General features: G+C 40.1%; 2 protein-coding genes across 5 annotated transcripts; one reads left to right on the top strand and one right to left on the bottom strand.

Moving 5' to 3' along the window:
* Positions 1–122,482: 122,482 nt before the first annotated feature.
* Positions 122,483–123,142, bottom strand: LOC149225624 (uncharacterized). The gene has a single exon (XM_089379971.1). The coding sequence runs from the start codon at positions 123,140–123,142 to the stop codon at positions 122,483–122,485; it is 660 nt and encodes a 219-aa protein (XP_089236097.1).
* Positions 123,143–128,791: 5,649 nt separating this feature from the next.
* Positions 128,792–554,463, top strand: ABA3 (molybdenum cofactor sulfurase (LOS5) (ABA3)). Of its 4 annotated transcripts, XM_089377211.1 has the most exons (22): positions 128,792–129,427; positions 130,657–130,755; positions 146,120–146,178; positions 173,746–173,906; positions 174,906–175,072; positions 175,210–175,339; positions 219,450–219,552; positions 219,725–219,770; positions 264,169–264,207; positions 264,338–264,494; positions 273,281–273,383; positions 304,258–304,383; positions 354,914–354,991; positions 355,186–355,287; positions 381,003–381,102; positions 411,315–411,428; positions 454,874–454,938; positions 508,583–508,728; positions 552,804–553,057; positions 553,275–553,429; positions 553,897–554,004; positions 554,113–554,463. In XM_089377211.1, the coding sequence occupies exons 1-22, from the start codon at positions 129,097–129,099 to the stop codon at positions 554,269–554,271; spliced, it is 2,802 nt and encodes a 933-aa protein (XP_089233337.1). In that variant the 5' UTR covers positions 128,792–129,096; the 3' UTR covers positions 554,272–554,463. The 4 variants fall into 4 exon arrangements, with proteins under 4 accessions (XP_089233337.1, XP_089233336.1, XP_089233335.1 ...); XM_089377210.1 differs by lacking the exons at positions 128,792–129,427; positions 130,657–130,755; positions 146,120–146,178 and adding an exon at positions 174,108–174,183 and having other exon boundaries at positions 173,771–173,906; XM_089377209.1 differs by lacking the exons at positions 128,792–129,427; positions 130,657–130,755; positions 146,120–146,178; positions 173,746–173,906 and adding an exon at positions 174,037–174,183 and having other exon boundaries at positions 273,281–273,350.
* The last annotated feature ends 22,253 nt before the right edge of the window (positions 554,464–576,716 follow it).

Genomic DNA, 576,716 nt, shown 5'->3' with positions numbered 1-576,716 from the left:
GTGGTCTCACTTGACCTTTGCTTCAACTCGGCCAACTCATTGGACAAAGAATTGATGGTACAGATCAAGCTTTCAATATCGTTTGATTATTTGTCTTTGGCCTTACTTGTGGAGGCCCAAGACATTTTTCCCATGTCTTTGGAGTCCTTTGATGGTTCATCGTCTATGATGACTCCAATTGCGTGCAAGTATTTCTCAACTGCAATAGCTTCTTCATAATTTTTTGCAAGAGTCGCTTTTGTAGTTCCCTTCACGAACTACACAATGCTTATCGGTAAGGCAGAAGTATAATAATCAATAGTGACGGATTCGCGAGGTTTGGTATCTATAGGAAATATGTTCAATATACGATTGAACCTATGATTAAAATCTTTAACCTCTTATTTCTACTTCATCTTTAGTTTGGCCAACTCTTTCAATAACATGACAAGGGTTTTGTCATCAGATATTTTTCCAAAAAACAACTTCTTAAATCCCTTCCAATTCTGGATTGAGTTCAGAGGGAGACTATGATACCACATAGTTTCTCTGCCATCTAAGGTACAAGGGAAAATTCTACATGCAACATCATCGTAATGTACCTTAAGCATTTGTAGATGCAGGTAGAAGTTGTCCAAATGGTCCTCCTCTTTCACTGCTTTGTCAACGTCATACTTTGTTAACAACTTTTCCGTGTGCCTCAACATCTTGTGTAAAACACCTGACAGAGCAAGTGAGCCCTGAGTCATCCAATCCAGATCTTGATCTGTCATATCTTCATCTTTGTGCTCCTCCTCTTCATCAGAATTTGATGGATCTTCCTCTTCTTCTCTGGAATTTGATGGATCTTCTTCCTCTTCTTCTTCACCACCTATATTGGGTCCCTATAATACTAGTGATTACCCCATTAATATTGTAGTTGCACCCCCTTATTATATTGTTGTACCCATGTAGTCCCCATATTGTATTATTGTGCCCCATAGAAGCCCACTATTTTTTTTTTATTTTTTTTTATTTTTTTTTATTTTTTATTTTTTATTTTTTATTTTTTTTTTTCTGAATATGACTAATTCTATTATCGTACAAAACATAGATACAAAATAAAGTACAAAGGGAAAGGCTAAGAAAATTTGCCTGTCAGCCCTTGCCTTGCCCTGTTATCAGTTCCAAATTTGAAAAGATTCAAAATTGGAATTGTTGCTTAACCATTGCCGACACAGTTACATAACATAAATTGACTGAACAGACACCAAGACACCAGGGCCATGGACTGACCCGGACAAAGACAAACATACATCTGGACAAAGATGATTGACACCTGAACCATTACAGTTGACACCTGAACATTACAGCCGACACATTGACAGAGATAATGCCGCCACTTAGCCGAGATACACATCGAGATCCCAACAAAAATAACAGAGATTACTGGGGCGAGTTCAATCATCATCAGTAGTATGGGGCGCCTCTGCAATTCGGCCCCCAAAACGGAGCGTGTCCTCTGAATCTGAAAGCTGGATGACCGCGTCTGGGCTTCCCTCTCGGGCTGGCCTGCTCGGACCAGCAAGTGAATAATCAGCATGCGTAGAAGGGCCAGCATCCAGGTCATAATTGGTAGCAGGGCGCTCAAGATCCGGCCCATGTTCACGTCCAGGCGCCAACCAACCCGGCCCAGGTTCACGTCCAGGTGCCAACCAACCCGTTCCAGCTCCAACCGGAAGGCACGCAATAGGGGAATTCTCTCTGCTGGAGCGCTGCCCTTCCGGCAGAGGCTCGACCTCCACGTTCTGAGTGACTCCAGGCTCGACCGTTATAGAAACAACCAAAGTGGAATTGACTTGAGGGAAGGGGAGCCGATACCTGAGCATGGGGAGCTCCCTCTGCCCTTCTTCAGAATTTGGGCTTCTTCCATTATGCCCACCCTCCTCCTCATTGCTGCCCTGAAATCTCTGAGGCAGCGAAGTTACCTCGAGGGAGGAAGAGGGTGAATAGTAATCGTTCTGCGGGAGGGCCCTGCCCTGAATTCCCCCTCTTCGGCTGCCCATTCGCGGCCTTGCCCGCGGCATTACTGCGCTCCTTCCAACACAGGCACTCTGAGCTCCAACAGCGACAAGAACTAACACCAGCGCCAAGAACCAACACCAGCGCCAAGAACCGACACCAGCGCCAAGAACCAACACCAGCGGCAAGAACCAACGCCAGCGCCAAGAATCAACACCAGGCTCGCAAACCGGCGGAACACCCCTCAGATCCTCATTCCCATTTCCGTCTGAGCGGAGCAGGGTCTCATTGCTATGCTCACACATATCCTTCTCCCGAGCCAGCTTGCTCAGTTTAAAACGCATCACAGCAACGAAGTCCAGCTTCCTCCCTCGAGCCGAGTAGACAGGCATTAATGCCTTCATTCTCCTGCATTCAAGCGGGTTAATACCCCGCTGCGCGTGGTACTGCCTGACGCCGTAGGCATGCCACCTGCCCACGTGATGGCGCGTGCCATTACCATATCCCCTATGCACCCGCATCCGGGATAGAAGCCCACTATTGTTATTATTATGCCCTTAAATTATTATTGTTATGTCGGCTCTGATTATAATATGACCCCTTAGACTCCTATATATAGAAAGGAGGTATTTTCATTTGTATCATCCAAGAATTGTTCATTTATGTAATGTAAAGGAGGTTGCCCCCTCCAAGAGGCTGAATTCTAAGACGTTGATCTATCTTTTCCATATTTTCTTGAGCTGGTTTCATAACATTTGGTATCAGAGCTTTGGATTCTAGGGTTTCGCTACTCCCGCAACATGGATATTACAGATGGAGCAATTTTTCGATCTCAATAATGTGCAAAACACACAAAAGGTACGTATTGCAACTTTATATTTGGAACCAAATCAGTTTGTATGTTATCAATGGCTTTGCTCTCGTAAACAAATTATCACTTGGGCAATTTTTATGGAAGAATTGACAGCACATTATGAGGATACAAAAAGCAACACTTTAAAGGATAATATCCAACATGATGTTTGCCTTTGGGAACCTGATTCATTAGAGAAGGCATTCAGGTTAGCAAGAAAAATGGAAAGCAAAATTATGGCAACCAAGAAGCATACCACTCACAACTATAAAGATGGAAGTGTTGTTGCTCCTAGTCTTCCACAACCTATAAGGTTGGCACCACAACAATTGGAAGAAAAAATAGCAAAAGGGCTTTGTTATAGTTGTAATAGCAAATATACTAAAGGTCATAAGTGTACTGAGAAGAAATTATTCTACATAGATTGCGAAGAGGAAGAAGAAAAGGAGCAAGAAAGGTCAAAAGAAGAGGATATACTCCAGGAACAAAGCCCAGATAAAGAAGAAATGAATCCGACCATATCTTGTAATGCATTGGCTGGAATTACCACTCCTCAAACCATCAAGATAGAAGGACAAATCAAGAAGAAAAAGGTAATAATGTTGATTGATTCAGGAAGTACCCACAATTTTATTGATTGTAAGGTAGTAAAAGAATTGAATTGCTTCTTATATCCAGCACCAGAGTGTCAAGTGATGGTTGCAAATGGAGGAACAATAAATTTCTCTAGAAAGTGCCATAATATTAGGCTATCGATGGGAGAATATGTATTGACTAGCCCAATGCTTTCCATTCCAATGGGAGGTGTTGATGTTGTACTAGGAGTCCAATGGCTACAATAGCTTTTAATTTTCAAGAACTTTTCATGAAATTTTCTGTGGAAGGAAAGGAAGTTGAATTAAGGGGTATTACAGGGAAACCAGGAAAGATAATCAGCTCTAACGGTATGACAAAACTTATAAAAAAGGAACAAAGGGGTGTAATTGCACAATTATGTTTGCTAGATGTTTCCACAATGGAATCATCTATTTCTCCAGATCTTCAAAAAGTCTTGAAAAATCATTCCAAGGTATTTGAGACTCCCAAAGGTCTCCCACCTATTCGTGATCATGATCATGCTATTCATCTGATTCCAGGAAGTGTTCCTCCAAACATCAGGCCGTACAGATATCCCTATGCCCAAAAGAGTGAAATTGAAAGTATGGTTGCAGAAATGCTAGAGGCTGGTATAATTCAACCGAGTCAAAGTTCTTTCTCTGCTCCAGTAGTATTAGTGCACAAGAAGGATGGATCATGGCGCATGTGTCCGGATTATAGGGAGCTCAACAAGTTCACTATTAAAGATAAGTTTCCCATTCTTGTCATTGATGAATTACTGGGTGAATTGCATGGATCAATTTACTTCACCAAGTTGGATCTTCGTTCAGGATATCATCAAATCAGAATGAAGACTGAAGACATTCCAAAAACAACATTTAGAACTCATGAGGGTCATTATGAATTTTTGGTCATGCCTTTTGGCCTTACCAATGCACCTTCAACATTTCAAGGTTTGATAAATTCCATTTTCAAACCATTCCTTAGAAAATTTGTGTTAGTATTTTTTGATGATATACTAATCTACAGCAAGTCTTGGAAGGATCATGCTGAACATGTTGACAGGGTGCTACAACTATTGGAGGAGAAACAATTATATGCAAAAAGATTGAAATGTTTCTTTGGAGTACAAGAGGTGGAATATCTGGGTCATATTGTATCTCATGAAGAAGTTAAGGTAGACCCTAGCAAAATTAAAGCCATTAAGGAATGGAAAATCCCCACATCCATAAAGCATCTGCGAGGATTTCTCGGGTTGACAACGTATTATCGCAAGTTTGTTAAGAATTATGGGAGAATAGCAGCACCTATAACAACATTATTTAAGAAAGATGCATTTTCATGGACTCTAGAAGCAACAAAGGCCTTCAAACATGTTAAAGAGGGAATGTGCCAAGCACCAGTCTTAGCTACACCAGACTTCACAAAAACCTTTATTGTGCAACGCGATGCTTCAGGAAATGGAATTGGTGTTGTTTTAATGCAAGATGAAAGACCCATTGCTTTTGAAAGTCGTCCAATCAAGGGAAAGTTTTTACACAAAGCTATTTATGAGAAGGAGATGTTGGAAATACTCCATGCACTTAAGAAATGGCGACCCTACCTAATGGGAAGACACTTCAAGGTAAAAACAGATCATGATAGCCTTAAATACTTTTTAGAACAAAGATTATCATCTGAAGAGCAACAAAAGTGGGTCACAAAGATGTTGGGTTATGACTTTGAAATCATCCAAAAAAAGGGAAGCAAAATGTGGTGGCAGATGCACTCTCAAGAAAGGATGAGGACGTGGAAGCATTGTTGTGTGCCATTTCTATTATCCAACCAGATTGGATAAACGAAGCAAGGGAGGAATGGAAGAATGACAAATAAGTGTGGGCACTTATTCGAAAGTTACAACAAGATTCCAGTACGTCTGATACATTTAGCTGGAAAAATGATTCTTTATGGTACAAAGATTGCTTATACCTCTGTAAGAATTCCCAACTAAAACAAAATATTCTTATGGAATTGCACACTTCTCCCTTAGGAGGGCACTCAGGATTTTTAAAAACTTACCACAGGGTTAAGAAGGAATTTTTTGGGATGGCCTTAAATCGGATATTCAAAAGTTTGTGGCAGAATGTTTGTTTTGCCAAAAAAACAAAGTTGAAACAATTAAGACCCTGGGACTATTACAACCTTTATCGATTCCAAGCCAACATTGGGAGGAGGTTTCAATGGATTTTATGACAGGTTTACCCAAGTCTGAGGGAAAGAGTGTCATCATGGTGGTAGTTGACAGACTTACCAAGTATGCACACTTTTGTGCATTATTACATCCATTCAAAGCCAGTACAGTATCTACTGCATTTATGGAAACAATTCAAAAGCTACATGGAAACCCAAAGATTATTGTAAGTGACAGAGATCCCATTTTCACTGGAAATTTTTGGACAGAATTATTTTCTTGTCTTGGTACTCAGTTAGCTCATAGCTCATCTTATCATCCTCAATCTGATGGGCAGACTGAGATAGTAAACAAATGTTTGGAAGGATATCTTCGTTGCTTTGTATCTGATAAACAAACACAATGGGTCAAATGGTTTCCTCTGGCTGAATGGTGGTATAACACTTCCTTCCATACAACAATAAAAATGACCCCATTTATGGCACTTTAGGGATATCAGCCACCATCCATCACATCATATTTAAGAGAAAATTCTAAGGTTCAAGCAGTGGAACATCACATCGAACATCAACAACAAGTCCTCCAACTCTTAAAGGATAACCTCGTGTTGGCACAGAATAGAATGAAACAACAGGCAGATCAACATCGCAACGAAAGAAGTTTTGATGTAGCTGATTGGGTATTCCTACGGCTACAACCATATAAGCAAATGTCCCTCAAGCAACCTAAGAAGGATAATAAATTACCACCAAAGTATTATGGTCCGTACAAGGTGTTGCAAAAGATTGGTACTATGGAATACAAATTGGAGCTTCCTGCAGCTTCTCGATTGCACCCAGTTTTCCATGTTTCATGTTTAATGTTTAAAGAAGGTTATAGGCGACAAGCTCCCAGTTCAAACAATATTGCCAGAACTTGACGAGGAAGGAAAAATTATATTGGAACAAAAAGCAGTCACAGAAAAAAAAAACTCGACAGCTACGAAATCGATCAATTTCGGAGTATCTTATCAAGTGGAAGAACTTATCCACTGAAGATTCCACATGGGAGGATGAGAATTTTATACAGAAGCATCCAGAACTACTCAAGCGTTGAGGACAACACTTTTTTGAAGGAGAGGGGCAAGTTGGGTCCCTATAATATTAGTGATTACCCCATTAATATTGTAGTTGCACCCCCTTATTATATTGTTGTACCCATGTAGTCCCCATATTGTATTATTGTGCCCCATAGAAGCCCACTATTGTTATTATTATGCCCTTACATTATTATTGTTATGTCGACTCTGATTATATTATGACCCCTTAGACTCCTATATATAGAAAGGAGGTATTTTCATTTGTATCATCCAATAATTGTTCATTTATGTAATGTAAAGGAGGTTGCCCCCTCGAAGAGGCTGAATTCTAAGACGTTGATCTATCTTTTCTTGATCTGGTTTCATAACAACCTAACCCATGGAAAGTATCGTCTGAGAGTACAACATTTTCTACATCACCTCCACTAAAATATGGAGGCTGCTTCGGTTTCTCTACACATTCTACAATCTCTTTTATCTCTTCAAGGGAGGCGAGAACCAGATCTTCGAATTTCGAAACCACTATCCCGGTAGGAGTGGTTGCGTCCTTCTTTGGGAAATAAGGAAGATCGTGTACTCTAGGGATCAATCCAATAGATTTTCCAAACTCACGGGTTTTTTCAAGACCTCACACCATTTGGGATAGGAGCCCCATCGGAATACGACCCGTTTACCTTTTTATTAAAGATTTTCCTTGGCTCTAACTGTCAGCATCATTGTAATAGGCATCATATAAATGCATCTAAAAAACCATTTTTTAAGCTAGATGTAAAGTTTGATTTGCCTACATATAATGGAGAATGTAATGCAGAGAAGTTAAACATATGGATTAGACAGGTCAAGTTCTATTGCCGAATTTAGGAGATCAAGGAAGATGAGGCCAAGATCCAATTAGCATCTCTTCGATTGAGTGGCACCACTTCGTTTAGTGGGAGCACAAGTTGTAGAAAGGTAGCAAAAAGTTGGGTAATCTCCTTTCTTATTGGTCCAATTTTGTTTCTACATTTAAATATCAATTCTATCCTTTTGGTTATCGACAAAATGCTTTAATGGAATGGAAATATTTGAGACCAGGAAAGGGTCAAAATGTATAAAGCTTCACCGAAGAGTTTATAAAACAAGCTTTGAATTTGGGCATTTCACTTGATTCACCATAAAATATAACAAAGTATATTGGTGCTTTACATACTTACATCAGGCATTCTTTGTTGTTATTTGAGACTACTACTATTGATGTGTCTAGTGTGAAGGGTATTCACCTTGAAAGCAAGGTCAAGAATGACAAAGAAGATCAATCCAAGAAATCATCTTTCAAACCTCATAATGGAAAGTTCAAAGGAAAATCCAAGAAGGTAGCTACAACCAAGAAAGAAGAAGGAGAAAAGCCATCTTGGAAACATTGCAAGAAGGAAGGCCATGATGATGGACATTGTTGGAAGTTGCATCTAGAGTTGAAACCAAAGAGATTTGGTAGAAAGGGGAAGCAAAAAATGGTGGCAACTGTGCAGTAGGACCTTGGATCCGACTCGAGTGACGAGACACAGATCACAACAGTGGGCATACAAGGTAACCTTTCTCTTCATGCTAATGAAAATTCTGAATTGCATGCAAGTACAAGCTCTTCAAATGATTCTTTTGTTGATGAGAGAAAAGATGATTGAATTGTTCCACATTAGAGTTGTGATGAAACATACTAAAGTGGAAACCTTGTTTGATCCAGGCTCACAAGTAAACTTGATTTCAAAATCCTTGGTTGAGAAATTAGGATTGGAGACCAAGCCTTATCTAAAACCTACCCTCTTGGTTTGGTGTGTGACAAAGCCAAATTACATGTAACCAAGTTGCGTAGGGCTAGATTTGTGATTGCATTGAAACTAGTAAATAAGGTTGAACTTGATGTTGTACCTTTGGATATCTGTGGCATTGTATTGGGGAGTCCATATTTGTATGACAGGAAAGCAGTTTTCTTTCACCATGAAAACAAGTATCATCTCATGAAAAATGAGGTGGAATACATTGTTAGAGCTGATCGTGCCAAGATCAGTGCCAGTATTGTAAGTGCAGGTCATATGAAGAGATTGGTCAATTCTAGCAAAAGGTGCATGCTCATGGTTGTGAGAGAAAAATCTACGGAGATATCTGAACCTTTCCAAGGTTGTGATCCCACTTATAGACAACAATTTATGAAATTGTTTCTAACTATAATGGTATTTTTCAAGAACCAAGTGGGTTGCCTCCAAAGCGTGAGATAAAGCATGAAATTCTCTTGTAGCAGCACTCTCCATTACCAAATATTTGTATGTATAGGTTATCAACCATTAAGATGGAGGAGATAAAGAAACAAGTGCAAGAATTTTTGAACGAAGGGGTCATAAGGCCAAGTTCTTCTCCATGCAACTCACCCATTGTGTTGGTGCCAAAGAAGGATGACACATGGAGGATGTGCATAGGCCACAAGGACCTCAACAAAATAATGATGAAGAATATGTACCATCTCCCTCACAATGATGATTTATTAGACCAATTGAAAAATGTTATCCATTTCACAAAACTGGAATTGCGCAGTGGCTACCATCAAGTCAGGATTTCATAACAGGATGTATGGAAGACTGCATTCATGACAAAATATTGGGTGTTTGAATGGTTGGTGATGCCATTTGGCTTGTGCAATGCTTTGATCACATTGATGAGGGTGATGAATGATATTTCTAAACCTTTTATTGGTGATTTTGTACATGTTTATCTTGATGACATTCTTTTTTTTTCAGTAGAACATGGGGAGATCATGTGAGTCATGTTAAAAAGGTGCTTGATGTTTTGCAAAAATAAAAATTGTATGTCAAAATTTCTAAGTGTGAATTTGGTAAGACCTCTTTGGTTTACTTGGGTCACATTGTTGGAGGTGGACAATTAAAAATAGATCCTTCTAAAGTTGATGTGATTGTGAAATGGCCTAAACCCACCAATGTTACAAAGGTTCATAGCTTTTTGGGTGCAGTACAATACTGGAGAAGATTCATTGCCAACTTCTCTGTCATTGCATCCCCCTTTCATGCATTGATGGGTGTGAAGCAGGCCTTTCAGTGAGGAGGAAAGCAGCATAAAACCTTTGATACTTTGAAAGAGAAGATCAATACTACATCAGTTTTGGCCTTACCTGACCTCTAGTAGCCTTTTGAGATCGGGACAGATGCCAGTGGGTACACCATGGGCGCTGTTTTAATGCAGCAGAGGAAACTTGTATGTTACCATTCAGAGACATTCTCCCAAGTCATCGTGGACTATCCCACCTATGACAAGGAGTTGTATGCCTTGGTCCAAAGCGTGAAGAAGTGGAATCACTATTTGATTGGCAAGGATGCGATTATTCACACCGATCAACAACCCTTGTAGTACCTCGAATCGCAAACAAGGCTTCAACAGGATTTTAGGTGGATGGGGTTCCTTCAGTACTTTCACTTGGTAATAAACTACAAGGGAACTAGCAACAAAGTGGCATATATGCTTTCTCGCCCTCCTATTTTTGCATCTATTGTTTTGCAAAATGCCTCTTAATCTTTTGAAAGTTATGTTGAACAATATGTTGATGATGAATATTTTAAGGAGATTTATACAAAGATGACTCATGGATTGTAGGTAGACAATTACCATTTGCAGGGAAAATTGTTGTACCATCTTGGTAAATTGTGTATCCCCACCAATGAAAGAATACATGTAACCAAAGAGGCACATACCTCTCTTGTGCCAGGTCATTTTGGTGTAGGGAAAAAATTGTGTCATTTGCAAAGTTTTTTTTATTAGCCTCGCATGAAAAACATCGTAACAATATATGTAAAGGGATGTGTGTTGTATTTAGTTTGCAAGCCCACTAATAGAAAATTGGGGTCTACACACCACTCACTGTTCCGGGTCATCCATGGGAAAGTGTGTCAATGGATTTTGCTGGTGGTTTGTCTTTGTCTAGGAAAGGTCATGACTATTTATATGTCGTCGTGGATCGATTTAGTGAAATGTGTGTCCTAATGCCTTGTAAAAAGCATATCACTGCAGAGCAGATTGCTCATCTCTTCTTCCAATTTGTATGGATCCACTTTGGGTTTCCCACATCCATAGTGTCTAATCAAGACTATTCTTTCCTTTGAGAGTTATGGAGAGTTTGTGGAGAATTATGGACTCCAAGCTGAAGAGGAGTACGACATTTCATCTGCAAACCGATGAGAAAACAGAGGTTGTGAACCACACAATGATACATCTACTCCAAGGCTATTGTGGCAAGCATCCCAAGTAGGGGGACTAGCAGCTTCATTATGTAAGCCAAGTAAGAGATGATTATTCAAGTAAGCCAAATGGCAGGGACAACGCGCAAAGGTTCATTCAACAAATTCAGATGATTCACCAGGCAATGTAGGAGCAATTAGAGAAAAGTCAAGCTCAATACAAGGGTCGACATGACAGGAACCGGGTTGATCACCAATTCCAAGTTGGAGACAGGGTGTGGCTCCACATCAATAAAGACAAAATGAAATGGGAAGGAAAGAAATTGAGACCAATCTAATATGGCCCATTCAACATATTAGAGAATATTGGAGGAAATGATTTTCATCTCAATTTGTCAGAATACATGCAGATGTACTCAGTGGTGAATGTTGACAAATTGAAGATTTATGAGCCTCCTTTGATCATGGGTACCGAAGAGGTTGGAAAAGTTCCTACAGTGGATGATTTTTCACGTGAATACTTGGAAAAGCTACCTAAAGAAATCATTCTTGATAGGAGAACTAGGACTTCACAATGGGGAGAGGTGGAGTACCTTCCTGTTGGCTTCAAGGGAATGCATCCAAGTAAGCCTCGTTAGAAGGAAAAGGATAAAGTGAGGGATCAATTCCCTCACTTTCCAATTGACTGATAAAGCTTTTGGCGGTCCAAAAGCTCATTGGTGGGGAGGAATAATCCAGGAGGATCCTAAAAGGCCAAATTTTAAACGTCCTCACAATGTAGCAAAACTAGTCTCAAATCAAAGAACTCGTCATTTTGAATCTAATGGTGCAAAAGACACCTCAATCTTACATCGTATGAAGAAGTTATGATCCGTTGAAGTTTTTTGGAAATAACTAAATTTCTTGGAGGCAAGACCCACAGGGACACTTGGCATGCTGACGTCAACAATACAAATGTTGATGTCAACTGTATAGATGATGATGTCAACAGGTGACATGGTCATATAGACAAAGGAGAGCCAATTAGAGAATGACACGTGGGTTTCCCACTTCCATATTGTTTGATCGAGACTCTTCTTTCCTTGGAGAGTTATGGAGAGTTTGTGGAGGATTATCGACACCAAGATGAATATGGGTCCACTTTGGGTTTCCCACATCCATAGTGTTTGATTGAGACTCTTCTTTCCTTGGAGAGTTATGGAGAGTTTGTGGAGAACTATGGACACCAAGTAGAAGAGGAGTACAACATTTCATATGCAAACTGACGAGAAAACAGAGGTTGTGAACCCCACAATGATACATCTACTCCAAATCTATTGTGGCAAGCCTCCCAAGTAGGGGGACTAGTAGCTTCCTTATGTACAACATACATACACTAGGGTTGTGCATTCATCCACTCAAAGCTCACCTTTCGAGACAGGCCTTGGATATTTGCCAAAGGACCCCTTAAACATGGTCTTTGGGAGAGATGAATATTCAAGGGAGCCAAATGTAAGGGACAAGGCACAGAGGTTCATTCAACAAATTCAAATGATTTACCAGGCAGTGCAGGAGAAATTGGAGAAAATTCAAGCTCAATACAAGGGTCGACATGACAAGAACCAGGTTTATCAACAATTCCAGGTTGGAGATAAGGTGTGGCTCCAAGTAAGCCCCATTAGAAGGAAAAGGATAAAGTGAGGGATCAATTCCCTCACTTTCCAATTGACTGATAAAGGTTTTTGCGGTCCAAAAGCTCATTAGTGGGGAGGAATAATCTAGGAGGATCCTAAAAGGCCAAATTTTAAAGGCCCTCAAAATGTAGAAAAACTAGTCTCAAATTGAAGAACTCGTCTTTCTGAATCCAATGGTGCGAACGACACCTCAATCTTACATCGTATGAAGAAGTTATGGACCGCTGAAGTTTTTTGGAAACAACTAAATTTCTTGCAGGCAAGACCCACAGGGACACTTGGCATGCTGACGTGAGCAATACGGATGTTGACGTCAGCCGTACAGACGATGATGTCAGTAGGTGACATGGCCGTATAGACAATGAGAGCCATCCAGAGAATGACACGTGGGTTTCCCACATCCATAGTGTCTGATTGAGACTCTTCTTTCCTTGGAGAGTTATGGAGAGTTTGTGGAGAATTATGGACACCAAGCTGAATATGGTCCACTTTGGGTTTCCCACATCCATAGTGTCTGATCGAGACTCTTCTTTCCTTGGAGAGTTTGTGGAGAATTATGGACACCAAGCTAAAGAGCAGTACGTCATTTCATCTCCAAACAGACGAGAAAACAAAGGTTGTGAACCGCACAATGATACATCTACTCCAAGGCTATTATGGCAATCATCCCAAGTAGGGGGACTAGAAGCTTCCTTATGTACAACATGCATACACCAAGGTTGTGCATTCATCCACTCAGACCTCAGCGTTCGAGACATGCCTTGGATATTTTCCAAAGGACCCCTTAAACATGGTCTTTGTGAGAGATGAATATTCAAGTGAGCCAAATGGCAGCAAGAAGGCGCAAAGGTTCATTCAAAAAATTCAGATGATTTACTAGGCAGTGCAGGAGAAATTGGAGAAAATTCAAGCTCAATACAAGAGTCGACATGACAAGAACCAGATTGATTACCAATTCTAGGTTGGAGATAGGGTGTGGATCCACATCAACAAAGAAAAAATGAAATGGGAAGGAAATATGTTGAGACCAATCCGATATGGCCCATTCAACATATTAGGTAAGATTGGAGGCAATGATTTTCATCTCAATTTGTCAGCATACATGCAAATGTACTTAGTGGTGAATGTTGACAACTTGAATATTTATGAGCCTCCTTTGATCATGGGTACTGAAGAGGTTGGACAAGTTCTTACGGTGGACAATTTTGCACGTGAATACTTGGAAAAGCTACCTAAAGAAATCATTCTTCATAGGAGAACTAGGACTTCATGATGGGGAGAGGTGGAGTACCTTCGTGTTGGCTTCAAGGGAATGCATCAAGTAAACCCGGTTAGAAGGAAAAGGATAAAGTGATGGATCAATTCCCTCACTCTCCAATTGACTGATAAAGCTTTTGGCGGTCCAAAATCTCATTAGTGGGGAGGAATAATCTAGGAGGATCCTAAAAGGCCAAATTTTAAACGTCCTCAAAATGTAGCAAAACTAGTCTCAAAGCGAAGAATTCATTGTTCTAAATCCAATGGTGTGAATGACACCTCAATATTACATTGTATGAAGAAGTTATGGCCCGGTGAATTTTTTTGGAAACAACTAAATTTCTTGGAGGCAACACCCACAGGGACACTTGGCATGCTGACGTCAACAATACAGATGTTGACGTTAGTCGTACAAATGATGATGTGAGCAGGTGACGTGGCCATATAGAAGAAGGAGATCCAACCAGAGAATGACACATGGCAGCGGACATTAGTATGACATCAGGAGCCCAGTCTGTCATACGGAACAATGACACATGGAAGCCTAGTTAACATCGTCAGATTCTGCTAAGGAGGTGACAAATTGAATTGTTTTGACCATCGAAGGTGACCAAATTGTCACATGTTTAAAATTCCTGGTATCCTCCAAAATCGTTGGTGGGAAAAAGGATCGTTATGGTCAGATTGAATTAAAATTAATAAAAAATACAGTCGTCGGTCGACGGGTGGTCAAACCCCATTGTTTGGGCTGGTGATGATTCCACAATATTTAAACAATGGTTATTTATATATAGCATCATACAGATAGGGGAATACCTCTGGCGGTCAAGGCCATAATGACTTTGTTGTCACATAAAAAATAAATGTCAGTTGGTGGGCTGGTCCACAGTTGAACCCGCGACCCCTGGCTCACGGTTGAACCCACGACCCCTGGCTCACGAGCGACCTATTTCGGCTGAATTGATTTCTGCGTATGATGACCCTGTTTTAAAAACTCCGCCCTTGACATACATTTAAATCGAGCCCAATGCATGGTGTAGGAAGAGAGCATAATTTGGTCGATGGTGGAATGTGTGCCTATGGAACCTAGAGTTGGAACCGCACTCCCCTAGGCGTGTTTTTTGAGACATATTCCCCTGGAATCTTGAAGGAATATTCTGCAAAAATCTTATAAGGAATCTAAAATATTCCCAAGAGTTTCAGCGGTCACTTGACAATAAAAGGGTCAACTTTACAGTCATTTTTCATGTTTTTTCGCAAGGAATCCAACTGTGTAGTTTTCTTCTCCAGCAGAGGTTTACATCTTCAGGACATCCAAGAAAGGTGGAGGTATAAGTTGTCATTTTGTAATTGCTTGTAATTTTATTTCGCTGCCAATTAATGAAAGAGGCCTCCCCACATTAAGTAGGACCTGGAGACGTAGCCTATTAGGGTCCTATAATTTATAAGATCAATTGATGATTATTTGTTGATTTTCTCATAAGAGATATTGTAAATAATGATTTCATTTTGCAAGTGATTTTCAAAAAGTTCAAAAGAAGAAAAAGAAAAGTGAAAATATATGGAAAAATAAAATAAAAAAAATAAAATAGGGGATATATAAAAAATCATTTATATGTGAAAAAAAAGAAATGAAAAATCAGAAGAATAAAAAAAAAATAAGCCCCAATAATTGAGCTAGCTAAAACGCCACTTTAATTCCTAAAAATGTAATTTTTTATAAGGTTTAAAACCTTAGTATATATGTTTTTTTCTTTCTTTCTTTTTTTATGTATTTGATAAAACATAATACGACAAAAGTCGTTTTGTCATGTTGCAAATAAAAGTCATGTTGGAACCAACAAGGGAGATTTACTCCGCCTAGATATATGGCGGCGATTGGGGGGGGGGCACCGCAGGGGGGCCCAAAAAGTTGTTTCTGCTGAAACCCCCTGGGCTAACGTGGCAACGTCTGGAGCATTTTGGGGGGTCCCCTCCCTATTTTGCTTATCACCTACACCCATCTTCAAATACCACCTCCGCTCTCTCGCTAACTGCTCATCCATCCGTCGCTCGCATCCCGCCACATAACCTTTGCTCCCGCGCCACTCCGCTTCTGCCACCTGTCTCGCGACGTTACTCCCTGTCCACATCATTTCCCATTCAACATTCCAAAATTGCCACAAATTTCTAATTGAAAGTTATGTTATTAAATTCTCACACCCTAGCCATCTTTTACCAATAAAACCCCTCTGCTCCATAGTCGTTAATGAAGCCATTATGAAACCAATTCCATCACCCGATGCAATGAGTGCTAAGTGAACTATTCAAAAATCATGAGAAATTAGTCAGTTACGACTACCTCTCATGGAAATGGTCATACGTGAATGATCTTACTTAACGCAGTTGAATCCCAAAATGATATCTAATATAATGCACTGCGTAAAACCCCCATACTTAAATTCAAAAAGAGTCAAGGGATCTCTACTTGAATGGTTCATGAGGCACAATACTTGCTAAGGTTTTGCAAATGGGGTAGCAAGCTAAGTGGGCTTGATTGTGGGGAAAAACTCCACAGTTAAGCGCGCTTGAGCCAGAGGAGTTCTGGGATCGGTGACCCCCTGGGAAGTCCTGGTTACCGGTGCAAGCCCCGGAAGTGATGATTGATGCTATGTGATTCGTTCTCCACATTTCACTAGTTTCAATCCCACTTCTTCACCCCTGTGAGCATCACCCGATGCAATGAGTGCTAAGTGAACTATTCAAAAATCATGAGAAATTAGTCAGTTACGACTACCTCTCATGGAAATGGTCATACGTGAATGATCTTACTTAACGCAGTTGAATCCCAAAATGATATCTAATATAATGCACTGCGTAAAACCCCCATACTTAAATTCAAAAAGAGTCAAGGGATCTCTACTTGAATGGTTCATGAGGCACAATACTTGCTAAGATGGAAAATTGATGAGATCTAATGTAAGGCTGAAGGTATAAGAAATGATAACTAAATCCTACTCTTGTAAACTGATCAAATGTTGGCCTAAGTACAGAAAACCCTAAATTCCATGAGAAACTAGAATTCTGTCTTTTTGGGGCTGCATAGGAGTTCTTTCCTCAAACCATGATCCCTGAAGGAAGGAGTGAGGCCAAAACCACCTATTGATAGCTTTTTGATGTTCCTTTATCTCTTCTAAACTACTGCTGAAGTAAAGCACAAATGGAAGCAAACTAATCAAATATACACTAGTTGCAGTGAAATAATTCTAAAAATAATTCAACCAGTAATCTGTGAATTCAATCTAAGCATACAAATACAAGAAGAGGAGACTTTGTTGCTAGGGTTGGGCCCTAACCCAAGATCTTCAACTCTCTGAGTTAACCCAGTGCCGGATCAAGGAATTGCTAATTCTCATTATCAAAACAGAAAATTACATAACAATGTCTTCCACAAGTCTTGAACTCGAAATTAACTAGTGTTTTTACAACAAAAATTCGAATCCTAATGAGGCTCTAGGCCTCTTTATCTATACAAATGAAGTTCCCAACGACTTCCTTAAATCTAGGGAGGCTCGGCTCCCAAACTCGAGATAAACTAGCTCTTTAATTGTCACTTGCTCGGTTGCCTCTTGATCTCCATGACATGGCTGCTTGTACTCCAAGCTAGTGTGATTAATGGAGGAATATTCGAAGGAGGGAGGAGTAAATGAGAAGGATCTACCTCCTACAATCTCTCCTCCTTGTCTCATTTGAGTTTCAGCCTTTAATTAGCCAAAATTCCATGATTTTCTCTCACAAACCTGCAATCAATGCACATTAGTCCACTAGGCATAATATCTCACTTTGACTCATCTCATTAAACAAAATATAATCAAAATATGTAATAAATTGTGAGAAGAGTTGATTTGACTAAGCTAGGAGGTGGATTAAGGTCCATATAGTTACCCAATGATGAGGCTCATCATCACCCCCCTACTGAAAGTGTTTCTCATCCTCTGAGCAACTCAATCAATATCCATGTCTTTCATTGCTCTAGTGGCCTCCCTGACATCCCATGCTTCTGCTGTAGTTTCCTCTTCCTGTGCATAGAATCCTGCCTTCCTTTCTATTTCCTCCCACTGCTTTCTTTCTTCCTCTTCCTTCCTTCCTTCTAACATTCCTAAGAGCAGTGGTGGACTGAGTCTCAAGCCAATCCAATTGAATTTGAGTCTTTGGAGAGCTTTCTTGTACATGGGTGTTCTGTTCAGTGCTTCTCTCATTCTTTGAGGAGAATGGTACTCTCTGATTTTCAAACTGTAGCGCAAATTATTCCATTTCCTTTGAAAAGCTTGCATGCTGTCATCCCCTAACAACCTGAACATATCCTCAAGTTGTGTAATTGCTTGCTCTTGGGCAGCAAGGTATCTGGGTGCAAGTTGAGGGTCATTTGCAATCAAGTTATGTGTGTTGATGACAACCATTGGATTAGAATACTCATCTCTTATCATGAGAGGCTTTGTTTCTTCCCTTGCCATTATTTTCTTCATTTCAGCAGCCCTTGCTTCCTCATGGTTCATCCATGATGCCAAAGCCATCAACTGTAAGTCCCCTAGTTTTGAATTAGGGTCCCACACATTCATATCTGTCAAGGCTAAGTTATGTAGGTAGAACTCAGACATCTTATCCCTATCCTCCAATGTGCTTTGATCACAAAGATCAATGAACTGTCTATAATCCTGGAATGGCATAGTGCCTCTCTGTGCTAGAGTCTTGATTTGGAACTGCAACCACTATTCCTTAAGGTATAATGCATAGGACTTAGCTGGCATCCTGCACTAGATTGCCTCTAAGAATAGACTAGCCATGGATGCTAATTGATTCTCTCTTTCTTGTAGTTGTCCTTTTAACCATGCATTTTCTGCCTCCAACTGAGCTTTCATTATTGCTTCTTTGTCCCTCAGGCTTCTCAGTTCTCTGCCCATCTCTTTAACTTTTTCCTCCATGTGACCTATGTCCTCCACCCCTTTGGATTTGGAAATCTGCATCCATCTATGTGTTCTTGCCCTTTCTTTCTCAAGCTCAAAGAATAATGGGATGAAATTTTTTTGTGGAATGACCCTACCCCCTTCAATAAACTTGTAGTAGGAGTTGAGGTTAGGTTGAGGACTAGGTTCCCTTAGCTCTGGATCCTCCTTCTTTGTTTCTTGTTACATACTCCCTTCTTTATCCAATTTATGAGTTTCTTGTAGGTTTAGCAAAGTTTCCTGTAGGATTGCCTCTACTTCCTATAGGTCCTTCTATGTATCCTGTAGGATGCCTTTTCCTTTGGATGAGGCAGATCTAGTGACAGACCTTCTAACATAAGTGATAGGAGACTTGGGGGAGGCTTTTCCTGATGATCCTTCTCCTTGAGTTTTCATAAGAGGAGCCATCTTCTCCTGCTGTTTGGGTGAGTCTTCAATAAAAATAGGAACCTTGGTGGGAGTTTGAGGTTTTCCCTGCCTTATTCTTGTACTTTTTCTTGTCCTAAAGTACAATGGAGTTTGTCTCTGTCTTTTCCCTTTTTGTTTGATAGGGGTACTAAGGGCAGTGAGGGCAGCTGCTGCCTCTTTCTCAGTGGGTTTTGGAGATACCCTGGGTGATTCCTCCTTGTCTTCTGCCTCCTCTTTTCCATTCCCCCTCTCATCTTTGTCTTTCTCCTCTTCTTCTCCCTCTAGTTCCTCACTCTGTTCATTAGTTTCCTCCTTTGCATCTTCTTTTGTCTCTTCACCACTTTCCTTCTCTTTTTCTTCCTCTTCTTCCTCATCTATTTCCTCTTCATCCCTCTCTGTTTCTTCTTCCTCTTTTTCAGTTTCTTCTTCATCCTCCTATATTTCTTCTTCATCCCTTTCACTGGGGCTCTTGCCATATTGAAGGGCTTTTATATCTCCCTCTGTCTGCATGTCTTTGAAAATTGCCCATGTGGTAGGGATTCTGAGGTTTTGGAGGGCATATTCTATGATAAGTCTAATTAACCCATGATGGCTTAGTTGTTGATGGTTTCCTTCCTGCACCTTCATGTTCATATCTATCACTGATTGAAGAAGGAAGTAAGGGATGAAGAGTTTGTTTTGAGGAGGTGTGTCTGCTCAATTCTTGAAGAAGCCTAAAGTGGTATCCATATACCACATTGTACCTACATTCACATGAGATATACTTTATAAGGTGGTAGCTAATTTCATTCCAAGGATAGGGTAGGCTTGCTCTTCTCACTCCATTTTTGTCTTCCATGGCCTCCTCTCCTTCTAAAAAGAATTTCTTCTTTGCAGTTTGCCTATTTCCCTTATCCTCCTTTCTCCAAGGCACTCCTAAGGGAAGTGTGGTAATTCTGCCTATGATTTTAGGGGTGAGCTCTAGGGAGAGAGAAAAATCTCTAGCTACTTCATCATCATACCCCCTTAATTTCTCAAAGAAACCCATCTAATTGTGCCTTGTGAATATCTCTAGCACAGGAGGGTGTTGATGAATCCTCACTGTGTTGATGGGCTCCCTTTTATTAAATCCCCCTGTCATTTTCTCTGATGGATGGAGGGTTGTATAGGTCTGCTACCAAATTTAATGAATGAGGAAATTTAAATGAAAATTATGTGTATGCAATTCCCTTATGCTGCAATTACTTTCAACAAACTAGAATATTTTTTTATGTTCCTTTCACTTGGAAAAATGTGGGGAAATGTAGAGCCTACCTCCTTATCACTGCTTGATGAAGCCAACCCTTATTTTTATCCCTCTGAAACTGCTCATTGCCAATCCTATAGGTGTTGGATTGTATCCTGTAGGATCTTGTAGGTGGTCCTGCGTAGGAAAAAATGAAATTTTCCTTTCCTGTAGACTGCTTGAGGGCCGAGAGAGACTTTTCTAGTGTGGAGCCTCGAGAATGTGAATGCTTCTATGCATGGGGATCAATGTTTATTTCCTCATATGGGTGATTTGAGTGAGGTGGTGTGCTGGCATCCGAGGTACGAATATCTATTTTTGGATCGTTGGTCCCACTACCACATCATCATTCTCCTCACCTCGTAATAAACTCCCACTTCGGGCATCTGTAGCTTAACTACTTTTGACCTCATCCTTCTTTTCCTTGACTTGACTACTGCCACGTGTGTAAGGACTAACTACTTTCTCCTTGTTGACTGAACGAAGGTGGCCAAGTTAACTAGCCACCTTTTGCTTATAAACCAACTCTTTCACAAATTTTACATGTTTTGATCACATTATGCTAACAAGAGAGTGGAAGCGAGATACTTACATGTGGTAATGATGCCTTGATGTTGTTTGTTGAAGAATGAATTCTTTGTTGTGTGTTGGCTGCATGTGCTTTTCTACTCTCTTTTTTAATTTTCCTTTGATGATCTTCTTTGATGTGCAGGTACTTGGTGTTGATGATGATGATCTTGATGCTGCTGCTAGGCTCTGGAGGAGCTTCTTCTACCTTTGGATCTTCCATGCTTGAAGCTGACTGCAACCTGTGATTTTTGTTTTGTGGGATAGGCTGGTACAATATTTCCTACAGGATGTCCTGTAGCTGCTTCTCCCTCAAAATTATTAATCATTTTCTATTGTTGGAGCCTGAGGATGGTTGGAATGGGCAGAGAAGGGGTCTAGGGATTTTTGAATGAGGAAAATATCCTTCAGGTGTTGTCCCCTTGCTCTCTATTGTTAGAAAATTATATATTACGGAGCAATGGAACACATAAAATATTGCAGAAATATAAACACAGAAAACTCACAAAACAAGAGAGACACAGATATACGTGGTTCACCCAGTTTGGGCTATGTCCACCCCGAACAGCCAGTCCTTCCTTTCTATTATCCAGCAAAATGAAGAGACACAACCTACAGCAAATCCGCTGTAATATCCTCTGTTTTCTCTCACAGTCTCACCTCTATATTTCTCGCTCACAAAATACACATCTATATCTCAGCCTCCAATACAATGCCCTCATACAAAGAGAGGGGTTGCCTTCTAGGGAAAAAAACCCTAAACTAAACATAAGTTCTACTGTCAGATCATCTACCTAATGAACGGCCCAGATTGACTAGAAATTACTATACTTTTACAAGGCAATTTTACATGTCCCCCCCGCACCCCCCTACGTGGAGGGGTGTACAAACTTCCTGGGGTATACATCCGGCTGAAACAAAGACCTCTTTACAGTCATGCTCCACACACAACAATCTCCCACTTGGAGAATGATTTTAGAAACTCCACCGCTGCTTCATTTGCTGGACAATGACTCCTCTTTGGACCTAGTTGTTTCTCATCTTCATCGTCATCCTTGAAGACCAATTGAAACTGAGCATATTCTCAGTTTCTCCCTGGTTACAACTTTTGTTAGCATATCTGCAGGATTCTGGCTAGTGTGTATCTTTTCCAGCTTCAACTCTCCATCTTCCAACACTGATCGTATGAAATGGTACTTGAGCTGTATGTGTTTAGTCCTAGAATGAAATGTTGAGTTCTTTGCAAGATGAATGGCACTTTGGCTATCACTGTATAACATGCCCATATCATGCTCCTTACCCAATTCACCCATAAACCTTTGTAACCAAATCATTTCTTTACTAGCCTCTGTAGCAGCAACATACTCTGCTTCTGTTGTTGAAAGTGCAACAACACTTTGGATTTTTGAAACCCAACTGACAGCTGTTTCACCAACAGTAAATACATATCCTGCAGTGCTCCTCCTGTTATCTCTGTCACCTGCCATATCTGCATCAACATATCCTTGTAGGGAGATGTTTGAACCAGCAAAGCATAATGCTTGATTTGTGGTACCTTTCAAATATCTGAGAATCCATTTCACTGCCATCCAATGTTCCTTTCCTGGATTTTTCATGTACCTGCTTACAACTCCCACTGCATGTGCAATATCAGGCCTTGTGCAGACCATTGCATACATTAAGCTTCCAATTGCTGATGCATATGGAACTTTAGACATATAATCCATGTCTTCTTGGGTCTTTGGGCACATTTCCTTGCTAAGTTTGAAATGGCTAGCAAAAGGTGTACTAACTGGTTTTGCATTGTGCATGTTAAATCTTTTCAACACCTTTTGTATGTACTCATTCTGAGACAATGTTAATTTACGATTTTTCCTGTCTCTAGTTATTCTCATACCAAGGATTTGTTTTGCAGCTCCCAAATCCTTCATTGCAAATGAATTTGCCAATTTTCTTTTGAGCACATTTATTTCCTGCATGTTAGATCCTGCAACAAGCATGTCATCTACATACAATAACAATATAATATAGCTTCCATCATTTTGCTTTTTCAAATAAACACAATGATCAGAGTGACATCTAGTATAACCTTGTTCAGACATAAACTTGACAAAATTTTAGATACCACTGCCTTGGAGCCTGTTTTAAGCCATACAAGCTCTTCTTCAACCTGCACACTAGTTTCTCCTTCCCTTTCACCTCATATCCTTGTGGCTGCTGCTTATATATCTCTTCCTCCAAATCCCCATGGAGAAAGGTTGTCTTTACATCTAACTACTCAAGATGCAAATCTTCAACTGCTACAAGACTTAAAATAGTTCTGATTGAAGTCATTTTAACAATAGGAGAAAATATTTCATCAAAATCAATACCTTTCTTCTGTGCAAACCCCTCCACTACAAGTCTAGCTTTGTACCGCTGTTTTCCTCCATCTTCTTCCTTCAGCTTGTAAACCCATTTATTCTTCAATGTAGTTTTTCTTGCAGGCAACCTGACTAAATCCCAAGTCTGGTTATGCATTAAGGAGTCCATCTCTTCTTCCATGGCTACCTCCCACTTCTTCCTGCTTTCAACCTGCATTGCTTCTTCATAACATTCGGGTTCACCGGAATTAGTCAACAATAAATAATATAATGAAGGAGAAGATCGTTCAGGGGGTCTACTTATCCTGGTAGATCTTCTAATGCCACTTTCAGGTGTTTGGGGTGCCTGTTGTTGCTGTGGTGGTTGTTGTTGTTGTGGTTGTTGATTATTATTATTTTCAGGCACCTTTACTTTTTCAGTGATTTCATCAAGAACTACGTATTCCTTGTTTTCGTTTTCTTTCTTCTTTTCCTGCAATTGATTCTTATACAAGACCTTTTCATTGAATATTACATCTCTGCTCCTAATGATTTTGTGATTTTCATAATCATATAAGCGATAACCAAAATCATTAACACCATATCCAATAAAGGTACATTTCTTTGACTTTGCCTCAAGCTTTGTTCTATTTTCTTTATCAATATGGACAAAGGCCTCACAACCAAAAGGCTTTAAAAAGGAGTAGTTTACCTTTTTACCTGTCCATGCTTCCTCTGGAACACCACCATCCAAGGAACTTGAAGGCCCTCTGTTTATTAGATAAAGAACAGTATCTACAGCATCTACCCAAAACTGTAAAGGCAATCCTGCATGCAATCTCATGCATCTTGCACGCTCCATGATTGTTCTGTTCATCCTTTCTGACACACCATTTTCTTGTGGTGTTCTTGGAACTGTCTTCTCTCTGCGAATTCCATGCTCTGAATAGTACCTATCAAACTCTTTGCTGCAATATTCACCTCCATTGTCTGATCTAAGACACTTCAATTTCTTTCATGTCTCAATCTCAACCAAAGCTTTCCATTTCTTGAAAGTATCAAATACATCAGATTTATTCTTAATGCAATAAATCCAAGTTTTTCTAGTTGCATCATCAATAAAAGTAACATAATAACGAGAGCCACCGAGAGTGATACTTGAGCAGGTCCCCATACATCTGTATGCACAAGCTCTAATTTTTCATTCTTCTTTTCTTTCCCAACTCTGAGAAATCTGACTCTCTTCTGTTTTCCATAAATGCAGTTCTCACAGAAGTCCAAATCAACATTCTTCAAACCCGGCAACAAATTCCTTGAGTGAAGAATCTTCATCCCCTTTTCACTCATGTGTCTGAGCCTATGATGCCATAATGCTGCATCTGCTCCTTTGGAAGTTAAATCATTAACATAGTTAGAAATACCATTGCATAGATACAATGTACCAACCTTTTCGCCTTTTCTATTACCAGGGCTCCTTTGGTGACCTTCCAAGCTTTATCTGTGAAAGTTGTCACACAACCTTCACCGCCTAACTGCCCTGTTGAAATCAGATTTTTCTTTAGATCTGGAGCATGCCTTACCTCCTTTAATAGCCATTAATTTCCATTCTGCTGTTTTACAAGAACCCTACCCATTCCAACGATTTTACAGGGTTTATCATCACCCAGACGAACTTGTCCAAAATCTCCTTGAACATAGTCATGAAAGTATTTCTTATCAGGTGTGGCATGGAATGAAGCCCCTGAATCTACCACACAGGAATCAGTAATATTTTCGAAAGAAAGAATCAAAACATCTTGTAACACCTCACCTGTCACGTTTGCTTCATAATTGTTTTCTTGCTGTGCATCTCCTTCTTTTCCCTTCCGAGATCTAAAATCTTTCTTTAGGTGTCCTTTCTTTCCACATTTCCAGCACACTATCCCCAATCTAGACTTGGATCTGCCTTTCCTTGATTTACTGTGATATCCTGAGCTCTTTCCTCTTTCCATTTTTCTTCCTCTAGACTCTGCACTCAAAGCATTTCCCGATGTCTCACCAGATATTTTCCATTGCATTTCCTCGCTAAGGATAGCACCGACAACATCATCAAACTTTAAAGTACTAGATCCAAAAACGGAGTTACTAATGGCCATTACCAAACCATTCCAACTTTCTGGTAATGAGCGCAAGAATAACAGAGCTCTAACTTCATCATCAAATTTTACCCCTACAGAACTTAACTGACTTGTAACTATATTAAAATCATTTAAATGGTCTGCAACAGATCCACCTTCTGACATCTTCATATTAAATAACCGTTTCATAAGAAATACCTTGTTTGAGGCCGAGGGTTTTTCATATAGTTTCGACAACGTTTGCATCAAACCCTCTGTCATGGTTTCCTTTGAAATGTTGAAGGCGACTGATGCAGCAAGGCACAACCGTATTGTTCCGAGTGACTTTCTATCGAGAAGGTTCCATTCTTCGTCTTTCATACCCATCGGCATCTTTGTTTTTCCACCCAATGGTAGGTATATATCTTTCTGATACAGATAATCTTCCATCTGCATCTTCCATAGCCAGAAGTTTTGGCCATTAAATTTCTCGACCCTAAACTTACCATCTTCCGCCATTGCTCCCACTCGAACCAGGAACCCTTCTTTCCTGCGAGTTTATCAGCCAAATAGACCTTCGGCTCTGATACCAGTTGTTAGAAAATTATATATTATGGAGCAATGGAACACATAAAATATTGCAGAAATATAAACACAGAAAACTCACAAAACAAGAGAGACACAGATATACGTGGTTCACCCAGTCTGTGCTACGTCCACCCCGAACAACCAGTCCTTCCTTTCTATTATCCAGCAAAATGAAGAGACACAACCTACAACAAATCTGCTGTAATATCCTCTGTTTTCTCTCACAGTCTCACCTCGATATTTCTCGCTCACAGATTACACATCTATATCTCAGTCTCCAATACAATGCCCTCATACAAAGAGAGGGGTTGCCTTCTAGGGAAAAAAACCCTAAACTAAACATAAGTTCTACCGTCAGATCATCTGCCTAATGAACGACCCAGATTGACTAGAAATTACTATACTTTTACAAGGCAATTTTACATTTGTTTTTAGCTTCGGGGGCGCTACCCCCGAGCCCTCGCCGGGGGACCGCTGGCCCCCGGACCCCCCAGCCGGGGGGGATCAGCCCCTCCGGACCCCCGCAAGGGGGACAAGTCCCCCCCCGCGTGGAGGGGTGTACAAACTTCCTGGGGTATACATCTTGCTGAAACAAAGACCTTTGAACAATCATGCTCCACACACAACATCTATCTTCGTCCTCTTTTCTCTGTGTTTTTTCTTTGAAAACTGATTTTTTTTTAACTGACTTTTTTGATGAATGCAGGGGTGATCATGGTGAAGAGAGGTATGGTGATGAGATGGTGAAGTAGGAATTTAGTTTTTTGACATGGTAAGGTCATCCTCTTGCTATAGGGTTAGTTCCTTTAGGATTCCCAAGCCACTGTAATTCCTACAGGATCATCCTGTAGGTTTTCAGGGAATCCTGTAGGTTTACAAGGAATCCTGTAGAAAACATAGAACCCTTGCAAAATGAGGTAAATGAGTGGAAAAATGGAGGGAATGATGTAATGATGAAGGATAATGACTGGAGAAATAAAAACATGAGCTGGATAGGTCCCTTTTGATTTTCTTTTGTTGCTCTCATTGTCCTTCTGCTGACCTGCAAACAATATTTTCATAATTTTCCTTTTCTCTTTTTTTTTGAAAGCAATTAGTCTGCCTCCAAGAGGTTTTCATCCTAGCTTCTTGCCTTGGCCGCCTCAAGAGAGGTTTTCACCCAAAGATATTTTTATTTCTCTCTTTTCTTTTTTTTGACACCATTGGGCTGCCTCAAGAGGTTTTCAACCCAACAGTGGGACTTAGGTGCCTCATGGAGGTTTTCACCTGAGTCTCCTTATTTTTCTCTTCTTTTTTTTTTTTTTCTTTTTTCTCAGTGACTTGATGAGGTAGGAGCTGAGACTTGCTCCACCACCATCACTGTTTTGCTGATACCATCAATGAACTCTTTCTTTGACAATGGCCTCTTGTAAACCTTCAATTTATGCCCATTAACAAGTAAAGGAATGACCTTTGCATCTATGGTTCTAATCTGCACTGAACCATTATCATGACATTTCTCTATGACATAAGGCCCTAACCATCTAGTCCTTAACTTGCCCTTAAAGTCTTTATATCTGGAATCATATAACAAAGCCCAATCACCTTCTTGAAATTGCTTGTCCTTGATGTTCTTGTCATGCCAGATATTCCTCTGAATTTGAGTCACCTTTGTGTGTAGGAGGGCCTGCATTCTAAACACATCCAACCCATTCATTTGGAGCAATCTCTCTTTTTGTGCACTGCTGAGATCTAGATCTAGTTGGGTTGCCAACCTCAATGTAGTGTACTCAAATTGAATGGACAGCAGGGCCTTCTTCCCATATACCAGCTCATAGGGTGTGAATCCAGTGGTGGTTTTCCAGGTGATATTGTAGGCCCAGGTGGCCGTAACTAATCTATCTGCCCAATCTTTTCTGCTGTTGCTAACCACTTTGGTCAGAATGCCCTCCAACACTCTGTTGGTCACCTCCACTTGCCCATTAGCTTGTGGGTGATAGGGATTAGAGGTTCTATGCTTGATCTTGTGCTGGATTAACAAGTCTTCAATCATTTTGAATGTAAACTGGTTGCCTTGATTAGTGACCAGTTCTCTAGCATACCCAAACTTGTAAAATACATTTTCCCTTAAAAACTCCGCCACCTTCTCCTCTGTTGCTGCCTTGATTGCCTTGGTTTCAACCCACCTGGTCAAATAGTTAGTGCACACAATGATGTACTGCTTTTGCTTAGAAGGAGGGTCAATAGGTCTAATGAAATCCATGCCCCACTTGTCAAATGGCTTGAAAGTCACATGAGGTTACATAGGCATTTCATCCCTTGGAGTAGGCTTTCCCATCCTTTGACACTAATCACACTGACTAGTATATCTTCTCACATCCTGATGAAGAGTGGGCCAATAATAACCAGTGTGTAACACCTTGAATGTTGTCCTCTTGGCTACAAAGTGACCTCCACAAGGCTCATCATGACAGGTCAAAAGGATGTCAAATAATTCCTCCTCCCTGACACATGTTCTCAGAATTTGATCCAGGCCTAGTTTGAAGAGGTTGCCCCTAATCCAAGTGAATGGGGCTTTTGTCTTCACAATCTTGCTTTTCTCTCTAGAGGAAAAATTCGGTGGGAACTGAGCAGACACTAAATAGTTTTCTATGTCAACAAACCATGGAGAGAGAATTGAAATGGCGAATAAGTGTTCATCCGGTACCTAATCATCAACCATTCCTTCCTCCCCTACAGGCAAAGTTAATCTGGACAAAAAATCTGCAACAACATTTTCCTTGCCAGGCTTATCAACAATAGTTAGATCAAACTATTGTAATAAAAGTAACCATCTAATAATCTGGGAATTCACATCAGGTTTATTCATTAAATATTTAATTGCAGCATGGTCAGTATGTACAAATGTTTGATAACTTGTAATGAAATGCCTAAATTTTTTCAATCAATGCACAACAACCAGGAGCTTATTTTCGATCACTGTGTAGTTCAGTTCGACCTTTGACAAATTCTTTCTGATAAAGTAAATGGCATAAGGCAATTTATCATCTATCTGGCCTAGAGCTGTTGCTTTGTGTGAGGCATCATCATGAATATGAAAAGGAAGGGCCCAATTTGGGCCTCGGAGAATAGATGCAATGGTCAACTTGTCCTTCGGGGTGTCTAGGGCCTCTTGACAGCTTTTTGAGCATACAAACTCATAGTCTTTGGCCAACAACCCAAATAAAGGAGAAGCTAACTTGCTGAAGTCTTTTATAAACCTCCGATAGTATCCAACTAAACCTAGAAAACTTCTGACATCTCTCTGCTTTTGTGGAGGTGGGACCCTTTGGATGATGGCTATTTTGTTTGGGTCCACTTGCAGTCCTTGTTGGGATATTTAATGACCTAGAACAGTCCCTTCAGTCATCAAGAACTCACATTTTTTGGGACTAAGGGACATGTTCATTTCAATGCATTTGTTCATCACCTTACCTAAGTTGGACAAAGACTCTTGGAAGTCACACCCATAGGGTGTAAAATCATCCATATAAATCTTTATTGCATCATGGACTAGCTCGGCAAGGATACTCAGGACTGTTGTCTGGAAAGTGGCAGGGGCATTGAATAGGCCAAAAGGAAGGACCCTATAGGTGAAAGTACCCCAAGAACAAGTGAAGGTGGTTTTATCTTGGTCTTCCGGGCTGATCTGGATTTGATTGTACTCATTGAACCCATCTAGGAAAGAGAAAAACTTTTTCCCTACCAGGCCATCTAGCACTTGGTCGATGAAAGGTAGAGGGAAATGGTCCTTCTTTGTGGCTTTGTTTAATTCTCTATAATCGAAACAAATCCTCCACTTCCCATTTTTCTTTGGAACCAACACCAAAGGAGAGACCCACTCACTGTCTGAGATAGGGTAAATGAATCCTGCATCTAGCAGATTTTATAGTTCTTCTTTAACTATATCCTTGAGAGCTGGATTCATTCCCCTTTGGGGTTGTCGGACTAGTTTGCAACCTTCTTTGATATAAATGTGGTGAGTACACACCGAGGGGTGCACTCCCTTCATTTCTCTGTAACTCCAAGCAAAGGCATCCAGATGTTCCTTTAGCATGTTACACAACTTTTCTTCTTGGTGTACAGAAAGAGATGGGTTGATTTTCAAAGTTCTCTCAGGGCCGAATTCTATGGTTTTGACATGGGTAGGGTTTGAATAATCTAAGCATAGATCAATTTGATGGTTGTTCTAGGTTTCCTTTACTACTTCCTCCAAGAACAAAGTGTTGGGAGTTGGACTTTGGAGTATGTGTTCAATCAAATCATCTTCATCAGGTTTTCCTCCTCCCATGGCTATTTCTAAGGTATATAGTTGGGTTGAATAAACTTCATCTTATTCCTCCTCCTTCAGCCATAAAGGTAAGTCATGTTCTAGATATGGCTGGGCAGGAGGGTACATGACCAACTGCTTGGACATATGCCCATTTTTTATAGTCATATTTCCAACCCTACAGCTAATGTAGGCATCGAAAGTGTCTAACTAGGGCCTCCCAAGGATGAGAGGGTAACTCGTAAGATTGGACTTAGGTTGGAGAACTAGGAAATCTGCAGGGTACTCCCAAGAGTCAATGGAGACCATCACATCCTCCACAATCCCCTTAGGGGTCACTATGGAACGGTCTGCAAGTTGCAGGACTGTTGTGGTATTTCTTAATGAACCCTGGAGGTTGAGCTTGAGCATGGTGTCCTTGATCATCACATTAATGGCAGCCCCAAGATCAATCAAAGTGTGTGGGACAATGGTGCCATTGATGTGCACATCTACTACAGGGCTTCCAGGGTCCAAATACTTTTGACGAATTATCTGCCCCAATATTAAGTCGGACAACCGTCCAATGACATTAATGGTAGGGGCATCTCTTTTTAGCCTCCCTGGATGTTTGAAGCACTTCTCCTTAACCAAATTGTTGTAAATAGGTACATATTTTATAGCTTGGAGAAGTGGAATTTTGACATAGAGACTTTTCAATTCTCCCAGAAGTTCAGTCTCTTCCGGGGTAGGCTAGATTAGTTGAGTTAATCTCTTAGGAAAGGGTGGTGGATTTACTTTAGGCATGCTTTCATGTCTTTCTCCCTCATTCTCCCTAGGTGGAGGTAGAGGTTGGTTGTCTGGGAGTACTCTCCCAGATCTCAGGTTGATTTCCTGAATCTCCACAGCATAAGCAGGATAGGATGTTTCTCCATTGTATACTTGTTGTGCCTGTCTATTGTTCGGGTTCATATTTTGTTGGGCAGGCATTTGAGATTGTTTAGGTGGAGTAGGGCGTAAAATCTGTGGTTGAGCAGGTGGTGGAGGCAATAAAGCTGGAGCATTGTTGAATGGGGACCTCCACCCCTGGGGCGGTGCATTCCACTGAGGCTGTGGCGAAGCATATGGTTGAAGTGACTGGCTGGTCGGCTGGGAATGATACTGAGGTGCAAAGGACCAAGGAGAAGGTGCAGACTAGGAAGGATGAGTAGGGCCCTCCCAAGAGGAAATGGATGTGGTCTGGTTGGAATTGTAATATGCATGGGATGACCCTTGCATGACTCAAGGTCAAGTGTGCACCTGACCCTTTTGTAGCTAAGATGGAATCTTTCTTCATAATCCTATAGGGATTCATCATGCCCTAAGGTCATCCTAAAAATTTCCTCTTTAGTGTCTTTAGACCTACAGTAGTCTCGATACTTGTTGTTGAAGGCTTGCTGCATCTGATCCCAAGTTGTGATGCTATCCCCAGGTAAACCCATGAACTAGCGCAAAGCTATATCCTTGAGAGTGGATGGGAATAGTTTCAACTTCTGCTCATCATTGGTGTAATCATAGGTTCTGAATATGAAAGCAAACTCAAACAAGAAAGTGTCTGGATCTTCTGAGGTTAAGCCATGGAAATGAGGAATGGAAAAGGGGCTTATATTCTTCATCTTGGTATCCCCATTGGTTTCCTTGATGGGGAAGGCACCCTCAACTCTTTCTCTATTTCCTCTGTCATTTCTATTTTCAGCCATTGGGTCAGTTGGAATGGGTTCTTCTTCTTCTTCTCCCCCTATAGGCTCTTCAAATATCTTTGGTTTTTCACCTAAGGGTTCCTCCAATTCATAGCCACCGAAGAAGAGGGAAGGTTCGTTGTTTGAAGCAGTGGGGGTATTTGGCAAAAATTTCCCTAAGTTATCCCTATTCCTACGAGGAATGAAAGAAGTGTTTTTTTTCAAGCTTTGAAAATAATTGCAGACTGAATGAAAACTAACTGCTTGAATGAAATCTTACTTGCAGAATGGAAAGGAAAGCAAGAATGCAGAATGGAAAAGAAAGCAAACTAAGTTACTTTTGGATTTCAGAGATCTGTGGTTTGAGCTTTTTGTATTTTTGACCGGAGAATCCACAGTTGAAGAATTTATACACCAACGTTTCGAATCCCAAATGGGATCCATCATCAGGGAATAGAGAAAGATGATAAAAAGAAGAGCCAGATGAAGGAATAAATACTCATGAGGGATGAATGTTCAAGGAACAGCACAGGTCGGCCAAAGAGATTTAAAAATGAAACCTAATTTTTATTTTTAATTTAATATCATTTAATTAATATTTATAAAATAAAACTTTAAACTAAAATCTAAGTTAATATTAATATTAAAAACTAATATATATATTAATATTAAAACCTAAAATCTAAAATGATACTTAAAACTAAAAAATAAGTTGATATTGATAACAAACCCTAATATATAATAGCAGAAATGGAACTAATAGCAGAATATCAGAGACAAGAAATGTGAGAAAGAAAGCAGTAATCACATATTACTCAAACCCCTCCCCAACAATGGCGCCAAAAAGTGATGAGCACCAGTATTGCAGCAAAAATGTTGCAACTCCTCGGGCTACCAACTTTACTTTATCAACCCGAGGTTCGTACAAACTTGGAGGTGACAGTGTTGTATACACAAATAAATGTGATGGGTATGCTCGTTGTCACTGCTAAGCTAGCGATAGACCACTAAGGTTTTTCAAACCAGACTTCTATGGATTCAGAAGAAGCTTGGTGAGAAATCTACTCTAAGAGAAAGCTTCTCTACTACAGTAAGGGAAAAGATTGAAATCAAATGCTAAAACACACCATTTTATAACTAACTGCTAAGAGGCTATGCTTCAAAATAATGCTAAGTTAACATGTATGCAATTCTACTATCCTAAGCATGCAAATTCAAAGCATCAAACATTCTCTTGTTGTGCATGTAAATGAATAAAATAATTTTTTTCTTTTTGTTTTGTTTTGTTTTTGTTTTTGTTTTTTTTTTTTCGTTTTTTGCTTCTTTTTTTTGTTTTTTGCTTCTTTTTTTTGTTTTTTGTTTTTTTTGTCTTTTTGTTTTGTTTTGTTTTGTTTTGTTTTGTTTTGTTTTTTTTTTGTGTTTTTGTTTTTTTTGTTTTTATTTATTTATTTATTATATATATATATATATATATTTTTATGTGAAAGTGTGAAAGCTAATCTCTTTTGGTGATGTGGCAGGTGGCTTAGGGATGATGGTGAATGGCTAGAAGGTTGGGGAGACCAGTAGGGGACCTTTTCTAGCTTCCTAGAGGCTTTTTCCTCAATTTGGCCTCAAAACAGGCCACTACAGGAAAACCTACAGGATGTCCTAATGCGTTCTATAGGATGTCCTGAAAACCTACAGGATCCCCTGTATTTCTACAGGATACAACCGAGAGAAAAAGGATGGGTGTTGAAGGTGATGGAAGGCTTAGGGAAGGTGGTTGGTGGATGGAATGAGGCAAGGGAGTGCCTAGGACCACTTCAGAACTCAAAACCAAGGTTGGGAGATGGTTGGATTTGCTCAACAAGCTTGGAGAAGTTTCCTTGTGAAATGATGAAATTGGTGAGGGTTTTAGTGAAAGAAAAGAATGATCATGGATGGATGAAGTTGGAATGAGGTTGCTGACTATGAAATCTCTCTGTACTTCTGAAACACCTATATTGCATCAAACATTGACATTTACCCAAAAATCATGTAAACAAGAAGAATTTCAATTATCTAAGGAAAAAAAAATTTCATGAGCTAACTACCTACTTTATGCATGAGGAGAACTTGGAGAATAAGATGGAACATTGATGATATCTAATGTAAGAATGAAGGTAGAAGAAATGATAACTAAATCCTACTCTTGCAAACTGATCAAATGCTGGCCTAAGTACAGAAAACCCTAAATTCCATGAGAAACTAGAATTCTGTCTTTTTGGGGCTGCATAGGAGTTCTTTCCTCAAACCATGATCCCTGAAGGAAGGATTGAGGCCAAAACCACATATTGACAGCTTTTTAATGTTCCTTTATGTCTTCTAAACTACTGCTGAAGTTGTTATCACCTGGATTGAACCTCAGGCTGAAGGGAGGCAAGCCAGGGTAACCACAAACCACGCTTAGCGAAGTATCTAGCCTTACTAGGCCGGGAGAGGGCTCTCTCGATAAGGATCTCAGCCAAAATGACTGGATTGGGTAAAGGATATTAGGCTAGGTATAGTAGCACGAAAGTTTTGAGTGGATTTTGAAGGGGTTTTGCCGAATCTGGAGGAGTTGGACAGTTTAGGTCTAGGGAACTAGGTCAGAATTGTACGGTGTTCAATGGGGAAAGGTAGGCATAGATTTTAGCACTCAAGAGCTTGATGGGGTGAGATGTTTTAGATTGGTGAGAAGCTAATAAGGGCATGTGAAAACCATGAATCCTTCCTAGACTGCAGAAAACATGAAGTGGTGAATGGTTTCCCAAGGCAGAGCACTGATGCAATGAATTCTACCTATCAAACTTGAAAACATTCAACTAGAAGCAATGGAATGATTGAAGGAATACATAAAACATATACACATATAATCGTAGAAGATTAAACTATACTAAAACTCCATACCATAAGGATCCCATAAAAAATAGTTGCAATTCTTATTAATCTCCTGCCAAACTGCTTACAAAGGTGTATAATCAAGGTTTGTGCATCTAACTGAGTCCAACCCTTTACCATGAGAAAGAATAAGAAGATATAGACATGATTTCAACATCCTCCCATCCTTAGGGGTTGAAACCCTAAGATGAGGAGCTAATCTAACTAATATTGAACAAGAAACAAGAATATAGGAATCATCAACAACTTACCTCTAAAAGTGAAAAACTGATTCATTTGACCTCAAACTAACTTCTAAAGCAATGAATCTACCCTCTATCACTATTTGTCTATCATAATTACAAACCAAGTCATAATTTACAATACTAAATCATCCAACATGAGAGAGAATCCATGATTACAATAAAAAAACTGGAAAAATAGCAACCCTGAGCAAAACTGCCAAAGCCGCAACTGGTCAAAAGCGCAATGCCACTTTAAGGTCCCTTTTGGAGGCCTTCCTGGAATCCAAATTGATCCCATGATATCTCATTGGAAATGTCTTCAAGTATACTTTCCAAAACACCTTGAATTCCTGCATTTGAAGCTCATTTGACCCCTCAAAACTTGATTCTCCCAAGACTGCTTCTGTGTGTCCAAAAAGTAGCAGAAAGGTCATTTTTAGGGTGTATTTTGACCTTTTGGTGGACCAGTTCTACCCCAAAAACTTTTAAACTTGCTAGTGTGCATGTCCTCATTGCTCTGAATCAAAAAATGTAAAACATTTCTTCATTGGATGCCCTTAGAAACCGGCGTTGCGCTTTTGGGAAATTTTCCTGTGTATTGAAATAGAAAATTTGCAAATGACAAAATTTGCTCAAAAATTGCCCAAAATTAGTGATAAGTACCATCATCATGTGCTCTGATGAGCCAAGGAAGCTTCAACCAACATCCTAAGTCTATCCTCCTCCTTTTTGCCTTTCAAGGCCCCCCTTAGCCTAGTTTTCATTCTCTTGACCCTCATATTGCAAATCTTGTTTCGGGTCCTATAATGATATGCCATGTGTCTAATCATCTGATTATCTCTGTTAGCCTTCCGTAGCAGCTTCTCAAGGTGTAGGTTGACTCTTTCAAGCCAAGTCTCCCTATCATCTTCAATCTCCTACTCAATAGGAGTCAAAGTGACTTGTGCTTCTTTGCCACTTTGTCGTTTCAACTTGAGCATTTCTAGCTCCATGAGGACTTGTTTGTCACTCAATTATTTGTTTTCTTGCTCCAAGTATGTAATGACATATTTGGCCCTCTCCAAATTGTCCACCAAAGCTTGCACTTGAGCTTCCCTTTCCCATATGATGATGTCTTTGATGGTTTCTTCGTCCTGAGCCTCTAAGTCAATGATTTCAACCCCATGACGAGTATAACGCTGCTCTGGCTCATCATGCTCAGTCAAGTCAAAGTCCCTTTCCTCCTCATCATCAAGACTCTGCTCTGGCATCTTTTCCTTGCCTTTGTGCAGCTGTTGCACCTGTACCTGTTGTGTCGATGAAGAAGGCAAAGCCCCTTCCACATCTTGTGGAGCTAGCATTTGCCTATGAGCTGATGAAGAAGGCAAGGCCCCTTCCACATCCCGTGGAGAAAACACTTGCCTATCTGCTGCAAATAATCTCCTAGTGCCCCTTTGATATGTCATGTAAAATGGGCACCCCAGTAGTTCTTGTCTCCTTGGCCTCCTCATCTGTTTTTACTTGGCTAGAAGGTCCTCCTGCTTCTTGAGACACTGGCGGAGGAATTTGATGACTCCTAAAGATCCCATGAGAAATAAAGGTCTCCCAAGAGATGTTAAGGAGACTGAGATGATGTAGCACAATGACCTTGATCAGGGAGTAATGATAAAGACTACTCATGTGTTGAGGGTATGGATTCCATTGGACAATATAAGCCATCTTCTTAATATTCCTGAACAAGTAGTAAGGGAGGTTTAACATCCTCACCCTGGTAAAATGCATGAGGAGCATGATGTGATAAGTGTACAACTTGGAGAATCTGCCCTCACAAGTGAAATACTTCATGATGATTTTCATCAAGGGTATATACTTGTTCTCAAGAAATCTGAAAGGAAATAGTCTCTTCACCTCATTTCTGTATTGGGGTTTGATATGAGGTTCATAATAGTACTCATCCAGATCCTGGCACTTGAACCACTTCTCCCCTACATTAGGAATCCTGGTGGCATCTGAAATGATGGAAGATGAAATGGTGAAAGTTACCCCAGCAAGAGTCACCCTGTTGTCCTGAAGATGGGCTGCAAAAAGTCTAGTGAGCTCCGAGTGATATTGAACTCTCTCTACCTGTTCACAGAATTCATAGCAGCCAAGGTATCTGAAACATGTGACAGCCAACTCAGAGGCCTGCAATTCCCTAAGGTTTGATGGCTCTTCTTTCATAATCCCACCTCCCTTGAGTGGTTTTCTCGGTTGCAAGGATCTATCTACTAAAGTGTCACTGCCTGTGTTCTCCTCCTCATAGTCTCGGTCTTCCAAGTCCATGTTTGCAAGGTTGAGGTGTATGGAAATGAGGAATGAGGGGATAGAAGATGAGCTTGTGGCTAGGAAATGAATGGAGTGGTAAATGAGAGGGAGGGTTTTGTTTGCTTGAGATTTTCTCTTGGGGAAGAGGGACAAAGGGGAATGTGAATGATATGGAATAGTGGTAAAGGGGAAAAAGGGATAGGGGAATTTTAGGACTGTAGGGTTGGGTGCTAGGATGAATAGTAAGGATTTAGGGTTTAAGCATCATTAGGGAGATTTTAGGGTTTGAGATTAAACATGGCAAATGATGCTTATAACTTAGATTTTCAAATCAAAACCAAGGTGAGGGATATCTACTTACCTGTGATGATGAAGAGGAAGAGCAATTTTGAAGTTTGCTTGAGAGTTTGGAGGTTTTTGGGCTCTCCTGTTAAAAGTGCATTGCCAATGCTCAAAAGCGCAGCACCAGGACAAAAGCACAACGCCTGTGTTAATTTGCACTGGAAAAATTGGGCAAAAGCGTAGTGCCAAGTGAAAAGCACAACGTCGGTCTCCAAAAGCGCAGCGCCCGGCTTTCTTCACTCTGACTCACTCAAGCTTGTCTTCTTTTCTCAACTTTTCACTCCTTGTTTGGCAAATGAAGATAATGAATTTGAAAATGAAATGTGAGGGTTTAAATAGGAGTGAATTTTGATTTTTCACTTGAAAAACCCACTTTTCTAATGTTTCTTGTTCTTCTTTAAAACTCTGTTTTAATGCCTTTTTCTTCTATGTGTCTTTGCATGTGGATAAATGCTCAATTTGACTTGATTTTTGCAGTGTTCTTTGTCTTGCAGCAAGGAGAAATGCTCTGGTGCAGCTGAGATCAATTATTACATATAGGGACTTAAAATTACATATGAAATACAAATAAACTTAAAATACTCTGTTTTCACCTCAAAAACATGTTTTTGAGGTGAAAATTACATTAGGTTAAAAGATAATAACTCAGTAGCTATGACTTACAAACCATCATGCTTGATTTATCAATCATCCTCATACCCTTGCTAACCTTTATTTACACTTTAAAATCAAACTTTTGACCTTGGTGGTGAAACCCTAAGACCTAATGAAATCATGCCCTATGACCTAATGAAATGATGACTGCAGATTGATCATGAAACCATAACTGAAGACAACCTGAAGAAGGATCAACAAGTATACTCTATGAGGGAAAAATTTAGATTTTCTGAAGAGAGGACAACCATCAGTGCATCAGTATGTCATGAACTAATGGAATGATGCAAAATTTTCAATATGGGACCCCTAAAATGAAAATACGAAGAGCGAATTTTGATCCCTGATGGAAGTATGCAGATACTGACACTAACAGAAGTAAAGCACAAATGGAAGCAAACTAATAAAATCTACACTACTTGCAGTGAAATAATTCTAAATACAATTCAACCATTAATCTATGAATTCAATCTAAGCATACAAATACAAGAAGAGGAGCCTTTGCTGCTAGGGTTGGGCCTTAACCCAAGATCTTCAGCCCTCTGAGTTAACTCAGTGCTAGATTAAGGAATTGCTCATTCTCATTATCAAAACAAAAAATTACATAACAATGTCTTCCACAAGTCTTGAACTCGAAATTGACTAGTGTTTTTACAACAAAAATTTGAATCCTAATGAGGCTCTAGGCCTCTTTATTTATACAACTAAAGTCCCCAATGACTTCCTTAAATCTAGGGAGGCTCGGCTCCCAAACTTGAGATAAACTAGCTCTTTAACTGTCACTTGCTCAGTTGCCTTTTGATCTCCATGACTTGGCTGCTTGTACTCCGAGCTAGTGTGATTGATGTAGGAATATTAGAATGAGGGACGAGTAAATGAGGAGGATATACCTCCTACAATCTCTCCTCCTTGTCTCATTCGAGTTTCAGCCTTTAATTAGCCAAAATTCCATGATTTTCTCTCACAAACCTGCAATCAATGCACATTAGTCCACTAGGCATAATATCTCACTTTGACTAATCTCATTAAACAAAATATAATCAAAATATGTAATAAATTATGAGAATAGTTGATTTGACTAAGCTAGGACGTGGATTAATGTCCATATAGTTACCCAATGATGAGGCTCATCAAATACAAAGGTAGATTTGGAGCACAGACCATAGGAAGCACAAAATATTATCAAGCTGCTAAATTCCAAAACCAAGGAGGAACTAGAAGACATGAATATTCCAGACATAACAACAACAATCATGGAGGTCAAGAGGATTTTTAAAAAGAGGAATTTGATGATACAGTTGGAAAATAAATGTAAATATCTTGAGTTGCAGGTTAGAAGGTTCAACATGAAATTTACATTGCTGCAGGAAAAAGGCTTGCCTACTCTGAGGAATTCTAATGGCAAATTGATCCCATTATAAAACTACCAAGAACAATTGTGCAACATAGGTGTTGATGCTTCCAAGTTTACAAAATCTAAAGGAGTTATCAGTGGAGAAGCATTCATATATGGGGTCCAGTTTGATTTGAATATTCATCATGAGATCCACCACCTTTTTGTAAATAAACCCACTTTTGACACTTACACCGAAGTGGATGAAAGATTCAGAAATATGGTTAGTTTTTCTATTCCAAGTGAAGAAAGGTGGGACCAGCTACTAGAATTGATCGAGTGAAGTGTAACCAAAGCCACAAAATTTTCAGCATAATAGGAACAACCTTTGCAGGGAAGTAGCAATAGTCATCAACAAACTCCTAGATAGCCTCAACAACGCAACAAGTTTTCAACATATTTTCCTATTTTCTCTTCTTCTATGTCTAAAAATATTTGTACCTCAAACATATATTATTGTAAATATATTTTATTTTTGAAATCCGATCTGAGATGTAATAGTTTCATATAAATATTTAGAAATAAGACTTAGAAAAGGTTGGAAATTGTATGAAGAAAGCATATCTTTGATGTAAGTTGTGCATGTACTAAAGTGATCAATTTCATTAATATAGAAAGTTTGTTCCATGATTCATGTGTCAGGCAATTGGTGATTTCTCCTGTCATGTGAATTTGTTATTTTCCTAGTTTTTTTTTTTTGTCTCTATTATTTAAAGAATATTAAGGGACGAATTTGTTTAAATACACTTTTCTCTGGCTTATCAACAATATTTATGTTTTCACTCTGATATTAAGTATAAAATTCATCCTAGCATGATCTATATTTAATTGAATGTAGATATTTTCATCCCATTAGCTCCACAAAAGCTCTAAAGATCCAAAAGTTTGCCTACCTTGCCTTGTTACATCTGTTCTGCCATTTCTGTATTTGATCACCCAAGACTCGTTGACTCCATGCCCAATGGACTTTCTCTTCCTTTTTCAACCAAATCTTTGAAAAAATCAAACTCAGAACTCAATAACTAGCATAATATCTTAAAACAACAAATCTAAATCAAATAGAGAGATATCTGAAGTTGGGACTAGATCCCAGTGTCCAAAGTAGTTTTTCGGTTACCTCTCAGTTTCCCTCATAGCCTTGGGAAATTATGGAGTGTTAACATTATGACGACCATACTAGGGACTCGAACAAATCTTATATATATTGTGTTTTTTACTGGTAAATTTTTCTTTCAAAGCTCAAAGCCATTTCCAGTGTGTGGTTGTTAAATAGATGTTATTAAGGCTAGTTTTTCCATCCAAATTGAGTACATATTTCTATCTGTAAATAATATATTGAAGATATGGATCCTAAAAATATCTACACTAGAGACCATCCAGATCCTAAACCACCTAAAATAGTAGATAATCCTGAGAAACTTGTGAGAAAAAAGAGCTTAATTGAGAGTCAAGCAAGCAATAAACCACTACCTAGAGTTAATTCTCTCCCTGAAGTTTCGTTACTGTAGAGGATATTGAATTTGATTTACCTTTTGAGCAATGTTTGTTGTACCAAATCAGAAAGCTTTGTTCCTGAGATAACTTTTGATGAAAATATTTTAAAACCTTATATCCCAAAACATCAACCTTTCAATCTAGATTCACATGAAGATGTTATAAAACAGTTTAACAAGCTTGAAGTTTTGGTGACTAAATTAAACCAGGTTGTGCAGAAAACATTTACTAATCAATCAACTAAATCTTCTTCTTCTTCTGCCTCATCTCCAACCCCTCTAGTGGTTTCTTCTATTATTACAACCCCTCCAGTAGTTTCTCTCAATACCACTACCCCTATTTCACCTACCATCCCTACTACTACTACACCAACTCAACAAAGTATAATCCCACCTCCTTTAATACCCTCAATATCCACATCTATTGTAGTTTCATCTTCTTCCCATTCCCATTTACCAATCATGGCAGCTCGTTATGCCCCCCTTGTCTTGCCTGGACAAATTAATGCCATGCCACAGGAGTAGAGATCTGAATCCCTCAATTTGATGGAACAGGGCCAATCACAACACAACACACATTGACACAATGAATGGTTATTCATATTTGCAAGAAGTTGATGAAGATGATGTGAAAATGAGACTATTTGAACAAATTTTGATAGGATAAGTTAAGAAATTATTCAGGGCATTGCCAACAACTAGTATACTAGATCTCACACAATTTCACCAAATTTTCCTCACACGATGGGAAGTAAAGAAGAATCCTCTCCAAATCTTTGCTAAATATGAGAGTATAAAATGAGCCCCTGCTGAAACAGTCCAAGACTATTGCCCTAGATTCAATAATATTTGCAGTTCTTTTCTGACTGCAATACAACCCCCACCAGAACTAGCTCTGATAAAATTTCTAGATGGTTTTGATCCAAATTTGTCTTACCAACTAAGGGAGAGAAATCCTGATACCCTAGAGGAAATGTAGAGAAATGCAGTCTGTGTGGAAGCCAATTTATTGGCAAAAAGAGCTAGGTTAAAGGTTGAGAGAAGAGTTACTATTAAAGAAGAACTTGCTTCTTCTTCATCGGATGCTAAGTTGGATACCTTAGTCAAAACCATGGAAATAATGATGGATATGATAAGTATATTTGACATGGATCCTCTAAGGGAAAATCAAGGGGGTTCTCAAATTATAAATTGTTATGAAACCAGCTCACAAAAAGATAGAAAAGATAGATCAACGCCTTAGAATTCAACCTCAAATGAAAAAACCTCCTTTCTATATATAGAGTCTAAGGGGTCACAATATAACCAAGCCAACCTAACAATAATAATATAAGGGCACAAAAATAACAATAGAGGGATTCTATGGGGCACAATCATAACAATATGGGGACAATAGGGGCACAACAATATTAATAAGGGATACAACTACAATATTAATGGGGACATCACTAGTATTATATGGATCTAACATGCCCCTCTCCTTAAAAAAAGTGTTGTCCTCAACGCTTGAGTAGTTCTGGATGCTTTTGTATAAAATTCTCATCCTCCCATGTGGAATCTTCAGCGGATAAGTTCTTCCACTTAATCAGATACTCTGAAATGGATCGATTTCGTAGTTGTCGAGTTCTTGTTTCTATGACTACTTCCGGTTCCAATATAAATTTTCCTTCCTCGTCAAGTTCTGGCAATATTGTTTGAACTAGGAGCTTGTCACCTATAACCTTCTTTAAACATGAAACATCGAAAACTGGGTGCACTCGAGAAGCTGCAGGAAGCTCCAATTTGTATGCCATAGTACCAATCTTTTGCAACACTTTGTACGGACCGTAATACTTTGGTGACAATTTGATATCCTTCTTAGCTTGCTTGAGGGACATTTGTTTATATGGTTGTAGACGTAGGAATACCCAATCACCTACATCAAAACTTCTTTCACTGTGATGTTGATCTGCCTGTTGTTTCATTCTATTCTGCGCCAACACGAGGTTATCCTTTAAGAGTTGGAGAACATGTTGTTGATGCTCGATGTCATGTTACACTGCTTGAACCTTTCTCTTAAAGATGATGTGATGGATGGTGGCTGATATCCATAAAGTGCCATAAATGGGGTCATTTTTGTTGCAGTATGGAAGGAAGTGTTATACCACCATTCAGCGAGAGGCAACCATTTGACCCATTGTGTCTGTTTATCAGATACAAAGCAATGAAGATATCCTTCCAAACATTTGTTTACTATCTCCATTTTCCCATCAGATTGAGGATGATAAGATGAGCTATGAGCTAACTGAGTACCAACACAAGAAAATAATTTTGTCCAAAAATTTCCTGTAAAAATGGGATCTCTGTCACTTACAACAATTTTTGGGTTTCCATGTAGCTTTTGAATTGTTTCCATAAATGCCGTAGAAACTGTACTGGCTTTAAATGGATGTGATAATGCACAAAAGTGTGCATACTTGGTAAGTCTGTCAACTACCACCATGATGACACTATTTTCCTCAGACTTGGGTAAACCTGTGATAAAATCCATTGAAACCTCCTCCCAAAGTTGGCTTGGAATGGATAAAGGTTGTAATAGACCTGGTGTCTTAATTGCTTCAGCTTTATTTTGTTGACATACCAAACATTCCGCCACAAACTTTTGAATATACGATTTAAGGCCATCCCAAAAAAATTCCTTCTTAACCCTGTGGTAAGTTTTTAAAAATCCTGAGTGCCCTCCTAAGGGAGAAGCGTGCAATTCCAGAAGAATATTTTGTTTGAGTTGGGAATTCTTATAGAGGTATAAGCGATCTTTGTACCATAACGAATCGTTTTTCCAGCTAAATGTATCAGATGTACTGGAATCTTGTTGTAACTTTCGAATAAGTTCCCACACTTCTTCATCATTCTTCCATTCCTCCCTTGCTTCGTTTATCCAATCTGGTTGGATAATAGAAATGACGCACAACAATGCTTCCACATCCTCATCCTTTCTTGAGAGTGCATCTGCCACAACATTTTGCTTCCCTTTTTTGTATATGATTTCAAAGTCATAACCCAACATCTTTGTGACCCATTTTTGTTGTTCTTCAGAGGATAATCTTTGTTCTAAAAATTATTTAAGGCTGTCATGAACCGTTTTTACCTTGAAGTGTCTTCCCATTAGGTAGGGTCACCATTTCTTAAGTGCATGTAGTATTGCCAACATTTCCTTCTCGTAAATAGCTTTGTGTAAATACTTTCCCTTGATTGGACGATTTTCTAAAGCAATGGGTCTTTCATCTTGCATTAAAACAACACCAATTCCATTTGCAGAAGCATCACATTCCACAATAAAGGTTTTTGTGAAGTCTGGTGTAGTTAAGACTGGTGCTTGGCACATTGCCTCTTTAAGATCTTCGAAGGCCTTTGTTGCTTCCGGAGTCCATGAAAATGCATCTTTCTTCAACAATGTTGTTAGAGGTGCTGCTATTTTCCCATAATTCTCAAAAAACTTGCGATAATACCCTGTCAACCTGAGAAATCCTCGCAAATTCTCTATGGATGTGGGGATTTCCCATTCCTTAATGGCTTTAATTTTGCTAGGGTCTACTTGAACTCCTTCATGAGATACAATATGGCCCATATATTCCACCTCTTGTACTCCAAAGAAACATTTGGATCTTTTTTCATATAATTGTTTCTCCTCCAATAGTTGTAGCACCCTGTCAATGTGTTCAACATGATCCTTCCAAGACTTGCTGTAGATTAGTATATCGTCAAAAAATACTAACACAAGTTCTCTAAGGAAGGGTTTGAAAATGGAATCCATCAAACCTTGAAATGTAGAAGGTGCATTGGTAAGGCCAAAAGGCATGACCAAAAACTCATAGTGACCCTCATGAGTTCTAAATGTTGTTTTCAGAATGTCTTGAGTCTTCATTCTGATTTGATGATATCCTGAACGAAGATCTAACTTGGTGAAGTAAATTGATCCATGCAATTCATCCAATAATTCATCAATGACAGGAATGGGAAACTTATCTTTAATAGTGAGCTTTTTGAGCTCCCTATAATCCGGACACATGCGCCATGATCCATCCTTCTTGTGCACCAATACTAGTGGAGCAGAGAAAGAACTTTGGCTAGGTTGAATTATACCAGCCTCAAGCTTTTCTGCAAACATACGTTCAATTTCACTCTTTTGGGCATAGGGATATCTGTACGGCTTGATGTTTGGAGTAGCACTTCCTAGAATCAAATGAATAGCATGATCATGATCACGAATGGGCGGGAGACCTTTGGGAGTCTCAAATACCTTGGAATGATTGTCCAAGACTTTTTCTAGATCTAGAGCAATAGATGAATTCGATGTGGAAACATCTATCGAACATAATTGTGAAATTACACCTCGTTGTTGCTTTTTTAGAAGATTTGTCATACCATTAGAGCTTATTATCTTTCCCAGATTCCCTGCAATACCCCTTAATTCAACTTCCTTTCCTTCTACATAAAATTTCATGAAAAGTTCTTGAAAGTTCAAAGATATTGTACCCAAGGATTGTAGCCATTGGACTCCTAGTACAACATCAACACCTCCCATTGGAATGGAAAGCATTATGCTTTTCAAAACATATTCTCCCATGGATAGCTTGATATTATGGCACTTTCCAGAGCAATTTTTCCTCTATTTGCAACCATCACTTGACACTCTGGTGCTGGATATAGGAAGCAATTAAATTCTTTTGCTATCTTACAATGAATAAAATTGTGGGTACTTCTGGAATCAATCAACACTATTACCTTTTTCTTCTTGATTTGTCCTTCCATCTTGATGGTTTGAGGAGTGGTAATTCCAGCTAATGCATTACAAGATATGGTCGGATTCATTTCTTCTTTATCTAGGCTTTGTTCCTAGAGTATATCCTCTTCTTTTGACCTTTCTTGCTCCTTTTCTTCTTCCTCTTCACAATCTATGTAGAATAATTTCTTCTCAGCACACTTATGACCTTTAGTGTATTTGCTATCTCAACTGTAACAAAGCCCTTTTGCTCTTTTTTCTACCAATTGTTGTGGCGTCAACCTTATAGGTTGTGGAAGGCGAGGGGCAACAACACTTCCATCTTTATAGTTGTGAGTGGTATGCTTCCTGGTTGCCATAATTTTTCTTTCCATTTTCCTTGCTAACCTGAATGCCTTCTCTAATGAATCAGGATCCCAAAGGTGAACATCATGTTGGATATTATCCTTTAAAGTCCCTATGAACACATCAATCCTATGCTCCTCTGGAATATTTTTTACCCTTATGTTCAATTTTTGGAACTCCTCAATGTGCTCCATTATTGAACCCTTTTGTTTGAGACTTATCAATTGGCTAAAAAAAGTGTTGCTTTTTGTATCCTCATAATGTGTTGTCAATTCTTCCGCAAAAATTGCCCAAGTGATAATTTGTTTACGAGAGCAAAGCCATTGATACCATACAAACTGATTTGGTTCCAAATATAAAGTTGGAATACGTACCTTTTGTGTGTTTTTCACATTATTGAGATCGAAAAATTGCTCCATTTGTAATATCCATGTTGCGGGATCCTTGCCATCAAACTTCCTCATATCGATTTTTGGAATATGGTGGGTCTTCGATCCAAAATTAGAGTCTATGGAATCATGATTAATATTTCTTTTGTTTTCATCATGAGTTTCCTTTACTACCCTTTCACCATTAGTGACCATTTCTTGTAGCAACTTATTCATATTTATCTTCAATTCTTCCATCTTATCATCCATCCCATCTATTTTAGCGTCCATGTCATTCATCTTAGCTTCCATGCCATCCATATTAGCTTCTACACCTTTCTTTAAACAATCCATCTTAACTTCTACATCTTTCTTTAAACCATCCATCTTAACTTCTACATCTTTCTTTAAACCATCCATCTTAGATTCTGTTGCTTTTTGTGGAAGTGACACTTGTTGCAGTTGGTCTCATAATTTTGATATATCATGTTGCATTTCTTCCTCTTCTTCACGAGTCATGCTAGAGCTTTCAGGTTGCTTACTAGTTGTTTGCATTTTCTTTCCTCAGGGCATCAATTACCGATAATAATGCTTTACCATGCCCTTTGAATTCCTTCAAACTAATTTTTCAAACCAAGCTTATGCAAAAATTAAAAAAACTACACACCTTTTTCCACCTTGTAGGAGCTTGATATTGAATCTAATGTATCTCTGTAATTTCGAATCATCCAGTTTTGAAATTGCGACCTGTAGTAGCCCTCTACGTCCTCTTTCCAATGCCACCAGTCTGATCCAAATTGGAATCTCCAAGGAAGAGTTATGCACAATCTCCCAAGATGACCTGATTATAGACCTTTCCAGAAGAGCGATCTTGTATGAAGTGCTACGTGTCACTATTTCGACCTTTGGATCTGAAAAATATATACAAGAAACTATAGTCTGTCCTCTTTCTGTACCTTCTTACAAAATTTCAATCCGATGCTTAGAGAGAAAGTTATGACGATTTTCCCAGGTCACCTGTTTGGAATGTAATTCAGGAGTTTGCAAAAAGACCAACTTCCTTAGATCATATCTCCGCAAATATAGGGCTAAAATATCTAAAATTCTGACCCGAGGTTCAGTGTGATTTCGTCTCAAATGGGTTTTTTTTTTCGGTTCTGTCTCAGAAAAAAAAAAATTATAGCGAAAATTCCACGATGACCTATTTGGAGCAGCGAAACCCTAGAATCCAAAGCTCTGATACCAAATGTTATGAAACCAGCTCACAAAAAGATAGAAAATATAGATCAACACCTTAGAATTCAGCCTCTTTGAGGGGGCAACCTCCTTTATATTACATAAATGAACAATTCTTGGATGATTCAAATGACAAAACCTCCTTTCTATATATAGGAGTCTAAGGGGTCACAATATAACCAAGCCGACCTAACTATAATAATATAAGGGCACAAAAATAACAATAGAGGGATTCTATGGGGCACAATAATAACAATATGGGGACAATAGGGGCACAACAATATTAATAAGGGACACAACTATAATATTAATGGGGGCATCACTAGTATTATAGGGACCTAACATAAATCCTAATTTTATGAGAAACACACCCCAAATCAAACAGAGAGAATAAAGAGGCCCAACTGATCAGCCATAGATTAGACCTCCATTCCAAGAATATTATGTAAATGATGAAGCTGAGTTACCATAGGATCCTAAAGAAAATAAAATACACTTATTTGGGGAAGAGGAAATTGACAATATTTTCTTAACTAAGGAGGAGTAGAATCTATTTTTGTTATCATAACCAGAAGTCATCCCTACAAAGACAGATGATTATAGAAACCAAAATGCTATCATGGAGGTGCATAAGTAGTACAACTTGAGAAGTAAAAAGACTGCTGGAAATCCTCCCAAGAATATTCATAGTAACAACCCTTATACCAGTGAAGCTAAGGATGGTTCTCAAAAGGAGACTTCTCCAAAACATGATGTAAGTGTCAAATAAATAGATAAACCTGAAACATCTTTTAGTATTGAAAATGAATTAGCCAAGGAAAGAATTTCTATTCCTCTGACAAAATTGATTAATAAGAATCCATATAGATCTCAAGTTATGAAGGCTTTGAAGATAGGATAAGGAACAAATATAATAAACATGACTAATGACCAACCTGAATTATTATTTGGACCTGAAGTCAAAGGGAAGTCTCAGGATGGCAGTGTGCCAGCCTTCTATATCAGTTTGAACATTCATGACAAAATTTTTCACAATGTTATGCTTGATTCTGGCACCTCGCACAATCTTATGCCTAGAGCCATCATGGAAAATTTAGGATTAGACATAACAAGACCCTACAAAGATTTATATTCTTTTGATTCTCGTAAAGTAACAAGTTTAGGTCTTGTTAGCGCTTGAAATTTCACCTCAGGCTGAAAAAGGTAAACTCCAAGGTAACATCAAACCACTTAGCCTCGTAGCTAGCCCTACGGGGCAGGAGATGGCTCTCTCCGGTTTATCTCAGTAAAGATCTTCAATGGGTGAGATGACCAATAGGAAAACATTGATTTTAAGCTAGTAAACTGATCAAGAGGTTTAATTTGGGATTTTTAGGTTTTTGGTGGAAAATTGGGGAATGGCAATTTTGGGTGCGGGGATTGGACACAGTTTTCGCAGGGAGTTCTTTGGGGCGAGGTAGGAAACAGTATTGATGCCTTTGATTGAGATGGATGGATTGAGAATGACTGGTGAGGAGTTAAGGAGAGCAAGCAATAACCTTGAATTCCCCTTAAACAGTTGAAAACATTGATATTAAGCAAACTTAAAAGCAGAGCATGACAGTCATGAATTCTACTTTAACACTTCATTTGCCTAATTTACAGAAGGAAAAGTAAGGAAATTATTCACATAACACACTTAAAAGTACAAAGAGAAACACACCATCAATACATGTGACCACAAGAATCCCAAAAAGGACTGCAAAACCCTAGTCTTCCTTTGACAAAAATTGCAGAGATACAATGAATAATACAATAAGAGCTTCTCTCTCAAGAGTCCAACCTTCCAACCCTTGAAAATGACTAAGAAAATACATAATATAGGCAAGCTAACACCTTTCCTTGCCTCTAGGGGTCGAGCTCACTATCCTAGGAGCTGTTTCAACCAATTCTAAACTGAGCACTAAAATCTAGGCAGTCAAAACAACTTGCCTCTATAAGCTAGGAAACCAATTCATTCATTTAATTTTCACCTATCTCATGAATGAATCTTCAAGAAGAGATACATAAGTGTAAAAGTGTCATAAATTTACATCATTTACAACAAGAAGGATAAAAATCAACTCCAAAAAGTCAAACACAGTCAAAACTGCGTTTTGCTGAGCTGTAGGCTGAAATCCTGAGCAACTTGCCTGACGGGTCGTGCCCCTTTGAGAGCACTTTTGGGGCACTTTTAGGTGTCCAAATGAGGCAAGAGTAGGCTTGTTGGAAAGTTCGGTGAGTCTACTTTCCAACCCAACTGGAGTTTCTAAATTTGGTTGTCATTTGCCCCTCCAAAATTGCAATCTCCCAAGACTGCTTTCTGTGTGTCACAAATGTGGCAGAAAGTCATTTTTTGCTTGTTTTTTGACTTTCAGGAGGCCCAAAACTTCATAAAATCTCTTGTAAATGGGTGAGCATGTGTAAATTTTCATGCCAAATCCAGAAATGCTGAGTTTTTTGAAAATAGAGCTGCCAAGTGAAAGGGTCGCGCGGGGGGTGAGACCCATCAAGCGGAAAAACCTGTTTTTTGCCTTAAAAACCAAAAATCACCCAAAATGCTCAAAATTTCTTGGAATTTGTGCTGGGGCTGAGCTATTTAGTGCCATTCTTAGTCAAATAGGCTTTGGCCAAAATTTGGAGTGGATCGGGCCTTTTCCGTCGTTTTAGTGCCTTGGCCAACCTCCTTGGATCTGGCGATTGCAATTTTGACATTTATCTAAAACCATGACACCTGAGCAAAAAGTGAAGGAGGTTTTTATTCTTTGGCATGTTATGGACAAAAATCTCTCTCATTTTTCCAAAATTCATCTTTTATTTCTCTGGAACATCATTTGAGTGCGACTTGTCCCGATGTGTGAAACAAGGAATTTTCTCGAAATGAAGGGGATAGGGGGCTTCTAAATTCTTGGAGAAATTTTTGGGAGTGGGGAGGGATGTTAGGAAGCAGGGGAAAGTGGAATCTCAGAGATTGAGCGAGGGGAAGGGGTCCAAAAGGGAAAAACACTGGCCAAACCTAGAAAATTGCCAGGTTGTAGCTAGAAACTAGGGTTTGTGAAAAAATGAGGAATTTGGGGGATCTCAGTGATGGGAAGCATTTGATAAGGTACATGAAGGATATGGGAAGGTGTATGAACATCTGGATACAAGTTTTTCCAATGATTTGACCGTCCAAGAGAAATTGCCTTCAAAACCCTAGGAGAGGGAAATGACCTTACCTAGGCGCAACTGAAGCATGGACAAGGTGTAAAAAGACTCATTAGACACTGAGATGATAATGAAAACCCTATGAATGATGATATACTCAGCAGAATAGTGACATATATTGGCATTTGGGCAACTTTGAAAAGAGTGAAAGCAAACCCTAGACCTAATGCCTAGTGACCAAATTTTGCTTGAAAACTCTTTGAAATGACAAAATTTGACCTTGACACTCTGAGACCACTTTGTAAGAGCATATTTGATCACTGGAGGAAGGCTGGAAAGACTGACACTAACAGGTCTCATCAAAGATCTATGTGTTACTCTTGCCCAAATCCCAACAAAAAGTGTGATAATGGACATTGTAGTGGCAGACATACCTCCCAAGTATGGAATGTTGCTATCAAGACCATGGGGAGCAAAGTTACAGGGTACTTTGCAGATGGACATGACATATGACACCATTTATGTTTTTGGTCAGTAGAGGAGGTTATACAGGGAAACATTAATGAAGTATATGGTTAGTAGCCAAGACAAACCAAATAATTACCCCATGTATTTTGTGCATTCAGATATGGATTCCTTCATCCTGTATAATGACATATGTGAAGAAAGAGAGGTATCAAACCTAGACACTGAATTGAGCAAAACAAAGGAGATAAAATTAGATGTTGGGAAACAAGATGAAGAGGGTGAAGCCCTTTCGAATATGGATTTTTATGGGGAAGTGAGTGAGGAAGGAGCAGAGGCAATTATTTGGATTTTAAACTCACAAACAAGTGTAGCAAAGGGACATTCTTACAAGCTAAATTTCCAATGTACAAATAATATAGTTGAATATGAAGCACTGATTTTAGGACTACAACTTTTGAAGAGGTTGGGAGCTAAAAGGATTTCTGTACATGGTGATTCTGAACTCATCATTAACCAAATTAAAGGTGAGTACTCAGCTAAACACCCTAGATTGAGGGCCTATAGAAATGTAGTCTTATATTTTCTGCAGTGTTTCCCATAATATCAATTGTCTCTGATTTCCAGAGCTCAAAACATTTTCGTTGATGCATTGGATTCTTCAGCCAATACTTGTAAGATGTCTTTCCATCCCAATAGAATATATGAGTTTGAAGTGAAACACTGGCTAGATGTCCCATATAGTGTTAGATATTGGTAGGTTTTTGGTAATGATGAGCAGATAGAAAGTCTTTTGTAGTTAAGAGAAGATTTTGAGAATGTAGTTATTGATGCAGATAACTATGTAGATGATGATATAAATGAAATAGTGTTAAATGAGATTGATGGCATTCTAGAAGAACTTTGGGTTCTATTATTGAAAGACAATGTGTTACAAAGAGCTTTGGTTCCATTAGAAGAGTTGTTTGATTTTAATGATGTATCCAAAAAGCCAAAGATAGAACCTGTAGGAGCTGAGTTTGAAGACTACAATATAGGTACTGAGGAAAATCCTAAGATTGTAAAGTTGTCCAAGTCCTTGCCTCCCAAAGAAAAACAAAAGTACATAGATCTATTAAAATAATTTTCTGATGTGTTTGCTTGGAATTATGAAGATCTAAAAGCATATGATACAAGTATAATACAACATACCATCCCCATCAAAGAGGACCAAAAACCCTTCAAGCAGAAATTAAGGAGGGTAAATACAATTCTATTACCTTTGATAGAAAAAGAAGTTAAAAAGCTTTTTGATGCCAAAATCATTGTGCCTTTAATATTTTCAAAATGGGTGTCAAATATAGTGCCAACTAGAAAGAAGACAGGAGAAATAAGGCTCTGTGTGGATTTTAGGAATATGAACAAAGTTTCTCTCAAGGATAACTACCCTCTACCTAAAATGGATCATATTTTACAGAAAGTAGTTGGTTCCAGCATAATTTCTTTGTTGGATGGTTTTAAGGATATAACCAAATTCTGGTACATCTTGGTGTTCAACATAAAACAAATTTCACAACACCTTGGGGTACATTTATGTATGTCAAGATGCCATTTGACTTTATGAATGCAGGTGCCACTTTCCAGAGAGCAATGGATATTGCTTTCGATGATGAGAAGGATAGATTTATCATGATTTATTTGGATGACATTACTGTATTTTCTAAAACAGATGAAGATCACCTGTTGCAATTAAAGAAGGTTTTTGAAAAATGCAGGAAATATGGTATTTCCTTGAACCCCAAAAAATCTCTTTTTCGTTTAGAAGAAGGAAAGCTACTTGGTCACATTATTTCAAAGGATGGTATCAAAATAGATCCCAGCAGAGTTGAATCCATAATGAAGATTGATCCTCCCATGAACAAAAAATAAATTCAGTCTTTCATTGGTAGGATAAATTTCCTAAGAAGATTCATTCCAAACCTGGCTAAGATTTTGAGAGCAATCACAAACATGCTGAAGAAAGATACTGAGATAAAATGGAATAGTGAGGCTAAAAAATATTTTAGTGAAGTAAAGGTAGCTTTGACATGTGCTCATGTTTTAATTAGCCCTGATTTTACTAAAGATTTCATGATTTTCTCTTTTGCATCAAAACACACTATTGCAGCAGTTTTGTTGCAGAAATACAAGCTTTGACATGTGCTCATGTTTTAATTAGCCCTGATTTTACTAAAGATTTCATGATTTTCTCTTTTGCATCAAAACACACTATTGCAGCAGTTTTGTTGCAGAAAAACAAGGAGGGACATGAACAACCTATAGCATTCTTCAGTAGAGCTTTAAGATATGCCTCCTTAAAGTACAATATCATGGAAAAGCAAGCCTTTTCTTTAGTAAAGGCACTGAAAGACTTCATAGTGTACATTCTACATTCCCACATAATTGCATTTATTCCAAATGATGTAGTGAAAGGTACCCTCACTTAGTCTAATCCAGATGGGAAAGAGGCAAATGGATTGCAGTAATTTTAGAATATGGCATTGAGATAAGGCCTACTAAACTCATCAAAGGTCAGGGATTGGCTAAGCTAATGGCTGAGTCAAATTTCCATGCACTGGACATAAATTTTATAGCTGCACTTGATGAACAGGAAGAGTTGGCGACTCCACAGGTATCAGAAGTATTTGCTACCTCTCCTTGGTATGCATATATTGTCTATGTTTTACAAAATTTACAAGCTCCTCCTAGTTTGACAAAGACCAAAGCTAGATTCCTCAAGTTAAAAGTTGTGAAATTTTGCATTTTAGATCAAGCTATGTATTGGAAAGATATTGGAGGTATTTTGCTAAATTGTTTATTAAAAGATGAAGCAAACAAAGTCATGGAAGACTTCCATCAAGGGGATTGTGGAGGACATTTATATTGGAAAGCCACAACCAACAAAATCCTGAGGGCTGGTTTCTACTGGCCTACCTTGTTTGCAGATGTTCATAAGAGAGTTTCAACCTGCCATCAATGCCAAATCTTTGAAGGAAAGAGAAAAATTTTTCCCTTACCTTTAAAGCCCATTTCAGTGGAGGTTCCTTTCCAACAATGGGGTTTATATTTTATTGGAGAAATCCATCCAAGCTCTTCAACTCAACATATATGGATCCTCACTGCTAGTGACTACTTCATCAAATGGATTGAAGCCATTCCAACTAGACAAGTGTTGTGGCCACCAACAACCCCCTTCCTTATTTTGTATTAGCAATAACACTAGGTAAGTGGGGACCCTTAGTAAAAAATTCAAAAAAAAAAAAAATCAATTAAGGCTCATGTATTTTACTCCTTAAAGAAACATCGCATTGCGCAAAGAAGGATAGGGCATTTCCTTATGAGTAAAAATGATAAACTGCGAGATTGCGACACGAACCCCATCGCATCGCATGCATTAATAAACACTCACATTGGAAAACCTTAAAAATCACCGATATGCGATATCGCATATCGCAAAATTGCAGGAAAGACACATAACGATTATAACAATACTGCGACCCGCGATATTGTGATACTGCAATCCGCGACCTTGCGATAGCGCGATAAAGCAACCTTGCGATAGCACAACACGATGAAATTGCGGTAATGCGATAACAGCGAAATGCGATACTGCGATACAGATCGCAGAAACATTCCATCGCAAATTTTCCTGGCTCAATATTCAAGAAAAGTTTTCCATAAACCAAGAACTGGATACGCGCTTTAATGATAATTAATGAATTATACGACAGTTGTTAATGAAAGATGGTTTTGTGTTTTTCAAAGAGTCAGTTCACGTCAGGTGGCGCGTTTTTGCATATCCGTAGCATTTAAAGCTTTCCTGTCGATTTTTATTATCATTACTCTCTCCTCATGTGTGAACCGCAGGAACGAAAAAACAAAAGATACACGAAGCAATGTGCAGGAAGCTATGAGGAAAAAGGGTAAAACTCCAATGTTCAAAGATAGAGAAAAGACGCCCGCATGCAACAGAGCCGCAGATTCACAGAACGCTGCTGAGCCATCCATTACAGATCTTTCATTTACAACCATGGTTGAATGAGTATTGAATGATGCTGATATCAACAGGCAGTTTAATGACTCAAGGTCAAGAGCTCACGAAAGCATTATTTTTGCAAATTTTGAAGCTTTATACCCGGTGAAGAAAAAGGCGCTAAAGGCGAAAAACGCATCAGAGAAGCCCGGATCAAAGAACAAAGGCAGTTTCTGATGCACGATTAGCGCCTAGCGCTAATCACGCATCGCTGAGAAAATTGCTCAAAAAGCAAAGCCTCTAACTGCTCAGTCATTTGTAAGCCCGAAAAATGCAAGAAAACAATGGTAAAGAACAAACTGGAAACAGAAAGCTAAAGAAAAAGGCAGAAGCAATTCAAGGGTTAACCAAGTTGAACTTGGATTATTACTGGGCATACGCAGTAAATCCACATAGTCAGAGGATGACTCTCGAGTATATCATCGATTTTGCCGAGAAGGTGGTGCCAGCTCTTACCATTTCTGTTTGCTTAGCTCAACCAAAGGCGGAAGACAGTCAGTCGACTCTACCCAGGTAAATACTGAATGCTTGCAACATTAAGGAGCAAATGCAGAAATAGTTAGATATTAGATTTAATTTTTAGAAATAATTTTGCTTAGAAAAAGGGTGGTCATTTAAACCGTATCCTGAATCTGTGTAATTAAGTTATTTAGTTAGTAGTATTTAAACCCTTCTCATGCATTTAGAGAAGGGTCCAGAAATTTATCAAAAACTTGTCCTCAGAACATGCACTTTTGCACCCTCAGAGGAGGTTTTGGTGAATGAATGGATCAAGATTTGTTGATGTTTGCATTTGATATCTGCTACTGATGTTGCACTTCTGTACTCCCAGTGGATGTTAGAGCAAGGAGAGATAAATCATTGTTGCTTGAAGCTTATGAGTAGGACTAGTCATAAATGGTACTTTTATCTCTTGACCATTTCTGCTTATATGTTAAAGTGATATACAGTTTTTAGTTGTTTATGTATTATTGCATGAATGCCTGAGTTATAATTTGGAACTTTTGTACGGTGATAGCTATTTATTTATGCTTAATGTATGAATAGCTCATTATGCGATATGTTTTTCACAACTGTTTCGTATAACTTTTTATGCGAAGTGGTTCATCTTTATTGATTTCCTTTCTTATAATCGTTGAATGATCTTTATTACCAGTTGTTATTTGAAATCTCTTTAGATCGCACAATAGAAGAATTACATCCTGGGTTAGTATAGACTTAGATGTTACTGCTTATTAGATTACAATAGCATAGAATTAGATTAAAGATAGAATTAGAATATCTTAAATAGGAACTGTTAGATCAACAACATCAAATTATACACACACACACTCATAGATTGGGAAACTAGTCCCATTATCCCCAGTTGGACCCGCTATACCAAATGGATAAGGAGCTGCCAACCAAGGTCCGAACCGGGCGGGTATCCCCCTTGTTGTCGACCCGATTTTCGGGGCTTCAACAATAAGCTACAAATTCTGTCACAATTCAGTTCTTAGAAGGTAGTATTCTATCCATATTTGAATGTCCAAATAAAATCATTACTGAATGCAACTTCTTTTAAATCAAAGAAAACGATTGTTTTTTGTCACAAGTATCACATAAATTTACGACATTCTACTGCTTATTATCCTCAAGGGAAATGATTAGCTGAATCTTCTAATAAGAGTTTAGTCAACATTATAAATAAATTGTTACAGGAAAATAAGAAATACTGGCATAAGAAGTTGATTAATGCTCTATGGGCTGACATAATTAGCACCAAGAAATCTATTGGAATGTCCCCTTTCCAATTAGTATATGGAGTGGATGTAATTTTTCCCACTTTGCTCGGAATTCCAGTGCTAAAATTACTGAGGAATCACAAGTGGAGCCAAGTGATGTACAAAGAAGGTTAAATCAAATGATTCAGTTAGAGAAAATCAGGGAGGAGGTCTACAACAAAACTCAGACTATTCAGGACAAAATCAAGAATATTCATGACAGAAGGACCAAAGCAGATGATCTTGTTCTAAGATGGGATTCCATAAATGAAGAGAAAGGTAAGCATGGAAAACTTGACAATCTATGGAAAGGACCCTATAAAATTGAAGTTTTGGGAGGTAAAAATGCATTCTTACTGAAAGACTTGATTGGAGAAGGATTGTCAGGAAGACTTGTTAATGGCAGACTACTCAAGCACTATTTCACTGAAGGATAGATACGTTTTTCATACATGTCATTGTAAATACAAGTTCATCATTCTACTACAAGCGAGGCTAGTTAACATCAGGAATTGAAGTCCGCAGAGAAGGCCCTGAGCTTTTGATGAAATTCTACCAATATCTATAATAACAACAATTAATCAATTCAATTACAGAATAAGAACATAGTACCCAATGAACAAAGGCTACTGATCTGCAGTGTTCTTGACACCTCACAAGGAGGATGCCATAGCCATTGGAGCCATTGTTAAGGTCCTATAATTTATAGGATCAATTGATGATTATTTGTTGATTTTCTCATAAGAGATACTCTAAATAATGATTTCATTATGCAAACTATTTTCAAAAAGTTCAAAAGAAGAAAAAGAAAAGTGAAAATATATGATAAAGAAAAATAGAAAACAAAAATGAGAAAAGAAGAAAAATAAAACAGGGGATATATAAAAAATCATATATATGTGAAAAAAAATAAAACAAAAGAAATGAAAAATTAGAGGAATAAAAAATAAAATTAAGCTCCAATAAGTGGGCTAGCTAAAATGCCACTTTAATTCCCAAAAATGTGAATTTTTAAAAGGTTTAACAGCATAGTATATATGCTTTATTCATATTTTATTTTTTTAATTATGTATTTGATAAAACATAATACAACAAAAGTCATTTTGTCATTTTGCAAATAAAAGTCGCGCTAGAACCAACGACGGCGGGGTGTCCCCCCCCGAACTCCTGACTGTTAACAGTAGGGGAGGGGGCAGGGGGAGTTGTTTCTGCCGAAATCCACTAGGCTAATGTCACAACATCTGGGGTATTTTGGGGGGTCCCCTCCCTATTCTGCTTACCGCCTACATTCCCCCCCTCGCCTCTCAAAAATACCACCCCCGCTCTCCTGCCAATGACTCATCTATCCGTCGCTCGCATCCCACCACATAACCTTTGCCCCCCCACGCCACTCTGCTTCTGCCACCTGTCTCGCCACGTCACTCCCCATCCACGTCATTGCCCGTTCAAGATTCAAAACTGCCGCCAATTACTAATTGAACGTTATGTTATTAAATTCCCATGCCCTACCCGTTTTACCAATAAATCCTCTCTGCTCCATAGTTGTTAATGAAGCTATTATGAAACCAATTCCACCATTATAAAAGATCCTTTGGGGCTAGTACTTCATTTCATTTTTCTTTTCATTGATCCTGTGAGATGAAGGATGAAACTGCTACCAACTGCCAACTTTCAACAACCAATTCCTTACCCACAGTCAACAATTTTTAAGGGTAACCCTGTCCTCCAAGATTTCTTCTATCCAACTTTCTTTTATCTAGTATTGTCCTTTTGTTCCCTATTTTTCATTTTCCAAAATATTGAATCGCAAAGGAAAAGGGAAGATCACAGAGTCAAATACCCTTATTCCCCTAGTCCCAGATTTTGATAAACCCCCCTTAATAGACACCCTGTATAAAATTGTTGAAACCTAGTTAGAGTTTGATCTCTATGAGCTCCATAACTAGGCAAAGCAAAAACACTTGGATAAATGTCATGAATTAAGTATCTGGGAATCCTTTCTCCCACAATTTGTTTTCCCCCAGACTCACTTCTTTCCTGAGTTCTTTGTCTATTGCCACCTTAGATATTTGTCGAGTCAAAGGGTAGTCATTTCCCATGACAATGAAGTCATTTTTCTATATTTCTCCTTAAAGCATTTGCCAAGCCTTGCAAGTTGACTATCAAACTTCTCACCATCCTTTTTTTGTTGGTATTTCAATGGAATTATATATAAAAATAACTTTCGCTGAGAGAACCTGGATTTGAGTTTTTTCTTAGAGAAAACATTGAGGACCTTTCCTCTTGTTATCACCAAAATAAGACCCTAATAGGCTGCTCATCAAGTCAATCTCAGTGTAACTATTTCAAACCAATCTTTTAGCTGAGGCTTAGCCTCCTCAGCCCAAGAGGGCTCTCTCAAGGGTTAATGATATTGATTAAAGATATAGATAGATGGCTAACTCTATGGTTTGTGATTTATACGTTTATAGGTTGAAAGGTGGAGACTTGCTACCATTGGTTTATGGAGTCAATGACAGAGATAAAGATAACAAATAGCTCTTCTTGTAAAACTGAGGCTTGTATATACTTCAATGAAAGAGTAACACATTCAGGAAAGTCTCAATATCTTAAAGTTCATAGAACTCAGAACATGTTGACATGAATTCTGAGTAATGATACATCAAGGTATTCAAAAGGAAAGTATTAAAAGTGATTCATCAAATTTTAATACTTAAAGGAAGTCAGAGCATGAACAACCATGGATTCTCAGTAATAAGTATTAAAACATTGAAGAAAAACATCTGAAGATAGGACCCAAGAACTCAATTCACCATAGTTTAACACTTAAAGGAAGTCAGAGCATGTTCCTCCATGAATTCTAAGTAATAAGAATTAAGACTATGGAAGTAAAACATATCAAAGATAAAAGATAAAGATCACTAAAGTACACTAAGAATCTCAGCTTCAGAAAAGTTAAACTGCCTCTATATATATCAGTCCCTTCCTAGCATTTACATAAAAATGGACAAAAATGTATAACTGGTTGAATTACAGATTAGCAAACATCTATTGGGCCATGGAGTCAAAGTAATCTTCAACAAAACATCATAATCAGCTAAACATGGAAGTCAAGGCACTTGGCGTTTAGGTTTATAAGTGAAACAGTAACTCAGTGAATAAACACAGTCTACAATCATGCGAAGGAAGTTAGAGCATTTTTCAATGAATTCTAAGTAACACATGCTCATACCACTGTAAATAAGTAATTGAAAATGCCATAGAAACATTTAACACATAAACCCCTTGTGAATCTTGAGTAGTAAAACTGATCTCTGTATTAAGTTGAAAAACACACAGTGTGCTCCCATAACACAGGTTCTTTTGCTAATACCAATGCCAACCATGAGAAATTCGACCTTATGCCTCATATAAAGTCTTTACAACCTTGGATTCTATGATCCATCCTTAGGAGAGTTCAAATTTCTAAAATTGACACCTATCTACTCATAAAACAAACTTTTAATTACAAACTGACAGCTAACTGTATTTCAGGAGTCTTAATACAAATAGGAGTGAAACTCCTAAAACATGTTTCAAAAACCTTATCTAAGACTTAAATACATTCTTTGACAACTGATAATCCATGTATTCGAACTTTATGATGCCTCCAACATTGTTACCAACCTTGCTGATCCATGACCTAACTGTCCATAAACTGTCTTTGAACAACATGTGTAAAACTGGAAAATTCTGATTTCTAAAATTATGGCTTCAAAGAAAGCCTTGTTTCTCTCAACTGGTAACACTTTGAGGAAAGTGAGAGAGGTTATTGTAGCTGGGGATTTTATGAAAAGAAACTTCTTTCAGAATTCTAAAATACTTTTGCATTTGGCCAGAAACTAATCATGAAGTGAACTACTAAAACCAGAAAACAAAATTTTTCTCTTAATGAATTTCAGTAGTTTTATAGCGCACGTTGGGTCATCGATTTCTCCCACCTCATAATGAATTTAAAGAAATTTAGAGAGGTTTTTGTAGCTAAGTATGTTAGGAAGAAAAACCGCTTTTAGTGTTCAAAAATGAGTTTTCAATTGCTCAGGAACCCCCTTGGAAGTTGATTACTAAAAACAAAAAAGAGAGCATACATAGCAGTTTCGTAGCGCAAATCACCTTTTTTGAATTAGCTGCGCTACGAAACTGCAAATTCCTGTATGATTGCAAAAAATTAACACTAAACTTAATGGAATTACTTATAAATGGAAAATGTGACCTATTTGACCATGAAGTGAACCTAAAGGACTTTATTTGGAAATGAAAGATGACATTTTAAGACTTCAAACCCTATCATTTACCCTTTTATCAAGACTAAAATGAATTTTAGACCTCCTTGAAATCATGATCAAAAGCAGAGTTGACACAATGATGTTTTTAGAATTTTTGGGTGATAACACCTCCATACCCAGTTTCAATGTTTCCTAAAATGTCCAAACAAGTCATCTCCATGGTAACCCGACTGCTTGGGCACTGTAATGACTAGTGGGCAGATGAGATAGTGTTAGGATTTTTTTCTCTCTTTTTTTTTTTAATCTATTTTTGCAGTTGGAAAAAACCATCCATCCTTTTCAATTACAGTCAGTTTTTCGCCAACTCTATCCATAACCAGTTTGTCAATTTCAAAGGAGAAGGTGTCTTTAAGTATCAATCAATCCTATTTTACCTTATGCTATTTTACCAGTTAGACAAATTTAATTTCCCTTTACATAAAACAAATAGCGAAGGTAACCCCTAGTCAGTGATTCACTGGACTTCTCCGGTTAGAAATAACTCAGAGGAGTATTCTTATACTGATTATGTTGATAATTTTTTGTATACCTCACTATGTTTGCTGAGAAGTGGTGTGATCCCAAGGATTTCACCAGAAATAAAGAATTTTTTGCATTTATCAGATCAAGCTAAAGTGGGAGACTGGTATTTATACAATAACTACACTGAGATAAGAGTTTATGGATCAGAATTGTCTCGTTACAGATTTCCAGCTTTTTGTGCCTGTTAGGATCTTTGCAATAGGATAAACAAGGCAAATGAGTTGCATTTTGTCTCCTACAAGAAGAAAGCACAGTTTAAGTTGAAAGCTCACATAAGGCCCTACATCATCAACGCATCATTTCAAAACTCAGATTAGAACAGAAGAGTACCTCTTATGCACACACACCAAGGCCTGAAATTGAAAAATATGCAAATCAGGAGGAATGGACAGAGGGTACTCTATAGGAAGCTGAAGAACAACTTGTCAGTCAATCATCTATGCAAAAACCAATTCCTAAAGAAAAGGAGGGAAAAAGGGAAAGGGAAGCCATGTCCCCTACTGATTCTGACAACCCAGATGCAAAATTTATTGTTTTTAAAAGAAAGAATAAGGACCCAAATACTACTCAGAAATCAGATTCTCCAATTAATCCTCTGTTTACGGCTCAAATAATTACTATTCTATATGAAACTCTCGAGGAAGGGGACACACAACAACCAACCACAGTGATTTTATCAGGGATTTCTATCACTCCTACTACTCAAGTAGAAGAAACAGTACAATCACCTACTGTAGAAGCAACAGTCCAGTCTCCAGTATCATCTAGCTCACAGATTTCAACTCAGCAGAGTATCTTCTCAAGATACAGGGAGATAAAATTAAAGAATGAAGCTTTGAAGGCTTCCACCTACTCTGAATTTTGGAAGCAGACCACTAAGACACAACACATATTACTTTCTACATTTGATTCAGAGAAAGGACAATTCCAGATGGCCTTCATGGAACCTCTAATGCCAACTCCCAAGAGTGTTGAAGACTATAAATCCTCCATTTTCTCAATAGATACCAGGAAAATACATGAAATCAATCAAATCGATTTACATAAGCAGACAGGGGAGCTAATTTTTTCAACCCTCACTAGTTCAACAATGACTGCTTCAAAACTACAATCATCTTTAAACAACATGAATTCTCAGTTAAAGATTGAGAAGATGTCATCTTTTGCTAAGGACAACAGGATCAAATCTTTGGAAGACTTGATCATAAATCTAGGACATGATCCTAAGGATATTAAAGCAACAAAAGAGCTCATCAAGAACAAGGAAGTAGACATTCAAGCATTGAGGAAACAATTGAAGCTGCCCTCCACAGAACATCCTCAAGTTAAAGAGGTTGCCAATATAGTTATGGAGAAAGAAAAACTATTTACTTTATTGATTGAGGAAAATGCATAGATATAGAAGATGGAGCAGGGCATGGAAGCACTGTTGAAAGAAAAAGAACAGTGGAAAGCAGCATGAGAATTTATATTAGGCACAGGTACAATTGTTTTCAACAAAAACCACCGTTTCAGAATCTACAAAAGAGTTTACTAGAGCTCTGGATGAATTATCAACAGTTTAGGTTGAGAAAGATAGATTGTTAGTAGCATTGGCCAAGATGGAGGAGAGTAAGCTTAAAACTGACAATGCATATTTGTCAAAACTCCAGAAAAACTACAAACTCATCTAGCAGATACAAAAATATGAAGACCAGTCCTTTGTCATTCAGATGCTAGGAGAGGCTAAGAACAACATTTGGCAGAATATAAATGCCAACATAACATATATGTGGCCTCCAATCTGGATTACATTTGAGAAAGAAGAATGTGCAGACAGAGTCAAGACAACAATTGAAAATAAAAAAGTAGATTTGGAGCATAGACCAGAGGAAGCACAAAATATTATCAAGTTGCTAAATTATAAAACCAAGGAGGAAATAGAAGACATGAATATTCCAGACAGAACAACAACAATCATGGAGGTCAAGAGGATTTTGACAATGAGGAATTTGATGATAGTTGGAAAATAAATGTAAATATCTTGAGTTAGAGGTTAGAAGGTTCAACAAGAAATTTACATTGCGACAGGAAAAAGGCTTGCCTACTCTTAGGAATTAACATGGCAAATTGATCGCATTAGAAAATTACCAAGAACAATTGTGCAACATAGGTGCTGACGCTTCTAAGTTTGCAAAAGCTAAAGGACTTATCAGTGGAGAAGCATTCTTACATGGGGTCTAGTTTGATTTGAATATTTAGCATGAGATCCACCACCTTTTTGTAAATAAACCCACTTTTGACACTTACACCGAAGTGGATGAAAGATTCAAAAATATGGTTAGTTTTTCTATTCCAAGTGAAGAAAGGTGGGACCAACTGCTAGAGTTGATCGAGTGAAGTGTAAGCAAAGGCACAAAACTTTCAAGATAATATTAACAACCTTTCGAGGGAAGTAGCAATAGTCATCAACAAACTCCTAGATAACCTCAACAACATAGCCAATTTTCAACATATTTTCCTATTTTCTCTTCCTCTATGTCTAAAAATATTTGTACCTCAAACATATATTATTGTAAATATATTTTATTTTTGAAATCCGATATGAGATGTAATAGTTTTCTATAAATATTTAGATATAAGACTTAAAAGATTGGAACTTGTATGAATAAAGCAGATCTTTGATGTAAGATGTGCATGTATTGAAGTGATCAATTTCATTAATACAGAAAGTTTGCTCCAGCATTCATGTGTGAAGCAATTGGTGATGTCTCCTCTCATGTGAACTTGTTATTTTCCCTGTTTTTCATATGTTTTTCCTATCTCTATTGTTTAAAGAATATTAAGGACTGAATTAGTTTAAATACACTCTGCTCTGGCTTATAAACAATATTTATGTTTTCACACTCATATTAAGTATATAATTCATCCTAACATGCTCTATATTTAATTGAATCTAAATCTTTTCATCCCATTCACTCCACAAATGTCCTAAATATCTAAGTGCTTGCCTACCTTTCCCTGTTACATCCATTCTGCCATTTTTGTATTTGATCACCCAAGACTCATTGACTCCATACCAAATGGACTTTCCCAGCAATTTTCAACTAAATCTTTGAAAAAACCAAACTCATAACTCATTAACTAGCCTAATATCTTTAAAAAACAAATCTAAATCATATATAGTGATCCCTCTTTGAAGCTAGAAGGGCTAGATACCATCTTCCAAAGTGGTTTTGTGGTTAACACTGGGTTTCTCTCATAGCCTTGGGAAATTACAGAGTGCTAACATAGCCCACACTAGGTGAACTTTGTTATGAAGTTGTTTGTGTTCCTTTAATCTAATGGTTTCATTTGATTTCTGCTTCTTTTACGTGTATGTTTCACTTAGTTACATTCTCTTTTAAAATGCAATTTTGTATGCATCCTTGAAGTAAAAAAAATGGGTCAAGTTTGGTGTAAGAGCAAGTCTTCTTGATGCGAGTTACATGAGTGAATGCTAACCAGGAACAAGCTCCAAAAATGTGATGGAAAGCTCAAATCCTTTGATCCTGAAGTGGGGCGTGCAACACAAAGGTGGAAAATGGTGGTTGAGGAAGCTGGAATGGAGGAAGAGTGAAATTATTGCAATATATTCTTCACTATGGTAGCTAAAGTGGAATTTTTTTTTGCAGAATATGAGAAGACAATAAATCCCGAGAAGAAAGAGTCAGATGATCATGCCTTGGTAAACCATAGAGGCGGAGGAGAAGAGTCCCCTCCCTCTCCATCTTCCAGTGACAATTCTTCTTCTTCCTCTTCTCGTCATTCTAACAGACATCATAGGAATGAATCTAAAAAGCCAATTTTTAATCTAGATGTAAAGTTTGATTTGCCCACATATAATAGAGAATGTAATGTCGACAAGTTAAACGATTGGATTAGACAGATCAAGGTCTATTGCTAGATTCAACAAGTCGAGGAATATGACGCCAAGATCCACTTAGCATCTCTTAGGTTGAGTAGCACCGCTCTCGTATGGTGGGAGAGTAAGTTGCAGAAAGGTAGCAAAACCTTAGGTAATCTCCTTTCTTCTTGGTCCAATTTTGTTTCTGCATTAAAATATCAATTCTATCCTTTGGGTTATCGACAAAAGGATTTAATGGATTGGAAATATTTGATACAAGGAAAGGGTCAAAATGTTTGAATGTAGGGATTTCACATGATTCACCAGAAACAGTAACAAAGTATATTGGTGCTTTACATAGTTACGTTAGGAATTATTTTTTGTTATTTGAGCCTACTACTATTGATGCGGCGAGTGTGAATGCCATTCACCTTGAAAGAAGGGGCAAGAATGACAAAGAAGATCAACCCAAGAAATCATATTTCAAACCTCATAATGGAAAGTTCAAAGGAAAAGGAAAGGGAAAGGACAAGAAGGTAGCTATAACCAAGAAAGGAGAAGGAGCAAAGCCATCTTGCACACATTTAAAGAAGGAAGGCCATAATGATGGAAACTGTTGGAAGTTGCATCCAGAGTTGAAGCCAAAGAGATTTGGTGGAAAGGGCAAGCAAAAGATGGTGGAAACTGTGCAGTAGGACCTTGGATCTGACTCTGGTGATGAGACACAAATCACAACAGTGGGCATACAAGGTAACCTTTCTCTTCATGCTAATGAAAATTATGAATTGCATGCAAGCACAAGTTCTTCAAATGAGTCTCTTATTAATGAACGAAAGAGGACTGAAGTTTTCCATGTTAGAGTTGTGATGAAACATACTCATCCATCGTAGGAAGATAATTACCATTTGTAGGGAAATTTTTTGTACCATATTGGCAAACTGTGTATCCCCACCAATCAAAGAATACATTTAATCAGAGAGGCACATACTTCTCTTGTGTCAGGTCATTTTGGTGTAGGGAAAGCTTTGTGTCATTTGTAGAGGTTTTCTTATTGGCCTCACATGAAAAATATTGTAATAAGATATGTAAAGGGATGTGTGTTGTGTTCAGTTTCCAATCCCACTAATAGTAAGTTGGGGTTCTACACACCACTCCCTGTCTCGAGTCGTCCATGGGAAAGTGTGTCAATGGATTTTGTTGGTGGTTTGCCTTTATATAGGAAAGGTCATGACTATTGTTTGTCATTGTGGATCTGTTTAGTAAAATGCGTGTCATAATGCCTTGTAAAACGTATCACATTTCATCCATAAACCAACATTCAAATAGAGGTTGTGAAATGCACAAAGATACATCTACTCTAGGGCTATTGCAGCAAGCATCCCAAGTGTTGGGACAACCAACTTCCTTATGTACAACATGCATACAACAGGGTTGTGCATTTATCCACTCATAACTCACCGTTCGAGACATGCTTTGGATATTTTCCAAAGGACCCATTATACATGGTCTTATGGAGAGATGAATATTCAAGTGAGCCAAATGACAGGGACAAGGCGCGGAGGCTCGTTCAATGAATTCAGATTATTCACTAGGGAATGCAGGAGAAAATGGATAAAAGTCACGCTGAATACAAGGCTCAACATGACAAGCACTAGGTTGATCACTAATTCGAGGTTGGAGACAGGGTGTGGTTCCACATCAATATAGACAAAATGAAAGGAGAAGGAAAAAAGTTGAGACCAATCTGATATGGCCCATCCACCATATTAGAGAAGATTGGAAAAAATGCTTTTTGTCTCGATTTTCCAGCATACATGTAAATGTACTCAGTGGTGAAATTTAAAAAATTGAAGCTTTATGAACCTCCTTTGATCATGGATATTGAAGAGGTTGGACAGGTTCCTAGAGTGGACGATTTTGCACCTAAATACTTGGACAAACTACCTGAACGTATCATTCTTGACAGGAGAACTATGACTTCATGATGGGGAGTAACTTTGTGGTTGTTTCAAGGGAATGCATCCAAGTAAGGCCCATTAGATTGAAAAGGATAAAGTGAGGGAGTAATTCCCTCACTCTCCATCTAACTGACAAAGTTATTGGCGGCCCAAAATCTCATTAGTTGGGAGGAATGATCAAGGACGATCCTAAAAGGCCAAATTTTCAAAGTCCTCTAAATTCAGTGAAACCAGTCTCAAATAAAAAATCTCATCATTCTTAATCCAACAACACGAACAAAACCTCAATCCGACATCGTATGAAGAAGTTATGGCTCGTTGAAGTTTTTTGGAAACAGTTAAATTTCTTATAGGTAGGACACACAGGGACACTTGGCATGCTGACATTAGCAGTATGGATGATGATGTGTGCCATACAGATGATGACATCAGCATGTGACATGCTTGTATGGATGGAAGAGAGCTAACCAGAGTGTGACATGTGGCATCTAACGTCACCATGGCGTCAGGTGCCCAGTTAGTCGTACGGACCAATCAAATCATAACATGTGGCAACCTAGTGAACATCGTCAAATTCTGCAAAGGAGTCTACAAATTAAACCATTCCGACCACTAGTAGCAACCAAAATGTTGCTTGTTTAAAATGTATAATATCCCCTAAAATCATTGGCAAGGAAAAAGGTTGTTATGGCCAAATTGAATTAAAAATAATAAAAATTTCGGTCGCCGACACGCGGGTGGTCAAACCTCACCGATCGGTCATACGACGGTTCCACAATATATAAACAACGATCATTTATATATAACATCATACGGTTAGAGGAATACATCTCGGTCAAGGTTGGAACGAGTTTTGTTGTCAAATAAAAATTGAACGTTGACCGGTGGGTGGGTCTGGGTTGAACCCGCGACCCCCATCCCATTAGCAACCTATTTTTGCTGCATTGACCACTGCGTCTAGCGACCCTGTATTAAAAACTCTTCCCTCCACATATATTTAAACCGAGCCCAACACATAGTGTGGAGGGAGAGTGGAAATTGGTTGACGGTGGAGCGTGTGCTTGCAGAACCCAAAGTTGGAACTACGCCCCCTAGGCCCGTTTTTATAGACAAATCCCCTTGAAATCTTGAAGAAATATTATGCAGAGAATCTTGCAGGGAATATAAAAGATTTCCTAGAGCTGCAGAGGTCACCTAAACAAAACATGGCCAAATTTATAGTCATGTTTCACATTTTTTCGCGAGGAATACAACCGTGCAATTAGTTTCTTCAGCATAGGTCTACATTTTCAGGCCATCCCTGAAAGTGGAGGTATAAGGTGTCATTTTGTAATTGCTTGTAATTTGATTTCGCCGCCAATTAATGAAAGAGGCCTCCCCACATTGAGCAAGGCCCAGAGACGTAGCCCACATGGGTGAACTTCGTTATCAAGTTGTTGTGTGCCTTTGATCTCATGGTTGCTTTTGATTGCCGCTTCTTTTATGTGTATGTTTCACTTGGTTACATGCTCTTTTAAATTTCAATTCAATATGCATCATTAAAGTAAAAGATCTAAATGAGTAATAATATCACCCTAGTAGAGACACTCAAGAACAAGAAATATCTATCTAACATCTAGCTGAATAATCCACAAAGATGTGAGAGTCATTGTAACCGTTACAACACATTCTCAATAAGATAAGCACTAAAATAACAAAAATAGTTCAACTACTTTAGTACAGGTGAAAACCAACATGAATCATAAACATTCACAAAAATATCTTACAAATATTCATAATCCAGCATGTTAGGCATCAAGCTTCATTCTTTAAGTAAAATTTCTTGGACACATGTATACAATGAACACCACTAGCACAAATAGTGGAGCATTGGAGCCACTACTTTGTCCTCGAAAGAACTAGCTCGTCCCTCTGATGCCTTGCGGGAGGAACCAAGGTGAAAAGTCCTTTGATCATACAATGAGGGTGTATATATAACTAATGGGGTGTTGCTTCACCTCCCTTCTGACCCTTTTACTACCCTCATGACTGTTTGACTTCCTCTCACTATTCGACTTTACATGAGTCTTCATATTCTATATATGTCCTTTGGACTTCCACTTTACAATAAATTTTTAATAAGAATCTACATAATCAAGAAAAGTGATGTGGCATATAATGACCCATGACATGACACTGATGACATGGCAATGTAAAATCATTCTTGCTACTTATTGTTGTATGTCTTCTTGAGAATGTTCTTCTGTCCACCTCCATATGGCTTAGAGATGAGGAGTCTTCAGTGATATCATATCTTGAACAACGGTTTCAAACTAGTGTCCCTTTGCTTTCTCCTAACTGATCTGCTTGAATATTCAGCTACAGAGGTGCCTTATTGCATGTTCACCTTCTCCATCTCCTTCTTCATCATCCTATCATGGTGTAATAGAGTACCTTCATATGAATTTCACTCATGATAAGATGACATCATTATTCCGATAAAACTCTAGTCTAAGATGTTGCATGTTGATCCACTGACTGAGCAGGAAATGGGTGGAAGGTTAAGGGAGAGGCTCAATGACTATGTAATTGAAAAACTTAGGCAATCAGGGGTGAAGCTTGAGCCTTGAAATTGCGCAATGTACACTTCATGCTAGAATGAGCAAGAAAATTGCGTAGTTTGAGAGGTCAAGGTGCTAAGATGAGGGCTTGAATAATGATTTTGCCTACTGCGTAGTTGTGGAAGCAAGAGGAGCCCAAATGAATGTGAAATTTCCCAGTTCAAGAGATCAAAGGTTGGGCTTGAGGAATGAGACTACGTAATGTGCAATTTAGTCCTGGTTGGAGGGCAGGATTGCACAATTTTGGATCTCATGGGTTGGGATTGAGTATTGAGACTGTGCAATATGCATTCCTATGAGGTAAGAACTACACATTGCACAATGTTAAGAGGTAGGGTTGCAGCTTCAGGGTTGAGACTCCAAAATGCGCAGTTCAGGAGGGTCGAAAGAGGCTAAGTTGGTTAGTCGTAAAGTTTTATGAATTTGTCTAAGTGCGAGATCGATGAGGCTGATGTGAATAGTAATAAGACTTGATTGTGATCACACAATTAGAACACTTGATGACATAACATAGAACATCCAGAACACATGAACAACATACTTCCCTCAGTGCGAAAAATTATGACAAGTGTGACACAAAAGATACACTTTGCGACGAACATGACAACACTTGTACAATAATTCTTAAAACTTTTGAAACAAGTGCGACAGATGTTTACATGATAGGATCAAATCATTTACACAAATATAACCCCTTGAAACCACCAAGAGAAGCTTATATAGATCGTGTGACACTTCATCATGCAAAAATATGACACTTTGATTTTGTTGCAATGGGAGCGAAAAACTTCGAGAAAACACATGAAATGAGTCTCAATGTTTGTGATGACAGTATGCAAGATCAAGGTAGGCTCCGAAATTTTTGTGCATGCGAAAATTTTGGAGGGTGTTGTAGTAGCGACAACACTTGGCAATACGTTGGTATAATTCCAACTTCTCTGTCTTGGTTGATTATTTTGTGCAGGGTTTTAGTTCTTCAGGGAGTATTGATCCATCGTGCAAATCACTTTGGCTTCCCCACTTACCCTGTGAATACACATCGTCCCCTTTATGCCATCTCGGTTAAACACAGACATAAAATCATCCATATCGCAATGTTTCAAATCTGGAAGGGTAGTATAGTTTGCGAGCTTTAGATTTTCAGAGTATTTTCATCTCTGGTGTTGCTCCGTTTCCAGCAGGCCTGGACAATACCCCGACGGAGTCACTATAGGAACACAAAATTGCTCCGCTGCCAGCGAGCCTAGATAGTACCCCGACGAGTTGCTTGGTTAATCTCTCTTCACAGGAAGCCTTTCTCTTCTTTCACCTTTATTTATATATTTAAAGAGGATTGTGCATAGGCACTTATTCATTTTATGGGAAAAAGAGGGATCCTGACCTATTGAGAGTAGGAGAGGTTGTTCCTTTAGAGAAGCATATTAAATACCTTTGATTTACGTTTGCTCATTTATAATTTTCCCTTTTCCTCCTATATTGATTGAATAAGCATGAAAACACTGAAACATAAGGAATCGAGTGCAAGTATAAGCTTTCTATAATAGACACAGGTATTATGGTTCGACACAAAACTCTCCTTATGGACGGATAGTATTTTTCGTCAAAATATCATTGACCAAAATATGTAACCAATAGCAAGAAGGATGACTGAAGGTTAACCAAATGTTGTAGTGTCACAATACTCTTTTCAACTCAGGCACATACAAAGAAGCCGGACAACGCGTTCACACATGATGCTTATTTATAGAATAAAGATAAGCAAAAGACAAAATAAACAATAAAACAAGCTATGTACATAGGGTAGGGCATAACCCCGGGTCATCATTGAAAATAATTTTTTAATTCTTGGCCATTAATAGGAAGATATTCAATCTTGTTGAATTGAGGCTTCTGTGATCCATAATATTTATAAGTAGAACTTCGGCGTAAATCACATAAAGAGAGACATTTGTCGACGCGTTTCGAACCAACCAGTGTGGCTCATCGTCAGGACAAGTTGAAGAAACAGATCCAGCTTTGCATGCTAAATAGTCTGAGCAGAGCCTCCAACGGCTATCTTGATCAACGACTAATTTTGACTTAGGGACTGTAGTCAAAAAGTCAAAATGATAATTTAAAGGGAGTTAGTTAGATTATATAAGAAAGAAATAATTATAGATGTTGATTACGTTATTAGTTTAATAAAAATCGTGACTTGTATGGGAATTAGTTAGATTAAGGACCTGACTTTTATATATATATATATATATATATAATAAATAAATAAAAGTTAGTTGAAAGGTATGATTTAAAAATAAATTAAGGGGAATTAGTTATGATAAAGACCAAAATAAAGTTAGTATTAAATAAATAAAAGTTAGTTGAAAGGTATAATTTAAGAATAAATTAATGGGAATTAGTTATAATAAAGACCAATATATATAAAAATATATAAGAGGTAGGTTAGTTAGTTATAATTACTAGAAACTTAAAAAAGAAATAATATTATTTTTTTATATGGTGATTACTTATTGGTTGGTTAAAATTTTATTTTATTTTATTTTTATTTTATTTTTATTTTATTTATTTATTTATTTTTATATAAATTTAATGGAAATTAGTTCGATAAAGGAACTTATTTTCATAAATATATTAATAAGATAATCTAAGGTGATGGTTATAGTAATTATATATTACTAATATGTGAAAATAAGATGGAAAAATAACTAAAAAATAAAACTGAATAAAACTAATTAAGAATGTGGAAAAAAAAAATAAAAAAATAAAAAAATAAATTAATTAATTAATTAATGATATTTACGATCATATTTGTATAATAGTTACGATCATAATCATTAAAATCTATCAGGGAGAAGTAAATAGAAAGAGCGTCTAAAAAGAAGGAGAAGGACCGGAAAAGGCCTGAAAACAAGAAGGACAAACCAAAACAAAAGCAAAGAAGATGAAAAAGGGGAGGGAGGGCAAGAGGGAGGAAGAGAAAGACTAGGATGAAAGGGCGGGGATCCAACATCTACTGATCTTCCATCCATCATCTCTATTGAGATTGTTTGGCCTTCTTTCAATCTCAATAGCCTCCCTGAATTTACGATGATGGAATTGAGAAACTTTGGCAACAACCTTGGCCTCCTCTATACACACCTAATGCTTGGTCTTTTCAACATGCTCCGCCAATGCTGAAGACTTGGATCTCCCATGTCTTAGGTCGGCTGCATGTTCGCTGATCCTCTGATGGATGGAGCGCCCTGTTTCCCCAATATAGGGGGTCCCACAAGAACAAGGGATCAAGTAGACACCCTTCATGTCCTTAGGGTTAATGGGATCTTTCACCGATCGGAGGGAATTGCGAATGGTGTTGAGGGGCCTAAAGGTTGAGGGAATCTCATACCTCTTAAGGATCTGAGCAATCTTATCCGTGGTTCCTTGGACATAGGGAAAATGGACACCTAAACGACGCTCTTTAGGCTCTTTCTTAATTAACGCATTTTTAGAGGCTTTTCGGAAAGCCTTCTGACCTAGGTGCCTACTATATCCATTCTCCACAAAGACATCAAGGAGATGGGATCTCTCCTCATCAAAGCTCTCACTATCATAAATCCTAAGGGCACGAGTAGCGAGGGTGTTAAGAACACCCATCTTCTGAGCAAGGAAATGATGGGAATCAGGATGAAGGTACTGCTCAGTATGCGTTTTCTTTCGGAACATAGAGTGGGAGAGATAGCCATCCTTATTCTTGGATATAAGAATATCCAGGAAATGGAGGCAACTATTGACCTCTTTTTCCATGGTGAACTTAATGGCAGAGGACTGGCTGTTGAGGTGATTAAAGAAGTGTTCCAGCTCCTCTGGGCCATGGGGCTAGATGACATTAGTGTCATCTACATACCTTTTCCAAAGCTTGGGAAGGAGACGAGCCGAGGCTAAAGCTTTGGCTTCGAAATCTTCCATAAAAAGATTCGCAACAATAGGGGAAAGAGGGGAACCCATGGCAACACCACAAGTCTGTTCAAAGAACTCACCCTCAAAACAGAAGAAAGTGGAAGTGAGACAGATCTCCACCAGATGAGCGGTATCGGGATCTGTTAGGCGAAAGATCACTTCCAAGGCCTCCTTTATAGGGATGCAAGTATAAAGGGAGACCACATCAAAGCTGACGAGAATGTCCTCAGGGCTAAGCTTAATATCCTTAAGCTCGTTAACGAAGGATGCAGAGTCTTTCACGAAGGACTCAGTGCGGCCAACCAGGGGAGCTATGAGGACAAGTACATACAATGGACCACACCACGACAACAAAGGGACCAAGATGTGCATGAGTTCACAAATATTTTTCATAGCCTACTCAAAAAATTGGGTATCAAAGACCCCGAGTTAAATCTAGTGCTCGAGTACTATGGATGTATGCACAAATACATTCAGGAAGAAATGGAGTTCCTGGACATCTCCTCGCTTAGTGAAACATACCATTATGCTTCCAATATTAAACAAAAATTTAAACAAAAGAAGCATGACTTTGGACCTGTGAATCATAATTAGGGCAAGAGTGCCCCCAAACCACAAAACAAAGGAAGAATCCAAGGTGGAGCAACCCAGGACAACGCATTGAAGCCATAAGTAAAGAATGGCACCATGAAGATGAAGAAGGACACGAGAAAGTGGTGTGAGTTCCACAAGAGCCCCACTCACAACATAAAGGAGTGTCACGTCAAGCAGTCATTGGTGGTCGAGCTGAAAGATTCAGAGTCTGATGCATGTTTTGATTCTAAGCTAGAACTTGACAAGGGGAATGAAAAGGGGAAGCATATTATTGATGCTAAACATAGTACCATCATTGCCACCACCAAGGTCCAGAAGATTGAGCTAGAAGATCCAGTGGAGAGGGAGCATTTCTTCCACTCACAGATGTGGGTGAAGGGTTCTCCATTGCAGTTCATTGTCGATCGTGGGAGCCAAAAGAATCTCATTTTGGCAGAGGTCGTGAAGTGGTTAGGCCTACCGACCACACCACACCCACAACCATACACCACCGGGTGGCTTCACTAAGGGAAAGATCTTCAATTTAGCCAACAATTTTTCCTTCCTTACATCATCAAGCCCTTCACGGATGAGGTATTATTTGATGTTCCTCTTCTTGAAGTTTGTGATGTGTTATCAGGGCAACCATACTTGTGGAAGCATTGTGCTATGTATGAGTCCAAGCCTCACACTGTTATTATTAATTTGGGTAATAAGTTATACATGATATCAGAGGTAGCTCCTCCATCTCTTTGATCTCTGATAAGAAATGCAGTAAAATCATCTCCTGGAATGGGAAATTTGTTTTCTTTCTTATTCTCTCTCAAAGAAAGGGGAATATAGTGGCCACATTCATGGCCCCTAGGAAGGGTTCCCCCACGTAGCAGAAGCAGGTGGATAAGGTTATGGAAGAATACAAGGACATATTCTCCTCACCCACAGGGGTACCTTTGCACTGTAAGGTTAAGCATTCGATTGATCTGATTCCTGGAGCACCTCTGCTCAATGGGTCGATATACCACCACTCCATTATGGAAAATGTAGAAATCAAGTAGCATATTCAGGAGTTGTTGCAAAAAGGGCACATCCGACCAAGTTACACACCCCGTGGGAGCCCGATTGTACTTTTACATAAGAAAGATTGAACCTAGAGACTATGCATTGATTATCAAGAACTAAACAAAATCACCATCAAGAACAAGTATCCAATCCCATGGATTGACGACCTTCTTGACCAGATCAAGGGTCCAAGTATTTTAGCATGAACAACTTGAAGTCTGGCTATCACCAGGTGCCAATAGAAGCCACAAATGTATGGAAGACTGCCTTCAAATCCAAGAAGGGCATTGTCGAGTGGTTGGCCATGCCTTTCAGGTTGATATATGCTTGGAGATTTTATAAGGTTGATGGATGACATCTTGTAGCCCTTCACCAACTCGTTCATGGTTGTATATCTAGACAACATCCACATATTCAGTAAGATTTGGGGAGAGCACCTACAACATATTCGGCTGGTCTTTCAAACCTTGTGATAGCACAAACTATGTGTCAACTTGGAGGAATGCACATTTGGCATGGGCCAAGTCCAATATCTAGGCTACACCATTGATGAGAAAGACGTGCATGTGGATTCGACTAAGATCCAAGTCATTTAGGATTGCCTAGCCCCGACCACTCTAACAGAGATTCACATATTTTTGGGCCTTCCCAATTTTTATCAGAGTTTTGTGTTGGGATTCTCTCATATCACTTGACATGTGTGTTAGGTTACCAAGGGTAGAGCGAAAACAAAATTTTCCTGGTCTGAGTCCCAACAAAAGGAGTTCATTGATTTGAAGCACCACCTCTGCTCTACCCTTGTACTCACATTACCAGACCTACAACAACCATTTGAAATTGACAAAGACGCCTCCAACTATGTTATTGGTGCAGTTCTTACCAAATAGGGGCATCCAGTGTCCTATCACAGTGAGACACTTTCTAATATAATTCAGAAATACCCTACATAAGATAAAGAGATGTATTCCATCATGTAGGCATGCCGAAAATGGAAACATTACATCCTCGGGAAGGAGACAATCATCCACACAGATCACTGACCTCTTTAGTTTATCCAAACATAAGGGAAGTTGCATCGTCATCAAAAGTGGTCTACATATCTGTAACAATTCTACTTAAACATTAAATACATGAAGGGAAGCACCAATCATGTTGTAGATTGCTCAGTCGGACCCCAGTTGCAGCACTGACTACTATTCTCAACTCTTGTGGCCACGAGACCTCCGGATGGCCACAATTGTACAAAAATGATCTAGAGTTAGCCACCACAAACTAGATGCTAGTGGATGGCAAGCAAGTTCCAAATTTCCACTTGTAGGATGCATCATTATGTTACCTAGGTCACCTTTGTGTTCCTTCAAGCGAGCATGCTAAGCATATTAGGGAGGCACACTATAGTCGGGTCATAGGACACTTTGGTGTGGAGAAAACTATGGTCGTACTACAAAAGTTTTTTATTGGCCAAAACTCTGACAGTTCGTTGGCAAATATATCAAATCCTTCATTACCTGTGCCATCGCCAAGTCAACCATCAAGAAGCAAGGTTTGTACACTCCTTTTCCTACTCCTAGCCAACCCTGAGAATCCATCTCCATTTACTATCTGTCGGGCCTCCATTCTACCAAGCATGGTAATGACTGTGTATTTGTAGTCATCGATAGATTTTATAAGATAGCTATATTGGAGGCTTGCAAGAAGAGTATCACAATAGAGGACACTACCAAAATATTCTTTGAACGAGTATATTTTCAAGTCCCGTAGACCATTATATTATATTGGGATAGAAGGTTCTTGATCATATTCTGGTCGAGCCTCTGGAGATTATTGGACACTAAGCTCACCAAGTCTACATTCCATCCCCAAATTGATATCTAAACAGAGGTCGTTAATAGGATGATAGTGCACATACTACACATGTACAACTCCAAGCATCCACGAACCTAGGATGAGAGCCTTTCCTATGTGCTACACATGTATAACAAAGCTATCCATAGCTTGACTAACTGTAGTGATTTTTAAGTGGGTCTGCATTTTCAACCAATGTGTATGATTGATGTTGCCATGCCTCATGCGACTACATAGACAAAATCCACACATGTACAGTCTGACGCCGATAAAGCAGCCTGGTTTACAGAACACATCCAACACATCCACCAACAAGTGCATGACGTCTTGAATAAGTCCAACGTCAAGTACAAGCAACAACATGATCAACATCGAGTGCCACACAAGTTTCAGGTGGGTGACAAAGTTTTGTTACATTTGTAGAAAGAACACCTTACTGGAGCCCATCGAAAGCTCATGACACTTTGATATGGGCCTTACACCATCACCAAGGATATGGGAGAATATGATTTTTAGCTAAGCATTCCCCTATTCCTTGGCCTGCACCTAGTGTTCAATGTGGACCACCTTCCACCATACTGTTCACCATTACTGGACACATCAGACATTGTAAAACAAATAACACCAACAAAGCTAAACCACGACTGCATGGAATGGGCCCAAACCGGTTAGATCATGGACACATAGATCAAGAACACTTGCCAGCAGAAAATCCAATTGTATCAGGTTGTCAAAGCTAGCTAACTCGTACACCAAGGCAAGTGGTTCACCAAGGACCAAGTTCAACAAAAGTTTCCCCATCTCATGGAGGAACTCAATGCAATGAGGACCACTGCTTCCCAAGGGGGGAGGACTGATCCAGGTGGATAGTGGTAACCACCCGCATATTCCACTTGGATCCCCACCATTGTTTCTTTTAGTTTTCGTAATTGTAGCATAGTTTACTATTTTTGATAGTTTTTCGGGTCCAGAAATTTCATAGTCGCTTTGAGGCCCTAAATGACGTATTTTTGTAAAACGCAAAAAATTATAGTCTTTGTTCGGTGTTTGCAGTAAAAATTTGTATTCATCAAATAAATCATTCAAATGAGGTATTGTACGCGTCAAATGAAGATTGTATGCCAAATTTATGACCTTGGGAAGTCGATGTACCAATTTACATCAACGAGACCCACATACTTTTGGTGATTCATCTCCTAGGGTTAGGTTTTTGGATGTTTATGGTTTTTCATACTAAATAGGTCTTCAAGCCTCCTTGCAACACAGTTCAGAAGGCATCTAGCCGCCACGTCTCTTCTCAGAGACAATGTAACACCCTCGTCCTACATTTACCCAAGCTAACCGGTCCACCGGGGTAAACATGTGACAAAGAGTTACTATGATATTATTCAACTCCCCAAGTACATTTAAGGAAGTGGAATTGACTAAACAAAATCAAATTTACCTTCCTCAAGAGCTACAGAACCTTGACGAGCCAACCAACCCCTCCAGGTTCCAAACCTCTGAGGCAACTTGTTGTTTTACTAAGCTAGACCCTAGTCGCTCCCATGACAAGCCTTCCATGCGATTGAGACCCTCCAGTATCTCTCACAACAAGACCTCCATGTGACTGTGGCCTTTTTCAGGTAGTTATGTGCCAGTGACCCTGAATTATGATTCACTTTTTCAAAGCTAGGACTCAAGCCTCTGCCCAGAACTTCATGAAACTTCCAGAAATGATAAATAATGTGATGACAATGCCTCTAATGAAAAACTTGAACAAGGACCTGGACTGACAAGGAATAGCCATGACAAACATTTCGTTATACACATCATCAACATGTCATCTATAGGTCATATAAACACATCTAAGCATAGGGACTTCATACTTATCTGAGATTTGTCGAGAAGGTCTGATGCCCTCTCGTAACAGCTACATTATCATCTATTAGGCCATACATTAATTATTCATTCATTTACTAATCAAACATGATGAGATATATAACTCAAGTCTATCATAAACCATGTTTATAACCAACATATAACTAGAAGAATAACAATGATGGAACAACCATTATAACCACATAAGAAAGAACACATTCACACATAATACATAAGAGGAAAAGAGCTCTTATTAACATATGTAAAATGAAACCAAGCCAGGGATTTCCATGTACCACCCAACCATAGATTGGCTAAACCAAATATTTTTTTCAACCAATCACCCCCGTGCATATTCCAATCACGAATGTAGGACTTAAAAAAAAACAACTAGCGCTTCCTCAGGCTTTAATGCAATCTACCAAGGGAATCCTAGACCCAAACAAGAAGCATACACTACCAGGATTTATCACAATCCCACCATATACTGGTCCAAGGACCACTAGGCCTATACAAGCATGGAAGCCTCTGGATCTCTCCACTTAAACCGTGAGGAATTTGTCCATCTCCATCTCTAGGATTTACCGTAATTCCCTCCATTCATCATTGAGGATTCCTAGGCCCAACGAGGCTCCACCCTCTAGGCTTTACCATATATCTCGCCTTTCACTAGTCCAGGATTCCTAGGCCTAACGAGGGCATACACAATATGCCTTTACCACAATCCCACCTTCACCAGTCTAGTGATTCCTAGTCCTTGTGTTTCTCCTCGAGACCACCCCACTCAGCTTCAAAACCATTCGACAATCCAACTCAACCAAGTAAGGGAAACCCCATCACACCATGGTTATCCAGAAATGGCAAGGCAAGGCTGAAAACCACTATCACACCTTGAAAGACCCATGCCAATGACAATAAGAGAACCAAATACACACATGAATGTACTTGCATGCCAAAACTAGCAAGGAAATCATACATACAACTCGATACCCGCAAATTTATTCCATTGTAGCTGTTGATCCCACTGTCCTTTTTCACTTTCTTGCTTTTCCTTTTCCTTATCGCTCCTAATCCCTAGTATGCCACACTCCTCCAAAAGTCCTCGAATAAAACTCTAAGTGTCCAAGAGCATGAGAGAGAGAGAGAGTAGAGAGAGAGCTCTAAGCTAAAATTGACAAAAGGTTGTGAATTGATCCTTAAAAGCCTTTTTTATTAATGAGGTCTCTATTTTCTTCAATTTCCATTATGTTTCTTTCCTTTTCCTCCTCACATGCAACTTGTGATGTTTCACCTTCCTTTTCTCCTAATTTCCTTTATTTTCGTAAATAAAATGCCAATTAATGTCTCATGCCTTTCCAAAGCCTTTGTCATTTTCCCCTTAGCCATAATAAACCAAATGAACACCCACCGGGTTGTTTTTCCGAACATTCAACTTGGAATAAGTTTCCCATGACCTTGATTATTATTTTTGCCTTTATTAACTTTAATACATGCATTGTTAACTCGGGGCTGTTACAAACCCCTCCCCTTGAGGGGAACACCGTCCTCGGTGTTCAATGACACCTACAACCAACAAACCACTATAATGTAATATAATTTTTTATCATTAATTTGGGTTTCATTTAATATATTATTTTATATTGTCTTGATTTATTTATATATTATATTATTTATTCTTTAATTATATTTTAAACTTTATTTTTATTTTAAATAAGTTTTTAAGAGATGTTTATCATAATTATTTTTAATTACTATCAATCTATATTCATTTTAACTCTGGATTGATGAAGGATTCAGAGATCAAATCTCTCAAGATGCAAACCTCCTTTTTTAGTGTAAAATTTGATCGGTCCAGAGTTAAGAGGCATCTAAGTTGGTTATATACATATATATCTTCACACGTATATTATATAAGGATATCATTGGAAAAATCATAGTTTGTCAAAACCCAGACCTCATAAAACTCATACGATTTAAATAAATTCAAATATTTTATTTTAAATTTAAATATTTTTATTTAATAATTTTGAATAATTGACCTCTCCCATTTTATTTTTAAAATTTTAATTTTATGCCTTTATTTTGACCGAGTCAAAAAAAATTATGTTAACATTACACCATCTTTTTTACACTGGGTTGGAGAGGGCCTCGCGCAATACATATATTTGTTAATTATTTATGAAATAATAATAATTTATTAATTTAATTAAATTTTATTTTTGGGATTAATTGGGTAGAGTGAGCCATGAAATTATGATCAATTTTTTCACGAGTTTAGACAATGCACGATGCTCATTGAAATATTATGACCATATCTATGAGTATTGGTCTCAACTAATCAAATTTCACGCTCACATGGGTGAATAATTGAGATTGATATGAGTGAAATAAATAGAATAATTGCATCAACTATGACAATATCTATGAGTATTAGTCCCAAATTTCCCATGATGCTCATAGGGGTGAAGAAGTGGAATTGATATCAGTGAAATAACTATGAAGAAGTGTGACTGATATTAACTAAATGAATCACATAACATCAATCATCACCTTAAGGCTTGCACCCAGGTACCTAGAACTTCCCGAGAGGTCACCCATCCCAAGACTCCTCTGGCTCAAGCACGCTTAACTGTGGAGTTTTGCCCACAATCAAGCCAACTTAACTTGCTACCCCATTTGAAAAACCTTAGCAAGTATAATGTCATATGAGCTATTCAGTAAGAGCTCCCTTCACTCTTTTCATTTAAGCATGGCACTTTGGCAATGCAACATATTAAATATCATTTTTAGGATAAACTATGTAGAATAAGTCATTAAATTATGACCATATCCATGAGTATTAGTCTCAATTAACCAAATTTCTCATGATTTTGAATAGTCCACATAGCACATGGTGATGGTCATAGGGGTGAAGAAGTAGGATTGATACTAGGAAAATAAATTGCATATCATCAATCATCATCTCTAGGACTTGCACTTGGTAACCAAGACTTCCTAAGAGGTCACCCATCTAAAAGCTTCTATGAGTCAAACTCTCATTTTTATTTATTTATTTTAAGTATTTGAATCATGTGATAACACAAAAGTTTATTATTTTTAATACAACCATTTATTATTGTTTCATGAAAGTTAACATTCTTCACACACACACACACACATAACTTAAATCATGTGATAATAAGTGAAATATTCATTTTGGGTATGGAGTATTGCTCTAAAACTGTTTTTGTTGGCTAAGAGTTTGTCTTCTTCGAATGTAAGGAAACGAGTTAATAACGAAAGACCCAGATGCAAGAGTGAAAGCCTAACCATTATAGATCACATATGAGTCATTCTCGATGGAATGATTTTCCTTGAATAATAGTGATAAGTCAACCTACATTCATAAATAACAATTATGATAATTTTCCCCACTATTAAAAAAAATGAAATATCCATTTAAAAAAGATAAATTTCTTTAATTATTAAATAATTTTTTATAATTTAGTTAATTCCTTTCGAATTTATTTATTTACTTTATAGACTTATTATTTTGTATGTTATATAATCTTTATTTGAATCATGTGATGATAAGTAGGGCATCCATTTGAAATATTGAACTTAAATATTAACATAATTCATATCTCATAAACTTTTTTTAAAAGAGTGAATGTTTATAAAAAAATTGTATTTATTTTTTAATTATATATTTGATATTTTGAAAAGAAATTAGAATAATTTTGTTGTTGTTATAAGTTATTTTTGAGAAATTATTGTTAACAAATAAGTTTTATGTTAATAAAGAGATTGTTATAATCCATGAAGTGTAGATTAGTTGGTTTAAATAGGGTTTAGTCTCTAGTAGGTCTCAAGTTCAAATCTCATGGGGAGGGGTTGGGGATGAAAGTCATTTTTTGGGGAATTAAATAATCCCAGGGAGTGTCCAAGTTGAACCAAGCTTCTCACAATCCTAATAATAACATTTCACTATGGCTAGATCATTCTTCCATCCAAATATCTTTTTATATATGCTCCATTGCTCCTTAAATTTCGGTTACTTTGGGTTACTTTGGGAAAAAGTTAGAGATATTGCTCACTCAGGTGAGTTGTGTTGAAGAAATAAGATATTCAAATATACCATAATTGAACTGGATAGATTACTTCGAGATGAAATTAGGGATATTGCTCAATCAAGTGTGTTGTGTTAAAGAAATAAGATATTTCAAATATACCATAATTGAACTAGGATATAACACTAGGAGGGAAAAAGTTTCATTGGCACCACGAATGGCAAGTAAAACAATATTAGTATAAGAAATAACAGAGAGGTTGGCCCCGACTTAAACTTATCCTATACTAGTTACAAAAATAAATAAATAAATAAACTATTAACTAGTATGTTTATGCTCTCGTGGGGTTGTGTTTTTTCTTGTGTTTTCCCAATTCTTTTTATATTTATGGCATGAGCATTCTCATCTATGATATTATTCTCATGTTATGGTATTTACTCTCACTTGCGAACAATTAACATGAAATGAGGACCTTCTCAATGACTTGGGACTATTACAAGTGGCTAACGATATATAATTATGCCCAAGTTGATATTGGGGTCATCCTCGTCGCAGGAGGGTTCAACATGCCCAGGTTGGGCATCCCGAGCCAGGTCATCATTCGTCCTCTGCTAACTTGACCAGCCAGGAAACAAAGGACACTAAGGAAATTTATCTAGCTAACTCGCGAGGTTGCCTCGTGGCCCCTGCCTCCATGGAAACTATTGCTTAGAATTTGTGGCACATGCAACTTGACATTGACATTCTCAGGGATCACATGTATGAAGACCCCGAAGGGATTGTAGCATGTCTTTTTGATATTCAATACACTCAAAATGCCATTCTGGAGCAGTGGGACAACCTCCAACACAATCAACGACGCACAAATGACCACCTTCGCAGCTTGGAAGCATAGGTGGAACATAATGACTTCCAAATTCATGACCAAGTTGGTTACTTTGCAACTCCCCCTTTAATTCCCCCTCATCCCCCTCCTTTATATGTTGCTATTAGTTTAGATCTCTTTTTCTATCACTCCTAGTATGCTAAGGCCACAACGCCTTCCATAAATAATGTATGCAAATTGTCTCCCATGGTATTCTCCAGCCCCCAATCTCAAAAATTCTGGACAAAATGAGAGAGCGGGGGTTGTTGAGATCATTTTTGTATGCTATGATATTTTGAAAATCTAATGAAAGCCATTTTGAATGACAAAAAAAAAACATTTCATCAGTTATGTCAAAATTCCACGGTATCCATTTCTTATCTTTCCTATTGTCGTAGGCCTTTTTTTCTACCGTAATACATTGAAATAGTCCAAATATCTTGCAAGATTGCCCCAATAGTACTTTATACCTACAAAACATATATTAAAAAGATTATAGTTTTCCCTAGAGGGGCCAGGGTCCATGTCAGGATTGTTCACATATGGTACCTACTTTCCATGAGCTACTTCAACTTTGCCTTCTGCTTCGCAGCACGCTTCTACCCGCATAATCAAACTTGGGTCCAATGAGCCATGTTCCTTCTCTTCATTTGTTGCCCAATTCACTTCATGACTTCTTGTCTTTAACATCAATATATATGACTCCATTCGAGGTAGATGACACTGCATTTTAGTGCTCAACCATTCTAACTTTTGCCCCATCACCTTTGCCATGTCATCCTTCTCCTTTTCCAGTATTTCAAGCCTCCTGTCTAACATTTCATACATCCCAATAAATTTTTTAAAATATTCTCCATCACCTTCCTCCACCGCTTAAAATATGCGGTGACGTCCCTATTCTCCATCCCTACCGACGACCACTTCCACAACAATGTTCTCCGCCTTCAAAACAACCACATGGGCTCTGTCTCAAATTGGTTTCTCGTATTTATTATCTTACCTTTCTCTCAGAGGGGTGATTATCCATCTATCAAAATTAATTCCATCTAAGAGAGAGCCGCCACTACTAATTTCTAGAGTGATGATTCGAGCCTCACACAACGAGAATTCGTATGAACATTAATGAGATTTATGTCGATGAACTCCATCTCCCACATGAATTGATCTTGAGAGGACCGCCAAGATTTTAATCGGGGCCACCTTCTCTTGTTGTTGATCCAAGTGTACAGACCACCGTGCATGCAAGGCAGCGCGTGGCGGGAAAGCTGAGCTCCAAGCTATCCTCTCAACCCTTAACACATGTGATAATGTGATTCCAACTGGATGATTGTATTAGTGCTCATTAATTCAACTTCCAGAGAGGGAGACTCATTCAAAATCCCAAATATTTTCATTAATTGTTGTATATTTTCTTGTAAATTCATCAGCTCATGTAATGTACTAAAACACAAGACAAGAATCTACTCTACTTCTTAACAGCAGAAACCAATAGATCGATGAAAACCATAATCAGTAAGAGGAATATAATCAATCGCACATTAACACAATATTTCTCTAGGGAAAGAAATTTCTCAAAACCCTGACTATCTATATTGCATTAATAAAAAATCGAAGATGAAAAGACAATGCTTGTTCTCACTAGAACAATCCTTGCACAAGTATAATCAAGTCTCTGCTCACAAGCTATCTCAAGACAAACCTTAGCCTATTCTGCTACTCTCGAAGCCCCTATTTCCTTGCGCAATTCCTAGAGGAATTAGCCTCTATTTAATGAGGAAATCCTTCTTCCATAATTGCACAATCCAAACTTAGGTCCTCAACTGATTGCATGCTCCATCTATAGAACTCGGAAAATTATACAACTCATAGTACATTGTCCCTGCACTCTAATGTCAACTGGGTCTTCCTCTGAACTGACATGCATGAGTTATTCTTGAGTGAATCTCTAGTTAGCTGGAGTAGCACTGAGGATGCATCAGTGCACGAACTCACTATTAGACCTCTACTAGTTCCTCCAATAGTTATAACTAGTTTAACTGACTATAACTCAGTCAAACCTAGTTATCTAATTACAACTCAAATAAACTCAATATGGACCCCTAAAACTTATGGATCACACTTACATGACTCCAGATAGACTTCCAACTCGAAATTCCTAAGCTAACTAAGTCAACTTAACTTAGTTAACTATTACAAGTTGCTACGAAAAAGAATTACAATTTAATTTAAGGACAAATTAAATTGGAATTTCTAGATGATATTTTTCACATTTATTGTTTCTATTTTCAACAATTGTAGTGGATTATGGGATCGGTGCGACTCTCCTTTTTCCACATTTTAATATGATTACACATGAACCTTGATTTGCCAGCATGTCCACCTCCATGTTAAGGGATCTAAGGACATGGTGGAATGGTTTTTTTCAAATTGTGTCTCCATTAATGTTATGCTCCACACAATTGGAGGGGAAGTAGCTAGCGGTCCTGAAATTTCTTTCGTGACCTGCCTAGTTACCATCATCGAGTCCCCGAGGATCATCAAACTTTTGAATCCTTTATCCATGGTGAGTTCTAGGCCTTTGCATAATGCCTAGTACTCCACCTAATTATTTGTTGCCCATCCTAGACCACAGGAAAAAGTATATTCCATTTGTTCTTCGGGGATGTGTATTACCTGTCCTGCTCCTGCCACCCATGGATTGTCTTTGGAAGCACTGTCAAAACATAGGATTGGAATGGTTTGCCTAATTTTCCTGTCTTAGAATTCATTGACCCCTAATCTCAACTGGTTGAAAGGGAGAGTGATGGGTCTCGGTGAAGCTGACAACATGATCATGTAGCTTTGGAAAATGGATCCATTCTCCCTCTATAAGAGTGATTTTTGCTAATTCCTTTGACTTTATTCCATTTTCCACCATATACTCTACAATTAGACATTGTTCTTTTATAGCAGCTTTGTGGATAGATGGTGCTTTGTCTTTGAAGATCACCTTGTTCCTTTCCAACCATATCGTCCAACATAAGAACTTTGGCATTGTTATCCATGTTTGTTTCACTACCATGGATTTAATTTTGTCATTTAGGGCATTGCTCTTCCATATCTCAAACATCTCTGTCTCATTCCCTGGAATGTTTACTAGACTACTGAATTTTTTGAAGGCCAATTTCCATACCTCATGGTGTTGGCATTATGACACAGATTTGGCACTATGACACAGGTGTTGTCCTTGATGGCAACTCACTCAGATAACATATCACAGTTCAGACTCACATATTGAAGAAAGAGAGGTATACGCAGGTTCCCCATTGACCAAGGCGTGTGTACACGCGGGTTAGCAGACCAAAATGAGCGTATAGTGTACACACGCACTTTCACAGAAGGAAAGGCACGTACAGGTTGGAAAACCATGTTTTGGTCCATGATATTTTAATCCATGGTATTGGTCCAAGGTATCTGATCCGAAGTGTTGACCCCAGGTATTTGGTCCAAGGTATTGGTCCTAAGTGGTTTTGGTCCATGGTATTGAGTAAGACCTAAGATTATAAAAGGAGGAGAAGATCTCTAGGCAACGACACTCAAGTATTGAATATCTGATGAAGAGCAAGATCTAGAATACAGGTTATTGGGTTATGGTGCATAGCTGGATCTGAATCAAGGATGAACCTTAGCGCTTGATGAAGGATAAGATCTAATGATGGGTCAAGATCTTAAGGCTTGAAGTGAAGTATCTTTGTGTGGTTTTGATCTTTTATCTGAATAACTGGCGCATTTTGTAGTCCATAAATATGATGATCTGCGTATAACTAAGGTCTAGAAATGTTGTAAAGATTAAATCATCATTTACAGATCTGTACACAGGTTCACTTTAGAAAAGGCATGTATACACGCTGGTTCTGCATATCAAAATAGCGTATACATCTTAAATTTGATTTACAGATCTGTACGCAGGTTCGCCTTGAGAAAAGTATGTATGCACGCAAGTTCGACACATTGAAGTAGTGTATACCTCATAAAATATGCTTTAGCTACTTTTGTTTGTTGTTGCAGTGTTCTAGGTTCTGGTTACTGTGTTCTGGTTACCGTATTCTGGTTACTATATTCTGGTTACAACATTTTGAAAAGTGATTGATTGATTCAGTTGTGGTTGGTGCAAAGGAGATTGGTTGATGCAGATATATTTGATGTTTGAATGATGTTATTAATGGATCCAGTCTAAAAATTTATGAAACGTGGTCCCTGGAAGAAAAGAGAAGGTTGTAGCCTTCTGTAGGCAGGCACCTATGTACTAGTAAACATATCAGCTAGTACAAGAGCTAGGAGCTTGTAGCTCCCTTCGAGGAGAAGATGGAGAACGAGAGAAGGTTGCAGCCTTCTGCAGGTAGAAGCCTGCATACTGGTATAAGACTGCACCAGTACAAAAATTGTAAAAAGAAGTTTCTTATTAAAAAGAAGATAGAGACGATTGCAGCATGTGGTTTTCACCCACATTGGGTTTCCACCTTATATCTTGTGTTCATGAGTGTGACTGTCTGTTCTGTTTTTATTGCACCTGGTTACTGTTTATATGGTTATGATGCACTAATTAAAGATCAACATATGATGAATTAATGGAATCATAAGTTCACAGGATATACGCTAGTTGCCTTAAATATAGTTGCGTATACACGCAAGTTCCATTAACTGAAGTAGCGTATATGAATATGATTATGGAAATGAAATATTATTGAATTTCTAATACTGATTCACCCCCGCACCCCCCCCCCCCTCTCAGTATTATTTCCAACAATTGGTATCAGAGCAGGTCCTTCAGAAGAAGCTTGATCGCTTGAAGGAAGATCTATCATCATGAGTAACTACGAAAGAGAGGGATCCATTAGGCCACCAAACTTTGATGGGAGCAACTTTGTTTATTGGAAGGTAAGAACCACAACCTATCTTCAATCTCTTGGAACAGATGTCTGGGAAATTGTGGAAGGAGGATATACATTTCCATCAGCAATCCCTACAGATACGGCAGGTAAAAAGCAATATGAAACCAATGCCAAGGCTGTCAATACATTATTGGGAAGTCTACCACAATCAGAATTTGTCAAAGTTATGCAGCTCAAAACCGCCAAAGAAGTATGGGACAAGATCGTTCTAAGCTATGAAGGAGACAATCAGGTAAAACGTGCAAAACTGCAAACTCTCAGAATTCAATATGAAACTCTTAAAATGCACAATGATGAAAGTATAGCTAGTTACTTCTTACGTATAGATGAGATTGTTAATTGCATAAAGAACTTGGGTGAAGAGATAAAAGAAGTTACTTTAGTTGAAAATGTTTTAAGATCCTTGTCTACTATGTTTGAATCAAAAGTATCTGCCATAGAAGAAAAGCAAGATCTTTAGACTATTACTATGACACAACTGCACGAAATCTTAACTGCTTTCGAAATGAGAAAAGGAGGTCCATTATATGACTGAAGTTTTTCTTTATCACCTGTCGTGTTTCGAGCATCCATTGTCGATGTACCATTGCTTTTCTTGTCCTTCTGCATACAAGGCTATACCACATCTGTCTGTTTGCGGTTCTTTCTTTCTCCATATTTTGGGATATAATGAAGTTTTCTCCTTCTAATATGTTTGCCAAAATTTACTCTTGCATTCAGATTCTTCATGACCGAAGTTGTTGCAGATAGAGCATTCTATTTCATTTTCAAGAAGGGAAAATTTATTGTAGGTCTGTTTCATGATCCCTGTCACATTCCTTTGATTTCGTGCTTCTCTAGTCATGATGGTCTTGTAAGCAACACATTGAGCAGCTTTGTGTCCAAAGTTATGACATGAAAAACATTGACCATTAAAGAAGTTCCTGCAATTATCGAATCTACTGACCTGGTGATTGTAGTTGCTATTAATATTCATTCTTGAAATACATTGAGTATGATTTTCCTGAGGTTGGTTGTAGCTTCTGTTCATCCTTGAAGTAAAATGAGCCTGATTTACCTGGTGATCTGCTTTATGCCTTTGTTGTCGATTGTCAAACTGTTCACTGCTCTTTGCTGCATCAAGATAACTTTTAGTGGAGGTTGACGACTTCTGTGCTTGGGATGCTCCTTCAGTATATCCAAGACCTGTATTTATCAGAGGAGAACACTGCACTTTGATAATTTCATTTAAGGTTTTTGATCCTTTAGCAAATCTTAGATTGAGAGCTTTTGTTTTCTCAATATCCTTTCTTAGACCCACAATTTCACATTCTAGTTTTTCATTGTGTTTTTCTCTTTCAGCAAGTTGGAATGTCAGAGTATCTATAATCATATTCTTTTCTTCTAAACAGATTTTGAGTTTAGAGATTTCTTCATAAAGGTCATCTTCATCTAAAGCATCCAAGAAATCATCATCTTCAAAAGCCATCAGAAGTCTATAGTCATTACTATTTTCATCTCATCATGCATATAGTACCTCTTCTTACTTACACTTTGTTTTCTATTCCATTTTGTTGATTCCTTACCTTTATCAAGCTTATCTTTATGAGGACATTTGGCAGCATAATGACCGACTCTTCCACAAGCAAAACATTTGAAAGGTAGTTTACCTCTGAATCTTTCGGAACCCCGTTGAAGGTTCTTGACAAAGTTTGCTTCTTCCTCTCCTTCTGAAATATGTCCTGATTCATTGAGTTCTTCTCTTCCTGAAGCTTTGAATGCAGCTTCTCTCATATATGATGGACCTCCTTTTCTCATTTCGAAAGCAGTTAAGATTCCGTGCAGCTGTGTCATAGTAATAGTCTAAAGATCCTGCTTTTCTTCTATGGCAGATACTTTTGATTCAAACTTAGTAGACAAGGATCTTAAAACATTTTCAACTAAAGTAACTTCTTTTATCTCTTCACCCAAGTTCTTCATGCAATTAACAATCTCATCTATACGTAAGAAGTAACTAGCTATACTTTCATCATTGTGCATTTTAAGAGTTTCATATTGAATTCTGAGAGTTTGCAGTTTTGAGCTGCATAACTTTGACAAATTCTGATTGTGGTAGACTTCCCAATAATGTATTGACAGCCTTGGCATTGGTTTCATATTGCTTTTTACCTGCCGTATCTGTAGGGATTGCTGATGGAAATATATATCCTCCTTCCACAATTTCCCAGACATCTGTTCCAAGAGATTGAAGATAGGTTGTGGTTCTTACCTTCCAATAAACGAAGTTGCTCCCATCAAAGTTTGGTGGCCTAACGGATCCCTCTCTTTCGTAGTTACTCATGATGATAGATCTTCCTTCAAGCGATCAAGCTTCTTCTGAAGGACCTACTCTGATACCAATTGTTGGAAATAATACTGAGAGGGGGGGGGTGAATCAGTATTAGCAAGTCAATAATATTTCATTTCCATAATCATATTCATATACGCTACTTCAGTTAATGGAACTTGCGTGTATACGCAACTATATCAAATGGATGTGTTGTTCGTGAGCTTGATACATGAGAAACAGTGATCAAAGTTATAAGAACTCCAAAAAACTTATACATACACAAGGGAGGACAACAACAGTGCTATCTAAGCAAAAATGATGAACACTGGCTATGGCACAGAATATTGGGGCATCTAAGCTTCTCTCAAATAAGAAAAGCATGCAGATTCTAGGTTGTTCGTGATCTTCCTAATATCAGCATCCCAGAAAATACAATATGCAAATCATGTCAATTTGGTAAGCAAACCAAAGTGCACTTCCCTGAAAAGGAAGGATCAGCTAGTAAGCCTCTTGAACTTGTTCATACTGATTTATGTGGACCATCAAGGAAAAAGTCACCTTGTGGAGAGGAATACTTTATATTGTTCATTGATGATTTTTCCAGAATGTGTTGGATAGGGCTTCTAAAGCATAAAGATGAAGCATTTGAAAAATTCAAAGCTTTCAAAGCCTTGGTTGAAAATGAATCAGATCGCAAAATCAAATGCCTCAGATCTGATCGAGGAGGGGAATTTACCTCGGATGAATTCTTTGACTTTTGTGAAGAACATGGAATAAAAAGGAAATTCTCCACTACAAGGACTCCTCAACAAAATGGAGTGGTAGAAAGGATGAATATAATTGTTCAATAAATGGCTCGTGCTATGCTAGATGAGTCTGGAACTCCTGCAACCTTCTGGGGTGAAGCTGCATTCGTTGTCGTCACTATTCTCAACCAAGCAAATGTTCAAGTAAACAACACTCAAACTCCACATGAACTTTGGTATGGTAAGACTCCTACTGTAAAATACTTCAAAGTTTTTGGAAGCAAATGTTACATCAAAAGGACTGATGAAAAACTTGGCAATTTTGAACCCAGAGTAGATGAAGGCATTCTCCTTGGTTACTCTTCCCGAAGTAAAGGATATAAGTGTTATAATAAAAGACTTGGGAAAATTATTGAAAGTATTGATGTTGTGGTTGATGAAGCATGCAAAAATCCAAAGCAGGTAAAAACTAAAGATTGTGGAGAAGATGAGGATTATCCTCCCACATCAAATCAGACTAATTCTAAAGAAGAAACCAATGAAGCACCATAAGAACAGATAACGGTAGAAGAAAAGACTCCATCCAAGTATGTTTAGAAAAATCATCCAGAGACTCAAATTTTCGGACATAAAGAGGCAGGTGTGCAGACAAGAAGAACTATTACAGAAGCTTCAAGCTATCTAGCATTGCTTTCCTCCATCGAACCTCAAAATGTAAATGAAGCATGCAAAGATGAATGTTGGGTCAAGGCCATGAATGAAGAACTTGAGCAAATTGAAAAGAATAATACTTGGGAATTAGTTCCTAGAACTCATGATAAGAATATCATAGGAACCAAATGGATATTCAAAAACAAGCTGAATGAAAATGGAGAAATTATTAGAAACAAGGCCATACTTGTTTGTAAAGGATATGCTCAACAAGAAGGTATAGATTTTGAAGAAACTTTTGCACCTGTTGCTAGACTTGAAGCCATAAGAATGTTCCTTGCTCTTTCTAGTTTTCAGAAATTCAAAGTATACCAAATGGATGTAAAATCTGCCTTTCTTAATGGAGACTTAGAAGAAGAAGTATATATTGAGCAACTAGATGGATTCATCCTTGGAAATGATGCAAAACTTGTATGCATACTCATAAAGGCTCTCTATAGAAGAAGAAGTATATATTGAGCAACCAGATGGATTCATCCTTGGAAATGATGCAAAACTTGTACGCATACTCAGAAAGGCTCTATGGTCTTAAAAAAGCTCCAAGGGCTTGGTATTACCGTCTTGACAAATACTTCCATCAACAAGGTTTTTCAAATGGATCAGATGATAGCAATCTATATACAAAGATTGAAAATAATAAATTGCTAATACTTGTTGTGTATGTTGATGATATCATTTTTGGTAGTAATGAATAAGCCATGAGTCGGAATTTTGCTTCAGTAATGCAGCAAGAATTTGAAATGTCCCTACTTGGTGAGCTTACATATTTTCTTGGTCTACAAGTTCAACAAAATAAAGATGGTATTTTTCTGTCACAAACCAAATATCTCAAGCAGATCTTGAAAAAATACGGCATGGAAGATTCTAAACCAGTATGTACCCCAATGGTAACAGGATGCAGTCTCAACTCAAATGATGAATCAATAGCAGTACATCAACCAACCTACAGATCCATGATTAGCAGTCTACTTTATCTAACAGGTACCTAACCAGACATCATGCATGCAGTGGGAATAGTTGGAAGATTCCAAGCAAATCCAAAGGAATCACACCTTCAGGCAGTCAAAAGGATTTTCAAATATCTTCAAGGAACACAGAATTTTGGTTTATGGTATCCTAGAGATACAGATCTTACACTTCATGCATATACAGATGCAGATTGGGTAGGAAGCATTGATGACAGAAAAAACACTAGTGGTGGTGCATTCTATATGGGTTCTAGATTAGTGTCTTGGTTCAGCAAGAAACAAAGTTCAATTGCATTATCTACAGCTGAAGCAGAATATGTGGTTGCTGCATCTTGCTGCACACAACTCCTTTGGATGATGCAAACATTGCAAGACATTCAGATCACATGTACTCCACCCATCTCCATTCTATGTGATAATACAAGTGCCATCAGTATTTCAAAGAATCCAGTCATGCATTCCAAGACCAAGCACATACCCATCAAATATCATTTTCTACGTGAACAAGTGCTTGAACAAAAGGTCAAATTGGAGTATGTTCCCTCCAAAGAACAGGTTGCTGATATATTCACCAAACCACTGCCCAGAGAGACATTTGAATATCTCAGACAGAATCTGGGAGTAGTTGATGCATCATCTTGTTGTTAAAACTTATCTATTTCAGAGAAAAGTGGTTATACGCGAGTTTCATGAAGCGTAGTCGTGTACATACGCCGGTTTCTGTGGATACAGTCGCGTATATGTTGGTTTGAAGAAAAGTAGTGGGCCAGACTCAGGATAAAAGGATTCTGATATGGGTCTGACAGCGATCATCTGGAATAGGTTCAAGGGGAGCATATACTTCTAATAAGGTATTTTTGGCACTATCTTAAAAGCTCTTGGTATAAATTCACAGTTGTTTTTTATTCAGGTGGAACAGGTTCAGGGGGAGATCATGGTTGCTGGTCTGGATGCTGATTAACAGATGCTGCTGATGATAGTTATTGATGACTATCATGGTTTGTTTCAGATATTCGGTCTCTATGTCATGTATATCTTTTAATGTCAAGGTCATGAAACAACCTATTTTGCTACCCCATTATGCATGGGATGGATGACGTAATGTTCTTGTTTTAACATGTATAAACAATTGGTGATAGGAAGGTCATTTATGATGTATGTATAGAGTCATGTTCTTCTTTTAGAACATCTTTTTGCAAACCTTGCTTATATTTAGGGGGAGCATGGAGCTCAATCAACACACTTCAACATATCAGAGAAATCCGCATGAACTCAGGGGGAGCATAACCCTTTTCCCTTGATGACAAAGGGGGAGAGTGACTTGGGGTTGCCATCAAGTCCAAAGGGGGATATTGTTGGCATTATGACACAGATTTGGCACTATGACACAGGTGTTGTCCTTGATGGCAACTCACTCAGATAACAGATCATAGTTCAGACTCACAGATTGAAGAAAGAGAGGTATACGCAGGTTCCCCATTAACCAAGCCGCATGTACACGCGGGTTACTAGACCAAAAGGAGCATATAGCGTACACATGCACTTTCACAGAAGGAAAGGCGCGTATAGGTTGGAAAACCAAGTTTTGGTCCATGGTATTTTAATCCATGGTATTGGTCCAAGGTATCTTATTCGAAGTTTTGACCCCATGTATTTGGTCCAAGGTATTGGTCCTAAGTGGTTTTGGTCCATGGTATTGAGTAAGACCTAATATTATAAAAGGAGGAGAAGATATTTAGGCAAAGGCAATCAAGTATTGAATATCTGATGAAGTGCAAGATCTAGAATACAGGTTATTGGGTTATGGTGCATAGCTGGATCTGAATCAAGGATGAACCTTAGCACTTGATGAAGGATAAGATCTAATGATGGGTCAAGATCTTAAGGCTTGAAGTGAAGTATCTTTGTGTGGTTTTGATCTTTTATCTAAATAACCGGCGCATTTTGTAGTCTGTAAATATGATGATCTGGGTATAACTAAGGTCTGGAATTGTTGTAAAGATTAAATCATCATTTACAGATCTATACGCAGGTTCACTTTATAAAAGGCGCATATACACGCTGGTTCTGCATATCAAAATAGAGTATACATCTTAAATTTGATTTGCAAATTTGTACGCAAGTTCGCCTTGAGAAAAGTGTGTATGCACGCAGGTTCGACACATTGAAGTAGCGTATACCTCATAAAATATGCTTTAGCTACTTCTGTTTGTTGTTGCAGTGTTCTGGGTTCTGGTTACTGTGTTCTGGTTACTGTATTCTGGTTACAACATTCTGAAAAGTGATTGATTGATTCAGTTGTGGTTGGTGCAAAGGAGATTGGTTGATGCAGATATATTTGATGTTTGAATGATGTTATTAATGGATCCAGTCTGAAAATTTATGAAACGTGGTCCCTGGAAGAAAAGAGAAGGTTGTAGCCTTCTGTAGGCCGACACCTACGTACTAGTAAACATATCAACTAGTACAAGAGCTAGGGGGTTGTAGCTCCCTTCCAGGAGAAGCTGGAGAACGAGAGAAGGTTGTAGCCTTCTGCAAGTAGAAGCCTGCATATTGGTATAAGACTGCACCAGTACAAAATTGTAAAAAGAAGTTTCTTACTAAAAAGAAGATAGAGACGATTGCAGTAGGTGGTTTCCACCTACATTGGGTTTCCACCTTATATCTTGTGTTCATGTGTGTGATTGTTTGTTCTGTTTTTACTGCACCTGGTTACTATTTATATGGTTCTGATGCACTGATTAAAGATCAACATATGATGAATTAACTGAATCATAAGTTTGCAGGATATACGCTATTTGCCTTAAATATAGTTGCGTATACACGCAAGTTCCGTTAACTGAAGTAGCGTATATGAATCTGATTATGGAAATGAAATATTATTGACTTGCTAATACTGATTCACCCCCCCCAGTATTATTTCCAACACATGGAGAATGTACAATCATAGAATAAGTGTGAAATTGAATCCTCCTTTTCCTCGCATAAAACACACCATGATGGACCTTGGATATTTCTACTTCTCAGGTTCTCTGTTGTGAGGATATCTTGATGAGTAAGGACTCCAAAAAAGGAGTTCACTTTTGATATGGCATCGTTTCTCCAAATCATTTTCCATATCCTCTTCTTTGGAGGGTGGGGGAATGTTTCGATTAGTAGGTTATAGCCTTCTTTGACTCTGTAACGCTTTGATTTTCTTGGCATCCACATTATTAAGTCCCTTGAACCACAAGAGATTGGAGTGAGTCCTTTCAAAAGTGACATGCGAAGATACCATTTCCTGACCAATTGGGAGGGGAGACCTGGGCACTTCCACCTTGTCTAGACCCCGATGGGGTCCTAGGATGAGATGTCTTTTAATCGTTAAATTCCTTTTCTCTTCATCCATTCTATTAGTCACCTCACCTCTTCTTATTTCAAAATCACAGAGGTTGTCAGATTCTTATCGTTCCATGAGCTAATATTTTCTCCATTCCCGACAAACCAACCCAAGTTTTGTATTATGACCTGGACAACAACTTTGCAAATACTCCATATTTTCGATCCTTTACCTTACCATTGCACTTTCTCTGCTCTTAGAATCATATTCTTGTGGAAATATTTCTTAATGGAGGCTTCCTTCCACCAAACAATGGAATTTGATATCAATTTTCACACTATTTTAGCGTCTAAAGCGAGATTCATATACATGGGATCTTTAATTCCCAATCCTCCAAACTCCTTCTACAGACGGAAAACATTCTTGTTTATAAGATGAAATTTCTTTACGTTATCCTTTCCTCCCTACCAGAAGAACCTTTTTACTAGAGTACTCGTTTAAGAGAGAACGCTCTTAGGGGCAAGCGGTCTCGATCCAAGGATTAGGAAGGTTGATAGCACCGATTTGATCAGGATGGGTTTTCTAGCCAGATAAAGCCATCTTGCACTCCATCCATGAATCTTCTTCTTAAATTTATGCAGAATGTCTTCCCATTCTGCCTTTGAGGAGGATCCTAAAGTGATAGGGATTCCTAGATATTTAAATGATTTCTAGTCAATTTGAACCAAGAAGCCTAGAGCTGTGGAAATCTCCTATAGTGTGGAGTCTGAGCAATTCCAACCATAGAGTTGACATTTCTGTTTATTTATCTGATCCCCTGATAGATCGAGATATAAATCTAAACATATTTAAATATTTTCACTATGATTTTGGAAGCTCCTCCTAGCAAAATTGTGTGATCTACAAATTGGGAATGATTGATATTTTTAGTATTTCTCACTATTCGTATGTCTGGCATGAAGTCATTCCTCCTTTCCTTTTTGAGATACCTGCTCAAACTTTCAACAATTGAAATGCACAAGAGGGGTGACAAAGGGCACCCATTCTCTAAGGCCCTTGGTGGCTTTAAATAAAGGAGTTGGCCTTCCATTTATTAATGGGGATACATGGGGAGTCTATAAAAGATTTTATCTAGGAAAGAAATTGACTACAAAATCCTTTTTTTTTAAGAATAGGGAAAAGAAACGAGTGACACACCCAGTCATATTTGTTTGCCATATCCAATTTGATGACAAAGCCTAGCTCTCCCTCCTCTTTGCTTGAGTGGATAGCTTCCTGGATGGCAATGATGTTATCCAGAATAAACCTTTACTTGAGAAAACCTCCTTGATTCTTTGAAATGAGTCTCAGAAGCACCAAATTTAATTTTATAGCAATGAACTTTTTCATTATCTTATATGAGGCATTAAATAGTGATACAGGGTGAAAATGGGAGAATTTCGTTGGGTTGGTCTCTTTTGGAATAAGAGTCAGAAAGGAGGAATTTGTAATCCAACCTATCCTTCTTTTATCTAATGAATAATTTAGCATCTTTAGTAAATATTTGTTTATCTCAGTCCAACATTGCCTATAGAAACTTATTGATAACCCATCTAGGCCAGGTGCATTAAGTGGATCCATGCTCCATATGGCCTCAACCACCTCTTTTTATTCATTTTTTTGGACTATACTTTGATTCTCTTTCTCTGTTGTCTTTGAGAGGAATGTGGCAAGGAAAACTTCTACTTTATCATAGTCTATCTTATCCGAACTTAAATAGAAATGCAACAACTTACATATATAATAATAAACACAAAGATGCAGTAGAATAACACTTCATTTCATTAATATAAAAATACTGAACTATGTTTACAAACAGAATGGAAATAAGATAGATCGGACGATGGTAGCTTATCTTTGACAAGAGATGTGGAAGCTATATGCCTCTGCACTGTGTTACAATGAGGCTCAAGGGCCTATTTATTATTGGAAAACATGAGAAAACCCTAACCCCAGGAGATGTAACACCAAGAGTTTGTGGGCCTCGTTGGGGTTAGTTGGGCAGCCAACTTCCCGGGGTCGTAACTTGGTCATATTATCTCTGTTTGGCACGTATGATACCTTGTTGGAAAGGTCTCGCAGAGTACTACATGTTTCGTTGCAGGCCACTACCTATGACTTTGGGCCTATCGCGGACCCCAAGAAAACGTCGTTTAGGGGGTCAAAACAACTCCAAAATTTCATAACCCGAAAAACTGCTAAGAATAGTAAATGCTTAAATGAACAAGGAAACAGATGAAACTGACTGGGGTTCTAGGTGGAATAGGCGGGTGGCCACCAATATCCATCTAGATCATTCCTCCCCCCTTAGGAAGCAATGATCCCCATTGCATGCAGAGCCTCAATGAGGTGAGGAAATTTCTGTTATACTTGATCCTTGGTGAACCACTTGCACTGGTGAAGGAGTTCGCCTGCTTTGACAACTCGATATAACTGTATCCTCTATTGGCGAGTGTTCTTGATATATGTGTCCATGATCTGATCAGTTGTGTATTGTTCCATGCAGTCCAGGTTGAGCTCTGTTGGTGTGAGATGTTCTGCAATGTCATATGTATCCAACAATGGTGGAAAGTATGGCCGAAGGCGATCTACATTGAACACTGGGTGCAGACCAAGGAACGGTGAGAAGGCATTGTCACTAACGACCTCGGTGATGGTGTATGGCCCATATTGGAGAGGGAAAATCTTGCGGTGGGGTACATCAAGGCACTCCTTCTACAAATGTAGCAAACTTTGTCGCCCACCTAGAACTTGTGCGGCACTCGATGCTGATCATGGCGCTACTTACACTTAGCATTGGCTCTGTCCAACATATCATGGACCCGTTGGCGGATGTGTTGAATGCGCTCAATGAAGCTGTTAGGCCTTTCAGCTTCGAACTGAACATGAGCCAAATCTACTTGAGTGGCTGCAAATGGTATGGCCACATCAATGGGGCATAATGGCTAAAATCCTAGCCCTACTTGAAATGGGTTATGGCCTGTTGAGCTGTGGAGAGCTCTGTTGTAGTTTTGTTGGACATAGGGGAGACTTTCATCCCACATGCATGGATGTTTCGAGTTGTACATGCGCAGATTGTGTACGATCATCCTGTTGACAACCTCTGCTTGGCCATTAGTTTGGGGATGGAAAGTCGTGGACTTAGTAAGATTTGTATCCAGCATTGACCACAGACTTGACCAAAATACACTTTGGAAACTGTTGTCCCGATCTAAGACAATGGATTGTGGGATCCCAAAGTGTACCCATACTTGCTCAAAGAAGAGCTTAGCAGTGACCTCTGTTGTGATACTCTTCTTGTAGGCCGCCATGATGGCCATCTTAGAGAATCTGTCGACAACCACGAGAATGAAATTGTTGTCGTGCTTAGTAGAAGGAAGGCCCGACATGTAATCCATGGAGGCAAATTCCCAAGGCTGGCTAGGAGTAGGTAGAGGAGTATACAAGCCTTGATTCTTGATGGTTGGTTTGGAAATGGTATAGGCAGTGTAGGATCTAATGTACTTCCCAACATCTCAACGAAGTTTCGGCCAATAAAAATACTTCTGCAATACTGCCACTGTTTTCTCTACTCCAAAATGTCCAGTGACTCGACTGTAGTGCGCCTCCCAAATAATCTTGGCATGCTCACTTGAAGGAACACAAATGTGTCCCAGGTGGCATAACAGTGCATCTTGAAGGTGAAAATTTGGAACTTTCTTCCCTTCCAGGAGTGTATAGTATATGCTGTCGAATTCTGGATCGCTCTTGTAAAGATGCGGCCACCTCGATGTCTCGTCCCCACAAGAGTCGAGCACAGTGATCAGCGCCATGATCGATGGTCGGCTAAGGCAATCAGAAATGTTATCATTGTTTCCCTTCTTATACTTAATGTTCAAATGTAACTTTTGCAAATAGGTGGACCATTTCTGACGGTGATCGTTCTGCAACTTCCCTTGTGTATGTATGAACTGTAGAGGTCGATGGTTTGTGTGGATGATTGTTTCCTTCCCCAAAATGTAATGCTTCCATTAACGGTGGGCCTGCACAATGGAATACATTTCTTTGTCGTAGGTGGCGTACTTTCGGACTGCGTCTAAAAGTGTCTCATTGTGGTAAGCCACTGGACGCCCATGCTGAGTAAGAACTGCACCAATAGCATAGTCAGAGGCATTTGTCTCAATCTCAAATGGTTGTTGCAGGTATGGTAATGTGAGCACTGGTGCAGAACCAAGGTGATTTTTCAACTTGGACAACGCTTTTTGTTGGGTTTCGGACCAATTTTTTTTTTCTTTCGCTCTGCCCCTGGTGACTTGACTTAAAGGCCAAGTGATATGAGAGATCTCCAACACGAACCTATGGTAGAAATTGGCAAGACCAAAAAAAATTGCGGAGCTCTGTTAGAGTGGTTGGGGCTGACCAATCTCGAATGACCTATATCTTGGATGAGTCCACATGTACACCCTTCTCATCAATGATGTACCCCAGATATTGAACCCGGGTCAAGCCAAAGGTGCATTTCTCCAAGTTAGCACACAACTTGTGTTGGCGCAGGGTTTGAAGGACCTATCAAATATGGTGGAGGTGCTCTTCCCAACTCTGGCTGAAGATCAAGATGTCATCTAAATACACCACCACAAATGCATTGGTGAAGGGTCGCAAGATGTCGTCCATCAGTCTCATGAAGGTTGTAGGGGTGTTCGTCAATCCGAACGGCATAACCAACCATTCAAAAATGCCCTCCTTTGATTTGAAGGCAGTCTTCCACACATCGGAGGGTTCGATAGGAACCTGGTGATAACCTGACTTCAAGTCAATCTTGCTGAAATATTTGGACCCCTTGAGCTAGTCTAGAAGGTCATCAATCCATGGGATTGGCTACTGATTCCACACAGTGATCTTGTTCAGCACCCAATAGTCAATACAGAGCCTCCAGGTCCTATCCTTCTTCTATACTAATAAAATTGGGCTCCCACGAGGTGATGAGCTTGGCCTGATGTGCCCTTTCTGCAATAGTTCCTAAATCTGCCTCTTCATCTCATCGTTCTCCAGGACAGAGCATTGATAGATCGATCCATTGGGTAGCAACACACCAAGGGTCAAATCGATGGAGTGCTTGACTTGACAGTGCAAATGTAGCCCTGTCGGTGAGGCGAAAATATCCATGTACTCCTCCACGAACTTGTCCATCTGCTACTGTTGTGCAAAGGATCCCTGCCTGGAAGCCGCAGCCACAACCTTCTTCTTGCCCTGGGGAAGAATAATAAGGAAAACAATTTTCTTGGTCTGGGAAATGATCTTACTGCATTTCTTGTTGGGTTGTGTTATGTTCTTTCCACGACTAGCCCACATACTTAACCGGGGGTTAGAGGGGGGGAGGTCACAGGGGGTTTGAGGCGTACCCGTAACCCCACTTTATGGGGTCCGAGGCAGCGCCTAGGAAAATTTTGGTTTTGGACCCTATGTTAGGTTGGGCAGACCCACCTATGGTTTTGTGCATGATTTTCACACATGTTTTTGGACGCGATGGTTTTCGGTCCATGGTATTGGATGCTTTGGCATGTATAAATATGTATTATAACATTGAAAGGAACATAATGAAAAGTCAAGCTGGTAGTCCCGGTTTTGGGATCTAGGGGAAAATCTCTGTGTATATGTGTTTTATGTGTTATGCTCTCACATTGTTTATTTTCTGTGTTTTAGAATTCGTATGTAGGTAATTTATGTACGGGGTTAAAACCTACATTCCTTTGCAGCGATCAAAGAGATGGAAGTAGGCGGGGTTATCTCCGGTATCTTGTACACTTTATTAGTCAAAGTAATAGTCAAAGAGCGAGGTCTAGACTCATATACAACATGTCGCTTCTACAAGTATGGTTGTCATAACAATACATCACAAACTTCAACAGGAGCAACGTCACATGACACCTCATTCATGAAGGGCTTGATGTTGTAGGGAGGTGACACTATTAGCTGACACGAAGATCTCGTCCTTGGTGAAGCCACTTGATTGTGTACGGCTATGGATGTGCTATAATCTTTAGGCCCAACCGCTTGACGACCTCTGCTGAAATGAGGTTCTTTTGGCTCCCACTGCAGACAATGAACTGCAGTGGAGAACCCTTCACCCACATCTTTGAGTGGAAGAGGCATTCCCCCTCCTTTGGATCTTCAGGCTCAATATTCTACATCTTGGTGGTGACCACAGTGGCACTGGGCTCCACATCAATGATCTACTTCCCTTTGTCAGTTCCCTTATCGAGTTTTGATTTAGAGTCGGAACCTACGTCTGATTCGGAAGCCTTCAACTCAACCACCAATGATTACTTGGCCTGACACTCACTTGTATTGTGAGTGCAGCTCTTATGGAACTCACACCATTTTCCCGTGTCCTTCTTCATCTTCGGGGTGTTTTTCTTTTCTTGCGGCTTTGGTGGGCTATCCTGGGTAGCACCACTATGGCTTGGTCCTTTTTTCTATGATTTGGGGGCACCTTTTCCTTGTTTTGGATTCACACATCCAAAGTCCCGCTTCTTTTGTTTAAACTTCTGTTCAATCTCGACAGCGTACTGATACGTCATGTCGAGCGAGGAAATTTCCAGGAACTCCATCTCATCTTGAATTCACTTGTGTAGATAGTTGCATTACTTGAGCACCAAATGTCTCTCAGTATCCTTGATACCCAGCTTCGTGCGAAGGGTATGGAAACTATTTGTGAACTCTGGCACATCTTGGTTCCTTCCCTGTCGTAGCGTGGTTCACTTTATGTATTTGTCTTCATAGCTCCCAACAGGGTAATATTGATCCTTGATGGCCTCTCAGAAATAATTCCAAGTGGGTGCAACTGAAAACAACGAGGGTCCACTCTCGTCCTTTTGTTCATAATAGGTTTGCGACCAATCCTTGATGTGTGGGGCAGCTTTAAGAAGTGCAAAAGTAATCTTTTCCTGTTTGGAAAAGTCATGAACTAAAAAATATCCTTCCAATAGATTTAACCATTTATCTACGACATCTACTTCTATCAGGGCTTTGAATATGGGAATATCAAAGTTAACTTGTACCTAAGGAGTCGCACCTCCAGAGTGGCTGATGGATCAAGATGCATTGCTTGTGGGTAGTCGTCGAAGGATATGGACAAAGTTATCAATCATCACATCCCTCTGTCGCTCGAGGGCTTCCTTGAGCAACATTTTGAAAGGATCTCCTACCCCTCGTCTTTGTTTTCTTCCGCCATGGGAGGTCATCGGGTTTTGTGAGGCTGATATTGCAATGGCTCAACCAGATCAAGCCCTAATTCCTTATACCCTGACCTCGTTGGGGACATGTAAAGAAAAACAAAGAAAGAGAAGACCACTCTGATACCATTGATCCAAACTTAAACATGAATGCAACAACTTAAAGATATAGCCATAAACACAAAGATGCAGCATAATAACACTTCATTTCATTAATAAAAAAAATTGAACTATGCTTACAAACAGAATGGAAATAAGATAACTCGGGCAATGGTAGCTTAACTCTGAGGAGAGATGTCGCAACTACATGCCTCTGAACTGTGTTATAATGAGTCTCAAGGGCCTATTTATGATTGGAAAACATGAGAAAACCCTAAACAACCAAAACCCTAACCCTGGGAGATGTAACACCAAGAGTTTGTGAGCCTCGTTGGGGTTATTTGGGCAGCCAAATTCCCGATGTCGTAACTTGGTCATATTATATCGGTTTGGCACATACGATATCTTGTTGGAAAGGTCTCGCTGAGTACTATAGGCTTTGTTGTAGGCCCTCGCTAATGGCCATGGGCCTGTTGCGGACACCAAGAAAACGCCATTTAGGGGGTCAAAACTACGCCGGAATTTCAGGACCTGAAAACTACTAAAAATAGTAAATGTTGAAATGAAAAAGGAAACAGATGAAACTGACTGAGAGATCTAGGTGGAATAGACATGTGGCCACCAATATACACTTGTATCACTATCTCATCACTTGATGTATATAGACCTTAAGGTTGAGTAAAGGCTTCCTATTTGATTTATAGAAATGAAGTGATCCTTTCCTTCCCTTCTGAGGTTATTTCCCCAACTCTATTCCTTACTTCCCTTACCTTTGTTTGCCTATGGAAGAAGGTTTTATTCTTTTCCCCTACCTTGAGCCATATGCTTCTTGATTTGAGGCGCCAATACTCTTCCTCCTTTATACATTCTTGAATGTATTGAATATTTAATTCTTTCTCCCTCTCTATATGATTTTTTGTTACACCACAATTCTCTGTAATTGATGTGTGTTATTCCATTTCCTAAAGAACGATTTATTTCTTTTTTCCTATAGGAGCATAGAAATCTCTTTCCCATTGTTGCATTGCCCATTTTACCTTCTTTAGTTTTAATTCCCATAAAAAGGTTGGTGATCCTTTTAACTGTGTATGCCATGTTTGTTTTATAATATCCATCACTCCTTCTTCCCTCAGCCAACATGGATTGAACCTGAAGGGGATTGGCCCCAGGTCTTTTCCTTTCTTAATTACCAATTTTTATTGGTCGATGGTTTGATTCACCCAGAGGTATTATCGTTGAGGAAGCATCCCTTCTCGATAAGACCCAAGAGCTATGTATTAGGAAGCAGTCTAATCTTGCAAAGATGTTCGCTTCTCCACACCTTTTATTCGACCAGTTGAATTTACCTCTCATTGGTTTGACATCTATCACCTCCCACTCTACCATGAGGTCCTTCAATCTCTCCCTGAAAGGGTCTCTGATCAACAAGCCTCCCTTCTTCTCAGGTGAAGATAGGGTGGTGTTGAAGTCTCCTCCTACTATGGATTTTTGATGCCAGTGTGAGTGCCTTAATAAAATAAGGTTGTCCCAAAATTTTACTTTATCCCCATATATAACCAAAGCGTATATATTCATTCGTTCGACTCTCTCCCCACTTTCTTTATCTTCCAATTCTACTGCTATCCAGTTCGCAGTCGATTGTGCCTCCTTTATGGAGAAGACATTTGGATCACAAAAGGTGTTGATGCCACCTTAATCTCCCCTTGAACTCAGAGTGACCCCTCCACCATCCTTCCAAAAAACCTTGGAGGCTTCCATGAGCTTGATGTCTTCTAATCTTGACTCCTGTATGAACATTATTGTATGATTTTTCGCTTTAATGAAATCATGTATTCCAAGGCTTTTTTGGGGTTGCCCATGCCCCTTACATTCCATGAGATTGACTTCATCATTTTTTAACAGGGGAATGGGCTTTCCTCCCTCCGTCTGCATGTCTCGTTCCTCGTTTAAAACTTGACCTCGAGCCCTTCAGAACATCTGAAATTTGAGGCTGGCTCCCAAATATTTTATTGGTTTCTACCTCGTTCTCTCTCATCTCCTTCTTGGAGTGAAGACCTTGTCTCTTTTCCGTTCCTTCCACTTTATGACTGCCTAGGTCTTCATAGCCAGTCACCGGAGGAGGTGAGTTTCTAGTTTGTTATTTTCTCAGGACAACCTATTTCCTAAGTTATCTCTCAAGGTGTGGAGTCCCTATGTCGGATTTTGTATAGAACTGGTCCAAATTCATCCATTCTTGATTTCAAAGATTCTTGGACCCTGGGAACTGGTTGAACCACTAGTGTTTTGACTACTGGTGCATCCATGTCTTCCTTTCCTTTCTATGGCTTCATGATCTCTCCTTCTTCTTGATTATCTTCACTTGTTTCTTCCTCATCTTACATATCAAGAAGCTCATTTTCTTCCTCTGTTTGTTTGCCTCTCGTTTCCTGTAACACCCCGAAGGGGTTGTTTGAGGAGGTGGGTACATCTTGGGTTTGAGCAAGTTAGTTATTCGATTCATGACATTGCTTGTTTCAATTCACTCTTTACTTTTTCCATTTCTCTTCTTTTTGGGTCTGAGTTGCTTCACCCCTCATGAAATGTCCATACTCGTGACGATATCGAAACTTGAAAGGTAGTTGATCGTAATCCAAGATTTGGGTATGCTTCCAATGTCCCATCGTTAGAAGGATCTTCGCTGGGAGGCCATTCTCTAGATCAAACTCGACACATATTCTTGCACATGAAAACCGTCCTCATTTAGGTTCTACTCTATCAATGTATCTTCCTACCTTGTTTCCAGTTGCCCGAAGGCAATCATCTCCCTAGTACGGGAGAGGGAGCCTAGGAAGTGGAATCTAAGTGTTGGTATAATTGGAAGCTCAGTGATGAACTGAAGGTAATTTTGTGGGCTCTCTTCCGATGTGAGAACCTAGTGTCGGTTCAACATCGATGTAGTTGGGTAATTTGGCATCTCATCCTCATAGGGTCGAAATCTCTCTTAGTTGGTTCTGACAATCTTCCGTCCTCTCCATGAGTTCTAGATCCCCAAATTTAGAGTCCTCGATCTCCATGATGTGAGACCACTATAGGAAATAACATGAATCGATCAATTTGGAAATATATGATTTGTAAGTCTATCCATCCATGCTAAAAAAGTCTGATTATCCTTAAACTGCCTAACATCTAGATATATGTATACATACTTAAAGTACTGAAAAGATAAAAATTGTTGCATATACTTATAAGTAAAAGAGAGGTGATACGCCAAACTACTCATCATCTGCTGAGTCAAACAGAGTCATATCCTTTGCACTTGACCTGGGAAGTTCAGATTGCAGAATGCATGAGATGTGCCTCTCAATGCGGCTAAGGTGGTCGTTTTACCGCTATAACTGAAATTTTAATTGTTGAAAATATTTACTATAGTTTGGGAAAACCTAAGTAGTCATGGCCAAGCCTAGAGGGATGTGTTCCAAGGCTTTAACCAGGAGGCTCTTCAACAACCAATACAAGTGAACAATCTGCTTATACTGAGAAACCTGACCCCGAGAATGCCTCGGATCAGGCACCAGGGTCTGCCAATCATCTAAGTCAAGGTCCAAGAGTCCTGTTGTCTCATTTAACTCCGCTTCTCATTTGGCAATGAGTTGACGAACCAGGGCCAATAGTCCCACTGTCTCGTTTACTCTGCTTCCCATTTGGCGATACAATGTAGCTGCTTCATCAATGATCTTGGAGGTGGACTTGTGTCCATGAGATTTATCAATGGATGTGCTGGAAGAGTTGGATGTTGTGGCCGAATTGGCCTTCTTTCCAGCAAACCCACAAATGGTCTGTCCTCTTCCAGAAGTAGCATGAGCCATGATGTAGCTATGGTGACACAGACAAAACAAACTGAAACCCACAAATTGATACCCAGAATGCCGACCCGAAACAAGTCATAACCCAGGAGAAGAGTGCTTCCGGGGGTCACACCTAAGAGGACTTGTCAAGGTAATCGATGGTGAGAACCACAACCCATGCAATACCCAATGGTGGCCCCAATTGCGGACCCAAAACCTTAAAAAGAAGACATCCCGATGCTCAAAACCATTAGTCCAACAATAATCAGAACGACTGAGGGAAGAATTCCTAGCCAAATCAGTGCTTTGCAGAGACCTAAGGATATCAGGGCCATAACCACAAAATGCTAGAGGAAAACCAGAGTTGGGGTGCTAGTGACAGAACCAGAGAGACCATAAGCGGTATGTCGACCTAATCAAACACGCATACGAGCCAACAAAACTCCATAGAATACAAACACGAGAATATAGAAACGAGACAACCTTCAAGCAATTCAGAGACAACCATAACCATTTCCAAAGAACACATTTCCCATACCATTTTATAAAATGCATATCCCATCTCCCATGAAACCCGCAGATAGGAAGAGCGAGTCATGACAGAGAAATATGTTAGAATATTGAGCACATACTTGGCACCGATGACATGAACCTACAGTGAATGAACGAGAGCCCCACAAATTTCCGCCACAAAATTCTGCCGCAGGTTGCAGGGATGCTCGATTCCAAACTTACCAAATTGAACACCGAAAAGGTTGGTAGCATGCCACGTTAAACCAACCTTTCCAACTTCATTATTTCCATTGATTACTTCTAAATGTGTTGCCACGGCTCCATGTGATATGAGCAAAGTGAGGGTGGCGAAGGATCGCCTTGGGATCACGAGCATGTCCATCACACTGTACTATGACCGCTATTAACTTGCTCACACCCTGATTGGTGAAGTATTTCAGATATATAAATTGAATAAATTGATTTGATAGTTAAAAACATTTTCATGTGAGAGCAATTAGTATATCTAAAATATAAACAATGTAAATTGATATGATAGTTAAAATGATTTTGTATGAGGTGAAATTCATACAAGTAAAAATTAATAAGTATTGCAAATACAAAAATTATATCAATTGATATTATGGTTAAAATGCTTTTGGGTAAGGTAAAAAATAATAAGTATTTTTGATATATAAATGATTAGCTGATCAAATTTATGATCAAAATTCAAAGTGTTCAAAATTTCCCGAAACCTTTACCATTGTGTAGATCTCGACGATCTGAATCCAATGCAAATTAAATCGTTCAAAACCGATATCGTATGCTCTTGATATCGCGTTCTAATCGATTTCCCAAACATGTAAAAAATTACAGAATTGACAAAGTGACTATACATTTTGGGCCAGTGGCAAGTTGCCACTTGGCCTCTCCAAATTGGTCCAAAATTTTGGAATTTTATTGGCTCATAAAATATTTTTATATTATATGGTGGGTTGACTGTGTAATATTTGGGCCAATGGTGGGAGACCACGTGGGCCAATGGGAGATAGCCACGTGGCCTCCAGGTGTTAGTCCAAAATTTTGGGTGAGGGCCGAAGCACCCCACAGGAATCGAACCAGCGACCTTCCACCAAGCAGCACAAGCCTCCACCATCGCGCTATAACTTTGTTTCATACCCATATATGGTTTGGGTTATATTAAAGTTTTATGCGCAAAGGTATTGGGGAAAGGGGGCCAGGGCTAAGCCCTAGCCCATGGCCACACCCCACACCACAAGACCATGGTGGAGGGGGCCTAGGGCTAGGGCTTAGCCTCGACCAACAATCCCGCCGCCACCAACGCATAAGACCACAACCGAAGGCTAAATCCATGTCCATGAGCAGATAATTGGATAAGGGCTAGCCTGGGTCACATGACCCACCATATAATAGGAGCGCAGAGGGCAGAGGGGGCCAACCCCAATTCATATGGCCACAATACGACCTCTTTGCCAATAAAAAGGAGTGCACCCAAAACTATGCACTTGGTCCTAGATTTTAGCACCTAACTCCTGGTTCTATGCGCATAACGGAACCAAGCGCCAGATGTTGGGGGCCCAACCGGTGGGCACGCGCAGTTAGCCCCGACCGCTGGGCACGTGGGCCCCATGTGACCACAAATTTCAGAACTGGGGGTTAATGGGCAGTTTAACTATCCAAAAATTCGCCCATCGGGAAAGATTGTAGGCTAGGTTTGTGCACTGGTTCCGGATTTGGGGCACTCAAACTAGGTTTAGGTTGAATTGTTGGATGGTTATCATAAGAAATTTACAAGAGAGCTTTGAGGCTCATGAATTTTAGAGTTTTTATCCAAATTGAGCTCAAAAAGAGGCTGCTTAGGGGTTTTTGGATGTCCTGAATCCATTGGTAACCTCTATTTTCTGATTTGAGCACATATATAAGGTATTTTTATAGGTTTGTGACTAAAGGTGTATGGATCAGTTAGGGATTGGAAGCAGTTTTGGGAAGTTTTTGGGCATTGAGAAGACCTAGTAGGGGTATTCTCAATTCCAGAAGAATGTTGCAACAATTGTAACAAACGGGGTTTAGCTTAGGTTCAACTTCTATTATCATGAAGTTTTGGTTATATGTTCCAATGTGGAGTTGAAGCATGCATGTGATGTTATTAACCCATTTCAGTTGAAGTATGCCATCTTTGAAGGAGATGTTTTGAGTTGTAGCCATTGTGAAAGTTCTTTGTAGGAGAACATTACCTTGTAGGGGTAATAGCCACTTATTTACTTGCAACAATTGTTTATGTATTTCATTGATACTAAATATATGAGTGGTCTAGTCATGTTGACAGAAATTCTGTTAACAAACCTTTGTCTTGCTTTTCTTTATGCTTTCATGGATTATGTGTGTTATGTTCAGCTACATATGGAGACTAATTCATGATTTGAAGAGACATTGAATAAACCTGTTAATTAAGACCCATTTTTAACCTTGCAAAGCGTTGACACAGTCCTAAGTTTTGTTTTATTTGATTTTGGAAAAAAGGAAGAAATCACCTAAATCCAATTTGAGATCAATAAATTATGTAAGTTGATATCATAGTTGAAATGTTTTTATGTGAGGTAAATTTTATCTAGTAAAATTTAATAAGTATTTCAAATATGTAAAGGGAGAGAGAGAGAGAGAGAGATTCTCTAAGGCAAATTTTAACCAATGATATATATATATATAACATTTTTTTTCTAATTTAAAAATACATGTTTAATGATAATAATATTTTGGATGGACAATAATGCGACAATAAATAATTATATTATAGTTAAAATGTGTTTGAGGTAAATTTTATCAAAGTAAATTCATATGGGTAGGTGTATAATTTAAGTGGACTCAAATTATTAAAAATTGTAAATTATAATTCATTATAAGAAAAAGAGTTGTCTTTAGTGCGACTTTTTGGACTTTCCGGTGTCAGAGTCTGGTAAAAAAATTTGAGCTGAAATCTTGATTTGTGTTATTTTAACTGATTTTTTGACTGTATATATGGATTCAACACCCTGAAAAAACCCTTAGGGCACTTCGATTGTGTAGGAGTTACCCATCAAGCTTGCGATTTCAATAAATTCATGCCGGATTTTAGATAAATTATTATATTGAAAAAACCACCAGAAAAGCTTCCAAAAAGTCTCACTAAAGACAACTTGATAAGAAAAGAGGAAAACAAATGAAGAATAATTTAAATGTAAACCAAAGTTCCAATATTTTAGATAATCTAAACTAGCTTAGATCCATCTTAAACCTAGATTTATCAAGAGTTGAGAAGATCATATCTCTAGAGATACAAAAATCTTTTTGAGTGCAAATCTCTCTAATGCAAAGATTGAGAAAAAATTTATCCCTGAAAAAATTTGATCCTCTTAATAAAGTAGAATTTAAGATAAATCTAAACTGATTCTAATGAAATTGTACAAATTTCATATAGTTTCAAACAAAAAATTTAATAGTAAGTTTAGTATATTTTCAAATATTAATTTAACAACTCCTAACTTTCGACAAGTGAGTCTACCTCGGGCATTGAACAATTGCACGAGAAATATATTCTTCTTGTCCACATCAAAGTGTTGTAAGATAATCATCGGCAAAATCACATAGCGAATCTTTTGTCGACGCGTTTCGAACCAACTAGTGTGGTTCATCGACGCGTTTCGAACCAACTAGTGTGGTTTATAAAAAAGCCACTACATCACGGCATTTAAAAGAAAAAAACGCATATTATTATTTCGCACACGTTGAAAATCATGATTTATTGTCAAAGGTGTGAAGTTTTTTAAGTTTTTTTTTTTTTTTTTAATAAGAAATATGTATATAACCTGGACACGGTAGCATGCGTTGAATGTCAAAGGTGGAAAACGTTAAATGTTAAAGGTTTATTTTCAAAGGTGCGAATTAATTTTTATTAAATAATAAATAATATTTATATATTTAAGGTGGTTGGAATCTTTTTTTTCAATAAACTAGTTGTTTTTAAGTGTGATTTTTTTGTAGGAGAAAGGATGGCGCGACCAGGTCGTGGAAGAGGTCGCGGAGGCAGAGGCCGTCCAAGACAAGGGAACTCGGGAGGCAGACCAACTGAAACCCTAGGCAATCAGCGCAGAGGGAGAAGGACCACCATGACAGTGGTTCAGGAGGCGGCACGAGCTTACCAGGAAGGAACAGATGAGGATATCCGTCGTATTATTCAAAATATGGAATCCAGTGTGCTGGAAGAACAGTCGGAACCAGAGTCAGAAGAATGGGCAGAAATGGTTAGCGACCCAGGAAATACGAGGGGAAGGAAGACTCTGTACAGACAGTCTCTACATATTTACTGGGTCCTAAAACGCCTCCTGGCAAAGGCTTTAGAACAGGTAGCGAAGGAAATGGCGGAAATAGCCAACGGGACGCCAAATTTACAGAAGGAAATGAAGAACTTCCAGGTAATCATGATCAAACAAAACAACAAATTGGAGGAGATGTCTCAGCTACTGTCCAGGATGGTTGGCATGCACCCAAGCCAAGGAGAACAAATGAATATCCCCATGGATATGGACCCGAATACTGGAACCAGACAAGAATGATCTTCGTGAGACTTTGCTGTGATTTTTTGATACTCTCCTTCTTATAGTTTTATGCAAATCAATAGCTTAATAGGTAGTTTCAGTTGTATAGTGCATATAGCCAGTATGGAAAGACTTGTCAAATTTTGTTTTTGGAATGCTTATAGCAAACTCAGGTGGCCAACAGACCTGGTTTCCCTTCGGGGCAGGGTGAGGCCACCAAAATGTTGTATCTGGTCTCCTTGTTTATCACAAATAGAAAAGAACAGTACTACCTCTACTTACAAAAAAAGAGTGTGATTTTTTGGAAAGTTTTCTGGTTTATTTTTCGATTTAATTTGTCTAGAATTCACTAGGGATCATTGAAATTACAAGTTTGATTGGTGAACTCTGCATAATCGAAGTTCATATACTTTTTTTAGGGTGCGTTGAATCCATATTTGGAGTCAAAAAACTAGTTTAAGCAACACAAATCAAGATTTCACCACAAAATTTTCCACCAGATTCTCACAAAAACTCCATAAAGTCCACTTAAAGACAACTCATCAAAACACTTAAGTCATAATACATTTTTTATTATACAAATTTAGGCTTCTTCAAAACACTTAAGTCATAATACATTTTTTATTGTACAAATTTAGGCTTCTGTGATCCATCTCTTGAATACTCTTTTGGTAATAATCACATCAGAAATATTTTTTGGAGGTTTTTTGAACTATCTAGTGTCTAGTTCATGGTCAAAACAAAATGAAAAATCAAATCTTTGCATCTAATTAAATAAAAAGAGTAATGTTGCTTTGAATAAAAACATATTATTCATTAATAAAAAATATTTATATAAAAACTGAAAATCAATTAAAATATTAAAAAAAAAGAAGACCAAATTATAAAAGTCAAACAAACCAATATAAAAAAATTAACAATTAATTAAAATAATTTAAAACAATCAATCAAATTACAAGGTGACTATTAACTAAATTGAATATTAAATAATTCAAATTAAATTAAAAAAACATATTAAAATATAAACTAAGAAAAAAAAGATTAAATCAATGAAAAATAAAAAAATGAAACAAAAACATTAAAAAGTACATTAATAATTCAAAAAATAAATAATTGAAAAACATACCGATATAAATTAACAATATTATATTATATAATATAATATGAAGACTAAAATTCACATCCAGTAAGAAACAAAAAAGAGAGACGATAAAAAGTTTATAAAGGACGAGAAAGAAGTTATAAGAATATAAAATTAAGAATTAATAATAATTTAAAAAGAAACCAGAAAAGGTAAAAGAAAAATAAATGATCAAAGAAAATATTTATATTTAATTATTTATTTTTAAGAAATAAAGTGAGTAAGAATTTTAAAAACTTCGTCCTAAGAAAAAAAAATATAAAATTAAGAATTAATAATAATTTAAAAAGAAACCAGAAAAGATAAAAGAAAAATAAATGATCAAAGAAAATATTTATATTTAATTATTTATTTTTAAGAAATAAAGTGAGTAAGAATTTTAAAAACTTCGTCCTAAGAAAAAAAAAGGGAGAAAGGAGAAAATAAATTTTTTAAGAATAAAGTGTAGGGACACAACAACTATTAATTTTCCAATCATTGTTTTTGTTAAGATTATTTGGCCTCAAATTTATGGTGATGGGAATGATCAATCCTTGCGAAGACCCGAGCCTCTTCAATGCATATGCAATGTTTTGTCTTTTCCGCATGTTCTACCAAAGCTGAGGAGTGGGTCCTCCCATGTTTGATGTCTGTTGCGTGCTCATGAATCCTTTGATTTATTGAGTGACCAGTTTCACCAATGTAGGGTGTTCCACAAGAACATGAGATTTCATAAACATCTTTCATATTCTTAGGGCCCACTAGGTCTTTTACTAATCTTAGGGAATTTCGAATGGGGTTTAGGGGCCTAAAAGTTGAGGGAACCTTATGCTTCCTTATGTTTTTTTATTGTTAAAAAAAAAAAAAACATATAAATTAATTAAATTATAAATGAGTTTTAATTTTTTTTTTATATATATAAAGATTTTTAACTTTGGAGATTTCTTCATAATGACCTTTGTAAATATGAGTCATGACATTGTATATTTTATTTGTAAAAAGAGAAAAATAATTTTATTTATTTATCATAGCATGAGTCTCATGCTTCTAGGATATTCTAGGTCAATGAAGAGTTTTTTTCATGTATTATAGTCTCATTTGGACTCAGTGTAGCAAAAGAAAATAATTATTTTTTAGTCAAGAAAGCTAATTTATAATCCAAGGCCAAGTCGTCCCAAAGGAAGGTTATCCGACCTCATAAGAAGGCTATAAATAAGGACTTTAGCGCATTTGCAGCACTCACTTGTATATTAGGACTTGGCTTTAAAAAGAGCAAAGCATATCACTTTGTGTATTTTGAATTAGGTGACAATCATCTTATTTATTATGTGTTATATGTGAATAATATGTTGTCGATTTGAAATGACAAGGAAATCACCCACGAAGTGAAAACTTAGTTGTCCTTTAGATTTGACATGGAGGATCTTAGTGATGCAAATTTCATTTTGGGCATGGAAATTAAAAGAGATTGTGCAAATAAGAAACTTTGGTTAAACCATAGGAAATATGTCGAGACATTTATGTAGAGGTTTAATATGCAAGAATGTTAAGCGATAAAGGTCTCTATTCTTGTAAGTATAAATTTATTTGCAGAACAATGTCCCAAGACACAAGAAGAGGAAGAGGACATGTCCCATGTTCCATATGCAAGTGTGGTTGGAAATTTGATGTAAGAAATGGTCTATACTAGATCAAGCATTGAACATGCAATGGGAGCATTGAGTATATATATATATCAAAACCAAGGAAGGTGCATTGTACAACAGTAAAGAGGGTTTTCAGGTATTTGTGTGGCACTACTGGTTATGGATTGTGCTACCAAGGAAGACTAGAATTAGACAGGGTGTTGGACATACATAACTTTGTTGATATTGATTAGGTTGGAGATATGGATTGCAGAAATTCTACAAGTGGGTACATGATTAACCTATTTGGAGGAGCAATCAGTTGGATGAATAAGAGACAATCTATAGTGGCACTCTCAACTACAAACGTTGAATATATGGAAACCACTCATGCAAGAAAGGAATTGGTATGGTTACAGAGACTGTTTTCTTGTATTGGGTTGGTATAACAAGTTTTAAGGATAGATTGTGATAGTCACAGTGCAATATTCCTAGCAAAGAACCCAACATAGCATTCAAAGATAAAGCATATTGATGTTCAATGTCACTTTGTGAGAGCTATGGTTAAATAAAAGAAGACAATGTTGGTGAAGTTGGACACTTTGAAGAATGTTGCAAATTTTTATTAACAAAATTTGTGAGAATTGAGAAGTTTTCTTGGTGCTGAGAAACAATGGGTATTACAACCATAGATTATTGATCATGTACTCCTGCGACCCCCTATGTGCAAAGAAAACAAGTGGAAGAATGTTGGGTATTTGTTATATTCTTTGCACGACTAGCCTGATCTGTTTTACATTATGTTAGGTGTCGTGGAGGGCGAGGGGGGTAAGGGGAAATGCCCTTGAAAAAAAAATTGGTGGTTTTTTGCATCCATTTTGGGTAGTTTTTAACACACGATTTTTGCCTTCAACAATTTTCTGGTTCATGGTGGTTTTGTAGTTCCAGTTAAGGAGCTACGATTATATTATAATCCATGGTAGATGCATTGACAAATTATGGATGTCATGGGATTGCGATAACACACACAAACACATTATTGCAATAAAGTAAAGGAGTGTGCGTGTGTGTGTTTGTGTGTGTGATATTGTAAAGGAGAATGTATAATGAAAAATCAATTTGGTTTTCCCCATTTTGGGTTTCCAAGATAAAATATTTGTGTTTATGTATGTGTTTCTGGTTTATGTTTTATTAAAAATATGTTTGTAGCAATTATTTGTATAGGGTTAAAACCTACACAAGGTTGGCAACCACCTCGCCTCTTATTTATGTCTCTCACGTACTTTCTATTAGCCTGGTGATGGGACCTATCATCACCTATGAGAGACCATTCTAAAGTAGGCTAAAAGGGGCTAGGTGACTCCTTGATAATGTATGGGGCCTTATTCCAACAATTTGGATGTGTCAAAACAATGCATCTTCATCTCTACCTGGGGCCCTATTCCAACAATTTGGATGTGTCAAAACAATGCATCTTCATCTCTACCTTGCTTACCCACTTTGAGATATGAAGGACATGTTGGCTCCCATTATAGTGTCATTTTGCCAAGAAAACACCTTTGACAGGGAAACTAAATTAAAAGCAACATCTCTTCCAAATCTAAAACAAGACTTCAACTTTAATAAGCATCTAGGCAGAGTGAAACTTAAAGGCCCAATGTAGATGATTGATAAAAAAGGAAAATCTCAAGATGATGGAGATAGGAAAGTGCTATTTAAATAATGATGTGGTCCATGCACAAGGAGAGTTCTAGAGGACAAAAATAGAAAACAATCTCAAGGGTTTTGGCTCACCCACATTGTGGACAATGAGGTTTTTGCACATCCATGTATGACATTCACCTATGCACTTGTAGAACTGCCACAAATAAACACCATGCAAGCATTGGTTTCTTGGGTTTTAAACTAGTTTCTAAAGAATTCTACAAAGCTAAAATAATATGGGGCACATGTTTATATTTCTTTGGGTTTTTAACTAGTTTCTAAAGAGTTCTACAAAGCTAAAATAGCCAAGGCTTTTGTTTATATTTCAGGTGCCACGATTTCTTCAACTCACTTTCAAAGAACAACATGGAGCACAACCACTTGTATCCCAGAAGAAGCTTGTATTTTGAAAAGGTTTTGTTCTTCAACGACTTCAAGTGGTGCCACTAAGCTTGAGGAATTGTCTTCCTTTTCTTAATTTATTTGAATGAATTTTACTTATGATATTAACAACTCAAAGGAAGTTAATTTATGTAGGTGTCTTGGAATTGACCTACATCACAAGTTCAAATAAAACTATAGTGTGGATAAAAGGATTAATCGAGAGTGGAAAGCCTATCTCAATTTCAAAATTTATTGTGAATAATCATATTTTGATACCCTTGTTATTCCAATTATCCTTTATGCATTGAAGTGTGGAGTTGCAACATTTCTAAAAGAGCTTTGAGGAAATTAAACAAATTCTAAAGTGCTTTATATTGTATACCCTTAAATTAACAACAATACTCACTATTCCATTCTCCTCTTAGAGTTCATGCTTTTATTTATAAAGAATAATGCTATAACTAAGAATTTAATGCATATGCATAAAATAATTAGCACAAAGGATAAATAACTTCCTAACATTGTATCAAATTTAAATAAAGGTCATTTGAAGCTCAAGAGAGGATGACATAAGGATGGAATTTCAAGACTAAACCCCATGAGAATTAAAAATAAGTCACTCTTCAAAATATCCACAATTTGAAATTCCAATGTCACAATAAAATAACAAATAAAAAAAAGCTAGTATATTAAAAAAAGTCAATTAACCTTATATTTGAAGAACGAAACTATCTTACTTCATAGCTATATTAAAAAAAATGATAAAATAAAAATAAGCTTTCACAATGTTTGAAAAAACTAGACATTAAATAACATTCAAAATAGTTAAAAAAATAATTTATAAATTTTATAATATTATTAAAAAATAATTATTAAAATACTTTTTTTGATGTAAATATTAAATATTCAATTTTACAATATTTATAATAATAATTATATTTATAACTTACTAGCCTATAAATATATATTTTTATTATAAAAATATATTTTTTTTAAATAAAAAAATTTCTTTATTATTTTTTAAAATCCAATAAACCAAAATTTAATATCTTAATAAAATGTAGTAATCATAATAACTACAAAGGCCCAACTTTGAGAGAATAAATACTACTTTGCTTAAAAGCACTCTCCCTACAAGTGAGAGAATAAATACCCCTTAACTTAAAGGTAATTTGCTCACAACTTTGAGGGAATAAATACCCCTTAATTTAAAGGCACTTTTCCTCACAACTTTGAGAGAATAGATACGTGGTGCCTCACCATATACACCCATTAGTATCTGCCAAAGCTTTACACATCAGGCGGGGAATTAAAAATTTCAAGAAAGTATGTATGTGATCGCAATTATAAACACCGCCAAATAAAATTCCTCGATTCCCATGCAATGGCCTACCCTATCCCACCTCCTTGGAAAGCCGTTAACGCTCGAGTATCTTGGTGGAACTCAATGCCGAAATTCAACTATTAATCCCTTTCATATTTTAAATTTGTAAAAAAATTAAGTCCAGTTTTATTTACAGAATAAGTCTTTGTGTTTTGGATTAGGTTTTCAAAATTGGAATTTAATTATTAATAAATTAGTCTTTGTATTTTAGATTAGGTTTTCAAAATTGGAATTTAAATATTAATAATTAATCCCTTTCATATTTTAAATTTGTAAAAAAATTAAGTCCAGTTTTATTTACAGAATAAGTCTTTGTGTTTTGGATTAGGTTTTCAAAATTGGAATTTAATTATTAATAAATTAGTCTTTGTATTTTAGATTAGGTTTTCAAAATTGGAATTTAAATATTAATAATTAATAGATAGAGAAATGTAATTTATATATATATATATAAATATTTTTAATAATAATTAGGACAGAGGATTTATATCTATCTTAAAAGTAATTATGTTTACTTTGTTTTTTCAATTGAATTAAAACTAACTTAGATTCATCTTAATTTTGGATCTATCAAGTGCTGAGAGCAATCAAATCTATCAAGGTGCAAATGTCTTTTTGAATGCAAAATTTGAGGAAAGGTTTGCACCTTGAGAGATTTGATCCCTCTAGGCGCTTGAGAGATTCGAAGTTAAGATGGATCTAGGTTGGTTTCAGTCGTGTGCGGCTAAGGAAAATCTATCGAACATATGATTAATTTGATCAATAATATGTAAATACATCTAATGTTAATATCATATGTAAATCTGGTCCTGATGATGAACCACACTTGTTGGTTCGAAACACATCGGCCAAAAAATTCTCTCATGTGATTTCTACCGAAAGACTTTGTTTAATTTTAAATATGCTAAATACACAATATTAATATAATTTGCTTTGGTAACTCAATAAGTAACTCAAGTTCCATTTTTTCCTCATCTATTTCCATGTATTTGCTTTTTCCTTTTGTAGCAATGTTGGTTACAATGGGACAATTTAGGTTTCTTAAACAAAGCTTATTATGATTGTGTACATCATCATTTGTCGCAAACAAATGTATTTCCTTATCAAATGACTCTATTATGGAAGTATCCAAGTGTGTATTTGTACGAGTCATAAGTAATTTTCAATCTTCCATAGTTGGTGTTGCATCCCTTACATTCATCAACAAATTGCAAAAAATTCTTTGTCGATTGCTCTATCCATCTTGTTGAAACACAATATCAAGGGTCACAACCATTGTGAATGAGTTCCATAATTCTTTTGCAGGACCAATACATGCATATACAGGTTTATCCATAATAGGTGGCAACTGTCCCAAATCACCGACCAATATAATTGACCTCCCACCAATAGATGTCTTGCAATAAAACTCATTTAATCTACTAGAATATATTTCACATGCTTCATCTCTTCTTGGATTGTAAGTAAAATTTGTTGTTTCAGAGGTTTTATGTCTTTGATTGGAATTTGAAGCACAAAATGAATTGTTTTTCCATATATGTTGAACGCTGCAACCCCTGTAGGAGCTAAAAGTAGTAATGAACTCTTCCCAGGAAATGATTCAGTTTCAAATGTTTTTTTAATGGCTCTAATCAAATAAGACTTTCATGTACTTGTAGTTCCTTAGATTAGCATGAGTAATTGGCCAATCTCTGATCTATAATGGTCAAGGATAATATCAAATCTTTTCTCTACTTAGCACCAAGACTTTCAAAGGAGTAAGACTTTCCATGCTAGTTAGTGCAAAGGGAATTCAACTTTTGCTTTTTAGATATGAAATGAATAGCACGATTAGAGGTGACTTCATCAACAAAATTTGTATTCCAATTATACACACGATCGTGATCTCTATGTCCCAACATCTCAAACTCATTGTAATTTATATATTTATTCTTATACAATCCACAAAGAATCTCTCACTCAGTCTCTCTAAAATATGCAGGTGGATTTTGAACTTCTTCTTCTTTAGACTCAACTGGATCAATTGGAGGCAATGGATTGCAATAAGCATGCCATGGTTGGTATCAAATTTTTTCCCAATTATGCACTATCTCATCATTTGTCTGACATATATCTTTGTGAAAATCACGAAAGGTCTTGTATAGTAACAACTCAAACCAACAAAATTCAACAAACTTGTCATATTCTCGATTAGGAATTGAGGTAAATCGAGGGAACACACGTACAATAGTTGCATTCTTCCGTTGTAACCATTTTTTCCCACGTTGACGTTTATCATATGACCATGATTTTGTGACATCTATCAATGGAAGGTGCTCAATATAGATAGGTCTCTTGGTATATGCATCAATAAGGGAATTATCATTGTCGGCATCGTATGTATCAACCTGTACTTGTTTGAAAACCTTCATACCAACATTTAGAACCACAAATCGACGACTACATTCAGAAAGAGGGAGCTCTAGAAGCAAATGACATGTCTCTTGTGCACCGATATCTCTGTCAACAATAGTTTCACACAACAAACTCTTGTATACACGGGCTGCAGGTTCATTTGGATTTTGAATAGAAGATACACGCATCAACATATGATGGAATGTTTCTGATCCTTTTTCAGATTTTGTAGCATATTTTTCTATGTAATTAATGACGACGTGCTTTGAAAGAACAGGTTGCCAATCTATATTAGCCCTCCACATCATCAATGTTTCACGATTGTGCATATTCAATCTATCATCATTTCGTCTTGGTTCATATTTATTTTCTCCATTCTCATCAACATAGAGTTTTGACTCATCACATAGATCCCATGGTGCCTTATATCAACATACCAATCTTCCCACTTTCTTTCGAAGGCAAGATCTTTCATTGCATGTGATGTGACGCTCAACACAATTAAGAAGTTCTTCATAATCAATCATAGGATCATATTGAAATATTTGTTGTGTGTCCTTTAAGCAAGGATGATCATCAACATTAAGTCTAAACTAAATATTTCTTTGATGTCAATCATGTGGATTCATTGCATGTACACATCCATCAAAATATTCTTTAGAAAATTTAACCTGTGTAGGATCATCCCAGTTCAATGTGTCCATGTTAGGAGCATCTTTTAACCATAGAAATCCATGCACGTGTGGAGATCCGCGATGTTGCCACCCATAGTGACACCAATAATCTATAGCATGATGAAAATGCTTAAAAATTTCATCTCGAAATATTGTATGCCTTAGGTGCATATAATATGCTACAATATGAGGATTGTCAATTACATTTTGATGTCTCCATTTTCTTGCTTCTGTTGGATCTGTAGGACATGTTCCCGACATTAATTTATGTAAATATGGCCATTGCATATCTGCTGCACTTAATGTAAAGAATATTGTGGGACACCCAATCTATTGAACCAAGTCAGATAACTCAACATGACACTTATTCCAATATGCACGTGTACCTCTCAATATAATTCCAAATCGCATTAATCTTTCTCCAAGTCGTGATTCTGGAAGATTTTGTAGATGTTCTCGTAACTCCTCTATTGTTGTTGGTAGATCTGTCAAATTCTTCTTTACAAAAACTACAAAGGAAGCTTGAGCATGATGTCTCATGATGATATTGAGTAAAAAGTATCTGAATCGTGGGTTCCTTCCAAACTTGTTGTCATGATATCAGAGAAGATGTTTTGCATACTCATGAAGATGGAAATTTCTCTTTCGTGCTTGCAACCAATCTACTTCACCCTTTGGGAACAATGTTGGAAATTCCATATCGAATAATCCCACTGTGTTATATTCATTAATTGGAGATGAGCCAATGTTAGGCCAACTAAGCACTTCCTCTACATTAGGGTTATGTTCCTTTGCATTAGGGTTCTATGCCCAATCTCGAATAATATCATTGGAAGATTTGCTACAAAAAAAATGTTTGTAACCCATCTAATGCATCATCAATCCCTAGAACCCCTTCCAACATTGCAAATTTAATGTCAATATCTATATCTTCCAAAGCAACAACATTAATCATATGTGATACATCTGTTGCAACTTCAGGAAATTCTCTAAGTGCATTGTTATCAACTTGAACTCCATGATAATATGGATCATTCTCAATCTTATAATATAATGCACACAATACAATATATTTTCTGACAGTAAAATCATAATTTTATCCTTTTCCACCTTTTTTGCGCACAACAATAATCAAATCCAAGTCTTTAATATGTCGAGGTAATCTCATGGAAATATTGGCAACCTCTTGTGGAAAACTAATGGTGTGTCCTCTATATTTATATTGTCCACCTATCGAATGCATAACCTGCAAAATTGGACTTGCACGTGTTATTAACATCTCTTCAACTTGAGTCAGTTCTGCAAGAACTTTAGGTTGTCTTCCTGGATTCATATGATTATCAGCTGAAAATCTATGATCAATTCCTTCTCTTTTACATCTGATACACATTGGACCTATATTTGTATTAAATACTTGAATTCTAGGATATGACTCTTCACACACATGGCACATTTGATTTTGAGCCAATCGATCAATCCTATCATGAAATTTTTGATGCACAATATGCATATCAACAAGAATTATAGGTTGATCTTGTTGTTCATATTTTCGTTTCCTCTATTCTTCATGCTCTTCATATGTCATTTCCTTCACCTTTTCTTGTCCATCTCTTCTTCTTTGTGCATTTTCTTCTTCTTCTTTTTTTCTTGTGTCTTTCTTTGGATTTTCTCTTTGATATATTGCTCAATTTTCTCTATTCACCCTCTATTCTTCAGACTCTTCAATTGTGATTTGTTGTGCCTTTCTTTGTTGATATTTCATATTAGCAAGAATTATAGGTTGATCTTGTTGTTCAGATTTTTGTTTCCTTTGTTCTTCATGTTCTTCAGATGTCATTTCCTTCACCTTTTCTTGTCCATCTCTTCTTTGTTGTGCATTTTATTCTTCTCTTTTTTGTTGTGTCTTTCTTTGTCTATATGCTCTTTGATATGCTGCTCGATTTTCTCTATTCACCCTCTGTTCTTCAGACTCTTCAATTGTGATTTGTTGTGTCTTTCTTTGTTGATATTGCATATCAACAAGAATTATAGGTTGATCTTCTTGTTCAAAATTTCATTTCCTTTGTTCTTTATGCTCTTCAAATGTCATTACCTTCGCCTTTTCTTGTCCATCTCTTTTTCGTTGTGCATTTTCTTATTCTAATTTTTGTTGTGCCTTTCTTTGTCTACACACTCTTTGATATGATGTTCAATTTTCTCTATTCACCCTCTGTTCTTTAGCTATAATTTGTTGTGCTTTTCTTTGTCGATATGCTCTTTCATATTCTCTTTGATATGCTGCTCAATTTGCTCTTTGTTCTTCACTTTTCTTCTTTCTTCGATCTTCTCTTTCTTCACCACATATTTCTTTTGAATTCTCTATTTCTTCTTCTTCTTCTTCTTCTTGTCTATTAGGCTTGTGTGTGTGTCTTCTTATACCCTCAACATACACATCATCCATGTGGTTATTATGAGATGACATGGTTATGTCAATTACTGCAACACAAATCAATGCATCTTGTCAATAATCAATAATTACTTTGAATAGACACTAAAATAAATGCATCAAGTGCATTTAATAAAATAGGATTAAAATTAGCATTCACACATAAATCAATGCATGTAGTGTACTTATATATCAACATTGAAATAAATGAATCTATTGCAAAATATGATTACAAATGTTTGAATTAGAGTAATGTAAAGATTATCTTAACTAATTATTTCAAGCATGTTAAAATGGATAAATTTGATGAGTGGATAAATTTGATTTAATTTAATTTATAAAAAAAACTGAAATTTAAATTAAAGTAATTCAATTACTTTGAATTTTTATTTTAATACTATATTCATATAATTGTTATTCTAAGGATTTTAATACAATTTGCTTTGTAAAACGTAGAAAAAACATAGAGACTTAGAGTGCAATGATAAAGAGGAAGGATCAAGAAGCGATGTGAGTTGTCCTCTATGAGATGAAGAAAGGAATCGATAATGGCTTGGTTCCGATGAAAATTTTGGTATGTACTGCAAATAACTATACTAATTACATATCTCCTACCTACCGCACCTTTGATTTTCAAACCATTACATTAATCCTTTATTTGTACATTATAGGTCCACCCTCTAATCTTTTGTGTGTATATATTAGGTCCACACTAATCTTTGTATCTGTAAATTGTAGGCCCACACTCGAACTGTCAACCGCTCTAAACAAATATCTCCTACGAATCAGGTTTTTTGGCCTAAAATATTTCTAAGATAATCCAAAGGTGATAATGTTTAGAGTAATAATCCAAAATAAACAACATATTTTGTGAAGTTTCCACTTCAACCATGACACACTTCCTCCCATCTCGATTGTGTCTTATGGCAGGACTGAGCACTATTTAAGAGTTGTTTCCTTTTTTGTTTATGCGTGAGCCATCATTTCCAGTACTATCCCTTAAGAAAAACCAAAATTTTTGATGCTAAAGCATGTAAGCCACCATTTCCAGTCTTATCCTTAAAAGAACCCAACTCACAACATTCAAATCTCTTGATCAAATGTGGCCTTCCCTGTTCCACAGATTGAATCCGTCAGAAGAGATGGATGTTGAGCACATCCGCCCTCGCCATCCCATGATGACATGGATTCTCTTTTGTTGTTACCATGGGGTAGACGACGAATGCTCACTCCTTCAACCCTCCTGGTTTCATAAGGTCAAGCGATTGATTTCTGTACTTGTCAAGTACTGATGCGAGCATCCTGTGAGAATCTTGCGTGTTTTGCAGCCTTTTGCGTGAGAGTTTGAACAACCTATGAAAATCTGCACGTCCTGTACTAAAATTTGAAAAAAAAAACGTAGAAAAAACATAATACGCAAGCCAGGAGGAAGAGTAATCAAAATGAAACCTAGAAATCAATCACACAACACAAAATTTATTTCACACTTCTCTGAAATGCTTCCTCACAAATATAATTCCACTTCACATGTTTGATGAACCCACACTTTGTTTTTGGTGTTAAATTTATATAGATAGGGAGAGACGTCTTTTTTGACTGATTTTGAATTAGGGTCGACATTAAATTAATTAGAATAATTTTTTATTTAATGTTAACTGTGTTAAACGTTAAACATTACATGTTAAATGTTTACACTTTGGGCTATAGAGCGTCTCTCAACACAAATACGTAAAATTCCCTAGCTCATGGTTTTTCCCATGGTATTCTTAATCCATGATTTTTCCCATGGTATGATTTAAATGCTAATAATTAAACCAACCTAGATCCATTTTAACTTTGGATCTATCAAGCACCGAGAGGGATCAAATATCTTTTCACTCCAAAAGATGTTTGCACCTGAAGAGATTTTATCCCTCTGGGAGCTTGCTAGATTTAGAGTTAAGATGGATTTAGTTTGGTTTAAATAATTAATAATTATCTTTTCTGACATTTCTAATTAAATATCTTTTCACTCCAAAAGATGTTTGCACCAGAAGAGATTTTATCCCTCTGGGAGCTTGCTAGATTTAGAGTTAAGATGGATTTAGTTTGGTTTAAATAATTAATAATTATCTTTTTTGACATTTCTAATTAAAATTAAAACACGAGGTTTTGTAGGTATATACCTTTCAAAACTGACCCACCAAAAAACAAAACTTACATGTCATACTATAGCTAATTGATAATGCAATCCTTCATAACTATTCAATGTCAATCCATTTAGGTTTAAGGGATAAGGTCCTGACTCGACCATTTATTTTTAAATCTCCCAATCATAATTTACACCCTTCATTAGCACATAATCCACATCTTTATTGAGATCATAGAGAACATGGAAATATGCTATTAAAGATAACCCTTCTGTTGCTTTCCTAATTCTTTTCATAACACTTTCTAATGTTTTGTTCCCAAAAGAGAAACCCTTCACCAAATGCTAAATAAAGAAGAGAGAGTCTCCCAAAACAATGAAAGAAACTAGTTGATTTTTTTGACTAACTAAATCCCTAATAAAAGACATAATCTTCATTTTAGTTATTTGTTATGCATCCTAAACCCAAAAATACTATACATACCATAAGTCATCCCTCCTCTTTTTACCACCTTTATCACAATTTTAAATCCTACCGCTTTTATCCCAATTTAAAATTTAATTAATATACTCTAAATATAATAATACTACCTTTATCACAATTCTAAATTTAATTAGTATACTCTAAATATAATAATATTATTATAATTTTTAATTCATATGAAATCCAACAACTTTTCCATCCTAAAACAATGAATATAATATATATAGCTTTTTTTCCGTGCTGAAAAAAAAACCTTTTCCATAAGATTCTAATGAAATTGTCCAAAAACGAATCGCAAAATTCATAAACCAGTTCTCAAAATAAGTAATCACACCAGTCAATAGACCAATAAATAATCACACCAGTCCGCAAAATATATAATGACAGTTCGATATTTCGTGACCAACTGGATCTCTATCAAGAATCGTGGAATTTATGAACAAGACTTTCGGTATGTATTTTCGGGAAGGCGGCTATTTAACCCTCGGGAAATCTGAAGGCTTCTATATATATTTTGACAAAGTAATATACTCCGCAAGACTGTTTACTCATCAAATTTCCCTGTACAAACCATGGATCCTCCTCATCTTTCAATGCCTGAAACTTCGTGTTCCCAGAGCCCCCTGTACTCTGGACTAGAAAGTATTATATCGGCCGTGAAGCGTTTCTGCGTTCAAATTATTGTTTTGGCCTTTCAATTATCAAAGATTTGGAAGTCTTCAGTCTCGGCGCTGACCAGATTAAATAAAGGCAACGAATCTGCAAAAGAAGAACCGGAGGTTCAGAAAAATGTCGGTTCGTTAAAAGCTGAATTCCTGAAGGCGTATGGAGAACATTACGGTTACCCCGGAGGAGAAAAGAGCATCGAAGAGATCAGGGACACGGAATTCAGAAGATTAAACGGTGAGAAATTTATCTAATTATTTCAATTTTATTAATTTGACATCCCAGCTTAAAATGCTTGTTGTTCCACAAACATTAATTAATTCGAATTCTAGCTTAAAATGCTAGAAAAGTATTTTTTGTTTAAAATGCTAGCTCAAAATGCTCGCATTTCTACACTAAAATACTCGCTTTCTACAATAAATTTCTCGCATTTCCATAATTAGCTGCTAATTTGAAATCCTAGCATGTATTCATTCTTTCTACAGTTTAACATGCTCGCATTTGACTGTGAATTCCGTTGTTTGAAACGTTTATCCTTCTATATGATATTCATATATTTGGTGTTTATGTTAGTTTGGATAATTTGTGGATCTTGGGCTCGGCGAGGTTTAAGGTTGATAAATTTCAGTGCATTATTTGGCTGTGATTGTCTGTTAACTTTTAAACGTAGTTTTAACAGTTTGTATGACATTGTTGCAATTCCCTTTTTTGGTTGGTAATTTATAATTTATATGTAACTTGTCACCTCAATCTCCAGTCCGGTGGTATATGGACTTAAGAACTCCGCGCTTTCCCACCGGAACAAATCTCCAGTAAGATTTCAGTGTTATTTATATTGTTTGATTCTTTATTGCTTCCGTTGTTCTAAATGTTTGTCATTGTTTCATACTTCTCTTGCAATCTGAAGAATTTACGGATTGTCAAAGGACGCCAGGTTATCGAAGTCATCATTGGTTGTGTTTCTAGGATAAAATGGTTGTGTTCCTTTGTGAGTTCTATTGTTTGAAATGCTTGTATTTATTTATTGCATCTGCTTTTTTAATTCTCTGTCATTCTTGAATCTTCATTACCTACATATATTTAGATTGCTCTGATAATCTGGAGAATTCATGAATTTTCATAGGATACCGGGCTTAGCGAGTTTTAAGATATAGTTCATTATTGACTGTGCTTATTTGTTAATTTTAAAACCTAGGTTAAAATGTCTGTGACTCTTTATTACCATCAAATACATAGCCTGTCTTGTCATCAAATTTATGGATTCTCATAGGACCTTGGGATTAGTCGTTGCCGAGGATTGATATAATTATTCATTATTAGCTGCTTTCGTTTATCTTTTTATTGCTGTGAATTTATGGACTTCCAGAGGAGCATGACATTAGTGGATGTTTAAAGATTGATAAAATATATAATCTGTTATTAACCGCGTTAATAACTCCTTTGTTTGTAATGGCTCTGATGAACAGGGCTAGTCTATCTGGACCATGCCGGGGCTACCTTATATTCAGAGTCACAGATGCGGGCGGTATCGGAAGATCTCACTACTAACTTATACGGCAATCCTCGTATCCAATGTTAATATTGTTGTCATTTGCTGTTATACTCAATCTTGGTCAATGAGTTTTGATTTCTTTTTCTTTGCTCATCAAATGATTGAATGGATGAATTTGTACATACAACATGGCCGTCACCACTCCTGAGACTAGGCCAAAATAGAGCTGACAGTAATCGATAAATGTATAAATCATAAACATCACAACATGAAATTGTTTTCTGTTTACCTATTTGGCAAACAGAAATAAATTAAGGAAAATTTTCTGCACTCCAAATAAAGTAACAGTTTAAATTCTTCAAATTCAAATCTGGGTCCATAATTCTATCTTCACTTTGGGCAGTTTTTAAAAAAGCTGGTTCGAGAATTGCTCTTATATTTGCTGCACTGTCTGCATGTTGTTTCAAGTTTCTTTTAACAATTGTGATTTTGTAGTATGAACTTATGAAGAATGTGCACCAAACTAGCCAAGTAATTGGCGGTGTTCTAGCAACTGGTTTAGTTTGCTGGTTGCTATGGACCAATTGCTTTTGCACATGTTATGACTGGATTGGAATCACCTTCAGTGTTAAGTCAATCTAAACCATTTCAAAAGCAGATATAAAGTCCTGCCAAAATTGATCCTAACTTAGCATCACTGTTATACTTTTGCACCAGTTCCTGTGTAAAAATCAGTGATATCATCATTTGCATTCTGTATAGTTCCTCCAGCCTCTTTTTTTGGGGTTTGTTGCAATTTTTTCTTTCATTTTTAATGTCCATTCACCTTTTTAGTCTACAGGACTGTTGCTGCAAAATTAGAAGGCCCGGTACAAAAGCCTCATTAGGCGAGCGGCCATACCTTATGGCAACAAAGAAGAAGGGTTGCCACTGTCACCTCAGCAACCTTCTTCCTGCTCTTTAGTCGGATTTAAACCACAAGAGAGGCTTCCCTAAATCACCTATAAAGCTACTCTAATGCTAGGGCTCAAGGTGATAAGTTTTAAAAGGTCCATAGTTGGATAGATTACTGACAAGACCAAAGATGCCCTAGGTTTTTTATGCTAGGGTCCAAGTACTCTAAGACTAGACCACTAAATGGGTTGCTAAGCTAGGGTTCAGATGATATTCAATTATATGGCATTCAATGTCATATAGCAGCAAGGTTTTTTGGGAGCGGGAGTAGAAGCAGGGAGCGACATTTTCAAAGCTCCCGGGTTGGGAGCGAATTTTTATATAATATATATTTTTGTTAAAATTGACAACTACGGCCAAACTCCACATGGTTCATCTTATTTATGACAGCTGATATTTTTCTTGGATTCCTCTCTCCGAGAGGTGTAGGATTGATCTAAAGATTATCCGATTTTGACGTACAAATGAAGTTATGAATGTATTTTGATTGTAGTCAAATTGTCAAGGTCGGCCAACAAACTTATGTAGGCTCAGAAGCCCAACAGTCACGTCTATTCATCCTCAACGTTGCATATAAATAGAAGGTGACTTAGCCTCAATTGGACACACTCATCTTCACACTTCTCTCTCTCTCTCCCCTCATTGATTGGGTGCGGATTTCTGTGCCTCTCTCTCCACACGTCCGAAATTTCAAGAGGCCGAAATTTCAGGGGACTGAAATTTTAGGAGGCCGAAATTTCAGGCGAGCGAAATTTCAGGAGGCCAAAATTTCAGGAGACCGAATTTTTGGACAGTTTGACCATGCATTGACCAACATCGTTGACCTCCTTTGACTGCGTTTTTGTGAGGGCTATCTCTGTTTGGGCAGGCTGCATTTCTGGGCACAGAAATCGAGGCTAAACGTTCACTGTTGACCAGCGTTGATTGCAGCTAGGACTGACCACAAGTGGGCTGTTTGACCAGACTTTCACTGGGCTGAATTTCACTGTTTTGAGGGCTGTTTTATCTTGTTGTTTGGAGGCTGAAGTTGACCAATTTGCTGAGGGCCAAATCTACCCTGTTGACCAACGTTGACTTTTCTGGTCAGGGCTCTTTTGCTGCTGTTATAAATGATCAGATTTGTAAATTGTACTATCTCTATCTCTCTCTGCTGAACTATTGAAGACTATAAGAAGATTTGATCAAGGGTTCCCCACATTGGGGTTTGTCCCTGGCTGGTGCCACATCTTGTGTCCTCTTGTCTTGGCTTGTCTTTTATTGTTCATATTTATGTTCTATTTGCATTTTACTATCATGTTGATGTGATTGCTTATGAATATTGATATTGGGCTATTAAAGAAATTGAAGTAAAATTGCTCTAAAGCATAGAACATACCATTTTGCCTAAAATTAACATGGTATCAGAGTTGAGGTGAAGACAAAGCCCAAGCAAGAGTGAAAGAGACAGTTGGACAAGGACAAAAGGTTCAATGGGTTCCTCATCCCACTTCTCGGCTGAAGACGAACTGTGTTAAAACTCTTAACTATCATGGATGGAAGATGTCTCTTGATCTGACCTTGGAAGAACAAGAAGTGTTGGATTATGTGAAGGGTAAAATCTTAGAGCCTCCTTCAAATGCACCCGCTGCTACGAAGACCAAGTACAATAAGGCTGAAGTCAAAGCGAAGAAGATTATCAGGGATTCCATTGACAAGTGTCTGGTGGCCTACATCTCTGAATTGAAGACCTCCAAGGAGATCTACGACAGGTTGATCAACATGTTCAAGGTTAGTAATGCTAATCAAATTCTATTTCTCAAGAATAAGTTGAAAGATATTAAGAAGGGCAAGGACGAGGATATTCAATCCTACTTCTTAAGGATCATTGAGATCAAGAATGATCTACTTTCGATTGGAGAAGTCATTCCTGACAGGGAACTTACTCTCACCACCCTTGGAGGACTCCCACCTGAGTGGTATGTATTTAGAACCACTATACTCAACAATGATCAAATTCCAGGGTTTGAAGAATTGATGTCGAGATGCATTCAAGAAGAAACAAGAATGGTGGAGCAAGAAATGCCTTCTATTAGAAGCAACCCCACTACATTCTCCACTCATGCCAAAAGGAGAAATAATGCAGGGTCTAAAGGTCATTTCCATGGAAAGCTTGGATCTAAGGGAGGAAGGAAGGGCAGGTGCTTTGTTTGCAATAAGTTTGGCCACTATGAAAGGGAGTGTCCAAATAGAAGGGACACATCACATGATGATGATCACAATCATTCCAGGGGCAACTTCAACAACAACGATCAAAGGAATGGCAGGTCCAATGGCAAGGGAAAAAGGAATGCGTGACATCAAAGAAATGGTTGACCCTCCAAGAAATCAAGGAACTCGAGGTATGAAGAATCAAATGTTGTTAACAATAAGCAAAAAGAGTACCATATTATATTGACCCTCTCCATTGCCTCTCCTTCGGACACTTTGGGAAATTGGCTAATTGATAGTGGTGCCTCAAGGCACTTCATCGGATATAAGGAAGCCCTCTCTAATCTGATAGAAAAGGATACAAACTTGGAGATCATCCTTGGAGATGATGCCACCTATCCTGTGAAGGCAGTAGGGAATGTTACCCTTCAATTGAATCAAGGTAACACTATTCATTTGCAAGAAGTACTATATGTACTTGATCTCAAGAAGAACCTGGTGTCCATTTCAGCGATGGAGGACAAAGGATTCAAGGTAGCATTCATCGATGGAAAGGTATGTGTTTGGAAAAGATATTTTAAAAGATGCTTTTAATCTTAGGTTCAGGTTCGACATTTTGTATCAAGTTGGAGGAAGTCCATTGGGAGCCATGTCTTGCGACACATCTCTGCAATCTGAACTATGGCACGGGAGGTTTGCCCATCTTCTTCATAAGGCCCTAGTCAATGTGAGATAGATGGTGACAGGTATGCCCAAGTTCAAAGTAGAGCATGAAGGTGTATGTCCGGGATGTGCCGAAGGAAAACTTACAAGGGGACCATTCCCCTCAAGTAATAGCAAGACCACATATATATTGCAATCGATCCACTCCAACATATTTGGTATGATGCTTGTAAACTCTTTGGGAGGATACTTATATTATCTCACCTTTACGGATTATTATTCTCACAAGCCCTGGATCTACTTCTTGAAGAAGAAGGATGAAGTGTTCACCTGGGTCCGACACTTCAAAGCCTTGATCGAAAACCAATCCGAGAAGAAAATCAAGATATTGAGCACTGATAATGGGACCAAGTACGAATCCAATGAATTCCAAGATTATTGCAGAGAAGTTGGCATTAAGAGGGAGACTACAACGGCATACACTCTTGAGCAAAATGGTGTGGTTGAAAGGAAGAATCGCTTTATTGTAGAAGCAGTTCGTGCCATGCTTCATGATCAAGGCCTTTCGAAGTTCCTATGGGTTGAAGCTGCAAATATTGCCGTGTATGTTCAAAACTGATGCCCTCATCAAGCATTGGACTCCAAGACTCTCGAAGAAATGTTCACTAGTAAGAAACTCGATATCTCTCATTTTAGAATTTTTGGAAGTCTTGTATATTTTCATGTGCCGAAAGAGAAAAGAAGCAAATTGGGTGCATCTGGGAAGAAAGGAATCTTTGTGGGCTATAGTGAAAATTCTAAGGGATATAGAATTTATGTGGCTGGTCAAAAGGAAGTTGAGATAAGTCATGATGTCACCTTCGATGAAGATATGGCCCTCAGGAAGATCAACAACCTTCCTATCCTAAGGAAGGACAAAGAAGCTGACACCGGAAATTAGGGTGCAAAAGAAGACAAAACGATGCCTGATGTTGATGAACCTATGGATCTTATTGATCCTCCTCCTCCAAAAGGAGACCCTCATGGCTTAGGGAGACTTTCGAAGATGCCGAGAGACACATTGCACGAAGGTGGACTTTCCGTGAAAGTAAGAAGCCGAACATGTATCAAGGATATTTGACCGCCATGAGCATTATCATTCAAAATGAGCCTTCATCATTCGAAGAAGTTGTGAAGCATCAAGTATGGAAGGATTCTATGAATGAAGAATATGAGTCAATTATGAAGAATGATGTCTGGGATGTGGTCCCTAGACCCCAGGACAAATCGGTTGTCACCTCTAAGTGGCTCTACAAAATCAAGCATGGAGCTGATGGAAGTGCAGACCCTCTCATTCACAAATGTAAGAGGGAGTTGGCTTCTGAATTTGAGATGAAGGACCTAGGACCGATGCACTATTTCCTAGGGTTGGAGGTCTGGCAAAATCTAGGTGAAATTTTCCTCTCTCAAGGAAAATATGTTGTGAAGATATTGGAAAGATTTGGGATGGTGGACTGCAAGCCTGTGACTACTTCGATGGAACTTAACTTTAAGAAGTTATGTGATAGCGCTGCTAGATCTGAATTGGGAAATGCTTCTGAGTATCGTCAACTCATAGGAGCACTGATGTTCTTGGTGAACTCCCGTCCAGACATATGTGTTGCAGTTAACACATTGAGCCAATATATGGTTGAGCCTCATCATATCCATTGGATTGGTTTTGAGATATCTTCGGGGCACGATCACTCATGGACTGAGATACACTACCAAAGATGTGAGGCACCATGGTTATTCTGAATCTTGATTGGGCTGGCAGTGTGGTGGATCACAAGAGCACTTCTGGACGCTGTTTTTCTTTGGGTTCTGCTTCGATATCCTGGATGAGCAGGAAGCAGAAATTGGTTGCCTTGAGCACCGCTGAGGCCGAATACGTAGCTGCTAGTATGGCCTCCCATGAAGCTGTCTGGTTGAGGAAGCTCTTCAGTGCGCTGTTTGGACATGTGTTGGATACCACTGTGATTCTCTGCGACAACCATAGTGGGATCCAATTATCAGAGAATCCCATGTTTCATGATTGCTCCAAGCATATATATATATATATATTAGGTACCACTTTATCCGGGATATGGTACAACAAGGAGCAATAAGGCTCCATCACATTGGGACTGATGAGCAGGTCGCCGATATTTTGACAAAGCCCTTCGGGAAGGTCAAGTTTGTGGCCTTCCGAGAACGACTTGGAGTTGTGGAGAGACTCTCTTATGAGGGTCCTGTATGAGATGGACATTGAGCTCTAGGAGGTCCGGGGGGCTTGGGGTACTTCTTGGAGCAATGAGCAACCATAGGGTGAATGGTTCAAACTTCCCCTAGTGGTTTGCTGTGTATAGGGTGAGTGGTTCAGCCTTCCCCTGCGATACCCCTTGGCAACATGTAGGCAAGATGAGTGGTTCATCCTTCTCCTGCTGAAACATCCTACTCATGCAGTCTGGGACTCATGGGATGTACCTCTCATCTAGCCAATGAGTAGGGAAATGAAGATAGGGACCATAGTACTACCGATGGATGCATCGTGTACTACCGTACTCCCTATGCTAGGATAACTGATATTGATTTGGGATCAATTGGAACTGACTTCAGGTCAGTAAGAGTGGTATGAGACACTCTCTTTTATCTGGGACTGACTTCGTGTCAGTAAGAGTGGTATGAGACACTTTCTTTTTTCTGGGACTGGCTGTGGGTCAGTAGAGAATGGTATGATACATTCTCGATCACTTCTTCTTCTTCATAGTTCAACAAAGCAGAGCAGAGCAGTGCATTGATGGCAGAGATAGTACCTGAGTCCTCAAAGAATATTGGTCCTCTTTGACCACCCTTCTCTTGGATTCCTGTCCCACCCTGAAAGAGTGTCGGTCCTTTCCTTTCTTAAGGAAATCACAGATGCTTATCCTATCCTCCGTCATTCTCTCTTCATCACCCAAAGAGGAGAATGCACATGTGATGTTCATCATCACTCCCTCTCAACCAAAGAGTACATCCCTATTCTCCCTTAATCTTGAGAATAGAACCTTGCTCCTTATTCACGAAGACTCCTTTTTCTCCCTCTCAAACCAGAGGAGATTCCTTCCTTCCAATAATGGAAGCCAACATCACAAGCCTTCTAGCTTGTCTTCATTAGAGTATCAACTACTAGTTCTCCATAGCTACATGGTTCCCTCTTTTCTTCGCATCTCTTGCATCAAGCCTGCTTCTTTTTGAGGTATCATGGAACCATCTCCACTCTTCGTTCTTGTGACAGGATCCAAGTCATCTCTCTTGCTCATCACTTTCTTCTTCAATCATGAAGGCATTGCATTGGGCCTTCCCGATCTTCAATCTAATCATGAAAGTGATCTTCCTTGACCTTCAGGTTATCTTCTTGTACAACTACCCTTTCAATCCCAAGATGGACTTCATCTTGACTTTACAGTTTCCAAGTACTAGACATTCTTAACATTCTAGTTGAAATTGCCCCAATTGTCATCATGTATTCCTGCAACATTCTTTTCCCGGTAGCTAAAAATAATACGTTAGCCAAATAACCAAACCATAAATTAAATAGAGTTAACTTACGATGGTGACCTTCTTGTACCATCAACATCCTCATTGACTATCTCCACTTGATACTTCATGCATCGCAGTGCCCAAGGATCGAACTTGATTACCAAGTTACACCTTTTCTTCTGGAGACTATACTGGACGTTAATCATTATCTTACATATTATAGAGAAAGTCATAATCTTTACATTCTTTGGTAAGTCAAATTCTATTCTATTCCAACATCATAAATAATTGAGCATATCTTTATAACCAACTTTATTCCACAATATTCTCATACACATGAATCTTATCCAAAGTTTTCCTTTTCAACATGAATTCCTATGCTTTTATTCAATCATCTAGCTATTCATATAATTCACAAAAGGTTTATATCCTGACCCATTGCAATCCTTCATCCCTTTTTACCAACATGATTCCACATTACATAGAATACATACTATTCTTGTCATGATGTCTTTCCCAAGGAAATTCAAATGATGGTCCTTCCTAGATCATGGTTATCCATTTCAGCAAGATGACAACCTTCAACATAATGTTAGATAATATCTAGATGAACAATATGCAAAATTGTCTAACATCATATCCTAGATGATCTCTATTATGCAACGTAATAAATACCAGATATGCTACAATCATATGCTTTTATCCTATGATGCTTATGCAAAACATATCATCTAAAAGAAAGAATCAACATTCATAAAGAACCTAGAAGTTAGTGAACCTTCATTTAGTAGTAAAGATCATTCACTTCTTCCTTATTTGCCTTCTTGTCAGGTTCTCCCACTACTTAAGCTACATGATCTTAACTCTATCCTTTCTCTTATTGTTCTTTTGATTTGGATAGTATCTCTTGTAATGTCCAAACTCGTGGAAATTGTAACATTGTACCTTGGACATATCTTTCTTCTTGGACTTGCCAAACTTCCCTTTTTCATCGTCTTGACTCGGGCTAGAAAGGCTTGAGTTTGCTCATCAGATCCAATGTCATCCTTGACCTTGATCCTTGACTCTTCTAGAATGCATTGTGCCCACAACTCATCAAAAGGAGTTGAATCTTTCTTGGAGTTGACACTTGTTGCAAAGTTACTCCATTCTAGTGGCACTGCATTCAAAACACATACCGTCACCTCAGAATCAGTGATGGGTTCCCCAAGTCCTTGCAAATGGTCTCTTCGCTGAGAGATCCTCATGAGGAAGGATGCCATATCCTCAACCGTCGATTTCTTTGTCCTATATAACATGTTCTACAAAGACATCTTTTGACCCGTTGTACTTACAAAGTACAAATTCACTAGCTTGTCATACATTGCCTTGGAAGTCTTCAGGTTTGCCACAAATGGAACAAGAGAATCCTTGATTGATTCAACTATGATCCTTTGTGCCCTTACTTCCTCTTTCTTGTATTTTGCTAGTTCTTGTGTCTTGTCTTTCTCAGGTTCAGTGACTTCTCCGGTAACATATCCCATTACATCTTGCTTTGTGAGTATCAAGTCAATCCTTTTCTTCCATGCTAGATAATTTGAAGCCCCAATGAGCTTATTGCTCTCCTTGCAGAAATAACCTACATGACTTGAAGATTCAACCATTATGAGATAGTGTGATACTTACTTGAATAATATCTCCAACCTTCTTGATGTCTTCAAGATCTTTGGAGAGTTCTTGATTATGTCCTTGAAATATGTTCCCTAGGATTCCTCTGGGAACAACTTCCAAGATTAATGCCTTGCAAGTAAATTTCCTTTTGCGAGATCAACACCTTCCTTGTGAGATTGATGTAGGCTTGATCTTCTTCAATGTAGAAACCCTAGATTAGAAGGGTCTTCTATCGACGAGCCTTTAACCAGACCCCTTCAAGAGAAGATTTTCTTCTTTTAGGCCTTGAGAGCTTCCTATCCCTTGATCAACAATTCTTTCTTGCGTCCTTCCGGTTGCCTTGCCTACCTTAGCTTTGATACCATGTTAGAAAATGATAAAGTGGTAGCTTATTAAACTTATTTTCTTTGATCTTGATACTTGCTTGTGAATCTTAGTTATCTTCTTTATGTTCCTTTAGTTAGATATTTTCATCAAACAATATCAAGAAGCAATAACAACAAAAGAGGACACAGATATAGGCTCTCAGCCAGGGCAAAACCCATCTAAGGGGAAAACTTGAAAACTCTTCTTTTCTCAGATTCTGCTTCAAATGAGATATAAAGACACAATCCCTAGACTAAGTCATTCTCCCAATACCAAGTCAGCCCTTCCTCAAGTCTTTCTTGAATCTGCACCAAACTGCTACACACTGCAATTTCAATCTGCCAGCTACATCACTGCTACCCGACCTGCAACTTCGACTTGCAACTTCGACCCTGCAGCTCCTGTAGAAACCCTAATTTGACCTCCACTTGGAACTTTCCAAGAGCAAGACAACTCTTCCTAAGGTCAACGAGGTCTAGACAGAGTTTCCTTCCTTCCAGCTACCAGTTTCTGCACTTCGTCCTAATGCAACTCGACCCTGCAACTTTGGCCTCTTCTTGCAACCCAAAAACCCTAGAACTTTGCATGTGTGAGAGAGAAACTTCTCTTTATATAGCCTTGTCAAGGGGTCGAATTCCCTCCTTTAGGTTGACTTAAGGATCCCAGGGCCGACTTGTACTGTTGGAGATTCCAAGACTTTCTAGATTCAAAAATAATTCTTTTTACGATTATCAATTGCTTAGAAGGGTCTTATAAACATGATGTTGACTCCATTGACTCATGACAATAAATCCTTAGACCTAACAAACCCTAGAAGCACGAAGAACATGCTTTTACCTAGAAGACCATCAATAATGAGCATGAAACTCATGCTTTAATAATAATATTATTTCTTTCTTTTTTTCTTGTTTGTTACATAGGATATATATTGAAATGAGTTCAACAATTATGAAGACCAAAACTAGTTACATTTCTTAACATTGCCATCAATGTTTTACATCACTTTTCATCAATCATCATTCAAGGTATCTTCATCATCAATCTTGCCAAACCAGTTATTTTAGAGTTAATCTCTACTTTTGTCCATTGGGAAAGTGAATATCAATGGATCTAACATGATCAACATGCTATCTTGTGACTTGCTACTTTTCCGGCCTTGATGGTGTGCACATTTTTGTCATCAATACTTACAAGCCAAAACCATTGTTGCCCACTCAATCCATGTCATTAGAATTGAGCTTTAAACCAAGCTGTTGTAGATATATAATCTCATCTGCTATCTTTCCAATCTATACTTCTGCAATATGTTCTTTCAGGTAGCCAAGTCATATCTCAAATGAATCATCAATACCAAGTCATTAAAGTCAGAGTTACCCAGTCATGATAGCCTTTAAGATGTCATGTTCTGCTACTAGCTCCCTCTGAGATCAACATCCCTTTGTATGGTCTATCTTCATACTAGAATCCTTCTTCATGCTTTTTGCCTTTCAAATATCAATCAATGTGTTTGTGGAGTGAACTAATCAACAAGTTTCAAAATCATATCCAACAGAGTTTATGCAGTTTCCTTTGAAGTTGTTCATTTTACATTGGATGTTGATCAATATCATGCATCAGGAGACCATATCGAATGTTGATCAATATCATCATGTGTTCTGCCCATCTATTATGCTTCTATATATATGGAAGAGTTCTTTCTTATCCATCATGCTTCTATGTGTTGAGCAATCAAATGGAATAATTCTGTCCATTCCAATCTTATCCAAAACATACCCCATGCTTGTGCTACCAAGCATATTTATGCAACAAGCTCTTCTTGCAATACTACTGAGGATGTGAATTCTACTTCCTAATGAGAAGCTCTTAAATATATACATACCTCTTTCTTTATGCTTGCCATCTAGTATTCTTCCTTTTGAATGAGTTGCATCTTTCCTTAAGGATGTTGTCTAGAATGATGTTCAAGATGAGATTCCTTCTCTAAGATGAGAAGTACTCAATTATTTCTTCATGCTACAACTCTATTATCGTCATACTTGCAAGGTTCTTTGATGCTAGCTTCCATAATTTTAGTAGAAATATACCTTTTATGTTACAAAGATTCTTTTTTCTTTTCCGAAGGAAAAATCAAACTTTTTATTAAGTATATAAAAAATTACATAGTATATGCATAAAGCATTCCAGAAGTGGAAAGATCACCCATGAGGGCAAGGCTATCCAAAAGCAACCTGTGCATTCAGCCACAAACATAGTCACAAAAATATAGTGTCCAGTACCAAAGGCTTCCCCATACAAGGAGAAAACGGCCCATAATATGCCAAAAAATATAAGGCTGTCTCAAAAATAAACATATACAGAGCATATACAGAGAAATAATGCAAGGCTAGTTTTTAACGGCTAACCCTGGGCAATGATGCATCCTTACTATTTATTCCTGAAGATTGTACGATTTCTTTCACCTTGTCCTGAGGATGAACCACATTGGTTGGTTCGAAACGTCGACCAAATCCTAATGATGTGATTATTTCGAAAGACATTTATCTACAATATGGATCACAAAAGTGTCAGATCTAATATACAGAGCATAATCACCAGATAGTAACAAAAGTATACCAAGTACAACATGAGCTGCTGATATAAGAGGAGTAAACCAAAAAGATGTCAAGAAAAAGCAGATTTTATAAATTGTAAGGCCTGTTGTCCAACACACGGACTGCACCATCCTCTGTCTCGGTTATGCGCCACAAGTCCAGATCTTGTTGAAGGCCCTCCTTAGATAGGAGGTCCGCTGTAGTGTTCCGTTCCCTGTAGATATGGCACACAGTAATAAGAACAAATGATAATTTTAATAATTGAATTTCTTCTAGGATAGGGATCAAAACATGATTTTGACATCTCTGAGTGTTGTTGAACCAGTTAATGACATTCATGGAGTCACCGAAAATTTGAACTGAACCAATTCCCAAGTGAATGAGCCAGCATAAAATATATTTTAGTGAGAGTAACTCAGCAAAGTTGTTTGTTCCAGAACCAATGCCCACTGAAGCTTTTAAGGATCTGTTGTCGTTTATATGGATAACCAGTCCTGAACCACACCTATTATGTGCATCCGAGGCCCCATCAAAATAAGCCCATGGGATATCATGTCTAATCTGTTCAGTACTGATGTTTCTGATTGTCTGAGTGTGATCAGAGGAGGGGAGAAGAGAGTAGATCGAAGCACATTCTGCAGCAATCAGAGAGGGGGAGGAGGATACTTCTTTAAAAATACCTTTATTCCTTGCTAGCCAGATCCCCCAAGAGATAATCAAGGGCAAGTTCCTAATGTTTTCCTCTGAAGCAGAAGTCCACCAACTTTTCCAAGCTTCCCCGCAACTTTCCCCATTCCATATTGTTCTTATGCCTAATAGGGACAAAGTAAATTCCCAAACTTTGAGAGAGAAATGACATTTGAGGAATAAGTGGCAAGAAGATTCTTCAGAGTCTTTGCACAAGATACACCATCTAGGCCCATGTTTATTCCTCCTTTGTAAATTTTCCCATGTAGGCACTTTGTTCTTTAGTATACACCAGAAGAACAATCTGGTTTTTGCTGGACAATTCAGTTTCTAGAGAGACTTGCTCCACCAATCCTGGGCCCCCCATCCCCTTCCATTCATCAAGAAGTCATAGCCAAACTTTGGGGAGTAATACCCTGTCTGAGCATGTACCCATCGAAGGGTGTCTGGGCAGCCCTTAATCCTGACATTTGTACGGTGGAGCTCCTGTAAGTAGTTATGCCACTCATGCCACCATTGGGGTTCGATTTGCATATCCTCAACCGATTTCCACCCCTGATGCCAAATTGTAGTTGTCTCAATCTTTGATATCTGGTTAATGAAGACAAAGCCTTTTGCATGTAAAGAGTCCATAATCCCTCTAGAGAGAGCATATGCCTCATTGCACCCCACCCATGGATCAATGCCAATTCTACATTTTTCCCCGTTGCCAACCTGCCAAGCAAGACCTTCTTCCACAATCTTGAAAGAATCAATTGTTGCCTTCCAGATGGCAGATGCTTTTGAAAAGTATTTCCCAGGCCTACAGATCCATTCATCCAAGGGGATTGGATCAATGTATTTCCTTTTTACCACCGCTGTCCATAGGTTGTCTTCTGTCAGGAGCCTCCACCCGGATTTTGCTGCTAGGGAGGAAGCAAAAAGATGTAGGTCCTTTATACCCCATCCCCCCCACTCCTTTGGCTGAGCAATTCTGTCCCATGCAACCCATGGAAGGACAACATCCTCCTTTGACCCTGCCCAGAGGAATCGGCTACAAAGTTTTCTAATGTTGGACAAGATGCCTTTAGGAACCCAAGTGAGAGCAATCCAATACACAGGGATGGCAATTAGGACTGATTTGATGAGGACCAATCTTCCTGCTCTAGACAACCATTTGAAACTCCAAAGATTAATACGTTTCTCAATTTTTGATAACAACCAATTCCAGTCCTGTTTTTTGTAGGAGTCAGGTTTCAGATAGAATCCCAAGTATTTTAGACTTTCCCCATAAGAAGGACTTCATAGGGGAGAAGGGTAGTGATTCTTTCCAGGTCAGTGCCTGAGAGTCCTTCATAGGCTATTGAGGATTTTTGGGAGTTTATGCTCATTCCAGTAGCCTTTAGAAACAGGTCCACGCCCTAGAAAAATTGAACTCTTTGATCTCTTCGTGTGTCTCCAACTGACCCTCAAGCCTCCTCATAATTTTCCTGTTGATGAATCAATGACCGTGATTTAATCTCTAATCAACGGCTAAGATTAGAACTGGCTTGATCCTCGTCACTTAGAACCTTCTCACCCATATTTTTATTAATACACATTAATATTTTTATTTTCCTAAGTTTAGACTTAGGAACTCATTAAAAATATTAATTATTTTAATAACTCCTCATCCGGGTGGAATTTCTCCAAACGACTTCTGTGTTCTGGGGATCTCATGTGTTCTAGCCCCTCCACAAAATTTCAGAGCTAGAACACATCGGATGCTACCCAAAATCAACACAGTTCAGTCCGATGCTCCAAGATACTAGCTGCAATTCTCCATCAATGTGATGAAATCACAAAGTGGAACCGTATACAAATTACAATATAAGGTGTAACAGGTTGGATTCTTGGAATGTGTTCTAAACAACTGCAACAACCAGCTGTTCAATCCTCCATGGGTTGTTGCTATGCTCCCAAACCTCCACCATAATGAGCTTATTTCTTGCTCTGAAATGCTTTCATGTTTTTCCTCTTTAAGAATGATATCCAAAATCTGTAATATCACAGTGTATATTACTTAGAAGCAAAGTTGCAAAATTCTCCAGCTGTATTTTTTCCAAGTTGCCGAGTTTTCTGAATTTTCCAGGTTTAAGTTTACATGCTTGCGAGCTTTCCCCCTTTTTGCGGAGTTTTTCCTAATTTTCTCAATTTCCTGAGTTTATAACTCCCACTAACCTTTTACCAATGTTCAGTTTCGCAACACTGCTTAGAAGTGCATAAGTATATATCTTAGTGAATTGCAATATCTGTTTTTTGGCAGGTTGCTTCATTTTCTTGATTATTGTGACTTTTTTAGGTGTTACTAGTTTTATTTAGTGTGAATAGTTGCCGACAGTGTAGAATTATTTAGTAATAACATAAACATTTTTCTTACAATTATTATAATCAATGAGGAATAAACAATTCAAATATTTAGCATAGGAGAATCTCTTTTTAAAATATTTATTATAAAAACATTCTTTATTGTTTGTACATAATTTCTACGTAAGTGTGAATGGTATTTGTGAATTGAACTCATCATTTGTTTTAGTTTAAGATTGTGGTGCAACTTGTTCCTCAACAGCGGAGATTTATCATGCTTATCATTATTTGAATTGAAGTAGTATAATTTGCAATCCATTTTTGTGAATAAGTGGTTCCTTATAGTTTGATGTATTAGATAGCCAGAGTGACAGCAGTGTTGCATCTACAGACATAATTTCCTCTGCACGACAGCTTATCATTATTTGAATTGAAGTAGTATAATTTGCAATCCATTTTTGTGAATAAGTGGTTCCTTATAGTTTGATGTATTAGATAGCCAGAGTGACAGCAGTGTTGCATCTTCAGACATAATTTCCTCTGCACGACAACAGGTAATACTTTATCATTTGGTAGTCATATATAGAATCTAGATAGCTATAAGCTTATCTACATACACCCCATCAATTAATAACTTATCTAGCAAAGATCTTACTCTTTTGATGAAATATTGTTTTATTTGCTAGATTATGTTGATAGAGAGCCTTTTCTTGTGTGGCTGCCAATTAGATTCCATACTTATGTTTTCAGAAACATATTAATGCATTGCAACTAAGTCTTAAGGATGCGAGTAATTGAGAATGAAACTTCCATAGCCCCAGGCAATTTGGTGCAATCTCAAAATGGTTGAAAATCGTCATGTAGTTGATATGTGCTTTGATTGAAACAAGAATGAGAATGATCACAAGGAGGAAAGTGAAGGAGAGAAATTACTAAATAATACAAACTATGCATTATATTTGGGGATCTAGTGTACTGGCCTCACTCTCAACTTGTAGTACGCCTCTCAATGTTGACTTTTGAACATTAGCATTTCAAAATACATTCCTAGGATGTCGCTTAGAAGATGCATCTTTGATGTGATCATAAAATCCATTGTATTATATGGCTTGAAAAGTTGAGAATTGTTGCCTCAAAATCTGGGAAGTCTTTTGAGGGGAGCTCACAAGACAAGGGCTAGACCAAGTGACAACACTTTGGGGTGTGGTCCACCGTAACCACAACCATCATCTCCTGCTCTTTAGTGGATTTTCACCACAAGGGAGGCTTCTGTATGTAGGTCACCTAACGGGTATATCAAATCCAAAGTTCAGGGGTGACAAGCATAGGCTCAGGGCAGGTACTCAACTTAAGGATAGGGATCAAACAAGCTTAGACAAGGCAAAGCATACTCTCCAAAAGGCCTATCTAGGGCACAAGTGACTTAGGGTTTGTGAATAGGCAAGGCTAACAGGGTTACCTATGGTTCAAGTCTCCAGAGGCATGCGGTGGCCTATATTAATTAGGCTCAAGGAGTTTTCACTCCGTCCGTGGTCAATATAGGATGTCTCAACTCTTGCTTAGTCATTGGGTCCTTTCTGTTAAAAAAAAACAAGATTACCTAGGTACAAAAGGCTAAGAAAAGGCTTGAATAGATGAATATGGTCAATTTTAAGAATAACAAGCCTTCAACAAGCCCTAGTTGAAGCCTAGGGCTAGATTAGGGTTTACCTAGGGCAAAAATTGCTTAGGACTTATGACATCAGCCCTAAAATGGAAGAATTAGCCATGGGAAAAGGATGATTTTGAGGCAATGTCTTACCAACCACGTGTTGAATCCTTCCACAAGCCAATACATGCACCCTAGTTGAATTTTGGCCCTAACCCTAGCCTAGTGGCTTACCTTAAAGGGTCAAAAATTTGAAAGAGGAGAGAGAATTCAGTTTTATGGAAAATTTATGTGTGATCATCAATGTGGGAGGCCAATGCTTGATCATGGGTGATGGAGTCTAGAGGGATATCTACTTAGGAGAAAACTAAACCCTAGAATGGAGTAAGGGAATATGAAAAACCCTAGTTTCATACCCTAGCTATCATTTTATGAGGGAACAAAGTCATTGAGGAGAGTTTAACATGAAGGATCACTCAAGGGATTGTCACACAAAATCTTAAAAGGGTAATGCACACAATACCATTGCCAAGATTTCATAGAAAAATTTTCAATAAAAACTAGCACATAGAAACCCTAACAATATCCATTCCATGCAATAGCCATAAAGATATTCAAATACATAGAATACTTACAATAAAAATGCATGAACCAATCCTTTATTGTTCCAAAATGACATCTTCAAAGCAAGAGAAAATCTCCATACACAAATACTCCACAAAAGATCACATCTCCACAAGATACAAGTCAATTTTAGCTAGGCTGAAATCCTCTAAGGAGGCCGAATTGATCCACAAGTGATGATGAAAATGAAAGTGAGGTGACCTCTATTTATATGAGGTCTACCTCAATTGATTTTAGACTAATGAAGCCCCTACAATGAATTTGACACAAGAAAAACTTGGGTGACAAGCCAACCCACTAGCTAAATGACAAAATAACCAATAAATGGCCACAAATGTGAGTCATAGCCTCCAATAATGTTGATGTCATGCCCTTTCAGGGCTCCAAATACCATGCCAAGGTGAGTTGAGGTGTGAAAAGGTGTCAAAGTGCCCGGATCATCCAAAATTTGAGGCCACCTCAAATCGTCCTCTGGGTCCCAAGTGCAGCTGGGGTGCCATCATGTGGTATCCATGGGTCTCCAACTGTCCAAATGTGGTCTCCTCTCTCCAAAATTAGGGCTTCTCCAGGTGCAACAAGCCCTCCCTAGTCTCTCAATGGGAGACCATCCTTATCCAGGCTTTGAATCAGGTCTTGCCTATCAGGTTGTGTCAAGGCCAGCCTAGGGGCATGTTGGGTCCAGTGGTGTCATCATGAACAATCCTCTGTGCTAGGTCAAAGTAGACTAATGCCCTAGGTGCTAAGAGTGCTTTGGGACATATAACATATGCTCATTGCTATCAGGAGGCTCAACTCTCTCAATGCTGCATTTGCTAAACCATATAATCTCTTTGAAAGGCCTGGGTACTTGTGGAGTGGGTGCCCTCAAGGCCTGGGCTGCAATGGACCACCTGACAAAACAACATGAACTCAAGTGAAAGCAACCATCCATTAGAGACTAAGATCATATATGCATCTAAGTGGACCAAACTTGAATGTTAAGGGCATGTTAATACTTCAAACAAGGATCACCTTCCGATATCTAACTAAACCAAGTCTCGTAAAGGTGTTCCCTACCTTGATAGAGGGGTCTATTGGTCAACCTATTAGGTGCTTCCAACCTAAAGGGGAAGTGATAGTGTTGGGGTCAACCCTGTGAAAATTCCTGAAAATGCAATAGCTGAAATTAATTCTCCTAACTGATTAACAATATATTAATTTTTTGATTAATATCGGATTAATGACACTGTAATTTCTTCACCAAATAAAATAAACACTGTGGAGATAAAAATGCAGGAAACTGAGAAATGCTAGCACACACACATAAAAATTGACACACTTATTTTTGGACAATTTTCCTCGGAAAAACCCAATCTCGGAAAATCGGTGCAACAACTGAGGGTTTTATCATTATGCAATAGTGAATTCTGAGTACAATAAATTTGGATGCCCAATGTCCGCATTGAGTTTGTATATGTCTAAAGGGACCAATTGTCTTGATGATCAGTTGATTACTTCATTCAAAAACAATGAAAAGTTATGTATTGGTCTATGTGAATTTTTGTTGTTGTAGAAGGGTGAAACAAGCTTAGAAAATTTTCAAAAGGTTTATTTGAGTTATACCTAAGTTTTCCCTAAATTTTGCAGCAATCCAAACCTATTGAATGCAGACAAGTGGCACTACGAAATATTTTTGTAGTGCTTATAGTTGATGCTACGAAATATTTTTGTAGTGCCTACCACTGACGCTACGAAATATTTTCATAGCGCCTATAGAAAGTTTGAAAATGCAAGGTTTTAAAATGCCTTTTCCATCATTTCAAATGCCCAAGATGTTGTTGGAGGTAATTTAACTCAGGTTAAACATGATGTGACATTTAAAGAGGTTTCAAAGCTGTTAGAAGAGGAGTTTAAAATAAACCTAAATCAGTGATTTCCAACGTTTCCAACAACCAGTTTTGCAGTACATAGAGTAGAGTAGTTTCTGCTAGTTTTTATAGTGTGCTACCAAAGGTTGGGGATAGTTCCAATTGAGAATAGCTAAAGAATGGGAAAGTTTGGCCATGTAAAACGATATGAACTAGATGGTCCATGTCTTGAGGTTTATGACGAAGTGTTACCATTGTTCAGAAACGCAGGGTGGGAGCCGATTTTCCATCGGTTTAATGGGTGTAACTTAAGCTGGTGTCACGATTTTTTTCATTCCTTCGATGGTAGCAAAGCATGAATAAGGAATATGGATTTTGCAGAGACCAAGGAGTCAATTGCAGAAGCCACGACTTTGCCTATCGAAGGAGAGAAGTGGTTCAAGAAACATAGGGTGCATAATGTAGATTTGAATTTCTTCTTGAAGGAAGATTGCCAAAACCCTAATTGGAGCGTGGGAGTCCCTCAAAAAATGCTGAAGCCCGAGTGGTCCACTGCCTTAAAGACTGTACAATTGTTCTTTACATGCAAAGGTAGGTATTCCAAAGCCTATTTATATCATATGATATTTTTGTGTCACCTCACTGGGTTTGGTAAAATGAATTTGCCCTATTTTCTGCATCAAAGCTTGTTTAAGATGACTACTAAGGCTAGAACCAGAGCTAAATTATTACCTCATGATATATGCCATCATGGCTTAATTAAAATACTGTACATCCATGAATTGAATAAACAAGTAGAATAGTTGAGACGAAGAACTTTGATGAACCTTGCACCCAGAAGACAAAGAAAGATTAGGGCTAAAACCTATGCCAAAACCCTAGTTCCAGAAACAAAGGCTAAATCTAGTCATCAAATCCCTGTACAAAAACATATAGAAAACCCTACGATTGAAGAAAAATTAGGGTTTATAAAAGAAGAACCAAAGGACAACAAAAGCAAATACAAAAAGATGAAGAGTCAGGCCATATAGCAGTAGAGGATAAAAAAGGAAAGTAGTCAAACAAGGAGGTAGAGGATACCAACAGAGAAATAGAATCTAGGGTTCATTACTTTAGAAATCCTCATACTAGACCTACCAATAAGCTGAGGTTGGACTTCAAATCTACATTTAACCATAGATTGAAAGAGCCAATAATCATTGATGAAGAGGAGGATGTAGAACACACAAAATAATTTTGACATAGTTATTTTTGGACAATTGTCCCCGAAAAAACCCAACTCCAGAAAACCGGTGCAACAGATGAGGGTTTTATTATTAGTATTTAGCAGCAATTCCGAGTACAATAAATTAGATGCCCAACTGGAAATCTAATTTGAGGAAAATACTGGCAAAAATATTGTGAGAATTTCCTCTCACCCCACAACTATTTTTTGCCTCCGAAATCGCTTCCCCAGCCTCTGCCCTGAGCTCCTTGCGTCACCCTCTGTGCACAACTTACACTGGCGCTCTAGAGATTTCGACCTTCCTTCCTTTGCCTCTTCCGGGAACTGGAAATCTTCCTCTGGAATGCTACTGCTCTCCTCTTCCACTGGCTACTCACCCTCTAACGCTATCTTCTCTGTTGAGCTGCTGCTACTGAGAAAATCGAACTGCCTAGGCAACTGAGTATCTGCATTGGATGATATCTCCATCACCACATCAACTTCCTCTTATAATCCACTGTTGGAGCACCAATGACCAAGATTAAAACTTAATCAATGGCTAGGATCATCTCTGGATCGATCTGAGTGAGTTTCTAGATGATTCACGCCTTATCTCAATTAACACTGTTTAATTAACCATATTCCCTAAGTTTAGACTTAGGAAATATTTAAAAATCAGTTAATAATCTATTTGAGACACTTCTAGGTTGAATTTCTATAAACGATTTCTGGGTTTTGGAGATCTCATGTCTTTTAGCTTCTCCACCAAATTTTGTGGCTAGAACACATCTGATGCTACAAAAACTAACACTCCCTCTTAGCGAGGAATGTGTTCTAGTGCTACTGCACACCATGTCTCTGCATCATCTCCTTTCACGTTGCTGATGTCTGGCCAAACTTCCTACCAATCACTGTGCAACTTTGATATACGCTGCATCTGTGTCGCTGCTGACCTTGCTGAACTGTTGCCAACACTGCATCTGCGCTGCAACTCCCTCTTCATCTGTTGCTGCTGCAACTGAAAAGCATCCAAAATAGGCTGTCCCTGCTACTAGAACGGGTTCTCAACCATACCCATTTGTTCTCTAAAATAGACGAACTTAGCTCTCCCTAGAACCTGTAACCTGCTCTTCTGTGGGAACATACTAAGTATCTTTGATGAAGTGACACCGAATATTGATGTGCTTCGACCTGTCATGAAACACCAGATTCTTAGAGAGCTTTATGCAACTTTGATTATCACAATAGGCACTAGTTGCCTCCATCCTCTGCTTGAACAAGCTTACTAGCAGCTTCTGAAGCCATATAGCTTCGTATGTAGTTGTGTTGACTGCCATATATTCTACTTCTGCAAAGCTCGGTGCTACTTACTTCTGCGTCTTGCTGTGAAAATTTGGATGCCCAAATTTCTACTGCAACAACCAATTATGTTTCTTCTATTTGTTAATTATTGAACAAAATTATTTATTGTTTCCTACAATAAACATCGAAACTAATACACTGTAGCCTTCACCCATTTAAATAAAATGCGGAAACAAGAAACTGAACAAGAAAGAAATACAACAGATATACAGAGTGATTTTTGGACAAATGTCCTTAGAAAAACCCAGTTTGGGAAAACCGGTGCAGCAGCTGAGGGTTTTATTATTAAGTAGTGGTACTTTCTGAATACAATCTATGGATGCCTTCCTGGGTATCCAGTACAGAGAATATCACTAACATAGAGATAATCGAGATTACCTCACACTATCACTGGAGATCCTCGCTGATCCAGCCACTGAATGAACAAGTGCTGGCCGCCTCTGCACAGTCACTACATCAACCCAACGTCACAGCCTCTAGGGACTACATCACCCCTTTTTTGATTGATTTGCTGCCCAAGAACTTCGATTTTCACCTCTCGGTCTCACACCCTGGCTTCTGGCTTCTGAAATCGATTCCTCCAACGAATTTCTGGACCTCCTCAAGGCTCTGCACTGCCTTTGCGTCAACTTACACTGCCTCTGCGTGGCCCCGCGTCAACGTCTTCAAGCTCTATGTTGCCTCTCCCAGATGTCTCTTTGCCTCCTCTGCTGAGTATTCCTGGATCAGGAGAAATATCCAACCAAAACTATCCCTACCCCTCACTGCAAAATATCACTTGGACATTCAATGCATTCCCCCTTTTGCATCTGCGTGGATCTCATCATTTGCTCTAAGTACATCTTCCGCTGCTCGAAAGATCCCTGATATAGTGTGGACAAGGCATCCCACATCTCCTTGGCAGTCCCTTTGTCTGAGATGTGACATACTACATGATCCTTCACTCCGTCGAGGATCATCCGCCTGGCCTTCGCCGTCTCTCCCTTGTACTTTTTGAGAGGATCTGGATCCGCGGGCTCAGCTAGCACATTGTCGATGTAGATCTTGAGAAAATGTTCATCCAAAAGGCATGACATCCTTGCCTTCTAGTTCACATAGTTGGATGCACCATCCAACCGATCCTGATCTCTCAATCCACTGACTGTGATCTCTACCAATCGAAAAAGTCAAATGACCTCCTCTCTTCTCTGCATTGCTGCTGGGCTAGCCTACGCACTCCCTGCTGGAGTCAGTAGATCTGTTGCTCCTTGCTGTTGCTCAGCAAATTCGAATTCGAATTCCCTGGCTAGGAATTCTCTGAGGAAGAAATCCCCTAGGTGCCTCTCTTCTTCCTTACTGCTTGCAGATACTGCGTCACACCATAAACCCCTCTTCGCTGAAGCTGCTGTGCTTCTCCTTCTACTGCTGACAAATTTCGATCTGGAAATCCTACCTCTTTGTTGACTCACTTAGAGAGAGATTTTCCACGAAGAGCTTACCCTCTTGGTCTGCACTGTGCAAACCCTTTGGGGATTCGATTCATTGCCTATGAAACACTTCGACTTCCCTTCTTCCTTCAGCGCTAGGCTCTTCCGACTCTGTTCTCTTGTTTCACTTGCAGCTCTGGTACCATGTGAAAATTTGCATGCCCAAATTTCTATTGCAGCAACTGATTATGTTCTACTTGTTAATTACTGAACAAAATTATTTACAATTTCCTACAGTAAACATCGAAATTGAACAAGAAAGAAATACAACACATCTACATAGTTATTTTTGGACAAATGTCCCTGGAAAAACCAAGTGTGGGAAAACCGGTGCAACAACTGAGGGTTTTATTATAAAGCAGTAGTAATTTTTGAATACAATCTCTAGATGCCTTTTTGGCTATCCAGTACAAAGAATATCATTGATTGAGAGATAAGTGAGATTACCTCACACTTTCACTGGAGATTCTGGCTGATCTAGCGACAGAATGAACAACCCCTGGCTGCCTCTGGGCATTCAATGCGCTAGTTAAACGTCACAGCCTCTAGGGACTGCTTCACCTTTTCTGCTGATCGATTTGCTGCCCAGGAACTTCGATTTTCACCTCCTGGTCTCACACCCCGGCTTCTAGCTTCTGAAATCGATTCCTCCAGCAAATTTACAGACCTCCTCAAGGCTCTGCATTGCCTCTGCGTCAGCCTATGCTGCATCTGCGTGGCCTTGCGTTTGCCTTTGCGTGGCCTTGTGTCTGCCTCTTCTGGCTTTGCGCTGCCTCTCCCGGATCTCTTTCTGCCTCCTCTGCTGAGTATTCTCGGATCAGGGGAAATCTCCAACTAGAACTATTCCTGCCCCTCACTGCAAAAGATCACTTCGAAATTCTTTTCGGCAACTGCTCTGCTGCAGAAAATCGATCTTCTATTCTTCACTCGATATGTTCTCTAAGTGCCCCTCAAGCCTCTTCTTATATCTTTCTATTGGACAACCAACGACCCAAAATAACTTCTAATCAATGGCTTAGATCATTTTGGCTTGATCCTTGTCTTCTTCTAGAAGTTTCACTCACAGTTAGATTAATACCCATTAATATTTTAATTTCCTAAGTTTAGACTTAGGGACCCATTAAAAATAATTACTTATTTTAATAAAACTCTCTTCAGGTGGAATTTCCCAAAACAATTTCTGGCTATTGGAGAATGCATGTGTCTAATCCTCCGTGGAAATTTCGAGACTTAGAGCACATCCAATGCTACTAGAAATCAACACTCCCTCCTAGCGAGGAATGTGCTATAGCAATGCAACTTGCTGAAGCATCACTCTGTTCTGTAACATCTCCTTCTGCGCTACTGATGTCTGACATCCTGTCCACCAACTACTGTGCAAATGCTGCATTTCTATAATTGCTAATCCTATCAGTGTCAACACTGCATCCATACTGCAACTCCCTCTAAATTCTGCATCCCTGCTGCTGCTGGCATTGCCACTACCAATACTGCATCTGCACTGCAACCTTCTCCAATTGCTGCTACTATTGCTACTGCATGAGCAATGGAAAAGCATCCCTAATTACTGAATTGGTGTTCAATATGATGCATCGCGTTGCTGGAGTTTGACTGTTGCTAGTCTCTATGTCGACCCTCTGAAGCCTTTACGTTGCTGCTGACTCTGAGCTGTGCCAATTGCACTGCTGCCAACTCTAGCTCTGCGCTGCTCAGTCTCTAGCGCTCCTAGCCACTGCAATTGTCACTTCGACACTCCTCTGCATTAACTGACCCGGTCCATCCTGCTACTACAGATCTGGGCTCCCGTAGCTAGGAATTGATCCGACAAGTGGGCTCCTCAAGGATCCTGCCCATTTGCAGTTCTTTCGAACTACATCTCTAAATCTCCCCACCTCCCTCCTGGAGATGCCTGGGTTGTCATGGCGAACTCCTCCTCCTCGATCTTTACGGCTGCAACCTTCGGATCATGCTTCTCATCTTTGTCCTTCTTCCTGAGAGGACACTGTGTTGCGTAGTGACCAAATTCACCACACCTGAAGAATTTGATCTTCGAAACATATTTCTTTTTCTTCCGCTTCTCGTGCTGACCCTTAGATGCGGGGGCTGCATTCTCATCCTCCTACTTGGGCTTTGACCCATTGCTGCTGCTACTATTCTCAAGTTTGCACTTGACTAAGTTTCTCCTCATCTCTTCCTGCTGAAGAGCGACCCACATTCCTTCCCAATCTGTTAATCTCTCTTTGCCCAAGATGGTCTAGACAAACACTTGCCATTCTTCTGAGACTTAATTTAGAGCCAGCCTCACCATCTCGGTAGGTTGAGGTGTCGACCCCATAGCTGCCAACTCGTCTTGGGTCTCTTGAAGCTTTGCAAGGAACGGATCAATGCATTCCCCCTTCTGCATTTGCGTGGATCTCATCTTCTGCTCCAAGTACATCTTCTGTTGCTCGGAAGATCCCTGATATAGCGTGGACAAGGCATCCCACATCTCCTTGGCAGTCCCTTTGCCTGAGATGTGACATACTACATGATCCTTCACTCCGTCGAGGATCATCCGCTTGGCCTTCGCCATCTCTCCCTTGTACTTTTTGAGTAGATCTAGATCCGCGGGCTCAGCTACCACACTGTCGATGTAGATCTTGAGAAAATGTTCATCCAGAAGGCATGACATCCTTGCCTTCCAGATCACATAGTTGGATGCACCATCCAACCGATCTTGATCTCTCAATCCACTGGCTTCCATCTCTACCAATCGAAAAAGTCGAATGACCTCCTCTTTTGTCTGCGCTGCTGCTGGGCTAGCCTACGCACTCCTTGCTGGAGTTAGTAGATTTGTTGCCCCTTGCTGCTGCTCAACAAATGAAAATTCGAATTCCTTGGCTAGGAATTCTTTGAGGAAGAAATTCCCTTAGGTGCCTCTCTTCTTCCTTCTGACGTCTTTCTTCCTAGCAACTACTTGCAGAAACTGCGTCACACCAAAAACCCCTCTTCACTAAAGCTGCCACGCTTCTCCTTCTGCTGGTGACAAATTTCGATATGGAAATCCTACGTCTTTGTCGACTCACTCAAAGAGAGATTTTCCACAAAGAGCTTGCCCTCCTGGCCTGGAATGTGCAAACCCTCCGGGGATTTGATTTGCTGCCTATGCAACACTTCGACTTCCCTTCTTCCTTCAACGCTGGGCTCTTCTGGCTCTGTGCTCTTGTTTCACCTGCAACTCTGATACCATGTGAAAATTTGGATGCCCGAATTTCTACTGCAGCAACTGATTATGTTTCCTCTGTTTGTTAATTACTGAACAAAATTATTTATTGTTTCCTACAGTAAACATCGAAACTAATACGTTGCAGCCTTCACCCATTTAAATAAAATGTGGAAACAAGAAACTGAACAAGAAAGAAATACAACTCATCTGCGCAGTTATTTTTGGACAAATGTCCCCGGAAAAACCAAGGGTGGGAAAACCGGTGCTGCAGTTGAGGGTTTTATTATTAAGCATTAATAATCTTTGAATACAATCTCTGGATGCCTTCCTGGCTATCCAGTACAGATAATATCATTGACAGAGAGATAAGTGAGATTACCTCACACTATGACTGGAGATCTTGGCTGGTCCAGCCACTGAATGAACAACCCCTTGCTACCTTTGTGCTACCTTTGCGCAGTCACTGCGTCAGCCCAACATCACAGCCTCTAGGGATTTCGTCACCCTTTCTGCTGATCGATTTGCTACCCAGGAACTTCGGTTTTCACCTCTCGGTCTCACACCTTGGCTTCCGGCTTCTGAAATCAATTCCTCCAACAAATTTCTGGACCTCCTCAAGGATCTGCGCTGCCTCTGCGTCAGCCTATGTTGCCTCTACGTGGCCCTGCGTCAACCTCTTCTGGCTTTGTGTTGCCTCTCTTAGATCTCTCTCTGCCTCCTCTGCTGAGTATTCCCGAATCAGGGGAAATCTCCAACGGAACTATCCTTGCCCCTCACTACAAAAGATCACTTGGAAATTCTTTCCGGCAGCTGCTCTGCTTCAGAAAATCAATCTTATGTCACTCGATATGTTCTCCAAGTGCCCCTCAAGCCTCTTCTTATATCTTTCTATTGGACAACCAACGACCCAAATTAATTCTAATCAATGGCTTAGATCATTTTCGCTTGCTCCTCGTCTTCTTCGAGAAGTTTCACCCATAGTTAGATTGTTAAAATTGGCAACTAGGGCCAAACTCCATATGGGTCATCTTATTTATGGCAGCTAATATTTTTCTTGGATTCCTCTCGTCGAGAGGTGTAGGATTGATCTAAAGATCACTTGATTCCGACATGTATTCTGTTAATCTAGGTTGTCATTGATGTCAATATGGCAATATTCTGGACAATAAACAATGATGTGAAGCCAAGTAGAGTAGATCCATGAAGCAATAGGAATATGTCAATATTCTAGGATACTAAATGATGATATGAAGCCAAGGAGAAGTAGAACAGATCCATGAAGAAACAGGAGCAAGAAGCCAAGGAGAAGCAGAGTAGATCCATGAAGAAACAAGAGTAAGAAGTCAAGGAGCAAAGCCATTAGAGAATCCAACGGAAGAGCAGTTAACAGAGGAACCATATTGTTCACTAGAATGAACAAAGAGGAACACGCATCAGGAGGAGAAGCCAACGGAAGAGCAGTTAACAGGGGAGCCATATCATGCGATATCGGAGGAATATCAGAGAAGAGCTATTGGAGTAGTGCATCGGAAGCCATCGCGGAGTCATATCAGACCAGAAAAGAGCGGAGGAGTATATATCGGGTTAAAGTATATAATATCTGGTTAAAGTCAAAGTGAATGCACGTGGTTATATTCCAAAAGGCGGATTTATAACAGTGGCGGTGGTTTTCGGGCAGACGCTAGGCGGTAAGTGGTATTTAGAGGAGAGCACCCGATTCCATTAACCAAGTGCACGTTGATAGGGTGGAGAGAGAAAACCACTTTTTTGGGTGGTTATTTCCCTTGCAAATTGCTCACCCGAAATTCATGCAAGCCATTGGATCTAGTGCAAGTTAATCTACAGTGGAGAATGAGCCTGATAAAGATAAGCATCGATAAACGTGCCAAGGCTATGGAAAAGCGAAAAATGCAAGTTCCCGTGTGTTTGTGTATATCTCCATTATACGATGGTTATAATAGAATTAAAGGGGATAAAGGGTTATGGGTTAAGTCCACATTAACCAAAGTTAAGAACGGAGGAGTATATATATTATATAGATGCGATAATAACACGGACTCGTGGCTCCATTATAAACCACCCTAATGTAATATCGCATCCGCTGTGTAGCTAGTCTCAAAGGGCTATCACCCTCGAAACCTCCGATTGTGATATACAGTTGCGGACTCGATGGTCATATTATATCGTGCCCTAATGATATATCGCGTCCGCCATATCAGGAGTTATGTATCGCAATGTTTTAAGCCTTGTCACGTTAAAACTGCGATAGCGATATATATACGGACCCGACTAGACCATTGCAATATGACTTAATATATTATCGCATCCGTCGCATATTGCAAGCCTCTTGTAAAGCCTTGCCACATTGAAAGCGCTGATTGCGATATCTATCTATCTATCTATCTATATATATATATATATATATATATATATATATATATATATATATATATATATATATATATATATATGGACCCGACGGAGTTATTAAAACAGTTTAAAATAATATCGCGTCCGGGTATCGGGGAATTGGCTATGTTATGTGCAAATCTGCCGATTGCGATAAAGTTGTGAAGGAGTGGACCCGATGAAGTTATAGATGCGGGCGTAATGCATTTGAAGTCCGGCCTTATGTGTTCGGAGGGTGTATTTTCCGTGTATTTCCTGTGCATCCTTGTATTCCGATATATTGTATGGTCCCGGGTTTAAAGGCTTAATGCCTTGTCATATTAAAGCAATGATTGCGATAAAAGGATGATGTGGCATGTGGGACCACTATATGGCTATAGTCTCTCTTATATGGTTTTCGTGAACAATTAATGTATATTGTATGAATATTAAAAAGGGCCTCTCTGATATTTTTTAATATGCAAAACTATTGTAATTCGGCCTCTCTTTTGCATTAACATGTCCTGTAAGAATTTGATGAATTCGAAGAGACAGAGGAAGCCGAAGAGCGAGCACAAAGGAAGCGGAAGTTCAAGCGGGAGAAAGGAAGCCAAAGGTTAGGCGAATCAGGCATATAAAACAGAGAACAAGGAAAGTTTAGAGGTTGCAAAAAAAATTGGAAGAAACAGAGGCAGTGGTAGGTCCAGCAGGACAGGAGGAAGCCGAAGGTCCAATAGGACAAGAGGAAGCCGAAGGTCCAACAGGACAGGAGGAAGCCGACGGACGAGCAACTCTGTTGATCGGGCTAACCTGTGAAAGGCTCAGACCAACGATGAATTAATTAGAGCTTAGTGCAGCTAATGGTAGACTCACTAAAGCTGTGTGGAGACATTATCAGAGATCATGATGGCTATTGTAGACTTTGTGTGGACAGTATGAAGAGTTGTATAGACTTCTTCATATGAAGACTGATTGCTATTGATGCTGTAGCATGGAGACTACAGTGAAGCTGTAAACAGACAGAACTTAGTGAAGAAGAGTTCTGAGAGCAGAACATTACTATCAAACATGCCTTGACAAGAGGGTTGGAGTCCTTGGGGTTTGTGCCTCAGAAGTTTGAAGGATTGGTGTCCTTGGAGTTGGTGCTCCTATATCCAAGGTTGGTGCCTTGACAAAACAGATCCAGATAGTTAGCAACAGAGGGTTGGAGCCCTTGAGGTTGGTGCCTCAGAACTGGAAGGATTGGTGTCCTGGGAGTTGGTGATTCTAATTCCAAGGTTGGTGCCTTGACAAAACAGAATTGGTGCTCTTGAGGTTGGAGCCTCACAAAAGTCCAATTTGGTGCTTGGCAACAGATTGGAATCATATATATATATATATATTGTATTTATTTTATTGCAAAGATTATATTAATAAAAGCATTTATTCTTGTTGTTCATCTTGTGTTCTAAATATAAATGTTTTAACTGGAAAAAATAACAATTGAAAAGAAATACTGATTCAGCCCCCCCTCTCAGTATTTCCAACAATTGGTGTTAGAGCCAGTACCTTCACTCAAAGCCTAGCAGCTTGAAGGTTGATCACTAGAACACAAATGGCGAAGTCAAGGAAGAAAGTCTCCAATCCTCCTAAGGATGTGTCTCCCTCTACCACTAAAATAGAAGACAATCAATTTGAGGAGGCTCCATGGTTCAATGGGAACTTTAATATATGGGAAGCAAGAATGAGGAATTTCTTAAAGACTCAAGGCATTGAAATCTGGAAATCAGTAATTGTTGATAGCATGATGGATGGAGAATCCAAGGAGTACAATGAAAAAGCAATGAAGGCAATCTTGAATGGGCTACCTGATTCTATAAAGAACAATTTAGGAAAATGTTCGTCAACAAAGGGTATATGGGACAAACTTCATGATCTTCACTCAAAATGAGCATTGACCATGACCATCAGTCAAGAAGATGATGGAAATCAAGAAGGAAATCCAGAACCGATCACAAAAGCTGAAAATGAGAATGATGATATCAAGGCTAAAGAAGATCTAGAAGATGAAGAGAATGAAAAAGATTTTGTAGAAGATCTCCTCGCTCAACTTACAGCTGCCATGGAAGAGATTATCAATTTGAAAAAGGAAAACAAGGAACTTAAGAAGAAAGCACTCGCTGGTGACCAAGATCAAACAAGGAAGAAAGTTGACCTTGTCTAGCTTCAAATACAGGAAAGGGATGAAGAGCTTGTCAAGCTTAAGAAGGAATTTCATCAGAGCAAAAGAGAGCATCATGAAGAAGTCATATCCATGACAAATCAATTGGATAAAGCAAAGAAACGGGAAGATACCTTGTCAAGTCAACTACAAGAAGCATGAAAGTTAGCACAAGGAGCTGAGAAGACAATGGAAGCATTAGCAATCATAGAGGAACAGGTCGATGAAGCAGAAAATGAGAGAAACACCATGATATGTCAACTAAAAGCAAAGGATGAAGAAATCTTCAAATTAAAATCTAACATCAAACTTCTCAACGCCGAAACATGTAAAGCTACAAGGATCAAGGAAGAAATGGAGAGCAGTCTAGCAAAGGAAAATGAAGAAATCTTCAAAATGAAGCTATATATCATCTCCCTTAAAATAGAAGCAAATGAAGCTGCTCATATCAAGGAAGAAACTAAGAAACAACTTGCTAAGAAGAATAATGAGTGTGAAAGATTGGAAAAAGGGATTGTCTTCCTCAAGAAAAAGGTTGAAGGGATGAACAAAACCTTGAAGAGCTCTCAAGCCTTGGATGACATGCTCAACCATCAAAGATGTCCATTTGATAAATCAGGTCTTGGGTATGCAGGTGAACCCTCAAACAAGAATGATAATGCTTCAAACAAAAAGGATGTGAAGAAGCTAGAAAGAAATGGTGATGCTCCCAGTTCCAGCAAAGGCAAGGAGAAAAATCAAGGCAACAATGGAAGAAATTTTGCTCCAAGAAGAAATGTAGATTATGTCAAGGATGCTAGAAGCAATGGTTATCATCAAAGGATCTCAAGACAGAAAGACTTCAGAAGTACATCAAGGAAATCTCCATCTCCCAGGTACCAAAGTTTATTTCTTGGTTATTGTTATTCTTGTACAAACTTTGGTCACATGGCAAAAGATTGTAAAGCATATCATAAAGATAGATGTTATGGTCCCCAACCATATCATAAAGATAGATATTATGGTCCCCAACAATCTCCAAGGAACAATTTTGCAGGAAGAAATCATGAATTCTTATTCATGAACAATGTAGAATGCTTCAAGTGTCATAACATTGGTCATATGGCATGTGATTGTAACTTAACTTGGGCTCTTACACAAGCTAGAACCATGCAAAAGAAGAAAGTTACACAAGTATGGAGAAGGAAGCAAATACAATCCGAAAGTCCCTTGAACTCTCCAGCCAACAACACATGTTATTGGCCTGATTTTTGACAATCTAAGCATTTGATGGGAAGACTCTGCCAAAAGAGATGATGCATACAGTTAGGGGGAGCCTGTGATTCTTGATCATTATTGTAGAAGCTATTCGTGAAAGGGTCCTTATGAAATCCTTATTGAGCTATATTAACAATCATTCTTTGATAAAGATCATCTCTCAGGAGTACTCCATTGAAGAATTGATCTCTTAACTATTCTTTGAATTGTTGTTGAAGATGTTTTTCCACTTGATCACTAAGTAGTAATTGGAGCAACAGAGAAGGTCATCTAATACTAGAGAAATAGGGAAAATAACTATGGTGCTGATATTACATATGTTAAATGTTTCGACTCAGGGATTTGATGTGAGAACAGGTAAATTATGGACACAAATAAAGGCAACCTTCAAACAAACAGATACATCTGGGAATGAAGTATGAAGCAAGAGCAGTTGGCAGCATCTAACAAAACTGAAGCATTGCAAAAAGATGCCAATCAGCAAAAAGAATTTAAAAGACAGTCACAGATTGGATATAAAAATCAGCTAGTGGAGATAACTTGTAGAAACTTTTACAAGAACACAAGGAAAAGATGGCTCATCAAAAAGACTATAGAAAGGAGAATGTTGTGCAGTGGAATATAGCTCAGTAACTTAAGAAGAAGCATAGAGATACAAAGAAACTTGGATCTGAAGAAAGATAGCAATTTCAGTGGCAATTTTTCTCTTGATCGGACTATGAAGGCCCCTTAATTCTGACTGTGGAAGACAACAAAATATGGATTGAAGCATAAAAACTTGGACTTGAACATTTGGTGTGTGGCTATTTGCAATCTGTTTAGAAGCATTGAAGTGAAGAATCTCTAAGCATTGTTGAAGCCATGATAAAGTAGTTCTGAGACATGAAGAGGGGATAATGTGCTAGTTGCAGCAATCCTTCTATCTTGAGTAAAAAGAAGAGCACTATGACAGGGGGAGTAACAGACCCATGAAGATCTATTATTCATGAAGAAGAGTAGCAGTTCGACAGGGGGAGTCCTTGTGCACTCCTTTGCCATTGATGTCAAAGGGGGAGAGAAAAAGAATATTGCCATCAATAACAAAGGGGGAGATTGTTAATCTAGGTTGTCATTGATGTCAATATGGCAATATTATGGACAATAAACAATGATGTGAAGCCAAGTAGAGCAGATCCATGAAGCAACAGGAGTATGTCAATATGGCAATATTCTAGGATATTAAATGATGATATGAAGCCAAGAAGAAGCAGAGCAGATCCATGAAGAAATAGGAGCAAGAAGCCAAGGAGAAGCAGAGTAGATCCATGAAGAAACATGAGTAAGAAGCCAAGGAGCAAAGCCATCAGAGAAGCCAGCGGAAGAGCATTTAACAGAGGAGCCATATTGTTCACTAGAATGAACAAAGAGGAACACGCATCAGGAGGAGAAGCCAGCGGAAGAGTAGTTAACAGAGGAGCCATATCATGCGATATCGGAGGAATATCAGAGAAGAGCTATTGGAGCAGTGCATCGGAAGCCATCGCGGAGTCATATCAGACTAGAAAAGAGCGGAGGAGTATATATCGGGTTAAAGTATATAACCACATATATCGGGTTAAAGTATATAATATTGGGTTAAAGTCAAAGTGAATGCACGTGGTTATATTCCAAAAGGCAGATTTGTAATAGTGGCAGTGGTTTTCGGGCGGACGCTAGGCGGTAAGTGGTATTTAGAGGAGAGCGCCCAATTCCATTAACCGAGCGACACGTAGCACGAGGGTGGAGAGAGAAAACCACTTTTTCGGGTGGTTATTTCCCTTGCAAATTGCTCACCCGAAATTCATGCAAGCCGTTGGATCTAGCGCGAGTTAATCTACGGTGGAGAATGAGCCTGATAAAGGTAAGCATCGATAAACGCGCCAAGGCTATGGAAAAGCGGAAAATGCAAGTTCCCATGTGTTTGTGTATATTCCCATTATACGAGGGTTATAATAGAATTAAAGGGGATAAAGGGTTATGGGTTAAGTCCGCATTAACCAAAGTTAAGAATGGAGGAGTATATATATTATATAGATGTGATAATAACACCATAGCTGCACGAAGCGCCCCCCCCCCCCCCCGGTTCCAAGCCCCGAAGCGCGTCCCGTACGGAAGCGCCTAGGAAGCTTGGCCGGAAGCGCGCTTCCGAAATTTTTAGACGCTTCCTGGAAATTTGGAAGCGTTGGCGCTTCCGAAGCGCCGAAGCGCGCTTCGTACGGCGCTTCCCAGACGCTTCCCAGGCGCTTCCAGGACGCTTCCAGGACGCTTCCAGAAAAGCTTCCGGAAAAGCATTTAGAAAATCGTTTTTTTTTTCAATTTTTTTTTAAATTTTAGGTGAGTTTGCTTGTTGGGGGTGGGTCCACCTTGGGTTAGGGTGACAAATGAAAGCAAAAAAAAATATAAATATAGCAGATGCTCCCTCATGGTAATGTTAAATTCTTAAAGTAAAAGTGACATTCTCCTTTATTTTTCATTTTCATCATTTTACTTAAATTTTTAACATTACCATGAAATGACTCAGAATGTTTGAGAGTGGTTCCAGCCTCATTGGACTTCATATGGAGAAAATAGAATTTCATATCCTATTCAAAATTCAGCAGACTTAACAGTTTTCAGGTATTCAGGATCAATGGGATTGTGGCATTTCATTAGATTATATCAAGTATGAAGGTATGCGATTAGCATTTAATCAAGAGCACCAAGCCCTATATGTACCCTGGTGTTGGTGGTGTTAATTGTTGAACTCCTTTGTCACGCGGCACACCCTTAGCAAAAAATTACCTTTCAATCAAGTCAAAATCATCGATCAAACATGTTAAGCTTTTTCTACCATATTTTAAGTCTTGAATTAGGTAGTTTGATCAAAATTGGGCAATGTTGACTAATATCCCTAGACAATCGAGGTAGAGGCAAAGGCTAGACAAGAGGAGAAGAATCTAGATTCTAGATCATTAATGTACAATGGATGTTATATCTATCTTGATTTATGCAAAAATATGCATGTTTTCATGTCTTCTACAATTAATTTGGTATTTGGAATGTTTGTTTTGAGTATAAATGCAAAAAAATATAAAAAAAAAAATATATATATATAGCAGACGCTTCCGCGGACGCTTCGCTTCCTAGATTTTTGGAAAATGACGCTTCCACGCTTCCGCTTCCGCTTCCGCGCTTCCGCTTCGCTCCCGCTTCGTGCAACATTGAATAACACAGACCCGCGGCTCCATTGTAAACCACCCTAATGTATTATCGCATCCGCTGTGTCGCTAGTCTCAAAGGGCTGTCACCCCCGAAATCTCCGATTGCGATATATAGTTGCGGACCTGATGGTCCTATTATATCGCGCCCTAATGATATATCGCGTCCGCCATATCGGGAGTTATGTATCGCAGTGTTTTAATCCTTGTCATGTTAAAATTGCGATAGCGATATATATACAGGCCGGACTAGACCATTGCAATATGACTTAATATATTATCGCATCCACCGCATATCGCAAGCCTCTTGTAAAGCCTTGCCACATTGAAAGCGTCGATTGCGATATATATATATATATATATATGGACGTGACGAAATTATTAAAACAATTTAAAATAATATCACGTCTGGGTATCGGGGAATTGGCTATGTTATGTGCAAATCTGCCGATTGCGATAAAGTTGTGAAGGAGCGGACCCGATGAAGTTATAGATGCGGGCGTAATGCATTTGAAGTCCGGCCTTATGTGTTCGGAGGGTGTATTTTCCATGTATTTCCTGTGCATCCTTGTATTCCGATATATTGTATGGTCCTGGGTTTAAAGGCTTAAGGTCTTTTCATATTAAAGTGGCAATTGCGATAAAAGGATGACGTGGCATGTGGGACCTCTATATGGCTATAGTCTCTGTTATATGGTTTCCGTGAACAATTAATGTATATTGTATCAATATTAAAACGGGCCTCTCTGATATTTTTTAATATGCAACACTATTGTAATTCGGCCTCTCTTCCGCATTAACGTGTCCTGTAAGAATTTGATGAATCCGAAAAGACAAAGGAAGCCGAAGAGCTAGCATAGAGGAAGCAGAAGTTCAAGCGGGAGAAAGGAAGCCAAAGGTCGGCGAATCAGGCATATAAAATAGAGAACAAGGAAAGTTTAGAGGTTGCAAAAAAAAACTGGAAGAAACAGAGGCAGTGGTAGGTCCAGCAGGACAGGAGGAAGCCGAAGGTCCAGCAGGACAAGAGGAAGCCGAAGGTCTAGTAGGACAAGAGGAAGCTGACGGACGAGCAACTCTGTTGTTCGGGCTAACCTGTGAAAGGCTCAGACTAGCGATGAATTAATCAGAGCTTAGTGCAGCTAATAGTAGACTCACTAAAGCTGTGCGGAGACATTATCAGAGATCATGATGGCTATTGCAGACTCTGTGTGGATAGTATGAAGAGTTGTATAGACTTCTTCATATGAAGACTAATTACCATTGATGCTGTATCATGGAGACTATAGTGAAGCTGTAAACAGACAGAACTCAGTAAAGAAGAGTTCTGAGAGCAGAACATTACTATCAAACATGCCTTGACAAGATGGTTGGAGTCCATGGGGTTGGTGCCTCAGAAGTTTGAAGGATTGGTGTCCTTGGAGTTGGTGCTCCTATATCCAAGGTTGGTGCCTTGACAAAACAGATCCAAACAGTTAGTAGCAGAGGGTTGGAGCCCTTGAGGTTGGTGCCTTGACAAAACAGATCCAGACAGTTAGCAGCAGAGGGTTGGAGCCCTTGAGGTTGGTGCCTCAGAATTGGGAGGATTGGTGTCTTGGGAGTTGGTGCTCCTAAGTCCAAGGTTGGTGCCTTGACAAAACAGAGTTGGTGCTCTGGAGGTTGGAGCCTCACAAAAGTCCAAGTTGGTGCTTGGCTACAGATTGGAATCATATATATATATTGTATCTATTTTATTGCAAAGATAATATTAATAAAAGCATTTATTCTTGTTGTTCATCTTGTGTTCTGAATATAAATGTTTTAACTGGTAAAAATAACAATTGAAAAGAAATACTGATTCACCCCCCCTCTCAGTGTTTCCAACAATAATACAATTCATGGAGATATGAATTTATTTATGTTATTTGACAATTTGTCAAGGTCGGCCAGCAACCAAATTACCCCAACTCAACCTCAACGTTGCACTATAAATAGAGGTGGCCTTCAAGTCATTTTGCACACACACTTCTCCTAAGATCTCTCTCCACTCGTTTGGGTTTGGTGGCTAGAGAGGTCAAGAGGGAGAAGCCCTAAACGCAGTCATAAAGGAGCCCTAATTCATTGTTAAGAGAGCCCTAAATCCGCAGTGATAAAGAGGCCTAAAACCACAGTCTATGGAGGCCTAATACACAACAAAGGAAGAAGACTTAGCAGTAGTCTGGTCGTAGTCAAGAAGAGGTCTAATACGCTGTCTTAATGGAAACCTAGCCGCTGTAATAATGTGCCCTAGCCGCAGTCAAAGGAGGAGGTCCCAGCCGCAGTAAATGTGCCTTAGCCGCAATCAAAGGAGGAGGTCTTAGCCGCAGTAAACGTGCTCTAGCCGCAATCAGTGGAAACCCTAGCCACAGTCATAGGGCTGGCTCCCATATGCAGTTAGTAAAGGCTTTGAGCCTCATCAAGGGAAGGCTTTAGAATGCAGTCAAGAGGAGGCTCTGATCCGCTGTTCAAAGGAACTCTAACCTGTAGCTAAAGAAGCCCTAATCTGCAGTTTAGAAGGACCCTAAGCTGCAGCCAAGAAGAGCCTCACCGTAGTAAAGAGAGACCCTTATCCACAGTTTAATAAGAGCCTTAACAACATAAGGAGGCCTGGAAGGACAACGTTGAGTTTCGGTTGCTGTAGATGACAACAGGGTGAAAGAAGCATGATGATAGCATAGTAATGAAGGTTGTTCCTAGGCATATCTTAAGGTCTGGAATCAAGGTTGCTAAGCCACTGTCATAATGCATTGAAGAAATCTGCCTCAAGTCTTAGATCAATTCAGCACAGAGCTAAGATACTTATTCGGATTGGGTACTAACATTAAGCTGAGATTTTGTAATCTATTTTGCTGTGTTGATGATGTTTATATAACTGTTTTGAGGAGTTGCTATGTGCTAGGCCATAGGCCATAGCACCATAACAAGGACTGCTTAGGGCTGTCTAGATATAAAGAAGACTTACTCTAGCATATGCTGCAACTTCTGGAGCAACAAGTAAACAGAGTAATGCTACATTAGTGTTATGTAGAAGGACATCAGATTGATGATCTCCTATGAGGGTATGCTACAACACTCCTTGTGAATATTTGAAGATTGTCGGTGCTGCATCCTAGAACAATCATCATTATCAGAATGATGGACTCACTGCTGCTATCATACAATATCTAATTTGTATATTTGTACTATCTCTTTCTCTGCTGAACTATTGAAGAATATAAGAAGATTTGATCAAGGGTTTCCCCACATTGGGGTTTGTCCCTGGCTGGTGCCACATCTTGTGTCCTCTTGTCTTGGCTTGTCTTCTATTGTTTATGTTTATGTTCTATCTGCACTTTACTATCATGCTAATGTGATTGCTAATCTAAATATTGACATTGGGCTAATATGAAAAATTGAAGTGAATTGCTCTAAGCATAGAACATACCTAAATTTAACATAGATTAATACCCATTAATTATTTTAATTTCCTAAGTTTAGACTTAGGGACCCATTAAAAATAATAAATTATTTTAATAAAACTGTCTCCGGGTGGAATTTCCGGAAACGATTTTTGGATATTGGAAAATGCATGTGTCTAAGCCTCCCTGCAAATTTTGAGACTTAGAGCACATCCGATGCTACCGAAAATCAACACTTGCTACACCAAGAAATCATCCCTCATCCAACACTGAAGTAGTACCCGGAGGTACTTTTCCTGTCCACTGAATTGCCTCCCAATCTACATCTATGTACACACAAAGTTTGACGTCATCCCCTTGAGTATATCTCAATCCATACTCGACTCTGCCATGAACATACCTCAATGTTGTTGCCCAATGTACCCTCTTCGGCTCTACCATGCACTGACTAAGGGTATTGACTACGAAGCAAATATCTAGCCTAGTGTTGACCAAATACATGAGATACCCAAAAAGCTGTCTATACAGGGTGGGGTCAAAACCTTGTCATCTAATACATCTATCTTCTTCCAGTTGGTGATCATGGGTGTAGACATGAGTTTGCAATTTTGCATCCTAAACCTCTTCAGAATAGTTGTAGCATATCTTCCTTGCCCAAGGATGATCTCCCCATCCTTCTTCCACACTTCCAATCCTAGGAAATAGTGCATCAACCCCAAATCTTTCATGTCAAATTTTGCTACCAGGTTCCTCTATGAGCCTTGAAGATCTTGTCAAAAAGAGATCATCCACATATAAAACTAGAATGAGTGGCTCACTCTTTACCATCAAATAGAAAAGGTTGGGATTTGCGTCACTCTTGACGAATCCCATCTGTTGGAAGTACCTGTCAATCCTACCATACCATGCTCTGGGAACTTGTTTGAGTCCGTATAGAGCTTTCTTCAATCTACACAGATGAATGTGCCTCTATGAGGCTCAAAGCACTCTTGTTGTTCTATGTACACTTCTTCCTCTATCATCTCGGCCTAAAAGGCTGTCGTGACGTCCATCTAGTGAATCTTCCATCCCATTTGAGCTGCTCGAGATATAATTGACCGGATAGAAGTGTATCTAGCAATTGGGGTGAAGGTCTCCTCATAATCTATCCCTTCTTGTTGTGCATACCCCTTTTCCACGAATCTAACCTCGTACTTGTCCACACTGCCGTCTGTCGCATATTTGATCTTATAGATCCATCTAGAACCTACAACTGATCTATCTTCCAACCTTGGCACGACCTCCCAAACATCATTCATCATGATAGAGCTATACTCTTCTACCATGGCATCAACCCATAACTGATGCTGCGCGGCCTCCTGAAAGCTAGAAGGTTTTGCAACTTGAGCCACCAATGATTGGTACCTGTTACGCTGTCTACGTTGTCTTTTTCTTGCCCTAGGAGTTCCAATAAACTCCTCTGCATCTCTCAATATCTGACGAACCTCTCTGCTGGCTCGACCACTAGTCGTGGGAGTTTTTGCCATCTCTTCTTCATCCTGTCTCTACTGCTCCATCTGCTGAGAATTCCCCAGATTTCTTGCACTTGAGGAAATATTGGTACTAGTCACAGTGCTTGATCCTTGTGACTGTCCTCTTGCTTGTTCCACTGGCTGCCCCTGCTGTTGGACTAAAGGAGCTTCTGCTGACTGATTCTGATCACCTGCAGGCGTTTGACGAGATCTTCTGAAAGCTCGATCCTCCATGAACTGTACGTCTCACCTTACTACAATCTTCCTATTGCTAGGAATGTAGATTCTATATGCCTTTGAGGTTTTTTTGTACCCAATGAAGAACCCCTTTTCTACAGTCTGATTCATTTTGGTCCTTTTATCATTTGACACGTGGCAATAAGCAATGCTGCCAAAAATTCTGAAGTGGCTTACTTTTGGCTTTTTTCTTGTGAAGACTCCTGGCATTTTCTTCCCCAATGCTCTATGAGGAGTCCTGTTTTGAATCTATATTGTCGTCTTACATGCTTCTGCCCATAGAAATTTGTGTAGATCCTGGTCATATAACATGGCCTTTGCAGCTCCAACAATGGTTCTATTTTTTCGCTCTGCTACACCATTCTGCTGTGGATTATATGGAGCTGTCCATTCTTGCACAGAGGTTCGTGAAGTCCTTATCAATGTATTCTCCACGATTATCTGAGCGAAGCACCTTGATCTTCTTCCTTGTCGCATTCTCTACGAGAGATTTAAACTCCATGAAACGATTGAAGACCTTATCCTTGGTCTTCAAGAAGTGGATCCAGGTTTTCTTGAAATGGCCATCAATAAAGGTGACGAAATATTCGGCACTGTTGAGAGCTCTAGTGTGCAGATTGAAGAAAGCTTTAGGGCTCAAGCAGACTCCCAAGACATGGTATGGTCGGATCGACAACCACTTGTAGTAGATTGGATTTGTCAAGAGTGACGCAGATCCCAACCTTTACTATTTGGTGGTGGAGGGTGAGCCACTCATCCTAGTATTGTATGTGGATGATCTCTTCTTGACAAGATCATTAGGGCTCATAGAGGACTGCAAGAGGAACCTGGCAACAGAGTTTGATATGAAGGATTTGGGGTTGATGCACTATTTCCTAGGATTTGAAGTGTGGTAGAAGGACGGGGAGATCTTCCTTGGGGAGGGAAGATACGCTACAAACATTTTGAAGAGATTCAAAATACAGGATTGTAGACCCATGTTTACGCCCATGACCACCAATTGGAAGAAGATAGATGCTTCAAGTGACAAGGATGTCAACCCCACCTTGTATAGACAACTTATCGGTTCTCTCATCTATCTCGTCAACACTAGGCCAGATATTTGCTTCGTAGTCAATACGCTCAGTCAGTTTATGGTAGAACCAAAGAGGGTACATTGGGCAGCAGCGAGACATATTTTGAGATATGTGCCCAACATAGTCGAGTATGGCTTGAGATATACCCAAGGGGATGATGTCAGAATATTTGGATTCACAGATTCAGATTGGACAGGCAGTTCAGTGGACAGGAAAAGTACCTCTAGGTACTGCTTCAGCTTTGGATCAGGGATGGTTTCTTGGTGTAGTAGGAAGCAGAAGTCAGTAGCACTGAGCTCTGTAGAAGTAGACTATATGGCAGCATGCACAACTATGTCTGAAACTATATGGCTTTGGAAGCTGCTAGTAAGCTTGTTCAGGCAGATGATGGAGGCGACCAGTGTCTACTTTGATAATCAGAGTTGCATTATGCTCTCTGAGAATCTAGTGTTTCATGACAGGTCGAAACACATAGATATTTGGTGTCATTTCATCAGAGATTGTGTACAGCATAGAGCAGTCCAGCTACAGTATGTTCCCATAGAATCTGTATTGTAATATCCATGATATAAGAAAATGGAAGGAATAGCGATTTATTGCTTGCTGGTTTTCTGTACTGGGTTTCCCAGGTAAATTTTGTGTCCAATGTGTGTGTCTTTGCTATTGTAGTTTCTGTTTAATGTCAGACTAGTTTAATAATCTGATTGGCATTTATTATTTTTGCACTTAAAGTTCTAAATATTGAAAAAGTTAATTGGACAGTGAAGCATCATTTCACTGTAGTCGCTGCAGTTTGTAGATCTGTTTTGGTGAACAGACCATTTGAATATCCATTAGTTTAGGGCCTAAGTGTATCAGTAAAATATGCATCAAATGTTCCCAATTTGACCTAATGTGTGTGTGTATATAAAGAGCTGGGATTTTAAGACCTGCTATGGATATCCTTCGCCAGGTCTTGGGTGACTTTAATGTTTTTATAGATAATCGATAACTGTGAGCTTGTCTTCATCTTCATCTCTTTCTATCCTGGTCATTTGGGCCAATTACTTTGCAGAATATACTTCAAAAATAGACTGTCTTACTGTAATGATATGTTATAGTTGGCTTCTCCCTTGCTATGATATGTTATAGATGGCTTCTCCCTTGCTCTGTTATCTTTTCTTCTTTTGTACTGTTACAACTATACTCATTTTTTTTTCTTGGTAGATGCATTAAGCACTCTATTACTAGATGCACCTTCCGTCCCATTGACTGTTTTTGGGGCTAGCTGAGGATATTAAATACATATCCATTTTCAATTTCTAATTGATCATTTTTCTTCAGAATCACCTTGAAATTGATTTTGCTTCTTCATTTGTCCTTATTATTTGCTCCACTAGTTCAAAGGCATCTGCAATTGTTTAGCTCTTGAATGGTCTTGGTGTTTTTTCCATTACTTGGAGTATACATGCTGACAGTTATTCTGCAGGTTCTGGCTTATTGTAATGCTTCACCTAAAGAGTACAAATGCATTTTTACTTCTGGTGCAACAGCAGCCCTGAAATTGGTTGGAGAGACCTTTCCTTGGAGTACAGACAGCATTTACTCATACACAATGGAAAATCATAATAGTGTACTTGGGATTCGAGAGTATCCTTTTGGTCACAATTCAATACAAATTACATAAAATTTTGGTGATAAAATTTGACTTGCAAAGCGTGCTTTTATAATATCCTTTTTGATGTGGTATGCTCTTCAATCATTAGAGCTTGTTCATGCAGACTGATAGGACGCAAAAATTGCTTTTATAATTACCCCTTTTAATGTTGTATGCCCTGAAATTGGTTGGAGAGACCTTTCCTTGGAGTACAGACAGCATTTACTCATACACAATGGAAAATCATAATAGTGTACTTGGGATTCGAGAGTATCCTTTTGGTCACAATTCAATAAAAATTACATAAAATTTTGGTGATAAAATTTGACTTGCAAAGCATGCTTTTATAATATCCTTTTTGATGTGGTATGCTTTTCAATCATTAGAGCTTGTTCATGCACATTGCAGACTGATAGGACGCAAAAATTGCTTTTATAATTACCCCTTTTGATGTTGTATGCTCTTCAATTTTTAAAGTTTGTTCATGCGGACTGATATGAGAGAATATACTAAAGTTTTTGGTTAATCACAATTTAACTCATGCTAAAATCCCAGCATAGGTTGAAGTAACCTTTCAAGGTGGTTTGAACTTTGAAGACATGTTCAAAACTTCAAACCAGTTGCGAGATACACATTGTCAATAGATTTAGGAGCTGAATTTATTGCTGACCATCATGAAGATAACCACCATTACCTTCACCCAAACTGGATATAATGTGCTAACTTCTATTTGTCTGTGTGGGTTTTCTCAGGGAAAAACTGAGGAAGTTGTCTTAATTTTCTTATTGTGGTTGTTTTGTGTCTATATAGTATATACCAACCATGTGCAAACAGGGTTTATGGCTGGTTGATAGTATATGCTTGTTGACAATATAAACTTTCTTTAGTTGTAAGCTTAATGTTAGTTGGAACAGAATTGGATGGTGAGACTTGCTACGATATCTAGATGTACTCACCTTAATGGTCTAGGATCCATCCTTGACAATCCTTAGATATGCTCTCAACCAAGGGGCAACTACAATTGCTGTAGATATTGAAAGTATGGAACAGGATTCTAGAACTCATTTACCTGAAATTGGTTCCACTGGAGGTCAAAAATTGAAATTTCGCAGCAGACAGAGGCGATATAAACAGATATTTCAGGATGAAATGTCAACTAGTAAGATATTGAGAAGCACAACCGAATGATATGCGTCATGTGGAAGCATTATCAATCAATTTCTTTTTAGTTATAGTAATTTTTGGACTACATTTTATGTTGGATAAAGGTTGCAAAAGGTTGGCTTGTCTTTGCAGGTGATGCATATCATCTATTTGCATTTCCATCAGAATGCAATTTCTCTGGAACAAAATTTGACCTCGAGTTGGTAAAGATGATCCAAGAAGGTAGACATGTGGATAGCATGGCATCAGTATGTACTCCCAGGTACTGTAGCATCAAGGATAGTATGATGTTTTACTGCACCTTTTATTTATTATGAAATATATCATGTATGAAGGCTGTCCTCATTCATTCTTTACCAGCATCTTTTTGCCATTCAAATGAGAGACTGAAAAGCTTGGTTCTTCCAAAATTTTCCGTTCTATTTGGAAATATTCATGGAAACAAAAACAACAATGTAATGCCCCAAAAACTCTCATTGGCAGCATCTTCTTGACTTTGGATATTTGAAGTGGATTTTGTTGGTCCAATGCGCTGATAGGATCATTTCTTTTCCTTGGGTCCTATTTGTATGTTGGTTCTAAGCAGTACTCTGTATTTAAATAAATGAATCCCTTTGTTAGGAACGGAGGGAGGTTAATTAATGTAATGTAACCATACTCATTGAAGAAGATCCACTAGGTAGCTGGTATGTGAACTCATTAATTAATGTGATGTGACCATGTGCATTGAATAAGGCCCACAAGATAGTTGCTAAGGATTTATGGTGTGTAATGATGAAGGGTAGAAGGAGAAATCCAAGTGAAGGTCTGAAGAAGCCTTGAGAGGCTAAAAATTAAAAGAAGCTCACATGTGTGGCAGCAACTGCTATTGGGTGGGCTGAAAATTTCAGACCTGCAGTAGAGGCCGAAATTCTGAAGTTGGGGATTGAAGTTGTGTTGTTGGAAGAGATTTGACTGGGTTTGACCTTGACAAAGGAAGCACATCATCTGGAAGGGTTGGAATTGGTCTTGGTCTAGAGGTATTGGAATTCGTCAATTGAAGAATCTATAAGAAGAGAAGAGATTTGCAGGTTTTCCTTTCAAGTGGCGTGGTTTTGGCCCAGGCTTGCAGCTTACATTGTGTTCTTGTCTACTATTGTTCTTCTTGTTTTGGTGGTTGTTTGATGATACAAGAACATAATAATTGAAGAAGCTAACAAGTAAGAAAAAGTAAAAAGACATCACAAACAGTTATCAAGAAAAAAGAAATCATCCTAATTTTTTCCCTTTATATTTCTCAACAATGAGCTCCATAGTGTGCTTGACTATCGTTTCAACTTCCAAAATAGTCTTTAGTGCTCATTCACAAAATATTGAGTCCTTTCTTTCGAAAATCCTATCTTATTAATTTTCCCTAGGCCACTCTATTGGTAAGAAAGTGCATGTTATCCCCCTTATTGACATGAGTGGTAATTGTGTCTCTTTTCATGTGACATATTGTCAATAGTAACTTGTAGGGATGGTTATGATTTTTGCTTGATGTAGTCCATTTGGGATGGGTGAGCATAGTGGTCCTCGATGATGGATCATGTGATTGATGCTTTTCGTGGTTTTGGGTTGCTTTTTTCCATGATCACAGGCTCGTTGGTGTTGTCAAAGGAGATGACATGCTATGATGTGATGGTTGTTTTCATGGTGCTATTATTTTCTTCACGGTGTTTTCCTTTGCATGAAGGCTAACATTATGGTATTGTTGTGCGATCTTCTTGAAGGCCCTCATATTTTTCATGTCCATTTTTCTTTATTGATAACTCTCCACAAAATAGACAAGTGATTCCACTAAGCAACCATTTCTTTGTCATGCATTTGGCGCCTTAGGGTTTGGTTATGGTATAATCAACTATGAGTTTTGTGATGGAGGGTTCTAACCTTTGACATGTCTATTCCATTTCTATGAGGTGCTATTTGACTCTTGTGATGGAGCACCCTTGCTTGGGAGGTGTCTATTCAACTCTTACAATAATTTTTCACTAGATAGACAGCCAAATTAGAAGAGAACTTACCTCTTGGGCATATTTTGGAGCACCCTAGGGGGATTTGGTGATGGCGTGGAGATGTGAGTTTCCAATGGATTGCCCTAGTTCATGATGTGTCTATTGTACTTTAATGATGCTTGTTGATATAGACTACCTTTCATGTAGACAACTCATGCTCTTATTCATCTTAGTTAGATTTAGGGTTTTAAGGTTGGGTTGGTCTAGGTTGATGGATGACACATCTTATGTAGAGTGCCCTTGGTTTTTTGTGTCTATTTGGTCCTTGTGGTCATACTTGATAGAATGGACACCCTATCTTGGTGAGTGCTCCATGTTTCATGGACTTCGAGCACTTGGCACAACATACAAATGATTTATAGTGTAATGATGATAATGGATGACCTGACACTCTTGATTAGATCTCCTTGGACTTAGGGGTGTCTATTAAGGTGTTATGGTCACATTCTATAGGTTAGACACTTCATCTTGCTGAGTGCTGCACTTGCTCGTGGTTCTTGAGGCATGTATGGCATGGATGGAGGGGCTAACCCACTCCTTGCTGGACACGTGATTGCAACACTTGAGTGCTTGGCTTCCTTATTCTGTTTTTAGGTTGAAGATGCACTTTTTATGACTAGACACCTCACTTTATTGGAATGCTTCGTTGCTTGCACACATGTGGAGGCATTTATTATGGATTGAGGCATTCTGTTGATGGATATTTGGTATGGCACATATGTGCATGTTGATGAGGCCCTTCTGATGACTTGGCACTTGATAGATGGTGTCTATTTGATGCTTGTCAACCTCCTATCTTGAGATCCACTACACCTACCTTAGTCTATGGATGACTTGGAGCCACACATGCCAACTTGGAAGATACTTCTTGTATGTTTATTGGAGTTGGTCATCAATTTTGGAGTTTTGAGCCTTTATGGTCCATTTCACTTGAATGCTCCACTATTTTTTTCCATCTATTATCTATTATGTTGATGAGGAATTGAGTACACTTTGAACATGTTTCCATGCCATTTTGTTGGAGATGTCCTCTTGTGGAGTTGGGTTGCATGCTTATTCATGCATTTTGATGAGTTGCCACAAATTCTAGCAGGCCTAGTGCAATGCCTCACTAGGTAGGGACAAACTTGTGGCAATAAGAGAAAGGGTTGCCATTGTCACTTTAACAACCTTTCTACCGCTTTTTAATGATATTTGACAACAAGGGAAACTTCCTAAATCGCCTAAAGGATATTCTAATACTATGACTCAAGGTGATGGATAAGAGGTCTATTAAACGAGATAAAGTACTAGCAAAGCCTAGAAAGGATTAGATATTCCATGCTAAGGTTCAAGTGCTCTATGCCTAGACCAAAGATATGGCTATTATAAGTTAGGGTTTGGTTGATTTTCAATGGTTGGGTGCACAATGTCATATAACAACCAATGAAAAGGCCTTCCAAGGATATTAAACCAAAGGGAAATGAGGCATTCCAGTAGACACTAGGATTATAGTTAGGAAATGGAATTTTATGGTTGAAACTTATGCATAAACAACAAATAGGGATGACATTAGTCAGAAAAAGGAAGAATTAACCATACACAATGCTAGATTTTGCTTTTATGTGATTTATTAATGCAATTCTTAATTTATCATCCACAAACATCCAACACAAATTCACTTTTTTATGCAAAATTTTGCACTAAAACCCTAGTAGCAACCCTAGACATCTAGGAACAAGGTAGAAAAGAAGAAATTTAATAAATTTTATGGATGATCAACAAAATAATGATTAGTGCCTTATCCTAAATGGGCTTAATGGAGTCTTCTAGGACTTAAATTCCATCAAAAGATTTTGATGGAGTAAGGGGATGACTAGGGCATCCACTTTTAAAACCCTAACTATTTTCTTTGTCAAGGGAGAAATTAAATATAAGGAATGCACTACTTGAGTTTCCTTATAGGTTTCATGAGAACAATTTTGCATAATATAATGGAGTAAGATTTCAACATGAATTCATCATTTAGTCATGGGATAAAATAGAAATCCTACTAGAACAAATACAATATGCAAAATATAGAGGATAAGGCATGAAACTTACAAATTTCTCCAAGAAACACTTCTTTCAATTCCAAGAAAACATCTCCATATGTTAAGTTATGGTATGTTCTATGCTTATAACAGTTTACTTCTTTTTCTTATTATATTCCACTGATTAGCAATCACATGTACATAAAGTAAAGTGCAGATAGAACATTAAACGATCGACAGAAAACAAGCCAAGACAAGAGACACAAGATGTGGCGGCTAGCCAGGGACAAACCCCACAATGTGTGGGGAAACCCTTTGATCAAATCTTCTTTTATCTTCAATAATTCAGCAGAGAGAAATAGTACAATAAATCTGATTCATATCAGCAGTAGCAAACCCTAGATCAGTAGCATCAGCATTAGCGACTTCATTATCAAACTAGGGCAGACCATATCTCACAAACCGACAGTCGGATTGACTTCATTCCACCACCAAAAGTTTTGGCTTCCAGAGGAGGTTCAGATGAACCTACAGCGCAGTTCAGATGATGAGATCTTCTAGGCCACGCAAGTCAATCTTTACTTCTGCAGTTGCAGCTTCAGTTTCAGCAGTTTCCGACTTCAAACTAGGGCAGTCGATATCTTGCAAACCGTTCGTCGGATTGACTTCATTCCACCACCAAAAGTTGCGGCTTTCAAAGGAGGTTCAGATGAACCTACAGCGTAGTTCCAAAGAGGAGATCTTCTAGGCCACGCAAGTCAATCTTTACTTCTGCAGTTGCAGCTTCAAATTCAACAGCTTCCGGCTTCACATGTGTGAGAGAGAGAGACCCATTTCAGCGCAGTAGAGAAGAGACTCATATCTGCGCAGTAGAGAGAGAGAGATGTGATGAGATGAGTGAGTCCAAATGAGGAAAAGTCCTCTTATATTTATACACAACGTTGGTGGGTGAATAGATGCGACTGTTGGGCTTCTGAGCCTACATGAGTTGTAGGTCGGCTTGATAATAATTCCATAATCAAAATAAATTCATATCTCCATGAATACTTATCGGAATTGGATGATCTTTATATCAATCCTACACCTCTCGACGAGAGGAATCTAATAAAAATATTATTAGCCATGAATAAGATGACCCACATGAAGTTTTGCCCTGGTTGCCAATTTTAACACTCCCTCTCAACCATGGAGAACTTCATCTGCAATCTGTCTATCGGTCGTTACTATTCATCCATCAAATGCACTGCCTTGTACAGCTTGACCCTTGCCCTGCTCTGCTCTATTTCGCCTGTTCTGCTTTGTCTTGTTTTGCCCTGCACTGATCTGTACTGTATTGTTCTGTTCTACTCTGCTTTTGTCCGAATTATGAAGAAGAAGAAATGATTGAGGATGTATCATACTGACTCAAAGTCAGTCTCAGAGTATGTACCACTGGTCCCAGACCAGTCTCAACCAACCCAAAGTCAGCGTCATAGTGAGTACAACTCCAATGGTCCCAGACCAATATCATCCTCCACTGACTCAAAGTCAGTCTCAGAGTATGTACCACTGATCCCAGACCAGTCTCAACCGACCCGAAGTCAGTGTCATAGTATGGTACAACTCCTACCACTGGTCCCAGACCAGTATCATTGATCCCAGATCAATGGAGGTCATCCTAGCGTAGGGAGTACGGTAGTTACAACGATGCGTCCATCGGTACTACTATGGTCCCTAACTTCATTTCCCTGCTCATTGATCAGATGAGAGGTACTTCCCATGAGTCCCAGACTGCATGGGTAGGATGCCTCGACAGGAGAACTAATCAATCCTGTCCTCACAGGAGAACACATCAATCCTGCTACAATTGCCATGGAGAACACATCAATCCAGGCCTCACAGGAGAACACATCAATCCTGCTACAATTGCCATGGAGAACACATCAATCCAGGCCTCACAGGAGAACACATCAATCCTGCTACAATTGCCATGGAGAACACATCAATCCAGGCCTCACAGGAGAACTAATCATCCTGCTACACAAGAGAGCGAATCATCCTGTTCCACAAGAGAGCGAATCATCTTGTCTCACAAGAGAGCGAATCATCTTGTTCCAGTGTGCACCACCAGGGGAGGGTGAGTCACCCTGTGGTCATATGTTGCTCCAGTAATAACCGCAAGCCCTTAGAGCTCCAAGAGCTCAATGTATGCAACATGCAGGACCCTTGTACAAGGGTTTCTTACCGACTCCAAGTCGTTTGGGAAAATCACAGATTAGATCTTTCCTCGGGGCTTTGACAAGGTGTATCAACCTGTACATCATCTTAATGCGATGGAGCCTCCTTGCTCATCAACTTACCATATCCAAGATGATGTCTATCTGCTGGAGCAATCGACGAATACGGGATTCCTCAATAATCGAATCCCACCTCTGGTTGTTATAGAGAATCACAGTGGTATTCAATGTAAATCCAAACAACTCTCTGAAGAGCTTTCGCAACCAGACTACCTCACATGAGGTTATGCTAGCAACAATATATCCTGCTTCGGCGGTGCTCAAAGCCACCGACTTCTGCTTCCTGCTCATCCAGGATATCGAAGCGGATCCCAAGGTGAAACAGCACCCGGAAGTGCTCTTATGGTCCACCACACTGCCTGCCCGATCAACATCAGTATATCCAAGTAGTCTCACATCTCCGGCAGTGTATCTTAATCCATGAGAGATTGTGTCCTGAAGACATCTCAGAAGATTCCTGGCATCAATCCAGTGAGGCTCAACCAAATATGAGCTCACAATGCTAACTGCAAAAAATATGTTCGGACGGAGGTTCACCAAGAACATCAATGCGAATGAGTTTATGAAACTCAGAGGCATTTCCCAAATCTGGTCCGACATCACTACCATATAACTTCTAAAAGTTAAGATCCTCGAGGTAGTCACAGGCTTGCAGTCCATCATACCAAATCTTTCCAATATCAGTACCACATATTTCCCTTGAGATAGGAAAATTTCCCTTGGCTTCTGCCATACTTCAAGTCCTAGGAAGTAGTGCATCAGTCCTAGGTCTTTCATTTCAAATTCAGAGGCCAACTCCCTCTTACATTTGTGAATGAGAGGGTCTGCACCTGTTAGAAAGAGGTCATCCACATACAACACCAGTATGAGAGGCTTGTCATCTTCAACCTTAAAGTAAAGGTTAGGATCAACTTCACTCCTAGTGAATCCCAGCTTCATCAAGTAGCTATCGATCCTCTCATACCATGCTCGGGGTGCTTGCTTCAGCCCATAGAGAGCCTTCTTCAACCTGCATACATGAGTTTTTCAATCATAAATCTCAAATCCTTCAGGTTGCTCCACATAGACCTCTTCTTTGATAGAACCATGTAAGAACGCGATCTTGACATCCATCTGATGTAGGTTCCATCCTTGTGAAGCCACAAGGGCTATGATCAAGCAGATGGTCGTATATCTGGCAACAGGTGCAAATATCATAGTCTATACCTCCCTTCTGGGATAAATCACGAGCAACAAAATGAACCTTATACTTTTCCATACTTCCATTTGCTGCATGCTTTATTTTGTAAATCCATTTTGAAGTAACAATTGTCTTGTCCAGGGTCTGGGAACTACTTCCCAGACATCATTCTCCATAATAGACCCATATTCTTTCTCTACTCAGAATTCGGGCATCCCTGTCACCATCTGTCTTACATCGGGTAGAGCTTTGTAATGAAGGTGGGCAAACCTCCGATGCCAAAGTTCGGACTAAATAGTTGTGTCACAAGACATGACACCTAGCGGATTTCCATCGACCTGATATAATGAATCAACACTAAACCTAAGAGTAAAGGCATCTTTAACATTATTTTTCCATATACATACCTTACCATCGCTGAAGGTTACCTTGTAGCCTTTGTCTTCCATTGCCAAGATGGACACTAGGTTCTTTTTGAGGTCAGGTGCATTTAATACATCTTGGAATTTCTAGCCTTCTAGAATGCTTGTCCTCTTCCTTGATTCCCAACTCTCCTCTTACCTTTGCTGTTGAATTTGTCATTCCTTTGATTGCCATCAGAGGGATTTCGAGTTGCACCACTGCATACTGTACCATGCTTCTCTAATCATGATTATCATCATGCTGCCCATGTCCATGATTTTATCCATCATAATGCTGCTCAAACTAGTGTGCATCATCATCATGCTATCCTATATGTCCATGATCTCATGTTGCCCTTTATGTCCATGATCTCATTCATCATGATGCTCATGATCTCATACATAGTGACTTGCTTTATCGCAAATGTAACATCGTCATTTTCTTCTAGCCTTAGGTCCAGCCTTTCCTTTTGATTTAGTCCCGGAATTATTTCTTTTCTTTGCATGAGAAGAAAAGGCAGCAGGAGGACCTTTAGGCATGCGCATTTCTTGCACATCTTCCCTTGTTTCTTCTTGAATGCATCTAGCCATTAATTCCTCGAAACCAGGAATTACATTATAGTTCAAAAGAGTAGTTTTGAACACGTACCATTCAGATGGTAATCCTCCAAGAGTTGTGAGTGCCATTTCTCTGTTAGTAATAGTTTCCCCAATAGATAGGAGATCGTTCTTGATCTCGGTGATTCTTAAGAAGTATGCTTGCATACTTTCAACCTTACTCTTCTTGATTTACCTCAGCTTATTTCTAAGAAACAAAACTTGATTTGCATCATTAACTTTAAATAAACTCACCAGTCTATTGTAGATTTCCTTGAAGGTGTCCAGTTCAGAGATGTAGGCCACCAAGTGCTTGTCGATAGAGTCCCGTATGATCTTCTATTGTTTTGACTTCTCCATTTTTCATTTGTTCCAGGCAGCAGCGGATGCATTTGATGGAGGCTCAACAATATTGCCTCTCACATGATCCAACACTCCTTGATTCTCAAGGGTTAGATCGATAGACATCTTCCATCCGTGATAGTCAGCTTTCTCACGGAGCTTGTCTTCAGCAGGAAAGAGTGTTGAGGACCCCATAGTTCTTTTAGGATAGCCTTGCCAATATTCTCTTCGATGACTGCTCTTGCTCTTGCTCGGGCTTTGTCTTCACCTCAGCTCTGATACCATGTTAAGTTATGGTATGTTCTATGCTTATAATAGTTTACTTCTTTTTCTTATTATATTCCACCGATTAGCAATCACATGTACATAAAGTAAAGTGCAGATAGAACATTAAACGATCGACAGAAAACAAGCCAAGACAAGAGACACAAGATGTGGCGGCTAGCCAGGGACAAACCCCACAATGTGTGGGGAAACCCTTTGATCAAATCGTCTTTTATCTTCAATAATTCAGCAGAGAGAAATAGTACAATAAATCTGATTCATATCAGCAGTAGCAAACCTTAGATCAGTAGCATCAGCATTAGCGGCTTCATTATCAAACTAGGGCAGACCATATCTCACAAACCGACAGTCGGATTGACTTCATTCCACCACCAAAAGTTTCGGCTTCCAGAGGAGGTTCAGATGAACCTACAACGCAGTTCAGATGATGAGATCTTCTAGGCCACGCAAGTCAATCTTTACTTCTGCAGTTGCAGCTTCAGTTTCAGCAGTTTCCGGCTTCAAACTAGGGCAGTCGATATCTTGCAAACCGTTCGTCGGATTGACTTCATTCCACCACCAAAAGTTGCGGCTTTCAAAGGAGGTTCAGATGAACCTACAACGCAGTTCCAAAGAGGAGATCTTCTAGGCCACACAAGTCAATCTTTACTTCTGCAGTTGCAGCTTCAAATTCAACAGCTTCCGGCTTCACATGTGTGAGAGAGAGAGACCCATTTCAGCGTAGTAGAGAAGAGACTCATATCTGCGCAGTAGAGAGAGAGAGATGTGATGAGATGAGTGAGTCCAAATGAGGAAAAGTCCTCTTATATTTATACACAACGTTGGTGGGTGAATAGATGCGACTGTTGGGCTTCTGAGCCTACATGAGTTGTAGGTCGGCTTGATAATAATTCCATAATCAAAATAAATTCATATCTCCATGAATACTTATCAGAATTGGATGATCTTTATATCAATCCTACACCTCTCGACGAGAGGAATCTAATAAAAATATTATTAGCCATGAATAAGATGACCCACATGAAGTTTTGCCCTGGTTGCCAATTTTAACACCATAAAAAAAAACATTGCCAAAAGAATTCACGCCAGAAAAAAGTCACATCTTTGCCCAAGTAGTGAAAAAGGACTAATTCACGCTCCAAATCTTTGGAAGAGAAGAGTGATAAAATATGTGGTGATGAAATGAAATAAGGGGACCCTCTATTTATATGAGGCTTACCGCCATAATTTTTACAAATAAATAAAAGCCCTAATTTGCAAGTTTCCTTGAGTGTTCAACAAGTGTGAGGTTATAGGTCAACCTCAATAGCTCAAAACATAACAAATAATGTGAAAAGAGCCCACGTATGGGAGAAAAGCCTCCTCCACTGTGATGTCATCCTCCAAACGAGCTGAAAAATGCCACAAGTAATAGGATAATGAGTGATTCAGACTCCAAAAAGTAGCTCTATGTCTAGGGGCATGCATCGAAAGTGCTTCCAAGTCAAGTCGTCATCACTAAAGTGCCGTACGTCACCCTCTAAAGGGAAGGAGGGGTGATGTGGCACCAATGTGCTCAAGTGTTGGGGTTAAATAGTGATGTCCAAGACGTCCCCTGTCGTCACAAGGATAACCATCATCATTCGGGCTATGGAACAAGTAATGCCCATCAAATAGTGTCAAGGCCAACCTAGGGGCATCCTGGGTCCATCTTAAGCACATCATCAATATATCCAACACCAAGCTTCATGGGCTTAGCATTTTGGCATTTTAGGGTACCTTAGAGTGTCAAGTACAATGTTACTTGGGAGCGGGAGCGAAAACGGGAGCGGGAGCGACCATTTTCAGAAGCTCCCGGTTTGGGAGCGAATCCGGGAGCGATATTTTAAAAATATATATATTTTTTATATTTTTAATTTTTGATACATATATGTCAACAAAAACATGTAGAATGATGAAATAGACATAAAAAACATAAAAAAACATAAATTGATCATTAAACCATATCACATCAATCATCTAGAAATTATAATCGTCATCAACCATGTCCACAAGTTAGTAAAATACATATTACAACTGCAACATATTGAGTCTTATAAATCATGATTCATCAAATTCAATATTAAAGTTTCAACTTCAAGCTTTCAGAATTGAAAATTCAATAACATTTATCATCATTGATCACCAAAGTTGTACTTGTAAGCCAAGTTTAACCATTACAAGAAGTAATATCGAAGATATTTCTAAGTCCTAACTTCTAACTGTTAACATGATATGAAATGAAATGTTAAAAATTTATAAAATGAAACATGAATAATGAGATGAAATGAAACAACTTTAGTCTTTCACAAAGTATCATATTCATAATTCACAATCATTACCAATGAGTTATAATTGCCAAGGCCCAACTTCAAACTTCAAATTTTCATTGTCACAGTGATATAATGTTTACAAAAAATATCATAATGATATGAAAGAGTCAAGAGTCAAGAGTCAAGGACTCAAAACTCAACAGTTATGAAAACTAAAGTCTAATAGAAACTAAAAAAGACAAGTAAACTGTAAATCTACAAGTGGCCCTTGCCACGAGAGTCTCCAGGAGTATAAGCAAGTCGTGGTGGTCTTCTAGGAGTCTCCCGCACAGACCGACGACCACAACTAGAACCTCCACGCGAGGGTGTCGATGGAGGTGGCGACAGCAATGGAACAAGACTCGGGCCTCGAGCACTGCTACTGGATGGTGGAGGTGGAGGTGGCATGGCTGCTGCAGCTGCTTCATTTTCATCCCTTACAAGCTCCTCTTCTAGTTCTTCAATATGTACAATGCCATCCACCAAATTGTCGTCCTTAGGGTGATTGTCCCAAATTTTATATGTGGGATCTTCATTAGCCCGATCACAGTAATGGCTCAACAACCTCAAGTTGTAGTGCACATAAACCAAGCTTTCTGCTCGGTTTTCGTTGAGTCTGTTTCTTTTCACATTATGTATATAACTGTAGGTGCTCCAACACCTCTTGCAGAAGAAGAATTTACAACCTGTGAAAGAACTTTTTTTGCCAATTTTGGCAAAAGTCTGTGGCTGCCATATGTTTCCCACCATGTGAGAGAATCAAATTTATCTTTGTCGTCCATTGCATGGAAGTTACCATACAAACCAGTGCCACTGAAGTATCTGCCTATTTCAAGGCGCACAACTGCACATTCCTCCCTGTCAGGCACCAACTTTTCTAATGCTTCCAGATATCCTTTAGTTACCTCTTGATCTAAATGGGGTTTGGTCCTAACCCCACCCCCTGCTGCAGGTTGGCCTAACCAAGATGTAGAGTAGTATTTTGGCGTAAGGATATACGCCAAGCAATGTAGTGGAAGGTTAAGCCTATTCCACCGTTCACACACAATCATGAATCAGTTTGTACAAGTTGGGATCTCTATTATGAACAATGTCTTTTATTTCCCCCAACATGGTATCCATTTGCTCATACACCTCGCCAATCACTGGTTTGTCTGTATCTGCAAACCGAATCATGTGATAAATTGGCTTGGTGAAATCCAATACCTGCCTCACAGTTGTCCAAAACTGCCCATCAAGAGCGGCCTCCTCCACCGTTTCAAAACCTGCCATGTCAGCTACATTTGTAGCCCTTTCCTTTAACACCTGCCAATGTGGACTTGATACCATGCTAGCTAATGCCTCTCTTACCTTCAAAAGGCGCCTGAAGGTGAGGTAATAGCTACCAAATCTAGTCCTCGCAATCTTCAACAACTCCAATCTCGAGTGACTGCGGAAAAGGCCATGGGTATTGCTATGATTTGTAATAAATTTTATCATTTGTTTTCCTTTCTTGTACAAATCACCAATCCATTGGTATTGTTCATTTTTGTTTTTGACAATATCATGCAACAGAAGGTTCAATGTGTGAACCAAACATCCAGACCAAAATATGTTAGGGTATTTATCCTCAATAATTGCTCCCGCTGCCTTACAATTAGGAGCATTATCAGTGATGACTTGGATGACATTGTATGGGCCAATACGCTCAATTGTTTCAAGTAATGCTTCTGCAATGTTGATAGCGGTCTTGAACTTGTCTGAGTAATCATGTGCAGCTAGAAAGATGGGACCACTAACAGACACAGCAAGAACACTTATCAATGGCTTGCCTTTTACATTTGTCCATCCATCAGATACAATGGACACCCCATTGTTAGTCCAAGAACTTGTCATTTTATTCAAAGAATGTGATATTTTTGCATTTTCATGATCAAGGCCAACAGTTCTTGCCTTGTCATACCCAGGGCTCTTGTATCCTTTAGGGGCATCATTTATGGCAGAAACCATTTCGTGCCAATAAGGTGAGCGTAGAACATTGAATGGTATCCCACATGCATAGAGGAACCTGTAAACTTTTGAATCCACATCATTCCTACACCCCTCATCAAGGAAATCTGATATGGTTCTACGCCTTAAAGATGATGACCCTGTGCCTCCATGTCCATATCCACTGCCTTGGGAGGATGCTGAAGGAGTTCTTTGTGATTGTGAGCTTGGTTCAAAGAAACCCCTTGATCTTTTTGTTCTGTATTGGGCGTCCTCCTCTTCCTTTATGTATTTGGCTCTATCTGCTGTTGACACCACTGCACAAGTTTTGATTCCTATTTGTTTCTCTCCATCCCATGGCCTTTTCCCGCAGAGGTGTCTTCTAGCACGGGTGTATGAACCTGTGTAATCAGTGTTGCAATGGGGGCAATGAAATTTAGTGGTTCCACCCCCTCTCCCTGTTTCAGCCCTGTGAACATATTTCCACAATGGAGTTTGGTCTTGTTTAGTTTTTTGAGGGTCATGTTCACCCTCCTCCACCTCCTCCTCACTGGGGTTTTCACCCATTTGACTTCCTCCGGCTTCTTCATCCACCTCTTCAGTTTGAGGCCCCCTCCGTTTCCTACTCTCCACCACCATAATAACCATAAAAGGGACCAGGAAGAGGAAAATGCCAATAAATATCCCCAGGTCCATGGTGTTTGATGTTTGTAGGGTTTTGAGTCTTGAATCTGCAAATTAATTTAATTTATTGGGATTAATTAATTTAATTTATTAATTTAATTTAAATACATGATTTTTAAACAGTTAAACTCAAACAACTAAATTAAATCAACTAAATTAACTACCTAACCAGCTAAACTAACTAGATTACTAAGTTACTTACCTTTGCAGGCTTGCTCCTCGCTCCTTGGCAGTTGCTCCTCGCTCCTCAGCACTTGCTCTTCGCTCCAATGCTCTTGCTCCAGCTCCAAACTTGCTCAATGAAGTGATAATGAATGTTTTTTTGGCCCATTGGCCTTATAAAACAATTTTTTTTTTCTAAAATTTTTAATTTTTTCGGGTCCGGCGGATTTTTTTTCCGCCGAACCGCTCCCGGCCCGGCCCGATTCGCTCCCGGAGCGTTTTTTAATGCCCGGGAGCGATCAGGGAGCGATCGCTCCCCGATCGCTCCTGGGCATTAAAAATCGCTCCGGGAGCGCGGGAGCGATCGCTCCCTGAGTCGCTCCCTAACAGACCAGGGAGCGTAAATTTTTTTACGGGAGCGCGCTCCCGAGCCGCTCCCGCCCGGAGCGCGCTTCGGGAGCGGGTTCGAAGGGGGGGGGGGCGCTCCCCCGCAACACTGGTCAAGTACCATGTGGAACCATCATATAACCTAATGCTCTATTCTTGATGGGCAACGCTACATGAAAAAGGTCATGTTTGTTTTCTAGAATGTGTAATAGCACCTCTGGAAAGCTGTTGAGGAGGATAATCATCTTCTCAAAATGCCCCTACTTCTGTAACAAGACCTCCTTACAAAACCTTACTCAAAATCAAGTGAAATCACCAATCATTAGGGACAATAACCATAAATGCATCATAGTGGACCATACCTAATGCTAGGGGCATAATAATACTTCACACAAAGCTCACCTTCAAATGTCTAACTAGATCAAGTCCCATAAATAGGTTACCTCCTTATGTTAGGGATGGTTAGATGGATAACCCTATTAGGTGTTTCTAGCCCCCAAGGGGAAGTGACATGTCCCAAGTTAACCCATCAATCCATAAGTGTGTGTGAGAATGGTGGTTGCGGAGTGGGAAAGACTTCAGGGCAAGGTGCCATAGCCATGTGACTAGTTTATGGAGGTCCAACATCCTGAGTGTATAGATGTAAGGAGGGAGTAATCGTGGAGGCATGAGTTACCCCTTTCCTCGACCTTCTTTTACCACCCCTTTATGATTTATATTTATTTGGGTGCATAGCTCAGGGTTTTGAAATTTTCCATTACCCCTTAAGGATGAGTCAATTTATTGCTCGTCAGGGTTGGGGCAACAGAAGAGTTATTTTTATAGATGAAGCATCTGTGCTTGAGAAATTGGGTGATGGCTAATGAGGGGTGTAGAGCTTATGCTAGGCATTTTCCCATGCGCTAGTCAAATGTCTTAGTTGTCTTTTTTTTTCTTTCACTACGACTCTATTATGATTTTATCTTTCTTTTATTTGCATCAAACTTCAAGGCAAAGTTTTCCGAGCCCAATCTCAAGGACGAGGATGAAAGGGTGCCAATCCTAATGACTAATAACCACCAGCCCGAAGAATGGATTTGAATATGGTGAAAGATGGAAAGTGGTATGGAATATCACAGACATGATACTTCAATTAGAGCCTCCCCAATAGTGCCCTTCCCAAAACCCTAAGGCCTCAAAGGAGGTCCTGCTGGACTAGAGTCAAAGACTAATGTCCCAGGTGAAGTGAGGGAACAAGAATATGTTGAAACTTCTAAGTCTGACACGTTAGAAATTCCTACTGCATTATCTGGTTTACTTCACCTACTTGTTTATTCCTTAGCAAGTTATTTAACCATATAAATACTGAAAATAAACACAAATGCAGTCTCAACTCATATACAAATCATTAACTGAAATAATAGACAAACACACAAGGGACACCGTTATTTTTGGACAATCGTCCTCGGAAAAAACCAACGCGGGAAAATCGGTGCAACAGTTTGAGGGTTTTATTATTATGCAAAGTTCTTTAGTACAACTAGGGTGCCAAACTGACTCACCCAACAGAGATTTCTAGACGACAGTAATACCTCTTCTCGGAAGCAGATATTCAGCTTCTCAGCACTAGTTTGCCCCACGAAAATCCTTCCGGCGCTTTTCCAACGCTTTGTGTCAGCCCTGCTAGCCTCTGCGTAGCTTTGGAACCACCTGCGTCAACCCTTTGCCTCTCTGCATCATCTCTCTGGCCTTCTGCGTCACCCACGTAGGCCCCTCAGCGTCTATGCAGTCTATAGTTGCCTTTGCGTAGCTCCTGTTGCCTCTGTGTAGCCTCCTCAGTCACTGCGTTGGCCCTCTGGCACTACCTCTGCCTCTCCGCTATGTACTCACTGCCCCTCTCTGCAACTCAGATCACTTGTTCGAATTTTCTCAGCAAACCCCTCTCCAGAAAATCGAATTGACTGATCAATCTTGGTGTATCTCCAACTGACCCTCAAGCCTCCTCTTATACTTTTCTTGTTGAGTCTTCAATGGCCAAGATTAAGTCTCTAATATACGACTAAGATTAGATATGGCTTGATCCATGTCATTTAGAACATTCTCACCTAGTTTTATATTAATACCCATTAATATTTTAATTTTCTTAAGTTAGACCTAGGAACCCCATTAAAAATAATAATTATTTTAATATCTCTCTAACCGGGTGGAATTTCCCCAAACCATTTCTGGGTCTTGGAGATCTCATGTGCTTTAGCCTCTCCACCAATTTTCATGGCTAGAGCACATCCGATGCTACCCCAAATCAATAGAATATAGTCAATATGGGTCAATCATCCAATTTTCACCTTGATCCATATTAGCATGCCCATAACATTAAGTGAAAGCACATGATTGCAAAAATGGTTTAAGTACTTGTTGTTGGACAACCCATCTTCCTTCAGGATGGAATGCCAGATGGGAGAGAGAAATCTGAATGGAGCAAGAAATGGACGATTGTGGGATCATATTATATGTTGATCATATAGGGCTGCTGGCTGGTTGACTGTCCAAGGGGTAGAAAATTTTTCTTCTATGGGTTACTGGCATTTGGTGGGTAAAAATCACCTAGCACACTTTCTCACTGAAGGCATCCAATTTATCTGAACACCTATACAATAGTTCTATACTACTTCTGCCTTGGGATCATGCGCACATGTCATATTGACTCATTCGTGCACATCCTATGCTTCTTTATTGGGGTCTTTCCACTTAATGTATGCATATCTTGCACATGTGACACTTCTAGAAGGGTGCACTTGCTTTTCTTGGATCTTAGACTTGCTCTATTTATCTAATAATGGATGCTCCCTCATCTCTTGACTCTATCCTTAGAAAGTTGTTATAACTAATCCCTTTTATTCATTCTTGAGTTATTTATTGGAGTTAGCTGGATAAGAGCTTCATTGAAAATTGTTTCTTAGAATATTTTATTTCTAGAGGAAAAAGTGGGTCTCAACAAACTCGTCTAATTTGAGTATAAGATTTGTTGAAGAGGTTAGAGATGATTATTTTATCAGTTTTCTTTGGAGAGTGTTGTCGTTGCTATAACTCCCCCTCCAAAATTTTGCCTATGCCTTGATTTTGGAGCATAGTTGCACGAAGCGCCCCCCCCCCGGTTCCAAGCCCGAAGCGCGTCCCGTACGGAAGCGCCTAGGAAGCTTGGCCGGAAGCGCGCTTCCGAAATTTTTAGACGCTTCCTGGAAATTTGGAAGCGTTGGCGCTTCCGAAGCGCCGAAGCGCGCTTCGTACGGCGCTTCGTACGGCGCTTCCCAGACGCTTCCAGGACGCTTCCAGAAAAGCTTCCGGAAAAGCATTTAGAAAATCGTTTTTTTTTCAATTTTTTTTTAAATTTTAGGTGAGTTTGCTTGTTGGGGGTGGGTCCACCTTGGGTTAGGGTGACAAATGAAAGCAAAAAAAAATATAAATATAGCAGATGCTCCCTCATGGTAATGTTAAATTCTTAAAGTAAAAGTGACATTCTCCTTTATTTTTCATTTTCATCATTTTACTTAAATTTTTAACATTACCATGAAATGACTCAGAATGTTTGAGAGTGGTTCCAGCCTCATTGGACTTCATATGGAGAAAATAGAATTTCATATCCTATTCAAAATTCAGCAGACTTAACAGTTTTCAGGTATTCAGGATCAATGGGATTGTGGCATTTCATTAGATTATATCAAGTATGAAGGTATGCGATTAGCATTTAATCAAGAGCACCAAGCCCTATATGTACCCTGGTGTTGGTGGTGTTAATTGTTGAATTCCTTTGTCACGCGGCACACCCTTAGCAAAAAATTACCTTTCAATCAAGTCAAAATCATCGATCAAACATGTTAAGCTTTTTCTACCATATTTTAAGTCTTGAATTAGGTAGTTTGATCAAAATTGGGCAATGTTGACTAATATCCCTAGACAATCGAGGTAGAGGCAAAGGCTAGACAAGAGGAGAAGAATCTAGATTCTAGATCATTAATGTACAATGGATGTTATATCTATCTTGATTTATGCAAAAATATGCATGTTTTCATGTCTTCTACAATTAATTTGGTATTTGGAATGTTTGTTTTGAGTATAAATGCAAAAAAATATAAAAATATATATATATATATAGCAGACGCTTCCGCGGACGCTTCGCTTCCTAGATTTTTGGAAAATGACGCTTCCACGCTTCCGCTTCCGCTTCCGCGCTTCCGCTTCGCTCCCGCTTCGTGCAACATTGTTTTGGAGCCTACCTTCTATTCATAAGAACCTGTCTTTCACTGTCGTCAAATATTCCTTTTGATTGTCTAGTGTTATGATGACTTATCATTGCATGTAGTGGTTGTGATGACTTTATTAGGTTGTCTTGATGATGATAAGTCTTGTTGATGACAACTAAACAACTTCTAACACAAGCAAACCTTTGCCCTGATCTTCCACCAATTGTCGGTCTTCCCTCTAGGAACTGCGTATTTCTCTGTCACTGGAGACTGCGCTATGCCTTGAAGATCAGAACTGTGTAATCCCATAAGATAGGGAGTTACTGAGCATGCAAAATGTGCTATCTTTCTCTGAGTCAAGACTGCGCAATCCATTGAGTCAATGAACTGCGCAATCCCTTGTTGTTGGGAATTGCGCAGTTTCTTCTGCTAGTGGGACTGTGCAGTTTCTCGAAGTAAGCTAACGCTCATCCCTAGAAAATAAGGAGTGCACAATCGTTGTTTGAAAAGCAACACAAAGTTTCTATTTTCGATCTTAAGACAAGTGTCGCTTTCTCCTTGATTTTAAGCATGCTCGCCATAAACCATAACTAACCCCGTGGGGGCTAGATCTATATAGTGGATGCTCTTAGAGCTCATTTGCACACTCGAAATTAGAGCTTTAGCCTTTCCCACGAGATCAAGGAGCTTTGGACTTGGTTTGCAACGCTTTTCCAAGTAAGTTTTTCATGTTGCTTTTTGCTGCGTTTTTTGTCGCTTTTGTCGCTTTTGCCTCTATGAGTGTTATTTTTCCCGTTTCTTTTCATGGTAGCTAGTGTTTCTATTATTATTAGCTTGTACAATGTTGTTTCGGTTCGACGTTCAATTTTCACAAGTGTCACATCGCCTTCTTGCTTTTTGCCTACCAACAGTTGTCGTTGCTAGGCCTTTTTGTGCATGCATGTTTTTCCTTTTGCATGATCTTTTCTGGCCCATGTTATTGATTGATCTAACTTTCCTTAAGGCCGATCTACACTTTATCTTTCCCCAACATCAGATCTTGAAATTTTTCTCTCATTCCCGGGCAGAACAACACAATTATTGAGCAGCTGCTGCCCCTTCCAACTCCGCATTTCGTATCTTCAAGGCTCAAGCCTCATCCTTGGCCTCTGAGACTACGTAGTGCGCAACTCTAGGCCTCAGTCGTCAACCTTGGCCTTTGAGACTACACAATGCACAATCTCTTCCCTCTCCTGCCCAGCTGAGACTGTACATTGCACATTCTCAATCTTGTAGCTCCCTCCCTGTTTGCTGAGACTGCGCAATGCGTAGTTCGAGAGCCCAATCTGCCCCCAAAGCCTAAAAACTGCGCAATCCTTCTCATCAATCAGTGTGTTGATGCTTTAATCTTGGTTGATGAACTGATTTGCATGATCTAATTTGTTTTTGCCATGAGTGCATCTTTTGGTTATAAATAATACATGTTTTGAGCTCATCTCTCTTTCATTAGTTGCCATCATCATGCCTCCTAAGAGATCAGCCTCAAAAGAAATAACAAAGAGAAGTACCGATGAAGTGGTTGAGAGCACTCCAGCTACCATGCCTATTTTGTTTGATGCTCAACTCTTCATTGAAAAGGACTCAAAGATCACATGGGATACTATCAAAGATGCAATCACACCTACGAAATTCAAAGCAGATCTGGAGGAAAAATAGGTGTACATAAACATCCAGCGATTAGGTTTTCAGTGTTCACAAAGCTGCATGCAAGTTCCCAGTGGTACCTTGTGTAGATGTCACTGTTACTGCTCAAACTTGCAGGGGACCTAAAGGTGATCCCTAAAAGGTAAATGCGAGGCCCAGGGCAATAAATGGAGACTCAGCCCACTGTCACCTCAACTGAGTCTCCCTTCTATTTACGGAATTTCACTGATGGGAGGAGACCCAGTATATTATGGAGTCACTGATGAAGGATAAGTCAATGAAATGATGTGGAGTGACCCAAACAATCCCTTTCTCGAAAGAGCTAGAAGGATAAGGCTTGCTTGCTTCCTAAGCAAAGTACAATCTCTTCTAGGGAAAGGAAAGGAGGATTTGAGGGTTAGGTTTATGAGGATTTGAGGGTCAGGTTTATGGGATATGACTTACGAAGGAACTTCCCAATCTCTCAAATCCTTATTGTAATTGGTATCCCGGATTGTTCTTGAAGAGTTGTCTTTTCAAAGGAATGCAACCACATTGGGTTTTTCGGGGACATTTGTCCAAAAATAATGGTATCACTTGTGTGCTTGTTTTCTTTCTGTTGATGATCTGCAGATGTTGTGATTGTATTGTGTTTATTTCGATATTTAAATGTATTAAATAACTTGTTCGAATTTAAACAAGTAGAAGAAATAAACTAGCAGAATACAAATTAATTTTCTAACGGATAATAGGCTTAGAAAATTCAACATGGTATCAGAGCGTGGTTGCAGATCATAGGAAAATTGAAGGCATCAGCTTAGCAGATTTAGCTGTCTCGAGTGACAGAGTTGATCCTTGCAGAAAGAGACAGAGGAAGGAGTGACACAGAGGGACTTCATCATCAGTCTGGGCCAGAGAGAGGCAACACAGAGGCTGAGGAAGGCAGAAACAGGCTCACGCAGAGCCACACAGAGGCCAAGAGGGTTGACGCAGTTGGCTGAGGGAGCTGTTTTGCCGGTGCTAGTATTGCGCAGAGCCAAGAGGCTCAATCCTTGAGTTGTTGGGGCATAGGAGGCTGTGGGTAGTTTGTGGAGCGAAGCTGGTGGGATACTGTGGTTAGAACAATACCTAACATGGAAAGACCAAGGTGGAGGGAGTTGCTGCCGAGGTGGATTTCTAGCTAAGGAATTCGGATCAATGTTGCAGTTGCACAGACGAACTAAGTGGGGCAACTTGACGTTGGCAGAAGGATTTCCAGGAGGGAAATCGGGACTTAGAGGGAGTCCAGAAGAGAACTTCCAGATGGGAAGTAGAGAGACTTAGCAGGAGTCGAACAAAGGACTTCCAAGAGGGAAGTAGAGAGACCCGAAGGAGTCGTCAGAGAAGAGCAGTGAGATGGCCGTGAATGGGCTGAGAGATTAGGACAGGCTGGACGTAGCGTCCAACTTTGTGGTCTGGAAGGCCAGGATCTTGTCCATTCTAGACAAACATCGCATCAAGGACTTCGCCTTGAGAACGATGGCTGTCCCAACAGACCCGGTAGCAAATGATGGGTACGAGGAGGCAATGGCTAAGGCAAAGTGCATCATCCTTGATGGGGTCAAGGATCATATGGTACCACATATTGCCGAGAAGGAAACGACAAAGGAGATGTCGGACGCTTTGAAGACATTGTACTAGCATACTTCAGCGCAAAGGAAGATGCTCTTAGAAAATCAGCTAAGGGCATATTAGATGCGGAAGGGAGAGCAGATAGATGTCTTCCTCGGTCGGTTGAAGGAGATCCGTGACCAGGTAACTTCTATAGAGGCCACGCCAGATGAGGAATTAATGGTGAGGACCGCACTTAACACAGTCTCCGGGGATTGGGAAGTATTTGTCCAGAGCATACTGGGCAAGACGAGTCTTCCGGATTGGGAAGAACGGTGGGCGACTCTTCATCAAGAAGAGATCAGACGACTGACTAAGGCGGGGAGTAGCAGCAAAGGGGTCAGGATCAAGGAGGAGGAAGAAGAGGATGCAGCTCTAGCATCTGTAGGAAAGCAGGAGAAGAGGAAGAAGAAGGACCTCACCAAGGTCAAGTGCTTCCATTGTGGGGGACTGGGTCATTTTGCGAACCAATTTCCAAGGAAGAAGAGTAAGGGAGAGGCTTTTGACTCGAAGGCAGCGCCAGCGAAGGCAGAGAAATAAGTCGAGGAGGATGACGATTGTGCCATGAGTGCTCATGTGCCACTTGAGAAGAAGGGGGGAGACATCGAGTTGTATCCAGGAGGACTACAGGCGATGAGGGGTAGGATCCTCGAGGTACCCAACCTCTTGGATTATACCTTGCTACGGGAACCCCGAAGAGGAGTAGCAAGACTGGCGGATGGAGGTAGAGACGGATGTGGATGACGCGGCAAAGAGTGCTACAGTGCAGGAGTCTCCAGGCAACGCGAGGCTAGCACGCTGCAACAGTGCGAGAGGCACAAGAGTGTTGCAATGGTGTAGGATGGCACAGAGAGATGTGCAATGGTGCGAGATGTAGGGAGTTGTTGCAACATCGCAAAGGTTAGTAGAGGGAGCACTTGTTAGCGGCAAAGGGAGCTTCAGCATCGGGAGTGTTTCTAGCCTGACAAGGATGTCAGTAGTTGGGTGGATCAGTTACTTACTTCTCAGTAACTAAGTTGCGGTATGTAGTAGCACGATGTAGCATGATGAGAGGGCGATGCAGTGCTGGGAGGATGGACCAGCAACAACATGGATGCGGAGGGAGTTGTCGTACATGTGAAGAGTAGATTGTTCAAAGTAAAGTGCTTGTAGCTCAAATCAACATATAAAATGGAGAATGCAAAACCCTAAGTTGAATTTGTAGCAAACTTATTTGAACAAAATAAAAATGTGATGAGTGAGGTTGTGTAAATTTCATGCGTGCAATTAAAATGGAAAACGAGAAAATGCAAAAGTTAATCATCCACATGTTTCTCACCCTAAATGGAGAGAAGGGATGGCATGGGTAAAACCCAAGCTCCCACAAGAAACATAGATCTTTCATTAGTTTTTTACAATGAGTAGATGTAATATCCCGTTTCAAAGATATTCTCCAAACCCTAGTAAAACCCAACCAAATACGTACAAATGATATAGTAACCGGGGAGCTCAAAGTGATAAAAATAACAGTGGTTAAACATACAATAATGCAAACATGAAATATAAGCAGATACTTAAGAAATGCAGCGAGAAATGCTAAGCCATTTTATTATAGTGAGTAATGGAGTGAGTACAGGAGGTGATCGGAAAGATGGCACCTCGACTTGCACAAGGCAACTGAAGAAATACACTCAGAATAGTAATGGAATGGCCTCTCTCTGAACTGCGTCCAGGCTGCTGGAGAACTGCCATGCTGCTGCTGTTGCTGGAAATCAAATGAGGATTTGGGGCTGTTCCCCTCCTCAGAAAATGCTGAAACTTTGGAATCAGACTCTACTCAAGAAACCCAGAAAAACCCAGAAAGCTTTTTTGAAATAGCCAACCCCCGAAAATCACCCCCTTGGGGATCTATGCTGTCTCTCAAAGCTCTGCGCTGCCACTGAGTATAATCTCCCAAAACTCTGCCCAAAACTTTGCCAAAATCCTCCAATATGCAAGGGCTGATCTCTTGCTCAATCTCACAGCTCAAATCCTCCACGAAACCCCCAATCCGGAAATACCTCTAGAAGAACTGCATCCCTCTCTCTCAAGACCGCGTAGTCCTCAAATGCTCAGCTCACCCACAACGCCAAAGATCGATTCTACTGCAAAAGACTGCTGAAAACTACCTTGCCCGAGTAGGCACTCGAAGTCCCCTGGGGCTAAGGGTGAGATCTCCGAACGGAGACACTCAATGCACTAAACAGTGCTACAGACAGGCTAAAAAGCTAGCATGCTCCAAGTCGAAGTGACTAGCTCAAATGCACATAATTGAATGACAAAATGAGGAGGCTCCTCTCTCCTTTATAGTGTTGGCCTCTCTCAACCCCAAGGCTCACCTCCTCCAACCTAGACCCTTTTCTTGCCACGTGCTCCTCTCCATCTGCGCAGTCCCTCCAAGTGTCTACGTGGGCCCCTCCTCTACGTGGTCCTTTGTCCCCCTTGGCTCCCCTTTAAGTTACAACGTTGTGCTACTAGGGAGTGACTTTATTCTAAAAGTGAGTTATGTCCCCTTTTTCCTCACCTTTTATTTATAAATAACTACAGAAAGCAAAATGGAGCAAAATCGAATATTCCAATTAGCCATGGCTAATTAGGAATATTACAGTAGAAAGCCCCTTAATGGGTTGCCCAAAAGATGGAAGAGACAATTACAAAATAGGAGCCTATAGGAACCACGATCTTCTTCCAAGAAATGGCAACCACAATGGCCAAGAAACAACTCTTGAAATTTGAAAATTACAAGTGCACAATGTTAGTTTTTGGTAGCATCGGAAGTGGTCTAGCCTTGAAAATTGGTGGAGAGGCTAAGGCACGTGTTCTAAAGAACCCAAAAATTGTTTGGTGAAATTCCACTTGGATGATATTTTATTAAAATAATTAATATTTTTAATGGGGTTCCTAAGTCTAAACTCAGGGAAATTAAAATATTAATGGGTATTAATCAAAATATGGGTGAGAATGATCTAGAAGGCGGATCAAGTAATGTTTTAATCTTAGCCATTGATTAGAGACATATTTTCGGCCATTGAAGACTCAACAGGAAAAGTATAAAATGGAGGCTTGTGGTTTATTTGGAAACACACAAAGAGTTTGAGGAAATTAATTTTCCGAGGTGAGAAGTTCTGAGTAGGAAAATCGATTAGGGAGATCTTGCAGTTGAGGGGTAGGGATAGTTCAGGAATATAGATAGAGAGGCGAAGAGAATCTTGTGGAGGCAGCACAGTAGCCAGGAGAGTTGACCCTGGGCCAGTCTGGGCCCATGCAGCCTTGACGCAGAGCCAGAAGGGCCAGCGCACAGGGAGAAAGCTGCGTTCCACGCAAAGAGCCGGAATTGCCGGAACGAGTGTCACTTGGGAGCGGGAGCGAAATTTTCAGAAGCTCCCGGTTTGGGAGCGAATCCCGGAGCGTTTTTTATATATATATATATATATATATATATTTTATATTTTTTATATTTTGATACATATATGTCAACAAAAACATGTAGAATAATGAATTAGATATAAAAAACATAAAAAAACATAAATTGAACCATACAACAACAATCATCTAGAAGTTATAATCTTCATCAACCACGTCCACAAGTTAGTAACATAGTAACATACAACATATTGAGTCTCATGATTCATCAATCTTAAAGTTTCAAGCTTTCAAAATTCAATATATAACATTTATCATCATTGATCACCAAAGTTGTACTTGTAAGCTAAGTGTAACCATTACAACAAATAATATCTGACATGAAATGAAATGTTATAAAATGAAATGAAATGAAACAACTTTCAACTTTCATGAAGCATCATATTCATAATTCATTACTAATGAGTTATAATTGCCAACTTCAAACTTAAATTGTCATATATTGTTTAAAAAAAATTCATAATAAATATGAAAGAGTCAATAGTTATAAAAGCTACTAGAAACTAGAAAAGAGAAGTAAATCTATTATCTATTTCTTATGCTTGGGTCTCTTGCCACCACGAGAAATGTCTAATTTTTTAGTGTTGTTGGAAAATCAGGATCTTTGTCATTAATATCACCCTCTAAGCATTAATATCCAGAGGTATCTTTGTCATTACCTCTGTATCTGTATAGGGATCTTTGTCATTAATATCACCCTCTAAGCATTAACATAAGATAGAACAAGCATAGCATGTCAAATCAAGATTTTGTTTGAGTGATGCGTACATTTTTAGGAGGGTCATGATAGAGGAGTTCGACAACCAATGTCACTAACATCAAGGTACATAGAGGGATTGGTGCTCTTGATTAAATACGAGTTCCATACCCTAATACATGACAAAATTCAATGGAAACATTGCAATCCCCCAATCCTGAAATCCTGAAAAACTGATAAGTCTGCTGGATTTTGAATGAAATCTAAAATTCTACTTTCTCCATATGAAATCCAATGAGGCCGGAACCACTCTCAAACATCCCGAGTGATTTCATGGTAATGTTAAAAATTTAAGTAAAAGGATGAAAATGAATTTAACATTACCATGAATAGCATATCAATACTAGGGCCTAGACTTGATCATTAAGCTACCCCACTCAAAAATTATTTGTTTCTTTCAAAAAAAGTTGCATTTCAAACATTACTATAAAAAAATTGCAAAAAAGGCAAAATGCTCCCAAAAAGGCAGGGAGCGAAATTTTTTTTAGGGAGCCCGCTCCCGAGTCGCTTCCGCCCGAAGTGCGGATTGGGAACGGGAGTGGGATCGGGGGGGGGGGGGCGTTCCCCCGCAACACTGGCTGGAACAACGGGGAAAGCTGACGCAGGCAGGCATGATACATGAAAGACGTTATGAATCTTGCTGCCTTGGGGCAGCTCCAACTCATACGCAACCTGTCCAATCCTGCGTATCACCCTGTATGGCCCATAAAAGCAGGGCTTGAGCTTCTCAGCCTCCTTCTGCTTCAGTGACGACTGTCGGTATGGCTGTAATCGTAGGTAGACCAAGTCCCCTACCTCAAGCTCTCTCTCCATCCGACCCTTGTTAGCATACAATTTCTGCTGGTTTTGCACTGTAGCCATATTATCCTTGAGAGCTCGGAGAATATCCTAACTCTCTTGGATCCAAATCTTGGCTCTCGGAGCCTTGCTAGCACTAAACATCACGTCAGCAAAAGATAAAGGATGACATCCGTACAAAGCATAGAATGGTGACATACCAATGGACATGTGATGCATAGTGTTGTAGCAGTACTCCCCCAGATGCAACCACTTCAACCATGCTCGCTGCTGCCCACTGACATAGTTATGCAAGTAGCCCTCCAGCCACTTGTTAACTATCTCTGTCTGCCCGTCCGTCTGTGGGTGATAACTGGTACTGTGTCAACTTCGGCCCCACCAACCGGAAAAGCTCCTGCCAAAATCCGCCCATGAAACGGCTATCCCTGTCACTGGTGATGGTCTTGGGAAGACCATGTAACCTGAAGATCCCTCTGAAGAACAGCTCGGCCACGTGTGCTGTTGTGTAGTGTGCGGATATGGCGAAAAAATGTGAGTACTTTGTCAGTCGATCAACGACGACAACGATGCAATCCTTGCCCTGTACCATGGGCAACCCTGTGATGACTCGAAATACACTCCCATTTCCCCTCCGGAATGGGAAGAGGCTGCAATAATCCTGCAGGATGGTTCATCTCCCCCTTGTTCCTCTGGCAAACATCGCACTCCCGGACATGCAGGAGTACGTCCTCCTTGAGGCCCTTCCATGAGAACCTCTCTCTAATGGCCTTGTAGGTTTTGGTAAACCCCTGATGGCCGGCCAATGGTGAATCATGTGATGCCTGAAGTATCTTCTTCTTGCGCTGAGACCCCTCAGTCAAGAAGATCCGGTCCCTATAGTAGATGATCTCATTGACCACCCTCTACAAGTTATCTGCCACTTGCCCATCCAGAACCTCACATGCAAATCTGTCCTTGGAGTACTCTACTAAGAGTCGAGCCCTCTAGTCTGCGTCCAAGATCATAAGAGACAATGTGGTTGGTCTACATGAAAGGGCATCTGCTACCACGTTGTTCTTACCTTTGACATACTCAATGTCAAAGTCATATGCTTGGATCTTATTGATCCACTTCTGCTGCCTCTCCTGTAGCTGCTTCTGCTCCAAAAAGAACCTGAGGCTGTTGTGATCAGTCCTCACTCTGAACTTGTTACCCACTAAATACTGCCGGAACTTGGCTAATGCATGCATGATGGCCAGCATTTCCTTGTCCTATATAGAATACAACCTCTCGTGCGGAAGGAGCTTCCGGCTCTCAAAGGCTATAGGGTGACCTCCCTGCATCAATACTGCACCGATCCCCTCTCTCGACGCGTCACACTCCAAAATAATTGGCTGCGAAAAATCCGGCAATGCAAGCACTGGGCAGTTGCTCATAACCTCCTTGAGCCTATCAAAGGCTCGCTGCGCTGTATCCGACCAACTGAATGCCCCCTTCCTCGTCAAATCTGTCAGGGTTGCAACAAGCTGTGAGAAACTCTTAACGAACTTTCGGTAGTAGGTGCAAGTGCCAATGAATCCTCAAAGTTCTGTCACGTTCCTCGGCTCAGACCAATCTCTGATGGCCCTGATCTTCTCCTCGTGGACCCTCACTCCATCCACCCCTATGATGTGTCCCAAGTATAACATCTCCGTCAACCCAAACTCACACTTGGAGAGCTTGGCATAGAACTGCTGCTCCTCCAAGATTCGCAATACTGTCTCAATGTGCTGGAGATGCTCCTCCCAAGTCCTGCTATAAATGAGGATATCATCAAAGAACACCAACACAAACTTCCTTAAGTGACTGCGGAAGATGTGATTCATGCAAGACTGGAATGTAGTTGGGGCGTTGGTTAGCCTGAAGGGCATCACCAAAAACTCAGAGTGCCCATAGTGACACCTGAAGGCGGTCTTGGGAAAGTCCTGTTCCCTCACGCGAATCTGATGGTACCCAGATCTCAAATCAATCTTTGAGAAGAATCGTGCTTCTCTCAACTCATCCATCAACTCATCGATCTTGGGTATGGGGTACCTGTTCTTCAGTGTCTTCTTGTTCAGGGCCTTGTAGTCAATGCACATCCTCAATGTGTCGTCCTTCTTCTTCACCAACACCACGAAAGAAGCAAAAGGACTCGTGCTCAACCGAATATGCCCAAGAGCTAGCAACTCCTGAATGGCCCGCTCAATCTCATCCCGATAGGCCTTGGGATGCCTATAAGGGGTAGTAATCACTGCCTGTATGCCCTACTCAAGCTCGATGGTGTGCTCAAACCCCCGGTCTGGTGGCTGTCCGGCGGAATCTCCCCAAATACTGTGGCATACCGGTCAAGGATGGACTGTATCTCTGGGTGCACTGTCTGCCCTGTAGTCCTTGCCTCTGATGCACGCAGCTCCACTGCCCACTCTACGTCTCCCTTCCGGAAGACTGCCTCCATCCGATGAGCTGAAACAGTCTGAGGCGGGTATGTGTGCTGTCCCCGTATCTTCTCATGCCTCCCTATCTTCTCATCATCCCACTCCATCTCTAGGGCCTTCCAATCTGTTGTGACCTTTTCAAGAGTGATAAGCCACTGGACACCCAGTATTATGTTGGTGTCCGGATATTGACCACGAAGAAGTGGTCAGTCAGTGTGTAGGTGCCCATTGTCACTGATAACTCTAGAACATAACGAGCACACACCATGGTCTGATCTCCTGGGACCAAAACTGAAAATCCATCGAAGCTTTCTATCGGTATATCTCTCCGCTCGACCATCTGTGCATCGATGAAGTTGTGGGTAGCCCCATTGTCAACCAAAACTGATATTCGATGGTCACGTATTGTCCCCCGTATGCGCAGCGTCACATACTTGGGAACTCCTCGCAATGCTGCAAGGGCTCCTCCGGTAGGTGCAAAAGCTGCACCACCTGCTGCTGGTGGTGGAGGCGACAAGGGACCCTGCATGGCATGACTATCTCCTGCCTCTACATCATCCTCCTCATCCTCTTCCCCGCTGCTCTCGGAGAAGACCTCAATAAAATGTGCTTTGCCAGCATCACATCTATGTCCTGGTGCCCACAGCTCCTGACAGGTAAAGCACAACCGCTTCTTCTTCAACTCCCTCCTGCCATCATCATCAATCTGTGTTTGTCCTGGATTCCCCTTCGGAGGCAGAATCCTCACATCCTTCCCCTTAGGCTGGAAAGTCTGTCTCTATGGGTAAGGCGTCCGGGTCCTGGGTAAGGCACCCTGTAAGTCCTGAGTCCTGCTGATAGTATCCTGGAGTGTGGCTGGTCTAGTGCACCTGAGTAGACCCCGAAGTGGCTTTGTTAACCCCTCCTGCCATCATCATCAATCTGTGTTTGTCCTGGATTCCCCTTCGGAGGCAGAATCCTCACATCCTTCCCCTTAGGCTGGAAAGTCTGTCTCTATGGGTAAGGCGTCCGGGTCCTGGGTAAGGCACCCTGTAAGTCCTGAGTCCTGCTGATAGTATCCTGGAGTGTGGCTGGTCTAGTGCACCTGAGTAGACCCCGAAGTGGCTTTGTTAACCCCTCAACAAACATGTAGATCCTTCGTGCCGTGGATAGATCTGGTACCATCACTGAAATCCTCAGGAAGTCTGCAATGTAGGTCTTTGGGCTCCCTGTTTGTTTGAGCCTCGTTAGCTCAACAAAGTGTTGTTCCAGTCCTCTCTGGTCAAACCTCTCCATCAATCTCCTGGTGAACTCGGCATATGTCGTCATTGAGGAGTGTTCGAGTGTAACCATCCCATGGAACCACCAATCCTGGGCCTCACCATCCAAATGTAATGTCGCCACTTTGATGGCCTCTGCCTCCGACATCTGGTTAAGCTGGAAATAGATGTCCAGCTTCTCCACCCAAGACCTTGCCGAACTGTTTGATGAGCCATCAAACGTAGGCAAGTGGAATATACTAGCTGTGCGGTGGGTGTCTCCATCGTTATAATGCCGGTGTCCTCTGTGATGGTCGCGGGGTCTATTATCTCGCTGGAGCTGAACAAAGTCTCTGAATGAGAGAGCATCCCTGAACTCTTGCCCATAGGCCTGGTACTCTGCAAAATAATCACCCATATGACTGGGCTCTGCCTCCTGCTGGGCTCCGGTCCCCGTGTCTGCTCCTAGGAAAGTGGGCATGGTAGTGTGTGTAGGGGCATGTGAGGCCATCTGAGGAGTAATATCATGCTTAGTGGCACCCTGCTTTGGAAAATGGTGGGATGTACCCGATCCCTCACCAACCTGGAAAACCCATGGGTTCTCACACTGTCTAGCCTCCACTGCCGTGAATCTCTGCCACATCACCTCAATCTGCCTCGACAGATCTTGCATTGATTTGAGGAGCATGTCCGCAAATCTCTTCCCGTCCTCATCTGCCATCGGATCCTCCTATTCTGTGTCCACCACAGGCTCCTCATGTTCTGCGTTCACCACAGGCTCCTCCTATTCTGTGTCCACCACCGAAACATAGTCTCCCTCTCCGTAGGTGTTCTCCAACCTACGCCCAGTGTCTCTGTATCTCCTACCTCTCTAACAGATGTAGGGCTTTTCCCCCGGTGTCATAGATTGCTAGCTCCATAGGCTGAGCCAGATCTATGCTCTGATACCACTGTAATATCCCGTTTCAGAGATATTCTCCAAACCCCAGTAAACCCCAACCAAATACGTACAAATGATATAGTAACCGGGAAGCTCAAAGTGATAAAAATAACAGTGGTGCAACATACAATAATGCAAACATGAAATATAAGCAGATACTCAAGAAATGCAGAGAGAAATGCTAAGCCATTTTATTATACTGAGTAATGGAATGAGTACAGGAGGTGATCAGAAAGATGGCACCTCGACTTGCACAAGGCAACTGAAGAAATACACTCAAAATAGTAAAGGAATGGCCTCTCTTTGAACTGTGTCCAGGCTGCTGGAGAACTGCCGTGCTGCTGCTGCTGCTGGAAATCAAATGAGGATTTGGGGCTGTTGCCCTCCTCAAAAAATGTTGAAACTTTGGAATCAGACTCTACTCAAGAAACCCAGAAAAACCCAGAAAGATTTTTTGAAATAGCCGACCCCCGAAAATCACCCCCTTGGGGACCTACGTTGTCTCTCAAAGCTCCGCGTTGCCAATGAGTATAATCTCCCAAAACTCCGCCAAAATCCTCTAATATGCAAGGGCTGATCCCTTGCTCAATCTCCCAGCTCAAATCCTCCACGAAACCCCCAATCTGGAAATACCTCTAGAAGAACTGCGTCCCTCTCTCTCAAGACTACGCAGTCCTCAAATGCTCAGCTCACCCACAACGCCAAAGATCAATTCTACTGCAAAAGACTGCGGAAAACTACCTTGCCCGAGTAGGCACTCGAAGTCCCTTGGGGCTAAGGGTGAGATCTCTGAACGGAGTCACTCAATGCACTAAACAGTGCTGCAGACAGGCTAAACAGCCAACGTGCTCCAAGTCGAAGTGACTAGCTCAAATGCACATAATCGAATGACAAAATGAGGAGGCTCCTCTCTCCTTTATAGCGTTGGCCTCTCTCAACCCCAAGGCTCACCTCCTCCAACGTAGCCCCTTTTCTTGCCACGTGCTTCTCTCCTTCTGCGCAGTCCCTCCAAGTGTCTGCGTGGGCCCCTCCTATACGTGGTCCTTTGGCCCCCTTGGCTCCCCTTTAAGTTACAACGTTGTGCTACTAGGGAGTGATTTTATTCTAAAAGTGAGTTATGTCCCACTTTTCCTCACCTTTTATTTATAAATAACTACAAAAGGCAAAATTGAGCAAAATCGAATATTCCAATTAGCCATGGCTAATTAGGAATATTACAGTAGAAGGCCTCTTAATGGGTTGTCCAAAAGATGGAAGAGACATTTACAAAATAGGAGTCTATAGGAACCACAATCTCCTTCCAAGAAATGGCAACCACAATGGCCAAGAAACAACTCTTGAAATCTGAAAATTACAAGTGCACAATGTTAGTTTTTGGTAGCATTGGAAGTGCTCTAGTCTTGAAAATTGGTGGAGAGGCTAAGGGACATGTGTTCTAAAGAACCCAAAAATTGTTTGGTGAAATTCCACTTGGATGATATTTTATTAAAATAATTAATATTTTTAATGGGGTTCCTAAGTCTAAACTCAGGGAAATTAAAATATTAATGGGTATTAATCAAAATATGTGTGAGAATGATCTAGAAGGTGGATCAAGTCATGTTTTAATCTTAGCCATTGATTAGAGACATAATTTCGGCCGTTGAAGACTCAACAGGAAAAGTATAAAATGGAGGCTTGGGGTTTATTTGGAAACACACACAGAGAGATTGAGGAAATTAATTTTCCGAGGTGAGAAGTTCTGAGGAGGAAAATCAGTTAGGGAGATCTTGCAGTTGAGGGGTAGGGATAGTTTAGGAATATAGACAGAGAGGTGGAGAGAAGCTTGTTGAGGCAACACAGTAGCCAGGAGAGTTGACCCTGGGCCAGTCTGGGCCCACGCAGCCTTGACGCAAAGCCAGAAGGGCCAGCGCACAGGGAGAAAGCTGTGTTCCACGCAAAGGGTCGGAACTGCTGAAACTAGTGTTACTTGGGAGCGGGAGCCACATTTTCAGAAGCTCACGGTTTGGGAGCGAACCCGAAGCGTTTTTTATATAATATATATATATATATATATATATTTTTTTTTTTAATTTTTTTTAATTTTTTATATTTTGATACATATATGTCAACAAAAACATGTAGAATAATGAATTAGATATATAAAAAAAACATAAATTGAACCATACAACAACAATCATCTAGAAGTTATAATCTTCATCAACCACGTCCACAAGTTAGTAACATAGTAACATAATTCATAATTCATTACTAATGAGCTATAATTGCCAACTTCAAACTTAAATTGTCATATATTGTTTAAAAAAATATCATAATAAATATGAAAGAGTCAATAGTTATAAAAGCTACTAGAAACTAGAAAAGAGAAGTAAATCTATTATATATTTCTTATGCTTGGGTCTCTTGCCACCACGAGAAATGTCTAATTTTTTAGTGTTGTTGGAAAATTAGGATCTTTGTCATTAATATCACCCTCTAAGCATTAATATCTAGAGGTATCCTTGTCATTACCTCTGTATCTGTATAGGGATCTTTGTCATTAATATCACCCTCTAAGCATTAACATAAGATAGAACAAGCATAGCATGTCAAGTCAAGATTTTGTTTGAGTGATGCATACATTTTTAGGAGGGTCATGATAGAGGAGTTCGACAACCAATGTCACTAACATCAAGGTACATAGAGGGATTGGTGCTCTTGATTAAATACGAGTTCCATACCCTAATACATGACAAAATTCAATGGAAACATTGCAATCCCCCAATCCTGAAATCCTGAAAAACTGATAAGTCTGCTGGATTTTGAATGAAATCTAAAATTCTACTTTCTCCATATGAAATCCAATGAGGCCGGAACCACTCTCAAACATCCCGAGTGATTTCATGGTAATGTTAAAAATTTAAGTAAAAGGATGAAAATGAATTTAACATTACCATGAATAGCATATCAATACTAGGGCCTAGACTTGATCATTGAGCTGCCCCACTCAAAAATTATTTGTTTCTTTAAAAAAAAATTGCATTTCAAACATTACTACAAAAAAAAATTGCAAAAAAGGCAAAATGCTCCTGAAAAGGCAGGGACCGAATTTTTTTTAGGGAGCACGCTCCCGATTCGCTCCCTCCCGGAGTGCGGATTGGGAGCAGGATCGGGGGGCGGGTGTTCCCCCGCAACATTGGCCGGAACAATGGGGAACACTGACGCAGGCAGGCGTGATACATGAAAGACGTTATGAATCTTGTTGCCTTGGGGCAGCTCCAACTCATACGCAACCTGTCCAATCCTGTGTATCACCCTGTATGGCCCATAAAAGCGGGGCTTGAGCTTCTCAGCCCCCTTCTGCTTCAGTGAAGACTGTCGGTATGGCTGTAATCGTAGGTAGATCAAGTCCCCTACCTCAAACTGTCTCTCCACCCCACTCTTGTTAGCATACAGCTTCCGCTGGTTCTGCGCTGTAGCCATATTATCCTTGAGAGCTCGGAGAATATCCTAACTCTCTTGGATCCAAATCTTGGCTCTCGGAGCCTTGATAGCACCAAACATCACATCAGCAAAAGATAAAGGATGATATCCGTACAAAGCATAGAATGGTGACTTACCAATGGACATGTGATGCATAGTGTTGTAGCAGTACTCCCCCAGATGCAGCCACTTCAGCCATGCTCGCTGCTGCCCACTGACATAGTTACGCAAGTAGCCCTCCAGCCACTTGTTAACTATCTCTGTGTGCTCATTCATCTGTGGGTGATAACTGGTACTCGGTGTCAACTCCGTCCCCACCAACCGGAAAAGCTCCTGCCAAAATCTGCCCATGTAACAACTATCCCTGTCACTGGTGATGGTCTTGGGAAGACCATGTAACCTGAAGATCTCTCTGAAGAATAGCTCGGCCACGTGTGCTGCTGTGTAGTGTGCGGATATGGCGAAAAAATGTGAGTGCTTTGTCAGTCGACCAACGACGACAAAGATGCAATCCTTGCCCTGTACCATGGGCAACCCTGTGATGAAGTCCATCGAAATACACTCCCATTTCCCCTCCGGAATGGAAAGAGGCTGCAATAATCCTGCGGGATGGTTCATCTCCCCCTTGTTCCTTTGGCAAACATCGCACTCCGGGACATGCTGGAGTACGTCCTCCTTGAGGCCCTTCCATGAGAACCTCTCTCTAATGGCCCTGTATGTTTTGGTAAACCCTTGATGGCTGGCCAATGGTGAATCATGTGATGCCTGAAGTATCTTCTTCTTGAGGTGAAACCCCTCAGTCAAGAAGATCCGGTCCCTGTAGTAGATGATCTCATCGACCACCCTCTACCTGTCATCTGCCACTTGCCCATCTAGAACCTCACATGCAAATCTGTCCTTGGAATACTCTACTAAGAGTTGAGCCCTCCAGTCTGCGTTTAAGCTCATAAGAGACAACGTAGCTGGTCTATGTGAAAGGGCATCTGCTACCACGTTGTTCTTACTTTTGACATACTCAATATGAAAGTCATATGCTTGGATCTTACTGATCCACTTCTGCTGCGTCTCCTGTAGTTGCTTCTGCTTCAAAAAGAACTTGAGGCTATTGTGATCAGTCCTCACCCTGAACCTGTTACCCACTAAATACTGCCAGAACTTGGCCAAAGCATGCATGATGGCCAGCATCTCCTTGTCGTATATAGAATACAACCTCTCGTGCGGAAGGAGTTTCCGGCTCTCAAAGGCTATAGGTTGACCTCCCTGCATCAATACTGCGTCAATCCCCTCTCCCAACGCATCACACTCCGAAACAAATGGCTGTGAAAAATCCGGCAATGCAAGCACTGGGCAGTTGCTCATAACCTCCTTGAGCCTATCAAAGGCTCGCTGCACTGTATCCGACCAACTGAATGCCCCCTTCCTTGTCAAATCTGTCAGAGGTGCAGCAAGCTGTGAGAAACTCTTGACGAACTTCCTGTAGTAGTTGCAAATGCCAGTGAATCCTCGAAGTTCTGTCACGTTCCTCGGCTCCGGCCAATCTCTGATGGCCCTGATCTTCTCCTCGTGGACCCTCACTCTGTCCACCCCTATGATGTGTCCCAAGTATAACATCTTCGTCAACCCAAACTCACACTTGGAGAGCTTGGCATAGAACTGCTGCTCCTCCAAGATGCGCAATACTGTCTCAATGTGCTGGAGATGCTCCTCCCAAGCCCTGCTGTAAATGAGGATATCATCAAAGAACACCAACACAAACTTCCTTAAGTGACTGTGGAAGCTGTGATTCATGCAACACTGGAATGTAGCTAGGGCGTTGGTTAGCCCGAAGGGCATCACCAAAAACTCAAAGTGTCCATAGTGCCCAAAGTGCCCAAAAATAAGTGTGTCCTATGTATGATTGTCTCATTTATTTTTCAGTACTTGATCTGTATATTAGTGTAGGTTGCAGTGTATTTGCAATAGTATTTTCTGAATAATTCTGAATGTAACTTGTTAAATGAAGAACACAAGTAGATAATGCAAATCAATTTACTGTAGTAGGATTTCTGATTTGTTAGATTTAGAAATTTTCACATGGTATCAGAGCATTGATTTTGAAACAGGAAGACCAGATCCAGTGTTGAGCAAAGAGGCCAAAAGTTGCACTTGGCAGCAATTCGAATCCCCTTGAAGGGATTGCACAGTCCTTGCCGAGAAGCAGATCTCAGGAAATCTCTCTCTGAGTGAGACGACAGAGAGGTATGATTTCCAGTTCGCGAGTTTGCAGAGGTAGAGGGAGTGACGTAGAGCCTCAGCACAGTGCTTGAGGGGCACAGTGTCTGCCGGGGCAGAAATATGCTGGAAAAGAACGAAGACACGCAGAAGGGGAATTTTATCCTTAGATAAATTTCGCCAGACAGTTTGAATTTCTCACCAGCTGAGTAGTGCTAAGCGGTGACTAGAGGAGTCGTTACAACAATTGGGTAAGATGGCATTGCATTGGCTCAGAGATCAGGACAGGTTGGAAGGAGCTTCCAACTATTGCACATGGAAGACCAAAATCATAGCTCTTTTGGAAGAACATGATCTCAAGACCTACATCAATAGTGTTGTAGCTGTTCCTATTGACAATGATCAAAAGAAGAAATAAAAGGCCAAGCAGGGGAAGGCAAAGAGGCTTATTCTTGATGGAGTTCGAGATCATGTGGTCTCACACTTGCATGACAAGGATACAACCCAAGAGATGTGGGAAGCTTTATCTTCTCTATATGAAGGCTTTTCCGAAGAGCGGAAGATGTATTTGGAGCAAAATTTGCAGCGGGCTTTGATGCAGAAAGGAGAAGGGGTGGACCTCCATTTTCAGCGTCTTCAGGACACTACAGACCAACTTGCTGCATTGGGGTCCACTCCTCATCCAATCGTGATGGTGAGGATAACCCTGAATGGAGTCTCGGATGAATGGCAAGTTTTCGTCCAAAGCATATTGGGCAGAGAAAAACTACCTTCATGGGAGGAGATGTGGGCCGCTCTTCAACAGGAGGTGTTAAGGAGGGACCTAGTGAAGGTCAACCTTAGTGGCAGCAGTGGGAGTAGCTCGAAAAAGAAGGAGGAGGAAAACGCAACTCTGGCATCGAAGGGACAACAGAAGCCGAAGTGAAAGGAGGACATTTCGAAGGTGAAATGTTTCAGTTGTGGCGAGATGGGCCACTATGCATCCCAATGTCCTTTGAAGAAAAAGGACAAAGATGAGAAACATGATCCTAAGGCTGCTTCAGCAAAGATTGGCGAGGATGAGTTTGCCATGAGTGCTCACGCATCTCCAGGAGGGAGATGGGGCGATATTGCGCTGTAGTTGGGAGGACTACATGTGGGCAGGATCCTTGAGGAGTCCACCTCTTGGATCAATTCCTTTGCTACAGGAGCGCAAGGTTTAGCAGTAGCGAGATGGACTTAGTGTGAGATGATGCAGTGGAGTGTTTGGAGGACAAATGCAATAGCTGGGGACTAGAGACTGATTAGCGCAAAGCAAAGTTGCTAGTAGTGCAGTTGGCACAACGCAAGAGTTCATCAGCGTGCAGAAGATTCAGAGGGTCAGAATCAACAACAGTCTGATTCCAACATTCATTGTATTATGTTGAACACAGTTTAGTGCAACTAATTTTGGATGTTTTTCAGTTGCTTCTCTCAGCAACTGAATTGCAGTACGGATGCAGTGTTAGCAGTGGCAGTGCTAGCAACATAGTAGATGCAACGTTTGGGAGGGAGTTGTAGTATAGATGCAGCAGTGGTACTGGCAGTGTCATGGGCAACAATACAATAGCAACAACAACATAGTGTTGGTGGCAGCAACAGTGCAGAAAGGAGGTTGCTTCAGGGACAGAGCAGCATGTAGGTGGACATTGTTGCTAGAGCACTTTCCTTGCTAAGAGGGAGTTTTAGTTTTTGGTAGCATCGGAAGTGCACTAGCCTTGACAATTGATGGATAGGCTAAGGCACATGAGTTTTAAAGAACCCAAAAACTGTTTGGTGAAATTCCGCTCAGATTGTATTTTATTAAAATAATTAATATTTTTAATGGAGTTCCTAAGTCTAAACTTAGTGAAATTAAAATATTAATGGGTATTAATCAAAATATGGGTGAGAAAGATCTAGAAGGCGGATCAAGTCATGTTTTAATTTTAGCCATTGATTAGTGACTTAATCTCGGCCGTTGAAGGCTCAACAACAAAAGTATAAAATGGAGGCTTGGGGTTCATTTGGAAACACACATAGAGAGATTGAGTAAATCGATTTTTTGAGGTGAGAAGTTTTCAGGAGGAAAATCGATTGGGGAGATCTTGTAGCTGAGGGGCAGGGATAGTTCGGAAATATAGACAGAGAGGCAGAGAGAAGCATGTGGAGACAGCGCAGTAGCCAAGAGAGCTAACTCTGGGCTAGTCTGGGCCCGCGCAGTCTTGACACAGAGCCAGAAGGGCCAACGTAGAGGGAGAAATTTGCCTTCCACGCAGAGAGCTGGAATTGTCGGAACAACTGGGAAAGCTGTTGCAGTGGGCATAAGAGCTGACACAGAGCTGGCATAGAGCGTCTGAGAGCTCCAGACAGGCCTACACAGTTACTGCGAAGGGGCAGCGCGGTTGTAGCTGGGGCTAGCCAGTTTTGCTGTCGGAGCTGCCGGAATCTGCTGGGTGAAGTGAGGTAAAACTCCCTCAGGTTTTCTGCCATTGTATTTGTCTGTCACTGGTTTGCTGGGAGGGAAACTAGCATTTGTATTCATAACTGCCACTTAATAATAGAAAACCCTCAGAGCTACTGCACTGGTTTTCCTACATTGGGTTTTTCCGGGGACATTTAGTCCAAAAATAAGTGTCCTTTGGGTGATTGTCTAATTTATTTTTCAGTACTTGATCTGTATATTGGTGTAGCCTACAATATATTTGCAATAATAGTTTCTAAATAATTATGAAAGTAACTTGTTAAATGAAGAACACAAGTAGATAATGCAACTCAGTTTACTGCAGTAGGATTTCTGACTCATTAGATTCAGAAATTTTCACACACAAAGGTCCCCGGCCAAGCTAATTTGCTGCTATCCAAGATTGCCCATAACCTCCCTAAAGTTGATCCTCAAGTGCTTTTGGGGTCCTACAACAAATAGTTTCAAACTTTAGCTTCCTCAATCTTGTCAACACAAAATGTGAGCATAGTCCGTAAATAGATCTGAATTTTCTGTAAAACCCCAATTCAAACTTAATGTAAAACAAAGAGAAAAATTAGCAAATATAATCTACAAATATTCTACAAAATTTAGAGTAAGGAATTGTAGTGAAACTCCAATTCTTGCCTAATTTTCAACATGCTCTTCAGTAGCGAAATAAAATCGTTATTAGCACAAGAAATTGAGACAAATGATTTTAATTGAAATTTAATTTGAAACACAATCTAAAAACCAAGGATCCTTGCAACACAAAATCGTGAGATGAGGCCTTGGGAGATGACAAATGCGCGTTCTTCAATGAACTTGCTCAAGAGTGGAATGATTCTCCAAGAATTTCCCCTCACACTTGAAGCTTGATTCAAGAGATGTCTCTATACAACTTCGAATAAATATTAGATCCACATCGGTTAAAAGAAATACAATGATAAAGAGATCTTAGAGATTTATTGGAAAATCAACTAAAACTTTATCTAGAGCAAACTCTCAAAACCGAATGCTAATGTTAGATAGCTACACATTAACAAATCTCTAAAAGCATAATGGAAACTAATGAACACAATAGCATAAGTAGAAAATGAAACACAATAATCAAGAGACTACCTTGCTTAAGAAGAACAACACCTCATATGTGAAACCCCAAAGTCTTTTATTGCAATAGAACGCAAGTGTACATAAGATCAGCGATTCCCCAAACACAATAGCTCGTTTTCAATCTATCAAATGAGAGCTCAAGGCTTTATTATATAGAACTATGGGAGCCAATCCCAACGTAGAATGTGCCAACAAGTGACACATAATTATCAATGTCGATGTAGGAAATCAAATCACAAGTGGCAAGATGACAGGCTGTAGGTGGCAACCTTGACTCCTTGACTGTCCATCGAATATCTACAAATCTGCTGTGTGATGCCAACACTACAAGATGAACCCAATCTGCGCTGCGTAGGAGATGCCAAAACTATTGTGCGTGTAGCTGAGCTGTTGTAGATTTCAGTCAACAATCTCCTTAACTTTCAGCTAATTTCCTTCTTGGCTGATGTGCATATCTCTACTATTGGTACGTACTCAGCTTGAGTATTAGCGTGTCTTCTTCTTGCTTACCATGTGTGAGTATGTAGGGGACAAGGGAGAGTCAACTTGCACATAAATTCAACCATATCTAAATGTTTAAACAACTGTTGTGATGACTGGAAGATATCGCTGCGTGTATCCTTTCTTGGTTGCCTATGTGTATGGCTGAGGTAGATAAAAGTGTACATGTGGAGTGTACATGTGGATGGTGAAGCATAGATTGGTGGAGACATACTCCACAATTCCCTCAAATTAAATTCCATCAAATATATTTAAAACCATGTGCTGATTACTTGTTGGCAGCGTATGAGTTTGTTGCATCTGCGTTGACAATCCTTTGACTGGGCCAGCGTGGAGTTCTATTTGGCATGTGCATGAAATTTTAGTTTGGCATATACGTATACAATGGAGAATGAGTGGGGTCCATTCCCCACTCCTATTCCCTTTAAACTTAGACTTTAGATTATATCCAAATTAAATCAAATCCACTTTTCAATAATTCATGGTGTCTCCAAACTTCATCGTGTTGCCTTGTTCACTGCCTTTTGACCACCTTTTGACTTGCTTTGACTTTGAGTTGTACCTTATGTGGTGGGCCCACATGGTTTTCACATCACCTTTGATTTTCACCAAGTCTGAGGATGAATTTCGAGTAGTTACACACCCCAAACATTTCTCAAGGCCACTTATTTACATCATTACATAGAAAATAATTAAAAAATCCCGTTTTGCGGGAAATTTTTAATTATTAAAAAATCCTAATTAGATCTTGCCAAATTCCACGAATTTTTTTGTGTGATCTAGTATGGTAATACACATCGACTCTAGACACTAAGATGTGTTAGGGGCTCAACCTTTAAACTGTCACCCCGACTTTGGAGTAAAAAGTGAGTGAAAAAACCCAGAAAACTATCCGCCTCTGAAAAAGAAGGGATAATTAACCAGATAAAAAAAACACTCCAAGGTGTACTCGTTTGCTGATCGAGTCCCAACATCCTAGGCTTGTTACAGACTCAAAAACTCACCATTACAATTCCTCACAGGGTGTGGAATTTGGGTACAAGAAAGATGATGAGAAGATAGAAGTAGAGTTAAGAAACTCTGTTGACTGATGATATCTGATGGTACAAATGTCCTTTGGATCATCCTTGGGCATGGATTTTTCATATAATCATTAGGTGCCATTGCAGTGGTCAATAGGACCATGTATTAAAATATTTTTTTACATAAGATTTACAATTTCTACTCCCAAAGGGGGAATACCCATGTGGCTTAGACCCTGAAAAGAACATACCGAATCTACGACACAGTATGAACTGGTAGACCAAGTGATTTGTAATAAAATAATTTAGCCAATTAACTTAAATTATTCCCAAATGACTTTTACATGAGACTTGACTAGAACACTAGGACTCACCTAAGACTTTGACGAAGAATTCCACCCTAGCTTTGGGGTAAGGTTGGAGGGAAAAACTTTGCTGATGACCCTTGTTTAGAAACACAAATGAGTCAGTGAGACGAAAAACCTCCTAGGATGAAAGTCTTGCCAAAACAATAGGCTTACTTAGGTTGTTACATACATTCACAGTCTTACTAGTATCATTTACATTACATAACTTGCAGAATGGTTTTACAATGACACATGAACTGTTGATAGATGATCCGATTCTGTTGAAAAAATTGGTACATCCGCTTCCTTGGAACTTTGACAAAAATTGTGCAACAATGCATAAAGATAAGTTGCACGAAACGCCGAAACATTTTGGAGTTTCCGAAACGGGTACGTTTTGAAACGTCACCTCCAAAAAATGGAATGTCAGCTGAAATGTCATATATGTATATATATATATATATATATATATATATATATATATATATATTAGTGAATAACACATTATTTTTGCAATATAAAAGGGAATACAACTCATAGATGACAATTTAGAAGGAAAAACAAGTCTATATTAACTCTCTCAGATGATTACATGATGGTCGAGTTTCGGCCAAGTTTCGGAGTTTTGGGTATGGGTACAACCCGAAACGCTGCGTCCCTAGAAGTTTCGTGCAACATAGGCGTAAAGGCAAAAACATTTATATTGAATACATACGAGGAAAAATGAACAATTTTGTTTACAAATACAAAAGCGCAAATTTCTTATTTTTGTTTCTTTGCAAGATTGAAAGAATAGATTATGAAAAAAGTGATTTTAGTACTTTACGTATTTACCAAGCCCTAGAGGTTGCAACAAGGCTAAAATGAAGCCTTTTTCCCTTGTATTTCATTTGCTTTCAAAATCAATTTTGTGCTGCTTGTGATCTTGCTTAATTGCACCTACATATTCCATGCCCTGCTGTTATCCAAAATTTGTGTGCCTACAATGAATCCAGATTGCTTAATCATTTTAGGGAGGATGTTGTTAATTCTTTAGGCCACGGCTTTAGAAAAAAGAATGTATGGTCACTCTAGTACACTTGTAGGACTCAATTTGGAAATAGACTTTAAATTAATATGCTTGAAAGAGTTTGATGGTGCCTTTGTTCATCAACTTCTCAATTATGTTATATGAGTGGTTCCAAATTGACTATAATTGAAGAAATATTTTCATAAGTGAATTGTTCAAGTAGCATTGTAGAATTCTCAAGGAAATGTATCTGCACTTTGGCCTTTTTCATCCACTGTGAGTTCAAAAGCTTTGGGAAGCTCATCAAAATTTGAGGATTATTACAAGGCAGAAAATGGAAGAACTTAAGCTAGTGCTGAAAGGTTGTTTCAATGGCTCTTGAGAAAGATTTCCGAAGCGAAATGCAGTGAACATTCTTTGATAGAATTGGTGTAATGTGTTTAAATAGGGGACACTGGATGGTCTTACTTGATGCTGCAAAAGGTTGTGGGACACAACCACCCGATTTATCAAAATTTCCTGCCGATTTTGTTTGCCTCTCATTTTACAAGGTATATATTTCGAGTTGTTTTATTCTACTTGATATGTTATTACGAATTTTGTATACGTCCCCTTATCTTTCTCAATTGCATTCAATTTCACTATTTATTTGGATACCTTTAGTCTTTATCGAACAAGTTTAGTCTTTTTGATTTTATAACTATATGTCCTTTTTGCTTTCAGATTTTCGGCTATCCCACAGGACTTGGAGCACTTTTAGTTCGAACTGGTAGTCCTCATCACTAATTTCCTTCCTAAAGAATGAATTGCACAATTTATGCATGGAATGCATAGAAAATTTCTTTATCAACTGGACTAGAAGGAAGTTGAGTTAAAATAAGATATTTTTACTAATGTCCAATGAATGACTAATACTATAGCCTATAGGTTCATGTGGGTGAAATAATACCATTGATGAAATACCATGTGGGGGTGCAAAACAGCTCCTAAATTTAAGTTAATGACAAGAGGAAAATATATAAAATATAAGATCAAAGCTGCAGAAAACTAATAAGAGAACAGGCATATAAGAATGCCACTATTTGTGTTTGAAGCATGATTTTATGGCACTTATATTGCGCTTGATGGAGCTTTATGAGTCATAGCATAATGTTGCATGATGTGTCTATTAAGAAAAGGCATGGTAGTATATAGTCTCCCCACTATTCGTTGTATTATCATTGGATTATAAAATAATTATATCATATTGTTATCCACCATGTTACCCCTCCATTTAGCCGGGGGTGCCCGTGTAAAATTTTTGATGAGCAGAGCAGCTTTTGGCATGGGGTTGCTCTCCTCTACGGTGTGGTTGCATTCCTATTTTTGGGCACTTTCATGTTTCCCAAGGCAGTGTATGTTGTTTGAGGCACTTAATGTTTTTCAGGGCATTGGCCACACCCGTTGAGGCAGTTTTGGGGCTGTTTGTGGACACTTGGAAACCTCCTATGTATGCCATGTGGAAATTTTTTGAATGCTGTCCGATGCGTCACTCTATGAGCTGATTTGTATTGATGGTTTGGGCTGATTTGCACCTACAGCACATGTGGTGGCAGTTTGGGGTTCATTGGATGACTTGGAGGGCTATAGGGATGATCTATCACCCTCTTAATACAACTTAGATGGTGTGAGCATGGCATGATTGAAGTATCTTGAAGAGTAAATAAGCTAGATTGGGAATTACTTTTGTTCTATTTGACGTCACTTGGCTGTTTAGAGAATTTATGACCCAAATTTTGGCTTAAAAAGTCATTTACATGCATCATGGAGGTGCCTTGACCCATGGTATACCGTATGACCCTGAGCCTTCATTTGGAATTTGACCATTTGTAATGACCCAATTCAAATTATCAAGAACCATAATTACAAGGGATTTTAGTAACTAAAAGAAAAGTATATATATTGTTTATGATACATCAAATAAAATAAGGAAATAAGATAATTGATAATTGTTGGGTTGTGTTATATTCTTTTCATGACTAGCCCACCTAGTTAACCGGGGGGTTAGAGGGGGGTGGAGCCCCCATTGTCCAGGGGGTTTGAGGGGGCCGGGTAGCCTCCCTCTATGGTGTCCGGGGTAGTGCCCCAAAGATTTTTTTTGGACCCTATATTAGGTGGGGTGAACCTGTTAGCGCTTGAATTTGGCCTCAGGCTGAAAAAGACAAAATCCAAGGCAACATCAAACCACTTAGCCTCGTAGCTAGCCCTACGGGGCAGGAGAGGGCTCTCTCCGGGTCTATCTCGGCAAAAGATCTTCAAAGGGCGGAGATGACCAATAAAGAACACTGATTTTAGGCTAGTAAACTGATAGGGAAAGTTTGATTTTAAAATTTTAGAGTTTTGTTGGAAAACTGAGCACAGCAATTTTGGGTGCGGGGATGAGACACAGTTTTTGCAGAGGTCTTTTTGGGGCAAGGTAGGAGATTGTCTTGATGCCTTTGATTTAAGTGAATGGATAGGAATGACCAGTGAGGAGCTAAAGAGAGCAAGAAACCTTCGAGAGTTCTCTTTAGACAGAGGAAAACATAGATATTAAGCAAACTTAAAGGCAGAACATATAAATTATGAATTCTACCTTAACACTTCATTTACTTAATGTGCAGAAAAGAGAAGTAGGAAAATGATACACATAACACACTTACAAGTACATGAGAGAAGCACACCATCAACACAAAACACCACAGGAATCCCAAATAGTGCTGCAAAACCCTGGTCTTTCCTTTGCCAAAATTGCAGAGATACAAAGTGTAAAACAGTCTAAGCTTATCCCTCAAGAGTCCAACCATGAAAATGACTAAGAAAGTACATAATATAGGCAAGCTAACACACTTCCTTGCCTCTAGGGGTCGAGCTCATCATCCTAGGAGCTGTTTCAACCAATTCTAAACTGAGCACTACAATCTAGGCAATCAAAACAACTTGCCTCTATAAGCTAGGAAACCAATTCATTCATTAATTTTTTGCCATTTTATGAATGAATCTTCTAGAATAGGTAAAAAGTGTCATGTCAATCATGAAATTACATCAAATACATCAAGGAGGATGAAAACTCCAACCAAAAAGTCAAAACTAGTCACTGCTGCGTTTTCCTGTGCTGAAGATGCAAAACTGGCAATTTTTCCCAACGCGTAGCGCGCCTTTCAGGCCACTTTTGAGGCACTTCCCGGCATCCAAATGAGGCACAAGTGGGCTTGCTGGAAAGGTCTGGATGTCTACTCTCCAGCCCAAGTGGAATTTCTCAATTTGGTGGCCATTTGCCCCTCCAAAATTGCAATCTCCCAAGACTACTTCCTGTGTGTCCAAAAAGTGGCAGAAGGTCATTTTTTGCTTTTTTTTTGACCTTTTGGTGGCTCAAATCTTCATGAAACTTCTTGGCAGTGGCTAAGCAAGTGTATTTTTCCATGAAAAATCCAAAATGCTGAGTTTTCCTGAAATGGACCTCCCCAACTTAAGGGTAGCGCGCGGCGCGCTACGCGTTGAGGGCAAAAACCTGTGTTTGGCACAAAAAAAATCAAAATTGACCAAAATTGCTCAAAATTCCCTGAATTTTGAGCTGGAGGTGTATCATTGAGCACCATGCTCCCTCAAGGTAGCTTCAGCCAAAATTTGAAGCGGATCGGACCATTTCCTCCGTTTTAGTGCCTTGGCCAAGCGTGCTTTAAGTACCTTCATTTTTGTTTTGCATACATGCATGCAGGCCCAATAATGGTTCTTCATGTGGCGGAGCATGTCTTTGTTCCTGTTTGCCTTTGCTATCAACCTCTCTAAATGTGTGTTCACCTGAATGAGCATAGAGCTTTGCTCCTTAGGTGTCAAATCACCGGGTCTCTTGCGAGCCAAGTTCCAGTCTTCTCGGATCCTCCGCAACTCATCAAGAGAGTGTTCATCCTCTAATTGCTTGTTGCGTTTCTCTAAATAAGTAATTGTCCAATTTGCCATCTCCAACTTTTGCTGCAACAAGTCATTTTCGGCCCTTAGTTGCTGGATGATCTCCTTTGACTCTAGGCTAGGAGAAATGATATCAAGGTCAACAACATCTATGCCTGGAACACCTGATGGCCCCTCATCAATCTTGGGCTGCTCGCCTCTCTCTCGTACCTGTGCTGCTGTCGAAAGCGAGGCCCCTTCCACCTGATGTGGAGATAACACTCGCTGTGTTGATGAAGAAGGCGAGACCCCTTCCACCTGATGTGGAGATAATACTCGCCGTGCAGATGCAAATAAGACCCTGTGGCCTCTCTGATATGTAACATATGCTGGAGGAGTGCTGACATGTTCTGGCTCAGGAATATCAAACTGCTGTGAAGGCCCTCCCTCATCACGGACAACCTCGGGAGGTGGCTGTGGCACCATGAAGAAATCACGAGAAATGAAATCCTCCCAAGCAATACCCTGCTGTGCCAACTGATGCATCACTACGATCTCGATCAGTGCATAATGATATATACTTTTGAGCTGCTGTGCGGGAGTTTTCCTTTGCACTACGGGCACCATCTTCTCTATATTTCGGCACATGAAAAATGGAATGTTCATCATTCGTACCTGGGTGAAATGCATCAGCAAACGGATATGGTACGAATATAAACGTGAAAATCTGCCCTCACAAGTGAAATAACGCATAATGAGCCTCATCAAGGGTGCATACTCATCCCTTAGGAATCTGAAAGGAAAAACAACAGTAAGGTGCCTCATGCATCCGGGTTTGATGTATGGTTGATAATGAAATTTGCCTAGCAGCTTGCGCTTGGTCCATTCTTCCCCAACATTTGGTATCCCGGTGGCTTGAGCAATCATTTCAGGTGATAAGGTGAAATCTACTCCTGCAAGGTTAACATGGCCATTGTGCAAATGTAGGACAAACAAGCGGACCAGCTCTCTATGGTGTTGAATTTGTGAGATCCTCTCACAATATCCAAAGCATGATTGATATCGAAAACATGACATTGCAAGTGGACAAGCTTGCAAATGAGCCAATGAAGTGGGCTCCTCTCTAACATGCCGACCACCCTTACCACCCTTATGATGCCTCCTTGGCACTTCTACCTCTGGTGTTGAACCACTGTCATAGCTCTGCTCATAATCTGATTCGGTTTCTGACATGGTTATGAAGGCAAGATGACTGAAATATATTGCTGACTTGGCACCCAATTAACTGCTTTTTGACTTTTTCAAATGCTGTCACCAAGGGGACATAAATACAAGGGAATTGTTAGGGATAGGGGAACATGTGGGAATTAGGGAAAATAAACACAGAGAAGGAATTTAGGGAAGAAAAGCATGGGAAATTACAAAACTGTGGGATTTAAAGTGAAGTAGGGTTTTAGGAATTAAATATGCTTTTAGGAATTTTAAAGAGGAGAAGGATGAAATTTCAAGGGAAAATTTGAGGGAGAAAAGTGATGAAAATGAGGGAAAAAGGAATTTACAAAGGGCAACCTTGGACAGCAAGAGAAATTCAAAACCCTAGTACCATTGAAACTTTAAATTTTCCATAACAAGAGAGGGTTTTGATTTATCATTTACATAGCATTTGAACACATTAATTCTCTTTTTTATTGTACAAAATCAAATTTAGGCATAGAGGAGAAGCCTTCCTGCACTTTGCCTGAGAGAAAAGTCGTTTTGATGACTTGCTGGCAGTTTTTTGAGCTGAATCCCCAACGCGTAGCGCGCCTTGCCCCCGACGCGTAGCGTGCCTCTCCTGACGCGTAGCGCGCCCCTGAAACTGCTCGACTTGCTCAAGAACTCCTAAAATCGCCTTTGCAAGGTTACACTTAGCTTGTGAGAGGCAAATGAGTTTTCAAATGAGGAGTGACATGCTTTTATAGGCTTCCTTTTAATTTTTACTTGCCCAAAACCCACTTTGTAATGTTTTGAGTGTTGACACTTTTTGAATTAATTGGCTCTGACCTTTGATTTCATTTCTTTGAAAAATTGGTTGAAATGATGATTTCTTCTGAAAATTTTTGCAGGGATAGCTTCTAGGATGCTTTGGCAAAGGAGACCAAGGCTGCACTTCGACATTTGAAGAATTTGAAATTTTGAGAATTTTTACAAAAATGAGATAATGACCTTTGTTTTCAAAAACAGAGTTTTTGAGAACAAAGTGAAAATTTAGCTGTACAATGATGAGAATCTTTGAAAAAATATTTAAGGAAGAACATCCCTCTGGCCTGCTGGTCCTTTATGACCTCTCAAGACAAAAATGGACTCAACCCTAGACCTAAGACCTTAAACCTTAAAGCAAGATGAATGACCCTTTGAGGATTTATTTACTTGAACAAACCTGAACCAGCAGTGCCAAACAAGAGGGGAATAAAGACACAAACTCCCTCCACCAGGATTATGGCATGCCTAACGGAATGCAACATGATCACACTGATGGGACACCTAATCATGAAATGCAAAGAGCTTTGATCTCTGGTGGAGGGCTACTAGACGGACTCTAACATTGGCTCCAATGGGGATGGTAGCTCCTTGGAGGTGCCAAGAACCGCAAACCTCTGGGAGAGCAGACCAGTGCTTTAGTCATTATTTACTCATTTGACACGAATTCTGACAGCTTTAATAACTGCAGATTTGACTGAAAATTGGACACAACTTTGACCCAAACTAACTCAATTGTGGACAGAAAATGGACTGATAAAAACACCTTGACAAACCTCAAACCAACCAATCTCCATCTTCAGAATTATAGCCTTCACCGCGGGCCCCAGACTGAGGATGAAAGATCAGCACACACATGCGATAAAACAGAAGTAAAACGGTATATACAATGATGGTGACAAGAACAGAAAGTGCTCAGACATGGTACCTCTTCAGCAGCCGACCATTGATCGACCCTCCGGGATAATCATCTCCGTTCATTTCCTTGAGAAGAAAAGCATTTTGGCCACGATATGCTGCGATCTTATAGGGACCCTTCCATAGATTATCAAATTTGCCGTGCTTCCCTTTGTCTTCATTCCGAGCATCCCACTTCAAAACCACATCATCTATTTGGAAGTCATCTGATTTTGCTTTCCTGTCATAAATCTTCTTTATGCGCTCTTGCAATTTGAGAGTATTGTGAAGAACCTCCTCCCGTGTCTGCTGTAAATGAATCATTTGATTAATCCGCCTTTGCATAGGATCTTCCTCACTATCAACTTCTTGAAGCAATTTGACTACCGGAATAGCAAGCGAAGTAGGAAACACTGCATCTGTCCCGTACACCAACTCAAAAGGAGACATGCCAATTGACTTTTTATGACTTACCCTATCAGCCCACAGTGCATTCACTAACTTTTTATGCCAGCTCTTCTTATTGATTTCCAGCAACTTTTTAATGATATTTACCAAGGACTTATTTGAAGATTCTGCCAACCCATTTCCTTGCGGATGGTAGGCGGTAGAATGCCCCAAGCTGATATTATACTTGTAACAAAAGTCAACCATTCTCTTTGATTTAAACGCTGCTGCATTATCTGTAATTAACTTACTTGGACAACCAAATCGTGACAATATATTATTTTCAAGGAAAGAAATAATTACCGCATCCGTGGCCTGCCGAGTGGGAATGGCTTCAATCCATTTTGTGAAGTAGTCTGTAGCTGTCAATATCCATCTATGCTGTCCTGACGATGCCGGATGAATCTCACCGATAAAATCCAAACCCCACTGCTGAAATGGTGCGCTGACTTCAATTGGTTTGAGAGGCAATGGCTGCAATTTCTGTTTCCTTGAAATATTTGGCACTCATGACAACTCTTAACTGCTTTATATACATCTGAAAACAATGAAGGCCAATAAAAACCTGCTCTTAGGATCTTATTTGCTGTAGTCTTCCAAAACAAATGACCCCCACAGTCACCTTTATGAAAATCTTCCACCACTATTTTGGCTTCCTCCTCAACCAAACAATTCAGCAATATTCCACCGGGGTCTTTCCAATATAGTGCAGATTTAAGGATGCAAAACTTGGCTGCTTTCAACTTCAATGTCCTACTCTTATTTCGAGGCATCCCGGGAGGTGAAGACAAATTTTGAAGTACATATACAATATCAGCATACCAAGGAGAAGAAATAAATATCGGCTCCTGGTACTATCAGACAAAGTTTGAAGTCTGTTAAAGATGATATCGACAACCATCAGCTTAAAGGAGTTTATAAAATAGAGTGTTCTTGTGGAAAAAGCTACATTGGTGAAACAGGTCGCTCCCTCCAGACAAGACTCAAGGAACATGGCGCGGATATTAAGAACGGAAGATCTCGTACTTCAGCCCTGGCAGAGCACTCCTTAAAAACAAAACACCATATCTGTCTGGAAAACGCATCAATTATCGCTAAGGAAGAGCAACATCAGAGACGAAAGATCAGAGAAGCGCTTGAAATTATCAAACATCCTCATAATCTGAACAGAGATAATGGCGTGGAGATTAGCGGGAGCTGGCTTCCCTTGATCAAGGAAATAAAAAACGCAAACGCATCCCCTGGTTAAGGCCTCAGCAGGTAAGTTATCCCTCTCCTTTCTTGTGTCTTCAGTCTTTGTTTTTCATTTAGGTCTAGGTTTAGAATTTACATTAAAATCTAGGATTTATTAATTTATTAATCATTATATTAGTTTATTATAAATATTAATTATTTATAATAGTTAATATAATATAATTAATATTAATAATAATTTAATTAAAATTATTTAGGAATTAATATTAATTAAAATTAATTTCATTTTAGTATTATTATTCCCTAGGTAAAAATCAATTTCAGATTAGATTTATTATTTCCCTAGGTTAATATTAATTTCATTTCAGAATTATTATTAATTTCATTTAGATCTAGGTTATTATTAATAAAGCAAATTTATAATAATATAGCAAATTAATAAAACAAATTAATTAATCAATTTAATATTAATACAAATTAATATTATTCATAAAATATTCTTAAATCAAGTTAATAAAACTAATTAATTTTATATTATAAGAAATTAATAAAACTAATTAATAAAGCAAATTAATTTTATATTATAACAAATTAATAAAGAAAATTGATAAATCAAATTATAACAAATTAATTTTTTATATTATAACAAATTAATAAAGCAAATTATTTTTTATTATAACTAATTAATAATTCAAAATTAATTTTATATTATAACAAATTAATAAAACAAATTAATAAAGAAAATTAATAATATTAGAATAGTTAATTCTTTATATTAAATCAAATTAATATTAAAACATATTAAAAATTATATTATATTTATAATATATTAATAAATCAAACTAATATATAAAATATTAAAAAGCAAATTAATTTTAGATTATAAAATTAATTAAATATTTAATACAAATTAATAGAAAAATTTATAAAATTAATTAAAATTAAATAATTTTTTTTAAAATAAATTAATATAAAATTAATTAATAATCATTTCAGCCGACAGTTTGTCATGTTTTACCTCTTCACTATTTATTACTTCTTTGTTGCTCTTCTGTCATCATCATTCTCATATCCTGATGATGGATCCCATTTGGGATTTGAAACGTTGGTACAAAAATGTTAAAACTGTGGATTCTCCGGTCATTGATCCAAAAGATTCAAGCCACAGATCTCTGAAATCCAAGAAATAAAGATGTCAGATACCTGTTGTACTGAATTCACCTCATTTTCATCGGACATGGCAGCTATCAAATTGATGTCTAGGACATGTAGATTTGTTTCAGCCATCAATTTGGCAAGACCTTGCCCTTTGATCAACTTAGTGGGTTTAATTTCCACATCATACTCTAATAATGCAGCAATCCACTTTCCCCGCCTTCCTTCCGGTTCTGTCTGTACCAACACATCCTTTACTGCCGCGTTAGGAACATAAGCTATAATGTGGGAATGCAATACATACACACGGAAATCCTTCAGGCCCTTCACAAGTGCAAGTGCTTGTTTTTCAATGATGTTATACTTTAATGCTCCATCTCTAATAATACGGCTGAAAAAAGCAATGGGCTTCTCAACTCCATCTCTCTTTTGCATTAGTACAGCTGCCAATGTGTGCTCAGAGGTAAATGAAAACAAAATAAAATCTTGTGTGTAATCTGGACTGATTAGAGTAGGGGCTGAAGATAAAACAAACTTTACCAAATTGAAAGATTTTACCGCCTCTTCGGTCCACTTTAGCTGGCTGTCCTTTTTCAGCATGTTTGTGATTTCTTTAAGATGCTCAGCAAGATTTGGAATGAAGTGACGCAGAAAATTCAGCTTACCATTAAAGGATTGTATTTCTTTTTTGTTCCGGGGCTGCTCAAGTTGCTGAATAGCTTCAACATGTGCAGGATCTATACGGATGCCATCTTTGGAAATGATGTGACCCAAGAGCTTGCCTTCACTCATGGCGAAAAGACTCTTCTTTGGATTCAATGAAATACCATATTTTCTGCACTTTTGAAAAACAACTTGCAAGTGATATAAATGTTCTTCATCAGATTTCGAAAATACAGTCAAATCATCAAGGTAAACAACTAAAAAGACATCTTTCTCATTGGCAAAGGCCATGTCCATCGCACACTGAAAAGTGGCACCTGCATTTTTCAAACCAAATGGCATTTTTGCATAATGAAATGTACCCCATGGAGTAGTGAATGCGGTTTTGTCACGATCATCCTCATGCACCAAAATCTGATTGTACCCGGAATAGCCATCGAGTAGCAACATCCTTGATGCTCCAACCACTCGCTGCAATATATGATCCATTTTGGGCAGCGGATAATTATCCTTTAAAGACACCTTATTTAAATTTCTGAAGTCAATGCATAAACGGATCTCACCGGTCTTCTTTCTTACAGGTACCAAATTTGATATCCAATCGGAAAATCTGATAGGTACTATGATTCCAGATTTGTACAACTTATTCACTTCTTTTTCTATCAATGGCAGCAATTTAGGATTGATTCTCCTCAAATTTTGGCGGAAAGGCTTTTGATTTGGCTTTATAGGAATAGTATGCTGAATGATATTAGTATCATATGTTTTCAGATCGGAATAATCCCATGCAAAGACATTAGAAAACGAAGACAACAATCTGACATACTCCTTTACTTTTGGTGACAATGACTTAGATAACTTTACCATCTTGGGATTTTCAGCTGCTCCAATGTTTACCTCCTCAACACCTTCTTCGGTTGGTCTCAATGTCGGCTTGCGGGCCACATCATCTTGATCAAACAACTCTTCCAAAGGAATCAATCCTTTAGGAATAAAATTATCCTTAAGTTGCAGCACATCCATTTGATTTACCTCCTCTGGTTCAATATCTATGGAAATATCTTTAAACTCACCTTCAATCTGCAGAAAATCTTTGATTTCTTCATCATCCTGGAAGACTTGCCAACATCGTTGATTATCCGGAACTGTGGGGCGGTGTTTCACATAAATCTCAAATTTGTTGCTGGAATTCATTGGAATTTTTAAGTTACTTGCTGCCTTGGCCAATGCATCAGCAACACCATTTTGTATGCGGGGCACACATGTCAAAGTATGTTCAGAAAATAATTTCAAAATATCTAGGACAGCATTTCGATATGCTTTCATGCGAGGATGCTTGGCCTGAAACTCACCTTTAACTTGCTTTATCACCAACTCGGAGTCGCCATAGACTGCAATCTTCTTTGCTTTCAGCTTGCGAAGAATTTTAAGGCCAGCAATAAGAGCTTCATATTCTGCCTCATTGTTTGAACAATCAAATGCTAATTTATAAGAGCACACTCTCACCTTGCTTGGGACTTTGTCTTGGGCAGAAAAGGGACTTCGAATCCACACACCAATACCAGCACCATCGCTGCCCACAACGCCATCGAAATCCATGGTCCAAAGACCATCTTCATCTTCCTCCAACTACTGAAACTGTGTTGCCTCTGTTTTTTCTGTTTGCTGCCCCTTAGCTTCAGCTGTTTGCCTCATGGCAGCTGACTTTTCTTCTCTTTCCTTTTGTAGAACTTCTCTGAGATTTTCAGTAATCTCTGGTATATCCTCTGCCTGAACTAACTGACTATCTATTTCATTAAAATTATCAGCAAACAAAACAAACGATTCCAAATCTGTATGTACATAATTTACAGGATGATTTATTGGCTTTTCTTTGCTAGTTATCATGTATTTCATCTTTTGCTCCCGATATAACTTTCTCATTTGACCGAAGACTGGAATTGTAGCATAAGAAAAGTCTAGCTGAAGTGTACCTTTCAACTTAGCTGCTCAAGATCTTGAAAGCAACATACCAAAACGCGGAGGAATATCCGCCACAACCACATCCATCAAGACATTCTTAGCTGGAATTTGATCTAGGCTTACCACGAAGTCCTTGATCAATCCAATACACTTTACCCGGTTGGAATAAAATGAATACAAATCATGATATCTTCTTGTGATGTCCAATCCCAGCCTTTCCATTATTGCTTTCGACATCAAATTGTGTGAAGCACCCGAGTCAAACATAGCATTATGTAAAACATACTCGTGCAACCTCAAACTGATATAGAAGGGAGGAACATCATTTTCAGGAGACTCACTGTTGGGTCCCTATAATACTAGTGATTACCCCATTACTATTGTAGTTATACCCCTTATTTATATTGTTGTGCCCCTATTACCCCCATATTGTTATTTTTGTGCCCCATAGAATCCCTCTATTGTTATTTTTGTGGCTTTATATTATTATTGTTAGGTCGGCTGGATTATATTGTGACTCCTTAGACTCCTATATATAGAAAGGAGGTTTTGTCATTTGTATAATATCCAAGAATTGTTCATTTATGTAATGTAAAGGAGGTTGCCCCCTCGAAGAGGCTGAATTCTAAGGCGTTGATCTATCTTTTCTATCTTTTCTTGAGCTGGTTTCATAACATTTGGTATCAGAGCTTTGGATTCTAGGGTTTCGCTGCTCCAAACAGGTCATCGTGGCATTTTCGCTATAACTTTTTTTCTGTGACGTTTCAGAAGTCGCAAAAAAAACCCATTTGAGAAGAAATCGCGCTGAACCTTGGGTCCGAATTTCAGAGCTTTTCGCGCGATATTTGCTGAGATATGATCTGAGGAAGTTGGTCTTTTTGCAGACTCCTGAATTACATTCAAAACAGGTGACCTGAGGAAAATCGTCATAACTCTCTCTCTGGGGATCGGATTGAAATTTCGTAAGAAGGTACAGAAATAGGATGGACTGTAGTTTCTTTTGTGTGTGTTTCAGATTCAAAGGTTGAAACAGTGACTCGTGGCACGTCGTACAAGTTCGCTCTGCTGAACTAGTCTAAAAGCAAGTCACTGTGGGAGATTTCACATAACTCTTCCTTGGAGAATCCAATTTGGCTCAGACTTGTGGCATTGGAAAGAGGACGTAGAAGGCTACTACAGGTAGCAATTTCACAACTGGATGATCCGAAATTACAGAGATACATCAGATTCAATATCAGGCTTCTATAAAGTGAAAAAATGTGTGTAGTTTTTTTTTAAATTTTTGTGTAAGCTTGGTTTAACGGAATTCAAAGGGCATAGTAAAGCATTATTATCGGTAACTGATGCCCCGAGGAAAGAAAATGAAAACACCTAGTAAGGAACCTGAAAGCTCTAGCATGACTCATAAAGAAGAGGAAGAAATGCTACATGATATATCAAAATTACATGAACAAGTGCAACAAATGTCACGCTCACAAAAGCTAACAGAAGCTAAGCTAAGTGGCGTGGAATCTAAGGTAAATGGCGTGGAATCTAAGATAAAGGGCATGGAAGCTAAGATGGATGATTTGAAGATAGATTTGAAGACAGACATGGAAGAATTGAAGAAGTTGCTACAAGAAAGGGTCACTAATGGTGAAAAGGTAGTAAAGGAAACTCATGATGAGAACAAAAGAAATGTTAATCATGATTCCATAGACGCTAATGTTGGATCGAAGAATCACCATATTCCAAAAATCGATATGAGGAAGTTTGATGGCAAGGATCCCGCCACATGGATATTACAGATGGAGCAATTCTTCGATCTCAATAATGTGCAAAACGCACAAAAGGTACGTATGGCAACTGTATATTTGGAACCAAATCAGTTTGTATGGTATCAATGGCTTTGCTCTCGTAAACAATTTATCACTTGGGCAATTTTTACGGAAGAATTGATAGCACATTATGAAGATACAAAAAGCAACACTTTTTTTAGCCAATTGATAAGTCTCAAACAAAAGGGTTCAGTAATGGAGCACATTGAGGAGTTCCAAAAATTGAACATAAGGGTAAAAGATATTCCAGAGGAGCATAGGATTGATGTGTTCATAGGGTCTTTAAAGGATAATATCCAACATGATGTTCGCCTTTGGGAACCTGATTCATTAGAGAAGGCATTCAGGTTAGCAAGAAAAATGGAAAGCAAAATTATGGCAACCAGGAAGCATACCACTCACAACTATAAAGACGGAAGTGTTGTTGCCCCTAGTCTTCCACAACCTATAAGGTTGACACCACAACAATTGGAAGAAAAAAGAGCAAAAGGGCTTTGTTACAGTTGTGATAGCAAATACACTAAAGGTCATAAGTGTGCTGAGAAGAAATTATTCTACATAGATTGTGAAGAGGAAGAAGAAAAGGAGCAAGAAAGGTCAAAAGAAGAAGATATACTCCAGGAACAAAGCCTAGATGAAGAACAAATAAATCCGACCATATCTTGTAATGCATTGGCGGGAATTACCACTCCTCAAACCATCAAGATAGAAGGACAAATCAAGAAGAAAAAGGTAATAGTGTTGATTGATTCAGGAAGCACCCACAATTTTATTCATTGTAGGGTAGCAAAAGAATTGAATTGCTTCCTATATCCAGCACCAGAGTGTCAAGTGATGATTGCAAATGGAGGAACAATAAATTGCTCTGGAAAGTGCCATAATATCAAGCTATCCATGGGAGAATATGTATTGACTAGCCCAATGCTTTCCATTCCAATGGGAGGTGCTGATGTTGTACTAGGAGTCCAATGGCTACAATCCTTGGGTACAATAGCTTTTAATTTTCAAGAACTTTTCATCAAATTTTCTACGGAAGGAAAGGAAGTTGAATTAAGGGGTATTGCAGGGAAACCAGGAAAGATAATCAGCTCTAATGGCATGACAAAGCTTCTAAAAAAGGAGCAAAGAGGTGTAATTGCACAATTATGTTCGCTAGATGTTTCCACATTGGAATCATCTATTTCTCCAGATCTCCAAAAAGTCCTGGACAATCATTCCAAGGTATTTGAGACTCCAAAAGGTCTCCCACCTATGCGTGATCATGATCATGCTATTCATCTGATTCCAGGAAGTGTTCCTCCAAACATCAGGCCGTACAGATATCCCTATGTCCAAAAAAGTGAAATTGAACGTATGGTTGCAGAAATGCTAGAGGCTGGTATAATTCAACCGAGTCAAAGTTCTTTCTCAGCTCCAGTAGTATTGGTGCACAAGAAGGATGGATCATGGCGCATGTGTCCGGATTATAGGGAGCTCAACAAGCTCACTATTAAAGATAAGTTCCCCATTCCTGTTATTGATGAATTACTGGATGAATTGCATGGATCAATTTACTTCACCAAGTTGGATCTTCGTTCGGGATATCATCAAATCAGAATGAAGATTGAAGACATTCCGAAAACGGCATTTAGAACTCATGAGGGTCATTATGAATTTTTGGTCATGCCTTTTGGCCTTACCAATGCACCTTCAACATTTCAAGGTTTGATGAATTCAATTTTCAAACCATTCCTTAGAAAATTTGTGTTAGTATTTTTTGATGATATACTAATCTACAGCAAGTCTTGGAAGGATCATGTTGAACATGTTGACAGGGTGCTACAACTATTGGAGGAGAAACAATTATATGCAAAAAGATCCAAATGTTTCTTTGGAGTCCAGGAGGTGGAATATTTGGGTCATATTGTATCTCATGAAGGAGTTAAGGTAGACCCTAGCAAAATTAAAGCCATTAAGGAATGGAAAATCCCCACATCCATAAAGCATCTGCGAGGATTTCTTGGGTTGACAGGGTATTATCGCAAGTTTGTTAAGAATTATGGGAGAATAGCAGCACCTCTAACAACATTATTGAAGAAAGATTCATTTTCATGGACTCCGAAAGCAACAAAGGCCTTTGAACATCTTAAAGAGGCAATGTGCCAAGCACCGGTCTTAGCTACACCGGACTTCACAAAAACCTTTATTGTGGAATGTGATGCTTCAGGAAATGGAATTGGTGCTGTTCTAATGCAAGATGAAAGACCCATTGCTTTTGAAAGTCGTCCAATCAAGGGAAAGTTTTTAAGCAAAGCTATTTATGAGAAGGAAATGTTGGCAATACTCCATGCACTTAAGAAATGGCGACCCTACCTAATGGGAAGACACTTCAAGGTAAAAACGGATCATGATAGCCTTAAATACTTTTTAGAACAAAGATTATCCTCTGAAGAGCAACAAAAGTGGGTCACAAAGATGTTGGGTTATGACTTTGAAATCATCTACAAAAAAGGGAAGCAAAATGTGGTGGCAGATGCACTCTCAAGAAAGGATGAGGATGTGGAAGCATTGTTGTGTGCCATTTCTATTATCCAACCAGATTGGATAAACGAAGCAAGGGAGGAATGGAAGAATGACGAAGAAGTGTGGGCACTTATTCGAAAGCTACAACAAGATTCCAGTACTTCTGATACATTTAGCTGGCAAAATGATTCGTTATGGTACAAAGATCGCTTATACCTCTGTAAGAATTCCCAGCTAAAACAAAAGATTCTTATGGAATTGCACACTTCTCCCTTAGGAGGGCACTCAGGATTTTTAAAAACTTACCACAGGGTTAAGAAGGAATTTTTTTGGGATGGCCTTAAATCAGATATTCAAAAGTTTGTGGCGGAATGTTTGGTTTGCCAGCAAAATAAAGTTGAAACAATTAAGACACCAGGTCTATTACAACCTTTATCCATTCCAAGCCAACGTTGGGAGGAGGTTTCAATGGATTTTATCACAGGTTTACCCAAGTCTGAGGGAAAGAGTGTCATCATGGTGGTAGTTGACAGACTTACCAAGTATGCACACTTTTGTGCATTATCACATCCATTTAAAGCCAGTACAGTTTCTACTGCATTTATGGAAACAGTTCAAAAGCTACATGGAAACCCAAAGATTATTGTAAGTGACAGAGATCCCATTTTCACTGGAAATTTTTGGACAGAATTATTTTCTTGTCTTGGTACTCAGTTAGCTCATAGCTCATCTTATCATCCTCAATCTGATGGGCAAACTGAGATAGTAAACAAATGTTTGGAAGGATATCTTCGTTGCTTTGTATCTGATAAACAGACACAATGGGTCAAATGGTTGCCTCTGGCTGAATGGTGGTATAACACTTCCTTCCATACAGCAACAAAAATGACCCCATTTATGGCACTTTATGGGTATCAACCACCATCCATCACATCATATTTAAGAGAAAATTCTAAGGTTCAGGCAGTGGAACATCACATCGAACATCAACAACAAGTCCTCCAACTCTTAAAGGATAACCTCGTGTTGGCACAAAATAGAATGAAACAACAGGCAGATCAACATCGCAGTGAAAGAAGTTTTGATGTAGGTGATTGGGTATTCCTACGGCTACAACCATATAAGCAAATGTCCCTAAAGCAAGCTAAGAAGGATAATAAATTATCACCAAAGTATTATGGTCCGTACAAGGTGTTGCAAAAGATTGGTACTATGGCATACAAATTGGAGCTTCCTGCAGCTTCTCGATTGCACCCAGTTTTCCATGTTTCATGTTTAAAGAAGGTTATAGGTGACAAGCTCCCAATTCAAACAATATTGCCAGAACTTGACGAGGAAGGAAAAATTATATTGGAACCGGAAGCAGTCACAGAAAAAAGAACTCGACAGCTACGAAATCGATCAATTTCAGAGTATCTTATCAAGTGGAAGAACTTATCCGCTGAAGATTCCACATGGGAGGATGAGAATTTTATGCAGAAGTATCCAGAACTACTCAAGCGTTGAGGACAACACTTTTTTGAAGGAGAGGGGCATGTTGGGTCCCTATAATACTAGTGATTACCCCATTACTATTGTAGTTATACCCCTTATTTATATTGTTGTGCCCCTATTACCCCCATATTGTTATTTCTGTGCCCCATAGAATCCCTCTATTGTTATTTTTGTGGCTTTATATTATTATTGTTAGGTCGGCTGGATTATATTGTGACTCCTTAGACTCCTATATATAGAAAGGAGGTTTTGTCATTTGTATAATATCCAAGAATTGTTCATTTATGTAATGTAAAGGAGGTTGCCCCCTCGAAGAGGCTGAATTCTAAGGCGTTGATCTATCTTTTCTTGAGCTGGTTTCATAACACTCACCATTTAAAGCAGGCCCAAAAATTAATTCCGGCTGATCATCTTCTACATTTACCGTGTCAAGCATTGGATCAATATTCAGAATTTTGGAAATTTGACCTCGGTAGGTGGTGTTCTTCATGGTTTCGGTCAATGGAATAGACACTTTCAGCTTTGAAATTTCATTCTCCAAACTAAATGCTGAAACCTTTTCACCTTCTTTGGCCGGAACTTCTCTTCTTTCAACTCTATCCTTCATTGTGCTTGGTGGCTGATTTACCTTCTCCGCTGAAGATGATTGACTTGCTGGGGGATCAATTATATCTTTTCCTTTTGTCTGTGGGGAAGCTGAATCATTTTTTGCTGAAGTATCTTTCCTCTTCTGAATGGGATTTATGGGAACAGCTCGATTCCTTAATTGTCTCTGCTGAGCGGACAAAGCATTGAGATATCTTCTTTGGTACTCCTCCGATTCTTCCTCAAGTGCTGCATCATTTGATAGGATATAATTCTCATCTTGATGTATGATGGAATTTCTCACAAATTCTTCTTCTTCTGTAATATAGGTAGGCAGATCATCAGGAGTGAGAAAGTGATTCTCCTCTCCTATAGTGTCACCTTCATCCTCGGATTCTTGGCTAACAAAATTCTGCTGAAGCGGAGGTTTTATTTGCTGCTGTACTACTGTTTCTTGTGCCCTTATTTCACGCTGCTTAATTCTGTATTGTGGCTGCTGTGGACCTCGGAAATTAGGATTACGGATCTGCGGTTTCGGCTTGCTGAGATGAGTATTTTCAAGCAACCTTTCTACCCTTTCTACCTTGCGAAGGAGCTGATCTGATGTAGAGGCTTCTTCTTTGATTGTCACTCGCTTTTCAGCTTTCATCCTCGCTCTTTTATCATTCAAATTTGCTTCGACACTAACAACGATTTTCTGCATATCCTCCAAGGTAGGCGGATCTCTATCTCGTAATGAATAAGCCATCTCCGGATCAAAGCCATCCGGGAATTTGAGAAGTGCTTATTTTGTAGATGGTCTTAAATCATTTGGAATAGCATTGTAAACTGTGTTAAATCTGATAATGTAATCTTGGACAGACTCACCATGATTGCGTTTGAGATTGTTGTACTCAGCATTGATCTGAAGTGGATCTTTTCTGATTTCCCATCGATCTAGAAACTGCTTCTGAAGTTTTTCCAATGTGGGTATGCTTCTAGCTGTCAAACCTCTGAACCATTTTCTTACTTCTCCATCGAATGTTTGTAAAAACAAACGCATAGTTACATCTTCCTCATCTATCTCATATAGATCAAAGTAAGTTGTCATCTTGTCTATATGCTGCTGAGCGGAAACACCCTGAGGAGTGCCATCAAACATGGGAATTTTACTCTGATAATCAGCTGGCATATCATGCAGATTTTGAGCAAGAGCAAGTGGGGCGAAGCGGGCAACCATTGCTTTAGGTAGATTGGGTCTAGGAGTAGAAGGTGGAGTAGGTGTAGCTGTAGTATGAGGGGTATAGGGAGGTGTAGGCAGAGGAGAAGCGATATGTGACGAGGAAGGACAATTGACTGTGGATTCAGGATGTGTAACTATAGGGGATATAGAAATAAAAGGAGGATTGGTCTGTTCGTGTGGAACTGAAGCCGTGATAGTAGATCCAATATTGCTAGATATAGTTTCGAGGAAATCAGCAAGATTAGTGACTTGAATATCTGTCTGAAGGTGTCTTAGGATGAAATTTTCAACCAATTTATTATGTCTCTCGATTTCAAGGGCAGCAGCAAAATCAGGGTTGGGAACTAGAGAATCAAGTGCACTTTCAGATTTGGTTTTGAACAAAGACAACTCAAAACTTTCGTCAAAATCAATGTCTTCAAGATACTCAAAAACAGCTGGGCATGAATGAGATTTGAATATGTGATGAGAATCTGAAGCCAGTTTGTATATCAAGGAACAAATAACCAATCAGCCTGTGAAAACTCTCAACTAATCATCCAAAAGTTCAGAGTTTACAAATGAACTGGGGTAAAATGCAATCGAAGTGACCGTATTCACAAGCTCATGGAGATTGACTGAAGCAACGTTTATCTACTTCCGCTTATGCAAAGCAAAAGCGTTTCGAAGGCTACCTGGCATAACTTCAGGCTCCGTCTAAGACTTATGAAACAAACACATCAATCCACAAACAAGTTTGTTCTCCCCAGTATGGTCGCCAATATGTTAGCGCTTGAATTTGGCCTCAGGCTGAAAAAGACAAAATCCAAGGCAACATCAAACCACTTAGCCTCGTAGCTAGCCCTACGGGGCAGGAGAGGGCTCTCTCCGGGTCTATCTCGGCAAAAGGTCTTCAAAGGGCGGAGATGACCAATAAAGAACACTGATTTTAGGCTAGTAAACTGATAGGGAAAGTTTGATTTTAAATTTTTAGAGTTTTGTTGGAAAACTGAGCACAACAATTTTGGGTGCGGGGATGAGACACAGTTTTTGCAGAGGTCTTTTTGGGGCAAGGTAGGAGATTGTCTTGATGCCTTTGATTTAAGTGAATGGATAGGAATGACCAGTGAGGAGCTAAAGAGAGCAAGAAATCTTCGAGAGTTCTCTTTAGACAGAGGAAAACATAGACATTAAGCAAACTTAAAGGCAGAGCATATAAATTATGAATTCTACCTTAACACTTCATTTACTTAATGTGCAGAAAAGAGAAGTAGGAAAATGATACACATAACACATTTACAAGTACATGAGAGAAGCACACCATCAACACAAAACACCACAGGAATCCCAAATAGTGCTGCAAAACCCTGGTCTTTCCTTTGCCAAAATTGCAGAGATACAAAGTGTAAAACAGTCTAAGCTTATCCCTCAAGAGTCCAACCATGAAAATGACTAAGAAAGTACATGATATAGGCAAGCTAACACACTTCCTTGCCTCTAGGGGTCGAGCTCATCATCCTAGGAGCTGTTTCAACCAATTCTAAACTGAGCACTACAATCTAGGCAATCAAGACAACTTGCCTCTATGAATGAATCTTCTAGAATAGGTAAAAAGTGTCATGTCAATCATGAAATTACATCAAATACATCAAGGAGGATGAAAACTCCAACCAAAAAGTCAAAACTAGTCACTGCTGCGTTTTCCTGTGCTGAAGATGCAAAACTGGCAATTTTTCCCAACGCATAGCGCGCCATTTCTCAACGCGTAGCACGCCTTTCAGGCCACTTTTGAGGCACTTCTCGGCATCCAAATGAGGCACAAGTGGGCTTGCTGGAAAGGTCTGGATGTCTACTCTCCAGCCCAAGTGGAATTTCTCAATTTGGTGGCCATTTGCCCCTCCAAAATTGCAATCTCCCAAGACTGCTTCCTGTGTGTCCAAAAAGTGGCAGAAGGTCATTTTTTGCTTGTTTTTTGACCTTTTGGTGGCTCAAATCTTCATGAAACTTCTTGGCAGTGGCTGAGCAAGTGTATTTTTCCATGAAAAATCAAAAAATGCTGAGTTTTCCTGAAATGGACCTCCCCAACTTAAGGGTAGCGCGCGGCGCGCTACGCGTTGAGGGCAAAAACCTGTGTTTGGAACAAAAAAAATCAAAATTTACCAAAATTGCTCAAAATTTCCTGAATTTTGAGCTGGAGGTGTATCATTGAGCACCATGCTCCCTCAAGGTAGCTTTAGCCAAAATTTGAAGCGGATCGGACCGTTTCCTCCGTTTTAGTGCCTTGGCCAAGCGTGCTTTAAGTACCTTCATTTTTGCTTTGCATACATGCATGCGGGCCCAATAATGGTTCTTCATGTGGCGGAGCATGTCTTTGTTCCTGTTTGCCTTTGCTATCAACCTCTCTAAATGTGTGTTCACCTGAATGAGCATAGAGCTTTGCTCCTTAGGTGTCAAATCACCGGGTCTCTTGCGAGCCAAGTTCCGGTCTTCTCGGATCCTCCGCAACTCATCAAGAGAGTGTTCATCCTCTAATTGCTTGTTGCGCTGCTCTAAATAAATAATTGTCCAATTTGCCATCTCCAACTTTTGCTGCAACAAGTCATTTTCGGCCCTTAGTTGCTGGATGATCTCCTTTGACTCTAGGCTAGGAGAAATGATATCAAGGTCAACAACATCTATGCCTGGAACACCTGATGGCCCCTCATCAATCTTGGGCTGCTTGCCTCTCTCTGGTACCTGTGCTGCTGTCGAAAGCGAGGCCCCTTCCACCTGATGTGGAGATAACACTCGCTGTGCTGATGAAGAAGGCGAGACCCCTTCCACCTGATGTGGAGATAATACTCGCCGTGCAGATGCAAATAAGACCCTGTGGCCTCTCTGATATGTAACATATGCTGGAGGAGTGCTGACATGTTCTGGCTCAGGAATATCAAACTGCTGTGAAGGCCCTCCCTCATCACGGACAACCTCGGGAGGTGGCTGTGGCACCATGAAGAAATCACGAGAAATGAAATCCTCCCAAGCAATACCCTGCTGTGCCAACTGATGCATCACTATGATCTCGATCAGTGCATAATGATATATACTTTTGAGCTGCTGTGCGGGAGTTTTCCTTTGCACTACGGGCACCATCTTCTCTATATTTCGGCACATGAAAAATGGAATGTTCATCATTCGTACCCGGGTGAAATGCATCAGCAAACGGATATGGTACGAATATAAACGTGAAAATCTGCCCTCACAAGTGAAATAACGCATAATGAGCCTCATCAAGGGTGCATACTCATCCCTTAGGAATCTGAAAGGAAAAACAGTAGTAAGGTGCCTCATGCATCTGGGTTTGATGTATGGTTGATAATGAAATTTGCCTAGCAGCTTGCGCTTGGTACATTCTTCCCCAACATTTGGTATCCCGGTGGCTTGAGCAATCATTTCAGGTGATAAGGTGAAATCTACTCCTGCAAGGTTAACATGGCCATTGTGCAAATGTAGGACAAACAAGCGGACCAGCTCTCTATGGTGTTGAATTTGTGAGATCCTCTCACAATATCCAAAGCATGATTGATATCGAAAACATGACATTGCAAGTGGACAAGCTTGCAAATGAGCCAATGAAGTGGGCTCCTCTCTAACATGCCGACCACCCTTACCACCCTTATGATGCCTCCTTGGCACTTCTACCTCTGGTGTTGAGCCACTGTCATAGCTCTGCTCATAATTTGATTCGGTTTCTGACATGGTTATGAAGGCAAGATGACTGAAATATATTGCTGACTTGGCACCCAATTAACTGCTTTTTGACTTTTTCAAATGCTGTCACCAAGGGGACATAAATACAAGGGAATTGTTAGGGATAGGGGAACATGTGGGAATTAGGGAAAATAAACACAAAGAAGGAATTTAGGGAAGAAAAGCATGGGAAATTACAAAACTGTGGGATTTAAAGTGAAGTAGGGTTTTAGGAATTAAATATGCTTTTAGGAATTTTAAAGAGGAGAAGGATGAAATTTCAAGGGAAAATTTGAGGGAGAAAAGTGATGAAAATGAGGGAAAAAGGAATTTACAAAGGGCAACCTTGGACAGCAAGAGAAATTCAAAACCCTAGTGCCATTGAAACTTTAAATTTTCCATAACAAGAGAGGGTTTTGATTTATCATTTACATAGCTTTGAACACATTAATTCTCTTTTTCATTGTACAAAATCAAATTTAGGCATAGAGGAGAAGCCTACCTGCACTTTGCCTGAGAGAAAAGTCGTTTTGATGACTTGCTGGCAGTTTTTTGAGCTGAATCCCCAACGCGTAGCGCGCCCTGCCCAACGCGTAGCGCGCCTCTGACGCGTAGCGCACTTGTAAATTAACACTGGAAAAGTCTGCCTGACGCGTAGCGCGCCCCTGAAACTGCTCGACTTGCTCAAGAACTCCTAAAATCGCCTTTGCAAGGTTACACTTAGCTTGTGAGAGGCAAATGAGTTTGCAAATGAGGAGTGACATGCTTTTATAGGCTTCCTTTTAATTTTTACTTGCCCAAAACCCACTTTGTAATGTTTTGAGTGTTGACACTTTTTGAATTAATTGGCTCTGACCTTTGATTTCATTTCTTTGAAAAATTGGTTGAAATGATGATTTCTTCTGAAAATTTTTGCAGGGATAGCTTCTAGGATGCTTTGGCAAAGGAGACCAAGGCTGCACTTCGACATTTGAAGAATTTGAAATTTTGAGAATTTTTACAAAAATGAGATAATGACCCTTGTTTTCAAAAACAAAGTGAAAATTTAGCTATACAATGATGAGAATCTTTGAAAAAATATTTAAGGAAGAACATCCCTCTGGCCTGCTGGTCCTTTATGACCTCTCAAGACAAAAATGGACTCAACCCTAGACCTAAGACCTTAAACCTTAAAGCAAGATGAATGACCCTTTGAGGATTTATTTACTTGAACAAACCTGAACCAGCAGTGCCAAACAAGAGGGGAATAAAGACACAAACTCCCTCCACCAGGATTATGGCATGCCTAACGGAATGCAACATGATCACACTGATGGGACACCTAATCATGAAATGCAAAGAGCTTTGATCTCTGGTGGAGGGCTACTAGACCGACTCTAACAGAACCTACCTATGGTTTTGTGCATGGGTTTTGAACATGGTTTTGGGCACGATGGTTTTCAGTCCATGGTATTGGATGCTTCGGCATCTATATATATGTATTGTAACATTGAAAGGAACATAATGAAAAATCAAGCTGATAGTCCCGGTTTTGGGATCCAGGGGAAAATCTCTATGTATATTTGTTTTATGTGTTATGCTCTCGCCTTTGTTTATTTTTTGTTCGTATGTAGGTAATTTTTGTACGGGGTTAAAACCTACATTTGGTATCAGAGTTGTTTTGGCTTCAAAGGGACGCTTTTGTTGCTGAGGGGTTTCGCTCGGGCCTGTGGTAGACCCTGTTCAGTGGGAGATCTGCGGGATCGATTTTGGTGGTGAAAGAAGATGGCGAGCAGTGGAAAGATAGAGATTGAGAAATTTAATGGTCAGAGTTTTGAGTTGTGGAAACTCAAGATGGAGAATCTGTTGGTGGTCAAAGATAAGTGGATTGCGGTAGATCCAGATACTAAACCAACGAGAGTGTCCGATGAAGAGTGGAAGAGTTGGATCGGAAGGCAAAGAGCACAATGCGATTGTGTGTCTCAGATTTAGTATTGCTAAATGTATCAGGGGAAGCTACGGCTAAGGCTTTGTGGGTCAAGTTAGGGATTTTGTACCAATCTAAGTCTTTGGTGAATAAACTGTTCCTACGAAAAAGGCTATATAACTTGAGGATGAAAGACGGAGACTCGGTGACAGAGAATCTGAATGCATTTAATACCGTGGTAAGTCAGTTATTATCTGTTGATATTAAAATTTCAGATGAAGATAAGTGCATTAGTTTGTTGTGTTCTCTATTAGATTCGTTGGATAGTCTGGTTATTGCAATAGGTAGCAATGCAACTGCCTTGCAGTTTGATGAAATAGTCTCATCCTTACTGATGGAGTAGATGGGACTGAAAAATATGGAGAGCCAGAATGGTGATGCCTTGTTTGTACGAGGACGGTCCCAAAACAGAAACAAAAATAAGTCATTGAGTGGGAGATCTAAATCTAGAGGGAGATCTAAATCTCCAGGAAAACCTGTAAAGGTGAGCTAGAAATGCGGAAAGGAAGGGAACTACAAAGGGTCTGTAAATCTAAAGCTCTTGACAAAGGAAAGGGATCTGATGATGCTCCTTCTGCAGAGGCGAAAACCACCTTAGATGAAGGTGGGGATGTATATTTGGCTTCTTCAAGTACACATGTAGATCATGAGGCATGGTTGATTGACTCAGGTGCATCCTTTCACTTCACTCCCCATAGAGAGTGGTTCTGTGAGTATGATAAATATGATGGTGGTGATGTCTTCTTAGGGGATGATAAGAAGGCTAGAATTGTTGGTCCCAAAAAAGTAAAGTTGAAGTTGCAAAGTGGAAGGGTTAGAACACTTCCAAGTGTTTTGCATATTCTTGCATTGTCCAAAAATCTGATTTCTGTAAGCAAGTTGGATGATGCAAGTGTAAAAACAGTGTTCGAGAAAGATACCTGCAAGATGGTTCGGGAAGCACTGGTATTGACGGGGAGTTCGGATTGGAACTCTGTACAAGCTACAAGGTAGCACTGTTATTAATGGGTGCAACGGTCCTGTGGTTCCTGAAAGTGGAGCAAAAATCTAGTTGTCTCTGAAGAAAAGACCATGCTATGGCATCAAAGGCTTGGACATATTGGAGAGAAGGGCCTTCAAATACTTCATGGTAAAAGTATGGTAGAAGGTATGACTAATAGCTCTCTGGATTTTGATTTCTGTGAAAATTGTGTATATGGGAAGCAAAATCGGGTGAGTTTCCCCTCTGGTGGTAAGGGGGCGAAACAGATATTCGAGCTTGTGCACAGTGATGTGTTTGGACTTGTGAAGGTTCTATCACTGGGTAAGTCTGTGTACTATGTATAATTTATAAATGACTTCTCAAGAAATACATGGATATATTTTTTCAAGAAGAAATCTGAAGTTTTTGACAGGTTTAAAGAATTTAAGGCTCTGGTGGAAAACTAGACAGAGAAGAAGATAAAGGTGTTGAGGATAGATAACGGTGGAGAGTTTTGTAACAAGGATTTTGAAGAATTTTGTAAGAAGTGTGGTATAGCACGACAGAAGACTACTCCATACACACCTGAGCAAAATGGAGTTGCAGAAAGAATGAACAAGACGTTGATGGAAAGGGAAAGAAGCATGCTCAGTGGTGCCGGGTTAGGATAGGAATTCTAGGCAGAGGCGGTGGAGACAGCTTGTTACCTGGTCAACAGAGCACCTTCATCAGCGTTGGAGGATAAGAATCCACAAGAGGTATGGACTGGTAAGAAACCCTCTCTTTCACATCTGAGGCTATTTGGATGTGATGCATATGTACATGTTCCAAAGGAAAAAAGAACAAAGTTGGATAGTAAATCTGAAAAGTGCATTTTTATTGGGTATAAGGATGGTTTAAAGGGTTATAAGCTTTGGAACCCAATAACAAGGAAGGTTGTGTATAATCAAGATGTGGTGTTCAGAGAGATGAAAAATGTTATTAAACATGAAGTCCCATCAAAGGAACCGGAGAAGATAGAGTTTGAGCTAAAGGAGGAAGAATCAGACTCTACAGCAAAAGAGGAATCAAAAGATGAAGAGCCACAAACTCTGGTTGTGAGAAGATCAGTGCGAGAAAGAAGGCAGCCAGAAAGGTTTAGTCCATCTCCTTTCTATTCAAATTTTGCTTTATCTATTACTGATGATGATCCCAAAACTATGTAGGAAGCAGTAGATTCAGAGGATGGAAAACTCTGGAAAGAGGCCATGGTTGATGAAATGGCATCTTTGCACAAAAATGAGGCTTGAGATTTGGTGGAGTTGTCGGTTGCAAGGAAACCCATTGGCAGCAAATGGGTGTTCAAGAAGAAGACAAATGCAGAAGGAAAGGTGAAGAAATACAAAGCTCGGTTGGTAGCAAAAGGTTATTCCCAAGTGACGAGAATTGATTTTGGTGATATTTTTTCTCCTGTTGCCAAGGTAGCTTCTATTAGATTACTTTTATCTATTGCTGCTGCTTTTGATTTTGAGTTAGAGCAGATGGATTTGAAGACAACATTTCTCCATGGGGATCTGGAAGAGGAGATCTACATCAAGCAACCTGAAGGCTTTGCGGTGAAGGGTAAGAAAGAACTGATATGCAAGTTAAAGAAGCCTCTGTATGGGCTAAAACAGTCACCAAGGATGTGGTATCAGAAATTTGATACATTTATACAGGGATTTGTCTTCACCAGAAGCAAAGAAGATCACTGTGTGTATTTTAAATTAATTGGTGACTGTGTTATTTATCTGGTCTTGTATGTAAATGGCATGTTGCTGGTTGGAAATGACAAATAAATTATCCAGGATTTGAAGACCCAATTTTCCTCCAAATTCGACATGAAAGATCTTGGTGTTGCAAACTATATTTTGGGCATGGAAATTAAAAGAGATCGGGCAAAAAGGAAGCTCTGGTTAAACCAGAGGAAGTATGTCGAGACAATATTGCAGAGGTTTAATATGCAGGATAATAAACCGGTGAAGGTTCCTATTCCTGTAGGTGTAAAGTTATCTGCTGAGCAGTGTCTCAACTTTCAAGACACAAGAAAATGAAGAGGACATGTCCCGTGTTCCATATGTGAGTGCAATCGATAGCTTGATGTATGCGATGGTCTGTACTAGACCAGACATTGCACATGCAATGGAAGTATTGAGCAGGTTTATGTCAAAACCAGGGAAGGAGCATTGGACAACAGTGAAGCGGGTTTTTAGGTATTTGCATGGCACTAGTGATTATGGTTTGTGCTACCAAGGAAGACCAGGATTGGACATAGTTTTTGAATTCGTGGCTTTGTTGATGCAGACTGGGTTGGAGATCTAGGTCAGAAAAGATCTACAAGTGGGTATGTGTTTAACCTATTTGGAGGTGCAGTTAGTTGGATGAGTAAGAAACAATCTATAGTGGCACTATCAACTACAGAGGCAGAATACATCGCAACCACTCATGCAAGGAAGGAAGCAGTTTGGTTGCAGAGATTGTGTTCAAGTATGGGGTTAATACAGGGAGCTATAAGGATAGACTGTTACAACCAAAGTGCAATTTTCTTGGCAAAGAACCTTGCTCACCATTCAAAGACAGAGTACATTGATGTTCAGTATGACTTTGTGAGGGATATGATAAAAGACAAAAAGGTGTTACTGGTAAAGGTGGACTCTTTGAAGAATACTGCAGATGCATTGACAAGATTTGTGAAATCTGAGAAGTTCTCTTGGTGTAGAGAAACAATGGGTGTTGTAGGGCTGGAGAAATGACTAAGCTCTCCTGTGGCCCCCTGTGGAAAGAAAACAACAAGTCGGAGAATGTTGGGTTGTGTTATATTCTTTCCACGATTAGCCCACCTAGTTAATCGGGGGGTTAGAGGGGGAGTGGAGCCCCCCCTTCGTTGTTTCGATTGCGCAGCGGGGGGATCATGGGGGGGCGACAACCCCCCGGGGAAATTTTTTTTGGACCCTATATTAGTTGGGGCGAACCTACCTATGGTTTTGTGCATGGTTTCGCACATGGTTTTGGGCGCGATAGTTTTTGGTCCATGGTATTGGATGCTTCAGCATGTGTATATATGTACTGTAACATTGAAAGGAACATAATGAAAAATCAAGTTGGTAGTCCCGGTTTTTTCATCCAGGGGAAAATTTCTGTGTATATATGCTCTCGCCTTTGTTTATTTTCTATTCGTATGTAGGTAATTTCTGTACGAAGTTAAAACCTACAATAATAAGGAAGATGAAAGTAATGTATAAATAGAATAAGTGAGTAAAATAGGTTAGAAGAGAATAAAGAATAAATAAGAAAAAGTATAAAGATAAAACAATAAGAATAAAATGAAATAATTATGTAAATCTTTAATATTCTAAAAAATTAAATTATTAATATAAAGGAACTAACTATAAAATAACTACAAAGATTTTAATTGAATAAATTTTAAATTTAACATTAAAAAAAAATCACTCAAATGTAAAGGAAGTATTAAATTAATAATCCTATCTAAAATACGACCGCCTCTAACATAAAAGGTGGAGCACCTTGGACGCAGGAGCATGCTCCACCTGTTACCGACTCAAAGCCATTTTGTGAAAGGCGGTGAAAGGGAGATATTATAAGAGAGGGGGAGGAGGACAAAAGGGGGAACTAACCAAAGGATAGAGAGAAGGGAACCGGGAGACAGAGAGAAGGGATGGGAAGAATGTGATAGACAGTACGGAAAATTTGAGCAGTTGTTCTTGGGATTTTTTGGCATGGGGGACAAATTACTTCAAATTAGAAGTATTTTGTAGCTGGGTGCAAAGATTGTGCTCAGTGTGGTTGGGAAGCTACAAAGATTGTGCTCAGTTGGCTGGGAGGTTTTGGCCATCTGGTAATGGGAGCAAATTGGAGTTACAACAGTGTGGTATCGACTTCAAACTCGGAAGCCAAGTATGTCTTTGTGTATCAAATTGATGAGTTCCTGTTTAAAAATCACAGTTGACAGATTTAAGTTGTGGTTTACGCATTAAAATTCTTTTACGCTATAGTGAGAATGTTACATCTGGTTTAGAGCCCAGGTTGAAACTCTCGGACTGGGGAAAATGATTTTAGAGTCTGTGCTTTTTATTTAAATTGTATTCATTATTAGAAAACTGGGTTTCTCGGAAGGAAGTAGTATGTCTTTGTTGAAACTTACTATTCAATAAATACCATTGAAATTGAGTGGCAGTCTCTGTCGTTCTATCAGGCTTGCAACTGAAAATTCAACGAAAATCTAAAGTTTAGTTTTTCCATGTTGAATTTCACACTACTCCCATGTGAGAGCTTTATATATATATATATATATATATTTGACGCTACCTGCTAGATGAACTATTGGCAAGGACAGTAGTACATTTTCTATAGTCCCGGTGAGTTTCTGTAAATATATGCAAATGCCCATGAGCCCCAAATTTCTACTTTGTGAGACACCAAAAATGGGCATTAAATATTTGTATGAGCGAATCATTATTTTAGATAGACATCTGAAAGTCTACGACAGTGTCCATGAGGTTCCATTTCTATCTTCGCAAAACACTTAAAATATTTTTTGAAATCTATGCGATGAAGTATTGTCCAAACTGGTTTCGAAAATATTGTTATTGTAAGTATTAAAATCGAGGATGTATGATATAGGTCAATTAGTTCAACAGTTTAGGTGATTCTCAAATTTTGGAGTAGTCTTAATTAACAACGGACAAAAGAAACCAACAGGAAACTGAAACTACGGAAACCCACTAAGTCGCATTTCACCAGCCCTATAATTATTTCATTTCAAATCTTTAATACGGAACCCACTATCTTTATAACTACTTATTTTCGTGGTTCTTAAATATAAAACCCCATGAAAAATGGGGATTTGGTTCTTGTTCTTCAAACTGGGAAAAGTTGCTAGAGTACATTTATCTGAAATTGAATTTCATCATAAGACTGGAAAGAGGACCATGAAGTACGACAATTAGGATGCGTCGCCTGAGACATTCGATGTGTCAGATAACGTGACTTAGAATAATTCCAACCATGGAATATATCTGTCGAAGGGAAACTTTGCGACTCTTCAAATATCAATAATGTGTAAGAAGAAAGAAAGAAATAAATTATTTTAACGTCCACGAGGCTAAAGATAGCCTATGTGACAGATTACTTCTTCATTTGCTTGATGTATTCGACCCTTTTTTTGTGAAGCCTCGTAATAAATGCTCCCAGCTTCTCGCTAGCTGCCAGCATATCTGCATAACTTTCCCTGTTGTCTTTGAAGGCCTCACATTCTAAAATGAAATGCTTTTCTGTTTCCACTTTTCTGGAAGAACAAAAAATGCACTCTTTCCTCCCACACTTCTTTTGGCCTTTTCCAATGCTTTGTTTCACAACGAAGTTGATGGGAATTAGTCCTTAACTAAGTAATAAGAATTTTGGCTCTTCGAGAGATATTGGCCACTTTGTATGCTTTTGGTTGATGACTATGAGTGGGATTAAACACTTCAATATAGTACTTTTTCTTTCTTCCTAGCTCCTTATCCCAAGTACGCTTGTGGAACTTATCCATAACAAAAGATTTTATCTCTTTGCTATTTATGGGACACGTATTCAAGCAAATACCCCATTTACTAAACCATTTGTTATTTTGTTGCATCCAAGTTTTTTTGGTTGATGACTATGAGTGGGATTAAACACTTCAATATAGCACTTTTTCTTTGCTCCTAGCTCCTTATCCCAAGTACGCTTGTGGAATTTATCCATAACAAAAGCTTTTATCTCTTTGCTGTTTATGGGGCACATGTTCAAGCAAATACCCTATTTACTAAACCATTTGTTATTTTGCTGCATCCAAGTTTTTTTGGTTGATGACTATGAGTGGGATTAAACATTTCAATATAGTACTTTTTCTTTCTTCCCAGCTCCTTATCCCAAGTACGCTTGTGGAACTTATCCATAACAAAATCTTTTATTTCTTTGTTGTTTATGGGACACGTGTTCAAGAAAATACCCCATTTACTAAACCATTTGTTATTTTGTTGCATCCAAGTTTTTTTTTTTGTTTTTTATCTGTTGCACAATCTATCATTAAAGACAACCTTAGGCCATCTACCCTCTTCCATTTGCTCAATTTTTTTTAAATACCTTATGGTTCGCACCATAACAATTGCTACAATAGGAGCAACCCCTATTTCACTTAACAACATAGCATAAGGAACTGCACTTTTAATCTTGAATTTGTTTGTAATCAAATGCTTTTTATTTTCTCAATTTGTTTCCATTGCATGTCGGATGTACTACTAGCCCATAGTTCACAACCATAGAGAATCACCGGAATCACTAGAAGCCCAAAAAGAGTTTGAGTGGTTTTCCAGTCCCATAGCTTTGCCTCTCTACACCCATTTTGAAAAGCATAAAATGCTTTCCAACCCCCCAAAGTTATTTTCTTTCTACAACCATCCCAGCTTAGATTTTTGTTGAAGTAAATTCCGAGGTATTTGTAATCCGCAACTTCTTTCAGAATGTTGCCTTCAAAGTATAACTTATTGATGGTTATGTTTTATTTTTATAGAGAAAAGCACTACTTTCGTTTTGTTGATATTGACTTGCATCCCCACACTTATACAAAAATGCTCAAGGGATAGTAAGTGCTTTTGCAAACCAAGAGCCGATTTAGCAATCAGAATAAGGTCATCTGCATACAAAAGAAGTCTTATAACAAACTTGCCCAAATAGATACCATCACCCCCTTCCGAATTTAACCACTCCTCAAGCTTGTCGATATATAAACCAAAAAGGGTAGGAGACAGTGAGCAACCTTGCTTGACCCTGAGATCGTTTCTAAAACTTTCAGAAATGTCTGCTGAAGTTCTAATTTTGACTTTCACCTCTTCATACAGCCTATGCACAATTGCTCTCAAATGTTTAGGAACCCTAAGTTTCTGCATTCTGTGCCAAAGCTTATCCCTAGAAACCGTGTGAAATGCTTTTCTGAAATCAACAAAGCAACAAAAGACTTATTTCTTTTTCTCCCAAACTTTTTCAATGATGTGCCTTGAAGTTATACAATGATCAACTGTGGAATGTTTAGGTCTAAAATCTGCTTGCCCTTTAGCGCACTTATCACTTTCTTCTACCCACTTGCTAATTTTATTTTCCAACATGCTTCCAAATAGCTTTGCAAACAAAGGGTTTATCATGATGGTCCTATAATTGGAGGGATTATTGACGTCACCGCTCTTGAAAAGAGGTATTTCCAGACTAGTTGTCCAATTTGTGGGGAGCCCCTGTTGTATGATGTTGTTGAAATTTTTTGTAATGTGAGGTGCAAGGATCTTTGAGCCCCACTTTAGATATTTTGCTTGGAGTTCAGCTAAGTCTTTTGCTTTTCCAACACCCAACTTCTTAATACCATCTCTACCTCTTGCACCGTGAAGAGTTCAGTATCAGTGTTGACCAAGGGGGGAGGGTCAACCTTGGGATCCTGCTCATAGAGTTGTCTTGCATAGTCAAACCATTTAGAATCTGTAATACTATTTCCAGTTTGTATCTTTCTCGGTTGGAGCTCCTTCCAAAATAATTTGGGATTATTTTTCCCAAGGAAGATTAGTTCTTCCCTCCTTGAAACCATGAAATCGGCCTTTTTCTTGTTTAATAACTGCTTGTAAACTTTGAGCTTTATGTTATCCTTGTTTGACTCTTTCCACATTCTCCTTGCCTTTTTGCATTCCTCGTCAAACCAAGCATTAACCAGAAAGCAATTTGTTTCAGACTTCTTAATTTTTGCTCTTTTGCACTCTGCAAGTGCACATTGAATTAAATGTGTTAATTCATGACTATGAAGGCCATGAATTGTGATTTTCTCCTTCTCGAAGAGCCTCTCTAGTGTCATTTTGAAGGTATTACAATTTTCTGGAGTCAAAAGAATTCTGCCCTTTGGGAGATTTTGTTGGACATGCTGAATTTTTGACTCTAATTGTTTCTTTCTAGTCCAAGAGAAACTTAAATAAATTGGCTTGTGATCTGATTTTAAGTCCCAAAGCTGATCTCCAATCAAAACTTCATCTATTTTCTCACACAAACCATGCGAGCAAATTACATAATCTACTACACTTGCTCCATTGTAAGTATTGCAAGTGAAATTACTAGACTTTGCCCATCTAGTCAAGCCATTACAAATGACTAAATCAAAGGCCCCACATAAAGTAAGCAATTGTTCACCAAAGAGATTGCAGCCCTTGTCCTTTGAAATTATTTCCCACTGATGATTACTCTCTTTTGTAAGCTAAATAGGGTCGCAATCTTCTTTACAACAAAGAATGCTAGCTTGCTTACTTGTAGTCCTAACATTGAAATTACCCATTATAAGGACTTCACCTAGCTGAGAATATGTTGGAATATTTGCTTTTAAGGCTGCAAATGGATCTTTGTGGTCAAGCCCTCCTTTGTATATTATTGAAACTTGCGGCGCAAAATAACATTTTGCAATTTTGATGTGGTTTCCATTTTCTGATATTTTAAACCAAATGAATTGCTTATTTGAGTCTTCTTTTTCTACCTGAATGAGACGACCTTCTTTCTCCCTCACTAAAACCATGATACCCTCGTGCCCTTTGCCATTCCCTGCTGCCTTGTTCCACACTGCAATCTTCCAGTATCCTTCAAACAGAGGTGTCTTGCACCCTTCATGTTCATGTGTTTTTATGAGGAAAATTATGTCTCTATCTTCTGCAATAGGCCCTAATCCATGTCCTTGACTCCATAGGTAACCTCTGCAGTTCCAACAAGCTAATCTTAAGGAAACCTGGGTATGACTTGATTGCTATTTATTTTGACATGCAAGACTCACATTTGAGTCATTGTACCTACTTTCCCATACTAACCTTGCTTTTTGATTTCCTATTGAAGAGTTTGTTGCCTCTTCTTTATTACCATCTTGCTGCTCTGTTTTGGAAGGAGGTCCAAATTGTGCTATCACAGCTTTACATTTATAAATCCATGCTCTCTTGCCTCCATCTCTTACTTCCCTAACCTTTAACATTTCCTCCCTCCTTTCCCCCTGTTGCCTTACAGTTAAATCTTCTTCTAGGAAAAAGCATGAACCCTTCAAGAGATGCTTCTTGCTTAGAATGATATATTTATCACGCAAGCTAGGCATGATGACTTTTATGGGTCTGGCTCTCTCACCGTTAAACTCTCCATGCTTGGCATATTTGTCCTTGCCATAGCAACTTGTCTTTCAAGAAGTCCCTTGCAAGGTCAAGAGTACATTCATTTTTCCCATAGTCTTTCACCCCTTTAATAATTATGTTTGCTGCTCTATTTTGTCTTTCCTTGCCTTCTCTATCTTGCATGTTGTCAACCTGAATGTTTGTTTCTCCTTTCTTATTAGCAGAATTGCTAATAACTTGAGCCCAAGTTTTAGAAATTTGGTGGAATTTCCTTTCCTTTCTTCTCTTGCTTTCTCTTCATGGTTGTCTATTTTGGCAATCTTTTTCCCTTTATCCTGGGATGATTTCGCATTCATCACCTCTGTATTTTCCACTATAGTTTTCTTTATGTTTTGCACATTCGCCTTCATGCATTGCCATTCTGTCTTCCCTATCAGGAGAGCTTCATGTAGCAATGCTGCTTGTTCTTTCAAAACTTTATTGCTTTCTGATAAAGCCTTGTTCTCTATTACTATTTAAAAATCTATTAATTAGTTTATCATTGTAACTTATTTAAAGAGTAAATTGGTAATTTAAATAATAATAATAATAATAAATTTTTTTGACCAATAAAGCTATAAGATAGTTTACGTGGATGGCTATGGCGTTTGTTTACTTTTCATCACTACATAGGTCGAGAAGGTCCAACTAATACACAGCCTTTTCATCACTTCAATTCTTTATAAGTGTCTCAAAAGAATCGTAATATATTCAAATCTAAAATATAATCACTTCAACTTTATGATGAGTTTTTAATTCATAACACAGTTTAAATTGTTTTTCCATTATTGTCAAATAGGCTTTAAATATTAGCGAGCACTGTTGACAACAAGAATTACTATCAGCTCTTTGAATTTATTACTGCACATTTCAATCGTATGGTGTTTAGATTGCATTCTATAGGTAATATACAATTTTTATTTTTTATTTTCAGTTGTTGATTATGATATCTAGATTATGACATCTAAAAAGCATTATGTAACATCGTAAAAGTTCTACATGAATTATATATATTGTTTACCTTTTATATATTTTTATTATTATATATTTAAAATAAAGGGACATTGTTTTATTAGTTAGCTTTAAATCTATTTTCAAGGTTTACGAAGCCTTTAGGAATAAATTTTTTCAAGATATATATAATCTTTAAATAAAATATATAATATTTTAAAATAAACAAATTGATTATTTTATTAGAAAATATAAATTTCTCTCAAATTTAATATATTTAATTAATTATAGACAATAAAATTGAAATGGTATAAATTTAAATTAAATAATTATGAAAATAAATTGTTATAAATCCGTAAGTTATATATATATATATTTTATAATAGCATTGAACTATACTTATTATTAAAATAACATTTCATGTTGAAATAATTTAAATAATTGGAAATATAAATTATATACCTAAATTATTTATTTACACCTTATATTTCCTCCATTAAATATAGATTTGTTAAACTAACTATATATAACCCTTGATGAACTATAAAAGACCCATGCATTTTTTAAGTATTATTACCAACAAGGATAGATCACCATGCATTAGGACAAGGAGCTTTCCATATGATAGTCCAAGCTAACAAAACAATGGAAGAATATGAAATAAAGTTTATGGAGCTTGTGAAATACGTTCCTTATCTTGATACTGATGAAAGTCAAGTTGAGTGTTTTGTGTATGGAGTAAATACTCGAATCAGGGCCATGGTCAGAATGTGGAAGCCATTATCAATAATAGAGGCAGTTGAATGTGCCCGTTATGCAAAAGAGCATCTAAGGATAAAAAGCGCTGTCAGATCGACAAGATCCTTGCAACCAAGATTCCTCGAGAAGGCTCCCCAAAACTTCTTCAAGGGAAGTAGCTCGAGACCACCTCCTTATGGTAATAGAATTACCCCAAGAGGAGTAGGAGCAAGAGCTCCCATGACAGTTAACACTATAGCTACTGAATCATCAAACACGAGTCTGTGGAAATCTCAGGGAACTGTTAATAGAAGAAGAAACACGAGAGGAAGTAGCGTAAGAGGACTGAGTTCCTTGTCTAGAAACTGACAATCGGACTCGAGGGGATCGCCCCAGGTTAATTGTTGGGGATGTGGAGGACAACATTTTCAACGTGATTGTCTAGAATATTCGTCAAGTATAATACATAGAACAGGAAAAAAGCCATCATCAAATACCCAAGGAATTCATAGAATCCATGCAGTAGTCAACAACAAATCAGGTAGCACATCAGTCCACTGTAGTGCAATCCTTAGGTATTATTAATGGCATAAAACTCAAAATCTTATTTGATATTGGTGCCACTGATAGTTTCATTTCGTCATATGCATTAAATAAATGTGGGTTGGCAGCCCGCAAGCAAACAATTTCAGACAAGTGGAAATGGCTTCAGGAGAACTTCAATCCATAGATTTAAGTATTGAGGAATGCAAGGTTGATCTAGGGATCTGTTCGACTAAGTTAAAAGTTTATGTCACAGCCCTATGAACTTATGAACTCGTCATAGGGATGGACTGGTTAGAAGCTCATCAAGCATGGGTGGACTGTTACAGGAAAACAATTATCTGTATAAATGATGAAGGAGAGACGATCGAAATCCAAGGTATTAAGAGGAAAGTGTCTTTACGCTTCATCTAACAATGCAAATGAAGCGTTGCTTAAGAAAAGGTTATTAGGTATATGCGGTTCGAGAAGTAAGCAAGGAGGAAGAACTATCCTTAGAGCAATAGCCGGTGCTAACCGAATTCCTTGATATTTTTCCAAAGAAACTACCAAGATTACCTCTTGAAAGAGAGTTGGATCTCACAATAGAATTGAAACTTTGTACAAAACCAAATTCTAAAACACCTTGTAGAATGATGACTCCAGAACTTCAAGAATTACAAATTCAGTTGAGGGAATTATTGGATATATGACACATTTGACTTAGTATTTTTCCTTGGGGTGCTCCTGTAATTTTTGTCAAGAAGAAGGATGGTTCCTTGCGATTATGCATAGAGTACTGAGACTTAAATCTAGCTACAGTAAAGAATCGATATCTGATGCCTCGAATTGATGACCTTTTCGACCAAATAAAGGGAGTTGCTGTCTTTTCAAAAATCGATTTATGATCAGGTTATTATCAACTAAGGATTAAGGAAAGCGATGTCTCTAAGACTACATTCCGAACACGTTTCAAGCATTATGAGTTTACTGTGGTACCATTTGGGTTGACCAATGCACCAACAATATTCATGAACCTTATGAACAATGTTTTCTGCAAATATCTCGATCAATTTGTACAAGTCTTCTTAGATGATATTCTCAACTACTACAAAAATGAGAAAGAGCATGAAGAACATTCGTGGATAGTATTATCTTGCCTCAGAGAACACCAGTTATATGGAAAGTTACTAAGTGTTTTTCTTTCAAAAGAAGATTCATTACTTAGGTCATATTATATCTGGTGAAGGGATCTTAGTAGATCCTGAGAAAGTAAAGGTAATCATGGGATGGCTGATATCGAAAAATATGCATGAAGTACAAAGTTTATGGGTTTAGCCGGCTACTACTGAAAGTTTGTAGAAGGATTTTCGAAAATTGCAAAACCTATCACAACCCTCCAGTGTAAAAGAGTTAGGTATGAATGGACTGAAGAATGTCATAGAGCATTTTCTGAACTTAAAAGATTGTTCACCAGTGCACCAATCTTGCAAGTACCTCATATGGACAAAGATTTTACTGTGTATTGATGCATCCAAGCAAGGATTAGGTGCAGTATTAATGCATTATGCAAGATAGAGGCGTAATAGCATATGCCTCAAGGAAATTAAATCCTTATGAAGAACTCTATGCCACGTATGATTTAGAGTTAGCCGCTGTAGTGCTCGTTTTAAAGATATGGAGACACTATCTAGTAGGGAGAAGCTTTATGCTCAATAACGACCATCAAAGTCTACAATATTTGTTTACTCAAAGAGACTTGAATGCGAGGCAAAGACAATGGAGTGAATTCTTAGGTGAATCTGACTTTGGAATTTCATACATTAAAGGAAAGGAGAATGTGGTAGCAGATGCTTTAAATAGAAGACCACGTATATTTTTCCTCATACCTATCAAGGTAGATTTGAGAAAGCAAGTACTAGAACATCTTTTAAGAGACGGTATTTAAAGGTGAGATCCAAGCTTGATAGTAAAAATCCAAAAGAACCTATGTTTGAGGGATATGAACTAGAAGATGATGGAACTTTGCGATTCCATGGAATGATGTAAATTCTTGGTAGTAGGGATCTTCGAAACACCATTCTTCAGGAAGCCCATAGAGCATTGTATTGTGCACATCCTGGTGTAAAGAAAATGTATGCGGATACAAGAAAATGAAAAGCGATATTGTCCAATTCGTTGCAAAATGTTTTGAATGTCAGCAAGTGAAGGCTGACCATTGTCACCCAGCAGGTCTCCTACAACCTCACGACATTCCTATGACTAAATGGGAGATAATTTCTTTGGATTTTATCATTGGACTATACCGCTTACTCCACAAAGGCATAATGTCATTCTGGTTGTGGTGGATAAATTAACGAAAAGTGCCCATTTCATCCTTGTAAGAGATACTTACGAAGTTGCTGATGTAGCTCGAGTATTTATAAATGAAATTATCAGATTTCATGGAGTACCTAAGAAGATCATATCAGATAGAGATACACGATTCACTTCAATATTTTGGACTTGTATGCAATTAGCCTTAGGAACTCAACTAAATTTAAGTACAACTTATCATCTTGAGTTTGATGGACAAACAGAAAGGGTGAACCAAGTACTAGAAGTTATGCTAAGAATGTACGTTATGGACTGAAAAGCACATTGGGAAAAGTGCTTGCCCTTAGTAGAATTTGCATACAATAACAATTACCACAGTTCAATTGGAATGCCTCCATTTGAGGCAATATACGATACATCTTGCATGACACCATTAAATTGGGACAGGTTAGAAGATCGGGTGATGGTGGGGCCAGAATTAATTAAAGAGATGGAAGAACAACTGAAACAAATTAGGCAACGATTGAAAGAGGCACAAGATAGACAAAAGAGTTACGCTGATGCTCATAGGACATATAGGAATTATGAAGTAGGAGATCAGGTTTTCGTCCGCATCTAACCAAATAAAAACACTATCTGTTTTGGAAAAGGGACAAAGCTGTCACTTAAATTTATTGGGCCATTCAAAGTCTTGGAAAAAATGGCACCTGTTGCCTATCGTCTTGCACTGCCACCCCACTTGCATAAAGTTCATAATGTTTTTCATGTATCCATATTACGACATTACATAGTTGATAAATCTCATGACCTTCAATGGAAGGAATTGCAGGTATCAAACGAGGGAACCATTTCGGTTGAACCATTACGTATACTAGAACGTAGGGTTCGACAGCTTAAGAATCGCATGGTAGACCAAGTTAAGGTCAAGTGGGACAAGTATAGCCCTGAATTAGCTACCTGGGAAGATACAAAGATCATATGTCGAAGATATCCCAATTTGTGTCAATTTTGACGAACGTAAAACCCTATTTGTATATGACTACTTATTTTAGTTAGATACTTAAGACTATCATTTTGAACTATCACATGTAAAAGTAAATTTTATTTTGCTGGTACATGGATACCTATAAGAAATACGTTATTCACCTAACTCTGTTGGTACACGATATATGTTATCTGTTTAACTCTGTTGGTACGTGGATACCAATATGAAATATGTTATTTAATTAACATTGCTGGAATATGGATACCAATATGAAGTTTAGTATTTGATTAACCTTGCAATGAAATCTAAATCATAAATTGTATTATGAATTAAGATATCTATAATTTTATTTCATTTATGCATAACGATATGATTAATGAGATAGAAATAAAAGAATGATTATATGTTAATATGAAAGTTAATAACATGAGCTAGATATGACCGTAGATAACATGTATGAATTATACAGAAATTGTTTATTTTGAATATATGGATACATATGTTATGATGTGTGGACAAGTGTTTACATTGCAGATAACATCGTTACGAAATGAACACGTGATGACAAAAGTCCCAAGAACAATTAAGACTCAATAAGATCTCATGATAGGGTGTTGACCCTAGTTCTAGAGGAGGGGTGGAGGTATTGCCCACCGTTTATCCTCCAAAACTTGGAGTCATGGGAGGACTGTGTGAATCACGCTCCCCTAGACATGTGATGATGACTGCCAGATGCCTACTGGAAAATCATGTTGATATAGTCGATGATGTTATCCTTAGAGCCTATAAATGGTTAGATCAGTATAGCTGACACCATAACATATACTAGTAGAGGACGGATAGGATCGGAGCGGAAGAGATTAGGAAGGATAAGGTGATTCTAGAATAGCTTGGGAATCGAACAGGGGCAGGGTATGACTATTAAGATTGTAAAACAATAAGTGTTCAAAGTACAAACCCTACATAATTATACTAATCACTAAATAACTATTGATTCACTACATAAACCATAACTTAGGGACGAAGTTTTCTAAAGGATGGGTGTATGGAATGACCCATTTCAAATTATCAAGAACCATAATTACAAGGGATTTTAGTAATTAAAAGAAAAGTAAATATATTGTTTATTATACATCAAATAAAATAAGGAAATAAGATAATTGATAACAAGGAAGATGAAGTAATGTATAAATAGAATAAGTGAGTAAAATAAGGTAGAAGAAAATAAAGAATAAATAAGAAGAAGTATAAAGATAAAACAATAAGAATAACAGAAATAATTATGTAAATCTTTAATATTCTAAAAAATTAGATTATTGATATAAAGGAACTAACTATAAAAGAACTACAAAGATTTTAATTGAATAAATTTTGAATTTAATATTAAAAAAGAAGATCACTCAAATGTAAAGGAAGTATTAAATTAATAATCCTATCTAACATACGACTGCCTCTAACATAAAAGGTGGAGCACCTTGGACGCAAGAGTACGCTCCACCTGTGACCGACTCAAAGCCATTTTGTGGAAGGCAGTGAAAGGGAGATATTATAAAAGAAAGGGAGGAGGACATAAGGGGGAACTAACCAGAGGACAGAGAGAAGGGAACCTGGATATATAGAGAAGGGATGGGAAGAATGTGATAGACAGTACAAAAGAATTGAGTATTTGTTCTTGGGATTTTTGGGCACGGGGGACAAATTACTTCAAATTAGAAGTATTTTGTCGTTGGACACAAAGCACTGTTGATAATATCGGCAATATTCGAAAATATCGCGATATTTTCGGCAAAACGATATATCGCCATCGAGATATTTTGAAAATATCGGCAAAATATCAGCTATGTTTAAAAATTTGAAAAAAATATTTTTTATGCTTGCCGATATTTGCCGATAAGATGTTTTTTGGACCCTCGCCTATATTTTGCCGATAAGGTGTTTTTTGGACCCTCGCCTATATTTTGCTGATACCGATATTATCAACACTGATACAAAGATTGTGCTTAGTTTCTCTGGGAGGTTTGGCCATTTGGTAATGGGAGCAGATTGGAGTTACAAAAGTGCTGGATCGACTTCAAACTCGGAAGCCAGATATGTCTTTGTGTATCAAATTGATGAGTTCCTATTTAAAAATTACAGTTGACAGATATAAGTTGTGGTTTACACATTAAAATTCATTTAAGTTGTAGTGAGAATGTTACACCATTATTTAGCTCGATTTATGGAGGTTTTAGCATGATACCACCCGCTTGATAGAGACTTGGCACACTTTCATGAGGTCGTTGCACTAAAGGAAGGAGGTCATTGGAGTCTTTTTGACTTGGGAAGGCATTGTACCATTCCTGAAGTTACTTCACCATGAGGTTTTAGCATGATGCCACTGGCTTGATGGAGACTTGGCACACTCTCATGAGGTCTTTGCACTAAAGGAAGGAGACCGTTGGAGTCTTTTTGACTTGGGAAGGCATTGGACCATTCCTGAAGTTACTTCACCATAATTTGAGGATTGACCATGGACCCTTTACATAAACCATCGACCATTTTTGGAGCATCTTCGAGTGTCGACAACTTACACCATTCAAGGAACCACTAGAGGCTTGACATGGCAGCTTGGACCATGTATTCTCATGCTTGGAAGGATCAACCTCTTTTTATGGGGCATTTACTCATCAAATCATGTACATGTGGCTTGACCACTTTATTTTTATGTTGTGATAGATTACTTAATTTTAGGAGTTAGTTAGATTTAGTTTTCTTAGGTTAGATCTAAGGAATTAAATCAAATATTATAATTTTTATTGTAAAGGGAGTAGATCTGAGTCCTGATTTTATAAATAGAGGAGAGTTTCCTCATTTGTTCTCATGGTTGGATTGTGAGAGCACTCTCCTTGGAGCTTAATGGAAATATCTTTATTAGAGGAATTTTGGTGTTAGGGGCTTATCTATGTGGTGAATGTTATTGACTTAAAAGCTGTTCTTTCTTGGTTAATTTTTTCATCATTGAAAGGATTATTGTGATTGTTCAAGACTACCATAAGGTTGCAAAAATTGATCCATTTGAAGGGCAACATTGTCACTTGGAGTGAGTTGTCCATAGGCTCTTCTCATATGCTCTCCTTCATTGGTTCTGGATAAGTTTTAACTCTCCTTGGATAAGTTTTCTGGCTGCCGTTGACTGAATCTTTGACAAGTTTGACCGAGAAAGGGAGGACAGTCTTGACTGCAGAATCTGACTTTGACTGCAGGTACTCTGACCAGTTGACTACAGGCCAAATTTCGGCCCCTCTGACTAGGGTTGACTTCAGTTAGTTTGAAGTATTTTATCAGCATTTTGACCAGGTTTGGCTGGTATTTAATCTTGGAAATTGGCACAGATTTCTAGACAATCTTTATTGTTAACTTTGCTGAAGATTGAATTCTCCTTATAAGAAAAGTCGGCTGGGTTTTTCCTAAGGTTGGGTTTTTCCAGGGTAAATTTTGTGTCTCGTGTTTGGCTGTTTTTTTAGGATCCTACTGTTGTCATTACATTACTGTTGAAGATTTTCTGTGTAATTGCTTAATGATGCAAGTGACATAAGATAACTTGAGTATAATCATTGGAAGTAATTATCAAGATTAGAAAATCAGTGTCTATTATAAGAAAAATTAACATCCCTCTCCAAGGCCTGCTAGATTTTGTGGTAACAGTATCCTTCTACTTTTTGTACTTCTTTTTGTAAATACAAGATGTATTTTTCAATTAATACTCAGAAAACGATTTTCTAAACTAGTATTAAAATATTATGAGAATATTGACTTCTCGAAAAGTATGGTGTTGTAATTTCTTTTTCCATGTTTCTACATTCATAGAGACCAAAATGTGGAGAACATGCATCTTTGAAAATTTTAGAAAAAAAATTGTTTGTCCTTCTGTGGAACTTGTAATAATTAATTTCTTCTGTGTATGTACAGATGCTGCACAGACACTACAAAAGTCGTACTTTGGTGGTGGTAAGAATGCATAATCATGTACACAGACTTTTGAGATATATATTCCTTCCATTATATGTTATGATAACTTTTGTATTTTTTTGGTTGCAAAACCTCTGATGATTTATTTGCTTACCACTTCCATATTCAGGAACTGTAGCTGCATCCATTGCAGATATTGATTTTGTAAGGAAGCGAGAGAGCATAGAGCAATGGTTTGAAGATGGTACTGTACCATTTCTGAGCATTGCAGCTCTTCGACATGGTTTTGAAGTTATAAACCAACTGGGTATCTCTAATATTGCCCGGTAAGGTGAGAAAGTACTGGTCATTTTCCTTCCTTCAAGCTTGAAATGATCTGATGCTTTTTGGAGTTTTTCTAATGATTTTTGTGAAGAGGGAACAATCCAGAGGAATTGCTTGCACTGTTGATCTCTACGTAATCAATCAAAAGGAATAATAGAAAAATTGTATTAATTATTTTAGCTAGAAAGTGGTGGAATGTGAACCTTTTTAAGTAATCATATAATGGATTGTCCAAGTTGTCTACCTGAGATGAGGTAGAGTATTGGTCAATTGTTGAGATACATGATCTGATTAATCACATAGTGTAGAGTAGAATATATATTGATTGAAGGAATAATGGGATAGGCCAAAAGATATTAATACTGCCACTAGATTTTACAGATTTACAATGTGGAAAATTTTCCAAGGATGCTTAAGAGGGAGATAATACGCATTTGGCTTAAACTGAAATTTTATTGTTAATTTCATAATCTAAAATCACTATCTCATGTACAGATTTGAGGAAATGTCATGATACAGATGGAGAGGATAATGAAAAGATATATAACCAGAGATATACCATTTGATGCATAATATTGGAATGTGCTGTCACTTATTGAAATCTCAACCGACTTGTTGAATAATCTACTAAACAATATGAATTTGTATCTCAGTAATATGTATTATTGTGGGTGCAATTTATGAATTGTGAGAGCCTGATAATGTATGGAAGTATCAATCCATTCGTGAAACAAGCACTCTAAGGCCTAGGCATTCAAGTACACCCCTAACATGTCAACATTGGCCTTGTTCTGAAAATATTGGAATAATGGTGACACAAACTGAAGTCATGGTGATTTACCAATTATTCAAATTGAGAAGAAAGGGACTTTGTAAGTAGTGTAGCTCCTGAGTCCTGAGGAAGGATCATAGGAGTGAAGCCAAAGGTCATTCATTTGAGGATCTTTAGTTGTCCAATATTTGTTCAAATGCCCAAGGAGAAGAGAAAGAAGTTGGAACCTTCTGGGAAGAAGGGTACCTTCGTAGGATACAATGAGACTTTGAAGGCATACAAGATCTACATTCTAGGACAATGTCAGATCGAGGTTAGGCGAGATGTTACTTTTGATATGGAGGTGTAGAGAATCCTACATGGAGATCAATAGTGAGGTGGAGGCTTCAAAGGATGCAGGTACAAGTTCTTCTGTTCCAGTTGTTTATCCTTTAGATGATCAGGAGGAGTCAGTGGAGCCAGCAAGGCCAGTGGGTCCCTTAAGAGATATTGTTGTGACCAGGAAGAGGCCATTGTGGTTGTGTGACACTTTGCACTATGTGGAGGGGCATGTAGCTCCTAGAGGTACTTTAATGGAAAACAAATAACCTCATAGGTTCTCAAGTTATGCTGTGTTGATGAACCACATTATTGATTCCAAGCCTTCCAGATATGACGAGGCAGCAAGCCAACATGTTTGGAAGGGTGCCATGATGGAGGAGTATCAATCCATCATGAAGAATTTTGTATGAGAGATAGTGTTGAGAGTAGAGGGGAAGTCAGTGTTGACTTCCAAGTGGAACTTTAAGATCAAACATGCATCAAATGGAAGCATCGAGAGGTACAAAGCAAGGTTCATGGCAAGAGGGTTCTCCTAGAAAGAGGGAGTGGAATATGAGGAGATTTTGCTCCAATAGCCAGGGATGCTTCTATTTGTTGGAAAATGCAGTATGGCCACTATTAATTCAGATTTTGCTTATTCCTTAATTCTTGCTTGTGAACTTTAATTCAATGTTGTGAACATCAACATTAGGATAAAATCGACAAGGGTTTGGAAAACCAAAAAATCATAAAAATTAGAAAAATATTGGTAAAATTTGACAAACATTGGCAAAATCAAGATAACATCAAAATATCGGTAAAAATCGACAAATATTGGCAGGCCAAAAACTCTTAATTTTGAGATAAAATCGGGATGTTATCAAGATGTTCTCAACACAAGCTTTAATTATCTTCTTGTGTTTCGTTATTAGATCTTTTAATCAAACAGATATCAAGATCAAAAACAATATAGACAATGGACACAAATATTTGGCTCCAAGCCAGGGCAAAACCCCTCCAAGGGGAAAACCCATAAAATCTCTTCTCTTCTTATAGAATCTGCTTTAAATGAGACAAAAAAGACCCAAACCCTAGATCAAGTCCTTCTCTCAGCACTAAGTCAGCGCTCCAAAGATACCTTCTAGCTAGGTCAAAGTCAAACCAAGTTAGTTAGAGACAAACCCTTGTTGTACTGCACCAGTCTTAGAATATCGATCCCTGCAATAGAATTTTGTCCCCCTTGCAACATAATTTCGGACCTGTAGTCACTACAGAAATTTCGGCCCCTACAACTGCTCCAAAAACTCACACGTGTGAGACAAAGATGCCCAAAACTCGTCTTCTTTTCTTTCCAAGGGTTTCTCTTTTCTTTCCTTGACTTTTTTTGTTCTTTCTTCGTCCTTATATTGCAGATCGAGCTTTTTAGTGATGTGTATCAAATGAGGTTGAAGTGCTTCTATTTATACTCTTTTGTGTGGGTCGAATACCCATTTATGGGCCGACTTGTACTTGTCTTTGCCAGGGCTGACTTGTGTTAGGAGGCTTTCAGAACTTTCTAGACTCAAAAATAAATTCTTTTACGAGGTACATCTTGCCCGAAAGGGTCTTATAAACATGATGTTGACACTCTTGACTCATGACAACAAATCGTATGACCTAACAAACCCTAGAAGCACGAAGAACATGCTTTTACCTAGAAGACCATTAATAAATAACATGAAAACTATGCTTTAATATAATAACTATTTCTTTTACTACGCATAGCACATTTCAGGCTGGGATCCGGGCTCCGGGGCACTGTTAAGGAAAATTGCGTAGAGGTCACTGGGAGGCTGAGATGAGCAGTCCGTAACAACAGTGACTATTTGCAGGATCTAGTTCGGCTCAAGGGAAGATCTGCACAAATTTTCCAGGGAGGTAGTGAAGGTAGCAGGGAGGACACTGGCAGTGAAAACTGTGCAGATTCTCCGGGGAGGCTGGCAGTAGGCTACGGGAGCTTGCTGGCCAAAACTGCGCAGAACTGGGAGGCTGGCCTACAGGACATCTTTGTGCAGTTTCTGGTTGAGCGGGGTGTTGGGCAACCAGCAGGCCAACTGATAGGTTGACTAGCTGACAAAACTGCGCAAATTCTGAGGACAATGCAATGACAGGTAGCGGGTGCCTGTCCTTCATTGTGCGCAATTTCTTCAATTAGCAGAGGCGGGCACGTTGGCAACTTCTGTGCAATTTTTTGGAGGAGTGAAGGCTGGGTTCACTGCCCGGTCAAACTCTCCGGTTGACCAGTGGGAAGCCTGATAGATTTGCTTGCGAGCAGAGAAGATTGGGATGACTTGCTAAGAAATGTTTGCGCTATTTTGGGTGACAGTCAGTCGGGTTGATTCCAGGAGTGCGTAGTGCAGACTGCCTCGGAGGCAGCCTCAAGCTCTGCACAATTCTGTGCAGCAGTACATGATCACTAAGGGCTGAGACTATGCAGTGCAGCTCAACAGAGGTCCGACTGTTGGAGGGTGATCCGGTTGACAGAGTTTCAGCAAAATGACTAAGTGTGTGAATGAGTGAACTCGTGAATACATGACCTTGCGAACACACACTCAACATGACTCGGCGACAAGACACCTCAAACCAACAAGACAACATATGCTTAGTGTGACTGACTGCGGGACTGTCTAATGGTGAGAGCAACAAGTGCGACACTTCGGATAGACATTTGGACGACCATGACGACACTTGTGCGATAGTACTTACAAAATCGCGTGTGAGTGCAATAGATGTTTACATAGCGAACACAACTCAAACACAACCTCGAACATCATTAGAACGAGGTCGCAAGCATGACATAACAATCAACATGCCAAAGACGACAGTTGGTCAAACAAGTGAAAAGGAATTAAGACATGTAGAAGAAACACATATAATGACTTTTCGTGTTTGCGCACATGCATGTGAGTAAGGACAGGATGATATGACAATGACAAGCAATTCTGCAAACTCAACTAAGAGGTGTACTTCGAAAGGTGTTCTTTACTTACCATACTTACCCTCAAGATGATCATGCATCTGATGGAGTTTGCATGTGGTCCTGATATTTTCCATTACTTGGTTCCTTGGTCCTTCTCCTCAACTCCTTGGGAGTGATCTCAGCATGTCACCTTTTCCTGTAGTCATTGAGAGGTAGATCTGCACAATTTCAGCGAACAGTGACTGCTGCCAGAATGAGGCCCGTCTGCGTAGTTTCTGCATGCAAGACAGACAGGGCAACTTGGACAACACTGCGTAGTTTTGAGGTACAGGACACTGCTACGGGATGGGGGTACTGGGAGGAAACCTCTGCATAATTTCTGAATGCAAGGCTGTTGGACTGCTCTGCGGATTTCTGGAGAGCATTGCTGGCTACCTGACTGCTCTGCGTATTTTTGGAGAGCAGTGCTGGCTGGGGTCTCTGCACACTACGGGGTTTCAGCAGGCAAGGGAGGAAGCTTGATCGTTTCAGAAGCAAAGCGCACAGTTCTGGGAAGCTGGATGAGGCTAGGTTGCTCGAGAAAATGGCTGTGTGAGATGAGTGAAACATATGTTAACATTGATAGGAGTTGACTTTGATTGCACACGAATACTTAGTGACACAACGTAAACCATCCAAAATGCATAAGACATACTTTGCTTGATGCAACAACCTTCGTGACAAGAGTGCGTGAAGTGAGTGTGAAATATGTCTATGTGATGACAACCACTCATGCGCACATGCTTTCCCTTGAAGCAAAACAACATTCCCTTTGCACGACAAACAACAACCCCTATGCCCAAAGATGACATGCTACCTAAACATGAGAACACGAACAACTCTTAAGATCAAGTAGGGGAGCTTGAAATCATCAGCTTACCAACAAGTGACCAAAGATGATTGATTGCAGGATCCAAGGTAGGGTCTGAAATTTGCATGCGAGCCAAAATTTTGGAGGGTGGTTGTAGCTGCTACAACATTATGATAGAAACCCTTGTCCTTTAGGGTTTGCTGTCAATGTCTAATTTATGTATTGAAACCCTAAATCTTTAGGGTTTATACGCAAGATCCTCGTATTAGCTAAAATGAGGTCGTAGGAATGAAACCCTAGGTGTATATCTGTCTTTATGTTCGACACCCTAGTCTGAATGAAATTGCTAACTTCGATATATTGATGTTTGTGTCTTGGGTTTACCTAGTAGATAATAATGTGAAATGCATCCTATATATATATATGTATATATATGCGAGTATGCTATCCTAATTGTTAATGTTCATGTTTTAGTTTGTGAAACTTAGGGTCTGTAAAGCTCTAGTAGAAATTGATATTCTAGGATATGATATTGTTTTCAATATGATTTAGTCTAGGGTTTGCAACAAACCCTAGTAAAAGTCTGTCATGTAAAAGCATATTGTTGAAACCTTAGATAGTACTATGATTGGATTGTTATTGAATCACTGATATCTAAGGCTTTGTGTCTCGAAGATGGAATCTAGGGTTTACATTAAGTCATGGTAGAATTTGTCATATATCTCTAAAAGTAATATTGAGGCCCTAGATATAATGAGACTGATATCTTGGTTGAGTTGCTCGAAGTCTTGATGATGAAGTCTAGGGTTTATGACAAAACCCTAGCAAGAAGTTGATGTCTAGCATGTAAAAAGATGTATCTCATGAACCTAACTAGGTTTAGCTATTTAATGTCCAAAGTCTAATGCTTCCATTATAATATTGACATGATTTTGATATAGCTGACTTCATGCTTCTGTATATTTGTTTTTGGTTGTACTTGTTATTAAAGTTTTGTAGTTACATAATCTTGAAGATATTAAATATGTTCGTATAAGCATGATGAAGGAAGCATTCGAATGATGATGGTCAAGGAATGCAACCATGAAAAAGAACTTATGCTCATGTATCTGCCCTCCTAACAAATTTGTTGAAAAAGAACTCCTTTCAATGGGATGATAAGGCAGAAAAATGTTTTGAAGACTTAAAGGAAATCATGTCCAAGGCACCTGTATTAGCAACTCCAGATTTTTCAAAGCCTTTTGTAATTGAATGTGACGCTTCAGGTTTTGGCATAGGAGTATTGATGCAAGATGGTCATCCAATAACGTTTGAAAGCAGGAAGCTCAACAAGCGAGAATGTCTCAAATCTACATACAATAAGGAAATGCTCGCCATTATGCATGCATTAGCTAAGTGGAGGAAATATCTCTTGGGAAGTAAGTTCTTAATACGAACAGACCATAATAGTCTTCAACACCTCCTCTAGCAGAAAACACTATCCACAAAATAACAAAAGGAGATCGAAAAAATTGCTGCCTTCGACATGGATACATTACATAAGAAAGGGAAAGACAATGTAGTAGCAAATGTTTTGACTAGGAAAGATGAAGAATCATCATTACTTGCATTTTGGTTGCTGTCCTAGAATGGCTTAATGAAATTCAAAGTGAGCATGCAAAAAATCCAGAAACAAGTGCTATAATCAATAACCCTCCTCAAAATTCAAAATTTGAATGGAAAAACAATATTATGTGGTACAAGGGAAGAATTTACTTAAGTATAAATTCCAAATTTAAAGCTAAAGTTTTTGAAGGGTCCCATGATTCATTGTCAGCCAGACATGTAGGTTTCTTTAAAACCTACTATAATGCACACCAATCATTCTTTTGGAAGGGAATGAATAATGATATTCAGAAATATGTAGCAAAATGCGATAAATGCCAGAGAAATAAAAATGAGAACATTATGACCCATTGCTCCATCCTTTAAATATTCCAAATGAGAAGTGGGAAGAAATATGAATGGACTTTATTGAAGGATTACCTATGTCTGATGGCAAGGACAAAATTCTTGTAGTAGTTGATAGACTTACCAAGTATGCACACTTCATTAGAATGAGGAAATCAAACTCGGCAAAACAAGTCGCCGAGATATTTTGCAAGAATGTTTACAAATTACATGGGTTTCCCAAGGTCATTGTTAGCAATAGAGACACCAAATTCAAAGGTAATTTCTAGAAGGAATTTTTCAAACATATAGGAACCTACCTCAACATGAGTTCAACGTATCATCCTTAAACAGATGGTCAAACATAAATTGTCAATAAATGTTTAGAAGCCTTCTTATGTTGTTATGCAACAAACAAACAAAATAAGTGGGCTCAATGGTTGCATCTCACCAAATAGTGGTACAATTCCACTTACAACACTTAAGTGAAAATGACTCCATTTCAAGCTTTGTACGGTTATGAATCTCGTAAATGGAAGGACCTTGCCATTATCGAGACAAAGCTTCCAACAGTTAAAAATCAGTTAGAAGAAACCCAAAAGGTCGTCCAAGCACTAAAGGAAAATCTAAATATTGCAAGAAATCGTATGAATCAGCAAGCTGACCGAAATAGAACAAAGAGAGAATTTAAAGTTGGAGAATGGGTATTTGTTAAACTTCAGTCCTACAAGCAGTTATCCCTAAAAAAAAAAATGGCAGCAAAATTCTATGGACCATACCAGATTAACAAAAAGATCAGCCAAGTAGCATACAACTTAAGCCTTCCTGATAAAAGTCGTGTTCACAACGTTTTCCATGTATCTTGCTTTAAACAGGCCCTTGGCAAACACCAATCAGCACAGAGAATACTTCCAACTTTAGATGACAAAGGGAGGATCATTTTAGAACTAGAAGGTATCATCTCCACCAAGGAAAAGAAGTTGCGATCATGAGTAAGCAAAGAATACCTGATTAAGTGTTATGTATGCTTTGAGGGCAACGCATCTTTTCGAGAGGAAGGCAATGTTATGTAAAAAAATTAATAATTTTGTAATTATAGATTAACTGGGCAAAAAGGCACGATCAGAAGATCATGCCCTTTCACCAAGAGGCACCCGAGGCGGTATATAAGCCAGGGGCCCTTCTATGTAACATTCATCATTCAAGCATATATATATATATATATATATATATATTTCGCTCCATAGGAGCATTGCCAACAATAGTAACGCTGTCCAATCTGATAGGAAACCTGTGTAATATCTGTCTCTGAATCAAAATCACATCTCTGAACCAATCCCATACTTGAACTCTATGGTGCCACCCCTGGATCAAGCGAGGCTGTCTCTGGAAATGACTCCTAATACCAGCCTAATGAAATGTGGTGGCACTTAAACCTCCAGATTTGCAAACGGGGCAAACCAGAGGGTTAACATCTACTAAATGAGACAGTAAATCATATATAGATTCTGGAGGCATTTATTTTGATGACAAAAAATTATTGTAGAAATCAGGGAACAAACAAATCTGGTTAAATGTCTTTCATTCTGTTCAATGTCAGTTGCTTTCTTTCTTCTTTTTCCATATCTGTGATTCGCTCATATCCCTAGTTTCCAGGATGGCTGTAATTCTAACATCAATCTCTCTTTGCCAAAATACAGTAAAATATTTACTTCATTGTTTCCTTTTCAACAATTGCTTGCCCATTATATGAAAGTAATCATATGTAGATTCAAAGGCACTTAATTTGATGGCCAGAAATTGTTGTAGAAATAAAAAAACTGAGAAAACTGGTTAAATACCTTTAATTCTGTCTGTTATCATTTACCTTCATTCTTTTTTTTTCAAACCTGTGATACGGATTTTCTATTAAGAACTACTATAAAAATTTGATCAAATTGTTGCAGTCCTGTAATATTGTGGATGCTTTTCTTTTCAGGCACACAGGGTCCTTGGTAGCTTACACACAAAGCAAACTTGTTTCCTTTAGACATAGCAATGGAGAACAAGTATGTGTTCTTTATGGGAAACAAAATATTGAGGTCAGTGAACATGGGGTGAATTAATATACCTTTAAAAGTTGGTGACAAATGTTTTTTTTTTGGTGTAAGTCGTATATTAACAAGAGAATATTTACAAGAAATTTGGAAATTAATGTCGAAAGGTATATATAGTGGAGTCCTGTATCCCCTTCCTTAAGACTATTAAAGCTGCAATAAATTTGGAGTGGGGTATTGCATCTAACTCTTTAGAATCCTTAATCAGAACATAGCATTTGGTGGAAAACTACATACATACCTCCTCACGATGGGTGATAAAGAGATTGGAGTAAACTGGCCTCATCAAAAAACACTTATGTGCACTATATCTTCCAGATGGTAAATAAAGCAGTATTACGAAGATGGTCCCAAATGCCCATGAAGGGACGAAGTACTAAATACCAAGACTCACCAAACAGCATTACATGCCAATGACGCTGACCATGAAACAAAATTGAATGACAATCTTGAACATATTTCCAATAAGTTCTGTCATACTTGCACTCCCACAAAATGTGTTTCAAGGCCTGTCGGTGACTGCAACAGAGGCAAAGACCATATATCAACCCGTTTTTAGTGTGGTGGGATTTGGATGAATTAGCCAAGCAAAAGATCAGATCTTGTAATTGATTTGGAGTCATCAAATTTTGTGTAACTTACAAATCCACCTTATAGCTGGGTCAGAAGACGTCTATCTGGTATACAAAACAGGAGATAAAGGATGCTTTTTTATGCAGAAGGGAATACAGCTTTTTGGCATCATACTGTTGATACCACGGACCTTCTGATTATGGAAAGCCATCTGAAGACTATTCTGCACCTAACTCATGACCACCTCACTGCTACATCAACCGTTAACTACCACACATTGGCTGTTAATACATCACCACAGCCAGCAACTGGTCTTGAGGTAAATCCACTGTTTGAAACAACACTATGTCGAGCTTTCTGAAGCAACGTTCACTTGAGTAAAGGCTGAGCATATGCCTGCTATGATGGGTGAATTAGACTAGATAAAAATTTCGAACCATATGATCAGACCCTCAGATTAATAAGATTCTCCTTGCTCCCAGGACAGCAAATATGCCCTTAGATCATGATAATACAGCGATTTGGGCTTGAGGCATCAGGTGGGAAACTTGAAATGGAGGAAAAACGTTAAATTGCCCATCATACAGCATAACCAATCAGGACTTTGAAAAGGAGTTACACCCACCAGGATAGGAGATTGACCTAGTTTTTTCATTAGAAAAAATGATCAAAGGAAATTTTTTTGAGGCTCTCTTTTGGTTAGAACAATCAGCGGGTTTACTAACCTCTGATATAAAAGCAAGCTAGGATAAGTGGCAGCTCTAGTTAGGCTTTATTTCTTTAACAAAGTTAGCAGAGGAATCTTGCTTTATGGCTGGCCAGACTTAGCTTTCATGGCAAGCATACACAAGGAAATTTGAACTAGCTTTCTGCCTTACAGAATTAGCATGTGTAAGCTGGCTTGGGATATCAATGTCACATTGGGAGAATAAATTGTCTGCCCAACACTGTTCTTGATTCATCATCCTTCACCCACTGGAATCTTTCAACCCTTGCACCATTGCTTGCTTCGAATGTTAAATTTCCATGAACCCAACAAGATGGCAATTTACTACCTAGCAGATTACAGATCTACTGAATATAGCTTGAAGCATGATTGGGATGTTAACAAAAGTTAAACAACAGAAGCAAACTGATAACAAATGTTAATGACACATTACACACAAATTTTCTGCCCAATCAAACAGTTCTTTGTTTATTAAATTCATAACCTACTTGGGCTCCCTTTTTGGGAAAATAGATCTCTGAGGAAATTACATATACAACAGTACTCTGGATCTGATCCAGCACATCCCACCTTGGATCTATCCTTTGATCTATCTCCTACCTTATTTAAATCCCACTTGCTGCTTCTTGCATGACATACTTGAATGGAAGCCCTTTTCCACCTGTTGAGGTTTCTAAGTTTACTTAGTTAGAAACCCTCCATGCACTTTATCTGATTTATTCCTACCTACTTGTTATTTTCTTTAACAAGTTATTTACAATGTAAATACTGAAAATAAACACTAGTGCATGCTCAATATATTATACATCAGCAACTAAAGAAACAAGAACAAACACACCATATGACACCATTATTTTTGGACTAATCTCCCTGGAAAAATCCAATGTGGGAAAACCGGTGCAACTATCTGAGGGTTTTCTTATTAAGCAATATCAGAGTACAATCTGGGTGCCGAAACTAATCTACCCAACATAGAATTTCCTTGGCAGTAATACCTCTCAGTTTCTAACAAATCTACTGGCTGAAACCCCAGATAATCCTTCCGGCAGTTACTTAGCACCAATCTGCCCCAGAAACCTAGTGTTTGCCCAATCTGGACTGCGTCAGCCTCTCCTAGCCCAGCGCTGGCCCTGCATCAGCCTATCTTGGCCCGCGTCAGCCCCAGGAGGCCCTGCATCAGCTCTCTGAACCTCTGCGTCAGCTATGCTGGCCTTTCTGGTGCTCTGCGCAACACTTAGCTACCTTTGCGTGGCCCTGCGTGAGCATTGGCTGCTCCTACGTCTCTCTCTCTGGCTCCCGGCACCATCTCCGCCTCTCTGTCTCTCTGTACTCAAATGCCCCTCAGCTGCATCTCTCGATCACTAATTCTATCTCTTTTAGCAAACCCCGCTCTAGAGAATAGAATGAATGATCACTCTGGTGTATTCTCCAAGTGACCCTCAAGCCTCCTCTTATACTTTTCCTGTTGACATATCAACGGTCGGGATTAAGTCCCTAATCAATAGCTAAGATTAGATCTGGCTTAATCCATGTCTTTTGGACCATTCTAACATAGATTCATATTAATACACATCAATATTTTATTTTCCCTAAGTTTAGACATAGGGACTCTATTAAAAATATTAATTATTTTAATATCTCCTGATCTGTTTAGAATCTGCCCAAACCTTTTCTGGATATTGGAGATCTCATGTGCCCCAACCTCTTCACCAAATTTCGTGGCTAGAGCACATCCGATGCTACCCCAAATCAACACTCCCTCTTAGCGATGACTGTGCTCTAACAATACTCCTCACTGAGTATTACTTTGATTATCTGTCATTGGTACTTGTGCTGGTGCTAGGCCTTCCTACCCAACATCCTCCGCACTGCTGCATCCTGTAATGTTGCCCATGTTTCTGCCACTACCACTGCTGCATCTGTACGACAACTCCCTCTGCATCCATGTTGTTGCTTGTCCTTTCTCCCAGCAGTGCATCCGCACTGCACCTCCTCTCATCATGTTGCATCGTGCTGCCCATTGCTGCACTGCAACTCAGTTACTGAGAAGTAAGTAACTGATCTCCCAATCTGACCTCCCTGTTGGGCTAGAGACAGCCACTGATGCTGAAGCTCCCTCTGCCACTGGCAAGTGCTCCCTCTTTGACCTTTGTGCTGCTGCAACAACTCTCTGCATCTCGCACCATTTCACACCTCTCTGTGCCATCCTGTACTAGTGCAACACTCTTGTGCCTTTCGCACTGCTAGCCTTGCGCTTTCTTGGGACACTTGCATTGTAGCTCTCTCTGCCGCTCCATCCGCATCCGTCTCTACCCACTCAGCTAGTCCTGCTACTCCTCGTCGGGGCTTCCATAGCAAGGTCTAATCCAAGAGGTTGGGTACCTCGAGGATCCTGCTCCTCATCGCCTATAGTTCGCTTGACTACAGCTCGATGTCTCCCCACTTCTTCTCAAGTGGTGCGTGTGCATTCATGGCACAGTCATCGTTTGTCAAAACTTCCTTCTTTGCCCGTGCTAGCGCTGCCTTAGTCTCGGAAGACTCTCCCTTACTCTTCTTCCTTGGACACTGGGTCGCATAATGACCCAGCTTCCCATAGTGGAAGCGCTTGATCTTGGAGAGATCTTTCTTCTTCCGCTTCTCCTGCTTTCCCTCAGATGCTAGGGCCACATCTTCCTCCTCCTGCTTGACTTTGATCCTCTTGCTGCTGCTACCTGTCTTCGACTGCTGTCTGATCTCTTCCTGGCGAAGAGTAGTCCACATCTCGTCCCAAGGTGGAAGTGCCCTTTTGCCTAGTATACTTTGGAAAAATACTTCCTAATCTTCTGAGACAACATTCAGGGCTGTCCTCACCATTAGCTCCTACTTTGATGTCGCTCCTATAGCAGTCAACTGGTCTCGGATCTCATTCAGTCCTCCAAGGAAGGTGTCAATCGATTGTCCCTTCTTCATCTGATACGGCCTCATCTGATTCTCAAGTAGCCTTCTTCTCTGGACATAAGTTTGCTGGTACAACTTCTTGAGAGCCTCCCACATCTCAAATGCCATTTCCTTCTCGGTTATATGTGGTACCACATGATCCTTGACCTCGTTAAGGATAACGCACTTGGCCCTCGCCATCGCCTCCTCGTACTCATCATTATCACTAGGGTCGACTGGGACAACTATTATCTTCAAGGCGAAGTTCTTGACACGATTCCTGTCAAGCACGAATAAGATTTTGGCCTTCCGGATTGCGAAGTTCGATGCTCCGTCCAGTCTATCCTGGTCTCTTACCTCGTGTAGTGCCATGATGCTCCTATACTTCCCTCCTGGAAGTTCTCTATTCGACTCCTCTGAGTCTCTACTTCCCGTCTAGAAGTTCTCTTTTGGACTCCCTCTGAGCCCTGATTTCCCTCCTGGAAATCCTTCTGCCGCTTGTCGAGTTGCCCCCTACTCTGATCGTCTTGTGCAACTACACTGTTGATCCGAGTTCCTTGGCTAGAAACCCTTGGTAACAACTCCTCTGGCCCTGCTCTGTCAGGCACTGTTTTGACTACAATACCTCGCCAACTCCACTCTGCAATATTCCTGCAACCTTCTAGACCCCAGCAACTGCCTATCTGTAAGGTGACTCTATAGGTGAACGAGTCACCTTAGAGAATCAGTTGAAGCAATATGTCTTCAACTGATCTCATGCCGATATCAAAAGTCAAAGTGATTGACTTCTATTGTAAATGTACTATCTCTCTCACTTTCTCTGCTGAACTTTGAAGAACATAAAAGAAGAATTGATCAAGGGTTTCCCCACATTGGGGTTTGTCCCTGGCTAGTGCCACATCTTGTGTCCTCTTGTCTTGGCTTGTCTTCTGCGATTTATATTTATGTTCTATCTGCAGTTTACTTTATGCTGATGTGATTGCTAATGTGGAAAAGAAATTGAAATAAATTGCTCTAGCATAGAACATACCTAAAATTAACATGGTATCGGAGCTGAGGTGAAGACAATGCCCAAGCAAGAGTGAAAGAGCAATCACCAAAGACAATAGGGACAAGCAACAGGATCAATGGGTTTCACATCTCTCTTCTAAGTTCACAAAGGGTGAAGTTGAAGCAGAACATATTATCAGAATGGCCTAGCGGAAGTTTCTGATGGCCCATCTAAAGATCACTTCATTGGGAAGTTCAGATCTAAGGTTGGAAGGAAAGGCAGATGCCTTGGTTGCAATAAGTTCAGCCATCATGCAAAGGAGTGTCTGAATAGCAGAGACACATCTCTTGATGAAGATAACAATCATTCCAGGGACATCTTCAATGATCAGAGGAATGATAAGTAATGCAGGTCATCAAGGAAATGGTCGACTCTTCAAAGAAAGCAAGGAACCCCAGAATCTCTTTTATGTACTTGATCGCAAGAAGAACCTGGTGTCCATATCGGAAATGGAAGTTTAAGGTTTCAGGGTGGCACTCATTGATGGAAAGGTACGTGTTTGAAAATAGATTTTTCAAAGATTGTTTTAGAGTTCAGGGTTGTATCAAGTCCACTGGGGACCATGTTCATTGACTCAGCACCGAAGGTCTGTGAGTCAGATGGTGACTGGGATGCCTGAATTCAAAAAGAGCATGAAGGTACATGTCTGAGATGTACCGAAGGAAAATCTTACAAGGGGACCATTCCCCTCATGTAGCAGGTCCACAGGTTTGGAAAAACCTGTGGAGCTTGAGATTCATGAACGGGAATCTCATGTATATAGGTGGAAGAAAGCCCTCTATGGCTTGAAGCAAAACACCCCAGGCATAGTATGAGAGGATTGATAGTTGTTTGATGAAGCTGAGATTCACTAGGAGTGAAACTGATCCAAACCATTACCTAAAGGTTGTGGATGATAGACCTCTCATACTAGCACCTCATAAGGACGACCTATTTCTGATAGGTGCAGACCCTCTCATTTGCAGAAGCAAGAGGGAGTTGGATTCCGAACGTGGAATGATAAACTGCAAGCCTATGACTACCTCGAGGATATTAACTTTCAGAAGTTATATGGTAGTGATCTCGGACCAGATTTGGGAAATACCTCTGAGTTTCATAAACTCAATCACGTTGATGTTCTTGGTGAACTCCGGACATATGTTTTGCAGTTAGCATGGTGAGCTCATATTTGGTTGAGCCTCACTAGATTGGTGCCAAGAATCCTCTGAGATATCTTCGGGGCACAATCTCCCATGGATTGAGATACATTGCCGGTGGAGCGAACAAAGTTCCTTCTACAAATTAATTACTCCAGAAGACTTGGAATATCAAGATATCCATGAGGATACAAATATTATATATTAAATATGTGAATAAGAATGATAATGATGATGAATTACAATGAGAACGAGAGGCTTGCTTTTATATCGGCAAGTGTCTTTTCATGAAGAGTCATGTCTCAATTAGACATGCCTCTTCAACCTAATTACTACTTAACTAATAATTATTTATGCTTATTATCATTTATATTATTTTACATTATTTATATATATTTTATTCATTACATTGCCTTCTTCCTCAAAAAGCTTTGTCCTCAAAGCTTGTCGATGAACAAGGCTTGATCTCTTTTTCTGCTTCAAAAGTCTTTCTGTCTCAGAACAGTGATCTTCGTCGATACAAGCTGATATGATCTTTTAAGTGACAAACAAAATTGTCGCACTGAGAAGGGATCAAACCATCCTAGATTAATCTTCTGTATAGTATTTTGATAACTGGAACTTTGTAACGACTTGGCATCATAAGACGAGATTAATTTTACGTCATTATTCTCTGAAACATCAATTTGTTGTTTCTGGTCTGAATGGTCCCGATATGTAGATTGGTTGATTTGTCTATTCTCACGATTTGGATGTCGATAGGGAACTTTTTTGGTTTGACTTTCCCTTATTGGGCATGTGGCAATTTTTATATTTTCTTCTGGCGAAGACGACGTTGAGTTGGTTATGGAACATTCACTTGGGATGTTCATTGTCTGAATTGCAACATCTACGTGTGTCTCTTTCTTCAACTGACTTGTCTTCTTGAGTTGTCATATTCATTGGATCGGTATTTTTTGTTTTGTCATCAACTTGAATTCCTACATTTGATGCTTCCTTCTTGATAAGTTGTTGTACCTGGTTTTCTAACGACTTCTTATCCTTCTTAAGTTTCTTAATTTTCGTCAGCAATTTTTCACTATGGTTTTTAAGACGAGAAACTTCTTCATTTTTATCAACAGTGATTTTATTAATTTCGTTTTGCATATTTTGTAATACTTTTTTACCTTCTTGAGAAATTACTTTTGAAATATCTGAGATATCTTCTAGCGTTACTGAGTTTGGTTCCAGTGTAAAATCTTGGAGCGTTATTTTCTTCTTTTTGTAAGAAAATGTCAAAATCTTTCTTTTTGTATTCAGAATAAAGGAACCTAGAGTTTCCATCCATGGTGATCCCAAAACAATGTCACTATCGTTAGAATATAAGGTTTTCACGGTGAATTGTAAGGTAAAAGTGTAATCTCCAATACTTAGGTGTAGATTGCTTATGTCATATTGTTTGTCATATTTGTCAAGAATATTATTTTCAACTATATTTGATTTAGGAATCACCAATTGGTTAGCACATTTAGGACTAACATAATTACTTTTTTTCAGCAGGACTCATAGTGATTATGATATCTCTTCCTGCGAGCGATCCTTTGATTTTAAATAATATATCAACATATCTACCAAAGGTTTCAGGAAACCTTTCATTTTTCATTTTTGAACTACACTCAATTTCTTTATCGTCAACGGTTGACTCCATTTTTTTATATTAAGACCCCTTTTCAAAATAACTTTATTATCTTATAATAATAATAGTTTCACTTTTTTTTTTAATAATAAATTGGTCCCTTTTTTTATATACTTAATTACGTCCTTGATAATTTTTTAATGTCACCCCACTTAATAAATATAAAGGTCATGTCTTTTCATATGACACGGTCACGATGTTAAAATATGATGGGCTATTACCATGGGTTGTTTTTAAAACCTCTGTTAAAATGTTCTTCACGTAAAAAGTAAAACGTATTCCTTTTGTTTTTTGTTTTTGTTTTTTTTTTTTTTACTTTTTAAAATACCATGGGCAATTACCATGGGTTGTTTTTAAAACCACGGGCTTCTCCACGTAAAAAGTTTTAAATATACTTGGAAAAACTCCCTCTTATCTTTATTATGCACTTATTTTATATATATATATATATATATTTTTTTTTTTTTTTTTTTTTGTAATCTATTTTTTTATATGATTTTTTTATAAATTATTATTATTTTTGTATATATATATATATATATATATATATAGCCAAAGGCCTGGAAGCGAGACGGAGAAACCCCAAATATTTAGCGAAACGCTTGAACTGCAACAACAATAAATTTGATGAAAAGTCGATAGCCAAAGACTTGGATCGGAGAACGAGCTTTGTGCACTGGTTAAAAAACATAGAGGACTGAACTGCTCTGATACCAAATGAAGCGAATAAAGTTCCTTCTACAAATTAATTACCCCAGAAGACTTGGAATATCAAGATATCCATGAGGATACAAATATTATATATTAAATATGTGAATAAGAATGATAATGATGATGAATTACAATGAGAACTACAGGCTTGCTTTTATATCAGGCAAGTGTCTTTTCATGAAGAGTCATGTTTCAATTAGACATGCTATATATATTTTATTCGTTACAGCCGGAAATATGAAAACTGCATGATTATTCGAATGCTGACTGGGCAGGCAGTGTGGAGGATCACTAGAGCACTTCCCAGTGTTGGTTCTCTTTGGATTCTGCTTCGATATCATGGATGAGCAGGAAGCAGAAATCGGTTGTTATAAGTACCACCGAGAGCGGATACATAACTACGAGTATGACCTCGTATGAAGTTGCCTGGTTGTGGAAACTCTTCAATGAGTACACATGATGAATACCGCTGTGATTCTCTGTGACAACCAGAGGTGGGATTTGATTATTGAGGAATCCCGTATTCGACGATTGCATCAGTAGATAGACATTAGATACCACCTTATTTGGTATATGGTAAGTTTATGAGCTAGGAAGCTCCATCGCTATGAGATGATGTACAGGTCGCTACACTTTGTCGAAGTCCCAGGGGAAAGATCAAATCTATGATTTTCCTGAATGACTTGGAGTCGTCAAGAGACCATTGTACAAAAGTCCTGCATGTTGTATACATTGAGCTCTGGGAGCTCTGGGGGCTTGTGGTTCTTACTGGAGCAACATACGACCACAGGGTGACTCACCCTCCCCTGGTGGTGCGCACTGGGACAGGATGATTTGCTCTCCTGCAGACAAGATGATTCGCTCTCTTGTGGGACAAGATGATTCGCTCTCTTGTGGGACAGGATGATTCGCTCTCCTGTGGATAGGATGATTCGCTCTCCTGTGAACAAGATGATTTGCTCTCTTGTAGGACAAGATGATTTGCTCTCTTGTGGGACAGGATGATTCGCTCTCGTGTGTAGCAGGATGATTAATTCTCCTGTGAGGTCTAGATGATGTGTTCTCCATGACGATTGTGTAGCAGGATGATTAGTTCTCTTGTGAGGTCTGGATGATGTGTTCTCCACGACGATTGTGTAGCAGGATGATTAGTTCTCCTGTGAGGTCTGGATGATGTGTTCTCCATGACGATTGTGTAGCAGGATGATTAGTTCTCCTGTGAGGTCTGGATGATGTGTTCTCCATGACGATTGTGTAGTAGGATGATTAGTTCTCCTGTGAGGCTTGGATGATGTGTTCTCCATGGCGATTGTGTAGCAGGATGATTAGTTCTCCTGTGAGGACATGATTGATTAAGTTCTCCTGTCGAGACATCCTACCCATGTAGTCTGGGACTCATGGGAAGTACCTCTCATCTGATCAGTGAGCAGGGAAATGAGGATAGGGACCATAGTAGTATCGATGGACACATCGCTGTATCTACCGTACTCCCTATGCTAGGATGACCTTCATTGATCTGGGATCAATGATATTGGTCTAGGACTAGTGGTAGGGGTTGTACCCACTATGACATTGACTTCTGGTCGGTTGAGGACTGGTCTGGGACCAGTGGTACATACTCTGAGACTGACTTTGAGTTAGTAGAGTACTGGTCTGGGACCAGTGGTAGGAGTTGTACCCACTATGACATTGACTTTGGGTCCGTTGAGGACTGGTCTGGGACCAATGGTACATACTCTGAGACTGACTTCGAGTTAGTAGAGTACTGGTTTGGGACCAGTGGTAGGAGTTGTACCCACTATGACACTAACTTCGGGTCGATTGAGGACTGGTCTGGGACTAGTGGTACATCCTCGAGACTGACTTCGAGTCAGTAGAGTACTGGTCTGGGACCTGTGGTAGGAGTTGTACCTACTATGACACTGACTTCAGGTCGGTTGAGCACTGGTCTGGGACCAGTGGTGCACACTCTGAGACTGACTTCGGGTCAATGGAGAAAGGTATGACACATTCTCGATCAATTCTTCTTCTTCATGGTTCAACAGAGCTAAGTTGAGCAGAGCAGAGCTAGCAGAGCCAGCGGAGCTGAGCAGAGCAGAGGAGAGCTAGCAGAGCTGGGCAGAGCAGATCAAAAACAGTAGAACCAGTAGAGCAGAGCAGAGCCAGTAGAGCTAGCAGAGCTGAGCAGAGCCAGTAGAGCTAGTAGAGCTGAGCAGAACAGTGCAGGGCACTGATGGTAGAGATAGTACAGTTGGACATATGGATCAGCGGATGGAATTCTCCTTAGTTGAGAGGCAGTGTTAAAATTGGCAACTAGGGCCAAACTCCATGTGGGTCATATTATTTATGGCAACTGATATTTTTATTGGATCCCTCTCATTGAGAAGTGTAGGATTGATCTAAAGATCATCCGATTCCGATAAGTATTTATGAAGTTATGAATTTATTTATGTTATGGACAAATTGTTAAGTCGGCCAGCAACTTATGTAGGCTCAGAAGCCCAACAGTCATGTCTATTCAACCTCTACGTTTTAGTATAAATAGAAGAGGACTTCAAGTCATTTCTACACACACTTGGATCTCTTTGTCTCTCTACTTGTCTTTGGGTTTTAGTAGGAGGAGAGATCATAAGGAAAAGCCAGAACAGCCGGAAAAGCTAGAACTGCTGGAAAAGCCAGAAAAGCCGGAAAAGCCGGAACTGCCGTAAAATTCGGAAAAGCCGGAAAAGTTGGAAAAGCTGGAACTATTGGAAAAGTCGGAAAAACTGGAATTGTCGGAATAGCCGAAACTGTCGGAATAGTCGGAACTGCTGGAAAAGCCGGAATTGTCGGAAAAGCCGGAACTGTCGGAAAAGCCGGAAACGCTAAAAAGCTGGAAATACCGGAAAAGCCGGAAAAGCTGGAAATGTCGGAACTGTTGGAAAAGCCGGAACTGTCGGAAAAGCCGAAACTACTAGGAACTGCCGAAACAGCGGGAGCATATGTCTCTAAAGGAAGGTGGCATGATGTATGAGATCATGGGCAACATAATAAGCAGCATAATGATGCATGATGATATGAGGAAAGCAACATGATGTATGAGATCATGGGCAGCATAATAAGCAACATGATGATATGAGCATGGACAGCATAATGATGCATGATGATATGAGCATGGGCAGCATAATGATGAATGAGATCATGAGCATGGGCAACTTGATGATGAATAAGACCATGGAAGATGCAGCATGAAGATGAGAGCAGCTCAGTCATCAAGGTTCAACACATGTGACAGTACAACAAGTTGTCACATGGTAATGTGTAGCGAATAGACAAGATGCAGCACTATGATATGTGAACGAGTCACCTTAGAGAATCAGTTGAAGCAATATGTCTTCAACTAATCTCATGCCGATATCAAAAGTCAAAATGATTGACTTCTATTGTAAATGTACTATCTCTCTTACTTTCTCTGCTGAACATTGAAGAACATAAAAGAAGAATTGATCAAGGGTTTCCCCACATTGGGGTTTGTCCCTGGCTAGCGCCACATTTTGTGTCCTCTTGTCTTGGCTTGTCTTCTGCGATTTATATTTATGTTCTATCTGCAGTTTACTTTATGCTGATGTGATTTCTAATGTGGAAAAGAAATTTAAATAAATTGCTTTGGCATAGAACATACCTAAAATTAATAATCATCCTGCTACACAATCGTCATGGAGAACACATCATCCAGACCTCACATGAGAACTAATCATCTTGCTACATAATCGTCATGGAGAACACATCATCCAGACCTCGCAGGAGAACTAATCATCCTGCTACATAATCATCATGGAGAACACATCATCCAAACCTCACAGGAGAACTAATCATCCTGCTACATAGTCGCCACAGGGTGACACAAGGAAAGTTTTGATTCTTTTACCCTGTTTGTCATATGTCGCTCCAAGAAGTACCCCGCACCCTCCCTGGAGCTCCCAAAGCTCAATACATCATACAGGACCCTCATCAGAGGGTTTTTGAACGACACCAAGTCGTTCTCGGAAAGTCAAAAATTTGACCTTTCCTAGGGGCTTTGTCAGAATGTCGGCGACCTGTTCATTTGTACCAATATGTTGGAGCCTTATAGCTCCCCGTTGCACCATATCAGGAATATAGTGGTACCTGATATCGATATGCTTGGAGCGATCTTGAAATACATGATTCTCTGATAAACGAATCCTACTCTGGTTGTCACACAGGATCACGGTGGTATCCAATGTAAATCCAAATAGCTCACTAAAGAGCTTTCGCAACCAGACTGCCTCACAGGAGGCCATGCTAGTAGCAATATACTCTGCTTTGGTGGTGCTCAAAGCCACTGACTTCTGCTTCCTGCTCATCCAGGATATAGAACCAGATCCCAAGGAGAAACAACACCCAAAAGTGCTCTTATGGTCCTCCACATTGCCTACCCAATCAACATCGGTGTATCCAAGTAGTCTCACATCTTTGGCGGTGTATCTTAACCCATAAGTAATTGTGCCACGAAGATATCTCAACAGATTCTTGATACCAATCCAATGTATGTGGTGAGGTTCAACCATATGTTGACTTAACGTGTTGACTGCGAAACATATATCTGGACGGGAGTTCACTAAGAACATTAATGCTCCAACGAGTTGCCGATACTCGGTAGCATTTTGTAAAACAGGTCCAGTAGCACTACCGCTTAACTTCTTGAAGTCAAGCTCCATCGGGGTAGTTACAGGCTTGCAGTCCACCATACCAAATCTTTCCAATATCTTCACCACATATTTTCCTTGAGATAGGAAAATTTCCCCTGGCTTTTGCCATACTTCAAGTCCGAAGAAATAGTGCATCAGTCTTAGGTCCTTCATTTCAAATTCAGAAGCTAACTCCCTCTTACATTTGTGAATGAGCGGGTCTACACCTGTTAGAAAGAGGTCATCCACATACAGCACCAGTATGAGAGGCTTGTCATCTTCAACCTTAAAGTAAAGGTTAGGATCGGCTTCACTCCTAGTGAATCCCAACTTCATCAAGTAGCTATTGATCCTTTCATACCATGCGCGGGGTACTTGCTTCAGCCCATAGAGAGCCTTCTTCAACTTGCATACATGAGATTTTCGATCATAAATCTCAAATCCTTTGGGTTGCTCCACGTAGACCTCTTCTTTGATCGAACCACGCAAGAACGCGGTCTTGACATCCATCTGATGTAGGTTCCATCCTTGTGAAGCCGCAAGGGCTATGATCGCGCAGATGGTGGTATATTTGGCAACAGGTGCAAATATCTCGTCATAGTCTATACCATCCTTCTGGGAGAAGTCACGAGCGACAAAACAAGCCTAATATTTTTCAGTACTTTCATCTGCTGCATGCTTTATTTTGTAAAGCCATTTAGAAGTGACAACTGTCTTGTCCTGGGTTCTGGGAACTACTTCCCATACATCATTATTCATAATAGACTCATATTCTTCGGTCATAGCATCCTTCCATACTTGATGCTTTACGGCATTTGAGAATGATGAAGGCTCATTTGTATGAAGGTGCTCATGATGGTCAGGTATCCCTGATACCTGTTGGGTTTCTTACTTTCACGGAAGGTTCCTTGGGGTGTAGTGTGTCCTTCAGCATCATCGAGTAGCCCCCTAAGCCAAGAGGGCCTCTTCCTAGAAGAGGAAGGCTCAGGTGGATCAATAGGATCCATGGGTTCCTCCACATCGGGCATTGTTACATCATCTGCCCATAGAATCTTCGGAAATCTTTGATCATGGAGCATGGCACAGACAACTTCCACAATCGTACGGTTCTTCCTTTCCACCACACCATTCTGCTTAGGAGTATATGGTGTAGTAGTCTCCCTCTTAATGCCAGCCTCAGATATGTCTGAGTGAACCAACTGTAATATATCGGAGGTCTTGCTTTGGCTTGAGGGGAATGGTCCCCTTTTGAGCTTTCCTTCGGCACATCCTGGACATACACCTTCTTTCTCTACTTGGAATTCGGGCATCCCTGTTACCATTTGTCTTACTTCGGGTAGAGCTTTATAATGAAGGTGGGAAAACCTTCGATGCCAAAGTTTAGACTTAAGAGATGTGTCACAAGACATGACACCTAGTGGACTCCTTTTACCAGGTTAGTTTCTTTCTCTATCAGATTATGGAGAACTTCTTTGTAACCAGTGAAGTGCCTTGAGGCACCACTATCAATGAGCCAAATTCCCATTGAGTCCGAAGGAGCAGAGGTAGATAGAGCAGCTGGTAGATAATATTCATCCTGCTTATTATCAACAGTGTTAGATTCATACCTGGAATTTCTAGCCTTCTTGAATGATTGTCCTCTTCCTTGATTTCCAGCACTCCTTTTACCTCTGCTATTAGATATGCCATTACTTTGATTGCCATGAGAGGGATTTTGATCATCGTCTTGGTGTGAGTCCCTTCTATCAGGGCACTCCCTTGCATAGTGACTTGCTTTATCGCAAATGTAACGTCGTCCTTTTCTTCCACCCTTAGGTCCAACTTTTCTTTTTGATTTAGTTATGGAATTATTTCTTTTCTTAGCATGAGAAGAAAAGGTAGCAGGAGGACCTTTAGGCATGGGCATTTCTTGCTCTTCTATCCTTGTTTCTTCTTGAATACATCTAGCCATTAGTTCTTCTAAACCAGGGATTACATTATTGTTCAGAGTAGTCCTGAACACGTACCATTCGGATGGTAATCCTCCAAGAGTCGTGTGCCATTTCCCTATCAGTAATAGTCTCCCCAATAGATAGGAGATCGTTCCTAATCTCGGTGATTCTTAAGAAGTATGCTTGCATACTCTCATCTTTGCCCTTCTTAATTTCCTTCAGCGTATTTCTAAGAAACAAGATTTGATTTGCATCATTAACTTTAAATAAACTCACTAGTCTATCGTAGATTTCCTTGGAGGTGTTCAGGTCGGAGATGTAGGCCACCAAGCGCTTGTCGATAGAGTCCTGGATGATCTTCTTTGTTTTGACTTCACCGGTTTTTCATTTGTCCCTGGCAGCAGCGGGTGCATTTGATGGAGGTTCAACAATATTGCCTCTCACAAGGTCCAACACTCCTTGATCTTCTAAGGTTAGATCGAGAGACATCTTCCATCCGTGATAGTTAGCTTTCTCACGGAGCTTGTCTTCGGCAGGGAAGAGTGTTGAGGACCCCATAGTTCTTTTAGGATAGCCTTGCCAATATTCTCTTCAGTGATTGCTCTTGCTCTTGCTCGGGCTTTGTCTTCACCTCAGCTCTGATACCATGTTAAGTTATGGTATGTTCTATGCTTATAACAGTTTACTTATTTTTCTTATTATTATCCATAGATTAGCAATCACATGTACATAAAGTAAAATGCAGATAGAACATTAAACGATCGACATAAAACAAGCCAAGACAAGAGACACAAGATGTGGCGGTTAGCTAGGGACAAACCTCAATGTGGGGAAACCCTTTGATCAAATCTTCCTTTATCTTTAATAATTCAGCAGAGAGAAATAGTACATAAATCTGATTTACATCAGCAGCAGCAAACCCTAGATCAACCAAACTAGGGCAGACAATATCTTGCAAATCGACCGTCGGATCGACTTGATTCCTTCACCAAAAAATGCAGCCTTCAGAGGAGATCCAGATTCACCTACATCGCAGTTCTAAGAGGTAGACTAATGGTCAACGCTGGTCAAACTTTGGTTCTGCAGTTGCAGCCCTAAATTCTACACCTTCCTTCCACATGTGTGAGAGAAGAGTCTCTTTCTGCGCAGTAGGAGAAGAGCCTCTTTTCTGCGCAGGAGAGAGAGAGAGATGTGATGAGTTGAGAGTGAGTCCAAATGAGGAAAATACCTCGTGTATTTATACACAACTGTTGATGATTGAATAGATGCGACTGTTGGGCTTTTGAGCCTATATGAGTTGTAGGTTGGCTTGATAATTATTCCATAATCAAAATAAATTCATATCTCCATAAATACTTATCGGAATCGGATGATCTTTAGATCAATCCTACACCTCTCGACGAGAGGAATCTAATAAAAATATTATCAGCCATGAATAAGATAAACCCACATGGAGTTTGGCCCTAGTTGCCAATTTTAACAAACCATATGGCCTCGCGTGCAGCTGTGTTCGCTGCTATGTACTCTGCCTTTGCAGAACTCAGTGCCACAAAATTTTGCTTCCTGCTGTACCAAGAAACAATTCCTGATCCCATGCTAAAGCAATAGGCTGAAGTGCCTTTCCGGTCCACTGTGTTACTTTCCTACTGTGCATCAGTATAGCCGACCAACCTAACACCATCATCTCAAGCATCTCTGATCCCATACTCGTCTGTGCCATACAAATACCTCAGCACATGTTTTGTTGTTGACTAATGCACTCTCTTTGGCGCCACCATGAGCTAACTAAGAGAGTTTACTGCATAGGATATGTCTAGCTTGGTGTTGACTAGATACATGAAAGAGCCTATCAACTGCTTGTACAAGGTGGGGTCCACATACTTCTCCCTCAATGCATCTATCTTCCTCCAATTGGTGATCATGGGAGTAGACATGGCTCTGCAATCCTCCATCTCAAATCTCCTCTAGAAAATAGTGCATGAGCCCCAAATCCTTAATCTCGAACTCAACTGCAAGATCCCTCTTGCACTCCTTGATGAGCCCCAGTGAACCTATGAAGAAAAGGTCGTTCACATATAGGACAAGAATGAGGACATCTCCCCAAACCACCAAGTAGTAGGGGTTTGAATCCGCCTCACTCTTCACAAAGCCCATGCTCTGGAAGTATCTATCGATGCACTCGTAGAACACCTTGGGAGTCTTCTTAAGCCTATACAAAGCTCTCATCAACTTGCACATGTGGGTTTCTCTACTGTGTGCCACAAAGCCCTCCGATTGTTCAGTGTAGACCTCCTCCTCCAGTTCACCATTCAGGAACACTGTGTCGACATCCATATGATGGATATGCCATCCCATTTGTGTTGCTAATGAGATCACGATTCATATAGAAGTGTACTTGGCCGCAAGAGCAAATTTCTCCTCATAATCTATTCCCTCCTTTTGAGAGAACCCCTTGGCTACGAACCTAGCTTTGTATTTCTCGATGCTTCTATTTGCATTATGCTTGATCTTGTAGATCCAACGTGATCCAACCACCATCCTGTTTGTAGATCTGGGTACAACCCCTACACATCGTTCTGCATAATTGAGGAATACTCCTCAACCATAGCATCCTGCACATGCTCCTGTGCAACCTCATGATAACTGGAAGGCTCACTATCTACTAGCTAACTAATTAATGCATGTAGCCAGTGTACTGCTCTGGTTGTCTCTTCTCTCCCCTATCCGTCCTAGGAGTCCCCACAAACTCCTAAGCATCTCTTAGTTTCTACTAAACCTCCTGGTTCCTCTTGTCAATAGTGGAGTTAGGAATATCCACCTACATATCCCCCTGATGCGTCTCCCTGATCTGTTACATTTGTTGCTCCATGCTCTGCGAAGTCATGAGTACTCGCACCTGAACACATGCTCGTATTGGTCACTCTACTTGTGATCTGTTGCCCCTGATTTTGTTGCTAAACTCTAGGAGCTTCTGCTGGCTGTTCACACTGACCTTCAGCTATTGACAACTCTTTGGACCTTTTGTACACCTTGCCCTCCATAACATCCCGCCTAACTATAATTTTCCTGGCTCTTGGGATGAAGATCCTGTATGCCTTCGAGGTTTCGCTGTAGCCAATGAAGTAACCTCGCTCTGCAGTCTGTCTAGCTTCGAACGTATCTTGCCTGGAATGTGATAGTATGCTAGGCAACCAAATATCTTGAAATGGCTGACATCTAGCTTTTGTGAAAATCCCTTAGTCAGAATCCCTGCTGCAGCAAATTGATGTTACTTCTCCTACTTGTTAATCCATGCAAGTTATTTACCGTGTTCTACGGTAAATATCGAAGCAAATACATCTGCAACCTTCACTTAATTAACATATACGCGGAAACAAAATACCAAGCAAGAAAGGAAATTACAACATATAGGACACAATTATTTTTGGACAAAGAGTCCCCGGAAAAACCCAATGCGGGAAAACTAGTGCAGCAACTCGGAGGGTTTATTATTATGCAGGAGAAAATTCTTAGTACAAATCTAGGATGCTTAACTAGCAATCCTTTACAAAGAAAATACTGGACAAAAGACTGGTGAAATGATCTCACCTTGTCATTGGAGAATCAGTCACTGATCCTTCAGCTCTGGAGGCTCTGCGTCAGCCTCTACTTGGCTTCTGCGCAGAATTGTGTCACCTTGGGTAGCTTCTGCGTCACCCCTCCTGGGTATTACGTTGCCTCTCTGCTGGCTAAGAAATCGATTTTCCTGCCTCCCAGAGTCACACCCTGGCTTCTGACAACTGAACTCCGAATTCTCTCAGCAGAAACTCGATTTCTCCTCACTAACTGCACTGCCTCTGCGTTAGCACTGCGTAGGCCACCGTCAACCTTCCTTTGGATGTCTTTCTGCCCTCTCTTTGCCTTGTACTCTCCGGAAATTCCTTCTCTTGGATTCTCACTACCCCTCTGCTACAAGATCTTCTCAATCGATTTTCCTCCTGAGAACTTCTCACCTCAGAAAATCGATTTTCGCAATCTCTTTGTGTATTTTCCAAATGACCCTCAAACCCCTTATTTTATCTTTGTTAATTTTAGGTATGTTCTATGCTTAGAGCAATTTATTTCAATTTTATAGTTAGCTCAATATCTTTTCCAGATTAGCAATCACATCAGCATTAAAGTAAATTGCAGATAGAACATAAACATAGATCGCAGAAGACAAGCCAAGACAAGAGGACACAAGATGTGGTGCTAGCCAGGGACAAACCCCAATGTGGGGAAACCCTTGATCAATTCTTCTTATTTGTTCTTCAATAGTTCAGCAGAGAGATAGAGAGATAGTACATTTACAACAGAAGTCAATACTTTGACTTATCTAAATAAGAGCATAGATCATCCCTAAGAAGATGATACATGAGGTAGTTGAATTCAGTTGAAGACATGCTGCTTCTACTGATTCTTCCAGGTGACTCCATCACCATGCTGCGCCCATCATGCCTCACTAATCATGATTGTACCCATCACTGTATTGCATCATGTACTTGCTGTCCCATGTGCCATTGCTGCACCATGCTATCACACTGCTTGTCCCAATGTTTAGCACTGGTGTACCTTGCTGCCACACATGCTGTCCCAATGTTTAGTACTGTTGTACCTTGCTGTCACACATGTTGTCCCAATGTTTGTTGCACCAAGCACCATTGCCTAGCTGTCCCCTTTACCATGCTCCAACAAGCACCATTGCCTAGCTGTCCCATTTGGCATGTTGTACCTTGCTGCTGTCCTAATGAGTTTGCAGCACCATGCTAATGCTGTTGTCCCATTGCAGCCCTGCTGTCCTATTGCTTTCTCCACCAAGTATCATAGCCTTGCTGTCCCATTTGCTTTCTCCACCAAGTGACCTTGCTGTCCCATGTATCTAGCTGCGAACACATCATACAAACACTGCTCCAAATAGTTTATATACTGTTGTTCGTGACTGTTCTGGTTAGGGCATTAGGGTAGCCCTAAACTCCTCACACAGTCCTTGAACAACCCTCTGGAAAATTGTGGCACACCCTTAAGAGACACCTCCTTTGCTACGCTGCTGCCTAGGGTCAATATCAGCCCTTAATCTGCCCCTATGCAAGCCTTGTTGTGGTGCTAAGGCCTGCGGCCTAGCACACAGCAGTCCTGTAGCCTTAGGTCCCTCAAAACAGTGCCTAAACCAACAACGTTTAGCCCTTAAGGGCTTGGCCTAGCACACCGCATACTTGACCTCTATTATAGCAACTCGGACCCCAAAACAGTCCTCCTATTCCACATTGTTCCAGCCTCCTTATGCTGTGACTAGGGCATGTTATAACCCTTCTTGACTGCGGCTAGGTACAACTCGTTTAGGGCCTCCTCTATAGCATTATTTCTCCATCCTAGGACTGCGGCTAGGCTCCTTTAGGAAGCATATAGAAGTAGGGTCTCTTTTCTAGAATGGCTGCTCGATCATCCTCCTTAGGTCTGTGTTAGGGTATCTTCCTTAGGACTGTGTTTGAGCTTGTAGAGGGCAGCGTGTAGGCCTCCTTCCCTCCAGTGTCTTAGGGATACTTCCTCCTAGATTTCTCTCACACTAAAATCCAAGACAAGTGGAGAGAAATCAAGAGAGAAGTGTGTGTGAAATGACTCTCAAGTCATCTCCTTTTATACTAAAACGTTGAACACATGTGGGTGTTATTTAGTTGCTGGCCGACCTTGACGAATTGTCCTATAAACAAATAAATTTATAACTGCATGAAAACTTATCGAAATCAGATGACCTTTAGATCAATCCTACACCTCTCGATGAGAGGGATCCAAGAAAAATATTAGTTGCCATAAATAAGATGACCCACATGGAGTTTGGCCCTAGTTGCTAATTTTAACAATCTTCCTGTTGGACAACGAATGACCTAGATTACATCTTAATCAAAGGCTCAGATCATTTTGGCTTGATCTGTATTTTAATTTTAGTTTAATACCCATTAATGTTTTAATTTTTCTAAGTTTAGACTTAGGAACCCTATTAAAAATATTAATTATTTTAATAAAATCACTTATGGGTGGAATTTCCCAAAACGCTTTCTGGGTCCTTTAGAATACTTGTGCTCAAGCCTCCGTGCGAAATTTGAGGCTAGAGCACATCCAATGCTACCCCAAATCAACACTTCCTCTAGCGAGGAATGTGCTCTAACAATACACTGCCTCTCTGCATACTGCTCTGACTCTGAAGCAACGTCTTTGCACTGCTGATGTGACATGCTGTCCATCAACCATTGCGTTGCTGCTTCTATTGTATTGTTGCCTTTGACACTGCCAATGCTACAGTTGTACAACAACTCCCTCTCAAACCCTGCATCTGCTATGCTGCTAGCACTGCCACTGCTAACACTGCATCTGTACTACAACTCAGATGCTGAGAGAAGCAACTGAAAACACCCAAAACTGGACCAATATCTAGTGGATACTCGTGCTGAAATCCTGACTGTTGCTAGTCCCTTCCTGCCTCTGACGCCACTGCGTTTCTGAAACTCTGCACTGTGCCTCCTCACACTGCTGCCTCTCTGCTCTGCGCTGCTCAGTCTCTGGCTCCCCTAGCCACCACATCTGTCGAATCAACACTCCTTGGCACCAACTGAAATATGTACAAGGTTGTACACCGCGTACAAGGTTACTGTTCTACCGAACTCCACCCACTGTGTTGCAGGCACACTTGCCCACCGGCTCGTGCACGCCTGACGCGGGCGCACCTACCCACGGGCTCGTGTCGTTTCGCTGTGGGCGCACCGCCCCAGAGCTGCCTTGCCCAACTCGCCTCACCCGATACCTCCGCGCTGCGTTCAACCTTCCGCCCACCCGCTGTAACTTCTTTCACCCGTCATTTGGCGACTTGTGGCTCGTTCGTTTGGTCTGCCCACCGCCTGCGGTTAACTTCGTTCAGCCCAACCTGCGGTGCGACTGTCTGCCCTAACACTGTCTCGTCGTTCCGCCCATCTAGCGGGCACATCTCTTGTACTTTCGCTCGGGTAGTCTGCCCATATCACTTGGACTCCTTTGCGTTTGATGTGTGGAGATGTATTCTGCCCTTTGCCACCAATCTGCCTGCTAATATATATGGCTATTCGCCCATGGTAGGGGCTTCGACCATCGTCAAGCCGACCTTCCATTTCACCACTTCGCCACTTCTCTAGCACTGGCCTAGGTGTGGGGCGCCCATGTGTAGGACCGCCCACCCATATAAATTCGCCATCACCAACACTTAGTCATTTTTCCATCATGACTTCGTGTGATGCTTTGATATCACCACTCAAGCTCTCCCTCAGGTTTAAACCATGTCTATCAAATAAAGGAGCCCAACCGCCTTGCCCAACTTGCCTCACTCGATACCTCAGTGTTGCGTTCAACCTTTCGCTTGCCCGCTGTAACTCCGTTCACCTGCCTGTTTGGCGACCTGCGGCTTGTCCGTTTGGTCTGCCCACCGCCTTCAGTTAACTTCATTCAGCTTGACCTGCAGTGCGGTCGTCTGCCTTCACGCTGTCTCGTCATTCCGCCCGTTTAGCGGGCGCATCTCCTGCACCTCTGCTCAGGTGGTCCGCCTAGAATGCTTGGACTCCTTTGCAATGATGAGTGGAGATGTGTTCTCTCCCTTTGCCACCAAGCCGCCCACTAATATATATGGCTATTTGCCCATGGTAGGGGCTTTGATCATCGTCAAGCCGACCTTCCATTTCACCACTTCACCACTCCTTTAGCGTTGGCCTAGGTGTGCGGCGCCCATGTGCGGGACCGCCCACCCATATAAACTCGCCATTGCCAACACTTGTCATTTTTTCCATCATGACTTCGTGCGAGGCTCTTGGCTCGTTCAGTTAGCCCGACTCGTTGTTCAGGGGCACGCTTCAACTGGCCGGTTAAATGCGACCAACTCGTCTCGCCCATCGTGCGCCCATGCCGACTCATGCCAACTCGTCGGTTAAACATGCTCGCTTGGCGTGCCCGACTCGCCAACGCACGATGATGATTCGTGGGCTTTACATCCTCCCCCACCTAAAGTCATTGTCGTCCTCGGCAATCCGGCTATCCTCCGTAGCTTCCTGTCGTACTTCACAATCTTTCTCTTCCATCTCCATAGTGAGTCCTCCGTCTCCCAGCTATCCTCCTCTGGTGCATCCTTCCATCTAATGAGAAATTCCCGTCGCATGTTACTCCCAAGACCTGTTTTTCGAAGATCCAAGATCTTTTCCAAAACAAAGTTTGGCCTGTCAACAATCATGGCTGGTCCTCTCGGAGGCTCCACCTTGTCTGGATGTTCTACATCAAGTCAACACTTCTTCAACTGACTAATATAAAAAATAGGATGTTTTGAATGCATGTGGCGCAGAAGTTCCAACTCATAGGCAACTTCTCCCACTTGCTTCTTCACTTGAAATGGCCCCTCATACTTCCTCGTCAAAGATCTTGCAGTCCCCTTTGGTGGCTGAAACTGATCTCTGGCGATCCTGAGAAGAACCATATCCCATATTGAAGTGTGCATCTCGTTTGTCCTTATCTAGCCATTTCTTCATCCTCCTTGCAGCCTCGTGCAAGTGCAATCGTGCCAACTCCAAGGTCTCATCCCATGCCTTCATAAACTTCTTCGCATGAGGACTCCTCAAGAAACCTCTTGTCAATACGGTATGAGGAGTAATTGGCAGTTGTCCATTCACCAACTCAATTGGACTATACCCTGTTGCGGAACTCTTCTGCATGTTGTAGCTGAACTGAGCTACATCCAAGAGTTCAGGCCAATTCTTCTGATCAGCCGTCACATAATGTCTCAAGTAATCCTCTAGCTATGCATTGATTTGCTCAGTCTGCCCATCAGTCTGCGGATGGTAACTCGAACTCATCATCAAATCTGTCCCGACTAGCTTGAACAATGTGGCCCAAAATCTCCCTATAAATCGTGGATCTCGGTCCGACACAATGCTTAATGGCATTCCTCAATACTTCACTATGTTCTTAAAGAACAACTCCGCATTATTTTCGGCTCCACAAGGTATCTTCGTTGGAATGAATATGGCATACTTGGAAAAACGATCAACCACGACCATAATCCCATTATACCCCTGCACCTGCGGTAACTAGGTAATGAAGTCCATCGAGACACTCATCCATGGTCTCTTTGGAATCAGTAAACGATGTAACAATCCTCCCTGCCTCTGGGTGTCTGATTTGTTCTGCTGACAAATAATACATGTGTGCACATACTCCTCTACATCCTCCCTCATCTTCTCCCAAAAGAACCCTCTCTCCAATAATGCCAAAGAACGACGCTGCCCTGGGTGGCCAGCCCATGGAGAATCGTGGCACTCCTTGAAAAGGTGTCTCCTAACTCCAAATGTCTTCGGAACATAGAGTCGGTTCCCAAAAAATAAGAGTCCATCTTGGAGAAAAAACTTTCGTGCCTTCCCCTCCTTTATTTTCTTCACAATATTTTGTGCCTGAGTATCAGTCTCAATGCTTTCCTTGAGCTTATTTTGCATCTCCTCGGTCATCTGTACCCGACTCCTACTCCGTGCTGCCCGGTCTTCCTCCCCCTCCAATGCTTCTAACTATCCCTTCCTGCTAAGGGCATCTGCAACTACATTGAGTCTACCCGGCCTGTACTCAATAGTCATGTCAAACTCTGCCAAGAAGTATTGCCAACGAGCTTGCTTCGTTGACAGCTTTGGTTGTGATGTAGAATAACTCGTTGCAACGTTGTCAGTCTTGACAACAAAAGGCTTCCCAATCAAGTAATGCCTCCAAACCTGCAAATAGTGGATGATCGCAGTCATCTCCTTCTCATGAACTGGATACCTCCGTTCTCTATACTGCAATTTCCGACTCTCATATGCCATCGGATGCCCATCTTGCATAAGAATTCCTATCGCAAAATCGGAAGCATCTATGTGTACCTCAAATGGGCGCTCAAAGTCAGGTAACTTCAGTATCGTTGCTGAAACCATCCTCTTCTTCAAGTCTATAAATGCCATCCGACATTTCTCCGTCCAATTCCATCGCTTATCCTTCTTCAAAAGGTCTGTCAATGACGAGGTCACTTTGGAGTACCCTTCTACAAACTTCCGTTGGTAGTTGGTCATTCCCAAAAACACCCTCATATCATGGACATTCTTCGGTTCGACCCAATCCTCTATCGCCTTCACCTTGTTCAGCTCCATCCGTATGTAACCTTGACCCACAATGTGCCCAAGGAATGGAATCTCGATCTGGGCAAACACACACTTTGACTTCTTTAAGTACAACTGGCTCTTCTTCAGTGCCTCAAACACCAAAGTGAAGTGCTTCTTATGATCCTCCATGTTATCACTGTACACCACGATGTTGTCCAAGTATACTACTATGAACGAATCCAAGTATGGACATAGTACATCATTCATCAAAGTGCAAAACGTAGCAGGAGCATTACACAACCCCAATGGCATGACAAGAAATTCAAAGCTTCCTTACCTTGTCACAATCATTGTCTTCCTCTCATCTCCTTCCGCTATCCGCACCTGATAGTTCCCATGCCTCAAATCTAGCTTGGAAAACACTCGGGTTTTCGCAAGCTTATTGAAGCAATCTACAGCTAATGGCAAAGGATTCCTGTTCTTTATCGTCTGCTTGTTGAGAGCACGATAATCACAGCACATCCATAGCTCATTCATATCTTTCTTCCGCTGGAACAATACTGGAGCTCCATAGGGGGACCTTGAAGGTCTTATGAAACCTGCATCAGTCAATTCCTTCAACTGTCGTTTCAATTCCTCCAACTCCGGTCCTGACAATCGATAATGAGCTTTTGCTGAAGGTTGGTTCCCTGGCTCTAGCTCAATGCTATGGTCCATTGCACGCCTTGTGGAAGTTTCTTTGGTAGCTCATCGGGCATCAAATCTGCATATTTGGCCAACACCTCGGAAATTTCAGCTGGAACAGGCGTCCCCACTCCATCATCGCTATCAACTTCTCTGATGACTGTCGCATATGTCTCTACATCTGGTTCTCGCATAGCCTTCTCCAAACTCAGTGCAGAAACATGTTGCACCTTGACTTCCTTCCTTTGTTTATGAGCAGGCAAAGTCCAAGTCTGTGATCCTCCAATTAGCATAATCTCATTGCGGAAGGGAACAATAACCACTCTATTGCCCTTCAAGAAATCCTGCCCCAATATTATGTCAAAGTCGTTCATCTCCATCACCGTGAAGTCCAATTGACCTGGCTAGTCTTTGATTCGAACCGGCACTTCGTGTGCCAATCCATCCACTTTAGCCCTTGAGTTCACTGCCTTGACCTCCACATCCGACGGGATAATTTGCAACCCAACTTCCTTCGCTAAACGTGTAGTGATGAAGTTGTGTGTGGCACTCGTGTCCACCAATGCTTGGATTGTCTTGCCATGAACCACCAAGTCCAGGAACCCCAAACTGTGAATCCAAGATTTCCTGGTCAAAACTTCAGATTGCATACATACTTGGTCTCTGCAATTAGCTCCGATACCATCTGTCACTGTGGGATTGTTCATTTGGTTGCTGATTAGCTAGAATATCTTCTTCGGATAGAGGTATTGGTGCCGAGGATATTCTCTGAAGGGTGAGCCATTTTTGGCACACTAGTTGTATTCAGAAATTTGCTTAATAATAAAACCTTCATATATGCTGCACCAGTTTTCCTGCATTGTGTTTTTGCGGGGATGATTGTCCAAAATTAACGGTGTCCCTTGTGTTGTCTTAGTTTATTTCAGTTGTTGATCTGTATGGTTGTGAACGCTGCAATTATGTTTACTTTGATGTTTATGTCATTAAATAACTTGTTAATGTAAAGAACAAGTAGGAGATAGTAAACCAGATATTATAGTAGGGGTTTTTGATGTGTTAGATTCAGAAATTTTCACAATATGTTCATGTAAACACAGATTTTGGTGTAGGAGGAGAACCACATTGATTTCTTTTCTTGCAATCACATCGATTTCCTGCAATTCTCTTTGGAACCGAAAATCTTGATCTGCTAAACTGGCACCTCGTACGACCTCTCTTGGCAATCTTGTACGACCTCTCCTGACAATCTCGGCCTTTGTGTCTGCAGAATAACTCTAGGGTAATTCCTCTAGATCTTAGAAACTAGAAGAACACTAATGAAAGAAAACTTCGAAAATATTTACTGCTTCAACTATTGTTGAAACCCTTGTTGGTGTGAAACCCCACGCTATCACTGCACCCTCTTCATTGCAATAAATTTATCTACAAGATTTCCCATCGATTTCCTTTATAATCTTTCAATGAGAAATCAACAGCTAAGATCTAGATCTAAAATGATTTAATTGATGGGTAAGATCACTTACGAACTTTACTAGAAGTCTCTAAAGGAATCAACCATGTCTCAATTATTACTAATTAATTAATCCATTTCCCTAAGTTAAAACTTAGGAAAATAATTAAAAATTGATTAATTAATTTAATTAAAACATTTCCTTTTAAAAGAATAACTCGGGCTTGGAGATATTTTTTACTCTTGTGTTCCTAGTCTCATTGACACCACTTGAGACTAGAACACCTGTCCGAGCTACATCAACCAACAAAATGAAGTTCTAAGTGGCCTCTAGAGTCCAAAAACAATGCTACAAGTTATTGGGCCATTGGCCTACTACAAATCACTGATCAACATGATCACTCATCAAACTCGCCATTGATTCACCACTACTAGAAATGTGATCATCAACAAGAGCTACATAACATCATCTAGCTCAAGGTCTTCATACTTGGATTGTTCAAGCTTATAATATGGTAGAAATTGAATTTTTTTAACATGCCTAACCAATGATTTTGGTTTGAGTGAAGGGTTCATCTCGTCAACCTTATAAAATGTTAGAAAAATCTTAGCATGCCTAACCAATTGTTTTGCTTTGAATGAAGGTACATTTTTGTTAAGGTCATGGTAGAGGAGTTCAACAATCAATACCACCGACGTCATCGAAGTTCAACAATCAGTACCATGAACATCAAGGTACATAAAGGGATTCGTGCTCTTGATCAAATGCCAATCCCATACCCTCACACATGATAGAATCCAATGGAAACATTAAAATCGCCCATATTGTGAAATCTTGAAAGCCATTAAGTTTGCTGGATTTTGAGTGAGATCTAAAATTCTAGTTTCTCCATATGAAATTCAATGAGGTTCGAACCACTCTCAAACATCCTGAGTCAATTCATGGTAATGTTAAAAATTTATGTTTCATTTTCATCCTTTTATTGTAAGAGTTTAATATTACCATTTATTTCCAACATTGCTAGGGTTGAGTTAGGTTTTTTGTGTAGGTTTAAGGTTTAGGAGGTGGAGGGTTGGTTTTATGGCCAAAGTGTACTATTTTGGAAGGAAAACAACCCCAAGTTTCCTCCAAAACCACCTACAAAACCACCATCAGTGGTCCCGGACTCCCTCACAAATGTGAGATGTAATCGGCTTGGTTAGGGTTGGAACCAACTAGTTGAGGCCAGTGTGTACCAGCTAGGTACCAAAATAGCCGGTTTGATACCTAACCAATACAAATCGGCTGGTTCCAATGCTAATTGGTCTGATTTTGTACTTAGTTGGTACAAACCAGCCCTTACTGTCCCTAACCGGCGAGTTCCTACCCTAACTGGCCCTATTAGATCTCACATTTGTTGGGAAGTGACAAGTTTGGTACCTAACTGGTATAAACTGCCCTAACCCATTGGTTCCAATCCTAACTGACCCGGTTAGATCTCACATTTGTGGGGGAGTCTGAGACCATTGGTGGTGGTTTTTCAGGTGGTTTTGGAGGGAACCTGAGGTTGTTTTCCTTCCAAAACAACCTCCCTTGGTCATAAAAGCAACTCTCCCCCTCCTAAACCCTAAACCTACACAAAAAACCTAACTCAACCCAAAATAGCCACAAACTAGCCCTCTGATTGGACTTTTCTATTAGTTTGTTATTTGGGCCTATCTGATCAACTGGTTTGACCAATTTCCGGTTCAAACTGGTCGGTTTTTGAAACTATGCCTTTTGAGCGGTAACCCACCTTCATCCAAGAGGAATGTTGGATGGTGAGATGTGTATCACTAGTGCAAATGGTGGAGGAGACTGGCATATCATCATTAATGAGAAAATGTGTAGGGATGCTGTCTGGCTGGCCAAGGTAGGAGAAAAAGTTCGCACCTATAGGGTTACCCATTTTGATGGGTAACGATGACCTTGTGACTCGACTCGCTACATACTTGCAAAATTGTGGTCATTTCATTGATACGTTAAACTTATTCCATTTATCCCATTATAAATGCATAAGTTACCAAACGAAAAATTATATTTCATGGGTAAAGTATATTGTAGTTACTAATTTGAGGCTAACAAATGTCAGCAACAATTGTTGTATAATTGCTAGTATGTAGTCTCATAGCTTGTTGGCAAGTCTGGTTAGAAATTGAAGCTAAGATTCTTCCTTACTAGAGATTGATTGCATGCATCATTAACAATGATGCGAATGTCTTGTAAAAAAATCATAGCCATTAGCATTATTAATATCTAAGTTGCACGAAGCGCCGAAACATTTCAGAGTTTCCAAAATGGGTATGTTTAGAAACGTCACCTCCCAAAAATGGAAACGTTGGCCGAAACGTCACACACACACACACACATATATATATATATATATAACACATTACCTTGCAAGAAAAAAGGGAATAAGACCCATAGATGACAATTTAGAAGGAAAACCGAGTCTATATTGACTCTCATAGATGATTACATGATGGTCGAGTTTTGGCCAAGTTTCGACCGAATTTCAGAGTTTCGGGTATGGGTACAACCCGAAATGCCAGGTTCCTAGAAGTTTCATGCAACATAGATTAATATTATTAATGATGGAAAATTGATGAAAAAAACAACAGAATGTGCATTTGTGTGCATTTTCAGGTTTGTGGTATGCGTATACGGTAGTATTGTTTTCCTTTTGTTGATATCATGCTCTTGCATGTTAATGAAAACATAATTTTAGAAATTGAAGGGCTCTACCTAATAGATTTTTGAAAATCACTCTTGTACATATGCATCTCCATATGCTATTTTAAAATCATACTCGCCCTTCTAGATACGGGATTTTGATGAATTGCTTTCTATAGAATATTATATCTTTGAATGGTAATATTTCTGAATTCATTGAGTTTTGTGTTTCCTTTATAGTAGCGTAGGTGACTAATTTCATTTGGATTAATATTTTTTAAAGTTTATTTGATGCTGCTGCAGGCCTTTGAAATTATGCATGATCATTTTACTTAATAGTGTTAGATCCTTGTTTTCTTATTGGACTATATCCAAAACCAAGAGTTTGAATCTGTTAAGAGCAATTACTTTTTATAGCAATTTGTTTTGAGTTTGGAAGTTGTGATTTCTTGATATGTTAATCTCTGTTTTGAAATTGTTTAGGATATTTGGAGTCCATCTTGCAAACAAGGTCCCATTGTGACTTTCAATTTGAAAAGACCTGATGGTAGTTGGGTTGGTTACAATGAAGTTGAGAAGTTGGCATCTACAAGGGGAATTCAGTTGAGGGTGAGCATGTGAACATTGAAGCAAAATTTATTACTAGTTATTGCTTATAGGACATAAGTTTGCATTATTTTTCATTGTTCAAGGAGATGGTTGATTTTTCATATGATGTGTGATTTTCCTTTTAGTGTTTGTCTTATGTGTCAATATTTCATTTTTGCAATGGCCCTGCAGAAGAATTCATTTGTGTTTAATGCACATTAAGTGGTAGTTATATTGACCATTAATGAGAGCTTTACAACAAAATAATTGTTTGTTGTACTATACACTAAATAATAGCAGTCCTGTACACAGGTTTGCAGTGACACATCACACAATACATTAATAATAGCTATTCTATACACGTGACAGTAGCTATAAATGCAGTTCAAGGAAAAAAGTGAAATTTTGAAATTTTGAGTAAAAAGTGTTGAATGTTCACCTACATTAAATGCAGCAGATGATCTTCAATATATGCAGGCTACACTATAATGAAATGGGGGGAGTAGGTGTGTAAAATGCAGACATTCTTTCCAAAGGTGTGAATTTATTCTCCACCTCAACTCCACTTAATATGAGGGTCCAGTTGAGAAGGTGTGCATTAGTAAAAATAGCAACGTCTTAACATGTCAATGAAACAAGTTCATCGGATTCAATTTTCTTCAAGGAACCCAAACATATGCTCACTAAATCCCAACAAGCAGAACTTTGCTTACCCAGAGGCTAGGTCATAACTGTACAAAATGAAGGGAACTAGGAAATTATTCGTGATCTCAAGGCCATCATCCATGATTTGGCCCCTTGGGGACAATGTTATTATAACCAAATAGTTGAACGGACAAGGAGACCCCTCGAACTGGGAACCTGTCAGAACCGGACCGAACTCGGTAAAAAACCAAAACAAAAAACTGTTCAACCAAAAATACACAGAATATTCAAATTTTGAAGAAAAGCATATATATTCGTTTCCATCCATATGAATCAAAACCATTTATACAAAAATATGCGAAAGTTCTCCTTTATATAGCATGTAAGGGTGCATATAACCAAAATAGCACCAAGTGCAATCCATATCTGAACCAAAGATACATCACAAACAAGTTTTAGATGACCTCTACCATCCAAAAAAATCATGCTACAACAAATATATCATCAAAATCATTGCCTATATTGGGATCTTTGTCATCAATATCGCCCTCCAAGCATTAAAATAATATAGGAAAAGCTTAACATGTCAAGTCAAGATTATGTTTGACTACCTAGGGTCATGGTAGAGGAGTTCAATATTCAATGCTACTAACATCAAGGTACATAGAGAGCCTGGTGCTCTTGATTAAATGCTAGTTCCATAGCCTTTTACATGACAAAATTTAATGAAAACATTACAATTCCCCAAACTTGAAATCCTAAAAACTGTTATGTCCACTGGATTTTAAGTGGGATCTAAAATTCTACTTTCTCCATATGAAATCCAATGAGGTTGCAATCTCTCTCAAACATCCTGTAACATTGAATGGTAATGTTAAAAATTTAAGTAAAAGTGATAGGCATTCTCCTTTATCTTTCATTTTCATGAAAGATAAAGGAGGATGGAAATGATCCTTGGCTTTAATCTAATTTTATTGCTCAAAACCCCAAGGCACAAAACAAGTTTTTTTGATGATAAGATTTTGAAGAACAAGCTTGTTAAACAAATTAATCTAAAATGGGAAATAAAATTTTTGAATTTTATCTATAAAATGGTTGTTGAAGAATGACTTACTGTTTACCCCAATACTTTATCTCAAGTTGCCGAGTTATGAACCACAATTGTTCTTAAGTCGATCATGCAATTTGGATAGTGAGGTGGGCTTGGTCTTGAAGAGAGAAGATCACCCCCACCTTTGTCTGAAAATTTCCACACATTTCGGATTCAAATAGGAGAGACCTCTAGTGAGAGGTCTCTGATTTCGAGAAATCTATGTGATGAATGGTAGTCTTATCCCGATTTGAGCTATCTCCTCAAATGATTGGTCCAACCTTTTGTTGAGAAATCTAGGGGGCAACAAGTGTAGGTGATTTCTCTTATTTCTGATAAGGAACAATGAGACAATAGGACACAAGATATAGGCGATTAGACAGGGCCAAAACGTCTCCAACTAAGAGGAAAACCTACGAGAATCCTTCTCTTCTTATAGAACTTCAATTGACAAATTGCAAGACCTATGACCCTTGACCAAGACCCTCCAAGACCAAGTCATCTTTCTTGATGAGCTTTCCTTGCACAACTTCCAACAACAAACTTCAACCTTCCAACAAATTCTCCAACAACTTCGAATCCAACAACAATTTCTGCAACTTGAACCTAGTAGATTCAAGAACTTTGACCTAGCAGCTTCACAACTTCGACTTTGATGCAACTTCAACAACTTCGACCTAACAACTTCACAACTTCGATCTAGAGGCAACTGGACAGCTTCGACCTTGCAGCTTCACAACTTCGACGTTACAGCTTCACAACTTTGACGTTACAGCTTCACAACTTCATGCTTATAGCTTCACAGCTTCGATGTAGCTTCAAAATTTTGTCTAGCCCAAAAATTATTGAAACCTTAACAACAGAGCGAGAGAGAGGCCCAAAAACACCGATATTGATCTTGTTCTTCTTCTTCCTCTTTTTCCAGAGATCGAACTTGCTTGAGTGAGTGTGCAAATGAAATCGAATTCCTTCTTATTTATAGGCTCGTGAAGGGTACGGATTGCTATCTTGAGGCCGACTTGTCCCTTCATGTAGTCTGACTTGATCTTTGTGCCATGATGACATCTTGGAGGGTCTTTTGACTCTATTTTGACTCAATTAAAATTTTCTTTACAATATGTAACATGCCCAAATGGGTCTTCAATACATGACAATGACTCAATAAACTTTATGACAAATAGTAAATTTATTTTTTTGTCTTAATTAAATACATAAAATCACGGTTACATATACCATTATGAAGATCGAACGTAGTTACATATTTCAACACTCCCTCTTAACTAGGGAGGTATTCATAATCCATACAAGGTACTTGGACATTCTCAATCTGAAGAATTCTCATAAGGAGAGTCGGATTGGTAACCTATCTATATAACATCATATCATCCAACATTGTCACATAGCAAGGCCTTGACTAACAACTCTATCTCTCCATAAGATCATAACGCAATGCTGGTGAGACCAATCATTTATAGACACCCTCAACATTGTCTCTCTCAGAGCATACCCCACCCGAGTTCTCCCAGAGTATGTTCCACTAGGACTATTCTTATCTTAGATTCGCAGTCTTCAAAGAATATCAGTCTTCTACGATTACTCTTATTTTGGATGCCTTGCCACATCCTCAAAGAATATTGGATGCCAGATGCCTACCCAATCCTCCATTCTATCTTCCCACGTGAAAACAAGAATGATGTGTCTATCTCTCCCTCTCAATTAGGGAGGATATGCCCTTTCCAGTGAAGGAATGTACCCAAGCTCCCTCTTAATCAAGGACTTGACCAAGCTCCCTCTTGACCAGGGACTTGCTTCCAACAACTCTTTAGGTGGAGATCATGGGACAATCTGTTACTTGAAGAGCTCCCCCTTTCGATGTCATGAACTTCTGTTTCGTTATTCAAGAGTCTTCATATTTTTTTGGGACTTCTTCGTAGGGCATTGACCATCCATCACTTTTATTCATGAATCATGTTAGTCATGTCATCCTTTCTTTCATTGGAAAGTAATCCATTAGTCCATATTTAGCCTTTCCTTCATACCTTGCTACCTTCTCCGCATCATGTTTCCTTTAGGATCTTTCATCCTACCACATGAGTGTCAGTTGTAGATGAAATCTACAACTCTTCCTTTAGTATCCCTACATTAGCTCATCCAGATATTGTTCAAAAATAGAAAATGAACATTAAGTCAAAAATACATTTGTGATGGTATTTCGCCATGACATCTCCTTATTTGCATCAACATCCCGCATGTATATTGACACATCTCGAAAAGATCTTTTTTCAGACTTTATCAGGATCTTCATATCTTTCCCATGGACATATCATAGTCAAATCTTCTAGTCCTTGGATGTTGATTTCCTTCTCTATAGTTGCATTTTTCATGATCTCTTTCCTTCTTTATTCACACATTTTCTCCCAGGAACTTCCAATCATAGTTCCTTCGACTTTGTTAGCCACGTCATATTTCATATGAGGACATATCATGTTGATTTCATCTAGTCAATGTGTGAACCATGGCTTCATGCATCCTTTCACAGGAGGAGATCCTTTCTTTTGATCATGCTCTTGAGGTAGAACACTCATTCACGATATCTGCAACTATATGACATGACTGTATTTTATCAAGTACAAGCATACATACATCATCTCTTTCTTTTGGTCACCTAGACTTCCTTCGGTAGGTTCCTTGATTGAAAGAACTTCAATCCCTTGACCTGCTTCACTTTTTTTGTTAAAATTGGCAACCAGGGAAAAACTTCATGTGGGTCATCTTATTCATGGCTGATAATATTTTTATTAGATTCCTCTCGTCGAGAAGTGTAGGATTGATATAAAGATCATCCGATTCCGATAAGTATTCATGGAGATATGAATTTATTTTGATTATGGAATTATTATCAAGCCGACCTACAACTCATGTAGACTCAGAAGCCCAACAGTCGCATCTATTCACCCACCAACGTTGTGTATAAATATAAGAGGACTTTTCCTCATTTGGACTCACTCATCTCATCACATCTCTCTCTCTCTACTATGCAGATATGAGTCTCTTCTCTACTGCGCTGAAATGGGTCTCTCTCTCTCACACATGTGAAGCCGGAAGCTGTTGAATTTGAAGCTGCAACTGCAAAAGTAAAGATTGACTTGCGTGGCCTAGAAGATCTCCTCTTTGGAACTGCGCTATAGGTTCATCTGAACCTCCTTTGAAAGCTGCAACTTTTGGTGGTGGAATGAAGTCAATCCGACGAACGGTTTGCAAGATATCGACTGCCCTAGTTTGAAGCCGGAAACTGCTGAAACTGAAGCTGCAACTGCAGAAGTAAAGATTGACTTGCGTGGCCTAGAAGATCTCCTCTTTGGAACTGCGCTGTAGGTTCATCTGAACCTCCTTTGAAAGCTATAGCTTTTGGTGGTGGAATGAAGTTAATCCAACGAATGGTTTGCAAGATATCGACTGCCTTAGTTTGAAGCCGGAAACTGTTGAAACTGAAGCTGCAACTGCAGAAGTAAAGATTGACTTGCGTGGCCTAGAAGATCTTCTCATCTGAACTGCGCTGTAGGTTCATCTGAACCTCCTCTGGAAGCCGAAACTTTTGGTGGTGGAATGAAGTCAATCCGACTGTCGGTTTGTGAGATATGGTCTGCCCTAGTTTGATAATGAAGCCGCTAATGCTGATGCTACTGATCTAGGGTTTTCTACTGCTGATATGAATCCGATTTATTGTACTATTTCTCTCTGCTGAATTATTGAAGATAAAAGAAGATTTGATCAGAGGGTTTCCCCACACATTGTGGGGTTTGTCCCTGGCTAGCCGCCACATCTTGTGTCTCTTGTCTTGGCTTGTTTTTTGTCGATCGTTTAATGTTCTATCTGCACTTTACTTTATGTACATGTGATTGCTAATCGATGGAATATAATAAGAAAAAGAAGTAAAGTGTTATAAGCATAGAATATGCCATAACTTAACATGGTATCAGAGCTGAGGTGAAGACAAAGCCCGAGCAAGAGCAAGAGCAATCATTGAAGAGAAGATTGGCAAGGCTATCCTAAAAGAACTATGGGGTCCTCAACACTCTTTCATGCCGAAGACAAGCTCCGTGAGAAAGCTGACTATCACAGATGGAAGATGTCTATCGATCTAACCCCTGAAGATCAAGGAGTGCTGGACCATGTAAGAGGCAATATTGTTGAGCCTTCATCAAATGCATCTGCTGCTGCCTGGAACAAATGGAAAAATGGAGAAGTCAAAACAAAGAAGATCATCCGGGACTCTATCGACAAGCGCTTGGTGGGCTACATCTCTGATCTAGACACGTCCAAGGAAATCTACGACAGACTGGTGAGTTTATTTAAAGTTAATGATGCAAATCAAGTTTTGTTTCTTAGAAATAAGCTAAGGTAAATCAAGAAGAGTAAGGATGAAAGTATGCAAGCATACTTCTTAAGAATCACCGAGATCAAGAACGATCTCCTATCTATTGGGGAAACTATTACTGACAGAGAAATGGCACTCACAACTCTTGGAGGATTACCATCCGAATGGTACATGTTCAAGACTACTATTCTGAACTATAATGTAATTCCTGGTTTCGAGGAATTAATGGCTAGATGCTTTCAAGAAGAAAAAAGGGAAGAAGTGCAAGAAATGCCCATGCCTAAAGGTCCTCCTGCTGCTTTTTCTTCTCATGCAAAGAGAAGAAAGGACTCACACCGGGATGATAATCAAAATCCCTCTGATGGCAAATCAAAGGAATGACAAATTCAACAGCAAAGGTAAGAGGAGAGCTGGAGATCGAGGAAGAGGACAACCATTCAAGAAGGCTAGAAAGTCCAGGATGTATTATATGCACCTGACCTCAAAAAGAACCTAGTGTCCATCTCGGCAACGGAAGACAAAGGCTACAAAGTAACCTTCAGCGATGGCAAGGTACGTATATGGAAAAAATAATGTTAAAGATGCTTTTACTCTTGGGTTTAGTGTTGATTCATTATATCAGGTCGATGGAATTCCACTAGGTGTCATGTCTTGTGACACATCTCTTCATTCTGAACTTTGGCATCAGAGGTTTGCCCACCTTCATTATAAAGCTCTACTCGATGTAAGACAGACGGTAACAGGGATGCCCGAATTCCAAGTAGAGAAAGAAGGTGTATGTCCGGGATGTGCCAAAGGAAATCTCAAAAGGGGACCATTCCCCTCAAGCCAAAGCAAGACCTCCGATATATTACAGTTGGTTCACTCAGGCATACCTGAGGTTGGCATTAAGAGGGAGACTACTACACCACATACTCCTGAGCAGAATGGTGTGGTGGGAAGGAAGAACCACACGATGATGGAAGCTGTCCGGGCCATGCTACATGATCAAAGACTTCCAATGTTTCTATGGGCTGAAACTACAATCACCGCCGTATATGTACAAAATCGATGCCCTCATCAAGCATTGGGTTCCTAATCTCCTGAAGAAATGTTCACCATCGGTCAAAGGGAAGTCGTGATTAGTCATGATGTCACCTTTGACAAAGATATGGCTCTCAGCAAGGTGGACAATCTGCTGACTTTGAGTAGCTCTCATGAAGCCGACACCCGGGAACCGAAAGAAAAGGATGATGAATCAATGCCTGATGTAGAAGAACCCATGGATCCGATTGATCCTCATCCACATGAGCCTTCCTCTTCTAGGAAGAGGCCTTCATGGCTTAGGGGGATACTTGATGATGCTGAAGGACATGCTGCACCCTGAGGAACCTTCCGTAAAAGTAAGAAACTTAACAGGTATCAGGGATACCTGACCATCATGAGCACGATCATACAAAATGAGCCTTCATCATTCTCAGATGCCGTCAAGCATCAAGTATGGAAGGATGCTATGACCATAGAATATGAGTCTATTATGGAGAATGATGTCTGGGAAGTAGTTCCCAGACCCTGGACAAGACAATTGTTACTTCAAAATGGCTTTACAAGATAAAGCATGCAGCAAATGGAAGTATGGAAAAGTATAAGGTTCATTTTGTTGCTCATGGTTTATCCCAGAAGGGAGGTATAGACTATGATATTTGCACCTGTTTCCAGATATACTACCATCCGCTTGATCATAGCCCTTGTGGCTTCACAAGGATGGAACCTACATCAGATGGATGTTAAGACCGCGTTCTTACATGGTTCTATCAAAGAAGAGGTCTATGTGGAGCAACTTGAAGGATTTGAGATTTATGATTGAAAATCTCATGTATGCAGGTTGAAGAATGCTCTTTATGGGCTGAAGCAAGCACCCTGAGCATGGTATGAGAGGATCGATAGCTACTAGATGAAGCTGGGATTCACTAGGAGTGAAGCTGATCCTAACCTTTACTTTAAGGTTGAAGATGACAAGCCTCTCATACTGGTGTTGTATGTGGATGACCTCTTTTTAACAGGTGCAAACCCTCTCATTCACAAATGTAAGAGGGAGATGGCTTCTGAATTTGAAATGAAGGACCAAGGACTTGAAGTGTGGCAGAAGCCAAGGGAAATTTTCCTATCTCAAGGAAAATATGTGGTAAATATATTGAAAAGATTCGGTATGATGGACTGCAAGCCTGTGACTACCTCGAGGATCTTAACTTTTAGAAGTTATATGGTAGTGATGTCGGACCAGACTTGGGAAATGCCTCTGAGTTTCAAAAACTCATTCGCATTGATGTTCTTGGTGAACCTCCGTCCGAACATATGTTTTGCAGTTAGCATTATGAGCTCATATTTGGTTGAGTCTCACTGGTTGATGCCAGGAATCTTCTGAGATGTCTTCAGGACACAATCTCTCATGGATTAAGATACATTGTCGGAGATGTGAGACTACTTGGATATACTGATGTTGATTGGGCAGGCAGTGTGGTGGACCGTAAGAGCACTTCTGGGTACTGTTTCACCTTGGGATCTGCTTCGATATCCTGGATGAGCAGGAAGCAGAAGTCGGTGGCTTTGAGCACCGCCGAAGCAAGATATATTGTTGCTAGCATAACCTCGTGTGAGGCAGTCTGGTTGCGAAAGCTCTTCAGTGAGCTGTTTGGATTTACATTGGATACCACTGTGATTCTCTGTAACAACCAGAGGTGGGATTCGATTATTGAGGAATCCCGTATTCGTCAATTGCTCCAGCAGATAGACATCATCTGGGATATGGTAAGTCGATGAGCAAGGAAGCTCCATCACATTAAGATGATGTACAGGTTGATACACCTTGTCAAAGCCCCGAGGAAAGATCTAATCTGTGATTTTCCCAAACGACTTGGAGTCGGCAAGAAACCCTTGTACAAGGGTCCCGCATGTTGCATACATTGAGCTCTGGGAGCTCTGAGGGCTTGCGGTTCCTACTGGAGCAACATACGACCACAGGGTGACTCACCCTCCCCTGGTGGTGCACACTGGAACAAGATGATTCGCTCTCTTGTGGGACAAGATGATTCGCTCTCTTGTGGAACAGGATGATTCGCTCTCCTGTGTAGTAGGATGATTAGTTCTCCATGGCGGCCTGGATTGATGTGTTCTCCATGGCAATTGTAGCAGGATTGATGTGTTCTCTTGTGAGGCCTGGATTGATGTGTTCTCCATGGCAATTGTAGCAGGATTGATGTGTTCTCCTGTGAGTACAGGATTGATTAGTTCTCCTGTCGAGGCATCCTACCCATGCAGTCTGGGACTCATGGGAAGTACCTCTCATCTGATCAATGAGCAGGGAATTGAAGTTAGGGACCATAGTAGTACCGATGGACGCATCGTTGTAACTACCGTACTCCCTACGCTAGGATGACCTCCATTGATCTGGGATCAATGATACTGGTCTGGGACCAGTGGTAGGAGTTGTACCATACTATGACGCTGACTTCGGGTCGGTTGAGACTGGTCTGGGATCAGTGGTACATACTCTAAGACTGACTTTGAGTCAGTGGAGGATGATATTGGTCTGGGACCATTGGAGTTGTACTCACTATGACGCTGACTTTGGGTTGTTTGAGACTGGTCTGGGACCAGTGGTACATACTCTGAGACTGACTTTGAGTCAGTATGATACATCCTCGATCATTTCTTCTTCTTCATAATTCGGACAAAAGCAGAGCAGAACAGAGCAAAACAGTACAGATCAGTGCAGGCAGAACAAGACAAAGCAGAACAGGCAGAATAGAGCAGAGCAGGGCAAGGGTCAGGCTGTACAGGGCAGTGCATTTGATGGATGAATAGTAACGACCGATAGACAGATTGCAGATGAAGTTCTCCATGGTTGAGAGGGAGTGTTAAAATTGGCAACCAGGGCAAAACTTCATGTGGGTCATCTTATTCATGGCTGATAATATTTTTATTAGATTCCTCTCGTCGAGAGGTGTAGGATTGATATAAAGATCATCCGATTCCGATAAGTATTCATGGAGATATGAATTTATTTTGATTATGGAATTATTATCAAGCCGACCTACGACTCATGTAGACTCAGAAGCCCAATAGTCGCATCTATTCACCCACCAACGTTGTGTATAAATATAAGAGGACTTTTCCTCATTTGGACTCACTCATCTCATCACATCTCTCTCTCTCTACTGCGCAGATATGAGTCTCTTCTCTACTGCGCTGAAATGGGTCTCTCTCTCTCACACATGTGAAGCCGGAAGCTGTTGAATTTGAAGCTGCAACTGCAGAAGTAAAGATTGACTTGCGTGGCCTAGAAGATCTCCTCTTTGGAACTGCGCTGTAGGTTCATCTGAACCTCCTTTGAAAGCTGCAACTTTTGGTGGTGGAATGAAGTCAATCCGACGAACGGTTTGCAAGATATCGACCCCCAGTTTAATTAATACCCTTTTATTATTTTAATTTGCTAAGTTTAGACTTAAGCATCCATTAAAAATAATTAATTATTTTAATAAAACCTTCTACGGTGGGATTTCCTAAAATGATTTCTGGGTATTCTCTAATACGTGTCCTAGCCTCCTTGCAAATTTTGAGTGTTAGAGCACATCCGATGCTACCAGAGATCAACACATCCTCTTAGCGAGCAATGTGCTTTAGTAATGCAACCTGCTGAAGCATCACGCCTCTGTAACATCTCCCTCTGCACTGTTGATGTCTGACAACATTGCCCACCAACTACTGCGCAAATGCTGCATTTGTGCTGCTGCTGGCCATGTCACGATTCACTGCAAGCATTGCAGCCCTATACAACTGTTGCTACTGTTGGAACAACAACGGAAAAGCATCCAAAAAACTGAACCAAGGTGATTCAGCGTGATGGATCTGCTGCTGGAGTTTTGACTTCTTCTAGTCTCTACGCTGTCTTTGAAGCCACTACATTGCTGTTGAATCTGCTTTGTGCCAACTGCACTGCTGTCGACACTAGCTTTGCGCTGCTCAGACTCTGGTGCTCCTAGCTACTGCAACTGTCACTTCGACACTCCTCTGCACCAACTGACCCTGGTACATCTTGCTACTTCTGATATGGGCTTCCGTAGCAAGGTATTGATCTAAGAGGTGGACTCAAGGATCTTGCCCATCTGCAGCTCTTTCGAACTACAGTACTTGATCACCCCACCTCTCCCCTGGAGTTATCTGGGGAATCATGGAAAACTCCTCTTCCTCTATCTTAGCGGTTGCAGTCTGCAAATCATGTTTCTTGTCCTTGTCCTTCTTCTTGAGAGGACACTGTGTAGCATATTGACCAAATTCACTATACCAAAAACATTTGATCTTTGAGACGTCCTTCTTCCACCTCCGCTGCTCCTGCTGCCCCTTTGATGCAAGGGCTGCATTCTCTTCCTCCTGCTTGGGCTTCCTCCCACTACTGCTGCTACTATCGAGTTTGCACTTGACTAAATCTCGCATCATCTCTTCCTGTTGAAGAGGGCAACTACTAGGTTAAGGGCAACGGTGGAGGCTTAGCCCATTGTCACCATAGCTAAGTCTCCCCACTCTTTATGGAATTTCACCGATAGGAGGAGTCCCGATAGTATAGGGATCACTTGTAAGGTATATGTCAATGAATAGTTGAGAAGTGACCCTAAAAACCCTTTCCCAAGGATGGAGTGAAGAATGGAGCTTGCTTGCTTTTTAAGCAAGGGACTTGGTCCACGAGGGGTAAGGGGTGATGATTGGAGGGTTGAAACTTGAGGGAGAAAGGATAGACTTATTCACATCATCTCTTCCTACTGAAGAGAGGCCATTCTTCAGAGATTGATTTTAGGGCCAACCTCACCATTTCTGTAAGCTGAGGTGTTGATCCTACAATAGCCAACTGATCTCGGACTTCCCAAAGATTTGATAGGAACAGATCAATGCATATCCCTTTCTCCATCCTTGCTGATCTTAACTTCTCTTCCAAGTACATCTCTCACTACTCGGAAGATCCTTGATATAGCGTAGCCAAGGCATCCCACATCTCTTTGGCCATCCCTTTTGTTAGTTTTTGGTAGCATCAAAAGTGCTCTAGCCTTGAAAATTGGTGGAGAGGCTAAGGCACATGAGTTCTAAAGAACCCAGAAACCGTTTGGTGAAATTCCACCTTGATTTTATTTTATTAAAATAATTAATATTTTTAATAGAGTTCCTAAGTTTAAACTTAGGGAAATCAAAATCTGAATGGGTATTAATCAAAATATGGGTGAGAATAATTTAGAAGGCAAATCAAGTCATGTTTTAAACTTAGTTGTTGATTAGAGACTTAATCTCGACCGTTGAAGACTCAACAGGAAAAGTATAAAATGTAGGCTTGGGGTTCGTTTGGAAACACACACGGAGAGAACGAATTGATCAAGAATTCGATTCCTAGGGCAGAGTTTGATAAGGATTTCGAATTAAATGATCATTCTGCAGCAGAGGGGCAGTGAGAATCCGAGACAAGGACTTTTTGGAGAATACAGATAGAGAGGCGGAGAGAGCCAGTAGAACATAAAAGTTTCCTATCATGCAGAAGCCAGAACTATTGGAACAACTGAGAAAGCTGACATAGAGGGTAGAAGCCGAAACTGCCGGAACAACCAGGAAAGTTGATGCAGAGGGCAGAAGCCGAAACTGCCGGAACTGTCGGAACAACCAGGAAAGCTGACGCAGAGGGCAGAAGCCAAAACTGCTGGAACTGCTGAAAAAACCGGGAAAGCTGATGCAGAGGGCGAAAGTCGGAACTTCCAGGAATAGCCAAAATTTACTTCAGCGTTCAGAAGAATAACTTGATGAATGTAATTTGAAAAATCAAGTAGGTGAAGTAGATTCAGATTTGTTGTAGTAGGGGTTCCTTCGAGTCTAGGAATTTTCACATGGTATGAGAGCATTGATTTTGAAACAGGGAAGAGCAGATCTAGTGTTGTGTAGTGAGGCTGAAAGCTGCACTTGGTAGCAATTCAAATTCCCTTGAAGGCATGGTGCAATCTTTGTTGGGAAGCAGATCCGGGGAAATCTCTCTCTGAGTGAGACGACAGAGAGGTACGATTTCCAGTTCGTGAGTTTGCGGAGGCAGAGGGAGTGACGCAGAGCCTCAGCGCAGTGCTTGAAGGGCACAGGTTCTGCCGCGGTAGAAAGCCGCTAGAAAAGAACGAAGACACATAGAAGGGGAATTTTCTCCTCAGAGGACTTCCAACCAAGGAGTCTGAATCTTCACTTGCTAAACAACAGCGGAGAGGGGCAGATCTGCAAGCTCCAACAGGGGCGCGTAGGTTGGTCTAGTGTTGTGCAGAGGAGAGAGGAGGTCATTCGACATTTGGCAGAGATGGCATCCGCATCTCCAGGAGGGAGGTGGGGAGATTTAGAGCTGTAGTTCGAAAGAACTACATGTGGGTAGGACCCTTGAGGAGTCCACCTCTTTGATCAATTCCTTACTACGAGTGCCCAAGATTCATTAGCGAGATGGACTTAGTGTCAAATGATGTAGTGGATTGTTTGGAGGACAGATGAAGTAGCTGGGGACCAGAGAATGATCAGCGCAAAGCAATGTTGGCAGCAACGTAGTTGGCATAGTGCAGGAGTCAGCAACAGCACAGAAGATTCAAAGGGTTAGAATCAACAGTAGTCAGATTTCAACATTCATTGTATTATGTTGAACACAGTTAAGTTCAACTAATTTTGGATGTTTTTCAGTTGCTTCTTAGATGCAGTGTTAGCAGTGGTAGTGCTAGCAGCATAACAAATGCAGCGTTTGAGAGGGAGCTGTAGTACAGATGTAGAAGTGGCAGTGTCATGGGCAGCAGTACAGTAGCAACAACAACACAGTGTTGGTGGCAACAACAATGCATAAAGGAGGTGCTTCAAAAATAGAGCAGCATGCAGGTGGACATTATTGCTAGAGCACTTTCCTCGCTAAGAGGGAGTGTTAGTTTTTGGTAGCATCGGAAGTGCTCTAGTCTTGAAATTTGGTGGAGAGGCTAAGGCACATGAGTTCTAAAGAACCCAACAACCGTTTGGTGAAATTCCACCAGGATTGTATTTTATTAAAATAGTTAATATTTTTAATGGAGTTCCTAAGTCTAAACTTAGGGAAATTAAAATATTAATGGGTATTAATCAAAATATGGGTGAGAATGATCTAGAAGGCGGATCAAGTCACGTTTTAATCTTAGCCGTTGATTAGAGACTTAATCTCAGTCGTTGAAGACTCAACAGGAAAAGTATAAAATGGAGGCTTGGGGTTCATTTGGAAACACACACGGAGAGGATGAATTGCTCAAGAATTCGATTCCTAGGGAAGGGTTTGCTAAGGCTTTTGAATTAAATGATCATTATGCAGCAGAGGGGTAGTGAGAATTTGAGAGAATCGGAGAATACAGATAGAGAGGCGGAGAGAGCCAGCAGAGCAGAAAAATTGCCTGTCACGCAGAAGCCGGAATTGTTGGAATAGCTGGGAAAGCTGACGCAGAGGGCAGAAGCCGAAACTGCCGGGAACAGCAGGAACTGCTAGAACAGCTGGGAAAGTTGACATAGAGGGTAGAAGACAGAATTGTCAGGAATAGTCAGAACTGCTGGAACAACCGGGAAAGCTGACGCAGAGGGCAGAAGACAAAACTGCTGGGAACAACCGGAACTGCTGGAACAACAGGGAAAGCTGACGCTGAGCGCAGAAGCCAGAACTGCTGGGAATAACCGAAACTGCCGGAACAGCTGGGAAAGTTGACGTAGAGGGTAGAAGCCGGAATTTCCGGGAACAACCGGAACTGCTGAGACTACCGGAACAGCCGGGAAAGCTGACGTAGAGGGCAGAAGAGGGGACACAGTAATAGTTGGGGTTAGCCAGTCTTGTACCGGATTAGCCGGAATTCTGTCAGGTGAAGTGAGGTAAAAATTACTCGAATTTTCTGGAGTATTTTCTCTGTAAAGGATTGCTAGATGAGCATCTTAGATTTGTATTCAGATATTTCTCTTGCATAATAATAGACCCTCAGAACTGTTGCACCGGTTTTCCCGCATTGGGTTTTTCCGAGGACTATTGTGTTAAAAAATAAGTGTGCCCTATGTATCTTGTTCTTTGCTCTGTTTTCTGTTTCATGAGATCAAATTATTAATTAGTGTAGGATGCAAAAGTAATTTACTCCAGTATTCAGAAGAATAATTTGATGAATGTAATTTGAAAAATCAAGTAGGTGAAGTAGATTCATAATTGCTGTAGTAGGGGTTCCTTCGAGTCTAGGAATTTTCACACCTTTGCTAGCAATGTGACATACAACGTGATCCCTCACTCCATTGAGGATCAACCGCTTGGCCTTCACCATCTCAGCCTTGTACTTCTTGAGTGGATCTGCATTGCCGGGTACATCTACCACACTATCGACATACATCTTGAGATCATTCTCATCCAGAAGGCATGAAATCCTAGCCTTCCAAATCACATAGTTGAATGCTCCATCTAATCGATCTTTATTTCTCAGCCCGTTAGCTGCGATCTCTGCCAACAAAATGTTGAACTGCCTCCTCTCTCCTCTGCGTTGTTGCTGGGCTAGCCTACGCACTCCCTACCGGTGTTAGTAGATATGCTCCTCTCTACTGCTGCTCAGCAAATGAGAAATCAAATTCCCTAGCTAGGAATTCTCTGAGGAGAAAATTCCCTCAAATAGTGTCTCCTTCCCTCTTTTGACATTTTTCTGCCCCATCAACTGTTGTAGAAAAATTGTCTCTCACTAGAAAACTGCTCTTTGCTGAATCTACTGCTGTACTGCTCCCTCTGCCACGGGAAAATCTCGATCTGTTGATTTTGGGTAGCATTGGATGTGATCTAGTATCAAAATTTTGTGGAGGGGCTAGAATTCATGAGATCTCCAAGACCCAAAAATCGTTTGGAGAAATTCCACCTAAATGATGAGTTATTAAAATACTTAATATTTTTAATGGGTTCCTAAGTCTAAACTTAGGAAAATAAAAATATTAATGGGTATTAATAAAAATATGGGTGAGAAGCTTCTAAGAGACGAGGATCAAGTCTGTTTTAATCTTAGCCATTATTTAGGGACTTAATCTCGGCTGTTGCATCAACAGGAAAAGTATAAGAGAAGACTTGAGAGTCATTTGGAGACACATCGAGCAAATACTGAGTCACCCGATGGAACTTGATTCTCGAGGAGAAGATTTTGATTTCAGAGGAAGAGTTGCAGGGTGAAGGAAGAGGACGGTTTCAGCATTAGTCAAAGACTGAGGAGGAGGTGACGTAGTGCCTCAGAGAGATAGCGCAGAGGGAGAGCTCTGAGAGACAACGCAGGCAGGGGCAAGTTCTCATGCAGATGACGTAGGGATGACACAGTGCTCACACAGATGATGTAGGGGTGACGTAGTGAAGGCTAAAGGGTCTCTAGGGTGTCAGAATTTCTCCTAGATGAGGAGTAAAATAATCTCAGGTGTTTTCTTGAAGATTTCTCTATGTACTGCAAATCATTCCTTGTGAAGAGATTGTTGCTGAAGAATAATAAATAAACCCTCATTTGCTGCACCGGTTTTCCCACATTGGGTTTTTCCGGGGACAATTATCCAAAAATAACTGTGTTGATATGATTGATTCTTGTGCTTGTATATCACTGTTATTTTTCTCTATGTTATTATGTGATAACTGCAGTAGAATTTATTTTAATGTTTACTGAAGGGGTTTGTGAACAACTTATTGTGAGAAATAAGTAGGAGAAATAAATCAGTTACTGCAGTAGAATTTCGTGTTAGAAATTCTAACATGGTATCAGAGCAAAGATCGGGCAACAGGGTTAAAGAATCAGCTAGGAGTCAGGAGCATGATGCCGGGGCGTCAACTCAGAAGGATTCACGTAGATCTCCAGAGGAAGAAGAGAGCACAAGGAGTATGGATCATGATTATTCTATGTTAGCTTCCAGATAGGAAGAAGAAGTCGCTTGCTTAGCGAGTTCTGCCTCCTCTGAGGTTTGGTATATTGATAGTGGAGCTTCCTGGCATCATAGTTTTAAAATTCGGCCGAATCGAATCTGAAACGGCCAAGTTGATCCGAGTCATTGAAGAATTTTATGACCCGGCAGAAAAACCAGTTCGGGAGGCCGAGTCATGACTGACTCGACCGAGTTATTGCATGACTCGGCCGAGTCAATCATGACTCGGTCAACCCGGCCGTTTCCACATCTACTCGGCCGAGTCATTAAATCCAGCCAGTCCCCCCAAAAAACAACGATTTTTCTAATTTTTTTTGAACTTTTTAACATTTAGCTGATTGTTGGGGACTCCAAGGTGTTTTCTAAATTGGTTAAATGCTATTTGGGGTCCATTCACCTCTCCTAGTATTGATATGCTACTCAAATATCATGGTAATGTTAAATTCTTAAAGTAAAAGTGACATTCTCCTTAATCTTAATTTTCATCCTTTTACTTAAATTTTTAACATTACCATGAAATGACTCAGGATGTTTGAGAGTGGTTCCAGCCTCATTGGATTTCATATGGAGAAAGTAGAATTTTAGATTTCATTCAAAATTCAGCAGACTTATCAGTTTTTCAGGATTTCAGGATTGGAGGATTGCAATGTTTCCATTGAATTTTGTCCTGTATTAGGGTATGGAACTCGTATTTAACCAAGAGCACCAATCCCTCTTTGTACCTTGATGTTAGTGACATTGGTTGTCGAACTTCTCCAGGATTCGCTCCCAAACCCGGAGCTTCTGAAAATGTCGCTCCCGCTCCCGTTTTTGCTCTTGCTCCCCACTTTCGCTCCCGCTCCCAAGTAACACTGAGCCAGATGATGTTGGCAACTCTAGCAGTAGCCAGTAGTACTGGTCACAGACTTTTGTTGTAGAGGCCATTTATAGCCTCCTTGGTTATTTGTTTTTGTTTTGATCTCTATATCATCATCGTGTATGTATTGGACAATGCATTGGGTGCCATTTTGATATAATGGATATATTCATGAGCCTACTTTGATAATATGTTGTTTTCTATCTATATTTAATGCTGTGTGTTTGAAAACATGAATGAAAATCTTTAAAATTATGTGTTTTTATAAAAAAAAAATATTTAATGTATTTTTTACAACGACCGAGTCATTGAAATCGAGCCAGCCGAGTCGATACCGAGTCGAGTCGGAGTCGGAGTTTTAAAACACTACCTGGCATATGACAGGAATACGAGAATGTTTTTCGAATTATCAGGAAGAAAGGATGAACTTCGACATCACCATGGGAAATAAGTCAAAATGTACCCCAGTAGGAAGAGGTAATGTAGTCTTTCAAACAGAAGCAGGGGATCAGCTTCGAGCAACCAATGTGCTGCATGTACCGGGATTGGGGATGAACTTACTCTCTGTATCTCAGCTTCAAAACAAGGGCTATGATGTTTTCTTCATTAAGGAGAAAGTATATGTCAAACAATTGAGTTGTTAAAATAAGGCCCAAATTGGAGTTAGAAGTAACAGGCTATATAGATTACAGCTAGAATTTCCAATGGCACTGATACGCAGCAGTGGGGAAAAATATTTGAATGAACTATGGCACAAGAGGATGGGAAACTTACACCATGGGGCTCTAAGAATTTTTGGGAGAACAATATCAAGATTTCTAGAGTTGAGTACCAAACGAGATGATGTATGCAGAGGATGCGCACTACGCAAGTATGCGAAAGCAACAATTTCCAGAAGCAACAATAGGGCTAAGAGTGTTCTGGGATTGATACACTCAGATATTTGCAGACCCATGTCCACAAAAGCTCTTAGTGGTGCCGAATACTTCATCACCTTCATTGATGACCATTCTAAAAAGTCTTGGATCTACTTTCTAAAAACCAAGGATGATATTTTTGGTCGATTCAAAGAGTTCAAGGCTCCAGTTGAGACTTTGACAGGAAAGAGGATAAAGATATTGCGCTCAGACAATGGTGGAAGATACATCGACAAGGACTTCACTGATTTTTGCGCAAGGGAAGGCAACAGAAGAGAGTGGACATCCCCTTATAATCCGAAGCAAAATGGAGTAGTAGAAAGGAAGAACAAGACTATTGTTGAAGCATCCAGGGCGATGTTGTATGATCACGATATGCCCAAGTTTCTATGGGCAGAAGCATGTAACACGACAGTGTATGTTCAAAACAGGACTCCTCACAGGGCATTAGGTAAGATTACTCCGGAGAGTGTCTTCACTGGTGAGAAGCATGAGGTAAGTCATTTCAGGATATTTGGGAGTTTGGCATACTTCCATGTACTCGAAGAAAAGAGGAAGAAATTGGATCAGACTGCGGAAAAAGGATATCTTGTGGGATATGGCGAGAATGCTAAGGCATATAGAGTCTATCTTCCGAAGAATAGGAAGATCGTGATTCGACAGGATGTAAAGTTCATGGAGGACAGAGCTTTCAGGAAATCCTGAGAAATGCCTTCTGAAGAGCAGTCAAAGGATGATCCATTGGTCCTGCCACTTCGACCAACGAAAACTAGCACCAATATTTCTCCAAAAGGCAAAAGTCCAGAGGTATCACAACAGGTGGAGTCTCAGGAAGAGGAGGAACAGTTAGATATACCCACTACTTGTGGTAGAACGAGCTGGGAACTTCGACAAATACTACGAGACGCAGAGGATTTCGTTAGTGCGCCTAGGAACGAGAAAAGGGAGCGTAGAGTCTAGATAGCCAAACAGATACCAAGCCTTGGTGGCTCAGGTTGGAGAACCCTCTAGTTTTCAGGAGGCCGTTCAACATCAAGTATGGGTAGATGCTATGGTGGAGGAATACAGTTCCATAATGGTCAATGATGTCTGGGAAGTGGTACCTAGGCCTTAGGACAGGTCAGTTGTAGGTTCGAGATGGATCTACAAAGTCAAATACGCTGCAGATGGCAGTGTGGAAAAATACAAAGGCAGGTTTGTGGCTAAGGGGTATGCTCAGAAGGAAGGGATAAACTATGAAGAAACCTTCGCCCCAGTAGCTAGGTATACTTCTATTAGATCCATGATATCCCTTGCAGCACAGATGGGGTGGGAGATTCACCAGATGGATGTCAAGATGGCATTCTTGAATGGGGTGATAAAAGAAGAAGTATACATTGAGAAACTACAGGGTTTTGAGACACATGAGAAGAAATCTCATGTATGCAGGTTAAAGAAAGCCTTGTATGGGCTTAAACAGGCACTTAGAGCATGGTACGGTCGAATTGATGGTTACTTGCAAAAGATGGGATTCGTCAAGAGTGACGCAGATCCTAACCTCTACTATCTGGTTGTAGAGAATGAGCCTCTAATCCTGGTGTTATATGTGGATGATATTTTTCTGATAGACCCCTCTAGGGTCATCAAAGATTGCAAGGAAAACCTAGCTACAAAATTCGACATGAAGGATTTGGGACGAAAGCATTATTTCCTGGGGTTGGAATTTTGGCAGCAAAAGGGTGGGATATTCCTTGGACAAGGGAGATACGCTATAGAGATTTTGAAAAGATTCAGAATGCAAGACTGTAGACCTATGGCTACTCCAATGATTACCAACTAGAAGAAGATTGATGCATCCAAAGATAAAGAAGTCGATCCCACCTTGTATAGGCAAATCATAGGATCCCTGATGTATCTTGTCAATACCAGGCCAAACATTTGTCACACTGTCAACACCCTCAGTCAGTTCACTGTGGAGCCAAAGAGGGTGCACTGGGCAACAACCAAGCATGTTCTTAGATATGTACAAGGAACAGTCGAGCATGGATTAATGTACACCCTAGGCAATGACATCAGGGTGATTGGGTTCACTGACGTAGATTGGGCTGGAAGTTCAGTAGATTGGAAAAGTTCCACCAGGTATTGTTTCAATGTTCGATCGGGAATGACCTCTTGGTGTAGTAAAGTTCCACCAGGTATTGTTTCAATGTTCGATCGGGAATGACCTCTTGGTGTAGTAGGAAACGAAAATCCATAGCTTTGAGCTCAGTTGAAGATCAATATATGGCAGCTAGCACAGCTTCGTGTGAAGCCATATGGATTAGGAAATTGCTTGTGAATATATTCAGGAGAAGGATGGAAGCGACCAATATTTTATGTGATAATCACAGCTGCATTAAGCTCTCCGAGAATCCTGTTTTTCATGATTGGTCGAAGCACATTGACATCAGGTGTCACTTTGTCAAAGATTGTGTCCAACGAGGGGCCATACAGTTGAGGTACACCCCGATAGGAGAATAGGTGGCAGACATTCTCACCAAGGCTCTAGGAAGAACAAAGTTTGTTTATTTCAGGGAGAAGATGGGGATGGTTAAGAATCTGTTTCAGTAGTAGAAGCGGATAGTTTAAGGAGTTGTAGTGCAACAGTTAGCAGTGGCAGTGCTATGGGCAGCATGATGCAACATATTCAGAGGGAGCTGTAGTATAGATGTAGCAGTGGCAGTTGCAGTATCATGGGCAGTAGTATAGGGTGCAGCAACGCAGTAGATGAGGGGTAGCAGGCCGAGCATTAGCAACATAGAGGATTGATGTCATGGATTAGTGTGATGCTTCTATTGGGAGGCATTGCTAGAACATATTCCTCGATAAGAGTGAGTGTTGATTTTGGGTAGCATCGGATGCAATCTAGCTTCGAAATTTTGTGAAGGGGCTTGAATTCATGAGATCTCCAAAACTCAGAAATCGTTTGGAGAAATTCCACCCAGATGATGAGTTATTAAAATAATTAATATTTTTAATGGGTTCCTAAGTCTAAACCTAGGAAAATAAAAATATTAATGGGTATTAATAAAGATATGGGTGAGAAGCTTCTAAGAGATGAAGATCAACTCTGTTTTAATCTTAGCTGTTGTTTAGGGACTTAATCTTGACCATTGATTCATCAACAAGAAAAGTGTAAGAGAAGACTTGAGAGTCATTTGGAGACACACCGGGAAAATACCTAATTACCCGAGGGAAATTCATTCTCAAGGAGAAAGATTTTGATTTTAGAGGGAGAGTTGCAGGGTGAAGGAAGAGGAGAGTTTCAGCACCAGTCAGAGATTGAGGAGGAGGTGACGCAGTGTCTCAGAGAGAGCACAAAAGGAGAGCTCTGAGAGACAGCGTAGGCAGGGACGAGTTCTTACACAGTCCTCACGCAGATGATGCAGGGGTGATGTAGTGAAGGCTAAAGGGTCTCTAGGGTGTCAGAATTTCTCCTAGTTGAGGAGGAAAATTATCTCAGGTGTTTTCTTGAAGATTTCTCTATGTACTGCAAAATCATTCCTTGTAAAGAGATTGTTGCTGAAGAATAATAAATAAACCCTCATCTGCTGCACCGGTTTTCCCGCATTGGGTTTTTCCGGGGACAATTGTCCAAAAATAACTGTGTTGATGTGATTGATTCTTGTGCTTGTATATCACTGTTATTTTTCTCTATGTTATTATGTGATAACTGCAGTAGAATTTATTTTAATGTTTAATGAAAGGTTTTGTGAGCAACTTATTGTGAGAAATAAGTAGGAGAAATAAATCAGTTACAGCAGTAGAATTTCGTGTTAGAAATTCTAACACGATTTGGAAATCTTACCTCTCTGTCGACTCACTCAGAGAGAGATCTCCCTTGAGACTCTTGCCCTCTTTGCTTGGACTGCGCAATCCCTCTGGGGATTCGATTTGCTGCCTACGCAACAGTTCGACATCCCTCCTTCTCTTTAGCACTGGGCTCTTCCGATCTGCTCTCTTGCTTCACCTGCGCTCTGATACCATGTGAAAATTCGAGAATCCACCCTAATCACTACTGCAACAAACTGATATTACCTCTCCTACTTATTAATTAATGCAAGTTATTTACTGTGTTCTACTGTAATTATCGAAGCAAATACAACTGTAGATTTCAAATATGCTGGGGAAAAGCAGAGTTTCAGTGCCAGAAGCTGGGCAGAGGTTCAGGAGACTTGGAGAGATATTTTCCTAAACAGCAGCAAACCAGACGACTCGAGGAGAAGCTGATCCGAGTTGAGTGCATAAGTCACTGCGCTAGGGTGACACAGTCGCTGCACGGAGCCAGTTTGGACGGCTCAATTTGAGCTGAGTTTAGAGCCTGGATTTGTTTGTGGAGTAAGGAAATTCCTCACTAGATTTTTCTTGCCAGTTTTTCTCTGTAGGATTTCCAGTTTCAACATCTAGTTGTACTTAAATTATTTCCCTGCTGCATAATAATAAAACACTCAGCTCTTTCACCGATTTTCCCAAGTTGAGCTTTTCCGGGAACATTGGTCCAAAAATAATTGTGTGAATTTATGTGTGTGTGCTAGTATTTCTTCCAGCGTTTATTTCTTCCGTAGATTTATTTGTGTAGGTTGCAGTGTGATTGATTCAATATTTGCGATAACAAACAATAAATAAATCGTTAAAAATTAAATTAACAATTAGGAGAATTATTTCCAGTTGCTGCAATAGGATTCGGGTTTCTGATTCTTCACAATCTCTTGCTTTCAATAGTATGCTTCTATGATGCCATCTCCTAACATGATGCATCCTATCATGCTTCTAATGATTCCTACCATGATAGTTATACTTTGCAACAGAAAACTTGAAATAGAAACTTAAGAGAACTAGGTGGGGAAGACTATCTCAATCATAGTAGAGATCTTTTACTTCCTCCTCCTTGAATTTCTTCTTTTCAGCTTCTTCCACTTCTTCAGTGATATGGGCTTCTTCCCTTCCTTTTTTTTTGTTGTCCTTCTTGAGCTTTGGACAATCTCTCTTGTAGTTGTAGTGCCCATATTCATGACAACCATAGCATTGAGCCTTTGACGTGTTCTTCTTCTTTTTCTGAGGACCAAGCTTCCGAAAATTCCTTTTTCTTCTAACCATGGCAACAAATGCTTGAGCTTGTCCACTTGATCCTATATCGATTTTTGCCTTCAACCTTGTTTCTTTGATTTTGCACAATGACCATAGTTCATTGAATGGAGTAGCTTCCTTCTTCCCATAGATGCTGATGTGAGGTTGCCCCATTCCTCTAGTAGTGCATTGAGCACTATGGTAGTCATTTCCTTGTTAGACATTATTTCTCCCAACTCTTGGAGTTAGTCTCTTATTTCTAACACCCTCATAAAGTATGAGGCTATTCCTTCTTCTTTTGATCTCTTCATCTTGTAGAGCTTCAGCTTCTTCTTTCGTTGGTTCGAAAATTAAATCCTTAACATGACCAACGAATTCATTTTCTACGAGGATCAAATCTATCCTCTTCTTCCATGCAAGAAAGTTTGATGACCCAACCAATTTGTTGCTCTCCTTCCTATATGAAGTCATTTTGACATATTCAAATATAGATATAAAAATACCTACTTGTCAAGTGAAGATTCTCTTAGATGATGAAATCTTCAACTTGATGCCTTCTTTATTTTGATGATGATGTGGATAATAGAAGATTTCTTCCTTCAAAAGTGATCCTTGGCTCAAAGGGAGATCATTTTGATTCCTTGATGATGATGACAACACTTTTTCCTGTTTTTCTTCTTCCAAGACACCACTAGTTAAACTTGTTTCACAACCTCAAATTTCATCCCCTCTTCAAAATTTCGGCTTGTTGTAGCAGTTATGCAATTTCAGCTTTTTTTGCAATAACCCTAGTTCACATGTGTGGCTAAAAGATGGACAAATTTTCCTGCTTTCTACTTCGCTTGACTTGGCTTCTTTTTCTTGTTATTTCAGCTTGCAAAGGAGACCTTTCTTGGCACAAAACTTGATCCTTGATGGTGACTGCAATTCGATACTTATTGCTACAGAAGGATGTCTTAATAGTTCACACGTGTGGAGAATATAGCCCAGAAAAATAGAAACAAAAGTGCTTCGCTCTTTCTTCCTCGTAATAATGATTGTAGAATGTGTGAGTTTCCCAAGAACCATTCAAGTGTGGAACCCTTCTTTGGATGAGCTAGGGGTTTGAGGTCTTCTTTGATGCTCTTAATGTTGATTTCTATAGCATCGGATGTGCTCTTGCTCTGAGATTTTATAGAGAGTATACGACACATGCATTCTCCAATATGCTAGAAATTGCTTGGGAAAATTCCACTTAGAGATGGTTAAATTAAAATAATTAACTTTTTAAAATGGTTCCCTAAGTTTAAACTTAGGAAATCTGGTTAATTAAAGGGTATTAATTAAATCTGGTACGAATCTTCTAGAAGAAGACGAAGATCAACTCCTAGTTAATATTAGCCGTTGATTATGTTTTAATCTTGGCTATTGGTGGTCCAATGAGAGATTATAAGGAGTTCGATGGGCACTTGGAAAAAAGATTTGTGTAGTGAGAGAGGGGCAGAGATAGTAGATTGGAGAAGAGTTTTCCAGATCTAGGGAGTGCAAGGCAAAGAAGATAGAGAGAGATTAAGACAGGCAAGGCATAGCTTCAGAGGGAGTCTAATATTCAGCTGGGAAAGTCGAATTCCAGAGCCAGAAGCCAGGGTGTGATACCTGAGGGCCAAAGGATCGAAGTTCTGGCCAACAGGAGATCAGAGGAGGAGGTGACGTAGAACCCAGAGACTGTGACGCAAATTTGCGTAGGCTGACGCAGAGGCAACGTGGGGCCAGTCATCCAGGGCCTAGATCAGATTTGGATCGTCAGAGACAGTGTGAGATTTTTTTCACTATCTCCTTGTCAATATTTCTCTGTATCAGATTGCCAGTTTGGGCATCTAACGATTTGTACTCATATTATCACTGCATAATAAATAAAACCCTCAACTGCTGCACTGGTTTTCCCACATTGGGTATTTCTGGGGACATTTGTCCAAAAACAACAATGTATATGTGTGTGTTTGTCTCTAGTGCAATATTTAGTTTCCGTAGTATTTTATTTTGTGTAGGATGCAGTGTATGTATTTCAATATTTTTCGTAGAGAACTGCAAGTAATTTGTTCAAGTAATTTAACAAATAGGAGAAATATCATCAGTTTGCTGCAGTAGGAATCGGGTCACCGATTTTTCACATGGTATCAGAGCACAGATCGTAAGCAGAAGAGCTTAGAAGAAGAAGGAAGGAGGATTTTCGAATCACTGCAGAGGCAACAATTCAAAACCCTCAGGGGCAGTGCAGTCCTTGGGCCAAGGAGGTCGAAGTTTTGAGGAAAGATCGATTTCTCTGAGTGAGTCGACAGAGAAATTCAATTTCCAGATCAAAGCTTTCCAGAGGTAGAAGGGAGCAACGTATTTTTCCTTGCAAAGCAGATCTTCAGCTGGGTCGCAGTTATTTTGTAGCAGTTGCTGGCAGTGATTAGAATAGTGTCAGAAGGAGAAGAGTGCACATACTGAGGGAATTCCTTCCTCAGAGGACTTCTAGGCAAGAAGTTCGAATTTTCTTCTTTGAGCAGTGGTAGATGTGTGTGGGATTTCTCACTCCAGAAGGGAGTGTGAATAGCTGGGCAACAACTGCGCAGAGGAGAAGAGGAAGCAGTTTGAATTTTCTCAGGAGAGATGGCATCAGCTAGGTTGAGAGATCAAGATTGGTTGGGCGGAGCCTCCATCTATGTGATCTGGAAGGCCAGGATTTTGTGCCTTCTAGATGAGCATGATCTCAAAACTTATGTCAATAGCGTGGTAGTTGTACCCGCTGATGCAAATCCGCTCAAGAAGTACGAGGTTGAGATGGCGAGAGCTAAGAGGATCATTCTAGACGGAGTTCGAGATCATGTGGTATCCCATATAGCTGGCAAGGATACTGCCCGACAGATGTGGGAAACATTAGCTATGCTGTACTAAGGATTTTCCGAGCAGCAAAAGATCTACTTAGAGGAGAAGCTGAGATGCAGAAAAGGGAGCGTGTAGATCCCTTCCGTACGAGGCTTCATGATATTCGGGACCAGCTGGATTCAGTAGGGTCAGCGCCCTAGCCCTTAGAGTTTGTACAATTAGTGCTGAATAACGTTTCTGAATATTGGTAAGTTTTAGTCCAAAGCATCCTGGGAAGAGAAAAACTGCCAGGTTGGGAACGTGTGGGGGTTGATTTATAGCAGGAGGAAATGAGGCGTGATTTGGTGAAGGCCACAATCAGTGGTAGTAGCAACAGTGGGATGAAGCAGGTGAAGGAAGAGGAGGATGTGGCTCTTCCATCAAAGGGGCAGCGGGAGTAGCGCAGAAGAAAGAAGGATATTTTATTATTTTGAAGATCAAGTGCTTCAGTTGTGGTGAGATGGTCCACTACATTACTTAGTGTCCTCTCAGAAGGAAGGACAAGGAGGAGAAGCAGGATCAGTAACCTGCATCCGCTGAGATCGACAGGCTGTCCTCTAGACTAGAGGAAGAGTTTTCCATGATTGCCGAGATGTCTCCAGGGGTGAGGTGGGGTGATCTGGAGTTGTAGCCCCAAAGAGCTACATGATGGGCAAGATTCTTGAGGAGGTCCACCTCATGAATCAAGACCTTGCTACGGGAGCCCACAATCAACAGTGGCTGGATGGACCAGTGGCAGTTGGTGCATTCAGGTGCCAGAGTGATAGATGTAGTAGCTAGTAGTGGTCTGAGACTGAGCAGCACAGAGTAGAGTTGGCAGCAGTGTAGTTGGCACAAAGCAGAGGCTTCAGTGACAGTGCAGAGGCTTCAGTGACAGTGCAGAGGCTTCAGTGACAACGCAGAGGTTAGCAGCAGTTAGAACTCGGACGACTAATGCATCATACTGACCACAATTGGTTCAATATTTTGGATGCTTTTTTGTTGCAGATGTTGCAGTTGCAGTAATAACAGATGGGATGGGTTGCAGTGCAGATGCAGTGTTGGCAGCAGTCCAGCAGGGTCGGTAGCAACACAGATGTAGCTCATATCAGAGTTGCGCAGTAGTTGGTGGGAAATAGAGCCAGACATCGATAGAGCAACATGAGATGGTGTAGAGACAGAGTGATGCTTCAGTGGGTTGCAACACTAAAGCAGATTCCTCGCTAAGAGGGTGTGTTGATTTTAGTAGCATCGAATGTGCTCTTTCCTTGAGGTTTTGCAGTGAGGCTAAGACACATGCATTTTTCGATACCCAAAAATCGTTTGGGAAAATTCCAACTAGAGATGGTTAAACTAAAATAATTAACTTTTTTAAATGGGTCCCTAAGTCTAAACTTAGGAAATTTGGTTAATTAAAGGGTATTAATTAAATCTGGTGCGAATCTTCTAGAAGAAGACGAGGATCAACTCCTAGTTAATCTTAGCTGTTGATTATGTTTTAATCTTGTTCGTTGGTGCTCCAATGAGAGATTATTAGGAGTTCGATGGGCACTTGGAAAAAAGACTTGCGCAGTTCGATAATGTTGGGAAGTCAATTTCCTGAGTAGTAGCTGTGAGTTGCCGGAAGTGACTTAGTAAAGTCGAAGCAGTGATAGAGGGCAGGGATAGTAGACAGGAGGAGAGTTTTCCAGATCCAGGGAGTGCAAGGCAGAGAAGATAGAGAGAGGTTCAGAGAGGCAACACAGTGCCACGCAAAGGCAGTGCAGAGCTTCAGAGGGAATTCGAGATTCGGTTGGGAAAGTCGAATTCTTGAGCCAGAAGTCAGGGTGTGAGACTGGAGGGCCAGAGGATCGAAGTTCCAGCCAACAAGAGATCAGAGGAGAAGGTGACCCAAAGCCTAGAGACTGTGATGCAAATCTGCGTAGGCTGACATAGAGGCAACATGGGGCCAGTCATCCAGAGCTTGGATCAGATTCGGATCGCCAGTGACAATGTGAGATTTTTCTCACTATCTCCTTGTCAGTATTTCTCTGTATCAGATTGCCAGTTTGGGCATCTAACAATTTGTACTCAGATTACTACTGCATAATAAATAAAAGCCTCAGCTATTGCACTAGTTTTTCTACATTGGGTTTTTCCAAGGACATTTGTCCAAAAACAATAGTGTATATGTGTGTGTTTATTTCTCTCCAGTGCAGTATTTAGTTTTTGCAGTGTTTTATTTTGTGTAGGCTGTAGTGTATGTATTTCAATATTTTTCGTAGAAAATTGCAAGTAATTTGTTCAAGTAATTTAATAAATAGGAGAAATATCATCAGTTTGTTGCAGTGGGAATCGGGTCACTGATTTTTCATACTTAATTATTCCCTTTCAATATGATGAGAGGGTTAGTCCTTCTTGATGATTGATGCTCTTGATGTTTCCAAGTTGATCTCTTTATAGTTCGACCCTAGAGTATCCTTCTTCGTGTTGCCCTTCTTGATGTGGTCACCTTAGCTCTGATTCCATTTTGAGAAATCTAAGGGGCAACAGGTGTAGGTGGTTTCTTTTATTTCTGTAACTGCTTGTGATGTATTTTTAGTTTACTTGATTAACTTCTTCTTTTCTTATTATTATTAGTGTCCTCTATCATCAAACAACTATCAAATCATAAATAACAATGAGACAATAGGACACAAGATATAGATGATTAACTAGGGCCAAAACCTCTCCAACTGAGAGGAAATCCCACGAGAATCCTTCTCTTCTTATAGAACTCCAATTGACGAATTCCAAGATGTATGACCCTTGACCAAGACCCTCTAAGACCAAGTCATCCTTCTTTCTTGGTGAGATTTCCTTACACAGCTTCCAACAACAAACTTCGACCTTCCAACAACTTCTCCAACAACTTCGACCCCAACAACAATTTCTGCAACTTTGACCTAGCAACTTCAACAACTTCGACCTAGCATCTACACAACTTCGACATTGATGCAACTTCAACAACTTCTACCTAACAACTTCACAACTTTATTCTAGAGGCAACTTCATAGCTTCGACCTTGTAGCATCGCGGCTTTGACCTTGCAGCTTCACAACTTCGATGCAGCTTCAAAATTTCGTCTAGCACAGAAACTGTTGCAACCGTAACAAAAGAGAGAGAGAGAGGCCAAAAAACATTGATCTTGATCTTCTTCTTCTTCTTCGTCCCTTTCTAGCTTCTGCCTTGAGGAGATCGAATTTGCTTGAGTGAGTGTGCAAGTGAGGTCGAATTCCTTCTTATTTATAGGCTTGTGAGGGGTACAAATTGCTATCTTGAGGTCGATTTGTCCCTCCATGTAGCCTGACTCAATCTTTGTGGCATGATGAGGTCTTGGAGGGTCTTTTGACTCTATTTTGACGCAATTAAAATTTTCTTTACAATATGTAACATGCCCAAATGGGTCTTCAATACATGACAATGAATCAATAGCTTTTATGACAAACCTAGAAGCACTTAATGGGTGCTTGACCTAAAAATAAATTTCCCTTGAACATGAAACCCATGCCTCAAGAATACAAATAATAAATTTATTTTTCTCTTTTCATTAAATACATAAAATCACGATTACATATGCCATTATGAAGACCGAACCTAGTTACATATCTCAACACCTTTGTCCAAGTGATCCAGCTACTACAAAAAGATGAAGTAGATTAGTGCTTAGTCCACCTTCTTTGCATGGCTATGTAGCCCGTCAATGGATTGTCCTTTCAATTCTTATATGATCTTACTTATTATGAAAATATTTTATATTCAATCGTGTACAACATAAGTCAAGAAAAAACAATATAGGAAAATCCAATCCGCACAAAGTTTTTACACAACTGATTCCCCATTTTTTTGAAAAATGGATCGATCAAGTGACCCAATTTTATAATCCTAGGGAAAACCCCTCATACTTGAAAAATCAACTAGGTCATAAAATGGTGCTCATTAAGGATGTAGCTCCATCGTTTCGTTAAATGCAAAAATTTGGTAGTAAAGCTAAAATGAAAATAAAAAATAAAGAATACCAATGAAAATACCACAATGAAGACACCATTACATACCTTACTTACCTTTTTCTTTAACTTGAGAAGCAATGTCTTTTATTGTGCCACTTTAAGTTTTGTTGAAGTGGAGTTGTTAGGTGAGATCCTGCAACTTGGAAATAATAATACCAATCTCACTAAGATACAAAACAGAAACAATCTTTACCAATATGATGTTGTTGAATGCTAGATTATTTGATCTTATCCCCTACAACAACAGTAAAAAAATGTTGCCGATGAAACTAGGAGGGTTGCTATGGTCCATGGAACCTACCATGACCGACACATATGGGATGGGATCCCTCTATCATCTCGGCCGAAATCCCCGCTCTTTAAGCCCAACTTCTTCCAAAAAGTCTATGGGAGGATTTCCTATGAATACTTCAACAATGAAAATGAGAATTAATGCCTTAGATGGGGTCTGGATGAAGTGGAGTTCTTGTTTGCTGTCCTATTGGTTTATTGTGTAAAAATCTACCACAAATATGTCTAAACCAACAAGATAAATCTTTCAATTACAAGAGATATAACAAATATGAGTGTTTAATCAATATGCTAACCAAATGTATGATAATTTCTATGATTAAAACTTTGGTTAGAGGGGTTCCTTTGTTAATTTTCTTGCTTCCCTGTGGATATAGACTGTAAAATTTGTAGAAAAATGTAGGAAAAACAAGTATTCGTCTTAAAAATAGCCACCCAAGTGTTGATTTTTGGTAGCATAGGATGTGCTCTTAGCCTCAAAATTTGAAGGGAGGCTAGGACACGTGTTCCACAATACCTAGAAATTGTTTTGGGAAATTCAACTCGGAGATAGTTTTATTAAACTAATTAATTATTTTTAATGGGTGCCTAAGTCTAGACTTAGGAAACTAAAATAATTAAAAGGTATTAATCTAACTGTGGGTGAAACTTCTAGAAGAAGACGAGGATCAAGCCAAAATGATTTGAGCCATTGATTAGGATCTAATCTGGGCCGTTGGTTCTCAACAAAAGGATTATAAGAGGAGGCTTGATGGGCATTTGGAAGATACATCGAGTGGGAGATCAGAGATCGAATTTCTGAAGTGAGCAGCGCAACAGTTGCCAGAGAGATTTAAAGTGATTTCTTGCAGAGAGGGGCAGGGATAGCTGTAGTTGGAGATTTTTCCTGATCCGGGAATACTCAGTAGAGGAGGCAGAGAGAGATTTGGGAGAGGCAGTGCAGAAGCTACGCTAGCCAGCGTAGGCTGACGTAGAGGCAATGTAGAGCCTTGAGGAGAACCGTATTTTTGCTGGAGATTGATTTTTGAAGCCGAAAGCCGGGGTGTGAGACCGGGAGGACAGAATCGAAGTCTCAGAGAGGCAAATCGATCAGCAGAGGGAGTGACATAGTCCCTAGGAGTTGTGATACTGGGCCTACGTAGTGACTGCGCAGAGGCAGTAAGGGACTAGCCATTTTATGGCTGGACCAGTCAAGATAACCAGTGATAGTGTGAGGTATTTCTCACTAATCTTCTCATTCTGTTAGCGATATTCTCTGTACTGGATAGCTAGCAAGGCATCTAGAGACTGTATTCAGAAATACTATTGCTTAATAATACAAACCCTCATTTACTACATCGGTTTTCCCGCATTGAGTTTTTCCGGGGACTTTTGTCCGAAAACAATAGTGTAATGTGTTGTGTATTTCTTTCTTGCTCAGTTTCTTATTTCCGCTTATAATTTAATTGGTGAATACTGCAATGTATTAGTTTCGGTGTTTACTGTAGGAAACAGTAAATAATTTGTTCAGTAATTAACAAATAGAAGGAACTTAATTAGTTGCTGCAGTGGTGATTCGGGTAATCAAATTTTCAGATGGTATCAGAGCTGCAGGTGAAGCAAGAGAGCAGAGATGGAAGAACTCAACACTGAAGAGGAGGGTCGAAGTGCTGCATTGGAAGCAAATCGAATCCCCAGAGGGATTGCGCAATCCAGGCCAGGAGGACAAAATTTTTCGAGGAAGGTCTCTCTCTGAGTGAGTGGACAAGGAGGTAAGACTTCCAGATCAAGGTTTGCTAGTGTCAGAGGGAGCAGCGCAGCAGCTTCAGCGAAGAGGCAGTTTTCTATAGCAGTTCTTGGGTAGAAAATCGTCAGAAGGAAGAAGGGAAACACTGTTGAGGGAATTTCTTCCTAAGAGAATTCCTAGCCAAGGAATTCGATTTCTCTATTGCTAAGCAACAGATCTACTGACTCCAGCAGGGAGTGCTTAGGCTAGCCCAGTGTTGCGCAGAGGAGAGAGGAAGTTGTTTGACACTTTTGTTGGCAGAGATTGCAGCTAGTGGGTTACGAGATCAGGATCGGTTGGATGGTGCATCCAACTATGTGATCTGAAAGGCAAGAATGTCATGCCTTCTGGAACATTTTCTCAAGATCTACGTCGATAGTGTGGTAGTTGAGCCTGCCGATCCATATCTGCTTAAAAGGTACAATGGAGAAATGGTGAAGGCCAAGTGGATGATCCTTGACGGAGTGAAGGCTCATGTAGTATGTCACATCTCTGGCAAAGGGACTGCCAAGGAGATGTGGGATGCCTTGTCCACGCTATATCAGGGATCTTCCGTGCAACGAAAGATGTACTTGGTGCAAAAGATGAGATCCACACAAATGTAGAAGGGGGAACGCATTGTCCGTTCCTTGCAAAGCTTTAGGAAACCCAAGATGAGTTGGCAGTTGTGGAGTCAACACCTCAGCTTACCGAGATGGTGAGGCTGGCCCTGAACTCAATTTTAGAAGAGTGGCAAGTATTTGTCTAGAGCATCCTAGGCAGGGAGAAATTGCTAGACTGGGAAGGAATGTGGGCCGCTCTTCAGCAAGAAGAGATGAGGAGGGACTTGGTCAAGTGTAAACTTGATGGCAACAACTGCAATGGGAAGAAGCCCGAGGAGGAGGATGAGAATGCAACCCTTGCATCTAAGGGGCAGCAGGAGCAGTGGAAGAAGAAGAAAGATATTTCAAAGATCAAGTGCTTCCGGTGTGGCGAACTTGGTCACTACGCTACACAGTGTCCTCTCAAGAAGAAGGACAAGGACAAGAAGCATGATCCAAAGGTTGCATCTGCGCAGATCGAGGAGGATGATTTTGCCATGATTGCCAAGAGGTGGGGTGATATAGAACTGTAGTTCGAAAGAACTATAGATGGGCAGGATCCTTGAGGAGTCCACCTCTCGAATCAATACCTTGCTACGGGAGCCCAGATCAGAAGTAGAAGGATGGAACGGGTCAGTTGATGTAGAGGAGTGTCAGCGTCACAGCCGCAGTGGCTAGGAGTGCCAAAGACTGAGCAACGCAGAGGCTTTAGAGGGTCAACGTAGAGACTAGCAGTAGTTAGAATTTCAGTAACAGATGCATCATGCTGAACACTAGTTCAGTAATTTGGATGCTTTTCAGTTGCTGATGCAGTAGCAACAACAGTTGGAGAAGGTTGCAGTGCAGTTGCAGTGTTGGCAGTGGTAGTGCCAACAACAACACGAATGCATAATTTGAGAGGGAGTTACAGTACAGATGCAATGTTGGCAGTGGAAATGTCAACAATAGTATAAATATAACATTTGCGCAGTAGTTTGTGGACAATGATGTCACACATCAGCAACGCAGAGGGAGATGTTACAGAGAAGGGTGATGCTTCCGCAGGTTGTATTACTAGAGCACATTCCTTGCTAAGAGGGAGTGTTTATTTCTAGTAGCATCGGATATGTTCTTGGCCTCAAAATTTGCAAGGAGGCTAGGACACATGTATTCCACAATACCCAGAAATCATTTTGGGAAATTCCACAGAGAGACAGTTTTATTAAAATAATTAATTATTTTTAATGGGTGCCTAAGTCTAAACTTAGGAAATTAAAATAATTAAAGTGTATTAATCTAAATGTGGGTGAAACTTCTAGAAGAAGACGAGGATTAAGCCAAAATGACCTGAGCCATTGATTAGGATCTAATCTGGGTTGTTGGTTCTCAACAGAAGGATTATAAGAGGAGGCTTGATGGGCATTTGGAAGATAGATCGAGTGGGAGATCAGAGATCAAATTTATGAAGTGAGCAGTGCAACAGTTGCTAGAGAGATTCGAAGTGATTCCTTGCAGAGGGGCAAGGATAGTTCCGGTTGGAGATTTCTCCTAATTTGAGAATACTTAGCAGAAGAGGCAGAGAGAGATCCGGGAGAGGCAACGCAGACGCTATGTTGGCCAGCGTAGGCTGACGCAAAGCCTTGAGGTGATCTGTATTTTTGCTGGAGAGATCGATTTTTGAAGCTGGAAGCTGGGGTGTGAGACTGGGAGGACAAAGTCAAAGTCTTAGAGAGGCAAATTGATCAACAGAGGGAGTGATACAGTCCCTAGGAGTTGTGACGTTGGGCCTACGCAGAGACAACGCAGAGGCAGTAAGGGATTAGTCATTCAGTCGTTGGATCAGTCAGGATCGCCAACGATAGTGTGAGGTATTTCTCACTAATCTTCTATCAGTGATATTCTCTGTACTGGATAGCCAGCAAGGCATCTAGAGATTGTATTCAGAAAAACTATTGCTTAATAATACAAACCCTCAACTGCTGCACCGGTTTTCCCGCATTGGGTTTTTCTGGGGACTTTTGTCCAAAAACAACGGTGTAATGTGTTGTGTATTTCTTTCTTGCTCAGTTTCTTGTTTCCTCTTATAATTTAATTGGTGAAGGCTGCAGTGTATTAGTTTCGGTGTTTACTGTAGGAAATAGTAAATAATTTGTTCAATAATTAACAAATAGAAGGAACTTAATCAGTTGTTGCAGTGGTGATTCGGGTAATTGAATTTTCACACCAAGTAGTGCCTTAGCAATCTAGATCAATTATCTAGGGGTGGGTTGGCTAAGAGATGTATGGTAGATTCTTTTGGATCAATCTCAAGACTTATACCAGCAGGAAAATGCAATTTCCAGCAAGCTAGAAATTTCCTTGTTTAGGTTGTGGGGTCCATTGGGTGCACAAATTAAAAAATTTGCAGCAAATAAAGTAAACTTAGAACAACTGGAAAATATTATTTTTGGACTCTATAAACAAGATATGATCAAGTAAATTGAATGTAGAGCCTACCTCCAAGGTTGTAGTTGACGTAGTTACTTAGAAAGTGCTTGCAACCTTGAGAATCAGCTGGATTTGTTATGCTTTAACAATATATGAATGCAGATCTGCAACAGAAAACTCAATATACTATGACCAATGTATGGAAATAAAGCTCAAAAATAGATATATTGATCCTTGGCTTTAATTTAACTTTATTACTGAAAACCCCAAGGTACAAAACTAGCTATTGATGATAAGATTTTGTAGAATGGGCTAGTTAAACAAACTAATCTAAAATTGAAAATAAAAGTTGTGATTTTTATTTATGGAATCGTTGTTGAGGAATGACTTACCGTTTACCACAATGCATTACCCCAACTTGTCAAGTTGTGAACCATAATTGTTCTTAGGTCATTCATGCAATGTGGATAGTGAAGTGGGCTTGGTCTCGAAGAGAAAATATCTCTCCCAGCTATGTCTAAAACTTTCAACACCTTTCGGATCCAACTAGGAGAGGCCTCTAACGAGACTAGAAATGGTCCTATGTGAAGTCATTTATACACTACAAATCTAAAAGAGTTGTATTTCGGGATCTTGTCTAATGTTCTACTTGCAAATCACTTAACTAAACATGGGCCATTGAAGATGATCGAATCAAATGGTACAAAAGGCATCACATGATAAAAAAATTACACTCTTCCTTTAAGGCTGTCTTGTTTGGCTAGTTGGTTCTTTGTAAGAACATTGTGGTTAAAGAGATGATTGACCACTCTGACCTATTGAATGGATGCAGCATGATGTGCTTACAAAGTAGAAGCAATCAAACTTATTTTGGGATGGCAGGGTTGTTCATAGTTACTTGGGATTGTATTACCTCCGAGTTCACGATGCTCTTTGTTTCCTTCTTCATTGCAAAGGAAGGGACATTCTTGGTGATTGGCTAAACTATAACTCATAGAGGCAATTATCAGACTCCCGGTTCTTTATGGCTTCAAGATCTTGGGATTGAGCTTGTTGTAGACAAATTAGACTAGGCTGGAGAGAGTTCAAACTTGCTTCCTAGGTGCATCATCAGATGTAAGTGGATGGTTTCGCACACCATTTTCTAGGCACAGTTCAACATCCACACTTTCCACCTCGAGGTCATTTTATGTTTGGTTTCTTTTATTCATAGAGTCCGATCTCTCAAAGACACGACTACCATGAGAGAGAGGTATCTCTACCATGCACTTTTCTTGTTGGAGTCTCTTGCTTTAGATATATCCTCTGGTCGAGAATTTTTTGGAGCTGCAAGATGGTATCCTCGTCCACCTCCCTTATATGGGTAGGCATTGCATGCACCGACTTAAGATCCCTTTGGGACAAGTTCGGGTCCACACCCATGGACTCCAGATAGAGACATACTACCATATATCACAATCTGATAGGATCTGTCAGGTGTGACACCTTCAAGAGCTGGAGATGAATATGGACCTTATTTTTCAGTTTCCCATATACTATGCGTTTAGAATATGCTATCATTAGGAGATCTTCTGCCACGTGTCAACTTCTACACGCCATGCCCCACCTTGGGATGACCAGATCTGATCACCTCATACTTTTGTATTGATCATTCAGATCGGAGCATCAAATGACAAGCAGAGCAACAAAGTGGCGAGATCCCTTGTTTCTCCTCACCCTCCTCTTGGAGTCCAACCCATATTATTGAGACCATCTCAGTACCATTAGTCCATACATTAGGTCACACATTCTTTGGATGCTAGAGAGATCAGCTCTAGACGAACTCAATGTAGAGTACCTCTTACTAGTTAGACTACCTCCCAGAGCTAGAGGAGTAGCCAAAGATCCATTTGGAGTTACCTTCTTTCATCCTTGGATGGAAGTAGTATCCTTCCTCGTACATTCAACCCCATATTATTGAATTTTCTATGTCTATCTGTCAGAAAATTAATTTATATTCGACTGGTTTATTTCTTCTACTTGTAAATTCTGAACAAGTTATTTAAAACATTTAAATACTGAAATAAACACAACACGGTCACAACATCTACAAATCATCAGTTGAAAGAAAACAAACACACAAGTGACATCGTTATTTTTGGACAAATGTCCCCGGAAAAACCCAACGCGAGAAAACCGGTGCAGCTATTCTGAGGGTTTATTATTATGCAGTATTTCCTTGAGTACAACTGGGTGCCTAATTGGCTCACTCGACAGAGAAAACTACACGGTAGCAATACCTCTCTATTCGGAAACAGGTATTTAGAAAACTTGTCGCGAAACCCTCTCCGGCGACTCTGAACCTTAGCGCTGGCCCTTCTAGCCTATGCGTCAGCCTCCTGCTGCACTGCGTCAGCCCCATGACCCTTTGCGTCAGCCCTCTGAGGCACTGCGCAACTCTGGGACCCTCTGTGTCACTCCCTCTGCCTTCTGCGTGGATGACGCAGTCCCTCTGGGCTTTGTGCTCTCTCTGCTGGGCTCTGCATGGCCTGCTCTGGTTGCTGCTCTCACTTTCTGCTTCTGCGCTGGTCTCTTGGCATTGTCTCTGCCTCTCTACCCAGTACTCACTGCTCCTCATTGCTAATCACTGATTCACTTTTTCTTAGCTACCCCGCTCTAGCAAAATGAATGACTGATCACTCTAGTGTGTCTTCCAACTGACCCTCAAGCCTCTTCTTATACTTTTCTCGTTGGTCCTTTAACGACCGAGATTAAATCTCTAATCAACGGCTAAGATTAGATTTGGCTTGATCCATGACTTTTGGAACCTTCTAACCCAGTTTTATATTAATACGCATTAATATTTCATTTTTCCTAAGTTAAGACTTAGGAACTCCATTAAAAATATTAATTATTTTAATATCTCCCAAACTGGGTAGAATCTGTCCAAACCATTTATGGGTCTTAGAGATCTCATGTGCTTTAGCCTCTCCACCAATTTTCATGGCTAGAGCACATCCGATGCTACCCCAAATTAACAATCCCTCTTTGCAAGGACTGTGCTCTACTAATACTCCTCACTGAGCATCACCTTAATTATCCAGCACCGGTACCTGTGCTGATGCTAGGCCTCCTCGCCCAACATCCTCTGCACTGCTGCATCCTGTACTGTTGCCCATGGCCCTGCCACTGCCACTGCTGCATCCGTACAATTCCCTCTACATCTGTGCTACTGCTGGGCCATCCTCCCAACATTGCATCTGCACTGCATCCCCTCTCATCATGTTGCATTGTGCTACTACATACTGCTAATGCATTGCAACTCAGTTACTAAGAAGTAAGTAACTGATCCACCCAACTTCTGACATCCCTGTCAGGCTAGAAACACTCCTGATGTTGAAGCTCCCTCTGTCGCTAACAAGTGCTCCCTTTACTTACCTCTGTGCTGCTACAACAACTGCCTGCATCTCGCACCATTGCACACCTCTCGATGCCATCCTACACTGGTGCAGCACTCTTGTGCCTCTTGCATTGTTTCAGCCTGCTAGCCTCACGCTGCCTGGGGACTCCTGCACTGTAGCACTCTCTGTCGCTTCATTCGCATCCGTCTCTACCGACATCCATTAGTCCCGCTACTCCTCTTCGGGGCTTCCGTAGCAAGGTATAATCCAAGAGGTTGGGTACCTTAAGGATCTTGCCCGTCATCGCCTGTAGTCCTCCTGACTACAACTCGATGTCTCCCCACTTCTTCTCTAGTGGCGCATGAGCACTCATGGCACAATCATCATCCTCCTCGACTTCTTTCTCTGCCTTTGGTGGTGCTGCCTTAGGGTAGAAGCGTCTCCCTTACTCTTCTTCCTTGGACACTGGTTCGCATAGTGACCCAGTTCCCCACAATGGAAGCACTTGACCTTGGAGAATTCCTTCTTCTTCCTGTTCTCCTGCTTTCCCGTAGATGCCAAAGCCACATCCTCTTCCTCTTCCTTCTTGATCCTGACCCCTTTGCTGCTACTTACTGTCTTGGTCAGCCGTCTAATCTCTTCTTGACGAAGAGTCGCCCATAATTCTTCCCAATTTGGAAGACTCGCCCTACCCAGTATGCTCTGGACAAATGTCTCCCACTCCTCTGAGACTACGTTAAGTGCGGTCCTCGCCATCAACTCCTAATCCGGTGTGGCCCCTATGGAAGTTAGTCGGTCATGGATCTCCTTCAACTGAATGAGGAAGAGTTCTATCTGCTCTCCCTTTTGCATCTGGTATGACCTTAATTGATTCTCAAGTAACATCTTGCTCTGCACGGAAGTATGTTGTTACAAAGTCTTCAAGGTGTCCCACATCTCCTTTGTCGTTTCCTTCTCGGCAATATGTTGGACCACATGATCCTTGACCCCATCAAGGATGATGCACTTTGCCTTGGCCATTGCCTCCTCGTACCTTTCATTAGCTACCGGGTCAACTGGGATAGCCATTACTCTCATGGTGAAGCCCTTGATGCGATGTCTGTCTAGAATGGATAGGATCATGGCCTTCCAGACCACAAAGTTGGACGCTCCGTCGAGCCTATCCTGACCCTTCAACCCATTTGCGTCCATCTCTCGGCTCTTCTCTGTCGACTCCTTCGAGTCTCGCTACTTCCCGCCTGGAAGTTCTCGGTTCAACTCCTGCTGAGTCTCTCTACTTCCCGTTTGGAAGTTCTCGGTTCGATTCCTCCGAGTCTCTCTACTTCCCGTCTGGAAGTTCTCTTCTGGACTCCCTTTGAGTCCTGATTTGCCTCCTAGAAATCCTTTTGCCAATCGTCAAGTTGCCCCTCTCCAATCGTCTGTGCAACTGCAACACTAATCTGGATTCCTTGGCCAGAAATCTGCCTTGGCAGCAACTCCCTCTACCTTGGTTTTGCCCTGTTAGGTACTGTTCTGACCACAGTACCCCACCAGCTTCGCTCTCGCAAACTGCCCACAACTTCCTATGCCCCAGCAACTGAAGGACTGAGCCTCTAGGCTTTGTGCAATCCCGACACTGGAAAAAATAGCTCCCTCAGCCAGTGTGTCAACCCTCCTAGTGTCTGCATGGCTCTGCGTGAGCCTCTTTTTACCCTCCTTAGCCTCTACGCTGGCCTCTGTCTAGCCTGAATTGATGACGTAGCCCCTCTGTGTCAACCCTTCCTCTGTCGCTTTCTGCAAGGATCGTCTCTTTCACTCGGGACCGCTAAATCTGTTCAGCTGATGCCTTCAGCTTTCTTGTGATCTGCAACCACGCTCTGATACCATGTTGAATTTTCTAATTCTATCCGTTAAAAAATTAATCTGTATTCTTCTGGTTTATTTCTTCTACTTGTAAATTTTGAACAAGTTATTTAAAACATTTAAATACCGAAATAAACACAATACAGTCACAACATCTACAGATCTTAAGCTGAAAGAAAACAAACACACAAGTGACACCGTTATTTTTGGACAAATGTCCCCAGAAAAACCCAACGCGGGAAAACCAGTGCAATTATTCCGAGGGTTCATTATTATGCTGTATTTCCTTGAGTACAACTGGGTGCCTAACCGTTTCACCCGACAGAGAAAAATACATAGCAACAATACCTCTCTATTCGAAGACAGGTATTCAGAAAACCTATCCCGTGAAACCCTATCCGGCGACTCTGAAGCTCAGCGCTGGCCCTTCTGGTCTCTATGTCAGCCTCCTGCTGCACTACGTCATCCCCATGACCCTTTGCGTCAGCCCTCTGAGGCACTGCGCAATGTCTGGGACCCTCTGCGTCACTCGCTCTGCCTTCTGCGTGGATGACGCAGTCCCTGTGGGCTCTGCTGTTGGCATTATGATTCAGGTGTTGTCCTTGATGGCAAACCCATTCAGGTGATAAATCAAGAAGGACGCAGGAAATATGTTCAGCAAGTGCGTCCCCGCAGGTATACCATACAGAACCCGCGTCCAGGGACGCAGGCCAGCCGTTCAGGAGGTGCGTCCGCCCAGTGCACACATTTCAAGGCAGAGAAAAGCACGTGGGGGTTTCTTGTGTGGTATCTAGCCGACGGTTTTGTGTTTCTATGGTGTCGGCTCGTGGTTTTGTTCCATGTTTTGGGGAGAAGCTTGCCTATATAAAGCAAAGGAGTTCATTTGGATTATGCATCATCTTGGTTGAATATCTTTTGGTGAGATCTAGTCCAGATCTATGAAGGCGAATCTTCTAATGGACTGTGATCTCTATGGCGCATGATCAGATCTGTGGATCTGAGTGTTTGGGTTGGTTCTGAAGTCCTCATATCTTTTATATCTGAAGGGACGCAGGTTCAGTGAAGGGAAAGTGCGCCGGGACGCAGTACAGTAAAGGCTCAGGTGCGTCTCTGAGGCAAAGGACGCGGCGCGTCTGTGTTATTGGGTGCGTCTCTGAAGCAAAAGACGCGGCGCGATAGTGTTTCTGGGTGCGCCGGTCGCAGCAAAGCATAGAGGAACAGTGCGTCGGCACGCAGAACAGTGGAAGGTAGACTGCGTCCAGTCGCAGGTCACAGAAAGAAAATATGCGTCCCTGTCTTAAGATGATCTGTTGACTGTATATTTCTGTTCATAAGGTGTTCTGGGTTATTTCTGTAATTACTGATCTGATATCTGTAGTGGACTGTATCTGTTGTATACTTGTTGATCATTTGATTCTTCATGAAAAGAAGTAGGGGGTTGTAGCTCCCTTCCAGGAGAGACTGGAAAACGAGAGAGAGTTGTAGCTCTCTGCAGGTTGCAGCCTGCGTGCTGGTAAAGGACTGCACCAGTACAAAATCATTGTAAAAAGAATTTCTTGAAAGAAGATAGAGACATATTGCAGCAGGTGGTTTTCTCCCGCATTGGGTTTCCACCTTACATCTTGTGTTCTTTGGTGTGACTGTCTATTTTCTTTATTCATGCTCATTATTTTATGATACTGATATGCAAGAATAATTCAAAGGATCAAATAAGGAAGATTTGGTAAATTGCTTGATAATACTGATTCACCCCCCCTCTCAGTATTATTTCCAACAATTGGTATCGGAGCAGGTCCTTCAGAAAAGCTTGATCGCTTGAAGGTAGATCGTTCATCATGAGCAACTACGAGAGAGAAGCATCAATCAGGCCACCAGTTTTTGATGGGACAAACTTCAATTATTGGAAGGTAAGAGTTACTGCATATCTTCAATCTCTTGGTACTGAAGTTTGGGACATTGTAGAAACAGGCTATGCTTTTCCTTCAGCTACTCCTACAGATCCAGCTGAGAAAAAGAAGTATGAAACAAATGCAAAAGCAGTCAGTACTCTATTAGGAAGTATATCCCAAACAGAATTCATGAAGGTAATGCACTTCAAATCAGCAAAAGAAATATGGGACAAAATGATCACAAGCTATGAAGGAGATGAACAGGTAAAACAAGCCAAACTTCAAACTCTCAGAATTCAATATGAGACTCTCAAGATGTATAATGATGAAAGTGTGGCTAATTATTTTCTTCGGGTAGATGAGATTGTAAATTGTATGAAAAATTTGGGTGAAGAAGTAAAGGAGTCTCTAGTAGTTCAAAAGATTCTAAGATCATTATCCCCAAGTTTGAATCCAAAGTATCTGCAATAGAAGAAAAAGAAAATCTCCGTGTTCTTACTATGTCTCAGCTATATGGAATTCTAACTGCTTATGAAATGAGAAAGGGAGGACCATCAGACAGAAGGGAGGCTGCTTTTAAAGCATCAGGCAAAGAAGATTACTATGAAGCAAGCCATGATCCAGAAGAAGAGGAAGAAGAATCAAATTTTGTCAGAAATCTTCAAAGAGGTTCTGGAAGGTTCAGAGGTAAGCTACCTTTCAAATGCTTTGCTTGTGGAAGAGTAGGTCATTATGCTGCAAAATGCTCTTATAAGGATAAAGGAAAGGAACCAGTTAGATGGAACAAGAAACAAAGCGCAAATAAGAAAAGCTACTACACCCATGAAGATAGTGATGGCTTATCAAACAGTGATGAAGATGAACAAGGTAATAAATATAGGTTGTTAATGGCATTTGAAGATGATGATTATGAGAATGCTGTAGATGTGGATAACCTTTATGATGAAATTACTAGACTCAAGAGATGCATAGAAGAAAAGAACATGATTATTGATACTCTACAATTCCAAATTGATGAAAAGGAAAAACATCTTGAAAAATTAGAAGGTGAAATTGTTGGTCTTAGAAAAGAAATTGAGAAAACAAAAACTATTAATCTCAAGTTTGTCAAAGGATCTGAAACTTTGGATGAGATTATCAGTGTGCAGCGGTCTCCACTAAATAAGACAGGTTTGGGCTATAATGGAGAAACTTCTCAAGCATCCACTTCAAAAAGTTATCTTGATGCAGCAAGAAGAAATGAGCAAGAGCACAAGGAAGATCATCAGGTAAAGCAGGGACAAATGTCAAGCAGAAACTATCAGGGGCAATCCAGCTTAAGGGTGAACAAAAGCCACAACCAGCCACAGGTAAAATCTTCTCAATTTGGTTCAAGAATAGATGAAAATAGAAATTACAATCAGTTGGCTGGTAGATCCAATAATCGCAGAAGCTTCTTCAATGGACAATGCTTTTCTTGCCATAACTTTGGTCACAAAGCAGCTCAATGTGTTGCGTATAAAACAATCATGACTAGGGAAGCTCAAAAACAAAGAAGTATGACAGGGATTACAAAAAGGACCTATAACAATTTTTCAGCTCTTGAAAATGAAGTTGAATGTTCTATTTGCAATAATTTTGGACATAAAGACTTTGAATGCAGAAGCAGGTTTCCGGAAAGAAAGGTACAAGAGCAGAAAAAGGAACAAGCCTCAGGCGCCAAAACATGGAGAATAAAGGAACCTCAAACAGAAAGATGTGGGATAGCATTTTATGCAGAAGGACAAGAAAATCTATGGTACATTGACAGTGGATGTTCGAAGCATATGACAGGTGATAAAGAAAAACTTGAGTCTTATTCTAATTTAGAAAAGGGAAAGAAAGTCTCTTTTGGAAATGATACTCCTGCAACTATAAAAGGAAAAGGTATTGCTCCTTTAAAAGAAGATGTTAAGGCAGGAAATGTTTTGTTTTTTGATGGATTGAAGCATAATCTACTAAGTGTCAGCCAGATGTGTGATCAAAGAACCGAGGTTATATTCAGATCAAATGGATGCCTTGTTCGTGATCTTGATACAGGTAAAACAGTTCTCAAAGGAAAGAGAACTCCAAATAATCTATACATATTTGATGAAGGACAACAACAATGCTATCTAAGCAAGAATGAAGAGCACTGGTTATGGCATCGAAGGTTGGGACATCTAAGCTTCTCACAAATAAGGAAAGCTTGCAAATATCAGGCAGTTCGCGATCTTCCAGATATCAAAATTCTTGACAACACCATATGCAGATCATGTCAGTTTGGAAAACAAATCAGAACTAACTTTCCAGAGAAAGAAGGATCAGCCAGCATGCCTCTTGAGCTAGTACATACAGATGTATGTGGACCTTTCAGAAAAAGAACACCTAGAGGAGAGGAATACTTGATATTATTTATTGACGATTTCTCCAGGTTTGTTTGGTTAGGACTTATGAAGCACAAAGATGAAGCATTCGAAAAATTCAAAACCTTCAAAGCCTTGGCTGAAAATGAATCAGGTCACAAAATTAAGTGCCTCAGATCTGACAGAGGTGGGGAATTTACTTCAAATGAATTTTTCGATTTCTGTGATGAACATGGGATAAGGAGAGAATTCTCTACAGCTAGAACACCTCAGCAAAATGGAGTTGTTGAAAGAATGAACAGAACAATCCAACAAATGGCTCGTGCTATGCTTGATGAATCAAGAAACCCCCACGTGCTTTTCTCTGCCTTGAAATGTGTGCATTGGGCGGACGCACCTCCTGAACGGCTGGCCTGCGTCCCTGGACGCGGGTTCTGTATGGTATACCTGCGGGGACGCACTTGCTGAACATATTTCCTGCGTCCTTCTTGATTTATCACCTGAATGGGTTTGCCATCAAGGACAACACCTGAATCATAATGCCAACAATCTCCCCCTTTGGACTTGATGGCAACCACATAATCTTCAGCTTCATTCTCCCCCTTTGACATCAAGGGCAAAGGGTATGCTCCCCCTATGCTCATGCATCTTCAGATCAGTAATTACAGAAATAACCCAGAACACCTTATGAACAGAAATATACAGTCAACAGATCATCTTAAGACAGGGACGCATATTTTCTTTCTGTGACCTGCGACTGGACGCAGTCTACCTTCCACTGTTCTGCGTGCCGACGCACTGTTCCTCTATGCTTTGCTGCGACCGGCGCACCCAGAAACACTATCGCGCCGCGTCTTTTGCTTCAGAGACGCACCCAATAACACAGACGCGCCGCGTCCTTTGCCTCAGAGACGCACCTGAGCCTTTACTGTACTGCGTCCCGGCGCACTTTCCCTTCACTGAACCTGCGTCCCTTCAGATATAAAAGATATGAGGACTTCAGAACCAACCCAAACACTCAGATCCACAGATCTGATCATGCGCCATAGAGATCACAGTCCATTAGAAGATTCGCCTTCATAGATCTGGACTAGATCTCACCAAAAGATATTCAACCAAGATGATGCATAATCCAAATGAACTCCTTTGCTTTATATAGGCAAGCTTCTCCCCAAAACATGGAACAAAACCACGAGCCGACACCATAGAAACACAAAACCGTCGGCTAGATACCACACAAGAAACCCCCACGTGCTTTTCTCTGCCTTGAAATGTGTGCACTGGGCGGACGCACCTCCTGAACGGCTGGCCTGCGTCCCTGGACGCGGGTTCTGTATGGTATACCTGCGGGGACGCACTTGCTGAACATATTTCCTGCGTCCTTCTTGATTTATCACCTGAATGGGTTTGCCATCAAGGACAACACCTGAATCATAATGCCAACAATCTCCCCCTTTGGACTTGATGGCAACCACATAATCTTCAGCTTCATTCTCCCCCTTTGACATCAAGGGCAAAGGGTATGCTCCCCCTATGCTCATGCATCTCCAGATCTGTAACCAGAAATCCATCATGAAGGAGATAGAGACATATTGCAGCTATTTCCAAGATCTCCTTCTCCATAATGCCAACAATGCATTATGTGCTCCCCCTGAGCCTATACCACCAATAGGAAGATGATCAACAGTAAGATGATGCATCAACAACCCCCAGCTTTTGCCTGAGGTATTCAAAAGTGTCCCTGGGCAACGGTTTGGTGAAAATATCAGCAACTTGTTCCTTAGAAGGAACATACTCCAACTTGACCTTCTGTTCAAGTACTTGTTCCCGGAGAAAATGGTACTTGATTGGTATGTGCTTGGTTTTTGAATGCATAACCGGATTCTTTGAGATGCTGATTGCACTTGTGTTGTCACATAAGATAGGAATAGGAGGTGTACAAGTGATGTGATAATCCTGCAAAGTCTGCATCATCCAAAGAAGTTGGGTGCAACAAGATGCAGCAGCAACATATTCCGCTTCAGCTGTAGACAAGGCAATTGAACTCTGTTTCTTGCTGAACCAAGAGACCAGTCTGGGACCCATAAAGAACGCACCACCACTTGTGCTTTTCCTGTCATCCACGCTTCCGGCCCAATCTGCATCTGTATAGGCATGAAGAGTAAGATCTGTATCTCTAGGATACCATAAGCCATAATTTTGAGTCCCTTGAAGATATTTGAAAATTCTCTTTACTGCTTGAAGATGAGTCTCCTTCGGATTTGCCTGAAATCTTCCAACTATTCCAACTGCATGCATGATGTCTGGTCGGGTACCTGTCAAATATAGTAAACTTCCAATCATAGATCTGTAGGTTGGTTGATGTACTGCTGCAGATTCATCATTTGCACTGAGACTACATCCTGTGACCATGGGTGTACATACTGGTTTTGCATCTTCCATGCCATATTTCTTTAAAATCTGCTTGAGATACTTGGTTTGAGATAAAAAGATTCCTCCTTCCTTCTGTTGGATTTGCAAACCAAGGAAATATGTCAGTTCTCCTAGCAAGGACATTTCAAATTCTTTCTGCATGACTGAGGCAAAGCTTTGACTCATAGCTTCTTCATTACTGCCAAAAATAATGTCATCAACATACACAACAAGTATTAGCAATTTGTCATTTTCAACTTTTATATACAGATTGCTATCTGCTGAACCTTTTAAGAAACCTTGTTGATGAAGATATTTGTCCAACCGGTAGTACCAAGCCCTTGGAGCTTGTTTGAGACCATAGAGAGCCTTTTTCAATCGGCATACAAGATTTGGATCATTTCCAAGAATGAACCCATCTGGCTGTTCAATGTACACTTCTTCTTCCAAGTCTCCATTCAAAAAGGCTGATTTCACATCCATTTGAAATACTTTGAAGTTCTGAAAACTTGAGAGAGCAAGGAACATTCGGATGGCCTCAAGTCTTGCAACAGGAGCAAAAGTTTCTTCAAAGTCTATTCCTTCTTGCTGCGCATACCCTTTACAAACGAGTCTGGCTTTGTTTCTAATTACTTCTCCATTTTCATTCAATTTATTTTTGAAGACCCATTTTGTTCCAATAACATTCTTATCTTTTGGTCTAGGAACCAGCTCCCAAGTGTTGTTCTTTTCGATTTGCTCAAGTTCTTCATCCATTGCTTTCACCCAACATTCATCTTTGCATGCCTCTTTCACATTTTGTGGTTCGGTGGAGGAAAGTAATGCCAAATAGCTTGAAGCTTCTGCAACTGTTCTTCTAGTTTGTATACCTGCTTCTTTTTGTCCCATGATCTGAGATTCTGGATGGTTCTTCTGAACATATCTGGATGGAGTCTTTTCTTCTATTCTTGTCCGTTCTTCTGCTTCTTCGTGAGGTTCTTCTTGAGATTCTTCTTGAGGTTCTTCTTCTTCATCATTCTGTCTTTGAGGGTAGCTCTCATCTTCTTCGATGTCTTCACGATGTATTTGCCTAGGAATATATCCCTTTTCATCAACCACTACATCAATGCTGTCAACAATTCTGCCAAGTCTTTTATTGTAGCATTTGTATGCTTTGCTATGTGGAGAATAGCCAAGAAGAATGCCTTCATCTGCTCTAGGATCAAGTTTGCCAAGCTGCTCCTCAGTATTCTTGATATAGCATTTGCTCCCAAATATTTTGAAGTGTATTACCTTCATGAATTCTGTTTGGGATATACTTCCTAATAGAGTACTGTTGGGCTCTGCGTGGCCTGCTCTGTCTGCTGTTCTAGCTCTCTGCTTCTGCGCTGGTCTCTTGGCACTGTCTTTGCGTCTTTGCCTAGTGCTCACTGCCCCTCACTGCTAATCACTGATTCACTTTTGCTTAGCAACCTCGCTCTAGCAAAATGAATGACTGATCACTCTGGTGTGTCTTCTAACTGACCCTCAAGCCTCTTCTTATACTTTTCTCGTTGGTCTTTCAACGACTGAGATTAAATCTCTAATCAACGGCTAAAATTAGATTTGGCTTGATCCATGACTTTTGGAACCTTCTAACCCAGTTTTATATTAATACCCATTAATATTTTATTTTTGTTAAGTTTAGACTTGGGAACTCCATTAAAAATATTAATTATTTTAATATCTCCCAAACCGAATACAATCTATCCAAACCATTTTTGGGTCTTGGAGATCTCATGTGCTTTAGCCTCTCCAATAATTTTCATGGCTAGAGCACATCTGATGCTACCCCAAATCAACACATATCATGTAGTGAGACTCCCTGATTATTCCAGGGGCCAAAGGTCCATTCGGAGTTTCCTTCTTTCATCCTTGGATGCAAGTAGTATCTCTCCCTTTTACATTCACCCCCATATCATGCAGTCAGACCCCCTAATGGTTCCAGGGGACTTCGACAGCGACCTAGTGCCCTGTTTTCCCCCCTTGCCCTCAGTGATTAGACTTAAGAGACCTTGACATCATTGGCTTGATTGTTTGATCTCTTTCTTTCACTCGCTCTTTCTCTTGATAGGTTCTTGACTTGTGCTAACTCACTTATTATTTTGTAACACCGTACCTTTGTCATGATTTTATACATTTATACATATGTTCTGATGTTATACCTATGTAGGTTTCTTTCTTTATATTATTTTTGGCATTTCTAGGAGTTTCCCTTTCAGTCCCACATTGTATCCATTGGTTGTACTGTTCAGTCCCACTGACCTACTTTTGTAGTCATTCATCAGATATTAATATACTTATCTTATCTTATTTAATAAAACATGTAGACTCTGTTGAGTTTGGGGTCAAGATAGGTATGCTGGCTCAACTTGCCTATATGGAAGGGTAGTTTGTACAATCACATCTTAGCTTTATGTCATAAAATTCTTGATTTATCTATACTGCTTAGCAATGAAATGTAAGATGTATTTGCTGTTTTCCCCGAAAAATTTGAGTTCAGTAGCTTGCTTTTGGAATGTATTGGAAGAAATTGGTGCTCCTAGCAGAATAGTTATATCTTATTATCATGTTTTATATTCTGCTGGCACAGATATCAAAAACATTATCCATGCTAAAATACTCTGTTTTCTTTCAAATCATTTATTGCTTGTTTGCAATAGTTCTTTCATTTCTGTCAAAAGATGCTTAAAGAAACAACTACTTATTGAATTCGAATATGTAGAATGTTAAGGTTCATGTCAAGTCTGACTGAGTTAGATACATTGTCTTATTTTTATTTCTCAGACAGGATGTTTCTGCAACCCTGGTGCTTGTTCAAAGTATCTGGAATTAACTCATACCGAGTTGCATTCCAATTTTCAGGTATGCTAACGACATAACTGCTCTAATCTGGTACATAGGAAGAGTTCCTTTATACGAATACAACTTTGGTATTCTAAATGTTGATTTTAACATGGAATCTGTAAGTGGTTTAGTTATATTGGAAACATCTGTGTCAAAACATTGCTAAACTTTTCTTTTTAAATGAGAAAGTTGTGTTTCTGTTACTCTGGCAGTCTGGACATGTATGCTGGGATGATAACGATATTATATCTGGAAGGCCAACTGGAGCTGTTAGGGTGTCATTTGGTTACATGTCTACATTTGAGGATGCCCAGGTAATTTAATTATATGCTTTTGCTCTCATAATCTGCACAAGATTGATTTTTCATGTATAAAGTTTATTGCACTGCATGGAAGAGATAGCTTGCATTCTAGCTTTATTAACAAATGCTGTTATTTTGAAAAGATTTGTCAAATATAGTAACAACCACTGAAATAGAAGTTAAGGACCAATGTTGAACTATCTATTTAAATTTCTGTCACCACAAACTAGCAGGCCTAGTAAATAGGCTAAGGCTAGAGGGCACAACAACACCTTGGGACTAGGCCCACTGTCACCACATCCTATGTCCCCTTCTCGGGTTTTCACTGACGGGAGGAGTCCCAGTATCCCTCACTCGTGATTAATATGTCTATAATAGAATTCCAAGTGATGCAAGGATGGCTCATTCAATGGAAAGGTTCAATTAAAGTGTGAGCTTTGGGAGAAGCTAGTAAGACTTTCCACGAAAAACCCCTTGAAAGAAATAGTATATGAGACCTAGGGTTGAGATATATGACTAGACAAGAGTTCATCCAAGGTCGGGATAGACAAGGGAAAAGGTTTTGAATGTTACACTACTAAAGTACGAACCTTAAAGGAATTCCTAAGTTCAGGGATGGCTTCTAGAGTTTCCACTTGGTGTGATAGCTATGGCATCAAATAGAATGAGATTCCACATTTGGAATTTGTTCAAAACTTGAGGATGCCTAGAGGAGAGATTAAAGAACAATCCTATCTGGACGGAATTAAAAATGCACTTTCCTAGAAGATTTCGCACCAAGGCCTAGAGGGGACTCGCTATCCTAAAAATAACGAAGAAAAGAGAGAGAAAGAGGTGAAGAAAGATTGATTTTTCAATAAGATCAGTGCCTATTAGTTGGGAGAGAGATGGAGTCAAGAATTACTTTTATTTGATAATTTCGCTCTTCAAGGAGACCTAATGCAGCGTCGCTAACCCTACAGGAGGCAGCTTCATGGCTACTACAAGATTTTATACTTCATTGACAATAGTTGATGGAGTTTCAAGGATGCAATATGCAAGATTAACCTCTAGGAACATTCATTCATCATTATCTATGAGTAATGCATGCATACTTCCAATAACTTTAATGTTCTCACAAATTCACATTAAACTAGGGCACATTAAAGATCATGAAATGACATTCCATACATTAGACATTTATCAATGTAAAATATAACATCAAAGAGTACTTACAAGACCAATGTTGCATGAAGCAGGAATGAAACGGGGACGTTTTTTGGAAGCGGGGACGCAGAAGCGTCATTTTCCAAAAATCTAGGAAGCGCAGATCTCTTCTGGGTATACACCATACGGTATTCGCGGATCTCGCAGTATTCACCATACGGTATTCGCAGATCTCTTCTGGGTATTCGCAGATCTCTTCTGGGTATTCGCAGTATTCACGGATCTCGCAGATCTCTTCTGGGTATTCACCATACGGTTTTCGCGGATCTCGCAGTATTCACCATACCGTATTCGCAGATCTCTTCTGGGTATTCACAGATCTCTTCTCGTAGATCTTAGTATCTCGCAGTATCTTCTGGTTTTCGCGGATCTCGCAGTATTCACCATACGATCCCGTGGATGTTCGTAACGTGTGGAGGACGAATCTTTTGGAGGCAACGTAACGTGTGGAGGACACAGCTGCTGTTCCAGCATTCTTAGGGTCTGCGTTCAAATATTGGCTGCTGTTCCAGCATTCTCAGATCTGCGGTTTGGCTTTCAATCTGCGTAAAATATGGCTCCGAGCTTCGCAAAAATAACTGGTGGCTCATCCGTCTCTGGAGGGCAATCTCCTGCCCATATCGTGAGTGAAGCCCCAGCTCCCACTATCCAAGTGGTCCAGGACTCACTCGATGAAGCTTTGAAGTTCTCCGAAAGTGCCCTAATTTGCCGGTTCAATGGTTTTTGGCCGCGGCTGATAGCACTCCACAATTGGATCTCGGAGGTATGGAAGCCTATCATTTCTGATGAAATTAATATCTACCCCTGTGCTAGAGGTTTCTTTATAGTAGATTTTGAAAATCCTGAAAGCAGACAATGTATTCTAGATTCCGGCCCTTGGTTTTGGGAAAAATCAGGCCTATTCATGAAGCCATGGAACCCATCATTCGATCCCTCTACAGCAGTGATAACCTCAGCACCAGTTTGGGTGAGATTGCCAAGCCTACCCTTGCATCTCTGGAATCTCTCCTCGCTAAAAGCCATCGGAAATGCAATTGGGAAATTTTACTGCAGGTGCCCAGAAACAGAGGAATATGCCAGAACCACCTATGCACGCATCTGTGTGGAAATGGATTTCAGCGCCGGATTCCCAGCTGAAATAAACCTAACAAGTAAAGACTATGTGTGGAACCAGAAGCTTGATTATGAAAGTGTCCTCTTCAGATGTCGATCGTGCTTTGAGACGGGGCATCTAGCCAAAGATTGCCCAAAAGCCTCTGAGAAAAATTTTGCTAGAAAAAACCACCACAGATCTACATGGTGGGAAGGAGCACAAAAAGAACACTACACTGTCATCAAAGAAGAATATTCTAGAGAAAACTCTGAGTCACAAGAAATCAAGGAAGAAGGAAACAACTCTCAAAGCAAGCAAGGAGAAAGCCCGCCCCAACAAATCAACAGTTATGAGGATCTGAATACCGCAGAAAATAAATCTTCATTTAACAGCAAAGCAGATCTCCTAAACCAAACTTCTCCGACTATAGATCGCGAAGCTAAGACACCAATGTCCCAAGAACCAGAAGAGATGAAGGAGATGCAAGACAAAGGAAGTTGGAAGACCGTAGAGAAAAGAAAGAAAGCTACAACACCAATCTCGCCAAGAAAGACGAGGAGCCAGACAAGTAAAAATTAAGAAAATTGTAGGTCCGATAGACCAATTTGGTCTCAGTGGACGTTAACCATCATCATCATCATCATCATATATAATTTTTTTATATTTATATTAAAAAACATCCAAAATACCAAATTGGTTGTAGAAGACATGAAAACTTGCATATTTTTACATAAATCAAGATAGATATGGCATCCATTGTACATCAATGATTAATTATTCCAGCATCAACCATCTACAATCTAGATTCCTCTTCTCTTGTCTAACCTTTGCCTCTACTTCAATCCTATAGGGATTTTAGTCAACATTGCCTAATTTTGATCAAACAACTTAATCTAAGCCTTATAATATGGTAGAGAAAGCTTAACATGCCTGATCAATGATTTTGACTTGAGTGAAGGATACATAATTGCTAAGGCCATGACAAAGGAGTTCAACAATCAATAACACCAACACTGGGGTACATGTAGGTCTTGTTGCTCTTGATTAAATGCCAATCACATGCCCTCATACATGGTATAATCCAATGAAACACCACAATCCCATTGATCCTGAAAATTGTCAAGTCTGCTGAATTTTGAATGGGATATGAAATTTTATTTTCTCCATATGAAGTCTGATGAGGTTGGAACCACTCTCAAACATCCCGAGTCATTTCATGGTAATGTTAAAAATTTAAGTAAAAGTGACATTCTCCTTTATCTTTCATTTCACTTTTACTTTAAGAATTTAACATTACCATTAGGGAGGATCTAGGAAGCGTCTAGGGAGCATCAAGGGGTACCTTGGGAGTATTCGGAAAGTGTAGTTCCTCACAGAACAGTTCGAAATTTCCAAAAACAAAAAAACAAAGAAATCCTCGTGGAAACGTCCACCTTATCTCGGATGCGGTCGCTTTCCGCGGTGGATACACGCTCGAACCTCCACAGATCCGCACCTGATCCTTTTTGGATCCATAGTTCGGGAAATAGGAACCATAGATCGAGCAGTAGGAGTCGCGGATCGGGCCCCCACGAATCCAAATTTGCAGGAATCACCAAAAAAAGGAGGAACCGCGGATCCGATTTTCTGATCCGCGGTTCCGCCGAAGGATCGATGGCGGATCCGTACGGGATGCGGATCTGCCTTTGGATCCTTGGGTGGGGGGGGGGGACGATTCCTGAAACACAATGAGAATATATCCATCTATCAATATTGCAACAAAAAGCTCCAAAAAAAGATAGCGAAGATTTCCAAATGTCAAAATGCATCCAAGCATCCAAATTTCATCCAACAATTGTTGGTCTGAATTTCTCAAGAAGAGATATTGAAATCCAAGTGATGATGATCCAATTGAGAATGAATCTCATTTTTTATACATGTCATATAAGCTCAAAAACTAAAAGAAAATCCCCTCCTACGCCTAAAATGCTAAGTAGCCCACCCATGATTACTAGCCAAACATTGTAGCTCAATAAACAAATTGAATTAGCCTTCTTAGGGCCATGCTAGGTTGATGTGGAGGCCTATAAGGGCAACGTTGAGGCCTCATGTGCTTGTTGCCACTCAGATTCTATAGGCACTGCGACAACGACTCAGATCAGGGGTTGTCAATCTCATCCCAAACCTCTCCATTCTAGCTGTCTCCCAACAGTAGGCTATGGGGGTAGTCCTTATGGAAATGTGAAGATGAAGGACAAGTTGGCAACCAACGAGTCCAGGAGACACAATTGAATGACCTAGCTACTTGGTTAATTTTAGCAAGACTTAAAGATTAGATTAGATTTGAATGTGAGACCAGTGCCTTATGGAGTCAACTTCTTGCTTATTACCAATTAAATGCCAAGTAACCAGATGAACAATCGTTGCTTGGATGCTTCACTAACCTAGATGAAGTGCAAGTCCTACAAGCTAGGTGAAATGCAAAATCTTGGTTGATTTTAAGTTAGATGCTTATTCTAAGTGTAACCTTTCTCTTAACTGTTTTGGAACTAGTCTCTAAAGTAGGTTGTGGGATGGAAGCCAATGGGAAGCAAGCAAGGGCTTGATTAACGATACTTCCCCATTTTCCAACCACCGAATGCCTCCGGCGCTGCAGAGACTGTGGCTCTGATGACTGGAAGGTCACCGTGTTAACCACTAAAGAGGTGCTAAGCCCTTCAAGCTAAATTGAGAAAGGGTGGCCTTAAATGTCTATCAACTAAGCTTATGCTTGGAGGTAAGTTATTAATGCAACTAGACTTAGAATGCAATGCAAGATGGATTGAGTGATTCTTAAGGTAAGATTGGTTAAATCTTTTTTAAGTACTTAGTTATGATTTGACTTCAAGTTATATCAACAAGTACTTGTCAATAAAATACAATCTTAACCACAAGAAAGTGCCAAACATGAACAAGAGATCCTTTCAAGTACTCAAGACAAAATTATCCTCCACAAGATATTAACCAATACTAATGATAGCAATTAAGGGAACTTAGAGCACTTATCCACTTAACAATTAACTAATGATTTTCATTACAAGATCCCAGTAACAATTACTCAAAAGAGACAATAATATTATCAATGTTGACAAATGAGACTGCTATGTCGTGGGAGTTGTAATGAACAATAATGCACCAAGGCCAAGGTCACCTATAGACTATATAGAGACGAAACCATGTGGATTGACATAGGTGCACCTTAATGCAAGTTGGATTGGCCCATACACTGATGATCACCCTACAAAGACAAGGCTCCCGTAAAACCATGGGTCCTCATGAAAAACCTCCCAAGGTCCTCCATTCCAGTTAGGGACGAGATCGCCAAGATGATGCACTCAAGGGATAAGGCATGGTTTGACCAATCACAGTGAATATAGACTCAAAAGACAAGACACCAGGTCTGTGATGCCTAATACATGGCCTCACATGGTTTCTTACAAGGCTTTGAGTTCTGACCTTGGGCTTATAATGGTGATAAATGATGTGTCTGAAAATATTTATGTACCCCCACTGATGGAGGCGAAACATAGTTCATAGGGCCCAAATTTGGTATGCGACAGACACTCCAACCTCGACTCAATAAAGGTTATGGCTCCATTGCCCTCATTGAGTGACAATGCTTCCAAGCACAGTTCTAGGAAATCTCATCCAAGCTCCACCTCATGGTGGCCATTATTAGACCCTTGTTCCTCTATGGTTCTGAGATTTGGGGGCTCAGTTTACTATAGTTAGATTGGGCCATGATAGAGAGATTCCAGACTCTGCTTCTTTGGTGTATTATCCTTTGCAAATGCATAGTTCTGCAACCCATTTTTCTGTGAAAATTCCTAAACTAGAATTCCTATCGCAGCAAACTGATGTTACTTCTCCTACTTGTTAATCCATACAAGTTATTTACTGTGTTCTACAGTAAATATCGAAGTAAATGCTATTGCAACCTTCACTTAATTAAATATCATGCGGAAACAAGAGACTGAGCAATAAAGAAAATACAACACAAATGACACCGTTATTTTTGGACAAATGTCCCTAGAAAAAACCCAATGCGGGAAAACTGATGCAACAGATCTGAGGGTTTTATTATTATGCAGTAGTAAATCTGAGTATAATTCTTGGATGCTCAAATAGCAATCCAATATAGAGAGAAACTGGGCAAAACGAATGGTGAAATGCTCTCACCCTATCACTGGGAGAATTTGAGTCTGATCACGCTGAACTAGAGCCTTTGCGTACCCTCTGCGTAGAATTGCATCACTCCCACGCAGTTCCTACCTAGGAAAACTTCCTTCTTCCAGATCTCCCCCTCACTGCAAGAAATCTACTCGATTAGAATTTCGTCTTGAGAACTGCTCACTTTAGAAATTCGATCTCTTGATCTCATGGTGTATTTTCCAAATGACCCTCAAGCTCCCTTAAATAATCTTGTCGTTGACATTCAACGACCCAGATTAACAGCTAATCAATGGCTAAGATCATTTTAGCTTGATCATCGTCTTCTTTTGGAAGTTACACCCACAATTAGATTAATACCCATTAATATTTTTAATTTCCTAAGTTTAGAACTAGGGTCCTATTAAAAAATATTAATTATTTTACAAAAATTGTCTTTGGGTGGAATTTCCCAAAACGCCTTCTGGGTTCTTTAGAATGCATGTGCCCAAGCCTCCTTGCAAAATTTGAGGCCTAGAGCACATTCGATGTTACCCCAAATCAACATTGCCTCTTAGCGAGGAATGTGCTCTAGCAATATACGCTGCTGCATACTGCTCTGACTTTGAAGCATCGTCCTCTATGCTGCTGATGTCTGACATGCTGTCCACCAACTACTGCATTGCTACTACAACTGTACTGCTGCTGACATTGCCACTGTCAACACTGCATCCGTACTACAACTCCCTCTCAGGTGTTGCATCTGTGTTGCTGCTAGCACTGCCACTGCCAACTGCCACTGCATTGCAAACTGTTGCTGCTACTCCATCAGCAATGGAAAAACATCCAAAATTACTGAACTAACTGTGTTCAGTATGATACCACGTGAATGCTAGAGCCTGATTGCTGCTAGTCTCTGCACTGACCCTCTAAATCTACTGCGCTGCTGTTGACCTCTGCTTTGTGCCATTTGCACTGCTGCCAACTCTCCTCTACACTGCTTAGACTCTGGCACTCCTAGCCACTGCAACTGTCTCTCTAGGACTCCTCAGCACCATCCGACACTAGTCCATCCTACTACCACAAAACTGAGCTCCCATAGCAAGGTATTGATCCAAGAGGTGGACTCCTCGATGATCTTGCCCATCTGTAGCTCTTTCGAACTACAACTCCAAATCAACTCACCTCTTCCTGGAGGTATCTCGACTGTCATGGCGAACTCCTCTCCTTTGATCTTCGTGGGCGTAGCCTTCGGATCATGCTTCTCATCCTTTTCCTTTTTTCTTGAGAGGATGCTGAGTAACGTAGTGACCCATCTCACCACACCTGAAACACTTGATCTTTGAGACGTCCTTCTTACGTCTCCGCTACTCCCGCTACCCATTCGATGCAAGGGCTGCATTATTCTCCTCCTCCTTAGGCTTTGAACCACTGCTGTTGCTTCTGTCAAGTTTTACCTTGACTAAGTCCCTCCTCAACTCCTCTTGTTTTAGAGCTGCCCACATCTCATCCCAATTCGACAATGCTGCTTTGCCCAGGATACTCTGGACAAAGACTTGCCACTCATCTGAGACAGAATTGAGGGCTAGTCTAATGAAATCTGAATCTTGAGGTGTATGCCTCGCAATAGACAATTCATCACGGGTCTCCTTAAGCTTCGTGAGGAATGGATCCACACACTCCCCTTCTGCATCTGAGTAGATCTCAACTTCTGCTCCATGTACATCTTCCGTTGCTCAGAAGATCCTTGATACAGCGTTTCCAAGGCATCCCACATCTCCTTAGTAGTCCCTTTGCTAGCAACGTGATAAACCACGTGATAGTTTACTCCATCCAGGATCATCATCTTAGCCTTCGCCATTTCAGATCGGTATTTCTTCAATGGATCTGCGTCTGCATGCACAACCACCACGCTGTTGACATATGTTTTGAGGGTATGCTCATCTAGAAGGAATGCCATTCTAGCCTTGCAAATGGTGTAGTTGGATGCTCCGTCCAACCTGTCCTGATCCCTCAAGCCACTGGTTGCCATTTCTGCCAAAAAAATAGAAAGTCGAATGACCTTCTCTCTCCTCTATACTATTGTTGGGCTAGCCTACTCACTCCCTGCTGGAGCTAGTAAAACTGCTGCCCCTTGTTGCTGCTCAGCTCTAGAGAATTCGAATTCCTTGGCTAGGAATTCTCTGAGGAAGAAATTCCTTGAGCTGTGCTTCTCCTCTTTCTTCTGACGAGTTTCTGCCCAACAAACTGCTTGTAAAAAAATCTGCGGCCCACCATCTCTCCTCATGCTGAGGCTTCAACGCTACTTCCTTTTCCCTAACAAAAATTCGATCTAGAAGCCCTTCTCTCCGTCCACTGTCTTGGAGAGAGACTGCCTTGAAATTTCAGTGCTCCAGCTAAGAACTCGCAAACCCTTTGGGTTTTGAACTCCTGCCTCCTACAACTTTTTGATTTCCCTCTTCTGCTCAGCACTGGATCTACCGGCTCTTCTCTTCTTGCTTCACCTACAACTTTGATACCATGTGAAAATTCCTAAACCGGAATCCCTACTGCAGCAAACTGATGTTACTTCTCCTACTTGTTAATCCATACAAGTTATTTACTGTGTTCTACGGTAAATATTGAAGTAAATACTACTGCAACCTTCACTTAATTAAATATTATGTGGAAACAAGAGACTGAGCAAGAAAGAAAATACAACACAAATGACACCGTTATTTTTGGACAAATGTCCCTGGAAAAACCCAATGCGGGAAAACTGATGCAACAGATCTGAGGGTTTTATTATTATGCAGTAGTAAATTTGAGTACAATTCTTGGATGCTCAACTAGCAATCCTATATAGAGAGAAACTGGACAAAATGAATGGTGAAATGCTCTCACCCTGTCACTGGGAGAATTTGAGTTTGATCACGCTGAACTGGAGCCTTTGCGCAAAACTACGTCACTCCCATGCAGTTCTTGCGTCACCCCTGTAGGGCATCACGCTGCTCCTTCTTTGTACCCTCTACTAGATGGAAAATCCGAATCTCTGCCTCCCCGTCTCACACCCCGACTCCTGGCTGCTGAAACTTGATTTCCTCAACAAGAATTCGATCTCCCTCTAAGGCATGCACTGCCACTGCGTCAGCTCTATGTGGGCCCAGTATCTGCCTCTTCCTGGATGTCGTTCTTCCCTCTCTCTTCCTCGTACTCTTTGGCCCAGGAAAACTTCCTTCTTCCGGATACTCACTGCTCCTCACTACAAGAAATCTACTCGATTAGAATTTCCTCCCGAGAACATCTCACTTTAGAAGTTCGATCTCTTGATCTCACGTCGTGTTTTATAAATGACCCTCAAGCTCCCTTAAAAAATCCTCTCGTTGAGATTCAATGACCCAGATTAAAAGTTAATCATTGACTAAGATCATTTTAGCTTGATCCTCGTCTTCTTCTAGAAGTTACACACACAATTAGATTAATACCCATTAATATGTTTAATTTGCTAAGTTTAGACTTAGGGTCCTATTAAAAAATATTAATTATTTTAATAAAATTGTCTCTGGGTGGAATTTCCGAAAATGCTTTCTAGGTTCCTTGGAATACATGTGCCCAAGCCTCCCTGCAAAATTTGAGGCCTAGAGCACATCCGATGCTACCCCAAATCAACATTTTCAGGAAAAGTTTGGGGTCCACCCATTTCACCATGAGGTCATTTTTTGCTTGGTCTCTTTTGTCCATAGAGTCAGCATTTACGGAGACTCTGCTATTGGGACAAATTGATACCCCTATCTTGCACTTTGTTCTTCGGCGGTCATGGCTTCGGATTCCCCCTCAGGTTGTGTTCATGAAAGTTTCACAGAGGCATCTTGGCTCCTTCAGTCGATGACCATATCCCCAAAGCACCTTCCTCCGTTTAGTTTCTCCCATGATGGACCAACATATCTCTTAGTAACTCGAGAGATAGGGAATCTGACCATCAAAGGGGATATCTATTGATTATACATTCATGTCACTTGGACATCCCCCTTGGTGAGCCTTAGCTCAAAGATGTCCTTCTACTTAGAGGACTCTTTGGAGCTACAAGATGACCTCATCACCCAACCCTATACTTGTAGGCATTTGATGCACTCACTTAGGATTGTTAGTTTTCTGTGGCAGCGAACAGGTGCTCTAGTCTTTATGGTGTCTAAGAGGCTAAGGTACACAAGATCTCTAAAACCTAGAAAATGTTTAACAAGAAAAGCCTTATAAACACCTCAAATGATTGATTGACCAATAATTAAATATTTCCTAACTCTAACTTAGGAAAACTGATTAGTCAAATCAGATTAATTGAGGGAAATCGATTTTTCTCTAGAGGCTTATGTAAAAGTGAGTTGATGGAGTCAATATTGTTAGTTTTTGTAGCATCGCATGTCTTCTAGCCACGAAATTTGGTGGAGAGGCTAGAATACATGTATTCTCCAAAACCCAGAAATCGTTTTTCGAAATTCCACCTAGAGATGACTTAATTAAAATAATTAATCATTTTTAATGGTTCGTAAGTCTAAACTTGGGGAATATGATTAATTAAAGGGTATTAATTAAGTCATGGTGAGAATCTTCTAGAAAAAGACATGGATCGAGTTCTAGTTAATCTTTGCCATTGATTATGTTTTAATCTTGGCCGTTGATGTCTCAATGAGAAATTATAAGAAGAAACTCGATGGGTCTTGGAGGACACGCACCAACAACTACTCAGTTGCCTAGGTAGATCGATTTTCTCAGTGGTTGAAGTTCAGTAGAGGAAATAGAGCCAGAGGGTGAGTTGCAGGGGAGAGAGAGAGGGTATCAGCAGAGATCTGGGAAATGTAGAACGGGTTCCAGAAGAGACAGCGCGAGGAGAGACGCAATCCACTACAACTCTGTGCAGAGGGTGATGCATAGACCCAACATATGGAAAAACGGTTCATCTCGGGGTCAGGTAGTTGCTGTGGAGAATGAGAAATTTATCACTAAATTTTTTACTATTTTTCCTCTGTTTTGATGTCTGAATTTTTCTACTTTAATTTCTGCTGAAGAATTAATAAAGAAACCCTCATCTGCTGCACCGTTTTCCCAAGTTGGGTTTTTCTGGGGACAATTGTCCAAAAATAACTGTCAATATTTTTATGTGTGTGCTAGAATTTCTCTAATTTTCCAGCATTTATTTTTCTGTTGTATTTATTTTGTGAAGGCTGCAGTGTGTATGTTTCAATATTTGCTGTAGGAAACTGTAAATAGTTTGTTTAATTAATTTAACAAATAGAAGAAATATTATCAGTTGTTGCAGTAGGATTTTGGGTTTCGGAATTTTGTCAAAGATGATCATAGCCATTAATTGAGATGTGATCATGGCCATTGGTTACCAAACAAAATATTATAAGAGCAAGTCAATAGGGTTTAAAGAAGATATTGAAGAGAGTTGAGCACTTCAACTACCCAGTTGCATTGATTTAGCAAGGTTGCAGTTGAAGCTAGGAAGACACCAATAGCGAGGTATTTAATTGTGAGAACTTCTAGAGAAATTCTTAGGAGGGCTTCCAACATTCCAGTGTTAGGAAAGAAGGTCGAGTTTTCCAGAGGCTGAGATAGCTAGTGTGAGTAGCCAGTTCCCTAGAGCGAGTTGTAGGAGCAGTAAATCACTTCCAGTTGCTGAGAGAGTTGCTGGAAGGTGTGAGTAGCTTCAGGAGGCATATCGAGAGGAGGCCAGATCGATTTGCTGGAGGGAAAAGGGTTTTCGTAGTTATTTTCTAGTGAGAAAATTGTCGGAGCTTAGCAAAAAAGGCAAGCAGTTGTAATTCTATTTTGTTGAAGATAATAATAAAACCCTCATTTGCTGCACTGTTATTCTCTTCGGAGTTTTTCCAGGGACAATTGCCCAAAAATAACGGTGTCAAAATTATTGTGTGTGTGCATTATTTTCTTAGTTCGAGTATTTTTATTTTCCGCAACGTATTTTTATATTTGAAGAATTGCGGTGTGAGTTTATCTACATTTGTCGTTAATAATTAACAGAGAACAAATAAACTGCACAAGTTAGGAGATAAATTTCTAGTTGTTGCAGTTCGTGGAAATTCCACGTGGTATCATAGCAGATCAAATCGGAGAAGCTCTAGAGCGAGGTTGGTGCAGATCAGAGTAGATCTATGCAGACCAATCATCTAATGCATGTGATAAAGGCAACGACTCGATTTCTAGTCTAGGTAGATGATATGGAAGAAGTGCGAGTTGTCTCAGTGAGGAGTAGCAGGTAGTGAGGTTGTCAAAAGGATTTTTAGAAGCCGATCGAATTTTCTACAGTAAATCAAGCATAGAGGGTTTGTCGCAAAAGGATTTTGCAGAAGTATATTAGCACAAGACCTGGAAGAGAAAGCACACGAGAGTTTTATAACTCAATTTATTTATTCTCCAATGTATTTGAGTTCGCAGATTTGTCAGAGATGGTCGCAATAGGATTGCGAGATTAGGATAGGTTGGATGGAGCCTCCAACTTTGGCATCTCGAAGACCAGGATGTTTTTTCTGTTGGATGAGTGTAGTTTGAAGGAGTTTTCTACAATAGTTATTGCTGTGCCAATAGATCCCATCCAGGGATCACATAGTTCCACATATCGCTGATAAGGGAATAATGAAGAAGATGTGGCTAGTTCCACATATCGCTGAGAAGCAAACAATGAAGGAGATGTGGGATGCCATTGTCAAGCTATACTAGGATTTGTCAGAGAATTGGAAAATGATCCTCAAAGAGAAGTTGAGAACTGACAAAATGTAGAAGGGCGAAGATGTAACCACTTATCACACCAGGATTCGGTTTGTTAGAGATGAGCTAGCTGCAGTAGGAGTGAAGCTAGCAGATGACAAGCTAATGCGCATAGCACTTAGTGGGTTTACCAAGGAGTGGCGTACATTCGTCTAGGTGATTTCTGGGCGAGATGCACTTTCGGGATGGGAGCGCTTGTGGAGTGATTTAACTTTGGAGGAGTTGAGGCTTAGCTTAGTCGAGGGCACTACTAACAGCAATGGCAATGCAATGAAGGTGAAGTAGGAGCAAGAGAATGTCGCTATTGTAGGTAAAGGAAAAACGAAGAATGGTCCTAGCTAGGGACAAACTCAAAAGGAGAAAATAAGAAGCGAGACCTATCGAAGGTCAAGTGTTTTGGATGTGGTGAATTTGATCACTATGTCAGCCAATGTCCCAAGAGGAAGAAGGACAAGAAGGAGAAGTAGACAACAACTTCTGCAAAGATCAAGGATTTGCCTTCTAGGTTGGAGGGTGAATTTGCACTTATAGTGGCACTAGACTTAGGGTCGAGGAGGAGTATGAGACTCCAGTGTTCCAAATTAGGCAGGGTCTGAGGAAGGAGTAATAGGGAGATTTAGATCAAATCCAATTGCTATATATGTGATTTCCTAGTTGGACCATTATCATTTCTACGAGAGCCCAAGTATTAAAGCAGTGGTGAGATTGTGACTCACTATTACAGTGATAATAGCAATGCAGGGGCATCAACAATGTGAGATTAGAGTATTGCAATGGAAGCGCAAATTGATTCAGCTACAATATGTAGCAGGAGAATATGAGTAACATAGTGATAGCATGGTGGATAGTGATTGCGAGAGTATTTTATTCGCAGAGATTCTCAACTTCTCAATGGCAGAGGGAGATCTATTTGCAGAGGGAGGATGCAGTCTCTCCAGGAGTGCGAGTTCACTGAGGCAGAGGGAGTTGTCAGGGCAATGAGGTACTTTTCTAGTCAGATCAATTTGCAAAGGAGAAGCAATTCCCAGTTTGATTGTTCGATTTCTAGTGGAGGCTGAGCTATTTTTCCAGTAGTGCGAGTTTGTCGGAGAGAGTTGCCGGTACGTTGCTGCAGAGGTTGGTTTCGTGTATCAGGGGGAGGCTGAATTGATTTGGAGGGTCCGAGTAGCTTCTAGGAGGTTAGAGCAACTAGCAGAAGTGAAGGAATAAATTTATCGAAAGTTTGCTAACTTATGGCAACCAATTGTATCATAGATGTCAGACACCAACAACATCGATTAGTTCGGCCACAACATGTTCCTACATATCAACAAGTTGCAGATGTCCTCACAAAGGCCTTGGGTAAGGCAAAGTTTATCTACTTTAGTGATAAGATGGGACTAGAGGAAAACACCTTCCTCGCTAAGAGGGAGTGTTTGTTTTTGGTAGCAGTGGACATGTGTTCTAGTCCTAATGGTGTCTAAGAGGCTAAGGAACATGAGATCACCAAAACCCAAAAAGGTTTCATGAGAAAAGCCTTAGAAACACCTCAATTAGGTTAATTGACCAATAAAAAAATATTTCCTAAGTCTAACTTAAGAAAACTGGTTAATTAAATCAGATTAATTGAGGGAAATCAATTTTGCTTTGGTGACTTCTGGAAAAGTGAGTTGATGGAGTCAAGATGATCATAGGCATCAATTGAGATGTGATCATAGCCTTTGGTTGTCCAATAGAAGATGATAAGAGCAAGTCGATGGGGTTTGGAGAAGCCATTGAAGAGAGTTGAGCAGTTTGACTACCTAGTTACAGTGATTTAGCAAGGGTGCAGTTGAAGTTAGGGAGACGCTAACAATGTGGTATTCAACATTGAGAATTTTTGGATAAATTCTCAAGAGGGTTTCTAGCATTCCAGTTACAGGAAAGGAGGCCAAGTATTCAAGGAGAGGAGGCCAAGTTTTCTAGCAGAGGAGGTCGAGACAACTAGTGCGAGTAGGCAGTTCCCTAGAGTGAGTTGGAGTAGTAAATCACTTCTAGTTGTCGGGAGAGTTTTTGGAAAGAGGTGCGAGTAGCTTCAAGAGGAAGAGGGAGGCAGATCTACTTGCAAGGATGATTCCCGGAGATTGTACGAATTTCCCAGAGGCTATAGTGTACATTCTTGGTAGACAGTGCGAGTGCCAAAGAGGAGTGTGAGTGGCCAAGAGGAGGCCAAATCGATTTGCTGGAGGGAAAGGGTTTTCCCAGTTATTTTCTAGTGAGATAAAATTGCCATAGCTTAGTTAGAAAGGCAAGCAGTTGTAATTCTAAGGATAATAATAAAACCCTCATTTGCTGCAGTGGTTTTCCCTTTGGGGTTTTTCCAGGGACGATTATCCAAAAATAACGATGTCAAAATTATTTTTTGTGTGCCCATTATTTTCTCAGTTCTAGTATTTTATTTTTTGCAGCATATTTTTGCTTGTGAAGAATTGCAGTCTCAGTTTATATATATATATTTGTTAATAATTAACAAAAGACAAATAAACGACATAAGTTAGGAGATAAATTTCCAGTTGCTGCAGTTCGTGGAAATTTCACAAAGATCCCATTGGGGCAACTTCAAGTTGGGTCACATCGACTTTGCGTGGAGATGGATCATCATATACTACAATCAGATAGGGTTTGCTAGTTGTGGCACCTACAAGAGCTAGAGACCAATATGCACCTCATTTTTTAGTGCCCCATATACTATGAGATCAAAGGATGATATCTTTGCCTATATAGAGAGTTAGGAGGCTCCCTTTCCACTTTCTTCTTGTACTAGCCTTAGAGATGCCTAACATTTTTCATCAAGGAGATTTTATGCCACAAATCTTAGCTACAACATGCCATACCTTGTCTAGGGACAAAGAGAAGGCTCACCTCCTACTTTTAGATGTTCCCGTCAGATCGTAGCAACAAGCGACAAGTTGAGTCATGTGCCCTTGACTATAGAGTTAGGAGACCATGTATATCTTTTCGCCTCCCTTCGTCGAGTATATTATTGAGGGCCGAGTCATAGTACCCTCGACTATAGAGCTATGAGACTATGTATATCTCTTGTGCCACCTTTGCTAAGTATATCAGCAAGGTCGCTAAGGAGATGCCCACACATACATTAGTCCACACATCCATCTGTTTATCTTTTTGTTGCCCCGGGGATCCAGTGAAAAGGCTACATGTTTTCTTTTGAAACTGCGAATTTGTCTCCAGGCAAAGCTCTCGGACATATACAAACTAAAAATATAATTATATATTTTTATGAAATATTTATTTAAATTTTAAATTATTATAAAATATTGGGTACAAGGCCCCATCTCTAAGTTCATATTCATATTATATATGCCTATTGAAGTCAACTAAGGCCAATGCACAACCCCAAGCCACGAGACAGGGAGAGTATACCTTTGCACTGTGTTGGAAAACATCATATGTAATGATACATATATTTGCGTTGAATCTTTTTCATATGGCGAATATGTTATAATATCCGAGTGTTGAAAATATCGGTCTCGGCAAAATATCGGCGAGGGTCCTTAAAACATCTTATCGCCAATATCAACGAAAATATCGACAAACATAAAAAATGCACAATATATTCATTTTTATTTTATTTTTAAACATGTAAAGCAATAACAACATGAAATAAACACATTGGCACATAAATATGAAGAAAACATTGATATATATATGATGTAGTGGATGTAAAATAAAAATGATACATCAAATGCGATACTAAATCCTGTTGATCCCTGATAATTGTCCAATCAAAGACTTAAATGTGGAGAACTAATACAAAATAACCTCACATATATAAAAGTATCTCAACATCATGAGTTATATGTAGCAAAACAAATAAAACTGGCAGCTGCCAGTTATCTATCTAAGATCAGTGCCCTCTCCCTAGCAGCTATCTTTCTGTGTTTTTCATCAATTGCTTCAAGATATTTTTGTATAAGCTCCACACTAGAAACCGTATAAAGCCCAACATCATGTCTAGGGAGTCTAGCCAAATGGTATTTGTCCCACCATTAGGCTCGCCATACTCCCAAAATGGGTCCAAGACTTTTGGCATATTTGTAGTGAACTAATTCAAACCTAGGGCACCAAAAAAACAAAAAAATTGGCATTAAACACCCATAGACAAAAAATAATAAGGAATAACCACCTCATTTTAAACAATATTTCTTTTACTACATTATTTGCAATGTGAATGAAAAATGGAAATAAGAGGGTGCATAAGAAAGTTAAAAAAATGAAGCTTGCTATCCAAATATGGAGAAAATCCTTGCATTGGCTCATGGGCATGAAAATCATAGCAAATGGAAAAAAACAAAGAAGCAAAATGTTGGGAGGCAAAGAGGCAAGCAAGCATAACCCTAAATCTATGAAAAAAATCATTTACATAGGGGTTTTTAAGAACATACCTATTAATGGAAGAAATGAAGTTTGTCTTACTAATCTTCAATCTTTGATCCACAAAAAAAATTTAGTTGGTGGTGATAATGGTTGTTTGATCCTCAATCCCTCCTTGAAAGCCACCACAAATCTCTTCCCCTTCCTTATCCAAGACTAAGAAACCAAAATGAACAAATGAAACTACCAAAATCACTTTTCTAGCCGCGCCCTAGCCTGCCTGGTGATATTTGAGGTCGTAGCGCGATATTTTCAGGCAAGAAAAGATCGCGATAATTTCTCTACAATATTTCGGCTTGCCGAAAATATCACCAATATTTCGGCGATATTATCAACACTGATATATCCCATGAAAACAAAAAGTCTCCACGTTAGGTGTCGAGAAAAAGCCTGATGCCATGCCAAGGCTGAGTGCAAATGTGTTAAAATACATAGGTGACAGGTCAATCAAGTGTCCAGGTGCGCTAAGGGAGAAACCAACAAATAATTTTCGATATTCCACATGTCTCAAAAATGCCTAGCGTTTGTTGAAGTTTCTAATTTTACTTAGTTAGAAATCCTCCATGCACTTTATCTGATTTATTCCTACCTACTTGTTATTTTCCTTAAGTTATTTACAATGTAAATACTGAAAATAAGCACTAGTGCATGCTCAACATATTACAGATCAACAACTAAAAGAAACAAGAACAAACACACCATATGACACCATTATTTTTGGACTAATGTCCCTGGAAAAACCTGATGTGGGAAAACTGGTGGAGCTATCTGAGGGTTTTCTTATTAAGCAATATCATAGTACAATCTGGGTGCCGAAACTGGCCTACCCAACAGAGAATTTTCTTGGTAGTAATACCTCTCAGTTTTTGACAAATCTACTTGCTTAAACCCCGGATAATCCTTCCGGCAGTTACTCCGCACCAATCTGCCCTAGAAACCACAGCGTCTGCCCAATCTTGACTGCATGAGTCTCTCCTAGCCCAGCGCTGGCCCTGCATCAGCCTATCTTGGCCTGCGTCAGCCCTAGGAGGCCCTGCGTCAGCTCTCTGAGCCTCCACATAAACTACGTTGGCCTCTTCGGTGCCCTGCGCAGCACTTAGCTGCCTTTGCGTGGCCCTGCGTCTCTCTCTTTGGGTGCTCTGCTGCTCTCCCAACACTATCTTTGCCTCTTTGTCTCTCTATACTCAAATGCCCCTCAGTTGCATCTCCCGATTACTAATTCTATCTCTCTTAGCAAACCCCGCTCTAGAGAATAGAATCACTGATCACTCTGGTGTGTTCTCCAAGTGACCCTCAAGCTTCCTCTTATACTTTTCCTGTTGACATATCAATGACCGAGATTAAGTCCCTAATCAACGGCTAAGATTAGATCTGGTTTGATCCATGTCTTTTGTACCATTCTAACGCAGATTCATATTAATACATATTAATATTTTATTTTCCCTAAGTTTAGACTTAGGGACTCCATTAAAAATATTAATTATTTTAATATCTTCCAAACTGGTTAGATTCTGAGCAAATCATTTCTGGCTATTGGAGATCTCATGTGTTTTAGCCTCTCCACCAATTTTCGTGGCTATAGCACATCTGATGCTACCCCAAATCAACGCTCCCTTTTAGCGAGGATTATGCTCTAGTAATACTCCTTACTGAGCATCACCTTGATCATCCGGCATCAGTTCCTGTGCTGATGCTACGCCCGCTGCCCAACACTCTCTGCGCTGCTGCATCACGTACTACTACTTAATTATCTAATTTCTCTTCTATTCCTCTACTAAACGATTTAAAGCTATGTTATTCTGACAGAGCTAGATGTTGGTACTTTGATAAAACCTCAGCAAGAGAGGACTATATTTTTGAACAGAGATTGGATACTCATCAACAACCACTTATAAAAATCATAGATTTGGCCTCCCTCTTAGCGAGGATTATGATCTAGTAATACTCCTTACTGAGCATCACCTTGATCATCCAGCATCAGTTCCTGTGCTGATGCTAGGCCTGCTGCCCAACACTCTCTGCACTGCTGCATCACGTACTACTACTTAATTATCTAATTTCTCTTCTATTCCTCTACTAAACGATTTAAAGCTATGTTATTCTGACAGAGCTAGATGTTGGTACTTTGATAAAACCTCAGCAAGAGGGGACTTTATTTTTGAATAGAGATTGGATACTCATCAACAACCACTTATAAAAAATCATAGATTTGGCCATTGTGCTTCATAGGTTGTTGTCCAGTGATAGTGAACAACATTAAAAAACCTCATAACACTTGAGGGAGCCACCTCTTGTTCGATGGCTAGCTTGAACTTAAAGTTTTTTCGAGTTGGTTTCTTGGCGCAGTTTCGCAGCCAAGAATTGCCTTCGAGGAATAGATACAACACCATCGAGGACCCGTGGTACCAGTTCTAGATGGATATGAAGTCAATGGTCTTCTGCTCATCCACATACTCTAGTCCCCTAAAGGAGCAACCGAAGATCTATTTAGAGTTTCTTCCCTTCGGCCTTAGATGTTAGGAGTATCCCTAACTCCTACATCCCCCTAGGATCACACCAATATACCCACCTCTAATGGCTCCAACAAGCTCCATAGTCGAGTTAGAGATTAGCTCGCCCCCCTCGCCATTTATTGGAATTTCTAAGTCTAACTGTTAGAAACCATTCATGTACTTTTCTGATTTATTTCTGCCTACTTGTTCTAATTAATTAACAAGTTGTTTACCATGTAAATACTGAAAATAAATACAAGTACATGCTCAACACAGTACAGATCATCAACTGAAGGAAACAAAACAAGCACACAAGTGACACCGTTGTTTTTGGCCCAATGTCCCCAGAAAAACCCAATGCGGGAAAATTGGTGTAGCTTTCTGAGGGTTTTATTATTATGCAGTTTCTGAATACAATCTGGGTGCCAAAATCGTCTCACCCAACAGAGAATAATCTTAGTAGTAGTACCTCTCTACACGGAAGCAAATATTCTGGCTGAAACCTCGGACAAACACTCTGACAGCTCCCAACTCCAATATGCCCCATGAAAACCCCAGCGTCAGCCTGTAGGGACTACGTCAACCCTTTTTGGCCCATCATCTGCCCATCGTCACCCTGGCTTGCCCTGCGTCAGCCCTTAGAGCCTCTGTGTCACCCACGCTGTCTCTTTGAGGCACTGCGCAACTCTTGGCTAGCTCTGCGTGAGCCCTGGCTGGCTCTGCGTGAACCTCTCGTTGGCTCTGCATCCCTCTCTCCCGGCTTCTGCGCTGATCCTCCTGGCACTATCTTTGCCTCTCTGCTTCTGTATTCACTGCCCCTCAGTTGCAACTCTGATCACTCTTTTGACTTCCTCAGCAAACCCTGCCCCAAAAAATCAAAATCTTGATCAACTCGGTGTGTTCTCCAAGTGACCCTCAAGCCTCCTCTTATACTTTTCTCGTTGACATTTCAACGATCAAGATTAAGTCTCTAATCAACAGCTAAGATTAGATCTGGATTGATCCATTGCTTTTGGACCATTCCAACTCAGTTTTATATTAATTCACATTAATATTTTATTTTCCCTAAGTTTAAACTTAGGGACTCCATTAAAAATATTAATTATTTTAATATCTCCTAAATTGGTTAGATTCTGCCCAAACCTTTTCTGGCTATTGGAGATCTCATGTGTTTTAGCCTCTCCACCAATTTTCGTGGCTAGAGCACATCTGATGCTACCCGAAATCAACACTCCCTCTTAGCGAGGAATGTGCTCTAGTAATACTCCTTACTGAGCATCACCCTGATCATTCGGCAACGGTTCCTCTGCTAATGCTAGGCTTGCTGCCCAACACCCTCTGCACTGCTACATCATGTACTGCTACCCATGGCCTTGCCACCGCCATTGCTGCATCTATACAACATCTCCCTCTGCATCCATGCTGCTGCGCATGGCCCTGCCACTGCCACTGCCACTGCTACATTTGCATTGCAACCCCTCTCATCATGCTGCATCGTGCTGCCCATAGCACTGCCATTGCTAACTGTTGCACTGCAACTCAGTTACTGAGAAGTAAGTAACTGATCTCCCAACTCTGACATCTCCGTTAGGCTATAAACACTCCCAATGCTGAAGCTCCCTCTGTCACTGACAAGTGCTCCCTCTTTGATTTCTGCGATGCTACAACAACTCTGTGCATCTCGAACTACTGCCTCGTGTTGTCCTGGGACTCTTGCATTGTAGTTTCCTCTTTCTCTCCATCCGCATCCGTCTCTACTGACATCCGTTAGTCCTGCTATTCCTCTTCGGGGCTCTCGTAGCAAGTTATAATCCAAGAGGCTGGGTACCTTGAGGATCCTGCCTCTCATCGCCTGTAGTCCATCTGACTACAACTCGATGTCTCCCCACTTCCGCTCAAGTGGCGTGTGAGCACTCATGGCACAGTCATCATCTGTCTCCAATTCCTTCTCCGCCCTTGTTGGTGCAGCCTTGGTCTTGGAAGCCTCTCCTTTGCTCTTCTTCCTCGAACACTGGCTCGCATAGTGACCCAGTTCCCCACAATTGAAGCATTTGACCTTGGAGAGGTCCTTCTTCTTCTGTTTCTCCTACTTCCCCTTAGATGCTAGGGCAACATCCTCCTCTTCCTCCGTCTTGACTCTGATCCCCTTGCCGCATCTTCCCGCCTAGCTTAGCTTTCTGATCTCTTCTTGGCGCAGAGTCGCTCACATTTCCTCCCAAATTCTGAAGGGTCGCCCTGCCTAGTATACTCTGGATGAACACTTCCCAGTCTTTTGAGATTGCGTTCAAGGCTGTTCTCACCATCAATTCTTGATCTGGCGTGGCCCCTATGGAAATCAGCTGATTTTGGATCTCCTTCAATCGACGAAGGAAGGTGTCGATCTGTTCTCCCTTCTGCATCTGGTGTGTCTGCAACTGATTTTTTAGTAGCGTCTTCCTCTGCACGGAAGTATGTTGGGACAACTTCTTTAGGGCCTCCCACATCTCATTTGTTGTATTCTTCTCGACAATGTGTGGTACTACATGGTCCTTGACCCTGTCAAGGATGATGCTCTTGGCCCTCGCCATTGCATCCTCGTACTTGTCGTTATCAACTGGGTTAATTGGGACCGCTATTGTCCTCAAGGCGAATTGCTTGAGACGGTTCCTGTCTAGAACGGATAAGATTCTGGCCTTCCAGACCACGAAGTTTGAGGCTCCGTCCAGTCTGTCCTGGTCTCTTGCCTCGTTCACTACCATCTCGCTGCTCTTCTACTTCCCTTCTGGAAGTTCTCAATGTGACTCCCTCTGAGCCTCGATTTCCCTCCTAGCAACCCCTCTGCCAATGTCGAGGTGCCCCCACTCCGATCCTTAGTACAACTGCACCACTGATCCAGATTTCTTGGCTAGAAATCTTTGGTAGCAACTCCCTCCTCCTTGGTCTTGCCCTGTTAGGTACTGTTTTGATTATAGTACCCCACCAGCTTCACTCTGCAACTTACCCACAACCTCCTAAACCACAACAAACTGAATGTTAGAGCTTCTAGGCTCTGCGCAATCCCAACACCAATAAAATCCACATCTCCTGGCCACGGGTGTCAATCCTTCCTGACTGAGAAAGATGACTGGGCACTGCGTAGGTCAAGTCTGGTCCCCTCTGCCTCTGCGCTAATCCTCTTCTCGGCTCAAACTTGATGACGTAGGAACTGTGTCACCCCTTGCTTGCTGCTTCTCTGCTAGGAACAACTTCTGTAACTTAGGACAACTGTTTTCTGCTATTGCTCGGCTGGTGTCCTCAGTTCTCTTGTGATCTGCAACCACGCTCTGATACCATGTTGGAATTTATAAGTCTAACTGTTAGAAACCCTTCATGTACTTTTCTGATTTATTTCTGCCTACTTGTTCTGATTAATTAACAAGTTATTTACCATGTAAATACTGAAAATAAATATAAGTACATGCTCAACACATTACAGATCATCAATTGAAGGAAACAAAACAAGCACACAAGTGACACCGTTGTTTTTGGACCAATGTCCCCGGAAAAAGCCAATGTGGGAAAACTGGTGTAGCTATCTGAGGGTTTTATTATTATGCAGTCTCTGAATACAATCTGGGTGCCAAAAACGGCTCACCCAACAGAGAATAATCTTGGCAATTGTACCTCTCTACTCGGAAGTAGATATTCCGGCTGAAACCCTGGATAAACACTCCAACAGCTCCCAACTCCAATTTGCCCCACGAAAACCCCAGCGTCAGCCTCTAGGGACTGTGTCAGCGCTTTCTGGCCCAACGTCATCCTGGCTTGGCCTGCCTCAGCCTTTGGAGGCACTGCGTCAGCCCTTAGAGCCTCTGCGTCACCCACACTAGCTCTGTGAGGCATTGCGCAGCTCCTTGCTACCTCTGCATGAGCCCTGGCTGCCTCTGCGTGAACCTCTGGCTAGTTCTGCGTCCCTCTCTCCCAACTTCTGCGTTGATCCTCCTGGTACTATCTTTGCCTCTCTGCTTCTGTATTCACTGCCCCTCCGCTGCAACTCTGATCACTTTTTCGACTTCCTCAGCAAACCCTTCCCTAGAAAATCAAAATCTTGATCAACTTGGTGTGCTCTCCAAGTGACTTTCAAGCCTCCTCTTATATTTTTCTCTTTGACATTTCATTGACTGAGATTAAGTCCTTAGTCAACGACTAAGATTAGATCTGGCTTGATCCATGACTTTTGGACCATGATAACTCAGTTTTATATTAATTCACATTAATGTTTTATTTTCCCTAAGTTTAGACTTAGGGACTCCATTAAAAATATTAATTATTTTAATATCTCCCAAACTGGTTAGATTCTTTCCAAGCATTTCTGGGTATTGGAGATCTCATGTGTTTTAGCCTCTCCACCAATTTTCGTGGCTAGAGCACATCTGATGCTACTCCAAATTAACACCATTGCCCATCAAGTCTTGGCAACCTTGATTTCATTGGACTCACGGCCTTGTTACTTACATTGGGAGAATCATATATTGTAGATCTCGTTTCTTCCCTATGTTAGCTTTATCAATATGTGTATATTTCTTTTTAGCACTCTTTGCATTTCCTCGGAGTTGCATTTGCACTCCCACTATGTATTCATATAGGATGTACTTATCAGTCCCTTTGACCAACTTTTGTGGTCATTCATTGGACATTAATAAAACGTTTTTATCTTATCTCATATCACCTTGCGTGTCATTTCTTAGCTTTAGTAATCCTACATTGAGTCGGAGGAGAGCTGGCCTAAACTGAAAAGGATAGTTTACTTGAGTGACAGTGGTGACCATCCTAGTAGTTCCTTGTTGGGTTGTACCTTGTGGATTGGGGCTTTTAGCATCGAGTACAAATTGGGAGGTAACAGGCTGCATCATCTTTCTTAGGCAAACCTTTAACCCTGAGGCTAAGAGATATAAACTCTTTCCTCAAACTTTGCCTGAATGGTGGCATCCATGGGGGGAGGTGGTTTAGAAATCTTTGTCCCTTTGACCACATGGACCCAAAAGGTAGCACTAATCAGAGAATTAATGTGACAGTCAAATTGCCTGACACTTGTTGATTTACTGATTTGATGAGCTTATAATAAATTTGTATTGAATAAATCTGTGCTACTTAGTTGAATGCCTTTCATTCTCTATTTACACAAATTGGATCAGTGCTTGGCAGCAAACATTTAATGCTGGGAAAGCATTGATAGATAACAAGATTGTAGAATATATATGCTAGTTTGTTGGTATAAAACATTGGTTTTGAGTTATTTAGATAAACTAGTGGAGTTTCATACTTCATAATATCTAATGTCAGTAATTGTAGTAGATGGTAGTGGCAAGATTAATGATGAAATATTCTATGTGCCATATGAACTTTGTAAATTGTGATGCTCGGCCAATAATAAAGGACAATCATGCCTGTATCTACTGAATTTGGTTAGTGGACTACTGGTGCATATAATATATATTTGAAGATAAGATTTTAGAGGCATGTCAAATCAAAAGTTTGCATATCTTGTGGCTTTTATCATTGGTAGCTTTTATTTACTTAAATATGCTCTTTGTTCTTGGGCCTCACAAGATACTGCAACTGCTTTTTGTATACAGGAATTTGTGAGCTTCATTGATGAATTTTTTGTTTCAAGGAAGTCCTCCTTCACAAACGAAAAATTGCCGAAAGACTGGAGAGAATCTGATCAAGAAATAGGTAATATGTATAATTCCTTTTTTAACCTTATATGTTTGGGTCTAGAATTCTTAATGTGCTAGGCAATTAAATTCTATTTTGAGTTCAGTTTGCTTTAAATTCTGATTTGGATAATTACATGTTTGCATACCTCAGATTGTGTTTTAGTTAAGCGTGTAAAATTATAAATCACCATTTGCATGAGTCACACATGTATCATACTATAAACTAGCTGCCTTTTGGACGAAAAATAAGTTAGAAAAGAAGGTCCATAATGGAAATTAGTGATCATTCTGATTAGAGAGAGATAAAATCTGCAAAGGAAGAGAACAACACAGCTTCCAAGGCATCTTGAAAAATATACAAATATTGTTTCCTCTAATATTGTACATCCATACTATTGTTACCATGTTGCCTGTCTTCTTGTCTGAAATGAAAACGCTTACTCATCGACTATTTTCCTCTGTACACCTTTGTTGTTGTCAAGTTTGTGATTAAAATAGCTGTCATGGTGAAATTCTAATAAATAACAGGAGCTATCTGTTCAAGTGATACATTGGTTTTTCTTGCTATATTGAACACTTGTAAGGCCATGCTTTGCATTGACTTGATAAGAACCTGAGTAATCTTATCGTCCCTCGTAATATAAACAATTACCTCTATCCAATAATAGATAGTTAATACGCTTATCAGATGATGCAAATCAGCCTTGCCCAAATATGTTAGAAACACAGATGCCAGTAGGATACGCAACAACCTATATCCAATCATGTATTATAAAGAATAATACAATAGACACCAGTGTTGCGGGGGAGCGCCCCCCCCCCCTCGCTCCCGCTCCCGATCCGCGCTCCGGGCGGGAGCGCGCTCCCGAAATCGCTCCCGATTTCGGGAGCGCGCTCCCTAAAATTTTTTTTCGCTGCCTTTTCGGGAGCGTTTTCGGGAGCGTTTTGCCTTTTTTGCATTTTTTTTTTTGTAGTAATGTTTGAAATGCAATTTTTTTTGAAAGAAACAAATAGTTTTTGAGTGGGGCAACTTAATGATCAAGTCTAGGCCCTAGTATTGATATGCTATTCATGGTAATGTTAAATTCTTAAAGTAAAAGTGACATTTTCTTTAATTTTCATTTTCATCCTTTTACTTAAATTTTTAACATTACCATGAAATGACTCAGGATGTTTGAGAGTGGTTTCGTCCTCATTGGATTTCATATGGAGAAAGTAGAATTTTAGATTTCATTCAAAATCCAGCAGACTTATCAGTTTTTCAGGATTTCAGTATTGGGGGATTGCAATGTTTCCATTGAATTTTGTCATGTATTAGGGTATGGAACTCATATTTAATCAAGAGTACCAATCCCTTTATGTACCTTGATGTTAGTGACATTGGTTGTCGAACTCCTCTATCATGACCCTTCTAAAAATGTACGCATCACTCAAACAAAATCTTGACTTGACATGCTATGTTTTTTCTATCTTATGTTAATGCTTAGAGGGTGATATTAATGACAAAGATCCCTATACAGATACAAAGGTAATGACAAAGATACCTCTGGATATTAATGCTTGGAGGGTGATATTAATGACAAAGATCCTGATTTTGCAACAAGACTAAAAAATTAGACATTTCTCGTGGTGGCAAGAGGCCCAAGCATAAGAAATAGATAATAGATTTACTTCTCTTCTCTAGTTTCTAGTAGCTTTTATAACTATTGACTCTTTCATATTTATTATGATATTTTTTTAAACAATATATGACAATTTAAGTTTGAAGTTGGCAATTATAACTCATTAGTAATGAATTATGAATATGATGCTTCATGAAAGTTGAAAGTTGTTTCATTTCGTTTCATTTTATAACATTTCATTTCATGTTAGATATTATTTGTTGTAATGGTTACACTTAGCTTACAAGTACAACTTTGGTGATCAATGATGATAAATGTTATATATTGAATTTTGAAAGCTTGAAACTTTAAGATTGATGAATCATGAGACTCAATATGTTGTATGTTACTATGTTACTAACTTGCGGACGTGGTTGATGAAGATTATAACTTCTAGATGATTGTTGTTATATGGTTCAATCTATGCTTTTTTATGTTTTTTATATCTAATTCATCATTCTACATGTTTTTGTTGACATATATGTATCAAAAATTAAAAAATATAAAAAATATATATATTTTTAAAAAATCGCTCCGGGATTCGCTCCCAAACCGGGAGCTTCTGAAAATGGTCGCTCCCGCTCCCGCTTTCCGCTCCCGCTCCCAAGTAACATTGATAGACACCAACATAGTATGATCAAGATGGCAAAATTGCAATTACAAAATTTGTACTATTGCCAATATTAGTTAGGTGGCATGTGACCAGCAGTGCCCGCTATGATCAAAGCATGTCCAGAATATCAATCAATATAATGTATTAGCCTATGGTTTTCCTGGTATGGTTTATGATCATGAAATATGCATGCTGTAACGAATCATCTACTAAATGTACATGAAAATGGATTTTGAATGTTCACGCCATTTGTATTATCAGCATAACCATGCCATTACATTATAAATTTATGTATATTGAATAAATGGGGGCTATGTAATGTACACAGTCCTAACCAATAAAACCACCATATCATCATTACAGTGCTGAATACACTGGAACATATCTTTAACACATGCACAGAGGGATAGCCCCAAGGGTTAGCTTAGTTGGTTGAGTCCCCGTTGTTAAAGCACCTCTGCTATTGAGAGGTCACGGGTCCAATTCTCTCGACACTCTTGGGGTCAGGCTCCATGGTTGAGCCAGCAGGAAGTGATCCTTTCAGGTAGATCTGTCTGGTACAAAATTACAAATATTCCATGGACGTGCGGTCACCAATCTTTGAGGACCATGAACTACATAGAAGGAAATAAAACACAGGAACATAAGCTGATCACTTTGCACATGACACCTTTTATTAAGCATCACAGCACCCACTGCTAAGCAGTCATCAGTTTTTGGGGAACCATAAGGGTAATGCTAGGAAAAGTGTGTGCTTTCATAATATGTCCTTGGATAATGCCAATTAATCATCTGGAGAAATGTAAATATCTTCTAGTGATAGCAAAGTGCTCAGGAACATGATTGCATCATAGTGGGTAACAAGAAGGACTGAAAGCAAACCTCCCACGAGAACAACATAGAAAAATCTGAGAGAAGATGTGCATAGTCACTTCAAACATCTCAGAAAATGCTGCTGAAAAATGCAGTGGGCATGAGGATAATGGAAGTGTAGCAGAACGAACCATGAACCAGACAGTAGTCTGAAATGAATTTCTTTTTCATTTTTCCTTTCCAAAAGTATTATAATAATAATATTAATTGAACCCGTGTCTAGGTTAATAGGGAAGGCTTAATTTGCTTTAGGTGGCCTTCTCTATAGCTAATTTTCCCTTGTTATGGATCTATTTCCAAATTTTAAATTCATCAATAGTATTCTGAAATTGTTATGGCTCCTGGTAATTTGTACATGTTGATTTTTCAAGTGCAATTTAGGCTAGCACAATATTTCTGAAACACTGATAATTACTTTTGATAGTGATCTTCTTTTATTTTATTCCAATATATCATTCAACAATTATAGTTCAGAGATTCAACCATAAAGAACAATAAAATAGTAGAGATCAAATTGCACAAAGAGAACACAAGGTTAACCTTGTGAAAACCCACCAAGGGGAAATACCTAGCAACCTTTTCAATAGAGAAATTCCTCCGTTTAACAAGAGACGCACCTAGACCTATGGTCAAACCTAGTCTTCCCCTCAAAGTCAAGTCTTCCAATCTGATCCAATAATTCACTCTATTGATCTGCCCCAAAAATTCGGCCTTCTGCGCAGCTTCAAAAACTCGGCTTTCTGCAACAGAAATTTCCCAGAAAATCTGCAAACCAGAAGAGAGAGGATCTATCTACATGTGCAAGCTTGAGAGAGAGAGAGAGAGCTAATTCATCCTTCTTGTCCTTCTTGATCTTTGCTAGGACGCCGAAAACTTGTCTTCTTGAGAGAGAGCAAATTGGTGGTGGAAGAATGAGGTCAAGCTGCCTTTATATAGTGATCTGCCTTAGCTGAAGGGATTTTTTTTTGCTTGGGCCTACTTGAGTATGGCCAACTTCACAATTTTTGGAGCCAAAAATTACAATTCAAAAATTCAAATTTTCTTATTTAAAAAGTCACAATGGGACTTTGACTCAAAATAAATTTTCTTATGACTCTAGCATTTAAAATATGCTTTTACAATAATAAATACGAGTACATCAAGTGACCAAATATACATTATGAAGACTAACCATAGTTACAAATTCAATAGTACACACATATGTTAGTGGTATCATGGCTGTATTATGATTTTCTAAAAATTTGCAATATTTGTTTTAGAATTCATATCTGAATTTGCATCAGTGCAACTTAAGTATAGGTATATACTATAAATGGTTTAATTGGCCATTGAAAAACATTCTTTCTTTTTTAAAACAAACTAATCTCTTGATTGAATAAAAATTGGGTGTCCACACTGGAAAGATGTTGTCTATGTATACCAATGTTGCATGACTCGTACTCATATAAGACTTTTCTGGCTAATGACTCGGCGACCTGTATAAGACTTGGGAACGACTCGTATAAGGCTCGGAAAAATACAAAAAAAAACTTACAAAAAATACGATCTACAGAAAAAAAGGGAAAAAAAAAAGGAATTTTGAGTGGGTCCTATTACACTCAAATTGTGAAAGTTCCAAGGAAGTGGAAGTACCAATTTTTTCAACAAGGATTGGATCACATATCAACAGCCCGTGTCTCATAGTCATGATCATCCCATTTTGCAAGTTGTATATTGTAAATGATCTTAGTAAAACCATGAGTCTATGTAACAACCTAGGTAAGCCTATAATTTGATGACGAATTTCATCCTAGGAGGTTTTTAACTTCATTGGTTACCTGTGTTTTTCGACACGGCTAATCATAAGAGTTTTTTCCCTCTAGCTTAAACCCCCAAAGCTAGGGCGAAATTTATTGTCGAATTATTAGGTGAGTTCTAGTGTTTTAGTCGAGTCTGATGTAAAAGTGGTTTGGGAATAATTTAAGCTAATTGGCTAAATTATTTTATTACAAATCATTTGATTTACTAGATCATATTAAGTCGCATATGGGTTATGTGTCTTGAGGGTCTAAGACAAATGTGTATTCTCTCTTTGAGTCTTGTAAAAAAATCATGTATTAGAGGGTTGGAAAAATAATTAATCGCCACATATATAAATTAGTTAATTTTTCTGGCAAAATTAAATTAAATCCTAAGCCAGAAAATTAATTAATTAGAGTCAAAATTAAATTGTCTAGGAAAATAAATTCTCCAAATGGAAAAATTCTTGGCTCTTGAAGGAATCAATTTTTAAAGGTTCTCTACCAAGGGAATATTGTATTTTCAAGAAAATTTGGACCCTTGGACCTTGGTGATTAAGTCAAAGTCAAATTTTTGCGGAAATTAACTCTAAATAATTAATTTTGAGTTAATTAAGATGAATTAAATGATAAATTCGAAAATTCCTCAAAATAAAGAAATCAAGGGCCAAGATTAAAAATCTTGAAGTATTTATCAACGACCAAGATTATTTTGACAAGGATCAAATAAAATAGTCGTTATTTTTCCATTTGGAAGATTTATCTGTAAATTAGAGAGTCATTTGTGTCTCTATTCATCTTGATCTCTGGCTAGAATTGCTACTGGAGCATTGTGTAAACTATTGTCCTGTTGGGAACTATTTTTTCTACGATAATATAAGACTTTGGGGTGCAATTCAAGGTGTTCTTGCTTATTGATTTGTGGTATGTGCTAACTACAGGCATCTCTATGTTGTGCTGAATATTGGTAAGATATGTTTTTTTCTTTAGATGGAGATAAAATCATACTATAGATAGTTTTGGGCTAATCTTAGGTGGTTTGGTTCCCCATGTGATCTAACAGATTATTTTTAAGATAAATACATAGTATTTGCAAGTAGTTTAGTCATTGGCCTCCAAGTTCACAAACTTGGGCAAGAACCACTGTTGCTTGGATCTCTAGTTTTTATATGGTGGATTTAATTTTTGCTTGGGCTATAGTGAATCATTAATTTTTCTGAAGTATTTTAGCCATTCTTTCAAGTAAAAAATATAAAAAATATTATTTTCTCAAAATCCATTTAAAAAACTCGTGTATATTTTGTAAATTTAAATTGTAAATTTTTTATTTATTTATTTTTTTCTAACTTGGGTTGGGGTTTTTAGATTTATTTTGTATATATTTGGGGTTTAGGTGTTTCTACCTTTATTTTTGCAGGTTAGATCAAGAAGTTAAGTGGAAGAAGAGTTAGATCTAGGCCCTTGAGTGTAAGATCTCGTCTCTTGGAATTTTTTGCAGCTTTCCCATAGCAGAATTTTTAGAAAATCAAAGAGTTGAAGCATAATTTTTTTTCAGAGGAAGGTTTTCAAACTTTTCAGGGCTTCTAGCCTAGTTCTGCCCTCCAAGCCCTCAGCGTCCCTCCTCCTTCCCTCTGCGTATTAGTTTTCCGGCATCTTAGGGCTAGCCGTGACCCTTAGGGGCTACGACTTCCCTTCCTTCCCCTAGCCATAGGCCCTAGAAGCCTTGCGGCTCCCTTCTCGACCATCTGTCTAGCCTTCTTATCCTGCTCTCCCCCTCCTTTCTCCCCTTGGCCCTCATCCCTTGGCCTCCTCTCCTCTCACCCTAAGCCACAACCCTCTAAGGACCTGCGACCCTCTTTTTTGTGGCCTCTAGGCCCTAGGCCATAGGTCTTGGGCCGTAGCCCCATAACTGTATTTTCCAAAACACTAGCCTTTCTGGGAAAAGCATTGGCCCTTCTTGGCCTTTTCCAGCCTCCGTGTGGCCCTATCTATCATCCTAGCCCACTTATCCTCGCAAATTGGCTTCCCTTGTCTTAGTTCTCGAAATTTTGGCCTCTTTTACCCCAAAATTGACCTGAAACCCTAATCTGAAGATTTAAGGCTAAATACTTGGCGGTTTTGCAGGATTAAAGTCCCAAAATTCATATCTAGCAAGCAGCAAGGTAATCCCAAAGTTTCAACGATTTTCAACGGTGGGATCTTCAAGGCCTTGAGCCTAGGGTTTGACCTCCAAACCCTCATTTTGCTTCAGTTTCATTACAACAGTAAAATCATTAATTTCTAGGCTCTAAAATCATACTCTAATTGGTCAAAATCAATTTAAATTGGAAAATCGAAGTTTTCATAAGTTTTGGCCACTTGGACATCTCAATTTTGACCCAGATCTAACATTTTAGCTTGCTGGAATTTATTGCATAACTGTGAAATTCAAGTCTGAAATATTTCTGAAGCACATACTTAATTAGGACTAAAATTTTGAATTTTTAGTTCCCCGACAAAAAACTTATTTTTAAACATTTAGGGCAGCATATTCAGTATTTTTAGCTTGTTGATTTGTAAGTAACTTGTTGCTGTAGTTAGTTTATCAGTTCTGAATTTTCTGAATCATATTCTTAGAAAACTCGAATAATCAAAATTTTCCAATTTTGGTGAAAATTTTATATTTTTAGAACTGTTAGGCAGCTATTTTTGGCTGGGTTAATTTGCTAATCTGTGGTTATTTCCCTGCTAAAGTATTCATATCAGATATGAAAATTGCTAAGGCAAACACACCTAGAGCCCTAAATTTGAAATTCTCAATTTCTGGTGCATTTTGCTATTTTTGGGCATATTGGATTATCTAGTTTGGGACGTTTTTATCTTGTTGATCTATCTTTACTTAATGCTGTCATCTTAAAATCATATCTGAAATATCGCTGAATACTCCATCGTAAAGTGTGCTAAAAAACTAATTTACATTGCTGGTTAATTCGGAAATTTTATGCTTCAATGTGTTGAGTAATTTCCATTATTTGTGTAGATTTTCCTGGGCAAGTTAGTATGTTTATGTCCACATCTGAATATGTCAAAATGTCTTTTTGCAAGGAAAGCAACAAACTGGTTGGGGATTCAAATCTCTTGCATCGAAGAAAAGGACAAATCCGAATCTATTGAAAATGAGGTTATGGAACATGTCAAAGGTTCTATAACTAAACCAAGAAAGGAAGATGCCTAAGCTCTTGCCAAGTATATGAAGAGGAAGTTAGGGCTCAAAGGATTCTCATAGAATCCATCAAGGATCCCATCATCCCATATGTATTTAACTAGAAACTTCAAAGAAAATCTATGACAAATTGGTAGAGTTGTATTCCATAAGCATTGCTGGAGAAGTCATCTCATTAAGGAAAGAACTCTACAAACTGAATATGTCAAGGGAAGATGGAATAACCTCATACCTTATGAGGATATTTGAGATCCGGGATCAACTACAAGATCTGGGAGAAGTCATGTTTGGTAGAGAAATGAATGCATCTATATTAAATGCACTACCGGAAGAGTGGGGTAACTTTACTTCAAGTATTTATGGGAAGAAAGAAGCTACTCCATTCCAGTATCTATGGTCACTGTGCAAGATTGAAGAATCTAGACTAAAGTCCAAATCTGATGTGGGAGCAGGTGAGCAAAATCAAGCTTATGCTACAATGACAAAGGGAAAGGGACAATTTGGAAAGTTTAAAAAGATGAAGAACATGGCTAAAATTCAATGCTATGGGTGTCAAGAATATGGGCACTATAAGAGAGATTGTCCTAAGCTCAAGAAGGACAATATCAAAAGAGGAAGAGAAGAAGCCCACATCACCAAGGAAGTGGAGGACGCTGAAAAGAAGAAGTGCAAGAAAGAGGAAGTAAGCGATCTCTATTACTGAGATAGGCTTCCTCACATAAGTTCATTTCAAGTTCCTAACTCTTCTGTTGTAAGATACGACTATCATGATTCTCTAAGTAAGATGATGGGATGCATCAAGGCATCATAGAAGCATTGAAAGCAAAAGCTCGGGACATCATCATAGAGAAGAATGAAAGATAGTTAGAATCTATGGAAGTCAAAGATATAGCTCTTGGGAATCTCATTGAAAACACAAGTGGCAAGGTCATCTAGTACAAGGCTTATCATACATCTGTCAAATGGAAACATCCGCATGGGGATAATTTAAATCCTCAAGATTCTCTGATGGAATCTTCATTGAAAGGTTCATCGATCATGAGGGGAAGCAAGTCTTTCATCAAGATTTCAAACTTGTGTAATTCATGGGATGATGGTATAATGACATAAAAGTGAAGCAGATCAAGGGATTGAAGCTCTTTCAATCAAGGAAGCTGTTGCAGGAAATTTGAATGACCCAAAGGAAAACGAGTTATGTATACTTACAGTCTATATTGAAGAGTCATTTCATATGGTTGCAGGTAACATGGACCAATGCTCTATCTTAAGAGCATGATCAAAAGAAAGGATCTCCTCCCTCAAAGGGATGCAAGAATGTTGATTTGTGGTAGCATCGGATGTGCTCTAGCCATGAAAATTGGTGGAAAGGTTAAAGCACATGAGATCTCCGAGACCCAGAAATAGTTTGGACAGATGTACACGGTTCGGGAGATATTAAAATAATTAATATTTTTAATGGAGTTCCTAAGTCTAAACTTAGGAAAGATAAAATATTAATGGGTATTAATATAAAGCTAGGTTAGAAGGTTCCAAAAGTCATGGATCAAGCCAAATCTAATCTTAGCCGCTGATTAGAGATTTAATCTTAGCCATTGAAGCACCAATGAGAAAAGTATAAGAAATGGTTTGAGGGTCAGTTGGAAGATACACCAGAGTGATCGATCATTCGATTTGCTAGAGCGGGGTTGCTAAGCAAAGTCGAATCAGTGATCAACAACGAGAGGCAGTGAGTACTAGGCAGAGAGGTAGAGACAGTGCTAAAAGACCAATGTAGAAGCAGAGAGTGAGAGGTAACAACCATAGTAGGCTAGGCAAAGCCCAATAGAGACAGCCTAGAGGCAAGAGGGGCTGCGTCATCCATGCACAGGCTGCAAGAGTGATGCAGAGGGTCCCAGAGGCTACGCAGTGCCTCAGAGGGTTGACGCACGTCGCAGAGAGGTTTGAGGCTGACGCAGAGGCTAGAAGGGCAAGCATAGAGCTTCAGAGATGTTGTAGAGGGTTTCGTGGGATAGGTTTTCTGAATACCTATTTCCGAATAGAGAGGTATTGCTACCGTGTATTTTTTTCTTTGTTGGGTGAGCCGGTTAGACACCCAGTTTTACTCACAGAAACACTGCATAATAATAAACCCTCAAAATCGCTGCACCAGTTTTCCCGCATTGGGTTTTTTCGGGGACATTTGTTCAAAAATAACGGTGTCACTTGTGTGTTTGTTTTCTTTCAGCTGATGATCTGTAGATGTTGTGACTGTATTGTGTTTATTTTGATATTTAAATATTTTAAATAACTTGTTCAAAATTTACAAGTAGAAGAAATGAACCAGCAAAATACAGATTAATTTTCTAGCGGATAGAATTAGAAAATTCAACATGGTATTAGAGCATGGTTGCAGATCACAGGAAAGCTGAAGGCATCAGCTGAGCAGAGCATTTGCAACAGATTCAGCTGTCCCGAGTGACAGAGCTAATCCTTGCAGAAAGCAACAGAGGAAGTGTTGACGTAGAGGGATTGCGTCATCATTCTGGGCCTGAGCAAGGACAACACAAAGGCGGAGGAGGGAAGATATAGGCTCACGCCGAGGCTAGGAGGGCTGACACAGTGGGTTGAGGGAGCTGTTTTGCCGGTGCCGGGATTGCGCAGAGCCAAGAGGCTCAATCCTGCAGTTGCTCGCGCGAAGGAAGCTGTGGGCAATTTGCGGGAGCGAAGCTGGTGGGGTACTGTGGTCAGAACAGTACCTAACAGGGCAAAACCAAGATAGAGGGAGTTGTTGCTGAGGCGGATTTCTAGCTAAGGAATCCGGATCAATATTGCAATTGCACAGACGATCGGAGAGGGGCAACTTGACAGTTGGCAGAAAGGATTTCTAGGAGGGAAATCGGGACTCAGAAGGAGTCCAGAAGAGAACTTCCAGACGGGAAGTAGAGAGACTCGGAGGAGTCGAGCCGAGAACTTCCAGACGGGAAGTAGAGAGACTCAGCAGGAGTCGAACCGAGAACTTCCAGGCAGGAAGTAAAGAGACTCGTAGGAGTCGACATAGAAGAGCAAGGAGATGGCTGTGAATGGGCTAAGGGATCATGATAGGCTGGACGAGCGTCCAACTTTGTGGTCTGGAAGGCCAGGATCTTGTCCATTCTAGACATACATCGCATCAAGGGCTTCACTTTGAGAGTAATGGCTATCCCAATTGACCTGGTAGCTAATGAAAGGTACGAGGAGGCAATGGCCAAGGCAAAATGCATCATCCTTGATGGGATCAAGGATCATGTGGTCCAACATCTTGCCGAGAAGGAGATGACAAAGGAAATGTGGAAATCTTGAAGAGGTTGTACCAGCATACTTTCGTGTAGAGGAAGATGCTACTTGAGAATTAGCTACGGTCATACCAGATGTAGAAGGGAGAGTCGATAGATCTCTTCCTCGGTAGGTTGAAGGAGATCCGGGACCAACTGACTTCCATAGGGGCCATGTCGAATCAGGAGTTGATGGTAAGAACTGCATTAAACGCAGTCTTTGAGGAGTGGGAGACATTTGTCCAGAGCATACTCGGCAGGGCGAATCTTCTAGATTGGGAAGAATTGTGGGCGGCTTTTTGTCAAGAAGAGATCAGACAGCTGACCAAGACGGGAAGTAGCAGCAAAGGAGTCTAGATCAAGAAGGAAGAGGAAGAGGATGCAACTCTGGCATCTACGGGAAAGCAGGAAAAGAGGAAGAAGAAGGACCTCTCCAAGGTCAAGTGTTTCCACTGTGGGGAACTGGGTCATTATGTGAACTAGTGTCCGAGGAAGAAGAACAAGGGAGAGGCGTCTGACTCTAAGGCAGCCAGCGAAGGCAGAGAAAGAAGTTGAGGATGATGATGATTGTGCCATGAGTGCTCATGTACCTCTAGAGAAGAGGTGGGGAGACATCGAACTGTAGTCAGGAGGACTACAGGCGATGAGGGGTAGGATCCTTGAGGTACCCAACCTCTTGGATTATACCTTTCTACGGGAGCCCTGAAGAGGAGTAGCAGGACTGGGGGATGTCGGTAGAGACAAATGCAGATGAAGCGACAGAGAGTGATACAGTGCAGGAGTCCCCGAGCAGCGCGAGGCTAGCAGGCTGCAATAGTGCGAGAGGCACGAGAGTGTTGCAACGGTGCAATATGGCATAGAGAGGTGTGCAACGATGCAGGATGGCATAGAGAGGTGTGCAACGGTGCAAAATGGAGGGAGTTGTTGCAGCAGTGCAAAGGTCAGTAGAGGGAGCACATGTTAGTGGTAGAAAGAGCTTAAACATCGGGAGTGTTTCTCACTTGACAAGGATGTCAGAAGTTGGGTGGATCAGTTACTTACTTCTCAGTAATTGAGTTGCAGTGCAATAGCACGATGCAACATGATGAGAGGGGGATGTAGTGCAGATGCAGTGTTGGGAGGATGGACCAACAACAGCACAGATGCAGAGGGAGATGCTGTACGGATGCAACAGTGGTAGTGGGAGGGACATGGGCAGCAGTACAGGATGCTGCATTGCAGAGGATGTTGGGCGGGGAGGCCTAGCATTAGCATAGGTACTGGTGCCAGATAATCAAAGTGATGCTCAGTGAGGAGTATTACTAGAGCACAGTCCTCTCTACGAGGGAGTGTTGATTTGTGGTAGCATTGGATGTGCTCTAGCCGTGAAAATTGGTGGAGAGGCTAAAGCACATGAGATCTCTGAGACCCAGAAATGGTTTGGACAGATTGTACATGGTTTGGGAGATATTAAAATAATTTATATTTTTAATGGAGTTCCTAAGTTTAAACTTAGGAAAGATAAAATATTAATGGGCATTAATATAAAACTGGGTTAGAAGGTTCCAAAAGTCATGGATCAAGCCAAATCTAATCTTAACCGTTGATTAGAGATTTAATCTCGGCTGTTGAAGGACCAACAAGAAAAGTATAAGAAAAGGCTTGAGGGTGAGTTGGAAGATACACTAGGGCGATCAGTCATTCGATTTGCTAGAGCAGGGTTGCTAAGCAAAGTCGAATCAGTGATCAGCAGCGAGGGGCAGTGAGTACTGGGCAGAGAGGTAGAGACAATGCCAAGAGACCAGCGCAGAAGCACAGAGCGAAAGCAGGCCACACAGAGCCCAGAAGAGACAGCGCAGAGGCCTGAGGGGTTACGTCATCCACGTAGAGGTTGCAGGAGTGACACAGAGGGTTGCAGAGGCTGTGTAGTGCCTCAGAGGGCTGACGCAGAGAGGTTTGAGGCTAACCCAGGGCAGCTGGAGGCTGATGCAGAGACCAGAAGGGCCAGTGTAGAGCTTCAAAGATGTTGGAGAGGGTTTCGTGGGACAGGTTTTCTGAATACTTGTTTTCGGATAGAGAGGTATTGCTGCCGTGTATTTTTTTTCTCTATCAGGTGAGCCGGTTAGGCACCCAGTTGTACTCATGGAAATACTGCATAATAATAAACCCTCAGAATAGCTACACCGGTTTTGCCGCATTGGGTTTTTCCAGGGACATTTGTCCAAAAATAATGCTGTCACTTGTGTGTTTGTTTTCTTTCAGGTGATGATCTGTAGATGTTGTGACTGTTCAAAATAACGTTCAAAATTTACAAGTAGAAGAAATAAACCAGCAAAATATAGATTAATTTTCTAACGGATAGAATTAGAAAATTCAACATGGTATCAGAGCATGGTTGCAGATCACGAGAAAGCTGAAGGCATCAATTGAGCAGAACATTTGCAGTAGATTCAGCTGTCCCGAGTGACAACGCTGATCCTTGCATAAAGCGACAGAGGAAGGGTTGACGCAGAGGGACTGCGTCATTAGTCTTGGCTTGAGAGGACAATGCAGAGGCTGAGGAGGGAAGATACAGGCTCATGCAGAGGCCACGAGGGCTGACGCAGTGGGTTGAGGGAGCTGTTTTGCTGGTGCCAGGATTGCGTAGAGCCAAGAGGCTCAACCCTTCAGTTGCTTGGGCGAAGGAAGCTGTGGGTAGTTTGCGGGAGCGAAGCTGGTGGGGTACTGTGGTCAGAACAATACTTAGCAGGGCAAAACAAGGTAGAGGGAGTTGTTGCCGAGGCAAATTTCTAGCCAAGGAATCTCGATCAATGTTGTAGTTGCACGGACGATCGGAGAGGGGCAACTTGACGGTTGACAGAAAGGATCTCCAGGAGGGAAATCGGGACTCAGAGGGAGTGTAGAAGAAAACTTCCAGATGGGAAGTAGAGAGACTCGGAGGAGTCAAACCGAGAACTTCCAGACGGGAAGGAGAGAGACTCAATAGGAGTCGAACCGAGAACTTCCACGCAAGAAATAAAGAGACTTGGAGGAGTCGACATAGAAGAGCAGAGAGATGGCCGTGAATGGGCTGAGGGATCATGATAGGCTGGGCGAGCATCCATCTTTGTGGTCTGGAAGGCCAGGATCCTGTCCATTCTACACAGACATCGCATCAAGGGCTTCGCCTTGAGAGTAATGGCTATCCCAGTTGACCCGGTAGCTAATGAAAGGTACGAGGAGGCAATGGCCAAGGCAAAATGCATCATCCTTGATGGGGTCAAGGATCATGTGGTCCAACATATTGCCGAGAAGGAGACGACAAAGGAAATGTGGGATACCTTGAAGACGTTGTACCAGCATACTTCCGTGTAGAGGAAGATGCTACTTGAGAATCAACTACGGTCATACCAGATGCAGAAGGGAGAGAAGATAGATCTCTTCCTTGGTCGGTTGAAGGAGATTCAAGACCAACTGACTTCCATAGGGGCCAAGCCGGATTAGGAGTTGATGGTAAGAACCGCACTAAACGCAGTCTCCAAGGAGTGGGAGACATTTGTCTAGAGCATACTTGACAGGGCAAATCTTCCAGATTAGGAAGAATTGCGGGCAGCTCTTCGTCAAGAAGAGATGACACGGCTGACCAAGACGGGAAGTAGCAACAAAGGAGTCCAGATCAAGAAGGAAGTGGAAGAGGATGCAACTCTGGAATCTGCGGGAAAGCAGGAGAAGAGGAAGAAGGACTTCTCCAAGGTCAAGTGCTTCCACTATGGGGAATTGGGTCATTATGCGAACTAGTGTCTGAGGAAGAAGAACAAGGGAGAGGCGTCTGACTCTAAGGCAGCGCCAGCAAAGGTGGAGAAAAAAGTCGAGGAGGATGACGATTGTGCCATGAGTGCTCATGTACCTCTAGAGAAGAGGTGGGGAGACATCGAGCTGTAGTCAGATGATGCTAAACCTGACAAGTAGACAAATTCATCTTCCAGTCTGGAAGACAATTCTGAGGCTTCCTGATTGCTGATTCTATCCATGACTTTTTGTGCTATTTCTCCTTTCCTTTTCAACGCTGATTTTGTTGCTGCAAAAAGCTGTGTCCTAGCTGGAAATCTGCTGTGCAAGGAAACTGCTGCAACTCCCTCTGCCTCTGGTAATATTCGATCTAGAAGATTTTATTCTCTGTCGACTCTCTGAGAGAAATATTTTTTTCTCAAAAACTGACCCTCCTGACCCTAAGGGACTGCGCTGCCTATAGAGGGTTTCAAATTGTTGCCTCTGCAGAGATTCAAAATTCTCTTTCCTTTTGCTACTGAGCTCTTCGGCTTACGATCTGTGCTCTGAAATACCATGTGAAAATTCTGAGGTCTGGAATCCTACTCCAGTAATTGATATTATCTCTTCCATTTGTTAAATTAAACAAATTATGTGCAGTTTCTTACGGAAAATATCGAAATAAATACACTGCAGCCTTCACAAATTAAATACTGAAGAAAAATAAATGCAAGGAAAATTAGAAAAATGCTAGCACACATAGAAGCATATTAACACAATTATTTTTGGACAATCGTCCCTTGAAAAATCCAGTGTGGGAAAATTGGTGTAGCAGATGAGGGTTTCTTTATTTTTCTCCAACAGTAATTCATGTACAAGATATCGAACAACAAAAAATAGAGAAAGAAACACTGAGAGAAATTTAGTATTAAATTTCTTACTCTCCACAACAATTCTCTGAATGACCCCTCTGCCCTTACGTTGGTCTCACTTTGTCATCCTTTGCACAGTGCCCTGATGAACTGCGTCCTATATCACGCTGACCCTTCCAGAATTTATCCTGCACTTTCAGACTACTGTTGATTCCCTCTCTCTCCCCCCTGCAACTCACCTTCTGGCTCTATCTTCTCTTGCTGAACTTCAGCCACTGAGAAAATCGATATGCCTCGGCAACTGAGTATTTGCCCTGGTGTGTTCTCCATCTACCCATCGACTTCTTATAATCTTCTGTTGGAGCACCAACGACCATGATTAAAGCATAATTGACGGCCAAGATTAATTCCCTGTCGATCCCTGTGAGTTTCTAGATGATTTTCACCACATCTCAATTAATACTAATTAATTAACCATATTCCCTAAGTTTAGAATTAGGAAATAATTAAAAAAATGGTTAATAACCTAATTGAGACACTTCTAGGTGGAATTTCTAGAAACGATTTCTAGGTTTTGGAGAACCCATTTATTCTAGCCTCTCCATAAAGTTTCATGGCTAGAACACATCTGATGCTACAAAAATTAGCAAAGGATGAGTTAGGGCATCCAAGATAAGAGTAGTCGTATAGCACCAATATTCTTTGAGGATTGGGAATCGAAGATAAGAATAGTTCTCGTGGAACACACCCAGAGAATCCGAGCGGGGTATTTTCCAAGAGAGAAAATGATGAGGGTGTCTATACATCATTTGTCTCGACAGCATTGTGCTCAGATATCGCGGCGAGATAGCGTTGCTATGTGACAATGCTTGTGGATACGATGCTAAACATATAGGTTACAAATCCGACTCTTCTTATGAGAAATGATTCAGATTGAGAATGAACAAGTACCATTATGAATACCTCCCTAGTTAAGAGGGAGTGTTGAAAAGTTTAATTAGGGTCTTCATAATGACATATGTAAATGTGATTTTATGTAATTGATGTAAAGAAAAGTAAAATTATTTTTGTATTGTCTCATGGGTTTCATGAGCAAGAAATTTTATTTTTAGTAATGCCTCCAATTGTGAGCCTTTAGGGTTGGTCATAAAGTCAAAGAGAGTCAATGTCATGTATGAAGGAACCTTCTTGGGCATGTTACATTTGTATATGAGTCAATGAAAGTGTCAAATAGCCCTCCAAGAAAAGCACAAGCATCCCCCTTTAGGTCGCTTCAAGAAAGAATAATAATACCTCTCCAAATGACATGTCGACTCAACTTGCTGTCAAGTCGGCTTATTGCCTTGGGAAACAACTATAAATAGGCCACTCGACCTCATTTCAGAGCAAGTAATTCGGTGATCATCTGTGGTTTGAAGAAGGCAGCCTATAACCAACGAGTAAAGGGAGAAGAAGATCGAATTATTTCAGGATTGTTTTGGGCTCTATTTTGTCACACATGCGAGATAAGGAAGCAACATCTATTGCAGATGTAATTGAGAGTATTGTTGGAGGATCAAAGGTTAGCAAAGTCACTTATATAAGTCATCAAGCCGAAATATGTGAGAGAGTCTCCCCTCTAAGTGAAGAGGAAACAAGGTGTAGAAGTTGATTATCATACTTCTCACATGGTGCAATTAGAGCTGAAATAAGGTACAGGTCTAAAGCAGAAGTAGGTCAACGTTGAAGGGTACTCAAGAGGGAAGACGAAGCAGGAGGTTGACAATCTTCAAGGATCTCCTCAAGGGAACTTGTGTCTTTGTCTTGGAGGGGCAATAGGTCAAGGGTCTTGGTCTTGGTATTCGTCAATTGGAATCTCTATAAGAAGAAGAACTTGTTCGGGTTTTCCTCTCAAGTGGGAGAGGTTTTGGCCCTGGCTGATAGCCTATATTTTATGTCTCTTATCTCTTTATGGTTTATGCATTGGTAGCTGTTTGATGAAGAAGAACACTAAAAGAAGATCCTAATCTAAAGAAGTAAAAATAATTCATAAGCAATTACTAATAGAAGAGAAATCACTTAATTGTTGTGCCCTAGATTTCTCAATAGCATGGAAATCATATTTTCCCACCTCCCACCTACTTCATCCTTCTTATGATTGTGTCAACATTCTCTTTGGGATTTGCTACATAAGTAATCATCTTGGTAGGCATATGTATATTGATATGGTGATATGTTGGTTGCATTGGCTTTATGATTTCACTTAGTATTATCATTGTGCTATATGCATGTTAGGCTAGGATGCATTGCATGTTGACTTTCTCAATAGAACTAACATCATATAATATTTTCATGATAGATTAATTGCATTTAGATTAAACTTACATTTTACATTCTTGTTGATTTTTACGGCCTAATACCAAGCATGTGTGATCATAAGACACCGCGAAAACATGTTCACCCGTGTTCTTGGTTTTTGATATGTGCAAGTAACAAGTCTATGGTATCAAGAGATTAGTGGTGTCCTCATGAATTCTTGTTCGAGTAACTTCACACGCTTTCATGAGAGATCATGTCCCAGTTGGAGCCAAATGTTACCCACCAACTGTGGGTAGTGTATATAGGAGAAACTTTTTCCCCTAAATGGTCCTTAGCCGAAAGCCAACAGCCCCTTGCAGCGACCAAATAGCTCATTGTGCCATTGTCTTCGCCACCTCAGCCAACCATGTGGTCCCTCAACCACATGTCATGATTATATGTTTTGAGGTGGGCCTCCTGATCCCAAAGGTATGACTATTCATTGGTATGATTGAGTAATTTTCCTTACTTGTCATGGGCACTTTTGGGCATGGATTGGTGGGGGGATTCAGCGGAAAGAGTGGGTTAGGTCTGTATTCTTGTCTCCACTGTCCGATTTCGTGGTTACCCTTGTATCCTAGTCCCATGCAATATTCTTACTGGCCATTAGATTTAGAGTTGGCACTGCATGGAAAATCCTGATTTTGGTTGCATGGTCCCGCTTTCTGACACCATATACAACACCCCCTTCCACTCATTTAAGCTCCATTCATCTCTTTTACCATCCGGGTCCACATGTGTCCACTAGGTCCATATAGGGCTAGCCACCCCCTCCTCTTGTCCACATCTTAGGTCGAGCTTGGAACGATGCCCTAGAGGTTGATGCGACTAAAAAGGAAAGGAAAAACATAATTTGGCTACTCTCAATAGGAAATGTACCACAAAATGCAAAAAGATGGTCGGGATCACAAATTTAGCATGTGGGCAAAATCCAAACATGAGCTCCACCCCTTATCTTGGCCATCAACCTAGTTCCTATGGCCTCTAGATGAGCCCCCCCCATCATTAAGGAACCCATGATTGTCCCAACCCCTTGTGGGCGATGAACTGCCCCACTTTAAGGGTGTATCCATTGCTACATATTACACATCATTCTCTAATCCCCTAGAGCCCTGAGTAGTTATGAAGAAAAATCAATCAAAGGCAAAAGGCATATGAAGAAGGGTGGAAAAACAATGGTCGGGGTAACTCATGTACCACGATTTGCTCCTTCCTACACTCGTGTACCCAGGTGTGGGCTTCCCTTATTATAGCTACCCTTGTGCCATGACATGTGGTATGGATGATCCCCCTGATCCCCACTTCATTCCATTGCTATATCATGTGGCACCTATCACTTGAGGGATGTACCATGGAGATTTCACCCCCTTTAAAGGTTGAAACCACTTAATAGGGTCCTTGATTAACCTCGTTATTGAGCTTGGAGACACTTGTACATGCCAAAGCCCAGTATGGAAAGGCATGCCACCATGAAGTGCCCCATTGGTTCCATGACTTGTAAGCTCTTTTACTTGATTACTCTAATGATTTGTTGTATTGGAGGGGAAGGGGACGCATTGGATCTTATGCAGGATTGCAGGTGGGTTTCCATTTGGGGCTTGGTCTCCCTATACGAGGTCCTAGCCCTACAGAGGGCCACATTGACACTTGTACAGTGAGCACTAAGAGCCATGGGCCTCCACCATAGCAGAGAGTACTTCATGGATCTCTAGCACCACTCATTGATTGCTCGTGCTCGACCTTTTGGATGAGGATTATGCACTTGGTTCACCATGCCTAGCCGACCCCATAGTTGCACCATGTTGTCGCACAAAGTTTCTAGGCACTGCGACAACGCTTAGAGTAAGGGCTGTTACTCTAATCCTTGCTCCGTTTAGACTCTCTCCTAGACAAGTCAAGGGGGGTAGTCCCTAAGGTGAAGGAATGAGAATAGCTTGTGAAATATAGGCTCTAGGAGACTTAAAGATGGACAACTTGACGAATGTAAATGAGTATTGATTAAGTCAGATAGGTAGATTAAGATAAGACACAATCACAAGATATAAATGATTATAGGCCAATGCCTTATATTTGATTAACCATAGATTATGTAAGAAAACAAGTTATCCAGAACAATTTTCCAATATGTGACGAATAGTGACAATTATGAATGATCAATATAAATGCCAAAAACTGCAATATGCAAGAGATTCCAGATTTAAAATAATTTTCATTAATTGCCTAGGTCTAGAATTTAATTAACTTTCTCCTATAGCCAATATAAATTTTAAAACATTTATCACACGTTGACCATAGAAAAATCATGAAAATTGCATTTAATCACCAAAGACACCAAAGAACTTTAAATTAACATTTTAATTATTCCTTAGGCAATTGCTTTAATGGTAACTGAAGAAATCAAAATCTTTCTTTTAATGTGACAGAAGTAAAACGAATCAAAGGATTAATAAATTAAAATTTTAATGGGCTATAGGCTACATTAAAATATTTAATGTCGAAGTGCAAATCCCTTTTTAGTTTAATTCCTTAACCATTCCAAAGTCACCAAAAAAAAAAATTAGATTTTTAAAATGTTTGAGACTTTTAAGTTTTTAGAAATTTTTAATATTTTTAGATTTTTAATTTTTAGGATTTTTTTTAGATTTTAGAAATTTTTAGGATTTTTTTTAGATTCTAGAAATTTTTAAATTTTTAGATATTTAATTTTTAGAATTTTTTAAATGAAAACAAAAAATAAAAAAATTGAAATCATAAATAAAAAATAAAAAAGTGAAAAAATAAAATAAAATCAAAAAGAGAAAAAAAAAGTCGAAAGTTGAAACAAAAGATCGAAGCCAAGAAATGAATCTAACTAAAGCTCAAGAAAGAAATCGGATATATATATATATATATATATATAATGCACTAACCTAAACCCTAACTGAAATATAAAAGTGAAAGAAAAGGACTAACCAAAGTTATAAACTAAATAAAAGTAAGACCTAAACGCTTAGGAAGAAAAAGACGAAAGTTTTTTTGTTTTGGTTTATTGACTGTAGGTAGGCATTGACAGCAGGAGAGCAGTGCAATGAGAAAGGAGTGCAATGGATGCACTTTGCAGGTTTGAAACCATGGGATGACAACGAAGGAAATGTTTGAACACTGCAAGCAAAATGCGTGGAGCGAGGAGCTGTTGTAGGTAGGCGGCTGAGTATGGAGCCGGGAAGGATACACAGAGGAGCAACGATGATGTAAGGTTGGCGTAGGGAGATGGTATGGTTCGATGGTGGAAAAGGCAGCGATGGGAGAGATTTTGCACCCTGATGGAGAGGGACGACAGTGGGGAAGAGAGCCACGGGGGGCATTGAGGATGGTTCGATGGCAGCAGAAAAAGGAAAGCCACAATAACAGTGAGGGCTGCGGATTTGCAGGTAGAAAATGGAAATCACAGGGAAGAGGGGAGGCTGCGGAGATGGTTGGAACAACAAAGAGTATGCTGGAGGAAGAAAGGAATGGCAACATGCTTCTTTTTTGTAGGGTTGAGAAGGGGTTTGCAGATTGGACATGCAGATCTGAGGGCAGAAATGGAAGGACGCAGAGATGAGGAGAAACACAGCAGAAAACGGTAGCCGAAGAACCCAAAAAATTTCCAAAAAACCTTGATTAAAATATTATACTTATGCTTCAGATTTACCAGTGAAACCCTTAAAAAATTAAATTATTTCCATATTTAAAAAATGTAAAAACCCCTTGATTGCAAAAATTTGGATAGAATCCCTGCAAAAATGATGTTGATGAACTCCAGAAATCCAGATCTTACCCTCCAGGGCTTAGGTTTGAACTCTATACGATTTTCTTCTTCAGATCTGTAGCTGCGAGACAACAAGAAACACCCAAACGATATATACAATGATAAATTAAAACCCAGAAAAAACTCAAGTCAGAAAACCAAAAATAATTTACAGATCTATGTACATGAATGGCAGATCTATCGGATTTGAGGAGTGTGAGTCCAACTCCGCTCCCGGATCTGATAATCTAAGGCTCTCAACAGCGAGATTTATCGATTTTGCACATAAAAAAATAAATTTTTAAATTTTAAAGGAGGTGCTTAGCCCAAAACCCTTCATGCATCACCAATAAAAAATCTTATGATAAGTCTGGGATCAAGTTAAGCTGGGCTCTTCAGAAAACATGGATTGGGAGTTGGTTGGTCCAATTGTAAACTTCCCAAAATGCCTGATGATCTAAAAATCAAGACTTTCTTGCAAAACTCAATTCAGCCATTAAAATAGAGCGAGAAAATGATAATAAAATTCAGATAAATAGAGATACCTTATATTACATTCAAAATTTAGATTATCACTTAAACCCCAGCGTTTGAGCAAGATACCTGTACTCAAATCACTCTTCAGAAGCTATCATCAATGGCTAAATAGAAATTTACGCATTAAAAACGACACATCTTACAATATTTCCATGAAGAGTAACACTGACAAAGATTAACCCCAAAGTCTTTCTTTATTATTCAAAAAATATTACACGAGAGCTTTTTCCTTAGCACACGACTAAAATGTCGGATGAATGGACTGACAAATGACTTCCTATTTAAAGAAAAATCCTCTAATGTCTAGTTCGAGTGATCATTGTCAAAGCAATCTCAACCGTTGATGAGGATTAAAATTTCTTTTAATCTCATCCGTCGAAATTTTAAATTCTTGAGGAAATTCGAATGTTTCAATTAAATGCATTTTAATTAACTTAAAAATAAAAGTTTTGAGTTAATTTCCTCAAAAATTTGACTGACTTAACCCCCAGGGACCAAAGGCTTAAAATTTAGCAAAATAATTAATTTACCTTAGTCCTGGGACCTTTTAAAATTTGATGTTTAAGGACCGACGAATTTTGCCTTAGGATAATTTAAATTTACCTAGGACCTAGAATTAATTAAATTTATGGCTTAGGATTTTAATTAATATTTTGGCCAAAAAATTTAATTAATTAACCTATAAGGAGATAAATTATTTTTCCAACTGTTAAGACACTTTACATTCATAATTTTCATATCTTTTACATCATAAGGGGGAAAACCCATCTGTAACAGACTCTCACATACTACCCATTTTTGCGACACAAATATAATCTATCAGACCAAACAATTTGTAATAAAATAACCTAACCAAATAGTTAGGATTATTCCCAAATCACTTTTACATAGACTCGATCTAGAACACTAGGACTTGCCTAAGATCTTAGTGACAAAAATCATTTCGGCTTTTGGGTAAGGCTGAAGGAAAACTCTGTTGACCATCTGAGAATGGATCGGTGAGACAAAAACCTCCCGAAATGTAGATCATCATCAGAAAAGTTGGTTTACCTAGGCAATTACATACACGACACAAATCTGCTGAGACTATTTACATCATATACATGCAGAATGGGTTTACATTATAACATCTTGGTCGAGTTGATGATGATAGCTAAACGGCACAGACACATCGATTAGGCGCTATCCCTTTTGCGAAAAAGGGGGGGTACTGCTATGGGTCGTTGACACGTAGTGGTCAACACACCATACACTTGGTAGATGGGTGAGGGTCTAGAGGATGTCTCCCACTACAGAGGGAGGGCTTATGTCATTACTCCAACCCTGATAGATGGTCTACGTGCATATTCGATCCATTTGGAGACCCATGAGGACGTCCTTGTGCCCTCACTCCCACTTGGGATTACCACAGGTTTTTATTTGGAAAACAGGGGTCCAACCCCTTGTCCACTATGTTTGGAGTCCATTTCTACATCATGGCACCCCTTGGACTTCATTAGGCCTCCTCAAAGGCCCAACGACCCACTTTGTTGATCATTCGACCCTCTTGAGAGGCTTATCTTTACATAATTGAGCTACTTGGTGGGCTTGTCACCAAAGTATTGTTATTGTGCACATTATTTTATTTTAGGGACTCAGTTAGGCCAATTTAACTAAATCAAATTCATTAGAGAGTGTATAAATACAAGTGAGATGATTCATTTTCATCATCATCACTTGGATTGGATTTTTATCTTTTGTGAGATTTTTGCTATCCCTTTTGGAGGAGGATTTTGGATGTAATGGATGAATTTTGATGTACTAATATCTCTCTCTTTTCTTCGAGCTTCATCATTGGCATAATTTGGTGATTGGATATAATCTTTACACATGTAAGTAATCTTTTCATGTCTATTCTTGTTATTTGCTTTAATACATTGATGTTGCTGGGATTTTTTCTATACTAGATCTGAAATTTACTGCTTTTCTTATGCAAAATTGTGGAAATTTAGTCTTTTGTAGGGTTGCATCATCTCATATATCATGTGTGAAAGGGTGAATGCTCCTAGAGATTGTTTCTGTTGAACACATCTTGATAAGTCATTGATTATTGCAAATTAATGTATAGATTCTTCTAGCAGTTGCTCTCATGCCCTAATTGCCATGTGATGTTGTCTAGGAGGCTCCTTGATTGGGTGTAGTTCCTCTAAATCACAAATATCATCTTGACTCTGTCTTCCCCAAAGGATAAGTCACTGATCCTTCCATAGGTGATCATTTTCTAAGAGAATTCATCCCACCTTTTCCCTTCTTCTAGGCCTAACCTCCGTAGGTCACCTAGGGCATCACTTTTCTCACGATTTTTCCATCAAAAGAATTCGATCTCTTGCCCATAATTGCGTTGGGGTGTCCTCTAGAGGCCCTTAAAATTTCACAAAATTACGACGATGATTTCTTGAGATATATCAAGCCCTAGCTCAAAGATCGATTCTTGCCCTTGGTTTCCCATTGGCCAGTGACCTAATTAGGATCATAGCATTAAATCATCAAAAGAAGATTCTTTCTTTGGTTGTCTTCCCTTCCCTAATTAGGTCAAGTACATCCTTAGTTGATCAACTCCATATCCTTGACCTAATTTTGGGTCCACTTGGCCCTTTGTGGTCCCACAACTTGTTGACTCCAATTCCACAAAGATCACTTAGAAGCCAAGCATTCATAGGGCCTTTTGAGTCTAGGGGCTTCCTTGATAAGATATACTCTCAAACCCTAACCTCAAAGGCCCTCTTAGCCCTTCCTAGAGAGCCTATCACCTTGCTTCCCGAGCAAGCAAACCATACAATTGAGTCTCTCTTGTGAATAGGCCTTAGGAATCACTCTTTATCCTTTCATTGACCTACTCATCTAGTGATTCCCTTTATACCGGGTCTCCTCCCATCGGTGAAAGTCCGTAAAGAGCAGGGAGCCTTAGTTGAGGTTATAGTGGGCTATCGCTCCATTGTTGCACCTGACCTAGTAGATGCCCTTTAGGATCGCCCCCTAGGACCCCTGCTTGTTTGAGCAGTAACAGTGCTCAAGGCTTGAATTGAGGCAGCTGCTAGGATTTGGGGCTATTTGACCCTAGCTGCAGGCCTTGGAGGGGGTGTAAGATTATCACATTTCATTTTCATGACAGTTTAACCTCTTTACAGGCCTAAACATATTTATTTCAAGGGTTTTTGCAGTAACTTTTCTTGAGAAATTCCTTTCACGAAGTTTTGACCCTCATAAAATTCATTTGAAAACTAGCATTGATTGCTTTGCAGATCTATATAGCATTTCTAGGCTAATCCTTTTGAGTGCAGGTGTAATGTAGCTCATCTGGAAGTGTTTACAGTTCAACCATTGAGATTAGGGCCTGTACTTTGTTCTTCTAATCATCAAGACTAGGCCACAGATCTTCAAGCCCAATCTGGCCTAGCCACAAGGAATTCAAGGCCCATCCCTGTCTCTCAATTTGATTTTGACTGACTAATTGTGTTTGCAGGGATAGCATTCTCTTTGAAGTGTCAAATCCAAGGCCAAAATTAATCATCTATCCTTTATCTTACCTTGACAACAGACCACGCTTATTTTGGACTTAGTTGTGTATGTTTTTGGGCTAACACAATTGTGTGCAGACCTAACAAATTGGTTGCAGGCCGATATCTCCTGCTACAGGCCTAGCGTTCAAAGAGGTTCAGCAGCATTGGTTGTTAAAGGTCCAGGAAGGGGTCTCACTCATTTCAAGGGGTAGATAAGGTGTTAAGGCATGATTGCAGCCCTTAAAACTAGCAGGAGACACCTCTGTCGTGAAGATTTTTGCCTGTGATCTGAAGTATATCACCGTGGTAATACATTGGCATTCCTCAAGTGTGGCATAGTGTTTCTAGCTATTGTCCTTTGCATCTTTGGCGATTGATCTTAGCTTAAAGTAAACTGATACATATATTGGCAAGTAGGCTCCAGTGGACTGGCATCTCCTAAGAGTGGTATCTTCAAGGACTGATGCAACTATTTAAAGGAGTATACTTGTCTTGTGTTTCTCTCTATCATGTTCATTTAAGGAATGACCTACTTCTCTTGTATGCTAATCTGTGTTTCCTTGCAGGCCTAGCAAATCATATCTGAGACTAACAATTGTGATTGCAGGAGCAGTGTTGCCTTGTAGAGAGGTTACATTGCTTGTTTGAAGGAAAAGCATTGTTATTTGAGCCCTTGACTTGATATTCCAGTCTTTGGAGGAAGGCTGCAAGGCGTTGTAGCATTTCTCCTCTCCCAGCTGTGACTTATTTCAGACTGTCATAACACATCAGATCTGAAGCATTACAGCACAGAGCCTAATCACTAAAAATATCAACAATAATAAATGATCTGAAAATCACTCTTGAGTGACCTCAGTTAAGTTACTAATGAATGAAGGTATTAGAGACTCATGTGCTGGTGTGTGTCTGTCATTTTAGGCAACGGATCGATCAGATTGCAAAATACACAGACACTGGAAAACGGAAAACAGTAAGAGAAACACAGTAAGCAAATACAAGAACAAAACAATTAATAAGGAGTTCACCCTATTCTCCAGGGCTACATTTCCGGTCCAGCTTTCAGTGGTGGCCTTTGTTTATTGTGTCTTTAAAGCAGAGAATTACATTGAGGAGCTCAATTTGAGTCTCCTAAAACAGAATTGCTTGGCAGGGTGGTTCTTGGATTCCCCAAGCCACTAGAGTGCACAAACTCTTTTCCTCTCCAAGTCTTGACCTCTCTGGTCTTTAATGGGAGGAGCCCAATGTGGGACTCAATTCCCGACAGATCCTCTCAGGGATTGCTTGTACCTCTCAAGCTTTCTTTCTGCTCGATGCTGCCTTATGCTGTAGGTCAGCTTGACCCTCTGTTTTTTTGCTTTTTTTTGCTTCACAGTCTCTTCTTCACTTTCGCTCTCTCTGTCTTTGTCCTTTTCTCTGTGTCTTCTGTTCTATGTTTGTTCATGGCTTAAAGCCAATTTGTCCCTGACTGCTCGCTTCCTCTTCCGCCCACGTCGGATTGCCTGCTGCTGCTCGCTTGGAGTTCCTTGTCTCTGCGTCATCGTCAATGGCTCACAGGGAGTGGCCACTTGTCCTCTTGTGAATTGCGCTAGCTCTTCCTCGTCGGTTCAGTTTTCCAGTTACGCTGTGGAATGACTCATCCGCCATCTCAGCGTCAAATCGGACTTCAAAATTCTTTATGTTGCGGCTTAATCCCCTATCAAATCCGATTCCTCCATCGGGCGCGATCTCCGCCGTTAGATCTGGAGCCCCGAGATCCTACGACATTCGCTCATTTCGCGCAGTTGACTTGCTCGACTGTTAGCACGTGATGAGTGGTGGTTTTCTCTCTCATCCGCCTACCACGTGTCGGGCGCTGAATGGAATCGCTCGCTTTTCTCCAAATCTGCTTACCGCCCAAGGATGCCCCCGATATATTGCCAGTTTTGGAGTGCGGGACCCGCCTTTCGCCTTAGCGCTTTCCCCACGGTTTCCCGGCTTCCATGCGACCAAGCGCTTTGGGGATTTTTCCTTCTCAAGGGGTTTTGCGCTAATCGAGCATCAGAAACGGCCTCCTTTTCCCGATCCGGGCTTCCCAAATGCCAGTTTTGCCTCTTGCGCGGACTCCATGGGCCTTGGTCAGCGCGCTTTGACCGAGGTCCTCGTCGTTCCTTGCTGGCTGCAAACTGCCACTGTCAAAGGTCTTCCTGATCACTCTTTGTTCACAAATTCGAAGTCTGTCCTGTTTTGATATAGTCATGGCATCTTGATTATTTTTCATGGATCCAATTCGGATCAATAAAGCCTAAAAACAGTCTACTCTAACTCAAATTTATTGGAAAACCAACTATAGGTGTTTGGCTCTTATCTCATGCAATTTTGGCAGCTAATCTTGCTCTTCTAATGACTGATATCATTACTGCAGTGGGCTGATCTGATTTTACAGTGGCATCTTTGAAGTTCGGTTCATTGCTTCCAACACTAAAATTGTATTGGCTATTATTTTTCACTCTGTGGTATTCTGGAGGTCTGGTGCATCTTTTGCTGTAGTTACTTGTGCATCTATCTCTGTTGGCAATTCCATGATTACTTATGCTTGCATGCTTTCAAGTTTCACTTGCTTTTAGTTGACATATCACAGGTGAAGAATATCCTAACAAGCATATAATCAAAAGCATCTGCCATTTCTGTTTCAGTGAGCAATCTCATTGGCTTTTGGTTATTCATCACTTAGTTATAAGCATTTTAATTTTAGTTCCATTGTTGTCACTGACTCACTGAGCGATCCTAAGGTGCCTTGAAGTGAATATTCTATAGCCTTTATTAATGTCTCTAAATTGAAGGATTTTTGGCACCTTGAAGCAATCATACCTTGTTGACATTTGCACCATCATAGTATGGGTTGCATCCCCATTGTCTCATCTATCGTGCCATTGATTTATGAGCACTTCAAATTTCTTACTTTCAAAGTTACATGCTGCCTGTACTTGTCACTTATTCTTATCTTACAGCGTTGCTATTTTTTTAAAGTGGAAGTACTTTGCTCTATTATTCTTGCAAACCATCATTTTCCTCATATATCAATCTCATCCCTTGTACTAACTTCCTTCTTGCAGCTTTGTGTTTCTATAACTCGCAATTTCTAATTTATGCAAGTATCTTAGTTTTGGGCATTAAGGCACTGGTCTTTAAATACAATGTTTCATTAGGTGTCTTCATTATCTAATCAAACTCATTTTCCTCTAACAATATCACTTGCTAATCCCAATCAGGTTATATCAATAACAATTGCCTTGCCTCTAATCTCCTAGAACTTGTTGTTCCAACAAGTTTCCCCATTTATCCATCTTTAGGGACTACCCCCCTTAGCTTGTTTAGGAGAAAGCTAGAACGGAGTGAGTAGGGATCAGAGTGACAGCCCCTACTCTGAGTGTTGTCACATTCGGTGTACAATCTGAGTGACAACAAGTCTCTTTGCCTTTCTTTAAATCACCTATGATCTGAGTTTTGTTTCTTTGCTATAATGTGCTGAATCCTGAGGTTTGGTGACTGAGTTATGTACAAAGAAATAGCATATTGTTTGAGAAATGCATTTGCTTCAAGGAAAAGCTAGATTTAAGAATATATCTTATAATCTTTCTTGGATTGAAAAGTTTGGGATATAAACCAAGCTTTGTTTCAAATATTTTGTATTATGTCCTGTCATGAGTGATCAGACAGGTTTCAATATTACTAGTCCTGACTAAAACATTTTGCTACAGTCTTAAGAGACAAAAGATACGTTTCAAGTCAATTCCTAACCTTTTAAATTTGGTCCTCTGTACCTTCTTGTGGCAATGATAAGTTTTCACAATTGATATGGTGTAAATCAGGAATCCGAAACCTATTTATTCTTTTGAGGCTAAGATTAGAATGACTGTCTAGTTTTCATGTATCAAAGTTCAATGAAAATTGTAGTTTTTGAGTATGTGTTGATTCGTGACAAGTAAATATAGACTGAATAGCTTCATATATTAGAAGAGTTGTACAAATTCATTTGTTTACATTTTTTTCAGGTAGTTTGATGACTTCTTCTGCTGAAAGAAAACTTTATCTGGAATCCATCAGAGTGTACCCAATAAAATCTTGTGCTGGTTTCAGTGTGGAGTGCTGGCCACTTAGTGACACTGGTTTGTTCTATACACTGACTTGTTTCAATTCTTAAATGGGTTTTAAGGAAGTTGCATGACTGAATGCATAAATATAAGATACCCTCCATTTCAGGTTTTTAAAGTATAAACCCATCTTATATTTCACATTCACTTCAGTTGTTCTATTGTTAAAGAGAAAACTAGAAAGTTGAAAGGACTAGAACTTAATATATATTAGATAATTTCCAAGACTACTAAGCTTAGGATTTGTAATGAACAACAGCTCATATATTAGAAGATATCCAACATAAGAAGGATAACGTTGAAGATTCCATATAGGATATAAATATAAATATAATCAATATTGAATGAATGATTGATAGATATGATGAAGCCTTTGACAATATACTTATTAAAGCATTGAGTAGTCATGAAGGTGAAGGGTTGTGCAACTTAGTTTATTATTATTATATCTGTTTTATATTCATTACAATAATTTTATTAGGAAAACTAAGTCAATAAACTTGAATTGTGTAGGTCATGGACAAATAGCAATGCAATGTGCGTCCCACATGCATAATAAATGCAGATTGCAGGGCAATTAACTGTGATTTATAGATCATTTAAACTGTATTGTAGGTCCTTACTTGCCATAAAGCATGATATCACATTCATAACTATGTTGAACTTAAGGTTCTGCAATCAGTAAACACAAGTGCCATATTGCATTATTGTGACAACCAATATGGCTCATCAATTAGGCAACCTATTATCCTGCCTATTGGCAGGGGTAGATATACATTTCAGTGCAGCATGCATCACAATTGTAAGCCCAAGGTCACAAGTCAAAAACCATGTTAAAACCATGTGAGGCCCTATATTAGGCATCCTAGACCCGTGTCTTTGTCATTGAGTTTGTATTTAGTTGTTTGGTTGGACCATGCTGTGCCCCTTGAAGTCTCACTTAAGGTCTCTTTCGTCCCTAACTGGAGGTGATCATTGGTATATGGGCCAATCCAACCCGCATCAAGGTTCACCTATGTCATACTACACATTTAGAGTCTATCGAGTCTATATGCAACTTTTCCCTTGGTGCAGTATTCCTCATGACAATTTGTAGAGCATATTAGTCTCTTTGGACAACATTCATGTTTCCCAATGCAATGTTGTCTTGGTGGTCAAAAAGTCAACCTAATATCAGATTGTAGAGAATTTTACAAGAATTTTGTACAACAACTGAAACTAGATTTAATGTTTAAATAATAAAAAAGACGGCTAGTGGTGGTCGATAGCGTAGCCGCCAACCAAATCACCAAGCTGTCAAAGCCACAGATTAAACACCAAGGGATTGGGGCTGTGGTGGCTGACAGAATAGCCACCACCAAGCCACAAATCAGAGCTTTCGCAAGAGAATCATTGAACAACCACAGTGCAAGTTGTGACAGATCATGCTAGGGTTGCGTGGAGGGTAGCCAAGCCTAAAAAGGACAACTCGGAGGTAATGTGGGCGGTGATGGAGCTGGAAGTGGTTGATGTGGGTTATAGTTAGATGGAATCAAGTACGGGGCTAGTGGAGATCATAGACGAGAAAACAAGGCAACATGAACACAACAAGAAATGATGTTGTACAACTGGACGAGGGACAAAATGCATGTGTTGAGGAACAAGGCCCTAATGGAGATTAGGAGGGCGACAATGTGGAGCAAACAAGTCAGGGAAGCATCAAGTTTTTAGGTTGTGTGCACGATCCGACAAAGTTTGCAGGCAGAGAAAAGAACTTGTAGAAACTAGGAATGTGCAGGTAAATGTGTCAGGCAGTAGGATGAGATGGTTGGGAGTTGAGGAACTAACAGAGACCATGAGTGCAGGGTTGCAGGATAGGCACGAGACATAGAGTACCGAGGAGACGGGTTGCATGTGGTGTAGCCATTGGTCGAATAAGAAAGTGGAGATCGCAAGGAGTCATCCAAGATGAGATGTAGCAGGTGGAGAAGCTGGCAGTGACTACAAGCACAACCAGTCACACAAGTCAAGCAGACTAGTTGAGGTAGCCAAGTAGTAGGCTAAATGTATGGTTGGGGCTCTTAAGAGTGTGATCAGGATCTAGAGTGATTGGTGGAGGTAAGCCCTTTGAGGGAGAGAGGGAGACCTTACTAGTCAAAGTGTGATAGCCAAAACCATTTCAATTGATTTTCCGATTTGTAGATGGCAGCAACCAGTCTAAGGTTCATTGACAATTTGGAGGGTGCTTATAATTTTAGTTCATGGAAGTAGAGTATAGCATCGATTTTCATCGAGAACAACCTATGGAATTTTGTAAAAGCCTAGGTTACACCTCCTACAGACATTATAGCTCTGACAACCCATGATTTGAAAGATGTGAAACCTAGATGTATCATCATGGATAGGGTGAAGGATCATGTGATCCCTCACATATCAGGAAAGAATAGTGCTCATGAGATGTGGATCACTTTGAAGAATCTATATTAGAGTGATAATTAGAATTAGAAAATGGTCTTGAGGGAAAAGCTTAGGAACACCAGGATGACTAAATTAGACATAGTGTCATTGTATCCCACTAGGATTCAGCAACTTTGAGATGAGCTTGGAGTTGTTGGGTTAGCTGTGTTAGATGGGGAGCTTTAAAGGATTTCCCTAAATGGGTTCACAAAACCTTGCGTTACCTTTGTGATAGGCTGTTGAGCATGGGAGAAACTACTAGATTGGAGTAGACTATGGGATAACTTCACGTGTGAGTGTAGACACCTTAAAACGGTGACCTCATTCTCAAAAGACATGTCTTTCCATAAAAAGGTGCAATGAATAGTCCAAAGGGCATGTCTCCTCGTCAAAGGTCATGTCCCATCACCAAAAATGCCTTCTCAATCCCATTGTTATCCTCCTAAATCCCCACATCATGCAATAGGGTACCACATCATCATGTGGGAGCAATTACCTAGCTTTAATGGGAGGTGCTAAGGGTGGAGGATGGTATTTGGAGGTGTGCCAAGTAATCATCAATCTAAATGCTCTCCATCAAGTGTGCAAATTCCATCATAAAGAGGAAGTATTTCCAAAGGGTGTGGAATCCTCATCCATGAAATGTAGAAGATGCATCATCAAAATCCTCCATGTAACCATGACCATGTCTCGATCATTATCAAGTATAAGCTCAAGGAATTAAGATCGATCAACTAGCTTGGAGACAAGAGCCATTGAAGCATAAAATGTGAATCTATTCATGTTAAAATCATGTCAGTGTATGACACAAAATCTCCTTCAAAATTCACACTAGGTTAAGACTATATACAAGTTCCCATATTTAGGTATGCCCCTACTAGGTGCTCCTAGCCCTATGCAGAGGAACAATTCACATGCCAACCCTTCAATTAATAGGTGTGAGTGATAAGTGATATGGTTTGGGGTGTACTTCATGAGAGGTGTCACTTATACATGGGTTATGCAAGACCATCATCCATGGGTGCCTTTGTGGAGGGAGCACTTGTGTTACTTGAGTTATCTTTTCCTTGACAATGCTTAGCCTTTTTCTTTGCTTTGATTGGTTTCCTTAGCAAGCTTTCATTGATTTTGTTCAAATTCCCTTTAGTATGGGAAATTAATTGTTGATAGGGTTTGGGATGTTTTATAGGTCACTTTTACTTCGATATGTGTTATATGAATGGGACTGAGTTAATTGCCCCACATGAAGGGGTGGAGCTCAAGTTACTCTTGGATTTTGATTTTATATTCATTCCTTGCTACTTTTTTTGCATTTTGACAATTGGGACATGCTTTTGGTTTCTTTCTCTTTGCATTTGCATCATCCTCTGGGCATCTTGAAGCCCCCCTCTTCTCATAGGATGAGGATAATGGACAAATGGAAAGTGTTAAGTATTGAAGGATGTGGTGTTACCTCTATGAAGGCCTCACATTCATTTTCCTCCTAGATAGTGAAAGAAAAACCCCTAGATGCTTGCACTTTACTAGATGGAAAATATGAACACAAAGGTGAAATAAGGCAAGAAGTATAACTTCCAAGCATCATGATCCATTATTTGATTTCAACCCATGATCCTTACTTAAATGTCTAGAACATTAAATGTAAACACTTTGTATGAAACAATGGCTAATGTACCTTATGGTCACTAATTTAGCTTCATTGAAAGGGCATGGTAATCAAGTGGATAAGCTGACCAAAGAGTGGGTGAGAGGCATCTAGGAAACTACTATTGGAGGATCGTGTGAGGCTATTGGCTGAAAATCTACATCATGGGAGAAAATTTTCTCCTATTGTTACCCCTGTATATACATGGGTAACATTTGTCTCCAACTCAGAGACATGTTCTCACCATAGAGTCCATGAAAATTTCAACATCTCTAGTACTCAAGACTTGTAACTTGCATCACTCTAACACCGTTGCTAGATTCTACAAACAAAAGCATCAATACTCAAGTAACAATGTGTTATGGTCATCTAGGAATATGTGTTGGAAACACTGAGAGGGGGGGTGAATCAATATTTCTTTCAATTGCTACTTTTACCAGTTAGATCACTTATATATAGAACACAAAATGAACAATAAGAATAAATGCTTTTATTAATTTCTTCTTTACAATAAATCAAGTACAATATATGTAGGACTCCAACCCTAGATGAAGGCATTGATCTTCAATTTCCCAGGCTCCAACCTGTATTTTCCAAGCACCGACTTGGACTTCCAAGGCTCCAACCTTCAATTTTGAGGCACCAATCTCAAGGGCTCCAACCCTATATTTGGTTTAGGCTCCGACCTGGTTTCTTGAGGACTCTGATCCTCTAGGGCTCCAACCCTATATTTGGTTTAGGTTTTGACTTGTTTTCTTGAGGACTTTGATCCTCTAGGGCTCCAACCCTATCCTCCAAGGCACCAACCTTGTCTTTTTGAGGCTCCAACCTCTTGGGCTCCAACCCTTGCTTTACTTCATTAAGGTATATTTGGTTATACTTCACGGCTCCCAATGTCTTCTTCAACGAGCCTTGTCAATCTTCAACTATGCCTTCCCTCAGTCTTGATGTCACGTCATCAATGACAACCTTGTTCTTCACATGAAGGTGTCTTCGATGTTCTTCATGGTGTACCCAAGCAATTTCTCCAAGGTCACCTCATGACGAATTCAATCATGCATCAATGTCTTCCAAGAATGCCTTCAAGTTCAACAAGTGTCTTCTAGAGTTCTTCAACAATGCTCCAACGAGATGTCTTCAAGTCCAAACAAGTCTTTAAACACTTAAAGGATTTTTCAATATTGGTTCTACAAGACTTCAAATCTGCTCTCCAACAAGGCTGCTTCAACAAGGTGTCTTCAACAATCCTTAAATGTTGTTTTCATCAAGTCTCCAAGAATGTTTGGTGATGTGTCAAGCAAAAACTCCAAACTATCTTCAATCAAGGTGTCTGAATTGCCAAGTTCACAAGGTCTTCAATTCTTCATATATTCAACTAGCTCCAAAACAGTGCTTGACTGTCCAGTATTGGTCTCCACCACTGTTATACAGCTCCAACACTTCAACAATCTGTATTTACCAAACCAGGGGTGATGATAGCATAGTCAAGGTATTTGATTCACAGCAAACAAGATCTCCACATTTAAGATAAGGCTCTGAAGTCTACAATCTTCCACATTCAAGGCTTTAAGGAAATCGAGACTTTCAAGATGTATCACTGCCTGAGCTATCAGATCACAGTCTACAGTTCGAGAGAATACGAGGAAGGAGCTTCTACAATCTCTGTCCGGGTTACCATAGTCTGAGGCACTGTCCCATAGAGTCCGAGCTACAGGAATACAGGACATTCTGAGCATTGTAATAAGGGACAGTTTGAGCACTGTAAAGGAGGCACAGTCCGAGCCACAGTCTGCACTAATTTGAGGTACAGTCAGGGCTTAAGGAGAGCAAGAAGTATCCCTGTCCAAGCTAGAAAAGATCAGTCTTGCTGCATTACTCTGAGAATGTATGACAACTAAGGCCTAAACACTGCACAGGGATCTGAGCTATATTGTTTTAGCACCATCTGGAGCAAGTAATTCGATGACACATCAGCAATGCATCTGCTCCACTGAAGGAACTTACTGTGTCAATGTTGTACAATCTGAGTCATTGAAAAAGCATGCTGCACCAAACCGAGCTGCTGAAAGAAGGCTGCTGCACCAACCACAGTCAAAGTACACCACTGTCCACAGTGCACACTGTCCTGTAGATTCAGACCCAAAACAGAGAATCGTTGCCCTATTTCCTTCAACTTCTGTGCTCCTTTTTTTTCACGAGTTCCTATTATTCCTGTGATTCTGGCCGAGAAGGATGATTGGGAATAAAGTCAGATCACTGTATTTATAGTGGTTTTTTTCCAATAAAAGTGAAGGGACATGTCTTCATAAAGTCGGCCGACATGGATGACAAGTGTAGGTCGGCTAGCCTGCAATTTCATATTTTTTTACCTTAAAAATTCATTATCTCATCAACCGCTGGGAGTTTCGGGGCAAGTAAAGGTCCATTAGAAAGAGGAAAAAATCCTCTTTAAGATGGTCTAGGATCCATTTTGAAAGGATGCCTCCAAGGTGTCCAAAATAATTTTTCTTTGTGACTGTTCTTGAAATTTTTAGTGCAGGAGGTGATTAGGACAACAAGGTCATTAGGGCTTCTTCATTGTTATGACTCCACATTCTTCATCATAGTGTGTCATCATGTATGTCATCAATATTATCCATGTTATCATGATAGTGTAGCATCCATGTCATGTCATATGTAGCTTCCATCCTTTTCATCAAGAGCGCTTCAAGGCAGTCTTCCAACCACCATCCATATCATTAAATGAGATCTTCCAACAATGTCATCATATGCCATCAAGTGATCTCCAAATCCTTCATGTCATGTCTCCAATCATTGTCCATGTCATCATATAGTCTCCAACCATGTCATCAAGACCTTCATCAAGTGCCATCACGTATGACATCATCAAGTGTGGTCATTCATGTATAGTCCTTCAATAGTGCAGTATCCATCAAGGGTAAGGACATCTATCAATAGGTATCTAGGACAAGAATTTTTCCTAAGTGGCATGACATCTTCATTAGTGGCATGTGCTCTTAGCATTTTTATTAATAACATCCTTAGCATGAGGTATTGAAAAGAATATTTGTCATCTTGATCAATACCATATTGACATCAATGACAACCTTGATTAACAATATGAAAGGTTATAAAACTACATTTCATGATCATCCTAAATTCCTATCTTTATCCTTTAGTTGAAATTCTTGTAGAACACTTAGGGGGAACTTAGTAAGCTGTTTGGGTTATTTGATCCCTAGGATCTGCTAGGGAAGCCTCCTTTGTGTTGCACTGTTTCCATCACTAAAATGAGAGGAGTAATTTCTAAGGTGACTGTTCTTGCACAAACTAGCAAGCATTGTTAATAGGAAAAAGCTAGAGGGCACAACAACACTCAGGGACAAAGGCCCACTGTCACCACAACTTATGTCCCCTTCTTTTCTCGGATTTTCACCGACGAGAGGAGTCCTAGTATCCCTCACTTATGATAAATGTTCTTAGGATAGGTTTTAAGTGAGGCAAGGTGGCTCATTCAATGGAAAGGTTCAATGAAAGCACGAGCTTTGGGAGAAGCTAGAAGGAGTTTCCAAGAAAAACTCCTTGAAAGAAAGTCTACCCGAGACCTAGGGTTGAGATATTTGACGAGATAGAAGTTCATCCAAGGTCTAAGTAGACAAGAGAAAAGGCTGTGATTGATATACTTCAACAAGTACTAAAGCTCAAGCCTTCAAGAATCCCCAAGTTGAAGGATAGCACCTAGGGTTCCCACTTGGTGTGATGGCTAGGGCATCAATTATATTGAGATTTGACTGTGAGAATTGCCTCAAATCAGGAGGAGAGCTAGAGTAAACACCAATAGAAAAGACTGTCTAAATGGTTTTGCAAAAGCTCTTCCCTAATGAATTTCACACCAAGCCCTAGGGAGGCCTCCTTATCCTTAAGGGGATGAGGAAAAGAGGTGAAGAAAAGGTGAATGAAAGATGATTTGTTGAGTCTAAGATTGATCACCAAGGACCTTGATTTGGGAACTGGTTCTTCAAGGAGACCTAGAAGTAGCATCACTAGCCCTATTGAAGTAGCTACACAATACTTCTAGATTTTTATACCTCGATGGCAACTATTTGTGGGGTTTCAAGGGTGAAAAAAATACAACATAGCCTCTAGGAACATTCATTCATTCATTATCCATGAATAACACATGCAAAATTCCAATAGCTTCAATGTTCTAACAAAATTTCATAAATTAGGACACATTAAAGACCATAAGACAATATTCCATGCATTAGACATTCATTATAGTAGAAATATAACATTCAATAGCGCTTATAAGACAATGAAGAATAAATCCATCCACAAGAATGCTAAAGAGAAGCTCCAAGATGTTGATTTTGGGTAGCATTGGTTGTGCTCTAGCCATGAAAATTGGTGGAGAGGCTAAAGCGCATAGATCTCCAAAATCTAGAAATTGTTTGGAGAAATTCTACCCAGATGAGGGGATATTAAAATAATTAATATTTTTAATGGGGTCCTAAGGATATACTTAGGAAAATTAAAATATTATTATATTTTTGGGTTAGAAGGTTCGAAGAGAGGATCAAGCCAGTTCTAATCTTAGCCGTTGATTAAGGATGTAATCTCGGTCTTTGATTCGTCAATAGGAAAAGTATATGAGGAGGCTTGAGAGTTAGTTGGAGATACACCAAGATTGATCAGTCAGTTCAATTTTTTGGAGCGGGGTTTATTGAGAAAATTTGAACAAGTGATCTGAGTTGCAGCAAGTGGCAGTGAGTACATAGCGGAGAGGCAGAGATAGTGCCAGAGGGTCAACGCAGTGACTAAGGAGGCTACGCAGAGGCAACAGGAGCCACGTAGAGGCAGCTAGAGATTGCGCAGAGGCCGAGGGGCCTGCGTGGGTGACACAGAGAGTCAGAGAGCTGATACAAAGAGGCAGAAGGCTAATGCAGAGGGTTCTAGAGCTACGTAGAGGCTAGTAGGGCTGACGCAGAGCCTTGGAGAAGCGCTGAAAGGATTTTCGTGGGGTAGACTAGTGCTGAGAAGCTGAATATCTGTCTCTGAGAAGAGGTATTACTACCGTGTAAAATCTTTGTTGGGTGAGCCAGTTCGACACCCTAGTTGTACTAAAAAAATTTGCATAATAATAAAACCCTCAGAACTGTTGCACCGGTTTTTCTAGGGATGATTGTCGAAAAATAATGGTGTCCCTTATGTGTTTGTCTAGTATTTCAGTTGTTGATCTATATGTGAGTTAAGGATGTAATTGTGTTTATTTTTAGTATTTATATGTATAATTAACTTGTTAATGGAATAAACAAGTGGGCGAAATAAACTAGATAATGCAGTAGGGATTTCTAATGGGTAACATTTAGAAATTTCAACATGGTATCAGAGCATTGCAGATCACAGGAGAATTGAAGGCACTAGCAATATCAGAAATTTGTAGTAGTAGCAGCTGCCCCGTGTTGTCGCATAGATTGTCACGACAACGCTAAGACCGGGGGCTGTCACCCTGATCCCCGATCTCTCCATTTAAGCCTGTCTCCTGCGGCTAAGGGGGGTAGACCCTATGAGATGATGAAAACCAACTGTGAACCAGTTGGGTTGGGAGACACGAAGAAACAAGCACTAAATTGATTTTGTTAAGTTAAAAGACCAGTGCCTTGTGGAGTTAATGTTTAAACGATTTATTATCAGATGCTGCAGAAATATAAACCATGTGGAGCAATCATTTATCATCAAATAACTCAAACAAAGATTTATTTTTAATGCGAGAAAATGCTTAAATGATACTCCAGCAATTCAAAACTTCGAAAGATAGAGTTCGATACACAACCACGAAATTTTAAACGTTAACCAGATATCACACTCATGATCATTCAAGCATACTAAATCACATCAAAATGATAAACATTAATTCCACATCAAAATTTTAATCTCAGCAGGAAAAAATAAAACGTGATAAATCCCCGAGCCAAGACTGAATCTGGCAAAATATTTCCAAAATATTTTTATGTTTTTCAGATACAGCAAAATTTTGAAAAAACTTTTAAATCAAAAATCTAAATGATATTAAATCTAAACTAAATTAAATCAAAACCTAGACTATAAGAAAAACAATTTCTTTATGCTTTTTTTAAATTTTATAATTTTTATGAATTTTTTATTGTTATATTTTTTTTAAAACAAAACTTAAAAAAAAAAATCTAAACTAAAACTAAAACAAAACTCTAATCTAAATCTTAAAAAAAAAAGGAACTTTTTATATTTTTTTTATGATTTTTTTTTTAATAATTTCTTTTTTATGATTTTAAGATTTTAAATTTAAAATGAAATAAAGCTAAGATCTAATCTAATCTAAAACAATATAAAAATCAAATCTAAATTTGAAATCTAAAACTTTTAAATCTAAAAAAAAAGGAATTTAAACAAAATATATAAAAACAAACTAAACCCTAACTAAAGAAAACAAAGAGAAACTAAACGCTACCTTTTTTTTTTTTTGGTTTATGCTTTTGATATTTTATACATACGTATCTTTATTTAAGTCAAAATAAAACTAAGATTTAATATATAAAACTAAAATTAAAATTTAAAAGAACTAAGCTACGTAACTTAAAAAAAAAAAAATAACGCTAACTCCTAAAGCTTATAACATGAAACGTAAATAATAAAAAAAAATCGAAATGTTAGCTGACTGTGTCCACAGTTTTGCGGCTTCAAGCACTAGACGGCGGCGATAATGGATAAATTGCTTTTGCAGGTTGAAGGCCGACGGACGCAGGAAGAAGAGCTTTGAATGTTTGTAATGCAGGTCTAATAATGAAAAATGGAGCTTCTTGTGCAGGTCGACGGAAGCCTGGGGCGTAGATGAAGCTAGTGTTTTGCTGTTGCAGGTGCAGGTTCTGCGTAGCTCAGAGTGAAAAATGCTAAACGCGCAGAAGCTTGGAGGAGCGGATGGACGCCTTCAATTAAAAAAACGTTTTCTGCTCACGCAAAAGAGTTATGCACGTTGAATCTTCCCTTTAGTTTTGGTTGCAGCTTGCACAGGTCTGTGGCTGAAGAAAAATCGACAGGAGGAATGTGCGCTGGCCTGGACGCTTTGGAAAATAAGGCTGAGGAAATCGTGCAGTTGCAGCGTGAAGGATTCAAGGGAAAAAGTCTCAAGGTTTGGGGATATTGCGTGTAGCTGAGATGACCGTAGAGGAAAAGTGTATGTGTGAGGACCACAATGAATGAGGACGCAGTAGCAAGGGTGTGAAAACTTTAACCAGCTCTTCAGAAAAACGTGATTTTCTCGGCACGCAGGTGAAGCTTGGCAACAACGCAAGGGTTTGGATAGGCGTTTTCAGGAAAGACACGCTTGTTCTCAATGCTGTCTGCAGGCGTTGAGGGTGAAGAAAGCTCCGCAGAAGGACAAATCACGCAGGGCAATAACAGTGGCAACGTAGAGGTGAGAGAAAGCATAGAATGCAGGCTCGACAGCTGTGCAACGTTGATAAACCCTCGGGTGCTTCAGAAACCCTGCAAACCTGAAACGAAAAATCGCCAAAAATAATATTGCATAAAACAAAATTAAAACCCTAGATGATCTAAACAGTTTACAGCTCTTGACTCTTAAACAGCCAGATTGATCAATAACAAGCAGTAATATTATCGAAAATTCTAGATTTACTATGAAAAAAAAAACTTCAGAAAATCTCTCATGCAATTCAAAAAAAAAAAAAAAACTAAATGATAAACCTAGGATCAAAACTAGCTGGGCTCTGCAAGAAAATGCTTGCGAGAGTTGGCTGGTTCAGCCGAGAACTTCCCCAAACGCCCACTGATCTTCTTCGATAAGGGTTTCCTGCACGGCTCACTTCAACCATCAATAAAGAGAGAAAAAACAGTACTAGATCTCAAAAAGGAATGGAGATACCGCCATTACTTCAAAAAACCTAATACCATTCAAACCCTAGCAAGTGAACAAGATACCTGTGCTCAACAATACTCTATAAGAAGCTGTTACTAATGGCTGAAAATTAAAATATGGAGAAAATAAAATTGCTCACAACACTTCCAGAGAGTAACACCAGCAAGATTTCAACCCCAAAGTCTTTCTTTATTAGCACCAGAAAAAGTTTACAAGAGAGCTTCTTCAGCACAAGACTCACAGATCGAATGATCTCAAATGACCCCTAGCACCCTATTTAAAGGAAAAATTCCCAACAGCTAGTTCGAGTGATCCACGTCAAAATGATCTCGACCGTCGATGAGGATCAAGATATCTCTTAATCTCATCCGTCGAATTTTTAATGTATTAAAAAATTGAAATTCTGCATTTATTTACTCAAAATATTATTATTTTATTATTTTTAGGTTTTTTACTTTATTTATTTATTTTTATTTTTATTTCTTATATTTTTTATATATATTTTTAATTTTTTAAAATTATTTTTAAATGGATCCTCGAACTTAGCTTTTGGAAAAATCACCTAGGACCTAGGACTTAGGACTTATGAGGGGATTAAAACATTTCTTAACCCTCAAGACACTTTACATCATGACTTTACATCCAAAGGGGGGAAAACCCATTTGACATAGACCCTCATAAACCACCCAGTTCTGCGACACAACTATAATCTAGCAGATTAACACACTAGGATTCTCCTAAGATTCTAATGACAAAATCCATTCCGGCTTTGGGGTTAGGCTGAAGGAAAACTCTGCCGATCATGGATCGGTGAGACGAAAACCTTCCGGAACGTAGATTATCACTTAGAAAATTAGGTCCACCTAGGCAATTTACATACATGACTCGTATCTGCTAAGATTATTTACAATTTATACATGCAGACTGGGTTTACAACATAAATTGATCAAGCTGTCGAAGACTGTCGAATGGCATGGACATGTCGATCAAGCGCTACCCTTTTTGCAAAGAAAAGGGGGTGTACTGCTATGGGTAGTTGACCGGTAGTGGTCAACACCCCGAGAGACAGAGTTGCTCCTAAGAAGAAGGTAGCAGAGAAGGAGTGACGCAGAGGGCTCGCGTCATCATTTCGAGCCAGATAGAGGGCCAACGCAGAGGTAGAGAGAGGGAGAAGAGGCTCATGAAGAGCCACGTCATCCTACTCAGCTAGGAAGGTTTGATGCAGTTGGCCAGAGGAGTGATTCACCCTTTTGCCAGCATTGCGCAGATCTGAGAGGCTCAGTTTCGTCAGTTGCCAGGGCCTAGGGAGTTATGGGCAGATTGTGGATTGGGAAGTTGGTGGGGTGCTATTTTTGTCTGAGCAGAGCAATACCTAATGAGACAGAACCAAGGTAAAGGGAGTTGCTTCCTTGACGAATTTCTAGCCAAGAAATCCAGATCCGAGTTGCAGTTGCAAAGAGGATTGGAGAGGAGCAGTTCGATAGTTGGCGGGAAGGTTTCCAGCAGGGAAATCGAGACTCAAAGGGAGTCTAGGAGAGAACTTCCAGGACAAAAGTCGAGACTCAGAGGGAGTTCAGAAGAGGAGTGGAGATGGCAATGAACGGATTGAGGGATCATGACAGGTTGGACGGGGCCTCCAACTTTGTCATCTGGAAGGCTAGGATCCTGTCTGTTCTGGATAGACATCGCATCAAGGGCTTTGCCTTGAGAACCATGGCTATCCCAATAGACCTAGCTAATAATGATAAATACGAGGATGCAATGGCAAAGGCTAAGTGCATAATCCTTGATGGAGTCAAGGATCATGTCATACCACATATTGCCGAAAAGAACACGACAAAGGAGATGTGGGATACTTTGACGACATTGTATCAGGGCACTTCCGTGCGGCGGAAGATGCTATTGGAGAATTAGCTGCGGTCGTATCAAACGCAAAAGGGAGAGCAGATAGATCCATTCCTTCTCAGGTTGCAGGAGATTCGCGACTAGCTTACTTCCGTGGGGTCTACACCGGATCCAGAATTTATGGTCAGGACTGCCCTGAATGCAGTCTCCGAGGAGTGGGAGACATTTGTCCAAAGTATTTTGGGCAGGGATACTCTTCCTGTTTGGAAGGAGATGTGGACAACTCTTCGCCAGAAAGAGATCAAGAGGATGACCAAGGCGGGGAGTAGTAGCAAGGGAAGTCGAATCAAGAAAGAAGAGGAGGAGGATGTGGCTCTAGCATCTGCGAGACAACAAGGGAAGAGAAAGAAGAAGGATATATCCAAGGTTAAGTGCTTCCATTGTGGAGATATGGGACATTATGCATCCCAGTGTCCCAGGAAGAAAAACAAGGGAGAGTCTTCTGATTCAAAGGCAACTCCAGCTAAGGTGGAGAAAGAGGTCGAGACTGATGACGATTGTGCCATGAGTTCTCATGCACCTCTAGAGAAGAGGTGGGGAGACATTGAGTTGTAGGCAGGAGGACTACATACTAGGGGCAGGATCCTTGAGGTGCCCAAACTCTTGGATCACATTCGGCTACGGGAGCCCTTAACGACAGTAACATGATGACAGGTGTTGGGTGGAGCAAAGTGTAGTGGAGCAGCAAGGCAGTGCTTGAGTGTAGAATTCTGAGGCAGCACAGTGGAGGTTGCAGCAGTGCGAGAGGCACAAAGGTGTATGCAGCAGCGCAGTGGCAATAGAGGGAGCACAAGATAGCAACAGAGGCAGCTTCAGCATCACGAGGCTTCCAAACTGACTGGGATGTCAGTATTTGGGAGAAGTCAGTTACCTACTTCTCGGTAACTGAGTTGCAGTGCAACAGTTAGCAGTGGCAGTGCTAGGGGCAGCATGGGCAACATGTTGAGAGGGAGTTGCAGTACAAATGTAGCAGTGGCAGTGGCAGTGGAAGTGTCATGGGTAGCAGTACAGGGAGCAGCATTGCAGGGGATGTGAGGTAGCAGGCCAAGCATCAACACAAGTACCGATGCAAAGGATCAGTGTGATGTTTCAGTGGTCAACAGAGGCAGCTTCAGCATCACGAAGCTTCCAAACTGACTGGGACGTCAGTATTTGGGAGAAGTCAGTTACCTACTTCTTGGTAACTGAGTTGCAGTGCAACAGTTAGCAGTGGCAGTGCTAGAGGTAGCATGGGCAACATGTTGAGAGGGAGGCTTAGTACAAATGTAGCAGTGGCAGTGGTAGTGGAAGTGTCATAGGTAGCAGTACAGGGAGCAGCATTGCAAGGGATGTGAGGCAGCAGGCCAAGCATCAACACAAGTACCGATGCGAAGGATCAGTGTGATGTTTCAGTGGTGGAGCATTACTAGAGCACATTTCTCTCTAAGAGGGAGTGTTGATTTTGGGTAGCATCGGATGTGCTCTAGCCATGAAAATTGGAGAGGCAAAAGCATATGAGATCTCCAAAACCCAGAAACCGTTTGGAGAAATTCTACCGAGATGAGGAGATATTAAAATAATTAATATTTTTAATGGGGTCCTGAGTATAAACTTAGGAAAATTAATGTGTATTAATATAATTATGAGTGAGAAGGTTCGAAGAGACGAGGATCAAGCCAGTTCTAATCTTAGCCATTGATTAGGGACTTAATCTCGGCCGTTGATTCGTCAACAGGAAAAGTATAAGAGGGGGCTTGAGGGTCAGTTCGAGATACACCCAGATTGATCAGTCAATTCGATTTTCTGGAGCGAGGTTTGCTAAGAAAATTTGAACAAGTGATCTCAGTTGCAGCAAGGGGCAGTGAGTACATAGCAAAGAGGCAAAGATAGTGCCGGAGGGTTAGTGCAGTGACTGAGGAGGCCACACAGAGGCTGAGGGGCCTATGTGGGTGATGTAGAGGGCCAGAGAGCTGACGCGGAGAGGCAGAAGGCTGACATAGAGGGTTCTAGAGCTACGTAGAGGTTAGCAGGGTTGACGCATAGCCTTGAAGAAGCGCCGGAAAGATTTTCGTGGAGTAGACTAGTGCTGAGAAGCTAAATATCTATCTCCGAGAAGAGGTATTACTACCGTGTAAAAATCTCTATTGGGTGAGCCAGTTCGATACCCTAGTTGTACTTGAGAAATCTACATAATAATAAAACCCTCAGAACCGCTGCACTGGTTTTCCAGCATTGGGTTTTTCCGGGGACGATTGTCTAAAAATAACAATGTCCCTTGTGTGTTTGTCTAGTATTTCAGTTGCTGAACTGTATGTGAGTTAAGGCTGCATTTGTGTTTATTTTCAATATTTATATGTATAAATAACTTGTTAATGGATTAAACAAGTAGGCAAAATAAACCAGATAATGCAATAGGGATTTCTAATGGGTAACATTTAGAAATTTCAACACAAGATAGATAGTGAAAATTTCTGAACATCGAAATGCATTAAAGTCGTCCAAATTCTTCCTCTAATTGCAGGTTTGAAATTCTGTAATAGAGATAGTAAAAATCTCAAGTGTGATGATTTGAGAGTGTAGCTCTCACCTATTTATACATGATCTGATAGTTCGAAAATCAATAGAAGCCCCTCCAATGCCTAAAATGTCTAGTAACCCACCCATGGTTATAAGCCAACAATGTTAGCTCATAAAACAAGTTGAATTAGCCTTCTTAGGGCCACGGTAGGTTGATGTGGAGGCCTAGAAGGGCAGCGTTGAAGACTCTTGTGCCAAAGATGAGAGTGGGGCCTAAAAATAATGGATAAGAGGGGCATGCCCTCAAAATGCTACAAAACATATCCAAACCCCAATTTGGGCTCGGTGGGCTCCAAATGGGTCTCCTGTGTCTCCAAATGGCTCAAGATCAAGTCGATGCTCCATCAATGAGGGCTAGAATATGACACACGCCCTCCCATGTCTCCCCGGGAAAGACAAAAAGCTCCTCTAGGCCCTAGACCAGTTGCCAAAGGTTGGGTGCAATGTGTGGCCGACTAGGCAATGTGGTCCTAGTGCATCCTCATCTCTATATAACTAGGGCACGAATAAGCAATGTGGTGGTTGTTGGAAATACTGAGACGGGGGTGAATCAATATTTCTTATCAATTAACGCTTTAACAGTGTTACAATCATTCAATAAAGCAATAAAGAACAATGTAGAAGATAAATACAGTAGGCATAAGATTTTTAGGTGGAAAACCCCCTCCGGTCAAAAACCTTTGAACACTTTTCCAATAAACTCTTTAATTTTCAGCCCCAACTGAAAAAGAAAGCTACAACTTCCTAGAATTCTAGAAAAACATTGTTGTCCAGCTCCCACTAGAAGGACGCCCCAACGCCCTGGTTTTATTAGCAGTTAGCTGAAAGGATGTCTCAACACTCTAGCAAGCCACAACTTGCTCTAACGCCACCCTACCACCTTGAAGTGTTTACAAGCCCCAACTTGAAGGTGGCTTCATTCACCTAGCTAGCACCACCTTATCACCCCATGAAGACAAAAATTAAATACAATAATGTGGACTCTCGTAATAGGGACAATGATCCATGTTATAATCGTATTTCAATAATTTTCTCGGCTAACCAATAACACTAGGACCTAAAACCTTGTCTTGATAAAATAAGAACCCTTGTCCCAACTTCAAATCAAAGGCCATCTCACAAGATAAATTTGCCTTCTTCAACTCTAGGCAATGACACCATCTTTTTACAATTACAAAGATATACACTGTTTGACTTCAATTGACAAAATGGACTTTAGGACATATTTTTTACAAGACCATGTGACACTGCTACTGTTGTAATGCTTTTGCTCTGTCTTCATTGCCTCACTGCTTGTGCTTCTATCTTTACTGGTCCATTGTGTTGATTTTGGGTAGCATCGGATGTGCTCTAGCCATGAAATTTGGTGGAAAGGCTAAGGCACATGAGATGTCCAAGACCCAAAAATCGTTTGGAGAAATTCCACCTGGATGAAGAGATATTAAAATACTTAATATTTTTAATGAGTTCCTAAATCTAAACTTAGGAAAATTAAAATATTAATGTGTATTAATATAATATGGGTGAGAAAGTTCTAAGTGAGGAGGATCAAGCCAGTTCTAATCTTAGTCATTGATTAGGGACTTAATCTCGACCGTTGAAGACTCAACAAGAAAAGTATAAGAGGAGGCTTGAGGGTCAGTTGGAGATAGACTAATATAATATGGGTGAGAAAGTTCTAAGTGACGAGGATCAAGCCAGTTCTAATCTTAGTCATTGATTAGGGACTTAATCTCGACCGTTGAAGACTCAACAAGAAAAGTATAAGAGGAGGCTTGAGGGTCAGTTGGAGATAGACTAAGAGAGATCAAGAATTCGATTTTCTGGGGGCGAGGTTTGGTGAGGAAATCGAGTTAGAGACCAGAGTTGCAGTGAGGGGCAATTCAGCAAGGGATTTCCATCCGAGGCTGAAGAATACATAATAGAGAGGCAGTGAAGTGCTGAGAGAGACAACACAGACCCTAGAAGGGCTGACGTAGGGGCCGTAGGAGCTGACGCAGAGGATGCAGAGGGTCGTAGAGGCTGACAAAAAAGTCATAGAGGCTGATGCAGAAGTCGTAGAGGCTGACACAAAAGTCATAGAGGCTGACGCAGAAGTCGTAGAGGGCTTCAGAGGCAACGTTGGGGGATTCTGTGGGATAGACTGGGAGCAAATCAACAGATTCTGAGCCGCGAGAGGGTGACGCAACTCTTGAAGGAGTGATGCAGTTCCAGAGCAATGCTTGGAGCAGCTTTCACTGTCCAACATAGGGAACAACCGAAGTGACTGTGGGGTTTGATCATCCAGTTGCTGATTTGCCGAAATATCTGTCTCCGGATAGAGGTACTAATGCCAAGGATATTCTTTGTTGGGTGAGCCATTTCTGGCACCCTAGCTGTATTCATGAAATCTGCTTAATAATACAAACCCTCTATGTGCTGCACTGATTTTCCTGAATTGGGTTTTTCCGGGGATGATTGTCCAAAAGTAGCGGTGTCCATTGTGTTATGGTTTCTGTTTATTTCAGTGCATTATCTATATATTTGTGAAGGCGGCAATAGTGTTTACTTTGATGTTTATGCAATTAAATAACTTGTTAATGTAAAGAACAAGTAGGAGATTGTAAACTAGTAATTGCAGTAGGGGTTTCTGATCTATTAGATTCGAAAATTTTCACACATTGCTTGTACCTTGTGCTTTTGGTCTCTCTTTACTTATTTACTGCTTATACTTTTTACTCTATTGATGTCATGGGTTGATCTTCACTTGATGCCATTGTACAACTGTTCAGTCTTGTTGTACTGTTATAGATGAGGATGGTTGAACTCAGATGAAAACTGAAAATGACAAAATGCCCAAGCGAAAACCAAATATCCAAAAGAAATAAAATAAAAGCATGTAATCCCTTAACCAAAACACTTACCTTTGCCTGCAAAAGATGTCAAGTGGATCCTATGATAGAATGTTAGAGCAATTAATAAAACTATATTGTAGATAGATTCTTGAAGGATAGTAAAACCAAGCAAAAACAAAAACATAAATGACCCCTTTTCTCAATAGTTTTGATCTTCTAAACAATGTAAAGCAAGCGTGTCAATCTACAAATGTGTCTTGGAAGTAAATCAAAAGGCTACAACAAAATCTGATCAAATATCAACCAATGATTGATAGACTTTTATCTAATCCACAACCTAACAACCAATGATACCTTGCAGACTGAATATTAATAAACAATATTCAAAATCATACTAACCTGAACCCAAAATAGTTGGCAAAACAAGTGTCAAAAGAGAGAGACTTACCTGGACACTGGGGCCATTGCTAGAGCACTGGTTAGGGTAAATTGTAGTTTATGCAATTTGACTTCTAAAACAATCCTTAATGAATCCAAAAGAAATGGTAACAGGAAGCACATCAAGACCTGAACCTTCACCAAGAGACAAACGACCTACCTATGCAGTTCCGTAATTTTTTTTGCCCTAGATGAGGGTTGTTCTCCACCTGTACTAAAGGAGCTTCCAAACCAAATTTAAAATAACATCAAACATTACAAAACTTTCATACAAAACTGACATGAATTGCAACCTTCCCCCATAGGACCGAATGAATGACAATAAGTCTGTATGTTGTTTTGTGGTTTTGTGTTCCCTAGAGAGTTGAAAGACAGTGATGGAGACTTGAAGGTCGTGCTTGTTGTTCTCACCTTTGCACCATTGTACAGGGCCTTCACTTACCTTAACAGTTAATTTTGAGGCATCTACTGCAGGTCCAAATTTATTAGGGCATCTTGTAATTTGGCAGTCCAAAACAACCTTGTAATACTTACAACTCCTCAAGCTAGAATCCTTTTGAGAGAGATAAAGTCTTTGCAAACCCCTCTAATAAGCAGACCAAGGTCGTGAAGTCAATGATTGGCTTAGTGCATTTTTGAAGATAGTCATTGATACATAATGAGATTGCGGTGAGGATTGTTGTCATATATTGACAACCGTAGGTGAATAAACTTCCTATTCATTGCTTCTTACTTTGTTGAGTACCTTTAGTTCTCAAGAGGAGACAACATTGTCAAGACAAGCAAATCAAACCCTTAAATTAATGATAAGGTGTTATGTCACTACCCCTTGGGGTTTTAGCCCACAAAACTAGGCCTTCAATTTAAAATGCAAATATCTTTCAAACCGTAAAGAACTACGTGGGGTACCACATATCATTGGAAAGATCTTTTCGAGTAAAAACCAACTATAGTGATTTGGATGTGAGAAACCATGAATTTCCATGCCAAATTTGCTGACGAAAATCGGGTTAGCTCTTGGTGTTGCTTGGTTGACGTCAATGACAACCACCTATCAACAATCTCCCCCTTTTGCATTGATGGCAACAAGTACTCCCCCTGCGATCATAACTCCCCTGACATCATGCTTCTACCCTTCCTAATGCTTTCTCTCCCCCTTTGACATTAATGACGAAGGGTAACTCTCCCTCACAACCTACCTCTCTTGCGGACCTGTAATCGGTAGGCTTGAGGAATTCCTTCCTCGCATGAGACCTGTACATGGCTAAGGAGGTGTGGTGATTGCAAATAAACATTTGCACATTTCTTGTAGCTATCGCCAAGTTAAATGCCCACTCAATTTTTCCAATGTCTTTCAATGCATTATTGAGTGCATGCACACAACAAGGGGTCCAGAAAATATGTTTGTATTTACTCTGAATCATTAATCCTGCTGATCTACACACTGCTGCTGCATCTGTCACAACCTGTACAACATTTGTAGAGCCAACCTCCTCTATAGCATCACGAAGAAGCTCAAATTGGAAAGCTGCATCTTTGCGCTTTCCAGAAGAATCAATAGCTCTAAGAAAGAAAGGCCCCTCTCGGCAAGTGACTATGATGTTGATAAGTGGATGTTTGGCAATGTCTGTCCACCCATCCATAACAATAGAGCAACCTTCCCTCACCCATGTCTGCCTCAAAGTTTCCCTTTGCACATTAATATTGGCCACTTGCCTTTCTAATATCATTGTCCTCAACTTATGTTCACCTGGGGGCACATATGAGGGTCCTGATGTTGCAATTGCCTTGACCATCTCCTTGTAGTAAGGAGAATGACTAACATGAAAAGGAATTCCATTGGCAAAAAGAAATTTGCCAATGGCATCATCTGTATCATCACGGTTCAACTTACTGTACATCTCGGCAAGAGTTGGTCCCATTGCACAAGAGCGGGAACCCTTAGTCCCAATAGGAGATGGTGGAGGCATATCATTCTTTGATTTTCTTTTTGAGCTTGTGGCTTCATTAAAATATTTCTTGAGGTTGGGCCATGACATTTTTGCTTGAGAACATGCCCTTTGCATCTGCTGCCATTTGCATTCTCGAGAGCTCTGATTTTTGCAGCAGTGTTAAATGTGAACATATGCTAACCCCTTTGCCACCTACACCCAAAAGATGCATCCTGAGACGACTATAACTCCCAACCCAAGAATGGGCACAAATGTTGCATTTCCAATGGCGTGTCCCACCTCTTGTGTTTCCCGGTTTTGGTTGGGTTGAAGAGCCAGTGATTTTGGTAGCATATAGCAAAAGAGGTTTGCTTGGATTGAATGTCCCCTTTGCATATTCTGCCAATGACTTTGATGGGGTTGGAGTTGTTGAAATGACATCAACATTAGCTGTACTACTGACATGGGTTTCATTCCTTGTTGATGGCATTTCAGTTTGAAGAGGACTTCTTGTTTTAGTTTGAGGATCATATTCATTTTCAGTTTGACTGTCACTGCCACTTTGGTTGCTGTCACTCATTTTGCAAATAGTTTATTTTGCAGATTTTGTATTATTTAATGCCCTGCAAGAAGGGTTTCAAAATCTAAAATTTAAAACCATTGATAATTTATAAAAGTTTAAAACTGAATCATTGATAATTTAATAAATTTATAACACTGAGTAACCAATTTATAAAACTGATAATTTAATAAATTATAATTTTAAATTTATAAAACAGAATACTTCTAAGTTCACAGCAATTAAAATTCTTAATTTTTATTTTTTATTACTACTGGTATTGCTTAAAAAAATTTAAACGGTGAATTTAACAAACAATTTACAGTTCTGAGTTTAAAAAAAAAAAATTAAACAGTGAATTTGACAAACAATTTAATTAAAAAAAATTGCAGCGAAACTCACTGTGTACAATCTGGAGCAGCTGCGTGGATTCTGGACGGGTCCTGAGCAGCTGCGTGGTCCTGAGGGCTGGTGGACGAGGGGATGGGTAGTCGAGCTGCCAGCGGCCCAACACTCTACAAATGTGTGGAACAGCGTTACAGCAAAGCTGCCAGCTGCATGGAGGGCGCTGGCTATTTCAGCTGTCGGCTGCGTGGAGGGCGCTGGCTATTTCAGCTGTCGGCTGCGTGGAGGGCGCTGGCTGTTTCAGCTGTCGGCTGTGTGGAGGGATGGTGCAACCGTGGTTGACTGTCTCACACCGAGCAATCAAAGCATGTATGCCCAACAACGATTATAAATATGGTTTCGGTCACACTGAATTACTCGACCCTCCTAAGTGATGCAGAAATTCAGCCTTACAACCCTCTGCAGTTCGTCCTTAAGTCTGGAAGAATTGGATTAGGCTGATCGTCAGCGGCAATGCTGCCAGTTGCAAGGAGCAGCAAGGTAACCAGTAACCATTGCAAGTTTGCAACGTAACTGCTAACAGCGAGCCGCTGCGTGGAGAAGAGGGAGGATAAGGTGTGAGCTGAAGCTCTGAGGCTCTCGTGGGCGCAGTGGGAGCAGATTCACATTGAAATGATGGAAGAAAAAAATGCGCTGTTTTAACAGAGGTAAGAGCATAATGAATGGCGGCAGAATGAAAAGTAGAGTTAACCCTAACTTTTCAATGTTCATGTAATTTTTTATTTGTAATTGTTAATTTAGTTTATTTTTTTTAATAAATTAATTTTCATTTTTTTATTATTATTTTTTGTTTATAAAGGGTAATTAGACAAAAATGAAGGGGGGATGCCCAAAAGAACCCCATTTTTGGGGGGACGCCCAGAAGAACCCCATTTTTTGGGGGGGACGTCCTTCTGGGGAGTCGAGTCTCCCACACTGGGGAAACGCACCCCCCTTGCGTCTCCCTGAGTCTCCCCAAAAGGGGGACGTGGGGAAATGCACCCTCGAGAGTCTCCCTGTCCCGGGTGCGTGGGGTGCGAGGGGTGCATGCACCCCACCCTGTGGGACGCGTCCCCGTGGAACACTGGTTCTTTTGTTCCAGTATACTCAACTTTGATATTCTTCTCTGCAACTTGTTCTCTAATGAAATGATACTTGATTGGAAAGTGTTTCGTTTTTGAATGCATCACAGGATTCTTGGAGATACTGATGGTGTTGGTGTTATCGCAGAAGACTGGAATGGGCTCATCAAACTTTACTTGAATATCTTGGAAGGTTTGTTTCATTTAGATGACCTGCGTACAACAAGTTGTTTTTGCTATGTATTTTGCTTCCGCTGTGGATAAAGAGATTGACGAATGCTTCTTACTTAACCACGAAACAAGACAACCACCTAGATAGAAAGCAACTCCACTAGTTCTTTTACGATCATCAACACTTCCTGCCCAGTCTGCATCTATATAAGTTGCAATAGTTAACTCATTTCCTTTAGGATACCATAGTCCATATTCTATTGTTCCCTTGAGATATCGAAAGATCCTTTTCATTGCAATAACATGGGATTCTTTTGGTGTTGCTTGGAATCGTGCTACCTGTCCAACTGCCTACATCACATCTGGCCTGGAAGTTGTTACATATAGAAGACTACCAGTCATAGACCTATACATCCTCTGATCCGCATCTTTTGATGAATCACAGATGCTTAACTTGCAACTTGTCACCATTGCAATGAGAATTGGCTTGCAATCTTCCATCTGAAATCTCTTCAACATTTCCTTGATATATTTGCTTTGACGGATAAATATTCCCTTGTACTGCTGAGATATGTGAAGTCCCAAAAAGTATGTCAACTCACCAATTAACGACATTTCGAATTCACTTTGCATATCTACTGCAAACTTCTTGCTTAACTTATCATCATTGCTTCCAAAGATTATATCATCCACATATACTTCAATAATTATTAGGCTATCACATTCAATCCTTACATAAAGGTTGCTATCAACACTTCCCTTTTTGAATCGTTGTTCTTTTAAATACTGTCAAGACGGGCATACCAAGCTCTGGGTGCTTGTTTGAGACCATACACCGCCTTTTTTATCTTACAAACATAATCTTTCTTGTTAGTGAGCAAAAATCCCTCAGGGTGTTCTATGTATACTTCTTTTAATTCTCCATTTAGAAATTATGATTTCACATGCATTTGATAAACTTTGATCTTCCTTGAACATGCATAAACCAAGAACATCCTAATAACTTCCATTCTAGCAACAAGAGAAAATGTTTCCTCAAAATTGATTCCTTCAACCTAGCATATCCTTTGCAAAACCAACCTTTCTTTGTTCCTAGTAACCTGTCCATCCTCATTCAGCTTGTTCCTGAAAACCCATTTTGTGCCAATGACATTCTTATCCTTGGGTTGTGGAATCAATTCCCAAGTATCATTCTTTTTTATTTCATCTAGTTCTTCGTTCATAGCAACTACCCAATATTTATCTTGATTGGCTTATTCAAAGTTGCTTGGCTCAAATGTAGCTAAGAGAGCAAGAGGGGCTTGTTGTGGTGTTACCGCTCAAACTAGCAAAGGTCCTAAAAGGGGATCCTTGAAGGGCTAGTACTAGGCTAAGGGCAACAATGGAGTGATAGCCCAAGGCTCCCTAGTATTTATGAACCTTCACCGATGGGAAGAGACTCATTATGATAAGTATCATGAAATGAATGGACCAATGATAGGGCGAGGGATGATCTTAGAAGCCTATTCACAAGAGAGGCTCAAATATGTGGCTTGCTTGTCTTGGAAGACAAAATGGAAGGCTCTCAAGGAAGGGCTTGGGGAGAATTTTAAGGGTTAGGTTTTGAGTATGTGCCTTATAAAGGAGATCCCTAAGCCCTATAATTCTTGTGTAAACTTGGGTTCCAGGTGATCTTTGAAGAATTAACCTTGATAGTGCATGGGACCAGACAGGACCAAGTGGACTTGAGGTTAGGTCAGGGGGATAGGATTTAGAAACCAATGATATGCTTGACCTAACTAGGGAGGGGAAAGGGATTAAGGAATGAATTTTAAATAAGAGGAAATGAAAGGATCTCAGTGAGGTTTCTAGCCTAAGGGAAACCAAGTGCAAGAATTGGTCTTCGAGCTAGGGCTTGCAATACCTCAAGATCCCACCGTTGGAATCTCACGAAATTTGGAGGGCTTCTTGAGGACATACCAGCGCAGTTGTGGACCAAAAATTGAAGTATTTGGATGGATAGACTGTGAGATAATTGATGCCCTACGTGACCTAGAGGACAAGACTTAAAGAAGAGGATAGGGGAGAAGGAAAATAGGCTTAAGGTGATCACCTTATGGTGGACCAGTTTCTAATCCTTTGGGGACATTTGGAGTCGAGAGTAATTATGACTATGGACATTGAATTTTCTATGTCAAGGAGGCCTCAAAGACAACTTTGCATAGCATTAGGGCAGCAGCAAAAGCAGCTTCAAGAACTTTATACTTCGTTTTGCAAGATTGATGGCTTATCAAGATTAAATTCAATGAAGAAGAATCAATAGGAATATTCATTCCTAATACACAGCCCATACATGAAGCATCACTATCTAGAAACCAAATTTCCACAACTTTGTATAAATGGATGCAATAAATTAGCCCTAGTATAGTGAAATCCCAACAAAAATGTATGTGACAAGAATAGAAAAGAAAATAGCATTAAATTGTACTTACATGTATTAAGACTCAAGAGTATATCCAACCATAAAAAATTTGCCAATCAAGAAGCTCCAAAACAAGAGAAAATGATCCAAAAATTAAAATTCGTTCCTAGATCCAAAATTCATCCTCCAAGAAGGATAGCGAAATTATCAAGAGAGATACAAGTCCAATGCAAGTGATGATGCTAAAATGAATTCACATCACTTGTATTTATACACTTCTAATGAGTTCGAGTATGCTAATTAGGCCTACATTAGCCCCTAAAATAAAATAATGTGCAAAATAACTAACTTTTGGTGACAAGCCCACCAAACTAGCTCATAAACAAAAGAATAAGCCTCTCAAGAGGTCGAATGATCAATAATACAGGTCGTTGGGCCTTCTAAGAGACCTAATGAAGTCCATAGGTTCCATAATGAGAAATAGGACTCACAAAAGTAGTGGATTAGGGGCTGGCCCCTTGTTCTCCAAATAATAAACCTGTGGTGCTCCTAATGGGTGTGGCGGTCCACAAGTAACCTCATGGGTCTCCAAGTAGATAGAAGATTCCTATAGACCATCTGTAAGGGCCCAAATGATAATGTAAGTGTTGCCACATCATCACACAAGTCTTGGGTCATTTGCCAAGTGCATGACACAATTGTGGGGCCGGCTGAGCATGGTGAACCAGGTGCATCTTCCTTGTCCAATAGATGAAACTCGAGCAATATCTGAACATCTTTGGGGATGCATGGAATGTTGTCTATTGTTGTGGAGGTCCATGGCTCTCTACACACACCCTACATGTGCCAATGTAACCCTCTGAAAGGTTAGGACCCCGTATAGGGAGACCAAACCCAAAATGGAGACCATTTGTAATCTTGTATATGATCCAATGTGTCCCCTTGCCTTCCAGTACAACAAGTCATTTAAAGAAATTGATTTAAAGAGCTTGCAAACCATTGACAACAAGTGGGCACTTCATAATGGCATGCCCTTCCATAATGGGCTTTGGGATGTGCTAATGTCTTCAAGCTCCAAGGGGGGTTAACCAAGTGCCCTATTAGGCAATTTCTACTTTTAAAGGGTATGATATGTCTAAGGTACATCCTTCAGATGGTGGTGGCATGTGATAAACTGATGGTACGAAGTAGGGAATGGAGGGGGTAATCTTGGGTCACATGCCAAGGCATAAGGGTAGCTAATAAAGGGGAAGCCCACACTTGGGTATATAATATATAGGAGGGAACAATTTTAGTACATGAGTCACCCCAACCTTGAGTTTTCCACCCTTCTTCATTTTCCTTTTGCCTTTTATGATTTTCTTTGGTTAACTGCCCAGAGCTCAAGGAGTAAGAGCATGATATGTTAGGTATAGCACTGTTAGAGCATGATATGTTAGGTATAGCACTGGATACCCCTTGTGAGGTGGGGCGGTTTATTGCCCACCAGGGGTTGGGACTATAATGGGTTCCTGAATGATAAAAGAGGCTCATCTAGGGCCTATAGGAACCAAGGTGATGGCCATAAGAATGGGGTAGAGTTCATGCATTGGCTTTTGCCAACATGCTAAATGTGTTTGTCTCGACCATCTTCTGCATTTTGTGGTACATTTTCTTGTTGAATGTAGCCAATTATGCTTTTACTTTTCTTTTCAGCTGCATCAACCACCAGGGCATCGTTTCAGGCCCGACCCAAGGTGTGGGCAAACAGAAGGGGAAGGCTAACTCTATGTGGACCTAGTGGAGGAATGATGAATGGGGTTATAATGAGTGGAAGGGGAGTGATATATGTGGACGAGGGAGCGGGACCACACAACCAAATTCAAGGTTTCCCATGAAGTACCATCCCTAAAGCCCAAAGGTCAGCAAAAGAGATCCCATGGGACTAGGGTCCAAGGTTAACATTCAAATGAGGTTGAGGGGACAAGAACACAGACCTAACCCACTCTTTCCGTCGAATTCCCCCATTAATCCATGCTCGAAAGTTTCCATGATAAGTAAACTACAATACCCAATTACCAAATGACAAGGCATACCTCTAGGTTTGGGAGGCTCACCTTCAAACATACGATCATGTCAAATGGGTGAGGGACCACATGGCTGGCTCAGGTGGGGTAGAAGTGGCACTACAAGCTAGTTGGTGCCTACAAGGGGTTGTTGGTTGTTGACTGAGGACCATCTTCTAGAAAAAAAAAATCTATGGATATCACCCACAAAATGGTGGGTAACATCTAGCTCCAACTAGGACGTGATCTATCAAACAGTGGGCAAAGCTACACGAACGGGAGGTCACGAGAACACCAACAATTTCTTGGTACACCACAGACCTATTACTTGCACATAGATGAAAAACACGAGGCAACATGCTTTCACAACGTTTCATGATCGCATATGCTTGGATTAGACCCATAAAATCGACTCATAAAAATAAAATTTCAAATGCAGTTTTAAATCTAAATGCAGCTAATCTATAATGAGAAATATCATATGACATTAGTTCAAATGTGAAAATCAGTATGCAATACGTCCTATCCTAACATGCATATGGTACAAAAATAATACTAAGTGTAATCATAAAGCTAGGGCAACCAACACATCATCAAATCAATATAAATATGCAAGCCTATATGATTACTCATGCAACAAATTCCTAAGTGATTGTGGACAAAATCACATGGATGATAAGGCTGATGGGAGGTAGGAAAATAGAATGCCCACACATGGATGTTCATGTGAGAAGAGGTAAGAAGGATGTAATCTAGTCCATGAGATGCTCTCTTCTAACCAAAATATAGAGATGTCAATGATTAGGCCCATAAACTTTTGATGGATGGAAACCTCAGGCATATGATGGTCCTTATCATTTATGTCATATTTTATGGCCTCTACAGGGTTATGATTAGTAGGAGCGAGAGACTGATGAGATGGAGAAACACAAGTAGGTTGCCCATGATGATCATACTAGAAAGGGGAGGTGATAGATTGATCATGATCTTAAGGGCACCTAAGGAGACAAATAATATTCAATGACGGGTTCTTCCTCGACACTATACTCAGAAAGGGGAAAAGGATCAAGGTCACTTGAGATCATATGAGAACAAGTGTGGGAATCACTCTCAAAATGATGAACAAGAGAAGAAGGCAAAGGGGAGGGTGGAGTGTTATATCCAATAGGTTTCTCTTCCCCAAAATCATAATCTAAAGGCTCAGGTGATTTGAATATAGAATCATAAGGAGGAGCCTTATCGATTTCCTTAGTATCATAGATTGGGCCTCTCCTAACAGGAAAATTGATCACTTCCAACTGCCCCTCCTTATGCAAGGGAAAATAAAATTTCTCCTTCCCAAGGGCATCAATGGATATGTCATCATAAATAATACCCGAGAGAAAGGGAGGACCAATTTCAGCCTCATCCTCCTTGTCGGTGTCGTAAATGGGAGCACAATCAAATTGAGGACCAACAATTTCCCATTTCTCCTTTTCAATATGGAAGTAATCTCCAATATCATCTTCTAAGGGGAAAATGGGATCACCTTCCTCAAGGTTCTCAAAAGGAGAGTCATCAGGAGTAATATCCTCGAGAAAGGTAAGGTTAGTCTCAACTTCATCCTTCCCAACACATGTGTTCTCAAAATCATCCTTTTCGTCATGTGGACCCGAGGAGGACTCATCTTCTTGCTTATTACTTAGATTCTCAATGTCTTGATGATGGTCAATGAAGGCTTCCTTTTGGATGCTTACTGTTGGGCGTGCTTGAAAATGTCTAAGAAAGCCATCAACAAACTCCTCAATATATGAGATGTTCTTAGGTTCATGATCATGCAACCATGAGTTATGACCACCGAGAGATCACATGAACAACATGTTGAAGAAAATGTAACTAGGCTCAGTGTTCATAAAGACATGATCTTTGTAATTGATGTAATAAATTATTTTTGTAATCTTGCTACATGGGTTTCATGAGCAAGAAGTGTCATTAGGTAAAAGACTTCTTCTTGATGTCTTTAGGATTTGATTTATTTGTCAAAGAGTCATGTCATGTAATGAAAGCTCTTCATGAGCCTATGTAAATGTGTACAAGTCCTCAAAGTTGTGTATCAGCCCTCCAAGACCAAGATCAATGCCTCAGAAGCAAGCTCACCGAAATCTGCAAGCAAAACAACAAAGAAATCTTATGTCGGCTCCAAAATGAATTAAATATATAAATGGATGTCATGTCGGCTTGACAAAAGGACATGTCGGTTCATAAGTACACGTCGGCTCAAATATATGGACGTGACCACTATAAATACCCATCTAGGGTCAGCGAAAATAATCAAGAAAAAATTCGGATGCCTCTGAAATTTTGTATGGAGGAGCAGAGCCACAGTTAGGGTTTGACTGCACCTCGTTTGGGGTTTAGGTGCAGTCATGACCTCGGCTAAATGGAGCAGAATGATCTCGTGTAAATGGATGTTGTAGTGATTGGAGGTCTAGACATTCTCGACATATCTATGGATGGCAATCTCGGCATTACAGTGATAAACTAATCTCGCATGGCAAGTAGCAGTCTTGGCATCAGATCTCAGTGGTTCTCTTGCAACATTCTGGACATATTGGACAACAGTGATAGATCTCTCACTCGGCTCAATGAAGATTATGTCAAACATTGTCTCAATCTCATATATATATATATAATAGTCTTGCCACAACCTGATGATGAAATAAGGTTTCGGTGATAATAAATAGATCCTCGACATACCTGTGATGGGAGACATATAGTCTCATTAGCTACCACAGTATTCGGATCTAGCATAATGCAGTTTTGATGAGCTACAAGGAGCAGTGACAAGTATCACAACCTTGATCCCAACAGAGTTGTAATCATAATAGATATGAATTCTGATCTTGTATTTCAGTGATCTCATGGTGTCAAGGTGCAGCAATGATCTCAGTGCAGCAAGAGATGCATTAGCAAATGATCTCTGTGATACTATTGTGAAGGTCTCTATGTTACAACAATGATGACCTCAAGGCGAATATAGCAACTATGGTCTCGGTGAAAAAGCAACAAGGATGATATCAGATAAGGTACAACAGTAGTGCAACTATGATGACATCAGTATAAGCAGTAGTGATAATGATGATCTTAGCAATGAAGAGGATTGGTGTCTTGGTCTTGGAGAGGCTGAATATGTCAAGGGTCATGGTCTTGGTATTCATCAATGGAATCTCTATAAGAAGAATTCATGCATGGGTTGTCCTCTCCAAGAGGGAGAGGTTTTGGCCTTGGCAGAAAGCCAAACATTTCTGTTCTTGTCTCTTTTGTTTTTGATAGCAGTTTGATGAAGCTAACATATACATGCTAATAATGAAGTAAAAATCAAGTTAAGATAAAAATTTTAAACACTTCACAAATTGTTGTCATGTAACGAAGAATCAGCGTAATTATGCCCTAGAATTTTCAACACAACAACATAAGGATATCTTGGTGAACAACCTCCTCTCTTGAAGCATGTGCATTAAATCTTTCTACGTGGTCAATTGGGGAGTGTGGATCACCATCAAACACGGGCACCCCATGTACCATCCTTCCCGTGACATGATTAGGGTGCCTAGGGATGCTAGCAATGTACAAAGTGGAAAATTTATCAAAGAACGACAACTTATTTGAGATATACATGAAAAATATGTAGGAGTTGCCAAATTCTTGCTTCACCCTACAAGCATCGACCTTAAAGTTCAATGAAGAACTAGGGCTTCGTTCTTCCAACGGAGACACCAATAATAATATGTCGATATGTCATATGGGGAAACAAACACACGTTTCGTGTCCTCGACAATGGTGTTGGAATGTTACTGCTCAAACTAGCGGGGGTCCTAAAAGGGGATCCTTGAAGCGCTACTACTAGGCTAAGGGCAACAATGAAGCAATAGTCCACTGTCACCTTGGTTAAGGTTCCCTACTCTTTACGGACTTTCATCGATGGGAGGAGACCCGTTATGATAAGGATCATGAAATGGATGGACCAATGATAGGGTGAGGGGTTATCCTAGAAGCCTATTCACAAGAGAGGCTCAAATCTGTGGCTTGCTTGTCTTGGAAGACAAAATGGAAGGCTCTCAAAGAAGGGCTTGGGGAGAATTTCAAGGGTTAGGTTTTGAGTATGTGCCTTATAAAGGAGATCCTTTAGCCCTAAAATTCTTGTGGAAACTTGGGTTCTAGGTGATTTTTGAAGAATTAACCTTGATAGTGCATGGTACCACACGAGACCAGGTGGACCCGAGGTTAGGTCAAGGGCATAGGATTTAGCAAGCAATGATATGCTTGACCTAACTAGGGAGGGAAAGGGATCAAGGAATGAATTTTCAATAAAAGGCAATGCAAGGATCCCAGTGAGGTTTCTAGCCTAAGGGAAACCAAGGGCAAGAATTGGTTTCTGAGCTAGGTCTTGCGATACCTCTAGATCCCACTGTCGGAATCTCACAAAATTTTGAATGCTTCTTGAGGACACACCAACATAGTTGTGGACCAAAAATTGAAGTATTTGGATGGCTAGATTGTGAGATAATTGATTCCCTAGGTGACCTAGAGGACTAGACCTAGAGAAGAGGAGAGTGGAGAAGGCTAATGAAATGCATCAAGATTCCAATTCGTCCATCAATAAGGCTAGCGAAATTCTCAAGAAGAGATACAAGTCCAAATCCAAGTGATGATGAAAGAAAATGAGCATCAGATCAATATATATCCTCCCTAAAGGGTTCCATTTGCCTAATAAGGCCTAATAATGCCCCAACTAATAAAATAATGTGCAGAAATAACATTCCTTCTTGACAAGCCCACCAAGATAACTCCATAATACAAAAATAAGCCTCCCAAGGGGGAAAAATAATAGACACAATAGGTCGAAGGGCCATTGAGATGCCTAGTGGAGTCCAATGTGTGCCAAGATGAATAAATGAGTTCCAAACATAGTGATAAAGGGGGGGGAGGCAAGGGAGGTCCTTGATATCCGAGAAAATGACTTGTGGTGCCCCCAAGTGGTTGTGGGGGCACACATCATCCTCATGGTCTGCAAATGGATTGAACAAGCCTGTATCCCATTTGTAATGGCTGGAGGAATGAGGCAAGCCCTCCCATTGTCTCTTGTGGTGAGACACATCCTTGTCTGGGCCCTGGATCAACTACCAAGTGTGTGGTGCAAGTGTGTAGCCAACCAGGCAAGGTGGTCCAGGTGCATCTTTGTCATCGAATAAGTGGAACACAAGCAAGAAACTAAAGGATCCCATAAAGTTGCAATCTGCTCTTTGTTATGGTGGAGGCCCATGGCTCTCAACGTTCGCCCCACAAATGCCAATATGATGCTTAGAAGGTCTTGAACACCATATAGGGAGACAAAAACCGAGATGAAGGCCTTCCTGTAATCCTGTAGAAGATCCAATGCGTCTCCTCAGTTTCCACCACAACCAAATATTAATGCAATTGAGTAAATGAGCTTCCAAATCATGGAATCAAGTGGACACTTCATGGTGGCATGCCCTTCCATAGTGGGCTTTAGAACGTACAAGTGTCTCCAAGTTCAAGAAGAAGGTTAACCAAGGACCCTATTAGATGGTTTCAGCCTCTAAAGAGCTGACATGTCCATGGTACATCCATCAAATGGCAGGTGGCACGTGATATAATGATGGAATGGAATGTGGCATCAGAGGAAGGCTCCAAGCCACATTCCATAATACAAGGGTAGTTGTAATAAGGGAAGCCCACACTTGGGTATATGAACGTAGGAGGGAGTAATTGTGGTACATGAATTACCCTGGTCTTTGTTTTTCCACGCTTCTTTATATGCCTTTTGCCTTTTATTGATTTTTCTTTTATAACTACTCGGGGTTGTAGGGGTGAGAGCATGATGTGTAAGATATAGTAGTGGATATCCGTTTAAGGTGGGAAAGTTCATTGCCCACCAAGGGTTGGGACAATCACGGGTTCCTTAATGATGAAAGGGGTTGAAATAAGGGACCCTAGGAACTGGGGTGATGGCCATTGATCCAAGTTGACACACCTCCCAGATTTAACCAAGATCTTTTTCTTCCGTGATGTTGTTAGAATTACATTTAAAAGAGCATAAATGAACACATATGCATGTTGTAAAGAAGAGGGAACATGACAAGAATCAACAACATAAAACACAAGATGTTGGTAACGGAGTTCGTCTAGTGTGGACTACGTCTCCGAGCTTGGTGTCAAGATGGTGTTGGCCGCTACATTAAGTGCTGGAAAGAGTGATGATGTACATGAATGTGTTTTCTCTATCATGCAAGGAATATGCCATCACACAGGAGTGGCTCCACGAGATGTTTCACTGTAGGAACTCTCATTCACAAAAAGGACTCCTATCAGCATGACATAATTTCACGTATGATAATAATGAGCATCCCGCCAACATGGCATCAAAGGGATCTCAATTCAAACATACATGACGACACATGAGTATCCCATCAACATGGCGACAAAGGGATCTCAATCAAAACATGACAATAAGTACATCTCACATGAAGAACAAAACAAGATCCCACATCAAACATCAAATAGGGATCTATACAACACAATGCATCTCAAGCATGGAGATAAAGAAGTACATGATCACACTGCATATACCTCACATCAAGGAGTTATTTGGAGAAGAGGATGATAAACTGCTAGATTTGGCTGTACCATCAATCTTGTGGCGTCGAATATTATGGAAATGACTGCTCGCACATTGAATGCTGACACTTGCATTCCACTTTGAAAAGTGTTCGAAAAATGGAATGATCAAATGGAAAATTTGATTACACCATTAGATTCGTGGCATTGAATAGTGTAAAATCGACTGTCAAATTTCTAAATTTTGACAAAGTGAAAATCTGGGGCTACAGGAATCTTTTAGATTCCCCCTAGATTCCTCAAAGATTCCCTCCTCCGGGTCATTTGAAGATCTGTTGCTCAGATCAAAATTTTGTCTACACCATTAGGTTCATGTCGCCGAGAGGTGTAGGATCGACATAAAGTTTGTCTAATTTGGACACTAGAAAATTTTCGCCCTCTTGAAAGTTGGGCTCAATCATTTCCACCTGCCTCTGCTCCACACTCATGGTTCGACCTGCAATTAATTAAAAAAATTGTCTCGAAAAGCATGTCAGGGTTCTGCTCCTGGTTCCATCGCTCATGGTTCTGCACTGCGCGCTCCTAGCCGCTCTCCATTCTGCCATCTCTACCCCGTGTGTAAATGAAATGAAGGGTTATATAGATGATTTTGGGCGGAAATAACAAAAAAACCTATTGGGTGAGTTGGTTAAGGCAGAGACGACGAGGCGGGAGGTTGGGGGTTCAATACCCGCTGAACCCCGCACTTGGAAAACCGTTTTAACATTTGAAAAAGGCGTGGAGGTTTGTTTTACATATGCATTTAGACAGTTATGTATTAACGTTTTGGGCGCGTTTATAGGTTTGTTGTGGGCGGAGTAATGTGGGATCGTCGTGTGGGTGGGGCCGACGGAGCCACCAACCGTGGGTTCAACTCCCACCTGGCTCTTCATTTGCATATAGTATAGTGGGTGGGGGCGTGGGCTGGTTCCACCTGAGGTGGCCCGTCCACTGCCCAATTTGTTTTATATGTAACGTAATATGTAATGTTTGGTTGGAGGTTGGGGCTCCGGTGGGGTCATGGCCGCCGACCCATTTTAATTATTAAATTTGTTTAATATAGCTTGGGTTCCAATGCAGGTGGCGGGGGTCATGCCTCGCCACCTATTATATAATATTTGTTTGATTTTTAATTAATAATAGTCTTTTTTTGGTTTTGTCTAATATAAGGGATATTAGACAATTTAAGTATCCAACAAATTCGTCCACTTTCGAGAGCTAGGTTCCCATGCCGTTTAATGGTGAATTTGTAGGACACTTAATCCTGGCCCACTGCCCAACTTTGACTGGCTCTTTCTCCCTCATACGAGCTTGGATTTGAGTGTCGTTCGCACCATTGGAATCAGGGAAACGAGCACTTCGATCTGGTGTTGGTTTGGGAGCAATCTGACCACTTTGAATTTTAACCATTTCTAAGTCCTCTGGGACTTATGCACGTGTCTGGAGCAACCAGGATCAACCCTCCCCACTGAGGAGATTTTGGTCCTCCAAAAGCATGAAAAATAATCTGTAACTTCTTTGTACCCTGTCTGCACTTACAAGTATCTGATATGTCACCCTTCCTTCTCCTTTACCTTTTTCCCTTGGAGCTATAAGCGATGAGCCGACACCTGCAACCTCTGCAAACCTGTAGTACATTGTTTTTCAAATTACATGCTTGACTTACATGACCAACTAATGACCCAAGCATCCCATACTTGCCACGAGTTTATAACACATACTTGGTGGTCAAGTTTACATCAAAATGGAAACAATACCCCAGCTATGAAAACAAGGCTAAAATATCATTGTTGCTTCAACAAGTGATGGAAAACACATCATCACTGCAACACATGATTTACAAAAATAATGCCAAACACTATTGTTTCTTTGACAAGTGATGGAAATGCAACACCACTTTCACAGTTTATAACACAACACAAAATAAGACCAGACATCATTGTTGCTTAACAGGTGATGGAAAACACATCATCACTTTTACATCTTAAAATGAAACAAATGATTTACAAAATCACAACCATGAAAAGCTAACATATTTAGAAACCATTTTTCACTTATTGATGTGAATGGGTCATCTCCCTCTGGTGGTTTTGCTTGTCGAACAACTGTTTCCCCTGATTCATCCAAGGATGCTTTGTTTTTAAGGCGCTGCTCTGGATGGAGCCTCCAACACGTGGCTCATTGATGACCACTTTTGTTACAAAGACTACAATAAACCTTCTTCCTCCAGATTTGCTTTACCTTCTTCTTTGCTTGCTGTTGAGAGGGTCTTTCACGCCTCATCCTTTTTCGTGCTGTCATTCTCTTCCACACTCATCAAATGTATGGTTATGTAATCCACAAAAAGTACATGTTTTCCGATGCCATGTTTTACATCCATCATTAACAACATGATTGTAATTGAAATGAACATTCGAATATCGAGACTAGTTATACCTTTCCTTGCTGCCTCTGGTGTCATTATGGCGATGAGAGATTGCCTCAACTCTTTCCTTACAATGGGCACTGCCATGGGATGATGGTGATGTGTTCCCATCATTCTCTTTCCTCGATGATTTCGACGATGTCTCAGAAGAATCTGACACCTTCGAGCATTCTCCTTCGATGTATCCCAAGTCTGCAAATCGAGGTCTCTGAACAACCTCCAATGGTTGAGTTATGCCTTGTCTATTAACACCAAGTTTTTCCTCCTCGTACCTCATCCTGGTAAGGAGCCTCATGTTTGTCCCTGTAATTGGTATCTCCACATTTCCAACAGAAATCATACTATGTGAAGACGAAACTGAGGGGAAATCAACATCTTTTACCTCCACTGTCGAGTTGGAAATAACTAATGAGGGTCTCTCATCATCTGTTGTTGGTGGTTCGCTGGCTGTCCTGGCGCATTCCCCAACTTCCTTGCCGACATACCCAAGTCCTGCCTGACGGGGTAATTCCTCTACTTTGATGGGGTTGACAATGCCTTGGCCATTAATGCCCAAGCCTTTTCCTTCATACCCCATTTTCTTCAACAATTTGGAGCCAATTCCTGTGGTATGATTTTCAAAAACAACGAAATCATTATCAGGAAACATACATGAATTCAGAGAATTACTTTTTACCTCACATGGGTCACACTACAGCTTCTCCAAGGCCTTGTCCTTAGCTTGCAATTGTCGTAGCAAACTATGTTTCTCCTCTTTCTCTTCTTGTAGAAGCATCTTCAATTCCACGTTATCTGCTTGAAGACTTTGGTTGTTGTGCTTTAGTTTTTCCAGGGCCTCTTCCATGGCTCCTCTGAAGTTGCACTCGTTTCTTTTCTTCTGTCTCTTTTTGTAGAGCTTCATACATTATTTCCACCTTTTGGGAAATTTTGATTATGGTCTCGTACATCACTTTGTCATCCTTCATCGTTGCACATTTCATTGTTCACACTCGCAATTCACATCCATGCAAAGACCACTCTGGTACCAAAACTTGATTTGAGTTGACTCAACTCCTGGATTTAACCAAGATCTTTTACTTCCGTGATGTTGTTAGAATTACATTTAAAAGAGCATAAATGAACACATATGCATGTTGTAAAGAAGAAGGAACATGACAAGAATCAGCAACATAAAACACAAGACGTCGATAACGGAGTTCGTCCAGTGTGGACTACGTCTCCGGGCTCGGTGTCAAGATGGTGTTGGCCACTGCATTAAGTGCTGGAAAGAGTGATGATGTACATGAATGTGTTTTCTCTATCATGCAAGGAATATGCCATCACAGAGGAGTGGCTCCACGAGATGTTCTACTGCAGGAACTCTCATTCACAAAAAGGACTCCTATCAGCATGACATAATTTAATGTATGATAATAATGAGCATCCTGCTAACATGGCGTCAAAGGGATCTCAATTCAAACATACATGATGACACATGAGTATCCCGTCAACATGGCGACAAAGGGATCTCAATAAAAACATGACAATAAGTAAATCTCACATGAAGAACAAAACAAGATCCCACATCAAACATCAAATAGGGATCTATACAGCACAATGCATCTCAAGCAAAGAGACAAAGAAGTACATGATCACACTGCATATACCTCACATCAAGGAGTTATCTGGAGAAAAGGAAGATAAGCTGCTAGATCTGGCTGTACCATCAATCTTGTGGCGTCGAATATCATGGAAATGACTGCTCGCGCATTAAATGCTGACACCTCCACTTCACTTTAAAAAGTGTCCAAAAAATGGAATGATCAAATGGAAAATCTGATTACACCATCAGATTCGTGGCGTCAAATGATGTAAAATTAACTGTCAAATTTCTGAATTCTGACAAAGTGAAAATCTAGGGCTACAGGATTCTTTTAGATTCCCCCTAGATTCCTTCCTCTGGGTCATCTGAAGATCTGCTGCTTAGATCAAAATTCTGTTTGCGTCAGCAGGTTCATGTCACCGAGAGGTGTTGGATCGACATAAAGTTTGTCCAATTTGGACACTGGAAAAATTTTGCCCTCTTGAAAGTTGGGCTCAATCATGGTTCTGCTTGCCTCTGTTCCACACTCATGGTTCGACCTGCAATTAATTAAAAAAATTGTCTCGAAAAGCATGTCAGGGTTCCACTCTTGGTTCCATCGCTCATGGTTCTGCAGTGTGCACTCCTAGCTGCTCTCCAGTCTGTGATCTCTACCTCGTGTGTAAATGAAATGAAGGGTTATATAGGTGTTTTCGGGCGGAAATAACAAAAAAACCTATTGGGCAAGTTGGTTAAGGCGGAGGCGATGAGGCGGGAGGTTGGGTGTTCAATACCCGCCAAACCCCGCACTTGGAAAACCGTTTTAACATTTTGAAAAGGGCGCGGAGGTTTCTTTTACATATGCATTTAAACGGTTATGTATTAACGTTTTGGGTGTGTTTATGGGTTTGTTGTGGGCAGAGTAATGTGGGACCACCACGTGGGTGGGGCCGACGGAGCTGTTGGTTGTGGGTTCGACTCCCACCGAGCTCTTCATTTGCATATAGTATAGTGGGTGGGGGCGTGGGTCGGGTCCACCAGAGGTGGCCCGGCACCGCCTAGTTTGTTTTATATGTAACATAATATGTAATGTTTGGTTGGAGGTTGGGGGTCTGGTGGGGTCATGGCTGTTGACCAATTTTAATTATTAAATTTGTTTAATATAGCTTGGGTTCCGATGGAGGTGGCGGGGGTCATGGCCCGCCACCAATTATATAATATTTGTTTGATTTTTAATTAATAATAGTCTTTTTTATTTTGTCTAATATAAGGGATATTAGACAAATTAAGTATCCAACAAATTCACCAGCTTTCGGGAGATAGGTTCCCACGCCGGTTGATGGTGAATTTCTAGGACACAAACTTGGCCCACTGCTCAACTTTGACTAAAACTTTGACCGGCTCTTTCTCCCTCATACGAGCTCGGATTTGAGTGCCATTCGCATCGTTGGAATCAAGGCGACGAGCACTTTGATCTGGTGTTGGGTTGGGAGCAATCTGACCACTTTGAATTTTGACACTTTCTGAGTCCTTTGGGACTTCTACATGTGTCTTGAGCGACCTGGATCAGCCATAATGATATATGTAGATCTCATGTTTGGCTTTTGCCCACGTGCTAAATTTGTATGTCTCAAACATCGCTTACATTTTATGGTACATTTCCTATTGAGAGTTGCCAAATTATGCTTTTTCTTTTCTTTTTAGCCACATTAACCTCTGGAGCATCGTTCTAGGGCTGACCCAATGGACAAATGTGGAATTCGATGGGAAATATGGTGAATGCGGTTATAACGAGCGGAGGGGAGTGATGTATGTGGTGTTGGGAAACGAGACCATGCAACCAAAATCGTGGTTTCCCAATTTTTGCCACTCCTAAAGCTAGTAGCCAATAAAGGAGATCCCACAGGACTAGGGTACAAGACTAACCACCAATTTGGGCACAGGAGACAAGAGTACAAACCAAGCCCACTCTTTTTGCCGAATCCCCCCGCTAATCCATGCCCAATGTGTCCATGATAGGTAAACAAAAATACACAACTACAAAATGAAAAGCCATACCTTCGGGGTCGGAAGGCCCACCTTCAAACATACGATCATGACAGATAGATGAGGGAGCATACAACTGGCTCAAGTGGCGGAGATAGTGGCACATTAAGCTATCTAGTGGTTGCAATGGGCTGCTGGTTGAGGACCATCTAGGGGAAAAAATTCTGCTATGGATACTACCCACAGATGGTGGGTAACAGGAACTAGGGTGATGTCCATAATGATAAGGGGATAGAGCTCATGTTTGGCCTCTTCCCATATGCTAAATTTTAATGTCTCGGCCATCTTTTGCATTTTGTGGTACATTTCCTATTGTATGTGGCCATGCTATGCTTTTATCTTTCTTTCTAGCTGCATCAACCTTCGGGGCATCATTTCAAGCCCAACCCAAGGTGTGGACAAACAGAAGGGGAGGCTAACACCTTGCAGACCCAATGGACAAATGTGGACCCGAATGGGAAGATCCGAAAATGTGAAAAGGGTATGTAATGAGTGGAGAGGAGTGAGATATATGGTATCAGAAAGCGGGACCACGCAACCAAAATCAGGGTTTTCCATGTATTTCCACTCTTAAAGCAAATGGCTAGTAAAGGAGATCCCACGGGACTAGGATACAAGATTAATCACCAAGTTGAGGTAAGGGAACAAGAGTACAGTCAGAGTCCATTCTTTTTGGCCGAATCCCCCCGCTAATCCATGCCCAAATGTGCCCAAGAAAAACAAGCATAAACACCCAATTACATAATGAAAAATCATACCTTTGGGGTTGGATGACCCACCTTCAAACATATGATCATAACAGATGAGTGAGGGCACACAATGGCTGGCTCAGGTGGCGGAGAATAGTAGCACATTGAGCTATCAGGTGGCTGTTGGCTGCTGGCTAAAGACAAATCTAGGAGAAATTTCTCCTATAGGGGTCACCCATTGGTGGTGGGTAAGAGTGACAATGGTGACACTCCCATTGTTGCACTTTGCCTAGGTGACCCAGTGAAGCTTTTCATTATGGTGCTAGATTTTGTTTAAACAAGTTTCAAGGAAGAGGATGTAAATATCATTTTATATTTCATTTATTTTTTTGGCTGCTAATGTAAATAATTTTTTGTATATATTAGTATCTGTTACTAATAAAGAACAATAGATTAGCACCTAATCCTTTTCCAATGGAGTCCAAACAATTTGAGTTCAGAACTTGAGAATAGACTATTGAACCGATGAAGATACTTCAAACAAGAGGTGTTTTTAGTGATAGCACTTTTGTAAATTCACTTTTAAACCAATGTACAAAGCTCATAAAATGCTATAATACTCTTGCTATATATTGATCTTTCTACTTAACAAAAATTTGAATAATGAAGTAAAATACAGCTTTCTATTATAATAACAGCCCAGCTATATAGCAGAGCCATATCTGAAATTAAGGACCTTTAGAGGGAAAAAATTCACGCTTCGAGCCTCTCATGTTGGCCAATAAACCCTACAATCGCAGTAAAATTGTCCAGCATACAAAAGAGGAAACAAGGATATAACAACAGCCTTATAAATCAGGATTATAGGCCTGAATATTTCCTTTATGAAGCTCAAAATGTGCACAAGATATCTTCAACTATAGCCTAATGGTCTACGGATTTCTTCACAATGAAAACACAAGTTGCAAATCTAGGGGATACGTCCTTTGACAGGTTCTTCTTGCACCTTTATTTAAATTAATATATTATTAGAAATGTCTAGATTTCCGTAGATGTAGGACACTCCACTATCCAAATCTTCATTAAAACTTGAAAAGATCAACATGCCAAGTGTGAATGAACTCTCCATTAAAGTATGTTTTATTTTTATGTGTGTCATTTTAAACACTTCTCCATGGAATGCTCCCTTCAAAATAGGCTATGCCTACACAGGTACCTTCAAAAGGCATCTTCTAGAGTCTTCTGAGCAAATTACTCCACCAAATAATGATTTCATATGGATATATCTGCCACATGTGAGCTGGAAATGTAAGGCAATCTCAACAACCAACTCGCTTTCTTCATGACATATTCCTTGTTTGAAGGTTGTTCACCAATATATATGTGCTTGAACTTGTAGACGAGTTCTACATGCCATGTGTTATCATCCTATGAAGGGCATTCCACATCATTTCCTTGTAGAGAATGCCAACACAGCATGTCCTGCCTCCAAATATATAGACATGCCTTGTGTAATGTGAGATGTACCCATGAAGTTGAACATGCCTCCAAATATGCAAATTTTGTTCTGGAGAAGTGAAAATGCCTCAAAAGTATCCTCAATGAAATATTAGTAATCAAAATGTATGGAAATGTGCATTTTATCTCCAATGTCTACACCTCTTGCATGTTTTAGTGGGTACATTCCCTTTTATAGATAATTTGATTTTTATATGTTTTCTTGTGCCTTTCTATGTATCCTTTCAAATTTGTGATAATTCATTGAAACTTTATGCTTGATTAGGTCTTCTATATGATCGAGAATGGCTTGTTAAGAGTGCACTTGGCGAAGTACTAACACAAAAGAAGGTATGGTTGTCATGAGAAATAAACATACATTTTTGTATGTCTAGCATTATTTTTAGCATAATTGTTGATTACTAGAACAAGTATGTAGGCTAGAATAATAGTTAATAACAATTGGTTGGTCAACCCATATGTAGGCTGGTTTCCGAGTACCATAGTGAACATGTATTAATATCATGTTTTGTACTCATTGCACTTGCAACATTTTTGAGTCCCAATAACTAACTTTGTGGTCATTCATTGGACATTAATAAAATTCTCTCATCTTCATATTCATTATTCAATTCATTCATTTACCATTTATTATTTGAGAAATTTTCTTTTGCTTACTTCTTGTATTGGGTTTTACCCTGTAATCTAGGTTATACTGCATAAGTTTGGTTGTGTATCCTTCAAATGATATAATCGACACATTTTGAAGGCATTTTGCTTTGGCAAAATTGATGACTGGAGCTTAAACATATTGGACTGTTAAAACATTTAACACATAAGAAAGATAAAATACATGATAAAAGTAGACTCATGTAAAATGCATGCTTTTATTACATTGGAGTAATCTGAATACATTGACATTGATTCTGTTTTATTTGGTTGAGGTAGTTGGATTGCTTTATCATCTAACTGCTTTTTATTAAGGATGCCTATTAAACATTGTGATATTTTTATTAATTACTTATATAATGTGGCTTTATTTCATTTTTATTACATTGAGCTATGTTCAGGGTTATACTGCAACACCAAGTGACAACAAAAGCGTATAATGAAAATGTCTCCTTATTTAGCTTCACTCCAAAGTTCTGAAATTATGCATTTACTACATGAAGTTGTCTCATCACCCTTGCAAGTGTTGAATTCTTGAGTTCGTATGCTCTCGAATTAGTGCAACTCATGAATTCTTGAATTTATTGGACAACAATGGATGTAGAGTTAAATGTTCTCTGATTCACTTCTGGTTGGATATTCAACCAGTTAGAGCTAGTATTCACAATCAATTTTGTCAATGTCATCTATATCTGTAGAAAATTTTACAAATCTGGTAGCCCTCCCAGTTTCACTGTTCAATGCCCACAACCCCAATGTGCGTTAGCTGATATAAAACATTTATTGCAAATTCATTTGAAACAATTTTGAGCTACTACTACACTTTTTTTTTCAGCTGATATGAAAATAAAGACAAGCACACACAAACATAAATTTACAGTGTTTTTGGTCCAATGACTGTGGAAAAACCCACAAGGGGAAAACCAGTGAAAGGGGGATTTTATTGCTTCTAATTTACTGAGAAATTTACATAGAAAATAACATTTTAGGATACTTATCTCCCCTTAAATGCTGTTCCAGCATCCTTGGAATTTGTGTCAAGGCTTCAACTCTAAATCTGGAAGTTTGAGCCACGGTTCCAGATCTCTAACATTTTGAACCACGGCCAAATCACTGCTCTGATGTTGACTTATGTTCAGAGGAATCCTCCTTTGCCAAATGCCTTAAATCTGGTGCAAACTGTCCCTTGAATCTACCTTGATGTGTGTGTTAGAATCTCTGACAGACCTCCTTGAAATATGGCCCAGCTAACTGTGACTTTGGCAGAAAATAGAGCTTTCGAACAGCTGTGCCTCCTCCACAAAAATTTATGCTGACAAGATTGCTCAGCCTCCCTACAAAAACACATACTTTTTCCTTGAAAATCAGCCTGCGTACCCTGCCCAAAAATCTCAGTCTGCATGCCTCTAGCTTCAGCTAGAAACTTGGGTTTGGTGACTCCTTTCTTTATGACATCTCTTCCTAAGCCCTGCAAACACAGCCTTCTCCCCTTTGCTCCTTCTCTACTCTCAAATGCTCATGAGAATAATAATGAGAGATTTCTCCTTTTTCTCTTTTTGTCTTCACAAATGAAGAGAACCCTAACCCTTGAGATCTAATGGCTGAGATTGAATCTCAGCTCATTAGATCAAGGGTGGAGATTATTTCCTCTTGATCCCTTCTTACATGTGTCTCCTTCAATTAATGAGCCTCCTAGTCACTTTTTAATGTTTTTGTACCATGTGCACTTTTTTTTCTCATAAAGTCACTTTATAACACTAGTGACATTAATATATTAAAGTACATAGTACATAACCCATAAAAAGTAAATTTCCTCCATGACATTAATATAACTCATAATGTCACATGACAAAAAGACATTAATGTGTCTTCCTAGGCCAAAAGGATAAATGCACTATGAAACACCTCCTTGGTACCCTCAATATTTTTTAACAATATCCTCCTTTGTTTCATTGAGATAAGAATTTTTTCATTTTCTCAAAAGGTATACTCTTTATATGATTGCAAAGTCTTTATGTCATCTCACATACATCTTTGATAATAAAGCCTTTTTTTAAGGATTGATGAGATTTTATTACGTTAGTCCTATGGTAGTGCAGCCTAGGTTCAAATCTAGGTGGAGCTTCTATTTTGTTAGTATTGTTAACATGGTGGTCTATGCTAGGAGATATAAGTTGTTTGCATGGTTCAACACTTGTTGGAGCACACCCCCCTCCCCTCCTTAGCAAACATGTCCATGTTAATTTAATCAACTTGTGACTATTGGGAGGTTGGATTATGGTTTCATTTGAGCATTAACCTTTGTGCACACATGTTGAGGTTGATTAATCATTGAATGGTTAAATTAATCCATTATATTACTATGAAGGTCTACATGAGTAGTAACACAAGGGAACTTAGCAATGTTAGTTTTTGTATCATTAGATGCATTCTAGCCACAAAATTTGGTGGAGAGGCTAGAATGCATGAGATCTCCAAAACCCAGAAATCGTTTCTGGAAATTCCGCCTAGAAGTGTTTCAATTAGATTATTAACCATTTTAAAAATATTTCATAAGTCTAAACATGGGAAATATGGTTAATTAATCAGTGTTAATTGAGATAAAATGAGAATCATTTAGAAACTCACATGAATAGATTCAGAAATAATCTAAGCCATTGATTAAGATTTAATCTTGGTCGTTGGAGACCCAAAATGAAAATATAAGAAGGAATTGATGTGGTGATGAAGAACACACCACTGTAGATACTTAGTTGCCCAGGCAATTCGATTTTCTCAGTGGTAGAAATTCAGCAGAGAAGATAGAGCCAAAGGGTGAGTAGCAGGTGGTAGAGGAGGTTAGTAGCAATCTAGGAGGAAATATTCTAGTCCCGGGAAGAGGTAGTGAGGAAAGGCCAAAATCCCCAGAGGTTCTGCACAAGCACTGTGAAGAGTGTGACACAGAAGGTTCAGCGTGTGGCTAGGAAGGCAATTTCGGTTGCAGAAATTTGCTGTGGGGTGAGAGAAAATTATCACAATAATTTTGCCAGTATTTTCCTTAGATTAGATTGCCAATAGAGCATCTAAATTATTGTACTCAAAATTGCCATTGAAGAATAATAATAAAACCCTCATCTGCTGCACTGGTTTTCCCACATTGGGTTTTTCGAGGGACAATTGTCCAAAAATAATTGTGTCAAAATTCTTGTGTGTGCTAGAATTTATCAGTTTCCTATGGTGAAAACTGTAGTTGTGATTTTATTCATTGTTTTCTGTAGCAAATAAATTGCATAATTTAATTTATAGTTAGGAGAATAATTTTCAGTTGCTGCAATAGATAAAATTTTCACATGGTATCAGAGCCAATTTAGCAGATTGGTAGCTCAGATCGAAGAAGAAGGAATTTCATTGTTCAGAGGGAGCAATAGTAGAAAATTCGCAGAGGTTGCACAACTTACCTAGCCAGTCAGTATGAATTGCTTGGGAAATTCGTTTTTTCAGTTGCAGGAGGCAAAAAAAGATTGATTTCCAGAAATTAGTAATTCCAACAGGCAGAGGGAGCACCGACAAAGTTATTTATGAGAGTAGATTACTGATCTGTGGCATAGAGGATTTTGCAACAGCGTGCAGTGGTAGAATCAGTGCCGAGGGGAAGAGGAATATCACACAGTATGGCCATGGATCAATTAATTATTCAGGGAGCTTCAGAGTTGTCTTCCATATTGGAGGATGAATTTGCTTGATTATCAGGCTCAACTTCACATGGTGTCTGGTATATAGACAATGGAGCATCGACTCATATGACAGGGTTAGAGAATATTTCTCTAGCTACAAGGAGGAGTAGATGGACTTCTAGATTACAGTGAGAAACAAAACAAAGTGTACTCCAATAGGGAGAGGTACCATCGACTTTTAGAGGGAATCAGGAGCAAGCACCAACACTACAGATGTACTACATGTGCTAGGATTGGGTATGCACCTGATTTCAGTATTCCAGTTACAGGATAAGTGATATGATATCTACTTCATAGGGAAGAGAGTATTTATTAAACACTCAAGCTGGAAGGAGGTAAGACAGATTAGATTCTGAAGCAACAGATTGTACATGTTGCAACTCGACTCTCCAATGGCATTGATAGGCAGTGATAATATTGGTGGGATCTGAATGAGTTATGGCATAGGAGAATGGGACATCTACACCATGGAGCACTCAATATGCTCAAGGAAATAGAACAGGGGTTCCAAAACTTGGCACAGAGCATGATGATGTGTGCAGAGGATGCATGTTAGTTTTTGTAGCATCATATGTGTTCTAGCCACAAAATTTTGCGGAGAGGCTAGAATACATGAGATCTCCAAACCCCAAAAATCGTTTCTAGAAATTCCGCCTATAAGTGTCTCAATTAGATTATTAACCAATTTTTAAATATATCCTAAGTCTAAACCTAAGTTGTAGGAAATGTTGGAGAAGGGTCTGTTTCTAGGTCGTACGACGGAGTTTCCTCTTCTAAATTGACTTTTTCTTGTATTTTTTGTTTATTTTTTCGCTTCTAATTTTTTATTGTGCGTCTAAAATATCTTCTGGATGCCTTTCAAGTTATAAAAAAGAGGATTTTTTTTGAGTGGGGCAGCCTAATGTTCAAGCCTATGGCCCTAGTGTTGATATGCAGTTCATGGTAATGTTAAATTCTTAAAGTAAAAGTGACATTCTCCTTTATTTTTCATTTTCATCCTTTTACTTAAATTTTTAACATTACCATGAAATGACTCAGGATGTTTGAGAGTGGTTTCACTCTCATTGGATTTAATATGGAGAAAGTAGAATTTTAGATCTCACTCAAAATCGAGCAGACTTATCTGTTTTTCAAGATTTCAGGATTGGGGGGATTGCAATGTTTCCATTGGATTTTGTCATGTACTAGTGTATGGAACTTGTATTTAATCAAGAGAACCAAGCCCTCTATGCAGGGGAGACTCCCAATAATCAAGAGCACGTAGGATACTAGGGTATGGAACTTGTATTTAATCAAGAGCACTAAGGTCATTCGACTATGTAGGAGGAGACTCCCCATCAAGCATGAGACAAGAAATTAGAAATTTCTCGTGGCTGATTTTGGATATTGCTATTTTCATTATGTGATCATTCATGAGTAAATGTGATGTAAATTTAGAGACTTATAGTTTATGCATTGACAATTTAATCATAATGTAATAAATTAGAATGTATCATATATGCTTTATGATTGCACATATTTCTTAAATGTCTTAATATATATATATATATATATATATATATATATATATATATATATTGCGTTTCCCCGTTTCCAAAATTTTGGGGGTTCACGTTTCGTACCTATGCACGTTTCAGAAACTCGTACTCGTTTCCCTATTTCGTGCAACTTAGGTCTAAACTTAGGGAATATGCTTAATTAGTCAGTATTAATTGATATAAGGTGTGAATCATCTAGAAACTCATACGAATCGACCCAGAAATGATCCTAGCCATTGATTAAGTTTAATCTTGGTCGTTGCTGCTCCAATATTGGATTATAAAAGAAAGTCGATGTAGTGATGGAGATCATCCAATGCAGATACTCAGTTTCCCTGGCAATTCGATTTTCTCAGTAGCGGCAGCGTAGTAGAGAAGATAGAGCCAAAGGGTGAGTAGCAGGTGGAGCAAGAGAGAAGCAGCATTCTGGGAGAAAATTTTCAATTCCCGGAAGAGTTGAAGGAAGGAAGGCCGAAATATTCAGAGGGCCAGCGTAGCATCTCATGCAGAGGTTGGGGAAACTATTTCAGAGGCAAAAAAAATCGCTATGGGGTGAGAAAATTCCCACAATATTTTTGCTAGTGTTTTCTTCATATTAGATTGCCAGCTGGGCATCTAAATTATTGTACTCAGATTTGCTGCTGAACATTAATAATAAATGTTGGAAATACTGAGAGGGGGGGTGAATCAGTATTTCCTTTTCCCACTATTGTTTCACCAGTTAAAACATATATATTCAGAACACAAGATGAACAGCAAGAATAAATGATTTTATTAATATAAACTGTGCAGTAAAATAGATACAATATATAGATGGTTACAATCAGTTGCCAAGCTCCAACTTGGACTTTGGTGAGGCTCCAACCTCCAGAGCACCAACTCTATTTCGCCAAGACACCAATCTTGGACTTAGGAGCACCAACTCCCAAGGACTTCAATCCTTCCTACTTCTGAGGCATCAACCCCAAGGACTCCAATCCTACTTACTTCTGAGGCACCAGCCCCAAGGACTCCTATCCTTGGGGCTCTTGAGGCACCAACCCCAAGGACTCCTATCCTTCCTACTTTTGAGGCACCAGCCTCAAGGACTCCAATCCTGTCAAGGCACTTTTGATAATAATGTTCTACTCTCAAAACTCTTCTCTGTTGAGTTCTGTCTGGTTATAGTTTCTCTGTAGTCTCCAAGCTACAACATCAATGACAACCAGTCTTCTCTTGAAGGAGTCTTTACAACTCTTCCTACCATTCACACAGAGTCTCCAATAGCTGACCTCTGATCATATCTCCACACTGCTTTAGTGAGTCCACTACAACTGCACTAAAACTCTGCATAAGAACCTGCTTTCAGTTCAAGCATATGTTCTAATGTCACGGTGAATGTTTCAGCAAGACTGCTTCTCTGCTGGAAACTTCTACTCTTCAAATTACTCCTGTCCTGTTGGTCCTTCGACCCTCTTTTTGCTCTGCTGGACCCTCATTCTGTTCTGCTGTTTTCTCAAACTTTTCAATTGTGTTCAACAGCTGCAGCAGCCTTCACCAGTGTTCACCAGCAACTTCACACAACGCTTAACCATCTCTGCTGCTTCTGCTACCTCATGTTCTGGTTTTTCGCAACACCAACATCTACCACAATCCTCTGTTTTTACTGTTTTATGCATTCCCGTGCCTCTGTCCGTTCGTTTCCTCTTACACCGCCTCTTAGACTTCCTCAATGCTTGCTGTCATTTCCTCTATGCTCGCTTGCTTCTTCAGCTTCCCAGCTTTCGGTTTCCTCTGTCTATTCATGCTCATAGGACATGTTGATTCAATGGTGAGGGCCGAGTCATACGCAGAGGACACATATTCAGAAAACTGTAACAACGCTCTTGTTTTCTCATGATAGTAGGCATACATAGGGACCACTTCATTTAACGGACAACCACATTCTATCGCAATCATAATGGCCATGGTTCAGCCTCCTGAACTATTTGGACCGTTCCTTAATGTATTTTTGTCTCAAAACCCAGTGCACGGCAAATATCAAATACACAGGGAATCAGAGAAGAAACACGAGTGAAGCGCTAAGGGCAGACTTCAATTTTAATTCACCTGAGTCTATAATGTATCGGGTCCGCCTTGTAATTGCAATCGGCAGTTGCCAATGGCCGATGGCCGATGGACGCGATAAGACATTAAGCCACCTTTCAATGTGGCATCAAGTCCGGTCTTACAATCGCAATCGGCGAGATGACGCTTCTGGGGGTCTTTTATATATCGACCCCATGACATTGCCGATGGCCAATGGGCCGATCCTCCTATGGATGCGATATAATAATAGGGTGCTATATAATAGGACCATCGGGTCCGTATACATTATCGCAATCGCCACTTTTGGAGGTTCTTCTATAAGTCGAGCCTAAAGCATTGCCGATGGCCGATGGCTGATACCGAATGCGATATTATATTAAACTGTTTATAATAAGTCCATTGGGTCAATAATTCTATCGCAATCGGCGCTTTCATGTGGCAAGGCTTTACGGCTTGCGATTTAGCGACGGACGCGACATTACAATAGTCGTGATATAATAGGATCATTAGGTCTGCAATTATATATCGTAATCGGATGTTTTAATGTGGCAGGGCCTTTACCACTCCCGATACATAATCCTGCTTCGTTGTTTATATATATATTGCTCCATTGTTTTAACTTTGTTTATATGCTCCTCCACTTATGTGCCTTACTCTTGGCATATGTGATAGCTCTACTCCTCCGATAGCTCCCGATAGTGTTATCTGTGGATATATGGCTCCCGATAGCTCCCGATAGCTGTGTCTGCTTCCTCTGTGGCTCCGACAACTGTGTTTGCTGCGTCCCATGGCTCTGTTTGCTCCTCTGTTTGCTCTATCGCTGTGTCCTCCACTCTTCCTCTATGCTCCTTTGATCGATCTTCCTTTGGATTGTTGCTCTGATAGTTGTTAATGCATATATAGATGGGTTTTGCCTCCGATAGCTCCCGATTGCATAATCCGCTTCCTCTGATGCTCTGTCTACTCTATTCTCCATCTGCTCCTCTGGCTTGGCAGTGTCTTTCAAATACCTCTTTGCATATATGAACGCCTCTCTTGCTCTGATATCCTGTAATATGCTTTGATATGCCTCCTTTGGTAACTCCTCTTGCTTATGGCTTGGCTATCCTGATGGCCTTGCTCCTGTCTCTTCATGGATCGCTCGGCTTCCCCTTGGCTTCATGTCATCCTCTAGTATCCAGAATATTGCCATATTGACATCAATGACAACCTAGGACAATAATCTTCCCCTTTGTTATTGATATTGTTATTCTTCTTCTCTCCCCGTTTGACATCAATGGCAAAGGAGTGCTCTGGGACTCCCCCTATCAAGCTACTTCTGTTCTTCATGAATGGTAGATCTTCATGGGTCTGTGACTCCCCCTGTCATAGTGCTCTTCTTCTTTTTACTCAAGATAGAAGGATTGATGCTTTATCATCAATTAACACATTATTCCCTCTTCATGTCTCAAAACTGCTTTATCATGGCTTCAACAATGCTTAAAGATGCTCTACTTTAATGCTTTCATTCAGATTGCAAATGGCCATACACCAAGTGTCCAAGTCCAAGCTTTTATGCTTCAATCCATATTGCTGTCTCCACAAGTAACATTGAGAGGCCTTCATAGTCTGAATCAAGAGAAAATGCCCCTGAGATGTCTTCTTGCTATCTTTCTTCAGATCTGAGTTCCTTTGTGTCTCTGTGCTTCCCCTTAAGTTACTGCCATCTAGTATTCAATCATCATTGCATTTGGACAAAAATGTGAGGGGTTGTGCCTTACTGTTGCTATATTTCTTAAGTGATCTATATCAGCTTAAGTTATGCTTGACTGCACAACATTCTCCTTCCTATGAGCCATCTTTTCCTTGTGTTCTTGTACATATCTCTGCAGATTCAGATATCCAATCTGTGACTGTCCTTTAAATTTATTCTGCTGATCTGCATCTTCATGCAATGCTTTAGTTTTGTTATATGTTGCCAGCTGCTCTTACTTCAAACTCCATTCTAGATGTATCTGTTTGTTTGAAGACTGCCTCTATTAGTGTCCATAATTTATCTGTTCTCACATTAAATTCCTGAGTTAAGACATAAACTTCTGTGATAATAGCACCATGGTTGTTTGCCCTATTTCTTTAACAATAGTCCAAAGAATGGTTACAGGATCATATCCTTCAATGGAGTGCTCCTGAGACATGATAGGCTCCCCCTAACTGTATGCATCATCTCTTTTGGGCAGAGTCTGCCATCTAATGCTTAGATTGTCAAAATTCAGGCCACTGACATATGCTGTTGGTTGAAGAACTCAAGGGACTTTCGGATTGTATTTCCTTCCTTCTCCATACTTGTGTAACTTTCTTCTTTTGCATGGTTCTAGCTTGTCTAAGCACCCATGTTAAGTTACAATCATTTGCCATATGACCAATGTTATGACACTTGAAGCATTCTACATTGTTCATGAATAAGAATTCATGATTTCTTCCTGCAAAATTGTTTCTTGGAGGTTGTCAGAGACTATAACATCTATCTCTATGAGATGGTTGGGGACCATAACATCTATCTTTATGATATGCTTTACAGTCTTTTGCCATGTGACCAAAGTTTGAACAAGAATAACAATAACCAAAAAATGAACTTTGGTACCTAGGAGATGGAGGTTTCCTTGATGTACTTCTGAAGCCTTTCTGCCTTGAGATCCTTTGATGATAACCATTGCCTCTCGCATCTTTGTCATCATCTACATTTCTTCTTGGAGCTGGTTTTCTTCTATTGTAGCCTTGATTTTTCTCCTTGCATTTGCTAGAACTGGGAGCATCACCATTTCTTTCTGGCTTCTTCACTTCTCTTTTGTTTAAAGCATTTTCATTCTTGTTTGAGGGTTCACCTGCATACCCGAGACCTGATTTATCAGATGGACATCTGTGATAGCTGAGCATGTCATCCAAGGCTTGAGAGCTCTTCAAGATTTTGTTCATCCCTTCAACCTTTGTTCTGAGGAAGACAATCTCTTCTTCCAATCTTTCACACTCACTATTCTTCTTTGCAAGTTGTTCCTCAATTTCTTCCTTGCTACGAGTAGCTTCAGCTGCTACTATTTTAAGGGAGATGATATCTGACTTCATTTTGAAGATTTCTTCATTCTTTGCTTGACTGCTCTCCATTTCCTTCTCAGCTCCTTGTGCTTGTTTCCTTGCTTCTTGTAGTTGAGATTTGAGAGAGGAGACCTCTATTTTGTACTGACCAATCTCTTCTTCAAGTTTGTTCAAGCTCTTGTGCCTTTGTTCAAGTTGACTTGACAAGGTATCTTTTTGCTTCTTTGCTTTATGCAGTTGATTTGTCATGGATATGGCTTCTTCATGATGCTTTCTTTTACTTTGATCAAATTCCTTCTTAAGCTTGGCAAACTCTTCATCCCTTTCTTGTACTTGAAGCTTGATGAGGTCAACTTTCTTTCTTGTTTGATCTTGGTCACCAACTGGAGCTATCTTCTTAAGTGCCTCATTTTCCTTTTTCAAATTGTTAATCTCTTCCATGGCAGTCATAAGTTGAGCGAGGAGTTCTTCTACAAAGTCTTTTTCATTCTCTTCATCTTCTAGGTCTGCTTTAGCCTTGATGTCATCATTCTCATTTTCAGCTTCTATGATGGGTTCAGGATTTCTTTCTTGATTGATGGTCATGGTCAGTGCTCCTTTTGAGTGAAGATCATGAAGTTTGTCCCATATGCCCTTTGTTGATGAATCTTTTCCTAGATTGTTCTTTACAGAATTAGGGAGCCCATTCAAGATTGCCTTTACTGCTTTTGCATTGTACTCCTTGGATTCTCTATCCATCTTGCTATCATCAATCACTGATTTCCAGATTTCAATGCCTTGAGTCTGTAAGAAATTCCTCATTCTTGCTTCCCATATATTAAAGTTCCCATTGAGCCTTGGAGCCTCCTCAAATTGATTGTCTTCTATTTTAGTAGTAGAGGGAGACACATCCTTAGGAGGATTGGAGACTTTCTTCCTTGACTTCGCCATTTGTGTTCTAAGGGTCAACCTTCAAGCTGTTAGGCTTTGAATGAAGGAACCTGCTCTGATACCAATTGTTGGAAATATTGAGGGGGGGGGGGTGAATCAGTATTTCTTTTTCCCACTATTGTTTCACCAGTTAAAACATATATATTCAGAACACAAGATGAACAACAAGAATAAATGCTTTTATTAATATAAACTGTGCAGTAAAATAGATACAATATATAGATGGTTACAATCAGTTGCCAAGCTCCAACTTGGACTTTGGTGAGGCTCCAACCTCCAGAGCACCAACTCTATTTCGCCAAGACACCAATCTTGGACTTAGGAGCACCAACTCCCAAGGACTTCAATCCTTTCTACTTCTGAGGCATCAACCAGAAGGACTCCAATCTTACTTACTTCTGAGGCACCAGCCCCAAGGACTCCTATCCTTCTTGCTCTTGAGGCACCAGCCCCAAGGACTCCTATCCTTCTTGCTTTTGAGGCACTAGCCTCAAGGACTCCAATCTTGTCAAGTCACTTTTGATAATAATGTTCTACTCTCAAAACTCTTCTCTGCTGAGTTCTGTCTAGTTATAGTTTCTCTGTAGTCTCCAAGCTATAGCATCAATGGCAACCAGTCTTCTCTTGAAGGAGTCTTTACAACTCTTCCTACCATTCACACAGAGTTTCCAATAGCTTACCTTTGATCATATCTCCACACTGCTTTAGTGAGTCCACTACAACTGCACTAAAACTTTGCATAAGACCCTGCTATCAGTTCAAGCATATGTTCTCATGTCACGATGAATGTTTTAGCAAGACTGCTTCTCTGCTGGCAACTTCTACTCTTCGAATTCCTCTTGTCCTGTTGGTCCTTCGACCCTCTTTTTGTTCTGCTGGACCCTCTTTCTGTTCTGCTGTTTTCTCCAACTTTTCAACAGTGTTCAACAGCTGCAGCAGCCTTCACCAGCGTTCACCGACAACTTCACACAACGCTTAACCATCACTGTTGCTTCTGCTACCTCATGTTCTGGTTCTTCGCAACACCAACAGCTAGCACAGTCCTCTGTTTTTACTGTTTTATGCATTCCCGTGCCTCTGTCCGTTCGTTTCCTCTTACACGGCCTCTTAGACTTCCTCAACGCTCACTGTCATTTCCTCTGTGCTCGCTTGCTTCTTCAGCTTCCCAGCTTTCGGTTTCCTTTGTCTATTCGTGCTCACAGGACACGTTGATTCAATGGCGAGGACCGAGTCATACACAGAGGACACATATTCATAAAACTGTAACAACGCTCCTATTTTCTCATGATAGCAGGCATACACAGGGACCGCTTCATTTAACGGACAACCACATTCTATCGCAATCATAATCGCCATGATTCAGCCTCCTGAACTATCGGGACCGTTCCTTAATGTATTTTTGCCTCAAAACCCAGCGCATGACAAATATCAAATACACAGGGAATCAGAGAAGAAACACGAGCGAAGCGCTAAGGGCGGACTTCAATTTTAATTCACCTGAGTCTATAATGTATCGGGTCCGCCTTGTAATCGCAATCGGTAGTTGCCAATGGCCGATGGCCGATGGACACGATAAGACATTAAGCCACCTTTCAATGTTGCATCAAGTCTGGTCTTACAATCGCAATCGGCGAGATGAGGCTTCCGGGGGTCTTTTATATATCGACCCCATGACATCGCCGATGGCCGATGGGCCGATCCTCCTGCGGACGCGATATAATAATAGGGTGCTATATAATAGGACCATCGGGTCCGTATACATTATCGCAATCGCCACTTTTGGAGGTTCTTCTATAAGTCGAGCCTAAAGCATTGCCGATGGCCGATGGCTAATACCGGATGCGATATTATATTAAACTGTTTATAATAAGTCCGTCGGGTCCACAGTTCTATCGCAATCGGTGCTTTCATGTGGCAAGGCTTTACGGCTTGCGATATAGCGACGGACGCGACATTACAATAGGCGCGATATAATAGGATCATCGAGTCTGCAATTCTATATCGTAACCGGAGGTTTTAATGTGGTAGGGCCTTTACCACTCCCGATACATAATCCTGCTCCGTTGTTTATATATATATTGCTCCGTTGTTTTAACTTTGTTTATATGCTCCTCCACTTATGCGCCTTACTCTTGGCATATGTGATAGCTCTACTCCTCTGATAGCTCCCGATAGTGTTATCTGTGGATATATGGCTCCTGATAGCTCTCGATAGCTGTGTCTGCTTCCTCTGTGGCTCCGACAGCTGTGTTTGCTGCGTCCCATGGCTCTGTTTGCTCTATCGCTGTGTCCTCCGCTCTTCCTCTATGCTCCTTTGATCGGTCTTCCTTTGGATTGTTGCTCTGATAGCTGTTAATGCATATATAGATGGGTTTTGCCTCCGATAGCTCCCGATTGCGTAATCTGCTTCCTCTGATGCTCTGTCTACTCCTCTGTTCTCCATCTGCTCCTCTGGCTTGGCAGTGTCTTTCAAAGACCTCCTTGAATATATGAACGCCTCTCTTGCTCTGATATCCTGCAATATGATTTGATATGCCTCCTTTGGTAACTCCTCTTGCTTATGGCTTGGCTATCCTGATGGCCTTGCTCTTGTCTCTTCATGGATCGCTCGGCTTCCCCTTGGCTTCATGTCATCCTCTAGTATCCAGAATATTGCCATATTGACATCAATGACAACCTCGGACAACAATAAAACCCTCATCTGTTGCACCGGTTTTCCCAGGTTGGGTTTATCCGGGGACAATTGTCCAAAAATAACTGTGTCAATTTTATTGTGTGTGTGTTAGAGTTTCTCAGTTTCCAGTATTTTATTTTGCGTAGTATTTGTATGGTGAAAATTGTAGCTATGGTTTTATTCGTTATTTTCCGTAGTAAATAAACTGTAGAATCAATTTTTGAGTTAGAAGAATAATCTCCAATAGCTGCAATAGATAGAATTTTCACAATGCGTATTTTGGAAGTATGCTAAGGTAGCATTCCCAAGAAGTGACAGCAGAGTAGATGGCGTGTTAGGACTTATACATTCAAATATTTGTGACCCAATGTCCACTAGAGCCCTCAGTGGAGCCAAATACTTCGTCACCTTTATTGATGACCATTCTAGGAAAACTTGGATCTACTTCTTGAAGACCAAAGATGAGGTCTTCGATCGTTTTAAAGAGTTTAAGGCTCTCGTGGAGAATGCGATAGGGAAGAAGATCAAGGTGTTTCGCTCAGATAATGGTGGAGAATATATTGATAAGGACTTCACAGATTTTTGTGCGAAGGAAGGCATCAAAAGAGAATGGACAACCTCGTATAATCCACAGCAGAATGGGGTAGTGGAGCGGAAAAACAGAACCATAGTTGGGGCTGCAAAGGCTATGTTATATGACCAGGATTTGCCCAGGTTTCTATGGGCAGAGGCATGTAACACGAAAGTGTATATTTAGAATAGGACTCCTCATAGAGCATTGGGGAAGAAAATGCCAAAAGGGTCTTCACAGGGAAGAACCCGGAAGTTAGTCACTTCAAAATTGTTGGCAGCGTTGGTTATTGCTGTGAAAATTTGGATGCCCAAATTTCTACTACAACAACTGATTATGTTTTTCCTATTTGTTAATTACTTAACCAAATTATTTACTGTTTCCTACAATAAACACTGAAACGAATACACTGTAGCCTACACCTTTTAAATTTATAAGCGGAAACAAGAAACTAAACAAGAAAGAAATACAACACATCTACATAGTTATTTTTGGACAAATGTCCCTGAAAAACCCCAATGCGAGAAAACTGGTGCAACAACTCTGAGGGTTTTATTATTATGTTGTAGTAATTTCTGAATACAATCTTTGGATGCCTTCTCAACAATCTAGTTATAGAGAATATCACTGACAGAAAGATAAGTTAAGTTACCTCAAACTATCATTGGAAATCCTAGCTAATCCAGCCACTGAATGTGCTGCCCTTGGCTGCATTTGTGCTCCCTCTGCGCAGTCACTGCATCAGCCCAACGTCACACTCTCTGGGGACAACGTCACCCATTCAGCTGATTGATTTTCCTCTGAGATTCTGACCTCTGCTTTCCCAATCTCACACCCCAGCTTCCAGCTCAGAAATTGATCTCCCCAACAAATTTTCGGACTTCCTCAAGGCTCTGCACTACCTCTGCATTAGCTTACGTTGCCTCTGCGTGGCTCTGCATTAGCCTACGCTGCCTCTACCAACGATGTGCCAGACTATATGATCCTTCACTCCGTCGAGGATCATTCGCTTTTTCTTCGCCATCTCTCCCTTGTACTTCTTGAGAGGATCTAGATCTGTGGGTACATCTACCACGTTGTTGACATAGGTCTTGAGAAAATACTCATCTAGAAGGCATGACATCCTTGCCTTCCAGATCACATATTTGGATGCACCATCCAACCGATCCTGATCTCTCAACCCACTCGCTGCTATCCCTGCCAACGAAAAAAACGAATAGCCTCCTCTCTCCTCTGCACAACACTAGACTGGCCTACGCACTCCCTACTGGAGCTTGTAGATCTGCCCCTCTCTACTGCTGCTTAGCAAGTGAGAATTCAGACTCCTAGGCTGGGAGTCCTCTGAGGAAGAATTCCCTCAACCATGTCTCTCTCTTCCCTCTAATGTCTTTCTGCCCAGCTACTGCCTTCAGAAAACTACGTCCCACTAGAAACCTCCTCTTCGCTGAAGCTACTGCACTGCTCCCTCTGACACTATCAAACTTTGATCTGGAAGTCTTACCTCTCTATCGACTCACTCGAAGAGAGACCTTCCTTGAAAATTTTTGCACTCCTGGCTTGGACTACATAATCCCTCTGGGGATTCGAATTGTTGCCTCTGCAGAAATTTCGAACTCCCTTCCCCCTTCAGCATTGGGCTCTTCTGACATTGTTCTCTTGTTTTACCTGCACCTCTGATACCATGTGAAAATTGGGAGACAAAAATTCCTACTACACCAATTGATTATGTCTCTCGTATTTGTTAATTACTGAACCCAATTATTTACTATTTCCTACAGTAAACATTAAAATGAATACACTGCAACCTATACCATTTCAATTTATAAGCGGAAACAAGAAACTGAACAAGAAAGAAATACAACACATCTACACAGTTATTTTTGGACAAATGTCCCCGGAAAAACCCAATGCAGGAAAACCGGTGCAACAACTTTGAGGGTTTTATTATTATGCAATAGTAATTTCTGAGTACAATTTTTGGATGCCTTCCCGACAATCTAGTTACAGAGAATATCACTGACAAAAAGATAAGTGAGGTTACCTCCAACTATCACTGGAAATCCTGGCTGATCCAGCCCCTAAATGAGTTGCCCTTGGCTGCATCTGCGCTGCCTCTGTGCAATCACTGCATCAGCCCAGCATCACAGTCTCTGGGGATAGCGTCACCCCTTCAGCTTATCGATTTGCCTCTAATATTTTGACTTCAGCTTTCTCTGTCTCACACCCCGGCTTCCAGCGCAAAAATCGATCTCCCCAACAAATTTTCGGACTTCCTCAAGGCTTTGCGTTGCCTCTGCGTCAGCCTACACTGCCTCTACATAGCCCTGCATTAACCTCTCCTGGCTCTCTATTGCCTCTCGCAGATCTCTCTCTGCCTCCTCTGTTGAGTATTGTCCGACTAAGAAAGATTTCCCTTCAGATACTATCCACGAATGAAATGTTATTTTTCATTAAGAGAAAGCTTGGATATATACAAGGAGAGGGAGACTATTGAGTTTCATCTCCCAATGTCTCTTCTTCTTCCAACTTCTTTTATTTTTCTATTTACAATATTTACATAGGTTTTCTTAATCCCAAAGATTAGGTGTGAACACTCTGTACTTGCACTACCCTTGAGATATTCAATCAAGTTCAAGGGGAAAAGTCCCCAAATCCAACCATACTCTTACAATAAAAAAGTAATGCTTTCCTAAATCAATTAGCTGTCCAATATAAGATGAGATAAGATAATTATATTAATGTCTAACAAATTATTAATAATTATAGGCCTAGGGAATTTTAACCTATGCAATGAGCATTGCAACTTGCCTAGGGTGATGTAACTTATGCATTGGGCACTGGAGAATATTTGTCATGGGTTTTTCACATGACGATCTCTCTCTATTCAATGGATATGCCCTACTGTTGATGGATTTTAAAATGTCAATGGGTATTTTGTAGTGTTGCACATATTTTGATGATATCGTAATTATCGCGATATTTTCGTTGAAATATTGATAATATTGCAGGAGGGCCAAAATTATGGAAGTGCAGGATCAAGAGCAGGATCATATTGGGTGACGTGACTTGGTGAAGAAGACGAGGTTTGACCATAGGTCTAGGTGTATCTCTCATTGAACAAGAAAAATTTCTCAATTGAAAAGGTTGCTAGGTTTTTCCTCATAGTGGGTTTTTCCAAGGTAAATGTTGTGTTGTGATCCCTATTGTTCTATTGTTCTTTATGGTTGAATTTATCAAGTATAATTGTTGAATGATATATTGGAATAAACTAAAAAAATATCTACATCATAAGTAATTATCAGAATTTCAGAAATATTGTGTTAACCCTAATGTCAACATGGTATTAGAGCTTTTGTGAAGGAAGAAGGGAACATTGAGATCACCTTGACAAAACCCTAGAGAGCATTTTATTCAAGTTCTTCTTGTAGATTGGTTTCTATGGCTTCCTCTATGAAATCTGAAAACAAGCTAGAGGGAGCATCTAATTTCAGAGCTTGGAAAGTTAGAATAGATATTCTTCTTGCCAAGAACAAGGTTTTGGACATTGTGAAAGGAAAGGTTGTTGAACCAAAAGATGATGCAAGAAAAGAAAAGTTCAAGGAGGATGACATCAATGTTATGAGCATCATAGTGGACTCCATTAGGGATCATTTGGTTCCCTACATTGCAAAACTTGATATCTCAAAGATGTATGATGCCCTAATGAATCTCTACACAATCAAGAATGTTGGTCAATCAATGAGCTTCGAAATACAAGGATGACTAATGATGATACTGTGGCTTCTTATTTCGTAAGGATTTCCCAAATAAGAGATCAAATTCAAGCAATTAGAGAATCCATTCTTGACCAAGAACTAATGATTACAACTCAATGGTCTTCTTAGATGATGGGTTGCTTTTGTAGCAGGGATATGTAGTTGGAAGGGAGCGCCTACATTTGAACAACTAAGGATATTTTTTTTTCTGAATAAAGACTAATTCTATTAAGATAAGAAAAGTATAGTACAAACAAGCTTGCAAGCAAGCGAAGCAGAAAAGCAAGGGAGCCACCGGTGAAAGGCTAACCACCTCGCGCTAAGAGACATTCCATGAAAGGACTAAGTAGACAAAGGAGAACAAAAAGAAAGAACTCGGCTCAGAGAACTACCCCGAGGAGTCATTTCCAGCCACACGACATTTTTTGCCTTTTTTCTTGTTTACTTTGACCCACCCAGTGGAGTTTGGCTGAGCCATGACAATCTGAAGACTATTCTGCATTGGCGGCAGAATCTCCTTGTCAGAATCTGAGGAAGAAGACAAATGAGTACGTTTCTGAGAAAGCTGTGGGTCAGAGGATACTGCTGGAGCACTCGAGGGAGTGTCCATGACAATCTGAAGACTATTCTGCATTGGCGGCAGAATCTCCTTGTCAGAATCTGAGGAAGAAGACAAATGAGTACGTTTCTGAGAAAGCTGTGGGTTAGAGGATACTGCTGGAGCACCCGAGGGAGTGTCCATCGGAATCACATCATTCTTCACATCTGTTACTGTAGCCTCATCATTCTGCAAAACATCTTCAGTTTCCTCCTCATCCGAGCTAGAGAAATCTAGACCGAACATTGAGCGGGGAGGCTCACAAGGATTCCAGCGCTTTGATTTGGGTTTGCGATTTAGATTCTTCTTTTTTTGGAGGAACTGAGAACATGTACTTTGTAGGTGCCCCGTTTGATGGCAATGGCGGCATCTGAAGGCTGTGTTCTCGTAATCCAAGGTTTGAGTCCAATGGAAATCTCCAATCTTGAGATTGATCTGATCCGGTAGTCCTTTACTGATGTCTATTTCTACACAAAGTCTGCCGTAGGTGTAAAGACCATTTTCCTTTCTTGAGCTGTCTACAGCCAGGAACCGTCCCGAAGATTCTCCAATGGCTATGAAAACAGATGCATGCCATAGATAAGCTGGAAGATTCGGGAGCCTGACCCAAATGGGAAGCTTGGAGATGACTGCTGTAGAAGGGTCAAAGTCTGGAAACCAGGGGGTGAGAAAGAGCCCAGCCGCACCCCAGAACCAAGGGCCTTCCATTAAGGCCTTCTGGTAATCTTCATTTGAGTCAAAAACCACAATGAAGAATCCTTTTGAACATAAGTAAATCTTGCTTTTTTTGGTCCAAGTGGAGTGGATCCATTGGTAAAGATCTGCTGTGCGAGGCCAAAGCCCATTAAATCTGCAGATGAGTGCCGATTCTTCGAAAATCTGTAAACGATTTTCAATCTCAGGATGAGTGAAATTGAGGGAGGGAATTTCCTCTGATTTATCTACCAAAAAAGGCTTTGGAGCCCCGTTTGGATGGGCTGCTTTCGAAGAACACTGAGGTTGGGCAGCGTCTTTGCTAGCTGCATCTTTGTAAGAGAAAAAAGGGGCAGAGGAGGTCTGCCCAAAGGAACCACCTCTTAAACGAAAAGAAGCCTCGATGGAGGCGTCCTTATGAATGCTGTAAAAAGAGAGAGGTAGGGGATTCATTAGTTGTTTACCCTTATATAACAATCTGATGAGGGAGGAGGGGATCCCCAGCCGGCATTCCAGTTTTTGCAGTAGATCCTGGACTAGATCTGTTGCTCGAACCCAATGCATCCTTGTCTTTCCCAGTAGTTTGACTTGGATTTGAAATTCCTGAGATTCTTCCAACAGATCTGGCTGAATCAAAAGAGGAACCTCTGCAAGCAAGTCTGGCGAGAATGAGGAGCAGATTCGCTGCTTGCTTCCGGCCAGAAGTGCCTTGTCCATACAGTCCTTCTGCGCATGTCCTGTATTCATGGTAGTCCATGAGACCACATTTCTCTCAGTCTTTGCCCAAAACAACTCCAGTGCATCGTCCACTCTCCCATTCTTCACAGAACCAGAAAGCGATGCATTCCAATCAATAGCGTCTCGTTTAGGACTTTTCTCAAACACTTTGTCTGCAAACTCCATTTTCCCCCATTTAACATCGAGTCTCCATGTGAGCGTGTTCAAGATGCCTCGGCACATCTCGGACGTCACCAGATTCCCATCTTTCCTCGCACTGAACCGCAAATCCACAGCAACGTGCTGGCTGAACCCTGGCGCGCAGCTCGGATGGTCAGGCAGGTTTTCAGAAAAATTGATACAGGCAATCCCCATCATTGTCTTCCCGGCTCTCTTGCTGTCCGTAACCTGAAAAACACTCCCTCGCTGATGAGGAGATGGTGAAAGGTCATCATTATTCTCCCCTCCTGCTGCTGCAGCAGCAACTGCAAATGGAGGCAAGCAACAAGTGTGTATTCTGTCTCTCAAACTGCGAAGCTGGTGAGCCTCGCCCTGTTTAAGACCCTCCCTTTCGCGCACTGATCGAACTGGCCGCAAACCCTCAGTAAAAAGGATGAAAATGATAAGAGCCTCATTTGGCTGCTTGTTCTGGAGAATGTCCGTCGCCGCTTCCCTTGCATCCTGTAACTCTTCTTCCCTGAGAGTGAGCAGTTCCATATCTTCTTGCCCAAGGAGATTATTCAGCTTCTTTAACCAGCCTGCAGGTGCTGGAAGCTCCACGACATTTGCATCGGCGGCGGCCTGCTCCGCTGCGGCCAGGGTGGGGTTCGAAACCTGGACCTCTTCCGCTGTGCTCTCCATGTTCTTTTCCAAATCCTACTCTTAGTGGATGTTGAACAACTAAGGATATTGTGTGTTGAAGAAGAAGCAAGATGGATGACTAGATATCGTCAAGATGAGGAAATTGAAGCCCTTGCAGCTCGTTTCAAAAACAAGGGAAAGAAGAAGTTTGGACCTCAACACAAAAAGTCAAGAAAAGGATCTTCTTCCTCTAAGAAGAAGAAAGACTTATCAAAGATACAATGTTATGGTTGTCAAGAATATGGACATTTCAAGAGAGATTTTCCTAATATGGCTAACAAGAAAAGAAAAGGGAAACAACATGCTTCCACAACAGAAGTTGAGGAAGATGAAAAACCAAAGAAGACCAAAGGTGAAAAGGATTTCTTCTACTATTCTTCTTTGACAAGTTCCTTTGTAGATGATGATGACATGTGGCTGGTAGATAGTGGAGCATCAAGGCACATGATCAGAGATCATGGGAATCTCTCAAGCATGATAGAAAATAAGTTGTCTCAAAGGGTTGAACTAGGAGACAATAACAACTATGCAGTCAAAGGAGTTGGAAAGGCATCCATAGAGCTAGAGTCTGGTAACAATGTACATCTTAACAATGCTCTCTATGTACCGTTCGGTCCAAGGGCTATAGTATAGATGATGCTAGGGTTATTGGGATTCGTGATGGGAGACTGTATAGAATTATAAGTCAAACAAATCAACTACTAGTGTGAAAAATATTATTCTGTAGGGATTGATTTATTTCTCCTACTTATTTACAATAATAAGTTATTTACCAATGCTTCAGTGAACATCAAAATAAATTCAGTTGCAGACTTCACAAATTATGAACTGAGAAATGCAAGAGAAACACTAGCACATGAACAATCACATTGACACACTTGTTTTTGGACAATAGTCCCTGGAAAAACCAAATGCAGGAAAACCGGTCCAACAGATCTGAGGGTTTCTATTATTGGCAGTAAATTTTTGAATACAATCTGGATGCCTAGAGAAATGCCAATCCACTTAGAGAAGATAACTAATAGAAGGATAGTGAGAATTTTCTCACATTGAATCTGGAGATTTTGCACTAGCCCTAGCCCCTGGATGACCCACTGCACAATCTCTGTGTGAGCCTATGCAGTCTCTGTGTCGCTTCTGCGTGGAGTCTCCCTCTGACTGCGTCACCCTTACTATTACTACATCTATTGCTGATAAATGGAGATTTTATCTGTCAATCACCCACCGTGATTCCTGACACCGATCTCTGTTGTCTCCCAGCAATTCTGCATCAAACTCCTCTAGTTGTTGCATTGTCCCTCCTTGGCACTGCGCTGTCCCTCTGATCCTTCACTGTCTTCTCTGAAATACATTCACTAGAATTGGAAATCACTTCCTTCCAGTACTGCCTCTGATCCTCACTGCTTGATCACTTGTTCGAATTCCTTAGTGAACCTTGCCCTAGGAATATCGAACTTACTGATCAACACTCTTTGTGTTTTCAAATGAACCCCAAGCCTCCTTATACTTTTCTTGTTGAGACTTCAACGACCGAGATTAATTCTCTAATCAACGACTAAGATTAAAACTTGACTTGATCCGCTTTCTAGAACATTCTCACCCATATTTTGATTAATACCCATTAATACTTTAATTTTCCTAAGTTTAGACTTAGGAACCCCATTAAAAATATTAATTATCTTAATAAAATACAATCTGGGTGGAATTTCACCAAACGGCTTTTGGGTTCTGTAGAACTCGTGTTCCTTAGCCTCTCCACCAATTTTCATGGCTAGAACACATCCGGTGCTAACAAAAACTAACAACTAGTACATGATGAAATAAATCTACGTGAGTTATGGCACTGAAGGTATGGACATCTTCATTTTAGAACATTGCCTGAATTAAGTCAAAGAGTATTAAGGGTTGCTGAACTGCAAATTAAGAATGATGGTATATGTAAAGGTTGCGCTCTTGGGAAGAACATCAAGAAACCATTTCCAAATAGTGACAATAGATCTAAGGAAGCTTTGGACTTGATTCATTCTGATGTATGTGGTCTGATGCCTATAAAATCGCTTGGTGGCTTGTTGTACTATGTGACGTTTATTGATGACTTCTCTCGTAAGACATGGATATATCTCTTGAAGGCTGAGGACGAAGTATTTGAAAAGTTCCAGGAATTCAAAGTTGAAATTGAAAACTTGACAGGTAGAAAGATCAAGATATTGAGATTTGACAACGGAGGAGAATACACCTCAAAGGAGCATGTTGCTTTCTACAAGCAAGCTGGGATTATGAGGGAGCTAATTGTCACCTATAATCCACAACAAAATAGTGTAGCAGAACGAAAGAACAGGTCCATTGAAGACTTTGTCAAGGCCATGATGCATGACTTCGACTTGTCGTTGTTTTTATGGGTTGAAGCGTCACGGATAGTTGCGTACATTGAAATTCGAAGTCCTCGTAGAGTTATGGATGATATGACTCCTAAAGAAGGCTTCTCTAAGAACAAGCCAGAGATTGGGCACATGAGAATCTTTGGTTGTCTTGTATATATTCATGTTCGTAAGGATAAGAGGAACAAACCTTAGCCTTAAGGAAAGAAAGGCATATTTGTTAGATATATTGAATCTTCAAAGGCCTACAAAATATACATTCCAGAGCAATGACGAATTGCGGTCAGTCGAGATGTCACCTTCGATGAGAAAGTGGCATATTAGAGATCTAAGTCTCCATAGATTTCTTGGATGAAGTATAACAAAAGGCCTCAAGGGAGGAGCATTCAAGTTCTACAAATGCACCGGAAGGCCAGAAGGGCCTCAAGATCCAGCAGAACTAGTCATAGTTCCAGAGATCAAGAAGAGACCAACATGGCATAGATCCACATTGGAAGAGGCAAAAGCACATGTAGCTCCTAATGGCACATCTAGAGAGGTGAAAAAAACTGAAAGGTGTTAGTTCTTTTTTTATGGTGGTAGCATCAGACAAGTGTTCTAGTCTTAGATTGTGCTAAGAGGCTAGGGAATAAAGGATCTCCATAAATAAGAAATGGTTTTGCGAGATATGGCTCTGAAACATCTTAATTAAATTAATTAGCGGATAATTAAATTATTTGCTAGGTTTAAGTTAGGAAAGTTGGTTAATTAAAGTTAACTAATTAAGGATGTTCGAGATTGGTCTAGAGGCTTCTATTGATGAAGTCTAATTGATCTTAGCCATTGATGAGGATGTAATCTTGGCCGTTCTCAAAAAGAGATTATAAGAGCAACTCGAAGGGATGAAGAGAGACAGTTGTGAGAGCATCAGTTACCTTGGCAGGTCGAGCTACCCAGTTCACAACTTTAGTGAGGGCACAGTTCGAGGTAGAGGGAGAGCATTAGAAAGAGGGAGCAGCAACAAATCAAAGAACATGATTCTTGAAATTTTTCCAATATTTCTCGTGTGTCGAATTGGCAAGAGAAAGGAGATCACATTATTTGCAGAGAGAGCTGTAGGAGCCTGTGCAAATTGCCAGAAAACTCAGTGCGAGTCGCTGAAAGAGCCACATATCAACAACGAGAGGCCAGATCTAGTTCCGATGCAAGTGGTTTCCAGTGATAGAGGAAGGAGACACAAGTGGTTTAAAGTGATAGAGGAAGGAAGCGATTCACTTGGAGCCAATTTCCAGGAAGTGCGAAATTTCCAGAGCAAGCAGTGCGAATTCCATGCCGCAATGTGGGTAGCCAGTGTGGGGTTCGAGCGGGCCAGAGGAGGCCAAGTCAATTTGCAGAGGAGATCTGAGATCTATAGATATTTTGATAGTATATTTGTCGAAGGATTGCCAAATGGGCATCCAAATTATTGTACTCTGCAATCTGCTGCATAATAATAAAACGAACTCTCATCTGCTGCACCAGTTTTCCCTTCGGGGTTTTTCTGGGGACTTTTAGTCCAAAATAATTGTGTCGATTTTTATGTGTGCATCTATTTCTCACTTCTTGATTTTACTTCTACAACATATTTTTTATTGTGAATAATTATTGTGTTGTTTATTCGTTATTTGTCATATAACAAATAAACTGTTAATCAGTTAGAAGAATAAATTTTAGTAGCTGCAATTTTAAGGAATTTTCACATGGTATCAGAGCGTAGTTGATTAGATATGAGGCTCAGAGACAGAAGAATTAAGTTCGTGTAGTTTCAGAGGAAGATCTAACGCACAAGATCTAGATATGCACAAGCCAAGCCAGGGGTTCGATTTACATAGGAGTAGAAACTCGATTTCCAAATCCAAGTGGAGGAAAAGTTCGGTTGTGCTTCATATCTGTGGCCATAGGCAGTGGTATTGCTAGGAAGTAATTTTGGTGAGTAGATCAGTTAGTTTGCAGAGTAGATTTGTGCGCAGAAGATTTTAGCAAGGGTTACAGTTGCAGATCTACACAGGGCAGGGAGAGAAAAGTGCACAAAAATTATACCTAGGACTTTTCTAGTAAAAATCTCAATTTTCTCCAGTATGGTCATAGAGAGATTTAACATTCAAGAGTTTGCGGATTTGTCTTCTAGATTGGAGGATGAATTCACTCAGATAGCTTGCCTCTCTAGCTCAACTTCATAGGGAGTCTGGCACATAGACATTAGAGTGTCAACTCTTATGACAAGAGTTAGAGAATACATAAGGAGGAGCAAATGGACTCCTCTAATGGAATTTGCACCAAGCCCTAGAGAGGCCTCCTTATCCTCAAGGGGACAAGGAAAAAAGGCGAAAAGAAGGTGAAAGAAAGGTGATTTAATAATTATAAGATGATCACCAAGGACTTAAGACATGGTGCCTTCCTATTGGGAGAATTGGAGTCAATGATGCATCAAGAAATGGAAACTCGCTCTTCAAGGAGGCCTAGAGAAGCAGGTTCACAATCCTTATGGAGGCAGCTACACAACAACTTTAGACTTTTATACGTCAGTGACACTTGTTATGAACTTTCAAGGATGCAAATGCAATTAGTCCTCTAGCAACATTCATTCATTATCTTATGGGTAACACATGAAAAATTCCCAATAGTTTTCAATGCTTTAAACATTTTTTCGTCAACTAGGGAACATTAATAACCATTAGAAAATATTCCATGCATTAGACATTCATTAAATCTGAAATATAGAATTATAAAGGCATTTACAAGACTATGAAGAATATATCCATCCACAAAAATTCCAAAGAGAAGCTCCAAGAGTGATAGCGAAAATAACCGAACATCAAAATTCATCGAAGATCATCCAAATCACTCTTCAAATTGCAAGCTGAAAATCTCTAATGAGCTATCTAAAAATCCCAAGTATGGTGGTTTCAAATGAGAGGGAGCCTCACTTATTTATACAAGGCTCATATGTTTGTATTCCTAAAGAAGAAGCCCTTAAACATCATAAATGACATGCAAGACCCTTGGTTACAAGCCAACCAAGATAGCTTAAACATTAATTATTATTTGATTTCTCCATTAGCTGACATCATCAATGCAACGTGCTCTCCAAAGCTAATGTTCAGGCCTCTTGTGGTCAAATTGTGGGAGAAGGCCTCAAGAATGATGATAAAGAGGGTCATTCCCTCTACATGTTGCAAAACATCTCCAAAACCCCTATTTTGGTTGTGTGGGCTCCAAATGGGATCTCCAAATGGCTCGAGATCAAGTCAATGCTCCATCGATGAGGGCTAGAAGATGACACGTTCCCTCCCATTTCTCGCTAGGTGAGACATAACCTCCTCTAGGATTTGGATCAACCGCCAAGTGTCGGGAGTGTTATCGCTCAAACTAGTAGAGGTCCTAGGAGGGGATCCTACAAAGCAACTACTAGGTCAAGCAACAACAATGGAGCAATAGCCCACTGTCACCTCAACTAAAGCTCTTTTCTCTTTACAGACTTTCACCGATGGGGGGAGTCCTTGTATGAGGGAGATCACTTGAATAAAAGGATCAATGATAGGATATGAGGTGATTCCTAAAGCCTATTCGCAAGATATACTCAGATAATAGGCTTGCTTGCTATAGAAGCAAGATGAATGGCTCTCTTAGAAGGGAAAGGGGATTACCAAGACCTAGGATTTGAGGAATTTTACTTGAAAGGAGGTACCCAAGACCAAGGAATCCTAAAAGAAAAGGGTTTCTATGCAACCCTTGTTACTTAGAGTTACAAGGTTGCGAGACCACAAAGAAGCCCATGTTGACCGAACAAGGCCAAGGGTTTGGTTTGTAGCCACAAATTGATGGTCTTGACCAAGTTGGGAGGAGAATAGGATCAAAGGAATTGAATTTATCTTGGAATTCATGTTTGATGATCCTAATGAAGCCACTAACCAAAGGATACCTAGGAAGGAGAATGGTCTTCAAGATAGGGCTTGGAATATCTCGAGATTCCATTGTGGGATCGACCTCAAATTTGGAGGACCTCTCAAGAAGACCCCAGTGTAGAAGTTGATCACTTTTGAAGATTTTCAATGGTTAAAAATGCTTATTAGATGATGCCTTAGGAAGCCTACTAGGTTAGGGCTTAGGAAAAGGAAAAGAGGTAAGAAGAATGTTCTTTCGTTTTCACCTTTGGACTAGACCAGTGCCTAGCCAATTTAGGAGAATGGAGTCAATGTAATCCAATGTTTAGAGATGACTTATACTCAATCAAAGAGTCTCCTAACAACTTCACATGGCCTAGAGGCAACAACTAGGTCACTAAGAGAATTAATACTTCGTTGGTGATGGAATTGGTGACTTATCAAGATAATAATGGCAATTTTATACCCTTAGGACATTTTTTTGTCATACTTGAGCGTGAAACATATGAAAACCCCTCACAAAAGCAAGCTTAAACAAATTCGCATTTCTTAGAAGAAGCTACATCAACTTCATGAGTGAAAAAATTCATACATTACACAAGTGGCAATACATGTAAAGTAAAACATGAAAATAACACTTACAAGTATAGCGAAAATTCTCCAATCATCAATGTGCAAAAATATTAAAGCTCCAAGACATGAGAATAAACATTCCAAACATCCAAATGCATTAATAATCCAATTCGTCCATCCAAAAAGGCTAGCAAAAATTTCCAGAAGAGACAAAGATCCAAATCCAAGTGATGATGAGATTCAAATGACCTCTCTTCAATTTATATGCTCCCTAAGGGATTCGAATTGGATAATTAGGCCTAATTAAGCCCCAAATAATAAAATAATGTACAATAATGGCTTCACTTGGTGACAAACCCACCAAGATAGCTCCATAATACAAAGATAAGACTCTGAAGAGGGAAAAATAGTAGATATAATGATTCGTTGAGCCATTGAAGAGGACAGGTTCCTTTGTAGATGATGATGAGATGTGGCTGGTAGATAGTGAAGCATCAAGGCACATGATCGGAGATCATGGGAATCTCTCAAGCATGACAGAAAAGAAGTTGTCTCAAAGGGTTGAACTGGGAGACAATAACAACTATGCAGTCAAAGGAGTTGGAAAGGCATCCATAGAGCTAGAATCTGGTAACAATGTACATCTTAGCAATGTTCTCTATGTACCAAGTTTGAAAAGGAATCTTGTCTTTGTTTCTTGTTTAGAAGATGACGGAGATAGAGTTGCTTTTGTTGATGGCAAAGTACTCGTTTGGTCCAAGGGCTATAATATAGATGATGCTAGGGTTATTGGGATTCGTGATGGGAGACTGTATAGACTTATAAGTCAAACAAATCAAACACTAGTGTGAAAAATATTATTCTACAGGGATTGATTTATTTCTCCTACTTATTTACAATAATACGTTATTTATCAATGCTTCAGTGAACATCAAAATAAATTCAATTGCAGACTTAACAAATTATGAACTGAGAAATGCAAGAGAAACACTAGCACATGAACAATCACATTGACACACTTGTTTTTGGACAATAGTCCCTGGAAAAACCAAATGCGGGAAAATCGGTCCAGCAGATCTGAGGGTTTCTATTATTGGCAGTAAATTTCTGAATACAATTTGGATGCCCAAGAGAAATGGCAATCCACTCAAAGAAGATAACTAATAGAAAGATAGTGAGAATTTTCTCACATTGAATCTAGAGATTTTGCACTGGCCCCAGCCCCTGGATGACCCACTGCACAATCTTTGCATGAGCCTATGTAGTCTCTGCGTGGCTTCTGCGTGGAGACTCCCTCTGACTGCGTCACCCTTGCTGTTGCTGATAAATGGATATTTTATCTGTCAATCACCCACAGTGATTCTGACACCGATCTCTGTTGTCTCCCAACAATTCTACATCAAACTCCTCTAGTTGTTGCACTGCCCCTCCTTGGCATTGCACTGTCCCTCTGATCCTTCACTGTCTTCTCTGAAATATATTCACTAGAACTAGAAATATATTCTAGTATTGCCTCTGATCCTCACTGCTTGATCACTTGTTCGAATTCCTTGGCCAACCCTGCCCTAGGAATATCGAACTAGTTGATCAACACTCCGTGTCTTTTCAAATGAACCCCAAGCCTCCTTATACTTTTCTCGTTGAGACTTCAACGACCGAGATTAATTCTCTAATCAACGACTAAGATTAAAACTTGACTTGATCCGCTTTCTAGAACATTTTCACCGATATTTTGATTAATACCCATTAATACTTTAATTTTCCTAAGTTTAGAGTTAGGAACCCCATTAAAAATATCAATTATTTTAATAAAATGCAATCTGGGTGGAATTTCACCAAACGGTTTTTGGGTTCTTTAGAACTCATGTGCCTTAGCCGCTCCACCAATTTTCATGGCTAGAACACATCCGGTGCTAACAAAAACTAACAACTAGTACATGATGAAATAAATCTACGTGAGTTATGGCACTGAAGGTATGGACATCTTCATTTTAGAGCATTGCCTGAATTATGTCAAATAGTATTAGGGGTTCCTGAACTACAAATTAAGAATGATGGTATATGTAAAGGTTGTGCTCTTGGGAAGAACATCAAGAAACCATTTCCAAATAGTGACAATAGATCTAAGGAAGCTTTGGACTTGATTCATTCTGATGTATGTGGTCCGATGCCTATAAAATCGCTTGGTGGTTTGTTGTACTATGTGACATTTATTGATGACTTCTCTCGTAAGACATGGATATATCTCTTGAAGACTAAGGACGAAGTATTTGAAAAGTTCCAGGAATTCACAGTTGAAGTTGAAAACTTGACAGGCAGAAAGATCAAGATATTGAGAGCTGATAATGGAGGAGAACACACCTCAAAGGAGCATGTTTCTTTCTACAAGCAAGATGGGATTAAGAGGGAGCTAATTGGCACCTATAATCCACAACAAAATAGTGTAGCAGAACGAATGAACAGGTCCATTGAAGACTTTGTCAAGGCCATGATGCATGACTTAGAATTGTTGTTGTTTTTATGGGCTGAAGCATCACGGACAGTTGTGTACATTGAAATTCGAAGTCCTCATAGAGTTATGGAAGGTATGACTCTTGAAGAAGGTTTCTCTAAAAAGAAGCCAGAGATTGGGCACATGAGAATCTTTGGTTGTCTTGTATATATTCATGTTCCTAAGAGGAAAAAACGTTAGCCTTAAGGAAAGAAAGGCATATTTGTTGGATATATTGAATCTTCAAAGGCCTACAAAATATATATTCCAGAGCAATGACGAATTGAGGTCAGTCGAGATGTCACCTTCGATGAGAAAGTGGCATATTGGAGATCTAAGGAAGTCTCCATAGATTCCTTGGATGAAGTAAAACAAGAGGCCTCAAGGGAGGAGCATTCAAGTTCTACAAAATGTACCGGAAGGCCAGAAGGGCCTCAAGATCCAGCAGAACTAGTCATAGTTCCAGAGATCAAGAAGAGACCAGCATGGCATAGATCCCATTAGAAGAGGCAAAAGCACATGTAGCTCCTAATGGCACATCTAGAGAGGTGAAGAAAACTAAAAGGTGTTAGTTTTTTTTTTATGGTGGTAGCATCAGACGTGTTCTAGTCTTAGATGGTGCTAGAGGCTAGGGAACGAAGGATCTCCATAACTGAGAAATGGTTTTGCGAGATATGGCTCTGAAACATCTTAATTAAATTAATTAGCGAATAATTAAATTACTTGTTAGGTTTAAGTTAGGAAAGTTGGTTAATTAAAGTTAACTAATTAAGGATGTTCGAGATTGCTCCAGAGACTTCTATTGATGAAGTCTAATTAATCTTAGCCATTGATGAGGATGTAATCTTGGCAGTTGAATTCTCAAAAAGAGATTATAGGAGCAACTCGAAGGGATGAAGAGATACATAGTTGTGAGAGCATCAGTTACCTTGGCAGGTCGAGCTACCCAGTTCATAGCTTTAGTGAGGGCACAGTTCGAGCCAGAGGGAGAGCATTAGAGAGAGGGAGCAGCAATAGATGAAAGAGAAGGATTCTGGAAAATTTTCCAATATTTCTCTTGTGTTGGATTGGCAAGAGAAAGGAGGCCAAATTATTTGTAGAGAGAGCTGTAGGAGCCAGTGCGAATTGCCAGAAAACTCAGTGCGAGTTGCCAAAAGAGCCACATATCAACAGCTAGAGGCCATATCTAGATCTGACGCAAGTGGTTTCCAGTGATAGAGGAAGGAGGCGCAAGTGGTTTCAAGTGATAGAGGAAGGAAGGGCGATTCACTTGGAGCCAATTTCCAGGAAGTGTGAAATTTCCAAAGCAAGCAATGCAAATTCCATGCCGTAGTGTGGGTAGCCAGTGTGGGGTTCGAGCAGGGCAGAGGAGGCCAAGTCAATTTGCAGAGGAGATTTGAGATCTCTAGATATTTTGCTGGTATATTTGCCGGAGGATTGCCAAATGGGCATCCAAATTATTGTACTCTCTAATTTGCTGCATAATAATAAAACAAACTCTCATTTGTTGCACCGGTTTTCCCTTCAGGGTTTTTCTGGGGACATTAGTCCAAAATAATTGTGTCGATTTTTATGTGTGCATCTATTTCTCACTTCTTGATTTTACTTCCGCAACATATTTTTTATTGTGAAGAATTGTAGTGTGGTTTATTCGTTATTTGTCGTATAACAAATAAACTGCTAATCAGTTAGAAGAATAAATTTTAGTAGTTGCAATTTTAAGGAATTTTCACATGGTATCAGAGCGTAGTTGATTAGATCTGAGGCACAGAGATGGAAGAATTAAGTTCGTGCAGTTTCAGAGGAAGATCTAACGCACAGGATCTAGATATGCACATGCCAAGCCAGGGGTTCGATTTACATAGGAGTAGAAACTTGATTTCCAAATCCAAGTGCAGGAAAAGTTCGGTTGTGCTTCAAATCTGTGGCCACAGGCAGTGGTATTGCTAGGAAGTAATTCTGGTGAGTAGATTAGTTAGTTTGCAGAGTAGATCTGAGCGTAGAAATTTTCAGCAAGGGTTACAGTTGCAAATCTACACAGGGCAGGAAGAGAAAAGTGCACAAAAATTATACTTAGGACTTTTCTAGTAAAAATCTCAATTTTCTCGAGTATGGTCATAGAGAGATTTAACATTCAAGAGTTTGCAGATTTGTCTTCCAGATTGGAGGATGAATTCACTCAAATAGCTTGCCTCTCTAGCTCAACTTCATAGGTAGTCTGGTACATAGACATTGGAGTGTCAACTCTTATGACAAGAGTTAGAGAATACTTCTCTAGTTATAAGGAGGAGCAAATGGACTCCTCTAATGGAATTTGCACCAAGCCCTAGAGAGGCCTCCTCATCCTTAAGGGGACAAGGAGAAAAGGCGAAAAGAAGGTGAAAGAAAGATGATTTAATAATTATAAGATGATCACCAAGGACTTAAGACCTAGTGCCTTCCTATTGGGAGAATTGGAGTCAATGATGCATCAAGAAATGGAAACTCGCTCTTCAAGGAGGCCTAGAGAAGCAGGTTCACAATACTTATAGAGGCAGCTACACAACAACTTTAGACTTTTATATTTTAATGACACTTGTTATGGACTTTCAAGGATGCAAATGCAATTAGTCCTCTAGGAACATTCATTCATTATCTTATGGGTAACACATGCAAAATTCCCAATAGTTTTCAATGCTTTAAACATTTTTTCATCAACTTAGGAACATTAATAACCATTAGAAAATATTCCATTAGACATTCATTAAATCAGAAATATAGCATTAAAAGGGCACTTACAAGACAATGAAGAATATATCCATCCACAAAAATTCCAAAGAGAAGCTCCAAGAGTGATAGTGAAAATAACTGAACATCAAAATTCATCGAAGATCATCCAAATCACTCTTCAAATTGCAAGCTGAAAATCTCTAATGAGCTATCTAAAAATCCCAAGTATGGTGGTTTTAAATGAGAGGGAGCCTCACTTATTTATACAAGGCTCATATGTTTGAATTCCTAAAGAAGAAGCCCCTAAACATCATAAATGACATGGAAGTCCCTTGGTTACAAGGCAACCAAGATAGCTTAAACATTAATTATTATTTGATTTCTCCTTTAGCCCACATCATCAATGCAGAGTGCTCTCCAAAGCTAACGTTTAGGCCTCTTGTGGTCAAATTGTGGGGGAAGGCCTCAAGAATGATGATAAAGAGGGTCATTCCCTCTACATGTTGCAAAACATCTCCTAAACCCCTATTTCGGTTGTGTGGGCTCTAAATGGGATCTCATGGATCTCCAAATGGCTCGAGATCAAGTCAATGCTCCATCTATGAGGGCTAGAAGATGACACATGCCCTCCCATGTCTCGCTAGGCGAGACATAACCTCCTCTAGGATTTGGATCAACCGCCAAGTGTCGTGAGTGTTATCGCTCAAACTAGTAGAGGTCCTAGGAGGGGATCCTACAAAGCAACTACAAGGTCAAGCGGCAACAATGGAGCAATAGCCCACTGTCACCTCAACTAAAGCTCCCTGCTCTTTACAGACTTTCACCGATGGGGGGAGTCCTTGTATGAGGGAGATCACTAGAATAAAAGGATCAATAATAGGATATGAGGTGATTCCTAAAGCCTATTCGCAAGATATACTCAAATAATAGGCTTGCTTGCTATAGAAGCAAGATGAATGGCTCTCTTAGAAGGGTAAGGGGATTACCAAGACCTAGGATTTGAGGAATTTTACTTGAAAGGAGGTACCCAAGATCAAGGAATCTTAAAAGAAAAGGGTTTCTATGCAACCCTTGTTACTTAGAGTTACAAGGTTGCGAGACCACAAAGAAGCCCATGTTGACCCGAACAAGGCCAAGGGTTTGGTTTGTAGCCACAAATTGATGGTCTTGACCAAGTTGGGAGGAGAATAGGATCAAAGGAATTGAATTTATCTTGGAATTCATGTTCGATGATCCTAGTGAAGCCACTAACCAAAGGATACCTAGGAAGGAGAATGGTCTTCAAGATAGGGCTTGGAATATCTCGAGATTCCATTGTGGGATCAACATCAAATTTGGAGGACCTCTTAAGAAGACCCCAGTGTAGAATTTGATCACTTTTGAAGATTTTCAACATTAAAAATTCTTATTAGATGATGCCCTAGGAGGCCTACTAGGTTAGGGCTTAGGAAAAGGAAAAGAGGTAAGAAGAATGTTCTTTCGTGATCACCTTTGGACTAGACCAGTGCCTAGCCAATTTAGGAGAATGGAGTCAATGTAATCCAATGTTTAGAGATGACTTATATTCAATCAAGGAGTCTCCTAACAACTTCACATGGCCTAGAGGCAACAACTAGGTCACTAAGAGAATTTATACTTCGTTGGTGATGGAATTGGTGACTTATCAAGGTAATAATGACAATATTATACCCCTAGGACATCTTTTTGTCGTACTTGAGCATGAAACATATGAAAACCCCTCACAAAAGCAAGATTAAACAAATTCACATTTCTTAAAGGAAGCTACACCAACTTCATGAGCAAAAAAATTCACACATTACACAAGTGGCAATACATGTAAAGTAAAACATGAAAGTAACACTTACAAGTATAGCAAAAATTCTCCAATCATCAATGTGCAAAAATATTAAAGCTCCAAGACATGAGAATAAACTTTCCAAACATCGAAATGTATTAATAATCCAATTCGTCCATCCAAAAAGGCTAGCTAAAATTTCCAGAAGAGACAAAGATCCAAATCCAAGTGATCATGAGATTCAATGAATGTTTTAAAACTCTGACTACGACACCGACTCCGCCGAGGGTCGACTCCGACTCCAACTTAGTATCAACTTGGCCGGGTCGATTTCAATGACTCGGTCGTTGTAAAAAATAAATTAAATATATTTTTTTTTTATAAAAAACATAATTTTAAAGATTTTCATTCATGTTTCCAAACACACAGCATTACAATATAGATGGAAGACAACATATGATCAAAGTAGGCTCATGAATATATCCATTATATGAAAATGGCACCCACTGCACTGTCCAATACATACATGATCAAAACAAAAACACATAACCAAGGAGGCTAGAAATGGCCTCTATAACAAAAGTAAACTGTGACCAGTACTACTGGCTAGTAGCTACTCCCAGAGGAGCCAAGATCATGTGGATGAATCTCTGGATCCTCATCAGAGTCAAACAAGGGGCCCCGTGGCTCCTCCTCATCATCATCTCCAACTGCAACTATAGAGGTGGTAGCACTAGCAGGCTGTGCAACAGATGCACGCTGAGATAGACGAGATATGCGCTTCTGTCGTGGCTGAGCAGAGGAAGTGCCTGCAACTAGAGGACTTGCTGGCTGTGAGGCTGAGGCTGGTACAAGTGGATCAGGGTCTGCATTCAACTAAACATTATGTTCGAGTGATGCTATCGTCTGTAATTCAAAATCCATATCCTCATCAGAAGCAAACTCTGTTGGATGACTCTCCACTACCCAATCTGATGTTGGATCAATGTCTTCCAACACAATGGGATCTGAATCAGGTCTTTTGTTCAACAATTGGTTGCGTCTGAGCCGGAGGTTGTATTGGGCATAGACTAGATCATTTAACCGTTTTTTATCCAAACGGTTTCTCTTCTTTGTGTGAATCCTCTCAAAGACGGACCAATTACGCTCACACCCAGTAGCATTGCAAGTTTGACTCAAAATACGAATTGCAAACTTCTGCAATTCAGGACAATGACTACCAAAAGCCTCCCACCATTGTGCTGCAAAAAGCATAGGAGTGTAATGAGTTAGCTCAACAAAATTACAAATTATATCCAACCTTCAAATTATAAACGATTTAACAAAAAAACTATTAAGAATTTGAAAATTGAAATTTTTGTTTACCTAGCTCATCTGCTTCTCTTGCAATCTTTTCTAGGTTCTTCCCAAAGGTACTGAGGCATTTGTGAAGGTCGTGACTTGTCGGTGTATCTCCAGCTGATCACACTCCAATGGGATCATGCGATCAATGCAATCAATCAATCCATCTCTAACCTCCCCCCTCAAAGCTCCTCTCTCCTTAGCTTTATAATGATACTGTGGGTTCAAAAAATACCTAGCTGCATGTATAGGGCGATGGTGTTGATTGTTCCATCTTTCATCAATGATTGCCCAAATGGGCCCACACTTAGCCACTTTATCCTTGTATGCCCTTTTTATTTGCTCCTTTGCTTGATCCATAGCCTCATAAATGAAGCCCATAGCCAATCTTTCCCCATCCACCAACCGCAACACTTTAACTAGTGGCTCAGCAAACTTCACAATCTCTACTGCCTTTCTCCAAAATATTTCTTCATTAACTTTCTTTTTCAATTCTTTGCCTTCCAGTTTGTGAGACCACTGGCTTAGATTCTATTCTTCACTGGAAAACATCTTTTACAAGTTTCTATGTTGTGAAAGCATAGATTGCAATGTCAAAAAATGAGTAGCAAATCTAGTGATGGCAGGCCTAATAATATCCCTGCCCCCGGTGTGTTTTCTCAAGAGGCTCAAAATCCATGAATGATTGTAGATAAATTTTGTTATGCTTTTGGCATGATCTACAGTATTTTTGACCCAATCTAATTTTCCAATATCCTCAAGCATGAGGCCTATGCATTGTGCAGCGGGGTCCAAAAGATGGTCTTGTGTTTTTCCTCTATCAGTTTACTAACAAGAACATAGTTAGAGGCATTATCTGTGATGACTTGAACAACATTAGCCACCCCGACCTCCTCAACAACCTCATCCAATAGCTGAAACAACAATTGCCCATCTTTTACCTTATCAGATGCATCAACTGATTTTAAAAACATGGTTCCTTGTGGGCAGAAGATAAGAAAGTTTATGATGGTACGGTTTCTTTGATCAGTCCATCCATCTGACATGATGGTACATCTTGTTCTTGCCCATGAGTCCTTGGAATCTTTCAAATAGTCATTAATGGATAAAATTTCTTTCTGCAAATGATATCCCCTTAGCTCATGCATAGTAGGTTCTTTGAAGCCTTTTCTAGTAGCATGTATGGCATCAAACATAGGCTCATGATATGAAAAACGGGAAGCATTGAAGGGGATATCAGCATCATACCACCATCTAGCTATGTAATCACAAGCAGTCTCCCTCAATTCTTTCTTCCAATGGTCATCTAAAGTGGGCTGCATTTGACTTCTACTAGCTTGAGGACCATGTGCATCTGATGGAGAGGAGGGAGTGAAATAACTTTTGATATTCATATCACCCTTTTTCATTCTACCCTTTCCCTTTTCTTGAATAGACTCAAAAGAGGGAGGAACATATCGGAAGGGGTTGGATGCATCAGTACAAGGGATAGAGGAAGAACCCTCAAAATCAAAATGGGGGTTGGTAGCCATCATTTTTTGTATATTCATCTTCCTCCCAATTTCAGCCTCTAACTCTTTTTGCCTAGCCTTATCTTCTTTAAACTTCTCAAAGCTGGCTAACAATTCCTTCCTAATCTCCCCAATTTCTGGTGAGGTACATGGAGTAATTTGGCCTCTAATCCCCGCCAAGTGTTGTTTCAACCTATTAATGCCCTCAAGACCTTCGTTAATTTTCCTATGGCAAAATTTGCAATGCATTTGACTTTCAACCATTTCAACATATGCCCAAGCAGCATCTTTCACTCTAGGTGGAATTTTTTGACTTGAAAATGAAAGCAAACAATCTGAAAATGAAAAAAAAACATTGATTCAATGTTCATTTCTTTCACAAAAAACACTCTTTAGGATTTCTAGATTTGCACATAAAATTTAATAAGCAACAACAGATTTGTACAAGTGAAAAAAATACCTCTAGGCACAAACTGCCTCCTCAAGCTTGCTCCAAGAAACCAACTCCTTAATGCTGCTCCAAATGGCTGCCCAAGAATCTCCTCTCTCCAACTACAATGCTTGCCCAAGACTCCTCACTGCTGCTCCAAAAACAAACTCAACAACTCCTCACAAACTCTCATTGAAATTTTCACTCAAATGCATGAGATGGCTGTGAGAGAATGAGAGGTGTTGAGTGGGTTAAATAGGGTTTGGGAGAGGGGAATGGACCCCAAACACCAACTAAACAAACCTAAAGTGCTTTGGAGTCCCCTACACTAAACAATTAATAAAAAACTAAAAAATCGTTGTTTTTTTATGTTGTTGGGCCACTGTACGTAACCTGGCCGAGTTAATACGGACTCGGCCGAGCTCGCTGGGTTAATACCGAGTCGGCCGAGTTAATACGGACTCGGCCGAGCTCGCTGGGTTAATACCGAGTCGGCCGAGTTGTTAGACAACTCGGCTAGCTTGGTATTAACCAAGCCGATCGAACCGTTTCTTAGGCCGGGTTGATATTTGGAGGCTTGGATCCGACCAACTCGGCCGAGTCGGTCTCGAGCTGGCCGTTTTTAAAAACACTGGATTCAAATGAACTCTCATCAATTTATATCCTCCCTAAGGGGTTCGAATTGCCTAATTAGGCCTAATTAAGCCCCAAATAATAAAATAATGTACAATAATGACTTCACTTGGTGACAAACCCACCAAGATAGCTCCATAATACAAAGATAAGACTCTCAAGAGGGAAAAATAGTAGATATAATGATTCGTTGGGCCATTGAAGTGTTCAAGTGTAGTCCAAGGTGTGTCAAGGTGAGAGAATAGGCTCTAAACATAGTGATCAAGGGGGTGGCCCAATGATATCCAAGAAAATCAAGTGTGGTGTCCCCAAGTGGGTATGGGGGCACAATGACATCCTCATGGGTCTCTAGATGGATCAGTAATGCTTGTGTACCATCTGTAAGGGCTAGAATGATGACATAAGCCCTTTCTGTGTCTCCCATGGTGAGACACACCCTCATCTATGTTGATTTCTGGAAGCATCGGATGTGCTCTATGTCTCAAAATTTGTAGGGCGGGTTGGACACATGTATTCCACAATACACAGCAATCATTTTGGGAAATTCCACCTGAAGATAGTTTTATTAAAATAATTAATTATTTTTAATGGGACCCTAAGTCTAAATTTAGGAAATTAAAATAATTAAAGGGTATTAATCTAACTGTAGCTGAAACTTCTAGAAGAAGATGAAGATAGAGTCCAAATGATCTGAGCCATTGATTAGAATCTAATTTGGGTCGTTGGTTCTCAACTAGAGGATTATAAGAAGGACTTTGATGGGCATTTGGAAAACACACCAGGCAGATACTCAGTTACCTGAGTAAAATCGATTTTCTCACTGGTCGAAGTTCGGCAAGAGGAAATTGATTTAGAGGGAGAGTTGCAGGTGGGGAGGAGAGACAGGGTAGCAGCGTCAGTCGGGAGTGCAAGAGCAGAAGACGCAGAGCAAAGAAGGGATAGCACAGAGGTTGTGATGTTGAGGGACAACGCAGAGGTTGACGCTGGGATTGCGCAGTCCTCACGCAAAAGCTGACGCAGTGAGACGCAGAGGGGGCAATAGGTCCTGTCCTGGTTCAGAATGTCACTGGGAAGAGTGAGAGAACTCTCAGTAAATTTCTCACATAGATTCCTCTTCTATTCTACTGGTTGTATCTTGTACATGAGATTTTTGCTGAAGATTAATAAAGAAACCCTCATCTACTGCACCGGTTTTCCCGCATTGGGTTTGTTCGGGGACAATTGTCCAAAAATAATTGTCAAGGTGATTATACTTGTGCTGGTATTTTTCCTTGCATTTATTTTCCTCAGTATTTTAATTGTGAAGGTTGCAGTAGAATTTATTTCGATATTTACTATGAATAACTTATTTATGAATTAATAAGTAGAAGAAAAAATATCAATCACTGCAGTTGGATTTGTTGATTTGGGGTAGCATCGAATGTGTTCTAGCCATGAAAATTGGTGGACAGGCTAAAGCAGATGAGATCTCGAAGACCCAGAAAAGGTTTGGGGAAATTACATCCGGTTAAGGAGATATTAAAATAATTAATATTTTTAATGGGTTCCTAAGTCTAAACTTAGGAAAATAAAAATATTAATGGGTATTAAATTTAAAATTGGGTGAGAAGATTCTAAATGACATGGATCAAGCCAACTCTAATCTTAGCCATTGATTAGAGATGTAATCTCGGTCGTTGAAGACTCAACAAAAAAAGTATAAGAGGAGACTTGAGGGTCAGTTGGAGTGACACCAAAGTGATTAGTCAGTTTGATTTTCTAGAGTGGGGATTGCCAAGAGAAATCGAACCAGTGATTAGATTTGCAGCAAGGGGCAGTGAGTGCATAGCAGAGAGGCAGAGATAGTGTTGGAAGACCAGCGTAAAGGTAGAGAGGCAGACTCAGAGCTAGCAGGAGCCATGCAGAGGCTAGCAGTGACTGCGCAGAGGGCTAGAGGGCCTGTGTGAGTGACGCAGAGGGCCAGAAAGGTTGTGTAGTGCATCAGGGGGCTGACGCAGAGGCCAGGAGGGATGATGCTGAGCCTTAGAGAGATGCTGGAGAGAGTTTCGTGGAGCAGACTTTCAGAATATCTGCTTCCGAAGAGAGGTATTACTGCCAGATAGATTTCTTTGTCAGGTGAGCCAGTTTGGCACCCAATTGTACTCAAGAAAATCTGCTTAATAATAAAACCATTAGAATTGCTGCACTTATTTTCCCAAGTTGGGTTTTTCCGTGGATGTTTGTTCAAAAATAACGGTGTCCTTTGTGTGTTTGTCTATTTCTTGCAGTTGATGATTTGTAGATGGTTGAGACTGCATTGGGTTTATTTCAGTGTTTATATGGTGAGATAACTTGTTCAGTAATTAAACAAGTAGGAGAAATAAACTAGATAGTGCAGGAAAATTTCTAACGGGTTAGATTTAGAAATTTCAACATGGTATCAGAGGGTTGCAGATCATAGGAGAGTTGAAGGCATCAGTTGAATTAGAGAATTTGCAGCAGAAACAACTGTCTTGAGTGACAAAAGTTGTTCCAAAGCAGAAAGCAGCAGAGAAGGGGCAACGCAGAGGGCCTGCGTCATCAGTTCGAGTCAGAGAAGGGGCCAACGTAGAAGCCGTGAGAGGTAGAAGAGGCTCACGAGGAGCCACGTCATCCTACCTAGCCAAGTAGGAGTGACGTAGTTGGCTAGTGGAGCGATTTAGCCATTGCCATGATTGCGTAGAGCCTAGAGGCTCAGTTCTTCAGTTGCTGGGGCATAGAAAGTTGTGGGCAGATTGTGGAGTGTGAAACTGGTGGGGTGTTGTCGCTGTTGAGGCGGAACAATATCTAACAGGACAAAACCAAGGTAGAAGAGAGTCACTACCTAGGCGGATTTGCAGCCAAGAAATCCAGATCAGTATTGCAGGAGCAAAGGAGATCGGAGAGGTGTGATTCGACTGTTGGTAGAAGGATTTCTAGGAGGGAAATCGAGACTCAGAGGGAGTCTAGAAGAGAACTTCCAGGAAGGAAGTAGAGATGTAGAGGAGTCGAAGAGAAGAGCAGAGATAGCCATGAACAGACAGAGGGATCAGGACAGGCTGGATGGGGCGTCCAACTTTGTAATCTGGAAGGCCAAGATCCTGTCTGTTCTAGATAGACATCGCATTAAGGTCTTCGCCTTGAGAACTGTGGCTATCCTAGTCGACCCAACTGATAACGAAAAATATGAGGATGCGATGGCCAAGGCAAAGTGCATAATCCTTGATGGGGCCAAGGATCATGTAGTTCAGCATATTGCCAAGAAGAATACAGCAAAGGAGATGTGGGACACCTTGACGACATTTTATCAAGGCACTTCCGTGCAGAGCAAGATGCTACTCGAGAATCAGTTGCGGTCTTATCAAATGCAGAGGGGGGAGCAGGTAGATCACTTCATTAGCAAGTTGCAGGAGATTCAGGACCAATTGACTTCTATAGGGGCCACGCCGGATCAAGAGTTGATGGTGACTACTGCCTTGAACGTAGTCTCCGAGGAATGGGAGACATTCGTCCAAAGCATTTTGGGTAGAGCAAATCTTCTAGATTGGGAAGAACTGTGGACAACTCTTCGCCAAGAAGAGATCAAACGGTTGACCAAGGCGGGAAGTAGTGGCAAAGGAGCTCGGGTCAAGAAAGAGGAGGAAGAGGATGCGGCTTTGGCATCTGTGGGGCAACAAGGGAAGAGGAAGGAAAAGGACCTCTCCAAGATTAAGTGCTTCAACTGTGGGGAGCTGGGCCATTATGCAACCCAGTATCCTTGGAAAAAGAATAAGGGAGAGGTGTTTGACTCTAAGGCAACACCGACTAAGGAGGTAGAGGATGATGACGATTTTGCCATGAGTGCTCATGTATCTCTAGAGAAGAGGTGGGGAGACATCGAGCTATAGTCAAGAGGACTACAAGAGATGAGGGGCAAGATCCTTGAGGTACCCAAACTCTTGGATCATATTTGGCTACGAGAGCCTCGAAGTGACAGTAGTAAGATGGCGGATGTCGGTAGAAGCGGATGTAGATGGAGCGGCAGAGAGTGCTAGAGTGCAGTAGTCCCTGGCAATGCAGAGGGTTGCAACAGTGCGAAAGGCACATAGAAGGTTGCAGTAGTGCAGGAAGGCACAGAGGTATTTGCAGCAGTGCGAGAGGCGCATAGGTGTTGCAGTAGCACAGAGGTAGCAGAGGGAGCATGGGATAGCAGTAGAGAGAGCTTCAGCATCAGGAGGGTTTCTACCCTAATAAGGATGTCAGTAGTTGGGTAGATCAGTTACCATCGTCTTAGTAACTGAGTTGCAGTGCAACAGTAGCAGTGGTAGTGCTATGGGTAGCACGATGTAGCATGATGAGAGAGGGCTGCAGTGCAGATGCAATGTTGGGAGGAAGGACCAACAACAACACAGATGTAGAGGAGCTGCCGTACAGATGTAGCAGTGGCAGTGGTAGAGCCATGGGCAGCAATACATGATGCAGCAGTGCAGAGGATGTTGGGCAGCAAGGCCAAGCATTAGCACAGGTACCGGTGTCGGATGATCAGGGTGATGCTCACTGGTGGAGTATTACTAAAGCACATTCCTCACTAAGAGGGAGTGTTGATTTGGGGTAGCATCAGATGTGCTTTAGCCATGAAAATTGGTGGAGAGGCTAAAGCACCTGAGATCTCCAAGACGCAGAAATGGTTTGCGGAAATTCCACCCGGTTAAGGAGATATTAAAATAATTAATATTTTTAATGGGTTCCTAAGTCTAAACTTAGGAAAATAAAAATATTAATGGGTATTTATATAAAATTGGGTGAGAAGGTTCTAAATGACATGGATCAAGCCAAATCTAATCTTAGCCGTTGGTTAGAGATGTAATATCGGTCGTTGAAGACTCAACAAAAAAAGTATAAGAGGAGGCTTGAGGGTCAGTTGGAGTGACACCAGAGTGATCAGTCAGTTCGATTTTTTAGAGTGGGGTTTGTTAAGAGAATCGAACCAGTGATCAGAGTTGCAACGAGTGCATAGCAGAGAGGTAGAGATAGTGCCAGAAGACCAATGCAGAGGCAGATAGGCAGACGTGGAGCCAACAGGAGCCATGCAGAGGCCAGTAGTGACTGCACATAGGGCCAGAGGGCCTGCGTGAGTGACGCAAAGGCTGTAGAAGTGACGCAGAGGGCTGGAAAGGCTGCGAAGTGCATCAGGAGGTTGACACAGAGGCCAGGAGGACTGACGTTGAGCCTCAGAGAGATGCTGGAGAGAGTTTCGTGGAGCAGACTTTCAGAATATCTGCTTTTGGAGAGAGGTATTACTGTCAAATAGATATCTCTGTCGGATGAGCCAGTTTGGCACCCAGTTGTACTCAAGAAAATCTGCTTAATAATAAAACCCTCAAAATTGATGCACTGGTTTTCCCAAGTTTTGTTTTTCCGGGGACGTTTGTCCAAAAATAATGGTGTCCCTTGTGTGTTTGCCTATTTCTTTCAGTTGGTGATCTGTAGATGGTTGAGACTGCAATGGGTTTATTTCAGTATTGATATGGTTAAATAACTTGTTCAGTAAGTAAACAAGTAGGAGAAATAAACAAGATAGTGCAGGAAAATTTCTCACGGGTTAGAAATTTCAACAGGATTTTTATACAGAAATTTTCACATGGTATCAGAGCACAGATCGTAAGCAGAAGAGCTTAGAAGCAGAGAGGAAAAGGATTTCGAAATTACTACAGAGGCAACAATTCGAAACCCTAGAGGCAACGTAGTTCGAAGGCCAAGGAGGATGAAGTTTTGAGGAGAAATCGATTTCTCTGAGTGAGTCGACAGAGAAATTCGATCTCCATATTGAAGCTTACCAAGGCAGAAGGGAGCAATGTATTTTTCCTTGCAGAGCAGATCTTCAGTTGGGACGCAGATATTCTGCAGTAGTTGTTGGGGTAGAAAAGCGTCAGAAATCGATAGGAAAATATCACAAAGAAGGACAGAAAATCAAGATGTCTCTGGATTATCTTCTAGATTAGAAGAAGAATTCGCATGCTTGGCAAGTTCAACATTAGTAGATGTTTGGTACATTGATAGTGGGGCTTCAACCCATATGACTGGAGTACGAGAATATTTCTCGAGCTATCAAGAAGAGCAAATGGACTTCCAGATTACTATGGGAAACGAAACAAAGTGTACTCTAGTAGGGAGGCACCATAGCATTTCAGACAAAAGCAGGAACCAGTATCTGAGCCACTAATGTTTTGCATGTGCCCAGGTTAGGAATGAATCTGATTTAAGTGTCCCAGTTACAGGACAAGGGATACGATATATACTTCATTGGAAGGAAAGTATATGTCAAATATCCAAGCTAGAAGAAGAAGAGACAAATTGGAGCTCAAAGCAACAGAGTGTATAGGTTGCAGCTCGAGTCTCCAATGGCACTAATAGGCAACAGTCTTAATGGTGAAAAGGAACTAAACGAGCTATGGCATAGGCGAATGGGACACTTACACCATGGAGCATTGAGGATGCTCAAAGAGACTGTTACAAGAGTTCCAATTCTTAGTACTGAGCATAATGATATATGAAGAGGATGCGTACTAGGGAAGTACACTAAAGCAGTCTTTTCCAGGAGAAACAACGAAGTAGAGGGTGTATTGGGATTGATACACTCATATTTGTGGTCTAATGTCCACAAGAGCTCTTAGTGGTGGCGAATACTTCATCACATTTGTTGATGATCACTCTAGAAAAACTTGGATCTGTTGCTTAAAGACCAAGGATGAGGTCTTTGATCGATTCCGAGAGTTTAAGGCTCTCGTTGAGAACATGACAGGGAAAAGGATAAAGGTATTGCGTTCAGATAATGCGGGAGAATATATGGACAAAGAATTCATAGATTTCTGCACAAAAGAGGGCATCAAAGGAGAATGGACAACTCCATATAATCCGACGCAGAATGGAGTAGCAAAGCATCAGAATAGAACTATTATTGGGGTGGCAAAGGCTATGTTGTATGATTAGGATTTGCCTGGATTCTTATGGGAAGAAGCTTGCAACACAATGGTGTATATCCAGAATAAAACTTCTCACAGGGCTTTGGTGAAGAAAACGCCCAAAGGCGTCTTCACAAGGAAGAAGCAGGAAGTGAGTCATCTCAAAATATTCGGAAGTGTGGCATATTGTCACATTCCAGACGAGAAGCGTAGTAAACTGGATCAGACTGCAGAAAAGGGGTACCTCGTAGGATATAGCGAGACCTCGAAGGCATACAAAATCTACATTCCTAGTAGCAGGAAGATTGTAGTAAGACAAGATGTGAAGTTCATGGAGGATAGAGCTTTCAGGAAATCCCGAGAGATGCTAGCAAAAGATTAGTTAGTAGATATTCCTTTAGTCCAGTAGCAACAAGGGAAGCAAGGAGGACAAGCAGGAGGACAGACACCTAGAACTAGCACAGTGACCAGTACCAGTATTTCCTCAGAAGAAGGAAATCCAAGTAGTTCTCAGCAGGTGGAACAACAGGAATAGGAGGGGGATTTGATCGAGCCTCCCACCACTAGTGGCAGAACCAGTAGAGAAGTACGACAGACATTGAGGGACGCAGAGTAGTTTGTTAGAGCTCCTAGAACCAAGAAGATGCAGCGTAGACAGCTTGATAGGTACCAAGCCTTGATAGCACAGGTTGAAGAACCCTCTAGATTTCAGGAAGTCGTACAACACCAAGTATGGGTGGATTCCATGTTAGAAGAGTATAGTTCTATCATGATGAATGATGTCTGGGAAGTGGTACCTAGGCCAAAGGATAAACTAGTTGTAGGATTAATATGGATCTACAAGATCAAGTATGTTGTAGATGGCAGTATAGAGAAGTACAAGGGTAGGTTCGTAGCAAAGGGGTACACAAGGAATAGAATATGAAGAGAGCCTCGCCCAAGTATCCAGATATACCTCTGTCAGATTCGTTATATCCCTAGCAACTCAAATGGGATGGGAGATTCACCAGATGGATGTCAAGAGAACATTCTTGAATGGGGTGATAGAAGAAGAGGTCGATATAGAACAACCTGAAGGCTTCGAAACTCATGAGAAGAGAAGTCATGTATGTAGGTTAAAGAGAGACCTGTATGGGCTCAAGCAGGCACCCAGAGCATGGTATGGGCGGATTGATAGTTACATGCAGCAGTTGGGATTTGTCAAGACTCAAGAGTGATGCTTATCCCAATGTCTACTATCTAATGGTGGAGAATGAGCCACTTATTCTGGTATTATACGTGGATGACTTGTTTCTAATACGGTCATCTAGGCTCATAAAAGACTGCAAGAAGAATCTTGAAGCAGAATTTGACATCAAGGATATGGGGTTGATGCATTATTTTCTAGGGTTGGAAGTGTGACGGAAGGATGGGGAAGTCTTTTTTGGACAAGGAAGATATGCTACAGAGATTTTGAAGAGATTCAGAATGCAGGATTGTCGGCCCATGGCTATGCCCATGATCACCAACTATAAGAAAATAGATGAATCATGAGACAAGGAGGTGGACCCCACCTTGTACAGACAACTCATTGGGTCGCTCATGTATTTGGTCAACACTAGGCCAGGCATTTTCTTTGCTGTCAACACCCTTAGTTCATGGTGGAACCAAAAAGGGTGCATTGGGCAGCAACTAGGCACATGCTTAGATATGTGCATGGAACAGTCGGATATGGGTTGAAATACACCTGAGAAGATGACATCAGATTAAATGGATTCATAAATGTAGATTGGGCAGGTAGTTCAGTAGACCGGAAAAGTACCTCTGAGTATTGCTTCAGTGTTGGATTAGGAATGATCTCTTGGTGCAACAGGAAGCAAAAGTCAGTAGCTCTAAGCTCAACAGAAGCAGAATATATGGCGGCCAACATAGCTACGTGCGAAGCTATATGGCTTAGAAAATTGTTTGTGCGTTTGTTCAGGAAAAGGAGGGAGGTGACCAATATTTTTTGCGATAATCAAATTTGTATTAAACTCTCTGAGAATCCAGTATTTCATGATTGGTCGAAACATATTGATGCCAGATGTCACTTTATCAGAGACTGTGTTCAGCGTGGAGCAATACAGTTATAGTATGTCTCCACAAGAAATCAGGTAGCAAACATACTCACAAAAGCTCTAGGAAGAGCTAAGTTCATCCAGTTCAGGGAGCAGATGGGTATGGTAGATAATCCATTTCAGTAGAAGAAACAAATGGTTTCTCAATTGCAGCGACAGAAAGTTAGAGTACAGATGCAATGTTGACAGTGGCAGGGTCAGCAACAGTACGGATGCAACGTTTGCGCAGTAGTTGGTGGGCAGTGATGTCAGACATCAGTAGCGCAGAGGGAGATGTTACAAAACAGGGTGATGCTTCAGCAGGGTGCATTGCTAGAGCACATTCATCACTTAAGAGGGAGTGTTGATTTCTGGTAGCATCGGATGTGCTCTAAGTCTCAAAATTTGCAGGGAGGCTTGGACACATGTATTCCACAATACCCAGAAATCGTTTTGGGAAATTCCACTCGAAGACAATTTTATTAAAATAATTAATTATTTTTAATGGGACCCTAAGTCTAAACTTAGGAAATTAAAATAATTAAAGGGTATTAATCTAACTGTGGGTGAAACTTCTAGAAGAAGACGAAGATCGAGTCCAAATGATCTGAGCCATTGATTAGAATCTAATATGGGTTGTTGGTTCTCAACTGGAGGATTATAAGAAGGACTTCGATGGGCATTTGGAAAACACACCAGGCAGATACTCAGTTACCTGAGTAAAATCAATTTTCTCACTGGTCGAAGTTTGGCAAGAGGAAATCGATTTAGAGGGAGAGTTGCAGGTGGGGAGGAGAGAGAGGGTAGCAGCACCAGTCAGGAGTGCAAGAGCAGAAGACGCAGAGCAAGGAAGTGATAGCGCAGAGGCTGTGACGCAGAGGGATAGTGCAGAGGCTAATGTTGGGACTACGCAGTCCTCACGCAGAAGCTGACACAATGAGACGTAGAGGAGGTAGCAGGTCCTCTCCTGGATCAGAATCTCGCCGAGAAGTGTGAGAGAACTCAGTAAATTTCTCATAGAGTTTCCTCTTCTATTTTGCTGGTTGTATCTTGTACATGAGATTTTTGCTGAAGATTAATAAAGAAACCCTCATCTGCTGCACTGGTTATCCTGCATTAGGTTTTCCAGGGACAATTGTCCAAAAATAACTATGTCATTGTGATTATACTTGTGCTAGTATTTTTCCTTGCATTTACTTTCCATAGTATTTTAATTGTGAAGGCTGCAGTAGAATTTATTTCAATATTTTTTGTAGAAACACTGTGAATAAAATATTTCTCAACTAATAAGTAGAAGAAATAATATCAGTCACTGCAGTTGGATTTCTATCTAGAAATTTTCACAATCTGGGCCTTGGAACATCTGCCAAGTGTGTGGTGCAAGTGTGAATCCGGTTGGGCATGGTGGTCTAGGTGCATCATCCTCATCCAAAAGGTGGAACATGAGCAATCAATGAATAGTGTTGAGGGATCCATGAAGTGGCAATCTGCTCTCTGTTATGGTGGAAGCCCATGGCTCTCAACGCTCACCCTACAAGTGCCAATATGACTCTTTGGAGGGCTTGGACCCTGTATACGGAGACCAAACCTCAATTGGAGAACCCCCTGCAATCCTATATAAGATCCAATGCGTCCCCTCAGCTTCCAGTACAACAAGTCATTAGTGCAATCGAGTAAAAATGCTTACAAATAATGGAACCAAATGGACACTTCATAGTGGCATGCCCTTCCATAGTGGGCTTTAGAATGTACAAGTGTCTCCAAATTTAAGAAGAAGGTTAACCAAGGACCCTTTTAGGTGGTTTCAACGTTCAGTGTCGAAGGGGGTGACTTGTCATGGTACATCCATCAAATGGCAGGTGGGATGTGATATAATGATGGAATGGAGTAGGGCATCAGGGGAAGGCTTCAAGCCACATGCCATAGTACATGAGTAGCTATAATAAAGGAAGCCCACACTTGAGTATATGAATATAGGAGGGGGCATTCATGGTACATGAGTGACCCCGATGTTTGTTTTTCCACCCTTCTTCATATGTCTTTTTTTCCTTTGATTGATTTTTTTTTTATAACTGCTTAGGGTTCCAGGGGATGAGAGCATTATGTGTAAGATATAGCAATGAATACCCCCTTAAGGTGGGGTAATTCATCGCCCACCTGGGGCTAGGACAATCATGGGTTCCTTAATGATGAAAGGGGCCAATATGAGGGGCCCTAGGAACCAGGGTGATGGCCATAATGATAGTGGTAGAGCTTGTGTTTGGCTTTTTCCCACGTGTTAAATTTGTATGTCCCAGTCATCTTTTGCATTTTATGGTACATTTCCTGTTGAGAGTGGACAAATTATGCCTTTTTTTCTTTAGTTGCATCAACCTCTAGGGCATCGTTCGAAGCTCGACCTAAAGTGTGGATAATGGGAGGGGGAGCTAACTCTGTATGAACCTAGTGGACAAATGTGGGCCCAGATGGGAAATATGGTGAATGGGGTTGTAATGAATGGAAGGGGTATGATTTAGATGGTGTCGGGAAGCAGGACCGTGCAACCAAAATCAAGGTTTCCCATGTAGGTCCACCGCTAAAGCTAGTATCTAGTAAAGGAGATCCCACAGGACTAGGACTCAAGGTTAACCATCAAATTGGATAGAGGAGGCAAGAGTACAAACCAAGCCCATTCTTTCAACTGAATTCCCCCACTAATTCATGCCCAAAAGTTTACAGGACAAATAAACAAAAATACCCAACTACACAATGAAAAGCCATACCTTCAGGGTCGGAAGGCCCACCTTCAAACGTATGATCATAACAGATGGGTGAGGGAACACAGGGCTGGCTCAGGTGGCAGAGATAGTGGCACATCAAGCTATCTAGTGGCTACAAGGGGTTGTTGGCTGCCGACTAAGGACCATCTAGGAGAAAAATGTTCTCCTATGGATACTACCCACAGGTGGTGGGTGACAAGGTGCAATGTGTGGCTAGCTGGGCAAAGTGGTCCAAGTGCATCATCATCTTTGTCTAATTGGGGCACGAACAAGCAATGTGGTGGTGTGGAGGAAGCCAATGGTGTGGCAATCAATTCTTTGCATGGCTGGAGGCGTATGGCTCTCAATGCTCACCCTACAAATGCCAATGCGGTCCTCTAGAGGGCTTGGACCCCGTATAGGGAGGCCATGTCCAAGATGGAAACCCACCCGAAATCCCATATAAGATCCAATGTGTCTCCTCACCTTCCAATACAATAATTTGTTACTGCAATTGAGTAAATAGGCTCACTAATCAAGGACAAAAGTGGACACTTCATAGTGGCTTTCCCTTACAAATGGGGCATTAGACATGCCCAAAAGTTTCCTTCTTTGGCAAGAGAGGTTAACGAAAGACCCTATTAGGTGGTTTCAACCTCTAAGGGAATGACAGGTCCATGGTACATCCATTAAATGGCAGGTGTCATGTGAAATAGTGATGGAATAGAGTGGGGGGAACAAGGGAGGCTCCAAGCCACATGCCAGGGTACAAGGGTATCTATGATGAGGGAGGCCCATACCTTAGGTGTATGAATGCAGGAGGGAAAAATGGTGGTACATGAGTTACCTCGACCTTTGTTTTTCCACCTTTCATCATTTGCCTTTTTCCTTTTATTGTTTTTTCTTCATTTTACTGCTCAGGGCTCGAGGGGATGAGGGCACGACATGTAGGATATAGCAGTGGTTACCCTCTTAAGGTGGGGCGGTTCATCACCCACCGGGGATTGTGACAATCACGGGTTCCTTAATGATGCAAGGGGCACTCCTAGGGGCCCTAGAACCAGGGTGATGGCCATAATAATAGGGTGGTAGAACTCACATTTGGCTTTTGCCCACATGCTAAAATTTATTGTCATGTTCATCTTTTGCATTTTGTGGTACATTTGTTGTCGTATGTGGCCATATTATGCTTTTATCTTTCTTTTTAGTTGCATTGACCGCTGGGGCATCGTTCTAGGCTCGATCCAAGGTGTGGACAGAGGGGGGGGAGGTTAACACCTTGTGGACCCAATGGACAAATGTGGACTCAGATGGGGGAAATGTGAAAAAGGTTTGTAATGAGCAGAGGAAAATGAGATATATGGTATTGAGAAGCGGGACCACGCAACCAAAATCAGGGTTTCCCATGTAGTGCCATTCCTAAAGCTAATAGCCAGTAAAGGAGATCCCACGGGACTAGGATACAAGATTAACCCCCAAAGCCGAGGTAAGGAAACAAGAGTATAACCCAAGCCATTTCTTTCCTCCAAGTCTCCCCACTAATCCATGCATAAGTGTGTGCAAGAAAAGCAAGCATAGACACCCAATTACATAATGAAAAATCATACCTTCAGGGTTGGATGGCCCACCTTCAAACATACGATCATGACAAATGAGCGAGAGCACACTATGACTGGCTCAGGTAGCCGAGAATAGTAGCACATCGAGGTATCAAGTGGCTCCAGGGGGCTGCTGGCTGAAGACAAATCTAGGAGAAAAATTCTCCTATAGGGGTCACCTGTTGGTGGTGGGTAACAAGCCCCAACAACCCTTATGCAATATGAGGGGGTAACAATTCTAGTTGCAAGGCACAAATCGAAAGAGATTCAAAATGATATGTCAAAAATGAAATTGAATATTATGATAAAGACTGACCTGGATAAATCATAATTTGAACTCTGAAGAGCAATCTGAAGCATAGAAGCATGGAACACTTCATAGCAAACTATGCCAACTTCATAAGCTGTGGGATAATAAAATTAACAGTCCAACTGATATTACTAGTTAAATTCTGCAATCTTCCATCGACATTAATAAATATAGCCTACTATAAATCTTAGGTTGAAACTTGTTTAGCAAGTTTGGCTACTGTAAAATTTTATAAAAATCTTTGTAGCATCAGTAGTTTACCTTTTAGCAGATATCCTATTTAGTCTAATAGTCTTAACACTATCCTTAGAAAAATGTTTGTTTATTGTTACATGAAGTTTTAGACACACCTGGAGAATGTTTTCTGACTCAAGTTAATATAAGGTTTCCATAGAAACAGTGATTTTGTTTTGATGGCAACCAATAGTTTGACCAATCTTTGTTGGTCATGGCAGTTATATGGTGTCCTACATCTTATGCGTCCTCTTGAAAATCACCATTGCTAGGGAGATGACATAGTTGTCACCTAAGGGTATACATATGGTACAAATGTATTTTATTTGCATATTTATTGTTTTGAATGAATCTTCCTCATTTTATATGAATGAGCTTCAGCCTTTAAAAGTTGATGCATTCTTGGAATTTCAAATAAAAGAGTAGGTAAACTTTCCAACTCTTGTGAAATGGATGCAATGTAACAAGTTTTATTTTGTTGCAGATACCATTGATGTCTTCTATTGGAACTTTCATTGATCGTGAAAAAGGAAAACTATATGTAATGTCTCCAAATACTGAACAGCTGCAGATTTCACTTGTAGAAGGTTCATTTTGTAATGATGAGGAAATAAATCTGTGTGGTCAGAGGTTAGTCATCTCTTCACATGAATTTCAGAAAAAAACTATTATGTTAGATCGTTGTGGTGTTTCTAAGTGGCTTTTTCAAAGGACCAGTTAAGAGATAATATTCAAACCTAGGAATTTTGTATTGCCCAATATTTTGTATATTTAGTATTATGGTATATCTTTTAAAGGATACAAGCTATCAATTCATATTTGACAACCTACTGCATTTTTACTTATTTTAAGTTTCTCTTTATTGAGAGTTATGACCTTATGTAATACTAGAATTGATGAAAATGGGCTAGTTACAAGTACAGTGTCTTGTGGTGTCTCTAATAGGTTATTTCAAATGACGAGTTAGAAGATAAAATTCAAACTTAGGAATATCATTATATTTTATATATTAGAATGTGCATTTTAAAAAATACCACATACCAATTATTCTTTGACAACCTACTATGTTTTCTACCTATTTTAAGTTTCCCTTTCTTGAGCATTATCAACTTATGTAATTGTTACAACAGAATCTAGTAGCCTAGTGCAAAGCCTAGTTAGGTGACGTAAACAATGTGCAACACACAGGAGTGTCATTACTGTCACCTCAACAACCATTCCCTCGTCTTTATTGAAGGATACAATCCAACACAAGGGAGGCTTCCTTGGTAGGGCTTAGGGATCAAATGACCTGTTGTCGCTCAAATTGTACACAGGAATGCGAGAACTTCAGGGCAGGGGCTGTCACTCTGATCCATGCCCTCTCCGTTTAAGCTGTCTCCTAAATGCATGTTAATGGGGCTAGTCCCTATTGCTGATATGATGAGCAACTTGTTGGGAACCAACAAGTCAAGGAGACACAAGTAAATGGTCTATTAGCTTGGGTTAAAATTAAATGGCAAGTGAGATTATTAAGCACAATTTGATTAGATTCTTCAAGATTATGAATTAGAGACTAGTGTCTTTAAGATTAATTACTTGCACAATATGGATTAATATTCCAAGTCACTGGATGAACAGTTGTGGGGTGCAAATTTTATCCTAGATGAAATGAAGGACCTAAATCTATGTGAGATGCAAGCTCTTGGTAGGTTTTAATTAGATGCCCTATCTAAGTAAACCCTTCTTCTCAATTCTTTTGAAGCTAGTCTCAAATGCAAGTTGTAGAGAGAAGCCCAAAGGAAGGAAGCTAAGGCCTCATTAACCATACCTCCCATGGGGTTCTAACCACCTAAGTGCTTCCGTTCCTACAAGGGATTACCCACAAGAGAACTGCAAGGTCACCTATGTTAATTGTGAATGAGGGTCTGGACTTAGCAAATTGTGGGAAGAAGGTGGTCCTATATTTCTTTCAACAAAGCTTATGCTTGGAGGTAAGTTTTAGAGATGCACTTCTGACCTAGAATGATGGTGCAAGATATGAGTGATTGCTTCAATGAGATTGTTAAATGCTCCAATCAAGATTAGATCATTTGAAAACCAAGATGCTCACAATGATATTCAACACAAGATGACGAGCAATTAATAGAGCACTTATAGAACAATTTTAAAGACTATCTGAATGAAGAAATATAAAGTTTAAACAATTTTAATGAAACAAAATTAGCAATTCCAATTACTTCAAGAGCATATTAGAGCTTATCAATGTGTCAATAGGATTTAAATCCTCTTATGATAAAGTGATTTAACAAATGAGCAATTTATTACTTAAATCATAAGCCAATGAAGCACAATAGATGATGATAACAAGCGCTAGAGATAAGCACAAAAAGGGATTGCTAACAGTGATTAATAATGAATGCTAGACGACACAACGCAATGATACAAAATGCAAAGAGCCAGGCTATCTACCTTAGCAATGACAATGCAAGAATGCAAAAGACAAGCAAATGAAACAATTTTCTGCCCTCAAGATGCAAGACCTACGCAATCAATTTACCAATGATTCCTCACAATGATAATACCTTGAAAATGAATCAGACTTAAACAAATTCAGATCAGCAAACAGTCCCAAAATTGACAAGAGAAGCTAGCAAACACAATGGTGATTAAGCCCTTAAGTGATGAGTGTTAATTCTTAGAGTTATTAGGCTTATTTAGAGGTGTTTTTAGTTTTCTTTAGGATGATTAACACTTGATTATGCCACTGTTAGATTAATCTTCAGATCTGGTTATTTATGACAGTCAACAAAAGAGAGGAAGGGAGAGAGAATCAAACCCTTTTGGCCTAGCGGCTAGGCCTCAATGGAAATTTTTTCTTGCTGGGGCACAAAAGAGACTATTTTTGACCTTGAAAGAGCAATGCAAGGCCTCCAACACCTGAAACCACCAATGATTAGACTGAAAACCAAAGGAAATGCTCTCAAAACCCCACGGTTAGGGGAAATGTAGGCCTGCAGCTATGCTAGTTGAGAAAATATGGGAAGTGCAAGCCCCAAAACTTGATGTATAGTCCTTGAAACTTGGAGATTTGCCTTTGAAAGACCTGCAACTCAAATGTATTAGTATGAGAAGCAAGATTGATGATGGATCAACTCACCTAGAGCATGCGTCTAGGGCTCTTAGGCCCTCTAGTGCTTGCAGCCAGGCCTTGAAGTGGCCTTAAGGCTAATGGCTAGTCCTCCCCAAAGGGATTGGATGATGAAACAAATAAATTTTCAGCATTTGAAACCCTTCTTCAATGGGTAATTAGCCTGAAAAACCAAGATCAGCTCATAAGTTGACAAAAGTATAATGATAAACCCTTCAAATCCTTGCCAAAAATTATAATAGGCTTGCAAAACAAAGTATTAGTCCTCAAATCAACTGCAAAGATGAATTAAGACACTTCTAGGGTTGTGGCTAGAGTTTATAGGCCTAATTAGACTTGCGGCTAGCTATTGGAGGTCGAATTAGGGCTGCGGCCAAGGCCCAGAGGCCTCAAAACCCTAGTGGCTAGATGGAGAAGGCTTCCTGGGCCTACGACTAGGCTAAGAAAGCCATAATATGTTGAATAGAAGCCCAAAACTGAGTGTAACCTTGCAAAGAAACCTTGAGAGCAGAAAGACTTGTGCAAAACCCCGAGTTTCTGCAACAAATATGCCCTCTAGGGCTAGCGACTCACCCTTGGAGGCTTGGTGTTTGAAAACGGGCATTTAAGTCTTGTAGATTAGACCCTAAAAGGCCTAGATCAGCCTCTCCTAGTTGAACGCTCTCCTTCTCTTGGTTGGATGACTCCTCCAAAGGTGAAAATGGGCCCAAACCCTAGTCGTCTAGGCTAGGTGAGGGCCTCAAAGCTCTTGCTTCAGATTTGTCTTTAAATCTTGAGCTAATGGCACCTACAAGTCAAATAAATAGAGCCAAGCCACAAGATCTAGAAAAATCTAAAATAAAAACCGCAAAATATTATTTACAAAACATGAAAAATAATATACAAGGGTTATAAATAATTTACAAATAATTTACACTATTCACATTTAAGATCAAGCTCTAGTTAGAAAATAAATCCTTTTAGCCCAAATAAATTTTGAAAATAAGTGATAGAAATAATTTGTATTTTGATGTACCAACCCAAAACCTGCACAATAAATCATTAGATAAGCTTAGAGTCCAAACAAAATGCAATGACCTTGAAGTCCATGTACTCGAGTCATACCCAAGAGTTGAATATCCGAAATTCTCTACACATAAGATAGATTATTAGTTATAGAGGAGCTTGATTCACACAATAAGTCTAGAGATCTAGAGATACCTGCTAGATCTGCTAGGTTTGATGTGCTTACTCTAACCCAATACCTAAAGCAAGATACCTGTGCCAATAGATAATCCAACCACTAGCTATGGAACAATAATCTTCGGTTAAAATAACTAGAGCATTAAAATAATTTCAACACATACCATGAATCATCAAGCGAAAATATGTTGAGAAATCAAGGGCATTATAGTGATCAAATTCTTTGGATAGATTTCTCTTATGCTTTGACATTTGCTTGTGATTGTTCTTTACTTATTAGATTTCTTATAATTTATTATGTTTCTTTCATCAAGACAAATGCCAAAACAATGAAGATCACGACAAGGGACACAAGATGTAGGCGCATTGCTAGGGAAAAACCCCCAAGTAGGGGAAAACCTTGTCAAGAACTCTTCCTTCAGTAGATTCAAAATAAGTTGAGATGACCAAGACCCTTATTACCTAGACCAAAGACTCCTTCCATCCATCAAGTCAACCTTGTTCCTAAGTGACATATCATGCTCTAGTTCTAAGTCCTGTATTCAACATTTCATATCTGCAAAGGTGTAATACTTTAGTGCTGTAACACTTTGGTCCTTCAATACTATGATACGTCGATTCGTTCTGTGATCATACCAAGCTTTTGATCCTGTAGTTTGACAGACTTCAGTCTTGACTCTTATATTCATGTTATGCTTTGTACCTGCGATTTGTCATGCTTTCGTCCAGTAATAGTTTATTGCCTCGGCCTGTAATATCTCAGTACTTCGATCCTACAATCAATGCTTTGACCCTGTAGAAGATCCGAATCATCTTTCCTTTGCTATCTCTGCAATATATTCGAACCTTTCTAATATATCCAAACTTCTTACTTCATCTCTCTGTTTAGTTGAGTGCACGTGGGTATTTATAGTTGTTTCGGACTGTAAAATGAGTCAACATGAGTAATTTGTGAAGTCGACTTGTAGAGGATTAGTCTAGAGGCCGACTTGCAAGGTGACTTGATGGAGGAGGATTTTGACATGACAAAATAGATTTTTATCTTTGACACCATGAACCCAAGAAGGGATTTTTACATAATAAATTTGACTTTGACTTAAACAAAAATCCTAAAAGCCTACAATGGAGGCTTGACCTATGACCATTGACCCAAGCATGAAATCCATGCTTTAATAAGTCAAATTAATAATAATAAAGATTTCTTTTGACAAATATATTACATCATGACTCAAGTACAATTACCAAGACCGGCACTAGTTACATTCTTCAGCACTCTCTCTTAACTAGGGATGTATTCATAATTACAAATATATAAAGGTGTGTGGAAGATTTCCAAAATGAACTACGAAGAGTTCTAGCACACCCAACGTTGCGGACTAGATACCTGACCAAAGTAATCTATCCGGGTGGGACTAAGATGGACTCAAGCTTTCAACCAATCTAGGTACCATCAGGCTTGCTAACCATCACCCTAGGGATCTAGGTGTGTATCCAAGGTTAGAGCTCCATAACCAATGCCACCCTCCCTCTTTGGGATCTAGGCATCAACACATAGGCCAGCCAAATGTCCTCCCAAGCATCCGCCATTAGATGCTTCATCTCTCCTTCTTTATGGAGAGATTTACCCGTTCAAACACAAATCCCAATCAGCAATAAACTTTCAAATATACATACTAGTAAACACAAGCCTTTGGGGTCCTTAATCATTCTGAAGTTGCTTATATCATCATCAACTTATCCTTATATATCTTGGCGGAAGCTTTTTCTTCTTTTATTTCTTCAGCAGCACCAAATACATCTTTAAAACTTCTCAAGTCTTTTGTCTATAGTACTTTTGCTTACTTCAAGGTATTTACTGTCATAATATGTCCTCCCTCTTAACTGGGGAGATATACCCTTTCTTCTATCCAAGGTCCCTCTCAACTTAGGGAGATCAACCACTTTCTTCTATGACATCAGAGAACCTTTCACTGTTTCATTCCTTCTTATGGTATCCAGGTCATCTTGTTCATAACTTTCTTCATCATGCTTATATGAACATCTTCATCATCTTGAAGATTATCTACCTGCAAAACTTTAATAGTAAGTACAACCAAATACAAACATATAGAAGCATGAAATTAACTATAAAATTAGAAGCACCAAAACATTCATCACATTCAAACTTTAGACATCAATTTAACCCTAGACTAAAAGCTAGGGTTTCTGTATGGAATAAGATAGGGTTTTTAGACTCCCAACATATGTTGAAAACTCTCAGACCTAAGGGCCATATACGTAACTAGAATCTAAAATAATCTTAGAAAATGACCACATTATACATACCTTTGCCTTGATGGTTTGATGTTCCATAGAACTTGTTGCCTTTTCTTGCAAAGCTGGAAGCATATTGTTAGAGCATTGAGACAAAAGAACAAAAACAACAATACTTACTTGATTAGGTCTTCAAAGTTTATTTCCATAGGTTTCTGTAAGATACATTGAATAGGATCTTTTCATTGCTTGTAGACTGTTCTTTTTCTTGACTGTTGTCTTTGTAGACTTGAGATCATCTTCTGGCTAGGGCTTTCATGATGCTACTGAGGTGGACCTTATTAAATGAATTTTATCAACCACTGAGCATAGACTTTCTGGTTATAGGTGTACTCTTAGAGATGCTCCATTCGATGTGAAAGAACTGATATATTCTTCCTCAAAAGTCAGCTTTTCTTTAGGTGACTGTTCAAGCTCAGACTGTGTATATATATGAATGCTACAGGTCTGCCAGCTTCAGGTGACTTGGCCTCTATATCCCTATACAAATGGTGACTGAAATTTGTTTTATTGAACTCCCTCTTAAGTTCATTGATCTCCTTTTAAGAGGCTGCAACTTTATTTTAGACCTTTCAACTTATAATTGTGACCAGAATAGGTATCTCGTCTACCTCTTTTAATTAGTCTTAACTACAGTGCTCGGATCTCTAAGAAATTGCACAGTTTGGATCTTAATTTTAGTTCATGAAAAATGTGCCAAGGACTTCATTGTTTTCTTTAATGATCTCGGCTTTGTATGCCCTATTGAACTAGCCCTTTGATCTTCAAAACAAGATTTATATACTTATCTAAGAATCTTTGATCTTCATACACAGGAATTTGGACTAGTTACTGTGATTAGGGCTTGCAAAGTGGCCCAAAATTGCACATGTCTTCTTCTAGGAGCTCTGTCTTAGAGATTCGTATTTTTCTTTGATGCCATGAAGTTTTTAGTGACCTTCTTCTTGCCCTTAAATAAGCGAACCTTGCTTTGATACCATGTTGAGAAATCAAGTGCATTACAGTGATCAGATTCTTTAGATAGATTTCTCTTATACTTACACATTTGCTTGTGATCGTTCTTTACTTATTAGATTTATTATAATTTATTATGTTTCTTTCATCAAGACAAGTGCTAAAACAATGAAGATCATGACAAGGGACACAAGTTGTAGTCGCACAGCCAGGGAAAAACCCCTAGGTAGGGGAAAACCCAGTGAAGAACTCTTCCTTCAGTAAATTCAAAATAAGTTGAGGTGACCAAGACCCTTATTACCTAGACCAAAGACTCCTTCCATCCATCAAGTCAACCTTATTCCTAAGTGACATATCATGCTCTAGTTCTGAGTCTTGTATTCAACATTTCATTTCTGCAAAGATGTAATACTTCAGTCCTGTAACACTTTGGTCCTTCAATACTGTCATACCTCAATTCATTCCTGTGATCATACCAAATTTTTGATCCTGTAATCTGACAGACTTTGGTCCTATATTCATGCTATGCTTCATTCCTGCAATTTGTGATGCTTTGGTCAAGTAATAGCTTAGTGCCTTGGCCTGTAATATCTCAGTACTTCAATCCTGCAACCAATACTTTGACCCTGTAAAAGATCTGAATCATCTTTCCTTCACTACCTCTGCAATATATCCGAAACTCTGTAATATATCGGAACTTCTTACTTCATCTCTCTGTTCAGTTGAGTGCGCATGGGTATTTATAGTTGTTTATGACTGTAAAAAGAGCCGACATGAGTAATTTGTGAAGCCGACTTGTAGAGGATCAGTCTGGAGGCCGACTTGCAAGGTGACTTTATGGAGGAGGCTTTTGACATGACATAATATATTTTTATCTTTGACAGCATGAACCCAAGAAGGTATTTTTACATAATAAATTTGATTTTGACTTAAACAAAAAAATCCTAAAAGCCTACAATAGAGGCTTGACCTATGACCATTGACCCAAACATGAAATCCATGCTTTAATAAGTCAAATTAATAATAATAAAGATTTATTTTGACAAATATATTACATCATGACTCAATTACAATTATGAAGACCGACACTAGTTACATTAATTGAATTTAGGCTTCTGTGATCCATATCAAGATTATAAAAAGAATTTTTCAGTATTAATCACATCAAGAAATATTTGCCGATGTGTTTTGAACCAACCAGTGTAGTTCATCGTTAGGGCAAGATGAAGAATCAGATCATGGCAGCAGGTTAAATAGATAGACAGAACATTCTAACAACTATAAAAACGGCTATATGGAAACGGTTACTATAGACTGGGTCAAAAAGGAGTTAATTTCCATGATTTGATCAAAGTCAAACGAATATAACTCAATGTAAATATTATTATTCTAAGAAAAAATAATATTAAATTGTAATATAAATGAATAATTATAAATAAAATAAATAAATTCTAATCAAAGATTCAAAATTAACTTTTTGACTAATCTAAGATTTAGGAGAAAATTAATTTTCTTTTAAGATATAATTTAAATAAGGTATATATGTAAAAATATAAATAAATAAATAAAGTATATATATATATATATATATATATATATATATATATATATATCTAATGAAAATTAATAACCTTTTCATATAAGGAAGTAATATTAAAATAACGAGAGATCTTATTCATATTATAAAGCTTAATAAATAGGAGATTATAAATTACTAAAGTCAAAGGAAGAATAAAATAAATATCAAAAATAAAATAAATATAAAAGAATTTTATATATCAAAAAGGGGAAATAAATCGACAAAGGGAAACAAAGAGGAACCAATAAACCCAATGGAGAGAAACCAGAAGAAAATAAAATCAAGGGAATGAAAAGAGAAACCAAGAAAATTGACAAAACAACTAGACCAAGAAAGAAAAACTAAGAGGAAAGGGTAGGATCCAACAATTGCTAATTTTCCATTCGTCATCCCTATGTAAATTACTCGACCTCCTTTCAATCTCAATGGCTTCCCTAAATTTACGATGATGAAAATGAGAAATCTTCACAATAACTTTAGCCTCCTTAATGCATATGTGATGCTTTGTCTTTTCAACATGCTCAACTAAAGCTAAAGAGCAGGTCCTCCCATGTTTAATGTCAGTTGCGTGTTCCTTAATCCTCTAATTAATGGACTGGCTAGTTTCACCAATGTAAGAGGTTCCACACGAACATGGGATAACATAATTTCAAGGAGCTTCTAATGGTGTTGAGAGGTTTAAAGATTGAGGGAACCTTATGCTTCCTCAAGATTCTCACAATCTTGTCTGTGGTCCCTTGGATGAAAGGGAGGTGTACCCCTGAAATATGATCATTGGGGTCTTTCTTAACTTTGGGACCTTTGCTAGCATTGAGGAAAGCTTTAAGACCTTGATGCCTACTATAACCATTATTAATGAAAACATTGAGGAGATGGGTTTTCTCTTTAGAGAGGTGGTCTTTGTCAAAAATTCTCAGGGCACGAGTAGCTAACGTGTTAAGAACACCTAGCTTTTGAGCAGGGAAATGATGAGATTTAGCATGGAGATACTGCTCAGTATGAGTCTTCTTACGAAACACCTGGTGGGAGAAAGAGCCATCATCCTTTCTTGAAATGAGGACATCAAGGAAAGGAAGGCAACCATTAACTTCAAGCTCCATGGTAAACTTTATGGAGTTAGATTGATTATTGAGATGCTGGAAAAAGAGATCTAACTTTTCAGGACCATGGGGCCATATGGCACAGGTGTCATCCACAAATCTCTTCCAAAGCTTAGGCTTAAATAGAGTTGAGGCCAAAGCTTTGGATTCAAAGTCTTCCATAAACAAATTAGCTACAATAGGGGATAGGGGGGAGCCCATGGCCACACCACAAGTTTGTTCATAGAATTCCCCTTCAAAGCAGAAAAAAGTTGAAGTAAGGCAGATCTCGACTAATTTAGCAGTGTCAGGATCAGTGAGGCGATAGATAACCTCCATGGCTTACTTTTATTAAAAGGTTATTAATTTTCATTATTTTTGTTATATATATATATACTTTATTTATTTATTTATATTTTTAATATTTTAATATTTTTATATATATACCTTATTTAAATTATATCTTAAAAGAAAATTAATTTTCTCCTAAATCTTAGATTAGTCAAAAGTTAATTTTGAATCTTTGATTAAAATTTATTTATTTTATCTATATTTATTCATTTATATTACAATTTAATATTAATTTTTCTTAGAACAATAATATTTACATTGACTTATATTCGTTTGAATTTGATCAAATCATGGAAATTAACTCTTTTTTGACCCAGTCTATAGTAACCGTTTCCATATAGCCATTTTTATAGCCATTAGAATGTTTTGTCTATCTATTTAACCTGTTAGCATGATCTGATTCTTCATCTTGCCCTGACGATGAACCACACTAGTCGGTTCGAAACATGTCAGCAAATATTCCTTGATGTGATTAATACCAAAAATTTCTTTTTATAAACTAGTTACATTCTTCAACAAAATACACCTTGTATAGAAAAAATGAGGGATTAACCCCTCCAAGTGGAAAAAACATCTTGTTGCATCGATCCATGGTTTGATCCTTGTGAAAATAATTTGATCCCTTGATTAGTTGGCACAAACTCCAAAAAAAAATTGATTTTCCTTGTTCACTGTGCTGGAGGGTCATGTTGAGAAATCAATGCTTATAAGAATTAGGGTTTGATTCATCTTTCTTGATAATTACTTGTGAATTATGTTGGCTTCTTTTACTTCATTAGTTTATCTTTCATCAAGCAATTACCAAATTATATGTATATTAAGACCACAAGAACAAGAGACACAAGATGTAGGCACTCAGACAGGGCAAAACCCCTTCAAGGCGAAAACCCAGTCCAACTCTTCCACTAGTAGATTCAAATCCAAATGAGAAAATCCATGATCCTTTATACCTAGACAAAACCTCCTCCAATCACCAAGTTCCCCTTCCTTCCAATAGATGATCCTTGTCAAATTCTCCAAGTGAGAACTTCCTAGTATCAACTACAATCCAGAATTTCGGCCCCCAGCAACAGATTTCGGGCCCTAGCTACAGAATTTCGTACTTGCAGTAGATTCAAAATTTCGACCCTAGTAACTGCCCAGAAACTTCGCTCGTGTGAGGGAGAGATAGCATAAGAACTCGTTTTAGGTCTTCCCAACCTCTTTCTTCCTTCCCTAGCTACTTCGCTCTTTTTTTCTACTTATCTTCCTTGTAGATTGAACTTGTTGAGTGAGTGTGACTATTAAAATGGGAAACTAGGGCCAAACTCCACATGGGTCATCTTATTTATGTTAGCTGATATTTTTCTTGGATTCCTCTCTCCGAGAGGTGTAGGATTGATCTAAACATCATCTGATTCTGACATGTGCAAATGAAGTTATGAATTTATTTTGATTATGGTCAAATTGTCAAGGTCGGCCAACAAACTTATGTAGGATTAGAAGCCCAACAGTCATGTCTATTCATCCTCAACGTTGCATATAAATAGAAGGTGAATTAGCCTCATTTGGACACACTCATTTTCACACTTCTCTCTCTCTCTCTCTCCCCTCATTGATTGGGTACGGATTTCTGGGCCTCTCTCTCTACACACGACCGAAATTTTAGGACGTCGAAATTTCAGGAGAGCGAAATTTCAGGAGACCGAATTTCTGGATAGTTTGACCAAGCGTTGACCAGCATGCGTTGACCTCCTTTGAGTGCGTTTTTGTGAGGGCCATCTTTGTTTGGGCAGGCCACATTTTTGGGCACAGAAATCGAGGCTAAATGTTGACCAGCGTTGACTGCAACTAGGGCTGATCACAGGTGGGATGTTTGACCAGACTTTGACTGGGCTGAATTTGACTGTTTTGAGGGTTGTTTTATCTTCTTGTTTGGAGGCCGAAGTTGACTGAAGTTGACCGATTTGTTAAGGGTCAAATCTGCCCTGTTGACCAGCGTTGACTTTTATGGTTAGGGCTCTTTTGTTGCTGTTATAAATTATCAGATTTGTAAATTATACTATCTCTCTTTGCTAAACTATTGAAGACTAAAAGAAGATTTGATCAAGGGTTTTCCCACATTGGGGTTTGTCCCTGGCTGGTACCACATCTTGTGTCCTCTTGTCTTGGCTTGTCTTCTACTGTTTATGTTTATGTTCTATTTGCATTTTACTATCATGTTGATGTGATTGCTAATCTGAATATTGATACTGGGCTAATAAAGAAATTGAAGTAAAATTTCTCTAAAGCATAGAACATAACATTGTTACCTAAAATTAACAATGACAAATAGGTAGAGCTTCCTCTCTCTATATAGCCTTTCTGCTGGGTCCAATTGCCCTAATGTAGGCCAACTTCATGGGGATAGGGCCGACCTGGTGTGGAGGTGACAAATAACCTTTTTGACTCAAAAATAGTTGTTTTTACATGATACAAAAGCCCAAGAAGGGTCTAATAATAATGACAATGACTATTGACTCAAGAAAAAACCTAGAAGCCTTCAATGGAGGCTTTGACCTAGAAAACATTGACCCAAGCATGAAACCCATAAGTCATTTTATTTAATAATAAAATTTCTTTTGATAAGTACAATTATGAAGACAGACACTAGTTACATTCTTCAACACTCCCTCTTAACTAGGGAGGTACTCATAATTTTGTACATATAAAGGTACATGGAAGATCTCAAAATGATATGAACTATGAAGAGTTCTAGCACACACAATGCTATAGAATCTATATTAGATACCTGACCAGGGTACTCTAATTGGGTGGGACTAAGGAGAACTCAAGCTTTATCCTCTCTAATTACCATCAGGCTTTTAAGCTCTATCACCAACCAAAGGATCTAGGTGTGTATCCAAGGTTGGAGCTCTATGCCCAACGCAACTCTCCCTAGTTTGGGATCTAAACATCAACACATAGGCCGACCAGATGTCCTCCCAAGCATTAGGCACTCAGCCCCAGATGCTTGCATCTCTCTTTATAAACTAAATTAGATATATATTCGCTACTCCAAGCATGCTTCAAATGTTCAACCTTTTTATGGAGAGATCTTACACAATCACAACCCCAATTAGTAATAAACCTTCAAGTGTGTATATATATATATAAGTAAACACAAACCTTCAGGGTCCTTAATCATTTTGATGCTACTTATATCAAGTTATCCAAATACAACTTGTCAGAAGCTTTCTTCTTTTATTTTTTTCAGTAGCACCAAATACAACCTCAGTACTTCTCAAATATTTTGTTTGCAAATCCATCTGTATTACTTTCATTCATTCTTTCTTCAAGGTATTCATTATGAATGTCATAATATGTCTTCCCTCTCAACTAGGGAGATGTACACTTTCTTCTAACCATGCTCCCTCTCAACTTAGGGAGAACAACAACATCAAATATACTTCATTCTTTCTCATGTCATCAAGGTCATCTTGATCATCATCATTCTTATAGCTTCCTTCATCATGCTCATCATTATTATCATCTTCAATTACAAACGTCTTGAAGATTATGTACCTACAAACTTTAATAGCAAGTACAACCAAATATATAGAAGCATGAACTCAACCATATCAAAATCATGTCATTATAATCAAAACATCAAATACCTAAACCTAGTTAGGTTAACAATGGTCACATCTTTTATATTCTAGACTTCAACAACTTGCTAGGGTTTTGTCATAAACCCTAGACTCTATCTTTTGAGACACAAGGCCTTAGATATTAGCAAATCACATAACAATCCAATCATAGTACTATACATATAAGGTTTCAATAATATGCTTTTTAGAATTTACATGATAAACTCTACTAGGGTTTGTTGCAAACCCTAGATTTTATCATCAAAGCTAAACAATATTATCATGTCTTAGAATATCAATCTCTTATGGGGTTTAGTTAGAAACCCTAGATTTCACAAACTAAAACATGAGTAGCATACTCGCATATACATCTCTAGGATGCCTTTCACATCAATATCTACTAGGTAAACTCAAGACACAAACATCAATACATCAAAGTTAGATATACAAGAATTTTTGACTAGGCTAGGGTTTTGATCATACGGACGAATATACACCTAGGGTTTCATTCCTAGGATATTACTTTAGTTATTACAAGGGTTTTGTTCATAAAGTCTAATTCGCCAGACCCTAAAAATGTAGTGTATTATATAATCTTGACATTAACTGTGAACCCTAAAGGACTTGGATTTTCACCATAACATTATCAAAACCTTAAACTTCAAAAGAATAGGATTTCATTATATGTTCTAGACTTTATCAACAAACCCTAAGAAGACTAGGGTTTCATTATTAGCATTAACATACCCTTAGAAACAAGAGGCTAGGGTTTTACTGTGAACCCTAAAGGTTAGGGTTTCATAGAAAATAAACAAATGACAAGAGATAGTGTAACAAGGGTAGATTTAGTCTAATGATTAATCACCCTAACAAGAATTTCTATGATTCAAAATCCTAGACATACAAATGTTAGTAGTGTAAAGTAAAATTCAAAAGAAGAATGATCATACCTTTTGTATGAAGAGGAGCTTATAACAAAACTTGTAATCTAAGACATACCTTGGGTTGTTCTTTAACAAACCTTGTAGGACTTTCCTTTGCAACAAAACTTCTTTCATGATTCAAGTATTTTATTTGAAATCTCTTCCATAACCTTTGTGCATTCTGCAAGCTTTCCTAAACAAGGAAAATAGTTGATCTCCATGTGAACTAGGGCTTGAGGAGATGGTGTTAATAGTTATAACTCTATATAGTCTTTCTTCACGAACTTTGATTACCTTTTCCTTTTCAATACTTGAATCCTTTCCCCAAACCAAAACTTTTCCATTTACAAAAGCAACCCTATCTCCTTTATCTTCTACGAAAAAAATAGAAAATAAATTCCTTTTCAAAACTGGGACATAAAAGATGTTGTTGAGGTGTAGCTTTGCTCCACTTTCCAGCTTCAATGATGTAGATCCAAGACCCTTGACTGCATAGTTGTTGTTGTCTCCTAGAGTATGAAGTTGTCCACTTTCTCCCGTCATATGTCTTGAGGCTCCACTATTAATGATTCATGCGTTGTCATCATCAAGAGTACCTGTAAGTGCAGCCAAGAATCCTTCACTCTTGATTCTCCTATATAGATTGTAGATTATCCTTCCAATCCAACTTCCCACAATTTTCATGATATTGAGACCCATCTTCAAATAACTTGCCATAGAGGGAGTAACGTTTTCTTCCAAGACTATGTTTCCCTTCTTCAAATGATAGCCAACAAAGTGATCTTCAACCTTCTTCCACCTTAGCTCTAATACCATGTTGAGAAATCAATGCTTATAGGAATTAGGGTTTGATTACTCTTTATTGATAATTACTTGTGAATCATGTCGGCTTCTTTTACTTCTTTGTTAGTTTATCTTTCATCAAGCAATTACCAAATTGGCAAATTACATGTATATGAAGACCACAAGAACAAGAGATACAAGATGTAGGCACTCAGCTAAGGAAAAACCCCTTCAAGGGGAAAACCTAGTCCAACTCTTCCACTAGATGAGACAATCCAAGATCCTTTAGACCTAAACAAAGACCTCCTCCAATCACTGAGTCATCCATTCCTTCCAATAGATGATCCCTGTCAAAGTCTCCAACTGACAACTTCCCAATAGCAACTATGTTAATTTTAGGCAACAATGATATGTTCTATGCTTTAGAGCAATTTTACTTCAATTTCTTTATTAGCCCAATATCAATATTCAGATTAGCAATCATATCAACATGATAGTAAAATGCAGATAGAACATAAACATAAACAGTAGAAGACAAGCCAAGAGAAGAGGACACAAGATGTGGCACCAGCCAGGGACAAACCCCAATGCGGGGAAACCCTTGATCAAATCTTCTTTTAGTCTTCAATAGTTCAACAGAGAGAGAGATAGTGGAATTTACAAATCTGATAATTTATAATAGCAGCAAAAGAGCCCTAACTAGAAAAATCAATGCTGGTCAATAGGGCAGATTTGACCCTCAGCAAATCGGTCAACTTCGGCCTGCAAGCAGCAAGATAAAACAACCCTCAAAACAGTCAAATTCAGCCCAGTCAAAGTCTGGTCAAACAGCCCACCCGCGGTCAGCCCTTGCTGCAGTCAACGCTGGTCAAACTATCTAGAAATTCGGTCTCCTGAAATTTCACTCTCCTGAAATTTCGAACGCGTGAAGAGAGAGGCCCAAAAATCCAAACCCAATCAATGAGGAGAGACAGAGAGAAGTGTGAAGATGAGTGTGTCCAAATGAGGCGAAGTCACCTTCTATTTATATGCAATGTTGAGGATGAATAGATGTGTTTGTTGGGCTTTTGAGCCTACATAAATTTGATGGCCGACCTTGACTATTTGACCATAATCAAAATAAATTCATAACTTCATTTGTACATGTCAGAATCGAATGATCTTTAGATCAATCCTACACCTCTCGGAGCGAGGAATCCAAGAAAAATATCAGCTATCATAAATAAGATGACCCATGTGGAGTTTGGCCTTAGTTGCCAATTTTAACGACCTACAAGCCAGAATTTCAGCCCCCAACAATAGATTTTTGGCCCCCAACTACAAAATTTCGAACCTGCAATAGGTTTAGAATTTCGACCCTAGCAACTGCCCTGAAACTTTGCATGTGTGAGAGATAGATAGCCCAAGAACTCGTTTTAGGTCTTCCCAACTTCTTTCTTCCAAACCCAATCAATGAGGAGAGACAGAGAGAAGTGTGAAGATGAGTGTGTCCAAATGAGGCGAAGTCACCTTCTATTTATATGCAACATTGAGGATGAATAGATGTGTTTGTTGGGCTTCTGAGCCTACATAAATTTGATGGCCGACCTTGACAATTTGACCATAATCAAAATAAATTCATAACTTCATTTGTACATGTCAGAATCGAGTGATCTTTAGATCAATCCTACACCTCTCGGAGAGAGGAATCCAAGAAAAATATCAGCTATCATAAATAAGATGACCCATGTGGAGTTTGGCCTTAGTTTCCAATTTTAACGAGCTACAAACCATAATTTCAGCCCCCAACAATAGATTTTTGGCCCCCAACTACAGAATTTCGAACTTGCAATAGGTTTAGAATTTCGACCCTAGCAACTGCCCAGAAACTTTGCATGTGTGAGAGATAGATAGCCCAAGAACTCATTTTAGGTCTTCCCAACTTCTTTCTTCCTTCTCCAGCTACTTCGCTCTCTTTTTCTACTTCTCTTCCTTGTAGATCGAACTTGTTGAGTGAGTGTGACAAATAGGTAAAGTTGCCTCTCTATATATAGCCTCCCTGTTGGGTTGAATTGCCCTAATGTAGGTAGACTTCATGGGGATAGGGCTGACTTGGTTTGGAGGTGACAAATAACCTTTTTGACTCAAAAATAGTTGTCTTTACATGATACAAAATAAAAATGACAATGACTCTATTGACTCAAGACGAAACCTAGAAGCCTTCAATGGAGGCTTTGACCTAGAAAACATTGACCCAAGCATGAAATCCATGCTTTAATAAGTCATTTTCTTTAATATTAAAATTTCTTTTGACAAGTACAATTATGAAGACCGACACTAGTTACACTCTTCAATACATCAAACCTAACTTTTGGACTACTGGAGGACCTTCAAAAAATAGAATAGTTGTTACTTGTGCAAAGTAATTCACTTCTTGGCCCAAAAAAGTTGATTTGTTGGAAAATAGTCTTCTGTGGCCCAAACAAATTATCGAATTAGTCCTTCTTGCCTTGGAAATGAGGCTTTTATTTTTGACTTGAATATTTTCCTTTGAAAATAGCCTCGAATAAATTTTTGATGAATTTTCCATTTGGAGGGTAATTAATTTTCCCTTCATTTTTTTGAGAATATCTGGCTTAATTTTAATTTTTGCCAGAATTTAAAATTAAAAGACTCGAGGGGATTAAATATTTTTCCACCCTCTAAGTGTATCTAAGAAAATATTTTGGTAATGGTATTCTAATTATGAGGAACAATTTACCAAAAATATTCCTAGATAACAATTTTACATCAAGATATTAGGAATTCAAACTTTAGAAGGGGAAATACACATAGACTTGGACTCTTAAGTCTCAAAAAAATTCTGTGACAATACACATGATCTAGTATGAGAAAAATACATAGACTTGATAACACTAGGCCTCACCTAAGACCCTAGCTTTGGGGTATATCTGGGAGAAAAACTCTGCCAATTATCTGTGTTTACAAACACAGATAATTTGGTGAGGTTAAAAAACTCCCTAGAATGAAACCCTTTGAGAAGAATCATAGGCTTACCTAGGTGTTGTTACATGGCTTAATATTCATACTAGAATCATTTTTACATTACAAAAGCAGAATTTGGATTAGAATGATGATATTGACACAAAAAATTTGTTCCACTGTTGTATACTCTGCTTCTTGGACTGTTGACATGTACATGTTCATCATGACCCAAGTATATTAAGCTAAGTTCCCCCTAAAGATCCTACAGTATAAATCCAAATGGAGGTATAGCAAATTAGGGTTTAAGGTGGATGGAGTGAATTCCATATTTGGGTTCAAGGGAGTTGTGGATAAATATCTAAAGGCTATGGTTGGCATCAAGAGTTTCAAATAGGTTCCTTGAACACACTAAATTAAGAAAATGCTTGGAAACTGTTGTTTTTCTGTAGTTCACTGTTTTAAAACCCTAACTTATAAATAGGTTTTGGTACAGTTTGTTGATTTAATGCCCTAATGTAGATAGTTGGAAACATTGTTCTTGGATTTTTGCTTCCTAGTTTGGATACCTTATCTTTGGAGGCCTTTATACTCTAAATACCTAGATCAAGTGGAAGCATACGATATATCGTTGAAAAGCTTATTCAGATACCTTTCCAACGGTATATGCCACTCCCTTTATCACCACAGGAATGAGGTGATATGAAATATCTGGTTAGGTCATTCCAGCCAATTTTACATGTCAACCCCATAAATGAATGTAGAAACACTATAAAAAAATAGATGAGTGCATTTGAAGATCCTCCAAGCAAGAAGAGATCTGAGGTGCGCAAGAGAAGTTGGGGAATACTCTTTGAGTTTTTAAGGTGGAGCAAAAATGTGATTTGTGGAGTGAATGAGCCATCTTGGCATCTTTGTTATAACTTTTCTTCTTGGATGTTTCAAACCGTGAAATTTTGAGGAGATAGAGGCGAAATCTTCGTGTACATGTGGTAAAAAATTTAGGCATTCATTCACTATACTTTCAGAGGTATGCTCTAAGGAAGTTACGGTCCCTGAATGCTCCTAAAATTTGCTTCAAACAAGTCAAGTCAGGATGTTCTTTGAGAGTTCCTTTTACTTTGATAGGCATGATATGCATGAATACTCTCACGGATGAGTGGCTATATAAGGGGGCTAGAACTCAAGCTATAATTGGATTTTGGTTGTTTTACATCCCTTGCCATTATTTTGCATTTTGACACTTGTTTTATGCTTTTTCTTCTCTTATGGCTACATCAACCTCAAGTATTTCCAACCCCCTTTTCAAATAGGACAAGGGCTTTAAGGAACCAATATGAGTGGCTAACAACAACAAATCAAAAGATGGGATAACGGAATAAGGGGAATGATGACTAGTGTTAAGTATGCATATCATGGAATGCCACCATAATTAGAGCTTCTTATTTGTGCCCCTCCTAGATAGTAAGAAAGACCCTAAGGAAGGTCACACTGGACTAGGAACAAATGATAACCACCAAGGTGAAGTAAGGGAACAAGTTTACAACCCAAGCATCAAGGTCTATGATCCAATTTCAAGCCATGATCCATACTAGAATGCCTGAAAAATGAAATAAAAGAACTTGTATGCAAAAATGGTTGACATACCTCACAATAGATGATCCCACTTTCATCGGAAGAATATGCTAAATAAATGGATGTATTGAGCAATGAATGGGAAAGATGCATCTGAAGCTTGCTATCTATGGATCATTGAAGAGGTTGTTGGCTGGCAAGTTACATCATAGGAGACTTTTTTTTCCCGGGGTTACCTATGCATGTGGATGGGTAACAAAGGGCTACTAGGTGGACTTGGCAAAAAGAATCTATAGGAGAATCAAGGCAGCTATCATGCCCCTAATAATTAAATTTGCTTAAGGAGAATTCCCAATTTTGCAATTTTATTTCCTACTCAATATTTTTGGCATTTGGACTTAGGAGAATGGGTTAGAGGACATGGAATTAGTTTTTGCAAAAGAAAGGAAGGCAACTTACAAGAAGTGGGTAAAAATTAAGTGATGAGTTGTCGGGGCCACACTAAAATGGATAACAAACCCTTAGAAGGAATTCAACCCACAAGGAGGGAAAATTGCACAAAGGGGCTTGAATTGGTGGGGACCACAAGGGTGAAGGAGGAGAGAAGTTACAAAAGGAAAAAGCAAGCTCATTTTTGGGGTTCCTTATTTATGCATCTAACTTAAGAGTTTTCTTGAGCTATTAGCCAAGTCAACTGGTGCTTTGAGCACAGGGATGTCCAAGGGGAAATTTTGACCTCTCTTTTGGTGGACTTCAAGTGCCACTCTAGGAGAGAATTTCAGAACTTAGTGGGAAGAGATTTGCTGGAGTTCGTGGGTCATATCAGCTCTTGTTTTAGCTAGTTCGTACTTCCAGGAGGAAGCAGGGGTAGAAGTCGTTCCACTGAGTTAAGGGAGTTTCAAGGGGAATTTTGGCCAACGAACTGTAGAGAAATTTCCTTGAGGACAAAATTTGTGGAGAATTTCAAGGCTGGAAGTTGTTGCTTCTGAGAAAGCCAAATTCACCATTATAGGGCTTGTGTAGAGGTGTTACTGGGCAGAATTTATGGGGCATGATTCACCTCATTTGTGTAGAGTTTGGGAAGGAATTTCACTCATATCTTCTGGAGGAGAATTGCAGGGAAATCGTACAGCTAATTGAGGGATTTGTGACATATTCAGTAGTTGTAGATTGTGAGGGACACAGAACCTGTCAAGGAGTGCGTGGCACCAAATTTGGGTAATTCCGGGAGGTCAGAATTAGCCCAAATCCTTTTTGGGTTTTGCTGGACTAGTCTCAAGGAGCGTGCTCCAAAATTTGCAAAATTTTTGGAGGAGTTTCAAACCCTTAAATCAAAGTTCACCTACAGTAGTAGTTGCGAAATTTTTTGGGTTGAACGCACAACTAGAAGGGGTCATTTTGGAGTGGATATTTGCAGCTAGAAGTTGCTGCTTCTGAGAGAGCCAAATTCACCATTTTAGGGCCTACGCAGAGGTGTTATTGGACAGGATTCATGGAGTAGGATTCATCTCATTTGTGCTGGGTTTGGGAAGGAATTTCTCTCATATCTTCCAGAAGAGAATTGCAGGTTAATCCTACAACTAATTGAGGAGGATTTGTGACATATTCAATGGTCGTAGATTGTGGGGGACGCAGCACTGGTCAAGGAGGGCGTAGCACCAAATTTGGGTAATTCTGGGAGGTCGGAATTAGCCCAAATCCTTTATGGGTTTTGTTGGACTAGTCTCAAGGAGCGTGCTCCTAATTTTGCAGAATTTTTGGAAGATTTTTCAAACCCTCAAATATCAATTCACCTAAAACCGCAGAATAGAATTTTCTGGGTTAAATGCACAACTTGAAGGGGCCATTTTGGAGTGGAGATTTGCAGCTATTTCCACCTGGGTATTTGCTTGTTTATTGTAGCAAGCCCAAGTGCACACTCTCCATCTTCATTTGTACTCAGATTCCTTGGTTATTAAAAAAACGACTCTGGATTATTGTTGTTGCCCTATGGAGTTCTAATTTGTCTCTGCATGCATTGTTTTTCAGATGTTTTTTGGTTACACTTATGTTGTAGCTAGTGCATGTGATGGTACTTAACTGTAAATTTTCTAAATAGAATATTACAGTGGTATCAAAGCATGTTCCTAGCCAGTGTGGGAGATTACAGTAGGTGGTGCCACCCCAATACCAAGGAGTTGTCTTTAAGAGGGGTCGTGGAAGAGGAAGAGGTAGAGGTCGAGGTAGAGAGGGAGCTCCGGACCCCTTTTTTGATACAAAGGTGGAAAACATAAGTGGGCACATGGAGAACCAAGAGGACATAGAGTAGTTGAGATAGGGAGGTCAGAACCAAATCCTAGAGGAGTTGATGAGGACTAATTAGCAGATGTTGAGGCAAGGCCAACTCATGATGGACATGATGCAACAGGTGATGGGCTTACATGTGAGTGATAGACTAGGGGAAGAACCACAAGGTGATGGAGGTTCCAGAGCAGGGGGAGGAAGTCGTACCTACCAACCACATTATACCCCTTTGCGTGGCCAAACAGGCCGTCCTACAATGTCCCATTTCATGGACGAACCCGAGCAGGAGAGGGAGCCTGATCCTGTTGCAGAGCTATTGAACTCAATTGCCTCGGGTATTGATGAGTATGAGGGACTAGACCCCAAGATTAGGAGGGTGATGTCTTTTAAGGAGTACCTTCACCTCAAGGAGAGGTGTGCCATAAGAGTTGGGGCTCATTACAGGGGAGGGCAGTCTAGTCAAGAGGTGCAAAAGATAGCAGGGAAGGTTACACTCCAAAATTATGATGGGTCAGTTAAGAGTTCAACCAGGGCTTGGGTTCATAAGCTAGATACTTACTTTCACCTGAATCCCATGAGACAGACGAACACTATCTGGTTTGCTACGCTACATCTGGAGGGGGGTGCACAGGGGTGGTGGTACCATGACCTGATCACACTTGGGCACATTCACATTACTTCTGACACAGAGTTTACTAGGCAGTTGATCGAGAGGTTTAATAGGAAGGATCTAGAACTACACTTCAGGGAGTTGGCCCATTTGAGACAAATAGACAACATTGAGGCCTATATCTCCGAGTTCCAGAGGTTGTCCGTGATGGTATCTAACATCTCAGAGGCTCAGTTGATTATGTTGTTTGTGGGGGGGTTAGCTGATCCCTTGCGTGGATGGGTGAGAGCCTACAAGCCCACATCATTGATGGATGTTATCTCCAGGGCCAGGGACATGATTGATGCAGTGCCCAATACCACGACCTTTGTACCCACTAGACCTACCGCTCCTCAAGGGAGCCGAGACATTCGTCAGCCCCATAGGAAGACTAAACGTGGCTAGTTGGATGAGGAGACCAGGAGGGACCTCAGGAGGAAGTTATGCTTCATGTGTCAGGAACCTTGGGCGCCAGGGCATAAGTGCACCAACGGCAAGGCCCATTACATTAAGGTGTACTCGGATAGTGATTCGGAGGAGGAGATTGAATTAGAAGCAGGCCACATGGATAAGGGGCCATCGTCTATAAGAGGACCAACACCACCACGACCTCTAGGAGTGGACCATTCACTCCATCTAGGGACGTACTAGCTTCACTTTGGGGAGTTCCGAAGTACTTGATGTTGTGGATTAGAGGCACAGTACAGGGGCAACATGTATCAATGTTGGTGGACAGTGGGGCTACCCACAATTTTATTGATGCCCAGATGGTGGAGCAAAGGGGCATACATACAAAGACATTTGAGGGGTTTTCGTTGTTGGTGCCTGGAGACTGGACGATGCAGTGCACGAAGTATGTTTCCAACTTGATCGTGGCTATGGGGAACTACTCCGTCACTGGCCATTTCTTTGTAGTTGATGTTCCAGACACTAATTTGGTGATGGGGTTCAGTGGTTTTATTCCTTGGGGCGAGTCACGACAAACTAGAGGAAGTTAGAGATGGAGTTCACTGGCTCGGACAAGAATTTGTTGGTTTTGAGGGTTATGCACTCGTATCCACCCCAGACAATGTCAACACATAGGATGGAGGCAGACCTGAGACACGGGGACATTGCTTGGGTAGTGGAGTTGTAGATTTCAAAGACAAAGGGGTAGGGGCAGCAGACACACTCGAACATACTAGCACTACTAGAGAGGCACCAGGTAGTATTTGGAGAGATTCCTCTAGGTAGACCTCTGGACAGAGGGTTTGAGCACACTATCGAGCTAGAGGAGGGGGTGCATGCAATCATTAATACTCTCTATAAGCATCCCAAGGTATATCGGGATAAAATTGAGAGGGCGATACATGAGTTGCTGAGGTTGGGGCACATTAGGCCTAGCTCGAGTCCCTTCGCTTCTTCCGTGGTGTCGGTGAAGAAGAAGGATGGGACCTTCTGCATGTGTATAAACTACAGGGCCCTCAACAAGAAGATGTTGAAGAATAGGTACCCTATCCCACACATTGATGAGCTGATGGATGAGCTTAGAGGAGCTAAATACTTCTCTAAGATAGACTTGCGCTCGGGGTATCGCCAAATATAGGTGAGGGAGAAGGACATCCCCAAGACTACCTTTCGCTACCACTATGGACACTTTGAGTTCTTGGTGATTCCCTTTGGGCTAACCAACTTATACATTCCAATCCTGCATGAACCATGTGTTCTGCAGGAAATTGCAACGATATGTCCTTGTCCTCTTTGACGACATTCTGATATATAGTCAAGCTTAGGAGGAGCACCTCCAGCACCTGGAGGAGGTTTTGCGCATACTGGAGGAGCAACAACTGTATACGAAGATGTCCAAGTGTGGGTTTAGACTGACTGAGATGTTGTACCTTGGGCACGTGATAGGAGAGGATGGAGTGAAGGTACACCAGGAGAAGATCAGGGCCATCCTGGATTGGCCTACGCCCAAGAATGTGATACATCTGAGGGGATTCTTAGGCATTTGCACATACTACAGGAGATTCGTGAAGGGGTTCTCATAGCTGGAAACACCCCTCATGGATTTGACAAAGAAGGGAGCCTTCGAGTGGACACAGGTGGTGCAGGAGGCATTTCAGTGCCTCAAGAGGTAATGAACAGATGCCTCGTTTTGGCCATGCTAGACTTCACATGACCTTTTGCGCTGGAGTGCAATGCCTCTAGCGAAAGGGTTGGAGCCATATTGACATAGGGAGGCCACCCCATACCGTTCAAGAGTAGGAAGCTACTACCCCATGAGCATTTGTATTCTATTTATGATAAGGAGATGTTGGCAATGATGCATGCGTTAGCCAAGTTCAGGAAATACCTAGTGGGCAACCTGTTCAAGGTGAAGACTGACCACAATAGTCTTTGGTACTTCATAGAGCAGCAAAATTTATAGGGGAGGCAACAAAAATGGGCGTTAGCCAAGTTCAGGAAATACCTAGTGGGCAACCTGTTCAAGGTGAAGACTGACCACAATAGTCTTTGGTACTTCATAGAGCAGCAAAATTTATAGGGGAGGCAACAAAAATGGGTGAGAAAGATCCAGGCATATGACTTTGAGATTATGTATGTGAAGGGAAAACATAATGTAGTGGTTGATGCACCTTCCTGGAGGCGCGCGACACTCTCTTTGATGGACGGCATCACACAGGATTGGAGGGCATAGTTGCTAGTGGAGTTCTCCAATAATCAGCATGCATGCGAGATCTTGGATGGTACTCATGGAGATGGAAGATGTGAAAATTCCTCAACAGGAACCCATACTGCAACAACTGATGATATTACTCCTATTTGTTAACTTGCTTTAAACAAATTACTTGCAGTTTCCTACGGAAAATATCGTAATACATACACTACAGCCTTCACTTAATTAAATATTATGTGGAAATAAGAGACTGAGCAAGAAAGAAAATGCAACACAATCGACACCATTATTTTTGGACAAAAGTCCTTGGAAAAACCCAATGCAGGAAAACCGATGCAACAATTCTTAGGATTTATTATTTTTAAGCAGTAGCAAATTCTAAATACATCTCTGAATACCTCTTCGGTTATTTAGTTACAGAGAGAGAAAAGTTGGCAGAAAGCTTTGTGAGATTACCTCACACAATCACTGAGAAAATCCCGGTTGATTCGAATACTAGATGAAGTACCTCTAGTAGGCCCTATGTTGCTCTGCATAGTCCTCATGCAGTCTTTGTGTCAACCTCTCTAGGCTCTGCATTACCCATTCTGCTGATCGATTTGTTGCCCGGAGTCTCTTCTCTCAACCCCCTAGTCTCACACCCTAGCTTCGGACTTCTGAAAATGACTCTCCTAGAAAAATCTTGGATTCTCTCTCACCCTCTGTGTTTCCTCTGCGTGGCCCTACGTTAGCCTCTGCGTCTAGGCTACTAGATCACTCTCTGTCTCTCTCTGCTGATCATTTACCGACTGAGAAAATCTCTCTCTCCAGATGTTATCCCTGTCCCTCAACTGCAAGAAATCTCCTCGATCAGAACTTCCTCCTGAGAACTTCTCACTTTAGAAATTCGATTTCTTAATCTCTCGGTGTGTTTTCCAAATGACCCTCAAGCCTCTTCTTATATCTTTCTGTTGGACAACCAATGGCCTAGATTAACTCCTAATCAAAGACTCAGATAATTTTGGCTTGATCTTCATCTTCTTCTAGAATTTAAGACCACAATTAGATTAATACCCATTAATACTTTTAATTTCCTAAGTTTAGACTTAGGGTCCCATTAAAATATATTAATTATTTTAATAAAATTGTTTCTGGGTGGAATTTCCCAAAACGCTTTCTGGGTTCTTTGGAATACATGTGCCCAAGCCTCCTTGCAAAATTTGAGGCTTAGAGCACATTTGATGCTACCCTAAATCAATACTCCCTCTTAGCGAGGAATGTGCTCTAGCAATATACTGTTGCATACTGCTATGACTTTGAAGCATCATCCTTTGCATTGTTGATGTCTAACATGTTGTCCACCAACTACTGTGTTGCTGTTGACACTGCCAATGTCAACACTACATCTGTGCTACAACTCCCTCTCAAGTGTTGCATCTGTGTTGCTGCTAGCACTGCCACTGCCAATTGCTACTGCATTGTAAACAAAAAAAACATCCAAAATTATTGAACTAATTGTGTTCAGTATGATACCACGTGAATGTTGAAGCCTGACTACTACTAGTCTCTTCACAAGCCCTCTGAATATATTGCATTGTTGCTGACCTCTGCTTTGTGCCATCTGCACTGCTGTCAACTCTGCTTCGTGCTGCTCAAACTCTGGCGCTCCTAGCCATTACAACTGTCTCCCCGACACTCCTCGGCACCAACCAACACTAGTCTAGCCTGCTACTCTTGATTTGGGTTCCTATAGCCAGGTATTGATCCAAGAGGTGGATTTCTCAAGGATCTTGCCCATCTGTAACTCTTTCGAACTACAGCTCTAGATCATCCCACCTCCCTCCTGGAGGTATCTTGGCTGTCATGGCGAACTCCTATTCGATCTTCGCGGGCATAGCCTTCGGATCGTGTTTCTCATCCTTGTCCTTCTTCTTGAGACGACACTGAATAGCATAGTGACCCATCTCACCACACCTGAAACACATGATCTTTGAGACGTCCTTCTTATGTCTCCACTACTCCTGTTGTCCCTTTGATGCAGGGGTTGCGTTATCCTCCTCCTCCTTGGGCTTCAACCCACTATTGTTGCTGCTTCCTTCAAGTTTGAGCTTGACTAAGTCTCTCCTCAACTCCTCTTGTCTTAGAGTTGCCCACATCTCATCCAAATTCAACAATGTTGCTCTGCCCAGGACACTCCGAACAAAGACTTGCCATTCATCTGAGACAGAATTGAGGGCTAGTCTAACCAACTTTGAATCCTGAGGTGTATGCCTCGCAATAGACAACTCATCACGGGTTTCCTTCAATTTCACGAGGAATGGATCCACACGCTTTCCCTTTTGCATTTGAGTAGATCTCAGCTTCTGCCCCAAGTACATCTTGTGCTGCTTGGAAGATCACTGGTACAACGTGTCCAAGGCATCCCACATCTCCTTAGCAGTCCGTCTCCTAGCAACGTGACACACCACGTGATCCTTGACTCCATCCAAGATCATCCTCTTGGCCTTCGCCATCTCTGCCTTGTACTTCTTCAGTGGATCTGGATCTACTGATTCAACCACCACATTGTCGACGTATGTCTTGAGGGCATGCTCATCTAGAAGGAATGAAATTCTAACCTTCCAGGTGATGTAGTTGGATGCTCCGACCAACCTCTCCTAATCCCTCATGCCACTAGTTGCCATATCTGCCAAAAAATGTCGAAAATCTCCTCTCTCTTTTGTGCTATTGCTTGGCTAGCTTACGCACTCCCTGCTGGAGCTAGTAAAATTGCTACCTTCTGCTGCTCAGCTCTAGAGAATTCAAATTCCTTGGCTAGGAATTCTCTGAGGAAGAAATTCCCTCAGTTGTGCTTCTCCTCTTTCTTCTGACGATTTTTTGCCCAACAAACTGCCTGCAGAAAATCTGCGTCCCACCAGCTCTCCTCACACTTAGGCTTCAGCGCTGCTCCCTCTGCCCCAACAAAAATTGGAACTGGGAGTCCTTCCTCTTGTTGAAATTTCTAAATGTTATCCATTAGAAACCCCTACTGCATTATCTGGTTTATTTCGCCTACTTGTTTATTCCTTAACATGGTATTTATTCATATAAATATTGAAAATAAACACAAATGCAACCTTAACTCATATACAGATCAACAACTGAAATACTAGACAAACACACAAGTGACACTGTTATTTTTTGACAATCGTCCCTGGAAAAACCTAATGCGGGAAAACTGGTGCAGCAATTCTAAGGGTTTTATTATTATGTAGATTTCTTGAGTACAACTAGGGTGCCAAACTGGCTAACCTAATAAAGATATTTACACGGCAATAATACCTTTTATCGGAGATAGATATTCAACTTCTCAGCACTAGTCTGCCCCACGAAAATCCTTTCGGCGCTTCTCCAAGGCCCTGCATCAGCCCTGCTAGCCTCTGCGTAGGTCTAGAACCCCCTGCGTCAGCCTTCTGCCTCTCTACATCATCTCTCAGGTCTTCTGCGTCACCCACGCAGGCCCCTCGCCTCTGCGCAGTCCCTAGTTGCCTTTGCGTGACTCCTGTTGCCTCTGCGTAGCTCTGGCTGCCTCTGCCAGAAAATCGAACTGACTGATCAATCTTGGTGTATCTCCAACTGACCCTCAAGCCTCCTCTTATACTTTTCCTGTCGAATCTTCAATGGTCGATACTAAGTCTCTAATCAATGGCTAAGATTAGATTTGGCTTGATCCGTGTCATTTAGAACATTCTCACCCAGTTTTATATTAATACCCATTAATGTTTTAATTTTTCTAAGTTTAGACTTAGGAACTCCATTAAAAATATTAATTATTTTAATATCTCTCTAACTGGGTGGAATTTACCCAAACCATTTCTGAGTCTTGCAGATCTCATGTGCTTTAGCCTCTCCACCAATTTTCATGGCTAGAGCACATCTGATGCTACAACAAATCAACACTTTGTCTTAGCGAGGAATTTGTTCTAGTAATGCTTCACCACTGAACATCACACTGATCCTCCCGCACTGCTACATGTGTTGATGCTTGGCCTGCTGCACAACATCCACTACATTGCTACCTCTTGTACCACTGCCCATGGCTCTGCCATAGCCACTGCTACATCTGTACTGTAGCTCCCTCTCAACATGTTGCATCATGCTGCCCATAGCACTGCCATTGCTAACTGCTGCACTGCAACTCAGTTACCGAGAAGTAAGTAACTGATCTACCCAACTACTAACATCCTTGTCAGTCTGAAAGCCTCCTGATGCTAAAGCTACCTCTATTGCTATCCTGTGCTCCCTCTGCTGTCGCTGCATTGTTGCAACCACCTCTGTGCCTCTCGCACTGCTGCAACCATCTTTATGCCTCTCGCCTGCTACAAACACCTATGTGCCTCTCGCACTGTTGCATCCTCCGTCGTGCCTCTCGCACTGCTGCAACCACCTCTGTGCCTCTCGCACTGCTGCAACCCCTATTACGCTGCTACATACCTCTGCACTCTAGCACTGTCTTGTCGCTTCATCGCATCTTGCTTCTACCCGACATTCGTCATCTTGCTACTGTCATTTGGGGCTCCCGTAGCCAAATATGATCCAGGAGTTTGCGTACCTCAAGGATCTTGCCCCTCATCTTCTGTAGTCCTCCTGGCTACAGCTCGATGTCTCCCCACCACTTCTCTAGAGGTGCATGAGTACACATGGAACTATCGTCATCAGTCTCGATTTCTTTCTCTGCCTTAGCCAAAGTTTCCTTGGATTCAAAAGCCTCTCCCTTATTCTTCTTCTTGGGACACTAGGTTGCATAATGACCCAACTCCCCACAATGGAAGCACTTCACCTTGGAGATGTCCTTCTTCTTCCTCTTCCCTTGTTGTCCCGCAACTACCAAAGCTGCATCCTCCTCTTTCTCTTTCTTGATTCAACCTCCTTTGTTGCTACTTCCCACCTTGGTCAACCATCTGATCTCTTCTTGGCAAAGAGCTGCCCACATCTCTTCCCATCCTGGAAGATTAGCTCTACCCAAAATGCTTTTGACAAATGTCTCCCAATCCTCAGAGACTGCATTCAGGCGGTCCTTACCATGAACTCCTAATTCGTCTTGGCCCCTATGGAAGTAAGTTGGTCTTGAATCTCCTGCAATCTGAGGAGGTATAGATCTATCTGCTCCCCCTTCTGCATCTGATACGACCACAATTGATTCTCTAATAGTATCTTCTGCAACTGATTCTCTAAGTGCCTTGATACAATGTCGTCAAAGTATCCCACATCTCCTTTGCCATGTTCTTTTGGGCAATGTGTGGTACAACATGATCCTTGACCCCTTCAAGGATTATGCACTTTTCCCTCGCCATCGCATCCTCATACTTTTCATTATCACCTGGTTCGACTGGGATAGCCACAATTCTCAAGGCGAAGCCCTTGATGCGATGTCTATCCAGCACAGATAGGATCCAGGCCTTCCAAATGACAAAGTTGGAAACCCCGTCCAACCTATCCTGATACCTTTGTTCGTTCACTATCATCTCTGCTCTTTCTTCTGGACTCCCTCTGAGATTCGACTTCCCTCTTGGAAATCTCCCTCTAAATCTTGATTTTCCTGCTGGAAATCTTCCTGCCAACTATCTAACCGCTCCTCTCCAATCCTCTTTTGCAACTACAACTTGGATCTGGATTTCTTGGATAGAAATTCGTCAAGGCAACGACTCCCTCTACCTTGGTTCTGTCTCGTTAAGTACTTTTCTTCTTCGACAACAACACCCCACCAGCTTCCTAATCCACAATCTGCGCATAGCTCCCTATGCCCGAACAACTGTACGAACTAAGCCTTCCAACTCTACGCAATCCCGGCAAAAGGATGAATCACTCCTCTAGCCAACTGCGTCAAGCCTACCTAACTGAGTAGGATGATGTGGCTCTTCGTGAGCCTGTTCTGCCTCTCTCTGCCTCTGCGTTGGCCCTCTCTCTGGCTCAAAATGATGATGTAGACCCTCTACGTCACTCCTTCTCTGCTGCTTTCTGCTTAGGCGCAGCTCTGTCTCTCAGGACAGCTGCTACTGCTGCAAATTTTTTATATTTGTTGGTGCCTTCAATCCTCTTGTGATCTGCAATGCTCTGATAACATGTTGAAATTTCTAAATGTCACCCATTAGAAATCCCTACTGCATTATCTGGTTTATTTCACCTACTTGTTTATTCCTTAACAAGTTATTTATTCATATAAATACTGAAAATAAACACAAATGCAACCTTAACTCATATACAGATCAACAATTGAAATAGTAGACAAACACACAAGGGACACTATTATTTTTGGACAATCATCCTCGGAAAAACCCAATGCGGGAAAACCGGTGCAGCAGTTCTGAGGGTTTTATTATTATGCAGATTTCTTGAGTACAACTAGGGTGCCAAACTGGCTCACCCAACAGAGATATTTACACAGTAGTAATACATCTTCTCGGAAATAGATATTCAACTTCTCAGCACTAGAATGCCCCACGAAAATCCTTCTGACGCTTCTCCAAGGCCTTGCGTCAGCCCTACTAGCCTCTTCGTAGCTCTAGAACCCCCTGCGTCATCCTTCTACCTCTCTGCGTCAGCTCTCTGGCATTCTGCGTCACCCACGTAGGCCCCTCAGCCTCTACGCAATCTCTAGCTTCCTTTGCATGGCTCCTGTTGCCTCTGCGTAGCTCTGGTTGCCTCTACGTCAACCTCTCTGGTGACTGTGCTAACCCTCAGGAACTATCTCTACCTCTCTACTATGTACTCGCTGCCCCTCACTGCAACAAATCACTACGAATTTTCTTAGCAAACCCCGCTCCAGAAAATCGAACTGACTGATCAATCTTGGTGTATCTCCAACTGATCCTTAAGCCTCCTCTTATACATTTCCTGTTGAGTCTTCAACAGCCGAGATTAAGTCTCTAATCAACAGCTAAGATTAGATTTGACTTGATCCATGTGATTTAGAACATTCTCACCCAGTTTTATATTAATACCCATTAATATTTTAATTTTCCTAAGTTTAGACTTAGGAACTCCATTAAAAATATTAATTATTTTAATATCTCTCAAGTGGAATTTCCCCAAACCATTTATGGGTCTTGGAGATCTCATGTGCTTTAGCCTTTCCACCAATTTTCATGGCTAGAGCACATCCGATGCTACCACTAATCAACACCTCTTTGTCGACTCACTCAGAGAGAGACTGCCTCGAAAATCTGCCCTTCCAGCTTGGACTCTGCAAAACCTCTGGGGTTTTGAACTGTTGCCTCATGCATCTTTTTCGAACTCCCTTTTCTGTTCAGTGTTGGATCTACCGGCTCTACTCTTCTTGCTTCACCTGCAACTTCGATACCATGGGAAAATTCCTCAACAGGAACCCCTACTACAACAACTGATGATATTACTCCTATTTGATAAATTCGTTTAAACAAATTACTTGCAATTTCCTACGACAAATATCGTAATACACACTGCAGCCTTCACTTTATTAAATATTATGCAGAAACAAGAGACTGAGCAAGAAAGAAAATACAACATAGTAGACACCGTTATTTTTGGACTAAAGTTGCCGGAAAAACCCAATGTGGGAAAATCGGTGCAGCAGTTCTGATGGTTTATTATTATTAAGCAGTAGAAAATTTTGAATACATCTCTAAATACCTCTTGGGTTATTTAGTTATAGAGAGAGAAATACTGGCAGAAAGCTTTGTGAGATTACCTTACACAATCACTGAGAAAATCCTGGTTGATCCGAATACTGGATGAAGTACCTCTGGCAGACTCTACGCTGCTCTGCACAGTCCTCACGCAGTCTCTACGTCAACCTCTGTAGGCTCTTCGTCATCCAGTCTGCTGATCAAATTGCTACCTGGAGTCTCTGCTCTCAGCCCCTTGGTCTCACACCCCGGCTCCTGACTTCTGAAATTGACTCTCCCAGCAAAATCTCGGACTCTCTCACCCTCTGTGCTGCCTCTGCGTGGCCCTGCTTCAACCTCTGTGTCTGGGCTACTGGATCACTCTTTGGCTCTCTCTGCTGATGATTCTCTCGCTGAGAAAATATCTCTCTCCGAATGCTATCCCTGCCCCTCAAGTGCAAGAAATCTCCTGAATCAGAACTTCCTCCTGAGAATTTCTTACTACAGAAATTCGATCTCTTGATCTCTCGGTGTGTTTTTCAAATGACCCTCAAGCCTCCTCTTATATCTTTTTGTTGGACAAACAACGACCTAGATTAACTCCTAAGCAAAGGCTCAGATCATTTTGGCTTGATCTCCATCTTCTTCTAGAAGTTACACCCATAATTAGATTAATACCCATCAATATTTTTAATTTCCTAAGTTTAGACTTAGGGTCCCATTAAAAAATAATTAATCGTTTCTGGGTGGAATTTCCCAAAACGCTTTCTGGGTTCTTTGGAATACATGTGCCCAAGCCTCCCTGCAAAATTTGAGGCTTAGAGCACATCCGATGCTACCCCAAATCAACACTCCCTCTTAGTGAGGAATGTGCTCTAGCAATATACTGTTGCATACTGCTCTGACTATGAAGCATTGTCCTTTGCGCCATTGATGTTTGACATGATGTCCACTAACTACTGCGTTGTTGTTCCAACTGTACTGCTGCTGACACTGCCACTGTCAACACTGCATCTGTACTACAACTCCCTCTCAAGTGTTGCATCTGTGCTGCTATTAGCACTGACACTACCAACTGCTACTACACTGCAAACAGAAAAACATCCAAATTTACTGAACTAATTGTGTTCAGTATGAAACCACATGAATGTTGAAGCTTGACTGCTGCTAGTCTCTACACTGACCCTCTGAATATACTGCGGTGCTGCTGACCTCTTCTCTATGCCATCTGCATTGTTGTCAACCCTGCTATGTGCTACTCAGACTCTGGCACTGCTAGCCACTGCAACTGTCTCCCTGACACTTCTTGGCACCAACTGACACTAGTCCAGCCTGCTACTCCTGATCTGGGGTCTCTTAGCCAAGTATTGATCCAAGAGGTGGACTCCTCAAGGATCTTGCCCATTTGTAGCTCTTTCGAACTACAACTCTAAATCAGCCCACCTCCCTCCTGGAGGTATCCCGGCTGTCATGGCGAACTCCTCCTCTACGATCTTCACGGGCGCAACCTTTGGATCGTGTTTCTCATCCTTGTCCTTCTTCTTGAGAGGACAATGAGTAGCATAGTAACCCATCTCACCACACCTGAAACACTTGATCTTTGAGATGTCCTTCTTACGTCTCCGCTGCTCATGTTGTCTTTTCGATGCAAGGGTTGCATTATCCTCCTCCTCCTTGGGCGTTGACCCACTACTGCTGCTTCAGTCAAGTTTGACCTTGTCTAAGTCTCTCCTCAGCTGCTCTTGTTTTAGAGTTGCCCACATCTCATCCCAATTCGACAATGTTGCTCTACGTAGGATACTCTGGACAAAGACTTGCTATTCGTCTGAGACAAAATTGAGGGCTAGTTTAACCAACTCTGAATCCTGAGGTGTATGCCCCATAACGGACAACTCATCACGAGTTTCCTTCAATTTCATGAGGAATGGATCCACACTCTCTCCCTTCTGCATCTTAGTAGATCTCAGCTTTTGCTCTAAGTACATCTTCTGTTGCTAGGAAGATACCTGATACAATGTGGCCAAGGCATCCCACATGTCCTTAGCAGCCCCTCTACTAGCAACTTGATACACCACGTGATCCTTGACTCCATCCAGGATTATCCTCTTGGCCTGTGCCATCTCTGCCTTGTACTTCTTCATTGGTTCTGGATCTGCTAGTTCAGCCACCACGCTGTCGACATATGTCTTGAGGGCATGCTCATCTAGAAGGAATGACATTCTAGCCTTCCAGATGACATAGTTGGATGCTCCGTCCAACCTGTCCTGATCCTCAAGCCGTTGGTTGCCATATTTGCCAAAAAATGTTGAAAATCAACTCCCTTCTATGTTCTTGCTTGGCTAGCTTACGCACTCCATATTGGAGCTAGTAAAATTGTTGCCCTCTACTGCTCAACTCTAGAGAATTCGAATTCCTTGGCTAAGAATTCTCTGAGGAAGAAATTCCCTCAATTGTGCTTTTTCTATTTCTTCTGACGATTTTCTGCCCAGCAAACTGCCTGCAAAAAATCTGCGTCCCACCAGCTCTCTTCACGCTAAGGCTTTAGCGTTGCTCCCTCTGCCCCAACAAAAATTCAAACTAGGAGTCCTTCCTCTCTATCGACTCACTCAGAGAGAGACTGCCTCGAAAATCTGCCCTCCCGGCTTGGACTTGGCAAACCCTCTCGGGTTTTGAACTGCTGCCTCCTGCAGCTTTTTCGAACTCCTTTTTCTGCTTAGCGCTAGATCTACCGACTCTGCGCTTCTTGCTTCATCTACAGCTTCGATACCATGTGAAAATTCCTCATCAGGAACTCCTACTACAACAACTGATGATATTACTCCTATTTGTTAAATTCGTTTAAACAAATTACTTGCAGTTTCCTACGACAAATATTGTAATACATACACTACAGCCTTCACTTAATTAAATATTATGCGGAAACAAGAGATTGAGAAAGAAAGAAAATACAACACAATAGACACCGTTATTTTTGGACAAAAGTCCACGGAAAAACCCAGTGCGGGAAAACTAGTGCAACAATTATGAGGCTTTATTATTATTAAGCAGTAGAAAATTTTGAATACATCTTTGTATTCCTCTCGGATTATTCAGTTATAGAGAGAGAAATACTAGCAGAAAGCTTTGTGAGATTACCCCACACAATCACTGAGAAATCTTGGCTGATTCGGATACTAGATGAAGTACCTTTGGCAGGCCCTATGCTGCTCTACGCAGTCCTCACACAGTCTTTGCGTCAACCTCTCTAGGCTCTGTGTCACCCAATTTGCTAATCAATTTGCTGCCCGGAGTCTCTTCTCTCGGCCCCTCGGTCTCACAGCGAGACTCTCGGCTTCTGAAACTGACTCTCCTAGCTAAATATCAAACTCTCTCTCTCACCCTCTGTGTTGCCTCTGCGTGGCCCTTTGTGGCCCTGTGTCAGCCTCTGCATCTGGGCTACTGGATCACTCTCTGCCTCTCTCTGCTGATGATTCTCCGGTTGAGAAAATCTCTCTCTCTGAATGTTATCACTGCCCCTCAACTACAAGAAATCTCCTCGATCAGAACTTCCTCCTGAGAACTTCTCACTTCAGAAATTTGATCTCTTGATCTCTCAGTGTGTTTTCCAAATGACCATCAAGCCTCTTCTTATAACTTTCTGTTGGACAACCAACGGCCTAGATTAATTCCTAATCAAAGGATCAGATCATTTTGGCTTGATCTTCGTCTTCTTCTAGATGCTACACCCACAATTAGATTAATACCCATTCATATTTTTAATTTCCTAAGTTTAGACTTAGGGTCCCATTAAAAAATATTAATTATTTTAATAAAATCGTTTCTGGGTGGAATTTCCCAAAATGTTTTCTGGGTTCTTTGGAATACATGTCCCCAAGCCTCCCTGCAAAATTTGAGGCTTAGAGCACATCCGATGCTACCCCAAATAAACACTCCCTCTTAGCGAGGAATGTGCTCTAGCAATATACTACTGCATACTACTCTGACTCGGAAGCATCGTCCTTTGCGTTGTTGATGTCTGACATGCTGTCCACCAGCTACTGCGCTGCTACTGCAACTGTACTATTGCTGACACTGCCACTGTCAACACTGCATCCATACTACAGCTTGCTTTCAAGTGCTTCATCTGTGCTGCTACTAGCACTGCCACTGCCAATTGCTACTGCACTGAAAACGGAAAAAACATCCAAAATTACTAAACTAATTGTGTTCAGTATGATACCACGTGAATGCTGAAGCCTAACTGATGGTAGTCTCTACACTGACCCTCTGAATATATTACGTTGTTGCTAACCTCTGCTCTGTGCCATCTGCACTACTGTCAACTTTGCTCTGCGCTACTCAAACTCTGGTGCTCCTAGCCACTGCAACTATCTCCTCCTACGAAACCGGATTCGCTCAAAACAGGCTACGAATCCCGAATCGGTCGAATCAGACACGATTCTGTGCCGATTCGTGTCAGGATTGGAGGGCACGTCGTGTCCTATTGTGGCACGTCGTGTCCAGTAACGTGCCCCGATTTAGAAATCGTGTCTCGATCCTGGAAAGCGAGTCCTGGTTTTTCGATTCGTTTTGAGGGTTTTGTGATTCGTTTTGAGGGTTCTGCAATGTTAAAAAGGGGCGTCGAGCTGCGTGAATGATCATTCTTTGTTGCTGCGAGGAGCGAACCACCGAACGACCACAGTCCAGTTCCACCCAACGTCACTGCGTCACTGGTCAGGCATCGTCGCATCGTTAAACTACAGGTAAGCACTGAGCAATGCTATGTTGTAAACCCGTGATTTTTTAAACCTGTTACAGTTTAGAACTCGCAATGCGCATTGATAATTTACAACAAAAGTTACACGAACACCTAAACTGTAACTTTTCTAAACTCGCATTGATAATTTTAAAGTTTTAAACCTACAGTTTAGAACAGGTTTACAATTTAAATTTAACGGGTTTACAATTTCAGTTTTATGACAATAACATATTAATCATTAGAAACTGTAGGTTTACACCTTAACTGTAACGGGTTTAAAAAATTTACAGTTTAGAACTCGCATTGATAATTTTAATACGGCAATACTTCAAGAATCAAAAACAGTTTAATATCAAATAAGTGTTTTTCATTAAATTTCATTGCTTGATTACAGCTTCTTCTTAGCGTCCAAAGACAGACTATCTGAGTGACATTGGACAGCAGAAGTTAAATGTCAAATATTGTCAAATTAAAATCGAAATCGGTCTTCGTGTTTCAAATGACATAGGGCGTATTTTAGCTGCCATCGAGTCTAAGAGGAATCCCTGTGTCAAAAGAATATCCTGAATATGCTGGTAAATATGTTGTCAAAATAAATTATATTGAATTCTAAAGTTAATGTGAGTTCAATTTTATTATTAATAACTTTAAATATGGATGTGGTGTTCAATATTATTGCAACAGTCGGCATCGAGGAGTTAATTGTAGGGAGAGTGGCAGATTATATCACTAAGCTAAATGCCCTAGGTTCTGAGCCCTCCACTTTATCCAACTCACTGCCAGACTTGCGAGCTTATCCTTGAGAGCACAGAACTTCGCTTGATCAAAAGAAACATTCACTGAAACCCTGTCTTGTCTCAGAAGCATAAAACGACTGACAGAGAGCTGTTACAAAATTCTGCCGCCTGTAAGAGAAAAGTCTCTGTGGCCAGAACAAGAGAATAAACAAGACAAACTTTGCTGCCTTTTCATTGTATATGTATATAGATTTAGGTAAATAGTTTCGTAATACAACAGTTTGTTCATTTTTACAGCAGTTTGTTCATTTTTTTTACAGGTTGAGGTAACATGGCTCAATCAAAGGCAGGGGCAGCAAGGAAGGGCAAGAATGTCATGGGTAGAGATGCTCTTCCTCCCCCAATATCATCAGAGTCTGCTGCAAGTAATGTTGAGGGAAGAGGACTTAAAGACAATGAAAAATATCCATTGTGGAAATATGTCACAAGAGAGGATGGGCCAAACAGCAAGGGAAAGGGAGGAGGCAATGTGCAATGGAAATGCAACTTTTGTAACATTTCTTTCAAAAGCACATATCACCGTGTGAAATCACATTTGTTGGCTATACCTGGTTGTGGGATTGGATCTTGTAAAGTTATTACTTCACAAAAGAGAAAAGAATTGGAAAAGGAGGCCAATGTTGGTATGGAACATGTGGCACTGGCTTCAAAATCAAAAGCACCCAAGGGCAAGAATGAAGACCCCCTTCCATTTTTGAGGAAAGCCACCACCAAATTTCCATTTGAGAGTTCTACTTCTACTGGGGGACAAGCATTAAAAAGAAGATCACTTGGTCCAATGGACAGGATTTTCCAAAAAGAGAGACGGGAAGAGCTTGATCTCACCATTGCCTTCTTCTTCTATCAAAACTTCATATCATTTAATGTTGCACGTTCACCTTTATTTGTTGAGATGTGCCGAGCTCTAACTCAAGGGGCTCCAGCAGGGTATGTGCCTCCTGGGTCAGAGAAGCTGAGAACCACATTGTTGACGAAGGCAAAAAAAGAGGTGCAAAAAATGCTCGAGCCTATTAAGGCATCATGGCCAACATCTGGGGTTAGCATTGTTTCTAATGGATGGACAGATCCAGCACGACACCCAATCATCAACTTCATGGTGTCTTCCTTGAATGGTCCAGTTTTCCTGAAAGCAGTGGATACACTTGGCGAATACAAGGATGCACAATTTATGGGTGAGTTATTTATTAGAGTTGTTGAAGAGGTAGGTGTTGATTCTTGTGTGCAAATCATTACAGATAATGCACCTGTTTGCAAGGCGGCTGGCATGATTGTGGAAGCTAAATATCCACAAGTGTTTTGGACACCTTGCATTGTCCATTCATTGAACTTAGCACTGAAATCCATTGCTTCTGATGTGCTTTGGATTGAAGCATTATTGAGGATGCAAGACATATCCGTAACTTTATGCAAAATCATACAAATGCCCTCACTATCTACAAGGAGTACAACAATCTATCATTGTTCAAGATTGCTGATACACGGTTTGCATCTTCATTCATGATGTTGAAGAGGTTGAGGGAGGTCAAGACTGCTCTTGGGTCCATGGTTATTTCTGAGTTTTGGTCTTTTTGGAGAAAGACAGATCATGCAGCCTCTAAAAGAGTGAAGGACACGGTACTAGATGATGCTTGGTGGGAGAGGGTAGATCTAATTATTCGGATCATGGACCCTATCATCTCTTTGCTTCGAGTTGCAGATACAGACAAACCCATCCTAGGAGAGGTTTATGAGGGATGGGATTCCATGATTGAGTCTGTGAGGAGCATTATTCTACAGAGTGAGTGCCCCCCGTATGAGACATCACCAGAGGCCTTCTGCGATACCATACATGATATTCTTGTCCGCAGATGGGACAAGAATTGTACACCTTTACATTGTTTGGCTCACTCATTGAACCCCAAATACTACAGCCATGAGTGGCTGAATGGTGGACCTTCCCGCAGATTCCCTCCTCACATGGATGGTGAAATCTCACAGGGGAGGAAAGAGGCATTGAAGCGGATTTATCAGGATAGTGCATTGCTTGCTGAGGTGGAGGATGCCTTTGCAGAGTTTTCCACTGGCACTGGTCGATTTGGAGGTTATGATGTGATTAGAGACAGGGGGCTTAAGAAGCCCTACTCTTGGTGGGCAAATCATGGGGCAACAAGCCCTCCTCTTCAGCAGTTAGCCATGAGGCTCCTCTCTCAGGTGACTTCATCCTCTTGTTGCGAGAGGAATTGGAGCACATATGGGAATTTGCATACTATGAAGAAGAACAGGCTTGAGCAGTCCAGGGCAGAGACAATGGTGTATGTGCACACCAACCTTCGTCTTATTTACAGGCAGAGGGAAGAGTGGTTGAGGGGAAAGACAAAGATGTGGGATGTCTTTCCTGAAGATATGGGTCTGGACATCACTGTTGAGTTGGCATTGGCCAACATGGATCTCGGTGATCCAGTGCTAGACCCTATTAGTTTTGATGACTTAGAGGGGTCAACCTCCATACCAGCAGATGCAGAGGCGACTATGGATACAGGGGAGGAGGAGGATGCAGAGGAGAGCAGTGGGGACCATGATGATGGGGACAGTGATGCTGATTCTGATGCTGATTGATGCCTTGAGGCTTGTATACCTATAGTTGTTTTATATTTTCTATTTCTATTTGCCATTGGCATTGCACCAACACTACCTATGTAACAGATTTTGATTTGATGACTTAATGAGAAAACTACAGTTGTCAGTGTGTTTATCTTACTATCTTGTAGTTGTAAGTTGTCTTTCAGTTATGAATTATGAATCATGATTTAAATTTTTAATAGATTTATCATTTATGTGACCAGTACCACTGACATTTATTTGAATTTTGTATGTACTGTGCATGCTAATAGCTATAGATGAAGATCTATGTTTGAAATCAATAAATTTGTATCATTAATTAAAATTTGTGTAAGAAATATGCTAATAACTAATTTTTTATATATATATATATATATATATATATTTTTAAATATATATATATATATATATATATATATTTTTAATAAAATAATATATAACGTGTCCTAACGTGTCTTGTTCCGAGGGTCAGCGTGTCCCGAATCCGACACCACGAATCCCGAATCCTACGTGTCCCGAATCCCCGTGTCAGGTGACTTAGGTCTCCTCGACACTCCTCGGCACCAATCGACACTAGTCCAGCCTACTATTCCTGATCTAGGCTCCCGTAGCTAGGTATTGATCAAGGCAGCTGTCATGCCCCCAATAATTAAATTTGCTCAAGGAGAATTCCCAATTTTGCAGTGTTGTTTCCTACTCAATATTTTTGGTGTTTGGACTTACGAGAATGGGTTAGAGGACTTGGAATTAATTTTTGCAGAAGAAAAGGGAGGCAACTTAGGAGAAGTGGGTAAAAATTAAGTGATGAGTTGTGGGGGCCACACTAAGATGGAAGTCTAACCCTTAGAAGGAATTCGACCCACAAGGAGGGAAAAATGCACAAAGGGGGTTGAATTGGTGGGGACCACAAGGGTGAAGGAGGAGAGCAAGCTCATTTTTGGGGTTCCTTTCTTATGCATCTAACTTGAGAGTTCGCTTGAGCTGTTAGCCAAGTTAACTGGTGCTTTGAGTACAGGGATTTCCAAGGGGAAATTCCAGCCTCTCTTTCGGTGGACTTCGAGTGCCACCCTAGGAGAGAATTTCGGAACTTAGTGGGAAGAGATTTGTTGGAGTTTGTGGGTCATACCAGCTCTTATTTCAGTCAGTTCGTACTTCCAGGAGGGCGCAAGGGAAGAAGCCTTTCCAATGAGTTGAGGGAGTTTCAAGGGGAATTTTGGGCAGCAAATTGTGGAGAAAGTTCCTCGAGGAAGGACCAGAATTTGTGGAGAATTTCAGGGCTGGAAGTTGCTGCTTCTGAGAGAGCCAAATTCACCATTTTAGGGCCTACACAGAGGTGTTATTGGACAGAATTCATGGAGCAGGATTCATCTCATTTGTGCCGGGTTTGGGAAGGAATTTCACTCATATCTTCCAGAAGAGAATTGCAGGGCAATCCTACAGCTAATTGAGGAGGGATTTGTGACATATTCAGCGGTTGTAGATTGTGGGGGACGCAGCACAGGTCAAGGAGGGCGTAGCACCAAATTTGGGTAATTCTGGGAGGTCGGAATTAGCCCAAATCCTTTATGGGTTTTGCTGGACTAGTCTCAAGGAGCGTGCTCTTAATTTTGCAGAATTTTTCGAGTTTCAAACCCTCAAATATCAGTTCACCTAAAACAGCAGTATAGAATTTTCTGGGTTGAACGCACAACTTGAAGGGGCCATTTTGGAGTGGAGATTTGCAGCCATTTCCACCTGGGTATTTGCTTGCTTATTGTAGCAAGCCCAGGTGCACACTTTCCATCTTCATTTGTACTCAGATTCCTTGGTTATTAATAAAACGGCTCAGGATTATTGTTGCTGCCCTATGGAGTTCTAATTTGTCTCTGAATGCATTGTTTTTCAGATGTTTTATGGTTATACTTATGCTGTAGCTAGTGCATGTTATGGTACTTAACTGTAAATTTTCTAAATAGAATATTACAGCAGCTTGACCATTCTAACACATAGCATTGCAACCTACTGACAAACATATTTCTCCTTCTAGCAACTTTTGGTTATAACTAAGCAGTAAGGGGTTTCCTTCAGTGATCAGAATTAACAATACAATGCAAGCATATACGTGTGCAAACACATCCCAGAGGGCTTTCTTCTTTCTTCTTGTTGCTGTGTGCACAACATCTATAAAGATTTTTAGTTTGCAAATGACTGCTTCTTGGCTGGCTTCATTGGCTTCTCATGTAAGTGACATGATCCTTCCTTTGGGTTTCTTTCATACATTAAGGTTAGTTGTTTATCTCATAACCATACAAAATCTCCTAACCACTATGGTCAAGAAATCAAGATCTCTGTAAACGTCATAGTTTAGGAAGCCATTTGAGAGCCTCTCAGCATTTACATATTTTGGTTGCACCTATTCCTATCCACTTGATTGAAGAGCCTATAAGAAAGTCTTCTTTGAATTGGCTTCCATGTTTGGAGAAAACATGAAATTCTTTTACAGAAAGATACATGGGTTCTTTGTACTCCATACCAGCTGCATGTGCAGTATGATGTGTCATGGTTGATGTGATTAAACATTCTTGTTTTTTTAAATATGAGTAACATGGAGGTAGTGACTGTGCCATCTGTTTTGGATTCATTTGTATTGGTTGTACTGATTGAATGGTAGCTAAGATAAGCAGAATTTGTATCAATTTTTACAAACAGTTTGAATTTAGAAATCATGCTAGTGTTCTTTATGAAAAACCATAATAGATGTCATTATTTGAAGAAAATGATCTCATATGTTTTTTGAATAGGTAATAACATTTTTATGTCATCATGTTTTTGCGCAATATCATAATATAAATATGCAGAGGATTCTGGCAAATGAGCGCTTCTATGAAATTGTTAGCATCTCTTGTGCAGATATGATTATTACATGGAAACACTTACACAGATATTTTCTATTGTGAATCAAGGGCTCAAGGAAGTGGCTATGGAGCAGAGGTCAACGAGTGGTTTTCCAAGGCTCTTGGTCGTCCATGCTTTTTGGTTAGAAAGGGAAACGGTGGATCTTTAGGTTGTAAAGGAGTCGGATACAGAAAGTCACTAAGCTCAAGAGAGATGTTTGCCAAACGGAATTTCTGCAAAGAACTAAGTTTTGTAAATGAAGGACAATTATTGCTTGTCTCCAAAGCAAGTGTCAGGGATCTTAATAAAAGATTGGGATCAAGTACGTAGTAAAATAAGATCATATTCCTCCAGTGTTGCAAAAGACATTGAATGTTTTAGCATGTTGGGATGCTAAATTAAGGAACATGTATTCCTGTAGTTTCAGTCTCAGAAAGTAAAAAAGTCATGCAGTTGTAGAGAAAACTATGTAGATATGAGCTTAATATAGAATTTATTATATCAAATATAGTAACTTTATAGATTTCACTGTTTAACAGGTATCCAGATGGAAGATGGAACTAAAAGAAAATCCAGATCGGCCCAACTAGAGGTTGACCAAATGAGGTTTCGTCCAAATCTTGTAATATCGGGTGCAGAACCATATGAAGAAGATGATTGGCATTCTGTCACTGTAGGAAAAGAGCACTTCATTGTATGTACCCTTGTCATGCTTTGTAGTTGTTTTCCACTACTGCTTATCATAAGTGTAATTTCTGTCATTCGAATCATTTTGTACTTCACTGTAGAATTTATAGCCTGCCTGCATGATGCGTTGAGCAATTTTCCTCTTGATCTGAAAGGTCCCTAGGTGTAGGGTTTAGCTTTTCTGATCAGATACATGATCCTAGGGGAAGGGTTTAGCTTTTTTGATCAGATACATGATTTGTGCCTTGAGATCAACAGGCTGCAGCTTCCAAAGCAGATTACATATCCTGCATTCAGTGCACATCCAAGACGGGTCACTCTCCACCTTATTGGAGAGACTGCATACCATAGGATGTGCATCCAATGCAGATTAGATAAATTCCTTTGCAGTTCCTTGTTTCCAGTTTGTAAACTTAATTTACTGCAATTTAAGCAATCGTCCTTCTATAATTCAAGGCTCTGTTGTAATTTTAGGTATTGGGAGGATGCAATCGCTGTCAGATGATTAATATTGACCCACAAACAGGGCTTCAAAGTAAAAATGAACCATTGGCAACATTGGCTTCTTATCGGCGTATAAAGGTACAACATCCAGTTGGCCTTGAACAGCTTAGACACATGAACTTTCTTTGTGAAACATCATTCCCTATGACTAGTTGTTGATGGTTCAAATTGTTGGATTGTTTGCAGGGAAAAATTCTTTTTGGGATTTTATTAATGCAAGAGAAGCAGCTTTCTCCAGGGAACACAAGTATACAAACTGTTGTTGATGATACAGAAAATTATCAGGACAAGCCTTTGCTTAAAGTGGGATCCAGTGTGATTCCGGAGAGAACTGCTCAACTGTGAACATCTTTAAGAACACCTTGAAAGCCACCAGTATGATTAAGTCATGTGCCACTAGAATGTTTACTGTTGAGGCTTCTTGTTGAACAAAGGTGGCTGAATGTGAATACACTGAACCATAGCATTTCTGCACCCTGTTCAGCACTATTTTGTTCACCTGGAAAGAAAGAAATTTTTTATTTCATTTTGATTTCACACAGCAAAGTCTTCCAGATGTATTGAGTCAGAAGCCTGTTATATCACAAATCAAGATATGTTGAGCATATAGACTATAGAGGCATTATCTTTGTCAAAAACCATGCATTGCATGGGAATGCACAGTTAAACCTAAGTTGCACTAAAAAGGATACGAATACAGGGTTTGAAACAGATATGACAAATTTTCAAAAAATCCGGATACAATACATCAAGGAAACATTATATATATATATATATATATATATAACAAAATAAGAATATCATATTACCATTCATCTTTTAGAATCTTGATTCTATACCTAAAAATATATAATCATCATGATCAGTTCTACACAAACAAATCATCTCATCAATGTCATCATATGGCCTATTATAGTATTCAATGTTCATTGTTCAAAATTTTAAAACATAATTATAAATTACATTTATATATCATCAAATATGTCTTCATCCATGTAATTAAGATCCACATCCTCTCTAGGAGTGGGAGCATTGCTGCCATGTCCACTTGAAGATCCAACTATTGGTGCCTCCTCATCAAACAAAGTCATATGGGACATGGCATAACGTCATATCCAAGTCAGGAAACTCTGGTTCCACATCCCATAGTTTGCTGGTCTCAAGTTTGTATCTGTCACTCTTGTGTGATGGAAGGCGAATGTTTGAATGAACATACACTATTTCCTCAACCTTCTTGGATCCCAATCTGTTTCACTTCACCGAATGGATGAAGCCATGTGTACTCCAGTTTCTTGGATCCCAATCTGTTTCACTTCACCGAATGGATGAAGCCATGTGTACTCCAGTTCCTTTTCACTAAAGAGGAACTACCAACCTGTAACAAAGTCCCGATGGCCAATTTTTGAATATGTGGAAGTTCCCCACCATATGTTATATAAAAATTAATTACTCTGTAACTAATAGTTTAATTAAGGCAAAGGGCATGATAAAAAATCATGCCCATTCACCAAGAGGCACCTAGGGTTGTATTTAAGCCAGGCCCTCTCACTCTGTAAACCATTAATTCATTCATTATTAATAAAATATATATCTGTGCTGATAATCGCTGATTTTTTCTCTTCCATCTGGTATCAGAGCCTGTTTGGTTCTCCGGCAAGACGCTGCACAGAAGTGTATCTCTCCGTTGTTTAGACATCTAATTCCCCGTTGGCTCGATCCATTCAAGATCTACCTGTCCCGATAAACCGTTGTCCCCAGCCCTCGACTTCCACCATCGTGTTCTCTGATCATGCTCCCTCGTCGATGTTCCTTGTCACCATCTTCCCTTCCACTGGCTTGTATCCATGACCACTAACTTCCGTCGACCTTGCAATTGCCGACACCATCAACTCATGTCCCTCACACTGTCCTCTGTCAACACCCCTGCCAACACCACTGCCAACACCCCTGCCACTACCGCATATTTTCTGACCGTTGTCTCCCTAACTGTCGTTGTCGTCCCAACCATGACCGTGACTGCTGTCTCCCCTACAATCATGTTGTAATTGATATAGTTGCAGTTATAAAAATTAAAAAAAAATACATAACATTACAGTTATATATATAGTTATAAAGTTATATAACTTTAATTGTTTCATAATTAATATATTTTAAATTAAAAAAAATAAATTATTATTATTATTATTTTAAAAAATTAGGTCAATTTAACAAAAAAATAATTGTTGGAAATACTGAGGGGGGTGAATCAGTTTTTCTTAGCAATTATCACTTTAAAATCTTTTCAGAGCATTAGTTATCTTCAATTATTATTAATGTTGCTGTTTAGTATGGGGTGCACGGTAAGAGTACTCGCTCTGCAGGGGTTTTTTTCTTTCCACAGTTGGCGGCTTGAGTGACATTGGTTACACTTGAAGGGGGTAGTTTACAAACCACTGTTTTTCGATTTACCTCCTGTCTTCATACTGTAACTACAGTTTCCACATTGCAACCAAGGGTGGACTTCTGAGGTAACGCATTTTCTGCTGAAAGCTTACGGGGCTGTGGGTCAGAGTGGCAGGAGCATTAAAATAAACCCTTGTCTTTTTTGTGTCAAAACAAAATCCGTTTTTTGCAAGAGGGTTTGAAGTAGAGCACAAGGGCGTTTTGCCAAGAACGGTGGTCTCGGGCAAGTGTAACCCCAACAGGAAGACGTGGCGGAACGACACACTGTTTTCTTGGGCAGCTGGCTCCCAGATGGATGAACAGCTACTTGACTACACTTCTAACTCCCTTGCTACTAAGGATATTTGGGTCAATTTCTCCTGACCGGCTCTAGCATTGACTACGCTAGTGATAGCCAATTTACCAGCCACAGGGGTTGAGGCAGTTATAACTCAAATGGAAGATATGGCGGTCTCTCTGCAGACCCTAGAATTGACTCCGCCCCCGACAGTTACGGAAGGAATATTCATCCCGGAAGAAGGCTCGGAGTTACCCTTCCTACCCATTCCTCCCCTGTCGGACTTGAACATATGGTTGCAGGCCTTCTTGGCAGAAACAATTACCCAAGGTGGTGCGAGTGTTTCAAGAGAAGGACCAAGTAACTTGGGTCAAATAGCACAAGGATTGCTGCCTGAACAAGTAGGAATCCTCAGGACTGCCCCCTTCTATATAGCATTCCAACCAGTCGACTCAGCCCCTCCTTCATGCTGCTTCATTGGCATTCCTGGATTGGACCACGCTTCAGAAGGAAATCGTTCTGATTCAGAAGACATTGGCCTTGAGGAAGGAGAGCAAGCAGCTAAAGCGCAGCCAAAACATCCAAAAAAATCAAGGAATTCAAAAATCAGAGAAAGGGACAGGCGGTTAATCTTCGGAGAAGGAATCTCTATGGCTCAAGCAGCCCTCACAAAGAGCACGGTGTTAGTTGGAAGGGTGAGAGGCCGAAATTACTCCCTGATACGCCTTCGAAAGTGGACAACGGAAATTTGGAGGAATCTCCTCATACAACTCCCAAGTATCCTCTCACTTTCTAGGGGCTGGTTTGCTCTGATTTTCACTCATCCGGACCAGGTAGACTAGGTCCTCATGCGGTACTGGCACATCGAGATGACACCAGTGTTATTGAAGCGATGGTCGCCAATGTTTGACCCAGAAAAGGAAAATCATGGAGCGGGGCCAATCTGGGTCCGATTGCCTGCTCTCCCATTACAATTTTGGGGGGAAGAAATATTCAAGGTAATAGGAGATGATTTGGGTGTCTATTTAGATCATGATAGAACCTACCAAGACACAGGATGCTTAGCATTGGCACGTATTCTAGTGCATCTAGATACCAGAGAAGGTCTGGTAGAGAGCTACTTGCTTTAGATGGGCAACATCACTCGGAGGCAAATTCTAGATTACGAAGGCATTCCCTTCCGTTGTCGCAAATTTCACGAAGTGGGCATTTATACAAAGACTGTCCAAGAATTTCAGGGCAAAATTAGATCTCGACCAAAGTGTTGGTCTCAGCCTCCACTCAAACTCTGGATTCAGATTTCGATTCTCAATTGGACCTCCAAGAAAGTACTCTGCCCTCTAGTCTGACTCCGTAGCCGTAGCTCACCATTTCGCAAGGGCATCGGATCGACCCCCTGAAAAATCCAGATCCCGGGACACGGTTTTCGCAGGTACTCCCTTCTCCACTCTTCCTCTTTTTTCTCATTCTACTGAAGGTTCAGTAAATTTATCATCTTCTTTGAACTGTGTCGTCTCTCAAGCTAAAGTTAATAAGTTATGTTCATCGGTTTGTCCTATTCCCGCTGTGCCTCCCTCAATGTCCTCCCCCATTCCCCAACCCTCTGTGGATAGGACCACCTGCCCGCTCGATGATCACCCACTATCAAGTGGGCCTCAACGATATTTCCTCAGATCCCTTCCTGCTACTCCCTCTTCGGTCTTAGGCATGGACCTTGACCCCCCTCCTTCAATTACTCTCAAGCTTCCAAGGGGCCATCAATAAAAAATTTCTAAGGCTATTAAAAGGGCTAGTGTTGAAGTAGCCTCTGGGGTCCAATCCCCAATCGACTGGGTTCTTAGAGCAAAGAGCAACCCTCACTCGTCTCCCCCATGATCTGTCTTTCCTTTAATTGTAGGGGTCTAGCCAACCCTGACAAAAAGCTGGCTCTCAAGAGGCTCTGTCTATCTAAAAAGTTGGATGTTATTTTCCTTCAAGAAACTTGGGGGAAGGTCACCAAATAAATAAGCTTCTCTTAATTTTTCTCCCAACCTGGGATTTTCATTTTTTGGATGTGAAGGGTCACTCTGGTGGCTGCGCCTTGGGGTTTAACACTCATTCTAAAAAAATCTTCAACTTTTGGGGAGGAGAAGGTTTTCTTGGTGCAGATATCTGGTCTATGGAGCTCGGCAGACCATTTAGGATCATCAACATCTTTGGCCCTTGCCAGAACAGAGAATTCTTTTGAAACAGAATCATGGAGGCTAATTTTATGAATCAAGATAATATCATTATTGGTGGAGATTTAAATTTCTCCCTCAGATCAGTGGAATCCTGGGGTTTCAGGGGTCAAAGTGATCATCTCACAACATTTTTTGCAAACTTGTTGAATGCTCACGAATTTCTAAATATTAACCCTGTTATACTCAAGCCAACTTGGAGGAATCACGAATTAGGGGTAGATGCCCTTGTTAGAAGATTGGACCAATTCTTGATCAAATCCCCTCTTATGGCATGTTTAATTCTCTTTCGTCAATGGGTGGGGAGTGGTGGGATCTCTGATCACACTCCTATTTTTATGGAGCTCAAGGATAATCTTTTTAAAACCTCTTCACCTTTTAAATTTAACCCCTCCTGGTTGCTAGACCCGAGTTTCAGGAACTTGGTCTCCGCCACTTGTATCCATTGCTCCCAAAATGAAACCTCCTCCCCAGGGGAGCTCTTTGCAAAAAATATAGCAGTTCTAAAAGGCAAAACAATAACCTGGGCCAGATTAAAACAAAGAAAAGAGGATGAAGATCTTTAAAGAATTGAAAAGGCTCTACTAGCCTTCGAAGAATCAAGTCCCACAGGATCGAACTCGGCAGAACAAAAGTTGCCCCTGATTCAACTAGAAATTGACAGAATAAAGCTTCTTCACTTAAAAGAAGAAACCTGGAGGCTCAAGAGCAAAGCAATCTGGCTCAAAGCAAGTGATGAAAATTCAAAGTTCTTTCAACAATATGCAAGGGGTCGGAAAGCCATTAACTTAATCTGGGAATAACAAGACTCGGAAGGAAGGAAAGCGGGCATTTTTGAACAACTCGCTGACATGGGGATTAGACATTACTCTAATATCTACAAAGCCCCCATTGGAATAACCCTTCCAAGCATCATTTGCACTGCTGAAGCTCTTCCCAGATTCATCGAGCTGGAGGAAATTGAAGAACTAAACTCTCAGGTTACTAGAGAAGAGCTTGAAGCTATGCTGAAGTGCTTTCATAAGAATAAGAGCCCGGGAACTGATGGGTGGCTGGTTGAATTCTTCAGTTCCTTTTTAGATTTAATTGGAGATGATCTCATCCAGACCATTGAAGAAAGCCGAAAGTATGGCAGAATTTTGGAGGCCTTCAACTCGACTTTCCTGGCCCTTATTCCCAAATCTGATAACCCTTCTTCTTTTGAAGATTATAGACCCATATCCCTTTGCAATAGCATTTACAAAATCATATCCAAAACAATAGCCCTCTGTATTAAACCATTTCTCTCCCGAATGATATCCAAGGAACAATTTGCCTTTCTCAGCCATTGCCAAATCCATGAAGCAATTGATACTGCTCAAGAAGCTCTTCACTCGATTAAGAAGCTCCATAAAAAATCTATCATCCTAAAAATTGATCTTTCCAAAGCCTTTGATCGTACTTGTTGGTCCTACCTCAGAATAACTCTCACTCACATTGGTTTCCCCTTTGCTTTCATCAATTGGATCATGGGCTGTCTTAGTTCAATCTCCTTTAGTATTCTAATCAATGGAGCGCTTCGGATTTATTTCATGCGGAACGAGGCCTTAGGCAAGGATGTCCTCTCTCCTCGCTGCTCTTTCTCCTCATCATGGAAGGCTTCAACAGACTGATAACAAAAGGCAGAGAGGAAGGCTCTTTGGCTGGAGTCAGGCTCTCGGATATGTCCTCTATAACCCATGTTTTATTTGTTGATGATGTTTTGATTTTTTTAAATGGATCTTTTCAAGACTCATATGCTTTCAAGGCTATTCTAGATCTTTTTTGTATAGCTATAGGCATGCAACCAAATATTTCAAAATCAATTATTATCATAGTTTCCTGCCAGCTGAATGAAGCAAGATTAGCTAGCCAATTTTTTGAATATGAGCGTCAAGATATGGATGATGGTCTTAAATATTTGGGTTTCAGATTGAAACCAAATGGTTATCCCATAGCAGATTGGACTTGGCTTGTAGCCAAGATTGAAAGCAAAATCAATATTTGGCAACAGAGATGGCTTTCTAGAGCAGGTAGGCTAACTCTCCTCATGTCTGGCCTACAAGCTATTCTGGTTTACTATGTAAAAATTTCTCATTTCCCACCCCGGTTTTCAGTTTCACCTTATTTCTCCAAAATAGTTAAATGCCATTTCCCATATCCATACATTTAACAACTGAAAACACAAATTTTGGAAATTTTACAGAATGCTGGAAAATGCAGAAATATAAAAAACAGCACATATAAACAGCCATTCAACACATTCAAACACAATAATTTTTTGTCAAGGTGACCCTAGAAAAACCCCTACAACTCTTGGGGAAAACCAATTCGAGAGCTCCTCCTTATTTCTGAAAAATGCTTTTTACAGTGAGAAATATTCAGCAAAAAATCAGCAAGTAAACTTTTACAACTTATCTCGTTTTCCGTGCCTCACAGCGAACTGGAAAACTTGCAAACAACAAAATCTGAAAAGCAATAAATGTTGTACGTCCTCCTCGATTTTTGTGCCAATTTTCAGCCTTCAATTCTATTGTACGGCCTGCCTAGAAAATCGTGCAAGCTGCCAGAAATTCTGTTGTACGAATTCCTCGATTTCTGTGCCGAAAACTGCTGTACTACCTCCTTGAAAATCTGTTGTACGACCTCCTTGAAAATCGTGCCATCAAACTCAGATTTCTGCTCTTCGATTTTTGTGCAAACCGTTGTACGGCCTCCTTGAAAATTGTGTCCAAAAATCTGCCTTTCACTGTATGCTAACTCAGCTGTACGAACTTGCTGGAATGCTGCCTTGGAATGTGTGCCAAGCTGCTGCCTCCTTCTCCTCCCTGTCCAGAAATCTCCCTAGCTCTCTTGCTCTCCTTCTCTCAATCTGCTCATGAAAGAATGAATGACCTTTTCCTCCTTTTCCCTTTAATCTAATCCTAAGTGACTTTTGGGTGATCCCTAAATCCAATGGCTGAAATAGATTAAGATCTAGGGCTGAGATTAAATGCTCATTTAAATCTCACTTTCTATTTTTTAATTCACCCCACTTTAATAAAGACCCACTTAATCATTTATTTCCAAAGTCACTTTTCCTTTCTAATTTTACATTGACTTTATTAAAGTCACTTTAAAATTAGACGTTAGTAACTTTATCACTTAAAATCACTTTTAAATTAGATTTGACTTTATAAAAATTATAAAGTCACTTTAGGAGAAAAATTAAATTCTTTTGGACAATTTTCCCTAGGCCAAAGATCAAAGCCTTAGGGAACCACCTGTCCTCCGGTACCAAATTTCAACACTCCCTCTTATCGAGGAAGGTGTTCCTCACCACACCCATCTTGTCTCTGAAGTAGTCATGCTTGCCCCGTGGTAAGGCTTTGGTAAGAATATATGCAACTTGCTCATCAGTGGGAATATACTCAAGCTTCACAGCGCCCTTTGAATACAGTCTCTGATGAAATGATATTTGATCCCGATATGCTTTGACCTGTCATGAAATACTAGATTCTCCGCGAGTTTAATGCAACTCTGATTATCACAGTAAATCACTGAAGGTCTCAACGGCTAACCAAATAAGCCAAACAACATCTTGCGAAGCCAGATGGCCTCACAACTAGCTAGACTGGCTGCCGTATACTCTGCTTCCACTGAACTCAATGCTATTGACTGCTACTTCCGGCTAAACCATGACACTACTGCTGAACCCAACCCAAAACAGCACCCTGAAGTGCTCTTCCTATTAGAAGCACAACCTGCCCAATCAGAATCAGTATAACCTGTCGGTCTCACTCCATCCCCCTGCCTGTAGTCCATACCATAATCCACTGTCCCCTGCAAGTACCGCAAAATGTGTTTTGCAGCCACCCAGTGAACCTTCTTAGGCTCACACATAAACTAACTCATCGTGTTGACTGCAAAACAAATATTTGGTCTAGTGTTGACCAAATACATCAAGGAACCAATCAGCTGCCTGTACAATGTGGGATCCACCAACTCAGAATCCGAAGCATGAAGCTTCCTCCAGTTGGTGATCATCGGTGTCGACATGGGTTTACAATCCTCCATGTGGAATCTGCCAAGGATGTACACAATATACTTCCCCTGCCCCAGAAAGAAATGCTCCTCCTCCTCCCACACCTCCAAACCCAAAAAGTAATGCATCAAGCTGATGTCCTTCATCTCAAACTCCGCCGCAAGATCTCTCTTGCAGTGCTCTATGAGTCTCCCTGCACCTGTAATGACCAAGTCATCCACATACAACACCAGAATGAGAGTCTCCTCACCTATCACAATAAAGTAAAGGTTCGGATCTGCCTCACTCTTTGTGAAACCCATCCCCTGCAAGTATGTATCTATCCTGGAGTACCAAGCTCTGGGAGCTTGCTTCAGGCCATAAAGGGCCTTCTTCAGTCTGCACACATGGGACTCCTTCGCATGCACCTCAAAGCCCTGTGGCTGCTCAATGTACACCTCCTCCTGTATGAAGCCATTGAGAAATGCAGTCTTCACATCGATCTGGTGGATCTTCCAACCCATCTCTGTTGCTATCGATATAATGGAGCGGATCGAAGTATATCGAGCCATGGGAGCGAAGGTCTCCTCATAATCAACTCCCTCTACTTGGGAGAACCCTCTAGCCACAAACCTCGCTTTGAATTTCTCAATGCTGCCATCTGCAACATGCTTTACCTTGTAAAGCCATCTGGAAGTAACCACGAATTTGCCCTCAGGCCTCGGCACCACCTCCCAAACATCATTCTTCATGATAGAAGAATACTCCTCCTGCATGGCCTCTCTCCAGACTTGCTGGCTAGCTGCCTCCTCATAGCTAGAAGGCTCAGAGTCAAGGATGCTGGTAGTCATTACCATATAGCTACAAAACCTCTCAGGTGGTCTACTCTCTCTGACCAGCCTCTTAGGCTCAGCAACAGATGTGGCATCTCTCAAGGTGTCCTGAAGCCACTTGGGCTTCCTCTTCCCTGAGCGCACTTTTCCCAAGGAGAATGAAACTCTTCCTCCTCATCATCATCAAGAGCCTGAACTCCTGACTGTCTGTCTGCTGTCCTCCTGCCTGCACTTGAACCTGTGGAAGCTGAGGTACCATGTGTTGTCCATCAGTGGATTCCCTAGTGAACTGCTCTGTGAACTGTTCTCCATGCTGCCCGGAGCACCACCCGTCTGGCTCGGCGAGCCACTGCTCACTGACGGACCTGACATCCTCATAGATGTACCTCCGGATCCTCCTGATCCCTGCCCACTGGATCCTTGCGACTAACTCAACTGCTGCTGAGGGTCTGGTTGATCCAGATACTCTAACTCATGTGACCTCCTAAAGGCCTTGTCCTCCTCGAACTTCACATCCCATCTGACAACAACTTTCCTCTGTGCAGGAATGTAAATCCGAAAGGCCTTTGAGGTCTCACTGCAGCCCACAAAGATACCCTTCTCTGTGATGGGCTCTAGTTTGGTTCTCTTCTCCTTGGGTATGTAGGAGTATGTAATGCATCCAAAGATATGAAGATGACCAATATCAGGCTTCTTCCCAAAAAAAGCCTCCTCTAGAGTCATTTGTCCCAAGGCACGATGCAGACTCCTATTCTGCAAATAAACAGTTGTGTTGCAAGCTTCTGCCCACAAGAACAATGGCAACCCCTGATCATGTAACATGGCTTTGGCAGCCCCTACGATGGATCTGTTCTTCCTCTCTGCAACCCCATTCTGTTGGGGGTTGTAAGGAACAGTGAACTCCCTCCTAATGCTTGCCTCCGCACAATATTCAACAAACTCTCCAAGGGTGTACTCTCCCCCATTGTCCAACCTCAGGGACTTGATCTTCCGACCTGTCTGTGTCTCCACAAGAGCTCTGAACTCCTGAAACCGCTTGAAGACCTCACTCTTGGTCTTCAAGAAATAAATCCAGGTCCTCCTGGAGTGATCATCAATGAATAAAACATAGTACTCATATCCACTCAAGGAAACATGAGACATCCGACCGCTCACATCGGAATGAATCAAATCAAGTATCCCAGTCGCTCTGCTGTCACTATTGGGAAAAGGGGATTTGGCAAACTTGCCCATCGCACATCCTCTGCAAGTATCAAAGTGAGCAGTACTAAAATCTGGCACACCTGTAGTGATCTCCCGCAAGGTCCTCAAGGCTCCATGATACATATGCCCCATCCTGCGATGCCAAATCTCACACAGCTCAGAACTGTTAGCTCTGCTGTTGGTACTACTGCTCAATGCCAAAAGGGGCTGGAATGCAAACTTGTACACCTTTGCATGGCGTACACCTATCACTCTCGCTGAATCAGTTGGAGTGCCCCTAGGATACATCAACACCTGTCCTCCCCTGAACAGTACCTCATATCCTCTGTCTTCCAAAGCTGAGACGGATATGAGGTTCTTCCTCATCCCTGGCACATAAAGAACATCTGACACCTTCAAGGGAGGTTTGGACTCCCTCTGAAATGTCAGTGTCCCCACCCCGACTGCTCTAACAACTCTGTCATCACCGAGTACTACCTCTATATCAGTGCCACTCTCTAAAAGCTCTGAGAAGTACTCACGGACTCCTGTCATGTGACGTGAAGCCCCACTGTCCACATACTAGATACTCGAAGATGCTCCGCTAATCGAGGGAAAAGCATGCTTCCTCTAAACCTGTGTTGCAGGTGATCTTGCACTAGAGGACTCATACGCAGTGAACCCAAACTCCCAGTCAAAACGAACTGCAAAGTCCTCAACCTCTGCTGAAGCTGCCACGCTCTGGTTCTTCCCCTTCTTCTTCTTCTTCTTCTTCTCTGGACACACAACTGCATAGTGTCCCATCTTTTGACAATTCCAACACTTCACCTTGGAATAGTCCTTCTGTGTGTTACCCTGTTTACTTTTACCTTTGCCTTTGCCCCCACCATTGCTTGTGGAAGCCTGCTTCTTCCCTTTTCCTTTCTTGCCTCCTGCCACCAGTGCTACATCATCATCTTGCTCAACTGGCTTGGCTGCCCCAAGCTGACCTTTCCTGATCTCTGTCTGAATGCAATCATCCCAAAACCTCTCCCATGTGGGAAGGATCTCACGTGCACAAACCCCATCAGAAAAGTTCATCCATGAACGGGGGAGGCCATTCACTGCAATCCGCACCAACTCAGTGGGTGGAATGTCCTCTCCAACTGCTGCCAACTCATCTCTCACATTAATAATCTTTGTGAGATATCCAGCTGCACTATAATTACCCATCTTAATGGTCTTCAACTTCTCCTTCAGGACCATTTTCCGGTTCTCATTGGTACTCTGGTAGAGATTGGACAATGCTGTCCACATCTCATGGGCATTTCTCTTTCCTCTCACATGAGGAATGCAATGGTCTTTGACTCCGTCTAGAATCAGTCTTTTACCCTTGTTGTTCTTTTTATTATACTCAGCCAACTAAGTAGCATCAATAGGCACAACAATAGGGTTCTGTGTGGTATGCACCATGATGTCCCAGACTTCTGCTTCCTCAAAGATACTCTGCATTCTTTCCTTCCAAATGTTATAATTGCTATGCCCATCCAACCTATCCTCCACCCTCAGTCCCAATGACATCCTGTTGTCCTAAAAACTGAAAAATAGCATTGCTGTAGTAAAGATAAAACTGCTATTTGTGAAAAATCAGCGTGCTGGAATTTTCTGAGTGAAAAATCAGCAGGCTGTAATTTTTCTCCTTGCTGTCCCAAACTGCACTTCAGCACTCAAGCTCTGATACCATGTAAAAATTTCTCATTTCCCACCCCAGTTTTCAGTTTTACCTTATTTCTCCAAAATACTTAAATGTCATTTCTCATATCCATACATTTAAGAACTGAAAAATAAATTTTGCTGAAAACACAAATTCTGGAAATTTTACAGAATGCTGGAAAATGCAGAAATATAAAAATCAGCACATATAAACAGCCATTCAACACATTTAAACACAGTAATTTTTTGTCAAGGTGACCCTGGAAAAACCCCCTACAACTCTTGGGGAAAACCAGTTCGAGAGCTCCTTATTTCTGAAAAATGCTTTTTACAGTGAGAAATATTCAGCAAAAAATCAGCAAGTAAACTTTTACAACTTATCTCGTTTTCCATGCCTCACAGCCAACTGGAAAAACTTGCAAACAACAAAATCTGAACAGCAATAAATGTTGTACATCCTTCTCGATTTCTGTGCCAATTTTCAGCCTTAAATTCTGTTGTACGACCTGCCTAGAAAATCGTGCAAGCTGCCATAAATTCTGCTGTACGATTTCCTCGATTTCTATGCCGAAAACTACTGTACGACCTATTGAAAATCTATTGTACGGCCTCCTTGAAAATCGTGCCAGCAAACTCAGATTTTTGCTCTTCTATTTTTGTGCAAACTGTTGTACGGCCTCCTTGAAAATCGTGCCCAAAAATCTTCCTTTCACTGTATGCTAACTTAACTGTACGGACTTGCTGGAATGTTGTCTTGAATGTGTGCCAAGCTTCTGCCTCCTTCTCCTCCCTATCCAGAAATATCCCTAGCTCTCTTGCTCTCCTTCTCTCAATTTGCTCATGAAAGAATAAATGATCTTTTCCTCCTTTTCCTCCTTTAATCTAACCCTAAGTGACTTTTGGGTGATCCCTAAATCTAATGGCTGAAATAGATTGAGATCTAGGGCTGAGATTAAATGCTCATTTAAATCTCACTTTCTATTTTTTAATTCACCCCACTTTAATAAAGACCCACTTAGTCATTTATTTCCAAAGTCACTTTTTCTTTGTAATTTTACATTGACTTTATTAAAGTCACTTTAAAATTAGACTTTAGTAACTTTATCACTTAAAGTCACTTTTAAATTAGATTTGACTTTATAAAAATTATAAAGTCACTTTAGGAGAAAAATTAAATTCTTTTGGACAGTTTTCCCTAGGCCAAAGATCAAAGCCTTAGGGAACCACCTGTCCTCCGGTACCAAATTTCAACATATTAGATGTCGTTAGCCTGGATTCCCAAAGGCATTTTAAAAAGAATTCAACAATTATGTTGTTGCTTCCTTTGGTGCGGACAAATTCCAGGGAGAACTTTTGCTTGGGTCCATTGGGACAGCATTGACAAACCCAAAGATGGGGGTTTGGGGCATAAAAATTTTGCTTTTATTCGCTAAGGCTTTGGTTGCAAAACTGGGCTGGAAACTTATTAATTCCAAAATTCTTTGGCAGGAAATCACTTATCATAAATACATATATCCGCTCTCAATTCTGGAATGGATCTGTAGACCTTCAGTTCCTATCGCTGGATCCTCCATAATTTGGAAAGCATTATCTCAGTCTATCTCTCTGATCAAGCATGGTCTGTCTTGGAAAGTTGGTAATGGAGTTCAAGTGAGGATTGGTTCAGACGCGTGGAATGGAGTGGGAATGGCCGTATTCTCCTCCGTCCTCTTTGCAATTTCCTTCAAGACTCAAGCATCACCCACTTATCACATATAGCAGATGATATCTAGGACAGGTGGCAAAACCAAACCTGGAAGAACCACAAAACGCTCAACATTCCGGCAGTTTGGGTCGATGATTGGCAGAGATTCATAAGCTCATTAGAGGAGGCCAATGTGTGTATAAATGACAATCAAGATGTCCTTATCTGGGCATTGGATCCCCAAGGCAGATATTGCCCCAAATCAGGTTATGCTTATACAATGGCAGCCAGACACACGGGTGATTTCTCTTGGTGGTGGAGTCATATCTAGAAATTAAAGGCCCCTCCCAAATCTAGGCTTTTCATGTGGTGCATTTTAACAGACAAGTTCCCACTGAACTAATGTTGAGGCGTCATGCAAACTACGGGCCTTGTAGATGTTGTCTGTGTAGGATGTAGGAGGAAGATACTTCTCATCTCTTCTTTACTTGTTCTGTCTTGAAAGCCTTATGGAAAATGATCCTCACTTCACTAAATCTACATATTGATTGGCCGGGATGAGATATTGCAGAGGCTTGGCAAAGATGGTGGATAAAAGCCAACTCTCAAAAAACTAGATGCCTTCCACTGCTAATTTGCTGGGGAATCTGGCTTAACAAGAACAAATCCATTTTCAAGAATGCCAAAATAGATTGGGACTCCTCCAGTATTTCGTTGTTGGCTTTATACAATTTGCTCCTAGAGGACTAGGACATCCGACCCCCTTTGGTCATTACCTAGGAATCCATAGACATAAACTCCCCTTGGGGTTATTTTGACGGCTCAGCACAAGTTGAAGGCTATGGTGGAGGGGCAGTGTTGCATATGGATAATATAGTGTCTTATAGAATCAAGGTCGGCCTTGGCAGAGGCACCAACAACTATGCTGAATTGAGCAGTGTAAAATACCTTCTCCTTTTTGCAAAAGAACAAAATTGCCAACAACTTCAGATATTCGGAGACTCACAGCTCATAATTAACTGGAAAAATGAAGTTAATCATTGTCACTTGCACACATTTAGAGATATTCTAACTGATATCCTTTCTCTAAAGTCCCAATTTGATTCATTTGCATGCTCACATATATACAGGGAAAGGAATGAGATTGCTGATTGTTTATCCAAAGAGGCAGCGCAGCTGCACAGAGGTCAATGGCAGATACAAGAATACAGGGGCAGCAGTTTCTACAGTTACTATCATCGTCCTTTTATGGACATGATTGGTTCCTATCAAAATGATCGCTAGATCATTCAACAACTTTTCTTTTATTTTCTCCTTCTGTGTATATAACTTACCAGTTTTCATTATATTTTTGGACAAAACTCATATTACTGGACTTCTCAGAAGTTTATTATCAGTGAGCATCATAATAGTTTTTGTAAAGTTTATAATAGCTCTAAATAGTACTCCCTTTTTGCTAACAACAGTTCATATCTGCAGTATCATACATGTAATTTTCTTATCTTTTTAATGAAAATTACGCTTTTTCCGAGGAAAAAAAATAGTAAATAAAAGAACAAAGTAGGCACAAGAATTTTAGGTGGAAAACCCCCTCCAAGTCAAAAACCACCGAATTTTTTTCTAATAAATTCTTTAATATTCAGCCCCAATTGAAATGAAAGCAACAACTTCCTAGAATTCTAGAAAATCATTATTCCCCAGCTCCTATTGGAAGGACACCCCAACGCTTTGGTTTCTTCAGTAATCAACTGAATGGATGTCCCAACACCCTAGCGAGCCACAACTTGCCCTAGCACCACCCTACCACCCTGAAGTGTTCATAGGCCCCAACCTGTAGGCGACTTCATTCACCTGCTTAGCACCACCCTACCACCCTATAAAGACAAAAATTAAATACAAAAGTGTGGACTCCTGTGCCAGGGACAATTATCCATGATACAATATGATTTACAATGATTTTGACCATATACCCAATTACATTATGACCTGCAACCCAACCATGACATCATCCCAACAGAGACTCCTACACTTCCCAATAGTGCCTTTTCGACTCTAGGCAGATTGACTTTTTTACAATAATGACTCTTCCAAAGATGACAATTTTACAAATGACTCCTTTAAAACTTTACAATGATGACTCTATTGATTTGGGGCAGCATCGGATGTGCTTTAGCTACGAAATTTGGTGGAGAGGTTGGGGCACATGAGATCTCCAATACCCAGAAAGGGTTTGGGCAGATTCTAAACAAATCAAGAGATATTAAAATAATTAATATTTTTAATGGAGTCCCTAAGTCTAAACTTGAAGGAAAATAAAATATTAATGTGTATTAATATGAATCTGTGTTAGAGTGGTCCAAAATACATGGATCAAGCCAGATCTAATCTTAGTTGTGTATTAGGGACTTATTCTTGGCCGTTGAATCATCAACATGAAAAGTATAAGAGGAGGCTTGAGGGGCACTTGGAGAGTACACCAGATGATCAGTCATTCTATTCTCTAGAGCGGGGTTTGCTAAGAGAGATAGAATCAGTGATTGGGAGAGCAGCTGAGGGGCATTGAGTATAGAGAAACAGAGAAGGCAGAGATTGTGTCGGGAGAGTAGCGCAACAGCTAAGGAGGGTGATACCAAGCCAGCAAGGGCTCAGACAGGGCCACGTAGAGGTAGCCAAGTGCTGCGCAGAGCTCCAGAGGGGCCAGTGCAGCTGATGTAGAGGCTCCCAGAGTTGACGCAGGGCCTCCTGGTGCTGACGCAGGTATAAAAAGGCTTACGCACGGCCAACATGAGACAGAGAGGTGCTGACATAGTCCAGATTGGGCAGACAATGGGGTTGCAGAGCAGTTTTGCGCTGAGGAACTGCCAGAAGGATTTTCCGGAGTTTTAGCCAAGAGATTTCTCTCAAACTGTGAGGTATAGCTCCTAAGGAAATTCTTTGTTTGGTAGGCCAGTTTCGGCACCCAGATTGTACTCTGATATTGCTTAATAAGAAAACCCTCAGATAGCTGCGCCGGTTTTCCCACATTGGGTTTTTCTGGGGACATTGGTCCAAAAATAATGGTGTCATGTGGTGTGTTTGTTCTTGTTTCTTTTAGTCATTGATCTATAATATGTTGAGCATGCACTGGTGTTTATTTTCACTATTTACTATGTAAATAACTTGTTAAAGAAAAATAACAAGTAGGTAGGAATAAATCAGAAAAAGTCCATAAAGGGTTTTTAAACTAAATAAACATAGAAACTTCAACATGGTATCAGAGCGTGATTGCAGAACACAGGAAGACTAAAAGACATCAGCTGAGCGGAGCAATAGTAGCAGAAAACAACTGTCTCGAGGTGACAGAAATTGTTTCTAGCAGTGCAGAAGCTAAGAAGTGTGACGCAGAGCTAGCCAGAGCCATGCAGAAGAAGTCGGGAGCTGTGCAGAGCCTCAGAGAGGCAAACATTATTGACACAGAGGGCCAGAGGGCTAACACAGGGCATCCCAGGGCTGACACAGACCCATCTGGGGTGACGCAGAGCCAGCGTGAAGCAGAGAGGGGCTGACGCAGTTAACAAAGAGGCAGTTGTTGGGGTCTAGAAGGCTGCAGAGATATTGCAGAGTAGAGCTGGTGAGGTACTGTAGCCAGAACAATACCTGACAGAGCAGGGCTAGAGGAGTTGTTACCGAGGGTTTCTAGCCGAGGAACCTGGATCAGCAGTGCAGTCGCACAAGACGATCAGAGTAGGGGGCATCTCGACAAGCAGCAAAAGGATTTCCAAGAGGGAAATCAGGACTTAGTGGGAGTCTAGAAGAGAACTTCTAGATGGGAAGTAGAGACACAAAGGAGTCGAACAGAGAACTTCTAGGAAGGAAGTAGAAGAGCGTCATGGCACTACACGGGATAAGAGACCAAGATAGACTGGACGGAGCATCGAACTTCGCAGTCTGGAAGGCCAAAATCTTATCAGTGCTTGACATGTATCGTGTCAAGAACTTCGCCTTGAAGGCTATTGCTATCACAGGCAACCCCAATGATAACAACAAGTACAGAGAGGCGATGGCGAGGGCCAAGTGCATTATCCTTGACGGGGTCAATGATCATGTGGTACCACATATAACTGAGAAGGAAACGATAGTTACGATGTGGGAGGCTATCAAGAACTTGTACTAGCATATTTCTGTGCAGAGAAGAATGTTGCTCGAGAACCAGATGAGGGCATATCAGATGAAGAAGGGTCAATCGATTGACACCTTCCTCGGAGGATTGAATGAGATCTGAGACCAGTTGACTGCTATAGGAGTGACACCGGATCGGGAGCTTATGGCGAGGACAACCCTGAATGTTGTCTCAGAAGATTGGGAAGTGTTTGTCCAGAGAATCCTGGGTAGAGGGACTCTCCTACCTTGGGACGAGATGTGGGCAGCTCTTCGCCAAGAAGAGATCAGACGATAGTCAAAGACAGGTAGCAGCAGCAAAGAGATCAAGGTTCAGCAGGAGGAGGATATGGCCCTAGCATCTGAGGGAAAGCAGGAGAAGCGGAAGAAGAAAGATCACTCCAAGATCAAGTGCTTCCATTGTGGGGAGATGAGTCATTATGCGACCCAGTGCCCAAGGAAGAAGAGTAAGGGAGAGTCTTCCGAGACTAAGGCAGCGCCACCACGGGCAGAGAAGGAAGTTTTGACAGACGATGATTGTGCCATGAGTGCACACGCACCACTTGAGTGGAAGTGGGGAGACATTGAGCTATAGTCAGGCGAACTATAGGCGATGAGGGGTAGGATCCTTGAGGTACCCTGCCTCTTGGATTAGACCTTACTACGGGAGCCCCGACGAGGAGTGCAGGACTGGCTGGGTGGGTAGAGACAGATGCGGATGGAACGACAGAGAGAGCTACAGTGCAGGAGTCTCAAGATAATGCAGAGCTAGCAGGCTGCAGCAGTACGAGAGGCACAAGAGTTGTAATATCCCTTTCCAGGAATATTCCTCAAACCCCAGCAAAACCCCAACTAGAAAAATGCACAAGTGGTATAGTAGTCGAGAAACTCACAGAGATATAATAACAGTAGTACAACAAACAATGATGCATACATAAAATATAACAGATACTCAAGAAATGCAGCGAGAAATGCTAAGCCATTTTATTATACTGAGTAATGAAATGAGTACAGAAGGTGATCAACAAGGTGGCACCTTGACTTACTCAAGGCAAGTGAAGAAATACACTCAGAATAGCAAAGAAATGGCTCGTTTTGAACTGCGTCCAAGCTGCTGGAGAACTACAGTGCTGCTACTGGAATCAAATGAGGATTTGGGGCTGTTACCCACCTCAGAAAACGCTGAAACTCTGGAATCCACCTCTACTCAATAAACCCAGAAAAACTCAAAAAGATTTTCTGAAATGGCCGACCCCCGAAAATCACCCCCTTGGGGATCTGCGCAGTCCCTCAATGCTTTACACTGCCATTGAAGAAAACCCTCTAGAACTCTGCCTGAAACTCTGCCAAAATCCTCCAATATGCAAGGGTTGATCCCCTGCTCAAACTCCCAGCTCAAATCCTCCACAAACCCTCAATCCAGAACTCCTGCCAGAAAGAACTGCGTCATCCCTCTCAAGACTGCGCAGTCATCCAAAGTGCTCAATCCTCCTGCAAACTACTGATGAAACTGCTGCAAAATACTGATGGAACTACCTTGCCCGAGCAGGCACTCGAAGTCCCTCGGGGCTAAGGGTGAGATCTCCGAACGGAGACACTCGATGCACTAAACAGTGCTGCAGACTAGCTAAACAGCCAGCGTGCTCTAAGTCGAAGTGACTAGCTCAAATGCACATAATCGAATGCCAAAATGAGGAGGCTCCTGTCTCCTTTATAGCGTTGGCCCCTCTCAAACCCTAGAGCCAACCTTCTCCAACGTAGCCTCCCTCTTGCCACGTGTTCCTATCCATCTGTGCAGTCCCTCCAAGTGTATACATGGGTCCCTCTTCTACGTGGTCCTTTGGCCCCCTTGGCTCCCTTTTAAGTTACAACGTTGTGCTACTAGGGAGTGACTTTATTATAAAAGTGAGTTATGTCACCCTTTTACTCACCTTTTTATTCATAACTAGCTACAGAAGGCAAAATTGAGCAAAAATTGAATATTCCAATTAGCCATGGCTAATTAGGAATATCACAATCTCCCCCGGCAAAATGTTGCTTGTCCTCAAGCAACTGAAGTGATGGATGTTGCAAAATTTTCTCGTTTTCCCAAGTGGCATCCTCATCCGGTAAATTCTTCCACCTCACCAAGAATTCCCGGACTGTCCTGCTTCACAGCTACCTCTCCCTGGTATTAATAATAGCCTCTGGCTGCAGCACCAAATGCCCCTCATCATCCATGGGTGGTAGCTCATCTGTCACTGTCACCTGCTGCCCCAATGCCTTCTTCAGGCATGATACATGAAAAACATTATGAATCTTGCTGCCTTGGGGCAGCTCCAACTCATATGCAACCTGTCCAATCCTGCGTATCACCCTGTATGGCCCATAAAAGCGAGGATTGAGCTTCTCAACCCACTTCTGCTTCAGTGACAACTGTCGGTATGGCTGTAATCATAGGTAGACCATGTCCCCTACCTAAATCTGTCTCTCCACCTGACCCCTATCAACATACAACTTCTGTTGGTTCTGCACTGTAGCCATGTTTTCCTTGAGAGCTCAGAGAATATCCTAACTCTCTTGGATCCAGATCTTGGCTCTCAGAGCCTTGCTATCACCAAACATCACGTCAGCAAAAGATAGAGGATGATACCCATACAAAGCATAGAATGGTGACATACCAATGGACATGTGATGTGTAGTGTTGTAGCAGTACTCCCCTAGATGCAGCCACTTCAGCCATGCTCTTTGCTACCCATTGACATAGTTACGCAAGTAGCCCTCTAGCGACTTGTTAACTATCTATGTCTGTCCGTCTGTCTGTGGGTGATAACTGGTACTCGATGTCAACTCCATCCCCACTAGCCGAAAAAGCTCCTAGATGAAACGACTGTCCCTATTACTGTTGATGGCCTTAGGAAGACCATGTAGCCTGATGACCTCTCTGAAGAATAGCTCAGCCACTTGCGCTGCTGTGTAGTGTACGGATATGGCGAAAAAATGTGCGTATTTTGTCAGTCGATCAACCACGACAAAGATGCAATCCTTGCCCTGTACCATGGGCAACCCTATGATGAATTCCATCGAAATACACTCCCATTTCCCCTCCGGAATGGGAAGAGGCTGCAATAATCCTGCCAGATGGCTCATCTCCCCCTTATTCCTCTGGAAAACATCGCACTTCTCGACATGCTAGAGTACATCCTCCTTGAGGCCCTTCCATGAGAACCTCTCACTAATGGACCTGTAGGTTTTGGTAAACCCCTAATGGCCAGCCAATGGTGAATCATGTGATGCCTGAAGTATCTTCTTCTTGAGCTGAGACCCCTCAGTCAAGAAGATCTGGTCCCTGTAATAGATGATCTCATCGACCACCCTGTACCTGTCATCTGCCACCTGCCCATCCAGAACCTCACATGCAAATCTGTCTTTGGAGTACTCCACTAAGAGTCAAGCCCTCCAATCTGTGTCCAAGCTCATAAGAGACAACGTGGCTGGTCTACGTGAAAGGGCATCTGTTACCACGTTGTTCTTACCCTTGACATATTCAATTTTCAAGTCATATGCTTGGATCTTACTGATCCACTTCTGTTGCCTCTCCTGTAGCTGCTTCTGCTCTAAAAAGAACCTAAGGCTGTTGTGATCAGTCCTCACCCTGAACTTGTTACCCACTAAACACAGTCAGAACTTGGCCAATGCATGCATGATGGCTAGCATCTCCTTGTCGTATATAGAATACAACCTCTCGTGTGGAAGGAGCTTCCGGCTCTCATAGGCTATAGGGTGATCTCCCTGCATCAATACTGCGCTGATCCCCTCTCCCGACGCATCACACTCCAAAACAAATGGCTACTTAAAATTTGAAGATGCTCATAACTTCCTTGAGCTTGTCGAAGGTCCGCTGCGTTGTATCCGACCAACTGAATGCCCCCTTCCTCGTCAGATCTGTCAGGGGTGTAGCAAGCTATGAGACACTCTTGATGAACTTCCGGAAATAAGTACAAACGCCAATGAATCCTCGGAGTTCTGTCACATTCCTCGGCTCCGGCCATTCTCTGATGGCCCTGATCTTCTCCTCGTGGACTCTCACTTCGTCCACCCCTATGATGTGTCCCAAGTACAACATCTCTGTCAACCCAAACTCACACTTGGAGAGCTTAGCATAGAACTGCTACTCCTGCAAGATACGCAACACTGTGTCAACGTGTTGGAGATGCTCCTCCCAAGTCCTGCTGTAAATGAGGATATTGTCAAAGAATACCAACACAAAATTCCTCAAGTGACTGTGGAAGATGTGATTCATGCAGGACTGAAATGTAGTGGG

Source organism: Pinus tabuliformis, chromosome J, assembly GCF_031772625.1.
Source record: "Pinus tabuliformis cultivar Carrire ecotype Pingquan chromosome J, CPIR1, whole genome shotgun sequence".
NCBI lineage: Eukaryota > Viridiplantae > Streptophyta > Pinopsida > Pinales > Pinaceae > Pinus > Pinus tabuliformis.
This window is presented reverse-complemented; position numbering and strand designations above follow the sequence as displayed.

Bases quoted from the DNA above. Each gene is read 5' to 3' on its own strand.
- LOC149225624 (XM_089379971.1), bottom strand. From the start codon at position 123,142: ATGCACAATCGTGAAACATTGATGATGTGGAGGGCTAATATAGATTGG.
- ABA3 (XM_089377211.1), top strand. From the start codon at position 129,097: ATGGATCCTCCTCATCTTTCAATGCCTGAAACTTCGTGTTCCCAGAGC. The intron at 264,495-273,280 runs GTAAGGTGAGAA...TTTTCTTTTCAG, and splicing joins GGTATCTCTAATATTGCCCG to GCACACAGGGTCCTTGGTAG. The intron at 354,992-355,185 runs GTATGCTAACGA...TTACTCTGGCAG, and splicing joins AGTTGCATTCCAATTTTCAG to TCTGGACATGTATGCTGGGA.